This window comes from Botrytis sinoallii (assembly GCF_014898435.1).
Source record: "Botrytis sinoallii strain Bc 23 chromosome Unknown BSIN_011, whole genome shotgun sequence".
NCBI lineage: Eukaryota > Fungi > Ascomycota > Leotiomycetes > Helotiales > Sclerotiniaceae > Botrytis > Botrytis sinoallii.
In genome coordinates, this window is record NW_024066038.1 from 202008 (window position 1) to 657724 (window position 455717).

The 455717-nt window shown below is 42.5% G+C and overlaps 129 protein-coding genes across 129 annotated transcripts; 52 read left to right on the forward strand and 77 right to left on the reverse strand.

The window, feature by feature from the left end:
- Window positions 1-12754: 12754 nt before the first annotated feature.
- EAF02_006726 (uncharacterized protein) lies at window positions 12755-13306 on the reverse strand (the record flags this gene model as incomplete). Its single annotated transcript, XM_038902774.1, has 1 exon — window positions 12755-13306. The coding sequence occupies one exon, from the start codon at window positions 13304-13306 to the stop codon at window positions 12755-12757; it is 552 nt and encodes a 183-aa protein (XP_038757095.1).
- Window positions 13307-14194: 888 nt separating this feature from the next.
- On the reverse strand, window positions 14195-14917 carry EAF02_006727 (uncharacterized protein; the record flags this gene model as incomplete). The annotated part of the gene is made up of 2 exons (XM_038902775.1): window positions 14195-14499; window positions 14569-14917. The coding sequence occupies 2 exons, from the start codon at window positions 14915-14917 to the stop codon at window positions 14195-14197; spliced, it is 654 nt and encodes a 217-aa protein (XP_038757096.1).
- A 6740-nt stretch (window positions 14918-21657) lies between these two features.
- EAF02_006728 (uncharacterized protein) lies at window positions 21658-23045 on the reverse strand (the record flags this gene model as incomplete). The annotated part of the gene is made up of 3 exons (XM_038902776.1): window positions 21658-21971; window positions 22105-22283; window positions 22490-23045. 3 exons carry the CDS (start codon window positions 23043-23045, stop codon window positions 21852-21854), a joined length of 855 nt encoding a protein of 284 aa, XP_038757097.1. The 3' UTR covers window positions 21658-21851.
- A 1340-nt stretch (window positions 23046-24385) lies between these two features.
- On the reverse strand, window positions 24386-26063 carry EAF02_006729 (uncharacterized protein; the record flags this gene model as incomplete). The annotated part of the gene is made up of 4 exons (XM_038902777.1): window positions 24386-24533; window positions 24583-25109; window positions 25159-25995; window positions 26049-26063. 4 exons carry the CDS (start codon window positions 26061-26063, stop codon window positions 24386-24388), a joined length of 1527 nt encoding a protein of 508 aa, XP_038757098.1.
- A 484-nt stretch (window positions 26064-26547) lies between these two features.
- Window positions 26548-28245, reverse strand: EAF02_006730 (uncharacterized protein; the record flags this gene model as incomplete). The annotated part of the gene is made up of 3 exons (XM_038902778.1): window positions 26548-27786; window positions 27835-28070; window positions 28137-28245. 3 exons carry the CDS (start codon window positions 28243-28245, stop codon window positions 26548-26550), a joined length of 1584 nt encoding a protein of 527 aa, XP_038757099.1.
- A 239-nt stretch (window positions 28246-28484) lies between these two features.
- EAF02_006731 (uncharacterized protein) lies at window positions 28485-29454 on the forward strand (the record flags this gene model as incomplete). Its single annotated transcript, XM_038902779.1, has 2 exons — window positions 28485-28550; window positions 28609-29454. 2 exons carry the CDS (start codon window positions 28485-28487, stop codon window positions 29452-29454), a joined length of 912 nt encoding a protein of 303 aa, XP_038757100.1.
- Window positions 29455-29578: 124 nt separating this feature from the next.
- EAF02_006732 (uncharacterized protein) lies at window positions 29579-30903 on the reverse strand (the record flags this gene model as incomplete). The annotated part of the gene is made up of 2 exons (XM_038902780.1): window positions 29579-30480; window positions 30531-30903. The coding sequence occupies 2 exons, from the start codon at window positions 30901-30903 to the stop codon at window positions 29579-29581; spliced, it is 1275 nt and encodes a 424-aa protein (XP_038757101.1).
- Window positions 30904-31089: 186 nt separating this feature from the next.
- On the forward strand, window positions 31090-31987 carry EAF02_006733 (uncharacterized protein; the record flags this gene model as incomplete). The annotated part of the gene is made up of 4 exons (XM_038902781.1): window positions 31090-31227; window positions 31280-31298; window positions 31361-31386; window positions 31451-31987. The coding sequence occupies 4 exons, from the start codon at window positions 31090-31092 to the stop codon at window positions 31985-31987; spliced, it is 720 nt and encodes a 239-aa protein (XP_038757102.1).
- A 699-nt stretch (window positions 31988-32686) lies between these two features.
- EAF02_006734 (uncharacterized protein) lies at window positions 32687-35109 on the reverse strand (the record flags this gene model as incomplete). The annotated part of the gene is made up of 4 exons (XM_038902782.1): window positions 32687-33224; window positions 33273-33322; window positions 33467-34795; window positions 34915-35109. 4 exons carry the CDS (start codon window positions 35107-35109, stop codon window positions 32687-32689), a joined length of 2112 nt encoding a protein of 703 aa, XP_038757103.1.
- Window positions 35110-35941: 832 nt separating this feature from the next.
- Window positions 35942-36947, reverse strand: EAF02_006735 (uncharacterized protein; the record flags this gene model as incomplete). Its single annotated transcript, XM_038902783.1, has 3 exons — window positions 35942-36277; window positions 36326-36692; window positions 36757-36947. The coding sequence occupies 3 exons, from the start codon at window positions 36945-36947 to the stop codon at window positions 35942-35944; spliced, it is 894 nt and encodes a 297-aa protein (XP_038757104.1).
- Window positions 36948-38474: 1527 nt separating this feature from the next.
- Window positions 38475-40050, forward strand: EAF02_006736 (uncharacterized protein; the record flags this gene model as incomplete). Its single annotated transcript, XM_038902784.1, has 4 exons — window positions 38475-38609; window positions 38671-38748; window positions 38801-39640; window positions 39688-40050. 4 exons carry the CDS (start codon window positions 38475-38477, stop codon window positions 40048-40050), a joined length of 1416 nt encoding a protein of 471 aa, XP_038757105.1.
- A 324-nt stretch (window positions 40051-40374) lies between these two features.
- EAF02_006737 (uncharacterized protein) lies at window positions 40375-41301 on the reverse strand (the record flags this gene model as incomplete). Its single annotated transcript, XM_038902785.1, has 1 exon — window positions 40375-41301. One exon carries the CDS (start codon window positions 41299-41301, stop codon window positions 40375-40377), a length of 927 nt encoding a protein of 308 aa, XP_038757106.1.
- Window positions 41302-41862: 561 nt separating this feature from the next.
- Window positions 41863-43211, reverse strand: EAF02_006738 (uncharacterized protein). Its single transcript, XM_038902786.1, has 3 exons — window positions 42818-43211; window positions 42453-42757; window positions 41863-42403 (listed from the first exon to the last, which is right to left on the reverse strand). Exons 1-3 carry the CDS (start codon window positions 42971-42973, stop codon window positions 42211-42213), a joined length of 654 nt encoding a protein of 217 aa, XP_038757107.1. The 5' UTR covers window positions 42974-43211; the 3' UTR covers window positions 41863-42210.
- Window positions 43212-44647: 1436 nt separating this feature from the next.
- On the reverse strand, window positions 44648-45375 carry EAF02_006739 (uncharacterized protein; the record flags this gene model as incomplete). Its single annotated transcript, XM_038902787.1, has 2 exons — window positions 44648-44949; window positions 45057-45375. 2 exons carry the CDS (start codon window positions 45373-45375, stop codon window positions 44648-44650), a joined length of 621 nt encoding a protein of 206 aa, XP_038757108.1.
- A 1634-nt stretch (window positions 45376-47009) lies between these two features.
- On the reverse strand, window positions 47010-48298 carry EAF02_006740 (uncharacterized protein; the record flags this gene model as incomplete). The annotated part of the gene is made up of 4 exons (XM_038902788.1): window positions 47010-47404; window positions 47453-47511; window positions 47563-47710; window positions 47761-48298. 4 exons carry the CDS (start codon window positions 48296-48298, stop codon window positions 47010-47012), a joined length of 1140 nt encoding a protein of 379 aa, XP_038757109.1.
- Window positions 48299-49039: 741 nt separating this feature from the next.
- On the forward strand, window positions 49040-49418 carry EAF02_006741 (uncharacterized protein; the record flags this gene model as incomplete). Its single annotated transcript, XM_038902789.1, has 2 exons — window positions 49040-49298; window positions 49357-49418. 2 exons carry the CDS (start codon window positions 49040-49042, stop codon window positions 49416-49418), a joined length of 321 nt encoding a protein of 106 aa, XP_038757110.1.
- Window positions 49419-49722: 304 nt separating this feature from the next.
- On the reverse strand, window positions 49723-51645 carry EAF02_006742 (uncharacterized protein; the record flags this gene model as incomplete). Its single annotated transcript, XM_038902790.1, has 9 exons — window positions 49723-49892; window positions 49945-50271; window positions 50325-50490; window positions 50594-50760; window positions 50915-50979; window positions 51032-51125; window positions 51182-51207; window positions 51264-51363; window positions 51417-51645. 9 exons carry the CDS (start codon window positions 51643-51645, stop codon window positions 49723-49725), a joined length of 1344 nt encoding a protein of 447 aa, XP_038757111.1.
- A 2311-nt stretch (window positions 51646-53956) lies between these two features.
- EAF02_006743 (uncharacterized protein) lies at window positions 53957-55106 on the forward strand (the record flags this gene model as incomplete). The annotated part of the gene is made up of 2 exons (XM_038902791.1): window positions 53957-54635; window positions 54700-55106. The coding sequence occupies 2 exons, from the start codon at window positions 53957-53959 to the stop codon at window positions 55104-55106; spliced, it is 1086 nt and encodes a 361-aa protein (XP_038757112.1).
- Window positions 55107-56834: 1728 nt separating this feature from the next.
- EAF02_006744 (uncharacterized protein) lies at window positions 56835-58325 on the reverse strand (the record flags this gene model as incomplete). Its single annotated transcript, XM_038902792.1, has 1 exon — window positions 56835-58325. The coding sequence occupies one exon, from the start codon at window positions 58323-58325 to the stop codon at window positions 56835-56837; it is 1491 nt and encodes a 496-aa protein (XP_038757113.1).
- A 4262-nt stretch (window positions 58326-62587) lies between these two features.
- Window positions 62588-64596, reverse strand: EAF02_006745 (uncharacterized protein). The gene is made up of 4 exons (XM_038902793.1): window positions 64155-64596; window positions 63566-64051; window positions 63211-63515; window positions 62588-63136 (listed from the first exon to the last, which is right to left on the reverse strand). The coding sequence occupies exons 2-4, from the start codon at window positions 63827-63829 to the stop codon at window positions 62962-62964; spliced, it is 744 nt and encodes a 247-aa protein (XP_038757114.1). The 5' UTR covers window positions 63830-64051; window positions 64155-64596; the 3' UTR covers window positions 62588-62961.
- A 265-nt stretch (window positions 64597-64861) lies between these two features.
- On the forward strand, window positions 64862-66813 carry EAF02_006746 (uncharacterized protein). Its single transcript, XM_038902794.1, has 4 exons — window positions 64862-65046; window positions 65101-65169; window positions 65232-66053; window positions 66107-66813. The coding sequence occupies exons 1-4, from the start codon at window positions 65044-65046 to the stop codon at window positions 66611-66613; spliced, it is 1401 nt and encodes a 466-aa protein (XP_038757115.1). The 5' UTR covers window positions 64862-65043; the 3' UTR covers window positions 66614-66813.
- Window positions 66814-68992: 2179 nt separating this feature from the next.
- EAF02_006747 (uncharacterized protein) lies at window positions 68993-70373 on the forward strand (the record flags this gene model as incomplete). Its single annotated transcript, XM_038902795.1, is given in 4 exon segments — window positions 68993-69073; window positions 69097-69523; window positions 69550-69726; window positions 69742-70373. 4 exon segments carry the CDS (start codon window positions 68993-68995, stop codon window positions 70371-70373), a joined length of 1317 nt encoding a protein of 438 aa, XP_038757116.1.
- A 760-nt stretch (window positions 70374-71133) lies between these two features.
- EAF02_006748 (uncharacterized protein) lies at window positions 71134-76846 on the forward strand (the record flags this gene model as incomplete). The annotated part of the gene is given in 7 exon segments (XM_038902796.1): window positions 71134-71484; window positions 71508-72161; window positions 72216-72298; window positions 72316-73180; window positions 73236-75525; window positions 75580-76095; window positions 76145-76846. 7 exon segments carry the CDS (start codon window positions 71134-71136, stop codon window positions 76621-76623), a joined length of 5238 nt encoding a protein of 1745 aa, XP_038757117.1. The 3' UTR covers window positions 76624-76846.
- Window positions 76847-77633: 787 nt separating this feature from the next.
- On the forward strand, window positions 77634-79419 carry EAF02_006749 (uncharacterized protein; the record flags this gene model as incomplete). Its single annotated transcript, XM_038902797.1, has 2 exons — window positions 77634-78512; window positions 78562-79419. The coding sequence occupies 2 exons, from the start codon at window positions 77634-77636 to the stop codon at window positions 79417-79419; spliced, it is 1737 nt and encodes a 578-aa protein (XP_038757118.1).
- Window positions 79420-80065: 646 nt separating this feature from the next.
- EAF02_006750 (uncharacterized protein) lies at window positions 80066-82252 on the reverse strand (the record flags this gene model as incomplete). Its single annotated transcript, XM_038902798.1, has 4 exons — window positions 81809-82252; window positions 81391-81717; window positions 81041-81256; window positions 80066-80855 (listed from the first exon to the last, which is right to left on the reverse strand). Exons 1-4 carry the CDS (start codon window positions 82084-82086, stop codon window positions 80066-80068), a joined length of 1611 nt encoding a protein of 536 aa, XP_038757119.1. The 5' UTR covers window positions 82087-82252.
- An 805-nt stretch (window positions 82253-83057) lies between these two features.
- Window positions 83058-87143, reverse strand: EAF02_006751 (uncharacterized protein; the record flags this gene model as incomplete). The annotated part of the gene is made up of 1 exon (XM_038902799.1): window positions 83058-87143. One exon carries the CDS (start codon window positions 87141-87143, stop codon window positions 83058-83060), a length of 4086 nt encoding a protein of 1361 aa, XP_038757120.1.
- A 910-nt stretch (window positions 87144-88053) lies between these two features.
- EAF02_006752 (uncharacterized protein) lies at window positions 88054-89916 on the reverse strand (the record flags this gene model as incomplete). The annotated part of the gene is made up of 1 exon (XM_038902800.1): window positions 88054-89916. One exon carries the CDS (start codon window positions 89914-89916, stop codon window positions 88054-88056), a length of 1863 nt encoding a protein of 620 aa, XP_038757121.1.
- Window positions 89917-96289: 6373 nt separating this feature from the next.
- On the reverse strand, window positions 96290-97678 carry EAF02_006753 (uncharacterized protein; the record flags this gene model as incomplete). Its single annotated transcript, XM_038902801.1, has 1 exon — window positions 96290-97678. The coding sequence occupies one exon, from the start codon at window positions 97676-97678 to the stop codon at window positions 96290-96292; it is 1389 nt and encodes a 462-aa protein (XP_038757122.1).
- Window positions 97679-99317: 1639 nt separating this feature from the next.
- Window positions 99318-100326, reverse strand: EAF02_006754 (uncharacterized protein; the record flags this gene model as incomplete). Its single annotated transcript, XM_038902802.1, has 5 exons — window positions 99318-99380; window positions 99481-99620; window positions 99699-99852; window positions 100084-100113; window positions 100225-100326. The coding sequence occupies 5 exons, from the start codon at window positions 100324-100326 to the stop codon at window positions 99318-99320; spliced, it is 489 nt and encodes a 162-aa protein (XP_038757123.1).
- Window positions 100327-108774: 8448 nt separating this feature from the next.
- On the forward strand, window positions 108775-111078 carry EAF02_006755 (uncharacterized protein; the record flags this gene model as incomplete). The annotated part of the gene is made up of 1 exon (XM_038902803.1): window positions 108775-111078. One exon carries the CDS (start codon window positions 108775-108777, stop codon window positions 111076-111078), a length of 2304 nt encoding a protein of 767 aa, XP_038757124.1.
- A 622-nt stretch (window positions 111079-111700) lies between these two features.
- EAF02_006756 (uncharacterized protein) lies at window positions 111701-113066 on the reverse strand (the record flags this gene model as incomplete). The annotated part of the gene is made up of 2 exons (XM_038902804.1): window positions 111701-112147; window positions 112920-113066. 2 exons carry the CDS (start codon window positions 113064-113066, stop codon window positions 111701-111703), a joined length of 594 nt encoding a protein of 197 aa, XP_038757125.1.
- Window positions 113067-115799: 2733 nt separating this feature from the next.
- Window positions 115800-117427, forward strand: EAF02_006757 (uncharacterized protein; the record flags this gene model as incomplete). The annotated part of the gene is made up of 4 exons (XM_038902805.1): window positions 115800-116166; window positions 116215-116310; window positions 116359-116734; window positions 116785-117427. The coding sequence occupies 4 exons, from the start codon at window positions 115800-115802 to the stop codon at window positions 117425-117427; spliced, it is 1482 nt and encodes a 493-aa protein (XP_038757126.1).
- An 814-nt stretch (window positions 117428-118241) lies between these two features.
- On the forward strand, window positions 118242-120206 carry EAF02_006758 (uncharacterized protein; the record flags this gene model as incomplete). Its single annotated transcript, XM_038902806.1, has 3 exons — window positions 118242-119204; window positions 119517-119658; window positions 119803-120206. The coding sequence occupies 3 exons, from the start codon at window positions 118242-118244 to the stop codon at window positions 120204-120206; spliced, it is 1509 nt and encodes a 502-aa protein (XP_038757127.1).
- A 1784-nt stretch (window positions 120207-121990) lies between these two features.
- EAF02_006759 (uncharacterized protein) lies at window positions 121991-122380 on the forward strand (the record flags this gene model as incomplete). Its single annotated transcript, XM_038902807.1, has 1 exon — window positions 121991-122380. One exon carries the CDS (start codon window positions 121991-121993, stop codon window positions 122378-122380), a length of 390 nt encoding a protein of 129 aa, XP_038757128.1.
- An 820-nt stretch (window positions 122381-123200) lies between these two features.
- On the forward strand, window positions 123201-124636 carry EAF02_006760 (uncharacterized protein; the record flags this gene model as incomplete). The annotated part of the gene is made up of 5 exons (XM_038902808.1): window positions 123201-123440; window positions 123490-123822; window positions 123875-123907; window positions 124028-124054; window positions 124109-124636. The coding sequence occupies 5 exons, from the start codon at window positions 123201-123203 to the stop codon at window positions 124634-124636; spliced, it is 1161 nt and encodes a 386-aa protein (XP_038757129.1).
- A 685-nt stretch (window positions 124637-125321) lies between these two features.
- EAF02_006761 (uncharacterized protein) lies at window positions 125322-126289 on the forward strand (the record flags this gene model as incomplete). The annotated part of the gene is made up of 2 exons (XM_038902809.1): window positions 125322-125598; window positions 125736-126289. The coding sequence occupies 2 exons, from the start codon at window positions 125322-125324 to the stop codon at window positions 126287-126289; spliced, it is 831 nt and encodes a 276-aa protein (XP_038757130.1).
- A 743-nt stretch (window positions 126290-127032) lies between these two features.
- Window positions 127033-131671, reverse strand: EAF02_006762 (uncharacterized protein; the record flags this gene model as incomplete). The annotated part of the gene is made up of 2 exons (XM_038902810.1): window positions 127033-127278; window positions 127349-131671. The coding sequence occupies 2 exons, from the start codon at window positions 131669-131671 to the stop codon at window positions 127033-127035; spliced, it is 4569 nt and encodes a 1522-aa protein (XP_038757131.1).
- Window positions 131672-132637: 966 nt separating this feature from the next.
- Window positions 132638-133822, reverse strand: EAF02_006763 (uncharacterized protein; the record flags this gene model as incomplete). Its single annotated transcript, XM_038902811.1, has 4 exons — window positions 132638-133093; window positions 133231-133408; window positions 133501-133572; window positions 133788-133822. 4 exons carry the CDS (start codon window positions 133820-133822, stop codon window positions 132638-132640), a joined length of 741 nt encoding a protein of 246 aa, XP_038757132.1.
- Window positions 133823-135047: 1225 nt separating this feature from the next.
- On the reverse strand, window positions 135048-135796 carry EAF02_006764 (uncharacterized protein; the record flags this gene model as incomplete). Its single annotated transcript, XM_038902812.1, has 2 exons — window positions 135048-135737; window positions 135794-135796. The coding sequence occupies 2 exons, from the start codon at window positions 135794-135796 to the stop codon at window positions 135048-135050; spliced, it is 693 nt and encodes a 230-aa protein (XP_038757133.1).
- A 1931-nt stretch (window positions 135797-137727) lies between these two features.
- Window positions 137728-140430, reverse strand: EAF02_006765 (uncharacterized protein; the record flags this gene model as incomplete). Its single annotated transcript, XM_038902813.1, has 3 exons — window positions 139520-140430; window positions 139351-139464; window positions 137728-139302 (listed from the first exon to the last, which is right to left on the reverse strand). The coding sequence occupies exons 1-3, from the start codon at window positions 140201-140203 to the stop codon at window positions 137728-137730; spliced, it is 2373 nt and encodes a 790-aa protein (XP_038757134.1). The 5' UTR covers window positions 140204-140430.
- Window positions 140431-141377: 947 nt separating this feature from the next.
- Window positions 141378-142937, reverse strand: EAF02_006766 (uncharacterized protein; the record flags this gene model as incomplete). The annotated part of the gene is made up of 7 exons (XM_038902814.1): window positions 141378-141491; window positions 141545-142025; window positions 142084-142406; window positions 142464-142543; window positions 142623-142695; window positions 142797-142844; window positions 142920-142937. The coding sequence occupies 7 exons, from the start codon at window positions 142935-142937 to the stop codon at window positions 141378-141380; spliced, it is 1137 nt and encodes a 378-aa protein (XP_038757135.1).
- Window positions 142938-144741: 1804 nt separating this feature from the next.
- On the reverse strand, window positions 144742-146187 carry EAF02_006767 (uncharacterized protein; the record flags this gene model as incomplete). Its single annotated transcript, XM_038902815.1, has 1 exon — window positions 144742-146187. One exon carries the CDS (start codon window positions 146185-146187, stop codon window positions 144742-144744), a length of 1446 nt encoding a protein of 481 aa, XP_038757136.1.
- A 9918-nt stretch (window positions 146188-156105) lies between these two features.
- Window positions 156106-157299, forward strand: EAF02_006768 (uncharacterized protein; the record flags this gene model as incomplete). The annotated part of the gene is made up of 1 exon (XM_038902816.1): window positions 156106-157299. One exon carries the CDS (start codon window positions 156106-156108, stop codon window positions 157297-157299), a length of 1194 nt encoding a protein of 397 aa, XP_038757137.1.
- A 1284-nt stretch (window positions 157300-158583) lies between these two features.
- Window positions 158584-159700, forward strand: EAF02_006769 (uncharacterized protein; the record flags this gene model as incomplete). The annotated part of the gene is made up of 3 exons (XM_038902817.1): window positions 158584-158744; window positions 158798-158881; window positions 158941-159700. The coding sequence occupies 3 exons, from the start codon at window positions 158584-158586 to the stop codon at window positions 159698-159700; spliced, it is 1005 nt and encodes a 334-aa protein (XP_038757138.1).
- A 1748-nt stretch (window positions 159701-161448) lies between these two features.
- Window positions 161449-162995, forward strand: EAF02_006770 (uncharacterized protein; the record flags this gene model as incomplete). The annotated part of the gene is made up of 2 exons (XM_038902818.1): window positions 161449-161726; window positions 161789-162995. The coding sequence occupies 2 exons, from the start codon at window positions 161449-161451 to the stop codon at window positions 162993-162995; spliced, it is 1485 nt and encodes a 494-aa protein (XP_038757139.1).
- A 1504-nt stretch (window positions 162996-164499) lies between these two features.
- Window positions 164500-165795, reverse strand: EAF02_006771 (uncharacterized protein; the record flags this gene model as incomplete). Its single annotated transcript, XM_038902819.1, has 4 exons — window positions 164500-164799; window positions 164852-165411; window positions 165536-165650; window positions 165766-165795. The coding sequence occupies 4 exons, from the start codon at window positions 165793-165795 to the stop codon at window positions 164500-164502; spliced, it is 1005 nt and encodes a 334-aa protein (XP_038757140.1).
- Window positions 165796-169633: 3838 nt separating this feature from the next.
- On the forward strand, window positions 169634-172693 carry EAF02_006772 (uncharacterized protein; the record flags this gene model as incomplete). The annotated part of the gene is made up of 3 exons (XM_038902820.1): window positions 169634-170111; window positions 170200-171794; window positions 171884-172693. The coding sequence occupies 3 exons, from the start codon at window positions 169634-169636 to the stop codon at window positions 172691-172693; spliced, it is 2883 nt and encodes a 960-aa protein (XP_038757141.1).
- Window positions 172694-174580: 1887 nt separating this feature from the next.
- Window positions 174581-177185, reverse strand: EAF02_006773 (uncharacterized protein; the record flags this gene model as incomplete). Its single annotated transcript, XM_038902821.1, has 5 exons — window positions 174581-175411; window positions 175458-175596; window positions 175649-176164; window positions 176415-176909; window positions 176965-177185. 5 exons carry the CDS (start codon window positions 177183-177185, stop codon window positions 174581-174583), a joined length of 2202 nt encoding a protein of 733 aa, XP_038757142.1.
- Window positions 177186-177424: 239 nt separating this feature from the next.
- Window positions 177425-178668, forward strand: EAF02_006774 (uncharacterized protein; the record flags this gene model as incomplete). The annotated part of the gene is made up of 5 exons (XM_038902822.1): window positions 177425-177812; window positions 177876-178019; window positions 178077-178162; window positions 178223-178386; window positions 178439-178668. Exons 1-5 carry the CDS (start codon window positions 177654-177656, stop codon window positions 178666-178668), a joined length of 783 nt encoding a protein of 260 aa, XP_038757143.1. The 5' UTR covers window positions 177425-177653.
- A 1991-nt stretch (window positions 178669-180659) lies between these two features.
- Window positions 180660-182716, reverse strand: EAF02_006775 (uncharacterized protein). The gene is made up of 3 exons (XM_038902823.1): window positions 182385-182716; window positions 182026-182330; window positions 180660-181969 (listed from the first exon to the last, which is right to left on the reverse strand). Exons 1-3 carry the CDS (start codon window positions 182447-182449, stop codon window positions 180849-180851), a joined length of 1491 nt encoding a protein of 496 aa, XP_038757144.1. The 5' UTR covers window positions 182450-182716; the 3' UTR covers window positions 180660-180848.
- A 1208-nt stretch (window positions 182717-183924) lies between these two features.
- EAF02_006776 (uncharacterized protein) lies at window positions 183925-186105 on the forward strand (the record flags this gene model as incomplete). Its single annotated transcript, XM_038902824.1, has 3 exons — window positions 183925-183975; window positions 184049-184563; window positions 184659-186105. 3 exons carry the CDS (start codon window positions 183925-183927, stop codon window positions 186103-186105), a joined length of 2013 nt encoding a protein of 670 aa, XP_038757145.1.
- A 1296-nt stretch (window positions 186106-187401) lies between these two features.
- Window positions 187402-189781, forward strand: EAF02_006777 (uncharacterized protein; the record flags this gene model as incomplete). Its single annotated transcript, XM_038902825.1, has 4 exons — window positions 187402-187804; window positions 188019-188333; window positions 188412-188898; window positions 189286-189781. 4 exons carry the CDS (start codon window positions 187402-187404, stop codon window positions 189779-189781), a joined length of 1701 nt encoding a protein of 566 aa, XP_038757146.1.
- Window positions 189782-190117: 336 nt separating this feature from the next.
- On the reverse strand, window positions 190118-191508 carry EAF02_006778 (uncharacterized protein; the record flags this gene model as incomplete). Its single annotated transcript, XM_038902826.1, has 4 exons — window positions 190118-190356; window positions 190441-191164; window positions 191230-191322; window positions 191458-191508. The coding sequence occupies 4 exons, from the start codon at window positions 191506-191508 to the stop codon at window positions 190118-190120; spliced, it is 1107 nt and encodes a 368-aa protein (XP_038757147.1).
- A 915-nt stretch (window positions 191509-192423) lies between these two features.
- On the reverse strand, window positions 192424-194639 carry EAF02_006779 (uncharacterized protein; the record flags this gene model as incomplete). The annotated part of the gene is made up of 3 exons (XM_038902827.1): window positions 192424-192619; window positions 192669-193347; window positions 193400-194639. The coding sequence occupies 3 exons, from the start codon at window positions 194637-194639 to the stop codon at window positions 192424-192426; spliced, it is 2115 nt and encodes a 704-aa protein (XP_038757148.1).
- A 1373-nt stretch (window positions 194640-196012) lies between these two features.
- EAF02_006780 (uncharacterized protein) lies at window positions 196013-196255 on the reverse strand (the record flags this gene model as incomplete). Its single annotated transcript, XM_038902828.1, has 1 exon — window positions 196013-196255. The coding sequence occupies one exon, from the start codon at window positions 196253-196255 to the stop codon at window positions 196013-196015; it is 243 nt and encodes an 80-aa protein (XP_038757149.1).
- Window positions 196256-197107: 852 nt separating this feature from the next.
- Window positions 197108-198411, reverse strand: EAF02_006781 (uncharacterized protein; the record flags this gene model as incomplete). Its single annotated transcript, XM_038902829.1, has 4 exons — window positions 197108-197755; window positions 197788-197822; window positions 197891-198161; window positions 198322-198411. 4 exons carry the CDS (start codon window positions 198409-198411, stop codon window positions 197108-197110), a joined length of 1044 nt encoding a protein of 347 aa, XP_038757150.1.
- A 3502-nt stretch (window positions 198412-201913) lies between these two features.
- EAF02_006782 (uncharacterized protein) lies at window positions 201914-204106 on the reverse strand (the record flags this gene model as incomplete). Its single annotated transcript, XM_038902830.1, has 4 exons — window positions 201914-202138; window positions 202285-202470; window positions 202542-204024; window positions 204084-204106. The coding sequence occupies 4 exons, from the start codon at window positions 204104-204106 to the stop codon at window positions 201914-201916; spliced, it is 1917 nt and encodes a 638-aa protein (XP_038757151.1).
- A 5266-nt stretch (window positions 204107-209372) lies between these two features.
- EAF02_006783 (uncharacterized protein) lies at window positions 209373-210308 on the reverse strand (the record flags this gene model as incomplete). The annotated part of the gene is made up of 1 exon (XM_038902831.1): window positions 209373-210308. One exon carries the CDS (start codon window positions 210306-210308, stop codon window positions 209373-209375), a length of 936 nt encoding a protein of 311 aa, XP_038757152.1.
- Window positions 210309-211509: 1201 nt separating this feature from the next.
- On the reverse strand, window positions 211510-214666 carry EAF02_006784 (uncharacterized protein). The gene is made up of 4 exons (XM_038902832.1): window positions 214309-214666; window positions 214054-214250; window positions 213010-214003; window positions 211510-212899 (listed from the first exon to the last, which is right to left on the reverse strand). The coding sequence occupies exons 1-4, from the start codon at window positions 214489-214491 to the stop codon at window positions 212516-212518; spliced, it is 1758 nt and encodes a 585-aa protein (XP_038757153.1). The 5' UTR covers window positions 214492-214666; the 3' UTR covers window positions 211510-212515.
- Window positions 211758-212279, forward strand: EAF02_006785 (uncharacterized protein; the record flags this gene model as incomplete). Its single annotated transcript, XM_038902833.1, has 1 exon — window positions 211758-212279. One exon carries the CDS (start codon window positions 211758-211760, stop codon window positions 212277-212279), a length of 522 nt encoding a protein of 173 aa, XP_038757154.1.
- A 4953-nt stretch (window positions 214667-219619) lies between the features above and the next one.
- Window positions 219620-221142, forward strand: EAF02_006786 (uncharacterized protein; the record flags this gene model as incomplete). Its single annotated transcript, XM_038902834.1, has 2 exons — window positions 219620-220037; window positions 220097-221142. 2 exons carry the CDS (start codon window positions 219620-219622, stop codon window positions 221140-221142), a joined length of 1464 nt encoding a protein of 487 aa, XP_038757155.1.
- A 926-nt stretch (window positions 221143-222068) lies between these two features.
- On the reverse strand, window positions 222069-222612 carry EAF02_006787 (uncharacterized protein; the record flags this gene model as incomplete). Its single annotated transcript, XM_038902835.1, has 2 exons — window positions 222069-222520; window positions 222573-222612. The coding sequence occupies 2 exons, from the start codon at window positions 222610-222612 to the stop codon at window positions 222069-222071; spliced, it is 492 nt and encodes a 163-aa protein (XP_038757156.1).
- A 238-nt stretch (window positions 222613-222850) lies between these two features.
- Window positions 222851-223815, forward strand: EAF02_006788 (uncharacterized protein; the record flags this gene model as incomplete). Its single annotated transcript, XM_038902836.1, has 2 exons — window positions 222851-222859; window positions 223303-223815. 2 exons carry the CDS (start codon window positions 222851-222853, stop codon window positions 223813-223815), a joined length of 522 nt encoding a protein of 173 aa, XP_038757157.1.
- A 544-nt stretch (window positions 223816-224359) lies between these two features.
- On the reverse strand, window positions 224360-225756 carry EAF02_006789 (uncharacterized protein). Its single transcript, XM_038902837.1, has 2 exons — window positions 225643-225756; window positions 224360-225486 (listed from the first exon to the last, which is right to left on the reverse strand). The coding sequence occupies exons 1-2, from the start codon at window positions 225702-225704 to the stop codon at window positions 224670-224672; spliced, it is 879 nt and encodes a 292-aa protein (XP_038757158.1). The 5' UTR covers window positions 225705-225756; the 3' UTR covers window positions 224360-224669.
- A 377-nt stretch (window positions 225757-226133) lies between these two features.
- EAF02_006790 (uncharacterized protein) lies at window positions 226134-228367 on the reverse strand (the record flags this gene model as incomplete). Its single annotated transcript, XM_038902838.1, has 8 exons — window positions 226134-226472; window positions 226524-226962; window positions 227015-227159; window positions 227212-227326; window positions 227380-227871; window positions 227921-228072; window positions 228129-228234; window positions 228302-228367. 8 exons carry the CDS (start codon window positions 228365-228367, stop codon window positions 226134-226136), a joined length of 1854 nt encoding a protein of 617 aa, XP_038757159.1.
- Window positions 228368-229022: 655 nt separating this feature from the next.
- On the forward strand, window positions 229023-230974 carry EAF02_006791 (uncharacterized protein; the record flags this gene model as incomplete). Its single annotated transcript, XM_038902839.1, has 3 exons — window positions 229023-229075; window positions 229144-230874; window positions 230929-230974. 3 exons carry the CDS (start codon window positions 229023-229025, stop codon window positions 230972-230974), a joined length of 1830 nt encoding a protein of 609 aa, XP_038757160.1.
- A 229-nt stretch (window positions 230975-231203) lies between these two features.
- EAF02_006792 (uncharacterized protein) lies at window positions 231204-233910 on the reverse strand. The gene is made up of 2 exons (XM_038902840.1): window positions 233762-233910; window positions 231204-233691 (listed from the first exon to the last, which is right to left on the reverse strand). Exons 1-2 carry the CDS (start codon window positions 233786-233788, stop codon window positions 231355-231357), a joined length of 2364 nt encoding a protein of 787 aa, XP_038757161.1. The 5' UTR covers window positions 233789-233910; the 3' UTR covers window positions 231204-231354.
- Window positions 233911-234266: 356 nt separating this feature from the next.
- Window positions 234267-235141, forward strand: EAF02_006793 (uncharacterized protein; the record flags this gene model as incomplete). The annotated part of the gene is made up of 2 exons (XM_038902841.1): window positions 234267-234295; window positions 234379-235141. 2 exons carry the CDS (start codon window positions 234267-234269, stop codon window positions 235139-235141), a joined length of 792 nt encoding a protein of 263 aa, XP_038757162.1.
- An 87-nt stretch (window positions 235142-235228) lies between these two features.
- EAF02_006794 (uncharacterized protein) lies at window positions 235229-237620 on the reverse strand. The gene is made up of 7 exons (XM_038902842.1): window positions 237229-237620; window positions 237096-237139; window positions 237022-237032; window positions 236877-236949; window positions 236555-236806; window positions 236216-236507; window positions 235229-236164 (listed from the first exon to the last, which is right to left on the reverse strand). Exons 1-7 carry the CDS (start codon window positions 237240-237242, stop codon window positions 235660-235662), a joined length of 1191 nt encoding a protein of 396 aa, XP_038757163.1. The 5' UTR covers window positions 237243-237620; the 3' UTR covers window positions 235229-235659.
- Window positions 237621-239904: 2284 nt separating this feature from the next.
- On the reverse strand, window positions 239905-242836 carry EAF02_006795 (uncharacterized protein; the record flags this gene model as incomplete). Its single annotated transcript, XM_038902843.1, has 4 exons — window positions 239905-239927; window positions 239984-240883; window positions 240980-241616; window positions 241673-242836. 4 exons carry the CDS (start codon window positions 242834-242836, stop codon window positions 239905-239907), a joined length of 2724 nt encoding a protein of 907 aa, XP_038757164.1.
- Window positions 242837-243438: 602 nt separating this feature from the next.
- EAF02_006796 (uncharacterized protein) lies at window positions 243439-245195 on the forward strand (the record flags this gene model as incomplete). The annotated part of the gene is made up of 5 exons (XM_038902844.1): window positions 243439-243441; window positions 243497-243940; window positions 243992-244185; window positions 244234-245053; window positions 245106-245195. 5 exons carry the CDS (start codon window positions 243439-243441, stop codon window positions 245193-245195), a joined length of 1551 nt encoding a protein of 516 aa, XP_038757165.1.
- Window positions 245196-245628: 433 nt separating this feature from the next.
- EAF02_006797 (uncharacterized protein) lies at window positions 245629-248276 on the forward strand (the record flags this gene model as incomplete). The annotated part of the gene is made up of 7 exons (XM_038902845.1): window positions 245629-245845; window positions 245895-246219; window positions 246282-246843; window positions 246891-247592; window positions 247642-247699; window positions 247755-247904; window positions 247951-248276. The coding sequence occupies 7 exons, from the start codon at window positions 245629-245631 to the stop codon at window positions 248274-248276; spliced, it is 2340 nt and encodes a 779-aa protein (XP_038757166.1).
- Window positions 248277-248726: 450 nt separating this feature from the next.
- Window positions 248727-251002, forward strand: EAF02_006798 (uncharacterized protein; the record flags this gene model as incomplete). Its single annotated transcript, XM_038902846.1, has 10 exons — window positions 248727-248891; window positions 248950-249020; window positions 249076-249206; window positions 249262-249327; window positions 249396-249773; window positions 249842-249865; window positions 249923-250132; window positions 250276-250382; window positions 250444-250767; window positions 250841-251002. 10 exons carry the CDS (start codon window positions 248727-248729, stop codon window positions 251000-251002), a joined length of 1638 nt encoding a protein of 545 aa, XP_038757167.1.
- A 1186-nt stretch (window positions 251003-252188) lies between these two features.
- EAF02_006799 (uncharacterized protein) lies at window positions 252189-254676 on the reverse strand (the record flags this gene model as incomplete). The annotated part of the gene is made up of 7 exons (XM_038902847.1): window positions 252189-252236; window positions 252298-252755; window positions 252807-253018; window positions 253072-253463; window positions 253513-254010; window positions 254063-254123; window positions 254171-254676. The coding sequence occupies 7 exons, from the start codon at window positions 254674-254676 to the stop codon at window positions 252189-252191; spliced, it is 2175 nt and encodes a 724-aa protein (XP_038757168.1).
- A 360-nt stretch (window positions 254677-255036) lies between these two features.
- EAF02_006800 (uncharacterized protein) lies at window positions 255037-255719 on the forward strand (the record flags this gene model as incomplete). The annotated part of the gene is made up of 3 exons (XM_038902848.1): window positions 255037-255086; window positions 255138-255472; window positions 255553-255719. The coding sequence occupies 3 exons, from the start codon at window positions 255037-255039 to the stop codon at window positions 255717-255719; spliced, it is 552 nt and encodes a 183-aa protein (XP_038757169.1).
- Window positions 255720-256261: 542 nt separating this feature from the next.
- EAF02_006801 (uncharacterized protein) lies at window positions 256262-260246 on the reverse strand (the record flags this gene model as incomplete). The annotated part of the gene is made up of 5 exons (XM_038902849.1): window positions 256262-256279; window positions 256333-257007; window positions 257055-260025; window positions 260073-260166; window positions 260216-260246. 5 exons carry the CDS (start codon window positions 260244-260246, stop codon window positions 256262-256264), a joined length of 3789 nt encoding a protein of 1262 aa, XP_038757170.1.
- A 1136-nt stretch (window positions 260247-261382) lies between these two features.
- On the forward strand, window positions 261383-262981 carry EAF02_006802 (uncharacterized protein; the record flags this gene model as incomplete). Its single annotated transcript, XM_038902850.1, has 1 exon — window positions 261383-262981. One exon carries the CDS (start codon window positions 261383-261385, stop codon window positions 262979-262981), a length of 1599 nt encoding a protein of 532 aa, XP_038757171.1.
- A 280-nt stretch (window positions 262982-263261) lies between these two features.
- EAF02_006803 (uncharacterized protein) lies at window positions 263262-265524 on the reverse strand (the record flags this gene model as incomplete). Its single annotated transcript, XM_038902851.1, has 7 exons — window positions 263262-263524; window positions 263666-263925; window positions 263990-264264; window positions 264345-265135; window positions 265197-265302; window positions 265376-265412; window positions 265436-265524. The coding sequence occupies 7 exons, from the start codon at window positions 265522-265524 to the stop codon at window positions 263343-263345; spliced, it is 1740 nt and encodes a 579-aa protein (XP_038757172.1). The 3' UTR covers window positions 263262-263342.
- Window positions 265525-268024: 2500 nt separating this feature from the next.
- Window positions 268025-271331, forward strand: EAF02_006804 (uncharacterized protein; the record flags this gene model as incomplete). The annotated part of the gene is made up of 3 exons (XM_038902852.1): window positions 268025-269152; window positions 269205-270235; window positions 270284-271331. The coding sequence occupies 3 exons, from the start codon at window positions 268025-268027 to the stop codon at window positions 271329-271331; spliced, it is 3207 nt and encodes a 1068-aa protein (XP_038757173.1).
- A 1386-nt stretch (window positions 271332-272717) lies between these two features.
- Window positions 272718-273580, forward strand: EAF02_006805 (uncharacterized protein; the record flags this gene model as incomplete). The annotated part of the gene is made up of 3 exons (XM_038902853.1): window positions 272718-272871; window positions 272956-273134; window positions 273224-273580. 3 exons carry the CDS (start codon window positions 272718-272720, stop codon window positions 273578-273580), a joined length of 690 nt encoding a protein of 229 aa, XP_038757174.1.
- Window positions 273581-277194: 3614 nt separating this feature from the next.
- On the forward strand, window positions 277195-278488 carry EAF02_006806 (uncharacterized protein; the record flags this gene model as incomplete). The annotated part of the gene is made up of 3 exons (XM_038902854.1): window positions 277195-277399; window positions 277535-277961; window positions 278038-278488. 3 exons carry the CDS (start codon window positions 277195-277197, stop codon window positions 278486-278488), a joined length of 1083 nt encoding a protein of 360 aa, XP_038757175.1.
- A 1983-nt stretch (window positions 278489-280471) lies between these two features.
- On the reverse strand, window positions 280472-284482 carry EAF02_006807 (uncharacterized protein). The gene is made up of 5 exons (XM_038902855.1): window positions 283616-284482; window positions 283464-283563; window positions 281859-283409; window positions 281698-281781; window positions 280472-281579 (listed from the first exon to the last, which is right to left on the reverse strand). The coding sequence occupies exons 1-5, from the start codon at window positions 283749-283751 to the stop codon at window positions 281321-281323; spliced, it is 2130 nt and encodes a 709-aa protein (XP_038757176.1). The 5' UTR covers window positions 283752-284482; the 3' UTR covers window positions 280472-281320.
- Window positions 284483-288668: 4186 nt separating this feature from the next.
- Window positions 288669-288998, reverse strand: EAF02_006808 (uncharacterized protein; the record flags this gene model as incomplete). Its single annotated transcript, XM_038902856.1, has 1 exon — window positions 288669-288998. One exon carries the CDS (start codon window positions 288996-288998, stop codon window positions 288669-288671), a length of 330 nt encoding a protein of 109 aa, XP_038757177.1.
- A 528-nt stretch (window positions 288999-289526) lies between these two features.
- On the reverse strand, window positions 289527-289760 carry EAF02_006809 (uncharacterized protein; the record flags this gene model as incomplete). The annotated part of the gene is made up of 1 exon (XM_038902857.1): window positions 289527-289760. One exon carries the CDS (start codon window positions 289758-289760, stop codon window positions 289527-289529), a length of 234 nt encoding a protein of 77 aa, XP_038757178.1.
- A 4588-nt stretch (window positions 289761-294348) lies between these two features.
- Window positions 294349-295263, reverse strand: EAF02_006810 (uncharacterized protein; the record flags this gene model as incomplete). Its single annotated transcript, XM_038902858.1, has 1 exon — window positions 294349-295263. One exon carries the CDS (start codon window positions 295261-295263, stop codon window positions 294349-294351), a length of 915 nt encoding a protein of 304 aa, XP_038757179.1.
- Window positions 295264-302177: 6914 nt separating this feature from the next.
- On the forward strand, window positions 302178-303131 carry EAF02_006811 (uncharacterized protein; the record flags this gene model as incomplete). Its single annotated transcript, XM_038902859.1, has 1 exon — window positions 302178-303131. One exon carries the CDS (start codon window positions 302178-302180, stop codon window positions 303129-303131), a length of 954 nt encoding a protein of 317 aa, XP_038757180.1.
- Window positions 303132-303697: 566 nt separating this feature from the next.
- On the reverse strand, window positions 303698-304033 carry EAF02_006812 (uncharacterized protein; the record flags this gene model as incomplete). The annotated part of the gene is made up of 1 exon (XM_038902860.1): window positions 303698-304033. The coding sequence occupies one exon, from the start codon at window positions 304031-304033 to the stop codon at window positions 303698-303700; it is 336 nt and encodes a 111-aa protein (XP_038757181.1).
- An 8153-nt stretch (window positions 304034-312186) lies between these two features.
- EAF02_006813 (uncharacterized protein) lies at window positions 312187-315304 on the forward strand (the record flags this gene model as incomplete). Its single annotated transcript, XM_038902861.1, has 5 exons — window positions 312187-312282; window positions 312523-312722; window positions 312775-312959; window positions 313014-313216; window positions 313310-315304. 5 exons carry the CDS (start codon window positions 312187-312189, stop codon window positions 315302-315304), a joined length of 2679 nt encoding a protein of 892 aa, XP_038757182.1.
- A 3005-nt stretch (window positions 315305-318309) lies between these two features.
- Window positions 318310-319221, reverse strand: EAF02_006814 (uncharacterized protein; the record flags this gene model as incomplete). Its single annotated transcript, XM_038902862.1, has 1 exon — window positions 318310-319221. The coding sequence occupies one exon, from the start codon at window positions 319219-319221 to the stop codon at window positions 318310-318312; it is 912 nt and encodes a 303-aa protein (XP_038757183.1).
- Window positions 319222-320132: 911 nt separating this feature from the next.
- EAF02_006815 (uncharacterized protein) lies at window positions 320133-320472 on the reverse strand (the record flags this gene model as incomplete). Its single annotated transcript, XM_038902863.1, has 2 exons — window positions 320133-320327; window positions 320437-320472. 2 exons carry the CDS (start codon window positions 320470-320472, stop codon window positions 320133-320135), a joined length of 231 nt encoding a protein of 76 aa, XP_038757184.1.
- Window positions 320473-322347: 1875 nt separating this feature from the next.
- EAF02_006816 (uncharacterized protein) lies at window positions 322348-322602 on the forward strand (the record flags this gene model as incomplete). The annotated part of the gene is made up of 1 exon (XM_038902864.1): window positions 322348-322602. The coding sequence occupies one exon, from the start codon at window positions 322348-322350 to the stop codon at window positions 322600-322602; it is 255 nt and encodes an 84-aa protein (XP_038757185.1).
- Window positions 322603-325216: 2614 nt separating this feature from the next.
- On the forward strand, window positions 325217-326266 carry EAF02_006817 (uncharacterized protein; the record flags this gene model as incomplete). The annotated part of the gene is made up of 1 exon (XM_038902865.1): window positions 325217-326266. The coding sequence occupies one exon, from the start codon at window positions 325217-325219 to the stop codon at window positions 326264-326266; it is 1050 nt and encodes a 349-aa protein (XP_038757186.1).
- A 3581-nt stretch (window positions 326267-329847) lies between these two features.
- Window positions 329848-330387, forward strand: EAF02_006818 (uncharacterized protein; the record flags this gene model as incomplete). The annotated part of the gene is made up of 3 exons (XM_038902866.1): window positions 329848-329867; window positions 330045-330131; window positions 330201-330387. 3 exons carry the CDS (start codon window positions 329848-329850, stop codon window positions 330385-330387), a joined length of 294 nt encoding a protein of 97 aa, XP_038757187.1.
- Window positions 330388-331370: 983 nt separating this feature from the next.
- On the reverse strand, window positions 331371-332560 carry EAF02_006819 (uncharacterized protein; the record flags this gene model as incomplete). The annotated part of the gene is made up of 3 exons (XM_038902867.1): window positions 331371-331549; window positions 331626-332320; window positions 332388-332560. The coding sequence occupies 3 exons, from the start codon at window positions 332558-332560 to the stop codon at window positions 331371-331373; spliced, it is 1047 nt and encodes a 348-aa protein (XP_038757188.1).
- A 3874-nt stretch (window positions 332561-336434) lies between these two features.
- Window positions 336435-339709, reverse strand: EAF02_006820 (uncharacterized protein; the record flags this gene model as incomplete). Its single annotated transcript, XM_038902868.1, has 8 exons — window positions 336435-337672; window positions 337732-338063; window positions 338174-338370; window positions 338418-338495; window positions 338695-338776; window positions 338822-338987; window positions 339045-339098; window positions 339190-339709. 8 exons carry the CDS (start codon window positions 339707-339709, stop codon window positions 336435-336437), a joined length of 2667 nt encoding a protein of 888 aa, XP_038757189.1.
- Window positions 339710-341099: 1390 nt separating this feature from the next.
- On the forward strand, window positions 341100-342038 carry EAF02_006821 (uncharacterized protein; the record flags this gene model as incomplete). The annotated part of the gene is made up of 4 exons (XM_038902869.1): window positions 341100-341113; window positions 341177-341248; window positions 341332-341444; window positions 341494-342038. The coding sequence occupies 4 exons, from the start codon at window positions 341100-341102 to the stop codon at window positions 342036-342038; spliced, it is 744 nt and encodes a 247-aa protein (XP_038757190.1).
- Window positions 342039-342629: 591 nt separating this feature from the next.
- On the forward strand, window positions 342630-343760 carry EAF02_006822 (uncharacterized protein; the record flags this gene model as incomplete). The annotated part of the gene is made up of 1 exon (XM_038902870.1): window positions 342630-343760. The coding sequence occupies one exon, from the start codon at window positions 342630-342632 to the stop codon at window positions 343758-343760; it is 1131 nt and encodes a 376-aa protein (XP_038757191.1).
- A 2196-nt stretch (window positions 343761-345956) lies between these two features.
- EAF02_006823 (uncharacterized protein) lies at window positions 345957-348749 on the reverse strand (the record flags this gene model as incomplete). The annotated part of the gene is made up of 1 exon (XM_038902871.1): window positions 345957-348749. One exon carries the CDS (start codon window positions 348747-348749, stop codon window positions 345957-345959), a length of 2793 nt encoding a protein of 930 aa, XP_038757192.1.
- A 2369-nt stretch (window positions 348750-351118) lies between these two features.
- On the reverse strand, window positions 351119-353679 carry EAF02_006824 (uncharacterized protein; the record flags this gene model as incomplete). The annotated part of the gene is made up of 2 exons (XM_038902872.1): window positions 351119-352703; window positions 352871-353679. 2 exons carry the CDS (start codon window positions 353677-353679, stop codon window positions 351119-351121), a joined length of 2394 nt encoding a protein of 797 aa, XP_038757193.1.
- A 2338-nt stretch (window positions 353680-356017) lies between these two features.
- Window positions 356018-356545, forward strand: EAF02_006825 (uncharacterized protein; the record flags this gene model as incomplete). The annotated part of the gene is made up of 1 exon (XM_038902873.1): window positions 356018-356545. One exon carries the CDS (start codon window positions 356018-356020, stop codon window positions 356543-356545), a length of 528 nt encoding a protein of 175 aa, XP_038757194.1.
- A 2148-nt stretch (window positions 356546-358693) lies between these two features.
- Window positions 358694-360531, reverse strand: EAF02_006826 (uncharacterized protein; the record flags this gene model as incomplete). Its single annotated transcript, XM_038902874.1, has 8 exons — window positions 358694-358776; window positions 358839-359176; window positions 359236-359318; window positions 359376-359534; window positions 359587-359762; window positions 359818-359913; window positions 359979-360073; window positions 360128-360531. The coding sequence occupies 8 exons, from the start codon at window positions 360529-360531 to the stop codon at window positions 358694-358696; spliced, it is 1434 nt and encodes a 477-aa protein (XP_038757195.1).
- A 900-nt stretch (window positions 360532-361431) lies between these two features.
- EAF02_006827 (uncharacterized protein) lies at window positions 361432-364177 on the reverse strand (the record flags this gene model as incomplete). The annotated part of the gene is made up of 2 exons (XM_038902875.1): window positions 361432-362531; window positions 362584-364177. 2 exons carry the CDS (start codon window positions 364175-364177, stop codon window positions 361432-361434), a joined length of 2694 nt encoding a protein of 897 aa, XP_038757196.1.
- Window positions 364178-367936: 3759 nt separating this feature from the next.
- On the forward strand, window positions 367937-369294 carry EAF02_006828 (uncharacterized protein). Its single transcript, XM_038902876.1, has 3 exons — window positions 367937-368372; window positions 368504-368710; window positions 368830-369294. The coding sequence occupies exons 1-2, from the start codon at window positions 368126-368128 to the stop codon at window positions 368623-368625; spliced, it is 369 nt and encodes a 122-aa protein (XP_038757197.1). The 5' UTR covers window positions 367937-368125; the 3' UTR covers window positions 368626-368710; window positions 368830-369294.
- A 325-nt stretch (window positions 369295-369619) lies between these two features.
- Window positions 369620-371322, reverse strand: EAF02_006829 (uncharacterized protein; the record flags this gene model as incomplete). The annotated part of the gene is made up of 3 exons (XM_038902877.1): window positions 369620-371019; window positions 371071-371216; window positions 371240-371322. 3 exons carry the CDS (start codon window positions 371320-371322, stop codon window positions 369620-369622), a joined length of 1629 nt encoding a protein of 542 aa, XP_038757198.1.
- Window positions 371323-373781: 2459 nt separating this feature from the next.
- EAF02_006830 (uncharacterized protein) lies at window positions 373782-375884 on the forward strand (the record flags this gene model as incomplete). The annotated part of the gene is made up of 3 exons (XM_038902878.1): window positions 373782-374122; window positions 374345-374472; window positions 374524-375884. The coding sequence occupies 3 exons, from the start codon at window positions 373782-373784 to the stop codon at window positions 375882-375884; spliced, it is 1830 nt and encodes a 609-aa protein (XP_038757199.1).
- Window positions 375885-377092: 1208 nt separating this feature from the next.
- EAF02_006831 (uncharacterized protein) lies at window positions 377093-380272 on the forward strand (the record flags this gene model as incomplete). The annotated part of the gene is made up of 6 exons (XM_038902879.1): window positions 377093-377420; window positions 377472-377614; window positions 377789-377841; window positions 377920-378693; window positions 378963-379388; window positions 379471-380272. The coding sequence occupies 6 exons, from the start codon at window positions 377093-377095 to the stop codon at window positions 380270-380272; spliced, it is 2526 nt and encodes an 841-aa protein (XP_038757200.1).
- A 1109-nt stretch (window positions 380273-381381) lies between these two features.
- On the reverse strand, window positions 381382-381824 carry EAF02_006832 (uncharacterized protein; the record flags this gene model as incomplete). Its single annotated transcript, XM_038902880.1, has 3 exons — window positions 381382-381520; window positions 381588-381718; window positions 381774-381824. The coding sequence occupies 3 exons, from the start codon at window positions 381822-381824 to the stop codon at window positions 381382-381384; spliced, it is 321 nt and encodes a 106-aa protein (XP_038757201.1).
- Window positions 381825-385642: 3818 nt separating this feature from the next.
- Window positions 385643-386041, forward strand: EAF02_006833 (uncharacterized protein; the record flags this gene model as incomplete). Its single annotated transcript, XM_038902881.1, has 1 exon — window positions 385643-386041. The coding sequence occupies one exon, from the start codon at window positions 385643-385645 to the stop codon at window positions 386039-386041; it is 399 nt and encodes a 132-aa protein (XP_038757202.1).
- A 3914-nt stretch (window positions 386042-389955) lies between these two features.
- EAF02_006834 (uncharacterized protein) lies at window positions 389956-390442 on the reverse strand (the record flags this gene model as incomplete). Its single annotated transcript, XM_038902882.1, is given in 3 exon segments — window positions 389956-390157; window positions 390282-390376; window positions 390389-390442. 3 exon segments carry the CDS (start codon window positions 390440-390442, stop codon window positions 389956-389958), a joined length of 351 nt encoding a protein of 116 aa, XP_038757203.1.
- Window positions 390443-393389: 2947 nt separating this feature from the next.
- On the forward strand, window positions 393390-393668 carry EAF02_006835 (uncharacterized protein; the record flags this gene model as incomplete). The annotated part of the gene is made up of 1 exon (XM_038902883.1): window positions 393390-393668. The coding sequence occupies one exon, from the start codon at window positions 393390-393392 to the stop codon at window positions 393666-393668; it is 279 nt and encodes a 92-aa protein (XP_038757204.1).
- Window positions 393669-394032: 364 nt separating this feature from the next.
- Window positions 394033-394461, forward strand: EAF02_006836 (uncharacterized protein; the record flags this gene model as incomplete). Its single annotated transcript, XM_038902884.1, has 1 exon — window positions 394033-394461. One exon carries the CDS (start codon window positions 394033-394035, stop codon window positions 394459-394461), a length of 429 nt encoding a protein of 142 aa, XP_038757205.1.
- Window positions 394462-396894: 2433 nt separating this feature from the next.
- On the reverse strand, window positions 396895-400093 carry EAF02_006837 (uncharacterized protein; the record flags this gene model as incomplete). The annotated part of the gene is made up of 5 exons (XM_038902885.1): window positions 396895-397200; window positions 397240-398341; window positions 398401-399609; window positions 399652-399955; window positions 400015-400093. The coding sequence occupies 5 exons, from the start codon at window positions 400091-400093 to the stop codon at window positions 396895-396897; spliced, it is 3000 nt and encodes a 999-aa protein (XP_038757206.1).
- Window positions 400094-400939: 846 nt separating this feature from the next.
- Window positions 400940-401523, reverse strand: EAF02_006838 (uncharacterized protein; the record flags this gene model as incomplete). The annotated part of the gene is given in 2 exon segments (XM_038902886.1): window positions 400940-401468; window positions 401480-401523. The coding sequence occupies 2 exon segments, from the start codon at window positions 401521-401523 to the stop codon at window positions 400940-400942; spliced, it is 573 nt and encodes a 190-aa protein (XP_038757207.1).
- Window positions 401524-401928: 405 nt separating this feature from the next.
- EAF02_006839 (uncharacterized protein) lies at window positions 401929-403577 on the reverse strand (the record flags this gene model as incomplete). The annotated part of the gene is made up of 3 exons (XM_038902887.1): window positions 401929-403189; window positions 403266-403434; window positions 403490-403577. 3 exons carry the CDS (start codon window positions 403575-403577, stop codon window positions 401929-401931), a joined length of 1518 nt encoding a protein of 505 aa, XP_038757208.1.
- Window positions 403578-404377: 800 nt separating this feature from the next.
- On the reverse strand, window positions 404378-407861 carry EAF02_006840 (uncharacterized protein). The gene is made up of 5 exons (XM_038902888.1): window positions 407603-407861; window positions 407422-407545; window positions 407179-407367; window positions 405046-407128; window positions 404378-404997 (listed from the first exon to the last, which is right to left on the reverse strand). The coding sequence occupies exons 1-5, from the start codon at window positions 407610-407612 to the stop codon at window positions 404908-404910; spliced, it is 2496 nt and encodes an 831-aa protein (XP_038757209.1). The 5' UTR covers window positions 407613-407861; the 3' UTR covers window positions 404378-404907.
- A 108-nt stretch (window positions 407862-407969) lies between these two features.
- On the forward strand, window positions 407970-410460 carry EAF02_006841 (uncharacterized protein). Its single transcript, XM_038902889.1, has 4 exons — window positions 407970-408403; window positions 408450-408908; window positions 408963-409624; window positions 409732-410460. Exons 1-4 carry the CDS (start codon window positions 408228-408230, stop codon window positions 410103-410105), a joined length of 1671 nt encoding a protein of 556 aa, XP_038757210.1. The 5' UTR covers window positions 407970-408227; the 3' UTR covers window positions 410106-410460.
- A 1945-nt stretch (window positions 410461-412405) lies between these two features.
- On the reverse strand, window positions 412406-414427 carry EAF02_006842 (uncharacterized protein; the record flags this gene model as incomplete). Its single annotated transcript, XM_038902890.1, has 1 exon — window positions 412406-414427. The coding sequence occupies one exon, from the start codon at window positions 414425-414427 to the stop codon at window positions 412406-412408; it is 2022 nt and encodes a 673-aa protein (XP_038757211.1).
- Window positions 414428-424659: 10232 nt separating this feature from the next.
- Window positions 424660-425292, reverse strand: EAF02_006843 (uncharacterized protein; the record flags this gene model as incomplete). The annotated part of the gene is made up of 1 exon (XM_038902891.1): window positions 424660-425292. The coding sequence occupies one exon, from the start codon at window positions 425290-425292 to the stop codon at window positions 424660-424662; it is 633 nt and encodes a 210-aa protein (XP_038757212.1).
- Window positions 425293-425951: 659 nt separating this feature from the next.
- EAF02_006844 (uncharacterized protein) lies at window positions 425952-426246 on the reverse strand (the record flags this gene model as incomplete). The annotated part of the gene is made up of 2 exons (XM_038902892.1): window positions 425952-426103; window positions 426180-426246. 2 exons carry the CDS (start codon window positions 426244-426246, stop codon window positions 425952-425954), a joined length of 219 nt encoding a protein of 72 aa, XP_038757213.1.
- Window positions 426247-426523: 277 nt separating this feature from the next.
- On the reverse strand, window positions 426524-428046 carry EAF02_006845 (uncharacterized protein; the record flags this gene model as incomplete). The annotated part of the gene is made up of 5 exons (XM_038902893.1): window positions 426524-426866; window positions 427019-427096; window positions 427147-427208; window positions 427239-427774; window positions 427810-428046. The coding sequence occupies 5 exons, from the start codon at window positions 428044-428046 to the stop codon at window positions 426568-426570; spliced, it is 1212 nt and encodes a 403-aa protein (XP_038757214.1). The 3' UTR covers window positions 426524-426567.
- Window positions 428047-429240: 1194 nt separating this feature from the next.
- EAF02_006846 (uncharacterized protein) lies at window positions 429241-431176 on the reverse strand (the record flags this gene model as incomplete). The annotated part of the gene is made up of 4 exons (XM_038902894.1): window positions 429241-429512; window positions 429574-430286; window positions 430341-430789; window positions 430910-431176. 4 exons carry the CDS (start codon window positions 431174-431176, stop codon window positions 429241-429243), a joined length of 1701 nt encoding a protein of 566 aa, XP_038757215.1.
- A 793-nt stretch (window positions 431177-431969) lies between these two features.
- EAF02_006847 (uncharacterized protein) lies at window positions 431970-433924 on the reverse strand (the record flags this gene model as incomplete). Its single annotated transcript, XM_038902895.1, has 2 exons — window positions 431970-433670; window positions 433724-433924. The coding sequence occupies 2 exons, from the start codon at window positions 433922-433924 to the stop codon at window positions 431970-431972; spliced, it is 1902 nt and encodes a 633-aa protein (XP_038757216.1).
- A 401-nt stretch (window positions 433925-434325) lies between these two features.
- Window positions 434326-435159, forward strand: EAF02_006848 (uncharacterized protein; the record flags this gene model as incomplete). Its single annotated transcript, XM_038902896.1, has 3 exons — window positions 434326-434330; window positions 434470-434581; window positions 434704-435159. 3 exons carry the CDS (start codon window positions 434326-434328, stop codon window positions 435157-435159), a joined length of 573 nt encoding a protein of 190 aa, XP_038757217.1.
- Window positions 435160-435976: 817 nt separating this feature from the next.
- On the reverse strand, window positions 435977-439360 carry EAF02_006849 (uncharacterized protein). The gene is made up of 6 exons (XM_038902897.1): window positions 439280-439360; window positions 438776-439259; window positions 438411-438612; window positions 437356-438357; window positions 436494-437296; window positions 435977-436440 (listed from the first exon to the last, which is right to left on the reverse strand). Exons 3-6 carry the CDS (start codon window positions 438522-438524, stop codon window positions 436350-436352), a joined length of 2010 nt encoding a protein of 669 aa, XP_038757218.1. The 5' UTR covers window positions 438525-438612; window positions 438776-439259; window positions 439280-439360; the 3' UTR covers window positions 435977-436349.
- Window positions 439361-442884: 3524 nt separating this feature from the next.
- Window positions 442885-446113, reverse strand: EAF02_006850 (uncharacterized protein; the record flags this gene model as incomplete). The annotated part of the gene is made up of 15 exons (XM_038902898.1): window positions 442885-443205; window positions 443281-443380; window positions 443439-443534; window positions 443591-443666; window positions 443757-443821; window positions 443877-444044; window positions 444095-444262; window positions 444314-444481; window positions 444538-444705; window positions 444762-444929; window positions 444984-445151; window positions 445206-445257; window positions 445317-445419; window positions 445472-445618; window positions 445949-446113. The coding sequence occupies 15 exons, from the start codon at window positions 446111-446113 to the stop codon at window positions 442885-442887; spliced, it is 2133 nt and encodes a 710-aa protein (XP_038757219.1).
- Window positions 446114-446704: 591 nt separating this feature from the next.
- EAF02_006851 (uncharacterized protein) lies at window positions 446705-449562 on the reverse strand (the record flags this gene model as incomplete). The annotated part of the gene is made up of 7 exons (XM_038902899.1): window positions 446705-446996; window positions 447066-447667; window positions 447723-448010; window positions 448061-448683; window positions 448735-449176; window positions 449239-449438; window positions 449491-449562. The coding sequence occupies 5 exons, from the start codon at window positions 449560-449562 to the stop codon at window positions 447749-447751; spliced, it is 1599 nt and encodes a 532-aa protein (XP_038757220.1). The 3' UTR covers window positions 446705-446996; window positions 447066-447667; window positions 447723-447748.
- Window positions 449563-450067: 505 nt separating this feature from the next.
- EAF02_006852 (uncharacterized protein) lies at window positions 450068-450766 on the forward strand (the record flags this gene model as incomplete). The annotated part of the gene is made up of 2 exons (XM_038902900.1): window positions 450068-450232; window positions 450359-450766. The coding sequence occupies 2 exons, from the start codon at window positions 450068-450070 to the stop codon at window positions 450764-450766; spliced, it is 573 nt and encodes a 190-aa protein (XP_038757221.1).
- Window positions 450767-451026: 260 nt separating this feature from the next.
- On the reverse strand, window positions 451027-452379 carry EAF02_006853 (uncharacterized protein; the record flags this gene model as incomplete). The annotated part of the gene is made up of 6 exons (XM_038902901.1): window positions 451027-451056; window positions 451137-451211; window positions 451283-451312; window positions 451462-451580; window positions 451790-451857; window positions 452264-452379. The coding sequence occupies 6 exons, from the start codon at window positions 452377-452379 to the stop codon at window positions 451027-451029; spliced, it is 438 nt and encodes a 145-aa protein (XP_038757222.1).
- Window positions 452380-452941: 562 nt separating this feature from the next.
- Window positions 452942-455017, reverse strand: EAF02_006854 (uncharacterized protein; the record flags this gene model as incomplete). The annotated part of the gene is made up of 4 exons (XM_038902902.1): window positions 452942-454332; window positions 454393-454477; window positions 454532-454735; window positions 454823-455017. The coding sequence occupies 4 exons, from the start codon at window positions 455015-455017 to the stop codon at window positions 452942-452944; spliced, it is 1875 nt and encodes a 624-aa protein (XP_038757223.1).
- Window positions 455018-455717: the final 700 nt, after the last annotated feature.

The window sequence follows — 455717 nt, forward strand, 5'->3', positions numbered from 1 at the left end:
CGGATATATAGATCTGATATACATTTTTCAATATATCACTCCTTATGCGTAACTTGCTGTCTATTTCTGACAATTTTATTAATACCTTCTTCTTTTATTTCATTAACAAATCGTAATTTAAATAATCGTATTCTAAATGATATACTAGCTTTTGAAACGATTTTAAAGATTCCATTTTTTATTAGTTTATCAACTTCCTTGTGTTGTGATTCTTTATATTATATAGATATATCATTTTACAAGAATATAATTAGTTGCAATAATAATAGTTTAATATCGATATCCGTCAAATTGATTATATTAGTTAAGTTACTTCTTATACAACAATGTAATTATATATCTAATTGTACTATTAGTAATAGTATTTGTGATTATAATATCTCTATTTGTGATATATTAATTATTATAGTGTCACCATCATTATCACCATTCGTATCATTATTGTTATTCGATTTGATTTCTTTAGGCTTTTTATAAAAAGATCATATAAACATAGATCGAAATTTAGTCGGTCCACTAGTAAATTCCACTTTACATATTTCCCTATCCATTCTAATTAGAATGTGTAATCCAGTTTACTTACCTAATATATTGTTACCTTTTCCTTTTCTCTATATTAAAATTTATGAATTAAGTAATAGAGTAAGGATTAATATCATAAATAATCCATTCTTTAATCTAAGCACTTTTGTGACTTATCTCTTAACTCGTATATGATATACTTCTACTATAGCTTTCTTTGTAGCTTTTGTGTGTTGAATGATTATTAGAATTAATAGATTAATATTACTCAATCTAGAATATATCCCATAAACTAGTAATATGGGAATAAGCCCATTCAATCCGGCTATATTATTCACAGCTTTCATTATCATTTGTAGGATCATTGTTTTTGTTAAATTATCATTTTCAAGCTTTTTAGTTAAGATCTTGTATATACGGTATAGGGGGTAATAATATCTTTCCACTATGCCTATAGAGTTATATACTTCAATTGATATGCTCTTGATAATAATTGACATAGATTTTGTATTCTGGACAAACTCTTTATTTATAAAATTCTTTTCTGTATTATGAATAATATAATCTAGTAGTTCTATATATACATCAATCCAGTATTCTCGAAGAGTATCGAATGTATACTTAGCTGAAACGTTTTCAAGGAACCGAGCTGCTTGATAGCATATTGCCTTATCGATAATATGTAAAACTAGTTTGTCTGTAATATATATAATGTCGATATATATAATATAATTAAATTCAGTATCCTCTGGTAGAGTGAACCTAAAACATCCGGGTGACTTGCTATGTATTTAATAGTGCTTGTAGTATTTGGTGAAATGTTTTATAGCGTCATTACTTTCATCGTAGTCTACGTATTGTAGTATACTATAAAAGCATTATACAAATAAATAGCCGAATTATCAATATAAACACTATAGCTCAGTAGTCGTTAAATAGCAGTTATTCTAACGAATAGACTCTTGAATAAGCTGATCTATATTCACTTTCTATGTCAAAAATGCATGCTCGCATCTCCTAATGACAGAATATTGATCGGTTGGATTGATGAATTTGTTGGTGATATTGTTGTAGAATGCTTTAAGCTGGTCTATATCCTTAAGTCCCAATAAAAATGGAATATCGGCATTCATAATATGAAAAACAATGTATCTAAATGGTAGATTGATTGATTGATTGATTGATTGATTGAATTTTCGTCCACCTTCAGTCTAAGACTATATAGAACGACTAGGCCTTAAGGGCCTAGTAGATAACTTTTTATTTTATAATAATAAAAATAAACAATTTGGGGAAGTGTAAACGAACATTAGGGACCTAAGCCCACTTACTATACGTATAACATATAGTAAGATAATAAGAAAATCTACTCTGTAGAGTATTCTTTTTCTCTTTCTCTTTTTTCAATCTCTCTCTCTTTTTCTCTTTCTTTTTCCATTTGAGCTCTTGATAAATGCCAGGCTCTTATAGCAATTTTAGTTATATTGATGAATTTGATAATTAATTTGATTCCTATTTTCGTATGAAGTAGGAATTGTAGAGTGATTTTAGAAAGTGGTATATTCTGGAATATCTCTTTTCTTTCCGTTTTATATACTAGGTAACTAATCAAAAGATATTGAAATACCTCAATATTACCATATATATATCTATTATTAGAGTGATTAAAACAATATAAGTATGATTTAATATAACCGTAACCTAGTTTTAATTGAAAAAAAGCGCTAGCTGTATTTCGCCTTGTTTCAATTGATAGCTTGATTTTCAATCCAATTTTCCATGGAAATAGTTTCGAATAGATTAATATTATTTGGTTTGATCTGAGTTTATATTGATTGAGAGTTAAACTCCATTAATTAAAGAAGGATTCTTTGATTATCATTCCTAATAATCTGAAACTAGTTTTATTCGAAATAGATTGTATTATAATTGCTTCTTTTGCTAGTTTATCTACTAGCTTGTTTCTTTTTATTGAAGTATGTCCTAATATCCAATTCAAGAATATTTCTGTTTCTTTAGTTATAATAGCTTTAACTGCTTTGATTACTCGAATTTGATAAACTTAACCAGGGTAATCCGAGAGTGTTTTTAGTTGTAGTAGATCTACTTGATTGTTTGAATAAACCTTGAATTTCTTTCCACTACTAGTAATTGAATTAGCATATTCAATAGCTCGAGTAACTCCATATAGCTTTTTATTATAAACTAATTGATTGCTTCCAATATTCACTTGTTCTTAATATAAAACTTAATCATTCAATTATATTATTACTATCCCTACACTAATACCTATTCCTTTTCTGTAGAAGAGGCATCTATATAGATATAGATAATATCTTGATCTCTATGTTTGAAAATAATATTATGAAGTATTACTGCATTTTCTTTTAAAGCCTTACTAATATTGATTTTGAAAGAGATTTCCTTTTTCCATGGTGGAAAGTAGAAATGAGTAATCTTTTCGAAAAAGAACAAATCGAATTTTTTATTAATTGATTCTCTTATTCTATCAAGTTGGATTAATTTATATAGTTTTCTTTAAGGAGTATTAATTGATTCTCGATTAGTGTATTGATATGCTAGAGTAGCTTTTTCGATATTAATTGAATATTTGGGTAAGAGTTTTGTTAATCAAAAGGCATACTGCTTGATATTTGAATCTAATCGAATGTTTGCTGGTTTTAATTCCGTTTCAATTTCCATTAGGAGAATTGGAGTGGTTTTGAAGATTTCTAGTATCTTTCGAAGAGCTAGGTTTTGAAGAGCTTACATTTTATCTCTGAAGTAAACTTGTTCTCTCTATTAAATCACTAATCTGTAATTTGCTATACTAGTTATATAGGCTATATATAACTATCAAAGGGCTTTTGGACTTAAGCCTTTTTCCATATTAGCTAGTCGAGTTATTCGATAAAAGGCTCCTTTTGCTTGTGTGATTCGAATATTGATATATTAATTGAATTTGAGATTTGGATTAAATTATATATTTAGTTATTTGATTAGGGATTGGAATATAATAATATTAGAATTAGATAGTTTGATTAAGTGATTCTTAATTAGCTTAAAAGTTAAAAAATGCATTAATTCTGTTTTGCTAAATCGAATTGAATAGTGTTTTTCAAGCTAAGTTTGTAAATTTGCTTTATAGCTTTTTCAAGAGATATAATATTCTTTTTTCAAGAAGATAAGTTTATGATCAAAGCAATATTATCAATATAGAAAAGGAATTTGATTGATTTTGAAAGGAATAAATCTTTAATATATATTAGGAATAGGATTAGAGAAATAGGGCTGCCTTGTGGTATTCCAGTTGAAATAGATTTAAAAGATTTGATTTGATTATTGAAGGACAATTTGAATTATTTTTGTTGAAGGAATGAGGCTATTCAAATAATCAGATTTGTTGGTAGTTTTAGTTTTTTATAAATTTCCAATAATCGATTTCTTAAAATATAATCGAAGGCTTTCTTTATATTTATAAATAGAACTGAAGTCTTTTTGTGAATTTACTTATTTCTTTCAATTTCCGTAGTTAAAAGAAGAGCTGCATCATTACTGATTTCTTTTGTTGGCCTCCAATTTAACTCTTGTGTAATAGACTAATAGTTTCTGCTAAATAACCTAATCTTTAAACTAAAATCCTTTTGCTAATCTTTCCAAAACAGTTTAGAAGTATAATAACTCTATATACTTTCAGAACGGAATAGTCAGGTTTTGAGGCTTTCTTCAAAATCACTTTAATGGCTTGTTTCCAGCATTATGGGTGATATCCAAGATTGATTAGATTGCTGAATAAATTAAAGAAGATCTATAGAATTGCTTTATATGCTTTTGTAATAATCTCCTGAGTGATTCCATTTGGGCCAGGGGTCTTTCCTTGGATTTTGGCTGAACAGATATTACTTAATTCGATTTGTGAAAGATTAGGCTATTCCCATTTCTTGGATTGCTTGTATCCTTCCCATTGTGGTTTTGAAATGATTAGGGGGAGTGAGAATAGAGTTGATCTGAAAGTAGAGCATTTTTCTTCAAAAAGCTTTTGGTTGAAATATCCAATATTCTTTGATCTTGATAATCTTTTGTATAAGCCATTGCTTTGAATATTATCTGTATATCCTCCTTTTCTAGAAATTTATTCTAATAATTCTTCTTTACTGTTTTAATAGCCTGAAAGTATTTGTTTCTAGCAATTCGATATTCCTCTTTGAAATTTAAATTCTTCAAATCGGATTCGATTAATTGTTTTGCTCTTCCTAATATTTTTCGAAGCTTTTTTAGTTTGGATATTCATTATGGTTTTCCCCTTTTTTCCGAATTAACTTTAGGTATAGATTTTTCAATAGCTTTCTGAATAATTCTTGTAAGTTCGCTTGCTGCTTAATCTAGATTAAAATGATCATTTCTTTTTTTTAGATTATTGAGTGAATCCTCTTCAAATGAAATTATCAATATCAAAATAGAGAGAGTAAGAGAGAATAAGGTTTCTGATTTCAGTATCGATTCGAATTTATTCCAATTAGCTAGCTTAGTATTATATCTAGCTAGCAATATTGTATTACAAGGACTTGATTTTTCTTTTCCTTTAAGTTTGAATAGTATTCCTGTATGATCGGATCCTGTATTTGATAGTGTTTATCAGTTTTAGATTTGAGAAGCAATTCCTTCTAAAGCTAATAGTCGGCTCTTCTAAGCGGCCTCCTAGTTCCTAATCGGGGAAAACGGTTGTCCCCGGAAAGCGCTTATCCCCGAAAAACTTCGAAAATATTATAATAATTGAATTATATTAATTACAACCTTTATAAATTATATAATTATTGATAAAATATTGATTATTATTATTTATTCATTATATCTATAATAACAAATGAAATTAAAACTAAATATAATAAAACTATTCAATATTGTTTGAATTATCCACAGGAATCTTTTCATATTGCTATACAAATTTGAAAGCTTGATGATTATTATAAACAATTGAAAAAGGCTATACAATATAGGCACAATAAACTAACTAAAGAGATTCCTAATCCTACTAATGAAAATCAAAATAGAATATTAATTAAAGCTTAAGGAGTGTATATCAAAACTCTGATCCGCAATTTATTAAACTACAATATTGTATCTATTCACAAACTTATTTTCAATACAATCGTATACCTCAAATACACTGAGAATCCAGAGACAAAAGGTTTTACAAAATAATGGTTTAGAAACTATTAGAAGAAGATGAAACTATATACTATTACTACAAATTCTTTTACAAAACAACACACTCAAGTATAAAAGAAAGAAAATGTTTTAGAATAATTTAAAAACTATCAAGAATACCTCAAATTGCTTAATATTACAAAGAAAACTCAGATCATAAACTTCAACAAAACGGGATTTAGAACTAGATATATACGCAGGCAGAAAATACTAATTCTAGATGATGTTTTTGAAATAAGTATATTTTGAATGTATATTTATATGAATAAATACTAATTATATAGTTTTATTTTATCAGTCCTAAAGATCAACACTTTATTACTGTATTCGAAATTATCGATGCTACTAACAGCTTTCCTCTACTTTCTCTAATTATAATAAAAGGAAAGGATTTAATGTAGAATTGGTTTCAAGCTATTCTATCAAAAGGAATACGAATCATTCCCTTTGTATTAGGATTTACTATAAATGAGATAGCTATTACCTTCTTAGAGTATTATATCGAAAATTCCGATTCTGGATTTGAAGTGGAATAGAAAATCCTTATTATGGATAATTATGGTTTATATCTGTAATTAGAATTTATACGACTAGCAAATAAAAACCATATTCGATTATTCTGTCTTCTCCTGTATCTCATGCATTGTATGTAACTTTTTGATGTAGGTATATTCAGGGTATATAAACATTATTATCAGTTAGCTATTCAGGAGGCATTGATAGAGTTCATTATCGAATATAATGCAATCTGTTTCTTACGAGATTTAGCAAGTATTCGGTATAAAATATTCATCCCAAGCAATATAAAATCGGCATGGAAAAACTCAGGATTATATCCTATTAAATCAGAACTCTGTATTGCTAATATTAGAAAATTCAATTGCCCTTGTAGATCTCTACCAATCATTGAAGATAAGCCTGAATTTCCTCCTTATACTACACCAGCTCGGCTGATGGAAGTAGTTTATAATTTAGATTATTGGTATTGAAAGATTTATAAAGCCAATCTAATATAAAATAATCCTATTCGAACAAACGAATTCGATATTTTTATTAGTAATATACAAAATATACAAGTCGATACTACATTGGTTGAGGTAGAGGTAACCTTTCATTATAAGAGAAGATAATAGGATTTCGAAACTAATTTGATATCTAAATAACGATTTGTAGTCCCTACTATTGAGGTTTCAAAGGGATTAACCTTAGAGGATACAGATAGAATTCAAAAACAACGAAATAGTAAGTTAAATGATATTACTAAGAGAAAGGATTGTGCTGTCTTTCTAATTATATAAAGAATTGAATACAATAAAGTATTAGTAAGGGGTAAATAAGCTAAAAGAAGGAGCGATTGAGAGTAAAGGAGCTAAAAGACTATCAAAAACAGAATACCCCAATACCTCTTCATCTGGCTATTTCGATAATAGATCCAGAAGTCGAATGGAAATGTATGAATATTATATAAATGGAATTAAAAGAGAAAAAGAAGCAAGTAAAGGATTTGAAAGAATTAGAAAGATTGAAAGCTTCTGGGACAATAGGGAATACTAATAGCAATAATAATGATAATAGCGATAAGATTACTTTTATAATTGATACCCAGAATGATATGGAATTAGGACTATAACAGGATTATATTCCTTTTATGTTTATAAAGGATTTTCAAAAAGAGAAAATGAAAATAATGAATTTATATATTTCAGCGATGATGATAATAATAGAATCGATCTTTACTCTTTATAATAAAATATTATTGAAAAGATATATGCATTATCTATTATAATCCTCAAATGATATTAATAATGATATTTAACTAGAGTTGTATTAATAAACTAATTTCTAAAAAGCATATATATCAGATTTTCGAAGTTTTTCGGGAACAAGCGCTTTCCGGGGACAACCGCTTTCCCCGATTAGGAACTAGGAGGCCACTTAGAAGAGCCGACTATTAATATGAAATCGATAATGTTTGGATTAAGGAGATTATTGTAATAGAAGGTATTAAAACCAGGCTCGTTTAGAAGAGTGAGATTCTGATTTTTTAGCCATTCGGCTAATTGATTAGTGTTTCCGCTTTTCTTCGAAAAAGGATCCCATTATGAATGATAAAAATTGAAATTGCCTATAAGAATAATTTCTTATGTAATTGATGAATTGTATAGATGTTTTTTCAAATGTAAAGCCCTTTTCTTTAGCTTGATTAGCTTTATTATAGATATTAACGATTTGAAAGGCTTTATTTCCATTTTGATAATCGAAAATCTGAATATCAGGATCTCTTGGAGAATCAGAAGAAAGGTTGATTGTAAATTGAAGGGTTTTTGAGGTGTATAATAATGTTGTAATCGATATTTGGAATCGAATCTCGGAAGTGTTTATATAAAATTAGGGTGTATAATCGATCTAGCATTTGAATAATCATTTCCGTTTTTGATAATCCAAGGCTTTTGAATAGTAATAAGATTGATATTGAGTTCTATTGTAATCTGTAAAATATTTTCTATAATTTGTAAACTTTGATTGAGATTTATTTGAAGGATTCGAATATTGATATGATTCATTAAAGAGTATTATTCGATTTTGTTGAATAGTCTGATAGATTTCATATGTTTTCGAATTTGCTGTATGATTTTCTTAACAATTCGAGCATTTCGCTGCTAAATGTTGATAGAATTTTCCTCTAATATTGTATACCATACACAAGTGTACTGATATAATATACTTATCTCCACATAAACTACAAAAAGGGTTTCTTCTACAGTGAGCATCCTAGTGTCCAAACCCTTGACACTTCTGGCATTGTATAGTTGGTTTTGATTCGTAGAATTTTTCTATTCTTATACTACTTCCAGCAATATATAACTACTTTCGGATAGCTAATTCCGTTTCTAATTTGGTAGCAAAAGCAATAACTACAGCTCCCTCTTGTTGATGAGCTCTTTTCGAAATAGGAGTGAGCCAGAAAGGGGTTCCTATAGACTTGAAGTCAGGATTGAAGATCTTGATTTCGTTTAAGATAAAATCCATTCCCTTTGCTTCTAAGAATTCTTTAATGGGGATTTTGTGAATAATGACTTTATGCTATTCTTGATTCTTTTGAATTCTTTCGAATTTGATAATATTACTCTAAATAGCTTTCTTTTCTATTAAGAATTGTGATATAAAAGGATTGTTTATTGTAATAATGATATTGTTATTGAAGGATAAAGTAGCTGCTGTAATAACTGATCCTTTAATTCCAGTCTTTTGAAAAGCTTCATTTATTTTGTTTCGAATAGTTAAAAAGGAGAAGGAAGTGGGGTTTGAGATTTCTGGTTTGATTAGAATAAATCGTTTTTGGATTGAATCTATCTTTTCCTTTATAAAGATTGATTTGATGCTTTTTTTGGAGATTAGGTTCTATTCTCCTTCTGAAACTTTTGTATATGTTGGTTTTGATATTGGGATAATAGTGGATATAGGAATTGTATTTAGAGCTTTAGCTTGGGATTCGATTTTTCGAGTAGCTGATTCGAAATAGGTGATTTGAGAAGTAATGATTTTGGAGATTATAGTAAGGTTTCCCTTTTCAATATACTCTCTAAAGATTTCTAGGAAATCTAGAAGCTTGGATTGTTTGTTATGTGATTGAGTAAGTATTGAAGCTAATACTATGAGATCTCTTGCTTTTAGGATAGCTTCTTTTGAAGAAGAGGAATTGTCTTGGATTCTGGGTTATTTGTTTTGATTGCCGAAAGGTATTATAGGGCTGCGTTTTTTGTTTTGATTGAAGATATAAATAATATTATTTGTATTTTGAATAAGAAAGGGATTACTAAGTAGGTTAATTTCTTTATTTCTTTTTTCGAAATTGATTAGTAGAGTTGGGCTGGAGATTTCGAATATAGAGGTTTCAGAAGGTAGATAGGGACTTGATGCAAAAGTATCTAATATGATTGTAGGATAGGTATTAGATATAATAGAGACTTCGGGAGAAGCTTCTATTATATTAGTATCCTTTAATATATTTGAGAAACTTATTTTGAGAATTGTATTTCTATTCTGGAGATCAGAATGAAGAGTTTTCTATGCGAATTTTCGTGTGTATTTCGTATTTTGGGATATCGATAACAATATCACAACAATTACTGGTTCGAATCAATTGGGAGGAATTGCACTGGATTTGGTTTAGTAACTATGATCTATAGCGATCGCGAAACGGTTGTATTTCGAAGAAAAAGTTTCCTTCGAAATTTGTTGTGTTATCTAAATGGTATATCGATACGAAATGAATCTATTGATGTTGTAGTCCCCTTCTCAAAGTGTATATTCGCTGTTCTCGCTGTTTGTAGATTATACGTCACTAAGCATATCTATTGTTATACATAATATTATCCAATCCCAACTATAGATTTACCTATACAAGCTATATTGATATATATACCAAAGAACTTCTTGCTTATATAATTTGTGTAAAAAATGTTTATTACATTTTCTATCAGTAGAATAGCTTTAATAGGGTCTCTAATCAATGTATGCAATATCGTATTGACTAACAACTAATTGAATATCTCTTAGCCATTTATAGGTTCTAAACTAACAAAAAATACTTCTTCTTCAGTATTATCAATATCAAGATCTGCAAAGAACTATCTCATTTCGGTTTCTGAATTAGATTTTGTATCAATAGCTTCTCCCTTGTATTCGATCAACTATTGGTTATAGTGTTTATTAAATACGTTATTACTACTATCCTTAATCTTTTCCCGGTATTTACATCGGTTTTTATCCTATTCCTTTTGGGAATGCTTTGTTGATCGACATCCCTTTTTCTTGTATATCCAGTAACGATTTCGTTGATTCAAAGAATTAGATCATTATCGAAACCTATTGGTATTGCCCTTAAAGCTATTGCTTCTGAAATTATTGCTTCTGAAACCTTTAGAATCACCTGAACTATTCCGGTTATTATTGCTGTGGAATCTTTTGTTAGTAAATAGCACTATATCTTTTTCCTTATACGATCTTTCCCACATATTAATGGATTGTTGCAATTGATTGATTAAACCAAATACCTTCTTTTTGGGGTTGAAATAAGCTAGGTTGCATGTCTTAACATATTTACATGTTAGTATAAGCTTATTGTGTAGATATGACGTTTACCGCATAGCAGGATCAAATCGATACTATAGCATACATAGCTGCTTGATTATGATAATAAGACACTTACTAAGTGGCTTATTTTTATACTCCTTTTTAGTTGATTTGAGAGTAATATTGTTCCATTTAGATAGTATATTACATTGATATTCTTTTCCCTCAAAGTTACTCCACATATAAATACAAAGCTCTCTGAATATAGATAGTAATACTTCGTAGTTGGTATAAAAGAATTCGAGCACACTATCCTTTAGTATAATTGGGAATACTTTGTATTATATATCCATAGGTATCTTTGCATGTTGTGAGATTTTATAGAATATCGAAAGTTTGAAATTGAAATTATTATTGTTCCCGTTATATTTCTTCTTATTGGTATAGAATTTCAATAAACTGATAAGAGATTATATATTAGAATATATCGATAATTTCTTATCCCTATCGTATCGACCTCTATTGTCCTTCCTATCACTATCACCATTGTTGTCATTATCAAAATCTCCTCCTTCATTATCCTTTTTATCATCTTTTCGATTATCTTTATTATATTTAAAATTGTTGTCAATAAATCTATTGATTATTCCGAATCTAAACTTAAATTCTTTAAGATTATAATCTTTCAGAACTTCCTGAACTTGGTTTTTTATCTATACATCTGTAATAGATCTATATAATTGGTTATATAAAGCTATAAATACTTCAACACCTAATTTTGGTATCCATACCCCTCGGGCATGTAATACTATTCATAGTTTTCATGTATCCAACTGGTGGATCTTTGTGAATTGCCTATTTGTGAATATGCTGAAGTTATTATAAAAGACCTCGACTAGTTTGTTGTTATTGATATTCTTATAGTCGTATTGCTTGTACTTGAATTTGATATATTTAATAAACTCCTTAGAATCAAAATCAATAATTCCATTATCAATCTGTTGTTCCTTTAATAGGCTTAATCACTCTTTACAGTACTCCTTTTCCTTTTTCATATATAATTCCTTGTTAATGATCTTAGAGGTAATCAGAATATTGTCGCTATTCAATATAATAGGATATATATAAGGGTATTTCAAAGATTATAGATAGATTATAGATATTTCGAAGGTTATAGGTATATTATAGATATGAGAGGTATAAAAGGGTATATAAAAGATATTTAAATAAAGGGTTTATTTTATACAATGTGTAGTACAAAAGTGAATGCGTGATGGATATAAAATCGATTCGTTATATTTGATTAATCAATTCTTTTGAATATGTTTTCCTAATACAATTATTCAGAATATATTCTTTAGTACAATAAGGAGAGAAAGTATACTATACTTAGTACAATAATATCTTTCTTTGTGATCTCTTCAAAATTTCTACCAATCCTGAATACTACTTCTAAATATCTAGTGTTTTCTAGTAGAATCCAAGGCCCTAATTTGTAATATCACTAATTAGTATTAATATCAACTTGATATTGATTAAAGTGTAAAGTATTTCAGTCTTATCAATATGATTGATTATATTATTCGTCTTGATCATTATTAACTATAGGAAGCTAGTATTTAATATAGTAGAAGTACTAGCGCTAGTGCATACGCTAGTACATACACTAGTGCAATACAGTGCCCTCTTAGATCACATGATCGATATCCCGACATATTGGTTATGTTAACAGACGATCAATTTTCACCAAATACAAAAGCAATCATGTATGAATGATTCATTACATTATAGAGTGTATGGTCATGAAGTCTGCGCTCATCGCTACATTGATCCTAGTATATACAAGAAAAATATGTTTGCCAAAATGCAAGAAAGAGATCCTCTTTGACCTCTAACCTGTATAAAAATGATAAACACCTCAAAGTGCAATCTTAACTGGAGTTCCATCTTACAACGCAAATCTGATAGGATCACCTGGCATATCATACTTGTAAACAATATATGCACCCACCCAGCCTGCAGGGTATTCATTCCAGTATTCCTCTATCTTAAAATATTGCGTCTGAAAAAAATCTGGATGGTTAGGAACTCCACAGTAGATTTCAGACGCCCCATTATGTTCTTCTCCCGCTGCGACAAGGTACTCATTCATTTTGTCCTCATGAAAGGTCTTGCCAAGTCGAGCCTCGAGTTTCCTTGCAGCAGCGGCTTCACATTTTCCTCTGCCCTCTTCTTCCTGTTCGTACGCTTTCCTCTTTGCATGCGTGACTTTGCAACATGCCTCGGCCTTCTCAAGATTTGTAGACTGTGGCTTTTTGAGAACGGCAGCGAGTTTGTCAACTGCCCTTGTAATCAAAGTCTTACCCTTTCTGCGTTTGTGAGGTCTCTTGGAGGATGTCCTTTGCTTTGGAGCTAGGAATGATGTTACAGCGGGCGCTATCCGGGCAATGAGGTCTCCCCGTACGAATTTAGGACGTGGTGGTAGTTCGATTCGTGCCATTGTTTCGTGTTTTGTCGAGAATGAGTGGATGAAAGATGTCGATTTGTGGCTGGATGTCGTGCTGTGAAAAATCAGATGAGCGAAACTGTTGTGGGAGAAACACAGGTTGTACGATTGGTAGCTTACCTTTGTATTGAGCTGTTGAGGTTTCGAAATAGTTATTAGATTACGTTCTTTTCAGCGAGATGGGATTCTTGAGATGGTGATATTTTGAAGGGAAGGAGGGAAGATTCCAAAAGTGAAAACATTTAACTATTCAGTTTGATCGATAATAATTACGTGCTCAGTCTAGTGTGAAGTTTGCAGAGTCTTGGGCGAGGAATTGGCACACGCTAGTCAGAAGCCATCTGTGTCTAGGAGGAAATCATGAGATCATATGTGCTGCATTATCTTGGAAGGAGTCATTAAAGGGGATATACATGTACTTTCTCGTTCTAAGTATTGAAAACTGACATTAATTTAATTGTGCAAAAAACGCATAATTCCATATTCCATCATCAGGTTACTGTCACAATTATCATATAAATTGTTTTCAGAGCGCACAGATTAGTGAAGAAGGGCATCTATGTTATATCTAGCTCTTTGGAAAATTCCAAATATTGGAATTTGGCATCCAGTGCTTGCGCAGAACTGGATATTGTAGTATTATATTGTCAATTTACTGTCACAATGATCATAGACATGATGTAAAAAGTACGCATATCAGTGGAAAAAATGAATCTATTCGATTATCTAGCTGTATGACCGTCTTAAAAGATCCAGGGCCAAATAATGAAGAATCAAATAGATATATCCAATGGTTCTTCCGATATCGCTGTAGTATGTTCCCAAGATGCATAACAGTACAGTTATTTGTGTTATTCCACCCTCGACACTTTATAACTTCTCCTATTCCATCTCCATTCCATCTCCCCTCTTGTCTTCAAACCATGACTGCCGGCTTACCAGAGTGAACCTCAACCGGGTTGGCTTATATGACGATATTCGGGCCAGGAAAACACCAGCGGCAGCATCATCAGCATCAGACTCATTCTCTTCAACCTTCACCTTTGCCACAGAGATTGTTTGAGCTGAAGCATTGGCTTTCTTGGGTCCTGGGATTTGGATCTTGTACTTCTTTGGTTCGGCGGCGGGAACAGCTTGAGTAGCGGCGATAGCTTTCTTAGGTCGGATGCGACTCACGACCCCATCATCTTCGTTGGATTTGGAGTTGTCATTTTTGTTTGTATTGATTGAAGAAGAGGTGGACTTCAACTATAGACCGATGAATACAGCTTGTATCGAAATCGAAGGTGTAGCAAGCTTAGCGGGGGGGAGCTGCTCCAAGATGTTTTCCGATGATGGCGCTTCTATTCGCATTTCATCTGTGTAAGCCAAAGTAGAAGGAGAAGAATTGTCGTCAGCTGCATGTCCATTAGAAGATTTTACGGCAGTAGTCTCGTTCTCGAGGCCCTGGAGCTCTCTTTCCAATGGTGTCTCTGTTTGTGTTCTTCTATTAGGTCTTTCGCTTGAATGCTGCGAAACAATGGGCTCGATGAGCGCTAATCCTTCGTCTACCACCAGCGAAAGCAGCTTGAATAGAGGCTGGGTTACGGCGTCGAGCTCTCTCATTTCTGGCCCGTGTGGCCTTCATCGCCTTGGTCTGAAGTCGAATGGTTGTCATGGTTGCTTTTGTGATGGTGGTTGGAAGTTACTGGATTGTTGAGTTTCAAATCTTCTAGAATGACAATACAATGTATCTCACCTATGATTGTATGATTGAAACGAATCTTTCTTGCTGTCATGATGATACGAATGATATAAAAAGAATGGAAGAGTACACAGGAGCTAAATATATACGCATAGGAATTCCCTTTTGAATTGGCATATTCGCGAAAATCTAAGTTTATCTCTGCGATTGAGGTTTCCAGATCCGGCCAAATCCAAGCTTCGGTGGGGGTTGAAGGGGATAGTACACATCGAGAAATTTCTATTCAGTAGATAAGAAATGTGTCGAATGCATTCGTAGACGATCTTCTCGCAAAAGTATTCCCCCTTCATGGATGGATGATTGATATTTCGCTAAAAGTGACGCTTTGATCTTGTGATATTCATGTGATGCTTTGACTGTTGAACAATTAATGCTAAGCAGGAAGTAGTAGTTATATATATATCTAGGTACATGAAGCTTCTAATCACGGCTCCATCACTTTATCACTCCTTCTAGATTCCATTACTGTACGCTCCTTCCACATTTGATACTGGAAACTTTCTCATTCCACTCATCCCTGTCATTGCCCAACCAAACCATGAAACCTAACGTCTACTACTTCGAAAAATCATCCCATGAAAAACTTTACCCCACCTTCTCATGACTGCAATCGTAACTTTAATATCAGGCTCCATTCCAATCTCACAAAGCCCTCGATAGCCGCACATCTCGTATCCACACCCATCCTATCGACCCAAACAGGATCGAACCCGCAGCTATCGACCTCTCTCTCTCTATTCCTGCATTTTCTTTAATCTTTTCTCCAGCGTCGTTTTCGCAGCCTTGTTTTGCGCCGGAATTCTTCATCGAAGACTCATTACCAGAACGATCCATACCCAGTCTTCTCATCAACATCCCCTTTGTCTCTCTAGCAGTTTCAGCACCCTCCTCTACATCTATACCGGTTTTCCATCCTCTACATCTATACCGGCTCAGTCTACCACTTTAGATTCTTCAAGTGAACATCTTCAAACTGTATGCAGAGTATAGTCACACGAGGTGCTATATCGACCGTTACAAAAGGCGATAGTGGTAGAGGTCTAGGGGAATATAAGATCTTCTTATCGTCAGGCCTTTTACTCAATAAATCGTCTAATCGATATGTTTCTCAGTATATAAGACGTGATGGAGCCTGGGCAATAATTAGAGACTACAGAATTTCAAGTTTGTTGCAGATTGCGGATGAGAATGGGAAATATCATTTAGGAGAAAGGCGCGGCAACATTAACATATCACATCTAAAGCAAGTACAGAGAGATCCAACAGTATATCATATCAAACGAGAGCAGGAATAGCACTAATCTTTTCAATCAACTAATTAACCGAGCGCGACATCTAGAGAAATCCTTCTTCTCAAGAGACTTCTTCAGTATCAATCCTATTCAAATTTCCAATATCTTTCGAAAGATCTAAAACCTATTCAAACAACCTTCCAATAACTCATCTACTCCTCTTCAATACCCCAAGCAGCCCTCCAATACCCTCCCGAGTCATCACGAACTTCCGCACCCTAGAATTCACCCATTCGCCGCGGCAAAAGCCAGCATTCTTCTTTGCGCATTCGAAGGCGCCAACACACTTCTCTGCATCTCAATACTATTCAAAAATAGCAGCATGTTAGGAAGCATAAGATTTCAGGCCCAATCGCGAGAGTGAAGATCTGCGCTTTTGGTGGTGGGAATGGGAGGTAGATACTCCAGTCTAGAAGGGTGGGAGTAGTTATAATGAGTATATCAAGTGACCCATAAATATTGAAGCTTCTAGCTGTTGAGGTGTTATGTTGAATTTGGCACTGATACCGAAAAGGATAGGATCAGATTCTATGCATTCGGTGGCTGAGAAGGCAAGTACTTCAACGCCTATACTTGAAGCAAAATGCTAATGGAACCTAATATACCATTAGCGAAACGTCTTGCTCATCAGAAAGCTCTTCTAGAACCTCAAATATTCGACCCTCCATCTTCACAATCCCATTTGCCAAACTCCCCCGTTACAAGTCCGAACGACTATACATTCTTCTCTCCGGACAAAAAATATCTGCCCCACAAGCACACTATTTACATCTTCCACAAGGTCTTCAATAGGCCCCAATGCTACACGTTCACTATTCTCGAGATTTTGAACCTCGGGCCCGGCTTTGATTATCACACCCACAATCTCATGGCTAAGAACCATCTTACATATTATTTTGATAGATAAATTTGGGTTGGATACTGAGCGAAGTTGGGATACGATGACTCTCACCTGTATGTGGTGTATCCTACGAATCTTCGATCGTGCGATTGGAGAGTTAAGTAGAGTCAGCTGGAGCTGGGTGATGATTGTACACTAATCGGAGGCCGTATTAAAAGCAAAGGTATATGCAGCTGATTACCAGAGAGTGATTGCGAAGATGCTCGGAATAGAGGATTATTAGTATAACGGAGATGAAAACTATTTGATAATAGAAAGGAGATAAGAGCAGGATTGATATAAAACCATATCTTTACAAATCTGTATGAGGAGCAGAGCTAGAATATGTTGCAGTAGAGTATTTGCAAAGTGGAATTAGCTCTTGAAATAGCAGATAATGAAGTTTTTATAATATAGTTGAGTCTGACTGAAGCCTATATTAGGAACAGAGCCGATATCCTCAACTTGACAAATGAAAATCAACAGAACATTTCTGGAGCATTAGCGTGCAGAGTTTTCACAATTCAACAATACATATAATCTATGAGTATACTGAATTGGATATTTATAAATAATAAGGGGAGTAATAGAAAGTATATAAAGACTAGGATAGTATTTACTGAGGTCAACGGGAGTATATATGGAGTAGAAGAAGGAATGTTTTTAGTACCTTATCTCCAAATGTGTGGGAGCGGTATGGCGGTGGAGGAGCTCCGGTATAAGAAGAATGCTTTTAATAAGCTATACTCGATAATACTCGATCGGTATTACGGCGACAAAGGATCTCAGGCAGAGGCCAATCCTATAATATATATATGTAATGTGCTTCTAGCGCTTTATTTTCGATTACAAATTATATATTAAGGGAGTGGATTCTATAAGCAGAGTTTTGATTAGTAAATTGGAAACATTATAGAAAGACTGTTTGGCTAGGGATCTGAAATAATAAGCCTGCGAGATATAGTCGGTTTTGTTGTATAGGAGAGATTCGGTAAGATAATGTGAAACAACTATTAGCTGCGAGGTATAGTATATAATAATAGTGATAATGATACTATTTATATAGCTCGAGAGGATGGATGCGTGTGTCGATCTATAATCGAATATTATAGAGCAAAGGGCATGATGAAGGTATTAGATAGGCTTAAGGAACAAATAGGAATGAAAATATAGAGGAATGGTTTTGGTTCTAGCCGGAACTTTCGAAGATAATTACACAATAAGTGGTTTAATATAGTTAGAAGATTCTATAGAGGCCTAGTATTAGTAGTTTTATCACAAGTAAGCCGGGAAAGTGTTTGTAGGTGTAGTGAACCTACTTTGTATTATAAGATATTCTAGAAAGTAGTTATAATATAATTCATTTCTGCTAGCTATCAACAAGATCCTACGAATAGCGATCAGAGGAGTCCTCCCAGTCTGATGAACAACTCCGAATACAGTGATAATGAGGGACAGCGCTCTCCCACCAGCAGAAGTAGCACTAGAACAAATAAAATGGAGAGTAGCCTTTTGTATCCAAACTATTGATCCAAAACACCCTCTTTATCATTGAGGAATAAGAGCTATCTACTCCTTCGACAGCAGGGAAGGCTAATTGCAGCCAGCCAGAACAAAGGTTTAGGTAATCAGTCAGTACCTTTCTCGAATCAAGGAGACGACTTTAGTAGGGCCCCATTATATATTAGGGTATCGAACGGATCCTATTAGAGACCTTACGAAAGAGGTAGTGGCAGAGTAGTTTCAGGAATGATGGAACAAGTGTATATATGATCAGATCACTATATTCTCTGATAGATCGGAACAGACCGATAAGGATAGTAGGCGAGTAGGATATGGATATGTTGTATATAAAGGACAAATAATAGTATACAAAGGAAACGGTGGATTGCATCACAATTCTTATATATTCGATATGGAAGCAATCGGGGTATATCAAGGCCTCTAAGTAGTGATCAGAAATATTATTGGTATAAAACAAATGGAAATCTGTATGTGTATCGATAGTATATTGGTGATATAGGGAATGAGAGGTACAGCCTTTATTACATCATAGTGGGCTTTCCTCAAATGTTACAAACTGATGTAAACGTACTCAATCCAGATCAAATGGTTGCTAGGTCATATAGGGATCGAAGGGAATGAGCATACGGATGCATTTGTTGATAAAGGGATAAGAAAATCAGCCTTAGGGTATGCAAATCGATCTATAGCAAGCGGTATCCGCTTTATAGCAAAAACTACTATGGAATCGGCAGTATAGATATAGTGGATCAAATAGAAACCAATACTCTCCAAATAGTACCAGAAATGGAATCTAAGGAATACAAATAAATATCTTAATAAACTAGAACTCTTACAAGCTATTTTTCACTGCATACTAGCGATTCACTTAGTATATAGCGATTTCGAAAACTATCATCAACAATTTAAACACGAGAAAGTAATAATCCATTATTCATATAGCGCATACAAATCCCTCGAGTATATCGTGTATTGCTATAAAGTTCTTGCAACCTACAAAATCTGATCCCTAGATATCAGGCTCAAATACCCACCCCGTAATTGGACAACTCAAGAACAATTATTGAAATAGTTAATGCATATATTAACCAAGTTTACTGAATTTATTGTTATAATAGACTTCTACAAAAGCATATATTCTAAAACGCTACCAGAAGAATAGGAAGAGGAAATGGAAATGGATTGACCGATTCGGATGAACACAAATACAGAATAGGAGGCGATTGATATAGTAAGGCTATAAAGAACAAAATCGATATACGCAATACACTGTACTATACTAAAACACATACAAAAGCTATCCTTACAGGATAAAGCAGCTCTCAATCAAAACATTATATAAAAGATCGGAAAGCACGCACGGAGGCACTCAGAGGATCGGAGACAAAAGTGTAAACGTGCTAGCTATCGCTTGGAAAGCTACTGAGGGTATTGAGATCTCATTTTTAGAAGAGGGGGATTATGTAAATTAGAGATTATCCCGCAGTTAGCCCAACCGTAATGCCCCCTGGGAGGCTCGCCTATACGGCCCGGTTGAAAATTACTAATAATAATAATAATAATAATAATACTGAGCGAAGTTGCATCATTATTCTTGAACACTAAACTACCACCGCAGATACCAGATACAGAGATGATACTTAACACTTCATCCCGCTCAATACTGGACGAGTCGTCTCAGACTGTATGATACCGCCGTTTTGGGAGTCTTTAAACACAGTGAAAACCATGCCATCAAAAACAGTCATATCTCTTGATATATCACTGTACAGCAACTTATGACTAAAAGTCATCTTCGTGCCGGGAACTATTGAACTTTTGGTATACTCCACTCCATAGCATTTACAAGTAGGTCAGCAAATGTATCTCCTTTATATAACACCATCGTATCAAACAGAACTGCGAGTTAAGAAAAAAGTACAAACCGTCCGGTTGGTAACTGAAGTGGGATTTAACCAGTCTTGGATATGGATTCTAAAGCTTTCCTAGACCGTATCTCCAAGCCATAACCATAGGTTTGTGCAGTCTTTCATTATTCGTCTATCATATGAGATCCGAGATCTGAGATCTCATGTGTATCGCAAGTCACCGGACATCTCAGCTACTCAACAGATAACTTGAATATCGGCGGTAACATCAGTACCCATAGCATACAGAACCTTTCCAAAGAACGAATTCACGCATGCGAGGAACCATCTAACCCACTTATATTCTACACTATGAAAGAATGGTAAGAATTAACAGTATTCATATTAATCATTCCACATTCAATACTATAAAGCATATCGACTTCTCATCTTGCTTACCTGCAGAACTATCACTTCCACTTCATCATTTCTCAACCTTATTATTGATTATTGGAGACGTGATGGGCTTTACGATATTAGGTATATATATCCACTAAAGAAGACACGATTGTACATATATAGCTTGACTTATCCAGAGTTGTAGCATTAGAGGTGAATGAGTAAAAGAGATCATTGATGTTCTTTCCATTGGAATGAAAAATAAGTGAGATACAGATAGATAGCAATATATATCGAATGATGGATTGTGTTCTTATAGTATATAACTGTTATAATTTTTAAATCGTTATCCTCATCTACCGATTTCTTATCGTGAGTAGGTAGTCAAACTAACTTGTAAGGTTCAAATATATCTTTTAATCTGAAGAATTGAAGTTGAGGACCTCGGGAGTTATCAAAAAGTCTAGACAAGCCTCAGGAAATGGGGAGCAATGGTATTAATACCGGATGGAAACTAAGATGGGTAATGTCGACATGTCTTTAAACCCTGAGCGTCTAATGGTGTAATTTTAACTGAATTTGAACTTGATTATTTCAACACCAAGTTTCAGGAACGTTTCCCCTCAGATAATGAGTTGCTCAAAAATTGCTGAAATATCGTGTACATAGTACCAAGCAACAGTCTTCAGAAAGTGCGTTCTTTCTATTCTTACAATCATAGTAACATTTATAATAACTTGAAACGTATAACACAAATCCGAGCTTACGATCTGCATAAACCAATCAAAGTTTCCAGTGACATCCGCCCTCCCTCAGCATTAAAAAAAACCAAGAGAATCTAGAGACTAGAAGTTCACTCTGGGCAGGCCATGCCTGGAACACCGTATTTCCCACTCACAGTAATGCTATTTCCTCCAGCATCCCATCTCAAAATGACATCTTTGCCAACTGGCTCCAAGGGGGGGTATCCAACCTAGAATTCGTTGTTAGTATTTGATCGGAACCTCAATATATTTGATGCCCCCAGAATGTGAATCCAACATTCTATTCCTTATGCTACCATCAAAGACCAAATGACATGAAGTGTGATAGAAAAGAAAACCTACCTTAAAAACATAGCAGCGACCAACGATATCTCTGAAGTCATCTATATTAATCTTCTTTTGCTTCCACTGTTTCTTTGCTCCCAGCTCCGCCGCAGTGTCCATATTAAAAAGAGTATAGAAGACATCTGCAGATGGAACTATGCAAGTATAAGACCAGCGTTTTACGAAAGTCTTGCGACCTGGTCTGATAGAAATGAGAGTCAGTTTAGTTTCTGCAGGCTCGACGTCATAAAAGACAATATATGATGAAATTTTGTTGCATGAGAAGGAAATTTAGAAGATATAGACAATGATGGGAGTGATATTAAGAGGGGAAAAAACTAGGAAGGTTAGAAGATAGAGGATTTCAACACATACGCCTATTTGATTTGTGCTCTAATAGCACTGCGCATAACTTCCTGTATTTGTTCTGCCTGCTGTCTTACATCGAAAGAATTTCGTTTTGCAGCAGCAGTATTCTTTCTTGGCTTAGATGCTACTTTCGCAATTTGCGCCTCGAGCCGTGTGATCTTCCTAGCATTCTCTTCGTTCAGAATCTTAAGCTCGTCATTTTCTTTCTTGTAATCGTAATATGTTTCCTTATAATCCTTGTTGTCCTTGAGTAGGATGTCGATGAGTTTCTCATTTTTGGCAATCTTAACCTCCAATTGATCTATGTCCGGTAATTCATATTTCAGCTTTTCAAATTCTTCAGAATATTCTTCAGCCTCATCTTCCTTATCTATCAAATCTTGTTTTGTTTTTCGATATTCAACTTGCAGCTGTTGATAAGCACCTCTGAGATCCATCAAAAGCTGCACAACTTCCAAATGATTTTTTTTGGAAATCAAATCATCCTTGCTGAGTGACATATAATCTTTGACAACCGGCTTCGTTCTACGTTGCTTCTTGGCAGGACCCATGGATGAAGACATGCCCGCGGCAGCAGGACGTTTTAACATCTTGAGATTGATTTGCGTTATAAAGTGGTTGATCGATTTGTGATGGGAGTAAGATTCCAATGGTGGAAGAAAATTCAAGTAAAGAGGTGAGTGGGAGGTACCTACTTGATGTAGGTTCACTCAAGTGCCGGGTACTACAATAGCTTCGAGAGCTAAATAGATACTAGGTAGCTCGAGGAGGCTCGAGGGAGGGAAGAAGCTGAGGAAGCTACGACGAATGAGCTCGATGCACGGACTGATAGAACAGAGATACATCACAAGAACTGAACACAATACTGACTTGAATATTTCTCCAATTGTGAGAAAGTATATTCCAGCAGGTTGAGCATGACGATGTGTGTTCTAAGATGAATCAATTGAATGTTGGATTTATGGAAGTATTTGAAAGGTTGAGGAGTGTATCCCTTCCATCAGTGCGCTCGCTAGTGGTCACGATCTACATAAACTTATAGCGTTTTTATTACACTCCAGCTTTCCAAACCTAAAAAGAGAACGCCTTTATCAATTGACAAGACAGTGATAACGTGTAAGATGCCAAACAAAGGAGCGTGGAACGATGTTCGTATCGCGTTGGTGAGCTGATAGGGAGAAGATGAGAATTGCATGTTTTCCCTGTTCTAGTGACGAGAGTGGTGTGCGAGATATTTCAAATACGTCCCGTACCAGTGATGCATACTTCATACACATTCATATTATATATTCTTAATGAATATTATCGACTTCCATATCAAATTAAGTATCTACTTTTGATTTCAATATTGAATGTTATTGGATATAGCTAGAAATATACCCTGGTATGAAAACACGGGAATTCGATAAATCCCTTTGGGAGTAGAAAATGTCAGAGATGATTTTCTTGGTTTTATGAGGATAAAAATGAACATGATCGTAAACACCGTTGTAGGAAATTTTGCTAGAAATCCATGTGATGAAATGTGGCATTGAGTGAAGTACAGGAAATTGTATTCGTGGGGCGAATTAGGAATCGCCTAGTCCACGCCGCACTTTTTGCGAGAAGAGAAATGGTATAGTTTATACACGACTGCATACAATAAGCACTATCTGACTTGGATAGTGTAATGAAGCATTTGACGCACAACGAAAAGTAGGAAACCCCGATTGCGAAGACCCCGAATGCAAATGCCTGGACGTTTCCTTGTGAAAAAAATGCTCCATGTAAAAATTTTGATTCCCCAACACCTGTTCCCTATGCCCGATTACCCATATGTATCATGTAGATGGAGCTACCGGTTTTCCCCCTTCAACTATGATCTGTTCATCGATTCGCTTCTCTGTATCTCCATACTCGAGGCGTTTGTAGGTAACTATCTTAGCCTCATTCATATCGATTTCGAAAAGACGGATTCGGCGATGATAGCCTCCATACCCTCCATAACCTCCAAATCCTGCACCACCACCATAACACATCCAAAGAGCAGGACTTTCATCCTCCTTTCGAGAAAGAGAGCAGTATTCATTGCATGATCACTGAATGTCTAATCAGCACAGTCTAGTAGGCAGGGGATTTGATACTTACTGTCCACAGCTAACCATTACGACACCCTGTTCTACAAGCGCATCTCGGAATCCAGAATTAAACCCAGGAGCAGTGACGCCTTCTCTCCACGCACCCTCCTTATAAAGGGTATCATCCCTATACTCAGGAAGCGGTATATGGATAAAGGCCAGATCCATATGAATATGAGAATATCCTTCGTGGGATTTTTTCAGACTTGAAGCAGTTTGCTTGAACCAATCAATCTGGTTCTTTTTCAGCCAATCATACCCCTTAAATGATCTCTCATCTGGTGAATAAGAATGTGTATCCAACAAGTAAATTGTCAAAGCAGAATGCTTGGAGCCACCCTGGGCAAGAACTTCAACCATGTAGTTTCCTACCCCTTCGAGTTCTTGTGGACCAGCTTCTGATAATGAGTACGGCAAAGACTCGATCAATGCCATCTGTTGAGCTCGTGGTAAAGATCCCTCATCATCATGATTACCAAAAATTGTTGCAAATGGGATTTTGCGTTTAATAAACAACTCAGCATATTTGAAAATGGCCTAAATCTGTTAGACGATGAATAGTTAAACTTTGTAAGGGCATTCTTACGCTCTGTGCATCCGGTGCCGTCTCTCCATTAATTTGGTCACCACTAAGAATAATCAAATCGGGCTTTTCTTCATCAAGTAATCTTCCAACGAATTCCAACGTTCTAGGATCAGCTTCACATTTACCACCATCTTCAGGCATTGCATCTCTACAATGTCCAGTCCCTGTACTCAGATGCAAATCCGCTGCTTGTAGGATCTTGAATTTCCCATTATCCCTTATACGAGGCGTTGGTTTGGTTGGCATTATGAGCTTGCCTCTTCGTATGCTAAGTCTGGCCTCTTGGACCTCCCCGGAAGAATCCAACAATAATGGTGTGCCGGTCATTTCCCATCCATCTCTTGGATCCACAGCATCTGCTCCAAATAACACATCAACAGAAGTAACTGCCTTATTCGAATCACTCGCGTGGCGCTTTGCAGATCGTTTCAGCCATAATCCAGCAGGTCTTGATTCCCATCTCTCATCGCCCTCGCCTTTCGTCGCAGTCGCTGGATCCAGCCTCCCAACACTAACATCCATAACAACCTTGTCTTCCGATGTAAGTTCCTCTTCTTTCTTCCTTTGCACATGCATATAAGCGCTATTCACCCAACCCTGTCCCAAATACAAGTCCTTCTCGATACGATGCCATTTGTCCGAATCCAGCTTGCAGCTTGTGAAAAGATTGATTTTCGAGCATTTCGTGACAGTTATATCTGTGATCACTAGGCCCGGATGATGTGCTGGCATATAATCATGAAGCGCAGAAGGTAGAACTCGGTATCGATTGTCCAGGAACCACAGAATGATTATGGTAAATAGAGCAAGCGCACCGAGTTGCGTCGCTGTGCGAACCTGTTTGGAGTAAGATGAGTAGGAGATATAAAAACTTTAGAAGGTATACCTACGATTCTTCTCGTCATCTTAACAAGCTGTGGTTCTATTGACCTATGCGCAAACGGCTTCTAGCTCACGCAGTTCGGTAAGCTTGTCTTGATGGAATGATTTAGGTGTCCCATCCGTGAAGTTATTGATAGGTCATTTCAATCTCGATTGGTAGGTCTTCCAATTGCAAGACTCACACTATAATAAACAAAAAAGGGGGAAGCGGATAGAAAAAAAATCAAGGGAGACTTTGATGATTGCATCGTTGGTCTATTCATGGGTAAGTTCTTTGAAGATCTGGGGTATAAGCAACGCTAATCCTAATTAGTCGTTAGTGTCCCGTACCCTTAACCTGACAAACTCAATAAATTTCCTTAACACGAGACGAATGCATGGGAAGCGGGAGCGGCTGTTCCACAATGATAGTGAAACGAGATTTGTTGTATTGAATTTTTGGTTTTTATATATACATACCTATATCTTGATACATGGATACAGAGGAGTTACATATTACAAAGTTTGTCAAACATCCATATCCATCTTCTTCCAGACTCCAACAAATCCTCCACCCGTTATTCTATCTCCAACTTTAGGTCTACATATCATTTCCCATCCTGACATATCAGTGAGATCGCTAGCTTCTCCTGTACTTTCTTGAACAGTGACACTTTCAGACTCAGATGTTTCTACATCTTCACTGGGCACCTCATCCACCTCTCTGCTTGAAATCTTAGTGAGCCACTCCTCAACGGGAAAGGCAGTTTTGGGTCTGTCCTCTCTCTCCATTTCCTCAGCTTTGGCTTTCTTCTCGGCTTTGATCAATGCTCGAGGCTTTACTGATCTCACTTCCCATTCTCGCCCTCCTGTACTAAGTTGCGATCCCAGTTCTAACACCCGATCCAACACCAAAGGCAATTTCTTCCCTTTCACAACTTCCAGACACTTCATATGCTGTGTGATACTAGGGCACCATGTGATTAAACGCCCATCAGGTTTGATGCATTTTCCCACGATTTCCATTTCGTCTTGTATACCGGGTATATCTAAGATGGCGTGATCGAGGAAGACACCTTTAGTCTCTTCCAAACGTTTTGAAAGGTAATCATGAATACTACCAACATGAAAATCGATGTGGGGGAAATAAATTCCATGACGGTAATTTCTTACAGTTCTTTGTGCATGTCTCGAGTGGTGTTCATCCGCATCTAAGCTATGAATCACAGCTCGTCGCTGTGAACGCCATTCATTGTATAAATCAGTAAATTTCTCATCTCTCTTGTTAAACTTGCCTCCGATTCGGTAGATATCGTCATCTGGGGTAACCTTGCCCCCTGTCTTAAGATGTCTCGGTATTGGTGGAGCCCTTGTGTTCGCTCCGTGGATCGCTCGAGCAAGATGCAAAGTCAATGAGCCGGCACCGGTACCAGCCTCGAAAATCTCCAGTGTTTCATTGCTTTGTTCCACGAAATCCAAATATCCGAATTCTTTTGCGTCTGTAAGTTCCGTCGGCTCTCTAGAGAAGGATGAACTGTTGGAAGAGATTAAGGAACTCCCTGGAATATCTGTAGAATCCAGATTTTTGCTCTCAGGAGACGTTGCCGGCTTCCAATCATCTTCATCTTGCGAAACAACAGGTTCGTTAAGTGGCCTATAGAGACACAAATTCTCACTCCCTATAGCATTTTTATATTGACTAGATGGTACTGTCGCAAAATTGAGGTCCAGTAAAGAAACAATCAAGCTTGCATCTGAAGAATAGATCTATCAAATTAGCCATTGCATCATAAATTTCCAAACAAAAGAACCTACAGGTGTCACAATCCTTGGAGCATTATCACAGTATTCACCAAGAGTAGGTTCATATATGCGAAATAATGCTCTTCTACCACCTGCCACTACAGACCTGTATGGTTTTCCAATAACGTCATCTGCCTTGACTTTTCTGTGATCCCTGAATACAAGAAGATCACCTGGATGTAGAGGCTTTGACAAAGTAGGTAAAGCCCTTGGATTCGTTTCCGGCTTCAATAGAACAACGTCATTGGCTTTTCGAAAAAATCGAAAAAATCAGTAAAGTTGTGAAAACTGGAAATAAAAGATATTTTTCCTACCTCTGACTAATCTTTGAGTGAAAGACCGATGACTACATGGTGAGCATATTGCTTTGTAGGGACTTATTCTCTTAGTACCAGAGGATATGGTACGCTGAGTTGTCAACATCGTGATTTTTAAAAGTAATTTGATGTTTGATTTTAAAGATTTTGATATCGATGGCTCCCGCTTTTCACATGCAACCTTCTGAGTCTACGCTAGCGGCCGCATTGTTTACAAGGGTCTCAGCTAGCTACCACCTGAAAGCCGAAGGTGTCTTTCATCTTGCTTCACATCATCTCAACAACATATCAATAAATTGATTCGAATCTACCTTTGAAATTGACACCTCAAGTCCTCATTCGAAGATGTATACAGAAATTGAAGGAACTCATAAGATTGGTTCTCAATCCCTCTATACCAAAACCTGGAAAGTCCGTTGACCCCTCCCTTCCTCAGCTCATTCTCAATACAAACTAACTTAACCTCCAGCCTAATGCTCCTCCTGTAGCCAAACTGATTTTCATCCATGGTTTCTCCGACCACATAAATCGTTACTATATCCTATTCCCCACACTCGCCTCACGCGGAATTGAAGTACACGCTTTCGATCAAAGAGGATGGGGACGTAGCGTCACCAAGCCCTCCGAAAAAGGTCTCACGGGTCCAACTTCTCTGGTCATCTCTGACATCGTTTCGTTTATCAAGACACAATTGCCTTCTCCAGTTCCAGTCTTTTTAATGGGCCATTCGATGGGTGGTGGTGAGGTTATTACGTTGGCTAGTGATCCACAATATGCGGAATTGATGAATAGCATCCGAGGCTTTATTTTGGAGAGTCCTTTCATTGCCTTTCCAAAGGGCTTTGAACCGAGTTTTCTTACCGTATTTTTCGGACGATTGGCGGGCAAGTTCCTACCACATAAACAAATGGTGAATAAACTTCCACCTGAGAATCTTACCAGAGATCCCGAGGTTATCAAGTCGATCAATGAGGATACGCTGATGCACAACACGGGAACACTAGAGGGATTAGCTGGTATGTTGGATAGAACTGCTGCGATGAACCAGGGAAAGACGAAGTTAAATCCTGGGGTCAAAAGCTTGTGGTTAGGGCATGGGACAGAGGATAAAGGGACGAGTTTTGAGGGAAGTGAGAAGTGGTTCAAGGAGCAGACGAGTTTGAAGGACAAGGAGTTCAAGAGATATGAGGGATGGTTCCATCAATTGCACGCGGATCTGCCTGATAACCGCGAGGTTTTCGCTAAGGACGTTGGGGATTGGATTTTGGCTAGATGTGATGAGGATACTACTAAAGCGGGGCAATCGAAGTTGTGATCTACGACACTTTAACGGAGATATAATGGCGTTTTTTGGGATGTTAGGAAAGTCGTTACGATATTACGCCATGGTTATAATCTAATTTGATATATTTATTTTCGCCTCTCAGGCCCTTTCAGGTTTAACGTAGAACTTTAGAGATTTTCCTAGGTTCGGAGTCGGCGATATTTGTCGACCTGGTGCTGATCCTCGTCGACTGCGTAGCCTTCGTAGGCATTTTTACATCTCCGTCCGGCATCCCTCCATACGTAGCAACATAACCCTGCAACTTCCATAGTTTCATCTGTATCTCTTTAGTCGCATTCTTATGTTTGACAACCAAGATCTGATTGCCAAATATATGGTTCCCCTCTCTGATCTTCTCAATCCACTGTTTACCCATCATTGTCCTCAAATTAAACACAGGTACAACTTTCCTTCCTCCAGGTCCGATCCTTTTAGTTTCGAATTCTCCAGGAGGAACTTCTTGCTCTTGCTCTTGCTCTTGTTCCCGTCCCTGCTCACCTTCTTCCCTCGAAGCAAGCTTCTGTCCCATCCACAAAATACAGCCAGTCTGTTCACTAAATTCCACTTCTTTCCAATTCGCACATTTGTGTATGTAACTCTTCTTCCCACACAAATACTCCAACAATTCCGCCGTCCTCCTCCTCATGAATTCCAGTAAAAAGGTATCCATATCCGGTCTCCAAGTCGCTTGTAGCACAACATGTTTCCTCGCTGTACTCTTCGCCTGCATGAGTCCAAATTTTTTGTATACCCCCGTGTATCCAGATTTTGTCTTGAAAAAGGACTGAAGGAGGGGTTGGCGCATGGCTACGTAGGTGGTGGATCCTAGTGAGGGGGTGTGAAAAGTGTCTTGCTCGGAGGATTCGACTTTAGATATATGGGGAGAGAGACTTCGAGGAACGTGCCAGGGAGCAGATGTGGTGGGATGTGCCATTATTGTGAAGTCTTGGAGAAAGAAACTAGGGAGCGAGAGTTGTGTTGCGGTACATTGACGGACGGGAGTTGCGAGGGCGAGAGCTGAGGGCGTGTTAGTACTGAGCACTATAGAGAATTAAAAGCAATAATACCATAAGGATTTTTGGCAAGTTGCTCTTGGAAAGCTGTTCGGCCTTCTTTCTTCGGTTGCGGCTTGGGAGCTGAATGCTTGGTTCGGGCTTCTTGAAATAAGGGATCCATGAGTGGTGAAAGAGGTAACTCTCGTCGCTTGGTTCCTTTCTCATATGCATTCTTTCGCCCTTCTCCTCCGTCTACAGTCGTAGTTTGAATGCCATCAGCATTGTCTCCCTGACTCGAATCATCTTTGGCCGCAGAGCTAGAAGTAATATTTTTGAAGTTTTTGGCGTTCGCAATTGATGTTGAAGCCGATGTAGAATAATTCGAATTAGAATATTTCAAGTACCTTCCAGCACTTCTGCCATGAAATATTCTGCATCCCTTCATACCACATATCACTGTCGTCAACAAACCCAAAAAATTGGAGGGGTATAAATTAAAGATGTTCGTCAAAATCAATCAATCAAAGCTCAAGCGAAAACGCGACAATCGCGTCTCCCAACCAAGCTTCACTATCTAGGTACATCACCCCCACTACTCCTACAGACGTCACATCATCAATCGTACTTCAAGATGCTCGCAACACGGGTATTCCGATCGCATGCAGCGCGCAAGGCTGTCTTCGCAGGAATTAGATCTATTTCTTCTTTACCATCGCAATCCGAACCAAATAAATCATGGACACCCGTACCATACATCACAGAGACGATTGTGAGCAGGATATAGAACCCTATAAATTTGCGAATGTGTGCTAATGAGATAGGGAGGTGGATGGCGTACTTGTATGTATATTTACGACGGATTTAGTTTGGAAATTATAAAATACTGACGACAAGAGGATCAGCGGATATATTTTCTAAGCTTTTACAAGTGTGTTTCCCTCGTGCTGATGCTTTGATCTTTGTTGATAGGATACGTTACTGATAAAGAATAGGAGCGAATTATTTGTCTAAATGGCGAGGTAAATTCATCTCTTTCGGCGGCCGTTGTAGCCCAACTCCTTTACCTCGAATCCGACGCCCCAGAAAAAGCCATCACTCTGTACATAAACTCCCCAGGCGGATCCGTCACCGCCGGTCTCGCTATCTACGACACAATGACTTATATCAAATCGCCCGTTTCCACTGTCTGCGTCGGTCAAGCCGCATCCATGGGTTCGCTTCTTCTGTGCGGAGGAGAACCAGGAAAAAGATTCTGTTTACCGCATAGTTCGATTATGATACATCAACCTAGTGGAGGATATTCGGGTCAAGCTACGGATATTGCGATTCATGCGACGGAGATTCTGAGGGTTAGAAAGAGCTTGAATGAGATCTACAAGAGGCATTTGACGAAGGAACATAGCCTGGAAGAGATTGAGAAGATGATGGAGAGAGACAAGTTTTTGAGTGCGCAGGAGGCGTTGGAGATGGGGATTGTCGATGAAATTCTTGACAGACGGGAACCTGAAGGAAAGAAGGAGAATAGTTAGGGATTTTAGGGTTATGCATAATTCAGAAGAAATGTCTCGAAGGATTCGAAAGCTCGATTTTATGGTGTCCTCTTCAAGGAGGGACGCCATACTTAGGCTTTGACTGTTGCCCCATAGCATACAAGATGCACGTCCAGTTATGGCTCAAAGCTCTTGTTGACTACATTGGGGGCAACGACATGTGGATTTTCAAGGTTTTTAACTTAAGAAAATGTGTGGCGGGTACAGAACCCGGATTCAATGGGACTGGGACGTCTCGCTCAAGTGGAGCGATTGGCAACCTTCAACATTACATCTTCTTATCTATTCCCCTTTATCGTTTACTGTATCTGACTCTGTATTTGCTCCGAAAATATCTAATTCCATCACCACAGAAAACATTCAACCCCATTCTCCCCCCTCTCAACGTGATCCCACCAATATCTCGTCCTTCATTCTCTCGTCTCAACTCTCCAATATAATACCAGCTGAGCTGTCGTCTCCCACATACGACCATAGACTGAAGAGAATTGGGCATCCCGTCCGCTCTGCCATACACAAGCTTCAGATCGGTGGATTAGTAGTTGGGTGGGTGACCACCAGCGAATCCCCACTGTTGTATGTTTGTTTTTTTTTTGTTTTTTTGCCTCCTTCTAAAAGGACAGGGAACGTTGTGCAGGGATAGAAGGAGAATAGGGTTGGTGGTGAGGCTCAGTTGCTTCAAATCCAACCCCCTTCTATCTCTTTCCCATTCTCTAATCCTAACTCATAGCCTTTCTTATCATCTCCCCATCCTACGTCGTGACTATCATCTTTCCACTCGTCTTCTATCTCTTCGTTTTCCCAATACTCTTCCTCGTCTCCTATCTTGTTTTCTGTGCCGTCCCCCTCTCCCCTCTCATCTCCCTTTCCCTCTCTTCCCTCTCCGCCTTTCTTCCCAAATACTTCGCACCCCAATGCTCCCCTCAACCTCCCCACCTCCAAAATCCCATCGTGTCTCTCATGCACATCTAGATTGCCATATTTCACTTTATATTTCGTATGATCCATAACTCCATTATTATTACTCAGTGAAAAGGAAGTACATCCATTCGTAGTGCTGATGTAGATAGACGTATCTGTCGTTATATCTTCTGGATTTGTAGGAGTTTGGGTTGTGGGAACGGAGGATATGGAAGATGGGGTGGGGGGATATATAGGGGTGAAGGAAAGTGCTACGCGTAATTTTTTGCGTGGGAGGGGGGCTTGTGGATCGGGGCTGGGGGACGTTAGTTTGTGTTTGATCGAGGAGAAGGGATCAACATACTAGATAATAGCAGCGTATGCTTTTTTTGATGGACGATGCCCATATTTATCCTAGTAGAACATCATGTTAGCCTTCGTTTTAATTGTGCTCTTGATGGTGTTGGTGCAAGACAAGTAGTGGGCACGACAGGAATTACACATAAAATCCCAAGTCCACAAGGAAAACATGAAGTGGGAATTTGGAAAAGGACTTACAATATTCCCTCTGTTCCATCCCTCCAACACACATCTAATAACCTCCTTCTCCTCTTCCAAATCATCCATACTCTGTGGCAGAGAAGTAACAGGATATATAACCGTTATATTCTGGATCGAACCAGCGTCTACGAAGTAATGACAGCCGAATTCCGGAAGTAATGGATCCGGCTGTCTCTGAATAATCCGAGGAGGATTTGGGGCTACTGGTGTGGATTTTAGAGGAATTTCTCGAAACTTCTGTTGATTGTATCGTGGAGGTGAGGGAGCGGAAGAGCGGGGAAAATATGCAGAGAATGTCGATGAGGAAGATGAGTATGAGGGGTGTAAACGAGATTTCGTTCGTTCGTCTACGAACACGGATGGGAGGAGGGTTATTGTGTCTTCGGGTTTGGGGGTGTTCTCTTCTTCTGCACTCTGTTCTTTGGAACTCTCTTCTTCACTTTCACTTTCGTTATCTTCATCCTCCTCACTGTCAGTCTCCTCCTCTTCCTCCTCTTCTTCTTTCCCCTCCTCCTCCTCTTCGTCTTCGTATTCATCTCCACTCTTCTCTTCCTCATCACAAACCTCATCCACCAATTTCACTCCTCCCAATTCCATCTGCAGACGCCCCTCAATCTCCTCCTCAAAATTAAACTTTTCAATCTTCCAATCACTATAATCATTACCAAAGAACTCGTCCAAAAAATCTTCATATCCCAATCCGCACCTCTCGATTTCTTCCCATCTCTCTTTCGCTTCTCTAGTCTCCCTTTCTACCTCTTTCGCTTTCTTGTCTTTTCTTTCCTCATCATTTTCAACATCCCCTCTTCTATCCCTTTCTCTTCCCGTACTCCTACCCCTCTCACCCGGTATAGCCAAAGCACCTCCCTCCAACAAATTCAACCGATCTCTCAATCTCAACACCTCATCAACCAGATCAGGAAGTTGCAAACCCGGAGACGGAGAAGGGGACGGAGATGCAAAGCCCGTTCTATGAATAAGTTGATGATTCAGAGGCGCATTTACATGTTGATTACCTGCTGAAAATCCATTGCTATACATATTTCCATTCGGGTATCGATACCCGTTTGCTTGGACGTATTGGTTCTGCACGTGATATGGATAGGCTTGAGGAGGGAGAGAATTTGTAACGAAAGGTGTGTAGGAAGGGGGTGGAGAGCCGAACTGTGTGGTTGTGGTGGAGGTTGAAGACATGTTTCGTCTGTGGGTTGAGGATTGGTGTGAGGATTGGTGAGATGAGGAGGAAGGATAAAAGGGAGATCGAGGAGGACTAGGAGGTAGAACCTGGATACTGTTTGCAACAACTTTGTGTTCCGCTTGAGTATCCTGCGATTCTACAGTATCTATAGTTGAATGAGTATTAGGAACCAGGGTTGGGATTGCAGCAGAAGGCAAAGCTGAATCAGATTCTGTTATTGAAGAACGGGATTTAATGACACAGATACAATATCTTGTTCCTGTGTTTCTATTTGTACTTCCGATTGCACTTCTGTCTCTAATAAGGATTCCGCTGGTAACAAAACCGGTATCGTTGCTTTAGGTTCTGTCGAAGAGCCAGATCCCAGAGCACTAGTAATCGACACCGGTGCAAAGAGTTTCTTGTGCAGAGTAACTTTCGAGGATTTGCTACTATGAAACATTATTAATTTTTACAATCTGACTTGGAAATGAGTCTAAACGCTCGGGTTTGAGGTAAAGGGAATGGAATGGAGAGTATGAAGTTAAGTATATGATACAATTATTGAGATGAATTGCTGCTTGTATAGTGACTATGACTTACCAACGTTGGACACAACTATCTAGGTAAGCAAGGTCTGAGATTCAGGTCGGTCAGGGAATAGATGCACCGGTGTCCTGGTACTGATCCTTGACCAATTGTACTAATGAGAAGCACATAGGAAAGATGTGTGGAGATTTTGAGATTTCATGGACATGTAAATTTCTTGTACTTATTCCCGGTGTGAAAAAGTACATCGAAAGCGCTTTTTAAATCAACAAACTTTGCGAATCAAGGGAAATTTATTTCAAGAAATACAAGAGAATATCAAAATGGTTTGTATCAGTTGGTAATGGAAGTTGGTGGCCGAGAATTACTAGTCATCGTCGTTCGTTCGGCGCTTAGGCCGTAGGTAGGATCACAACCAACAAATCCACATACGCTGCGGCTGCTTCAATTGTGGGATGCATAACAATTAATTAGACCGTTGTAAAGCAATATAAAAAGAGCAAGTGAATCTTTGAATTTTCGGAATTTAAACTTGCTAACTAATGCGTTGGTATAATACATATCTTAGAAGTTGCCTTTTGAGAATGTCCCCTGAAGTTCAACTCCGCGAATCATTCTCCTGATCTGTGTTGTTTTGCATAATATATATCTGAAAACCCCATTGGATGCATGAACTCAAAGTCACAAAGTGTAAGTTATCCGCCAGATTCATTCTATCCGGCTGATGAACCGTAATCTGAATATCCTCATCTGTTTGTGACAGCTTGAACAATGGAGCCTTCGCTGCCTTCATCCAGTGCATCCAAACGACGCATATCCGATTCAGAGATGTTAAAGTCGAAAACATCGGCGTTTTCGGCGATTCTCGATGGAGTTTCACTCTTTGGAAGAGGGATCCATTTTTTTTGCAAAGCATATCGTATCAATACCTGAGCAACGGTTTTATTGTGAGTGGCTGCGATCGATTGAAGAACCGGATCATTGCTCCTCTGATTTCTGACCACTGGACAGTAAGCTTCAACATGAATGCCGTTGATCTTACAGTATTGAACTATAACTCGCTGTTGGCAAAAAGGGTGCAACTAAGATCGTTAGAATTGCAGCAAATATTCCACTTTGAAAACACAAACCTCTATCTGATTCACGTGAGGAGAAATAAAAGGCCTGGCAAGTTCCAACTCCTCGATATGTCCAATGCCAAAGTTCGAAACTCCAATCATGTGGGATTTTCCAAGACTGTAGAGCTTGTGGAGGGCATCCCACATCTCCAAACGGCCTTCAGCTCCACAGTTTGGGCTGTGGATCAGGAACAAATCAACGTAACAGTTCTCAGCGTCAAGAGCTTCAATACTCTTCAGACATTTCTCAAAAGATTTTTCAACTGATCCACCAGGTGTGAGGATCTTGGTTGTGATGAATATCTCCTTGCGTTCTATGCCGGTTTTTTTCATAAAGTCTGCGACGGCGATACCAACTTCCTTTTCGTTGTCATAGTATCTATAATAGCTGTTAGAGACTTCTAGTAGTCGCCAAGCTAGGGATAATCTGAATGGACTCTTACTGAGCAGTATCAATGTGCCTGTAACCAGCTCTCAATGCGGCGGTGACAGCGTCGATACATTTTTGTCCTTTGCATTGGTAGACTCCAAATCCTAGCTGTGGTATACCGATTAGGCTGACATTTTCTTGGGTTGAGAAAAGTTTAGTTGCAATACTAGTTGGTTGCCCAGTACCAGTACTTGCGGCTGCCATGGTCAAGAATGAATGTTCGAGCTTGGATATTTGGTCAATTCTTTGATGTGATATGAAGAACCTTGGTTTTGGTTTTGGCTTTGAGTGATTGTTGAACAATCTTCAGCCGAGAAAGAAATCGTGTCAGAAGATGAACTAAAGTTTTTATTTGGAAGTTGCTTCCCAAAGAGTTTTAATATCATGATTTGTTCTTGCTTTGATAGGTACTGGGTAAATAACGATGATGCTCATTTTGATACTTAACCCACACCTAGTTAGATATTACCCAGGGAGGCATGTACGATGAGGAAAGAATCATGTGATGACCAATAAGAATGCTTGCTATGCCTTACGCTAGCTATTTAACGATTAGTGTAGATGCCATTAGCTCTTTAGATCTCGGGTCATGACAACACCATTTGAATGTCCTCATTCTCTTAAATTGAAGCTGGCGACAACGAGATTATCCATCTGTATTGTAATCCTAGACCAGATTCTGATCACATTGAAGATGATGATATTTACAGCGAGACCGATGCCGCGATTGCTGTTGTGCCACATGCCATCTCCCAGACATGAGTGCAAATACAAGATACTGTCAAATGAGGATGACTGGAAAGAGATCGAAAGTCTCCAAGAAGATTTCAGGAAAGCCTGATGGCTTCAAGCCGTTGGAGGAGGAAAGGGCATAGTTGAAATTTATGGCTAATATTGCGATTGCAACATGTTCCAACGTTCCCATCGCCTGTGTGAGGTGGCTGCGAACAATTGTAGACTTCGTAGAATGAACGTGATGTCCCGCTAATGATTGCGTAAGCTTCCTTGCTGTGTATGTTTATTACCTTGTTCATTAGTGTACCGATATAGGTATGCCAAAGAGCCCTACGTGACCCTAGGAGTAAATATTTTGATAGATTGAGGGCATCTGCATACCTCAGCAATACCATCGCATTCTTTCATGCGAGATAAGTAACTACTCCGTACTCTGACTGATCTGCACTCACATAGACGAGAGGGGTGATGTCTTGATAAAAGGGGGAAAGTCTACAACTTGTGGCTGTGCATTCTCTTCACGTGATCTTGAATGAACGAGCCGAAGCACCCGCACCAATTAAACTCATCGTATGATCAGCGAGATGCGAATTGGTTACGAAGCCTAAATTTAATATCGTGGAATTAGAAATATAGATTTGAAAACTACCGACGGTACCATCTATCTCGGATCTATATACATTTACGAGTGAAAAGAAGTTTCAATCTAATTAGCTCCTTTTTCGTTTTTCTTTTTCTTTTTCTTTCATTCTCGTCGCATGATTTGACTGTCACCTATCATCTCAACACTTCATTCTCGTCGCATGATTTGACTGTCACCTATCATCTCAACACTTCATTGTCTTTGAGATAAGCAGCCGCATCTACTCACACTCTCGGACCTATCGGCGCGTTTCGAAACAACTATTGCAATAGAAATCTGGCTCATCTTGCCACAACTCTATACACTCAGACAATACACGGGCCCGCCCGTTAGCTATTAACGCTGGTGCAAATATGTCCATCATGAACGGTGGTCGTCTTGCCTTCGTGGCCGGTTCTGGAATCGCTCTATTTGCACAAGGAACGAACGCACACGGAGGAGATATGTCGAAGGTTCAAGATGGAGATGCTATGAGTATTGAACCTATTGTAAGTTTATCACAATCTTTCGGAAGATGCTGGAGCGATGCTAACAATTGTGATTATGTAGGATTCGATATTATGGGTTCATATCTTGCTGCAGATGTTTGCCTTTGGCATTATCTTTCCGACCGGAATGGTTCTTGGAGTATGTAACAAAGATAAGGGTCAACATCGTGGTATGCTAACAGTATTCTCAGATTGTGCGAAATAGATGGCATGTACCTGTACAGATATTAGGAACAGTTATCGCAGTGGCGGGATATTTCTTGGGGCATCTCCATGGAGGACGAGTCTTTGCGAAAAATGTTCACTCAGCGTTCGCCAACATTCTGATGCTTATGCTTGCCGTTCAAGTTGTATTCGGCATCTACCTCAAATTTCATATCACGAAAGGTTTCCACGGAAAGATTCGAAAGGTCGCGGTTCATGGTCATGGAATTGTTGGAAAGGCAATGCCAGTTGTGGCTTGGGTACAAATGCTTTTCGGTGGAATCGCAGCTTTGGGTTTCTGTCGTGATGATCATCTTGGTCAATGTCTCGCACATTTTATCATGGGTAGTGCATTCATCGGTTATGGTATCTTACTCACGATTGTCATGCTGGTTGGACAAGTTTGGTTGAGAAAAACCGGACGATCCCAAGAATTCTTCGACTCGGCAGTTATCGCAGCTTGGGGTTGTGTCAATACTTTCACCGAACACAGATGGGGTGGCGCTTGGGTCGCAAATGATATCCAACACACTACCATGGGAGTAATTTGGTGGACTGCTGGTTTGGCAGGAGTCTGGTTGAGCAGAAAGAGAGATGGTTCGCCAAAGAGAAACTTCATTCCTGGATTTGTCATTTTCATCACTGGGTGGGCTATGTCTGGCCACCCACAGCATCTCCCACTCAGTACCATGGTCCACAGTGTTTTTGGATATACTTTAATGGCCGCCGGACTTTCAAGAATCATTGAAATTGCTTTCCTCTTGAAAGATAGGGCTACCTTCTCCGAGGACGGTGATGCTAACAGTTTCCAATACGTTCCACCATTTGTAAGTTCTATCTCTAGAATACGAAGACTTTAGGCTAATCATGACAGTTACTTTACGCATCTGGTTTCTTGTTCATGGGAGCTACCGAAGAACAAATGAAACTTATCTCCGACGCAGGAATCACCCACGTATCTTACGTCCTTGTATTATACAGTTTCGCCTTCCTCATATTCTTATTAACCAATATGTTGGTTCATATCTATGCAGTCAACACCAGCGCACCTCCAGTGCCTCCCAAGGATGGAGAAGGAGCTCCAGCTCGTCTTCCACGGATGAATGGTCATGTTCATACAGATTCAAGGCAGATTCGTGATGCAGAAGAGTTTGAATTGGAAGGATTGATGAGCGATGATGAATCACCAGAGAGCCCAAGCACTTTAGGGAAGAACAGCGAGGCTCGAGTAGCTTAGTTTATTTCGTTTGTCATTTCATTTTGGTAAAAGGTAGATTTTAAAAGCCCATGAAAATTGTTCTCCTTTTCCTATTTTTCTATATCTAGTCTATTAGGGGTATCATATGCATCAGCGGGCGTTTCTCTTTTGTTACAAGAAATGTACAAGATCCAATGGATAATATGTTCAGCGCAACCAGCCCATTCCCGTCCCATATCTCGTGTCCAAATATCCCATGCCGTAAAGTATTGTTATACCGAACTAAATTCGGATGAATACTTTTAATATACCATTCCCTCTCAATCATTCCATATAGTGCCATTTAAACAATCTCTAACCTATCTACTCTCCACTCAACCTCGCCAGCTCCTCAAGGACCTTTCCCACACATCCCTCAATTTTCCTCTTCTCCTCAGCACTCATCTTCCTCAACACATAATTTGCCACAACTCCCGCATCCCTACTCTCTGGTCTCCCGATGCCTATCCCAATCCGCGTATAAGGCTGTCCCCGCAACGTATCCCGAATACTCTTCAACCCATTATGACCCTTCGGACTATTACTCCCCGGCTTCACATTTATTCTTCCGGCTGGTAATTCCAGCTCATCGTGGATCACAACAAGTTTGCACTCCGCAGAAGAAGATTCCCGCTGGAAGCTCGTCCAGGCGGATGTAACACCCACCCCGGAAACGTTCATCAAGGAGCTGGATTTCCACAACGTGTAGGTAAATCCGGGGGAAAGAAGACCGTTTCCATAGGAGCGAGATTTTTGAAAGGGGGGATTGGAGAGCGAGGGGGCGAGGAGAGTGAGGATGGTGTGTCCGGCGGAGTGGAGAGTGTTGGTGTAGGGGGCGGGGTTGCCAATGGAACAGATGAGGAGACGGGTGGGGGCGGACATTGTGGGTGGGAGGTTGGGAGTTGGGAGGTTTAGATGGTGTGGTGAGATAGGGTTGGTTGTCAGGCTGGGACCATCGCTTTCGGGGGCGGGAATTGGGAAACTGGAGGTGTGGAGTGAGAGGGCGAGAGATCCGGCGAGGAGGGCGCGCCGTTTTTGTTTGCGGGTTGGGGTGGGAGTTCGGGTTTGGGTGGAGGGAGATGGTGAGCGTGAGGGTGTGGGGGTGGAGGAGGATGGGGGGGTTGGTAATTGTAATTGTGAACGCGATTGTAGTTGTGGTTCTGGTTGTGATTCCGTACTCGAATCTAAATCTTTTCCCCCCTCAATCGTTGATAACTTTTTTTGCGCGCGGACGCGATTTGGCTGCGTCATTTGAACAGGGGTTTTAGTAGATATGGTGATTCTTTCAGCAATAACAATCTTCGAATTTGTTGTCTCCTTGGATAAGAACTTATTTTTCGGCGATTTCTTCTTGCATTTGCTTTTACAGGTAGAAGAGGATTATATATATAAGACTATTGTAGGTTAATAGTTCTCGAATTGATTCTAGTTTATTAATACATCATTTTTCATACACTAATTACTATGTCTAGCCACCACTTATCAGTTCTAGGATTCTAAATGATCTGAGTCATCACCGAACTTTTTACGAAGTAGGTCATACTTCGAGTCACGGTCTAATTGTCAGCTAATACCTAGCTAGACATCATCTTGATCTGCCACGGAACTTGGCAGTCAGATGGGGAAAAGTTGTTTTGCTGTGATGAAAGAATTCGATTTTCTCATCGTGATGTTATTGAGGTACCTAGTGGTATTAGTATTTATATCATCTCTTTGGACTCTCGAAGGATAAGAATAGTTTCCTGTGTTTTCCTTTGTGTGGTTGCGGAATCTAGCTTTTTTAGTGAAGGACTAATGATTCTGGATCATTGATTGTATGGGAATTTAGAATCTCCTAAGGCTCTTCGGAAACTAAATCTAAGCTTAAAGTTACTCTCGAAACTTTCTAGTATTTCGTGTCACTCAGATTCAAGTTGATCGATGTGGAACAGGCGATATCGTATTAAAAGCTTCGTACAATTCTCAATTCTTATCCTCTAGTTCTAGTACAATCTTATTATTCCTACTCGTTCAAAACACTACACACACGAAAGAAATATTCGGGTATCATCAAACATCTTGATCAGAACACCGTATTTCAACGTATCCATCATCTTCTAGTCCTGACTCTCTTTCCTTTGTCTCCATCTCTCTCAGAGTATACCAGGGTCCTGGGTACATCTAGTGGTGGGTTACTGGTGGATTATAAACCTCAGGTTGACTTGGCTCCGCAGGTGCAGTGACATTACGTTGTTGCTTTTCCTCAAAATCTACCTGTCTGGGAGCTGCAGCACCAGGTTGACAATGGCCTCCAGCACTACGATGGCGGTGGAGATTAATCCCGAGAATGATGAGGGTAATCGAAAAAAGTACACTAAATGTGATTAATAATTGTTCACGGGGTGAATCTGTTTAACACTTACAACTCGAGACCACCCAACGCAGATGTTGCAATCATCACACCCTTGTATGTCTCCCAAGTAGTCTCTGCACGCTTCTCAAGACCCAATCCACGTTTATGTTTGTAGTAGTAACAAGAGTAATATGAGTCGCAAGAATAATCGACAGTAATGGCATTTGCGATTTGCGAGGCGAGAATCGGGAACGATACGACCCAAAGTATCACGGCGATAATATCCAGTCCGAGTATAGCCCAGTAGTTATACAGGACAGGTGCGCCCGTGCTTGCTACTATCACATAGACACAAATAACAATCGAGATAGCGGCCTGAAGATCACTCACGGTTAGTCTTAAACATGAGTGAATAGGGAGATAACTAAAGCTTACCGAAGCCAATGTAAGTGCATCTCCATCATATACAAGCCAATAAACTCCATACGACGAAAGAGCAAGTATAATAACAGCAAGGACCAATTGTGCAATGCGAAGTCCAAATAAAGCACCCCTCGCACCAGGAATATGAGTTTTATTCGCGACAGTCATTGTGGAAACTTCTCGATATGCTCAATTCACCTCGAAGGCTCCTCGTGGTACAATGTTCGAATTTAAAATGTACGAATAAGAATATCGGTGTAGCAGCGACAGAATACACGAGCTTGAAGTGATGTACAAAAATTTCACATTTGAATGGAAAATCGGTTGCTCAAATATGTATCCCTTCGCACCTACCTGCCTCCCTCGTGATTCGAAGGGCGGGAAGGTGTATGGCACAACATGGCATGGCATTTTTCAGCCTCACTCCCTCTTGCATATTTCTCACTTCTACTTTTGTCGATCGTCTCTTGGGTTGCAATACTTGTTTGCTTCCTTACTTGGCTTGGAAAATTACGGGTTTGCGCTTTGAGATATGTCATTGTGATTTATCACACCCTAGGGAAAGTACACAATCGGTCACGCGATTTGTCGAGCTTGGGGTTTAGATTCTCAACGTCACTATCCCGATGCTTGGCATTCTTGACTTGAGCCTCAAATCATACCATAAAATCATGGAAACTACAAAACTCGCAAATCATCACATCTCCAACTCCACTCTCCTCCTCCAAACCCAAGACTGTAAAAATCGACAACACCTTTTCAGCTCACCCGTAAGGGCAAATCACAACCCGTCAAAAAAGCCACAAAAAGTTTAAGGTTACATGTGGGTCCATGCTTTGCTCCTCACAGCCTTAACGGGCGTTCGCAAATAAAATAAGGTTCTGACCACAGTGAGCAATTGGTACGACGGAACGGGGTCTTTTAGGCAGAGAAATTAATTATGCGGCTAAGGGTTGAGAGACCGGTATACGGAGTATATGTAATATGAATGGGATGGATGAAGCACGGTGATTTATTTTTGGACGTGGTGACCTCTCTGGGGGAGTGTAGGGGACCGAGTTGGGATGGGTATGGCGTGAGGTCGTAGTTGTCACTCACTGTGTTTGATGAGTTAGATGTCGATCGTCGTTAGAATCTGCAGATTACACGGGTGCTGCGTATTGACATCCAATAACGAGTGCTGTTTGAATTGAGGGAGGTCCTCTTTCAGGATTTTATTACCTACTGCAGCTAGGGTGGATGGTGGTCCTGGTTTGAAATGAGGGGATTTTGAGCCGCACTTGCAGTTGCATGAGTGTGTAGAATCCACCCGTTACATCTGATTGAAGTATTTACGAGCGAGGATGGATGGATAGATCGATAGTAAGTGTAAGTCTGCCTTGAAGGCTATGAATACCTGGTGTGTTGACCTTGTGAACATGTGTTTCGAGTCAGGTAGAGGTCTCTGAGATAAGTTGTAATCGGTATTTCCCTTTCTGTCGGTTATTCTCGTCGCTAAGATAATGTTATGATGAAGTCACGCTTTAGTCGATGACCCAGTGTTTCTTGTTTGTTTGTGTGTTTCTCCGATTTGTAATTTCTCATTTATTCTGGTCCTAACTTGTACTTTCAATCGTTGAAGGAATGTAGTTGGTTATAGCATACGAGGCTGCGAGTGCATAATGCATGTATATCGCTTTTTCTCCAACTCGATGTTTCTTCAATGTCCAACCCAGTGTTGATTCCTGGAGTGGATATTCCCGATTCCAAGACCTCTGATTTATTTCTGATATCCATACCAACACTTTCCCCTAATCCCCTCACCGACAAAACCCACGCCCCCATACCCCCATCCCCGTCCCTCTACAACAAAATCATCCCCACCGCAACCAAAACACCCGCACCCACCAAACTTCCCAGCTTGGCACCCACCAATCCCGCCGCACCACTCGCAGCCGTAGAACTAGTCGCCGCACTTGTGGTCGTCGTATCCGCCTGTTTGGCCTCCTTCTCCGTCTGCAACGCACTGCACGCATCTACCAACGTAGTATTGCTCGTCATCTCTGCGAGTTTCGTTTGCGCTTTCGCGGCTTTGGCTTGGTATTCTGCCTCTATTGTGGCGTTGCCTTTGGTTTTCGCGGCGGTGGCGATGGTTTTTTGGAGGTCTGAGGGGTGTGAGAATGGGGATTGAGATTATGGAAGATGTGGATTATATATGGAGAATGAAGATGGGAAATGAGAATAGAAGTGAGAAGAGAGACGGAATACATACCTTCCATCTTATTACACTGCTTCTTCGTCGTCTGCGCCGCATCAATCACAGCACAAGTCGACACCAACGTAGTGTTCGCCTGCATCGCATCGAGCTGCACAGCGGCAGCGCTCGCTTTCGCCATAATACTATCGATTGTCGTCTGGTTGTTGTTGGTTTTGGAGGCGAGTTTGGTCGTGTTTTGGGCTTGGTCCACGAGCTTCTCGAGCTTGTTCATCTCTTTGCAGAGGGATTTGTCGGTGAGGGGTTTGGTCGAGTTGCCTTTTGCTACAACGGCTGTAGCGGCGAGGAGGGAGAGGAAGACGGTGGAGAATTGCATTTTGATGGGTTGGATGGATTGATTTGGATGGAGAGGAAGATAGTTAGTCAGTTGGAGATATAAAATAGAGTAAGAAATAAACACGGTCCTGCCGAAGATTTGCTAAAAAGTCAATAGGAATGTAGAATGGAAGTGATGATGTCCAGATACCGTGCTAACAACGATGAGAAGGATCCTTATATACATTACTCCACCCCATCCATCCATTTCATCTTCATTCCCATAGCTCAGATCTACAATCCACGCTATCTCTCACAACACACCAATAATAGCTTTCTACCCCATCCACTCTCCCCTATCTAGCTCCGTCAACGTATGCGCCAAGAGCCATCAAACCTTCGTCCCAAGCTGCCCTACCAAAGCCTCCAATCCCCAGTATCAACATCCCAAAGCGCGCCAAAGGACGCGAATGCGATTTCACCTCGAAGTGAGTGGTATGATCAAACCACCAGTAGACCTCATTGGGGAGATTCTCTTTCACGATCCCTAGTATCTAAGGATACCCCATGTATGTATGCGGGAAGCAACGTACTCCTCTCTTTGACTTCCCACGAAGTGCGATTCTCAAGCCAAGCATCCCGTCTAGAGAACAAATCCAGCACACGGAAGTATACAAGCGACGAATCAACCCCTTCTCCCAGAATCCCAACCTTCCAACCAACATGTTCAAAGAACTCTCCTCCCTCCCAAGTCCCAGCAAATCCGTTTCGCTGACGACACCCTAGTCCCCTCTCCCGCACCTCAAAAATCTTCAATCAGTCTACCGCATCTCATTTTCTCATGTTCATTCGAAAATTCAAAGGCAAAAAGTGTACAAGCGCCGCATTCCCAAACAGATAACGTTTAAAGATATCAATCCCACATGCAAAGGATCCCTAGATATGTTAGGCCAGGTTTCAATTGTGGGGAAAGGCGATTGCCGATCTATGAGGAGGTCCTGGCGATGCTTGTATCCAATCCATGCCGGTAGTGTGTGTGCAAGGAAGTCGGTACAGAATTTCATCGTTTCAAATAATCCGAATCATGTAACAGATATTTATATAATTCGAAGAATGGAACAACTTGATGTCTTCTACTAATGGTCGAGTTGACAAGTGGACGATAGTCCTCCAGGAAAATAGTGGACGCATTTACATCTAACCATTAAAAATGAGAATTTCGAAGAGCAAGTCCACGCGAAATACTGATGATATGCTATCATGAGATGACAATCAAGCAGGTATGAAACGATAGTCTCCCTTGATTCCATAGAGCTGGGTCCATGATTCTCTATTTAGCAGTTAGCCAAACCTCGAATGACGCGTAGCAACGTCAGCTATCATTTCACATCACAGGCAATGAATAATATAGATGATTCAAGATGATGATTATGATCTTGCGAGCAGCAAGATAAAATTATCGTGTCTACAGAAAAACCAATCCTAGATGATACATGCTCAGTCCTTTACAACTGGGTCTGGCAATTGTATACAACTTTCCCAAACGCCTTCCTTTGATATCGAAGTCAAATGACAACGCTTGCCAGTCAAAACCCTAACTTTCTTCCATGTAACACCAGTCATATATTCATGAAGTACCACAAGTACCATGCAAATAACATTCCTTGATATTAACCCCATATGAAATCGCACTGCTCAAACTGTTCCACTGATGCTTAGTTCGCGAATTTCTTGCAAAACTTGCTCAACTCTGCTATCGAGGTGTCCTTGCGCATATTGCTCTCTTGTATCAGCATCCAAGTATTGTTGTACTTGTGCCATTCTGGAATAAGCCTCAGCACAGAAGCGAAGTTGGATCTTGACTAAAGCTTCGAAACTTGGGTCAAGGTAAGGAACACGGAGGTCGATGAGTTGAGGAAGTTCGTTGAAGAGCTGGTCGTTGAGTTGCTCGTAAGCCGCCTTAGCCATTTCAGTCTCCTTTTCGGCACGAGGAAGTTTGGTGACATCTTTATCTGGCTTCTCGACGAGCTTCTTAACCTTTGCGCGCATGGCATCGTAATCGAGGAGCTTGTGGTTACGCTTCTTGATACCTAGAAATCATTTAGCAGACATCAAAAGAAACCAGGGAATATCCTTACACTCATTGATATCGGGGAAGTAGGCACAGAATCTTGAGATGGGCTCCAAGACGGTAGTACTAGTAATGTTAGCTTCATTCATTATGCGCAAACAAACGTGCGACTCTTACCGGTATGGACCATCAAGGGCTTTAATTGTCTCGGCGTCGAGATCTTCTACAGCTTGTTTGTAACTGCGACTGACACCATCCTTTGCGCCGGCATCACCGTAAAAAGCATCAATGGTCTCAGCAATGCGCATCTGGGAAGCGGTCATTGCTGCATTTGTTGTCAGCTCACCTTCAAAAAATCGGAATGAATTGATTTACCTCTCAAAGAATCCAAATAACCTTTCGACTCCTTCTGCAGTCTCAATGAAGCGGCCTCCATTGTGCGATAACGTCTAGAAACTTGGTCAACTACAATTCCCTTTTCTTCCTCAGTTACAGCCGCCATGAATTGTGTCAAAAAATGATCCCATTCCAAGTCTTCATTTCCGGAATTGGAAGAGGTCGATCTTGAAAGTAAAATAGGAGTTGATGGAAGGTAGTCGGTCAAAATGTTGGAGGAAATCGAGGTCGAGTGCAAGAAAGGGCTCGAGGGGTAGTAACCAGCAGATGAAACAGATGGTGTAGATAGAAAGTTGGAGGGAGTTGTTGAAGGATAGCCCGATGAATTGTTGTCGTCGATCTCGACTTCTTCATCATCTTCTGACTCGTAATCGGATTCGGATTCAGAGTTACTGGAGTAACCAGCATTCTCCAAAGTCAATCGCAAGCTGACTTCTTGCACAGCTATCAAGAGCGCCTTCATTTCCTCGTCGCATTCTTCCGCCATGGTATCGTGTTCGGCGGTTGTTGTAGCCATTATGGTTGTGTAATAAAGTTATAACTAACCTTTCTTCAACTTCGTAATCGCGGTCATTTGTTTTCTCAACATGACCTTAAATAAATAAAATTAGCTTGCTGCCTGGAAAATAAACCGAGCATAACTCGAAAGACCCTCGCAAGAATTCGGGGATGGCATCATGTTTCTTTGATGTCCATCCCCGATCCCCGCAAGTTCCCCAAGGTAGGTTCACTTACCAGTCTTCATCATAACCTGAGTAGTTGCCCTATTGACATTCTTCTTGAAGCCTTTTCACAGACAGATCGTTAGTTTGATCTCCTTTATCCTCCCAAAGTTCACAAATGTATTCTTCTTACCTGCCCACGACATGATGAATTATCCAAAGTAAACAACAACAGAAGGAATAGTTGAGTATCTTTCAAACTGGACTGCTAGTATTGTGTAAATAGAATGAGAATTGAAAACTCCAAAGAAGTTCAAATTTGTATGCTGCCTACTACAAAGGTGGTAAAGAAAGAGGGTGATGTATTGGAAATATGGGATTGAATGTGAATATATTCAAGAAAAGTGATGACAATGATGATGAATTCCGGGCTCAGGTAGTAAACTTGGCTTGTGGCGCAGCTGCAAGCATCGGGAATTCGGTGAAAGTGTTCACCCGAAGTGGATCACTACCCTGTGCATTCAAAATTATTTCCTCATTCAAAGAATTCCATCTGCAAGTCAATCCACAACTCGAAATTTGAAAATTACTTCAAAATGGCATCCAAAAGCAACCCCAATGTTCCCCAAAAGAAGCGCAAGATCGCAAACCGAGCAAAGACTCAACGCAAGAACGCCATCAACAAGATTACCAAAAACCCAAGAGGTACCAGAGCCAGTACTGTTCTGCACCCTACGAGTGGACCTTTAGCACCTTTATCTGGAAAGAAGGCTCGTAAGGTTCAAAAGGCGCAAAATTGTGCACGTCAAAGAGCATTGGAGCAGGCAATGAAAGAAGGAGAGGTCAAGATGACTGGTTAGTACTTTATAATTTGTAATTGATATCGATGTTCTGATGCTAATTATGATTCTAGATGCACCAGAGACTACATCAAATGCAGCCAACGAGGGAATGGACGTTGATAACATTGCATGAATGATGTAAAAATCGCATGGGATAATGGAGTAATGGCGATTGGAGTTACGGTCAAAATCTCGAGAATTGCATCTCAAGACGAAGATATTGGGTTTTTATCACAAGAAATGCGCAATACGGTCGTTATACCCGAAGAGGGAACTTGCAGATATGATTTGGACATAACACTTTTGTCGAAGAAGAGCAACAAGAGAGTCAAAACTTCAATGTATGAAGCAAAGTAAAACCTACGAATTATCTTGCTTTCTTGCAACTATTTACACTTCCTATGTTTTCGCATGCATATCCATTCTCCATCTGGCGACTATGGATACGCCCTCTTCGTTGCTGGAACTTGTCCGGGAAAGAATGTAGTAGGGATCGTGGGGATAGGGATACTAGCCGTCAGAGCATATCCACCAGCCAAATCATTCGGCATTTTTGCTGCAGAGTAGCCAGAAGGCGCTGATGATACCGTTTGTGTCACAATCGAGTCTATCATAGAGTTCGTTAGCCATTGTAATGATAAAAAAATCTGGCAACTTACAAGCTGTATGCGCAGTGCCATGAACCAAACATCCTCCATCACCCCAAGCATTTTGACACTTATACAACTCGTGACTACCCGTGTCTGTCCACATTGCAAAATTTGTAATGCTCAAACCCGCGCAAGGTTGGCCTGTTGGACAAATGACCTGAATAGGTGCTCTCAAGGTACCGTCTGCACAAGTTCCTTTCCAGTTAGAGAAAGTGAGACCAGAGTATAAAACACCGTTGCCAGTTGCTGGTGCTGATTTCCAATATGCGTCGATGTCGAGAGAATATGCATTACTGTGGCCAATGAAATTCGAGAATACACTGTCGGATACCGATCCTAGGAGACATTGATTAGAAAGGGCAATGGTGATGTGAGCGAAAAAAACTTACCTGATCCACCGTTACTCTTGATCATGAACATCTGATTGGATTGCCAGGAGTAGATGTTATTGTAAGTAATCTTCGAAATGGCAGTATCGGCTCCCAAGCTACCAATAGCACATCCACCGCTTACATTACAATGGATGTTTTCAATAAGCATGTGGTTGGATGGGTTCTGAGTTTCGTTAGCATCATGTATATGAATTGTGATGTTCTAGATAAGACGGATTGTGCAGCGAAGGCTTTCTAGAATCAACCGCGAAGGTGACAGAGCATACCTTGACAGTGACACATTCGTCTTTGTTGGTAACTTCCACATCATGGATATGAACGTTGAAGCCCCAAACGTCGATGCCATCTAATCCACCTTCGTTTCCACCACGGATGATCAGGTTATATACTTGGCCATTTTGCACGGTGTCGAGAATAAGATGGAATGCCGGAGCTAGTGGAATGATCAGTAAAGATCGACAGTATGAATTAAGAGAAGCATTGGAAGAAAGCTAGAAGATCTAGTGCATTTTACTACATGGGACTGTATGGGAATGGATACGACAGTTGAAAAGATTTTGATAGAAAAAGGTCAGAGGGAAATTTACAGTCGACAAGTGCAATGTCGTGGATAGAAAAGTTGACAACGTTAATTAGTCGAATGAGACGAGGCCTTCACTAAGGGTTAACTATATTCTCGAGAGGCTTTCATCGTAGAGTCTTACCCATAAATTCCCTGTGCATGGAATACATATCCATAACCTTGGATAGCCCCGCTCGATCTACTGCTGTAGATTTCGAAGTCGGTAGAGTCTTGGACTATAGGTGGGAATTAGAAAATACTAGAACTATGAGTATTCAGGCGGTAAACTTACTAACAATCATGTGTCCGCCTGCGGTACTGCATACGAATTCTTAGCGAACTAAAAATATTTTTGAAGCAGCGAGAGAGCTTACCCAGTTCTAAGAATGACACCCTCGAGGTTTATGGCCCATGCATTACCACCAGATAGTGTAACCCATGTAGACATCGCAAAGTTCCCAAGAGGGATGTTCACTGGATCGTACCTTAGTATCACACACCAAAATTACGCAAGTCTACAAACATACCGACGCCACCACTTGCGCAGGCATTGAACGCGGCAAGAAGAGCTGGTCCTAGATCTGTCTTTCCGTCGGCTACTGCGCCATACTTAGTCACATCACAGACTTTTTTTGCCCATTTTGCAGCCGAAGTAGTAAGGGGGCCAATTGGATAGCCAGAAGCGAGCTGGGCAGATACAAGAGATGGCAAGAAAAACGAAGCCGAAAGCAGAATGGCTTTCAGATTTAGACGCATTGCGAACTCGGAAGACTCGGAGTATCAGGTATTAGTTTTGGAAATGAGTGGAGTGAAAGAGAGCATAGCACTTGATGAACAGAACATAAATTTGGGGGATCATAGTTAGCACATATAAGTGCATGGCAATTCATTTTCCCTTACTGAGGGACCATCTAGCATGCTGAATGATCTTTCGCCGAGTTCCCACCCGCTCAACCGGGCACCTCGGTCTCTTTCTTGGCAATGTCAGGACTTGAAGAGTATTGTTGCGCTTATATATAAATTGAGAGAAAGGGGAAAGGAGTCGAAAAAGGCATGCACATAAAAGTATGAATGCATTCGGCCTTCCAAAAATGGGTATCCCATTTACCGAACGAAGTAATGATGGGCATTGAAAAGGTAACTCGCGACGATCAAACAACGAATTTAGCACATTGGGCAAAGTAATGAAATTCAGCAACGCGTGATGTAAGGTACGCTTGGAGATTCGTGGGATAAAAGCCAGCGAAATAACTTTATATTGCTATACCACAGGGGTAATGGCATCTTGGCTACAACAGAAATCTGGGGATCCATAATATGTATAATTACCCCAGGAATCTGCCGGATAAATGCGGAGATTTTCCAGCGCCGGGAGATATTTTGGATGAAAACCAAGCTCATAGATCGTGACAGATATGTGGATCAAGACTGAAAGTTTGCCCAAAAAAGAAGGTGTACTAAAACATTGTAGGCTTTCAAAATTCCCGAAATACAAATGTTTTTTATCTGACACCTCCCATACTTCAGAAGACCAGAGCGAAGGATTCGAGACTTCAATTTGCATCATCTCTTGATACCTCACAGCCCTCAATTTTGGGCTGGTAGATGAATGAATGAAAATGAAAAATTCGAAGGTAGGCACTTCCAGAAAGTATTCTTCATCCACCATGGTTGCCTCGAGGACTATTGTGTCTTTCCGGCGGATTCTTCCCCGAAATCTCTCGATGATCTTACGTCGGTATTCTGTTCGGGAATAGCTGCCGTATCGCACAACATTACGCCGACAAAGGACGTTCATTTCTCCATCGACCCCAACTCGTAAAGACTCTGATGGTAGTTATGAAATTGGCCTAAATTGCTGCATATCTTGGCATCTGCCAACCACAAGCGTTGGTGACAATGAAGTCATGGTCGATGCATCTATGTGCGCCTCAACGAAAAATTGTTAGCTCACAATCTGTACTGTATGCGCATGTGGTCCACGAGATTATCAAAAGTCGGCTAAAAGGCTTGAAATTGGTTGATGAACTGAATGTAGATAATCTTACATATATGATTGTTTGAGAATTGAGAGGTTTGATTTAGGTTATCTCCTTCATGAAATCAAAAGTGGGGAACACGGGACCTCAACACCTTCAGGACATCAATCAACGACGTCGACTCACCAAAAATTCATCCAGATATGCACTGAGTTCTTGCCTACTTTCGACCCCAAAAATGAGACAACGGTGATTACAGTGGTAATACGATGCTATCCAATATCAAGAAACAGACAGTATGCATGTCTCACGTGTGATCTCACGTGTGCCTGCCGCGGTATCAATCCGTAAAAATGCGAGTTTCTTCCTTGAAGATCCTGATGATGAAGTAGGATCTTTTTACCATTTACATCAAAATGACTATAGTCTCTTCTTCAAGTGTGGCAGAAACAAAAGCTCTTTTACATTAATATTCAACTGTACCTTTGTTTCTAGCTGCGTGTCATTTTTATCAATCTATTGCGCAAGTTTACTAGGCAGTTATGATTTTTTGTTTGTAGTATGGATTTGAGTACGACCATTCTCAAATCTTGCTGTGCCGCTCGCCTTCGTTTCAGCGTGAATTAAATCTATTTAAAGGATCAAATATATCTAAATATTGACGTTTCTATTGGTCCTGTCATTGAATGACATTTTTTAAGCCTCTTTGCGCAGTCAGTTTACTATTCATTCTTGTAATTATACCAAAATTTTGTTGAGTTGATTGATTGGCTATATCATTACGAGTATAATTATAGAAATTTTTGCTTCACAGTGGGTAATTATTTCGGAATTTGACTTGCCAAATTATTCACTTCACGTTTGTATTTGTTGGAATGATTACGGCACTGTTTCCACGAGAAAGCCGCAGTCCAGTGATTGATTCGACGTTTTATCTCCTCTCCTCAATCTTATGGATACATAAGTACATATACTCAGCCCTCCGAATTTGAAACCTTCGATCCTTTTCGCTATTTGATTTCTTGGTTAATAAAAAGGAGTCTCATCCACCAGCACCACCAACACATCAACTCCGCTTTTGCATCAACATGTACCATCAAGAACTGAAACGAATGTTGCGCTCCATTGCTTATGTGCTTTCCATCTCAACTGTCATCAAGGCTCAAACGCTCGTCGGTTGTGATTCTGTGAACTGCGTCACTCAGTATAATCCACCCACATGCCCAATCAATAATATTACACTTTCTGTGATCGGAATCACTTCATTTAATACTTCGATCGATCAATCACCATTTACCTGGACATTAGGGATTCAAGAATCCGAAGAAACAGTTGAACATTCTATCCCAACCACGCATCTCAAGCATCGTCAAACCTCTTCGTCTCCTACAGGCCCTGTTAAACCCACTGCCACTTCCTCCTTCAACATAACCTTGAGCCGGGATTTTTATCTTGGAACTCCTCCAACAATAAATTTGACCTCGGGATCAAGCACCCATGCATGCGCACTATTCTTCGATGGAATAGGATCAGATTTAACATTTGGAACCAGCGCTACAGGAACATGTAATGATGCTCTTACAGCGTCTTGTGTTGATGACCTATTAGCTCAATCTCAATCTCAGATGGCCAAAATTTTGTCAGTTACCCCGAATGCTCAGAACGAAACAAATATTTGCAATGCGCTACAATCAGCCATTAAATCTCAAGTTCCGGCATCTTGTACTGCGGCAAAGGGTGGTAGCTGGGGAGATATTGTTGCACAAGGTATCTCAAATTCAATAGTGGGCGATATCACAGTGAAAGCTTATGGCTAATATGACAATAATAGGCTTGAGCTCCCCAATTTCTCCACCAAGCACACCTAAGTCACCCGATTGTATCCCAACAACTGGAGAGAATTACGAGTTATCTCTAATCCACAACACCACATCCTCGAGTATAGTAGATGTCGCTCACTTTGCTTTACTCTCAGACCTCGCAAAGGGCGCATTTTATAATGGCATTACCCCGATTCTCACAGTTTTATGGAACACGTCGAGTTCTAATGATACCTCGTCTATTACTGCTAGTGCGGAGTCACATTTGAGTTGTTTGAAAGTGGTGGAAAGTACGAATGGGGAGGTTGGGGGGGACACTTCTTCACCTCCTAAATCTGAAGGCTCGATTATGGGTATAGATAAGTACTGGAGCTGGGGATTAGTGACGGTAGTTTGGGGATGGATTGTGTTTTGTTAGTGGTGAGGGTGTATATCTGTGGATTAGACACGTGATAACTGCATCATATAGAGATTCAATGATATCGCTTCGTTCGCGCCTTCTGAGAGTAGGTTGCTGATATGTATGTGAGAGCTTCTATTTGATTTTACTTTGCTTTTACATCCGTCCTAATATAGAAATTGGTGCCAAGCTTGCGCGTCACTGACAACGTCTTTCTTGAGGCAATAGACCATCACCCATTATAACAAAAGAACGAATCTATCACCCATCTAATAAATCTATTAGCTTTGGACCCATTCCTCAATTGTACCAAGTTTGGTTTCAAAAACCAAACCAAGATACTCACAGCTGCTTCTACCAAGTGATGCAATTGATTGATCAAATAATCAACATCATGCCAACAAAAATGAAGAAAGTAGGAAGAAGTTCAAACACTCAACAACAATATCCATGAGTTTGTCACAACCGCGATACGCATTATGCAGATGTTACCACTCCCTCAGTAGTTACAGCAATTAATAGTTTTTGGTCTAAATATCTGGTTGTTTGACTTTTTTCCAAGGATAATATAAGAGGCATACTCATTCGAAATTAGTATTTATATTTTTGTGGGGAATGACAATCAAAGGGTGCTGCGAGACCTTGTTTTTGCCGATTATTGAGATATTCAGAGGGAATCAGAGAATGTGGCACGAGTTGGGCTAATTTATGATGGGCAGTGAAAACATTGACATGTCTGCATCTACGCTAAAATATATGAGATATGCGAATCAGGAACAAGGGTGATGGGAGTCATGAATGGAAGCTTAGAGCTTGCTACCACGAACAGGTTGAGTAGTGCAGCAGCGCAGGATACTATAAGCGAGGCTCTGTCAATACTGTTTGGTCTAATTGAATAAATTGGAAAGCAATATTCAGCTTGAAAGTTAAATTGAAGAACCTCATGATTACACATGAATCAGTTCAAATTTTCAAATTCCTTCGGAAATATTCACTGCTCCAGAAGTGAGGATCCCAAACCTAACCTCGACGTCGCTTAGAAAAGAATTGACCCACAAAAATACAAATTGACGCTCTAGCGATTTGACGAACCGAACCAAAAGCACTCAAAATCAAATCTTCAAAAACAAAAATAAACACAGAAAACAAAATAGCAAAACTTCGAGGCGCTGTTAAGCGCCTCTCGGTCCCAATCAACTTCGTACTATAGAATGACTGTACCAAACTGTTCCCCTTTTTGGCCCGATTGAGAGGGCCCCGATTACTATGGCTTGGGTGGAGGCGTTACGTAGACCACTGTACCACGGGGATATGTTTGGTGAGGGAAGGATCAAAGTTCAGGGATATTTATGAACACATCTCATCTCAGCTTAGTTGGGGTATTAAGATTGCAGAACTTAGCCTCATGTGCAAACTTTATGCTACATTCTTATCGTATGAATTATCATTTTGATGAGGTGAATGGGATAGCAAGACTTTTCACTGCGACAAAGTCTTGAATCTGATCTTCTAACTTTGCTTGAATTGGATGGGTAGACTATGGTTTAGGGCATCAATAGATTTGAAATCATATGTGCCTCGAGAGGAGATTTAATTCAGGAAGAAAAATTCCGAATTACTTGAATGCCAACATTTAGGATCAATTGAATTTTGGCATGAGTTGTAACTGCACCAGATATTTTCGAGAAAAACATTCCTTGGGTTTATTCGATGGCGCATTGCAATCCACAAAGTTTTCTCGTTGCATCAAATCAATATTTGCCTCGTATATTCCACAGTTGCCGCGGTGTCTTGTTTTGCTTTAGAGGATAATAGCCATCTAGGAAAATTCGTGTCGATAGGGTATTTATCTGTATCAAATGGGTTGATATCACCAGCCCCTGCACTGATTAAGAGATCCACAATGTGCTGCCATCCATGACATTTTGCTATGAGCACTGGTTGGTGGCTTTTGTTGGGATTATCACAAGGAGAAACGCCAGCATCGATAAGAAGACGTGTCATCAAGAGATCTCCGCGTTTGACGGCATATTCATGCAGAGCTTGCTCGCCTATTTCGGTAACATCGCCCCCTTCTTTCAACAACAAACGCATCGTATGGTGCTGGCTCCATTGTGCGGCTATATTCAATAGAGTCGTGTTTGATGAAGGATCCGGGCGTATTCTTTCTTTCAACACAATCCCGCCATAGTCTATGAGAACATGAATCACTTCGTTGTGAGCTCGTGCGACTGCAAAGCTCATCGCATAAAATCCAATACCAAGGTTGGTTCTTGATCTCCGGCCAATCACACTATTTAGTTCGGCGCCATTTGACAACAGTAAGAGGACAATTTTCGCATAGCCTTTGTAAGCGGCACAGTGAATGGGCGACCAATATGGCATAGTGTGATTCGGTCCCGCAATACAGTTGACATCTACACCACGTTCCAACATCACTTTAAGTAGATTTTCTCTTCCCCAAGAAGCGGCTTGAAGTATAACTTCTTCTTCTGCATGTTTCCTTTCAGCCTGTGACCCGTAGAACATGTCCATGAGAAACAAAATAATTCTCACAGATCCCGTCCTCGCCGCAACACGAAGGACCACTTGGATTTCTTCGTGGGAAAGGGGTAGTACTGCATTATAGCGTGGTTGTACAAGCAATCTCATTGTTTCAAAGTGACTATTCATTGCGGCTACACGTAACGCGCTCCCCGAGGAACAGAAGAACTTTTCTCCTCCTAAACCTCCTGTCCAGTGAGGGCTATAATATGGTTGAATTGCGCTGGAGTCGGCGCCATGGTGTAGAAGAACCTGTATTATATCGACTCTTCCGTATCTTGAAGCGAGATGCAACGGTCTACCGAAGTATTTGTTCCTAAAATTGGCATCTGCATAGTGACTTTCAAGCAAGACTCGTACGTATGCAATTTCATTGGCGATGATAGCAATGCAGAGTCTATTTTGCATATCAGGTATTCTTTCCGCGTTGATCGTATCCACTGGAATATCATTGTCGACTATAGGTATTGGGTTGTAAGTCCGCGTTAGCCTTGAAGCGAGAAAGCTTAACTGCCGCCTTCCATTTGTGTTCCTGCAGCTGGATGGTGCCCAAATCAATCGTTCCTCTACAGCTTCACATACAGCGAGTTCCAATTCACTCTGTTTTTCCTCCGACAGACAATGAATTTTAGACACAGCAATAATTTCTCGATGCATTTGAGTAAGTATCATGTCACTGGTGTTGACTTTCATTTCTTTGTGTATGAGAAGAGGGGTGATACGGGGTAATTTACTGGGAGGGTGTCTGCGGCATATCTCCAGAGCGTCATCAACAGGACCATGAGGATTTTTGATATAATCGACACATATTGCGTTTGTAATTTATACCTCAAAATGTCCTGTATGATTGTTAGCGCAATTATGATGGGTCTGTTGGGGTACAAAAACGTGCTGCACACTGTTCGCAGGCCAAGAGCCTTCCATAACCCGACAGTCTCCAGTATTTCAGCAAAAGTTAAAACAACGATATCATTGGGCAGGTTGATTAGATTGATAGTATGCGTAGCTGTAGTCTCTATATTGCCTGAAAAATACTCTTAGAAGATAAATAGTGTGCAAGGAAAATCGCTAGGACTTTGGGATTGTGCAGCATTATTTAGAAGATCATACGTTTCTTAACAATATCAATAGGTGATTCAGCTACGGCGCGGACATACCGCACACATTATTGATAGATCGACTCATCTGACCATGACTGGTGGGTTCAATTGATTTGTATTTCAAGGTGTGGCTGTTGGTGGTCGTTGGTGGATGAGACAGCAGCTCTTTCACCGCCTTCGCTTGGCAGAACAAACAACTTCCTACCTACGTATACCTACCTAGGTACATAGATACATTTCTACAGTACCTAGTTCCACGTTTTAATGGTCGGCAAAATGCTATATCGGATTCAAATATGAATAGCCACGCAATTATCCCAATTGAACTTCTTATTTCAGTTTGGAATTTGCACTCCATGACCATGGAGATACATAAGATTCTTCTTCTGCTTATTTTTCTAGATTTTATACCTTGTCATACCTTATGGAACTACCTTTTACTTGATACTCGGAGGCAAAGACATATGAATCTCGAGAATATAGAAGATAAACGATTAGATCCATCCCCACTGAATGGCCACTTCCTTGTACTTGTTGCTTCTCATGTGGCACACATTTTCTACTTACTCGCCTGTCATTGACATCTCGCTATTTCGCATTGATACTCGTAATCTTTCATGGAGTCAAAGTTGTTACGCGTAGCTCTAGAAAGGCTAAAAGAGAGATTTGAGCTTGGCTGTAAGATTCAAGGATGGAGGACATGAATGATGTCTTTTCGGCATTTTCTATGTACAATTCATGGTTTGCTACTTAGTCAGGGACGGATGACAAATAGTTCAATGACAATCAATAGTACCAGCACCACTTTTACTGGCCCTCGTACTCGTTTGTAGGAAGATTAATCACGAGTAACCACACTAGCCATAGTGCCAACGAGCTTTGCGCTAGGGATGCTTCTGTGGGTCCAGAATTCGTTTTCTACCAAGAAGGAGTATACCATAACATGGAGAACAAGCAAGCTTATACACTGTGTCTCTCTGATCACAGCAATTTTATAACTGTCGAAGTTTGCTTTGATATTGAGATTAGGATCTTGGTGGATCACAAGCCTATTGATGCTCGAGATAAGTCTCTTCCTAACAAAGAGTATCATACCGTCGAGGACTGGTAAGCGAGCATCAGCCTTATATGAGACACTTCCAAGAAAATAAATGTGTTTAGACCTAGGTTACTGTTTTCTCTTTTGATTTTATGCCCATATTTCTTAGTATATCTGTGCAGCTACTAACAGGGATAGAGACGGAGAAACATGTATTTTAGACGACAAATGAAAAGAAATAAAGCCCAGGAAGATACCTAGGTGTTTCAATTTTGATTCCGACAAATGAACCTTCAATGCACTAGCCTGATATCGACAACATACCCTTATTGTTCGAATATGGCTTGGAGAAAAGAGATTTTATAATTAATCTAAAAAAAGCCGTTTTTCATGAAAATTTCAAAGAATGAGACCTCATTGTTCAAATTTGACTTATGACATGAGGATTAATTGTCCATAATTTGATTTGAAGAATAGCAACTTATTGTGCAAGATTGATTGAAAAATGGAAATCTCATTGTTCCAAACGCTCATACCAAGATCCATTCAAATCTTCAGGACTGAAGTAACGATATTTGCCAAATCCCATACATTAATGAAGACCTCACTGTGTTCATTTCTACCGAACACAATCTTTTCATAATCCTCGATCTGAAATCAAGGCTCCCAGAAACCGGTAAAAGCTATGCCTCAAAGGTCAGTCACACAATCCATCATCTCAATTGATATTCTGGGAAGACGGAAGAGATAACACATGATATCAGCAAAGGATATGATGTTAGTCAATTAAGAACAATATTCCTGAAGGTCCTGGTACATGCGTGTTAGTCACTGTAAGTGTATTGACGGTGTGGATAGATCGAAGATCTAATTATACATTAAAGCGATAAACTCAATAACCAATGTAAAGAATTGCTTCAAAAGCCTAATCAAAGAGTTTTGATCCATCTCATCTAACAAAAACACTACTCTCCGCACAAGACCTCTTTTTCTTCCGCAACACACACATACCATCCGCAGCCAACGAACCCCAGCTCCAACAAACCACCAATCAATCTTCTAATACAAAACTAAATCTTACAATAATTCAATGAAAATAAAATCCAAACAATCAATCCAAAAACCCACAGATTCATACAATTCTACTTCAAGACCGTACTAATTCAACCTTACATTTTTCCCGAATATTTTAACCGAAGCCCCTGTTACATCCACACATCCCACAATCCACTTTTTAAGGTTTTCTATTCTCCCTCACCCTGAGAATCATACCGGTGTTCAACAAGTCTTACATCTACTCTCAATCTCCATCAATTTTCGATTTGAGCGACTAAATAATTATGAATAGTTGTGATTTACGGAACGAGTTAATTTACTAGTATTTGAATCATTCTTTAAAGCCTTTTAAAGATAAAAACAATGAAAAAAGAAAAAACCCTTCGCTTACGATCATTTATAAATCCAATCAGGCAGTAATATCCCCTAAAAAATAAATACAAATTAATCAAGTATCCGTAGTATGCAACTATCTACACAAAATAAACAGACCGTCAAGAAATGAATACTAATTGATTCTTCACACCCAAAAAGGAATGAAAAAGCACTACAACTTACCTATACCACACTACCCTACACTACTCACTACCCAGATACTCAGCCTAGCCAGCCGAGGCTAATCCCCTCAATAGTTCTCAAGTCCCAGTTCCGAGTTCTAAGTTCTCACAAATCTTGTATATATATCTATTTCTTATACATCCCAAGTATCTAATATCTAATATCTAACATCTCAAACCCACACTATCATTCCCCCACTCCTTCCATCCCTCATTCCCTCATCCCCTCAACCTCTTCATCCCTGAACTCCCAACTCTCACACAACAAACTAGCAACCCCATCAAGCGAAGTCCTCTGCAAATCTCCCCTCCCCCCTCCAATTCTTCCTTCTCCTCCCTTTATCCTCTACCCTCTACCCTTTACTCTCTATTCTTTACTCTTTATTCTTTACTCTTTATTCTTTACTCTCTACTCTCTATTCTCTACTCTCTACTTTCTATCTTTTATTCTCTATTCTCTATTCTTTACTCTCTACCCTTTACTCTCTACCCTCTACTCTCTACTCTTTACTCTCTACCCTTTACTCTCTACCCTCTACTCTCTACTCTTTACCCTCTACCCTCTACCCTCTACCCTCTACCCTCTACCCTTACCCTCTACCCTTCAGCCATCTACCTTCCATCCACTTCAAATCTAAACCTAAATCCGAACCCAAATCTAAACCAAGAATACGACTCAAGAGTCAAAATTCGACTCAAATCTACTCCCAAAACTACCCCTAAAACCAAACCAAAGAAAAATACAAAGTTCCAACACCCATTCTCAACTAGGTACCCTACAAATATCTAATGCTCAATGGTCATACTCCATATCATCCCCACCCTCATCCCCATCACAATCTACACCCCCATTCATTACATACCACATCCCACATACCCAAAAATTCCACATCGCACAGCCCTAAATCACAATATCAAGTATGAATAAATATCTCTCAACTCATGCCCTCCCTAACATGATTCTATTATCATAAGCCATGCAGAAAGATATAGCCTGTACATCATTGACTAAGAAATCGATATGGGTGAGTAAAAGACGAGAATGTCATATCGAAACAACCTTTCTTATAACTAGATATCGCAATTTGGATATAAATTCAGAGCATCTAACATTGAGTAAGTACTATACGAGTATACTTACTTTCTTAATCTCTTACTCTGTCTTTGGATAGCACATCAATAAATTCAAATCACATAGCTCGAAGCAAAAAATTGAATAAATATTTGATATGTAATTGAGTAGAAAGCTATACGTAACGCCATGTGGATAGATATCCATGCCAACGCCTGTACTAATGAAGCTTTGTTCCTGGAGAAGGCTCAAATTCCGAGATGCCGTTTCCCCATCCATATCTTCACCATTTCTTGATTGTACTCATAATATAGCAATTCTGTATACCTTTACAGAAAGCCAATGAGCTTGAAATTATTCTCTTGAATCTCGGTCGTACGTTTAAATCGCAAAAGTATTATGCCTCTTTTGATTAAAAAGTTGTGCGCCATTCATGTTCCTTTTGGTTGTCCATTCATTCATTCATCCAACCACCATTCATTGTATGTCGAAGATCATTCATGAGTCATGGTTCTCCAAGAAGTCTTGCTGTGATATCACCCATATAAGCCTCCTCTAATTCGTAATCCTCCCCACCATGGCGGTCGATATGAACGAAGTTGAATGCATCGACTACCTTTTCAATGTCAAATCCCATGGATACGAAGCGATCGACCAGAGCCTTGTTGTATCCTTGATATCTGTTGTGGTTTCTTGTTAGTCTGCTATCTACTGTAAACGTTCGAGGGGGAAAATTAAAGGAAAACTGGCATACTTCAACATCTCCTGTCGCGCCTTCTCTTCTTGTGATTGATGTTTGACCGGAGGGAGATATGAGGGGCTTGAGGCGGCAGCCTGAGACCATTTGGTGACTCTTGGGGCACCAGCATAATGAATTGCCCAGTCGCGTGCTTTCTCTCGAAACTCCTTAGGGTGGTTGATCAACATAGTGGCTACCTCGGCGTCTTGTGGATCCTTTGGCTCCGGTTCGCTGAGAAGAGATTGAAGGGAAAGGAGGGCGGACTTGATGGTTAAAACCGGAGACCAGGCCGAGGACAATGTATCAAGACAGATGGCCCCCTGTTCAAACGTCAACATTTAATTCCGTTCCCTACAGGACTAAAACTTACAGTCTGACTGCTGACATTTGGATGCCAGACCTTGGTCGCGAAATTCATATGTGGGGGTTTGAATGGATATTCATTGGGAATCTTGATATCAACTAAGTATGTGCCTCCTTCATAGGGTGTGTCTGGTGGACCTGGAAAAGAACCTCGAAGGCTGGTCAGATCGCTATCATTACCATCTCTTGCTTGACAAAATATTTGAGCGCCAGGATCGTTGGCGATATCGTTCAGCTCTTTGGCAATACGACGCATTCTATTGGAAGACATGTTTGTGCTGTAAATCGGATTGTTGATGTTGATGGAGGTTCGAGGCTGTATGCTCGAGTTTCGAGGTCGAGATTGAATCTTGTGATCGGGCTCGAGGATGATGTCTTACTGGACTCGACGACTTCGCGATTGCTCTGTGTAGACAATTTTAAGATTTCTTTGACAACCTAGGTGGTGAATGTGTATCGAGAATGATATAGTGATTTCGCTGTTACTCTCCAACTATTTCAAGTCAGATTAAGAAGGTCATTCGAGGGTCGTAGTGGATAGAATACGCCGAATAATGAGGACGAAGAAAGAGTGACATTCAAGACAAGGCACTTACCAATAAAGCCTTTTGAAAGTAGTGGTGTATTCATGTAACCCAAGACAGTTACCAATACTCGCACTTTATGGATGCTTGAGGATCTAAATTTGGCGGGGTTATTGATAAGTGGATAGCTGTCCCACTTTCTACCTACCAGTCGAGCCAGTCAATTGAATGTTTATCGTAGTCGGTATCGTACCATACGGGAAACGGGATACAGAATCCAAGCTGGTGAGACTGGAGTGAAGAGAATGAATGATATTTCAAAGAATGTCATGAATGGGTTCAAATATGACGAGAGCCCTTATGTCCACCTTTATGCCCAAAGGTTACCCAACATATGCCGTGTAGATGGAATGTGTGTATATTGATTGTACGTGTTTCTGTCAATGGAAAGAAGTGATATACTTCGTACGATGGATTTGTTATGTGTGGAGGGAATGATGATTGCAAGCAGCGCAGTAATGACATCCGAGCAAGCCAATAGATACATCCCATCCCATCCCATCCCATCCCATCCCGACTCTCGGGCATCACTCGAATTCACTGCTGTTGCCAAAAATAAACAAAAAAGTTGATGCCTGATACTTTGAGTGTGTAAGGCGAGAAGGCTTAGGTAAGGCCACATAAATTTAAGGCATCCACGACTTTCACTTATCGAATCGCCCAGGTGGTCCAAGCCAAGCTAGCTTCTTATTCATTCGCGTCGTTCTTGTCGCCTTGTTGCATCGTTGTAGAAGGCTAAAAGAGCATCCAAGCTGTTGCTACCTATCTATTACAAACAAAATATACCACCTTTCTCAACTTCAACCACCACAACTACATCCGAATATCCCTCATCAAGAATCTGGATCATACGAAATCCTTTACCTTCCTACTGAAAGCTTCTTGATTTACCAAGAACAAGATGGTAGGCTTCCAACCCATGATTTGTATGAGCGACAATATTAACATAATCTCAAAGGGTCAACAACCATCCGGCCTTGGTGGTAATCAACCAGGTGGAGATGGAAAAGATGACAAGTCTAAGAAGGTACATATACACATTCGTAATAATGATAGGAAATGGACGAGGGACTGATTGCCCGACAATAGAAGGATAAGCCAAAGTACGAGCCACCCCCAAGACCAACAACTAGAATCGGTCGCAAGAAGCGTAAGGCTGCCGGTCCAAATGCCTCCGCAAAGTTACCAGCCGTCTATCCGACGTCTCGATGCAAACTCCGATATCTTCGAATGCAACGAATTCACGATCATTTGCTCCTCGAAGAAGAATATGTTGAGAATCAGGAACGTTTGAGAAAGGCCAAGGCTGCAAAGGAAGGAACAGCAGCACCCGCCAACGCTGGTGGTGATGCAGACGCCGCTGACAGAAATGCCGATGAAAGAGGTCGTGTTGATGATATGCGTGGTAGTCCAATGGGTGTTGGAACTTTGGAGGAAATGATTGATGATGATCATGCTATCGTTTCAAGTACTACTGGACCGGAATACTACGTCTCCATCATGTCATTTGTCGACAAAGATCTCTTGGAGCCTGGTGCAAGTGTATTGCTGCATCATAAATCCGTTTCGATTGTTGGTGTTCTTACTGATGATACGGATCCTTTGGTTTCAGTGATGAAGCTCGACAAAGCTCCAACGGAGTCCTACGCAGATATTGGTGGTCTCGAGTCGCAGATTCAAGAAGTGCGAGAATCAGTCGAATTACCTTTGTTACACCCCGAATTATATGAGGAGATGGGTATCAAGCCTCCCAAGGGTGTTATTCTCTATGGTGCGCCAGGTACCGGAAAAACTTTATTGGCAAAGGCGGTTGCAAATCAAACAAGTGCGACATTCTTGCGAATTGTTGGTAGTGAGTTGATTCAGAAGTACTTGGGTGACGGACCTAGACTTGTTCGACAACTTTTCCAGGTATGCATATTTTCAATGTTCACTTTGGGTAAGACGAATACTAATATTTATAGGTTGCCGCCGAAAATGCACCATCCATCGTCTTCATTGATGAAATCGACGCGATCGGTACTAAACGTTATGAATCTACATCCGGTGGAGAACGTGAAATTCAAAGAACTATGTTGGAGCTTCTTAATCAACTTGATGGTTTCGATGATCGTGGAGATGTTAAGGTTATCATGGCTACAAACAAGATTGATACTCTCGACCCTGCTCTCATTCGTCCGGGACGTATTGATCGAAAAATTCTTTTCGAGAATCCTGATCAACATACTAAACGCAAGATCTTCACTCTTCACACATCCAAGATGTCCTTGAACGAAGATGTCGATTTGGAAGAATTTATCAACCAAAAGGATGATCTTTCCGGTGCTGATATCAAGGCGATCTGTTCCGAGGCTGGTTTGATGGCATTGAGAGAGCGTAGAATGCGTGTCCAAATGGCTGATTTCAGAGCTGCAAGAGAACGTGTCTTGAAGACTAAGAGTGAGGGCGAGCCTGAAGGTTTGTACTTGTAGAGGAGAGATTGGTGATGAGATGAGGGAAATGTACGATGAGCTAGAGCGTATGCTTCTTTTCGTAGCTCGTGTATTCTAGATATCCCATGGTTAATGAATGCATTTAATTGCTCGACATGAATTCGCGTTTTGTTCTGTTCGGTTGTGCAACATGGGTTTGTATGCATGTCTATTGAATTAATATCAAAGATACCATGATGCCATCTCTCGTTTTGTCCTGTGCTTTCCATGCTGATAATTTGAATATGTACAAAGTCCACCAACTTTCCAGCCAAGTGGCTCATATACTTGACACTCCAGCCTTCATGCTTGCTTCGCTTGGAGAAGGTTGAAAGCGTGTGGATGTTCGCTGGATAGTGCGGTGTGTTTGAATATGGTCTGCAACATTTTTTGAGCCAGAAATTACCTCCCATCTATCTCCATCGACACATTTCGGGCACCTTTTGTTCAGTGGTGATGGCTTCCTATCGATTTTGGGACATGGCTTGCCAGATTTGAGCTGTTCGAAACATGGTATGACACCCTCTGTGCTTTCCCGGCTCCATTCACAACCTCAAATAGCCTCAAAACCCTTGATTCTGCACATACTTGTTGGCATGCCGTATTGGTGTTTTGATAGATGGTGCTGGGATTGAGAGAGGGGGGAGATTGATAGCTTACTCATTGAAGTACTCACTGATTCTGAAATGTAGGAGTCAATAACATGGCTTTGATGCGTCATTGTTGATGATGAATATTTTTTTGATATCACATATGATTCCGCAGTACGGAAAAGCGACACTCATATCTGACATTATTACTCAGTTCCATTTCGTTCATTCATGGTTCATTTGCAACTAATGGAGCCGAGAATATGTAATGATATGGTCTACATTATTTGGGGTGTCTATGAAATCGAGGCAGCGAGTGCTGGTAGCTTCGAATCTTTCGAGATTTATGTTTTAATTTTGAGCACACGATTTGAATGGGCGATGGGTATTGTTATTGAACTTGGTGAATTGACAGGTTGTAAGGAGGAAGAGACAGGTTGGATAGGTGAGAAGCATTTCTTATATTGCTGGCTTGATTAAGTTTGAAATTATGCCAGTGCACTCAGCCCCATCAGCTTTGCTCTAGGAATTTTCTATTTGTACTGAAGGTCTCATATAACGCATTCATCGAGCTCTCTTATTCAACATTGAGAGATCCTATATCCAAAGCCAATCTACTGATTAATCTTCTACTATGCTTTTCTTCCACTTCAGCACTATATCGAATTCATGTTACGATATTCAGTGTACTTTGAATTTTGAAGTCTCCTTTATTTACCGAGATGTGACCAGGCTAGCACGTGTTTTCTTAGGTTGTGCAGAGTATGCCACCCTGTGGATTGTATATGCAGTACAACATAAGATATCGTATGACTATCCTTCGGGGTCCCAGATGTATGATATCCATACGCTGTACCACTCAACGGCTTATGACTAAATGCGCTGGCAGTACCACCATCAGTATTGATGTCCATAATGATATGATCAGAACATGGACTATGATTGATGAATCTGAGTATCATCATTCACATCTTTGGACCTGGTCTATACTAATACTCAAGATTTCGATGACATTCTAATTCAAGCTTCAGATATCACGACGCTGCAAATACCTCGTAAACCCACGTCACTTCAGGAACTGATACCGACATTCATTCCAAGTAAGTTGCGATCAGCTTTGCAGTCATGCACAAATTATTCCTCGGGTATGCTAATCCAAATATTTAGAACTTCGAAATGACTGCTTGCAAAACATGCTTAGATCTCAATTGGGAGCTAGAAGGTGGGAAATATAAATGGACGTTACATGTCACTCCTGAAATGACTGTGGAATATCGCCTACATTTCGAGTCATCTATGCTCAAAGAGAGTGTCAGCTCAGGCTGTGTCATTTGTCGCATCATCATGAGTAGATGTTCCAGAATGGTATGAAGGAGAACTTGTATTCCATCGTACATTCCCCTTTGAGCTACAGTTGGATCACCCAAAAATCAGCACACCTATTCGCTTCCAGTATTATACATTAGCTAAGGGTCAGCCTCGGTATCGGCCAATGATTGACACCGCTTGCGACGTGCCATCTGATATTTCAAGTCGAAGTTGTGTAGACACTATCCAAAACTGGCTCTCGATATGTGATTCCCAGCATCGACCATGCTCAACTGCCAGAATATCAGCTTCATTCATACCTTCTCGAATTCTGGATCTTAATGCTCCTGTATTTCCATCCATTGTTTTGATGGATACCAGAGACCAGATCTTTGATCAAGCCACAACAAAGCTTAAATACGGCACTCTCAGCCATTGTTAGGGATTGGTTCATGTGATCACTACAAGAAAAGAAACACTAATGTCCCATAAAGAGGGGATCGAATGGAGCAACCTTCCAAAGACTTTCCAAGACGCAATCGAGATATTCAGGGAATCACGTGTCCGTTACATATGGATAGATAGACTTTGCATTGTGCAAACGACTCTGATGACTGGGAGAAAGAGGCTGTGCTCATGGCCGATATCTATACCAACAGCTATCTAAATATTGCCGCAACAGCAGCCAAGTATAGTACAGCGGGTTGTTTCAATGATCGTGAAATCAAATATTTCTTCGGAGGTGTCTCCATAAGCTCCTTTCAGATACCTCATGATGGTAATGATATTTCAAAGGTCTTTATTAGGCCATCTTTCGAGCCAATTCACCGCCGGTTTACTACCAGTGGGAAACGACGATACAACCACCCGGCTGCCTCTGACAACGATGCGCTTCCACTTTTGACCAGAGCCTGGGTTTATCAAGAGCGAATGCTTGCCTCTCGTACACTACATTTTCACCCATCCGAAATGATACTGGAGTGCAGGAGTGGTCTTTTCTGCGAATGCGCGGGTCTGGAGAAACCTATCCACTATTAGACTCTAACATCAACCAAGATATATTTTCGATATCGGAAAGTGCGGTATTGGATAGATGGCTGAACATAGTGGGTGAATATTGCAAGCTGGCTCTGACTAAGCATGATGATCGAGCAATTGCTATTCTGGGCGTAGCAAATATATTCCAAAGGCGACTCGGGAGCAAATATCTAGCTGGTTTATGAGAGACAGATATTGCTAGGGCTTTGTTGTGGGACGCTAGTCTCCAGTCTGGGAGAATAGTATATCGATTTGACAGACCTACAGCACTAAGCTGGTCTTGGATATCACTTATCATGTTTCCAGTAGGAACAGCTGCATTCTATGGCAGACCAACCTTTACATCATTTCAGGTTCACGAATGTTTCAGGTTTGAGGGTACAGATATGTCTGGTGTTACTAACGATTCTCGTACGGCTCTTAAACTTGGCTCAATAAGAGTCAGAGCTACATACATATCCGCTACACTGATTCACAGCCATCGAAACAGAGGTCCTGGAAGATCAGGTCTTTTCGAAACTTCGCTCTTGGTGGAGGAAATGCTTGATGAGTTCGTTTTAATTATGTGGTCATCTATGGATCTGGATGTTTCGGAGGATCAAGAATGGTGCGTTGAGAATTTCTCGACGGTTGAATGTCTATTTGTAGGTACCATGTCAGTCGTAGATGCCGATAGTGTTGATGAGTCTGAAACTCCCGTCGTGTGTGCCCTCGTGTGCAAACAGCCAGATTCGAAGTGCGATGGATATCAATGGGTTGGCCTTTCGAATTTATATAGAAATTGTTATCGATTGGAGAAGAGCGGCGTATTCGATTTGAAATGATTGAATCATCACTCTGATCATATGTAAATGTAAACTTCATATAGAAAGATTATTCACGATCATCAATCATCATGATCATCATGAATAGTATCAGTAGTGCAGTGTATAGCCCATCTAACATTGGTGTAGTGCCTGATGATACCTTGATACCTTAAAATCTTTATTCATGACTCTCATCATCCTCAAATTCTAGGTAGCAAACTCCATTCTGAAGGCATCAATGCCGCATATGGACAACATGCGAAATGGCAATCTAAACATTGGATGCGAGTCAATTCCAAAACTGGGGAAAGGTGGTCCAAAATTATGCCGCTTACTGCTCGGATGACGCCAAGACGATTTATTGTGGAAAGAGCGGGTGAAAATCACGTGGATGCCTGGAGTTGCCTAAAATCACGGGACGAGGGGTTACTTTCGTGTATCATCGCGAGTTTCTTACCTTTTTGAATTTGTGTGGCGCGTGGAATTTATAAAGAGATGATTTCCAGTTGAATTGCTTTCTTTTTTCAAAACTCATCTTCATCTTCTTCTCGATTTCAATTACACTGCAAAATATACCTCGAAAATAATAGTCAAGGGATTCTTGTCTTCAGATTACTTGGTGTCTGTAACTGTCATCGCCGGTATTTATCTTGAATTTTTGATGAATATTTGGTTCAAACTGTTTCTTTATACATCTGTTTTCCCATTGACAAAACATCAAATCCATAGTTCCTCTACTCTCTCAATATCTGAAATAGTTTCTCCATACCAAATCACCATGGCTTCAGATACTCTCCCTGAACGTCCAGCTCCAATCGACCTCCCAAGCCTTCCCGCTCCCATCAAGGATTTCATCCCCTACCTATCTCAAAACCCAACCAAAAACATCTCAACCATCATTGAGCCATACAAGGCCTATGAATCAGAACTTCGCAAAGTTTACGCCCAACAGCCTGACCATGAAGCCGTCAAAAATGGAGCTGTCAATTTAGTTCCCATCTTCTCTGGCCATGAGAATGATCTCAAGGTACGGGCTAGAGATCTTGAGAATGAGTCTAAAGAAGAGTCAGAAAAATACATCATGCCATTGAAGGATGAAGAACGTCGACCCAATGGCTCACCAGCTGTCGTTGGATCCATCAAGGATTTCAGACGAATTTCAACCTTTTTTCCGAATCTTCATTGGCTGACCTTGACTGGAACAATGTTGTTGCAGCTGGTAGTGCCGTCACTACATCTCTTCTTCCAATCCCAGAGAAATGGGCAGGTAGCAAGAGAGCTATGAGAGAATATTATCACGAGCATTTGGCTCCGGCATCTGATGTTGATCTCTTCCTTTATGGGCTTACCGAGGCTGAAGGATTGGAGAAAATTAAGCAGATTGAGACTAACATCAGAGATGCTATCCTTCATGAGACGACCACGATCCGCACAAAGAACGCTATCACCATTGCGAGTCAACATCCCACTCGTCATGTTCAAATTGTCCTCAGACTTTATGATTCAATCTCACAGATTATCACTGGATTTGACGTGGATTGTTCTTGTGCTGCGTATGATGGAAAGCAAGTTTATATGAGTCCCAGAGCCGTTGGATCATTCATTACACAATGCAACACCATCGATTTGACCAGAAGGTCGCCAAGTTACGAAAATCGCCTGAGCAAATACAGCCACAGAGGCTTCGAAGTCCACTGGCCAATGTTGGATCGCTCAAGAATTGATCCTACCATATTTGAGCGCTCTTTTGGTCGCACTGAAGGACTCGCTAGATTGTTGATTCTGGAGAAGTTGCCAAAGACAGTTGTAAGTACTCTTGATGTGGCCATGGCAATGATCATATGCTAATTTCAAATTCAGGATCGGGAAAACTACATGGATCAGCGCCGAAAAGAACGTGGTAGACCATCTCTCAACAGAGGTTTCCGCAATCAACGTAGATTGTATGGAAATTTGAAAGATCAAGAAGAGACGAGGTCGCAGATTGGGCTGAACAAGATGAGATTGCCAACTACCATACTATGACAGTTCCTTATGGGCAAAAGTACAATGCGGCAAAGATCAATCGCTTGCTGTATGCCAAGGATTTGCTTCTGAATGCGGAATGGAACCAAGACAAAGATCGTGAAGTTTATCTACATCGTCATCCATGCTTTTTCGGCACGGCAGAAGAAGTTATTCAAGATTGTTGCGGATACTGTCCAGTTCCTACCACAGACGAAGAAAAGGAGGTGGCCGAAAAGGAAAGCAAGAATAACGTATCGGGTACTCTCAAGTTTATCACAGACGACCCCGGTCGACAGGAAATTGGAAGTTTCAATCCTATAAATGACGATGAGTGGACCACTATGAGTTATGTCGGTGATACAGCACGTTTGTGTCAAGCTATCGTGGAAGGAGATCTGGAACATGTTCAGGATTGGTGTTCCCAAGAAGGTGTCGATGTCAACCGCCGAGACTTCACTGGACGCACACCTTTACATCTAGCCACTATGACTTCTACTCCAGAGATTGTCAAATGTCTCGTCGATCATGGAGCCAGATTGATTGCTAGACTTGTAGATGGCAGAACAGCATTACATATTGCCGCTGCGAGAGGTGATCTTGAGATGATTCGCATACTCCTGAATAAGAGTATGGCCAATGAAGAAGAAGAGGAAGCGAAGCAGACTCGTAATATTACATGCACTGCATCTGATAATGAAGAGGAATCGGATTCTGCATCAGAGATTACCCTCGATAGTGAACAAGAGGAAGCTGATGCTCTGACGATGGGAAGCTTTGTCAAGATCCCAGGAAACAAGAATGAAGATAAGGATGATGTTGTAAGTCATATTCCATTTTTCCCTCCATTATTCTCCCACTAATTGATTCTTTCAGGCTGCAGTTATGGACGACTCTATGGAAGATCCTGACATCTATGATATCAACGTCATTGCTTGGGACTATGGTCTCTCTCCACTTCACCTTGCAATTCTCAATGGCCACGTCGATGTTATTAAACTTCTCGTCTCAGAATATGGTGCCGATGTTCTCTTCCCTGTCAAGCTGGTAGAAGCTGGAACTACCAATCCCCGAGGGGCAATCATGACTTTGGTTTTAGCAATGTCTCTTCCCAAAGAAAAGTCAAAGCAAGTGGTGGAAGTACTATTGAATCTAGGGGCAACTTCGACTCAATCAGATACAAACCATTTCACAGCTCTTCACTACATTGTCGCTCAAAACAATACCGACATCCTGGACGTTTTATTCGCTCATGATCAACCAGCCGCGCAAAGAGTCATCAATAATATCGGAATTGTAAGACACGGATCAGCTGAGACACCACTTTCTACTGCCATAAAGAAAAATTACGGAGAGATGGCATCCAAACTTCTGCACTTAGGTGCAAAGCCTCAATTTGAATTCGAAGATTGGATCAAAGTGTATACGGAGACGAACCCTTATGCTAAAAAGGAAAATACAGAAGCGAACATGAAGCAATTCCAACAAACAGCCCAACAACCTATTATTACTGCTATCTGTAAGGAGATGGGTGCTGTTGTTGGGGATCTTCTTGCAAACGGTGCCAACCCCCAGACTCTCACAACTATTGCATGGTCAGTGGTCAATAATCCTGAAACACGAAATTACTATCATAACGCAAGAGAATCTATCCTAGATGTTATTCAACGCAAATTGAAGACGCTTCGAGAATGGAAGGAGCCTGTGTATAATCAATGGCGATTTCGATCAGATAACCTCGAGTTAAACAAGCCTGAAATTCTTCGACCTGAGACCTTCTACACGGCAGATCTGGAACCGGGTACCTATAAGTACTGGGCAGCCTTACAAAACTACAGAGATGAGAAATTCCAGAATAAACTCAAACATCAAGATCACGAGAATTTGCTTAAAGATAAAGTCATTGAACTTGAAAAGTACAAGGGTGATCGCGAAGCAGTCAAGGAAGCAATCAAAGATCTCGAGCAGGCTGAAAAACTCCTCATCGCAGCTGGGGCAAAATCCTTCACTGATTTGTATCCCGATATTCCTCAACCGCCCAATCGCGAAGATAGCTCTTGGCGCCACGATCATCGGCACAAAGTAGCACCAGAACCTTACAAAACACATTTTACTTTCCATGTCCCGGACCTTAATGATGGGAAGAGACAGGGCTATTTTATGTTGTTTGAAGCTGCTTGGAATAATGATCTTGAAGCCATCAAGAATTTGACACTCCAACCTTGGAAGCATGACAACGTTGAATATCCGCCTCTTAGGATTGCGGTTCGTGATGGAAATGAGTTTACGCCTTTCTCTATCGCTGTTCTACGCGGTCATTATGACCTTGCACGTAGGATTGTGGAAATATGCCTTGCTCAATATCATAATGCAGATGATGAGGATGATAAGAAAGGACGTCAACGTTGGGGTATTATGACTTCTGATGATGATGATGATGATGATGATGAGTCAGGAGATCTGCCTATCTTTTCTGAACTGGTTACTGAAAAGTTCACGATTAATGCTCTTGAGGAGGTTTCAAACGTCGTAAAAGGTGATACACTTCCTTTGAGTATGATTGAATGGAAGTGTCCGGCGCGTCGATCAACTAGTGATGATGGAAGCTCCAGTTCAATCGGTATGTCAAGTCTGTTTGATTATGCTGTCGAGCAGGACGACATGAAAATGTTCAAATTCCTTCTGGACATTGCAGGCGAGCAAAAAGCTTTGATGGCTAAGCATGAGGACGATCGACGATGCTATAGTCTGGATACCTCAGTTTTCAACAAAGCTCTTTCTAAAGGTAGAACCACAATGATAGCTGAAATGATCAAATACTGTGGCTCTGGTGTTCCATTTGGAATGCTAGTCTCGTCTAGTGGTGTGGAGATTAAGACAAAGCCAAGATATTATGAAGGTTTGTCGATTGGTGGCAAGAAACGAAAGGATTGGGCACGACCTCCTACTCATATCCAGGATTTTGATCATTTTGAGGGACGATTCCCACCTTTGCTTGAAGCTGCACAAATGGGCAACATTGAATCCGTCGAGTGGTTCATGAGTGATGCTCCAATGAGACATTACAAAGAATTCGCTGAGAGAAACAAGGATGATCTCCGAATTCGAACGTTGGAATCAGGGGCAGGATTTGAAAATACTATTTCAAAATGGTTAGAGATCAATAGTAAGTGATGTGATTTCTTTAAGAGCTCATGAGTATGCTAACAATATTCAATAGGCGAGCTTCTACTCCACGTCGCCATTCTTCACGACCCGCAAACAGACGAAGACAAAATCAAACACCTCAATCTCATCAAGCATCTTGTTTCCGTTCTTCCTGATTCGGTTCTTTCATTGAAATCTGCTCAGGGTTATTCACCTCTACATCTCGCTGTCAACAGAAAAAATATTCCAATTATTGAGTACCTTCTTTCAGTTGGCGCATCGCCCCGCTCTCGTGATAGACAGAACCGAAATATCATGCATACTCTTGCCGCTGATGCTATAACCGTAAAGAAAGAGACAGTCGCTTGCTTAGAATCTATCATCAAACTATTCAACAAGAAGGATGTTCAAGAAATGTTACTTGAGAGATCGGATGACTATCCGAGCGCAGTTACGCCTCTAGCTTTATGGATGAGCAAGGCCACACACTATGATAGCGCCGATGTCATAGAAGTACTTCTCAAGTATTCCAATTGCGAGGAGCTAGAGATGATTAACGGAGAAGGAGATTTGCCGTTACACGTTGTATGTTACTCTTATCCATCCAAATTAAAATCGAAATACTGACACCAATCCAGGCAATCAAAACAATAGACCAAACCTAACGTCCTTCCTTCTCCGCCAAAAACCCACTCTCCTATATCGTGAATCAGCAACTGGTCGTACACCACTCGAAATGTCTCATGATAACTATATCTCTAACTTCATCTCTAACCCTCCCTCCGTTCACGAGTATTGGCAATATCATCCGATGGATTTCCAGACCGATACGCTGAGTACGTATCGCGCGAAGCAGAAACACGATGCAGCCCCATCTTATCAAACACATTCTATGATCTGGGAGGAATGTTTGAGGGTTCAGGGAGAGTTGAAGAGAAAGTTTGATGATGATGATAAAGATGAAAATGTTGAGGGTAAGACAAAGAGAGAGTTTACTGGAAAGAGAAGATTGGTCAGTTTGTTTGAGGCGAATGAGGTGGCTAGGAGATTGGCGGGAAGTCGTAATGGAAAGGGATATGTACCTAAACATATGGATGTGGTTGGTCACTGGATGTGATTTGCTCGAAAATGAGAGATGAAATTGTGCATCTGGGAATGAAACGGGAATGGAAAGTTGTTATGGATGGCTAATGCGCTTGGGTTATGGGATGAATTGTCATGAGATATTAGAGTATAGTATAACCGAGCTGGCTGATTGGCTTGGTTTGGGGTTTATTACATTCGAGGTATAGCTAGCATTGTATAATGCAGAAATAATACGGAAGACTTAAAAGTTTTAAAGTTTTCATGTTGAGGCTCTTTTTCTTCGTTCAAAAAATGGATAGTTTGTCACATTCCACAGTATCAAGTAAAATTTTTGGAAAATTCTTAGTTGAATCTTCGGACTTATGTACCTAGGTGTACAAAGCATAACTGAGACACTCTTCTACTTAGAGATATAAGTTGCTAAGTAGCACAGAGTTCTGAGCCTTAGCAATGCTTGAACAATACATACTATCCTTACCCAATACATCTCTTTACATTTCCGGAACTTTCCTCAACCATTTACATGCATACTTAGAGGCCTTGGAATATAGATATCTTCCGTGTATATGTTCTCAATACCTGGATGGCATCGAATGGTTTCTCGAGTTGTAAACTGTCTATTTGGTTTATTGTAGAGATATCATGGAGTGATAGTTTGAGTTGAGGAATACGTGGTTATTGGCATTTAACTGGTGTAAGCTTGGTACTGCGGGGGGAGAATAGAATGGAATGGAATGCAATCAGGAGTATCGGGATATAGTTGCCGATTCGGTGGGTTTTGTAATATCTGGCGGGGTTGGTGTTATTTCGTGTTAGTTTCGATGCGGTTGGTGTTGGTATCGATTTTGGTTTGACTCGGATTCTGATTTTGGTTTGTGCTTGGGATACCTAGAAATGTTGGTTTGTGTTACCTTCTTTGTGTTATTAATTCCCCCCGAGTATGTTTCTGCCTCTTCTCATTCCTTTCATTCATAAGTTTTTAAACTGTGAAGTTTTGTTCTCTAAATCATTTGTCAAGTACAAGTCTTGTCTTCTATCAAAATGTCTACAGAAACCTACGATATCATCATTATTGGCGGTGGTACTTCAGGTCTGGTTCTAGCCAATCGTCTTTCCGAAAATCCGAATCTACAGATCGTTGTTCTGGAAAGTGGTGAAGACCGCAGCGCAGATCAAAATACTCTTACTCCGGGTGCTTGGCCATTGCTGTCGCATTCTCCAGAAAATTGGACATTTCAAATGGTTCCTCAGAAAGAAGTTCCTAGGGATATTATAGTTCCGCAGGGAAAAGCTCTTGGAGGCTCAAGTGCGATAAATAGCTTCCTCTTCACCTCTACATCCAAGGCGACAATAGAGGAATGGAAAAATCTGGGTAACGAGGGATGGGATTATGCCGCGTACGAGAAGGTTTTGAAGAAATCATATACTCTGCATAAGACCTCCGGTGTGACTGAAGGCAATGGTCCACTCCAGATTACCCTAGCTTCGCCCGAGACTCTTTGGCAGAAAGCTTGGATTGAAGGTCTAGAATCCTTGGGATTCCCAAGAACTGATCCCCTTTCTGGTCATCTTGGCGGACCAAATATCGCTCCTGAGAGCATCGATCCTAAAACAAAACAGAGAAGCTATGCTGGTAATGCATATTTGGATCCAATTCGAAGTCGATCAAACTTGACTATTCAGACCAACACGAATGTAACTAAAGTGTTATTTGAAAAATCTTCATCGGCCAGTGATGCTATCGCTACAGGGGTAGAATTCATCTCTAAAGATGGCTCGTCCCAAATTGTCAAAGCTCGCAAAGAAGTCATAATCTGTGCCGGCGCCATCAATTCACCTCGAATTCTTGAGCTGTCTGGGATAGGCGACGCGGATTTGCTTCAGCGCTTGGGAATCGATGTTGTAGTTGACAATCCACACGTCGGCGAGAATCTCCAAAATCATCTTTTCACAGGACTTACATTTGAAGCGCGCGACGACGTTGAAAACGATCGATGCTTTTTTCCGGCAGGAGCCCGATGCTATTGCTGCTACTATGCAGGAATATGCTACCAATGGGACGGGCTATTTGAGTACTAGTAATATCACAACTATGGCTCAACTTCCATTACCTGAGTTCCACACCGAAGCCGGACGCAAAGAACTCGATCAATTATTAGCTGCGTCAAAATCTAATTCAGATGCTTTTCAATCTTCTCCAACTACACCCGCTTTCGCCGCCGCACACGAGAACTTCGTACGCTCCATTATCACAAATCCCTCAGAAGCACTAGGAAACTACGTTTTCGGCTCAGGCTATGCCCCCTTCGATGCACCCAACCCAAGCTACCGTGCTCCCGGGAAACACATCTCCATCGCGATCGAGCTCTCGCATCCTCTCTCCCGGGGCAGCGTCCACATCACCAGTTCCCTACCCGAACACACCGGCACCAATACAGGGGTCGCCATCAACTCCCGCTATCTTACCCACCCCCTCGATATCGAGATTCTTTCCCGCCAACTACGTTTCACAGAAGACATCATTAGTCGCGCGGAGCCTCTCACACGGTATTTAAAACCCTTTTCTAAACGCTTTGCAGATCTGGAAATCGCAAAGGAATATGTAAGTCGGACGGTAGATGGCGCGTATCATTATACAGGGACTTGCGCGATGATGTCGAGGGAGATGGGGGGAGTGGTGGATAGTCGGTTGAGGGTTTATGGGTGTAGAAATTTGCGCGTGTGTGATGCGAGTGTGATTCCTGTGGAGCCGACGGCGAATCCGCAGGCGGTGGTTTATGCGGTTGCAGAGATGGGGGCCGGGTTTGTGCGGGAGGAGGGGGTGTGAGTTTGGTGGTTGGAATGATGGGGTTGTGGGTTGGAGGCTACGATCTATTCTTGGGAATTTTTGAAGACTGCACGCAGTGAATGAAAAGTTATTTGGTAAATTATGGTACGGTCGTTACAGAGAATCAGATTAATAATCCCGTCTCTCTCTTGTTCAATGGTACTACCGGCCCTCCAAATATTCAAAGATGGCGAGCATATGTCAGTATATACAACTCTATACGGATTAATGGTGACCTCTTGAAACTCCAATAATTTTCAACTCCTAGTCGAGGGTATGTAGAGAAGTCCTCAAAAGAATAAAACGAGTGGATCAGTGACACAATGTTAAGTCCCTGTATGAGTATGAATGAAACTTGAGATCACCACTTTACTGGGTGTATAACAAAGAATTACCATATGGTCAACGAAGCTGCTCCAGAAAAATTAGAATATAAAAATGTTAGTGAAGTGGAAAACAGATTTTTGGTACTGAGTTGGGAGATATTCTTAACTTTAAGAGAAACAGAAACGATTATATTCTAAAGTTTTACGTATGAAAATCACGACCTTAAGTTATCGAATTTGAAATCTTTCAATACTACCCCAATAACCTATCCCATATTCCTTCCATCTCTAATACCCTTTGGAACAAAGTCTATAGAGATTTACTTCCCATCCTGTCTCCCCTCCACCCTCTCCTCAAGTCCAAACTCCGTCTCCAAAACCTTCCTCAACTTCACCTCCCTCTCCCAAAACGACAAAAGAAACGCCAAAATCGGAAATACCATTCCAACCAAGAAAACTTTACTCCGCGCCTTTTTAAAAACCCTAATAATCTGACTCTTCGTCGGCTCAGAAAACGACTCTATGAACTCGCGCGTCGCACTCGAATACACATTCCCATTTTGCAGCGCTAATCTCGCTGTGGGATCAGTAATAATCCCGTCGGTATAACGAGTACTATATATATTAAGAACGGCGCTTGGAATTGTCACGCCCCAAATATTCCCAAAACTGCGCACGAATGACCAACTTTCCGTGACGGCAGCGGAATCGACTTCTGCGACGCCGGCTTGGACGGCCGGGAGAAGAGTATCGAGAATCATACCTGCACCCACTGATGGGAGGATTTGGAGACACATCCATTGTGCTGTGCTTGAAGATTTGGTTAGGGTGGAGAAAGAACCGATTCCGGCTGCGAGAAGCGCAAAACCAATGATGTGGAGATGCTTGTATTTTCCCCATTTGGAGAGAGCGAGTGCACCGATTGCGGCGCCGGGGATGGCGATGAGGGTTATGGGGAGGATTTGAACGCCAGAGCAAGTGGGGCTTGAGAGGCGGACGGCTTGGAAGTAGAGGGGGAGGAAGAAGAATATCCAGTAGTTGAGTATGGAGATTATGAAGGTGTTGATGTAGATTATTATTGAAGTTCGGTTAGAGAAGAGGCGACGGGGCCTGTGGATTTTAATAGTCAGTTAGTGTTACGGGTCTTTAGAAAGGATTTTAGATAGACGGTGAAAATATAAAGCGTCTCTGTTTGATAATGAGTGAAACAAAACATTATTCATAATTATTGATAAATTTAAAAGAAGCAAAATGTTGGAGCGAGTTTGGAAAAATAAAGAGTAAAAGGGACATACATTACAGGTTCTACTACCCACCCAGAGCTTTCCACCAAAAAGAATCCCACAAGTCCAACAAGCCCAAGGACAAGCGGGACAACAACCCTAAAAGATGACCAGGCGTACAAAGACCCAGCCCAAGTCAACGCAATAAGTACCGATACTGTTGATGCCACCAAAAGACAATTACCCAGTACATCAATCCGTCTAAGTCTATCCCACAAATCCAATTCCCTATTCCACTTAACCCTCAGAAACCACCACAAGAGAGCAAACGAAACCGCACAAATAGGAAGATTGATATAAAACACCCAAGATTCCCCAATTAGTCAGAAACAATGCATCCACAAACCCAATACATCACATACCCATCTCCACTCCGTCCTCTGCACAATTGCCCCCCCCCAACAACAACCGGACCAATCGCCATCCCAAACGCATACGTCACCGCCAAAATTGCCTGATACGCACTCCTCCAACGCAGCGGCACCAAATCTGAAATCACAATCCCCATAATTGCAGTCATGCCTCCACTTCCCGCGTCTTGTATTGCACGATCAGCGATCAACATTGCGGGGGTGTTCGCACCCCCGCAGATGCCGCTACCGAGTGTATACAACGCGACGAAGAGGAGCGCGATGTGTCTTCTGCCAAAGAGACCGGCTAGTTGACCGGTTAGAGGCTGGGTTACTGCACTGGGGGCTTTTAGTGGAGGAATTGGGATGGATGGATGGGGATGAGTATCATGAGCTCGATAGGTAAGCTTCAAGTGCGAAAATATCTTACCCAGTAAGGAAAAATATATTAGTAACCCAGATATAACTACTCCCCAAATCCAAATGCTTCACAATCGTCGGGAGCGAAGTCACCACAACGGTATTTTCAAGCGAACACAGGATTTGCATCGTGCAGAGAGCAATGATGATGCACCAGAATCTGTAGTCACGATTGAAGACATATTCAGTTTGCTGTTCAATTTCGATTTGGATAGACTGTGTGTTTGTTTCTGTGGAGGGTGATTGCTGTATTACGGAAACTTCGGCTGGAGTCTTAGATTCGGACATTCTTGGTTGGAGGAATGGGATATTTTTGCTTTTGGGTTGAGAAGACGGGATGGTGAAATGAGGGGAGATGTGTAGCTATTTGTGTTAGAGACTAGCCAGCTACACCTCAAGTAACCTAAAGCTAAAATAAACAAAATTTCCAAAAGTTCCAGCCAAAAGAAATCCTTGTTTTTCACACTCTAGGGGACTTTATCCAACACCAGAAACATTTTGTTCCCAATAACTTTTCAAATCCAACTCCTAGTCAGAACCTAAAATTACAACAAACATTTGGTGCTCATCCTCGCTTAGCACCTACGTACGATACCTACCTTAGTGCCTACATATACCAACAAGAAGACAACAGAAAGAAAAGGAATGAATGATAGCTAGAATAACAACATACCCCTAAAATCCATAATTCCAGAACATCACACCACCAAAATAAAAAATAAAAAAAACCAATCAAATCATCCCACCGCTTCAAGTTCCAACTTAGGGCTCCTTAGTATACAAAGAAGCTTCGTACTCAACTCAAATAGTAACTATATTACTTAGTCATAATTGCTTTGATCTGAATCTGCTTCTTGTCGCTCGCAATAGAAACACTTCCACGTGACCACCGAAGGCACGTCGTAATAACTAGGTAAGGAAAAGAATATCTCGACTCTAGTTTATCGAGTAATCTCTATATAAAAGTTTGTTACAACTACATGTAAATATAAATGGCTACTTCTTGAGCCTAAAGTTCTCAGACTTCTGTATATCCTAGAGTTATGATACTAATAATAGTTTGATACTTAACTTAATAATATAACAGAGTCTGATATAATTAAATTTACGTATATTTTGGGTGAACCCACCCGAAATATCAAGCTACATTTTACTTACTAGAATGTTTATATTTCAAATATTGAAATTAATGAAAATTAGCTAGTGGTTATAAGCTGTCTCTGGGGATATACAGACGAGCACGAGCACGAACAACACCTTCAGACACGCATCTCCTGCAGCGCATTCGTAGCACCCAACACTTGTTGATCTCGCACCAACCTTGCCTGTAGCAGCTCTATGATACTTGCAAGCTCCAGTTGCTCGGTAGGAATGTGCACCCGCCAATCCTTCTTCGCTGCATCATTCGTCTGCTTCAACGTCATCTCTTCGAAAGCGTGAATCTCTTTCGAGCCCTGTCCATCCTGAAGAGCCCGATAACATGTCTCACACAAGTCGTGGTCGGGACATGTTGTACAATGCCATCTTCTGCCGGGTAGAGGACTTCGTTGACAAGAACCATCGCATTGAGTACTCTGGTGTAGTGCTGCCAAATATGCGAGATCCAGAGCTGCTTGGCCATTACTATCCTGTGCGTTGATATCAATGGAATCACGGTCGAGCAGTAATTCGACGGCACTGAGATTTATGGCATCAACAGCGAAATGTAGTGGGGTACGACGGAAGAGAGCCTCGCCAGTCCGTGCATTGATGAGTTCATCGGATGAGCCGAAATGCTGCAGCAGCTCATTTAGAATATCCCTGTTCTGAGTAAAGTCGTACTGAGTACGTTGGTATGCGACAGCAGAGGATTCACCATCCGGAATGCGATCGAAGACGCCTTTGTGTGCTCTGGCGGCAAGGTGAAAGGCTGTAAGTTGACGCTGTGGCTCGACTACGAACATAGTAGCGCGGTCTTGAGCAGCTTGAGGTTGGTTGAAAAGGAGTTGCATTCGAGCTATAGATCCACGTGCCGCAGACGCGACGAGATGTCCGAGGACGGTAGTCGATTGTTCGAGAGTGATGAAGCCTGATGAGATACATACAGCATTTACATTGGCGCCCCTCAACAACAATTCTTGTGCTAGATTCAACGCATTGTTCTTCAATGCTACCAAGAGCGGTGTTTCAAGATCAGCAGACTCATTGAATTGGACATCTACCTCGACACCAGCCTCGACGATCTTTCGGACTAAGGTGAGGTCCGAATCATGACCAGCGTACGCAAAGGCATGCAGCGCGCTCCAATCAGTCTTGCTTCCATCAAATGGATTGCGACTTTTGGCATGTATATCTGCACCTCGGGTAATGAGCAAATCGAAAATCTCATGGTGATTCCATCGTATGCACTCAAGCAGAGGTGTTCGCAGCTCAACGCCACAAGGATTGTTGATATGTTCCTCGGAGAAAACACCATATCGTGGCATAGGCATGTCTTCTTCATCATTGACCACGGCTCTTAGTCGCTCTCTGCCTGCGCGAAGAAGTGCTTCAGTCTCTGGCGCCAGCAGGTACTTAACGACCAGGTCGCGGCCTTCAGATATCGCGTAGTAGAGTAACGTATAACCGAATCCGCCTAATCCAGTTCCAAACGATGCACCATGAGTTTCTTCCAGCAGGTAGTCCAACGTATCCTTCATTCTTTCCAAATATTGAACTCCACTTCGGAAGATCATCGAGAACATATCTGCACCGTGCACTGCAGCCTTGAGAAATTCTTGATACGTGAAGTTAACCCTTTGTGCTTTCATGGCAACAATCATTGCTTCGAGACAATCACGATGATGATATTTTGCTGCCCACTCAAGTGGAGTTGGATCATTGGGTGCGTTAATCACGCACAGGCGTGCGGATTCAGGTTGGCTGAGAAGAAACCTCATGATGTCCGGCCGGTCGTGATGTACAGCCCAGGTCAATGGTGTTCCTGGTGGCAGGTTATCAAAGTCGATACCGGATGGGAATGCGCTGTAGTTGATCTGTTTCGTGGTGAGAGACTTCACGTCGGCACCTGCCGATATCAAAGCTTGTCCAACAGCATGTACTTCGTCCTTATTGAAGGAAATGAGCCAATGAAGTGGTGACTCCTTCGAGCTTGTAGCGATTGTCGGGTCTGCTCCACGACTAAGGAGTGATTCAACAATATCTCGATGGCCAGATCGACATGCAGAAAGAAGCGGAGTCTCGCCAACATCATTCAATTGGTCCACAGTCAGAGAGGGAAAACTGTCCAACAAAGCCTCAGCTGCTCGAAGTTGGCCACAGCTTGCTGCCATGTGCAAGATTCGATCGCCTCGTCTGTTAACCTTGTAATCAGCGATCTCGGGGAGATTTCTTATGTTTTCGACCAGGAAAGTCGTATTACGAAAGGAGGTGATCCAGTGACCGTGGGTGTAGCCGTGCAGCAGATCATTGCCCCAGAAGGAAGCACCCACTCCTGCGAGACCGGCCTTGATGATTCTCTTCGCCTCTACCGCCCTTTCTGGTGCGATGATAGCCAGATCTTGTAGCGCGCCACGTGAACCATTGAAAGCCTGCCGCTCGAGGATTTGCTCCGGAGAAATGATTGTCGCTAGTTCTGTCCCAGTCACTCTAGCAATTCGCCATGCATTAGCCTGTGCAACTTGATGTCCATTTGCAGCAGCATGTAGTACTAGCCGCCATGCTTCCTGTAAGTTCGGTTGAGTGCCGAGGCCGTTCATATAAAAGGACGCAAGCACAAAGCACTCAGGAGTGTTGACTTGATTGCGAGACGCAAGTTCATCAGCTCGGGCACGGAAGCGCTCAAATAAGAAGGTTTGCACGGATGGCTGGAGGTCTTGCACTGCTTGCCAAGACATGATATGATGGTCGAAGCTTTGGCGTAGGAGCATGTCTTCGCTTAGCTCTACCGTGTTATCTTGCCCCCCATTGGAGTTGGACAAGGTGGATATGGCAACAGACAGATCTCGCTCTTCGGGAACTTTCGATAAACATCCTGCCAAAACCGTATTCAACTTGCCATAAAACCCGTCCAATAACGCCGCAGCCATAAGGTGCTCGCCGATATTGCCGAACAATGATTGACTAGACATCCCAAGGCGATGGACCAGCCAGAACACGTACTTCAGAAACTCTGTTCTTTGGCTTATATTCATGGTTCCTGTCTGTAAAGCCGCCTGGGCTTTCTGAAAAAGTTGCACCACCTGATCCGTGGGAGGTAAGGCGTCGCCACGAAGCTTGTCCATGGCATGTAGGATGAACGGTTGATACCAATGATTGAGCTGTGCTTGATCCTTCACGAGGTCATCGTCTCTGAGTTGACTAGTAAAGGCGGCTAATGTGACCCCCGAGGCTGTAGATCCAGATCCATGGAGCACTGAGAATGGATTGCTTCCATCCATGGCAATACGCCAAACAGTGAGTCCGTACGAGTAGACGTCAGTCTTTGCGAGATACTCACGCGCAACTGGTCCATATGACTCCGGCGCTCGCCACGGCATTGTTCCACCAATATTAACACGAGGAGCTGAGGCCTCGCCCACAATCGAGAAGCCAAAATCACCAAGCTTCGCCACGTACGTCTTTTGTGGATGAGAGAAGATGAGAACATTCTCGGATTTCATGTCGCCATGAATAATGCCACAACGATGAAGAACTTGTAGGCCATAAGCAATATCAAGGCTGATGGTACGTTTCACTTCGGATGTGAGGATCTCTCTAGCCTGGAGGTCAGCCAGATTGCCTTGGTCAGCATGCTCTGTGACAATGACTGGGAGTCGATAGGAGGATTCAAAAGGATTGGTGCCCCAACCGAGTGCAAGCAACGTCACAATATTCGCGTGCTCATAAAGAGGTGGGTGCATGAGTGCATAGATCTCCATCATGACCGAGTTCATGGCTCTGCGATCCTTAGCGAGTGGCTCGCCCAAGTTGCTGAATGCAATCCTCGCTGTCTTGTACACAAGCGTCCTCTCGTCATGCTGGCCCTGCTTAGTGCCAAAAACCGTCCCAAAAATGCGTGTTTCAAAGACAAAGCCTTCCGATCGGGGCACTTTCTTGCTGTATACCTCAAAGGATGCACCTTGACCCAGGAATTTGGACTGGTCAACAGCTTGTGCACCCAAGTACAGCTGCATGGCGGGTCGTACGACAGAGAGCTTTGCTCGTCTCCCCATGTAGACGAGATCAAAAACATTGGGAATGAAGGTTGCCTCAACGATTGTGTTCTCTGAAGATGTTTCTGGTATTGGCCCAGCCTCGTCCGAGACCTGCGGTCTTGAGGTCGCTGGTCTCGAGGTATCAGGCTGACCTGAGAATGTGCTCGACATGGCTGGACGCCTCAATAATCTGGTATGACAGGTCTACCAACCTGTACAAAATTAAAAAGCCAATAGCACTTTGTCTGTTATGTCAAGAAGTGTAAGCTTCAAGCTCGGACCCTGATTGACCTTATTAAACACGTGATGCAGGACGCAAGCTCCACGTAAGCGAAAAAACAGGCGGAAAGTGACATTTTTGAATCTATCTCAATGTCATATATTTATTGAATGATTAATTCAATTCAAAATAAATATTAAAATCTGAAAACATTAAATAAAATTTTAAGTTCTTTTTATACTAATAACTAGAATCTTCAATATTCAATATTATATCAAAAAGAGATTCGAATTATTAAAGTTCTCTCGAATATTGGTCAATTCCCGCCTGTTATTGCGCTGACGTGGAAGCAAGCAGATAACAGCTAGCTTTAACAGGCAGTCAGAAGAGAAGAATTGTCCTACAGTGCTATTCTCTTGCACGTTCAGAAATACATGTTTTGATGCTATGGGAGAAGCTGTCCGCACTCATTGTTCCAAACTACTGCCCAAAAAGAGTGGTATAGCTTTAATACAAAGTCACTTTAGGAGTGTGAGGTGCTATAAGGCAGCAAAAGTTATGTATGCTTATGTAAGTCAAAAATGAGTAGGTAGGTAGAGATGAATGTTCGCCAACGCAAATGTGAATTGTAAGATAACTTTCTTCAAATAGCAATTTGTAATAGACTATTTAGAATATTAGTTACACTATGAACAGTTCAAACGAAGTAGCAGTCCCATGAGTCTCACGAGTGAGAAAAATGAGACTCTTTCTTAAAAGAGTCGAGTCTCATCACGCCACAGCCTGAGACTCTTGTGATCACCTGACCCGCGATTCTTGTTACGGGGCGTTCTATGAAGTACCTAGGTAGGCTTCCAACACTCATACGCAGATTTGCTCGAGAATTCGAACGAACCGAAGCAGATCTGGTAGCGTATCGGGGCATTCTTCGGCGGATGTCATCCCATACCCGAGACAGGTATGTGCGACATCAGCGTAGGTATCACCCATGCGGAAATTGAGCTTGCCTGTTGCAACCACGTGTTTGTCCAACCATTTTGGGATTTCGGCAATGCTGTCAAGTCTTACGCCAACGTTGCTGTCGACTTTCCTTACCTCGACGCATTTTGCAACGATGTGCTTCAGTGCTTTCCACTCAGCCAGTTCCAGCAGCAACAATCCCAGACTGTACATGTCCATGTGTTTCTGGAAGGACGTCGACGGTTCGCCTAATGCATGAGGATGGCGATATATGTCTGCCAAAGGTTCTTTCGATGGCTGCTCCGAGATCTCGCTTGGTGAGTCTTGCCTAGCGAAGCTGAAACCCGTGACATATGGCATGGTCCAGCCATTCTCTCGGAAGAACATGACATTGTCGGATCGGATATCTTTGTGCAGCCAACCAGCAGTATGAAATGCTAGTAATGTTTTGCAAAGCTCCTTGGCCACCTGTAGACGATCCGTGACACTGATTGAAGCAAAAGTTTTAGGGTCGCGGATTAGCTCGGTCAATGACATAACAAATCGTGTCTCACTCGATATCTGGTTGATGGAAGACTCGGGCCATTGGTATATAAAGACAAACCGAGCTTCCTCTTCGAGATATCCTTGACATCGCAATGTGTGAAAAGAAGGATTCTTCGTCAAAGCAAGCAGTAGCGCAAGGTTCTTGACTCGTGAAGTCAGCTTGCTTTTCAGTCTCTGCGGAACATCTTTGTACTCGATCCACACAGGTTGACCATCGTAAAAGCCTTGAGCAACGTTGACGTTGATTGATATCTGGGTGACGTTGGTCAACATTCTTCTATTCATGGCAGACAAGGTTGCAGGAATAGTCGGCGCCTCTGTCTTTCCAGCAAGCTCGATGTCTTTAATCTCAATGCGTTTCAACTTGAGATCTGCAGCCAGAGAAACCACATCGTCAGCATACGTGGGAGTAATATTACTATCGGCAAGTCCAGATTGCTGCAAAGCACGCAACTCGCTGACGCTCTGACTGATTTGAATGACCCCAGCAAGGATCTGTCGTAGCATGGCCGAAGAATCTTCTCGCTGTACGGGATCAAGCAAGTTCCACAGACCGTTCACGATGCCGCGCACATCGCAGACCATGTTCTCAAATTTTTGCTTGTCCACTGCCGCCCACCATAGACGCTTCGGAAGGTGACTCTTCTGCTGTACAAGTCTTGCCCGGAACAGGATCCGTTGCCGCAAGGTATCTGGCACGAGTTTCTCCAATACTGTCGTTGCCATCTCGGTCTCTTCAATCAGTGACGTAGTATTGGATCCAGCGGGAGTAGCTGGCATCTCCACCAGATCCAGTTTGTACCGCTGCCGAAGTCCATCCGTGGTCAGTATGACCTGGAGCTGGGCCATCAATTGAGATGCCAAAGTATAATTAAGCCTGGGGTCAACCTGTATCTGGACAAGACTCGCTTCATCCGCCACGGAAGGTGCCGCAACTGAACCCTCGCCGATCGCACCGGAATCGTTCTGAGTGATCACTGTATCGTGCTCGAGGTTATTGCCATCGCTCTCACCGGACTGCAAATCGGAATCCTTCAGCAACCCCACAGCTCTTGCCCACTGTATGAAGCGAGACTCTTCCACGCGCAACATAGTTTGGAGGAGAGTTGCATCTCGGCCCAGATTGTGCGCTTTCGCTAGTAGCGTGAAGCCCTGGATGATGCCGCCAAATACCTGGAAAGACAGAGATACCACAGCTAGAGCAGTGCCGGGATCCATTCTCCTAAAGAAGCTGTTATATCACTGTTGACAGTTGTGTCAAGTATTTCAAGAGGCCGGAATAATAATGCTAATCGCGTGCAGAGCTCTTTACCAAAACGGTGTTATGACTCTATATATCGCAGCCTGAGGACCTTAGGTTCAAATGGTAGCTATCTATATTCAGTAGCAGTAAATCTTATATAGAAATTATATAATAAAGCAAAGTAAAGATATCTTCATTCATAGAATAAATATAGGAAAGATATCTACAAATATTAGACATTCCATTTACAAACAATCTTCCAATAGAAAGCTATTTAACGGGACAGAGATCATGTGACCACATTAGCGCCTGCGCTAGTGCGCCGGCGCTACAGCATTATATACGTTTCGTAGCCCTAGCTTTTAGAACCTCAATCAATAATACAATAATATAAACTATAATACTATAATATCTTCACTATCCTCATGATAACTATTGTTTTTATATAAAAAATAATATAATAATATATCTTTTTATATATATATATAGTTCTATATTCATAAAGTATACTAAGAGCAAATCACAATATCACATGATCAGATCACATGATCGTCGCTTAAGAGAGCTCTTAGCCTAGAACGGCCTGAAAATCAATTCTTTATTAGCTCTTTATTAGTTCTTTCAATCCATTCGTAGTAAGATCGACATGGTAAGTCGGGTACCCCCACTTTCGGGCCACCCCTCTTTTGGGCCACCTTAAAAATTCATATTATATAGTTTTAAAACATCATTTATTCAACAACTACTCGGCATCATAATAAATACTTGAGGCTACACTTTCATCATCATCATTAGCATCTCCCATATCAATTTCACGATCTCCCGCCGCAATTTGCGCCTCCCTAATCTCTTTAATCTTAGAAAACTTCGAATTTGGACTAGTTTTCACCTTGCGCTTCTTTTTAGGAACGACTTGCTTCAATTGATGCTCCAATTGCTTTATTCGATGCTCAGACTGCAGAATTTCATAGTCCTTAGCGTCGAATCCCTTAGTAATTTTCCTAAAAAGCTGGCGGCGAGTATAGAGATCGGTCTCTTCGCTCCGAAGGAACATATACGAATATGATCTTAAATCACTAGCTTTTCGAGGCGTTTTAAAAGTTGAAATTGCGGACTCCTTATTCCATTGATGCACAGGATCATCATCAGAATGTAAATTCTGATTCGTAACTTCCTTATTGCTGTTCTCAAGCAACAATCTGGACATAATAGGCTTAGCGCGGTTTAGAGGCCATAAACCTGAAGCTTTCCATCCAGATAGTATATTATGCTCTGTTAAACCATCCAGTCGTGCTTTCTGATAGCATGTGAGGAAATTAGTCTTTCCAACTGCTCCAGAATCCGATAAAGAGGCCAATTTATTGAGGTAGTGCCTGTATGCTTTTTTGAGAGGTGAGAATACGGATAAATCAAGAGGCTGTAGGACGTGTGACGTATGTGGTGGAAGGAATAAGAGGTGTATGTTGTGCTTAAAGCACTCATACATAAATTCAGTAGTTTCATGACTTCCATGCCCGTCCAATATAAGGAGTCTTGGCTCATCCGGTGAGGGGGGGGGCTGTCTGAGGTATAAAGACCTTTTTAAGCCATTCTAGGGCAGTATCATTCGTAATCCATCCATTATCTGTAGCAGTGAAATGCCACCCTTTATAGGGCTTTAAATCAATCGGAAACCATTGTTGTTGTACTGATTTTCCCTTCAATATAATGAGGGGATCAAGAGCTCTCCCCACGGCTGAGATGCGCTCTATAAGTGACGTTCAAGCTTTAGAACCAGGCTCCTTTTTCTGAATAAAACGACGTTCTGAGCTTCCTAGAACTAGTCCATTTAGTCCCTGGCCTTCTTGTATGCCTGCTTCATCCATATTATACCGGTGCTGAGGCTTAATATGACGAATTGAGGGCAAATCCAACTTTGGGAACCATTGACTAATAGTATCGACAGTTGCACCTTTGACACGTGCTGAATCGATCCTAACTTGTCTTTTAGTCCTAATCTCTGGATTCCTTCGAAGAAAGTTCGTAACCCATCGTTTCCCAAGTGTAGAATCACCTCCTCTAATATCGAGGAGGCGCTCCCCAATTTCCCGAATTTGCCGATGTGTAGGACTAGTACCCAAAGACTCTTGGACTAATATCCAATCTGCCAATCGTTTCTCCTGCATCGGGGCTATCTTTTGCATATGTTGCGCACCTTTTTCATGAGATAGGTGACCATTTATACGGTTTTGAAGAGTAACCCTCGGAATCCCATAATCCGAAGCGGCTTGTTGGATTGAATGCCCATTCACCACTGCACGTAAAGCCGAATTAATGTCAACTTCGGTATATGTTTTAGGCATAATGTAAATAATGATATATCAAAATTTTAAATCAATTGATTCAAGTGTTGTGAAGTTATTAAAGAATAAATAAGAGAGGTCCCTTCTTGCGGTGAGCTTTTTTAAGGTGGCCCAAAAGAGGGGTGGCCCGAAAGTGGGGTACCCGACTTACTAGCGAAATCGAATAAGGAATAAGAAAGAAAAGCTTTATTTGATGGAATGGCCGGATTAGGAAGAGATCTACGAGAAATAAACGAAAGTGGAAAGCTAGATTAGTAGGAAAAAGCATAAAATAAGGCCTTTTCCCCTCGAATATAGAAAAAGAAAATAAGAATATCAATATACTGTTTCATGAAAATCACGTGTTTCATAGCTATTTAGTTGTTAATACAAGCCAGCTTCCCATAATAGACTAATATTAGTCTATTTGTCACGGGATCACTTCTGGGAGTATTCAGAAGCTTTACCGCTGAGCTAAACGCTCAAAAGACTAGGAGGTAGAACTGGAAGTTCTATCTTATTTTTATATATATAGTAGGACAGGACAGGACAGAAAGGGTTTAGTGTTATTTTGTGACATTATCCCCTTCCTTAAGGTATGGTCTTCATACTATCACCTACTAGGAGGTTTCAGGATTCAGGATTCTGGATTCTAATGTTTCAGGCATTCAGACAGGCAGACAGGATCTATATATGCTAGCCCCCAAACCAATGAAGGCTTGTAAGCTATAAGTGGGCTCCCCACACAGCTCCACTTATAATTAAGGGTAGTTTTACCTAATGTTACGGGATCACCTCTAGAAGTATTCAGAAGCTTTACCGCTGAGCTAAACGCTCAAAAGACTAGGAGGTAGAACTGGAAGTTCTACCTTACTCTCACATATATAGCAGGACAGGACAGGACAGGACAGGACAGAAAGGGCTTAGTGTCACCCCGTGACACTATTCCCTCTTATATACTATATACTCATATACTAGCTCATGACCTACGATAATAACTAATAACAATATTTTTAGAAAGTATTGTTTTTATATAAAAATAATATAATAATATATCTTTTTATATATATATATATATATATATATATAATATAGTTCTATATTCATATATAGTATACTAATAGCGAATCACATGATCAGATCACATGATAATATCACGTAATCATCGCTTAAAAGAGCTCTTAGCCCAGAACGGCCTGAAAATCGATTCTTTATTAGTTCTTTCAATTCATTCGTAGTAAGATCGACATGGTACTAGCGAAATCGAATAAGGAATAAGAAAGAAAAGCTTTATTTGAAGGAATGGCCGGATTAGGAAGAGATCTACAAAAGATAAACGAAAGTGGAAAGCTAGATTAGTAGGAAAAAGCATAAAATAAGGCCTTTCCCCCTCGAATATAGAATAAGAAAATAAGAATATCATATACATTTATCACGCTAAAAGTGATATCACCAAGAGCATTAAGCTAATTGGGTTTATATAGGCATATTCTCTCGTGACACACCCCCGAGATTGCTGACTAGTTGGTTGTGGGCAGTAATCTCCGTACTAGCCTCATTGAGTTATACGCAGATCTCCTTCTATTTCCATATGATGTCAAATCTAGGTTCTCTTCTGATTGGATACAACTAGTATTAGGTTCTCCCTGGATACATCTAATAGGCTGAGCGGAAAATAGTGGGGCAACAGAGCAGAGTCCTCACATTAGCTCTAATAGGCCAAGATCAGATGACTAATGTGGTTCTGTTGAAATACCCTCTTATAAGTGGGCCCACAGAAAACCACTACAAGAGAGTACGGTAAAGTGAAGAATTATGCCACTGCGCTATAAACGCATACCGGGCTCATAACTATCACGCTAAAAGTGATATCACCAAGAGCATTAAGCTAATTGGGTTTATATAGGCATATTCTCTCGTGACAACATTTTCATGAAAATCACGTGTTCCATAACTATTTAGTTGTTAATACGAGCCAGCTTCCCATAATAGACTAATATTAGGTCTATTCCCTCTTATATTCTATTTATACTAAATACTCATATACTAGCTCATGACCTACGATAGAAAGGAATAGTAGGTACCAAGAAATAAAAATACCTTTAAAGAAAGATATCTATTATTACAATAATACTCTTAATAAAGCCATAAATAAAGATTATGTAATTGTCACGGAATTCACCGTATAGTGTAACCCTACGGTATTAATCCTAGTACTCCTCCGGAGTACTCATTCCCATGATTACTAAAACTATTTCACTCAGTTCATTTGTGTACCCTATATACCTAATTAGGCGACTCCATCGCCTGATCAGGGTATATAAAGCAGGTATGATCCTTATGATCACACCTCAAGTCAATCTAGTTTATTATCACTCTATATACCTATCTCCTGATCAAAGTGACCATTAGACATAGCTATTACCTCCGTGATAGTAATCAACTACAATAATATCTAATATGTAATAAATCGCTAATTATCAAATCCATCTTTCCTCATCTTCCTCATCTTCCCTATTTTCCTTATCTCTTTTATTTCAAAAAAAAAAAAAATCTACAACAAACAAAAATCACATATATGTGCATGTAACCTTGTATATACATGTTCATATGTGTGGCATAAAGTTATCAATTCTCCTTCTATCAATTCTTTTCTAATTCCCCCACCCTTCCAATCCTCTATCCTCTATCCTCTATCCTCCCAAACACAAATCCGCCAGCACAGAATACTTACTACCTATTCATTAGTCACCAATCACCAATCCCATCAATATCTCTATTCCCAAAAAATAAAAGTCCCTTTCAATTTCCAATTTCCAATTTCCAATTTCCAATTTCCAATTTCCAACTTTATTCATATCCAGTGAGACAACAAACCAATGACCCAAAAAACCAGTAATCCATCCATCCCGTACCTAAAAATCACACTCTCCTCCTCCCCCATTTCATTTCTCCCCCTTTCCTTCCTCCACCACCTCAACCCCACCCCCACCCCATCCCAAAACCCACTCCAACCAAAAAAAACATACTCCCTTCCCAAATCCCAACCCATCAATATAGGTATCCATCTCATGACCTAAAACAAACTATCATACCCCCTTCCACCTTCCACCCTTCCACCCTTTCCACCTCCTCAACCCTCAACCCCCCTCTCACCCCCTAACAACCTCTCCAACCCCTCCCAACTCAACCTCCCTGACAATTTGTCCTCAAAACCAAATCCTTTCCATTCTCCATATGAAATCACAATCGTAACACCCTTAACTCCACTCACCCCTTCTACTCCCTCCTCTCCCAAAGCTTTATCTGTATTTCTATTTCTCAATCCACAATCTAGACTCTTGCTACCAAACCCCAAAACTCTCCTTTTCCAAATACAGTCATGCTTCTCACCATCATCATCATCTCTACCCCCCCCTCGCCCCTCAAACTCCCCATCCCCACCCCCATCCCCCTCCTCCTCCACAATCGACCCCATAACCCCTTTCAAACCATTCCCCCTCCCCCTCTCACTCCCACTCGACAACCACCTCATCTGCGCATCAAAATACCCCCCCGCACTAACCGGTGTTACCATGTCACTCGCCCCAGCACTAGCACTAACACCACCACCACCACCACCACCACCACCACCCCCAACTATCCCCCACCCTCCTACTCTGCGACCTCCTATCCTCCCACCTCTGAACCTTACTCCTCACCTCTTCCCGCTTCAACCTCTCCTTCCTCACCCTCCGCGAAATCGATTCCTCGCTCTCGCGTCTCCGATCCGCCCAACCCGCTTGTCCACAAATATCCGAGGTTGCGCAATCCGATGAACGTCTAGCGACTTTCTGCAGTGGAGGTTTCAACACATGTTTCCAATCAAGATGTTTTTTGGAAAAATTAACCTCTTCTTTATCTCGCCAAGGATTAGATGAAAAGTACCCTGGAGAAGAGTTGGTAGGAAAACGAGGGTTTGATCTTGCGGGTACTACGGATTTATCTCTCGTACCATCACTTGAGGATGGCCTATTTGAGTTTACGATTATTTTCGAGCAAGAATTTTCTGAAGCTTTCTTGAAGTTTCCTTCATTAGCGGTGCTATATCTTTCAGGATAATCGATGATGAAGTCCAAGGGGAAGGAGTTCGAGCCATCAACAACGAATCCCTAGCTTCTTTAACAGCAAAAGACGAACTATTCTTCGGAAGATGAAGAGTCTTCGAAGGCGTATTAGTCGGAGTATCAAATCTTCGAGGTGGCGAAGGCTCATCCGGACTCCCCAACCATTCCGAAACACTATCATATTTATGGACCGTGGAACGATCATAAGTCTGCGAGCGAGATAAGATATAGGATTTCCGTTCCCGCGTTGAGCCGGGATGTCCATGATTCGAATTGAACGCATCATTTAGGGAAACCTTTGCTGGACTGCGATGAAGATGTATCATGGGTTTATGAACTCCATTTGTGCAGCATCGAACACTGTGAATTGTGCTCTGGCACGCAGAACACTCACAATCATCAAGACAGTGTTGGCAATCCCCTAAGATACCCGAACTAACAGGACTGCGATCGCAATGCCCATGACCAGTCCTAGGATACCCACGACATTCTACATAATCCGATCCATATCTCGACGAACGTTTTCCATGTTTCGAATCATTGAGAAATGGATAATAGTTATCTAGGAGTTTCGACTTTTCCATATTATCCATTGTGAAACTGGGTTGTACAGGTTGATAGGTCGACCCATTGAACATACGACATGCGCTTTCTGACCCCTGTGTGTTTTCTGTGCGGCTTCTGCAGTTCACTCTATGGGTAGATTGTGTAGTCCGACGGATTGTATTATTCAAAAATGGATCTGGCCTCATCGACGTCCGTGGGATTTCTACATGGTCCGATTCATGGCTGACTTGCATTACTCGGTGTACTTGTCCATTCAATAATCGATATAATCTCATAGAGAGCTGTGAAGTTTTAGAGGAGTCGGGATAAGAATGCGAGCGATAGATGTTTTCATCATTGATACTATTAGCTGCATACCGACCATCCATAGCTATAATATCCTCACTTCGGGCAAGTGATTGAGAAGTAGAATGTCGGCAGACGAAACTCCTATGATTGACTTGTTGACAGCTTTCGCATCTGCAGTCGTGCGTTTCCAACAATCCTGACTCAGATCTATGTTTGTTGGTGACATACTGACAGGAAGAATTTGGTGTGGAAAGTATGGAGCTTTCTTGAGAGGCTTCTTCAGATTGAGCTGAGAGATTTTGGGAGCGCTCGGATTTGTAAATACCAGGACACGATTTTGATGGTCCATAATTGGTTGAATCTAACCCAGGTCCAGGTTTCAAGCTTTGTGGTGGAGCTTTCTCAGAATAGAATGGCGGAAAAGGCTCCGTCGGAGCGACCTCCTTCTTTCTCATTTGTATTGGAATCGGCAGAGGTTTCGACAAAGATTGCTTTAAAATTGGCCTTTTGATGGCCGAGGTGTCGTTACATAATGTACTGGTTTCGATGCTTCTTTCCGATCAACAGGAACACTCGATTGTAATCAAAACTTGCATCTTTGCCTCCATTTGAAATGTCAGAAGTCTGTCACAAGCTTTGCATAATCGATGACCACATTCCAACAGGTGTTTTCATTCTTATCATGAATCCAAATGCAAAGATGACAGACGCGATGTCTCTGAGGTTTATTGGTTTCTTCCCTCCCCACTTCGGATGATGCGAGTCCAGGTGGTCTTTCAATACATGTTTATCAAACAAATCTCGAACACTCTGCCGCCGAAGTGTAGACGTTGTACGCATAGAAACCTCAGAATTAGACGTTTCATCTTGCCGCGTCTTCTCCTTTTGACGAGGAGGATTCAATGTCCGGTTCTGTCCATAACTTAATTGAGCAGTAGACGGTGCTTGCGTGGAGCCGTAAATTGCCCCCCAAATTCTGAGCGCCCCTATCCAAATCTACTTCATGGCCATCAATCCTCCTCCCCAAATCCATCCTCGACATCTTCAAAGTATCAACAACAGGACCCCATCCCCCACCCATCACATCTTCCCTCAACAACCCCCTCAACGAAGAAACCACCATCCCCACCCCCCTCCCCCCTTCGACCTACCCCCCTTCCCCTCTCTCGCAAAACCCCACCTCACAATTCCCCTCGGAATCCTCAACCCCAAAAACGAATGACTCGTCCCCGCCTGCAACTGTTCACGGGCTGCGGAATTTCTCGACGCCGGATTCCCAAAAGATTCGTCGCGCGACGTCCAAAGCTCGAGCGAGAATTTTCACGTCTGCTCTCCCACGTGGGACGAATCCGCAGCGGGGAACGCGATCGCCGAGGTGAATTAGTGCTGCGCTCGCGTCTACCGTTCGACGACGCTCGGGTGGGTGGGAAGCGGGAAGGAGGTTTCGGGGGCGATTTATTTTTCGGGGTGCCCGCGAGCTTTTGGAGGGAGAGGATACGTGACGCGACGGTTCCCGCGTTGATGGGAAGATTGCGAGAGGGGGGTTGATCACGAGGCATGGATGATTTGGAAGCCCGCAGAATCGGCGTGTGGATTGAGAGCTGCAGCGGGTCGCCAGGATAGTTCATGGCAAGGGAAGGTTTCTAGGATACATTGAATTCGGGACTAATGCTGAAATGTAAAGATGACTGTAACGAATGAATGCCAGGCAATGCGACTGATGAGTGGTGTGAAGCAAGAAAGAGGATAACCCTAATAGGAAAATAAAGATGGAGGTACAAATGAACATGGAGATAAAGATCGAGTACTTAAGTTGAAACAAACAAATCTCGTTGGGAGGAACACAACGGCCGAAAGGCAAGAACAACCAACCGTCAGTAGCCATGGTCAGCATTTATGGCTTATCATCAAATTTACATGTTCATTTTCCCATAATCATTGAACCCATCAACATATAGCAAAAAATACAAATCAAAATTGGTGATGAGGGTATAAAATTGACCAGGCTTATCAATTGAACAAGCTTATGGTATTCGTTTCACACAACGCAATAAAAAATAGTTCACTGATGTACATTGTGCAGGTCTCTATCATCTAACCATCACCAAGGTAGAGTAATTTCTCTACTTGAGGTGTGCTGTGCAAGGTCTCCAAAACCTATATGTTAGTATTAGTCCCAATCTCATATCCACATCCAAGATCTGAAGATCAAAAACTCACCTCCAACTCAATCTAGCCTCAGCGATATCTTGCTCACTTCCACTTCCTCCAACATCTTCTGAGCCTCAGCAATTTGTGACCTAACTGCATCTGCGCTGAAATCCTCCAATGGGAATCCCTCGACTGCGTTGATGCTTAATGAAGAGTTTGGTTGAACGACTGCGAATCCTCCGGAAACTGTTTCAATGCCCCATTAGCCTTTCATGTTCTCTCTCAAGTTGTAAATATCTCCAGGATGATTGTCGTATGACGTACGGAAGAATTGCTTGCTTCCACCACTCTCCTCAATAACCTCAACGAGACCTGGCTTCAATTGTTCGATCGATGGGACGTGGTTGGCGAGGATACCCATTTCACCGGATTCGGCGGGGATGTTGACTTGGACGACATCTTGGGATCTGTAAACAGACTGCAGATTTATGTGTTAGCCAATCTCTTCCTATAGGCCCATCTGCCAATCCATCTATCCGCAGAAATCACGTCCTCCTCTCCTCATCTCCCCTCATCCCATCCCATCCCATCCAATCTCATCCATCCCATCCCATCCAATCTCATCCAGCACCCCGTCAACCAACCATCCCCCTCCCCCCTCCCCCTCCTCCTCCAACCACAAACAAAACAAACAAAAATCCCAACATACCTGATGAGGCAAAGCCAAGCTCAACTTAATCTACAGACACCACGCCAAGTCAGCACAAAAAACTTCACAAAAAACCCATCCCCATCCCCATCCTCCCTCCCCCAACCAAACAAAAAAAAACCAGAAACGGGAATTCCCGACCTTCTCCGCAACAGCCTCAGCATACCCTCTGCGCAAAACAGGAGTTTTCAAAGCCGTAGGACGAACCCGCAGAGCGGCGCGAGCAAAACGCATAGAGTTCATGATTGATGGACGGGTCGAGTGTATCAATTGAAGGCGTGACGTGGGTATTCTACGAGGGGGGGGGTGATTGCGGCGGGAGCTTGCTGGTGGATGTCGGGATGCCTTTCGCTAACTTATTTTCTTTAGCTTTGATTGAGAGTCACGTGTTGGGGACTTTTTGGAAGTGGGAATTTTGGGGTGGGGATATGATAGATGATTAGATGGATTTCTTGATTGATTCTGAGAAGCTTCTCATTATTGGAATGAGCGAGAATTAATTTCGAGCTCTGATGTGCACTCACGTGCTGTAGATCACGAGTTTTTATCATCATCATCATCATCATCATCATCATCATCATTCCATCTTACGTACATCACGTGCAATATGATACTCATCCGCTTACTAACCAAACATCCATCCATCCATCCATTCTCGCTCGCTACCCTCAAAGTACCTAGGTAGGCATTGCATTCCCAGGTTCAACTTTCAACACCCCAGTACCAAAGTTCAACCCAAACCCCAAGCAAGTACTATACACCCAGGCCCAGGTCCACCGTCCATCCATCCACCAAGCAAGCAAGCAAGCACGGAACGAAATCTCCAAACACTCCCCCATCCACCCCAAGCCACCAACATTTCGCACCGAAGTGCGGAAATACGGACGCACCTTCAAATATCAAGCCACTTCACCACCTACCTATCCAATGCAGTAGGTACTACTTCGCACTCCAGTTATACACTATACACTATACTTCCTTCCTACTCTGTACACATGCAAAAAACCACATCACCCATCCATCCCTGAACATTCCACTGGTCAAAATTAATCCCTCATATACGAGGCTAGTCTCAATGCAAATACAAATGCAAATGCAAACTCATGAATGAATGAATGAAGCTTCCAGGTTAGTTGGATCAATGAACCTTGAACCTCCCCCCATCAAAGATCCCATCAAAGATGCCAAAGAACAAATCAAATCAAAATGCTCAAATACAGAATATCCATTCCTCCCCAAAAATTTTAAATGGGGGTAGTTCCCCGTTAATAACCCGATCGGATGAAGCACCCGGAGGAGGGAATGGAATGTGTAGATCTGTGTGGATGAGAGTATCTTTACATCTTTACTGAGTATTACATATTACATACGAATTACATTACAGAGTGTTGTATTACTTTTTACACCGTGTTAAGATTTATTCTCGCGATCTGGATTGATACTGTACTGTACTGCCCAGAGTAAAATTGAATCAAAATGACGAACTCAATACCTCCCTCCCTGTGAAATGTGATAGACGGGATCATTGATTCATTTGCGACGATTTTTCCACCCAAATCTACACATCCATATCGAGATACCTAAGCAAACAAGCCAAGCTTCTCAGCGGGTGTGGCACGACATAAGATTTTTATGCCAATGCACTGCCCATGCCCACCGTTGAATCACCAAGGCATTTACAATCTGGATATTCGTCCCTTGAATCGGTTTCACCAAGGCCCCCAAGAGTCCGAAACTCAATTTATTCGAGAGAAAAACTGTTTCTTCACGGCGAAATTTCATTTACCGACTACCTACTTGAGAGACATAAAACGGATCATCACAGGATATTAACTTACGAACATGAAGATCGTATCGCCATAGATGTTGTAATTTCTGCTGGAAGAAGGGCATGGCACGGTTTGTCAGATGAGCATGCCACACCCTCTCACTGCGTTTTTTGAAAGGCATTTTGATGGATTTTGATTCAGATGCGATCGTGATTTGACCTATTTTTGGCCTTGTGTTTGCAGGATTCGTAGGGCGGTGAATTTAGGTTGTTGGGTATGAGATGAGATCTAAGTTCTAACCCCTAAAAACGCAGAGGCAAGTCAAGCGAAAGGATGTGAAGGGGTAGGCAGCGGTGTACTCCGGACGTTCTCTCTATGTATGTAGGTAGGTATGTATGTAGGTAGGTATGTATGTAGGTATGTATAATTTTGGATCAGATGTCGATGCTGACGATGAAACCGGTGGATGTTTGGGCACAGTTGGTAGAAACACAAGTGAGAAGTATGATGAACTGTCAGATGATCTAGAAGGTGTACAGTAAGAGCCTACTTACTCAGCTTCCTTCTTTTTCTTCAGTTTCCATATATCAAATTTTCATCACTTGATCGCCACTCAAGAGGTGAGCCAGCACACTGCACAAACGCCAAGATGTTTGATCAATGTTATGCCAACACCCAATTGCCGATTTTTACAGCGGTGAGAAGATAATAGATGAAAGTAATATCATCGCGTATGTAGGAGAGGGTTGCACAGATAGCTTTTGGCACCCTATTCCAAGCTATCCTACTAATCCTTTGCTTAAACTTCCCGGAAGCGAACAGTGAACCACGGATCAAAAAGCTGTTTGCTTGTCAATGCAGGGTAGGCTCACCAGCTATCGTCCGAGTATTACATCTCCCTCCCTTTCATCCAATTGTTCTTTGGCTTTATGAATGGAAGATATAGAAATCCGGACACGTTTCTGTTACTTCAAAGCCTTCGCTCTTTCAGGAGGGGGTAAACCCTTTCGTCGAATGTGGGGTAATTTATGGAAATCCAGCGGTCAAATCCTAGTTGCAACTTACATGACAGGATTCTCATTGGTTCATTCTCCTCATCCGATTGAGGGGTATTACTCCGGCACCCACGATTGATACTTTGATTACTTACCAGGTATGCCATTTGGTATTACGGAAACGAAGATGTCGTCAGTGTGAGGACCGTTCCAATCCCTTTGATCCCAATAAACCTGACGGTAAGGTGGGGATTTTTGCCAGGTGAAGGTATCCCGAGCGCATCTATCTGATCGGATCCAGGATTCCATTAAATGACAAAGATGACTGTGTGTGACATGACTTGCCTTGCGCGATGCAAGATATACTTTTTGCCAGCACGTTTCTTATAGACCCTTCGTACCTCAATGCGGAATATGACGAGCACTTTGAAACGATTTCCAAGTAAAAGTGCAAGGCAAGGTTTGGTTAAAACCATAGAGTGCTAGTGTATCATCACTGATCAGATGAAGAATCCGAATCCACAACCCCCACGTTCGCAACAAAGAAGTCGAGGAGAGATGTTGGATGGAGGAGGCTGGTAGGCGTGGTAGGTTCGCGTTTCACACGAAAGCAAAGAGCATGGTCCCCGCAAGGGACACCATGAATGGATGGATCCCTGCACTGCCCGCGGATTTATGTCAGTTTGGAGCGTGATTAGACGGAAGTCCTGCCGTAAGGTGGACTTTTTGCCTGCGCGCCAAGAGGTGCACGAATCCACTATGGTGCTTTTCGTTTCTTATTATTTCGATTTTGCGCGGTTGCTGGTGTTGTAATTTGATGATATGATAAGTTTATAGATTTATCTCACGATAGATTATATGCAATTGGTCAAGCTGTGATTTATATTAGAGATAGGGGCGGGAAGACTCAATTGTTGATTTGGGGTAGACTCCAACAAGGATTGTGAACGTGATTGTGAATTGAACAATCAAGCGTAGATAGATGATTGCATGGCGGACAGAAGGGCAAAGAGGAGGAATCACAGGATGGATGCAAATGAGTGATTGGATTGATGAGTAAGTGTCATTTCCTGTCATTTCAAGTCATGGGAAATGGGAATGCGGAATAAGTTTGAATGTGACACCCAGCTCCTAATCAGAGAACAAAGAAAAGGAGAGGAAGAATTTGATTGAACACTTCCAAGGTTGTTTATGTCATATACTCCGTACATATTGTTATGCTGTGTTGTTATGTTATGTTGTTATGTGATGACTTGAAGTAAGTCGGTTACCCTACTTTCGGGCCACCAGGGTTTTGGGCCACCCTTTCACACCAAAAATCACTTTTTAGGCCTATTAATATCTCTATCAATATATAATATAATTTGATAAAAATTTATATATATATAATTTAGATCGATTTAAGCTTATTCTGAAATTTTTAGATTTTTAGGATTTTTCTGTATTGAGATCTAGAGCTTTAAAATATCGATTTTTTTAATTTATATGAGAATCACATACAAATTTGAAAATTTTATAAAATCTTTAATAACTTTTTAACAACAACTATTAAAAGAAAACTATATATCTTTTTGAAAGTTTTGAGTTCAAATCTATATAGAAATTCAAAAAAAAAATCAAAAAAATCAATAGATATAGAGATATAATATACAGTGAGTTTAGAATAGTATAAATAATCCCTATCATTTTGAAGATACCCCTTTAAATATTTATTTATAAGAAATTTTCTATTTTTTCTGAATCCTTTAAATAAAATATACTATAAATTTATAATAAAATTTTATAATTTATTTTTAGCAATTTTTATTAGAAAGTAATTAAAGATTTTATAAAATTTTCAAATTTGTATGTGATTCCCATACAAATTAAAAAATCGATATTTTAAAGCTCTAGATCTCAATACAGAAAAATCCTAAAAATCTAAAAATTTCAGAATAAATTCAAAATGATCTGAATTATATATATATAAATTTTCAATGTATTCTATCCATAAATAAAAAAGTTAGAAATTCCATTTTTGGTGTGAAAAGTGATCGAAAAGTGGCCCAAAACAGGGGTGGCCCGAAAGTAGGGTAACCGACTTACTCCGTAAATAAAGAAAATTATTCATCGGATAGACCGATTTGGGGAAGACGAGAATTGAAGATGATCCAATAATAAAAGTGGTAAACGGAACTGACTGGTGGTGGGTTGTAACGAACGAGCCAAATCAACGGAATCGTCAAATTATATATCGTGAAATTCTTCAGGGGGGGGAGAGTCGCGACGATCACGCCGCTCAAATAGTTTCCTATCTTAGCACGTCTAAATACCCTTAGGGAGGTCCAAAAAGCGACGTTAATTAATATAAATAAATAAATAAAAAAAAATTCAGGGGGGGGATTGGATTGGTTGACGAAAAATCATTTCAATCTCTCCGAATTCAGGCCGTCCCCTAATGAAAAATGCCCCCCCAAGAGCGGGTGGGAAATTTCATGTTTATGTTCAATCCTCATTTCCAGTTTATTGCTTGCCGGACATTTTCATTTGTTGATTGATTTATTGATTTACTGGTTTATTGGTTATTCTTTTGTTCTCTTGATTCTTTTCTGGGATTTAGTTACATGATGTAGGTACATCTTTCCTGTATCCTGTACGGACGGTTGGATCAACGGGCGTGCAGTAAGATGGGCTTTTGCTTGGCTGATACCTCACTATCACAAGTTATTGAAAACCTTAGGTCGTCACGTAAACCTCTAGGTGTGAGAATACGACGAGTTTTGATGATTTTGCTCGGGAATGTTTGAGATCCTTTACCCATTTGCTCGTGGAGCGGTTGGCATTTTTACTGCCTTGAGCGGGAAAATGTATATCAATCCATTAGAGGCATGGCATTCACAATCAAGCAAGCAAGCAAGCTCGAGACATGTCAGCAAGCTGGAAGGACTACTGTACGGAGGAGTAGGTAATATAGTAATTTGTACCTAGTAATACGTACATACGATGTGCTACGGAGTCGATGCTCTAATTTCATGGGCTGACTACTGGATGGAAGATATTATGAACAGATCCACTTTTCGATTTGAACAACAACAACCGCTGCTGAACTGCACCACCAAAATCGACCATGGGAAGTTAGATGGATGTAAGGTTGTTAAAGATAGAAGGAGGAAGGATACAGAACGCGGGATCTTTCTTTGGGGAAGGGGGGAGAATATGATAGATGTGCAGCTGTCATTGGTGTTTATGATATGATATGATAGCAAGTACCTAGGTAGGTAGGTCCAGAGTACAGAGTACATATACATAGTACCATAGCACATAGGATAGATACAACCACAATGCGTGGCATGGTATGAGTGAGTGAGTGAGTGAGTGTACTGTGCTGTACTATACTGTACTGTATTGTAAACGATATGTGTATGTATGTATCTACATGTGTAAATTTGCATGTACGGAGTATGTGTCTAAGTATTCTTCAAGACACGTTCTCCGATATTGACAGTCCCGAGGTATCACTCAGGAAATCCTAGACCTTCGATGGAAGAAGAATGGAAGGACGAGAGAATGGCGCGATGGTAATAAAGTTCCAGTCATGGTCAAAGTGATAGTTTATCGATCTGAACCATGGAAGTTCCAGACTCATCTGATTTCATCTCATACAGGTGCACGCTGAACTCTGTATGCCTTGAGACACTTTGACCCCTTCGACAACGACATCTCCTTTTTCGATGTTGAATGGATAGCGGTCCTGGGACTGGGACTAGGACTGGTATAGGGAGGACGGATGTGATGATGATATAATTTGAATGGGTTACTCTATCCTCTGGACGATGGACGGACAAGCTTTTCCATGGTCGATAGCCACCAAGTTAAATGCATGGCCTTCTAAGAACTACCGAAGCAGGGCAAGTCAAGTTAGATCAAGAACAAGATCAAGAGCAAAGGAGAAAAGAGTAAATTTAAAGCGAGCGAGTTATAGACCAGTTCTACTGTATTCACCACTCATTCACAATCAAGAGTAAAAGAACCCCCACTCAACAAAATATTAGTACAAAAGATTGAAGTTACAAGCCGCAAGCCGCAAGCCGTAACCCGTAACCCGCCAACGGTAAATGTAGCTGTGCTAGGTAGGTAATAATAAGAAGTACGATGATAATAATAATACTAGGGATTACCACCCAAACCCAAAGATCAACCCACTCATTCTCCGAATCTCAACTCTTTTTTCTTTGAGAGAGAAGAAAGAAAGGAAAGAAAAAAGAAAAAAGGAAAACCGCTATTCAATGCGCTAATCCATTCCAGATCAGATTGTATCTCAATTTACACTTTATTTATTCAGTAATGATATTATAATACTCATCTAGTATTTCCTTAGTATTCTCTTGTTCTTCATTACTCTTTAACTCTCTTTCTCTCTTACTCTCCTCGTCTTTCAATCCATACCTCTCTCTCTCTTTCTCGTGATTTACCAGGTCCTCCGTATACATACCTAGGTACCTCCAAATCTACTTTATTCCTATATCATCTCTTATAATCCACTAATAAAACCCACTCACTCACCCACCACTCACCCACCACTCACCCACCATCCACCCACCACCCATCCACTACTTCGCACGTCCTATCTTTTTTCATCCATTTGCATATTTGCACATTCACACATTCACACACTCACATACATATTCGCATAATCACCAACCAACAAGATCTCCCTCTCTTCTCTCTTATTAAGACACTCCCAGGACTCCCAGGAGAAAGAAGAGCCTCTCATGATATCAAGTCTCATATTCTTGATTCTTATTTCTTGATTCTTATTTCTTGATTCTCATTTCTTGTTTGACCTTGAATACTTCTTTGGGGAAATCGAGGTAGTGGCAAAACAACACCAAACCCGAGACAAAAATAAGGCTGTGTTTGTTTTCTTATCCACATCAAGGAACGTTACTCAGTCTTATTCATCTTTTATCATTTGATTATTTTGATTATTTCATTACACGGCCTAAAATCAAATCAAGTACACGGATCAAAATCAAATCAAGTACACGGATCAAAATCAAATCAAATAAAAAACTTTTGATTCAATTTGTGTGAAAGACCAACCCTGAAAAAGTTGATCTTTCAGCCCTTATTTGAACGTCATTTTATAATACCACAGCCTTCCCCCCAATAAATCTCCAACAATTTCAAAACAACAATCAACCTTAACCTTCACCTCCTTCACCTCTTTCCATCCTTGGATACTTGGTCCTTGATACTTTGATACCTTTTGTCTTCCATATCCACCAAAGCAGAGGTCTGTTTACGAACCATCGATCAAAATACTTTAGGTGGAAACCAACTTCATCCCCATATTACTACCACCACCACCACCACCACTCTCTTCTCTTCCACCAACAAAAACAACAACAACAAAATTCAATCCTTCCTTCCGTCGAGGAAGAGAAGACACGTCGTTGCTTGCCTTTCCTTTTATTGCTTTCGTCGCAGTAACCTGGAATAATAACTGGATTTGAATACAATGTTTTTTCCACAATTATAGCAATACGGTCCCTCAGGGACGCTTTAATTCAACGGTCCTCCTTGACCTTTGTCTTTTGATCGGGAAAGATACTTGAGTTCCTCTACCTTTTTGATTCATTACCAATTTCCAATACACCGAGGCTTCTAAAGAGTACTCGATTGTTTCACTTCATTCCAATTTCACCATCTTCAACCACAAACCGCGACCTTTTTTCTTCAATTCGAGGTCTTGCAACCACCTCGGAAACCACTTTCCGATTTACATATAACGACCCTTTCCCAAAGGACCATATTCCAACACTCGATCCTACTTATATTACCTACTTAATTATACATTCACATCAAAGCCCAATCACGATCCCATTTTTACCATGGAGGGGCAAGATATTTTAACTTGGCGTCCACAAGCGACGTCCACTTCAAATATGTCGACAACTGGCGACGAAGAAATAATACCTGCAGATGTCGATGAACCTCCTGAACTACAGGCCAAGGAATTCACCAAAGCTCCCATTTGTCCTAAAACTGATCGCGCCGAGTCCCTGATCACAAGAGGTTTACACATCACAGAACCCGAGATACAAAAATCCGAAATACATATCACCACCGACCTAATGCGCCGACGATCCTTGATGAGTACAGCCAGTCTCGCATCTACCGCCGAGCTTACCAGCGATGGGGGCTTTACAAGTCCTGCTCGCACAAATACACCTAGCCCACCATTCCCAAATACATCATACTATTCAATGGGCCGGAAATCGGCATATCCTCCACCTGCTCCAGTCGTATCTCATGAAGTGGCCGATCCAATCATCGCAGTCCACGCGGAAATACTCCACGTTTCACCGAAAGCAGCACCAGTGGTACCCCTCGTGGCCGCTCCAAAGAAACGTTGTATTAGTTTCGCTTGTGGTGCGCAGAAGGACCCCGCTCCCAAGCCAACGGCGATTGCCGTCGCGAGGCCTCTTGAACCCGCAGCTCCTATTGTCGAAGCTTTGAGACGCAAATGTACCATTAAATTTGCTTGTCCTTCCAAGCCCACAGAAAAGCACGCGGAAAAGCCGGCAGAGAAGGTTGAAATCACCGAGAAAACATCTTATTCGAAACTCGCTCTGGCAGATACCCCACCAGCACGAAGACGCGTTTCGAGTCGATCACCATCTACTTCTAGAAAACCTAGACCAACCCCTACATCTTCCCTTCGTCCTCATCGCGAATCCACGGGTACTGTAAGACGTGCATCTCAGAGTCCTGTTGCAATTAGATGTAAGCCAAGGTATGTCATTGCCGGTGAAAAGGATCTACAATCTGAAGCTGCCCGATTCCACGAATTCTGCAGTGAAGGTCTAGAAGAGGATGACTGGATCCGCAAAGATGAAGAAGTCCCCAAGGCCCGAATCACTATCAGCGATACCCTTGCCAAAGAGATTGAGATCCGCAGACTTGGGTCAGAAGCAGAGGAAGAAGCTTTGGAGGAAGATGACGACGAGGAATTTGATGATGGAAACGACTCCGATAACGAAGATGGCTCGGATGAGGAAGATGATGAGGATGATGAGACTGATCGTGTTTACTCTGATGAGGATTTCACAGACGGAAATGAGACCGATAACGAAGCGGGTTTCGCTGATTCCGATGACGAAGACGATACCGAAGGTGATTTTAATTTCTGGACACCTGGCAGATTGGAACAAGCTCGTTTCCCAATCATCAATACTGAAATCAGCACTTATCGTGCCTCTGCAAACCGTACTGCATCAGCATCATCCATCGAATCCCTTAATGGTGAAGCTCCTATAAGAGAGTTGTCGAGAGGAAAGCGAAGACCAAAGAAGACTCACAGCATCAAGATCCGCCCAGGAACTCCAGATCTCCCTGATAGTACCGACTTTGTTTGTGGAACACTTGATGAGGATCGTCCTCTTGAAGATGCTTACGTCTCTTGCATGACAGCCAGAAAATATGCCAAGCACATCGCCACTCCTCAAGACATTGATCCATCTTTCCCAACCTCTGATCCCGAGGATGAAGAAGATGAGGAAGACGATGCCGCAAAGACAATCGAGAGTGACGAACATGTTTGGATGCAAGGAAAGTTTGAAGATTCTGACTCGGAACGTCGTCGTTCAAGATCTCGTAAATCTCCTGGTCACTCTCCAAGAAGATTACATTCTCCACCACCAAAACAACGCCTTCGCTCTCCACCTCCCAAGCAGCGTCTCCGATCTCCACCACCCAAGAAACGTCTTCAATCACCTCCTCCCCGCAAGTTGTTTGGCAATGAATCTCCAAAACATTTACGATCTCCACCACCAGCACGTGCAATCCACTCTCCTCCTGGATCACCTTCAGGAAGCGGAAGTAGGCCAATCAAGTTCGCACCCTTAGGATCTAGACCAGGATTGACTCACACCAAGTCTCTTCCTCGTACACCAAATGCCTTCTGTCGTCAATATACTGCTAATCGCATTGCTGCAGCCAATGAGATCGCAGCAAAGGATGATGGTGATGGACCATTACGAGGAGCAATCGACATTGTCAAAGGTCTTGAGCAAAAGCGACAAAGACGAAAGGAGAAGTTTTATCAAAAGCATTGCGCCAATCGTGCACGTAAAGCTCAACCAGAGCGTAGACCTCAACCTGGCAAGGGAGCTGAACGTATGCGTGAATTGGGATTACTCATGGCTGGCAAGACGGGTACTAATGACCCATACATGCTTTCTGCATAAATCTATTGCGGAAAAAAAAGCACATTATAACTATTTTCTATTCTTGAACTGTCAGGCTTTCTCTTTCCTCTCTCTGGTAGAAGAGTGTTTTATTTTAGATGAGATATACCCCCTTCTTCTGGAGTTTGAGAGGAATTGGAAGAAAGCCTATCGGGAACCCGTGATCGATCGATCGAAAAAACGACGACGAGACGGCTTCGCTTGTAACTTCCATGGATGATTTTTGACTGGAACTGGATGCGAAATCCCGATTATTTTATACACAAACACTTTATTTTGTAAATAGGAATGAATATTCAACAAACATTTACCTTCAACGTTATCTGGATTACTCAGTCAGTGGCTTACAATTCGAATAACTGGTGATCGATATTGTTTTGCAAGACGAATTCATGTTATGTTATGTTTTGACGCTTTATGGGATGGTGTGAGTGAATTTGTGATGTTCGTGGTTGGATGTTCAGTGAGCGAGGTGATGTGGTGATATTATGTTTTTTCCCTTTTTCTTGCTTTGTTTCTTTTATTATCTTCTAGAGTCATACGTTGGATCTTTCCATGTTTATAGTACCGTTTATCTATATCTCAAGGCATTGGAGTGGTATTTTCATTTGCATTTTTTAGTTCATTCTTGCTTTTCGGGGGGTTCTTCATTGGAGTGGATTGGGATTGCATGTTGCATGTTGCATGGTTTGGTTTGGTTTGGTTTGGCTTTGGCTTTGCATATATACCCGGGGTTGGGAAGATATGGTGTGGTTTTTTTGAGTTTTGAGTATTGAGTATTGAGTTTTGTTTTTGTTTTTGAGAGTTTTTGAGAGTTTTTGATTTTGATTTTGATTCTGTTTTGGGGGGATTGGAGGTTGAGGGTTGGGTTTGGGAGGTTGAGTTTGAGAGGTTGAGTTTGAGAGGTTGAGTTTGAGAGGTTGAGTTTGAGAGGTTGAGTTTGAGAGGTTGAGTTGAGAGTTGAGTTTGAGAGGTTGAGTTGAAGAGGTTGAGTTTGAGAGGTGAGTTTGAGAGGTTGCGTTTGAGAGGTTGAGTTTGAGAGGGTTTGAGGAAGGGGAAGGAGAGGATGCTAGAGATGAGAGATGAGATATGAGATATGAGATATGAGATATGAGATATGAGATATGCGATATGAGATATGAGATATGAGATATGAGATGTAAGGGTTGGGTTGGGTTGGCTTTTCATGTGGATTGGATCAGATTGTTGAAGATATAAAATAAGAATGAGAATGAGAATGCGAGAGAAGGATGGATAGATGGATATATTTTTGGTATGTGGATGGATGAGTGATTGAGGGGAGTGATGGATTGATGTTCAAAGGAACATTGAGTAGGTAGATACCTAGGTGATGAAGTGAAAAGTTAAATGGATAGTTATGTGAATAGTGGATCTGTGAATAGTACCTAGGTAGATGGATAGGTCAAGAATGAATGAATGAATGAAATTAAATTCCATACACCTTATATTATATGCCTATCAAAAAAAAAATTCTCATTGTGTGTGCGAGAGAGGAGCGAGTAGTTGGTGAGATGGTTGGGTGATGGATGGTTGGGTGCTGGATGTAATATGGATAGATGGTGTGGTAGGTGGTAGATGGGTTCATAATGGATATTGATATTGATATTGATATTGGAGGAAGTGGAGAGGAGATGAATGGGAGGAGATGGGAGATGGGAGGATAGGAGATAGGAGATTAGGAGATGGGAGGAGATGGGAGATGGGAGAGAGAGGTATTTGGATTGTGTGGATGGTGTGGATGGTGTGGATTTGATAGATAGACTGATAGATAGACTGTTTGATAAATAAACTATCTGAAAGACACAGATGGATGTACTTACTATAAGAATATCATCATCATCATCATCATCATCATCATCATCATCATCATCATCATCATCATCATCATCACCATCATCATCATCATCATCATCATCATCATCATCATCGTCATCGTCATCGTCATAGTCATAGTCATAGTCATCCATGGATACTAAAATAATTCTCCAAGAGGGAGGGATTTCGTTTTGAAGACCTCGGGATACTAGAGTAGATATCTCCAGGAGTCTTATGGTGATATCGGGTCGTGGGGATCTCCTATTTGTTATAATGATTTTTTATTTAGATAGGATTATATTTTATCTAGCTGGAGGTATTATCTAGGTATTATCTAGGTATTATCTGTTACTGGGTAAGTTTTTAGAATGAATAGTGAGGATGATTGGGTTGGAATTGTAGTATGTTGTGTTGTTGTGTGGTGTGGTGTGATTAGATTGTGTATTGGGATGAATGTGTTTGGGTGATGGTTGATGGATGGTTGATGGATGGTTAGTGGATTATTGGGGATGAATTCTTGAGGATGGGTTCTTGAGGATTGGGTTTCGGGCTGATGAACTGAGGATGAACTGAGGATGAACTGAGGATGAACTGAGGATGAACTGAGGATGAACTGAGGATGAACTGAGGATGGAAGATGGGAAGGAGTGTGTAGTCTGCGATTTCTGCGGAGATTTCTGCGGAAATTTGAGAAATCTGTATACATACCTACCTAGTTCTAATTACTCAGATATACATATCTAAATAACTGTATGTGGAATATCTACAAGAGCAATCGGAATCTCTATAGGTATCTACTTTCTTTTTCGTCTTTCATGGTGCTGTTTGCTGTGGAAAGCGGGATTGGATGGTATTGATGATGATATACGACAATGGTGTGTTGTATTGTGGTGGCTAGTCACGCTGAACTGAGCTGAACTTGAATGGTTTGGATATTTTGTTAAGGTTACCTGGCATTGGGGATTTGGATTTGTTGGAGATTGAGGAGGTTGGTAGATGAATCATATTGTAGGAAATGAAAGGGGGAGAGGTGTGAGTACCTAAGTTCTTGAAGAAGTGTTGGGAATGTGATTTTGAAAAGGTATCATGAATGTGACTTTGCAGATGAAAAAGTCCTCTTGCTAGATTTTCACGAGCAGGCCCAAGTTGGGATGGATGATACTTCATGACCCTTAAACTCCTGAATCGTAGCTCATTGTGCTTTTTGGAGTTGTATAATTTGTCCTTGAGGCTATCGTGACTTCTTTCGTTGCGAAACTAGGCAAACAGGAATCTTGCTTTATGTAGGTAGGTAATTAAGTCTTGTGGAAGTACGAAGTATGAAGCGTGAATATTGGTGTTTGAACAATTTGTGGAATTTATCAGAACGATCGATGATTATGGACCGATCATTTGGGCAGACATGTCTTTCTTTCCAATTCTTCTTGAGAATTGGAAGGTATCCACTCATATAGTTCGAAGAAAATGAGAAATTCAAAGATGAGAGTGAGAGAAATATTGGTGATTATGAATATCCCGTTTCGTGACATTCATTGGGCGATTGTAAGAATTCCAGCAATAGACTTACTTGCATGACTTGACTTGTTGTCTAGTGCGAGATCTATATTCTCAGCGATTCTATGAGGAAAGGAAGATAATGTATTACATATCAGGAGTTCGGATGGGTTTGTATCAGCATGTCGGATTGTTCGTCAAGAGAGTTGTTGTGTTCTGTGACCAAATTCGCGGTTGAACGTGTGTTGTCGTCGCCGAGATCTAGAAGCTTTATACTCGCTAACTAGACACACACCTTGGCACTACTTAGTGAAAAAACAAGCCTAATTCAAAAGCTAATCTCACACCTACAAAAAATATATTCAACCACCTACAAAAACTTCCGCAAAAGATAGATTGACGTCAAAGCTATTGATCGGTAGCTCGAGGGTAGGTAATGTTTCACATGTTGGCAAAGTATATTGTGCGAAATCTGTACTAAAGTGACGATCCGATCTATCACTTGAATAATCCTTGGACATACAGCGACGACCCTCGGAAGTTTGGTATGGAATGATGTTAGAGCGAAGCTTTCATCAGACAACCACTTCGATCATTTATTTCTGTATCGCATCCAACAACTTTTTTCCAAGCTCAAACTTTGTTGAGTTCCAGACAAACTGTAAACACGGTTGAATACTGTTTCGTGCGAGAGGGACAACAGCTCAGATTCGAACTTCCGGTGAAACAGCAGCCGCATTTCCCGCTGATATGCTCTGGTACTTTCTGTTCCAAGAATCATCTAATCCTTGATCACCATCTCATATCTATAATGGGTGATGAGACTATCTACACAATCGCTCATTTTTGAATAGAAATATACATATCTTTCGATAAGTTTCAATGACGGTGAGATTATGACATGCAGATATATGGGGAGATTCCTTCCAGTGAAGGTATGCTATCGAAAGAAGTTAATACTTTTGACTATACTCAAAACGGGATCGCGAACTATACTTGGGATGCAGAATCTTGAGTATTTTAAAAGAATCTCTACTTTCAATTTTTCAATTCACACAAGACTTCTGCGTGGAATTTCACAATTTTGACAGCTTCAAGTAGAGGTTACAATGGCTTGAATTTCTGACTTGTACGCGATTTCGATCTCAATAAAACCTCTACCCACTCGATACAATTGATAGCAAGCAGGTCACAGCTTATTTTGTTGAGGACTGACAAGTTTTATCCGTTCAAGTACCTAACTACTCCCCAAACTCTGCGATTTCCAATTCATTTATCCTGCAAATCCACCTAGCACTTACTCTATCCTTCTTGTTTTTTGACCTTCGTTTCGATATTAATTTTCAAAAAGTATTTGCGAATCCTTCACGGAATAGCGAAAACATATGATAATGGAGAAGGCATCGGAACTAACCAATGGGGATAATGTGAACCAAGGAGTTTTTGAATTATGCTCTCCAACCTCACCGACTCCCATACCGCTTTCTTCAGAAGAATATCGAAAATTGATCTGGAAAATTGATCTTCATGTTTTGCCAGCTTTATTTACTCTTTGGGTAGTCGCTGTCGTTGATCGAGGCAACGTCGGAAGCGCAAACATCTTCGGAATTCAGGAGGATCTTCAAATGCAAGGGAACGATTTCAACATGGCTCTCCTCATCGTCGTCATTTGTTTTATTGTCTTCGACATTCCGTGTAATGCATTACTAAAAGCTAGCACACCACAAATAGTTATTACTGGCGAAACCTTCCTTCTAGGTTGCAGTCTCTTCCCAATCTTTCCTCGGCATAACTAACATCATATAGGAGTCGTAGCTATTGGAGAGGGACTTGTCACAAATCTTGCGGGGTTCTATGCCATGCGTTTCTTTGTGGGGTTACTCGAAACAGGACTCATACCAGGTATTTTCGACAACCGTTCGTTTAGCGAAAACACTAACACAATTGTAGGAAGTGTCTTTATCCTGAGTCAATATTATCCTCGGTATGAAATGCAATGGAGATTAAGTATGTTGATGGTTGGCAATGCCCTTGGAACCGCATTTGCTGGACTACTTGCATTTGCTATTGCTGGTATCAATACTTCCAATGGGTATAATGGCTGGAGATGGATCTTCATCATCGAAGGGTGTATTACTGTTGCAGTGGCAGTTGTTGCTTACCCATTCATGCCAACTTGGCCGCATCAGGCAAAATGGATGTCCGATGATGAAAAGGCTTTGCTCGCTGATGCAATCAAGCAAGGAGGAGTTGTTGAACCGAAGGGCGAGAAGTTGGACATACACAGACTCATTAAGGTTTTAAAAGACTGGAAGATATATGTAGCGTAAACAATCCACCCAACTTCCCAGAAAGTTTTAAACTAATCAATCTTAGTGGCATAATTCTCGCATTCACATTCATGACGTCTGCTAGCGTCGGAATATTTACACCAACTATTGTTTCTGGCATTTCTGCTCATCAGGATCCTCGTCACGTACAGGTTCTCTGTATTCCGGTTTTTGTTGCAGCGGCAGTATCTTCATTGGTAGCTTCATTCTTATCTGATCATTTCAAACATCGTACAGGATTCGCTCTTTTTGGATACGTTACGATCATAGCTGGTGCGATAGTCTTACTTAATGAAGATCGTGTCAATGCGCATACCAGATATGGAGCGGTGTATCTTCTGGCTTGTGGAATCTACATTGCTGTACCAATAATATGGACAATTCTACCAAACAACGTTGCTGGAACGTACAAGACGGGAATCGCGATAGCAATTCAGGTCAGCATTGGGAATCTGGGGGGTCTAGCGTCAACCCTTTGCTTTGCAAGTACTAAGGCACCATCTTTCGTCTTGGGATATACAACCATTGTGTGGATGACTTGTTGTGCTGCGGTTCTCTTGATTATCTATGCATTCTTTTTGTGGATGGAGAATAGGGCTAGAGCAGCTGGTAAAAGGGATTATTTGTTGGAGAGAGAGGATGTCGACACGCTCGGGGATATGCACCCTTCTTTCAGATATACTTATTGATTGCTTAATTGGTGTAAGGTCATCAACTGTACTGAAGTATCAGGTGATATCATAAAAGTTACACGGTGGAAGGGTTTTTTAGAGTCGAAGTCTTTGAGAAAGTTCCCGACTCGCAAACATTCATGGAAGGAATTCTTCGCTTAGTAGTGGGAGCGCCTCAACACATCATTTTTTCACCTTCAGGTACCTAGGTAGCACAAGGCGTTATTGAAGGACAATCTATTAGTCAGATACTTTTCTTTGAGCTCGATCTGTGGAATTTCTACGTCCCACATAAATTTCACTGTACTTCGGAAGTTGCTAGACCCTTGAGATTTACGGTTTCGTATTTACTTCCGAGGTTACTCGACGTACTCAATGCAATGTAACCGTCGGAACTGTTTCCAAAGCTCATTCGTTCTTTCTCGGTTGCCATCACGAAGATTTGAAACACGCATTTTAGCGTTCTATCTCTACGAGCTTGTGTTGCAGTGGCGCTTCTAGTGTGTGTATCTTTGTGTCTAATTCTATATAATATCACTCAGCTACCATGTTTTTTGATCACCATGAAATTATTTTCAATCGTTGTCTGAGTTGACAAATCTGCGGAGTGTGTGCTGGTACGCGAGTGTGATCCATATTCAGTAATCAGTGTCTAGTTCACCTACCTCTTTCTAGCACGTCACCAGCTTTTAGCTCATCACCTTATCAGCGTTTGAGCCCCGTATACTAAACATTACAACTTCCACGTCTCATTTTCTCTTCCTTTTTTCTTTCATAATTCATATCCAAAATCAAAATCCCATCCCCAGCTGCAATTCCTATTTCCAAAATCATGGAAAGCTCTACCACGGTTCCGCCGACCCTCGAACCAAGCGAGCCTCTTCAAATCGCTATAATCGGCGCCGGACTAACAGGCCTCAGCCTCGCACTTTCTATTTCCGCCCTCCCACTGCACCAGCGTTCTCACCTCCACTACACCATCTACGAATCGCACCAACACTATTCCGAAATCGGCGCCGGTATTGGATTCGGCGCTAGCGGTCACCGAATTATGAAACTTCTCCATCCCGAATTCTGGGAAAATTACAAAGCGATTGCGAACTGGGGCGAAGACGACGTATGGTGGGACTTTGTAGTCGGTGATAAAGTCGGAAATTCACAAGGAATAGCCGATGAGAAATGGGAAGGAAAGCGAATCGCACAGGTACGCATGAAAGAGGGGAGAGAGGGTCAGAGTACCGCGCATCGACGATCTTTAATGGATATTCTGATCAAACTTCTTCCTTCTTCGTGCGATGTTCGGTTTGGGAAGCGTTTGACTGGGATTGTATCATCTGCTTCTGATTTACATTCTATTTCCGATCATCCAAATTCTAAAGTAACCTTACAATTCCAAGACAGTACAACTTCAACAGCCGACCTAGTAATCGGCGCCGATGGCGTCAAATCTCTCTGTCGGGATATAGTAATCACACCGACTTGCAATGCCGAAGCGCTCAAAGCACGGTTTACGGGGAAAATAGCATATAGAGGATTAATACCGATGGAAGAAGCGAGAGCGAGGATAGGAGAGAAAGCGGGTCAGAGGATGTTCTATTTGGGACATGGGGGACATGTGGTTTCGTTTCCGGTGGAGGGAGGGAAGAGTATGAATATTGTTGCGTTTGCGAATCGGGAGGAGGGGGGTTGGGAGGGGGATTGGGAGGGGGGTTGGGTGAGGGAGAATGTGGGGGAGGAGCTGGAGAGAGATTATTTGGATGGGAGGTGGGGGGATGATGTGGAGGGGATTATGAGGGTAAGTGGATGGTGGTTGAATTCTTTTATTTGCTTATTTGAGATGTGTTTTTTTCTGTTTATCTTCCTTACGATTTTTGTTTTGTGGATTTCACCCATAGCCGTTGTATTTTTCGGCTACATTCGATTCATCAAACTACCTCGACCCTTTATATATCTCTCGATGGTGATGTTATCTCCACCTCTACCCGATCTCATACATCTCAAACTCGATATTAGTTCCCATTTCACAGGATCTCACTTCCCCAATTTTATTTCCCTTTTACCCCAAATCTATGTTCTGATAAAAAAACTACTAACATTCCATTCATAGCTCATCAAATCTCCCTCCTACTGGGCAACATTCTACCATCCCCCCGCTCCGACCTTTCACCATCCCACTCTACCCATCCTTCTCATCGGCGACGCTGCTCACACCACCGCTCCTCATTTTGGACAAGGCGCTGGTCTTGGTAGTAAGTTTCCTTTTTTTGTCTCCCAGCTAATGTTCTTATACTCTCCCCAACGTTGTGTATCCTCAATCATTAATCTTCCAAAAGCCACACTATCTATATCCATCCTAACCTACAAAAACAAATACTAACCCCACCCCCACCTAGTCGAAGACGTATACATCCTCACAAAGCTTCTCTCGCACCTCCCCACCACCTCTCACTCTTCCGGTGCCAGCTCAAATCTACGCGCCCTCTTCACAGCATACACACAAATCCGACAGCCGCGCGCGACAACCGCCGTGTCTACTGCTAACTATTATGGTCGGATGCTTGATATGGAAGATCCTGTTATTTCTGATAATCTTTCGCTTATAGGGGAGAAAGTGAGGGGGATAGCGGAGACGATATGTGGATATGATGAGATTGGGGAGGGGGAAAGAGCGGTAGAGATCATGAGAGGGAAATTGGCGGAGCGTGAGATGAAGGATGGCAAGATAAGGAATGATGATGTCGTGGAGCGTGAGTGGTGGGTTCTGAACGAGACTTCATCGTGGAAAAGTTTTCATTGAATGTTGCCTTCAAGTTTGCTTCCCAGTTATCTTTAACTCCCCATTTGTAGCCGACTGATTCACAATATTAGCAACTGATCACCAAGAAGTTGAAGGTGCTGTCGTTTTTCCAATCTCAATCCTCCGACCAATCTAGCTGTGCAAATTTTGAGCGTGAAATACCAATCACTTCTCAACACTAGGACGTCCGTATCTGTTGCGAAACTTGCACTAGCTTCACTTGAAGCAGCGCACTACTAAAAGAGGAATCTCGGTGATACTATCTTACATATTCAAGGTGCATGAGTGGAATATTTTGCAAAGATAGAAACTTAATATACCTTCAATTTCAGCGTCTCCGCCCCAACTTTGACTATCTGTGACATTAATGCTAAGAAATATCAGCTTTTTGTTATTTTCCGCAGCTTCTGGGTAAGACTCATGAAGTAGTTTGAGCAGGATATTCGGTCGTGTCAAGCTATAGCATCTGAGTATACAGGTATTCAATATAGTAAGGCAGAGATTTCTTTGTATCTTTGAGGGTTTAAGATCAGTAGCAGTTGGCTTATACCATATGATACTCGAGACCTAATCATATTAATAGATATCCGCTGCGCATCTAACACAGTGAGCGCTTCGCTTACCTCAATAACCCAATCGAAAAATTCAAGGTTCGTGCTATGAGTCCCTTGATTATATTTAGCTTTTATAGTTTGAAAAGGAAAAATTACATCGTAGCCAGAGGTAGGTCCAGTGATCAAGCGTAAGCCTCGAGAGTTCTGCTGGTTTGGTCTAGTGGGATCTGTGACAGACATGCCCATGTCTTGGGGCTTTACACCAGTTAGAGTGCCAGCCCCAATGTACGACATGTCTAAGCTTCCAGCAACTCCACAGCAACTGCTTTGGATACACTTAGGTAAGCACCAGAGTGGCTAACAATACAATTGACTCAGGTGGCTAGGCACCTAAGCTTGTATATCTTCCCCGCGGACTGCGGTCTGTGTTGACCCAAAATAACCTGAAATTCTATCGTAGAACGACATGCGCAAAATCTCTAACGTGTCATAAATCTGCAAGTTGTAAAGAGAAAAGACTTAGAAGATCATGAAGGGCTGTACGATACTCCACTATAATCGATTTTTACCTTAAAATACAACTACACGGTACTTGAGAATCCATTCCATAATAAGAATGACTGACAGTCCATTGCTACTGTGATGGATGCTGCAGAACATCGCTGCTAACGCGCACCGGACCGTTGAGTTAGTTGCTGATGATCCGATCAGCGAGTACCAATGGCACAGTATTTAGCCTCGGGTATATTCGGATATCAGGATGTTGGTTTTGATGTTGGTAATCTCCGAAAGGCGAATCCACTCGGCCAAAATGATTGCGCCGCGCAAGTGCTGTGCGAACATAACGGTATAAACTGAAAGCTTTACAACTACATACCAAGTGGAGAATGCTGCACATTAATTGCTTGCGGAGAGAATCTATAGGCATTCATGAATGGCCATGGATCTACTTTTCTTCAAGACGGCGGGAGATATACTCGGCAAGTGTTGAAGTCTCTCCACTTCCATCACCCTCACGATTATTTGTTGACCATCTTAACACATATGTATGTTCCATTCATAGAATTTCTAGAATGTATGTGGCAGGGACATATCGCATGTGTAGTTGTGATTCGGACACCACCGATATGAATGGTGACAACTCGGTACAAGTCGAGTCTTGATATTTCCTCAAGACATCTTTCAAGACTGGCAAACATCCGCTTCTGGAGACTTTCAGAATTCTTCATTATGGCCAGCGAAATGAATGTTGATCTCGAAGAACAGAAGAAGGCGCCTGCCCTGGATCTTTTTGTGGTTTCTGAACCTACCTCTGAAGAGATCCTGAGTGCAACGCCCGAAAAGAACAAAGGCGTTGATAGCTCCCATGGTTCCTCAAAGACTCAAAGCGTCGACGGGAATCCCCCCCTCCTTTCATTTCCACCTAGTAGTGTCACTGGCGCTCGATGGCCTCTTGTGGTTCTTTCGATTTTATCATCAACCTTTCTCTTCTCACTTGATAACACAATCAGTACCGACGTGCAGCCCGCAGTCGTTCGACAGTTTTCATTAGTCGATAAATTAGCCTGGCTTCTTGTATCCTTTCTCCTTGGCGCATCTGGAACAGATCTCTTCTGGTAAGAATGACAATTCTGTTGATCCTCATATCTCGTTTTGGATGATCGGTTCATGTCTGATACAATCGGTGTAGGGGGCAAATTTATTCTCAGTTCGACGCCAAATATGTGTATATTATTCGTGTTGTGCTCTTCGAGATCGGGTCTGCTGCTTGTGGTGCAGCACCCAAATGGACGCTTTGATTGTGAGCAGAGCAATATGTGGACTTGGAGGGGCCAGCATGTACTCAAGAGTGATGGTACTACTATCCGTTACTATTCTGGACTATGAACGGCCGGTCTACTTTGGTCTTTGCGGATTGACCTGGGGTACGGGAACAATTTTAGATCCAATTTTAGGGGGAGCTTTCACGGTCAGCAGTGCTACTTGGAGATGGGTGAGTTAACTTCGTCGTAGATACAATTAATTGTGTTGATATCGTTGCTCCAGGCTTTTTACATCAACCTTGTGGTTGGTGGCATTTGCGCACCAATCTACTTGTTTCTTCTCCCCCTCAGCACATCCACGAAACCCCACAGACAGTGAAGCCAGTCATTTTTAGTTTTCAAGATTAACACGCCAGTACATGCGGCAATTACAGAATCAAGATAGCCAATACTACTTACTATATTGGAATATTGATATTAGGCTTTCTTATTGCATTAAGAATATCTGTCAGATGCAGTTTCTGCGCCCCTTATTTACTGCATGTCTGCGGCCCGGAATGCAATCCCCCTAACATTTCACCAGGGATTCTTTCACCGGGCCCTCTTTTTTTTTCAACATATATTGCCCCTTCTTCTTCCTCGAGAAAGGTACTTCGACAATACTTCTTTACTTCATCATGGTGCAATCAACAATCACTGAACTAGCTGCGATAATTTCGGCAAATACTGCCAAAATTGACAATTACTTGAGCAGCCAAGGTCTAAAGTCTCCATCATTCGATGTTGACGCCCCTACTGAGCCACTCGTCCCTTCAGATGCTCCTGAACTTGAAGCTGCTCGATCAGAGCTTATTGATGCAACGTTGATGCTTCATGACCTCATTCTTGGACCTAAGGAGTATTTGATGAAATTCACCGTGAGTATACACAAAAGCAACTACTAAGCTCTTTACTAACTTGTCAAAGCATGATTGGCTCATAAGCATGCAAGCAATTAGTCGCTTCAATATTGCGAAAAGTATTCCGATTCATGAAGAAGTCTCTTATGCCGATATCGCAAAAAGATGTGGCGTCAATGAGCTTGACGTCCGTCGTATTCTTCGTCATGCCATGACTTTAAGCCTATTCAAGGAACCAAAGAGGGGCGTTGTTGCTCACACAGCTGCATCCAGGATGATAGCAGAAGATCAGCAAATGGCTGATTGGGTAGCGACCACCTCTGATGAGCTCTGGCAAGCCGCAACCCAGACAGTTAACGCTATGGTGAAGCATCCGAGATCCCAAGAGCCAAATGAGACCGTACAGTCCCTTGATATAAAGCGTAGATAGTTAGACTGATGTACTTCTATAGGGGTTTGCGCTTGCGAACGGTACGGATAAATCTGTATTCGAAGTTTTGTCCCAAAATCCACCACGAGCAAAACGTTTTGGCAGTGCCATGAAAGCTTGGACAGAGGGTACAGGATACGATCTTTAATATGTTATTGATAACTACTCCTGGAAGGAGGTTGGTAATGGTACTATTGTTGATGTATGTAATATTTCTGCTATTTTTGCTTTATCAATCCCACTAATAAATCAACAGGTCGGTGGCTCGCATGGCTTTGCCTGCACACGACTTGCGAAAGCATTCCCTGACCTCAACTTTATTGTTCAAGACCTTCCACCAGTGGTTGAAGCTGGTGCTAAGACTGTCCCCTCGGAGCTTTCAGACAAAATCAAGTTCATGGCCTATGACTTTTTGAAAGAACAGCCTGTCAAGAATGCGGACATCTATTTCTTCCGATGGATTTTCCACAACTGGTCTGATAAATATTGCATTCAAATACTGCGCAACCAAATTCCCGCTCTCAAAAAAGGTGCGCGCATTGTCATCAACGACAATGTGCTGCCGGAGCCTGGAACAATGCCAAGATGGCGCGAGGAACGTTTGAGATCCATGGATCTCACAATGTTGGAGTTACAAAACTCGAGGGAAAGAGAATTGGAAGATTGGGCTAAACTCTTCGAAGATGCGGATCCAAGGTTTACATTCAAGGGAGGGAAGCAACCTGCTGGCTCTAACCTTTGGATTTTGGAAGCTGTTTGGGATGGAGATTCTACGACTCAATAGTTTGAGAACCCGATCAAGAAACAACTAGCCTTGACATATACCTTGTACTTAGTCCCAGATCCATTGCAAATCACCAACGGTTTGAAAATTCAATAGAGATAGTGAACCTTTCCCTAGAATGTTAGTTAGCTGAGATGATTGATTGATTGATTATACCTATTTAACGTCCGTGTGAAGAAGGATCGGCATGTGGATCAGTATGCCTTTAATTTTTGAGACCTATTAGATTATGAATCTCATGGGTCTAAATGTAAAGCGTTTAGGGTACTAGTAAAGGTGGTTCAATTTGATTACTTCTTAATAATTAAATAAGAATTGAGATACTAGCAGTAGTACACCTTACAAATACAATACACTACCTAAACCACGTTAGCCTAATTAATCAATTACATAATCCACAAGGAAGGTACTGTAGGTAGGCTCGGTAGGGAGATAGGATATGACGTAATCGAAAATTCCCAACTAAGTTCCACTATGATGCGATCCGACCCCGCATTCTTACCAACCAGAACAGCAACATCAAACGGTTACCTAGTAGGTATATCAACTCGGGGTAATTACTAGCTACTAGCTAATGTCTACCTAAACATCGAAATACCAAAAATCTCAATTCCCAACCAACAATTTTCTCCCACCCTTCACAAAAACAACACTCAAACCATCAACCCCTCTCAACCACCAAAAAATGTCACCCTCTACCCCGCGCATCCTCCTCCTCGGCGGCCACGGCAAAGTGTCTCTCCTACTAACTCCCAAAATTCTCTCGCGATCCTGGAACCTCATCTCCATGATCCGCAACCCCGACCACAAATCCGATATCCTAGCCGCCGCATCCCGCGCCCCCAAAAGCAGCGCCGGAAACCTCGAGGTGCTCGTCTCCAGCATTGAAGATGTAAAGAGCGAGAGTGACGCGAAAAGCATTTTGGAACAAGTAAAAGCGGATTGGGTTATCTGGTGTGCTGGTATGAATTCTCCCATTGCCCCCATTTTTCTCATTTTTCTCATTTTTCTCATTCTTTTCCTTGAAAAGGAAGGATCAGAGATAGAGATTTTCCCATAAAGAAACAGAACACCAATTAACAACTTGCCAACCCAACAGGAGCCGGAGGCAAAGGTGCCAAAGACCGCACCTACGCCATCGATCAAAACGCCTGTATCCATTTCATCCGGGCCTCTCTCGCAACCCCCTCTATCACCAAATTCCTCCTCGTTTCCGCGCTCATATGCCGCCGCTCGCGGGCTCCATGGTGGAGCGACGAAGATTGGGCATATGTGCAGAAAGTCAACAACGAAGTTCTTCCCGATTATTACAAAGCAAAGTTAGCGGCAGATCAAGCATTAGTCGTGTTGAGCGAGGAGAGGAAAGATTTGACGTGGATTAATTTGAGGCCGGGGACGTTGAGTGATGAGGAGGAGACGGGGAGAGTGAGTTTGGGGAAGACGACGGGACAGGGGAAGGTTACGAGAGGGGATGTGGCGGAGGTGGCAGTGAGGTTGTTGGCGGAGGAGGGGGTGAGGAGTGGGTATTTTGATTTGTTGAATGGGGAGCGAGAGGTGGGGGAGGAAGTGGGGAGAGTGGTGAAGGAGGGGGTAGATTGTAGGGAGGGTGAAGAGTTTGAGGATTTGAAGGGAAGTGAATTTTTGAAGCTGTGAATAATTTTTAGTTCTTCGGAGGGATTAGGCGATAGTCACTATCTCGTCCTTGAAAACAGCTCGTCTATATAGGCAATATCGTCCGTTAAAATAATATGAAAATAAACTATTTATGAATTGAATTATGCATTGATTTAATCCCATCATTTCTACCTTCTCCACGCGCCCATAAAACTTCACCAATCAAGATACCATATTCCCACTCCTCTTCATTTAACCTCTCAAAGAATACCAAGTAATATAAAGCTATTGAATTCAGACGGTATCCGGCACCCGGCTTGCAGATGACATTCCAGAAAGATCGTTTCAATTCCATCATACACTCAAGTATTCATTTCCATCTCAATATAATGCTCATTTCCATACAAACATGATAGTAAACGAGGCTCTATTGCAAATAAAGCTACTATAGCTACCTACGCAGCTACATTTGTTCATATAATCTCATTAAGAGAAAACTGTATTCCCATCCATCTCTATCTTAATGCACAAGCAAGAGACATTCAATAGTCTAGCTCCTTCAGTGTATTTCTCCCTCGAGAGAAAAGCCTCTACGCCCCAGCAAACAGTAGGCAAAATGGTATCATATAACAAGGAAATCGAACCAAACACACCCATTAGCAACAAACTCATTTCCTTGCTTTAGTACTCATCCTTGTATCATTCCATCCACCAAGATTCCTTCACCACCACTTTAGTAGCACACTCTTTCCATTCCCTCCCCTCCCCTCTCATCAACCCTCCTAATCCGCAATCCCCACCCCAAATTCCTCATACAGTTCCCCAACCCTCACACCCCTATTATCGGCAATCATACCCAGCAATCCCTGTCCCACATCCTTGATATCATTATAATCATGCAACAACTTGATATGTCTCTTGACCGTTTGCTTCGCCGGTTTCTCCAACCCTTCCGTGATTTCCTGTATTTGTTCGCGTTTTTGTGCAATCTCTGCTTTGAGACTGGCATTACGTGTTTGGATTGATGTCTAGAAACAGAGTTAGTTGATTATTTGAAGGAAAAAGCAAATATGTGATCAAAGGGAGACTAAGACTTACGAGTTTCATCGCCTTGATCTCGGCTAAAAACGCATCTTGGCGATGGGATGCTGAGGTATTTGACGATGTAGATACTTGACTTCCGGATAACTTCGTGTTGATACCACCTGTGATGGGTGTATCGTTAATAGTGGCATCTTTATCTACAGGTTCTGTAGCTTTTGCGGACTGTTTCTCTTTGTTCTTAAGCAAGCTTGGTCTTCCCCTTTTCTTTTTCTCAATCACCGGCTCTTCTTGTTCGATAGCTTCCTCTTCTTTGTCAGGGTCCTCACTTTCAATGCTACGAATCTCGCCTTTGTCGATTGTTTGTTGCTCTTCCTCTGCAACATCAGAATTGCTATTACTGATTCGCCTAGCTTTGGTTGTGGAGGGTCGACCTCGTTTCTTCTTCTCTGATGCAGGAGGTTTTTCCTCAATCTGTGTAACCACCTGATTTGTCCCACCACTCTCAGCCCTGCCGGTCAATACCCCTGTCAAATTTTCTTCGCCAGATTTTGCGTCTTCAGTACTGGCACCCAAGTCTTTAGTTCCAGGTGATCGGCCTCTCATCCTTGGTTCTGGCTTAACCTTTTTCGAAGGCGGCGATTCATTGAGCAGCGCGTCTTCTTCCTCATCTGAGTCGACAATCTCGTTCGGGATATTCTTACCACTACTAATAACATCATTCGACATATTCTTCATGGTGGCATTCCGGGCGTTCAAGCTAGAAGCTTTGCGAGCAGGTCGACCTCTTTTTTTCTTCTCTGGCGAAGAACTGATCACAGCTGGTTGATCAATACTTGCGCCTACGGTCTCTTGCAATGCAATGGCCACCTGACTTTCTTCTGGAGGTTTAACGGACCCCTTGTTTGGATTAGTCACTTTGGAGACCTTACGACTCCCCGGTCTACCTCTTCTTTTCTTCTCGGGTGATGTGTTGGCAAAAGTTTGCGGCTCGTCGACTGATTGCGTCTCAGATGCTGGCTCACAGACACTAGCATCAGTAACAGCCTTATTTGGGGTATTTGGAGTCTTCTCTGAAGCTTCGTCAACAGTTGTCTTTTCCGGACTTAGTCGAGACACCTTTCTGCCAGCAGGTCTTCCCCTCTTTCTCTTCACTGGTGAGGAATCGATATCAGCTAGTTCATCAGTGGAATGAACATCGCCTATGGACTCCTTAGCAATGCTCTCTAAGGTTTCTTCCGTTACAACAATTCTAGAACTTCCGTTGATAGCTTCATTGACGTGTATCTTCTGGGAATTCAGTTCAGATATCTTTCGACCAGGTCGACCTCTTTTTTTCGGTCGTACAGAAGAACTTCCATCCGAATCATCATTTGCTTCCCCAGGTGGGGCGGCTTGTACATCAACATCATTGTGAGTCAATGGTGAAGCATCGTACAATAACTCGTCAGCTTCTGTATGTTCTGCTTCAACCCCAGAAGATTTACGTCCTGCAGGTCTTCCTCTCTTTCTCTCGACCGATGGAGATGTGATAGCAATATGCTTTCCAGTAGATTTCTGACTAGGCGTAGCTTGTTCCGTTTCAATATCTCCGGGAATAATCACTGAGACATTACTTGAATAATGTCTAGTAACTTCTTCAGTGCTGGGTTTCTCGAGACTCAAGCCGGAAGATTTTCTACTAGCTGGTCTTCCTCTCTTTCGCTTAACAGGTGAAGACGAATTCGCAGTTAGTTCATCCATCGTATCGTTGATTCCAAACTCATCATGACTCTCAATAATCTCGACTGGGGCTATTGCTGTCACGTCATCTAACTCGTCCAATTCTCCGTCAGGTCCATCAGAATAATTCTTCTCAGGAATCAAATCTGAAGATTTTCGACCTGTCGGTACTCCTTTTCTCTTCTCATCTTGCATGAAATGAATAGGAGGGTTTGCAGGTCGTTCATCTGTCGATTTGTGACTGATGTTCGACTGTATAGTCTTCTCATCCATCAAAACCTGCTCTCTCTCGAGATCGTCATCATCATTCTTAACAGTAGATAACGTGGAAGTTTTTCTCCCGGGTGGCCTTCCGCGTTTCCTCTTCTCAGGTGTAGGATTACTTGGATATAACTTGTCTGCTGGGAGTTTTCTGGGAGATGAATATGCCTCAGCTGATTTGTTGATAATAGTGGCTTCGTAGCTTTTATGTGGATCCAAAGCTGCTTTATCTTCTTCCATGGCAAGCCCATCAGCAGATAACAAAGAGACCTTTCTACTAGCTGGTCGTCCTCGTTTCCTCTTCTCAGGTGCGGGGCTATTTGTAGAGGAATCATCTGCTGTGGCATCTGTAGAAGCTATATTTTTCAATGCGTCATCCAGTTTGTCGACATGCTCATCGACAGATAATGCAGAAATCTTCCCGGTAGGTAATCTGCCTCGTTGCTTCCTCTCGGCCACGGGACTGCTTACGCTCAAGTCTTCCTTGTCTTCCACACTTATCGGCTTATCTGGGCCAGCTTCGACAAGCATTGCTTTGCTTTCGATACTTTCTTCGTCAGCTTGACTGTTGGCCATTTTAGATCTTCTTATTCCTGTTGATCGACCCCTCTTATTTGTTGGTTTTTGCGGTGATGTCTGAATAGAGGGCGGGTGAATATCCATATCATCTTCATCGGCTCTAGAATCTTCCTCTACTTTCCCGGTAGAACCAATCGGCGCACACTCAAAGGACTCTCCAATCTCATCAAAATCATCTATTCCATTCTGTGGAGTTTCAGATTCCATCATTTCTAGCTCTTTGAGATTTTTCTTTGGGTCGATGGAGCTTGTGGCACATTCTCTCCCAAACGAGCTTACAACGTCTTCGGCCTCCCCATCCTCATTTTCTTCTCTGGCAGCATCGGCGCCTATGGTCATTTCCACATTCTTTCCATATCTCGCCGAGCTATCGAATGTATTTCCATTATGGCTGAGCTTTTGCGGGGATTGTTGACTTGATTCTGTGATCGCATCGCTATCCGGAATTTCTACGTGTCTTGCCTGTACTGGAGCTTCCAATCTTGAAAGTGAAGGCAATTCAACATCATCCAAGCTTTCATCGTCCACAGGTATTTGATTAGCAATTCTGAGAACTTGAATATGCGTAAGATTTGACGTGCTGTCTATATTCGCAGAACTCACGATATTCTCATCTACTGACGGGACTCCTTCCGAGAAATTGTCTCCGGGTGCAAATTCAACAGGTGATTGTTCCAGAATAGATATTGAGCTCGGCTTCCCTTCAAGGTCCCTTAAATCTTCGTTACTCAGGAACCCGCTGGTAACGCTTTCGGTACCATGATCTTCGTTCCTAGATTTTGCGTCTTTGTCAACAATCTTTTCAGTGTCAACAGTCGTTTCGGAATGAGTGGTATTCAAAGTTGTAACATTGCCGCAAATTTCTCCGATTTGATTGTTCTCTTCAACGATAGGTGTATCAATTACTGGCCCAGCTCCCATCTCGGTGATAGCTTTTTCCGAGTTTGAGATGTCGTTGCCTCTCTCCGACACAATATTCTCGCTGCCTAAACTCGAATCCTTAATCTTATCATCTGACTTGTCGTAGATTTGTTTCTCAGAATACATGTTTCCTCCGAAGGGATCAACATCCGCGTTGAGACTAGAGTCAATTGTCATTTCAGTAGTTGTTGTAATTGTCTCTAAAGCATTCTTACGAGTTTCCTCGAGTAGAGCTGGTTCATCAACTTTGACCAATTCTTGATCGCCAATCTCCGCTCCAGGGAAATCCGGAATGCTTTTGTCGCCAGCTAGGTTCATCTCTTGGTCTTCTTGCTCATCTGCCGTATCATCGTGTTTTTCCGAAATTGCCCCACTCTCTTCCTTGTACGGCTCAACGTCTCCCGTAACCATTCTTTGCTTTTGGGCCACGGGAGCGTTTTTGTTCAACCCTTCCTCCGTAGGTATATTTGAGGCTGCTGTATCATCATGTCGAGAGCTCATATCGACATCTCCGCTCCCGGTTTTCGATATGGATACAGCCTGGTCATCGCACTGTAGCAAAATTACTTGGCGCGATCCCACATCAATATCGCCAATGTCAATTTTTGATACCGATCCATTTTCCCCAATCACATCCTCATCATCAGCCGGCCCATCATACTGTGGTAAAATCATACTTTGTGATCCTCTCGGATCCACCTCACCAACCTCTCCCATCTGATTAACATCTCTTGTCGTCTCCTTGACCTTTTCTCCATTCTCAATGCTCACTTGCGTCTGCATCGCACTATCCTCTTCATCCTCCAACTCCATACTCTCGGCCTCCCTAAACCGCTGCCAATCCCACTGTTCAATAAAATCCATCCCCAAATCGGTCTCTGACATGCCCCTATCCATTTTGAGCTCCCCAAGCTTACACCTCCCAGTCTTTATCCTCCGTTCTTCCGTTTTCTTTTACGGTATGGAATGTCTTCTCCTTCACCATCAAACCTTGTCCCGTGGCGATGATGTTTTCAGACTTTGAATTGACCTTCTTGCTTGGACATTATTGTAAGATTTCAGAGGCGATTCTGAAACTGAAAATCAAACACGAAAATATGAAAAGAAAAACAAACTCCGAAAAAGGTAAAAGTGAAGGTGAACTTTTTTTTCGAAAAGAACAAACGCGTCGATATCACCTGCACCGCGCACGGACCTATAAAACACGATAAAAATGGGTTGATCACGTGCTGTCTCTAATTCTGCATCTGATTCGAAAGGTCCAGATCGAATCCAGTAAATAAATGCGGTTCAAATGTCAAAAGGGTTGAAAATATGGAGCCTAGGTTCAAGGAATTTTTAATGGCATCAGATAGGTCGAGAGAAAATCTGAGCGAACTACTAGTCGCTAAAGGCTATATGTCAAGACAGTTTTTGTATGGAGAATGTTCGCAATTCATTAGAGCTATACTGACGACTGTCTTATTAACGTTGCACATATGGACTAATAGGCTAGAAGCTTGATCTAGTTATTTATCCCAATGAACATCTCGTCTGCTGGACGAAGATGGCCCAGAGCGCTCAAGAACGAGATCATATATCAATATAGCCGCTTCAATAGAGTTGCAGGTCCAATTTTCACAGCTTGAGGATCATGTAAATCTGGGAGCCACAACTTCGGCATGGGGAGGGAAAAGTCTCCATTCATGGCCATTAAACGACCAGTTTACCCTATGTATCATATCTCAGCAGCTGAAGAGATTATTCTCCTGCTAGCAAATGCCCCATGACATCTATTAAATAATGACCGAGGAAAACGAAGCCACAGGACTGAAGTCTTTAATCCTCCGAAATTCCTCATATACACATCCCCCGCCAAAGAATTTAATAGAAACTTTCCACCATGGTATCCTTGTTCTTTCCCGCAATATCACTTGGGCCTTGTCCCTCGCCCAGCCTGAATACACTCTCGACCACACTCAATTCCGTAGCCGTAGTATCCAAACCAGTAACGGCCATCCAATCGTTAACAACCATACCTGCACCAACTACACTGCTACCTCTGTTTACACTACCTGCAACCAATGGAACTTGTAATAACGAAGATAATTCATCTTGATCTTGAATGCTGGTTTTTGGATGGACGATACCACCTTGGTTGGAAAGTGCCATATAGGATCCGACAAGGACATTATCGGCGATGGTTTGACGGAAAACTTCAACACCGAGGACATCGGCAATAATTTCTTCGGTTTCGCGCTCAAGATCTGGATGGACAAGGGCGACATGATCGTTTGATACTATGACGTTTCCAAGAGCTGAAAGTCTCTCTTCTATTCTCTATTTGGTTGTTCGTTAGTATTTAGGAAATAAATCGGAGCATTGAAGGAGTGAAGCCAAGCTTATTTCAAGTATCGCAATGCTCAAAACTGGTCGCAAAGCTCTCCAATCATCCAAATAATAGAAAAATAACCCACCTGTATCTTAACGCTGTCCGGTAAACTATTTCTCAAATGTTGCAACTCCTGATCTGTTGTGCTCGTTGGTACCAAAAGTCCCTTCTTGTTACCTGCAGTCAAACGTCCAATAATACGAGTTCCTGCGATTGTGGCATGGCAAATTGGGATAACATCTTGGAGTTCTGCTTCGAATACACTTTTTGTTCGCCTCATTAGTTTTTGCTCATCCACTAAGAAAGACTGGAATGCGCCGGAATCAAAGTTATAAGGGCTTAAAGATACACATACCTGTAGAAGTTCTCACTGGCGCCAACAGCAACCAAGGCATATGAGTTTGTCAATGTAGAGAAGACACCGACTCTAAAAGAATCAATTTGTCAGCAACCTATCCAATGTTCGAAATTCTTCGTGCTTGATATCCATTCTCTCTCCCTCCGCATGTTGCCAGTTCAATCCCATCCTTCCACCACTCCTCGCATCAATTGTGCCACCCGTGGTGGGGTACTCATCCCTCACTCCAATCCATCTCATCATATCATCCATCGAGGAGGGGTAAGGCAGGCAGGCAAACTTACTCATTTGAATTCTCAAACTGCGCACGAACAGCCATATTTAAATTATTTGCGAAAACGTGATCTTGGATATCTGGTATTATTTCTGGTAGAGTTTTCTAATCAAAAAAAGTGAAAGAATTGATTGATTGTTGTGGTTTGTAGATAATTATGAATTTGAATGAAGATTTTCGAAGTTCTCTGCAGTGGATTTATTAGGAAAATCAGCAAACCCTTTCTCGATAGCAATTATACGCTAGCAGGGATTTCATGTGGGATGACTCTTATAATTGCGCTAAAATCCACCAAATTTACTAAAAACAGTTGAAATGCTTTTCGACTCATTTTTGCTCAGAGTGAAGTGAGGGATGAGAAGTGAAGAGTGAAGTACGGAAGAGTGGCAAATATAATATCACAATTGTCATTGGATACCTAGCTGCTCAGTACCTCGCGTGCAATGTGATAATCTCTAAGCATTATTTTATACGCAGATGGGCACTCTGTGGTTGGTTGGATTTCTTCAACGTCGTACTCGCGCTGAGTCACAGGGCTGTACTGTGGTGAGGCTCAAGCTACCGAGAGTTCTCCTCTCAGTATTTGAATTATCGCCATTGTATCACGTGGCATATTTAACTCTATGCTCGTCGTTGAAGGGTACCAGTGGGATAAGCCAGTCCTGATTGAGCTTTGAAAGAAAGGAAAAGGACTATCGAAACGAACATCAAGTGGTTTCGTTTGTGATAACCTTACTAGGGTGGTGATAATATTATCCATGAGTACTCTTCTACGCTGGCTTGTTCGAGGATTAATGATACTGGGTAAACCTCCGATTCATACTCGCTCACCAACCTCAAAGTCAAGTGCCTTTGAGATGCAGAAAACCTCGATATGAGCTTCCGTAATTCCAATCAAAGGCGGTAATACCTTGAAGTTTCAAGGGAAGCGTGATACCAGTAGCGAGCATTCGAAACTACGTCTTTCGTTTATCGTTCATGGCTTTGTTGAGAAAAAGTAGAAGGTTTTCACAGTTACTAAAAAGTATATGAAAGTACACGGATCTCTGGAAAAGCTGTTCAATTCAATGTATCAAAGCTGACAAAACATCTCTTCTATTCCTATTCCTCCGAATTCATAAGCAAGTATACCACTTGCATTTCTGACCCTTTCATAAAGCTCGAAATGATGCCCTCCATCCACCTGCTCATCTTCGTGCAGTCATCCCACATACAAGAGTAAAACAAACGTCCATGTCCACATTTTTCAATTTTGTTTTCATCCAACTTGCTAATGCGGCCGCCACCAACTGTCATTCGGCATGTAGCTCATAACCGGCTTGGAGACTCTGTTACGTCCTTGGAATCCAAACTTATATTGTAAATTTTCCTCTTCAAAAGTCTCATAGCCTGGTCCATCCATATTCTTCCAATGAAACCTCACATCCTTTCCAGTTTCCGCCTCTACTTCTAACAAATCAAGCCGTTCCCTTTCGTATTTTAACCTCTCGCCGGAATAATAAGCCGCAGGATCATAGTTAACAACAGGAATACTTTTTGCCCCCTCAAGTCCTGGACAGTTTTCTCCAAAACAATACCCTTTCCTCATTGGTGCTTCCACCCGTGTCAAGAGGTGATAACAACAAACAAAGGGGTCCGATTGTTGAGATTTCCAATATTTACAGAAGCCTATTTTTCTAGTAATACAATATCCGGTATGTTGAGCATGTCCAGGTCCAACCCTCAAGGGAGTCTCGTCATCCAACTGTGTGCAGGTCTCCCAAGCTATCGTTCCGTCATTGCAATGTTCACCCGCAGGACACACTTCTGGGACACGATGGAGAATGCGAACGGCTGGAAATGACCATTTCCTTTGATAACTCTCGGTGGTCTCCCAAGCGCAGGGCGCTCCGGGGTTATGATGATGAGGGTTGGATGCATAATTTTGAAGATAAATTTGTGGTCCATAGTTGATGTTAGCCTTTCCAAGAAAATTAGCAAAAGATCTCGCAGGTTGTTTGGTGTTAGATTATTTACCATGATTGCAGATGCTATAACGAACAGTGGTATCGTATCTGCTCTGGTAATAATCTGGGTACGAACGCAATAAGGATTAAACAGATAGTAAGTCAATATTCAGATTTACAAATGCAAATCGGTCGGTCTTCAAATTTTCATCTCCCTTTGGAATGTTTTAGAAGTAACAGGCATCTATTTACTGAAAAACAATCTGTACCTTATGAGGCTAATACTGTCTACTCTTTCCCTGACTATAGATTAATTAGATACATTACCTCGCTCTTTCTCAACTTCCCTTACTATAGAAAATAATTCCAGAGCAATATATCACCACACTCCAACTTCCACAAATCTTTAAAACGAGTGAAGATATCACAGTCTGCAAATCACTCCTTCCAAATTCCATATCTGCATCCGGATCTCAATTTAAAGCGAAGTGAAGCGAAAACAGGAAATTACATCCAGTTCAATTCTATAGAAATGAGGTAAATAGAATAGAATCAAAACATTCAACCAATCAATCACATAAGAACAAAGAGTTCAATAACACATCCATCTAATATATCTACCTAACAAACTAATTTTTTTGTATCTTTCCCCCCCTCCTTTAAAATCTCCCTGTCCTTCAAACTAAGCTCCCAATCTCCAATCTCTAACCCAGGAAATCCACGAAATCCACGAAATCCACGAAATCTAAACCCTCTTACCTCAGGATATGTAATGAGTTGGAAGCACTATTTCCTATTTCCAACTTCCAATCTCCAATCTCCAATCTACAATCCAAAAGTCGGACTCATAACGCAAAATATTTGAAACCCACAAGAATTCTCAACACCACCCCATCCATCAAAACCAATTCATTTTTTCCTCAAGTACCTACATATAGCATATATATATATATATACATTCATTGAGATGATTCGTATCACTCTCTCCCTCTCTCCCTCTCTCCCCAATCCCATCCACCTCCTCTCCCACCCACAATCCATTACATCAAGCCCAGCCCTCCACCTCTCACCTCTCACCTCTCACCTCTCACCTCTCACCTCTCACCTCTCACCTCTCACCTCTCACCTCTCACCTCTCACCTCTCACCTCTCACCTCTCACCTCTCACCTCTCACCTCTCACCTCTCACCTCTCACCTCTCACCTCTCACCTCTCACCTCTCTCACCAACACAACAAACCCAAAATCCGCCATAGCAATAAATCATCTTCATCGCACACTAATGAGAAACCCAATCCCGAAAATTTCCAAACAAATCAACTAGATTATCTCGTTTCCTTGTACCTATCCCATTTTCATCTTTTTCCCCCTACAAAAATAAAGTCAAATACCAATTTCATATATAAAAACATTCACATAAACATACACATACAAATCCACATCCCCATCTACAAAACCTACATAACCCTCCTTCTCACCCCCCGCTCCTTCTCAAAATCTCAAGACAAAGAAGAAGAAAAGGCTTCCATTTTCTACTCCTACTCTAAAACAAACACTAAAACCCCGTCTTCCACCCCCCATTCCCCTCATCCAAAACTCCATCCTCCAAACGAGTCAAGAAACCAAAAACCCCCAAAATACTTTTATAACTGCATCCCGCCCAATAAAATTTAAAATTATTTCATTACCAACCAATCCAATTCCAATTTCTTAATTCTCAAGATAAAACTCATGAATATATATACGACCGACGAAAAGACTCCGAAAACCAAACTTTGCGCCCTTTTCATTTTAGAACCTGAAAATATGATGAATTTTTTTGATTTGTTGATACAGAGAAGGAAGAAAAAATTATGAAAAATAAATGCACCACTATAAGAAACCGCTTGTGGATTTTCAAATGAGGTAGAATGGAAGCGCGTGATATGAATGAGCACTCAAAACTGTATATCCAAGATTATGCAGTTTGTTCTCTTGTGGATACGCTTCTAGGCATTTCATCATCTCAAGGTCCCCTTCCCGAACCATTTCCATACCCTGTCCCATTTACAAATGGATTAAATCCGTTACTTCGCGGCACAGGTAACGAAGGCGGCGGCACACGTCTTTGTGGTTGTGGTGGTGCAGGAAGAATCTCTTTGTACTTATTATGAGGACCACCTTGAGCTTGGGGAGGGCCCGCATATTGAAAGAATTGAGTTTGTTGCTGAAGCGGTTGAGGAGGAGGGGGGAGAGTCATAGGTAAAGGTGGTGGAAGAGTCATATGTGGGGGTGGAGGTACAAAAGCTGGAGGCTGTCTATAAAATTCTGGTTGGGAAAAAGTGTATTGGATTTGTTGCATTGGCCTTGGAGCTGGAATGATTGGTTGTGGTAATCCCCCGCGAGGTAGGGACGTTCCATGAAATTCGGCTGCATTGGCGAGGATATCTAAGCTTTTATTGTTGAAAGTTCTGACTGGAGATCGACGTAAATGAGGAGAATATCCAGTATCACGGACTGGATCATAACCTTGCGTTCTTTGTGCAGGCGCAGGTGTTCCAGGTATTGAAGTTGGAGGAGCTGTTGACGTTGCTCTGATTGAGGATGTCGTTGGAGGGACGGGCTTGTTTAAGACATTTACCGCCTCCGATACAGCTTCCATCAGATCGTCGCTAATCTTGCCAATAATTTGAGGTTCGATCTTCTTTTCGATCGGACGAAGGATAGGATCACGAAGTCCAATCGCTTCTAATGATTCAGCCATCTTGAGCTGATCGCCAAGATCCGAAAATTCCCTTTCGGTACGTGCCATCCATGCGGATCGAGAAGTCTCAAATCTTGGCTTGAGTGATTCTTCATCTTGAGTTTCGACAACGAAGACAACAGGATTAGTCTCTGCTACAGGCTTACTCCAATCACTCCTTGTAGTAAGTGTAGGATTTATAGACCCCTTCACAGGTAAGCCCAAAGTCGGATGTAATTTATGAGTCTCGACTATTGTTTGATCCAAGTCTTCTGGTCGATTGTTCGTAGAATGATGATTTCTCACCCACGGATCATAATGAAAAGTCTTTGGTTGGGGAGAAGGATCCATTCCAATGAATGTAGGAAGATCGTTCTTGTTGTACTTTTTGTAATGGTGATGACGGATACCTATTTCATCTGGATCGAAAGTAAATGGAGGTTCAACCACTATACGATTGTTTGGTGGATCGCCATTTCTAGGTCTTGCTTTGTTAGGTATGTAAACTCCAAACTTATCAGTTTCGAGCTCATCTGCATCTTCTTGTTCGGTCAACTCGGCTGGGGTGGGAGCGGCAGAATCTCCGTCCACAGTAGTGGCAAGAGACAATGAAGTCGCAGGTTGATACAAAGCCGTTTTCTTGGGTGCAACTTCACTATCATCCGGCATCATGATATCCAATGGTTTGAATGGGGATGCAGGTAACTTTGTGGATTTCTTTCCACGACCGCCCCGCTTTTTCCCTTTCTCTTTCTCCGCTTCAGCAGCAAGCTGTGCAGCACGACCACCATTGACCCATGCATCAGCAGGGTGAATAAAAGTCTCTTCGGGAATTCTCTTGATATGTGAATGATCAAACTGGTAAATGTTAATGGAAGATGGTATAAATATGTCTCCTTGACTTACATCATGCTGAGAAGGACTATCAGCACCATATCGAACTTCCATTTGTTGATATTCTTCAATAAGTCTCCTCTTGATCATTAAATCATATTTCTCTTGAATCAATTCTACTCGTGTCTATACACGTGTTAACAATGTTAATGATAATGAAAAGAAAAAAAGAATGACATACCTCATAGACCCCACGAGTGTAATCCTCTCCAAACTGCCTCTGCTTCTTTGCATATTCCAATTGAATCCTACGTTGCTCTTTCAACAGCGCAACTCTCTCTTCATATCTCTCAGCCAATTGATCCATGACAATCTGATATTCTGGCAACGTCTCATGGTACTTTGGATCCTCGCTCATAGCCTGTAAAGATTTATCTGAGATAACATCCAGGGCGACCCGCTGCAACAACGCCACCTGTTTATACTGAGTTTTCAGCAATTGTTTCCGATGATACAAACTCTGTATCCTCGCATTACTTGATTTTTTCACTCGATGGCCACCTCGTCCACGAGTAGCTTTTCCGCCCGCCACACCCGCCAGAATCTCTACACCACCCGCCCTCGCAACGGGGATTTTCGCATTCCCATTTCTTCCAACTCTCCCTCCACCACGAATTCGACCGCGTCCACGACCTCTCCCGCGAAACCCGCCTCGAAGAGGTACGTTGGCATCGAGATCAAGATTTTCAGAGTCCATTGAACATTGAGCCAAGACGGGGTCAGCTGACGTGGAAGAAGGTGAAGACAATGGAGAAGAAGGTGGAAGATCAAGTGATGTTCGTGATTTTTTGGAAAGGGGTGGTGAATTGGGTTCTAATTCCGAAGATTTACGCTTAGAACGCGTGGAATATGTAGGGGGTTCCATGTTGAATCTTGAGATTGTTGGCTTGTTAAAGTAATATGATATGATGGATTGATGAACGGATGGATGGATGGAGCTTGGAAAAGTCGGAGAGTAAAGGTTACCAGCAGTGTCTAGGATTAAATCCCTAGTACCTTTTTTTTCTTGCTCTTGAAATATAAAGGGTGAAGTTGTTTTCAAGACACGATTTGACTTTCCAGTAATATATCAATCAAATATTTCTCGAACATGAGATGAGATGGCGACGCTCATAAGAGAATGGAGGAATTAATGTTGTTGTAGAAATATCAATTGAAGTATGTATGTCTTATTGTTGTACACCCATCCCATCTGCAAAAAATGCATGGATCAACAATTAAAAATGCAATGCGAGCAGTCGAGTAACATCTTGCACCTTTTTCCTGCTTCTGATTGGTGGACCCGCATAAAGGTTACCGTACACTCAAACATCGACTTCCCTAAACATCATCAACCTCGAAGGACGCGGCAAGCCAAGGGAGCACAAGAAAAGGATCAGCGGTTAGCGCTTGGAGAAGATGGATGTGAACATGTAGGGAGGGTATATAATTGTAATGAATGAATATGAGATGTGAGAAGAGTCAAAAGCTATCTACCTCTTACCTACCCAGGTACTCTCTGATACCTACGAGATACCCCCATCTCCAAGATTACATAAGCCTTCTAAAATCATTCTCTCCCCCCGCAAATACCTCCTATGTGTTTGATAGATACAATACAATACCACCCTGCATTGCCTCAAACTAGCATGTCACCTCAAAAATACTGATCAAGAACCAGTACACACACATTGTGTTGTAAACATTGAATTTCTTGTTAATTAATCCATCCATTTGCTGTACCCTATCTGAGTAGAGTAAAGTTTTCATGATAATAAACTACGTTACATTTTTGCTATGCTGTTCGAGAATTATGCAACGTAGGTATATCGTTCGTTACAATTCATTGCCCTCCGCTGGTATGGAAAAATAGACTGCCTCCCTCCTACTACCACTCAATTTCTGCCCCACCCATTCCCTTACACCTCCCTCCATTCCCCGGCATTACCACACGTAAATGGAAAGGCTCATTCGTCGTCATTCATTCGCTCAATGAGAAGAGAGTAAAATAGGAAAAAGTGAACCCGAGACGCGAAACACGAGAGTCAACGAAAGAATATCTATTCCTCATCCTCGGGTTGCTCGAAAAGGAAGTTGGCAGCCAATTCTTCATTCTTGTCGCATGCAAAATAGGCCTGGATCGCTTGCTCTCTATTGAAGCCGAGACGACATAACTGTCGATTGTTAGTGGGGGGAAAGATTAAATAGAAAAATGGGCATTTCTTACCCTCTCAATAGCATCGCGCTCGTCTGATGTCACCTCGATGGCTTGAGCCCCTGGTGGTAGTGGCGCATCGTCATCGGCATTTTCGCTCAAAAGTTGTAAGAATTGCTCTGGATGCTGACTGATCAAAGTGGCCAATTGTGGGTTACCAGCCCCAACTTGCTGAAGGATGGGCTCAAGCATCTGAGGTTGTTGTTGAACGACTTGTCGAAGTTGTTGGAATTGAGGATTATTTCGGAGAAAATCGAGATTACCGAGTCCACCGGCTGCAGCTCCAGCTCCAGCACCTCCCAAAAGATCGGCTCCAGCTCCGGCCCGTCCACGAGCAGCGCCACCTCGATTACCAGCATTTGCGGCAGCTGCTTGGAAAAGATCGACTGGGTCATCCTCGCCACCGGCAGCGGGAGGAGATGAGGCTTGAACAGCGGCGGGTGCAGCTGGTGTAGCTTGTCGTTGTTCTTGCAAAAGATTTTCGGGGATACCCCTAGTAGAATGTTAGTAAAGGTTATCACTTTCTGGACTAAGATGAACCTACAGTCAACAAGTATTCGATGGCACGTTCCGAGTTGTAAAAGGCAGCACGCATGGCTGCTTCAATCTGTGACCTCTCGAAACCCATGGTTTCCATCTCAGCGATTTGTGCTGAGCGCTCAGCTCCCATAGCAAGACCGGTAGTCTCATTTGATGGTGTGGCTTGAGGAGCTGGGATCGAGGCACCAGCAGGAGAAGGTGTTGCTGGAACAGCGGTGCTTGGGGTACTCGAAGAATGTGCAGGCGCAGCAGGTGGAGCGGGTGTAGCAGCCGATGCTGGAGCAGGGGTTGATGGAGCTTTAGGCGCAGAGGACGCAGCTGGTGCAGCCTTGGGCTATCTCAAGTGTTAGAAAATGGGGAGAACTTTGTTGGACAATTAATGGATATTTACCTTTGTAATCATGCAAACGATGAATCCCTTCTCCTCGATATGATAGGACTCTAGAGTATTCGTATCTTGTAAGATTTTTCCTGAAATTGTTGTTAGTCAAATGTGCGCCAGCAGTTCTCTGGCTAGTCATAGAAATCTGCGGCCGAATGCAGAACATACCAGAATAAATCAACTTTTGTTGCGACGCCTCCCACCCCTTCTCTTTGAAAATCTTCTCCTTCACATCAGAGACCTGTGTTATATGCGTTAGCCATTATTCGAACGATAGATATGACGCCGCGATGAAGGTAGGGTAGAGTGATGTGGAAAATCGAAAATATATTGGTAACATACAAGCTCAGTAGGCTCAGCATCGAGGACGAATTTCTGCTGCTTTAAATCCTAAGCGCGACCAACAGTCGTTAGCATAATGGGACTGATAGAGTGTCGATGTTAAAAGGACAAGAAGTAACATACCTTGAAAGTCAACTTCATATTTGCGACTTTTAAAGATGTGACTGTGGTGATGATTGAGAGACAGCCGTAAGACCTTTGAAGATGTTGTAAAAAAGGGTATCAAGGATGATGTTGGAAGTGACGATGAACGAACAATAGGTAGGTAAGCTTGATGTTGAAGAAGTTGTAATGTAGAGTAATGGAGTTGGAGTTGGAGTTGGAGTTGGAGTTAGTTTACTCTTGATAGAAAGAAGTTTGGAAGGTTGATAAAAAGGTTATCACTGGTAGGGTAGTGAGGTAGGTAGTGGTTAACTGTACGAACTCCCAAATCGCTTGCACACGGACCATGGGTAGTGGCGTGAAGTCAACGCTAAAGCCAGGCTACAATCAGTCGTACATCATCTACAACCTTGAGCTCAAGGCTGTGTGCGCCAATACGACAGAGTGAATCAATACAATAGAATAATCGATAACGAGGTAGGTAGGTATGTATATGATCAATCAATTAATATCTACATAGTAGTATTCATCAATATTAGAAACATAAAAGACATTTCAATAGTTGCTGTATATATCTAGCTTTTATAATAGATTGTTTCTCTTCCTTAATATCATTTTCATTCATTACCTATCTAGGTATTTATAACTAATCATTATATGTATAACGTGGTTTAACAGTGGCTCGGCCATATCAGTAAGTCGGCCACCATTTTTACATACAAAATACGTCTGTGCACAACCGTGCACTTTCTTTATTTATTGATATAATTTTCTAAAAATCTAATATTAAATATTTGATTATATATAGATTATAAAAATCTAATTAGTTTTAATAAATTAGAATTTTTAAAATAGTTATTATAAAAAAAGCTTTTTTGTAACGAAAATCATGACAATTTGATTTTTTTTGAAATCGAAAAGAATTATTTGAAAAAAAAATTATTACTTTGAATAACTGATTTTTTATTATTATTTAATATTCTTTTCTTTTTCAAAAATAATGATTGATAATTAAAATATGAATATTGAAAAAGGCTGATTTTATATGTATTTTAAAGTGGCCGACCCACTGATATAGCTGAGCCACTGTTAAACCACGTTATATAGATATTCATATTCAATAACAATGAACACAATAAACAATCATAGATAGCTCATATTACTCATCACCTCATCACCAACAATCAATCAATCAAATGCCAATTGCGGCTCAGGCAAAAAACAAAACGCCAAATCTTACATAATCATCTCTAGTCCGATTCCGAGTGCGGGTTAAACCTCTTCTTTCAGCCTCGTCTTGGCCATATGAGATCAACCCCAACAACTGGAAACTCCAACTCATCCACGTCTCATAATCAATTCAATTCAAGGCAATTAATATTCCCAATGGTATCGACTGTTATCCAGATCACATGTATCTATACATTGATGATTGAGCAGCCAATTGAGAAGATTCCCTATATTAATCATTGTTATTGCGAGGTATGTATTACTTATCACTACAACTACTATCAAAAACACTTCATCAATTTCACACCCAACTACAACAAAAATTCACTACAAAGACCCAAAATCAAATATCAATTTCTTTCAAATCATTCATCTATTTCGTTAAAATTTAAGGTATCCTATCTAACTTGAAAAAAAAATTAACGCCGCGCTAATACATCAAGTGGTATCGGTTTCGTTATGACATTCCATTCCATTTCCACTGAATTGAGCAAAGAAATTCGTTCAGCTTATAGCCTGTTTTCCATGTCCTCTATGGATTTTTTTCTCTTTTCTCTCTTTTTCTTCTCATATCAAACATTATTTGGAATACCCTCTCCTGGTATTACAATGCTCAATACTCTGCCGTGTCCGATTTTCCTACTTTACTCAACGACATTGCCTTTTTGCGATTGTACTCGGACATACTGGTCCGTGGTCCAGCTCCTAATATCCATTCCGGTATGGGTGGTGTCAGGCTACGCTCTCCTTCGACTTCCTCAGATATTCCCATATCTTCCTGTTCTATCGCGCGCCGGATGCTATCCAAGCTGGGATTGTGCATGAGTGGAGGGAGACTCTCACTTCTTAATCGGCTTATGGAACGGATGCTGTGAACATCCGACAAGGTAATCGATCCAGCTCCCGGAGCGGCGGTTATGATGGTTTCGGCAGTTGCAGCAGGTGCTGGACTAGGAGAGTCGGATCTAAATAAGGGATGGATGTTTTCTTCCCTTGTGCCTTCAGGACTCATCCCCCCTTGCCTCGCTCGATAGAGTGATCTTTCACTCCTGATGCTCGCAGCTGGACTATAACTTCGACTTCGTGTTGGCCTGGGGGGTTCAAGATCTAATGGGAATCCTGGACTAGGACTTCTGCTGCCAGTCGGACTAGCGGGGATTGTTTCGAGAAACCTTGGGGGACTGGGTGAAGCTGATTCGATAACTTGTCTGGATTGCGCATCTACACCAGATGTGTTCCATGAGTCGAAGTCGTCTTCGATCCTTTCATTCGTTTCTCGATAAGTTGAGTCGAAAGAAGATGGTCGGAAATGATGACTGCGCTGGCTGTTGGAATGAATAAGTCGAGTCTTCGAAGTGATCGGGCGTACAACATGAGAAATCGATGATCGGAATGAGCCCATCGAACGTTTTGGATCCGATCCTGATCGAGATCGACCACTATTTGACCACTGAGTCTTCGATTCTATCGAGCCATTTCTTCCATATTCGGATCCATCATTTAGGCTCTGGGGTTGTGATCTCTGCTGCATTTCCGAAGAGATGTGCGCTTCTGATTCGGTGATGTATGGCTGAATTTGTTGATGAAAGTCTTTCCTTTGAATTACAACTAAACAAATGAGAAATACGGCTTGCGAAGCCAACGATATTGCCCAGATAACAAATCCACCCATCGTCATCGATTGCGCCGGGGAGGAAATAATTATTTTAGGAAGTAGAGACAAATTTTGCCTCATTAAGCACAATGATAGTGCTGTAGCTATCGCCGATAACCCGGTAAAGATGGAGGTGAGTCCGGCAAAAAGATATATTCTTAGTCGTCCATTTCCACGATCTTGAATGTGGTTTTGATACTTGATTTGTCTGATTACCAGTAGCACAAGTAATGCTTCTGTGACAACCCCAAGACCGGTCGCGACATAAGACGATACGCTTGCTTTGTTTGACGTGCTGTGTTTCGAGATGGTGGCCGAGAAGATGACGTTAAAAATAAGCATGACAGTCTCACTTGCCAATGCTAGAAAGCCTAAACTCAATGGTAATGCTTTCGAGGTCGACATGATGTCTATTACTGAATGAGTGAAGCCGTGGCGTTACTGAAATGATAGCATACGTAGTATGACTGGTCTCAAGTGCGCCAATGAAGAGTATGAAGCCTCCGGAAAGATGGCGATGAAAAGCGATGTTGGGAAGGCGATGTCGAAATTAATGACACAAACGAATGACAAGACGCACAACTTTTACAGAGATGACTACTTCTCAATAAAGAATGACTGACGAGATAATTGAACGATGAATCGGATTCAGAAATCAGGAGGCTTCCTTCTGTTTCTTCTCCTTCACGTACTATTCATCCAGTCTTTGGCCAAGGTTGTACGTACGGCGTAATACCCAAAAGGAGTGTATGGGATGATATGTTGTGTATCTAGACCTTGTCTCAGACTGATGGTTCCGAGGCTACACAAAGTCTGACTTTAGTTGCAAGCTTTCGCTTCCTCGTTTCCTCGCACCCAGTCTCTTTTCTTCGCCGATGATCTGATATGATGGATAGAAAAGATTATCTGAAAGGAAGATAATGTACCGAAAATTCCACGCAGCACGCAGGACGGGATGGTTATGTAGGTCTTTGAGTTACTTTAAAAAAATGTCGGGAAAGGTTGTGGAAGGGTGTCGTGTACGATGTAATGCACGTATCGATGTCTGATCTGTTTGCTAGGAGCGAAGCTTGGTAAATAATCAATCCTAGATGGATAAATCGTATGTATGTATGTGGGAAATATTGCAGTGCAGTAAGTAAGCTTGGAGAAATCCGCAAGCATGGATTGGGTGAGCTTCGGCAACGTGCAGGATGATGATATGATATGCAGGTGGGTAGGCAGACCGGTAGGTGCAGCAAATCAATGCCGTACTCTTCTTCTTCTTCTCCGTAGAATTTAATTTTGGATCCTTTTCGCTTTTTGATGGAAAGTTAAAACGTAAGATCTATTTTGGAATTTGGAAAATGGAAAGAAAGCGTGCGTGTGTGCGTGTGTGGTTGTACAAATAAACAGATTGTTATTTTTTCGCCGTCTTCGAAATCGTCTTGTAGTCGTTGTTAGGGAAAGCAAAGGGAAGGAATTCGCATGAGATGGCGGTTCGGATTTGCGTGGATGACGGGGGTGGCAGAGAGTAATATGGGTGGATATTGTGAGCGAGTGGAGTTATATCTTCAAAAGAATTAATGACCAGGTTGACGGGATTTTGTTGATTATAGTTTTTTCTTGCGAAAATTAATATACAATACTCTGGTGGATTTTCCAATACTGAGCCTAGTCCCAAGAAACCTTGCGGAAAGGTACTGGGATTATGCCGAGTAGAATTTTTTTTGGAGGGGGGAGGGCTTGGCTGGGTTTTGTAATTGTAATGGTTTGTTATGTGCTCTGTATAGGTATATGTATATGTACCTCTCTCTGTATGGAGTTGCTTTTTCTTTTAAAGCACGATTGTTAGGATAGGTTTTTTTTTATTAGATGGGGCCGGTGAGATGGAATGGAATGGAGGGATGCTCGTTTCGTCTCGGGATTGTTTCGTTCGTAGGGCGAAGCGGGGCGAGTTGAGTGGGTGGGTGGGTGGATTCTTGTAATCAATCTTCTTCTTCTTGTTCTTTTTCTTCTTTTCTTCTGCCTATGCTTATTATGCTTATGCTTCGTTAACTCCTGGAGGCTGGAGAATGGAGACTGGAGACCTTGTTTTTGGGCCTGTGCCTGTGCCTGGAATTGGAATTGGAAGGTTGAAAAGTTTGACGAGATGGGGACGGGGGGGTTCTAGATGAAGGGGTGGAGGGTTGATTTGATGGGTAGAAAAGATTATTAAAAAATAAAATAAAAATGTTTTTTTTTTCCTCTTGAATGAATGGATGATGGATGGATTAATGGATCGGTGACGTCTTTCTTCTTCGGATTTCTTGGGGTTCGGTTTGCGAAGTGAAGGATGGTGGGAGTAAATAAACAAATGAATAAATGAATGTATAATGGATGTATACGATAGCAAATGACTGAATGATGTTCCCCACAAAATTATCGAGTGTTTTTGTTTTGAGTTTGTGGTAGTGCCGTTGCTATGTATATGTGGTTGTAAATATATCCAGGAGCGATGGAGAAATGAAATTGACGATTGGAAATCGAAATCGAGATAGGTACTCGACGGGGAGATTCGGAGGGGGAGGAATTCTCAAAGAGAAAGGAAGAGAGGAGGGAAGAGTGAAACGAGAGAGATGGTTTGGAAGACGATATAATGGTTTGGAAAAAGTAAGTATCTTTTCTTGTTGTTGATTTGGTTTCTTTTCTTTTTCTTCTCTTTGGGGAGCTCCTCTCACGCGTTAGTCGGTCGGTCGGTCGGAATCGCGTGTTTCTTTATCTCCTAGGGCAGAATGAGTAGGTGGGAGGATCGATGGATATTGATCTGAATATTGATATTGGTGTTGGTATTGATGAAGGCGATCTGGTATACCAAGAACCGGGATGACAGGTATTGCGAGGAGAGATGAAGAGCGAGAAAGGGGATTGGGTGAGGAAAGCAAGCAAATAAGAAACCCGGATCCTAAATTAAGAGAAAAGGAAAAGGCGGCCAAGAAACCCGGCATGCGAGTTGCGTGACGGGAAGAAGCAAATGCTTTTTTTTAATGCAAGTGCGAGGGCGAGTGCAAGTGTACGTGCGAAGTTTGTCTTGCTGGTCTTGCTGGTCTTGCTGCGCGGGATGGGATGGGGCTGAGCGCTCGTAAACGTGCGGGCGGCGAGGATGGAGCTTGGATTTGTGGCGGGGGAGGTTATGTCGGTTTCTGGTTTTTTTGATAATGCGATGTTATTGTTGATTTTGGGGGAATATTGGGTGTGTTTTGGGTGAGAGACCAATAGGAGATCGGATGACGATGGCTGTTGGACTAGAGGCGTTGTGGTGGAAGGTAGCTGATGTCAGATATTAAACGTCTAATGCTTGAGGGTTCGGTAGAGAGAATCGTTTTCGAGTAGGTGTGTTTTTGTTAGAGGAAGGTGGAGGGGTAGTTATTTCTCGAGATGTGTGTGTGATTGTATCGAGTTGATGAACTTCCAATGTTTTGTGTATCGGTATCTATCTGAAGTTCCAGAATTCCTGAGTACCCCGGATTGTATTTGTGGGAAGAATGGTGGCTGATGGTGATTCGTGATCTCAATTTAACATCAATATTATGTACGTCGTTCAATGCATGAAGCATACGATAGAAGAATACCACTTCCGGATTAGAGTAGAAAAAACAGACCAGATCAGATTTGAGAAAGTACGAGGGGAGGGGGAAAGACGGTGGCAGAGTTTTACATTCATTATATCAAAAATAGATATCAATCATAGCTCTCGTTATCGTTCTATTTTGATATTCATCTGTGTGTTTACAAGATTTTCTCGGTTTGTTTACTTCCCATCCATCGACGAGGTCTGTGTGAATGCCGTAGACTATAGTGCTCGTAGTAGTCGTTTCGTTTGTCATGATAGGCATTAGCTCTTTGGGATTCCTGCTCTCCTCCACTTTAAGCTTAGATGCATGTTAGTGGTTAATTGAGTTTGCTTGACAAGAGTATGATCGCATGTCAGAGGGAACAGTGATATAATTTCATTGTTATATGGCATAACACATTATTTATGATGTGTGATTAATGCTGCGGTGAGATACTCATTCTCTCCTGTTTATGCTTATAGAAACTTCATGCGATGAACACTTCGAGATACAAAAGGAAAGAAAAGAAGGACTCATCGTAAATGCTAATGGTAGGTACCTATCGTAGGTCGGTATGCATTGATCTGTGCGGAGATCTAATTGGCGGGACGCACCGGAAACGTTTACGATTGGCTCAATGATTTAAAGGAGGCTTTTGAAACACGAGCGAATTTCCTCTTTTTCTGTACGAGAGCCTTAGAATTGGGGGTTTCCATGAAAAAAGAGGGCTACTTTGTATGCAAGGGCTGTTCTTGAAGGCTTGTATGGCTTCAAAGCATCTGTACCTGCATCTATGCCGCTGCAGCTATTGAGGACAGAGCAGGGACTCAAACTAGAGAGAACGCTCGTCTCTTTTGGGAATTAGACGGAAAGTGTAATGATTAGTTGATGGATGAATAACTACCGGCTAGGTATGCACTCGAGTATAAACGATTTTTGTTACGCTTCCGAAACAACCAAACGACGAAGCCAGCTGAGAATGGGCACAGAAAAGGTTTTAAAGAAATTGAAAGGGTGCTCAGATGATCGATCGACAAATGTGAGAAATGCCCCGAGAGTTCTCTGACTTCATATAGCCACGAAAATATCTTCGGATGCAAAACGTTCTAGCCTTTTGGTAAGTTGTAACTATCTCACATCTCAACTCGCACAGTCATCTAATCAGATTTTCTTCAATGAGTAACGAAGTTCCATTCTAAGAGAGCGAGTCGACGGTTCAATAGGGCTGCTCCTGAGATCGTCATCGTGTTGTGTAAGTCTCACAGGAGTAGACTTCGCCGTTCAACCACAGATGGGATGAAAATAAATTACTTTGACATATATTCTTCAGTAACATCAATCCACCAATGTTGTAATACCCGTTTCTATCAACTTTCTCGATTGCTAATCATCAATGACAGGGAAAACTCTGTCCTCATCTGCAAGCAAAACCACCATATTTCTCCGACATACTTGGCACGGCTCCAATGTTTCTAATTAAAATATCATCATCATACTTCCAATAATGCCAATCACTTGTTCTGGATTCTATTCTTTTCTGCACGAGAACCTTTGGATTTCATTTGTAACAAATCATTTGACAAGGGACTTCCCTACTTACAATTCTAGGCCGTTCATCTACTCATTCTTATTCACGTTTTTCAGCCCGAAGATGCGTAAGACAAACGTGATGTCCTGGTAAAAGGGTGGACTTTGTGGAGAAAAGTTCATCTCAATCCTTTCTTCGAATCTTATTTGCAACGGGATTGCAATATAATGCTAATGGTATTGTATTTCTCGGACATCGGATCAGATTTCTTTCAAATCTCTTCACCTCCTAGCCGACGATCTCCAACTTCCATCTAGCATCGACCGAAGATTCCGAATCTTTTTCAACATCTGTATGTGATGTGATGCAATATCTTCAATATTAACTTACAGCCAGAGTGACATCGGCGACCCTTCCCGATAAAGAACGTTACCCCGACCGTCATTCCAGCCCTGAGACCCTTGAAAGAGCAAAGTCAAGGGCCCTGGACAATTCATCCTGCTACCTGTACAGAGTAGTATTCCGTCTCTAGAGTCTAAACTCAACGTACAAGAAACTCTGGTATGTAACTCCGAATGCCCCGGGACAAACCCCATGCCAACCTTACCAGGCATCCGGCTCGAAAGAGATACAGAACAAGGCCAGGCGAGAAAATTACTCGCGCATTTTCTTCCACACAATGGGATTTCATCAATCGATCGCGAATCGGTACTTACCTAGGTAGGTAGATAGGACTGAAAATCCCCGAGCCCTAAACACTCGATCGGGTAACACTAATGAGTGGAAATGACACGCTGAACATCAGTACCGGTGTATAAGGATTTTTACTTGGAGGTCGGAAAATCTTCGTGGTTGAAGGCGAGCACAGACTTCATCCTCGAATTTGAAACATCGACGACTAGGTAAGAAACTAAAAGACCAAGAACTTAATAAGTCCCTTACTACTTCAAAGTTCGGACGAAAAGGAAAGGAACTTGGGGTACAATAAACATTCATGAAACGAAACGATTTTTCAATTTACAGCATTATTATACTTCTATTGCCATTACACCCTTGAATATTGCTACTAATCATGCTTATGCTCTCACTCGTGAGTCGTCACAACGGCCCGCCCCTTTTCCTTTTTCTTCCTTTTTGAAGGCGGTTAGATCCATTCCCTTCATGCACTCCGTACGGAAAGTTTTATCCGTACCGTGCGTTGAGGATTTCCTTTTCTTCCCATCGCTATCGTTGTCGTTTCTTCGTTCTCTCCGTTTCTAGAATTCCTTCCGATAACCCGTTTGCAAAGCTACCTTTCAGTGATTACTATTTTTACTTTCTCTTGGATGGAATGGGTCTGCATGGTAGCGCGAGGGGCGTGAAATATCGCATGACTCTTGCATCTTCTTCTTTTGTTCTTCGATTGGGGAGATTTTGACGTGCTAAGTTGAGGGCTGAGAGCTGAAGTTTTAGCAATCAATTCGCGTAGAGGGGTCTATTCGTAGGAGAAGAAACAGGTCGAATTTGACCACTCAAATCTTCATTGAGATCTTTTGAATTAATTGAATAAAAATCAATTACAAATGCGTTATATAAATTCAACAAAGCTAAGGTATTGTTAGCTTTTTATTATTTGAATCGTATGTACAAATATCATTCCACATTTAGGTAAGAAGAACAATCGAGTTTTCAAAGATGTTATTGACACCGCCTCTTTCTTCTCTGCGAATAGGGGGTCTGGGTCACTAAAAGCGCATGCACGTGACTATAGATCTTATCTTTCTCCGATCTGTTGTTTGTTGGACATCTTGAATTAGAGCCCTCAAATCCAGAAAACTGTAGTTCAATACAAGGGGGACATCTCCTGTGGCTAGCCCTTTCTTTCAAAGGGTTCCAAAACTATATGATCACGTGATATTGATAAGATTGTCATGTCAATTCAATTCAGGGGGAAACCACCATGTCCCTTGGCACACAAACCCCATCCGCCAAAACCTCGACGCGATAACTTTCTCGCAGACTCACTCTAAGACACGCCCAGTGACGCCTCAATCCTTTCAGTAGGTATACAGAAGACTGCTACTCAGCACGACGGATATCTGCTTCTTGCAAACTTGGCGGTCTTGATGGTCTTTGAACCCTTCCTCGGGGTGTTTCAATGCCACGCTTTGTGTGCTTGCAGCGTGCACGTGATTAGTTATCACGGTGTGAAAATATATATTCTATTCTCTTTCTGCATACTGGGTGGGAGTGAGTACTTTTTTTTTCTTTTTTTTCTTTTTTTTTTTTGAAAGATATGGTTGAGATCTTTTTCGTGTTGGCTCAGATTGTTCTCCTTGTCATATAGCTGGGCTGGGCTTAGTCTCGGAGGTCGAAAGGACACTATGAGGGTAGGTAGTCGGACGGTGTTAAACGGCTCCCTAGCCATACACGCTGGAGAGGTAACATGAATTCCAATTGATGAGATCTTTGTTAAATACTGACCGCAGTATCTTCCCACAGTCCCTTGTTGTTATTTGAATCTTCAGCATCTTGCACACACAACAGTAATGTCATTGGTCCTTATATCTGATGTACTCATATCCAATTGAGACATCAGTTTCAGATGCGTCTACGCCATCAGTTGATTCTGCGACGAACAATAATTACACATCGAAGGGAACTCTCTTTCAATCCTTTCGAATAATTAATACTGAAACTACCATGTAAATCAGGACGCGTTTCTAATTGTGCCACTTGAGGTGGCGTAGAGATTGTATCTTGGAAAAGTATTTTGGGGGTCACGGATTGAAGGTTTTCAGTCATTGTTGTCGTGATCTCATAAATGCGTTTCTGATGTGTTAGTGACGTACTTCTTGCTGTCTCTGCCTCCAATTTTATTGTGTCGACTGGCCACTAAAAGGAGTTTCCGTTATGCAGTATTCAAGGAACTGATTACATGCAAGTTCTTTTCAATTTTGGAGGATCAATTATTTAATTCTAGAAATTGGTGACTTTTGACGAGATCTATCATATGCTATAGAATAAGGTAAATGTCACAACAACTGTTGCATTGTGAAGAAGGTATTTCCAGTTCGTCACTCTCAAGCCTCTTGAATCCTATGACAGATGGTTTTCACCGAACCTTTACATCAAGTGTTAAACAATGTTTTAGCCCTAATGATTGAAATACGATGCACTGTTCTCTGCATCTTCTTCAATGAAATGACGGATCCCTGTTTCGATCGATTCTCAGTCAAATTTCTTTCAAGTTGAAGAGATGAAGCCGAAGCGAGAATCAGTGTTCGACATCCAAAGCATGTTGGATTGAAAAGATTGGAAAGATCTGAAATTATCTCAGATGTTCTGCTCATCATCATGGTTCATAATCCGCTACTTGAAACCTCAGAGAATTATATAAAGAAAATGTTACTTTAAATGGTGACGATGCCCTACAGTGAACTCCATTTTCGACTCAATCACCTGGAGCATTTGGATATTCATATCAAGTACTTTCGATAATCTTCGCCATTGCGTAATATTGACGCTTCGCCAGAATTTAGGAAGTGTCGTACATCCTGAACCCATCCCAACCTTGCTCACATACGCTACATACGAAGACATCTCATCTCAAATCTTTTCTACTATATTCATACAATACCCTGTGAATATCCCTGGACCTTCATTTCCAAATTCCTACTGTTCTAAGTGTGGGAGAAACAACTCCGCCAACCACACCCGGCGATGCCAGCTGCGCGATAACGATGGCATCGTGTGCAATAGACTGCTAATCCAATTTAGCCATATAATTCAGTATATAGCATATGAACATCCTGCGAAGAAGATTTGAATACTAACGAGATGTTTAGGACTCTGCTTACTTGGTGGGAGCAACTCGCGATATGATACTTGGTGCAAAAGTCTTGACAGCCATTGCATTGGATGCAATAGATGGCCGGGCCACGAGGTCCTTGCAACTTGGTATATAATAGCATATAAAAATTCTATAGAGGGAATGTGAATACTAACGAGAATCTTAGTTACCAAATTACTCTTGAAAACAAGTCGGCGCACGAGACGCTAGCAGCACATGATTTGAGGGGGGGGTTTCAATCTGAATGGGAGCTTGTATTTGTTTTTGCTTTGTTTTTTGTCTTTTTTTGCTAGGATAATTGGGGGGTCATTTGTTGATCATTTTAGACAGGGTTTTCAGAAGATGCGTGCGGTTTCGCGTTTATTGCAAGCATTTGTGTGGCACGAATTTGTGTAGTTAGTACAAAGTTCACGAGTTCCTGGGAATTGATGAATCCCATGATTACACGAATCCTTTGTTTATCTTTCACTGCCGTATTTTGCGTTGTTGGATATACCTTAATGGAAAGTTTAATAATCATCAAGTTTACATTCAACATCCGCGTCTAAAGATTTCCTTGTGTACCTATATAGGTTTAGAAGAGTCAATCGTTTCACCCTGTTTGTATGGTCCCCTGGCGACATATCATCCCTAATATCAGCAATCGAGTCACATTCTTCGGATTCCTCCGGGAAAGTAGATCCCAACTTAGCTGCTGATTCGATTTCGCGATCAAAGGACAGTCGCGCCTAGTCAATTGTAGGTGATGGAAGAACTAGGTGATCTCGGCCAACTTGGTAGTCACCGGGTTGGTCAATATTGTCTTTGTCTGGCTGTCTCCGTCCGAACTTGTCTTTATCTGCAAAGAAAATCATTAGGTCAACATGTGATTCAAGTCATTCAATCGAATGTTAATATATGTGATCTCGATTTCAGTTTCAATCTCGATCTCGATCTCGATCTACAATCTCTATCAGTTATGGTTTTTGTTATGGAGGAATTCGGCTTTCATTGAGATGCGCATTTTGCATTGAAAGTCCTTTGTACATTCGTTGTCGGCTTTGAATCGTACAACCTTTCATTCTTAACGTCCTCGAGCTAGATGATATACCTCATGAATGGCGTGCTGTATTTCTTTGTAATCTTCATTGAGATCTTTTCCCTTCCTGTGATATTCTGTTATCAACTCGCCATTCGTGTAGTTATGAAATGGGAGTCGAATAGCCTTTTCTTGAATAAGTTTCTTTGTAGATGTAATGAAATTCATCAGGTCCTATAAGCGATCCCGAATGACGTTACTCACCTTGTTTCCTTTATCGCAAACCCCTTTAACTTATCATCTACCATTGTTATCAATCAAACATGACAACAGAAGGCTCCTTGGAAGAAGAAAGCCCCTGGTTAGAAAGCCAATGGTATCCTCCGCTCGACAAAATGGGACTTGGTCTATGAGGGAGAGCATTAAAGAAATAGATGACGATCCAGACTCCTGGCTAGTCTGCAATCTCATCTTACGGCGCTCTGAAGGCCCATCTGCAGACGCAGATTGGTACGATGAAAAAGACAATTCTAGCTACCACATTACGGATGCTCCTATGCCTCCGCCCAAGGCTACTTACCACCTACCCTCAACGAGACGTTTCCGGGCCGGGGGTGACACTCCGCTGGTATCGCTTCTGGATTCACGTACCTGGATGACCGATTCGGCGGCATGGAGTATTGGATACAGCGGCGTTTTAAAAATGGGCTTGTTTAAATTATCACATGACTTCACACACGCACACAAAACATTAAACTGGCTTCAGGGAAATTTTCCAACTTCAACAAGATTTCAGATCCCAAAGGTCATACGCTATGAGGTGCAGATGAAGCGTCATATTACATTTGAAAGTCAACTATATGGCTTGAATTTTGAGCAAGCGTGGCCTATCCTTTCGCCACAACAAAGAGAGAATGTCATAACCGCCATAAAAGATTTTTGTTTTGAGTTGTCCAAAATAAAGGGAGAGAAAATCGGGAGTATCGAAGGAAAGGGGTTCTATGATCAGTATCTGCCGGTGTGGGTCGAGCCGGGTGTAAGTATGTTCGACCCAGCCGGCGTGCAAGCCGGCTGGGCAAAATTGCTGGCACCCGGACTGTCGGAGATCTGTTTCGCGCACAACTGGATGTTGGCCCACCATATTATTCTCATAGACTATCCCAATGCAGGATTTACGGACCTGAGAGTTCCAACCATTGGGGTTACAAGCTGGTCTGTGGCGGGGTTTGTACCGAAAGTATGGGTTCGCACGAAATTTGCCGTTGATCTGGAATATGACATGCAAACAGTTCAAAGATTGAATATAAAATTGAATACGGGTATTCGGTATGATGAAGTACATAAGTGGAGGTGGAACGTCTTTAGGGGGCTGGGAAGAGAGCCGTACAATATGCCAGAGATGAGGGAAGAGTACTGGAAAGCTAAGCCTCTGCACGCTGCTTACGTTGGAAGGGATTTCATTGAAGGGAGGGGTACTCTTGTCTCCATCAGAGCTGAGGAAGAAGGAGATTTCCTTGTGCAGCAGGCGGCAGAGAAAGAGGAGTATGAACGGAATAAGCGGCGATGACCTAGACCTCCGTTGACTGCTATCCATGCTATAAGGGACAATTGCTGAGGTTGGGTTTTGATTTCACTGAATCTGATTATTTCATATATCTTCTCCTATCTCGATCTGTATTTAGTCTTGCGATATATTCAGTATGCAACAAAAAATTCTTTGTAACTTGGTATAAGACCATCTTGTGAAAATGTTCACATTTGTCATTCTAAACATCAACGACAAAGACAACTCTCCGGCAGAACAGGCAGTTCTGTCATGCTTTTATTCAACTTCTTCCCGATTTTATATTTGATAAATTAGAACCTTCCAAACATTGAAATTGTTGACTTGCATCTCCTTTCTGACTTGGGGGTAAGGGCTCGATGTCAAAAATGAGACAAGGTACAATATTGATATCACCCTGGAGTATGGGATATGATGTGCATACATATTTCTGAACAGTATGCGGTATGTCAGTAACCAGGCAAGGTTAGATTCATAAAGTGATCTGTTTATTATTCATTGATTAGGGATTAACAACCTCAAATCTCGAGTAACCATCTGCCTGGAGGCGGTGTCACACAATGACACTAAAGGTTTTTGAAATGTTGAAGTAGTTAGAAGAAACCTCGTTTCGAGATTCCATTCCTGACATGTATGATACACATCATTTCGCCCCCTCCCCCCAACTTCCCAAAGTGATTGCGGACAGGCACCTAGAGATTGATTCGCCACGCCTTTCAAAGTCATACTCCTTACATCGATATTCGGACTATACACACAAAAGGTATTCGCCAAACCAGGCTGGAAGTTGAGTATGTACATCCAGGAGCATGGTGGATCACTTCTTTACATCTGTTATCTGCGGGCTTTTGCAGACTGTTCCCGAGGAGCGCCAGTGTACTTACATATGCTAACCAAAGAATGTTCGCAACGAAGCATTTTCTTAAGCCGCCGTCGCTATAAGTGGTTCCTAGAAAAGTTGTGTCCCTTTGCATGAAGACAGCTACTTCATTTTATGTCATCTTAGCCAGTCGATTTTGGAAGATAGACGGGTCAACGGACAAGTGCAGGAAAATTTCGCCTCGTCGTTCTCGTTTTGTTGTGGTACAATAAACGCTCTACCCAGCCTTGTATTATGTTATTATGCCTTTAAGTTTGCATTTCTTTCATGATATCCCATATCATTCTCACTTGGCACTTTCTCTTTGAGTTCAAAGTGACGGGCAATTGAACATGACTGTCTTTCTAAGAAAAGCTATTTGCTCGACATTATTGTTTGCCTTGCTTGCCAGCCCAATGACAATGCCTATGCCTACAGATGAGGGTTATCCTATGACTACAGCGCCAGTTACTTTACATGATCTCAATCGAGCCCTAAAGCGCGACTCTAAAACATGCAATAACGATATTTGCAATTCGCCTGCTATTTGTGTTGGCCCCACCAGCAATTACGCGACGTGCTGCTATCCGTGGGTTATCTCTTCCTCATTCGAATGAAATTCAGAAGCTGAAACCATTGAAGAGGAGAATCTTGTGATGTAGCAACTACCTGCTATCCATACACAGAGAACCAGACCTACATAGAATCAATTGGTGCATCTTATTGGTGAGTTCCAACACTACCTATGTAAATATTGAGCAATCCTTTAACACGGGTTGATCCAGTACTGACTCCGCCTGGCCATACTGTAACACGTATGTTTTTGATGCATATGATGAGCTTGAGGTAATATATTGTAACGATGTAACGACTCCTGGCGACATCATAATCGTGACCGATACATACTATTGGGGGAGTTCGTTTTCAAACCCCGGATCGCCTACTATCACGCAGTACGTAACTGTCGTATCTTCTATGAGCTCACTGGCCCCACAAACAAGTACAGCACCATCTACTTCAACAAGCACAACAAGCACAACATCATCAACATCAACATCAACCAGCGCCATATTGGCTATTGCTACATCATCCTCCGCGGCAGCAACCGCCCATCACACTCTTCCCACAGGCATCGTCATCGGAATAGCAGTAGGTGCAACACTACTCGTTGTATCACTTCTCACAATTTTTCTTCTTCTCTGGCGACGGCGCTCATCTTCTTCAGCCATCAATATACCACAGCCATCATCAAACTCACATCCAGAAATCCAAGTAGCATCCTACGCCTCTCCAAACCCAGACTCGGGCCCACTTACAAGCTGGACTTCAGCAGCTAGAGGCAGTGAGAAATCTCCATCATATGCCTTCGAAGCAAGACGTGTGAGTAACAAGCCAGATTGCCAGGTCGGTGGAGTAGCTGCTGAGATTAGTAAACAACCGGCTTGTGCACCACTGGTGACTGAGATGGTGGCGCCAGTAGAGACAGTTGTTATTAGCGAGCTTGGGGGGGAGAGTCGGAGGGAGGCGGAGATGGCAGGGGAATAGATTATTGATGATATCTACGCGAGGGGGGGGGGGTTGGAGGCAAAGAGATGTCGGTGTCTATAATGCTCTCCAAGATACTAATTGTCCCTGTTTCCCGGAAAGAATCCGCCATCAAACGTCACTTAAGATATAGATTCATCCGTCAAACTACAGAGGGACAAAGTAAAAACCTCTCAAATATCTCACTGTGTTTCAAAGTCTAAGATTCTTAATAACAACAATAACAATAACAAAAACAAAAACAAAATAAAGTTTTTTGCACCGTGCTCCTGAATTCAAAAATCCCCTTAACTTGCAGGAAGCGATTTGCTCCACGTTACCATTTAACGGCCATATACTATGCATTCAGATCCCGTAATCTTCAGTTCGAATAATAAAGTTCCACCGAGAATAAATTCTTTTAGTGTGCTCGTTCAATGTCGAAATATACTAAAGAACGTTCTCTGATAATCCACGCAATATATCTTCCAAATATATCTGAACTTCAGAATTTCAGAATTTGATTATCTTTTGGCGACACTTCTTCAAAGTAATCAATACCAGTCGCATTCTTTCTCTGTTATATCTGTCATCGCCATTTAATATCATTCTGACTTTGAATCTGATATGTTCTGACCAAAGAAACCAAAATGATCTCCCGCGAAAAGCCGATTGTAACCGCCAAATGGACAACTCACAAGATAAGAAAGAGAACCGAGAATGATATAACAGAGAATAGACAATACATACGGAGGCAAGGGAATGCGATTTTGAAGCTCATCGTCGCGTATACTTATGGGAGGGATCAAGAATCAAGGGGAGTGGAAGAGAGAAGCACAATGGTGATACTGGTGAAATGAAGACGACGGCTAATTTGGTCAAGTGTACTCGTATCGATTGGCTAACAATGCTTAGGATGGACTTTCCCAATTGAATTTAGTAATAGATGGATGTTGATGTTGATGTTGATGTTATCTTATGGATTCCCCAATCAAAGTGGTCTTTGACCCTTAAAAAGCTTAAATGGGTTGATATCAGGGTTGATATGCTGGCTGACTCGCCGGCCTCTGTTAGGAAAAATGATTGATTGATTGATATTGGATTTTGGCCCTCGTTGATTGCTAATAAGTAAGGATAGTACGTAGTTAGTAAATCTGTAAAATCCTAGGTGAAAAATAGAATGGTGCATTAAATGCTCAGTACTGAGTGCTGAGTATTAAGTCCTAAGCTATATATACTGTCGTCGTCGTCGTAGCTCTTTTTGCTGTCGCCTTCAGAAAGTAAGTATCGCATACTCTGTACTCATTGAACTTAGTCAACCCACGAATGTGAATGATTATCAAGCCAATCATTGCCCTTCCATCAATTCACTTACTCTCCTCTTATGTAATTTCAATCGATACACACATATTAGCCACCACTGGGGATCTCCCTCCTGGGCCTCCTCCCTCGAGCCCCTCTTTCCAATCCTTACAATCCCCGGTTTTAGTTACAGTTTCACGTCACGAATCACTCACACATCACGATAAGTCGGATAAGATAAGTCCAGCAAGGTTAGCAAGGTTATAAAACAAACCGAAGTTCATTCCTGACCCCACTCACCTGCAGCGGCGAGGAGAGGAGTGCGAGCTAGGTAAGAAATACTACAAAGGATACAAATCTCCTTCTCTGGCTCTCATTTCCTATTCTCCCCTCTCCCTCTCTTCCTTCTATTTCTTGTTCTTCTTCTCTTTCGCCAATCTCCCCTCTTTCTCATCATCGCACAAACAATGGCTTCCCTAAGAGCTGCCGCCCGATTGCCTCCCATGGCTTCAAGGGCCCTTCCACGAGCTGTACGAACATACGCCACTACGAGTGTCAAACCATTCTTCACTGGTGAGCCAGAGAGACCACATGTCAAAACTGCCATTCCAGGCCCAGAATCCCAAAAGGCAATTGCAGAATTGGATAAAGTGTTTGATACTAGAAGTTTGAACATGCTTGCCAATTATCAAAAGAGTTTGGGTAACTACATTTCGGATCCAGATGGGAATGTTTTGTTGGACGTGTATGTTATCATTACCCGTTCTTGTAATGATTTCCCACAATATACTGATGTCAGAATAATAGTTATGCCCAAATCGCATCCATTCCAGTTGGTTACAGCAATCCTCATCTCCTCGAAGCCGCACAATCCGAACAAATGGCATCTGCCATCATTAACCGTCCTGCCCTTGGCAATTTCCCTTCGCACGATTGGGCCGATATTATCAAGACGGGTATCTTGAAGGTAGCACCAAAGGGTCTCGATCAGGTGTTCACTGCCATGGCGGGTTCGGATGCCAATGAGACTGCATACAAGGCTGCATTTATGTATCGTCGACAACAAGAGCGTGGTGGTGCACATGTGGAATTCTCAGAGGAAGATATTGCTTCATCTATGCTTAACCAAGCACCAGGTGCTCCTCAATTGTCTATCATGTCTTTCAAGACTGCCTTCCATGGACGTCTTTTCGGTTCCCTTTCCACCACTCGCAGTAAGCCAATTCACAAGCTCGATATTCCTGCTTTCGATTGGCCACAAGCTACTTTCCCTCTTCTCAAATACCCACTCGAGGATCATGTCGTGGAGAACCAGAAGATCGAGGAAGAAGCTCTTGCCGATGTTGAACGTATCATCACCACTCACCACCTCCCACCTTGTGCCGTCGTAGTCGAACCCATTCAATCCGAAGGAGGAGACAACCACGCCTCACCCGCCTTCTTCCGCGGTCTCAGGGCCCTCACCAAAAAACACAACGTCCTCCTCATCGTCGACGAAGTTCAAACTGGTGTCGGCGCCACCGGTAAATTCTGGGCCCACGAACATTGGAACCTCGACACTCCTCCCGACATGGTCACCTTCTCCAAGAAGGCCCAAACCGCCGGTTACTACTTCGGAAACCCAGAGCTCCGTCCCAACAAACCATACCGTCAATTCAACACCTGGATGGGAGACCCAGCTCGTGCCATCCTTTTCCGTGCCATCATTGAGGAAATCGAACGTTTGGATTTGGTTAACAACACCGCCAAGGTTGGAGATTATCTCTACGGAGAGCTCGAACGTCTTGCCAAGCAATATCCAGGAGAGATCCAAAACTTGAGAGGCAAAGGACAAGGAACTTTCCTTGCCTTTGACAGCAACCGCAGAGATGAGGTCCTCAAGAAGGCCAAGAGTGTCGGTATCAACATTGGAGGTTCTGGCGAGCGAGCCGTTCGTCTCAGACCTATGTTGATCTTCCAAGAACACCACGCCAACATCCTGTTGGAAGGTCTTGAGAAGATTTTCAAATCCTAGTTTTCCGCTAGGTGTCGCTGTCTCACCTTTTCCCCCTTTGGAAATGAGCACACGAAGCGATGATAAAAGGAACTTTGCTTTCTCACGACACTGTTTTTGACTTTTTTTTAACCTCTTTTGATTTGTGATTTTGATTTTTTTTGGGAATTTGGTTTTTGCATTGGATACGGATTGATATGTAACTTAGCCTGGGTAAAATGTGCTTGGAGTTTTCAGGTTGGATCACCAACTGCGTTAATCGCGCGGTGAAGATGAGATGAAATGGGCACGCAGGTTTTTGCAGATGCATATGATCTAGATAGAATAGTATGAGGATGATGAGTACGAAGATGAATACAGAGATATGACGAGGGATGAAATTTCGCCCTCGCTCAATTTTGTTTGGGTGCAGTGCGGTGCGGGTTGATGTGAAGATGTGAAGATATGAAGATGTGAAGATGGATTTTCGTGTATGTGGTGTGATGCGAATAGTGAAATGAAATGAAAGTATAGCAAAAAAATGGTGAGTTGGAGTTAGCGGATGAGTTCAGAAAGAGAATTATACTCAAGTACATGATGTTTGTTTTTGATAATCAACATGATTAAATAGTAGTGAGAGACGATAGGGATAATAGGGATGACGAAAAGAGAACCTATCTGTATATATGGGAGTGAATTTGAGGGAGGACATGATCGGTTTTATGAGAATACAATGATAGCATCAGCAATGGGAGATAGGTAGCATCGCAATATCAAATTGAATATTCCATACGGATATCGACATCACTAGGGCAAAGTATTGGGATACTCCCCGATATACACACAATAAACCCCAAATAGCATCGGAACATTCGAAATATAGTACATTCATTCATTAACTAGGTATCTTACACATAACGGCCGTTCGTTCTTCCTTATTCGCATTGTAGTTTGGTGATCCCTCCGCCCCGTGGCATATTTATTCGCTCCTAGCCAACCCTTTCCACTATTCTTCAGATTTTAGAGATTCTTAGAGCTTATCTTCTCATTTCCCTCCAATGTGTATTTCCAATGCACATCATACAATTAAATGCCCACTTGTGATGCAAAGAAATAAAGAATAGGCTTGGTATATCACCGCGCGGTAGCATTTATTGTTAAACAACAGAAAAACGAAGAGGAGAACAATTTTAGTGCTGCCACTCCAAATTTCATTACAAACATGGTATCGTAGCATAAAGAAATGAAATGAAAAGTAAAGAAAGAAAAGAAAAGAAAAGAAAAGAAAATCGTTGGGATAAGTGGCATTACATCTGATTGTGAGGCATCGACAGATGTTGTAGAACAAAAGGTATGACTTCGTTAAGGGCATGAACCGAGAAATATGTCGTAATTTGTCGGGCAAAAGTATCGAAAGAGGTAGATTATAAATTGATGTTTCTTGTGAAAGAAGTTTGGTATGTGTTGACATATGTAGGATGGACGCTTAAAGATTACTCATAATTGGCCAAGAGGTGTGACAGAGACGAACTTAAATGTCAGATCTTTAATTGTCCTTGGGGTTTCCCACCATATCTGTGCCTTTGTATTGCATTTCCTGCTGTTCTTTATTGTTTGCTTGGCCACTGGCATGTATTTGGCGTCCTTCAACATTGCTCTGGGCGTCAAATTGCGTCCCTTGGCCTTGGTTATCTCGAGTAATTTGAGCTTCACGAGGCTCTGCTTGGAACTGGGCTCTCATAGATCTATCAAATGTCTGATGAGTACCAAATCCTGGAGGTGTTTGAATTTGTTGCGGAAATTGGGCTGGGAGAATGGGGAAGCTGCCTTCGCCTGTCCTAGGGACCTTTACAAGAGTCAGCACACAGTAACTCACACACGTTTTTAAGTCAACATACGTTTGAAGACCTTGAGGTTGGTCGACCACGCCTCTTCCTACTGGAATCCATTTTATCACCAGTAGAATTGACTGCACTTGGCTCCGACTTTTGAGCTAAGGTAGCAATGGGTGCAGAAGACAAAATGCTTTCTAAGGTGATATCTCCACCACTAGCCATGGGAGACTCGATGGGCCCCTTGGAAGTTGCGAGTGAATCTATTCGCTCTCCACGCGCGATTTCTTCAGCCTGTCGAATCTTGAGATCGGTCTTAGAAGGGCGACCACGCTTTTTCGGTATTTGGCCTGCAAATTGCGGGGAGAACGAGTTTGACGAGCCATTTGGAGCCGGCTTAGGCTGAATGCTGCGCTGAATAGAAGTAACATCTAAACCTGGAGTCCGTCGCTTTCGAGAAGAGTCGGGAGCCGTCAATTCAAGATCGGAAACAGACTTGCGTTTGTTCTGGAAGCCAGGAGAGTCGCTGGAAAATAATGAAGCGGAGGGTAGTTGCGGTGTCAAACTATTGTAAGTTCGACCAGCGATACTATCAAAAGTATGTATACAAGATGCCAAGTTTCGTCCTAAAATCTCCAATCAACATTTTTTTCCCATTAACGTGTGTCGGCGCTTGTGAGTTGTTCATATATGTCGCGCGGGATTATGGGGTCTGAGAGCTGGAGATCAAGCTGGGGTAAACGCGCTTACCTTGGGGAACCTGCATTAACATCCAATTTGGGTTGACGTTGCTTTCATTCAGGATTGCCAACAACTTTTCTGGTGGAATGGAACTTGTCTTAATCACCTCTGCAAGAAGGAACCGCTATTATAACGACGATTGAAAGTCAGTCTAAGGCGCTCTTGGCAATGTTGCGGATGCGAAGATTGCGTTGATCTCAGTTTGCAGTGATCATTTTTGGATTCTTGCGCAAACATACCTGTTCTTGTTCTGTAAATGGCAACTCCATGATTGTTGCGAAGGATAGAAGTGAGGTATGGACAATGGTTGAAAAGCTAGATGCTTATGATCGACGTGTAGTATTATGTTCAGTTAATGCCTCGAGAAGAATTCCCAAAAGATGGTGTGTTGAGCGAGTGAACGTGCAAAAGAAAATTGACAAATAAAATAGATCAAGAAGTCATTTAATAATTAAGTATTGGACATTGAGTACTATTGCGGTAGGAAAGAATCCTCCTTATTCACCTGTCTGAAAAGAGTGAATGCGGGTGAGCAATTGAGAGGAATCGAAGCGTTCCAAGGGTTATAGATTGTGTAGCAAAATCAATGTACAATTGAAAAATGAAAGGTAGAAAAGCGACGAGAGCGATAAGAGGCCCGCGACCCGCGTATTTTGGAAGGAACCTTGAAGAGGAGGAGCAGGTCGTTGAAGGAAGCGCGTGCAGAAAAAGGAAAGGCAAGAAAGGATAAATTGTTTTGAGTTTTGGGGGTTGTTTTTGGTTTGCAACAATGAACAACCATCAACGAGACCGCCACTATTCACACCACGAGATGTACCTGTACCTGTATCTGTATCTGTCTGTATATGTGTGTGTGTGTGTGTGTGTGTGTGTGTGTGTGTGTGTGTGTGTGTGTGTGTGTGTGTATGTACCTTGGTCGATATTGTACGAACGGCTGTCAGCCGTAAAAAGATGGATTAAATTTTGATTTCATCTGGAGGATTCCAAGTAGATGTACAATGGATGATGAATGTAGACGAGAGTACAGAGTACAGAGCACAGAGTAGAGAGCAGAGAGTATAGAGTAAGGAGTGAGCCCAGATCAGACAGGTGGGAGAGATACCTAGGTAAACAAGAGACGACGTAAGAATAAGTTTTCACACTCTTTTCTGTGCCTTTCTTCTCTTTCATTTCTGGATGGATTTTGGTATTTTTCCTAGGTTGTTTCAGGAAGAGAATAAACAACATGGGAGGGGATGATGTTGTGCAGATATGCAAGTCCCATTTCCCTCTAGGACTTTTAACTGGATGTATTGATACCAGCTAATGCGCTGTGCAATGCAAGATGTTAGGATGAAAAGAAGCGGAGAAGGGGAGGAAGTAAAAGTGATGCATGATTTGAGTGAAGGAGAGGAGTGAGAGTGAGGAGTTCAAGAAGGAGTGAAGGTGGCTCGGAAATGGTGTCCGAGGACTAAGTAGGTACCTACCTGGGCAGGAAGATAGAGATACTAGGTACTAGGTACTAGGTACTAGGTACTAGGTATCTAGCTGAAGTGAGGTGAGAAATAAGAAACGAATTTCTGAATTCTGAATTCTGAGGTCTGAGAGATTTCAAGTGGATCCACCTGGGCAACCTTAGGTATACCTAGGTAGGTACCTATGGATGGATAAAGCTGGAGCTGGAGTGGCTGATAAAGTGGCTGATAACTTAAAAGTGGCTAATTTCTCTGGAGCTCTTATCTATTTGGATGCCCAGGTGGTCTGTTTTCTATACCTACCTACCTACCGCTATCAAGCAATGCCCAGGTGCCCTTCATCCATTCCCGACGTCTTCCTTCCTTTCTTCATCTTCGCCATAATCCATTGCACTGCATGTCCAAAAGTCTGGTTTGAATTTATCTCATCATGGAAGTAGTAGGTATAATACTAGGTAGGTACGAGGTAAGTATATCAGGTGCTATTCCCTTGGGATTCTGCAGTTCAATTCTTTCAAGATTACCCATCTACCCATCTACCCAGGTATGTATTTGCGTAAAAACAAGAAATCTATTACATCTCATCTTATCGTTGCAGAGGTCTGAAAACAAACGGAATGTCCCCAGATATCTCACTAGGGAAGGGATTCTGGATCTACTATTGGATACCAACTATAGTTCAAACTGTCCTTGCAGCTTCCTGGAACTCGTTCTATTCTACCCTGAGATTGGCTCAAAAGGAATTCATCAACCGCCAATGATAAGCTGGAACAACCTAGTGGAATCGATGAAATCCAACACAACCCAACCATTTATTACTACAACGACTTGATAAGGCTGTGAGTTCTGCGACCTCGTCAGTCGTATACATAGCCTTATTCCCAACCTTCCAAACAGTCTTTCCCCTCGAGTATCATTCATTGATGAGGTATCTTCAAAAGTATTCGAGAATGCTGAATTGATTGGTTTTGGAGAGGTCCGATGCTTTGAATGGCTGTTCTTCCGAGGCCAAATATGCGACCCATTGATTGTACTGTACCTCTGTCTCTCTTCTTCTTTTCTTTTGACGTTAAACGAATCATCTCAACTTAAAACGAAAGCGTCAAAATATTCCAATCCCATATTTCATTGGCATGGAAACAATGATATTGATTTCTCCAAGGGAAGTGATGCTCCCATATAACTCGAATTCTCTGTAGGGTTCATGTTTTTTGGCGCATGCAGGAATGCGCTGTCAATAATGCACGAGGTACCTGGATACCTAGGTATGAAAGATGGCCTGTTATTTTTGTCTCTCTCTCGTCTTGACCACCACTGACAAACAATCACAGATACGATGATGCTATAAAATCGCGATAATATACCTTCCGTCCGATATATGACTACAAGCCCTATGTCGGAGATCTTTGTGGGGTAGAACATAAGAATCTGGGATACGCTGTTGCATGATCAACTATGCATTTATACAATTTGAACTTATACTGCTGCAGCAATACATGAGTGAATGGATGCTATCGAAGAATGAACATCTGGCGGCACATTTGCCAATCCACAAACTCGATACACTATACCTCTACGTTCGATGTCATACTACAAATAATGGGAATTGAGAAGGGCTAAGGACTATGCAATGGGCACACGGGAAGGTGGCCCATAATGGTCTTTGAAGGACGTGATACCAAATACGATATACACATATTGTGATAAGTGCCTAGGAGGTTTTGGTAAAGTTTCGTGGCGACGCTGACGATTTGGCATCATCTGAGCTGGCATTGAATTTAGCAGATAAGCTGTTTTATATTATCATACCATACATTTGGTAAGGTGTGAGGGCATGACCATGTTTGGATAGTTTGGGGCATAGAATACGCGGTATCAATCGATCGAAATGATTTAGCAGATTGGAGTAGTTATCAATTGTCTGCGTGGGTTAAGGAGAATACTAGGTAGTTTGATTTTCAGCGTTCTTTCAGAAGTAGCGGAATTAAGGTTAGCCGAGCGCGCAATAGCTCGTCTCAATTTGTATCGTCGTCCTCCTTCATAGAGCAATTATTAGCAATTATCAACTACTTTGGGGGCTGAAAGCCATTTCAATTCATGAGTAGTGATATGTGAGCATTGGGATAGAGGAAATTAAGAGTTTGGTCTTTGCAATATGTTGCAGAGGTGAAATTGGAGGTTCAGCCGTCGCATTTCCATTACTTCGCTCCAATCTCAATCCATCCTGCCGTCCAACTTTTCCACGTTCCACATTCATTCACCGTGGCAAACAAGATATTTATGCTCTTGTCAGCAGAAACTCGACCATATTTAAGCCTGCGAAGCAATATCGACCTCGCCAGCTAATATTTCGCGACCTTGCATGCAAGCTATTCGCGTTTTGCCATCCAGGCGCAGCCACTTTCTTGACTTTCAAGTGTGCGCGCAACAAACAAGAATTAATTGCTTGCAAAGTCAAGGAAGTCTTGAAACTACCAATACCAATAATACGGCGTTGTGTTCTACCGTCGTTGGGTACTTCACGTCTGCCACCACTAGTAAGGGAACAAAAGGCCGCTTCGAACACATTAACAAATAGGTCGGCTTCCCCTTCGCACCAACACACAAAAACAAAGTAATTCGCACCACAACTTTACGACGTCTCCTGCTCACGATGGAGGATGACATACGGGAGCTCCAGCCAGAAGCTGTAGATGCTGCGATTGGTGAAATGAAGATTGAGGAGGGGATTGAGGTTCAAGATTTTGCCAATGGCTTAAATGGATATATTTCTACTCCTACAGAAATCAAGAGGTCTCACTCCAGTACACCGGGTCTTGTAAATTCTCGCTCTCAAACACCGCCCAGAAAGCAAAGCACCAGCCAAACACCAAAATCTGGAGATGAAGAGGATGAAGAGATTATTGGCGGTGATATTACCGTCACCGTCGAACCTGGCAAAGTACCAAAGCTATCGAGAAAGTCGTCACAAAAAGTAATTCCTCGACCACCCCCTCTCTTCAACGACCTTCCAGATTCTACAGAAGAGGCAGCTTCAGTTTTTCAGGTAATCAAGGATTGTATTTATGGAGCTAAGCACATGGGAGCTTCAGATCACGATGCTTTGGATTGTGATTGTCCCGAGGAATTCAGTAAGTCTACAAATATACTCCAAGCACTTTCTTTACTTTACGTGCCATCGGTCGCAAAATTTCCACTTCAGCTGACTTGTTTTATCAGGCGATGGAAAAAATCATGCCTGCGGAGAGGATTCAGATTGCATTAATCGACTGACCAAAATGGAATGTGGTGGAGGTCATAAAGATTGCAATTGTGGTGTGGCTTGTCAAAATCAACGCTTTCAACGCAAACAGTATGCCAAAGTTTCAGTGATCAAGACAGATAAAAAGGGTTACGGATTACGCGCAAATACTGATCTACATCCTGATGATTTCATCTTCGAGTATATCGGAGAAGTTATCAATGAACCGACATTTCGACGACGTACCGTCCAATATGATCAGGAAGGAATCAAGCATTTCTATTTCATGTCTCTTACGAAGCATGAATTTGTGGATGCAACCAAAAAAGGAAATCTAGGTCGATTTTGCAATCACTCTTGTAATCCAAATTGCTATGTCGATAAGTGGGTGGTCGGAGAAAAGCTGCGCATGGGCATTTTTGCGGAGCGTGCAATCAAAGCCGGAGAAGAGCTGGTGTTCAATTATAATGTTGATCGATATGGTGCCGACCCTCAACCTTGCTATTGCGGCGAACCGAATTGTACCGGATTCATTGGAGGCAAGACTCAAACTGAGCGTGCTACCAAACTTCCTCATGCTACCATTGAAGCTCTCGGTATCGATGATGGTGATGGTTGGGATACAGCTGTTGCCAAGAAACCCCGGAAAAAGAAGACGGGTGAAAATGACGAAGAATATGTTAACAACGTTCAACCAAAGGGTCTCGATGAAAATGGAGTACGAAAGGTTATGGCAACTCTTATGCAATGCAAAGAAAAATGGATTGCTGTCAAATTGCTTGGTCGAATCCAACGTTGCGATGATGATAAAGTTCGAAACAGAGTTATACAAATGCACGGTTATCAAATTCTTCGTACGACCTTGACTACTTGGAAGGAAGACAATAACGTGATCCTCCAAGTTCTCGATATTCTTTACAAATTTCCACGACTTACTCGAAACAAAATTGTTGATTCCAAGATCGAAGCTGTTTTAGAAGATTTCACAACTTCCGAGCATGAAGACATTGCTTTCGAGTCAAAGAGGCTATTGGAAGCATGGAGCAAGTTAGAGCATGCGTATCGAATCCCAAGAAGAGCCCCAACTCTTGTTGCACAAGTATTCGAACGGCGTCCAGACCAGGTAGAGAAAGTCACTCCATCACCATCCCCTGTTATTGTTGCCCCGACTGGCCCCCGAAGTGGTGTTCCTCAACGCAACGCCAACTTCGTCCCAAATCGCCCTATGTCTCGGCGCCCTTTTGTCCCCATGGTATTACCACCTGGCTGGTTTACTGCGATGGATCAAAACGGAAATGCTTATTATTATAGTAAGACGGGACAAACGACATGGGAGAGGCCATTTATGCCAGCGGGTGTAATACCACCGCCGCCACCACCCAAGGCAGCTCCAAAGAGTGTGCAAACACAGAAAGCTCTTCAAGATATCATCGACAGTATTACAAAGGAGCCCTCGACAACTCCGGCACTTTCTTCCCATTCCGCCGAGGGTACACCCAAGGAAAAGAAGAAGCCTGTAGAAAAATGGCGCTCGTTACCTATCGAGAAGCAGATGAAACTATACGAAAATACTGTATGTATAATATCTAGCTTCTCTATCAAAATATTTGTTTCTCTTCATGTTAAGTCTGTCAAATATTCTTTCCTGACCTCTCATTATAGTTATTTCCTCACATTAAACACGTAATGCAAAAGTATTCTGGCAAACTTCCCAAGGACGATCTTAAGAAATTCGCCAAGGAATGTGGGAAAAAGCTCGTGGCTTCTGATTTCAAAAACAATCGCATTGAGGACCCCACAAAGATATCCGACAGGAATCAAAAGAAAGTCAAGCAATATGTGTTCGACTATTTTAAGAAGGCTGTGGAAAAGAAAAGGGAAATGGATGAAAAGCGAGCGGAAAGGAAAAAGCGCGAAGGGCAGGCTAAAGTTAATGGAAATGGCACAAACGAAAAGGGGACAACGCGAGAGATTGCAAACTCGATTGTTAGTCCAGATGTGATTGATAGCGAGGACGTGGAAGTCAATATACCAAGTCCAGCCGCATCACCTAGTGGACAACTCGAGATTGAGTTGTTGAAGAGGAAGAGGGAAGATGACGAGGAAAGTCCATCAGAAAGCAAGAGGGTCAAGGAGGATGGTAATGAGAGTACAACACCAACAGATTCATCTACACCTCCTCCGCCTCCTCCGCCGCCGCCTGCGGAAGAGATGCCTACGACAGGATCGGAAGATCTGGAGATGGCTAATGGTGAGGGTGAGGGTGGGGGTGAGGGAGAGGGAGAGATGAAAGAAGAAACGGAAGAGGAAAGAGAGTTAAGGATGCAGGAAGAAGATTTAATGAGGGAGAATGAAGAGGCTATGAAGATGGAGATGGAAGTAGATACTGATGGAAGGTTGAAGGGGAATAATGGCTGTAGTCAGCATATCAATGGTGGAAATAGTGGTGGGGAAATCTCGACGGAGGGATAGTATTTATTGCCAATGGAGGGACACAAAAATTGGGAACCGCCTGTATCAACATCATCATTATCTTCATTTAAAGAAATTCATCGGCATCGTATGGCATCGCATCAGGGGTCGGTCATATCATATTAATCATATGGATAGGGAGCGCACTAAGTGAGTTTGGCGTTTACAATTTCTTCATCTCGTGTTGGAGATTGAGAGATGAATATCATCTTAGATCAAAAGGATAGTTTGAAGGGGTAGTCACAGAGTAAATACATGCTGCTATTCCGCATATAGTAAAAAGGGAAGTAGGCTATTTAGATACTAGGTTGTTCGTCAATGGAAATCAAGTGGGTTGTAATGATAATTTATTAATCAATGGGCTTTTTGTGAATACGATATATGTGTATGGAATTGAGAGGGGAATATTGGTGGATTCTCTTTCTCTTCTGCGAAATGTGTGTTTTTTATGGTTGGTCGTGTGAGGTTTCTTTTACTAGACTTTTTGGGTATAGATAGATATTTACTCAGGCGCGGTTGGATTAATCTGTGTTTTCTTTCCATGCACAGGAACCTTCTGGGTTTTTGAGATGCGTATCTCGAATGTGGAGTTCTTGTGTGGTGGATGGGATGGGATGGGATGGGATGGGATGGGATGGGATGGGATGGGATGGGATGGGATGGGATGGGATGGGATGGGATATATATCTCTGGACTAAGAGTCAGGATCAAATTAGCTTTTCCTTTCTAATCATTCGGCTTCTTAGAGTTTCCTTCCAGAAATCTTCTCCCCTCTTTCTTCCCATTTCTGCTGCTCTATATTATATTATCATGATTTCGATTATCGGTTTCAAAACGGCAGCGGGACGGCGAGATTGGAGGGGTTAGATAGGGAGGCAGGCAAGATTGGATACTGATGGGGACCGCGAGTGAGTATCTAGCCTGGAGGTATTCGATGATTCTGTTTGAACTTTGTGGTGGAATATAGAAGTGAGTGAATGAATAATTTTGTATATATATATGAAATATGAGATATTGTATCCCGGATTTCGATTTAGTTGTAAGGAGATTCATTTGCTTGGAAGTATCTATACATACATGCATGTATATGAATCGGTAACATAACTAGGTAGATAAATCGATATCTTCAAGTCCGAGGAAAAGATTCCCGTCCACAACTTCTATCCCAAACGATCATCAAGCAAACAGTGTTTAAACTCCCTCCAGCGATTTCAGAAAGCTCCCTGATTTTTCCGCATCTATACTGCATTGGTATCAGAAATATGTACGAGTAAGTAGAAAATACAATCCTAAATCTACCCTCCAAACCCACCAGAACATTCTCCGACCGAAACAGGATCTACAAAATTTTCCTCCTGCAATCCCGTGGTGAAAATTATTCGTGATTATCTCCTCCGGGTTCATTTGATCTCATGATAAACTGGATTACTAGAAAGTAAGTGTCTAGAGATTTCCTCTCCGTCCTCTATCGCTAATCAATGGCGATTAAATCGCCACCCCTGAATCACTTGCGTAAGCGATTCTGAGTGTTGATTGGCAGCTTCATTAATTGAATGTCGCGAGTGGATATTCGTCGTGTTCTTGTGAATCAGTAATGATTGAGACATGGGAGATGTGGTGATGTGATGGATTTCTCTTCTTCTTTCAAGGTCCTGTGATTTCAGAATAGTCCGATTTATCAGTGTTCCTGAGAAAGAAAAATTCCAACTAATTTGGAAGATTAGAATTGCTGGATTGGAAATAGTTTGGGGGGAGGGTTCAACCAAGAAGCAATTTCCCGGATCATGTGATTGTAGACAGGGTGACACGTTACTCCCTTCATCTCGTGTATATTAGACAGCAAGTGTGAGTCATTTCAGAAAGATCAAAAAGTTTATTATGAAGATGCTATTGATTCTGAACTGTTCCATAAAAGTCGAACCAATCCAGCCATTCCATTCCGGTTGTGTCACCTAGCTGTAAGTTTGTTGGACTTATCCCTAGAGTCACTTCTTCATTGTCGAAAAATTCGACAATCTGATGATCTGACATGGTAGAGAATTGAAGCGGCTCGATGAAACCGGGCTCCAGTCTTGGTTCCTGCGCCTCTTGGGCAGTATTGCGTCCTACTTGTTCATAATTGACAACAGATAGATCAGATGGAGCAGATCTTCGCCATGCTGCGGAATTCCAAATGATTTCTTTCAGGTGTCTACCGTATAAAGCAGAACTTCCTCTTCTGTGGGGAGTGATATTTCCTATCCTTTCCAAAACATCTGCAGTCTCCTCTATCAAAACTTTGATGCTTTCTCTTAGACCAGAGTTCTTGTTCGCAGCCATCGCGGACAAGTGAAGCGCAAAACATGCTGAAAATGATACCATAATTGCTGTATTATTGGGCATGGACTTGAGAAGTGGCTCTCCTTGGACAGCAGCTCTCATAACATTTAATGCAGATGACAGACCAGCAGAACGAAAGTAAGAAGAGACTGCCGGGAATCGGGTGGGGTAGTTAAGGACGTTACTGTATATAGCAAGACGGGTGTGAGAAACAAGGATTTCTACATAAGGAGGTAGGCGGAGGTCTTTGTTTCTCCCTATCTCTGGGGTCCAGGTTGAATACCAGTGATCGAAAAAGTCATCGATTGTTTGTCGAAGAGTCTGGGCAATGTCATGGCCTTCTAATACTGTGGATACAGTCTTGTCGCAGGTATCTTTTATACGAGTAATGATTTTGGCCTATCACACCATTAGTCTTTGTACAAACTTCTCAAGAATAACATACAATATCTCGCCGTAAAACAGATGAAGCTACAATTGATCCATCCCAGGTATCAGCGAGATTAGAATTATGCCAAGCGTCACAAGTTGCAACGAAGGGAGATATCTGAACAGTAAAAGCTCTTCCTCGTGCCAAGCACACGCTGTGGAATGATCTTAGCTTGTTTGAATAGTACTTCGAAGCGAGAGACTTACCCTCTATCAAGATTAAATAGAGCAAGCCATATTCTTTCACGCCGGCGAATCAGCTTTTGGCCCCACTGCGTCATAGGGCCAACTTCAATAAAACCGTCCATGTCGAGAGCCTTCCTTGCAGTAATGCATTCTGACTTTGGAATGGCGGTTTGAAGATTGTCGGTATTCTTTACGATGATCTTATTTAGAGATACATCAAGGGCTATAGAGTGCGCCATTGCCATGTAAGAACAAGTCTCATCATCAGCCCAATGCTCTTCTGGTAGCATCCATGGAATATTAACCATGAATGCGAGAACAATTTCTGGTGATCTGTACCTCTTTGATATCACATAGTGAGCGAGGTGTTTACTGTGCTTAGAAAGACGCTTCGATAGCGCCTCTCCTGAGGGAATGAAAAGCGCGGATACAGCTAACATAGAAGTCATGAGAAACGCAGATCTTGAGCGCACAAAGTCTGCCGTATGAACAGAAGGATCAAGGCCCCATCTTGTATGTGATAGATTTGCATAGAAACTGTTAAATTTATCAGCAACATTGACATAACCTTCCGAGGCAAATTTAAGGAGTTTCAATAGTTCGGATGAGCAAACTTGGTATAATCTGAGAGCTTTCGATGTTTAGAATGCTGTTTGGATTCAATACTTCAAATCAATCGAATATTCTGACTGAAGTGTGTTCTAACCAATTTCAAGAACTGCGCATTTCTCACCGATCAACTGCTGTTCGGACTATTGAAACCCCCAGTATCATAGGCGCGACTCACTATTTTATAAGCAGAGTCACTTCCTCATGAGTCACCAAACCAATATCGATAGGATCAATATCACTTCCAACATCAAGCCGTGGTTGAAAGGGTCCAAAGAATCGACGAAGCTCTCCTGTTTCTACTAACGGGGGAGGCAGGTGCAGTTGTTTGGTTGCAGTATCTGCAAGATCTGATGCCCGAGCCAGGAGCTGCAGCGGATTCTCAGCATCATCCAAAGCGACACTGCCCATCTCGACTTGACCAATTGATTCATGAGCCCTGGATAATGATAGATTAGTAGCTTCTGGTAACCCACTGTTCATGTCATTTCGAGGGATTGGCTGCTCCATAAGCTGCGTGGAAATATTGTCAGTACTTCCAGAAACCAGATTCTCGGCTTCGGAGAGAAGGAACTGTAGACGTCTTTGTTCATCCTGGGGTACATTATCATTCTTGGAGCTTTTCATAGCCTTTTCAAGCTGATGAACAGCTTTATCTAATCCACTCCGTTTGCTGAATTGAGGTTAGAAGATGTCTAACAAGTTGGGAATGTATGGCTAGGACTTACTTCTTGATCCCTTTTCGCCTTCCGACATGATAATCTGGTACCAGGCATTCCGTATTGTTCTGACGACATCTTTGGCAATTGATATTAGGAGGTTCACGAACACAGCGAGTCTTGGTGCGTCGACAACTTAAGCATGCAGCTTGCTTGTGAGGCTTTTTAGAAGTAACATTGTCATGATGTAAATTCGGTACTTCTGGTACCTGCAAATTCCAATCATTCATTTCAAATACAATTTCTGAGGTAAATTGCTGCAGAGGCTGTGGTAGTGACGAGAATTATTGGTATACCAAGCACTACGCCTGGCAAAATTCTACATCAACTGGGTTGGAGTGATCGGTTACAGAGTATTCACAATGGAACATTGAATGGGTTTCAGATGCGATTTCATGGTTAAGTCTAGCACACCGTGTGATGATCAAATTACAGCTCGGAAATTCAGTGTTATGTGAGGTTCAATCATATGTACGATGCTTATTAATATAATTATACTGAAAAATAATAATAGATGTGTTTTGAGTATTTAGGTGATTTATACAATTATGTCATACGTCACCAAAGATCGGCGATAATTCTGGTACCGAAAGCTTCATCTCGGCCTTGATTTATCTCCTTCTCCAGTACGTACCTCGTCAAAGTGATCTCATGGAGCAATTCATTTTCCTTCTCAAACACTTCTCATCACTGCCATTATGTCGAAACTTTCTCCCTCCTTGAAAGCTCTCATAAGTGCACCTTATGCTCGCCCAGGCTATGCTCCTGCACCAAGGAACATCCGCTCCGTTTTCCAAAAGATTGAAGAGGAGGCGTCCGCGAACAATGTTGGACTGCCATCATGGCTAACGATCTCGGTACATCGATTCCCACCAACCGTCGAAGAATAAACTTGGAAAACTGATATCATTCAATGGCAGACAGCTGCGACTATGACCATGAATTCCCCCGATTCAATGCTAGAGCTCTTTCGACTTGCGACGAAGGATAAGGATCATGCGCATGCAGTGAAAACTGTGGAGCAGATGAGGGAGGTGGGATTAAAATGTATAGGTTTCAATGGGGTAAGATGGCATTATTATATACTAGATTACTATAACAGATCCTAACGTACACCTCAGATTCCCAGAACAATCAATGTTCTAGGTCAGTTCCGCTCAAATCTACCAGATGAAATCATGAATTCGTTGAACAAAACACCGTCTCGGTAAGCCTATTGACACCCGATGTACCTCTCAATGTCCGCTAATATATCACCAATTCACAGTGAATTGACAACTGCAAATGTTGATGATGCCAAAGCCCGAGGCCGCGGGCTATGGGATTCTATCTATCGTCCCTTTGAAACAAAACTACTCAATAAACTTGCGGAATCGCATCCAGATCTTCCAGTCTTTATCCTGAATTCTTATTCTAGTCTCTTCACGACCAGTAAAGATTGGAAGAGTTCTCACAAGTCTGATTGGTATAACATGCTTAAGAGCACAAACCGGAGTAGGCCCACAGGTCACCAGTCACGTATTTGGTTTACGAAAAGCGTTTGAGGATGGTACATATAAGGCTGCAGGCGAAGAACCTGTAGAGGGAGTAGAATGGTTAGCAGGTGAGGAAGGAAATGCTTGGATTCTCAATACAGTAGATAAGATTGTGGAAGCTATTGGTGGAGAGAGCGGAGGAACTACATTTGCCCCTGGAATTAAGGCAAAGTTGTAGATATGCTAGTGCATTGTTGTATATGACATGAAGTATAAATACGGGATGGCTTTAAGGCTATATTGAGTAATGATCTAGTGTCAATCAGCGATTTTGAAAGCGTCCGTATGTTGATGAATTTTCATTGATCTTATTCTGTTAGAAACGCGATATTACCTCTGGGTGAATTTCGCTGCGCAAATCTCTCCTAATAGTGCTGTTATTCTCTATTCTCCCGTCCCAAATTTCCGATTTCAGGACCAATTCTTACATGCAGCAAATATCGCAACGGTTTTTGGCACTTGACAATGAGTTCAATATTTACGCTTTACTCCGACGCTTCAGATGGATCAGGAAGAATTAGCAAGTAGTAAAGTATTTGTTCACCAACTGTGCTCCATAACTTTCGCGGATTTTCTTTCTTTGGAAGCGACAGAATACAGAACTATAAAACAAGACGATGCTGTCGAAAGCCCCCAAACAACACTCGTCGCAAATGTATCGAATCTGATGTGAAGAATGATCTTGATACAGATCTTACAGCGGAAATCTCGCACTCCTTCCGTCTTAAATGAATGCGGAGGAAGTTTATCTTCCAGCTATTCACCTAGAGATCCCTTCTATGATTCACAAGAAGCCTGGTGCAGTAGCTCTAGGTAGTTTCTCCACACAGACGATATTGTTAGCAATCTCTTCCGCTAAAGCTATGCGAAATCTATAAGTAACCTCACCAGCATGCCATGTGAAATTGAAATACAATCCTCGAATTCTTTTCACAGAGCTCAAGTAAAATCTCGCAAGAGATTCCCCTGATATAGTTGGTTAGTTTCCGATATTTGCGTTTGCGCACGCATTGCTCTGTTCCGACAAAGTAAGTTCAAGATAGCATTCACGCTTTGAAATCGGAGGAATCGTTGTGATTTTTGATTTTTGATTTTCGATTGTCGAGTTAGAATTCGAATTCGAATTGGGATTGAAATGAGAAATACATACTAGCAGGATAGTTCTCTATATTCGGGGGACGCCGGTTCCAGACTGTGGAAAGATATTTAGCATATTTAAGCTCTAGCAATATTCCTCTCCTTTCCTGTATATATACACCCGACTTTTTTGATCTTCTGTTGGGGGGTTATACGATGATTGTAACTACTAGATACCTATCTTCGTATCTAGTATATTTTTAACAACTACAGTTAGAATACTAGGTAATGAAACCAAACCAACCCAGAAAATTCATATGACTTGATATATATAATCTATATTTAAATAAATTAACAATCGAAATATTATCTACTCTCAATAGATACTTCCTCTTCATCTCATCATCTCATCTCATCATCTCACCACTCTACCTAACTCCATCAATCTCACCACAACCGTTATACCCCTATAATCTTCAATACCATTACATCACCACCCCAATCACATCCTATTATTTCCTCTGAAATACTCTCTACTCTAAAATCCATAATCGGTAAAGATAATAAATAATTCATTATATATATCCCTTTAATCGATTCCTAAATCCAATGAGGAATTTGCAATACATACATACCTGCCCAGTCTTTTATAATCGCAATGTTTCTCCTCTTCTATCTCCTCTCAATCTCAATCCTATCCTATCCTACCTAGGTATCCATCCATCCATCCATCCATCCATCCATCCATCCATCCATCCATCCATCCCTAAACCAAACCCCTAGCCCTAACCCTAGCCCTCAAGTTCCTTCCTCAGCTCTCAATACCCGTTAATCACCACTCGTACCTTTACACCTACACCTTTACACCTCTACAATCTTTTCTACAATATCCCCATCCCATTTCCAACTCTCAACTCTCGACTATCAAAAAATTGAAGCCCTTGTACTCAGCCTCCGAATAAAGAAAGAAGGAAAGATATCAGTAGAGAAACACCTGCCCGACTTGATACTAATTGCATCATGACGAAGACTTGTTTACCAGGGAAGAGATTGTTCATACAAATGACCAAAGCGAGAAGCCTGTATAATTTACTACCTGGTAGTACAGATGATATTGATCATTATGTAGCAAGAAGAATCATAGATTATTACTTAAATATTATTATACATTGTACACACCACTTGTACACGCTCTCTCCTATCCTCATTGCCATCTATAAAAAGATGCAATTACTGAGCTCATCCTCCATGCTCTTTGCCTGTATATATTTACCCATTAGTCTAGTAAATACCTGGGATGATTCTGTACCTAACAATCTCCTTGTATCTCTTCCAGTCCTCACCATACTTTCTCTCACACTTCTCCTCGTCTCTCATTTCTCTATGCACTAACAAGACTCCGAAATAAATCACATAGAAATATGTGATGATCATACCCCAGCCCCTAGCTGCACCTTGCGTGACTTCTGTATGTACTGCTGGTCCACTGTACACGAAAGATCCATCTGCGAGGGATTGGCCTGGTTTTGGGGCTACCGAGCTGTGGTTGATTAAATAACCAGCAATACCAGTAGGAAGACAATAAGACCAAGCCATGATCCAATCACCGGCATAGTTGATATGACGAGCTACACCCCACCAACCAGAAATGAGAAGTTTGGAGCCGGATTTTGTCTCCATGTACTTGAGATGTGCGACACGAGGATCTGTCGGGTCAGTTCTGAAGCGGTTCTTCTCATTATTAGCGCCACGGAAGATGTAGTATCCTATAGCTAAAACTGCGAGAACGCCGCTGGTGCCAAAGACACCGAGGGAAAGTGGGTAGACGGCGAGGTAACGAGCTTGAAGAGAATAGATGAATGGAACCCAGACTAAGTCTCCAAATGATAACATGAGTCCGAAGCCATCTGTGGTAATGTCCATGGTAGTGAGGATAGCATTTTCCATCCAGTATGAATCAAGTACATATAGTGTTTGAAATGCTGTAATCAACGCGATACTGTCGGTGATGTATCCGTAAGTCTTGTATTGGTGAGCAACAAATGCATAATCCATCAGAAGCCACCCCATGAGACCTGGTCGTAGCTCACAAAATTCTTTGATATCAAATTCGCCAAGTAATGGGAGAGTCACTCTTGGGTTGAGTTCTCTTCCAATAAACCAATCATATAGCATATTTCCAGAATGACCACCAGCAGCCAACTCGCGCAGTTCAGAGTTGCCAGGCTTAACACTAAAACTGCGGATGTAAACGAAAGTTGCGAGGCCGTAGGAGATGATGATGTTCGCTGTAAGTATTTGTAGATAATTGTCGTAGATGAAAGTCCAGACTGGGAAGTCTGCTCCTTGGGCGATAGTTCCTGCAGCGCATAGAGCAAATGTAAACATGGTAGAAGACCAAGCTGCGCAATTCGTTAGCAAAACGCTGTACCATTCATTCGATCGTGTAGGTACATACTATTGAACTTGTACTTGAGCTTTCCACCACTTGCGAGTTCGACACCTAACTTCTCTTCACCTGGCAAAACTCTGTATAAAACCATGCTCAGAAAGTAGTAGCCTACTACTTTGAGAAACACATCCCAACTGAACAAGCCCGCAAGTCCATTTGCGGGCCATCCAACTTCTTGTTTGAGATTGTTGATTGTGAGCGTCGAAGGAGAGAGCGAAGAGGGAACTGGACAACCGGAAATGTCATTGCAGAGAAAGGTCGTCGCATAGCAAAGAAGGGGTAATCCAAAAGATATACCAAAAGCTCCTAATCTGCAAGACAATCAGTACATGTCGATGAGCCTGCAGTTGAAACGAGCTACTTACGGTCCACCAAACTCATACCCATGAGGCTCAGCTACTTTAGAGACCGTGGTCTTCTTGGGAGCCATGTTGAAGAAGTTGTGAAGCTTTCACTCAGGATGTGCTGGTTGAGAAGTTTCTGAAATGTGAATTGTCGAAGTATTCAGAAATTACACTCAGCGAAGTTTGAGGGGCAAGATTTTCAAGATATATCTTGACAACTTTAAATCGTCATATAAGAGCCAAAGGAGGCACCGCAAAGTATAAATTATCGTGTCATTCGGATGTGAAGATTCCGTTCAGAAGAATTGATCCTTGTCGTGCGTGCATCTTGCATTGATGATCGAAGAAGAGCTGTTTTGGGAAAGATGGAGATTGGAGATGGCCCAAGCTTCTTGCTTCGGCGGCAAAATAGGGATCCGAGATACCGTCATGAGGGAGGGTTTGATTGAGTGAAGGTTAGAGTGAAGTCTGAAATGAAAGATAGAGTGAGGTCTAGATTGAGTGAGGGCTTGAGTGAAGTCTGAAATGGGTACAGCAATACTAATAACAATAATAACATTACCACTACCAGTAACAAACTGTTGACCTCGGTTCACCTGCATGTTCAGACACTCCTTCTCAATGTTTACGTAAGGAGTTAATCATCATGGAAGAGCTTCTACCAGTATACAAATTACCATTGAACTTTCATACCCTGCAATAAACCCCTTCATTGTAGAGAAGCGGGAGTCACTCATTCACTATATCATTATAGATAGGTATGTCTACACTGCAGATATAACATCTCAGTGTATCGAAGACTAGAGGTGCTTCCAAAGACTGTTATCTGCTTGAGGTCTCTGTATTCCGATCCCAACTGTATTACCAATAAACAACTATACATGAAGATTGTCCGTAGAAATGGTATAAGTTTGATCTTCTTGAAGGATTTGCTGAGAATGAAGTAGCATCGTCCATTGAATATTACCCTACCTACCTACCTACCACCTACTACCTACTACCTAGCTATGATTTGTGAATCCTGAACTCCTCTATCGAATTGTGTGTTAGAACTACCCAGTCCCAATCTGCTTCAATTGATGGTGATGCCGTACCCTACGTGAATTGACGAGGCACGTTTCGAAAAAGGATCTAGATTTTGGATTGCTTGACTGTACAAGCTGCCTGGTCCCGCTGCTGCTCACATTCAGATAGATCGCCAGAATGTCATAGGCTGAAGACTGGTGAACATATGGAGCTTGCTCTACTGAAATAGACGGAGTGTCATGTGACATCAAAGTTTAGCGCGTTTTATATCCTTGTTTACTCTTCAGGCTTACCCGATTGTCAACAAACCCCCCAGAGCTTTTATTAATAACTAGCGTTTTCGATTTCATCATTCAATTCTTGACTTCCAACTACAACCATATCGTACATTGTACATGATACAATTCATTCGTGTCATTGATAAGGGTGAATTTGACACTTCTCTTGAACACTCAATTATTTACAACTCACTGTAATTATATTTGTTGGATATACCATCGACTGATATTCAATCGATTGTGTTGCGCTATTAATTATGGCGTCTCCTCCGCGTCGTCGTTCTTCTCGACTTCGTACTCCAGCTAAAGTATGTACAGCTTTCCTATTATCATTGTAGCAAATATTGGGACTATGTACTGGGTACTTATCACTTACTCTAGACACTGCAAAATACAACCCCCCAACTCACATCTCTGGCCGAAGATGATGAGGGTCCTGCCTATCCTTCCCTCCCGAACCTTTCGTCTCCTGTTCAAGCGCCCCAAACACCAGCTACCTCCGGTCGCATTGTCCCACCTAGAGAGGAAATGCATCCATCCATGACTCATAAATCTACCACACAAAAGCCCGACTCAGGACTCCGTCATGGCTTTGTTGATATCAATGCCAAGGGTGACGACCAGCCCTCTGGTGTTCAACAAAAAACTCCCTCAAAGATTGGTATCAGCTCCCCAACTTTCGATTTTCGATTCGCTCGACCTGCACCTGTTCTTGGTCCCGAAGCTCAACGCATGATGGATGAACTACGTGAAGAGGCCCTCCGTATCAAAGCTAAACTTGCTGCGGAGCGAGAGATGGAACAAAGAAACAATCCAGAGGGTAGCCAAACGGGAACCCGAAGAATTGCGCAGGCGAAGGGTAAAGTTAGTAGATACAGTGATGTTCACATGGCAGAGTAAGTTTTGTTTGAAAGTCTCGAATTATTTGAAGGACTTTCAATCTACCAAAGCAATTGAATATTTGAAGAGCTACAGCCCTAACTTCGTACAGGTTCAAAAAGATGGACAGTATCGCCAATCATCCATCCTCCTTCCGAGCTCAACCAGGCAGAGTTACTCCTACTGCGAAAGCTCTTAAGCGCACACAATCGAAGGCTAAGCTAGGTGACAGAGATGCCACCCTTAGCGAAGATTCCTCCCAAGATGCCGAGAGTGAACGACTTGAAAATACTGCACCTGCCAAGCGTGCTCGTCAACGCATGACGGATGATACTTCCACTCAACGACCAATATCTCGTGGCAAGACTGAATCGATGGCAATGCCTTCTACTCCCCGTCACAAGATCTCCGGCATTCCTGCGCATTTGACAACACCCACACAATCATCTTTGGCTCGTGCCCAAAGTGTTAAGCAATCTTCAACTCAAATACCAAGCTTGTCAAGATCGCCATCAAAACCAAATTTGCAGAGCACCCCCCGCGGTATGTTGAAGTCTGCTACAATGAACAATATTGCTGGATCAATGACTGCACCAAGTAAATCCATGCTCCGAACCCCAAGCAGATTCGACCGTATGAAGTCTATCTTGAAGCATACAAGCTCCAGCTTCAGCTCAAAAAAAGCAGAAAAGGCGCCGGTTATTCCTTCAATTGCTAGGAGCCCAAGCAAGCTAAATCTTGCGAGAGACCTACCCTCTGTTCCCACAACACCTATTGGTGTCAGCCGCTCTAAGAGTATGAAGCATGTTGGATTCACGCCAGAGACAAAAAAGCACAGTGAAGCTAAACACAACGAAACTATTGTTGCACAATCTCCATCTCCAGTAAAGTCCGGCATTCCTCGCTCAACATCAAAGTCCAATATAAAAATCACTTCCTCAATTGCTCCCCGCAAACCTGTATCTCAACAAGGACCCACTGATGGACAGGCAAAAGATACTGAAACATCTGAAACTAAAGCAGTAGAGTACCCTTCCCTCGCTGGAGTTAGACCCCTTCCAGAACCACCTCGTCAAGCTCCTCCTCCACACCTTCCTCCTTCAGTCCCCGGCACCTTTACTTTCCGCAGTGATCATACTATCAGCTTCGGTGCTTCTCCAAAGGGATTTGGTCCATCTCCTAATCAAGCCACTGTCCGCCAAGTCCGTCGAAGTATATTTCCTGATGCTATGCCTGGTAGTTTTCCTGATGGCAACAAGGAGAACACCAACCCTCCTGTTCGCGAATCGAGCAAAAAATCAACTAACCTTTCAGTTATGCCAACTGTTCCCCATGGAATGTCAAACAAGAAGCGTAGGAGAGTTGAGTCCGACGGCGAAGAGGAAACAAGATCACCAAAGAAGCAAAAGGCTCCAGAGGGCGCTATGCTAATGGCTCCAAGACTTCAATCTGGAAAGAACGTTGTTGCCTCTTCGAATGCCACCCCAAGCCCTGCCAAAAAAAGAGGCCTGACTTTGAGTCGACTCAACATGCTTGCACGACCAAAGAGCCGAAAGTGATCGATTTGACGATTTCCAGTCAATGATAGCTGTCTATCATCGACTAAATGATCTTAATTAATGGCAATTGCCCATTTATTCTTGTTTATACATTCATACGAATCTTGTATGTTCAGGATTTGTTTCTAACAGGATTGGAGTATATGGTCGGCGTCAACCTGGAAATATCGCATATTCATGCATCGCAAATTGGAGGATGTGTTTCATAGTGGCTGGATTTGCCTGGATTACTACATTAGGAGCTTTTATTATGTTATTCTTCTCGATAACGGAGTTCCAAGAGGTCACGATTCATGTTTGTGTAGTTAGGGTCGAAACTCCAGGTTGCTCTTTCTTAATTAATGATAAATGAATAAAAGCTACGTGTTTTTAAGTTTCCCTCGCACCTGCCTACTAGAAAAAATGGTGACATGATTCTCCAAACGCTGACTCTCGAATTCCTCTCCTATTCTCTTCTCTTAAATAACATCAAATATACCAAATATACCTAGCATAGGGGCCGCGTCAATCAGCAGTAACTGAGACACCATGCTGGCACCCTTTTTACTTTCGTTTACTCTTTTTCATTCTTTGAACTATAACTACGCACTCTCGTTTCATTGTCCAAATTATTCATTCATTCGACTATCTGCTATATGTTATACAACCCCAATTAGAATATTAGCAACACCGCTCTCGGGTTTGAAATCACGGCCCTCTGGAACGCACAAATATGACCGGGTCGTTCAAGGAACCCTCGTCCAGCTACTTTCAACATTCATTGAACTCCGTCCTCGCACTCGCCATACGATCTCTGTTCCGCCCCTCTCGCTAGCAAGTACTGTGTCGGATTCTCCGAAAGCCCTTGGTGCCCCGATCACGCCAATTGTTACTCCTCTCGTTCCTCATCATGCTCATACTTCCCATCCCCACACTCACCCAACACCAACTCGACCACCAACTCCCGCTCAGCTTACTCCGACAATAACCGCCCTCCGTACGATCCAAAAGTCCTCGGATCCCTCTTCGTTTTGTACGATATGCTGGTCTCCCCAATATTTACCTTCCACGCCACGGGTCTTGGGGCGGTCATCTAGAATCGTCTGTCATCAATGTTTGGAGAGCGGTTTTTGGATTTAAGTATATGTTGGGTTTTGTGGGGAATGTATTGTGAGAGGCGATGAGGTAGTTAGTTTTGGGATGGTGTTTTTGGCATCGAGGATGTTTTGGGTGTTTGCTTTGCGGGGTTAGGTTAGGAGAAAGAGTTTTGAGGGAGTGTGAAAGTGAGTGTGAGAATGGAGGGAAGATATGGGAATAATGGTGAGGAGGCATGTGGAGATCGAAGGAAAGGAACGGAGTTGGATAAATTCCGCTTGCGAGTGGTGCGAGACGGAGACGAAGATTAAGGGGTATGGAGAAAAGAAGGTGTTGGAGAGGGGATTGGAAAATGTGACGAAATCTGATGGTGGGTTGACGAGATGTAGATTGGAGAAATTGGATGAGGATAAGGGGTTGGGAAGGAATTCGAACCTGAATTTGAATGGAAAGAAAGATTTCGTGGTTGGATTAGATGGGGAAGAAAGAGAAGAAACGGGGCCTTCTCCAACTTCGCCATCTTCAAGTGTTTCGCCGACGAATATGACGGACAAATCATTGAAATCGTCTACGATGAATGAAAGGAAGATCAGAAAAATCATACGGAGATTCTTCTTCTCCTCAGGTATGTGTCCAGTCCAATTCATTCTAGTTTTGAACATTCATATTAACACCATCCAAAGGAAGAAGTTGCACTCCTAAGTGACGCCGCCAAAATGGGTGTATCCGAAGACGGAAACCCAGACGACTCCACCCATTCCCACAGCGACACTGAACCCGCCCATTTTGGCCAAGCCGATCCATCTACTTCATCGTCATCAATTTCCTCTCCCCATCAGACATCTATGTCTCCATCTACGATCCTGCTGGTCAAGCATTCGTGCCTAGTAAGACCAAACCGCTTCCAAAATGGATGTCATTGCTTCCGAATAATGTACATCGCGAACGGGAAGAAACAGAAGGCGATACTAGTCAGAAGAAATCACAAGCAGCGGTTTCGAGAGCGAAGCTTCCAGAAGCCTATGCGGATGGGGCTTCATCTAGTCATTCGGATGATTGTCAGGGAGATCATGGCCCATTTACGTCCTGTCCAACGGAGGAGGCCCCGACGGAGGTTTCTCCTCGGGTACATTCAGGGCAGGTGACGCCTAAAGGTATTTTATTATTGTTCTTCTATTTCACATATTATTATGTACTAGAAAGTTCGATCTTGAGATATCTGACACTCCCAGATCGACTCTCCTTCCGAGAACGAGCCAATTCTGCCTCTGAAAGCACATCAGATAGTACCCGACGTCCATCCGCATCAACTCTCTCATCTCTCGCCCTTCCCAGCCCCCATCAAAAAGCATGCAAAACCACTCGTCCTCGCTCCGTCTCCATCGAAGAAAAGCTTCCCCGTCCACATCAACATCCCGCATCTGCCTATCGTCGTACAAATCGCTCCAGCACTATTGAATCCGCCTGTATCAAACCTAAGGGTCTAGTCCGAATAATTCCACACCCCGAACACACACCGCGGGACGTTTCAGAAAGACCGCTAACCCCCTATCCCAAAATTGACAGTCCGGATCCCTTCCAAACCCAGCATGTTTCCTCATCCTCATCTACTACCCACCCAAACTCGAAACCCACCCTCCTACACTCTCCCTCTCCAACTTCATCACACCTCGAAAGGGCTCTTGCTGCGGACTCAGCACCTCTCTCGAAAGCGCATCGGTAGGAGAAATAAAGAGAAGAGAACGCGGAGAATCGAGTTTTGACTCCATGTTCGAGAGTTTCCCGCGCCCGGAAATCGGGAAGAATAATAGTAATTATGCGTCGAGTTTATGTCGCAGTCCGAAATTGGGGTTTTTGGAAAAGGGGAATGAGTATTTGGAGTATGTGTCCGGGGTGATATTGCCTGGGGGAGGGAGAGAGGGGGATGCGGGGAAGGAGGGGGGGAAGGAGGGGATTGTGGAGAGGATTCGGAGACAGAGGGTTGGGACTGTGAGGTATGTTGATTTTATTTCTTCTGAAGAAAGAAACTGTTTGGGGTTTCAGGATTGGGGGGAATCTTTTTCGAGAAGAGAATCTTCATGACATACTAACAGAATCCCCCCACAGTCTCGGCCAAGTAGCTCAGAACGTCAAGGAAGAAAAAGAAAGAAAGCGCGCGGAAACACAGATTCAAACGGAATGGAACTGGCTTGATCATGAATCTAAAATTCACACGCCAAATGCAATTGTGGAACAAGACGCGAATGCGCAAGTGGGGGGTGGTAGAAGCTCGAGACGGAATAGAGGGGTGAGTGAGGATGAGGTGGGAAGGTTGTCGAGGGGTGGGAGTAGAATGAGTGGGAGGAGGCGGAGGGGGACGAGTGGGGAGGAGAGGGGACAGGCGAGTAGAGTGGGGAGTAGGAAGGAGAGGGAGAGGGAGAGGGAAAGGGAAAAGATGGAGAGGGATAGGTTGGAAAAAGGAGATAGTAGAGGGAAAGGGAAGGAGAAGCTAGTAGAGGAGGAAGAGAGTCGTATAAAGGCTGAGGATGATGTTGGTGGTGGCGTTGATGAGAGTAGGGAACAATTGAAGAGGGAATTGAAGGGGCTGTTTGGTAAGGAGTGATGTCTCCCGAAAGGTGGAATGGATAATGAGACATGGAGATCGAGATTGAGCGAGAGATAAATTGTTATGGGTGGCTATGGATACGGATAGACCGTGGATAGTGCTTCGAGTAGAAAATTCAATGAGAACCTGAGGAGTCCTAGACAAAATAGACCAAGATAATACATATTGCGATTAATTTTTTGATCTTTTTGACCGCTAAATACTTTTCAACTCCATCAGCAATTCGTTCGTTTTCATAAACGATTGCGATTATGACCCATTGTATGATGACAGATTCTGTAATGCCAGGTATACTCACTCTACGACTCTGGTAAATTCCTTTTTTTAATACATTTAAAGCTCCTTCAAGACCTTCTTTAATTCCTCAACAACAGCGTCACCCACCTCAACAGTCTTATTCGAGCCACCGATGTCGGCGGTTCTGACTCCCTTCTCGATAGTTCTGCGGACAGCTTCTTCGACGGCTTTAGCTTCGACTGGGAGGTTGAGAGAATATTTGAGCATCATGGCCACGGAGAGGATGGTACCAATGGGGTTTACGATGCCCTTGCCACTGATGTCTGGGGCGGAGCCTAGAGGAAATTATTAGATCTGAACATGGAATATTGATGGAAAGGAGGTAAAACAACAAGCGGCAAAGAAACATAGAAACATACCGTGAATTGGCTCGTAAATACCATTACACCTGCTCTTTCCATCCGGGACACCACTCAAACTTGCACTTGGCAAGAGTCCAATACTACCAGGAATAACACTGGCCTCATCACTGATAATATCTCCAAACAAATTGCTTGTCACTACGATACCGTTCAACTTTCTTGGGTCTTTTACCATCAACATGGCCGCACTATCAATCAAATGATGTCCGATCTTCAATTGTGGGAACTCCGCAGCCATGACGTCGGTGACAGTTTTACGCCATAACCTCGATGTCGCGAGAACGTTTGCCTTGTCCAAACTCCAAACTGGTGCCGGGGGGTCTTGCGCAAGGGCAAGATTTGCTGCTAATCTTGTCACACGCTCGATTTCCTCTCTGCTATATGGTTCTGTGTCCCAAGCCTTTCCGTCTCCGTCGTCCTCCTTTCTCTCTCCGAAGTAAATGCCTCCGGTCAATTCTCGCACAATGCAGAAATCGACGCCTTCGCAGACCTTTTCTTTCAATGGGGAAATCTCGGTCAAGGTAGGTGATGCGAAATTACAAGGTCGGAGGTTTCCGTATGTGCCCATTTGTTTGCGGAGAGCAAGGATTCCTTGCTCAGGACGTACTTTTCCGGTTCCCCATTTTGGACCACCGATTGCGCCAAGAAGAACGGCATCGGCGTTTTTGGCAGCTTCGAGAGCTTCGGTTGTGAGAGGCTCACCGTGGGCATCAATTGAGCACTGTATTGGGGATGAGTTGTAAGTATGAGACTTGGAAGCCAAGGAGCTTAAGTGTGGAGACTTACACCACCCAAGAGATGTTCTTGGAAATTGAACTTTCCAACTGATGGTCTATCGCTTTCTACAACTTTCAGGACTTTGATAGCTTCCGCTACAACCTAATTAGAAGAGTTAATTAGCAAATTTCCTTCTCCAGTTGTTGGATTTGAGGCTTTGAATGGCTGTGCAATACAATTTCCAACCCCGTATTCTCTCCACAAACAGGTATTAGAGCAACAAGTACACAAACATACCTCAGGACCGCAGTGATCACCACCAAAAACCACAATATTATGAGTTGACATCTTTGCAGTGAGAAGTTTCCTTTAATGAATATTCGACAATTATAAGTAAAATGGGTATTTAAGAAGAGAGGAATGATTGAATTGTGTTGTTTGGGGACGAGAAAATGTTTGGGGAACAAGAATGACTTTATTGAATGCCCCGCCCCCACTAAGTCCGATTTCGGAATGAAGCTCCACGCCCGAACTCGGAAATCGGGACGTCGTCAATATGGGTAGGTGGTGATTGGATGATTTGAGGTTAGGGACAACACGATTGTTTCTCTACATGTTGTTAGAGAAATTGAGTTTGAATCATTCGAATGGACTTAAAACATGAAGAGCTTTGAAATTCAGATATATTCAAAAACTCAGATGCTCTTCTTCATCCAGACCGATCCAGCATGTACATAGGCTGACTATTGGACATGTATTGAAAAACGTCTAGACAATCTATATACGAGCTCGATGAATATCAGGTAGGTTAAGGTATATATATGTATGCATTTGTTTTGTGTTATTGCTAAGTATCCAAAGAATCCTTAAATCATTGCACTTCTCCATGCATACTGCAATAATCAATCCCAACTCCGCTTTATCCTTTCCCTTTTCCCCTTTCCCCTTCCCCCATTCTTTTCGGTCGTAAATCTTATTCTTGTATTATATCTTGGGAATCATGCATAGTGACTTTGATCTGTATTGTATATGCTCTTTGAAAGGGGGTATCTGTTTCGACAAAAGAAAACGGGTAAAAAAAAACGTTGGTGGTAGATAGGTGTTAAAAACAAGAAAGTTTGAAAAATATCCTCCATCTGATGAGGTTTCCTCCGGTGGCAGTAGAAACCAAAGGTAAAGTAAAAAAAGGCTGAAGCTTAAAATTATGATCCATCAAGCTCCAAATCTCAAATTTGACATGTGATATATCAATTCGATGTTTAATCAACGAAATGATCTGAAAGATTTGTGGGTAAGAGGAGAAGAAGTCAGACCCCTCTTCTCTCTTGCAGACTCTCGCACACGACCGTTCCGCATGTTTGGTGTTAGGGCACAAAAGGCACATATGTAAACCTTTGGTAGTGTCCTTCGATCTGGGATATTGACACATTGTCCATGAAGCCAATTCTCACAAGACTCACTTGAAACGAATTAGACAACGTAGGCTGTAACAGTAGTAGCAAACTCACCATTGGATCATGAAAGAGTCCCCCTCCGCATTGTTACAGATACACCGAGTAGTACCACTCCTCGAGCTGGATGGTGTTGCTCCATCGGGAGAATTATTAGAAGACGAAGTATATTCTGCATAGCGACCTGGTCGAGGGGTTGTATCGGAGTACAGGCGGAGATGTCTTCCATTTTTTGACATTTGTTGATTACTTCGACGCTCTCTGACCACCTTCCGCAAAGCAGAAGCTGCATCTCCGATCTTGAGCTCATCAAGTACCGTTTCTGCCTCACTCATTTCATCGATGCTCGTGTGCTGACCCGAGGACCGACTATAGCCGCTTGTACTTGTGCTTGGTCTGCGAAAGTCACTAGAGGAAGCATCGAATAGATCAAATCTGGGTGGTCTCTGCTGAGGTAGATTGAAAGAGTTGTTTCGACTTGGAATGATGATTGGTTCGTCATCAGTAGAAGAATCATATTCTGACTCATAATCGATGACTTGAGATGATGACCGTCGCAAACTTCTCACCGATTCATCGTCAACAACAACAGTAGCTCGACCATTACTACCAATGGCGAGCTTGACATCTCGTCGAAGTTTTGGTAATGCAGCTGGAGATTCAGGAATAGAAGTAAGATTTGGATGACGCTGCTGTTTCACAGGAGATAAACGTCCCAAGTTAAAGCGTGGTGGTTCTTGTCGAGAATGTTAGCTTGAAATCAGGGAATAAGAATATCCGAACTATACCACTACGACGTTGATCCCTATTACTCTCACTGACACTCCGTCGAGTACCAGCCCGTACAAACCCCTTGACTGGCGAGCTAGCAGTTCTCCTATCTATTCGATACCCCATACTACCCTCTCTGAAACTTCTTGATCGACGAAGTTCTTCTTGCTCGCGAGTATATTCTCGAACTTGATGTTGATACGGTTCGAGTTGCTCTAGATTTCGAATCGGACTAGTAGTTGCTCTTGATTCTGGCAAGATCATATTTTCTAATCCTCCTTGGGACGTACTGCCTGTACTAGGGCGACTGTATATTATACCAGGATCGACCACGCCATGAAAATTCTCCATGGCTATTGAATTCGAGGTTGCTGTCGCACTACTAAAAGCTAACAGTGGAAGTGACGTGGGGAGTGCTGAAGTTATTGGTAAGGAAGTTTTTGAGGCTATCTGTCTATGTCGTTTGCGGGGTTCAGCTTCAACTTTGGATACGCTTGATTTTTGAGGCGATGGATTCACTGATTCTTGAAACATCTGGTTGTTTCGTCCCCAATCAATAGAACTGCTTGCCCTATGACCTTGTTGGAAAATACCCGCTGAATCGGTTGAGAAATCCAAATCCATACCATCCATACTAGTATCCCATATTGCTTTATTACTTGCAAAGAATGGGGTTGATACTGGTGCAGTTATTGGATAACCGAATGGATCCATAGCTGTTGAGGACTGTGCTACCAATTGAGGATGGTGATTATTTGAGTCAGAAGACTCAAAGCCATTACCTTGAACTGGAGCATTATTCGATACATTGAACATTTTTGGGGCTAATTTCCTAGTACCTTTTCCAATAGAATGTGGAGGTGTAGCAGTTTGACCACTGAAAGGATCACCCAACCTTTTCTTTGACTTTTGGGGGGTCTTGGAAACATCACTAAATCGTGCTCTGGAAGCAGGTTGCGGGACAGTAGTAGCAGATATCTGTTTGTTGGGGGATGTGGTATGAGCTATCGCAAACCCAGAATTTGGTGACAATTGATGCATGTGCATTCCCATATCTGTCACCATATCTCCCTCAACATTATAATGTCCATTGTGAGTCAGGGATGACAGTGCTTGAGCTGTTGAAGTATCAACAAACGGCCGTTGCCCATTGACGAGACGCCCAGGTGTTGCGTTGAACATAGAATAATCTTCTGCAAATTGTGGGGTCCATCCTCCCTGGCTCCCTTCATAACTTGCTTGCTGCTCCCAACTCATTGCAACTCCTCCCGTCCGCCCTTTTGAAATGGGGTTCGAGAATCAAGTCTGGCCAGCCTCCTTCTATACTGCATACATTCAGACCCCAGTGTTTCAATCCTCTTGTTGATATGACTTCTGATCCAATCACTCCAAAATCCCAAAGCCTTTATCAATTGATAAAAGATATTTCCTGATAACAAGACTTTTTCTGCGAAGTGGAGCTCTTTGAGTTTTGCTTAGCAAATGTAATCCTCCTTGATCTACCCGCAGCCAGCCGCCCGCTCCCGAAATGATGGGTTCCCGAAACTTGTTGCAGAGGCAGTTGAAGATAACTCGATGGGAAGGACTCGATATAGTTGCAAAGCACTATTGGTATCGAGGGCGTGAATAATTTACAGCATGGCAAAGATGTATATCTGTTTGATTTTTCTTGAAGCTGGTTTCACATGTGGTCAGCAAAGCTTCTGGGGGGTATTCAAGAAGGGAATAGTAGATAACGTCAGTACTCACCAGAACAATCAACAGACAATTGCCACAACAACAGATATTTTAAAAGAAAGATGCCAAATCTGAGGTCAGAGGTCGAAATTGAGACGTCTACTCCAGCTACCAAAATAGCGGGGATTGTTCCAGGCAACCGGAAGGTATATCCACACTCAATTCGCTACAGTAGCTACTTCAGGTGCTCTGAAGTCGGTGTCAGAGTCATACAAGGGTTGTCCAATCCAATCTAGGGAAGATCTCTTGCTCAAATAGAAGGTACAAGATCATAACGAGCTTCATTAGCGATGGTTGTAAAACATTACAATTAGTAGAGCTCTGGTCTATAGTGTTGCTCGAGGGATAGCACCGTACGGAAAACACCAAGACCTAGGTAGGAGGTATGTTGGAGATCTTCAAGTGTCTAGATGGTCAAATGAAAGTGGAGGCAAGCCTTCTTTGGTCGGAGATGCTGAAGATGGCGGTATAGAAATGGAGTGTTGCTGGGCCAATTCAACACCAGACGCAAGCAAATTAAAATAGTGTGAATAGTGCAAAGACGGCGTGAGAGTGAAGAGAAAGTAGTGGGAGACAAATCAAGGAAACTTTTTTCGACCGAGCGAACGAAGGGGGTTTCCTTCCCGTTCTGAGATATGGCCGGGGCGTTTGAGCCCGATAAGTTTGGGGGGGGGGGGGGGGGGTGAGGGATCTGGGCTGAGAGGAGCAAATGAATGGATAAAAATCAAAGATTACATATTACCGTGAGACGAGAGAGCGGATGAATATAACGATGGGATGGATAGTTCAATTATAATTATATCATAGATGTAGATGGATGTAGATATAAGAAAAGAAAAGAATATAAAATCATCACGCGAATAGATCATGTTGTCTCCGTCTGTAATTACGAGCTATCTACGAGTATCTAGGTACAATCGTTGTGTTGTATTGACTTTGAAATGGCGCCTTGGCACTTCGACATCGGCCTGTGCTCCAGAGATACAGGTACCTAGCAACCCATTATCATCATTATCATCATCACCGTCATCACCATCATCACCATCATCACCATCATCACCATCTTCACCATCTTCAACCATCTTCACCATCTTCACCATCTTCACCATCTTCACCATCTTCACCATCTTCACCATCCTTCACCGTCATCATCATTATCACCGTCATCCACTTTAAACGGCCCTGAACGTCCGTCCAATCAGTTTATGCTATCTTTTGAGGGACAATTATTGATGAATCTCCAAATTTCCAATCTCCAACATCTCATATCGTGATTGGTGATATTTTATTTACAACTTGCTGCGTACCCAAGCTTCTCATACTCTACACCATTCTTCTCTATACCAATAGTGAGCCAGCTTCTCCACGGGCCAGATACTATATCTGCGATGCAATAGATATCGCGTATCAGGATAAACGCTCATCTACTGCTGGTCATGTTGGCTACACATATTTGACGATTGTGGGTGCGATGTCAAATACATTCATGCAGGATGTTATGGTGAGGTATGTAAGTTCGATTGAGTTCAGACGTGAGAGAGGAAGATGATGCATGTGTATATTAGAGAAGCTTTTAAACTAACAGCATCTGTGGGATAAAGCCTCAGAGTGGAGATAAGGTCGCTGCAAATGCTGACAGGAAACTCATGAATCACTCTTGTCTGGTGGTAGATGAGGAGTACAAGATGGCATGCTATGTTCTGCTCTCTGGACTTTGAGGTTTCCATATTCGTGGACATCATGTTCACAGGAACTGTCTTTTTCATTGACGGGCTATTCCTCCAGTTCAGAACGCTCCTGAAGTTTGAGTATCTCTCGTGGTATTAATACATGTTTAGTACACACTCCCTAATGCAGCGTAGGATTATGAGGTGAGTACCTAGATAAATGGTTGGTACTCCGCTATTCCATACGACCTCCATTGTCAAATGGTAGTCATTAAAGGTACTTTTTATGTTCTCAGGTTGCAAACATTTGCCACAAAGTACTCATGTCATCTCTTTCTCTTGGGTTAGATTTTTGATTGGCATCATCTTCAAAACATTCTTCGGTATCAAAAGACCCATGGATCCAACCCCGTCCCAATAAGGATCTGTCATGATATCAACCATTTCTACCCTCTTTCCGGGGTCTAAATGCGTCATTCTGAGTATCAATCTCTTTGCATCATTATCAAGATTGGGATAATCAGCTTCAGTCCATTGCCCAAAAGGTTCATACTCTTCAGCTCGCTCCTCATCCTCTTCAATCATTTTCCAAAGATCCTTCAAGAGCTCGCCTGCTTTCTCATCATCCACATGCTTTGCAAGCGCATTCGGAAGCGGCCCAAAGTTCGAAAGCAACTTGTCCAAGATCACCCGCTCCAATTCTACAGATAGACTATCAAAATCGAGGTGAAAGAGTTCAACCCCTGTGAGCACGAACAGACACTGAAAAGAGCCATATAGTTGGAAACTGGGACTCTGTAAGGATCGAATTTGACTTGCCAAAAGCCCAAGAGAAAGCACCTCCGAATGCTTCCCCATTGCCCTCCCCAGTTGTCCTTCTGGACTTTGCCACATCACTTTTCCTATCTCATGGTTTAGAAGATGCGTGCCTGTGAGGTACAAAGCACAATCTAAATCGCCCAATTGCACCTTTTCAAGGCAAAATTGGTTTCCATATTAACAAACCAGTCTATGAAAACGTTGTCGGGCTTCACATCTAGAGTATACGAATAAGGTCAGGAGAGAGCTCTGGGCAAAAGTTGTGAATGGATTAAGATAGCCAACCAAGATGTATCCAATTTCTCGCGTGCATATCTTTCAATGCCAGGCCAAGCTCTTTGAGGATGGCCTTTCTTGCTTGCAAAGGAAGAGGAGGACAGTCATTTATCATTTCAAGCACGTTGGATGTGGCATAATCGTAGATAAGTACTCGGTTCTCCTTGTCTTCATCTACACGATGTCGTATTTGACGAACTTCGACGGATTCCTTTTTGAGCTCTCGCGAATGCTCAAATATCGAGCGGGTAACAGGCTTCAATACGAAGGCCATATTATCCTTTATACAGCCTCGCTCAGATCAGCCTGGTACAGCTGACCATCTTTGCAACGAGAAGCACGCCAAATTGTGATCTCTGAACTCACCCAGAGGTCAGATGGATGTTGAACTCCGGATCTTTGTTTAGGTGTTTGTAGATAACACGAACCGGCTTATATACCTGACTGGAGCGGCCAACGAGTGTTGAGATCATTCTCACACTCTTGAGAGGACGATTATGATTTACAATAATGTAATCCACGATTAACATTATATAAGAAATCAACAAAGGTAACAGGAGAGGAGAGGAGAGGTCATCAATCTCTACAGGTTTACGATGCTCGATAATAATATTGTTGTAGAAGGATTGAGTGGATAGATAGAGATTGGAGTGTCTTATACTAAAATACAATAGGGATTGAGGTTTCTTTACTAGGTAATTGTTCGAAAAGACTCCACGATGCGCTACATAACCCATCTCTAGAACAACAGTCGCCCAACATCAGGCTTGTCTCATCTACTTAAGTAACTAAAATACTTCCAATGAAAACAACAATCGTTTTGACTACTTGGGCAATGTTGACCTCAGATTATCGTACTGTCTTCGCCAGTTTCATTCCAAGAAAGGGGATACTGAATCATTAGTCCATCGCCATTGTAATGCTGTCACAAAGCTTCTTTTTGCCTTTTCTTGAATACAGCCTAATGCACCTAAGAGCGCCTTCGTGAATCTATGTCCAATCTGGAGGAAATACGCCTTTTCCCAATTACAAGCTCTGTCCTGGTTATCTAATGATCACTTCTTCTAAGCCCTCGCTCCAATCCATAACTTCCGCTCCTCTATCCGATATCTAAATAAACGATATACAATTCTCATGATAAAACGGCACAGCAGCCATCGAACTTTCGCGAGATTCGTCACGATAAATTGCTTGTTTACTCATCTCGACCAACGCATGAATTGACGTCCAAGTCTACACACCTCTAGCGCCTTCATCGATTCTCTCTCGGTGAACCATCGGCACGACTTTACTCCACCGCACGAGCCGTTTAACTACAACCAACGTCAAAAAATCCAACATCAAAAGATACCTTGATCTATATTTTCTCAATATGAACCACACAATTGGTACGTTACTTCTTCAATCTGAAGTGATTGCATCTACTCCGCATCCTCCATCCCGCTTTCATCCCATGATCCACACTCGCATCCTTCTCCGGATCTCACGGTACTGTATGATATCTTGCCCACCAGCACAACGCATAAATCTCCATATCACTTTCCCATCTTCCTTCCCTGCACGATTACCATGACTATTTTTTCGCCATCCTCGATCCCTCCAGAAATCTTCGTCCCCTGTTTTCCATTTCCTTATCGAGACTCTCTATCCCGCCTTATGACTCTTCTAGCGTATAGCACATCTCACACCCTGTCTTTCGTACCATTTCTGAGTTCTCGTGGACATCTAGTTTCAGTCCGGCTGCTTCAAACCCTGTATTACGCCATCTCTTCCGAATTCTTCTAGCTTTCCAGCTAAATGTGTTCTACATTATCCACCCTTCCAAGATCCGACTACTCTAAGCCCTATATCCATATTCCTGCTAAGATCCCCCATTACCTATCACCACCATTCCCATCATTCCGACTTACCAACCACCTCCATATCTTACACCCTTATCCCTCAACCATAACACACTCACTACTAACGGCATAACCTCTCAAACTCACCCCAACCCACTCCATCCACTTCACGCGTCCAGTTTCCTCGCACTCGCCCTCGACTCGCACCAACCCCCGAACCCGTGGAATTTTCGGACGAAAGAAAAAAGTCCCTTCATTCTCCAATCTCTATCTAACAGCCACACAGTCTAAAATCTTAACTTCATACACTCTAACGAGTTCAAGTATCTTCATTATTATCATTTAAGCACTTCTTCGAAGCACCTCACACACCCTAACAAAATACACCAAACATCTAGAAACATATTATACGCGTCCAATGAATAGCACTTCCTTTATCCACTATTCGCCATCCGGGATAGTCATACGGGCCTCTAAAAACACAATACATGACATTGACTATTAGTACATACGAGCAGAACACGTGTGAGCATCCAACAAGTTGATCAGTTAAATCCGAAAATCCATCATCGTCCACAACCCCGAATCATTGCAAGCCCTACGATCCAGACCCTCCCATCTCAAATTCCAAGATCACCCAGTAATGCTACGGCCCGTCTGCTCACTAGATACCTACCAACACAACCATATAATCAGCTCATCATGTGATATCACAAATACCTCATCAATAAAATCATTCGATCATGACATCTAGATCGCCATGGTATTATAGGTAGACATCAATAACAAAAACCAATACACACCATATCTTTCCTCTCCACCAATCCCCTGCCCGATACCCCGAGTTTTGTCCCTGCTCCCCTTCCCAGTTCCCTTCCTCCCTATTCCTATTGCCTGGTATACCCCAGCGAAGGAACGATAAAGTATAGTATTTATGGTATTATTCCTTCGCATACAAGCGAGTCATACATATATACATATATACATGGTATCTTGATGTCTCGATTGGGAAAAGCTGAGTGTGCTGGGTAGGTAGCTGAAGTGGAAAAAAGCATTGCGATTAGAAAGGAGAGCGAGAGGGGTATCGTATCTTAGTATCTACAATCGAGAATTAGGTAACACGATGGGAAGGAAAGTGCAGTCGGTGACAGTCAGTCAGTGTATGCAAATTAGATTTTACTCATAGATCTTAGAATTGGAATTTGAGAAACAATCTCCTAGCTGATCCTGTCATTCCCATCTATCTATCTATCTATCTATCTGTCTATCTATTCAAAATTTCAAATGTCCAACATTCAACATGCAGAAAGTTGAGACTCAATATAGAAAACTTAAAAGTATATTTCTCATTTCATGTTTCAAACTCCTAAACTAAATTGGCCATTGCACGCCTGGCTGTCTGCCTCGCGCCCGCTCATGTTGCATGCAAGCGCTCAAATCTCATGATAGGACTCTACTCTATCAAACCCATCGCTATGCTACCTAACCTAACCTACATGATGCTATATACCGCCCACCCAGAAAAATCCCCATCTCAATGAAATCCCCAAAGACAAAACCGGTACCCAACCCAATTATTTTTTCCTCTTCTGTTTGCGCCTGCCTTTGCCTTCCTCGCCTCCCTAATCTTCACTCTTTCTGCATCTTCAATCCCCGTCTGTTTTCTCCTTTCTCGTAAAATTATAACACACGCCAGCCTGCAGATACTCGTCTTGTGCTTGTGATAAAGCTTGTACTGTGAATATGAAAGAAAGCCGTTTTTGTCCCCCAAGTCCAAGTGTTCCTTTTCCTTTCCCTAGCTTGTCTGTCCTGCATCCGCCATACCTTTCCTGGACCATCCCGCCAACCAATCCCCGGCCCAACAACCGTGCTCCCAAAACGAAAGTGGAATGAAATAAGTGAGAGAATAAAGATGCATGGTATCCCGCCCGGCGCCTTACTACTGGATCTGTAACTGAAAATCTCGTTGTCTCCTGCTTCTTAGATGCTTGTCTGCCTTTCTCCTCTGTTGTCAAAATAAAAGAAATAAGATCGATCAAATAAAAAAGTATAGTATGTGTTTCAATAAAAGTAGAAGAAAAATAGAAAATAAAAAGTCTTTCATCATGTACACCAAATCAAATCATGTAAACACAAACTCGCAGATAAGAAGAAAGGAGAACATTGTAGATGGAGAAGAAGACGAAAATCATTATATCATAGGACTCAAGTCATCTATCGGACTACCTAACGCTGACTTCCTCTGATACCGAGGTGTCGAAGTAACACTAGGTGTCATTGGTGAAGATTGGTGCGGATTCGAAGTAATAGAATCGTGAGCTTTTGATTTCGCCATATTCGAAGCGCCGAGGGCACGAGAGTGACTAGATTCACGTCGGCGTTTCGGTGCATCTTTAATCTTCGGATGAGTGTGACACTGTTAATTATTCATATTAGTCTCAAGTTCATTTTAATTGATAGGGCCAGAAATTATCAAGAACCCACTGATTCCAAATTCTCCGATATGAAGTATGAAATACGATGTGTGCTCGGACTCTTGAGGTGAGAAGATATGAAACTTACTTTGTAAGCATGTCGGAACCAAGTGGTTCCCTTTTTCTTGCTACTGACTAGAGCCACCCATTCATTACAGCTTCCACACAGACCCTCCCATACATCGGGATTTCCGTCCATGCGTCGCGTTTCTTGCGGCTCTTGAAATGGCTGTCCAGTTGCGGCTGAAATACCATGTGTGAAACTTTTATCATACTGTAGGTCAGATGTTAGTAACGGTTGGGTTTGAAAGAAAACTTTGGCCTAAAGCGCCGGAGAATACATACCCAGAATGCGCTGTTCTTCAGTACGAGCCATCTTCCTGGTTTGCAAATGCCACACCATCCTTCTCTCTTGTTTCCATGGCCCCGCACCCATCTTGGTGTGTATAAATCTCCGTCAAACCGTAGTTCTTGCTCGTGAGGAATGAGATCAGGATCCGATGGGTTCATATCTTCTGGCGGAGGTGCCAACTGCTCTTCATGTAAGGACGCGTAAAGATCAGGGGGATCACTCAAATCAGAGTAATGAGTATGTAATGCATGTGGATCTGCGTTACTTTGAAGCATGCGGAAGAGACCGTGAGAAAGTAAAGGAGGTGGGGTGTCAAATTGATGGGGCTCATGGTATGAATGAGAAGGTAAAAGCATACTATTCCGTTGATAAGCTAGGTTGTTGGCCATCATAAATGGATGTTGTTGCGTCTGTAAGTTGACCATGTTGAGAGGCAAATGGGGATTAGATATCGTTGGTGAAGAATGCCGGGATGACATTTGAGGTTGGTGAGGAGATTGAAATGATTCTTGACCCTGATGGTAGACGAATGGAGAAGGGCGTCTACTCGGTGCAGGAGCGTATGATCCCGTAGACCACCTCTTGCTTCTATTGCTATCCATATTATATGGTGCTGAGCGCATACTAGGCCGAGGTGAGGGAGATGCTCTGCCTCTACTTTGAGTTCTTACCAATTCGGATCTATTTTGTGGGGTCATTCTAGGGGATGCTACTGGCGACAATTGTGTTGACGACATCAAAGAATTTCTATTTGATAGAGGCGGATACTCTGAAGTGAAAGAAGGTGCTTCTGACAATGTAGTTGAAAAATCCTCGTATGATGGCATTTCAGAAAGAGCCCCCGTGGTTGACAATGTGAAGGAAGAGCCAGACATCCTCCGCGAACTCCATGGTCGCTCCAAACTAGGTCGATCAGAGTCCATTCCAGGTCCACATCTCAGATCGAGAATTGGTACGGCCTCGTCCGTCGTATAAGCTTGGCCCATGTGCATGTCTGTATCCAGACCTTGCATTTCCATACCGTCGTCACAAGGTTTCGTGTTCCAATGATCCGTGAAATCGAATTCAGAGAAAGCTTTGCTGTTGACGGAAACAGTATGATTCTGATGCTGTTCACGGTCGCCAACCGATGATTGTGGAAAGAAATCTTGATGAACTGCATAATCTTGAGAAAGCCCATTGTGCATTGGCTGCATTGGCATCGTCGAAGAGTCCCATGCTGGTAAAGTATAGTTGCCCTGCTCTGGCATGCAGTATGAGAACCCCGTCTCATGTATGGTGGCAGGACGAGGTCTGATGGTTGGATTTGGTGGTGTTGTTGTTGACCACATACCTAATCCTATAGGTTCTTGCTTCATAGACATCTCGTTGGGATCCATGGTAGAAGCTGGTGGAAATGACCGTGGGGGACAATCTCCTCTGAACTTGTTATTTTGATTAAAATCAAAAGAAGATTGTGGTTGAAAAGAATGGCGGCTAGGGCTAGATGTAAGTAAAGATGATATCGGAACAAGGGGTCAATGTGGGTTTCTCACGATTGCGCCTGGCTTGAATCCATGACAGTAAATCAAGTTCAGTTGACTATAGTTAAGGGTCGATTAACTATCAGGATCGTCGTCAGCGTTAGATAGTTTTGTAGAAAAGAAAGTATTATATAATGATCCACCGATCCGGGGTGTCGGCAAGGTCGATGTAGGTCCGGGAGGGATTATAAGGATTTGTATGTAACTTCAACAGATATGATAAGATCCGAGGGATGCGCAACTCTGATATGATATATGTAGGGAATGCGTAAAGTTTCCGGTGAAACGAAATTGGACAACGATGTCTCGCGATGAGAATATGTGGGTATGGTTACTATGTATCTGCAAGTAGATAGTGTCGGGCAGCGGAAATGAGTGTGATGAGTTGAGCTATGCACTTGGGGAAAAGTAGTATAGAAACAAACTCGTTTGGTGATCGACGTAGCCTGGCTTGAAATTTATGAGAGCCAGCTCCCAGTATATAGATGAACGAAAAGCGAGATTAAAGAGACCTTAAAGGAGTGACTGGTCGAATAGAGCAGGAAGAGTTGCGATTGGGACGACGCGAAAAAGGTGGAAGAGGGGCAGTGCAGAGATCCATGAGGTATAAGAAAGGGAAAATACTTGAAATGGTCGAGGGACGCCTGTCGTGATTTGCAGCCCTGCCCGGGATCGGGATGTCGTTCTTAGACCCATGCCAGCGTCGTTCCTGATACAAGCCAAACCTCACAAAACTTGTGTGGTCGAGACCTGGAAAGTACGCTTTGCCGGAAAGGCTTGGCTTTGCATGGGTAGGTGAAGTGGGGGGGGGGAGAGGGAGGTGTGGTGGGAAGGACAGATGAGCTGTGCGAATAGTAGCTGAAGTTACCTAGGTAGTATCTAAGTGGGTTAGTAGTATTTAGCAATATGAGTGAGCACAATTGCACTTGGTTGCAGTATCGAAGTTGCAAGGCTGCTGGTTGGGTCTAGGGACTGGTCCACTGCCGCTGACCCATCATGGAACGACATCATTCGATATGAGATATGTATGTGTGTATGTGTTCATCCAGCAAGAGAGTTTAGAGGGCACTACGAGTAGAGGGAGGTGGCTTGTCTTGCCTCATCCGACGCCACTACACTTTAAAGGTGCAGTATCTGGGGTAAGGCAGGTAGGCTGAGGGAGTATATAACGATACCGTCGGTCCCACATAAGGAAAGTTTTTTCCCTGGAGGTTGGTGAGAATTAAGCTACCATGACGATGGCGACGGTGGTGACTCTGGTGCTTGTACCACGGTGGTATTGCACAGTTGGATATCGACCTGTTTCCAATTATTTTCATGAGCCCACGGACTATCCCAACGGGGTGCTATGGGGATGGATTTGTAACGTCTAGAGTAACCTCTAATTGAGGCTTGTCAAAAAAGTCCGAGGTCAACCGACAACCAATGATGCCCGAAGATGGCGTCGAACGAGGAATTGACAAATGCTGTTTGAAGTAATTAGTAAGTTTGTGAGTGGTGAATGGCAAAGTTGGAAAGTTTGGGGTCTCTTTTCTCCACTGGTGATGAGCAGATGGTACCATGAGTAGATTAGTCGGACGGGTAAGGATACTTCGTAGATTAGAAACTAGGTTTATGTTTGAGGATCATTTTTCACACGGAAACAGGGGTGCTCCACGATTTTAGCTGTACAACAAAGCATATCAGCCCTAATATGATATAATAGATCATGTATGATATATAATATATATACGAATAAGAAGAATGCTCAAACCTAATTGTCTACCTAATCGTTTCTATGTGTAAGGAAGAAGCCTTCGAAAGGATTAGGGATCCTCGTATGGTCGACGTGTAGTAAAAGTAAATGATATTGGTCTGGGAGAGGGGGGAGGGGGGAGGGGGGACGGGTCTGGAAGTACAGAGGAGATAGGTAATTCCTCATATGTACTGTATATTGTATGCTAAGTATATCTTGGCTGGCTAAAGTGGCACAGAAGTGATAAATCCCCAATACTCAATCACCAATAACCAATCATTATTGTTTATCATTTATTTAACAACGGCTTTTCAATCATTTCCACACTTGAAAATCCGACCAGTGTATCTATCTATTTTAAGCTAGACGTACAGTACCGAATGTACCCCTTCATCAATGTGAATTGATGGCTGACAGAAGTAAGAAGTAAGACGATATAAAAATAATTACTGTCATTTTTAGCAATCCCTAAATTAATCTTCTTTCCCAATAATCACCGTGTCTAGCCATCCATCCCATCCTCCCTTTTCTCATACTTTGTTACTTGCATCGTCTCTCGATACTCTCTTGTGAAATAGACGAAGTAAGAGATTGTAAGAGAACCGAGGATTCTGATTTGAAATAGTTTCAAATTCTCCAACGATGAAGCTTCAGACTTAAGAATCTTGCTCGCTCTCTGTCATTGTTTGTACTTCACCGCTCCACAAATTGAACACCGCCAGAATCTCAACTCGCACTCTTAATTTCTTAAACTCACTTCAGAAGTCCTCATCTTGGCAAGTTTCCATCATCCTATTGCAATAATCCATGTATCGTGCATCCTCGGTAGTGTTTGAGACAAGCATCATGAAACTTTAAACAGGGGAAGACCCAAGTAAGAGAGGTAAGAGATTCGAACCAATTAACTTGATGAAGTAGACGTCCCGAATGAACCGACTGTCAGTCTGAGGGTAAAAAAGCTAAATCTTTCATACAAACTAAAACTAGTAGGTAAATACTTTAGATGAAGGGGAAACATATCATCATATTCTAAAATATCGTATCTACTTAGTTTGTAACAAATTGCTGACTTCCCTTTTCTTTCTAGCTATTCTCTGTCGTTGAAACCAATTTGATTAACTGGCTGAGCGACTCACTAGCTGAGGAGGTAGAGGCTCGCTCTTTCCCTCTTTCTATATCAAATCTAGATACCGATTGATGCCGAGAAACCTTGATACCTGTCACATAATAGTCGATTAGTCGGCGACTGTAAATCCTCTTTCCATCTCTCACTGTACTGTTAACCAGGATTCCGATGATCGATTAAATGTCCGATTCGTCATACCTCAAATAATATGTGGCTTGCCTCAGCAGCTCCTCTCATCCCGGCCCATCGATCACCACTGACAGCACAGGCAGGCACGGATATTCAATTCTATCCCAATCCCATGCCAATTCGGCTGGCCTCGTCGTTCGTTACGGGCACATTAATATATCTCCTGGCATGCGATCACTGGTGATTGACCGTATCATGATGTTAAATTCGTACTACGCCATGAGCAGTAAGACTCGAGAATAACAAGAATGGACAACACAACGAGACTAATCTGTAGGTAGGTATATCCCATTCATTGCTGCAATTAGTCTCCATCTAGGACGCTCAAAAATGTACTTCTCCCAAAACGGAAAAGTTATCGAGACCTGTCAAGAAGGATTTCTAGCGTAAACGTATAGCGACCGTCATGATACTGTCCACTTCGCACTATACATTACTCCGTAGATACGAGGCAACTAATAAGATATCCTCTCAGTTCGGGGTCAAGTCAGGTGCCCGTTTTGAGGCAATCAAACTCTCACACACTTTTCCAAAATAAGGTTACTAAAGACTCTTCATCTAACAACCTTCTCATCTATTTTCACATCCCAAGCGTCTAAAATCACTTGCCTCAATCTAACCTTTACGGAAGCACCGTGGTTTCCCAAACAATCCCCCGCTATGACCCTTTTCTCAATTCATCCGAAATCCGATCACCCGCTTCACTCCACTTTGTCTAATCCACCCAGTACCTGTTTCGGGACTCAGCTGTTTCGTAGGGCAGGGTAGGGCAGGTCACTAGCTGTAGCTCTAGCCTTTTCCACTCGCCTACTGTATCATCCCGTGCACCGCCTACCCACCTTATCATTCTAGAATTCTCTGATATCCTTCTAGCAGATAATCCTTTCGCACTAAACCTCAACTCATGCGACTGGAAGGAAGGCTATGATGTATCTATTCCAAACGGTCATTGCGATTCTGTCATCCCGTCTCTCCGCTAAGAGACCTTAATAGGTATCGTTATATCCAAAGATGTCATGTGCAAATCTACTTCGAACGCTATCAGACGACAACATATCAATCTTTCTCAAACCGCGAAACGACATCACTTCTCGAAGGCAAGACGAACATCATCCCATGTCTTCACTGCCACACCGACCCTACATCATTCCTTCCCTTTCCAGCTTCCATGCGGGGGGAACTCCGATTCCCACATCCTTCACACTCCCATTATCCACCTTTCTCCCTTTCGAGCACACAAGCCCAAGCACTCATTACAATTCAATTTCCACAGTCGTCCCGATCGGTACGCAGAATTCATGCAGATATACTCGACTCGGGCGTTTATCTGATATCTTCTCTCCACTGTGGATTACGTTGTCACCCCTATCAATATAACGCATCTAATATGAAGATCAACCCGCCCTACCCACTCACCCATGACCTCCCCCTGCTTTACCTTTCCCCCTTGCTCCCCGGGAGAAAAAATGTATCGATGACGCTGGGTATGCGCGTATCCTTCTCTTTCCCTTCTCGAATTACGGGGGTGTCAAACATTCAATTGATTGATCACCAGCTAAATTCTAATCTACAACAAGTAAAAGCTTCCTTCCTGATACCAAGTCTTCGAACACCGACTTTCCCCCCCCTTTCTTCCATTGTTTGCAAAACATTCCGTCAGTACCTTTTCGTTCTAGGATCGCATACTCTCGTACTCCTTGTGCAAATCCTCCAAGCCCCGGATGCTTTGATGACGGGAGCTATACTATGTACCGTGACGAAACTCCTCACAGCTATACTTGTGTTCATACAATACTACCTACCCTCCATCACACTCAAACCCAGTGATGATGAATACATGTTGCCTCAAGTGATAGGGGTTCTGCTTCTATTCTTATCAGTGTCAATAATTTGCTTATCTTCATTTGTATAGAGGCTGATACTTGTTGTATCTACCCACGGTACTGTGTTGGATTGTCTGCACACTATCCAGGTCAATTCGTTTGAAGTGGCTTACGCACTGGCTCATACCAGAAAATAGGCTCCCATAAAGTATTCTATAAAAAAGTGATATTCTTTGTATAAAAGTACTTTACCCGAATATCCTTTGTAGCTGTAAATGTATCAGTCTACTGCTACCTAATCATACACAATCGTACACCATCTTATCGAATTTTCACGTCTGGTATCGTATCGTAACGTATCGTATCATCATATCTATCGTAGAACACATGATCCCACTCCACCAAACCCCCAGCAACCCCAGTAAACTCTACTCCCCATTAATCCTCCTCCAAACTTCCTTTTCCCCCTCACTCAACTTACTCCCGGCACTCCCAACCCACCTCTTTGCACTCCCCCAGATCCCCTCCTCCTCACCCCCACTATTCACCCCACCTACACTGGCATTTTCTCTCCTCTCATTCACATCCATTGCTCTCCTTTGATCACTGCTCAGTTCAGCCGCATACGCATTCTGCACGTATCCCGGTGGATGCTCCAGGTATTCAACACTGCGTCGCTGTCCATATCCCTCGTTTTCCTGCCGTGTACGATGAGCATACGCATTGCCAACAGAAACCGGTTGAGGATGCATTGTCCCATATGAACCCGATGTCTGAGCTGCCGTGTTCGCATCCATCGTCATCGTCGTCGAAAACGGTGCGCGGGTGACGCTTGGCGGCGGGATCATCATCTGAGGGGGGTATTCTGTATGATTCTCCACCGTCCCAACTTCCCCCGCATTTGGATTGGGTGGCATCGAAGGAGTCGCATTGTGATTGACAACATATGAAGACCCCGCTCTGGGAGGCGGAGGCACAAATTTAGTTTGCGATGCGAACGTATTTCCCGCGAACCCAGCAGTCGGCTTGGGGAAAGCACCTGGTTGGGGTGCAGGCGGTACATCGGAATCTTCTTTTATCGTGCGCGTTGGCTCTGGTTTGGCCGTCGTAACTGCAGCTGCGGGGGGAGGGGCGTAACGTTGCGAGTTTGCAAGCCCGGTAGGAATGGGCACGGCAGCTGCGGGTTGCGCTCGTGGATACGAGGAGGATGAGGGTAATGTCGTGGTGGGGTTGCTGTTGTTCAGAGGTTCTGATAATGATGCAGGCGCGGCCGTTTCAGAGGATGTTGAAGGCCCGGTGGGAGGGACAGGAACACCCGATCGTGCATTTAATGGTGCATTGTTATATCGCGGTATGCCCGACATTTCTTGCGAATCAAACAAGCTTCTTAGATACAAGAAGATATCTATCAGGTTCCTGAATGATACGTGGATGTTGTCCTTGGGATATATTTCTGCAGGATCGGAAGTGTTGATGTAGAATGTAGATGAGAGGTGAAGGAAAACTGGTTATTGGTAGGTGTGTAGTTGTTCGTTCTTTAGATTGGGTTCAATTGGTATTCTCGCACCGGAAATATGTAAGTTTGACAGGTTGGTTTGACAAAGTAGTTTTAGGTTCCAAGATGTTGTACCTTTTGTGTATCCAAGTAGGTGCCTGGTAGGCTGTACTTTTGTGTTTTGGAACGAGAAGTGGGTTATATCGTTGTCCCACCTGTCAATAATTTATTCCGACGGGGACGGGGGTGCAGACTGAATCAAGGTACGGAAGAATATGACTTTGAAATGTCACCGTCGCTTTAATTATTAGATAGATAGGTAAGATTGACAGCAAGATGTTCTTGTAATAGATTTGTACGGAGTATGGCATCAATCAGGAAAAACGTCGCATGTTGTGCTTTGATGACGTTCGTCCTTGGAGGAGATAAACTGGGGAAGATCTACAGGTACTAAGTAAGCTACCTAGGCAGGTACCTACCTAACTGAGTATGAATGACGATTTTACTCAATTACTCCCGTTGGGGAACATTAATGGAAAATCTGTCCCTTTATCGATTTAATTTCTTTATACTGCGTGAGTATGAGTACCCAGTAGGTACTTTACATATATCAATCATACTTCACACACCGAACTTTATCATTCTTCCATTGTCGAGACCATGATAGTAGTCAGATAAATCATTAAATGACTAGAAACAAAATCATGTTATCAATGGAAGGTTTGCAAGAAACAACAAATCTCCTATATTCCGTTCCGAGAACTTTGTACAGCCCGTTCATTCAGATAATCGAGAGAAGAATACTTCCGATTCCGAAGCTCTAGGAGAGTATTGGGCCTAGCATCTTTTGATTACCTGCTGAGCACACACATGTGATCTCATGAGCAACTGCAAAGAAACGTGACGGTTGTTGTCATGCTCTGTCTCACCTGAAGGTTCTTTGTGCACCAACGGCTGTGTTTATTTCTCATAAATTAAGATTGACGAGACGAACAAGAGCAGAGAAGAAGGTTGAGGCTGTCATTAAACCAAGGCAGCTTCAAAGGGGGAAGAAACAGGAATTAACCCCAAGCACAAAGAAAGGAAAAATGTCCCTCAAAGAGTGTAGAAAGATTATAGAATGTGTGAGCAAGTATGTAGTGACTGTTTTCATTTCTTTATGCCTGTCTGTGTCCTCAAGTACAACCACAAAAAATTTGACAACCTTTTTTCTTCTTTCAAATAACTCTCAGGTACCTTATAGTTATTGCATTAGCTGCTGTTTAGACCTCAAGGGCTTTTTGTCTCTTTTATAGATCAGTACAGTGTTCCTGTCAATATGAACCCTCAAATTTCGGATACGGCCTACAAAGATCCAGATGCATGTCCAAAACACGGCCACAACCTCGAATGGCGCACATGTCTACAATGTGATACTATCAAGCTGTACAATCAGAACTCAACAAGTTTTATAGATCTCGGCGGCAAATCCAGTCAGGAGTGTAATCGGCAATGTTCGGAAGCAAAAGGGCCAGCGATAGAGAACTTCCCGGCGGAGGATCCTTATGATTCTGACTCATTTGACGGTCCCAGCAACTACTTCGAGCGTCATGCTTTGACTCCCAGCGATGACATGGGTGTTTTCAAAGAGAAATTATCGAAGCCCAGCAAGAGATGCAATCGTTTGCACAAAATAGCAAAAACCAAGTCTGGAAGCGCGGAAGGGAATGTTGAGAGTAACATAGAATACCTTCCACTATCTGAAGAAATACCTCAAGAGTCTCGAAATGGATTATTCAGAATTCGAGACACAAACGAAAAGTCTAGAGCTCGTGATCGACATGTCAGTTTCGCAGAATAGGCTCGATCAAGGCGTACTGATGTAGTAGGTCTTGGTGTCGCCTGATATGGGGCTAGATTGAAGGACATTCGAAATGAGATAGGTAGTATTGACACATCCTTTTCAGATTATAATAATCATTATTATTATTAACCCTACGATATATAAGAACTCTTGGGCACCCTGTGGGAAATCTTACCAAGCGCATGTGAAGCGAAGGCACAAAAATATTGATGCCGCAGATCAAAGTGATGAGCTCATCGATATTTTTGAGCTGTTCTGATTTCGCGGTAAACTCCTGCTACAATGCCAATAACAAGGAGTATGGCGTTGAATATTGCCATCATGTAAAATGGAGCACCCGTGGAAAGATTATCGAAAAGGTAACCACCAAGTTTTGTAAGTAGTAGAATCGCAGCTCCTCCGGATAGAGAGTAAACACCAGCTATAGAACCTTTGAGATGGTTTCTTGAAGGATTCTGATGTAATGATGGAGGCGCTATAAGCGGTGCTGTTTCGGTTGTTATATCGCGTGAGTCTGTATTCTCATCGCTTCTCGCATCTTGAAGCTGGGACGATAAATTGTAGCCGCCTTCATCACCAAGTACACCCCTTCCTAGTAAACCAAGGCTGCAAACAATCTGTACAAGATATCAAGTTAGCTTAGCACGTAAATACATCGTGAGACGGAGCGACATGTATAGCCGATGATGAATTTGAAAACTCAGAAGAAATGCGTCGAGGAACTCACCGCTCCTATTTGACTGATGCCAATCAAGGCGACCAAAACAAATACTATAGGACTTCCTCCTCTACCATCAATATTCTGTGGTTCAGGGCTAACAAGCTGAGCAAAACCTATGTATCCAATCACACCAAAAACGCTCGCTGTGAGAAGTGGTATATTGAAACGACGGTAGCGGTCTGAGAGATAGCCAAATAGCGGAGCACTAAGCAAAGCGACCAATTGAGATGCTCCAGTCAACTCGGCGGCAAGAACATATGCTCTACGGCATTCTTTCTTGAGTTCAGGTGATGGATCATTTGGAGATCCTTGACAGAATCCATGTCCAATGAAATATGAGTTAATATAAAGTGGAATAAAAAGTGATATGCCAACTGAGGAGGCACGTGCGACAAATCCTCCTAAATAACCAAGACCAATTTGTGCATCTTTAAACCCTAAAATTGTTGAATCTGATATTAGTGTCCAGTATGGCTGAAACTTCTCCGTGTCTTCTCGTCCTCCAGAATGTCCCACAGTATCTCTGGCTATTGGTCGACCGAGAAGTAGGCGCCACCCTTTACCTTCTTCGCCTGCCAAGCCTCGGAGACCAATAAAGCAGAAGCAAGAAACCATGAGTGATACAACTCCAACCACATAAAAACTATCGGCCACCGCTTGGCCTTGGGATACCCCTTTCATCCGCGAGAATTGCGCTGGCAATGGCAAAAATGCAATCAGTGCCACAAGTGCCCCGCAACCTGTAAATAATCCAACTAAGCCGGCCAAACGCGGGGGGCTTGATCCGGTTTGCTTCATGGATTTTGAGTGGTCGCCAAGGGGGGTCCCACGTCGATCATTATAATTGGTAGGGGTTATGGTGATCTCGGAATCTATAGACTCAGTCGCAATACTATGGCGGACGTTTTCCGGCAAGGCTGATCTCGATATAGGGGAACTCTGCGAATCGTTGGTCTCTCGGGCAGACATTGAAGGTAGGATTGCGGTCACCATCGTCGCACTCCAATCTCGGTTAGCATGCGCGTATGATGTCGCTCGGAATGAACTCACGTAGCAGCTCCCCCCACTGAAAAGAACAATCTCGCAAGTAATAGTTGTGGGAAGACATTCTTTGCTTGCACGAATAAGATCAATGCAAGGCCAACAATGAGGTACCCTAGAACGCAAACCACCCGAACACCGAGTCTATCACTAAGAATTCCCCACGCGGGACAAGCTAACAAAGCAACCAATTCATCCGCAAACCCCTAAGAACGAGTAAGTATTTTCAATTCCTAAAGATAATTGACATTTAGGGTGTCGTACGAGATTGCCCACCAGATCCCCCACGCCTTCCTTTACTCCAATGAGATCAGTGATAACGAATGACACGCTACTATTGAGAAAAACCAGAAAGGAGATGGAAAAAAGACACACGGCCAAAAGATAAGTCACTGCTTGCGCGTCTGTTGCCCGAGAAGCAAACGGGAGATATCTAGATACCGACATTTTCCCCGAATCGTGTGTATCCCGGATAGGTCGGAAATATTCAACGATGGCTGGTTATCATTGCCTGACAATTTAGAAGGGGATTATTAGAGACCAGGTTTAGGATCCAGATGAGATAAACTGCAGAAAGGTATCAAGATGGGTATGTGAGAGTGAGTTGTATAAGATGTATGAATGAGCTGTATGAAGAAGAATGTCGAAACTGGAAGGTGCAGTGCGTACCTAGGTTAGAGACCACTAAAACGCCCGCGTCATCATCATTCGTTGATGATATGATTCAATAATTACCTAGTAGGTACCTGCAGGTCACCTTGTTGGCTTATGTAATGTGTATCAAAACACGCTAATCGATGAACCTCACCTCGAGTCTCAGACAAGCTTTTTAGTCTTTCATATGTGTAATCATATAATATGCGAATATGTGAATGTGTATGCTTTTTATCCGAATCGCGGAATTGAACCATCACAAGTCTGAGTGCCGGCAGTTTCATTCCCCTAACCTGACTCAACATTTAACCACTATACATCGTATTCTTTACCGCACGGCACGGTGATACGATTGGGTGCCACGTACATATTAGGAGACTGGGCACTGAGCACTGGGCACTGGGAGCTGGGAATTGGTCATTAAGTAAGAATCAATTCAAAATCCAGTCTGTGGCCTTCGGGGCTGAGATCCAAAAGTCCAATTTAACGCTAATGAACACATTTCTGCAGCCACTGCAGGCACATCCGCCACACTTCAGATATTTTAAAGGGGTGTCTTCCCATGCAATCATATATCATCTCGAAGCAGATCAAGACCTGGATCTTATGATCAAACCCCCTTCACCGTCCTTAGCCGAGTTCGAGAGCAAGAGTGGACCCGCGGACCCTATTCTCTTACAAGCAAAGCATCAATTGATATGACGGTACTCAGACATCTGCCGAGGCTATTCATACATTCTTTCCCGATTTCTGAACATACAATAATCTAGCCAATGGGTTCAGATTTGGACCCTTGACTCGATGTGGATAGTGTCTGATGATGATCCTCAAAGAAAGGAAAAGAAGCCGATGGTTATTCTAGGCCTCTACAGATTCCCCACTATCCGGAAATTTTCTCGATCTACAACCGTACTCGGCAAGCCTATGTTCGGGATGCCGAAGGAATGATGCCCGAAGCCGATGAAAGTCGGCAATAACTAAATGGCATGTTTTTCTGTCAATTGTGTATTGGCTACGAGGCTACGAGGTATATTTTCAGACCCCTATTCATGGAAGTAAGGCCAAGCCTTGAAATGGTGCCAGACAGCCGGAATGAACTCGAATGAGGGTCCGTCTCATTCTGGGTATCACACATGGAATGACATGGGGTTAAGTCAAGAATCATCAGTTCTTTCACCCACCCTTGTTCTGATCCCACGTATGCGTATGTGTATGCGTATGATCACCGAATGATTGCACGTTCATTCCTACATATGCTGCAACGATGGATAAGTGGACGGACCATAACATTATACGAAAATCACCGAGCTCCTGCAATAGAGCACGCATTATGCTTTCATTTTTTGGGACACCGCTCTCCTGCCTTGCTTCTCTTTTCTTCCACACTCTTTTCCATAATCCGTCATGCAGCTGCGGTGTTGCATAAATCATGGCCGCGTGATTCATGAGCTGTTGGGCCGCAAATCAGATATCTCTATGTAGATAGCTAGTAAAGGAAGGAAGGACTTGGGTCCATCGTTGTGTAATTTGAAAGGGGTAAGGTGATAGGAGGGTCGCAGGCATGAGTTCATGGCCAGCAAGCATCAGAAAAGACAAGCAAAAAATCCTCCGTGAAAATATAGTAATCACTTCTTACCTGCAGTTCTTGTACCTTAATTTGACCGACACAAATAGAGTTTTGATTTGATTCGACGAAAAAAAAAGAAGAAAAAATACACACCTATCAAATAATCAAGAAAGGAAAATGGCCAAGATGAAGTTATTGATATTATGATTATGATGGTTTTTTTTTGAAATAAAAATCGAACCAATCATTGCCTATGTTGCCTATGTTTTATCAATCTCAAACTTCTGGAAATGTGATGTCTCTCGCATTCAATACTGCATTTGTATTGTCATTTGTTGTATGATATTATCAGCTGATGAGAAGGAGTACGAAAACGTTCCAACAAAATCGACCCGGTTGGCTACCGCTTTATGCAAAGATCTAGATATCACGGCTTCGTGCTCTCCTTGATTGAAATCTCAAAGGTCTCGCCTTGAAAGAAAAGCGGATCAATCGAATTCTGTACTGCTGCACAGTTGACGAGAACCTGGCTACAACTCGCACGATAGATATATTGTATGTTAAAACTGACGACTGCGATGCACGATGCGACCATAAGTATCTATGTACCAGGTTTTCGCAAAATACAAATTAGCCGATTGTTACTACCGCACCGATGTGTACGATGTAGCATTGAGTGGACAAGATTCACGAAGTGGAACATCTCGGCAATGTACCTCACTCACATACAAATTTTCTGAAAGTTCGATGTATCGCACGGTTCCTGCACTCGATCTGAGTAGAGTGTATTACCTCATGGAGCATCATTTCAAGGTCATTGGGGAAAACAGGTTCCGAAAGAGCACAAGGAGCGAGAGGGCAAAAGACCAAGAGACCCAAAGACTAGTCCGTATGGATCGATGGCATCTGTATAGGTATTTGGGGGCGTAAAAATCCCAATGATGGGTTTCGCACTTGAGTAACCCCAAGGCAAGAAAGGTGATCAATCACATTCCACGATCTCTAGGCGTTTGTAACAATCCGCATAAGATGACAGACAGACAGCCTCTAAAGACTGCAAATGATATGCCACTGACTACATACATACAGACTTACAACCATAGCAACATAACATACATACATACATACTGACTGACTGACATACATACACATATGCATTTCGAAATATCTCCTCATAGGTTTTTTTTTTCAACGGTTCTCACACCCCTTCTTATCCTTTTCCAAGGATTTGTCTGGATGGACCTTTACCCGTCACCCTATGTCCACTTTCGTTTTTGTTTTTCCTCCTCTGGCACATAGGATATGCAAAATTCAATCAAACTCAAAATTTAGTCGAATCGCCATAAAACCAATCATTCGAGAATCAATCGTATTAATCAATATTTGAACCCAAGGTATTGACCAACTGCCTAGGTAGGTAGTTTTAGTTGTTCGGCCGCCCCTTGCCCTGCGCTTATCGGACAAAATCGACAGAAATGAAGAGCATGAAAGTTGACAAGTAAAGTAAAGTAAAGTAAAGGATAAATAAAAATAAAAATGAAAATAAAATCAAAATAAAATAAAATGGAAATAAAATCAAAGATAAAATCAAAATAAAATCAAAATAAAATCAAAATCTCCACGCGTACAATATACTCCCTCTCGATCATATTATGCATCAAGCAAGGTAGAGGGATTCATCAGTAGGCAGGTAGTTTTGGTTGGTAGGTAGTAGAGACTCGGGAAGTGGAGACCCATGGTTTGATAGTAAAATGGAATGGCTCGATGGGTAGGTAGAATAGCACGGTACCATAGCGGAACCAAGGACAGTTGGGGGAAAATAAGTCGGCTTGGTAATCCTAATCTTCGACTTTAATGATATCGTGACCAGAAATCGAATCACAAATCTTTCCATTTCCATTTCCACTTCCACTTCCATTCCATTTCCATGTCCATGTCCATTCCCATTCCTACTTCATCCTTACAAAGGAAGCTGGTTACTGTCCGAGATCTTCATGTCAAGGCAACGAAACAATACTTCTTCTTTGCCTCCGCCCCCGCCCTCACCCCCGACTCGTTTGAGCAACCGATAAAACGACATGGTAAACATCCCATTGGAGAGCGGCTATGAGCTCCCGGCCGCATATGTGGCCGGGCTTCGTGCTTCACCAGATTTTGTGCCTCAAAGATATGCCCATTTCGTGCCATCACCCACATCCCCGGATCATATGTCTCTGATGGGAACAGTTTTACCCGGCTATGGTCAAGGAGTAAGTGCGGTGAGCGGTCACATAGCAGTGCATCAGGATCTAAACCATCGGATGGGACTTTGATTGACACGTCTTCTTGGCTCGAGCTCGTTCCTTTCGTCGGACACCTTTTCTCTCCCCTCAATATTTTCTTGCTCATGTTAATGCTCTCATTCTCATACTCATACTCATGCTCATGCTCATGCTCGTGCTTGGTGCTCTCATACCATACCACGCAATCGGGTCAATCAATACAGCACACACATTCCTTTCACTCTACCCCTTCATCAATTATTAAACGACCAAACAAATGCCATGAATGTAAGTTCGTGCTAACCACTTTTGGCGAATTACTAACTAGTCATGTTCATGTTCTTCGAAAAGTATATTTCTAGTACTCTAGTATTCTATTATCTTGGTCTCTTGGTAACTAATAGTACTTACTATCTTACCACCAGTCCCTAATGCCTCCGTTGAAAGTTTAACGTCAATTGTCATCCGAATTTAGCGTCAGGGCATCTTCTGCCTTCATCGGTCCACCCCACCAATGTAGAGCAGAAATTCCATCTACCGCGCCATGCTAACCGTGGAAAGCAAGGATTCTATGCTTTTTTGATCCAGATCTTTTTCCTATTCTCCAGTGAGGCTAATCTAACTAAAGGCAAGTTGCATTCAACTTTGATCGATCATCGTCCTATCATATTCTCTTGTTCAACTTATCAACTTCTCTCGTACATTTCACCTCTCACTCAACCTCATATTCTCATCTCCACTCCGGAATCTAGCACCCCCTCGACCCATTCTTGTATGCCCTTATCCCGGTTCCTGTTGACCCATCTAGGTTTCCTTCTTCCCTTCCTTCCGTCATCATGCTACTACCCGCATGCTGTCTTGACCATATATTAAGGCGACTTTTCCCATCGGGACTTCCGAATCTCCTTCTTATTAAGTACTTTCCAAGAATACTTTGCATATCTCTCACCGACTTTGGCTTCTATATATCAAGACTTTGAACTCATGAACATATCTGTCGTCGACTATATATATTACTTGACTACTCTTACTTCTACTCCTTCCCTTCTCCTTACTTCATAATCCAAACTGTATTCTCTAGACATCATTTATCATGTCGCCAGCGGCCATCGCAGAAGCGCATAGAGAAGATGCATACATCGCCAACACCAAGGCGATGAGTAATGGATCTTCATATATGAATGGAGGGGCCGTTCAACTTGGCATGAAGAGAACCACATTCCTATTTGATCGACATCTCCACAAAGAATTTCCAGTCATCGTACGAGGAAGTGGAAGTAATCTTTACACTAAAGACGGACGAGTCATATTTGATGCCACATCCGGCGCCGCTGTCTCATGTTTAGGACATGGCAACAAGCGAGTCACCAATGCCGTTTTCCAGCAAATGGCGTCCGGCATTCCATACCTAGCCTCGGGATTCTATGCCCACGAGACTGTGGACGATCTTTGCGAAGAACTGATAAACGGCACTGGCCGAAAAATGGCCCGAGTCTATTTGACTGGTTCAGGTAAGTTAGCTACACAGCCAACCATTGATGTGGATGTGACCCAAGCTAATTCAACGTAGGATCCGAGGCTATGGAAGCCACATGCAAATTGGCACGACAGTACTTTTACGAAAAAGATAAATCTACTCCACGAGTCAACTTCATTGCTCGAGAAGGTTCATATCATGGCAACACTCTAGGCGCATTAGGCATGTCAGGCCACAAAGCACGCCGCGCACCCTATGCCCCCTTCCTGATGCCCAACGTCCATCACGTGTCTTCCTGCAATCCCTATCGCCAACGTCTCCTCAACGAATCCGACGCCTCATTCGTTTCTCGCAAAGCCGCCGAACTCGAAGCCAAGTTTCAAGAACTCGGCCCCGAAACTGTCATCGGCTTCTGCGCCGAACCCATCGTCGGCGCAGCGCTCGGCTGCGTCGCCGCTCTCCCCGGCTACCTTAAAGCTATGCGCGACGTATGTCATCGCCACGGCGCGCTATTCATCCTCGACGAAGTCATGTGTGGCATGGGTCGCACCGGAACTCTGCACGCATGGCAATCCGAAAACGTCGTTCCCGATCTCCAAACCATTGGGAAAGGACTCGGCGGCGGCTACCAACCGGTTGCCGGCGTACTGATATCGCAAAAAGTCGTCAATGTTCTCTACAACGGCACTGGACAATTTATCCACGGACAAACATACCAAGGAATGCCTGTTCAAGCCGCTGCTGCCCTAGAAGTTCAACGTATCATCCGTCAGCATGACGTCCTTGACAATGTCCGCACGCAAGGTGCATACCTCGGCAAACTTCTCAAACAACATCTCTCCGACCATCCCAACGTAGGGGATATCCGTGGAAAAGGACTTTTCTGGGGCATTGAATTTGTGAAAGACAAAAAGAGCAAAGTGGCTTTCGAACCCAAACTGAGCATTGCGCAAAAGGTACACGATCTAGCTATCTCACACCCATATAATATGACGATCTATCCTGGGACCGGCACGGTAGATGGCATGTGTGGAGATCACATCATGTTGTCGCCGAATTACTTGGTTACGAAAGAGGACATTGAATATATTGTGAGGGTTACGGTGGACGTCATCGAGACTGTTTTTGAAAATCTATAAGGGAGAGTTTATAAAATTTACATTCTGGATTTGGACTTGGGCTTGGGAATTATATCTTATATCACGTTTTGCTTTATTTATGGGGGGCCTTGCAAAAGGACTGAGTACAAGAGGTTGGTTTGGAGATAGGAGATTCGGAGATTGGAGTTATATTAGGGATTCAAGGGTTTTTGGGAGACAGCATGCATGGGAATCGATTTCCTGAGAGTTTTTTTTCTTCTACTGTCAGTTTTTACATGCAAGCTTCAGGGCTCTTCTGTGTTGAGCGAATATGGGATGTTGGTTTGGCGTGATGGAGAAACTTCGTTATATGGACGGCAGCAGGTATTCCCTCGTTCTTGCTTGTCTATTTATTTTGGAGGCGTTTATTGCATCATCGATAAAGAGATATATGCCTGGAATTGCTTTCTATCTGTACCCTGTATCCTACCTACAGAAAAGAAAAGTCAAACAAAATCAAAAAATGATTACTCCCATGATTTGCATCCACATTACTGTTTTCGTCCCACTACTGAATTGTGATATCAGAAAATGAGTAAATGAGATGAGTTACCTGAATGATGTCATCTGTAGCATGATTATCCTTTCTAGCCGATCGGTACTTGTATCGAAACTCCTTTTGGTCCTGAGTACCATCAGGTTGGTATTATGTTCCATTCGTTCGATTGCCCATGACTCCAATGTCCCACATTTGTAAGTCTCCGGAACTCCATGCGAATCCAGCCCTTGAATGCCCCATAATCCTTTTATCCTAATTCCTAGAAACTCTATTCACCCAGCAAAAAACCTGCCCTCTCTGATAAACTCCCTTTCCCCCGTTGTTTCGCTCTGCATATGTGATCTTATTTCCATTTCCCGCCTCTCGTCGCTCTCCCAGATCCTCGTGACCTATTTTCACCCACGTAGTGTAGCGACGCAGCGCCCACTCATTTTTTCTCTTCCTTGTCATCAGTGGTATATTCTACAACCATCTTAATATCATCCTCCAATTCTGGAAACACCTTTTCCATCTCTCCGGCAAGCACATCCCTGAAATCTCCAAACGCTTGCATCTTGCCCCTCATCAACTGATTATTTTTCCTCGCTGCCTCCACAAATTCTCTCGTATAAATATCTGGATTCCGCCCATTGTCTATGTAATGTATCACATCCTGTGGAACATACGCGAGATCCGTGGCCTTTCCTGCAACCCTATCAAATTGGGGTTTTCCGGTCGGAGGCCCAGCGGGAACCGTGGCATGAGAAACGATTTGGAGAGAAGTTGAGAGTTGGAGGAGAGACTTCTCGAGAATGTCACGAGTCGGTCGCCCGACGCTGTCGTAATTATGCGTTTGTATCATTATTTCGTATAAGTCTTGGATAACGTTCTTGATTTCATCTGTGAGTGTTAATATGATGATCGTAGAGTATATGGACCATTGAAAACTTACTCGTAACGACATTGTGATCGTCGTTATTGACTGGCGCCATTATTGAGGAATTTGATATAGGAAATGTTTGGAGAAACTGTTGTTTGTGGTTGCGAGTCGACGAGTTCATTGATAGATGCTCATCTAGAAGAGATTATGTAATATTCTTAACAAGGCTGTCAGCCCTGCATGCAAGGCTCCTATTTTATCAGTACCACTGATCCCAAAAATTAAGTACTAGCCTAGCCTGGCCAGTGATTTCTAGTCAACTCAATAGAATATTCCCATTTTGACATCGAATGACAACCGTATGTAATGGGAGCTCAGAGCTAAATTCAAGAAGTAATCTACCCTTGAGAAGAAGGATTTAGGATGATTGTAGGAAGTTCCCCGGTGAGCTTTCTCACAATTCTACTCCCGGTGAATATATCGGTAGTTTTGAGAACTACCAAAATAACGCCATTAGCTCATCCACTAGTTAATTCACAATGACTTCTGGTCACGCACCCACATAGAAATATTACCTATTTCAAAACTCGAGACATTCAGAGCAAGTGTCCCAAAGATGAGCAAGAAAAAAAGTCAATTGATGAATACCTAGCTTTGTTTCAGAGCACGTGAGTGCTTCCACACATTCCATATCAGATCTTCAAGCAGATCATGATCTTTGATATAAAGTGGGTTTCTCTCAACTCGCTGTCCCTTGCTCCTTGTCATCTCCGACCACCGAAGATTTCTAATTGGCCAATAGATTCGTGTTCTCCTCCACGACCTGCACAACATCGCCAACGATCACGCAGCCCAAGCACGAACTCAGAATACTACTGATGAACTCTATATCAGTGGACCTTATTTTACGTTGGAGGAAGCTGCTCGGATCAAAGGTTCGATAGTGCCTTCACCAATCTTGACTGAAATACCGGAGTTTGAAGAGCTCGAGTTTGAGGGAGACTTGGAGCATCATGTAAGCCCAGACACTCCAGTCTCGGAAGACGAGAGCCCCAAAGAAATGACTGTCGAAACGGCAATTAAATCCTGTTTCCAGTCATTTTTCGAAAAACGTAAGGCAAGTGATGATGCACGACCATATGGTCCTCATAATGTGGGACCGATTTATAGGACAATTTTCATGGTATCGAAAGAGGAGTTGAAGAATGAAAAGTTCTTGGGGAGATTAAGACGTGCTGGACTCAGCGAACCTAGAACTAACGCGACTGGCAATGTTGGAAACAAGAAGAAAAAGAAGAATGAGAGGAGACAATGAATGGGCTAAATCAGAATGACTGGAAGGACTTCCTGACCCGGAAGAAATAACGTCTCGCACACATTTCTCTTGCGACAAGGGCTTCAAGCTTCTATGTCTCGAGGTCCATGAGGCCTTAGCAGTTGTGTGATGACGTCGCAATCATATGAATTGCACTCAGGAGTTTGAAGGCCGCGATGACCTTAGTGAACCGCACACGATGCACATCAAAATGACATCCTAGAGCGTTTAGGGGATTGTCACATCTGTGGCATCGAGAAGTTTTATAAGGCTAGGTGAATTCGGCTTGGTGAGTCAATGACCTTGTATATGGGGAAGTATAATTCTAATAGAGGTCCTAGGCATCGAGTCGATTTGTCACTTGAGACAAACAGTACTTCATTATTCTGAAACAGGAACCTTGCTTTATTTTTATTATAAAGAAGCCTTTCATGTTATATATATACCTGACAAAAATATACAGAACAGAATTGACACTTCTTATATCCACAGAGACATCACAGCAAGTGAACTGTGAGACCAATTGGAGGCGCAATTTCAGACTTCAATTTCTTGAACATTTGTGCTTTCCAGAACATTTCGATGAAATGAAGAATTGTACACATCATGCTTGGAATTTAAGAACCTCCCGTTCAAGCACCACTGGAGCGTGATTTCCATAGAGATTTTGTGTTGTATTGCATTGGTAAATATTCAATATTGGACTTCAACATTCATTTTTGTAATATTCGACGCCATCTGACTTCGAGGTTAGTTAGAGAGAGCCTATGACCCCTCTGAGATTGCTGCCTTCAAACCACACACCACGAGCCGTAGCCCTCAATGTAACATTCTGAGTACGGTTTTCCCGGTATCTATTCGCTCCCTCCACACTTCCTAAAACAAACACTACACACTGTCTGGCCCTTCACTCCTCCAAAACTAAAACTTCTATACTCAATCTTCCTCAGTACCTCGAACCTTTCTCCCTGCTCCTCCTCTTCCTTTCCAACAAACCACTCAATTAATTCCTCCTCTGTCCAATTGCAACTCGTAACAACCGCCACTCCGCCCGTTCTCACTAATGCCAGCACTTTCTCTTTATATCCCTCGAAAATCCTTTTCCCATTCGCATCTATCTCCTCCGACAAACTAATAGCATCGAATGTCCCTTTGTCAAGTACTATATCCCATCCTTTTGCCTGTTCTCCATTAAGAACTTTTGGAGATGGATCTTCTTTCATTATATCCCATGTGATAAATTCGATTTCGTTTCCCTGTTCGGTTTCCTCTTCCTCCCCTTCCTCTAATTTATCCTTCGCAATTCGTTTCGCAAATTCAATAGATCTCTCCGAATAATCCACACCCATCATTCTTCCCACCCATTTTTTCCCTGGAGCCTCGTTTTCTCTCCCTTCCTCTGTCTCTTCCTCCACCTCGTCCTCATCACTATCCTCCTCCCCCTCCCTCAGCCTAACCAAAAAGTGACCATTTCCCGTCCCTAGATCTAGCAGTCCAAGATCTTTCCTCCTCCTCCCTTTTCCCAATCCCAATAAATCCTTCTCGAAAACCTCCCCGTTCAAGAAATCTACGACTTTATCCTCTGCAGATGAATCATCAAACCATATCGTTCCTACATCCGTCGCATCGAGTGCGTGGTTTGAAATTTCACGATTATAGAGATTATCCCAACTAAGCTTCTTTGTTAACGAATATGGCTTTGGATATTAGAGAGGAGGATGCAAATGTGCTGGATAGCAAGTACGGTGCGAGGAAGGAGAAAATTTGTATGATAGAGGGGTAGTATGGAGGGGTAAATCATCTGTAGAGAGCATAAGACATACTTACTATTCTTTTGTGCCTAGAGCTGATGGATCGAGATGTGATGGTTTAGATGCTTCTGAAGTCATTTTGAACCGTAATTTTGTTCAATTGCAATATTACTCAGTCTTGAGGGAAGATGTTGTGCAGGAGATAATGGCATTAGGGTATTGAGGGTGGGTATCGTATCCTCCAAAGCGGCAGAATAATTGGGTTCACCGCCTAAGAAAGTCGAGACTCTCGAGAGGCTGCACTGCCATAGTTTTTTTCACAATTCATTGATCACAAACATTGAATCATTTAGTATATCGTTCTCATTTGGTTTGCTTCTATACAGTTTTATCGCCTACCATCTGCATATATGGGATGTTGCTTATCAAAAACTTATTAGAAGGGACTATGCTGGATTTCATGCTCCGATCTAGAATAACAGGAAAACAGCAAGGCCACCATGCTCAACCTACTGGCGCAAAAAAGATACATTTTTGTTCCCATATGCGACATCTTTACCTCCCTATCTATGAGGTTTCCATAGGTTCACCAGAAATAGAAGCTGCAGCCGTAGTAGCAAAGAACCGAACATCGACATCATCATCCTTTTGCAACTTTTCCAAATTTGGTAGAATTCTTTCTTGGATAAGTTCTTGACCTCTAGCCGAGGGTGGTTCTGAGCTACCAGACTTCTCTAGCGAATACACGGTACCCTCGTCTGGCAATCTCTTAAGAACTGAGATAATCTCAGAGTATGATTTGGCGACATTGAAACGAATATTTGGAATCTCGTCAGCTACTAATTTGTCCATCATAGGTAGGATAGAATTTGAGACAACATCAAGACTGACGACTTGCGCAAGTGTCTGTGGATAAGGTTAGAAAATTTTGAGCAAGGGGCAAAATTTGAAGCTTACTGTAATTGCAAAGCAGGTGGTCATTCTGTAGAGATAATTTGGATGAGCTCCCATAGCCATAACTTTTGGAATGATGGCTTCATTTGCCCAATCGACGCCAAATACTTCGGTGAGCTTCTTCAAATTCTTTGTTGCCGCATCACGGATAGAGAAGACTGTATCTCCTAGCCAGCCCATGCAGAGAGCAGCCAACTTCTCGTCGAAGAATTGAACACCAAGTTGGCTGGCCAATAGAGGAATGTACTCAATGATTGCCAAGCGAACGCGCCATTGTTTATCCTCAGCAAGCTGTACAATAGCAGGAAGAAGGGATTGTGAGAGGAGATCAATGCCAATGACCTGGTTCACCAACTCCAACTTGGAGATTATATGTAAACGGACATCAGGGAATTCATCTTTGAGCATTTGCAAGAACATCGGGAGTAAGTGATCGATGGTCCTATAGAGCTTGTAAGCATAAATATCATGAACTATGGATGTAAAAAACCTACTCTTGCTTGCCAAGAATTGGTGCAAGGCCACTGATCTGGGTACCAAGAGCAGCCCGAACGTGTTGAGAAGTATCAGAAACCAGATCTTCGACAGTAGTCATGATGTCGTTTAAGAGGGTGGTGTGATCGACAAGTTTGCAGAAACCTTTCCTTTTGTTTAGTGTGGTATCTTGTAAAACAGGAATGACCAGACATACCAGGGATTTGCCCAGCAATTGCTGTACGTACTTCTGCTTCACTGTCCTTCAATAACTTGACGAATGCTGGTACAAGATCTCTTGTTACAACTTCATCGTCAACCGCTTTTGCAATCTAAACTGCGTTAACACTGTCCACCAGAATCGTACAATCCGAGTAAAACCAACCTTCTCAAATCTATCAGCTACCATATACCTCACTCTCCAACTTTTATCTTCGATTAAACTCCTCAACGCTGTGAGTAGAACTCCATGGCTTGATTGTTGCTCCTTTGGTACGACTTCCGCAATTGCAATCAAAATCTCTACTGTCAATAAACGCACGCTATCCTGGTCATCGCCGGCAAGGTGTTGGAACAAGGGTATCATTTCTTCCACAACTATTGTAGCGGGCATTTCCTTCACAAATTTCGACAAGTTGTTTGCAGACTGTCTTCGTACCATAGGGGTTTCGTCATGAACCAAAAGGCCGAATTGTTGCCTGAGCTGCTCTTGCATTGGAGGCGACGCCTTTTTGTATGGTACGTTATATAATCCTGTGGCGGAGATCTTTGAGGTGAACCAGTCGGCTTTTGAAAGTCGAATCGTGAGGGGAATGAAGTACTCTTCGACTTGTTGTGAAGACAGCTCCTCGCATATCTTGTTTAAAGATTCCACAGCCTAATCCGGTCAGCATAGCTATAACTAAATGTCAGTGCTATTGACAAACCTTTTCTCGCACCAGGGGTTCCTCGATGGCCGCGAGGTTCTCGAGGGGTGATAGAAGAACATGGCCGAACTCTGGCCCGCCAACATATTCTACAAAGTTTCCGAGTTCCTCGCTCAAAGCCGTGAGAACTTCGTCTTCATCTTCGACGGATTCTACATAATATCGTCAACCATTGTACTAAAATATAGTTCCATATCGCACGCCATACCATCTAAGAAGGGAATCAACTCGTCTCTTGTGCGATCTGCTCCAAGTGCGAGGGCGATCGTTGACAGTCGATGAATGGCATTCAGTCTTAAAGTAACGTCGTCATGCTAGTAAGCTATCAGTACTGCGCAACAAAGCCTTGTCCTTCGAAGGTGATGCGCCTTGGTTCAATACCTTTAATTCATCAATGAGAACAGCTATGGGATAGAGCTCGTCAGTCTTATCTGGAGCGTCCGCCATTGTGAAGATATGTAGAAGTCTTTATGGAGTGAATTCGGAGGTTTAATAAGGTGAGGTGCTGAGTTTGTTTACTCTGTTCGTGGTTGAGAATATTTAGGAGGTTATCGCGTGGTCGTAGGTTCCTGTTGATAGATTGACGGAACTTCGTAATTAATCTCCGGGACTAAGAAAAAGCGGGAGAGGTGAATAAATCTTATGATATAATCCAGACCTAGGGACTGCCGATGACATGTCAGTGAGGTCTACGAGATATCTGGGTGGCATATGGTGGGGGAAGCAACGAAGGAGTCTTTGTAAACAGATTCCGACTTCGTTTTCGTAGTGAAAGAAACTTATTGGAAACGAACCTTCAAAACACACTGCTGCAAAGAGGATGAAATTGAAATTTGAAGTAGCGTTGCTGGACAAACGCTTTAAAATTCAGAAGAGGTGGTAGATTTAATGTTGGTTGGCAGCGACAGCTCTCGGTGAGTTTGAACCTTTGAGAATCAACCATTGACCCATTGATATGTGAGCCTCAGGCATACACGTATACCTCTCAGTTCAGACCCCTCTGATACAACCCCACCAATAATTATTTCGACTCATAACTCATTGCTCATATTGATTTAAGAAACTGTGAAGCAAATATTGCAACCGCAACTAATCAGTCAAGATGCCCACCATCAGCGTTGATAAAGCGAAGCTCTACGAAGCTCTCGGGCAAGAGTGAGTAAACAATTTCTGTGACTCCGCAGCTTCCCATATATGTTGTAGTAAACTAAATTATACCTTAGGTATACCACAGAGGAGTTCGAAGAGTTATGTTTCGAGTTTGGAATTGAATTGGACGAGGACACATCAAATTCGGAAAGACCAATAGTCAACGGAAAGCAAGAACCTGCACAGCTTAAAATCGAAATTCCTGCGAACCGATATGATATGCTCTGTTTTGAGGGCATAGCTCTCATGCTGAATGTCTTCAGGGAGAAGAAACCCTTCCCAAACTATAGATTGGTTAAACCTGAGAGTGGAAATTTAGAGACCTTGACAGTTCACCAAGATACTATGAAAGTGCGACCATACGTCTCGGCGTCGATCCTGCGAAATGTTACTTTCACTCAAGATGGTTATGACTCCTTCATCTCGCTGCAAGACAAACTACACCAGAATCTTGCCCGACAGCGCACCTTGGTTGCGATTGGTACACATGATATGGATACAGTCAAAGGACCTTTCACATACGAGGCACTTCCACCAAAAGATATCGTTTTCACACCTTTGAACCAAACTAAGGAGATGAACGCGGAGGAATTAATGCAATTTTATGAGAACGACAAACACTTGGGGAAATACCTACACATTATTCGGGACAAACCAGTATATCCAGTCATTTACGACTCAAATCGCACTGTCATGTCCATGCCTCCAATCATTAACGGAGATCATTCCAAGATTACTTTGAATACCAAGAATGTTTTCATTGAGATGACTGGTACGGACCGCACAAAACTAGAAATCGTAAACAATATCATAGTTTCTATGTTCTCTCAATACTGCGCGGAACCATTCACAATTGAGCCCGTCGAGATTATTTCGGAGCACAACCAGGAAACCCGAACAACTCCCAATCTCAGCCCACGGGAAACTGAGGCCGAGGTCGACTATATCAACAACTGCTGTGGTCTCTCAGAATCCCCAGAAAAAATTTGTGAGCTTCTCAAGAAAATGTGCTTGTCCGCGAAACCCTCCACAAAGGATAAGAATTTACTGGATGTCTCGATACCAACAACCAGAGCCGATGTTCTTCACCAATGTGACATCATGGAAGACGTGGCTATTGCTTACGGCTTCAACAATCTTCCCCGTACATCCCCAAACAAAGCCTCCACCATTGCTCAACCCCTCCCAATCAACAAACTTGGTGACATAGTTAGAACGGAAACCGCCATGGCAGGCTGGAGCGAAGTCATGCCTCTAATTCTCTGCTCTCACGACGAGAATTTCGCTTGGCTCAACCGCAAAGATGATGGTACTACAGCTGTTCGACTTGCCAACCCCAAGACCGCTGAATATCAAGTTGTCCGCACATCCCTCCTCCCCGGTCTCCTCAAAACCATCCGTGAAAACAAGAAGCACAGTCTCCCCCTCAAAGTCTTTGAAGTGTCTGACGTTGCGTTCAAAGATTTGAGCTTGGAGCGTAAATCGCGAAATGAGCGTCATTTTGCAGCAGCCTGGTACGGCAAAACCAGTGGTTTCGAAGTTGTCCATGGATTACTCGATCGCATTCTGCTTATGTTGCAAACCGCATTCATTACACATGAGGAGGGGCTAGAGGGCAAGAAACAGGATTTTGCAATCAAGGAGAACCCAACAAAACCAGATGGATATTGGATTGAGGAGATTGATGAGCCAACCTTCTTTGCTGGTCATGCGGCTGCGATCTATTTGCGGCTTGGAGGCAAGGAGGTGCGTGTTGGAGAGTTTGGTATCTTGCATCCTACCGTCTTGGATAAATTCGAATTGAGGTAAGTCTATGTCTGTTTGTAGATTTGGGAACGTAACATACTAATATGCACTAGATATCCTGTCAGTACTTTGGAGATCAATCTAGAAGTCTTCTTATAAGCTATCAAATCACATCAATCGCACATAGGCCACAAGGCGAGCTAGAACATTCCCAAAAGAAGACATCGATTCGCGGCTTTTACTTTTTGCTATTTAACTACTAGAATAGCATGTCTGATGTATGAATAATGAGTAAAAATTATCAAAAAATTATGAAACGTTATAACAGCTTTTCGTCATTTTGACAACGTTTCTCTACCAGTACGCCTTTACTCCTACATTGCCTTGGGAGATATAATAGAAGAATGTCTTCTCCCATTTACTTCCTTTACCTTTCCTCCGTCTCTCCGAAATACACATTCCCCAGCTCGGTTTAAACGCCAGCCTGGATAGGCAATTTCCTAATCATCCATCCCAAAACTAACAGTCGTATGATATCATCATTGCATCTCAACCTCCATTTCCATTTCTTTACTATTCCCATTCAGACTTGCCGGACCGCTCTGGTTAGCACTTCCCATGCCCCCTAAACCTCCCAACCCCGTTGCCTTTCCAATTCCCAGCCCCGCAATTCCATCTCTCAGACTTGCGAATGGATTGCCACTAACCGTTGTCGTCCCATTTGAACCTCGTCTCGTCGGAGTCCCCGCTTCCAGGCCCGCAAGAACCGTACGACCGGGTGGCGCTCCTGGCGGCGAGCTTACACTTGCAGTTGTGTTGAGTCCGTTACTGTTGTTTGCACTGAGTGCTAGATATCTTTCCATGGCAGGATTATGCGGTCCGTTCATTTCTTCGTCCGTGCGATTAAACACTTGATGCCACCATCTTACATCCTCTAAATTAGGGAAGATCAAACGTTCTTTTCCTTTAACGTGATCATCTATTTCTCCGTCGTAGTCCTTATTAGTAAATTCCGGTTTCTTGGACAAGAAATATGCCCAGACGCTCTTGGTGCGTTCTTTGACGCGAGCGTCTACACGAGACTTTTCATTGTTGTAGAGGAATGTCCCATACTGACAGGAATAGAGATGATAGAGAAGTCGGCGAAGGAATCGTTCATTAAATTCGAAGCGAGTGGGGTGTTGACGGAGAAGCTGATAGGTTGCATCTAGGAACTGGTGGAAGACTGGACTAGTTTCATTGGGCTTGGTAACATCACTTTGAGGGAGCGTGTCTAAAATAGGTCTCTTGAGAGATTGATCAACTGTAACCTCATCTGCTTCATCGACATTCTCTTGACTGTGGTTACTTTTATTGAAGAATCGTTTGGCGCTTAGCAAAGCATTTTCGATAGCATCTCCGCGCCCGTCAGTGTTCCCACCCGGCTGTATTGCTGAGCCAGCAAGAGCATCGTTTTGTGTTACAAACCACTTCTCATGATTCAAGAACCCAGATCTATGTTGAAACATATGCCCGAAACTTAGCCAGTCCTTTTCTACTAGTACTATGAATCCTTCTATCGTTCTGTAGTAAGGGTCGAGCATCAACTGGGATAGAGCACTTAGCTGACTCGTTCTATCCCAGCCATCTGAGCAGTGAATGAGGACATGCGAATGTTGTATACCGACTTGCCTGGCGATTAATGCCGCTCCATCAAGAATACCAGTGATGTGTTTTATCCAACCACTCTTTGCCAAAAGTTCTCGATTTGGAGGAAGAGGGGACACATCAGCATCCTTAATAGCGTCAATCACTTTCGCCAGAGAGTCTCGCATGACATGGATATTTGCGATATTCAAATATGCTTTCTTAGCAAGTGGATAGTATTCCATTTTTTCCGTACCAAAGCCGTTTACTTGGTTAGCGTAAGCATTAACCTGAGGTCTTGCATCCACAATCAAATTGTTCTGCTGTGCCCCATACACCTGAGGTTTCTCGGTTATAATCTCGATATTTGACGCAGATGCAAGCATCTCATCCTCATAACGTTCCGTATCTGTCACTTCTCCATTGTTCGGTGTACTGATATCGGCTTGACTGGAAGCTGGACTATTTCTAGATGCCGCTGGAGATACCGAGTCCACCTCATCAACCTGTGATGTTGCCGAAAAACATGCGCTAACCAACTTCTCATCCTGTACACTGCGGGCTTGTCGCATGCCAGTCCGGGGTTGTGAACATCTGGTCAAAGCGCAATTGTTAACAGGATGTAAGTATGTTAGAACCGGTATCCGGGCCCTCGAACGGTGCTGGGCAGCGTGCTTGATTGTGATGTCGGAGACAGATGAAGGAACTGGAAGTAAGGCTGGGTAGGTAGGAGAGAAGGCGTAATCGTGATTCATCTTAGACAACCTCCATCCTCTATCAACCCCCTTCTCACTTATTCCCAAACGTTTCCATTCTGCCTTCGGGTCGTATACGTCCCATCCGTTTATCTGCTTTTCCGCACCATGCGCTTTATAACTAAACGCATATAATCTTTCAATACTACCCAACTTGCACGTTGAGTTCTTTAAGCTTTCGAATGTTTCTCGAGCTTGCTTGTCATCCGCAAAATTAAGAGTATAATAATTAAAGTCTCGACCCCGGAGACGAATAGAAGAAGCTTGCGCAGATCCTGGCGAAGTTGGTCGAAATGTACAGTATGCTATCATAGGATATGCTATCCACGACTCCCTCGTCCTGACCGGAGCCCCTGTGCGCTTTTGCGTTGGTGATGCTTGTTGCGAAGTTTCCGGCGGAGGAAGAGGTGCTTGAACTACGATTAAATGATGGGCTGTTAAGTGTAGTGTAACGTTGGAAGCTTGCCCCCGAGCTACTACCTGAACGTCATCCACCTATGAAGTGATTACAAAAGTTAGTTGATCAACTCTCAATTGCGCGGCAGGAGTTCAATGTTTGACCAACCTTTGATATCTTGAGCTTGTCTGCCATTTTTATTTATGGCTCGGCGCACTCGGTTGAAGTATAAATAATACAAATCATTTGTAGTTATAAAAGTCTTCTTTCGTAGTCTAGCTCTGTAATTTATCTGAATTCTGAGGGCGGATATGTTGATATTTTTGAATAATTTTTTGGTTGTATTATGGATATTTGATCATCTTCATGAACTGAACTTCGATATCATATCAGTTACGTAGCATCCCTGACGTTCGTTCCAATCAGGCTGTAGCTATACGGCTCATGCCACATGGGGGTCTAGTGGGGCTTTAATTTGTGAGCCTTACGAAATTATTGGAGCCTCGTAATAAAAGGCTGTATCTTCCAATTCGCTTAAAATCCCACATACGCTAGGAATTCGTAGGAAATTAACAAGATTCAGTTTCGAACTCGCGACCATCGACCACACGACAATCACGACGACGACGTTGAACCTTTTTCCCACCGGTTCATAACTCATAAATCAGACAATATGGCTTCCAGTGTTCCAGGTGCCGCTATGTAAGAAATGCCCTTGCTAAGATCATTCAACATTCAACAAGAAAAACAAGTTCGCGGGCTAATCATGAATTTCTTGTGTACAGCTCCAAGCGCAGAAAGTTCGTCGCCGATGGTGTTTTCTACGCCGAATTGAACGAGTTCTTCCAACGCGAGTTGGCTGAGGAGGGATACTCCGGTGTCGAAGTCCGTGTCACCCCAACCGTCACCGACATCATCATCCGCGCAACCCACACGCAAGAAGTTCTCGGAGAGCAAGGACGCCGCATTCGCGAACTCACCTCCCTCATCCAAAAGCGCTTCAAGTTCCCAGAGAACAGCGTTTCCCTCTACGCCGCCAAGGTCCAAAACCGTGGTCTCTCCGCCGTCGCTCAATGCGAATCCCTCAGATACAAGCTCCTTAACGGTCTCGCCGTCCGCAGAGCATGCTACGGTGTTCTCAGATTCATCATGGAGTCTGGTGCTAAGGGTTGTGAGGTTGTCGTTTCTGGAAAATTACGTGCTGCTCGTGCCAAGTCCATGAAGTTCACTGATGGTTTCATGATCCACTCCGGTCAACCAGCAAAGGACTTCATTGACCACGCCACCCGTCACGTTCTCCTCAAGCAAGGTGTTCTCGGTATCAAGGTCAAGATCATGAGAGGATCTGACCCAGAAGGAAAGTCTGGACCATCCAAGGGTCTCCCAGATTCCGTCACCATCATCGAGCCAAAGGAGGAGCAAAGTGTGGTTCAACCTATGAGCCAGGATTACGGTGCGAAGGCTGCCGCTGCTCAAGCAGCTGCTGAGGCCGCTCGCTCATCGGAACAGGCTGGTGAAGAGGCTGCTCCAGCTCCCCAAGAGGAATAAATTTTATGGAATAGTAAATAAGGATGGGCGGTTTCCTGCGAGTTCATAGTTCACGGACTTGTATTCACATCTAGCCAACGAAATTACGCTTTAAAAACACTTGAAAATAATGTACATGATACTATTAAATGTGATACCAAATGCCACCACTTCAGCTTGAATTCAAAAGTGAGAGTCAAACTAAGCTTATAGCGCCTCATGAGAGCCCATTCCTTGATTTACCCATGTAGATATCGTACAGATAGATGTCTTTCCCCCAACCGTCTCATTTTGTACACAATAGCAACCCAAACGCCTGATCCTCATGCAGTCGTACTTTGAGTTATAGCCCCAGCCGGCAGACCAGCCTGCCACCAAAATAATATTCTAATGAAACAAGAAAAAAAACACGCACGACCCCTCACGAATAAATTCCAACCCTTACCCTTAGCATATGAAATATACAGCCCGAACTTTTCCGCAATAGTTTCGAAACGTGTGTCATCACATCAAATAAACTGATATTTCTATTGGAGAGGTCACCGATTGGATGATCTACTCGGCCTCTCCTGCTCTAATGGTTCGCTGAAACTCTTTTTACTGCTATGCCCGTTGATTTTCCCATTCATAGCTCGTGGAGGTAGCGAATCGTCATCGCTATCGTCTGCTAGGTCCGCAAGACCGAACCCTGCGTTCTCTTCTTCATCATATGCATGGATCAGCCCCTCTCTGTCTCCTCGGCCATACCCGTTGCTTCCCATGCTCATCCTGTGCGGATCGTTGCTTCGGCGGGCCTGCATACTTCGTCTCGTCGATAGACCAGAAAGGGGGTCGGTTGCTATACCGTCTGTACCGGATACCATCTTGTTTCCTTCAGGGTCAGTTCTCGAGACGTTGAGTAAGTAAACCCCTGTAAAAATGACAAGGAATCCGCATAGGAGTGAAATTGTGTTGACCGCATCAGAAGTGTTGAAACCGCCGTACAAGATGAATGAGGCGGTAAGTGTTGCAGTCGTGAAAGTAACGTAGTAAAGTGGGTTTACGCTGGGTAGACGTCAGGATCAAAAAACGAGCTCAAAATTGGACAGGACTTACATAGAAGTAGGAAACTGGCTCAATGCCTTATTGAAGTAGTTCATCTGTGTCAAGATACAGACTACAGTTACGATAATGAAGACGTAGGTTGAGGGATAGATGAATTGATTTTCACCACCCAATGTCAATTTTACTGCAATACCAAATGCCTTTACTGACATGACTGAAACACCGCCGACAGTTGAACAAATCGACAAGTAAACTAGAGGATTCTTCTTGCCATACTTAGGGGCGACTTTATATATCATAACGACTGCAAAAACTGCAACGAAAAGACAAAAGAAAAGGAATCCTGCCGATATTAGCATGCTTCAGAAGCGAGGGAGCCTTGTAGCATACCTGGTTGGATAGCATAGTGAAGAATCTCATCAATTCTCTTGATCTCCTTGTCCGGGGGCGCGTGAAGGACAATAATGACCGATCCTATCAAGCACGTCGCGCAGCCCAATTTCCCCAATGTACCAAGTTTCTCATCCAAAAAGTATGACCCTAGAACCGCTCCGATCAAAACGCTGAGCGCTCCAAGAGGTGTGACCAGAATTGCTGGGGCGAACGCATATGCTGCAAAATTTGCTATTTCTCCGACAATTACTGTTCATATCCCATTAGCTAATTTTCCCCGCGTGGTATGCAAGTTGATCGTACATGCTATTATGCCCACCCCACCATATCGGACTCCTCAAGTATGTGAATCCATCTCCTTCGAAACGTGTCTTTCTCGGCATCCATGAGCCCTAAAGTAATCGTCAGTAAATGATTACAAATCAATATTTGAAATGTGAATATTCATACCTTTTAGTTATGACGAAACTTGTGCCTGTCAGGGAAACGCAATGTTAGTCTCATTTTTTCTACTTCGCCATAATCTGTATATTCATACCTATCGCCATAGTTGAGGTGATGGCTAAAGCCAGCCCTATGTATCTTTATCACCAGTCAGCCTTCGCCTGTGGGAAACGCCCAGCAAAACTCCCATGCGCGGATTGATCGGGTTCCGAATGCCATTGACGTACTTGTCTTCCAACATCTCGACTGCGCAGAGTTAAGATTTCCCTCCTAGCGGTGTTGCAAGGTGTCTATTTGATTTGTTGAGCTTTTGAGCTCACGCTCATGAAAAACCTCGCAAGGATATCAAAGTGAGGGTAGCGCAAGTGTATAAATCGGCGCAAATAAATCGTGGGACTTCTTGGAGTCTAATTATCGCCGTAGAGCGTTCTTCGCAAAATTGTTGAGTGTGATGATCGCAAGTCGACGTGGAGTGTCATGAGATAGTTTCACCCCTAGCTTTAGTGATAATTCTGTAGTTCGAATGCCTGTCGACCGAGGCAACAAATAATGAATGATGTTTTTTTTATTAAATTTAATGGTGATTTATTGGATGGATGGATGGATGGATGGATGGATGAATGAATGAAATCCAATGAGCGGATCGAAGGATTATTTCGAAATGCTGGATAATTGAAGTCACAAAGTTCTTGGCAATGTGGGATGACTTTTTATAAAATTCCGGATGTTCGAAATATGGAGGTCGAGGATTGAGGTTTGAAGTTTGAAGCTTGAAGCTGGGAGTGCGGTTTGAGGTAGAAAGTTTCTAGGGGCGGAAATTCGCGAATTGGGTGGCACTATGTGTACTTTTACTGTACAAGTACAAGCAAGCGGCAGGGAGTTGAAAAAGCAAGAGATGAAACTACCAACGTCAAGGTCTTTTCTTTCATTTGCTTCGAGTGATTGAATTTAATGGTTGAGTGGTTGAATGCAGGTGGTTCATGGAACTTTGACCTATTTCTCTGTTTGGGCCAACTGTGTTTGGCTGGGCTGGCTCACCCGTGGACCTAGGTAGTTGGTAGGTAGGTCTGGCTGGCTGCTACTCTACCAGGTATAGTTCAGGTTCCTCTAAATTTAGTACACGGAGTACTCCAGTAAAACAAAATTAAAGTCGAGTAAAGACGTTCGTAAGAAGTACCATGCTAGGTGTACAAGTACGCAGGTAGAGAGGTAGAGGTAGAGGTAGAGGTAGAGGTAGAGGTAGAGGTAGAGATAGATGTAGAGGTAGAGGTAGAGGTAGATGTAGAGGTAGAGGTAGAGATAGATGTAGAGGTAGAGGTAGAGGTAGAGATAGAGGTAGAGGTAGAGATAGAGGTAGAGGTAGAGGTAGAGATAGATGTAGAGGTAGAGATAGATGTAGAGGTAGAGGTAGAGGTAGATGTAGAGGTAGATGTAGATGTAGAGGTAGAGCTTGATTACAAAGTCCCTTGACGAAAATCATCAGATATCATACATATCAATATATCTATTCTACTCTACGTATGCTCTACCATATATCATTCTATTATATTATACTATATCCTCACCCTCAAAATTCAAGAAGGTTTGGGGCGATTTTGGCCCCTTTTCTTCCATACCCGTTGTGCTATATTAAAGTGTATTGTAACAGATATACCACTTACCAATACCCCATCGGTCCATGTAGATCTGAGGTCAGTATAAAAGCTCTTGTACTCGTAACTTGTAGCTCACTTGATTGTCTTCGTGTTGGTTGGTGTCAAAGGAACGATTCGCATATGCTAAAACTTAAAAGTCGTATGGTAGGGATCTGTGATGCGCACGCAATGGGTCTATGAGGCTGTGCCATCAAATTCTTCCAGCACGGAATGCTTACCCAGGACCCAGGATCCAGCATGAGGTGTATTATTAAGTGGCTAGATTTGTCCATGATCATTTACAAACTTATGGATTGACTGACTTCTTGGGATTAACAGTCATTGGAGTTGCACAGGAAGGATCTGTCATTGCGAGTTGTACTGTTCTAGGTATGTATATACGTACCCAGATGTCAAAGTTTCAATGTTCCAATCAAGTTTGAAGATTGGAATGCTTACAATTCTCAATGTCTGAATTAAATTCAAAGATTGAATTGAAAGTCCGAGCTTATTTCGAACAACGGATTCCATTTCAATGTCCGAGCCAAATTCCGACAATAGAAACATTCAAATTTGTAGGTTCAGGTCAATTCATGAGATTTGAATCTTAGATAATATAATGAATGTGCTTTTATTTGGCGACAGAGATTTTTACCACCTACGAACTACCTAAATAGCCAAATTTCGAGACCCCCCACAAAGCAAACAGCAACCACTCCAAAGTACACAGTCGTTTTCCATCCATATGCTTTCCATAAAGTTGCATACCAACGAAATCCAAACCGTTTTGTATCGAGGGGTATCGCGCATATACATATCTTGTAAACCCCCAACTCCATAGAAAATTCCTTGCATGTATTCCCCAAATTTTGACCTCCTATAAATCCCGCCACGGCCACTAAATTGCATTTCGTATGCAATAGAACCAGTTGCTAGAAGTTTGAGAGCGAATTTGAATAGCATCACATGAATAGGGGGGGAATTAAGGGGGTGGAGAAATATTAGAAGGGGTTAACATCATCATACCTAAAAAGACCTACCTAATGAAATTGTCGGTTGAAGTAATTCTCTTTGCGATCGGTTCACGTATCGAGGCTGTCCCGAATCATCAAATTGTTGTTGAATATTGTATCTGTCAGCTGTCAAACAGAGTTGATAGAAAAACTTCGAAGACGTTGAGGAAGCGAACATAATCAGAATGGTAAACACTAGACAAGTCAAGTAGAAATGCCGCATGAACCAAATGATAATGGCAATAGCATGTTGAAATCATGAGCGGATTCGCTTAGCTTCTATTCAATATTAGCACAATTCCTAAACCGGTTGAAAAAATTCAAAAAGTACTCACCATTGATGTTCGATTCATCGCCATCTTCGAAGTCTGCATCAGCTCTGGGTCTCTTCCCTGAGGTCGAAATGGGTGAATCATTTGACTTTGGAGTTGGAGGCTGAGGAGCAACTACTAGAGATGGGGGATTCTCTTCATTTTCATCTTCATCGTAATCGATCTCGTCTTCTTGGTCTTGTCGATTGTCGAGATCAAGCTTCGTTGCCTGGGGTTCGGCGATCGAAGCATTGCTCAACGTAGCGCTGTCTGTCTCGGCTGCTGTGTCATCGAAGGTAGCATTGGTATTGGAGATAACCTCGCTCACAGACATATTTAGGAGTTCGTTATCATTGAAAGTGTCGTCATCGTCTAATTGGTAGTTTTGGAGGAACGCGGTTTCTTCGTCGTCAACACCTAAATCAAACTCGTCTCCCTCAAAATTCTGCTGCTGTCCATCTCCAACATCGTCGTCATAACTAATTTCCACGTTATTTATTTCCAGAGTATGATCCGCAAGATCTAAACCTTCGCTGTCTCCATTCTGCTCGATTTCATTAACATCGCAAGGTATTTCTGGTCTATCATCTGCTAACTCAAGGCCTTTGTCATCTTCGTGTTGTTCGTTTTCGTTATTATCCTCGTATGAGGCATACTCACGATCCTCGTCATTGGTGGCGTTCAAGTCGATCTCATTTTCTGCATTTTCAATGTCATTTGGTGCTGCTCCGTCTTCTTCCTCGCCGTCGAACTTATTATCGGCGTTCTCTTCTTCGTAGTCAATGTCGCTTCCTACGTCGTCAAAAGTTTCCTTAGGTTGTGCAACTTCATCAGTATGGGTCGTTTCGTCGCCAAGTTGGTCGTCTAATTCATCAGAACCATTCTCTTTTTTGTTGGAGACTAGCGTTCGAGGATATTCTTCTTCTAACGATTGACGTTCAGTTAGATCAAGATTATTACAAGTGAAACAAAAACAGATATCAGGGAAAACGCATAGCAAGTTGAAATCGGTGTATCTACCGTTGTGTGGCCTACTTTCATTGGCCTCGGGCAACTCGGACTTCAGAACTCCATCGCCCGATGGCTTCTCGGCGTCCTCTTCATCTTCATAATCGATAAAGTCTCCATCTTCTTCAGTCTCGTTGTTGGCCTGTTCCGAAGTTTCGGGCGATTTGCGATCCGTTGTAGATACTGACTCTTGATTTCCAACCTCTCCTTGCCTATCCTCCTGCTCCACTTGAGGAATTTCAGCACTGGCCGAAATGGTAGAATTTACGTTTTGATTTGGTTGGTCATGATTGAAACCAGGGTCATAGTTCTCGTCATGTGTATCAATGGTTTTTTTAGACTTGTCTCCATCCTCGAGCTCGGTGTTGTACTCGTCGGGGGAGGATTCGCTGTCATAATGTTCCGTCTGATCTCCGAACTCGGTCGGATCATCTTCGCTTTCGGCGTCCCAAGTCACAAATTCAAGTAGTCCCTTGCCCTCAGCGGCCCCTTTTGAGAGCGCTAGAAATCTATCAGGACCAGTAGGCTGGATAACGAGTCTCAGATTCAAAGGGGGGATTTCTCCAGTGCCGTCATTGTTGACTAGTTGTTCATATAGGCGAATGATTTGGCATAAGCTCAAGTCAGGAGGATAGCTTGGGAGTTGCGTCTACAGAGAAAGTTAGCAAAAATCAAGAACGGGGGTGGAATATCTTCAAGGCTCACCTCTTCAATCACTAACTGAAGCTCCTCGATAACCAGGCTTATCTTGTCATCTTGGGGCAAGTTTTCCTCTGCGAGGACTTTACGAATCTCGGAGCAAAACTCATTTAACGTTTTCTCAACTACAGAGGAATCTTCGAAGAAAAAATCGTTAGGGTGATCTGTGGAAGACTTCCTAATCAATGGATAACTTCGGTTATTGTATTTGACTACTATTCCACGAGCATGATATTGATACTCCGAATCTTTCGTAGACTCGAGTGTAGAATTATTTGTGTCGATCAAGTCACTTTCCGCAGAGACCGTGTTCAGACCTGGATGCTCTTGTTCTGGCTCTGGCTCTTGCTCTTGTCCTTCGGTATGTGAATTGAGATCGATTGGGGCACTTTCAGCAGATGCAGTGCTCAAGCCAAGTTGTTCTCCATCCTCCGCATATATATTTGAATCAGTTGCCTCGATGGATTTTGTTGGCTCATTAACATCGGTTTCAAGCTCTTCTTGAGTAGTGTCATCGTGGTTGGGGTTTGGTGGCTCATTAACATTGCTTTCAAGCTCTTCTTGAGTAGTGCCATCGTAGTTGGAGTTTGGTGGGCTATTGGATTGTGGGTCTTCATCAGTGGGCGGATGAGGAAATGAAATAGGTGCAAACTCCTTGGAGTCCTTGGAATCTGATTTTTTTGTACTATCGGCACTATTGTCGACTACGGTTTCTGAGCCATGTATATTTACTTCTATGTCTTGCGCATTCAAAACTTCATTTTGCTCTTGTGGCTCGTCCCAAAATTGATCGGAAATGCCAGTACCCACGAAATTCGACTCTGTGGCGTGTAGCTCAGTAAAAGAAGTGTCGGAAGGTTCATCGGTTGCAAACGACAAAACAGCAGGTTCCTGTTCCATGACGTGATCATCGGCTTCCTCCTCCAGTAAGTCTGCATCCTCCATATGGTATGATGCATCATCACCGTCATCGTCGACCATCAGATCGTCTGTCTCGACATGTGCGGGTACATCGGTAATATTGGTATCGAAGTCTGCATCTGCATCGATATCATCTAGAATATCATCTTCGTCAACATTGCCAGTAGTGAGATCGATATCGATATCGATATCTTCCTCGGCTGTATTGTGACCATGCTCGGAAGCTATCTCCATGCTGTCATCCACCATTGTATGAAATGTTGGGTGTGCAAGACTCGACACACTCATGAGTTTGTTGCTTCACAGCTTTCGGTGGAAACACCGAATTTGATTTCAAGTCGAAAAGAGTAAAAGGGGATTATTGATACGAGACGTAAGGTTGATTTTGAAAATGCTGTCAGGCATAAGATAGGGTTGATTTCTTGGTTTCGCGTGTAACAGTAAATGTGAAAGGGTTTTAACATGCAGTGGGGAACGGTAGGACAAAGGAATGTCGGACAAATGAGCAAAGAATCAAGAATTTGAAATACCACCAAATGACAAACTGATTGTTTTAGATTTAACAAATTTTTTTACTTGTCGTCGAGTGTTGACTGTTCAGTGAGTTGATGTCGTTCTGGATAATTTGGTAACCCTTGTGGAAGATGAAAGTGTGGTAGCGCGCTTTTGGAGCTTCATACGGCTTAACGCTAAATTAGCGTTTATTTTAGCTTGGCTATCACGTGTGGATCCATGTCGGAACATTGTTTGGTTCACTGTCCGATATACACATTGCAATACGATCTGAACTGTCTACATTGAAACTCACTGACAGCATTGAGAAAGGTGTAGTCACTCGACATTTACTCAAAATGGTGCGCCACTCTATTTAATATTTCGCTGTTTTCTGTTTCGCTAACAAGTTCCCAGGTTGTCTTAGCAGCTTCGATTTGCACCCGGGGGGGAAAAGCTGTCCTCTCCAGGCAATTTCGCGAAATGCAAAGGTCTAGAATTGAAGCTCTTCTAGCATCCTTTCCAAAGTTGGCTGATTCCGGAACTCAACATACAACGGTGGAGCAAGATAATGTGCGATTTGTGTACCAGCCACTGGACGAATTATACATGGTCCTCATTACGAACAAGCAATCCAACATCTTACAAGACATCGATTCCTTGCACCTATTCGCACAGGTGGTCACTAGCACATGCAAAACCTTGGATGAGAGGGAGATTTTAAAGAATGCATACGAATTGCTTAGTGCATTTGACGAGATCGTCACACTTGGATATAGGGAAAACCTCACAATTAGTCAAATCAAGACATTCTTGGAGATGGAGAGTCATGAAGAAAGGATACAAGAAATCATCTCAAGAGTAGGTTATGTGCATGTGTATTCTCAGACAATCAGCTAACTGATATCCCAGAATAAAGAACTCGAGGCTACCGAAGAGCGCAAGCGCAAAGCAAAGCAATTGGAAATGCAGCGCAAGGAGGTTTCAAGGAGTGGTAGAAGTGCTATACCAAGTAGGCCACAGTATCCCACATACACACCACCTATGCAATCCGCAAATACGGAAACCTATGATTCATATGAAGCTGCCAAAAATAAAACTTTCAAGTAAGCTATTTTATCGTCTGCTAGATCATTGACACTGACAATTCACAGGGCTAGCGCACCGAAAGGCAAAGGAATGCAATTGGGAAAGAAGTCGAAGACTACAGACATGTTTGAAAGAGTTCGTGGAGATATGGGTGCTGAAGTAGAAGAAACTGTTTCATCGCCGCTTATTCCAAATCATCCTACATCAGCTGCTGCCGAACAACCCCCTCACACTCCCTCCGCAATGGACCGTGATGCTATCCACGTTACTATCTCGGAGTCGATCAATGCCAAATTATCTCGAGATGGATCACTCAATTCCTTGGAGGTTAAGGGTGATTTGAACTTGAGGATCTCAGACCCTACACTTACCAAGGTCAAATTAGATATCGTTGCCAACCAGAGTCATGGAGTGCAATTCCGCACACATCCAAATGTTGATAAGGGAGCGTTCAATGGATCTAAAACCATCCAAATGAACAATGTTTCAAAGGGCTTCCCTGTCAATAATTCGGTTGGTGTCCTAAGATGGAGAGCTCAACCAAAGATAGATGACACCAGTGCCTTACCAATTCAATTCACTGTTTGGGTTGTTGGTGGTGGACAAGGCGATCCTCTCAACATTACTGTAGAATATGAGCTTACAGGAGAGGATCCTCTTCAGGATGTTACCGTTACTATTCCATACGCCTCGAGCGAGCCCGCAGTATCTAGCTTCGACGCAACGTATGAAGTCTCTGGGGATAGCCTTGAATGGACGATTGGATCTGTGGATTCCTCTAATGGAGCTGGCTCTTTTGAATTCGAAGTTCAGGGTGCGGATGAGAATGATTTTTTCCCAATGCAAATTAAATTTGCCAAAACAAAGCCTTTTATTGATGTTGATGTAAGTTATACCCGACCTCTTCAATGGCAGTCGGATACTAACATTTATGCAGGTCACCGATGTCACATTACTAGAACTGAACGAGGCCGTAGATTTCTCAAAGGATATCAAGTCGGTCGCTGATTCTTATCTAGTGGAGTAAGAAAATGGGTGCAGAAAACGAATGGGATCTGATTGAAGTGCATGGCGTAGGATGGATGGCAATCCATGATCTTTATTGTTTTACTAGCCGTAGAATATAAAACTTATTGATATTTTATAATATTTTCCGGAATGTTTTGCATGATCACACTGCAGTATTGCACAATGAAATACAATGTACATCTTAAATTGAAACTTCAGCTCAGCACGACGCAGGTAAGGGTATCTGCTCAGGTATTTTGATTATGAAAAGGAAAGAACGAGCGTTTTGTCACTCTCGCTTACGTACTCACTATCGTACAACAATGTGGATATTTACATAACGCGTAGGTAGTTTTTGTAAAACTATCAACCAGCTACTGGGCAATGTGAAAACAGCCACCTTATCGATAAAATCCTTCTGCCTTAGATGCAATTTTATTCCAGCGGACAAGATGGTGGAGGTCAAGCGTCTCGAGCTACTCGGCGAGAAAACTTTGCATCAAACGGTGAATCCTAAACTGCTCGTGTATTGTCCGTCGATGGACCTGATAGCATTGGGTAGCACAGACCAGCAAGTTTTGATCTACCGTTTGAATGGACAGAGAGTTTATGGGGCTGCACAAAAAGTCAATACTCTTCGTGTTGAAAAAATTAACTGGAAACCAAATGGTACCGAACGTCCCCAGTCGTCGATAACGTCGTACTGATAGCTTTGCAGGCCAATTACTAGCAATCGCCTGGAGTGATGGATCTGTACGCCTCATAGGGGCAGAAAGTACCAAGGTGGTTCACCATTTCTCTACAACTTCAGATGATCAGGAGTTCTCTGGGGTCACGTGCATGGGTTGGAGTTCAAATACAATTGGTAGAAGAGTTGAGAGTAAAGCATCAAAGCTTGTCCCAGATACATTAAAGAAAATATTTGAGGATGAGAAGGAACTGTCAACAGAGAAGGCCGTCTTGGACTTGCCGAAAGATCTTGCCCTCCTTGACATTGAACCTAGCCTGCCGAAGCTAAGTGTACTCCCTGCAGGAGGAACCTCGTAAGTGTGTCTTTTATTATTATTTTCTTTTTCGGGAACTCTGACTTATCACTTTACGCCAGAGATGAAGTTTTTAGCTCCAGGTCTTCTTTAGATGCACTTTTCCGACCCTTCGATCCTGAAGATAATGACATGGCCGATGTCATGGTGGTTGGAACGAAGGAAGGCAACATCCATCTGAGCATCTACGACTCATTCGTTGTAGGATCTTTCAAATCCCCAGTCATAGTTCAGAGACGTCCGGCATATCTTATTTCACATGCATGCCATAAATCATATTCGACTCATGCATTGCTCATGAAAACCACCGAATCTGAAGAAAGGATCTATTTCGTCCCAATGGATCTTCGTTTCTTGTCGGCTTCTAGCGAATATCTCTCCATCCTTGCATCGCGATCAACAGCTTTAGAGAACCTTCTTAGATACATCAATCAAATACAATGTCTTATGCTTGCAGAATGGAAGTCAACCCAAGAATTACCCAGCAGGTTCCTCCGAAACGTTAATGAAACTCTTGCTGAACAAGAGAATCGAGATATTGTACAGGCACTTTATCATTCAGTCGCAACTGGCCATACCTTTCTAGTTGTGCGGGAATGGCTTGTGGACGAATTGACAGAAAGAGTAAGTTTGCTTTTTCTAATCGTTGTAGAGATGTACTAAATTTTTAGGGTCATAAAAGATGGGACAAGGCCGTGGTATCAGGTCTTGAAAACCTCCGGCGTTTAGTTCATGAGAACATGCTTCCAGCCCTCGATCGTTGTTCTGTCATTCTCAGCCGATTGAATGGGATTGCCAAATTTCAAGGCTCGGATTCTTCATTGGGCTTTTCCAGTGCTCAAATAACTTCGATTATGGATACGATCGCATCTCTGCATCTTGTTTCTGCCAAAATTTTACTTCAAGTAGTAGATGAGCTTGACCTTTTTACTTCATTTTCTGCTTGGCTTCGTCACGAGATAGATAGGCTCGCATCTGATGTGTCTTCACAAAACGATGATGGTGATAAAGAGGCTTTAATTGATCACGGTAAAGTATTACTGTACATTCAAACAGTGATGACCAATAGCCCTCTAGCAGCTTTCATAGGTGAGGTTAAACCTGAAGACTACGAGGAAGAAAGTGCGCATGTAGGGAAAGGCGCTCAAATGTTTGATCTGCTCACAAGACAGTTAGAAAAGCAAGAGCAGGGTCTCAAATACAGAAAAACTCTGCCACAGGTGGATTTTCTTTGCAAGTATTTGAGGACTCAGGCGACCAGTGTCTTTACTCAAATTGCAGATGCCGAAAAGAGTAATGTCCTTTTCGGTAAGGCGAGCGAACTAGGCATGGCTCACAAAGATGTGCCTGTCGAGATGAAGATGAAAATAATTGTTAGTATTGTCACTATGATTTGTGCAGCTCATCACTGATTCATTGTAGGATCGTAACACATGCCATGGCTATGTCGCCTTTGTGCCAAAAGACATCTTGAATCAAGGTCAGTCAATACACTTCTCATATATTTGCCTGGGTCCCGGTTGACTGGAAAGTAGTCCAAGTCGTTCAGGTTGAGCTTCTCATCGAGAATGGTATCAGCACTGTGCGCAGCACAAGTTCTTCTATCATGCAGCTTGGCAATGGGCAGATCAAGGATCTTAAATTTTTGGACGACAAGACCATACTCGTGCTATGGGAGGCCGACGGTAAGACTTGATCAATCTTTATCTTTCGGTACTAACATGGTTGTAGGGAAGTGCAATCTTCTCGGTATATTCTACAGTATTGGAGGTGAAGGCCACATGAAATATCAACCTCATAGAATCTCTGCAAGTCGCTCTAAAGCAATTGTTTTCAGCAACGAAGAGGTAATCGACAGGTTTCTGCAAAGTGAATTTGCAGTCGATGAGTCATTTATCCCAGAATATATAATGATCCGACCACAAATTGGCTCCAAGAACAACGACGAAAGGAAGAGATTAGTGATTTTGGCCAAAGATAGACTTCATTACAAGGTTTTCAAATGGACTGGGGCTCCCTCTGCGGGAAATATCGATGAGGATGTTCCAATGTCATGAATTCGAGTAAGTAGAGTATTACTATACAGCAACAGATATTAACAACAGACAAGTTTTCCATCGCTTCTGCAGATTGCATCGAGTATGCAGAATTCGACAGGGAATCCGATAACACACAAATATTGCACGAATTAAATCCAAGCAACAACACCTAGGTAGCTTGAAGGATTCTGCAAATGATAGATAACGATACCCCGGAAGCTTAAGGAGAGTGGGGGAATAGTAGTAGCGGCGGATGGCATTTGGCGGACGCACTAAAATACGGTTTGCCGCTTCGAAATACATCAATGTGACCACTTTCAGATTAAAGAAGTATCAACAAATCAATAATAATAAGGATCAGCCCGACTTACAATCGTTTTATGTCGTATCTTTCCCACGCGTTTTTCTCTGAAATTGAAATCTTAGAGATAACTAATTGACTTGCTGTTTTACCTCGAGTGAGGTGTTATGACGTTACATAATGAACAGGTGTCTGAAGAACGAAAGAGCATAAATGGCGAGGTACGAGAAGCAGGCCTGGAAGCTGGATTGCCGTCTCCAACCGACGAATATGGAGAAACTCAAAATGATGTCAACGATATGCTTAGATTGGGAAAGAAGCAAGAATTCAAGGTGTGCATATTACAGCACAGATGACTTCGATGACAGCAGCGAATTAACTGAGCTATAGAGAAACTTCAGTCTCATCTCAACGCTCGGTTTCATTTCAATATACATGGCAACATGGGAATTTGTCCTGGTGTTCGTAATTCACAATTCCCGTGTCGATGAGATAAATCACCTTACAGAACTATAGGTCACTGAGCGTCGGATTGATCAATGGAGGGTTTGCTGGATTGTTCTGGGTATTCATTGGGACGGTGATGTGTTATTCGTCAATCGTGGCGTCGCTTGCAGAAATGGAGTCAATGGCTCCTACGAGCGGTGGTAAGTGCTGCATGGAATACTTACGCCCTTGAACTGTGGGATTGACAAATTGCAGGTCAATATCACTGGGTTTCCGAATTTTCTCCCCCCAAATATCAAAAGTTCCTAAGTTATACCGCCGGTGATGACACCCCATACCTATTCTCCTTTCCCTCAACCTTCTCCACCTTTGCTAACCATCCCCGCCAGGCTGGATGTCGAGTCTTGGCTGGATCGCCAGCTTTGCTAGTAGCGTCTTTGTCCTCGCTACTCTCGTTGAAGCAATTATAGATATCCGAAATGCAGATTTTTCGTTTTCCTCATGGCAATATACACTAATCATGATAGCCTATTTGCTCATAACCATCGTCTTTAACACATGGGGCGCAAGACTCCTGCCTATCATTGAAACCACTTCTTTATTTGGACATTTGGCAGGGTTCCTGATAACCATCATACCACTATGGGTTATGGCACCGAAGAACTCGACGAGAAGTGTATTTTTGGATGTGATTAACAATGGAGGATGGAGTAACACAGGGACGAGTTGTTTGATTGCGCAGGTTAGCGTGCTGTATTGTAATCTTGGTAAGTCATCGAAGAGCTGAATCGTGAAATTGAGTTTGAATTCGTGGCTGATGAATGGGAATATATAGGATCTGATAGTGCAGTGCATATCTGTAAGTACTCTATTCTCTCACATGATAAGACCATCCAAGTGCTCACATACCACTTAGCCGAAGAAGTAGAAGACGCATCGATCAACGTTCCGCGAGCTATGTGGTGGAGCTATATCCTCAACGTTTTCTTGGGCATTATTACGCTAATAACCATGCTCTTCTGCATCGGACCCCTCGACGCAGCAATCGAATCTCCAGCTCCCTATCTAAGCCTGTTTCTAAACACAGGATCTGAGGCCATGGCCACGGCTCTCATGATTATCCTTCGTATGTTCACCAATATCACACTCCAATTTTAATTTCCATCACATGTCGTGCTGGATTTCCCAATGCAGCATTAACACTTCATTTTCCCGCATTTCCCTCCCAAATTGTCCTTGGTTGATAATACTGACTCCCTTATCTTGTAGTGATACTTGTATTTTCTGGAAATATCACGGCATTAGCTACTACGAGCAGAGAATTGTGGGCTTTTTCAAGGGATAAGGGTTTTCCATGTTCGCTATGGATTTCCAAGGTAGGATTAATCAATTTTCAACCAACATTCCCTCTTCCTCGGAAATTCTGACGACCTTCAGATGAACCACAAACTCAACATCCCCCCTAATGCCATTTATCTGACCTCTATCCTCACCCTTCTCCTCTGTCTCATAAATTTCGGTTCCTCCTTCGCTTTCAACATCGTTGTCTCCCTCTCCCTCCTCGCCCTTCTTTCTACTTACATGATAAGTATCGGATGTGTTCTCTTGAAGCGCATCCAGGGAGAATCTCTCCCCCCCGCGCGATGGAGTTTAGGCCGGTTTGGATTACCGATCAACGCATTTGCTTTTGCGTATTGTGGGTTTGTAATGGTCTGGAGCTGTTTTCCGAATCAGGCGCCAGTCACACTTGAAAATGCTAATGTGAGTAACTTCTTGATCTTCTAGAACTGAAAAGATAAAGCTGGAAGATGCCAGATGGGCTAACGACTGGTAGTGGGCACCGGCGGTCTGGTTTGCTGTTATTGTGATCGCAGGCTTGATATATGTTGTACACGGGAGGAAACATTATACACCACCAGTGGTGTTCGTAAAAGGGAGAGGAGATAGTGAGATGTTACAAGCAGTGGACCAAAATGTGGAAGGGGTGAAGTTATGACATGTTATCGGTTGTTTATTTAGATCTATCATGAAAATTAGACGTACATAATCATAGGAACTTCTGACTAGCGCACACGGTCTGCGATCTGCAGATAATCCTGGGAGTTGGGAGATGTGAGGCATGGGATTCGTACGATACTCTACACGTATCTATCTTTCTTCCAATCCGAGCTTGTAGCTTATACACTTCTCGGATGTAATGCCCAAAAAATCTCTCTGATTTACAGGTAAGTGAGATGATCTCTTCAATGTTGACGTTCACGATTTCATAATAACAAGCTCACCCATCGGGAAAACTGGCTGTAAATCAAGGCTTGTAAGTGTGATAAGGTACTCAAAATATGTACGGACAATCTCAATCATGATCTTTCTGTTAAAGGTAAAGCCAGAAGGTCGGAGGCATTCGAGCAGAATCGAATGAGGAGCTGCTTCATGTCTCTCAAAGATTGGCCTGATATTGGGACCACGCAACTCGACCTGAAGACTTGTCATCTTAAGTTCGTCCAAGGGATGCAAACTTATTCCCGATATTTATCAGTGTGCCCTTTGTTGCAATCTGCGTCGATTTTGCTAGATTATTGGAGCAAGTATTTGCCAACTCTTGGAATATAGTCAATAGACCTATTCAATCATCGAGTTCTGCATTTTAACTTTAGTATTATCCATGATGAACAGCAAGAAGAGATGTCCAACTGGAGATATGATGAATTTCTAATGAACCTTTGTCGATTTGTCCACGTCCTGATTTCACCCCATATTGCCGCAAACTTCGTGTTTTGTAAACGACAATTCAACTTCAAATATTGTAGCTCAATACATATAGTTCCGGATGTATAGTACAATAGTATCCACTGGATAGGTAATTATGCCCGGTATGTTAGTACCTCGAATCATACAACATATCTTCATCACCTAGCCATTATCACAATCACTTTATAACAACATCTTTGTAACCAGACCTGCACTTAGAGATCAAGTCAAATCTTCGAAAGACTGTGAGCTTTTCATTCGATCCCACCTAATTAAACAAATAATAATACAACGTTCTAAAATCCAGCTTCAGCAGATCAATTCTCTTCCCCAAATCAGTAAAATGGTCATCAATCATTACGCAAATTCGATGGTATCCTTGCGACGAGTAAAATTTTACATTTCTCCCTTTCCTTTCACATATCTCTGATCACTCATATCTTTCCGCGATTAGGTAGCTCTCCAGTATTTAAGTGGTAGAACTGCATTCATGATTAGCTGTGCTTCTTCTCTCATAAAAAAGGAAAGTAACAATGAACGAACCTGTCTAGCCTCATCCTCGGTCTTCTCCGTATTATCTGCTTCACCCCCATGAATCAAACCCAGTTTATTCTTCCTCACAACGTCGAACCAAAACGACTTATCAAAATCTCCATTTTGGAGTTGCTTCTTGAATTTCTCAATGAAATTATTGTAGATGTTCGGTTCAATGAGTTCAATAAGTTCAGTTCTCATAGTCCTCAAATACTCTCCAGCTTGGTCCCAGGTAGAATTTCCGGTACTTCGTTTGAGCAGTGTACGAACAGTATCGCCCATTTCTCGAGTAACTTTGACGACGCTGTCTGTGGAATCAGTGCTTGAAAGGGCTCGCTTGAATTCTGGGATGGCGTTCTCTACGGTGATTTTTTGACGTTTTTCTCGGCCGAGGAGAGCTTCTACATCGAGACCCGAAAGAGGTTTGACGAATTCTCGATTACGTTTGGCTTTGGCTGTGGCAGGAACTATGATATCATTAGATTAATAAAATTGGAGAAGGGTTTGCAGTGAAGTACCTTTCTTGACATCGGCTGCTTCGATTAGCTTCTCAAGCTGGCTACTTGATTTTTCGACAAGCTCAGTGGGAGGATGTGGCCATTTTGTTAGAACATCTGGAGGGGGAGGTATGCCTTCATCTGGCTTGACAGCACGTCTGCGTATAGCTTGATTGATACGATGAAGGACAGGAGAGTAGGTGTCCTCGATGGCCATATATTCCGCTGGTTCCCTGCCCAAAGTCAGTCATATGATATCCACAAGGCTACCAGAGTTTCTTCTTACCCTTCATCATCCTTCCCGGCTGTTGATAGATCCATACTATCAACGAATTCACTCATTGCAGCTTTCAAGTCGTTACTCGGAAGGTTTTTGTGCTTCTCCATTATGCCACCAGAGCTATTGAGAACCTTGTCAAGAGGTGCAAAACGATAAGTTCGTACATCTTCTGCAAATGGAAGGGGCACATCAATGAGTCCCTCTAGACCAGGCTCTATGAGGGGAGCAAGAAGTACAATTAGTGGATCTGATCCATCTTTTTTGACTATTCTAGCTACAGCACACGAATCGAGCTCATGGAGAGCACGGATGAGAGATGACAATGCCATTCTTGCCTTCTCGTTTGTCTTTTGAGCAATAGTGATGCAGCTTTCTCCCATGTTGAGATATCTCTCGTACTAAAGACGTTAGCCCATACATAAAGATACCTTGAGTATATGCTCTTACATCGTTTGGCACAAATCCCATAATCGAGAAGTCCTTTATTGTCTGAAGTTTTGTAACACTTTCATCCGATTGACTAATAGGAACAATAGTGCTGCCATAATCGTAGCCCCTTTCCAGAGCATCTTTTTCGACATCTCTTTTACCACCCGGTGCGGTTGGATCATTGACTTTATAAGTCCTTGCCTGTGTGACTGAGGTAAGATGATCAGCATCTGTTAGGTCGACATCGATCGGTTCATCTGTCACTCGATCAACGAAACTCTTTGCGGAAACAGGTTTGGCTTGTTTTGTTTTAAAATATCGAGCAACATCTATCGATACAGCTGTTTCGGGATATTTCTTCACATCTCCTAGAGTGAGTGGTCCTGTGTAAGTATTATACTCTCTTGTGACTTTGACTACTGGTGTTGCGAGGGCTTCAATTGCTTCAGCTGTGGTACCAAAAGTTCCGTCCGAACATTTTTCTGTGAAAGATCTGAGGAGTTTTTCATTTTCAGACTATTAATAATTAGTTTTACAAGAGTAATCAGCGGATTGGTGATCCTCGCACCTTGACCAGATCTTTGTCTTCCTCTTTAAACCCATACTCTGCATCATCAAAGTCAACTCCTCTAGTCCCGTGTTAGCAAAGCCAATCTTATGAAAAAGGACAACTTACATGACGACTAGTCTGATATCATTGTTGTTGATTTCCTTCGCAATATCATCAAGCTCCTCGCCGTTCATAAATCCATTGCCATCCGTAATCAAAACAATCTTTCTAGCATACTTGCCTGGCTTTCCACTCTTCAGCGTAGTATGCTTTTTAATCATTTCCATCGCAACAACAATCGCCGATATAGCGTCTCCATCATCAGTACTACTAGGTTTGACAGCCTCTTTCACTTCCTCCAATTGTTGCATCTGAAATTGACCAAGATGCTTCAATACAGATATGTTCGCATACCCCTCTTCTCCACCACTATGCAATTCATTATCCGTTTCATCAGTACGAAAACCAACAATACCAATCCCATCAGTTTTGCGATCAGTAGACATCGTCAACGTGATTTTATCCCAGACATATCGCATACCATATTCGAGGTCAGTTTCCACGCGTCCATGGCGACAGTCTCCCAGGGATTTGCCTAAATCGACGACGTAGACAGTTGCTTGTTTTTCCATTATGAGAGAGAGAGGCTAGAAGTTTACATGAGATAAATTTTAAAAGGGGAGAAGTTGGTTTAGAAACTAAATAGTGTTTTAATCGCGGTATCAAACAGAAAGCAATCAGGCAGACGCGCCATGGGGTCTCTGAATTCACGGGAATCACGCAATCACGTGTGACGGACCTCGGTGTTTGATGGCATCATGCATTCGTGAATGAAGCCGTCATCGTGTAAACACTTATCAGATAATCCATCCACTTCGCGGCAATTTGAATTGCCACTTAACTCAACATTCATTGACTTGTCCCCTCCATTAAAACATTCTCAAATACGACAGTAGAGATTTGTCAAAGATTTCTACAATTAAACATTCAAAATGCCAGAACTTTCAATCCTTAAAACTCCCGGTCCATACCACATCATAACGTATGTTTTCCCCCTCCTTCTTTTACCCAGCTAACAACTCTTTTCCTCAAGTTATGGAACCCTTCTCGGAACCCAGTTCTTTCAATCTTTCGTCAATGGAATCGTGGCCTACAAATCTCTTCCACGTCCTCAGTTTTCCGTCCTCCAACAAAACCTCTTCCCAATCTACTTCGGTATTCAAACTGCGCTTCCAGCCGTGCTAGCAATTACTTATCCAGGCTCGCGCACGCACTTGGGGACTGCATCAGGTATCTCAGGGACCCTGGCCGAGGTTAATAGATGGAGCGTTATGGTGCCATTGGCTACGATGTTCGTGACGGGATTGGCGAATTTGGTGGTTATTGGACCGGCTACTACGAGGATTATGAAGGAGAGGAAACACCAGGGTAGGTTATTGGGTTGAGTGAGAGATAGGATGAAGGGGTTGGATGCATATGATGGAAAAGACTAACAGTTATATTTACAGAAACGAAAGACGGAAAGAAATCCTATGATGCAGCGCCACATTCAAGAGAAATGCAGAGGTTAAACAAGGCATTCGGGAAGATGCATGGCGCATCCTCATTGGTGAATTTGGTATCTTTCCTTGCTACAATTTGGTATGGTGCCAGCCTTGCCGAGAGATTGCAATAGATGAATATGAAGCTCGAAAGCTGGTGAGCGGATGAATCTAACTCCCAGAATTGGCATGCAAGCAGTTGTATATAGGTAGAGGATGGTTTGACATACATGTTGGTTGTTGAAGGCACACTCGCAGAATCCACTGGATGGTGGTTTGGGGTAGTTCTACATGATGGGGAGTTATCATGTCCAAAGAGCTGTGGAGAATGGTTGATTGTGACAGGAACATTTGCAGTTATGAAGCTACTATTGAAACACAGCAAGAGAAATCTTTGGTTTTATGACTACAAGACTGCCTCTGAAATTGACATTGACTTATTCTACCATGCTTCTGAATATAGATAGCCACCTATCAACAAAAAGCAAATTATTCAATTCAACCGAAGTGGACAAACATATTCTTACAAACTCCTATATCCCACGCCACCTACGACTGGTATTCATAAGCTATCGAGTCAAGCCATCCACCCGATTCTCATAGGGGTCTTCAAACTGAAAGCGTACCAGCACCAAGTTCCATCATGTGATATACAAAAGCAACCCTATTATTACTTTCATGCGTATTTGCGTAACTATTTGAGATATTAGTAAATGTAGACTTCTGATGAACAAAGACAAAACTTACATCAAGCGTCAAAGTTTTCGAGCTATTAACTTCCTGATCTCTGAAAACGCCGACCAAACTCTCACTTCCTTGGAATAGTCCAGTCTTCAAACTAATGACGATGAATTGCATGCCAGGTCCTGCATGCTCCTTGATGTAATTTCTGATCTTTTCTACGTTCGCATTGTCAAGAGCAGCATCGACTTCATCCAATACGAAAAATGGTGAGGGTTGGTAACTATGGACTGCGAACAGTAAAGCCAAGGCTGCCATAGTTTTCTCACCACCGGATAGATGCTCCATGTCACGAAAACGTTTAAGTGGTGGCATGGCGTGATATTTGATACCAGAGAGATACGGGGCGTCGCTATCTTCAATATCAAGATATGCCTGACCGCCGAGAGGGAAAGTGGCTGAGCGTGTAAGATCTTTGTACACATGAGTGATCTGATCGGATATATGTGCGAAAGCTTTATTGAAGCGATCATATCGTTTCTCCTTGATTTCATTGAATGCATCACGAGTAGCTTTTGCAGCATCACGAGCGGCGTTGAAATCCTTGTCAGTATCTCTAAGACGTGTCTCGACAACATCCAGTCGCTCAATAGCTCGCATGTTAGGGTTGAGTTTCTCAAGTTCTGAGTTGAGGGTAGAAATCTTTTCTTGCAGTTGCTCCTCAACATCTTCGTCATCGGGCTATTTCGTGTTAGTGAAGAAAACTTGACATATTGCAGACTACTTACATTTTTCAAGTCATCTGAAAGCCCATCGAAATCCACATCTATGCCGTAATTGTTGATAATTTCCTCGGGGGGCTGATCGCCTTCATCAACATCCATGGCGTCGGGGTCCTCTTGTTGCAAGCTCTCGTTCGCAGGAAGACTATCTAAAGACTTCGAGCCCGCTGCCAATGGCACAGCTATTTGTTCCATCTTGCAGCGCCGTAACAAAGCATATCGGTTCGCGCTGGTTCGCTGAGCTACTGTCTCAAGAGTCGTGATGGATTTTGTACGCTCATCAATTCCCTTGCTCGCTTTTTGTAGGTCGTGCCTTGCGACATTGACTTTGTCAGTTTTTGCCGCGAGTTTTTCTTTGTGTTTCTGAAGGGCATCCTCCAACTCAGTCACGGCTGCTCGATCTTCATCCATCGCCTGCGAAAGTTTTTCTTTTCCTGCCTCGTATTCCTCAATGTCGGATTCAAACTTCTCAATGTTGTTCTCAAGGCTAGCTAGGCGGGTCTTAATTTCCAATAGGTGATTGTCTTCCCAAGCCACCTGGCTTTTCAACGTTTGTTTTTGTTTCTCAAACTCATTCTTCTTCTCCAAAGCCTCTTGCTCGAGACTACCTTGCTGTGCTTCATAATCTCTAATATTTGAGTATTCAGTTCTCTTGCAGAAATTGGAGAAGATCTTGTCCGCAACTTTCGCGATAGCCCGTTGAAACTCTTCCACCTTTCGCCGAGACTTTTCAAGTTCTGCACTTTTTTCTTCGTACTTGGGCTCTACATCTTCTAATTGGCGTTGTTCATAATTTAGCTTCTTTTGTTCACTGGCAATGTTCTTCTCAAATTCGACCAATTCATTCTGCTCATAGGTAACCTTCTGGTGTAGGTTGTTGATGGCGTTCGTCAATTGCTCCTCCTCGCCTGTTCTCTTTTTGTTAGCATCTAGTGCCCTGATCTCGCGAGTATATTTTTCCTCAAGAGCCCTGAGCTTATCCATCTCAGCATCACCGAAAGCTCGTTTGTTACCACGTCCTTCGGGAACACGTCCACCAGTAATATTACCAGCTTTAGCGATCATGACACCATCCAGAGTTACAGCTTTGACTTGAAGCTTTTTCCGATAACATATGTCTTTGGCTGTTGCAATATCATCGCAGACAATCGAGCTTCCACATGCATAAGACATAGCTCTTTCGACAGACGAGTCAAAATCAATTGTATCAATAGTCAGGCGGGCCTTGGCCAGTCCTTTCAACGAAGAGTTTGTTGCGTTGACCTTGATATTGTCCAAAGGGATAAAAGTCATAGGGGACTTTTTGCGATCTTTCAACCATTGCACACACTCGGTACCAGTCTTCTCCGTATCGACAACAATGGAGTCGAAGTCTCGACCAAGAGCTGTACTTACAGCTTCTTCGAATTTCTTCTGCTTAGGCTTGCAAAGGTCGCCGATCCGTCCTTTAACGCCAGGGAATATTCGCTTCATTTCGGTTATTGTTTCTTTGACTCTTCTCTCCTTCTCGCCCTCTCTTCGCCCGTATTCACCCTCTTTGATTTGTTTGAGAATTTCTTGAAGTTTTTCTTCGAGGTCAGTCTTCAATTGGTTGTGTCGAACGCGTTCTGACCTGAGAGAGTTATGCTCCTCTCTCTTGGCGTTTCTGTCCCTAGTTGTCTCGGCAATCGACTCCTTGAGGTTGTCTCTGCGTCTCATGCTGGTGTCCAACTCACTTTGGAGCTTTTCTACCGAAGCCTGCGCAGCCTCCATTTTACCTTTCAAACTGTTCGCGGTTACTTCGTCGGTTTTCAATTGGCGGACCAGGTTGTCAAGCTTAGCTTGATCCTCGGATGTCTTCTTGACGACTTCGGACTTAAGCTTCTGGTACTCCTTGAAATCATCGTCACTTAATTGCTTTCCCTGATTTTTAAGAGCTTCCTGCCACTGGACCTCGAATTGTTTCTGTGCCTTTTCAACCAACGCGAGGTCCTTTTTAAGTTTCGCAATTTTCCCGGACTTGTCGTCCCGCTCTTTTGCTATGAGGACCGACTTTCTTCTCAACATTTCGATTTGAGATGTGACAGTCTTGATTTTTTCATCAAATGGTACCAACTCAACTTCCTTCTCCTCGAGCTCCTTCTCCTTCCGCTTAATATTTCGCTCTATCCGGCTAGCATCTTTGTTAACCTTGGCTTGTTCTGCTCTAGCCGCATCCAAGTTATTCTGATACTTTTCCACGCCACGGCGGTACTCCTTCAGGTTTTCCTGGTGTTCTTGAATGCTAGCGCTCGACTCGTCCATCACTCTTTGAAAATGGTACAACTTCCATAAGATGTGCTCAATGATGGCTTCATCCTTTTCCACTGCCTTGTTCTGGAAGGCCTCAGCCTCTTTCTTTTGCTCTTGATACTGCTTGATCTCGGAATTGATGCCACGTCTGCGATGGAGGCTATAATTTTGCTCGTCTGCTGCCTTCTCTGCCTCCTCTTGCAATCTTTCATATTCAGCTTTGTATTCCAGACTGCCAGATATTTGTTCGATGAGTCGGGTCAGATCCTTCGGTGATTGCGACGCAATAGCTTCAACATCGCCTTGAAACACCAAAAAGTTTCGAGCTTTAATCAATATGTTTTCTGATTCAAGGGCGTCATTGTATGCTTGTGCGGTGACGACGCGATCGTTGATGCGATATTCACTGGCACCTTGGTTTGTGATTGAACGCTTCCATTTCTGTTCCTCGCCTTGATCATCTTCGTAAACAGCCATAACCCACGCACTCTTGGGATCGTTGCGCGCTGGTTTTTGGGATTGTGATTCCTCATCCGAACCTTCCCCATCCCCATTTGCGAGTCCATTGGCAGTTGGGTCAACCGCGGATCCATCGTCGTTGATTTTTGACGTTTTCAATACTCTTCCGCGGTATACGAGATCTCGCAATTGTGCAGATCGTAAATGAGACGATTTGATGCCTAGAACAAAAGAGATCGCGTCCATGCTGTTATTCAATTAGCGTCTGCTGATGATGTTTTACAAACCACCTACGAATTCGATTTTCCAGAGCCGTTTGGACCGATTATGGAGGTAAAATACGAGTCTCCAAACAAGAGTACATGGTGCCCCTTATACGACTTGAAATCTACATATGATCAGCTTAAGCAATAGCATTAACAGCGCGACTATCTTACTAAAAAGCTCGAGGCGTATGAGTTTTCCCATCTTGACTTATACGCGTTGATCGCAGCGGGGTGCACGCGTTAAGAAAGAAGAGTAACTACGAGGGTAAGATCCAGTCAGGAATAAATGGAGATAATTAAGAGTGGCGCATTAACATGGCATCCGTACCAAGTGGTAATGCTTCTGGAACGATACGATGGAGGTAAAGTTTGGTGCGAGGAGAGGGTAGGTTTACGATTACTTTAACCTCAACTTTCCCAGCAGCTCTATTGAGCATCACAAAAAGTCGCGGAACGCGAATTATGGGTCACATGACATAAAGTCAAGGTGTATTTGAAAGTCCACCAGGTGATAACGGTCAACGTAGATCTACTCTGTAAAGCCTCTATTACCATATGTCATAATGGACAACCGTATTTCCTTAGATAATCAGGGTTCTTATGTCTTAAAGTAGCAATGGACGAAATGTATTCCCCAGATCAACTTTATTGATTGATTGGTAGCAATTCCAAGCTTGTACACGACTGTACTCCCAGCTAGTAAAACTTATCTGCTTTCTATTGGAGACAACGATTATATCAAATAAAAAGTAACAACTTTTTTTTTTTTGGAAGATATCATCATCTCCCTATTTCATCTCTTCGAAATCTAGCTAACATCTACAATAAAGAATCTCTTGTGATCAAGCAGAAGTTCACTCTTTTTCTCGATACCAACAAACTAGGTGGTCTGTTTCCATCTCGACATCAACATCCAACCACATCTCTCAAAGCAAGCACGATCTCACTTCCTTCAACATTACTCACGAAAGAACTGGTCCAGAACAAAACCTATCTATTTTCGGGACTAGTTTCGAGTCGAGAGGCACCTAAAGCATCCTACTCTTCTTTGATAACCTATCACCTTTTCGAACTTTGTTCATGTGCTTCGATCAACAGTAGTCAAATCAACAGTAGTCAATACTACTTGGGCATTCTTAAACGCATATTAAGACTCTTCATCCGCAGCAGCATACTTTTCTGTAAGTTGTCCTAGTTGTTGCTTTTTATCTGTAATATTCGGGTGCATAGCACAAGATTTCTGGACACATGGCTGACATAGCTTTAAGAGGTGCTTCTGCGTTTAGGCGCATTTGTTTTTACGATCCGATTCACGCCCGTTCACGTTCGATAGCAGAAATGACTGAACCTATACCCATACCAGCTTCTAAGTCGGAGCCTGCACTCGAGTCAACTTCGTTATCTTCTGAACAACATCTTACTAGCGGGGATTCATCAGCTGGAAACTCTCCCCCGGAGGATGGCATTACACCCGCATACACAACCTCCGAAAATGGAAGTCCTCATCTTTCAAGGCGCCCCTCTGCCTCTGGAAGTAGCACATATCAAGAAGATTGGGAACCTTGGCCTCCTTTGGATAAGATCACTGTCTTCGACTTACTAGAGAACTTTGATTTGCCTCAACAACTCGAAAGGATACAGAGAAACCTGTCCGCGCAATCCCAAAAGGTTCGAAAGCAGCGAGACAAGTTAAAGACAAGATCCAGTTATGCAAAGACCCGGGTTGTTGAAGAATGGCGAAAGCGTGTTCCAACTGCCGATGAGCAGCTGGACAGATATAAAAAGAGGATGCGTGATAGTGTTGACAAACTTGGGACACATTGGAATGATACGAAATCAGTGACAATTCGAGAAAAGGTCTCCTTCATCTGTGGAGTCTTGAATGTTCTCATTAGTGGCTACTTGATCGGAGGATATCCTGAGTTGTTCCACTGGTGGTACACTGCCCAATTACTATACTTCATGCCCATCCGGTTTTATGCCTACCACAAACGGGGATATCACTATTTTCTCGCGGATCTCTGTTACTTTACAAACTTCCTCTGTTTTCTCTCCATTTGGATCTTTCCACAGTCAAAACGACTATTCATCAGCACTTACTGTCTGGCCATGGGCAACAATGCAGTAGCGATTGCCATGTGGAGGAATTCTATGGTATTTCACAGTTTCGACAAGGTTACGTCTCTCTTTATTCACATAATGCCCTGCGTAACACTTCATTGTCTTGTCCATCTCATCGACCCATCCGTCCAACAATCACGTTTCAGTGCCATCTACGATATACGTACATCTCCGGTAGGGTCAAAAAATCATTACGGCCTGCTATCCATGGCATTGTGGTCATCTATCCCATATGCAACATGGCAACTTTCTTACCATTTTCTCATCACTGTCCGCCGCCGTGAGAAGATTGCTGCAGGTCGCCCGACATCGTTCACCTGGCTGCTAAAATCATACTCCAAAGTCTGGATTGGCAAAGCGGTTCTCGCTCTTCCTGAATCTATGCAAGAGCCTGCATTTATGCTTATTCAATACTCTTATGCCTTGCTCACCATGTTACCATGCCCTCTATGGTTCTGGTACCGATATGCGTCTGCATCATTCATCATGGCTGTATTCTGCTGGTCTGTTTATAACGGCGCAAATTATTATATCGAAGTCTTTGGCAAACGTTTTCAAAACGAGCTTGAGGAGATGAAGCGAGAAGTTCAGAAATGGCATAATACTCCCGAATTAATGACATCTCCTTTGATGACACCCAGATCCGAGGGCGGAGAAATGTTAAGTACTAATGGCGAGACAAAGAGACCAGATCACCCAAGAAGTACTAGTTTGGATAAGATTCCATTACTCAACGACCAAGGAGGTAGTTCGGGAATAGACGGAGGTGCAAAGGATGTCGTGAAGGCAAGAAAGGCAGATGACCCATCGGCTTGATCGTACATAGGGCCATGACTGATATTGATTTTGGCTCATTCATTTTGAACTCGGGGACTTATTTTTCCGTTCACTCGTTTTTGTTCTGTTTTTAATTTTTGCGGTCATTGTTGTGAGATTTTGCTTTACGAAATGGAACGGGGGTGGACGTGTCTAGGCGTAGCGAGAGGGATATACCACAAACTGGCAGTTGGGAGTTAGGTGTTTACGCGTACATATAGATAATGAACCTCCTAATACAAGCGAATGAATACAACCCTAGATCCTATATTATATCTTCCATTATACCAAGACTGTTACACTTCCTAATCCTTATAAAAAGTACCAGCGAATCTGATGCATCAATGTTCATCCACTTCGTCTACATCTCATGAATCTTCTCAGCCTGATCACTCTTAATGTCCTTTATTGGCGATACATCACCATTGGTGTTAATCTCCCCAAGAATCCTGTCTAACCCTACCTCGTGACGTACAGCTTCCATTCTTTCGAGATCACCACGGCCTACACCTTCGCTACCGAACACTAGGTCCATCTCCTCCACTGTTTGATTAATTAGCTTATAATCCGTCATACATGCATGATTCAGGAACTTTTGAAGTTGCGTGAGACAACACAAAAATAATGAGAAGCAACACAACACCCGCCACCTCTCATTCCCCATGAATACTGGAAAACACTCACAGCCTAATCTCTTCGTCTCCGGTACACCCCACCATATGAATACCGCTCCGAGATAGGTTAACAACCCAAATATTATATAGGTACCATAGGAAATACCACTTAACATATCAGGCGTTACTTGGCCGACGATGAAATTATTCATCCAGTTTGAGGAGGCACCCAGTGCGATGCCGTAGGGACGATTGGAGAGGGGCCAGATTTCTGCTACGAGAATCCAGGCGCAGGGACCCCAGGAATAGCCGAAGTGGATTACGAAGAGCCTTTTGCATGTTAGACTCTGAAGAAGAAGTATGCGAGGGGAAAAGAGCGTGGGGAAAGACAAACCAAACCATAGCCACAGCAGCCCAGCCCGCGGCTTTATGTTCCTCCCATGAATCTCTGTTTTTGGCTACGATGACAGCGATGATTATGTGGCACGTGGCCATGCCGATTGCACCGATTGTAAGAATGGGCTTGCGACCTAACTTGTCGATGTAGAGGACAGATGGAATGGTTGCGATGAACATTACAATGCCGACAACGCCGGTGGCGAGAAGGGAGACAGTGTTACTGGAGAGACCCAGGGATGCGAAAATTGTAGGGGCGTAGTAGAGAATTGCCTAGAGGGAGTGGGTTTTAGTGGAAAGCTAATGAGATGTTGACATATTATGGCTTGATAGGAGGAGAGAACTGCACATACGTTAATACCTGTCCACTGTTGAAAGAACATAGTAACGGTCGCTACTATCACTCTCTTAAACATAGGTTTTGTTTTGAACAAACTCCCAATTGCCACAAACTGTAATTTCGCGGTATTCATCCAAGTTAATTCTTGGAGACCAGGCCATAATTCTGCGATCGATCTCTTTTCAAACAAACTCTGGATCTTGATTTCCAAAAACTCTATTTCTACCAACTCATGGTCTTGGGGTAAGTTTCTCAGTTGTGCTAGCACTTTCCTAGCCTCCGCTTCTCTTCCGTGATGCACTAGCCATCTAGGCGAGAAAGGCATGAACAAGATGCCGACAAAAAGAATCACAGCCGGGAAGAGCTGCAGACAAATTGGTACAAGCCATGCTGCATCGGATTGCGTCGCACCAGTTCCCCCTATATAGTTTGTGCCGTAGTCGATCCAGAAGGATATCATGATACCGGCACAGATGGCAAGTTGTTGGAGAGCAATGAGAGATCCACGTACTTCAGGCGGAGCGACTTCGGCATTGTACATGGGGACGATCATACTGAGACTTCCCACGCCCATTCCAGTTATGAAACGACCGCCCAAGATGGCGGAGTGGCCAACGGAGATAGCAGTCGCTTGGACTATGACGCCGATGATAAATACAGCTATATTTGAGCATAGAATGTCAATAACCTTTTCAACCCGATGCGATCTCTTCCTAGGCATTTGAAACTCTTTGCGTATAGGGACTTGGAAAAAAGGAGCATACCGGGTAGCAATTAGAATCCCGTACTTTCTGCTCAATGCCTCTGCATAAATCCGCTTAGGAGTGCTCCAAGCCACGCGCCCAATTCCAATATACTAGTTAACCATCCTTTTCTGCTTGATCTGCTGGATCTGTGCTATCATAATTTCCCATGCGAGACATAAATGAGTTCATAGTGAGCACACCAGAAAAAACGCCTTGATTGTAACCCTATTTTTCACACAACGTGAGTTAATTTCGTAATCAATTTTTCTATCTACGGGGTTTATATGAAGCCACATACATATAACAATCCTCCAATGCAAGCGAACAAGGCAATGCTGAAGACTCGAAAGTTTTTAACTAAAGCCGCTGGCCACTGGCCCCTATAAGCTTTTGTCGACGTTGCAGAGCCACATCGTGAATGCCGTGAGCGGGAGCCCCAACTGCCATAGTGAATAATATCTTATTATATGAACTTTCACAATAGCGAAGTTTAAAGGCAAGAAATTGGAATAAGCAAGATGATGACCGGAAATTGACCCTCTTTATATTTTTTTTTACTGGCTCTAAACACATATCCTGGAGCTCTGAACTCCTATGCAGTACGTATCATGAAGCTGCAGAACGAGCTCTGGATAAACTAATGGCTAAATGCGAAATATCCATGGGAATGGCCTATCATGGGTTCATCTATACAGCGATAGGGTTTAGTGACAAAGGATTCTTGTCATTATGCGAGCTATTGAAGGTTGTGGGGTGAAGGATCATCGCCTTTCCCCGCACTCGGACAGATTGTGGAGATGTCAAATAGGCTGATTGAAATACCATTGCGGGGTTGACCAATCAATCGATGTAACAAGTTTGATGAACAGCGAAAAGTAGGTGAAGCATAGCTATACATGAGTGTTATGTTATTCTTTCGATGCAATACCGAAGTTAATATTGCATTTGTGGAACGTCGGCGAGGCTTAACCTAGATTCAGGCTCATGCAGCAAGAGTGCCAGGTTCACGACTCACATATCATCCACTCCAGAACTTTAGTACAAAGACGACAAATTTCCGTTATTTGAACCTTTACTTCTCACTATTGTAGAAGTATATGATCTATTTTACTGCATCAATACTCGAAATGATCTCCGTGCAATGAATTGCGAAGAGCAATAGTAGAAAGATAGAGTTGTATATAACGATCTCCGATTTGATATTGCTTTCGTTTGGACTTAGCTCTTTCGTGCCCAAAAATCCCCTGAAATTCAAGGAGAATGACTTGAATTTCTCTGCATTCAACAATCTACTATTTATCTTGTGTTGAGGAGGTTGAAAAATTGAACCCCGTCTGCACATCGTAATTACTATCCAAAACATATCAAAGCTGTACAGAATGCGATTGGAGCTTTCTCGAAGTAAAATCTTCCACATGTCTAATAATTTTCTCGCTTTCTATCTTGATAGATGCGGTTGATGCCGGATTTACTTTTTGGGCGGTGGATTTGCCAACTACTACGAGGCACCCCAAGACCAAACTTTTGGTGTGAAATAAATGGAAGCAACGACTTTGTTCGTAAAAACTGGGGACGTTTGCTAAACAGACAACTGAGTGTCGTCAAGGTCCACTTGTTGAAGTGTACGAAGAAACGTTGTTTACAACAACAAACTATCCTTTGAGATATCGGTGGCATGTGAAGAGAGAGATTGGAGGAAGTATGAAAGATTAAAGGAAGTATGGAATATTGAAGCTCGTAGGATATTGAATTACAGACTGTTACCCCAAAAGCTTGATGCATGTAGAGACAATAGAAAGCACTAGCTTTGCATATAGAATATAGATGTGAATACCCAGTGGCAGGAATGGGTGTCATACCCAAATTGTGTATAAATGTATGCCTCATGTAGAGTCGTTGAAGTTGGGAACTTAACTTTTAGTAGGACTGAACATCAAAGTATAGCAATGAAGTTATTGGAGAAGGCACCCGCACTTCATCCAATGTTTGTATAGACATTTCATGGTATACACTCCAAATCCGTACAATCAATCAATCAATCAATCGAACAATCGAACAATGCTCACAATCTCATTGTGCAATGATTGGAGCTGGAGCGGGTGGATGCTGGTGCTGATGCAGGGAAACATGCACGGACGGTGATAATGTGTAGCATCTGTAGATTACTAATCCATCGGAACATCCTGATACTTTTTTCCGATGCTAAACTCAAAATGGGACTTGATCCTTGATGTCAGCTAAACCTAATCGGAAGGGGCAACAGCATTGCGACTACCATACTGAAGATGTTGGCTACATCAAACATAGTTAGATCATGATAACCTTCATATCTTCCACATTATTTCGTGTAAATTCACTCTTAGAGCATCACTCAATTCATTTATCAAGAGAAAGACGCGCATAATTGTGTCTTTATTGCTTCTGAATCCATAGCGCCTCGCCCCTCACGGAACCTAACACTAGTCTTCATCATCAGCTTTAACTGCCCGCACTACGTGGCACAAACTCACCTTTGTCCACATTTTTACATTCTTGTCGCATAAATACGTCGGAGTGAATTAAATATCAACATGGCCCGACGCCAATACCTGAACCCCCAGAAGAGCTGCAAGTGGCTCAGGTACAAGATCTACACGTCCCAAATCCGCGTCAGCCTCAAATCGTCGATTTGAAAACCCAATTATCAAAAATCCAACATCCGAACCTCCCAAAAAGGGTCGTTACGTACCAGGCGGTCCCGGTGGAGGAGGCAGATACGTGGACGAGAACGGCCAAGATCTACTTTTAGGTCGGCGGTACAGGACCAGGGGGTTATAATTATATTGGACCTCGGCGGTCGTATAGGACGCGAAAACGCTGCGAACGGAGTCCAGCCTGTAGTTTACCCTCGCAGAGATATCGGACAACAGAAACAAGGACGGTACTTCCTCGCGCACAACAACCCCCCATGGCTGCCCCAGGTAGATTCGGATCATCGTCGCAGGCTGCTGCAGCTGTCGCGCAAAATGATGGATACAAACCTCGAGAGGAACGAAGTTGGGAAGAATTTCATCCCGATCTAGACATAAATCAAGAAATGATGTGTTTCAGTCAAGAAGCAGTGGAGGGAATATCAAACTCGAGACCTGTAACACCTGCCGGCGCATCACAATTAGTGGAAGGATCGGCGAATGGTAAGTCTGGACAGAGTGCTGATAATGGTGACAATGGCACAAGCACAACTCCAAATCCTGCAATACCTACTCCTAGTACAAATGGAGTTCTAGTACCATATACCATTCCAGGTACACCAGGAGGGGGCAAGAGAAGACCTGGCCGTCCTCCCAAGAATCCTGAGGCATTCTACGCCGCCAGAGCTGCTGCGAACCTTGGAATATCCATCGGCCTTAATTCTCCGAAGACGCCAAAGACACCAAAGGGTATAAATGTCATGAATACCACCGCGAAGGAAAAATTGACTCTTCCACAACCCTCGTTCCGTCTAACGCATACTCTTAAAAAGTTCGATACCCCAGAATTCGATCAATATGTTGATAAATCCATGGCAAATGTAGGATATCAGGAAAGTGACGAATTCATTCGACCTGAGCAAGAATTCATAAAAGCTTCCGATATTAACTTCAACGAGGATCTGGATGGAATTGGAAGCACTCTTGGTCGTGTTGAGTATGACATGGATGAGGCAGATGATAAATGGCTGCAGCAATATAATGAGAAGCGAAAGGCGGAAGGCGTTGATGAGGTTCCTCGACACATTTTCGAAGTTACTCTAACTAAGATAGAGAAAGACTGGCATAATCTAGAGCGAACTATACCAAAGCCAAATCCAAAACCACCTCAAACCCATCGGCCAAGGTCCAGCTCCGCTGCTGCCGTTAATGGTGAAGCTCAGGTTGGAGAAGAACAAGATAGTAAATGTGCTATCTGCGATGACGGAGATTGTGAAAACACCAACGCCATTGTTTTCTGCGATGGTTGCGACTTGGCTGTGCATCAAGAATGCTACGGAGTACCTTTCATCCCCGAAGGTCAATGGATGTGCAGAAAGTGTCAGTTGATTGGACGCTCGACTCCTGTAAGTCATACTCGACATTATATCTCCACTCTTAATGCTAATTCGTCTTTAGACATGTATTTTCTGTCCCAACACTGATGGAGCTTTCAAGCAAACCAATGCTTCAAAATGGTCGCATTTACTCTGTGCCATGTGGATTCCTGAGGTTTCTCTTGGTAACACTACATTCATGGAACCAGTTATGGAAGTTGAGAAGGTCCCGAAAAGCAGGTGGAAATTAAACTGCTACATCTGTAATCAAAGTATGGGAGCATGTGTGCAATGTGGCAACAAAGCCTGCTTCACAGCTTTCCACGTTACTTGTGCTCGCAGAGCTCGTCTGTTTTTGAAGATGAAGAATAACCATGGGACCTTGGCTGTTCTAGATGGACACGCTGTTCTGAAAGCCTTTTGTGATAAACACTCGCCTCAAGATCATGCTCGGGAGAACGACACTGTCGCCGCTACTGCTGAAGCTCGGAGATTCTACAAGAAGACTATGCGTGGCCGTGTGTGGGCCGATTCCAACGAAGCTGCTGGTATGTTGGCTATAGCTCATCGTAAAGCAGGAAGACATCCAGAAGCCATTGACTTAAATGGTGCCCGGGGATCATTGCTGCAATACAATCAAGATATCCAGTCCGAAGAACCAATCAAAGGTATTTGGAAACTTCCTTCGGGTGCTCCGATCATTCCAAAAGTTATTTTCAACTCTGTTGAAATGTCATTGCAACGTTATAATCTTCGCAGACGTAGGGAGTGGACTGCAGATTGTTGTAAGTACTGGACCCTCAAGAGGGAGGCCCGAAGAGGTGCAGCTCTTTTAAAGCGATTGCAACTCCAAATGGAAAGTTTCTCTTCCATGGAAATCACCCGGCGCAACTTCTCCGGTATGGGTCACGTAGGAAGGGAAAGACTTGCACGCCGTATCGATTTTGCTCAACTTCTACTCAAAGATATGGGAAAACTTCGTGAACTTGCTGGAGAAATCAAAGAGCGCGAATTGAAGAAGTTAGAAGCTGCAAGGGTCGAAAAAGATGCTGTCGATACAATATACTTCCCTGTGGCGCATTTACTGCCTCCGGTCATTGAAAGGGCTTTACAGTAAGGTTTCGCCCTATTATGGGGGCGACAAAAGCTAATAAACCGCAGAATCGATAGCAAAAAGGCATTTACCGGTGGTCTCAGTCGACTCAGCGACAAGCTCAATCAACGCTTTTATACTACTACGGGGGCATTTGCGAAAGACTTCAGTTCCACCATCACTGCTGCTATTATGGAAGATACCCCGCAAGGTGAACAGAAAGAGCATATGGCTGCGGATATCGAAAAGACATTCTCCAAATCGGTAAATTTAAATGTGCAAAATCGCCGCAAAATCGGAAGACGCATTATTAAGGCTGTTCAGCCTATGTTAGAGGCTGCAATTCGAGCCGAGTGTGATGTTGTCAAGACTAGGCCTGAGGATCAGCTAAAAGTGCTGAGTGTCTTACTAGAAAACTGTCTACTTCCTGCTGAAGGTTCGAACAGCTCATCTGATGCCTTTGCGGATGTTGAAGCGCCAGAGCCATCGCAAGACGAACACATGGTCGACGTTGCACAATCACAAGAGATTGCTCCCGAGACTCTAGATACCGGGGTGGCAGAACGCGGGCAAATTCCTGTTGCAAATGCTGAATTCATGGATACAAATATGCCAGATGCCGATGCCGATGCTGATGCGGAGCATGATGTCGAGGATGTCATTCATGTTGCGTCTGCTACCATTTCCGACACGGACCACTTGATTGATCCACAACTTCTTAACAATGGTATTGGAACGCACACTACAAATGGTGATGGCATTACGCCACCTGATACCAATGGCTATTCTTCTACTCCAGAAGACAGTCAGCCTACCCCACCAACACCACCAGTTTCGAATGGTGAAAACAATACGGATGGCGCAGACGTGCTCAATAATGGGGGCATTCCTTGGTATGTCAAGGATTTCCAGCCTGAAGGAACTAGTGTCTTGCAAGAAGTTCCAGTCGAAAATACGAATGGCTCTCACACAAGCGATGACCTCAGCGAAATGGATGATGAGGATGTCAAAGCTTTAGCTGGTGTTCAAGACGGCCCAAGTGAAATGAACGGGACTACTCCAGCTGCAAAAGGAAAAAAGGGGAAGGCAAGGAGAAAGTTTCGAGGATTCAAGTGATTTGAGGTTTATTTGATGGATCATGATTTTTTAAGATTACGGAATTTGTATTATATGGGCTTTAATTCATCGAAGGTGTGTTATTAGTGTGGGAGTTCTCTGGTTCCAGGCTCAACAAGTTCAGGGAAACTATGGAGTTATGGGTGAGCTTATTAGGGAAAAGCATTGATGCATCATGCTTTGACAAGGAATTTATACGGCGTAGGATGGTTATAATGCTTGAATGGAATCGAAGATTTTGGGGGTTTGTGCGTTCTGGTGGTTACAAGGAGGGACTTTACAATTGGCATGCACAGCTCTAGGTGGCTACACACTTTCAAAGGGCTGGAGGAAGTCATCTGAGTGCTCAGGTTTTCTTTTTAATGGATGTTGTAAGAGTATAGTAGACAGATAGACCAAACGGAACCCAGGGGCTGCGCTTCAGCATCCTCTTATTTACTTGGAAAGCTCTCATATTCTTCAAGAATGTCCAATTTTGATACAATATGTTGGCAACATGTTTGGAACAAAGACCGGAAATTGCTCAGGAAATAGTGTCCCTAACATTGATTTTGGAGGTTGGAAGCGTTTGCATGATTCAGTTAGTATTGAGTTGGAAGTGATTTACAAATATCCTTGCATGCTGTAGTTGGCTATACTGTAGAGTCGCAGTAAAGCTACTACAAGATGCAATTGGTATCTAGTTGGAAACCCTATATTGCACGGGTCGATTGGTTGTCAAAATTACATGTTGCAATCAGCACTGCTTTGGGAATCAAGGATCGTAAATTGTTTCGCCCCAAATCTAGCTACAGAATTTGTGGAACTGCAGAATTGCTTGAAGCGTCGGCCGGTTGGTATCGAGTTGGAGAATCTAATGACTTTCAAATAAATTGAGGGTCATATTGATGCTTACACGACGTGAGGTTGTATCATATACCTACACAAACCACCTTACTACTCCGTATGGCCCAGAAAGGGTGGTCAGAGCTTGTCAAAATTATTTTAACTACTTAGGGCTAGGTAGCCAGGTTGGCATTACCACATACCAAACGGATTTGCAGCACGATGTACAAGCATCCTGCATGTACACGCTCGGTCCTTACGCCATCCATATACCGTTATATACTTACTTGCATGGGTGAATAGCCCCCCATTTGACACCCAGCCACGTCCGGGGAAGGAAAGCGAACGCAGATGTGAATGCAGAAGTGGAGACTACAGCGGGGCACAGCTAGTCGGCGTGACCCCTGAAAATCTGACCACTGGGCATGTATTTTATTGGTTTTATTGTTGGAAATTGTGGTTTTATCAATTACAATCCCGCACCCCCTCTATCGGCATACTTCTCGTCATTCCTCATCTCCATCTCTCTTCAACATACAATATTTCATCAAAGAATTCATCATGTCAAAGCCAACTATCGTTATGGTTCCTGGTGCATGGCACAAGCCCCTCATTTACTCCGAAGTCGCGCAATCTCTCGAGAAGCACGGATATCCCACCGTCAGCCTTGCCTTACCCTCTGCCGGCGCCAAGCCATCTCACCAAGACTTTAATGGTGATGTAAATAGCATCCGAGAATGCTTGACTGAACTTGTCTCCGCTGGCAAGGAAGTTGTTCTTGTCGTTCACTCCTAAACAGGTCTTCCCGGAGGCGAAGCTCCCAAGGGTCTCTCCAAGAAATATCAAGAAGCCAAAGGCTTGAAAGGTGGTCTCATTAGATATGTAGTCATCAATGGATTCGCAACTCCTCCGGGCTTCCAGGCGGCAGCGAAGGGTGATTATGCTAAAATGCCTGACTGGATGAAACTTGATACCGAGGTAAGACAACCAACCCGGACCCAACTCATGAAGTAATTTTTCGTACCTACAGTCAACGAAATTCATAACTAATTACATCTTCTCCGCAGAATGAGGTTTTCACTGTTGAGCCAGAAGACGCCAAGAGAATCTTCTGTAACGACATCTCATCCAAAAAGGCAGACAAGTTAATTCCCGAACTCCTCCCTCAAAGTCTCGGTGTATACTTCAGCACTGCAACCTATGCGGCCTGGTTGGATGTTCCCTCAACTTTCTTGTATGGCGAGGCTGATCAAAGTTCTTTCACACCCGAGGTGGTGAAAATGATGATCAAGGGTGCACAAATGATGAATCCGACCGCTTTTGATGTTGTAGAAAGTCTCAAGGAGGGTGGCCACTGCTTCATGATCAGTCATCCAGAATGGACGGCGGAAGCCTTGAGAAGAGCTGCAAGAGAGAAGTTTTGAGTAACCGCAGACATGCGTTGCAAGCATTTCGCTGGATGTTTGTTTGACGTTTTCTGCCATGATAGTTGCAAATATTGAGACCCAATTGAAATTTGATCACTTTTTTCAGTTACATTGCATATGCTCTGATGTTATACAATCAGCCTAGTGGATCTGACTCAGCACTTCCAGATTAGGTACTACGCCGGCAACCAATATATCTTCTGCTTCAGCGAGCATCCGGATGCATTAGCTTTGCATGAGTATTATGTCCAGGCCAACTCAGAATTTTCCTCGACGAATGTATAAAGTACAGACTAATTTCCTTTTTGCTTCGACCATAAACCCCGAGCAACAATCTTGCATATCTCTTTTGAAATTTCCGTTCATCAAACGACATGGCTGATACTCCTGTTGCAAAGCCAGGCTACATGCTGTCTCGAGGGCTCAATGCCAATGGAAGGTCTGTCTACCTCCGCTACCTTCATTTCTAATCCATTGCTGCTAAGGCTGGTATTGACTCTGTGAAAAGAACTACATTACAACATTACCTATGGAAAGACGGACTCAATTACCTACTTCATCCTAGTATCCCAACTACATCGAAAGACCTTAAAATTGCCGAGATTGGTGTTGGAAAAGGATATTCCAAGTGGCACACATAGTATGCTAACCGTCGGTGGTCACCAGCAGTTGGGGTCAGCTCAGCGTTCTCGCTCTTTCGCATCAACTTCGGCCGAATATCTCATGCGAGCGCATTGATCCTTTTAAATCCCGAGAATATGGTACGCTAGTCGTTTGTGACACCTATCCCCACAGCGGGTACGGAGAAGAAAAAAAGGCAAATAACCCTACAGTCCGGGCGGGCAAGGAATGACATGTACAAACAGTGGAAAGAAAAACTGCAGCGGCGGCCCGAGGGGTACTCCCGGTATGGAGGACCTGCCCAAATGCCACCCTCTTTAGAGACGCTGGGCTTCCATCCGGAAGAGTGGCAGTTGAGGAACCTAGACTACGCTTAGCCTTCCGCCTTAAAACTGTGGATAACAAATACCCTCTAGTAGGAAGGGCGATAAGAGCAATAAGGAGGACGGGGGTGCTAACTGGAACACCGAAGCGGCCAGCATCCAAAATTCAACAGGTGGATGCGCTGCTCCCGCACATCCCTAGGCCGATCCTCCCCCCGCATTACTCGTATGGGTGCCGTACAGATCCGTACAGCGCACTGAGATTTTACAACATATCACACTTGCTTGAAACATGAGAACGCTGCAATGAAATGCTCTTGCGGCAGGTCAGAACCCCCTTTACACTTAGTCTTCTGTGCGAAAGCTAAGAAGTCATTTTCTAAATGGCTCGGCAAGCTCCGCCGCCCCCCGCGCACCAGCGAAGAAGAGATAATCTACCTTAAAAGGTTGTGTAAAGCATCTGATACAACTTGTTGAGCTACTAAACGTCTCAGAGTTCTACTCGAGAATCTGTTTATAAGCGTTCATACACATTTTTCTCTGGGGACGCGCAGCGAGGCATGGCCGCGCGCCCTTCACCCGGATCGCTTGCCCCCCCCCCCCCCCCCCCCTTACTAACATTTAGCTTTCCCACCCGATCTCAAACCAACTATAAAAACACCAGATCGCAACTTGTGCAACTAAGCACAAGTCTACTAGGCGCGAGGGAACTGCCGCCATAAACACCCGGATGCTGAATGCACCACTACCACAAAAAAGAGCAAAAGGAAGCGCAAATACATATTCCACTGATCACCCACCTTCGAAAAAAGCTTGAAAGATACAGAACGACCTTCGCAAACAACTGGGAAGGATCACCAGGAAGAGCCCGCAGGGGCTAGAGCGAAGCTCGCAGATCTTTTAGATAGCTTGGAGGATCAGATTGATGTTTTTCTTTTGTCTATTCCTCTGTAACTAGCCTAACACGTCTCTTATACCCCCAGGGAGGTTCCTACGAGAGGAAAATAACAATGATAACAATAATAATAATATCCCGGGCACCGTGATAATATAGGTTTTGTGGCCTGGGCCATCTTCCTCTTGCTTCAACCATCTCCCCTTGGTCAGCATTGAAAAATTTTTAAAGAACATGATCAAGTCTTCGTCTTTGCAGTCTTCGATCACGACAAGCATGATACCACTCCGCTGCGATTCGGAACACAAGTAGTAAAAATAACACGAATGCGAGAGTCTTCCCTTGTTGAGGTTGAAACTGAAGCACAGTCAGGACAGGACAGTCTTCATATATATATATATATATATGCATAATTGAATGTTGAAGTATTTGAACTCCGAGGTAGATACTAAGCTATATTCTACAGCTATATCAGTTATTGCTAGTAATATAATGTCGGATATTGAACTAGAGTTTTGAATAAGTAATCAATATCTAGGACAATATACAACTCAATTAGATAATGAAAAATTGAAAAGTTCAATTGATTAGGGAAAAGTCTATCCTGGAGATCTATATTGTATAGTATATTTGAATAGCACTATAGATAGGTCAATAGAAGCCGAAGAGATGTATCAGCGAGCACTTGAAGGGTACGAGAAAGCTCTTGGACCAGAGCGTACCAAATGTGAAGCTTCAAGGCAAAGAATTATGACTTTGAAGGAAGTATGAAAAATCTCCCCTTTCGGCCTTTTACTGCTCATAACTGATCATAACAATAGTTTTGCTAAAGCAGGCCGGTTCGATTATGTCTTCAAGAACCGCAATTGAGAAGGGGAGGCCCGATTCTTGATTTCGCAAAATCTGGAGAAAACTTAAGCAACGATCGAAACATCAAAACTAATAGAACTTAGCTGGGGGGTTTTTTTACAAACCTTTACATATTGCTAAGCTTGTCAATTTTTCCAATGAACCTCCATGCTACATCTTGAATGATCTTTACAACTGTGTACGATCGCTGTAGATAATGAACGCATCTTTGTCTTGCGAAATGGGTCTGCGACTTCAGGGGTAGCGAAAATGAAGCTTTTAGTATAGTTTTTTCTCAACTAAATAAATCACTAGTTCTTGTTCAGAAAGTATAATTCTATATTTCAATTTAATAACATGTTATTAAAGTGAGTTGATTGAGATCTAGATATTACCGACATATGAAATAGCATCTGCCGCGAATGTTATGTACCACCAGTACTACTATGTACCATGATGAAATTTCCCCCAATTTCGCATTATAAGTGGTGGAAAAATAAGCAGCCGCATTGAGATCCACGTATCAAACGAGAATTTCCCCGGCGACGGATAAAATGAACATCCCACGACAACGACCCCGGAAAAAAATCTCAATGCCATTAATCTATTTGATGAGATAAATCCAAAATATCAACCCCGCTGGGATGGTGGGGTGAATGGCCCCTAAATGGGGATTTTAAACCCTCCATATGCCCCCATGATTCTCCCCATGGATGGGGGGAGAATGGAGATGCCTTGACGGGTGTATAAGGAAGTATTTATTATTCAGAGATTCCTTTCTCATTTTCCTCTTTCTCTTCCCCTTCTCCTGTTTCCTCATACCACTCTTCATATCGTCCATCTCAGTCTTTAACACACTCCTCCGTTTAGATACCCCCCCAATATATACCCCTCCAAAACTCATCTCTACACATTATACGAGAATGGGATACCCAGACACTTTCACCGGATTCCAAATTGAAGATCCTAAGAAATGGACCGAGTTTCACAAGAATGAATATACACCCAAACCATTCGGTGACTACGATGTCGATATCAAAATCCAGGCCTGTGGTGTTTGCGCCAGTGATTTGCACACTGTTAGTGGAGGGTGGGGTGAACAAAAGTTTCCGCTCTGTGTGGGGCATGGTATGGTTTCCCCGTTTCTCTTTTCACCGTTTTACGTTTCCAATTTTGGGCTTTGGGGAAAATCGGATGAGCGAGAGCTCAATTGGACAGTTGTGAAAGAATAAAAATATACTAACATTCCCAATCTGTCCTTAGAAATCGTAGGTGAAGCCCTCCGTGTCGGCCCAAAAGTAACTCTCATCAAACCCGGTCAACGTGTCGGTGTCGGCGCCCAATCATACTCTTGTCTCCAATGCCGTCAATGCAAGAATGATAATGAAACATACTGCCGCCATCAGCTCGACACCTATGGAGCCGTCTGGCCAGAAACTGGAATCGTTTCCCAAGGTGGTTATGCTAGTCACGTTAGAACTCATGAACATTGGGTCTTCCCCATCCCAGACGGTTTAAAGAGTGAACAGGCAGCTCCTATGTTGTGTGCTGGCTTGACAGCGTATAGTCCGTTGGTCAGAAATGGCTGTGGACCAGGAAAGAAGGTGGGTATTGTGGGGTTGGGTGGGATTGGACATTTTGGAGTTATGTTTGCTAAGGCTTTGGGAGCCGAGACCTGGGTTATTTCGAGGTATGTTGATATCGCCCACCCAGTTCCTCATGAAGTTCCTCAGATGAGAAAGATACTAATCTACACTTACAAACAGAACCCATGCCAAAGAAGCCGATGCCAAGAAACTCGGCGCCGATGGCTTCCTCGCCACTGCCGACAAGGATTGGAACAAAGAGCACATCATGACCTTTGACTTGATCGTCAACACTGCCTCCTCATCTTCCGGCTTCAATTTGGCCGAATATCTCGAGCTTCTCGACGTTCACGGACACTGGGTATCTGTCGGATTACCTGAAGGCGAAGGACAAACCATTGATAACTTCCAACTGTTGAAGAACGGTGTACTCCTCGGAGGAAGTCATTTGGGCAGCAGGAAAGAAGTTCTCGCCATGTTAGATTTGGCAGTTGAGAAGGGAATTAAGAGTTGGGTAGAGACGATTGAGATTAATGAGGAGGGATTGAAGACAGCGTTGACGAGGTTGCATAACAATGATGTCAGGTATAGGTTTACAATGGTTGGGTATGAGAAGTGCTTTGGTGCTTAGAGTGAATTAGTGGGCTTTATGTAGGCATAACATCAAGCTTTGCATTTGTACCAATTGAATGAGCGCTCTAAATGCAGGTATTGAGGTGAAATTACCTTGGGATTTACGAGAGTGATAGGTTGAAAGTTCAACTGGGGGTGAAAGTGCGGGGTTCGTATGACGTGGTCTAACATTGAGAATCTCTTGTTGTACAGTACTGTTTCCTATTTACAAATGAGAAAGGACAGGAAGACCAGGCTATTTGTACGGTTCTGATTTGGAAATTGTGGTTCCAAAATGTATTTCAATGACATGCAATCTGGTCTTTGGCTCGCGGACCTTGACGAGGAGGACGAGTGTTCTCTCGTTACTACCTGTGTCCAATTTTGTGCAGATTTAGTTGGGTGTGTATATTATATCCAGATCTATATTGACATTTCAGGATTTTGTCAGTATTGGTTGTGAAAGAATGTCAATACTCTCCAAGTTTCTATGAGTTTCAAATTTCATTTCCCCCTTGTTTACCATTCGACCTATACTATTCTCAGCCACGCGCCTCCTCTCTTCAGTCTCGACATCTACTTCACTTCAAATTACTGAAATTTTTATCTCACACTTTCGACAAGCAAGACCAATCGCTCAATTGACCGGATCGGCCTCACCATCCGTTCCAATTCATACGCCTGCCGCTCTCTACTCTCCATCTTCCCTCTCACAGCCATGTCCCTCTGATTCCTCAACGCCCAGAATCCAATACAAGCAGTAACGAAAGCAGCGACACAACAATGTGTATCAAAGATGCGCCCTACATTAGCAGTTTTACATACGACTCTCGGAAAATCACTCGAGACGCGACTAGCTAGCACTCCCAGGCCTCGAGATCGAAAGTCCCTTGATCATATTGACGAGTCTCCCCAATATATGCTGTGTTAAAAGTGGAGGGTGTGTTGAAACTAATTAAAGCATCTATCCATGAGACGATGAAAAGTGTTGCGTAGAATGAGAGGGCTCCCATGAGATGTATGGGAGAGACGGGGTAAGTCTGGGACTAATGTTAGAGATCGGGTTTGCATTACCCGTTCGAATGGTTTTCGAAACACGACTCAAGGGATACTTACGCGTTTTTCATCAGGCCACAATAGAACAGAAAATATAACGCAAACAATTGGAGTATTCTACTCCTCAGCCCTGTCAAAATACACTCGATGAATATGTTAAAATGTCTCAGAGAGGTTCTGAAATATAATGCAACTCGAACCCTGCACAATGACGCTTTTAAAAGAGATTCGGCTCCTGGTCGTATCCATTGACCAATGCAATACAAGTCAAGCCAAAGCAGGATTGCGTATCAAACTCTGATCCAGAGAACTCAAACTTCGCAGTTGTCCACTCGAGATACAATCCTCAAAAATCCCACTCACTCACTCACTCACTCAACACAAACAATGGAAACAAAGTAAGATCATACAATTATCCTATTGAGCACAGAACATCCATCCATATCACACACCCAACATATCAATCGTCACATACACACGCTCTATAGATGAACTTGCCGTCCGGCTTCTCAACGAAAGCTATCTCAGCACTATCAATTCTGGAGTGGAGCTTGGAAGTTGAGGTCTGCGATGAGCCTGGCGGCGCCATTGGCAAGTTTTAAGGCCCAGAAAATATCGTAAATCACTTGCTAGATCGCGGCACCAACCCCGATGATGCTGGCACAGCTCGGTTTTCAACGTTTACCATACTGTGAGAGTTTCATTCTGTATATTCTTTCTACTCCACTGATGAAGAAATGCTCAGTCAAAGTAGATAGTAGTAACCATATAATGAAATCTGGCATTTTGAAGAATCACAGAGATGATACGGGCCAGATCGAAAGTGGGTGGAAATTACCTAGTGATATCTTCTGGATCATTATTCAGTGTCAGGTTATTTTTAAATCCTTCTTCACTCAAAGAAAATTCTCATTTCACATCATAAAAACATCAAGACACACGAGCGAAGTAAAAGTTGGGTATAACATAGTCTATAATTCTCTTCATCGCATCTCATATTCACTTCATATCAACTCCACTCATCGATCTCATATCAATCGATCAACACCATAAATCCCCTCCCCAAGACCAAAATGACCGAACATACAAAAACATTCTTGATTATACACAAGGAGGTTCATCTCTACCTCCTTCTTCATCTTCGCCCTTGTGATGTTCTCCCTTCTCTCAGTTTGTAACGCGCAAACTGCCACTCCAGCTAACAACCCAGCGTGACCCCACAAAAAGAAATCGCATTGCGTACAAAACTAGCCCTGGACTACGCGCTCCATCTACCTCGTGATAGAGAGCACAATAGTCCATTAGCCAGTGACAAGACAAGGCAAGACAAAATACACAAGATATCCACCTGCCATTGCCTGCCCACTCTACCCATTCCCGGAAATTTCTGTTCCTTCCTTCCTTTGTAGACACCCCATTTTTCCCAATTATCCGAACAACCCACAAAAAGTGATGAGGGTTTTGAGAGCTTCATAAAGAAATCCATCATGATCATCAAAGTAATCCCAAGCAGCTGCAACCAACACGACAGGCCGTAGCGCCTATAGAAAAGCCGTATCAAATAAAAACTAAAAGGAAATAGAGGTAAATATGAAAGCTTTGGAGGGCCAATGAAAATGTGTAGCATACGGCAGGACTCGCAAAGCTATGCAATGAAAACAAAATAGAGAAAAGACTACTAAAAAGATCATATACAAAGAGGGGAAGTAGAAGGTGTCAAAGTCGACTAAGTGGTGAACAAAAATGATGCCGAGAATCCTGCATTATTCAAACGACGGGGAGTTTGGAGCGAACTCTATATTGGTTGCTGCATGAGCTGATGTGTATTGATGAGCTGACTGGGGGCAGCCATACCAGGATTCATCATTCCCATTGACATAGGCATGCCGTTGAAGTTCGACGTCATGCTTTGTGGGAGGTAACCATTCTCGGAATTGGGAGAGGCGTCTTCGAGGGGTCCAAGATGATCTTCACCCTCAAAGTCTTCTTCTTCACCACTATAGCTGCCATAGGCACCTTCAGATCCATCACCACGATCGTGTGTACGACGATGTCTATTGGATACTTGTTAGCTCATGTTCGAAATATTAATAACTGGATTTAGGCGAGGACGGTTATGCTGTGTGTATGGTGGTGTGGTTGGGATTGAAATTCAAATAATGTGTAACATACTGTGCTAGGTTGTCTGAGCGGGAGAATGCTTTGCTGCAGTGTGGGCAGATGTAGGGTCTTTCTTGTGTATGGGTTCTCACATGTCTGGAGGGGGGTAAGTCAGCGGCTTGATCTACAGCCGGACAAAAGAAATGAAGAAGAAATGAAAACATGAAACATACCGTTTGAGATGCTCTAAACGCTTGAACAGACGACCGCAAGTGGGGATTGGGCATGAGTGTGATTTTTGGGGATAGGGACCAAGTTCCATCATCGTGGCGCTTCGTGCTCTTCGCACTACTCCACCTGGTCCTTGCATGTGTCTTCGTTGAGGGGAATGATCAAGTGGGCTATCGCCTGCAAGATCATCATTGTTTAACTGGAAGTCTGATTGTTGCAAGGACATTGGGTTCATGTGCGGAGAATCCTCGACAGTAGACAGGGGAGTTCCATGTCTGGAGAAATCAACTAATTCTTTGTGGTGCGCCATCTGATGAGGAATTTGGTTGCTGTATGTAAGTCCAGGTGGAGAGTTTTCGCCTGACTCGTCACCTTCAGCTACTGGTCCAACAGAATGCGAGACCGATCTTCGTAGATCTGATGGCCTGTGGGCTTGGTGAGAATGTTGACCAGCTGCGGCGGCAGCAGCAACGATTGATGCAACTCCTGGAGGAATTGACGAGCGGCGCCTTCTTTGCTTGTACGTTGGCGAACCCTCAATCACTGAGTAGACATTGTTTGCTCCGTAACCTCTGGTTGCATGCGAAAATTGTGGACCAGACAAGTTTGATGGGGGTAGCTGCATCATAGTATGCAGGCCATTGACACCACCCATGTGATCCGGAATTGCTGTGTAGAGACCAGTTTCTTCATTTGCAATATAAGCCGGTTCAGCTCCCATTCCAAGGGCTTGTTGAGGTGGAGTAATTGGCTCAAATGAAATACCACGAGCACTGTAATCTTCATAATGTGATGAAACGAACGAGGGCGCGGGAGAGTACTCTAATCCGTATGCAGGCATAGAGGCATGTCGCTGATGTGTTTGCCCGATTGGGACACCGTTTTGGTTGTATTGAACGCGGTTGAAATCAGGCTCTCTCTTGACTTGGTGCATTTGTTGTTGATGATGATGATGTTGCTGTGGTTGCATTTGTGGTTGCTGCATTGTCATTTGTTGATAAGCTGCCATTTGGTTCATCTCCTCTGGCATCGCCATAGCTTGAGGAACCATCTGTGGAGGAGGCATTGAATCCATCGCTCGCATCACTGGGGATGTTGATTGTGATTGATTGTATGAAGGTTGTTGGGCAGAGAATGATGAAGAGTTGGCTTGCTGAGCCTTTGTGAGTTGCTCAAACAAGGACTGCGACGAGTCGAATTCGAAAGACAAAGCTGGTTCATTGACTGCTACAGTTGTAGCCTCTTGCCCCATCTTCTCCCTCTTCAAATCTCGCTCCAAAGCATCCAAAAACAACCTGTCGTGTGGCACACTATACCAATAGAAAACCTTTTGCTTCTTTTGTGTTCTTATGCAATTATTCTTGTATAGGAAGTCTAGGAAACCGCTCTTTGGCTCTTCAAGGGAGGCATCGGTTCCAGATTTCAAATTTCGCAGATCGGAGAAGATACCCTCTTCGAATTTCTTTGAATTCTTGACTGGTCGACCGAAAGCTTGGAATCGAAAAGACAGACACCGTACAATGTCGGTACCGGAAATATGAAAGAGGTTGTTCCTATAACATCATCAGTCCCAATAAATTCCTAATAAAGAAACAGCTTCACTATACCACAACACGCAGGAAACGTATTCACCAGTTGGGAGGAGAAATCGTCTGATGTATTGATCCGCCGACCAATCAACAGGAGCAGATATTAAAAAGTATTTTACTGGGTGTCAAGTTAGTGTGATTCACCTGAAACAGTAATGCTTGATACGTACAGTTGTCGACTTGTTGGAGTGCTACTTGAGCATCTTGAGGGAGACTTTGTTGGGCTTCACTGCTCAGCATGAAGGTCTCTGGTTTCTGTGGAGGAGCCATCGTCGCATGATGTTGCGAATACATCATATGCGCCATTCAATTGAGTCGAAACAACGACTCAAGAACAGTTTGTGTGGGAAGATGTCAACTGAACCGAGTGGGGAATCGAAACACCGGCGAGGCCGTAAGGCTGAGAAACACGATAAACCGAAGATGGGACGTGTTGATTAATGTTTGAAGTACTGGGAAATCAGCGACGTTAATGAAGCAATAGTATCCTCGAAAATTTGGAGAGCGAAGTGAGTGTCAGAGAACTGAATTGGTATCGGGATCGTAAGGACGTTCTATGAAATGATAGGGTTGGTGTCCGAATGGAGGGCCTGCTCCGGTACAGATGAAGCCAGATGAAGCAGTTGACGTTCGAGGGGTTCGAGGCCAGCAAGAACTTGACTCGAATTCTTTTTCAAATGTATTTAAAAAGAGAAAGAGGAAGAGAAGAAGAGAAGAAGAAGAGAAGAAGAGGAAACGAAACCGTCTAATCGCGGTTTGGTAAATTAAGAGAAGGGTGTATGTGTTTAAAGGTCGACCGGACGACTGAAGGAAGTGAATGATAGAAGCTTCGGCGAGCGAAAAGGTGTAGGGAAACGTGCCGCGACAACAACACTCTTCAAAAACAAATCTAATCTCTTTCGCCGCGACTCTTTTCGTTTCGTTCGGTCGGTAAATGAAGAGAGACCCTCGGGTGCGTGCTACGATCAATAGAAGATATTGACTGCGGCTGAGGGGTAGAATTGCTTTTCTTGTTGGATGTACGGGCGACCTGCGACCGAGAATGAGAGACGTAGATTATTTTTTTCGAGTTTGAGATGAGGAAGGCACGGGGGGGTTTAAGATGGAATGTTTGAGTTAATAGTCGTTTGAGAATCTCAAATCTGAGCCTTTTTTGGACCTGGTCTGCGCGGTCGAAAAGTGGTAGGGGCCTTGGATCTTTTTTGACTTGGATGGTGGATGTTTGGTGAAAGTGGTGTGGTGTGCACACTGCTGCACTTGACGGAGAACTGACTGGGTAAGGGTCAAGAGGGAGAAGAAGAAGACGAAGAATGAAGTAATAATAATAATGAGAATAATAACAATAATAATAATAATAATAATAATAATAATAATAATAATAATAATAATAATAATGAATAATATAAGAATACCAATAACAACGGGAATGGGTTAAAAGAACGGGTGGGTGGGTATGAGTAGTAGCCAAGGAAGAACGCTGGTGGAATGAGTGGATGGTCCGCTCTCTCTGTGTCGTGTCTTGACTCTTTCTCCCCTCCCCCTTTCGCTCTAACTTGCTTTTGGTAATGTTTTCAAGGATTATAATCGCGCTCGCTGCTTTGGCTTTTTGCTTTATCCTCGCTTTGCTCTGGTGCTAAGTTGCTTACGGGGGAGTGTGGTAAGAAATGGTCAAGGGGTGGGTGATTGGGATGGGTTGTGCTTGGGTTTGTGCTCAAAAAAGACGTCTTCTCCAGTCTTTTTCACTTGCTCTTTTAAAGGTTACAACCTCCGGAACTTGAGTAGCTGCTTGTTCTAGTGGGTAAAAAGTATGACCCCGGGTTGAATGAGTGGAAATCCCTAGGTACGGTGCGGTGCTATCGTGTAGTTCGTGCCTCATGCGTCGAATAATGACGAGAGGATCTGTACAAAGTGCCGTTGGGTTCGATGATCCAGCTTCAAACTCGAGGGGGAGAGAAGGAATGCTAGACAACCTTTTTGCTTCTTCGTGTGCTCGCCCGTTACTGCTGAGAAGTCGTAATGTTCGTAAAAGTCGTTGAATAAGCAGTTATTGCACAGGGATTATTGCTAATAGGTCTGAGAGTGCTTACTAGGTGGTTAGCTTGTGGAAGGTTCGAGGCATCAGATTGGCTGTTATCGTGATCTGAAGCAAGCGTCCAGGGGGAAGAAGTAGTTGAAGGTTATCAAGGTCGTATGGGTTATGTGTGCGGCATGCGATATGCGATATGCAGGTGAGTGAGCGCAAGAGTGATTACCTAGGGAGGTATTGAAGAACGAAGGATGGAATGCTGTAGGTAGTAGGTAGTAGCACAGAATCCTGAGGATGACGCTAATAAAGAATCTCGGAGATGGAGGAGAACGTGAATGTGTGTGCGTTGTAGATGGCTTTCAGTCCTTTCATCGGTGTGTGTTCGTGTGTATGCTCGTCGGTGTGCACTGTGCGTACAACAATCATACCTAGTAGGTCCTGGCCTGGGTGGAGGTATATACCTCGTATGTACTGTATAATTTCCCGATATTCCTTCTTCTGGCTTCCTCTACTTGGGAGGGGGGTCGGTAATAGGATTCCGTGAACTTTTGATCTCTTACTATCGAGAAATGGCAGGTGGATGGATTTGTATGGGAAAGTGGATGACAAATGGAAATCATTCTCCTTCTAGAGCACAGAAAGAGCTGCCCTGTTGAAATGATTTTAAGTTTTTTTTTTTTTACTACGGAGTATGAGTGAGACATGAGATACTGATACTGTAACCGAAGGAGAAAGTGGTCCTCAAGAGATGTCTTCGATTTAGAATTAAATCAGTCATATTATTGAGATTCATTGAAAGAGAGGTTCAACTGTTGAATTACGTTGATATTGTCCTGGAAAACCCGGTACACACTGCGGAGGCATGATTTCCGAATCGATAGATCATATCCAAAATGACAAAGCATCAACAAGTACCTACTTTGAGACCTAGGTACGCACGCAGGACGATACAAAATGCATTTGCATGAATGACTCAAGAAAGTGACCGCTAGGACATCATTCATTCTGAATTCTGATATCGAGCAATAATATTAAAACGGCGTTGAGAGAGCAAATATTAATAGAAATCCCTAGGTGTTCAATGAGACTAGGTCCGTCTAGAGACTGCTACTGGCTATTGATAATTTGATATACAGTCTCGTACAGTGTCTCGCGGGTGACACGAAAAGTAGCACACACAATATAATTAGAATATAAACTCCATTCAACTCACTCTTTTCAAAAATTAATAATAAAACAAATTAACTATAAAATATCAATAAATAATAATATATTAACTAATTATATTATATAAAAAAATCTCGATTAAAAGATATTATAGATTAAAAGTGACTTATTTTTTAAAAATTATAAGATTATATATCTATTTTAAAAATTAAAACAAATTTTTAGATAATAATATTAAAGCTTGAAATATATTTAAATATCGAATATTATTTTGAAAATGTTAACATCTTAATATCATTTGAAATAATTTATTAATATAATTATGAAGTTGTTGAATTTATTAATAATATTAGATTTTGATAAGGATTTCTTATCAAAATTCTTTCAAATTATCAATTTTCTAATATACACTAATTACATAATACAAAGTTATAATAGATAAATCTTATATATATTATAAATTACTTTTTAATTTTTCAAATAAAGTTTTTTTAAGTATTTTAAATTAAGAATTAAATTAATTGTAATTAGTTGAAGTTTCTAAATATTTTAAATTCTAAATACAAATTATATTTAAATTCAAAATAAGTCTAATATTTAATAGATTATAACTTTTGCTATAATAATCTCAAGATAATAAAAATTATATTATAGAAAGCTTATATTCGAAATATTTTGTAATATTTATTTTAAGATTTTATATTGATATATCATGAAGCTAGCTAGGGGCTAAACATATAGTCTAAAATCCCACCAAAATTTTGATGGGGAATATATTGTGTGTGCCACTTTCGTGTCACCCGCGAGAGTGTATAGAGTAGCTGACAGATAATAAAGCATGACTTGTGCTGCTGATTCAACCAATTAATTCTTCCATCTAAATTTACATCCTTTCGTGCAACTCTCTACCCGCCCATTGTATACTTGTATCTGTGAAGCCTGAGAAAGAGAAATAATAACGGAATGATTGATTTTCCTTTCCAAAATCCATGAGGTTCTATCAATGAAATCTGGGCTTATTATCCCTTATTATCATTCCCAAAAGCCTCCCTCTCTCCCTCTCCCTCTCACTCATCTGTCTAATTTTCATAAAATAAGGCAAATGTGAAAAGTCTCCTCGGTGGCTTGATTGGAGCCCTGTCAAGAATCAATGGTACCTAGGTATGCTATCACCTCAGGCCTCGTGTTTGAGAAGGTATTCCGATCAAGGGTAGAGACTGCACGCGGCACAATCTGCTCCTGGCGCTTGTTTCTAGTTTTCTGCTCCCTTTTTCCTCCATTGAGTGGCTTTCTCTCCTGATATGTGATCTCACGTATCCATGGACTGAGTATGTATACAACCTACCGGTCCATTTTCTTTCATGTCATTGCCGATTTATCCAAGATGTAGTATTGAGGTGGGAATGTCAAGGAGGCGAAGCATAACCGAATGTGCTGTAAGCGTAACCCCAATAATGAATTGGTGACGATGGAGGTGTACAACTCCTAGGAATCTCTATGTAACTGTGCCGTTTTCAAGGTGGTGGCTTTGTTTCTCGTGCATCATCTGAGGAAGGCAGGAAATTTGTGTTTCAAGGTTGTCTCCCACAACCATATTCACCAGGATTTTGGGGTGGGCCTACAAGCAATCCAGATCAAAGCTCACTCTAGAACTTTAGATCAAGGTTAAGCAAAATCGATTATTATTTGAAAAACTGGGTACAATAGTTCAAAGCATTAAGTTCATGGAATACGAAACATATATCTCTGGAGTTTCTCCACATCACTTGCGACCTGCCTTTTCGATAAGAAAATGCTTCTTCCTTTCTTGCTTCTCCTTCATCCCTTGCTAGGCTCACATAATTTATGCTGTTTCTTGAATCTTATGCCACCACTTGCATCGGCTTCATATACCTCATTAGATATGTAATCTCCGCGTAACCTTGCCATCTGCATATTTGGACCATGCTTCTTGCATCGGGAGTAAAAATTGTGGTTCCTCCCTATGCAAATTACTTTCTCGGTCGAACCTCACAGAAAGGAATGCTCTTTCATTGATATGATGATCTAATAGTCGTTGGCCCATTAGTTAATGGAGCACCGAGGTCGTATCGGCATGGGAGAGCGGAATAATATTCGAACTGGGAACGAGATTTAGAATTGAATTTCCAGAGAGACATCACAAAATGAGCTAGTGCGACCGCTTGGGGACTCGGAACTTGCAATTGAGGAAGCTGAAGACAGCGTGTTTCTATATTTGATCTTGAATAAGAACTGGGAAGACCATGTTTGGCATAAATCACCTTTCTGCGTGGGGAGGAAGTAGATCCTGAGGGGCGTTGTTGACGGAAGTGCTGTTCAATAGATGCGGCGAAAAACATTCGTTATGACATTTTAATATCTAAGCACAGATGATCTAGTCAGTGCAGTACATTGGTACATTGGAAGACCTAAGAAGAAGATTCATGCGTTAAGTTGACAGAGAGGCAAATCTCTTGGCTGGAAGAAAATTGAGGAGGGAGTGATTAGATTCTTAACTATCTTGCAATCTGACTAGATCCGATCTAAGGCTTTCCTCTCATCATAAGGGTCAGAAGAAGTACCGGAGCATCGTACTTCTAATCATCTCATCCGCAATCCGAATGGACGAGCGTGGAGATAGACAGCTTCGAGAACGAAAAGTAAATGCCTCTGCGTGGATAGCACGCGATCTGAGCGTCAAACTCGTTGGATGATCGTTGCTATGACGGCAAACTTACTCAGTGTGCAGACCCGTGAATTTCTAGGATCGAAGCTTTTGACAGACTACAATTGACGAATACCATCCATGTGGTTGAGACCAACGATGCGACCTCCGCTTCAAAAACGACGGATTATTCAACCCGCGAGTCACGAAAATGCTTGGTATGTCATCCCGCGCCCGTCGTATCCATAGGGGGGTAAATATGATATTGTGAAACGACGCTGAGGAGACCTCGGTTGGCCTCAAAATTGCAGGTACTGTTTTTCGTAATGACTCCTTGCAGCCGTTGAGAGGTTTGTGAATGACTGCCAATCTTTCTATTCTTGTAGTCTTCGAACTTGGAAATATCCTTTCGTAGCCCTGCTTCAGATCTATCGGACGGTGATGGTACGGTTGACATGTTCATCACAAAGCTCTATGAATTCATGCGACACCATACGAATACATTGAATTGAGATTGCCGGCTTTCGCATCGTTTTTGATGTTCCTATTTTCAACAGCACTTGGGTCGAATTGGGAGTCGGTGGGCCGACTTGAGCGACCGATATTTCTCATCCATCTCCAGTGGCGTGGCCTCCCATATTTCCGATTATATTGAAAATATCCAATCGTAGCCTTCACTGACTGATGTTGGTTTTCTCGTTCATCATTAGCTAGATCTTCCCATGTCATAACTCCCCGCCATCAATGCATAACCTTATAGCAGCGCGCGCTTTGAACTAGACCCCCTCTAATGCTTCCAATGAATCCGCACATATCAAATGCAAGCCATCATTGAAGCACCTACAAAATGACACACAGGATGTACCTTGTCATATCTACTACCTACAGTATGGCGCCGTACCTCAAGGGTCAAAATGTAATGAGGTAAACATCGCAAATCTGAAACTCACCTGATCAAAATTCCATTACAACCGTATGGAATGGAAGCACCTCGCCATCGAAAATGGAAGGTTTTCACAGGTTCTCGGGAGAATTTCTTGATTCAATTTCTACGTCTACTTTCAAGGAATGTGGATTCTTTCGAACCAGACAACTTACAAGATCAAGCCTAATTGGAGGTGCCTGTTTGATCATCAACTTGAAACTCGATTACACAAAATATATCTGAATTATAGCAAGGTATTGCCTGTTATGACAATCACGGAACCACAGATCCAACCTCTTCGTTCAAGGGAAACCCTTTTTTTCGTGATGGCTTCTTCAATTTGAATCATGGATGAAGGGGAACCCGGTGAATAAGCGATCAAACCAACATGATGATTGATCATTGGACAATCACGGGTATCGCCCATTTTTTTCTTGAGGATTTCTTCCTGGATACAAAAGTTTATTTCGCGGCGTGATAACAATACTCCGTAGACTCCAAATACGGGCCGCATAGATAGCCATGATCTTCACTCCGTTTGTATTGTTTTTATACTTACTTTACAAAGGTCATCACTAAATCGTGTCAAGCATCTCTTACCAATGCTTTTCCACGATTCGCAACAAAATCCCCGATGTCCTAAAATTCCAAGAAAGAATTTTAAAGTACTAGGTAGGCAAGTAGGTAGGCATTGGACCATAGAAGGCAGGTACGCGCGAAGTATTCTTACCCTTAGACTTCTTCCAGCCACTCGAGTATCTTCAACAATTAAACTCGGCGTTTACATACATACGATATATATGTACCACCATGGTATCAAACCAATCCCACAATATTTCATATTTCCCGTGCTACAACATCTCACAGGACTCCACTATACGATGCGATGCAGTGATCCCGAAAATAGACTACTCGGTAGATGCATACAATCCCACCTTCGTAAGATCTTACCTCAGTCCAAGTTCCAAGCTTCCAAGATGATGTTCAAGATGATGGATGTACTGATAGTTGTTTCTTTCGTAAAAGGACGTACACACTCACACGTACTGGACTAGTTCGGTAATATCAAGAAGGATTCAATCGAAGTGCGACGATAATCAACTAATCTCTCAGGCTTTGACATTTCAGCATTTGACTATCAGGTCGCTCCAGCTATTCGATATTTCAGTATGGAGTCTATCTCATATGCAATCTTACATCGTATGGTGCATTCAACTGCTGCAGAAAAGTCAATGCCGAGCGCTTGCTGAATGGGACCTGCCCGCAGTCATAAATTAAGAAGATGGCTGACTGCATTTTCCCAAATATGTGATCTTTAAACGATTGGCTCACAATCTTTCTCCATCATCTCTTTAAGAATCTGATACATCACTAATTGGCTAGCTCTTTCTCCCCCAAAATGCAATGTGAATGAATATTGGTCTAAACAGGGTTAAATTAATGCAGGTATGCATGAAACATCGAAGCTTGAGCTCTTCAGAATTCTCATTGGAGAGAATGGCACGGCTGTCTCATCTTTTCTTTCCATTCTATGGAAATTGATCGCCCATCCCGTCGCGTTGCCGCTTCTATGTACACGGAGTGCATCTACATCCCTTCATTTGTTTAGATCTAGATTCACCGAGCACCAATCCCAAGATACCCAACTAATTGAATCTTTCACGGATCGATGTGTAAAAGCGTTAACGCCATTCAAATTTAGCACCAAGATCGGTATTGAAGCCACTCTTACTACCGGTCGGTCTTCGCTGTCATTTTACCCCGGCTATCAGATACCAATGTTGTGCTGCCCTCGTGACTACAGTAGCGCTTCTGCAGACCACCAAAGCGACCTTCCTTCTATAATTATCCGCAAATCTTCTTCAGCTGTATTCGCTGGACTGGTAACTCGATGTCGGCGTCTAAATTATAACTGTTGTACTCCAATGAGTTACTTCTGGATCTGTATCTTCAGATTCGATGGAAATATAGAATTGCCATAGACCACAACACATGCCGGATGGCATCTCTGCCCAAATGCTGATGAAACACTGACATCGGAGACTACTGAGATACTCAAAATAGCTCCATTCTTTTGACTAGCATGAGCCTTGAGGTAATGCTGATCTGACAGACCATCTGTGCGGAATTACACTTTTCTTTCTTGCTTTACCTTCTCTACTCAATGAAGCTACTTCAATCCGACAATGTCTTGCTTACTATGCAGGGTCCTCAGAGAGCATACTTCAGAGCTTGAAACGCCGGTGTCCACGGGTGGATCTTAAAGGAAGTTCCCTTTGACCATTTTCTTCTAGACTGTATCAGATTATTCTATAGCAAGTAACTATTAGCAAGTCGTTCCGCATCTCCTTTTGGTAAACTATGCATCTACCATGATTGTTTATGTCAGTGTGTAGTGCCATTGTCAGTGTCAGTGGGAGTATATCTGCGCACGCCTTAAGATCGAAACAAAGGAAGGTTAGCTACCTAGTGTGGCTCACTGGCTTTTCGCAATTTGCAAAAAGTTGGCTTCGCTACCACATTTTACTAGTATCTGCAGTGTTGTCTTTATAAAATTGCCCTATGAGATGGGTAAGTCAAAGCAGTGTACTTGCAAAGCTCTCAGACATTCTGTACATCAACATCTTAAATCACATCCTGCACGGATTGAATTGTGGCTTCAAAGAGACTGCATAAATGATTTCGCAGCTTCACTGTACGAAATATCGGCAGTTATTTTCCCCTTCGTACCTCGCCGCAAAGCTACAGTATATCGGTATTCTCTCCCTTTGTACGTTCGTATGTGAATGTCTCGTCTTACCCGAAACATCCACTCGACACGAGAAGGATTTCGCTTGAAGTTTGATTCGTGCTAGGATCTCACTTTGCGCCCCATCTCGTAGCATCTGGAAATGCTTACTTAACAACTGATGAGATGAGATAAGTGGTTGAATAATGAAGCAAAAATTCTTTTGTTGCATATCGCGAAACGTAGGATCTGAGATCTGATTTCTTGTCAAGCTTATTCCATCCATTTTTTTTTCGCAATAAAGGAAGGGATGAATGTGGAGGAGCGGCTCGTGTACATTGTAGATGGAAGGATGAGTCAATGTGCACCGTGCAATCCTTTGTTGATTACATACCATGTGGAAGGAGGTGTTGAAGGGCAGTTGAGGGATTGAAGTTGGCGTGGAGGTGGCAGTGAGAACGGGTCAAACATACCTCTGTGCAAAATGATGGATTTTCCCACGTTTGATGTTCAACGGGATTGCAGTTTGGGGTTCAGATGGGATTCTGAAAGGCGGTCATTATTTTTGGGGTGGAAGAAAGTTCTTCGTGGATTCGATGGTTCATCGTGTTGTCATGAATAATTGACCTTTCTGCGCCGCAATATACTACGGTGATAGAGATACTGCGGAAGGATTTAGCTGTACATCTTCATGTCTGTTTCGCGTTTCGTTTCGAGGTATGTTAGTATTGAAATATACGGTACTGGTACACACATTGGTGTAGGAACCCATGGGGTATTGCTCTCTTGTATTGCGATCCTATGCTGGGTAGTAGCATCAAATCAACAATCATGTATGAATCTATAGCATCAATTGACCTTCGTATCCTCTTCTGAAAAGTTGTTTTATATCACAAGCGCATAAATTGCTCACATCACACGCATACTAGAACCATCGCAAGCATCTTTCGAATCCTACTTCTTAATGTGACATCTTCCATATTTGAACTCCACGTATTCACCAGCACTGAATGGTGTAAGAATCCGATGTTGCGCATGTGAGGAACGCAAAGATATCACAAAATGCACACTGTGATATGAATGTCAAATCTTCCTCACAGAAAGTAGCGATGTCGATATTGGAAAGTCGAAATCAGGATATGCATATTTCTCCCCGGGCCTCTAGCTTCCATGAGCGAGTTGGGTAGAATCTCCAGGATAATTTAAAAGCAGCTACGATTTCAACCTGTAATTTTCCTAAGATAACAGTTCCGTGTTTATTCAGTGTCTTGATTGACTTTTGGGGAATTAGGTGAACAATCCTTGAATTTCAATACTTAGATTATGAAATATACCAACATCTCAAAACCCTGTGATAATGTGCTATTACTATGGTCTACCTCCTCGCAATGTCTAAAGCTCAGAGTTTTCTCCAGCCTCTTGCTCGCCGTCTAGCTCAACCTCTTGCTCGTTGTTCAACTCGGCGTCTTGCACATCCCTTGTTTTCTGTTTCTTCTTCGGACTCTTCATGCGATCCTTCAATGCCACCTCACCCATACCAGAGTGTTCAACTTGCGCTGTTCCTCCGCTACTAGATCTGCTCGATTCGCCAGGTGATCGACGTCCGCGTTTCTTGGATTTGGGAATTTGTGTGATGTTGGCTTGGTTTTGATTGTCGGTTTTTGCTCTGTTCGCATCTTCGTCGCCAACTTGTTCCTCGTTAGTCTCTTCTTGTCCGCTTCCATTATTGCTGTTCTTTTTGTCACTCTCATCTGTTGCGAGACTTCCGTCCTCCTCATAGGATTGATCACTTCCGCTGTTAATTCCTCCCGATCCCTCGGCACTTCTCCCCAGTGTTCCCTCTCCCGTTCCCCCCTCGGCAATTTTTTCTTGACCGTCCCCATCCCCTTCATCAACCTCGCTCTCATCAACATAGTCGGGAATATCAATCGTATTAGGAATCCAAGCTTTTCTCTTGTTCGGCCGGTTCGAATTCCTAATCTCAATTTGCTTCATCTTCGTGCCTCTCCCTCTTATCGTACATGTTTCCATAATATGCTTGAAATTAATCTGCTGCGGAGTTGCACTGATGAATTTCCCCTCGTCCCATATCCTTTTGTAAAATTTCACAACCCATTTCCTTGACGATGTAAACTTTTTCCGGCTTGGTGTTACGGGGATAAACCGGTGGAATGTACTGTCTTCGATACATTTGGCCACAATCTCGGTCTCGAATTTGAGAACTGGGTCGGCTTGTAGGAACCAATTCATGAGTTTGACTTTCTCTTCAGAAGTCAGCTCGCTAGCTGGTTTTACCCTTTCTGCCATGCTGGTTGGAGGTGTTGTAGACCCATGATCTGTTGCGGGAAGAAGCCCCTGAAATATTATCTCTGATATCTCAAAGTGTTACAAAGTTAGAGAAAGTCTAGACAGTGACTTCTTCATGGTTCTAGTAGCCAGGAGATCAGCTTCGTTTGAATGTTGCATATATGTCTTCTTTCTCTCCCAACCAACAATCCCCTTGATTCTAGGCTTCATTCTCGAAACCAATGGTCAAAGACCACTCCAAAAGAACCGTGTTTATAAATATTTTGAGTACATCTTGGAAGAGCACAATTGTCTCGAGATGCTACGCAAAGACATATTTACTTAACCCCCTCCCACTTACCCCCCTCCCTTCCCTTCCTGACCTTAAAGACCACCTCATGGCTTACAAATCGACTAGAAAGATGTATACAAGAGGCCATTTCAACGCGTTTGAGAGGTTATATATGGATGAATTAAGAGGAATCAAGGCCATTGATGGGTACATTGTGGCATGATTGCAAGATTAAGCATTTTTATGAGATGTGTTGCTTTGAAAGGGAGGCTGAGTCTGTCTAGAAGAGGGGGGGGGGGGGGGATACCAATGAAATTGGCGGAATCTAGTGGTAGCGGTAGTAGTGTTACTCTTTGCTCGAGATATATGTAGATAAGCTTATTGCATGCTTCGATGGGAAACATGTTTGAGGTATATATGAAATTTCAAAGAAAGTAGTTGTTTGTATATAGGGGGACAAAAAATCGACTTGGAACACTGTTTTTGGCGAGATGATATCCCTGACTTTAGAGGAAGGCCGCAAGGCAAATTGAGGTCGCTGGAGCTAATTTGTGAGATTTGAAGATCTGAACTATGAGAGCGAGGAGACTAGAAATAATTGAGGAGTTTGCCGGCTATCTGACTAAGGGCTGAGGGTAGCAATATGAAGACATTTATAGTGATTTATTTGTAACGAATTGTATCCCAATTTGCTTAAAAAACCTATACTCGACAGAGAAATTTTGATGAGTCTCAAACCGAGAAATGGGCAAAGTGAGCATACTCATACACACACGTGTGTGAGATTCATTCCATCGGGCGCGATTGAGTTTGATAGATGTTTGATCCGCGGGTCTTGATGGCATCTGCCATCAATTTCATGATCTTCAAGTAATGAAAATAGACAGTATTTGGTAATAATTATCCTCTGTCCTCATCACTCATCACTCATCACAGAGATTTGTCGTATGACAATATAACATGTTTGGCGTAGTTTTAGTGAATCTGATATTGAAGTGGCTAGCTCAGTCATGTGACTAGCCGAGCGCCGACAAGTGTACACCTCAATGATTGTTAAAACCGATTTTCATCTGTATTGAACCACCAAAACTTCTCACATCACAAACCGAAGCAAATGATAAAACCCTACGTATTATCTCAAATCGATTCCAGCAATCGATACTCGACGCCTTAATCCATATCCAAAATGAATACTCAAGATCTCCGTTTAAGCTCAACAATAAACAATTTTTCAGACACAGATCCTTGGAAGTTGAAAGGAATGTATGTATTTTAATGTACGATTTACTCCTTCCTTGGCGGGGTGCTCACACCACTCTATCACTTCCATCATAAAAGCAGCGGTTTGTGGAGTCTCGTGAGAATATAAAGGTTCTAATCATGCAAGTATCTGCCGGTCATCAGCTAGTTTTAAGCGGCTATTGAGAAGCTCCAAATGAATATGCAGATGCAGTGTCATTGTGGAGTTTGGCTTGACTCGACAGCAACGTCATCTGCACGGATTGCTTATTTTGAGTTGCCGGTGGGAACAGTGGATATCTGGCGGAAAAGTTTCTTTCCCAGAAAAAGATGTTGCTTTGATGTGAGATCCATTTGTTTGCGTGTGATATCTCAGCGGCAAGACATTGCTCGGAAGCACACTTCGATTTTATACCCATGCGTATCGTATCGTACATGCTCCACAGTTCTCGTTTTCCAACAGAAAGTATACACTGTGTAACATAAAGTTATCGAATTTTGGTATCAAAGGATCAAGCACAATCCTCTATCACATCAAAAATGAACGGGAGTGTAGATGCACATCAGCAGTCCAACAGTCAGACACTTTTACCCAAACCATTGCGTCGTTATGTATCAATCCTGCCTTCGTTATTATCCGATCTTTGATCACATTACACATTACATCTCTACTCTACTCTACCCCTTCACGTGAAATATGATCAATTGCAAGCAAGCTCATAACATGGCTGGCACCTTCCTCCCACGCATCGGACGATACCTTTTTAGGAAGGCACAGGCCACCATTCGAACAGTTCCTTCTTCATCCCACCATTAGCTCCAACAATCTGATCGCTCTCGCATATGAACCACGTTAGTTGGGTCATAAATGTGATTACTCACTGAGGCTTCTTACCACTTCGGGTCATGCATGTGATGGGTAGGATCACACAGGTCATGGAGAATATGTAAAAGATACCGAATAAGGAAATATACGTTAGTTTTGAAGGTATCTAGACTCGAGTGGGAGTGATAAGGTGCTTTTGTTGCACGTCGGAATTTTATGTCAATTATGCCATGATGGAAGAGTGGCTTTTGGGAAATCTTGGTTGGAGATATGCACGTTTGGTGGACCCAGAAAGAGGATGAGTTTTTATGAATCTTTGTGCTAGTGTTCCATCATCTCAAGTCGAGGTAGATGAAGACCCGAAGTATATAATACAGCGCTTGAGATCAACATCCCCTTTCCAAATTATCGGGAGGACTAGGTCTTGTCAAAAGCTGGCCCTTAGATGAGTTTGTGCGATAAACAGTAGATATAGTGTCACATCACCAATGGGTGTAGCTGGTTTAGTCACTGCCAGTCTCAGTTGGCATGATTGTTTTACCGGGTTATCGTTGCTAACATTTTGGTATACGCCTCCGGTCTATATGTCTAATCTTTAGTGGTATATTCAACTTTCTAATATTGCATTCACCAACTTCTCATGACATCGTCTTAACATCTTCAGCCCGATCATGCCAGTCGATTCATCAAACATTTCGAGAACCGCCCTAGGTTTAGAGTTACATGAGACCTCTTCATCTCGTCACAGACAAAAGATAAATAGAAGCTACATTGATGATTCACTCTGTTAGCTCCATGTTCATTGGTCTTGGTGATAGGTGTTATGTATGGTCAAAGTGATACCATTTCATTCGTATCTCCATCCCATCCAAATCCTGCGTGCAGTTCCCTGACAGAATTATAAAGACCAAGCTTCCTTACTGTCTATCGCCTCTCCTAAGTTCTTAGTATCTTTAACCATACAACTGCTACAAACCCGAGTAGATGAGACAAGTCTGGTATACACTTGGAAGATCTCCCAGTTCAGCCGATACTTGGTGTTTTAAAACCATCCCATCATTACTCTTCGTTTACTGCCGACTGGCCACAACTGTTACTGTTGACATTATCATTATTTGTTCAAGCATAGTCCCAGTCCATCTTCCTCATTCCAAGTCATTACCCACAAGTCATCTGAAGCTAACCCCAAGTTCACAATTCCGATCTTGTCCCAGTCCATAGGAGAAATACTTTGGCTACGTAGTATTCTACCACGAAGACCTTCTCGCTGCGTCGACAATATCTCTATACTCCCAATGAACATTGTCCCGGAAAGAAGTCGATCCTTAATCAGACTCAGAGTAGAATCACATTTCCAGTGTTGAGTTTTATGAGCAATTATTACAATAACTCCATTCCCTTCCCATTACATCTTTCCGGTGTGAATATACATGTAAATATCATGCACTACATCAGAACTTTGAAATATACCAGGCCTCTACCTCTGCGATTCATCAGTGATGAATCATTCATATTGATAGCCAATGGAAAGTAGACTCATCATTTACTTTTCGGATGTTTGTTCAAACATACCCGTCATCATCTATCCATCATTGTTCTTTCCAAAAATTACAGCACCTTCTCCAAAAGTGTCGATTTTAATGAGGTTCTTACACTACAGCAACTCATTTTCACTGTCGATTTTACACTTTCGTGGATACTTCTACTGCTCGTTTCATATACGCAAATTCGCTGTTAGAGTCTTTGCAGTTTGGGATATCTAAATAGCTTTGATTGCTTGTTTAGTTTTCTAGGGATTTTTGTTGGAAAGTTGTAGATTCGGTCTTGGTGTAATATGTATTGTGAAGGACTAAGTTATAGTATCAGCATTGGGGAGTACTAAGATGGGTATGGGCATATGAACGATTTTTATGTCTTTTTGGACTCTGTGATCGATGGGTAGATAGATGTCCATGTAATAATAGCGAGTTCAAGGAAGTGATATTCCCCTGGTTGTGAGTCTGACTCGGGGTGGATAATTGTACGTAGGTAGTTATTCAAAACGAGAATTTCCCTTTTTTTTCTCGGGGGGAGATCATGTATATATCTTCTCGACATAAGAAATATCAAGGATAAAAAAACACTAAAGTTGTATCAAAGAGAGGCAGTCAAGAATAGTTGAAGAGGCATATATATCATTCCCCGTGTTCGAATCACTATCATCTAAACTCCGTATTCAGGAGTATCTCGAATAGACTATGCATTTTCGGGATCATCATACGATCTCCTATGTGCAAAAGTGATGGGGTGTAGATATACATTTTGCTCTCGCAACATCTAGGTGATGATTGAGATTACTTAGGTATTATAAATCATATACACCTCGGTACCTTGAATAAAAAGTTAAAACTCTATCTTATTCATCTAAACCCCCTCTCCACTCTCGTAAAATATACGCAGGATTCTCGCTTCATATCAATCCGTCTATCTTCTATACCCAGTTGATAAATATAACTCTTGAATTCCTCTCCAGATATCAAACTTTTGGTATGCTATACTCCATCGGATAACCAACTCCTTTCCTATAGCTAATCACAAGTAGGAAATTACTCACTAATCATCTTCTTTACAGAAAAATATTCCTTGTAAATTTCATCTCTCGTGTCGTATCTACTTCATACACTCCATACATTCCACACCTAATAATCCATACAAACCTCCACGCCCTCCCCTTCCCCCCCCAAAACAGCATTCCCACCCAACACGCCCGAAAAACAATATTCCCCAATAAAAACCCAATAAAATTCCTAGTCTATATCGAATTATATATATATCATCATAAATGTCCATCTATCTCCATCTAACTCAATCACTATTCCCCGTATCATACTTCCCTAAGTTTATGTATGAAGAAAAGATGTTGTAGATATACTTTATGTTTAGATATATTCAGAAATAATGAACATTGTGTAGTGTAATGTATAATTTTTTTGTGTTCTTGGAGATAGAGTGAGTGTGAGTATAAGTGTGAGTATAAGTATGAACATGAAAATAAATGAATATTTCTACAACTCCTCTCTCTCCCTCTCTCTCCCTCTCTCTCCCTCTCTCTCCCTCTCTCTCCCTCTCTCTCCCTCTCTCTCCCTCTCTCTCCCTCTCTCTCCCTCTCTCTCCCAAAACACACCCCACGTTTGTAGAAGAGAGATTAACTCGTGCAGCTCTGCCCCTTCTTTGCAAATTGAAGAAGAAGAAGAAGAAGAAGAAGAAGAAGAAGAAGGAAGCGAAACAGGGAACTACAATACAATACAACCATATGAAATAAAATAAAATAAACACACCATACCGCAAATCATTTCAACCCCCCCCTCCCCCCAAATTTTCCCCCCAACCCCTCTACCGAGTATCCATCTCCCATCTCCCATCTCCCATCTCCACAGTATCAGTCAATTCCCAAGCAAATCAATCAACAAATATCGCCAATTTCCCAGAACATTTCCCAACTTCTCAGTTTCCCAATCTATAAGAAAAGAAAAGAGATATAATATAAAAGGAAAAAAAAGGGAGAAAAAAGGAAAATGAAAAAAGGAAAATGAAGTGGTACTAGAGTACAATTGTATTTGCATAGGCACCTAATAATACTCTGCGCGTGCGTGGGGTGAGTTGGGGTGTGAATCGAATATGTACTATTTGCTATTTGGAGTTTGAAGTTCGGGTTCGGAATTAGAATTCGGATTTGCATTTGCAGTACACAAAATGATATTTCAGATACGGAATTCAATTAAGATTAAGGAAAAGGTTCTACACAATTGATCTCTTGAAGAATAGTTAATATAGCCTGGAAAAGTGATGATGATTTAGGAAGGAAGATTTGGAGAGGTGCGTTGGTGGGATGGTGGGATGGAGGGATGGATAGATCGATAAATAAATGAATAAATAAATAAAATATATAAGATATAAAACATAAAGAAAGGATATTCGAAGGGGTGTGATCAGAGAGGAGTGAATGAATAAATGAGGGGAAATGGATGAGGGGATCATAGCTTCAAGTAAAGTAAGTGTTCAGGTAAAGTGTTCAGGAAATGGTTTACTATAGTACAGAGCGTAGAAGTGGGGATGGAAAAAGAGAGCGAGGGGAGGAAGGGATGTAGAGGGGAAGAGGAAGACTTGGAAGAGAAGAATATTTGGAAGAGAAGAATATATATATATATATATATATATATATCAATACTCTTAGCGAGGATGAAAATAATTATTGTGTAGAGATTAAGACTAAAAATGTAGAATACTACTTACATACATACATTCAAGAGCATTAATCGAATTGTATTTGCCCCACGTATATTCTGCGATATGTTTAATAAAAAGTTCATCGATCTTTCCCAAAGCGGAATACTGATGTACAAGTACGAAAAAGATCAATACTCCCCTTATTTATTTTCCCACATCAAATACTCCATCAATACTTATTGCTCACCCATTATTATAGTAGACATAATTACAGATCTATTATCGATCTATGGCCTTTCTACGCATTCTCCTAACTCGTACATCTTTTTTCGAAAAACGAATCCATCAACACCAGCGAAATCGAGAAGAGCCATGTCGAGGGATTCATCAAGCGAAGCGGATGATTCGCAACCTCCCAGCATCGTATATTCCCCTGCACTATCGTTCCACGAAGATAACTCACCGAATCCTAGTGATTCCGAAGGATATGATGGAGATGAGGAAGACACGGGAATCATGAGAGCGTATGTGAAGAAGAAAGATGCACCTGGAGCGCAGATGAAAAAGAAGGTACAGAAGGATTTGAAAAGAAAAAGGGAATTAAAAGAAATGCCAGAGGGCCGGTCGGAGTCAATTTATTCCATGGTGGAGGATGAATCAGCAGAGGATCAAGATACTCTAAATCAAAATGCTCCAAATCGAGCCAGTAGTGATTGCGCGGAGCATTATCAGGTGACTTGTGATGGAGTGGCAGTGAAAGTAGACAGACGATGGAGTGGTGTGGTCGACGGGAGATCAATACTTACCTCATCGCTCAATGAAGCCAACTTTAATGGGGGAATGATTGAACCAGTGTATGATCAGGTACTTCTAGAGCAAATGAATGAGGGGCGCCAAGATTATTCTTCAATACCAGATGGGAGAATATCAGAAGGAAGAAATGGCTCTGAGACCGCTCAAATTCCCTCGGAAACGGGCGAATATGATATAGCCTCGAACTCGGCCTCTTCAAGGGAAGATTTTGAATACACTCCGAGATCCGCGCCGATAAAAATACCAAAACCGGCAAATTTTCCATGTCGAGTTCCTCGATCAATTCTACACCATGATGATGTGGAACCGGTAAGAGCAAGGAATGGATGGGGCCAAGCCAAGTCACGCACTAATAGAATAAGTCCGGAGCAACCATCACGGGTTGATGCTTCGTTGTTTGGTCATGAGTTGGAGCCAAAATCAACGCCGCGTATTATGACTGAAGGACTTGGAGCGACAAAGGTATTATACGAGAAGCTGGAAGATATATCTTATAAACAGAAGAAGTCTTAGAAGGGTATAAAAAGCTCATGGATGGGACGCAGGGTGATGTAGAGAAGAATTGATAGAGGGAGATGAGAATACTTTGAGGAGTATAAAGCAAGCGAAATGGATACATTTGTGATATAGATAATGTCAGCGAAACATTGATAGACTTTTAGCTCTATGATAATGTATTACTTCTCACAGAGTTCAATGTGAGCCCTTGAAATGAGTATTCAATTCTACCCGGATGCCTGTGTCGCCTTCAAACATTGAAAGTATGTAATTGTTGGATTGTAGTTCAGAATATTAGAAATCATGATCATACATCTCCCGAGACTGGTTTAATGTTTGGATTGGCACAGCATCTCCGATAATCGCATACCCCTGACCTAGTCAAGGGATTGGAGAAGAATAAGATGGTGAAGTGAAAGACGACCTGCAAAGCTCGACTACTAACTCTCAGTTATAACCGAAGTACAGTACATTACTAAGTATGCTCTAAGATCCGAGGATTCCGGGTTGAACAATGAGAGTTTTCATATTCACAGCCCTCATGATCAAAATGGTTACCGCCACTAGACAGTAAGCCCTCTCTAGAGATCCATCGTGGCCCCCATCGGAATAAGCGGGAGTAACTTCTTCCAAGCTACATAGCCGAGTCGCTTGATTGCCTTGTCCGTGGAATGGGAGAATGCGAGTATCGATCGAATACTGGGTTGCCATGTATTAATCTGTATGCAGATGCCATTGCAATAAGAGTCGGGCCCCATTGTACGTATGCGCCAATTCCGAAGATTAGCCATACTCCCACGGGGAGCGGGAGAAAATCTGGAGTCCAGTTTATTGGTAAAGAGTACTACTGCTGGTTGTTCGGAAAGGCTTCTTCTTCGAGAACTCCGACGCTTACCATGGCCCATACCATGGCCCATGGGGAAAAATGATGGAGAAGGGGAGAAGGGGAGCAAGTGATTTCAAAGTAATCGGTCCGATGAGATATATAGTGGTATAAATTGACAAATTGGTAAGGATAGGAAGTAGCGTGGAGTCTAGGGAAGTGTGAACGGCGGGGTCGGGTATCGGTGTAGATGGTTACGAGGCTTCCGTACCTAGATAGGTAGGTATACTACGTAGGGACTTTGTAGTGTTGTTGGCGTTTGACACACGGCTCGATCCATCATCCATGATTTTGTGGCTGGACAGGTTCGGGGAAAGCTTGGAAAGCTTGGCGAGAGATGGGATGGCGAAGAAAAAGAGAAAGAAAACGACAGGAAGGCGGGGCGGAAATGTCGTTCCTAGACTCTTAGTGGACATGTGAGATATTACCGATCGGAAGTGCCATTCTTGGATGGTGTTGGGAGTCGCTTGGTAAGAGTTTTGCGAGTGAGTTGTTTGTTTGTCTCTGCGGAAGGTTTTGGTTGATGAAAATGGGGATGAACCGATGATCAACCGCAGATTCTAGAACTTCTTCAAGTGCCCCTGTTGATCTGACTGGGTCTCAGTCCGACATGGTGACATTATGATGATGGTGATGATGGTGATGATGGTGGTGATGGTGGTGATGATGGTGATGATGGTGGTGATGATGGTGATGATGATGTTGATGATGTTGATGATGATTAGAGATTCCCATCATTTCGAATTGCCTTGTCTGTTATTCCCACTCAACAGACTCACTCAACGATCTTCCTGGTATCCCGTCAGACATGATCCCATCCTTTCTATTATTCATTTATTAATTTATCCACTCATTCATTTATTCCAATATTAAATACAACTTGAGCCACCTTGTGAAGGCAAAGTCTTTCTCTTCCCAAGACCAGAAGGAGAAAAAATGAAACAAAAAATAAAAGTCAATTTAGATTCCGAAGTGGAGTATTCATGATTCGATCATCACTTGACAGGCAAATATCCACGTACCAAGTATGTGTCTAATGAATTCCCCGCCTTTTCCCCCAAGTTCCGATGAAATTCCGATTATGGGTCTCTGGATATATATGGGTCCGCGCGGGTCACCACATTTTTCAAAGTTTGTGGGGTTTGCGGAGGTCAACATGCATGGATGGGTCCCTACCGTTGTAACAATTGTGTGAGGATTCATAATAAGTCCACTAAATCACTTATTAATATCTTACTAAATAAGAGATATCTTGATGACTAATACACATATAATATGATCTTATATTATAAAATCATATTATCATATAGTTGTATAATAGTATCTCTTATCAAATTGATTTATAATGGAATAGAATGAAATGGAACTAGATGGAAGTATACAGGAAATATCGCTAAATTGATTGGTTGTACTTTCTTTTTATTATCTAAAATGATTCTATAAGATACGATTTAAATCGATCTTATTTATAAGCATAGAATATACTAGAATTTCATTATAAACTATATAAACCTAGAATATTCTTTAAAGAAAATCTAGGAAAAAGCAAGCAATTCATCTCATCTCAGCCTAGCTCTTCTAAATTGACTTCAATTCAACTCTTATTCTATATATTCGATTTATCCCTCAAGCTTAAACTGACTAGATCTTCCACTATCATTATAATAATACTATTCCTTATTATTATAAAAGCTAACCTCCAAGAGGTTATGAGCCCGGCTAGTCTAAACTAGCTTAAAAAGGGAATTAGCTTGATTTAAGGCTGTATATCATATATATACCGCTATTGAGCTGTCGAATATCGAATTTTCGAATCAATTCAATCGAATTCATATCGAAAAACACTACATATAGACCCTGAGGCCTGCGTCCCTGAAGCTAAACCTAATTGAGCGTATAAAATTAGGTCCCTAGACGATATATTTATGCTATATTGCTACCCATAGCGGGTGATATATCAATATTCTTCATACCAAGGTGCCCTAGCTTATTTAGTCTTTATTTTATACCAAATAAGATAAAGATCTAATTTAAGAGGTGGCTGGTCTATTCGATCCTCGAGACTAAAATCGATTTTAAATCGATTTATTCACCTGATCCATTCAAGCCCTGAAACTAGCTAAATATTTAGACTAGTATTTAACCAGTATATAAGACCAATTAGTCTATAAAGGACTTAAAATGGCTCCTGGTATTAATTTTAAATCTGATCCTCTAAAAGGCAGATCTAATTATATTGAATGGATTAACCGAGCTAAGCTCTTTCTGGAAATAAATGGCTTTATGCCATATATCGACGGTACAGAAGTTCCACCCAATAAAAGTCTATATATAGACAAATCAGGAGAGCCTATTTCACCTGAATTAGCCATAAAATATAATGAAAGGCTTTCAGAATATCAGAGAAACGAAAGAAAGGCACTAGGAGCTATTAAATCTATAATTAGCTTCGAATTAGTCGAAAGATTCAAGAATAAAACTTCGGCTAAAAGCCTATGGGACTCCATTAATAAGATGTTTGGAGAGTCTTCCATCGAATTAATGGGAAGATACCTAAATAGGCTAATAGAATCTAATTATACTAGCTCAGAAGGAATGGACGAATATACTAATTCGATCCAATCATCGTATAATTACCTAAAATCGATGAATTTCGACATTCCGGATGCCTTTATAGTATGGTTTCTTTTTAGAGGCCTACCTAGCTCTTTCGACAGCTTTGCCTCTCGAAAATACGAAGAACTAGCTAAAAATACGGCTAGTATTGATCTGGATAAGCTCTTTTCGGAGCTAATATCCGAAGAGGCTAGAATGCGATCTAATATCGACCTAAATGCTAATAAAACAAGCTTTAATAAAGCTCCCTATTGCAAGCATTGCTCTAAAAAGGGGCATTTAGAGTCGAAATGCTTCATAAAATACCCTGAATTAAAGACTAATAAAGGGGATAATAAGAGGCATTTTAAGTCGAATCCGAATAGAAATTCGAATAAAAATTCGAATAAAGATTCGAATAAAGATTCGAATAAACCCATCTCTAGCAAGCAACTAATGGCTGTAGACCATTATATAGGCTTAGCTAATCAATCTCTTGGATCTAAATATAAATTTATATTAGATTCGGGTGCTACAGAGCATTATTCACCCAATAGGGAATGGTTTATAAATTATAAGCCATTAAACAATCATTCCATCACTGTAGCTAATGGGGAGAAGCTTCGTATTAATGGTATAGGAGATATTCCTATTCTAATTAATAATAAATCAGAGGTGCTACTGCAGGGGGTGTATTATATTCCCATATAGCCTCCAATCTTATCAGTTCGAATAAATAGCCCAAAAAGGGTGGGCTAGTCACATTGTTCCCCCGGGAAATAAGATCGATATTATTCATAAAGAGGCTAATATACGAACTACAGCTCCCTGGCTAATTGATGCATATTACCTTAATTTTAAGGTGGATTCTAAATGTCTTAAAAGCATCAATACCCCTGAAATAGAAGAGGAATCAACTCAAGAATCGAATTTATTATTAAATAAAGTCGATCTCAACCTAATCCATAAAAGATTAGGTCATATAAATAAGGATTATATTATTAATCCTTGAATATCCAATCAGATGTAGCTAAATCTGATTTAGAGGCATGTGAATCATGCAAATTCGGCAAATTCCACCAGAAAATAAGCAAGGACCCTCGGAAATCCCTGAAATAAGCTCTAAATTCGAAAATTCAGCCTAGATATAGCTGGACCATTTCGAACTACAGGGATTAAAGGTGAAAAATACTTTCTAGCATTCACCGATTGGGCCACTAGAGCTATTTGGGTATATCCCATTAAATTTAAATCCCAGGCCTATGATATTCTAATAGAATTCTACAATCTAATTAGAAATCAGTTTAATATTAGTATTAAAATACTAAGATTAGACAATGCTCTTGAATTCCTTTCGAATAAATGGTCGAATTTTATTCGAAATCACGGGATTATATGCGAATATATTAGCCCGTACGCTCATTCCCAGAATGGAATAGCCGAGATACTAAACAGATATATAGTTGAAAGACTAATCTGTTTAATTAAAGAGAAAGAGATTCCACTCTATTTATGGCCATACCTAGTTAAAGCCATCGCTCATATCAAGAATAGAACATATAATAGTTCTATTAATACTTCACCATTCGAATTAATATATAATAAGAAGCCCGATCTAAGCTACATTAGAATCCTAGGCTCTCTTACTTATATTATTAATAATAAAGAAATTCGCAATGGAAAACTGGATTCTAGAGCTCGGAAAGGCATACTAGTAGGCTTTGATTCGTCTAACAATTATTTGGTCTATATTCCAGCCAATAAGAGAGTGATTAGCTCGAGAGATGTCGATATTCAAGAAGATCTTATATATTCTAATGAATATAAAAACCAAGATCTAAAGCTATTGGAAGAAGAAGACCTCGAATTTCAACCTATTCAAGATAATATAGAGGATGAAGACACCACTAGCACCAATAGGTATCAAGCTAATCCCGAAATGGACGAAAACAGCGAAAGTGACGGAACAATCGACTGTATAGAGGTCGATCCCGGTGAGCCTACGCCCGGTGAACCTACGCTTGATGAGCCAATAGAACCTACTATACGGCAATCTAAGCGTATAAGAGGTCTAATTCCTGATAATAAAGGCCTTGCTGACGATGGAAAACACGTGATTTCCTATTATGGACTTGCCTTTTCCGGGTACTTCAATTCAATCAATAAGGGGGTGAATATCGAAATAGATCAACAAGATCTTCAATTAGCTTTCGATACCAGGCTTAAAAATAATAAAAAGATTATTATTAATAAGCCAGATCGCGTATTGATTGAACCTAAGTCCTATAAAGAAGCTATTAGCTCTTCGGAAAAGGAATACTGGCTAAAAGCTATGGAATACGAAATAAACACCCTTGAATCCAACAGAACTTGGGATATTATTGATAATCCTAATAATAAAACCCTAAGGACTAGATGGGTATATAAAATAAAGGATTCAGGTGAATTCATTGAATTCAAAGCTAGATTCGTCGCTAAAGGATTCGAACAGCTATATGGATTAGACTATATTGATACGCATGCATCGGTAGTTAAATCGATGGTATGGAAGCTCTTATTCGTATTAGCTCTTCAAAACGATTGGCTAATTCATAAAATCGACATGGTGCTAGCGTTTGCACAAGGCAATATCGATACACCACTCTTATTAAGTCCACCAGAAGGATTTAGCGAACTAAAGAATAAAGCTTTAAAGCTAAATAAAGCTTTATATGGCCTAAAACAGTCGGCCAGGATATGGTATCATACCCTAAAAGACGTATTAAATAAATTAGGCTTTATAAACCTAATCTCCAAGGAATGCATTTTTATTAATAAAAATAAGAATGTGATTCTAAGTGTATACGTCGACGATATTGCTATAATAGCCCCAAATCAAGAGATTATTAATGAATTTATTAATAATCTAAAGGAATACTTCGATCTAAAAGATCTAGGTCCTATAAAGGACTATCTAGGCATTCAAATCGAAAGGACTAGCAATACACTAAAAGCTACACCAATCAGAGTACACTAAAAAGGTGCTGGCTAGGTTCAATATGCTAGATTCCAATCCTGTTTCTACTCCAATGGACCCGAAAATAAAGCTAATTCATAATAAAGAGAAAGCTAATAATGATGATATTAAACTATATCAAGAAATTATAGGCTCCTTATTATACTTAGCTCTCGGAACTAGACTAGATATAGTATTTTCCATATCTAGATTAGCTAGTTTCTCTTCCAATCCTAGTGCAGAACATATTCAAGCCACTAAAAGAGTACTGAGATACTTGAAAGGAACTATAAATAAGGGTACAAGTTATAATAAAATTAAAAACCCTTATATTCAAGGATTCTGCGACGCCGACTATGGAGGGGAGATCAATACGTATAAATCCACTAGCGGATACGTATTTATGCTAGGGAATGGGCCTATTAGTTGGAAATCTAAACTACAGCCGGTAGTAGCCCTTTCTACAGCCGAATCTGAATTCATTGCTATAAACCTAGCTGCTAAAGAGGCTGTTTATATTAAAAAGCTACTATTAGAGCTTATCTATATAAGCAAAATAAATTTCCTCTATACACGGATAATCAGGGCCGCACTAGCGCTTGCTAAGAACCCTATATTCCACGAAAGAAGCAAGCATATAGCAATCAGATTCTACTATATTAGAGATATTATTAAATCAGGGGATTTAGACCTAATTTATATATCTACTAATGAACAGAAAGCTGATGGGCTTACTAAACCATTAGCTCGAATCAAATTGATCGAATTCACGAATCAGATCAATCTGAATTAAGATATATAATAAGATTGATTTAATGCACCTATTAAGGGGGTGTGTGAGGATTCATAATAAGTCCACTAAATCACTTATTAATATCTTACTAAATAAGAGATATCTTGATGACTAATACACATATAATATGATCTTATATTATAAAATCATATTATCATATAGTTGTATAATAGTATCTCTTATCAAATTGATTTATAATGGAATAGAATGAAATGGAACTAGATGGAAGTATACAGGAAATATCGCTAAATTGATTGGTTGTACTTTCTTTTTATTATCTAAAATGATTCTATAAGATACGATTTAAATCGATCTTATTTATAAGCATAGAATATACTAGAATTTCATTATAAACTATATAAACCTAGAATATTCTTTAAAGAAAATCTAGGAAAAAGCAAGCAATTCATCTCATCTCAGCCTAGCTCTTCTAAATTGACTTCAATTCAACTCTTATTCTATATATTCGATTTATCCCTCAAGCTTAAACTGACTAGATCTTCCACTATCATTATAATAATACTATTCCTTATTATTATAAAAGCTAACCTCCAAGAAATTGAATATGGATTTGATGGAGTTGGATCTGTGAGATGGTGTATCATATGTGATTTTTGCCACGAGACGCATGACTTCTAGAGAGAGAGAGGACGAGAGTGTGCGAGAGTGTGCGAGAGTAACGAGAGTAACGAGAGAGACATATGATGTGATTGATGATCAAGACATCCAAGCGACCAATATCTGAGAGTTCACCATTTGTTCAGATCTCTCATATGGGCGGATAGAAATTGCCGGGTAGGCTGAGCTCTTGGAAGTTGAGTCTTTGCCAATTGATCTCTGAGAATCCTTCATCCATGCTTGTCATATTATTATCATCATCATTGATGCATGTCAGCTTGGAAATGACGTTTGCTTGTTGGTAGGTTGGTTTCTGTATGATTCGCCGTTGTATTTGGTATAGCAAAAATAACAATAACAATATCAACAATGATAACAACAACAACAATATCACTAATCGAGATGTGATACTATGAAAGAGTTCAAAACAGTATTGACAGTCTCAGAATAACTAAGCACAACCTATGACATATAACTTTGACCATAAACTTCCATACAAGACGCGATACGACTGATAGAATTTTATATGATATACACACTGGCATGCTAGGTACCAGGTAGGTAATAAGCTCGTACATATTGACCCAACATATCTAGAAGTCTTCAGGAACTTTATTCGCATGAAGATCTTTCGCCTCTTTCATCCAACCAATATCAATCGGAGAGCCAAACTTCATGCACGTCGTCTGATAGTCTATGATAGTCTACCACTCGAGCCACCATGATAACTTCGACCAGGGAGCTAACTTTTTAGACTTTGGTTTGCCGATATACTGGAGAAGCTCAACATTTCTTTTGCACGATCGACTTATCGACATGTGCCTAGTATGTACTCAGTATGTACTCAGTATGTACCTAGTATGTACCCAGCATGCTCGCACTCCGTACGTATGAGACCCCATCTTTGAATGATCAATCAATCATTGATTGATGCATCTCAAGCTCAAGACCCAAGAGAAGATGGGAACGAACGTGTAGACTCCACAGACACACATACCTACCAACCTTATTATTAGCTACCCTTGGTATATAAAGTATCTTGCCATCCCACGATCTCTCTCTTTCTTCCGAGATCAGTACCTTCAAATCATCTCAATTCATTTGAGACTGTACCTGCCGACTTCTTCCTCAATTCCTTTTAATTGTAATCCAATCACCATTCAATTGGCGGTGACTCCTTTTCAAAATGAGATATTCACTCGTGGTTGCTGGGTTACTGGCCGCAGCCTCTCCCAGTCAACAAGAAAGTACTTTGCATCGCGGTACCAAACAATCCCGTCAAGTTTGTACTCCCATTTCCTTTACCCGTCCATCTACCCTTTCTTCCACAAACCATCTTCCTCTCAATGCACAGAATCCCAAACCACTCGTTCTTTTGGATTCCCGCTCTTCATGATTACAATCATTTTATAATTCACAACCACATCATCCAAACCTCACCATGAAGAGTTTATTAGATCTCGTTCTTGTTCTGTCGGGGATCATCACAGGAGATAGAAAATTGCTAACTCTGGGTACACAGTCGTCAAATTCTACATATCCCGGTGCCGTCGATCCTGCTACTGACTCCGGTGCGGTATTCGGTCAAACCAGTGACCCCTTCTACCCTTCACCATGGATGAACCCAAATACCGGCGGGTGGGAAGATGCTTACGTCAAGGCGAAGGATTTTGTTTCCCAGCTCACGTTGTTGGAAAAGGTTAATTTGACTACTGGTATTGGGTAAGTTTTGTTGACATTCACCTTGGTAAATTTTTAACTAATGGTCATTCAGATGGGAAGGTGAACAATGTGTTGGTCAAGCAGGATCAGTTCCTCGTCTCGGTCTCCGATCGATGTGTATGCAAGATTCTCCAGTTGGTGTTCGTAATACCGATTTTAACTCGGTCTTCTCGAGTGGTCAATCTGTTGCAGCCACTTTTGATCGTGGTTTGATGTATGCCCGAGGATATGCTATGGGTAAGTTTTAATTTACTCCGATTGATTCTTACATCTGACTAATCAATTTTATAGGCCAAGAACATAAAGCAAAGGGTGTAACTGTGCAACTCGGTCCAGTTGCAGGTCCTCTTGGTCGTGCTCCACAAGGTGGACGTAACTGGGAAGGATTCAGTCCAGATCCTGTCTTGACAGGTATTGGAATTGCTGAAACCATCAAAGGTATTCAAGACGCCGGTATCATTGCTTGTGCTAAGCATTTCATCGGTAACGAACAGGTATGTAATTTCTTAGTTTCCAAGTATCAACACACAGGATACTTTTAGTTCCCCCATGATCCACCACTACTTTGATAACTTACATATTCTCAGGAACATTTCCGTCAGTCTGGTGAATCACAAGGCTTCGGCTTCAACATTACGGAATCCAGTTCATCCAACATTGACGATGTAACCATGCACGAGACATACCTCTGGCCATTTGCAGACGCAGTTCGCGCTGGTGTTGGTTCCATTATGTGTTCTTACAACCAAGTCAACAACTCCTATGCTTGTCAAAACTCCAAGATGCTCAACAACTTGCTAAAGGATGAGCTCGGATTCCAAGGTTTCGTCATGACTGATTGGCAAGCTCAACACACCGGAGCAGCTTCCGCCGTAGCTGGATTGGACATGACCATGCCTGGTGATACCCTCTTCAAAAGCGGAGAAAGTTTCTGGGGAACCAACCTTACATTGGCAGTCATCAACGGAACCGTTCCAGAATGGAGAATTGACGACATGGCAATGAGAATTATGGCTGCTTACTTCAAGGTTGGCTTAACCCTTGACGAGCCAGAAATTAACTTCTCTTCATGGACTCTCGATACATACGGACCACTCCACTACATAGCTGGAAAGAATGTTCAACAAATTAACTGGCACGTCGATGTTAGAGGAGACCATGCAAAGTTGATCAGAGATATTGGAGCTCGATCAACAGTCCTCTTGAAGAACACCAACAACGCACTTCCTCTTTCCAAGCCCAAATTCCTCGCTGTCATTGGAGAGGATGCTGGACCAAGTCCTTACGGACCTAACGGATGCGCTGACAGAGGTTGTGATAACGGCACTCTTGGCATGGCTTGGGGTTCTGGTTCTTCCAATTTCCCTTACCTTGTCACTCCAGACACTGCTCTTCAAAACCAAGCCATTGCTGATGGCACTGTTTACCAGAGCATCTTGGATAACTATGCTACATCCCAAATTGAAGAACTTGTTAGTCAAGAAGTCACCGCCATTGTTTTCGTCAACGCCAATTCCGGAGAAGGATATATCAGTGTGGATGGAAACATCGGTGATCGTAACAACCTTACTCTTTGGAACTCTGGTGATGCATTGATTAAAAACGTCTCTGCTCTTTGCAACAACACTATCGTCGTTATCCACTCCACCGGACCCACTTTGGTTGGTGATTGGTATGACAACGAGAACATCACCGCAATCTTGTGGGCTGGTGTACCAGGACAAGAAAGTGGAAACAGTATCACCGATGTTCTATATGGAAAGGTTAACCCTGCTGCCCGTACACCATTCACATGGGGACCAACCAGAGAAAGTTATGGTACTGATATTCTCTACGAGCCAAACAACGGCGAGGCTGCACCACAACTCGATTTCACCGAAGGAAACTTCATTGACTATCGTGCTTTTGATGCTCAAGGCATCGAACCAATCTATGAGTTTGGTTTTGGTCTCTCATACACCACATTCAACTACTCTGGTCTTACTGTCACCAAGAATGCCAATGCAAGCAGCACCTACACTCCATCCTCTGGATTGACTCAAGCTGCTCCATCTTTTGGAAACTTCTCTACAGACCTCAATGATTACATCTTCCCCAACGGTTCATTCCCATATGTCTATCATTACATTTACCCATACCTCAACACCAGCGATGCCGCTGCCGCATCTGCGGATCCAAAGTACGGACAAAATGCCTCCGAGTTCCTCCCACCAAAGGCACTTGATGGATCTGCTCAACCTATCCTCGCAGCAGGTGGTGCACCAGGAGGTAACCCAGCACTTTACGATGTTCTCTACACCGTTACTGCACAAATCCAAAACTCTGGTGAAGTCGATGGGGAAGAAGTTCCCCAACTCTATGTTAAACTCGGTGGACCCAATGATCCTCTCATCGTATTGAGAGGTTTTGAAAGACTCTCCATTCCAGCAGGAAACACTACTACTTTCACTGCTGATTTGACCAGAAGAGACTTGAGCAACTGGGATACAGTCGCACAAAACTGGTTCATTAGCAACTACACTAAAACAGTTTATGTTGGTTCCAGTTCCAGAAACTTACCATTGAGTCAGGATTTGGCTTAAGAGGGGGTGATTGTATAGGATGGGATGGAGTGGGTCATGATGAACCAGATTTAATACATAATGACGGGGTGTGGAAAATGAATGGCAGGATGGCCTGTTGGGTATGGCTACGTACATATTTTATGAAGTTATGAAATGATACATATGACATGGATATATATTTTGAGATGGCTTTGTGACTTGACGAAAATGATGATAGAAATTGTGTATCAAAGAGGGAAATGAATATACTTGGTAGTAGTTATAATTGGCTTTTGGTATAGATGGACGTAGAAAATTGAGTTGTGTTCTATGTTTGACAGATAATATGTTGGTAGATGAGTTGAAAGAAATGGAACTCGTAAATGAATATGTAACTCTATGTGGTGTTATGAACTCAGAGCGGCGTGTTTGAGTATAATGCGAAAGGGTAGGTAGGTAGGCGCTTGCTTGGTAAGTAGGTAAATTGGAGATGTGGAATGGGAATCTTGCTGGGGATTTTTTTAATTTTTTTTTTGGATGGATGGATGGATAAATGTATTTGGTATTTGATATTTTGGTGTAGATTTTTGGAGATTGGGGTTTGGAGTTTTGAAGATTGGGGTTTGGAGATTGGAGTTTGAAGTTTGAATTTGGAGATTGGATTTGGAGTTTTGAAGATTGGGGTTTAGAGATTGGAGATTGAAGTTGAAGTTGAATTTGGAGATTGGATTTGGAGATTGAATTGGAGTTTTGAAGATTGGGTTTTATTGTAAGAGATGAAGAGATGGAGAGATAGATAAAGAACTCAACCAGCTGGGATTTTTTTCTTGGTAAGTGAGAGATGGAGAGATGGAGTTATTGGTGTGCTTTAATATATCTAGGTATAATATACATTTCTGGGTAGGTACTTGGGTATTTGGGTATTGTTTTCTGGAAATTTGAGTTCTGAGTGTTTGTTGGGGTGGGGAGGGGAAGGGGGAGGGTGTGGATTTGGATTTGGATTCGGGGTTTGTAAAGGTTGTAGAGTTGTGATTTTTATTTATTATGTTTGTTATATTGGTTGTGAGATATGGTTTTTGATTTGCTTGCTTGAGTTTGATTATTGGTGAGGGTGAGGGTGAGGGTGAGAGTGAGGATTTCTTGATTGGTGAGTTTTGTTTTGCTTTTTTCTTGGGGGGGGAGAGGGAGGGGAGAAGAAATTTGTGAAAGAGCTTGGTATGAATGAGATGGAATGAGATGGAATGAGATAAGGGGTTCGGATTTCTCTATTTCCTTCTGTGTTACTCTAGTTTGATCCTTTTTGGAGGGAGAAAAGAAGGGGGAGGAAGAGGGAATTATATAGACATATAGGGAATTTGGATATTTTGAAATTGTGGGATTAGGGAGTTTATTGACAAGGAGATGAATACTTTTGGGATGAGGGAGAGAGATGGGGATTAGGAAGATATTGAAGAGAAGTTTCTTAAGTATATACTGCGTTATATGGGAGCAGAACAGGAGATATATTTCAGACTCTGAAGAGACCAAGAGTGAGATTTGGAGGGGTGGAGATGGAGAATTAGTCGGATGATTGGATGGATGCAGGTTTGATGGAGGGTACGGGTAGAGAGTCTATGAGTAAGAGAGATAGAGAGAAGTTACAATAGAGATAATGATCGGGGATTGAGTTCTTCCCAGGAGAGAGGAATCAGAATTATGTTTGGCTGTGTAAAGCTTTTAGTAGGAGAAGAAGGAAAGGAGAGGGGAGTATAATTTTACATTCGATGGCTAAATATATAGATAGAAGACGAAACCGATACTTTTCATGGAGGATAGTATAATTATTCATTTCTCAATAACAGTAGATGAGAATAAAGATTCCCTAATATCCGGATCTTATGAGTGAGGATTTCAACGTCTTGGATTAATCTCGTTTTTTTATTCTTTTTTTTTGGCGTGATCGAGAGTCTAGAGTCTGTGGATTTGTTGCGGAGATCAAATTCAAGGAATGGAATGGATATGTGTGTTTGGGTTTGGATTTATCAGAGGGTTGATTGTTGAGTGCTTGTGGGTTGAGTTGTGGAGTGAGAGAGTGAGAGCGTGAAGGAGTGAAAGACTCTTAATCACCTCAAATATAAATGACATTCCATGATATCTCACAAGAAACTCAAATTTGAATAGCTATCCCTCACACACCGTAGAAATATTATATCCTATATCATATATTAGAACTAATGCCCATCCATGAATATTCACATCGACATCCCATCTCGATTCATCTGCCCTCAGTATTCATCACACCTCTACAAATCCAATGGAATAATCAACACCAAAACTCGGGATTTGACATCGTGGTCTGATGAAAATCAAATCAAGAGGTTTGTGAATACATACTAGGTGCTAGGTATATTCATTTCTTATCCTGGTATCTGATATTTGCAATCTGGTTATTTACTATTTATTAAATGACTGATCTTGATGATACTATAACATCTTCATGGATTCGTGGATATTGTATTGATTGGATTATCATATATGTATGTATGTAGTATGAAGTAAAACGAAGGAGGAAATTTAACCATTTGATAAAAAACAGTCTGATATTAGATTACATCTTGGGTGGTGAGGATTGTGGATACTAGATATGCATTTTTTGACTTTATATATATCACTGACGCATTCAAGTAAGTAGATGGATGTATCATTGTGTATCTTTTCAACGATGAATAATTAGAATTAAGCTACAAAAGTACAAGAAGAAGTAATCTCTAGGCAAGAAAACGAATGGTTAAGAATGACACGAGAAACAAAACCCATCCGCAGCATACACTCCAGTGTTCCTCTTCATATTCCCAACTCAATCGCTAGAACATTTGTCCGTTTCCGATTCCTATTGTAGTCTTACCTCTATCCTCCTATGCCCACGTTATCAATAAACAATGTTTCTTCCGACTCCGATGCTCAAGTGATGCCTTCCAGGCGCGTACAAATATAAATCATCATCAAGCATGTCAACTCTGGCTTGCATCTAGATCCATCTTCAAACGATTCCTCAATCTTCATCTTCATGAACTATGATCTTTGGATGACTGATTAGCGACATCAATATTCGGCGACTCATCAACTGCATTGCTAGAAGCCCCCTCAACTCCAGCATTGCTAGTAGTGCCACTTTGCGTATTCAAATCACCATAACTAGGTAATTCATCCAGTCCACCACTATTCAAACATCTCGCTGCTCCTCCAGTAGCAAGCTGAATTGTGACGCCATGCGTCGTCGAATCTCCATAACTCGGCAACTGATCTTCACTTGCATTTCCAGCGAGCCCCTCCCCACGAGCTCTCGTTTCACTAGGACCAGACACATTGCTCGAGCTTCCTACCACTTCCCGATTTTCCTCTCTCTCACTCCACAACATTCTTTTCTTCCTCGATATCTTATCCAACTCCAAAGAAAAGAAACTTATCGCCCGTGTGTTGTCTACTCGTCTCGCAACCTCAATCTGTTCTTTGAGATCTTTTTCTTCCCGTTCCAATCGACAATACCTCTTCCACTCCTCAAACCAAAAACACAAGAGTGCCACGACCAATTTCTGACCACTGATCGAAAGACTCGTAGAAGCAAGCTGATGCGGGAAGTTCTTGGTAATCGCGGCCGTTTTGACCGGATGCTCATCTTCCATGCTGTGTCTCGGGGCCAACATCCCAGGTTCAAGAGCAGTGGGTGCCTCTAATATGATACCGTGTTTGACAAGAGCTTTCTGGATCTCCACACTGGAACTTTCCATATCGACAATGTCGGTTACCATAAAAGCTCGCTCGCCGAGATACATGGGGTGCGGAAGACGTCGTTGATATTTGATGAGAGCATCGGCTTGAGCGGGAGTGAGAGAGACATCGGTGAAGGGGTGAGCTTCGGAGAAGACATTGCCGACGGCATGGAGGAAGGCCCCGGAGAGTCTGCGGACGCGTTCCATGATCGCTGAGGGCCTTGGTATCACCACACTATTGTAGAAATTTCTCGTGGCTGATTGGATGATATTTGGTAGGTATGATAAGATGAGATGAGATGATGTCCTGATGTGAATGCAAGGTACTATGGCTTGCCCTTGTTCCGCATATAATATTGAGACTGGGATGATTTGAATCTGATCATGGAAGGTGCTCACGAACAAAAAGGCAAGTTATCCACGAATGAGGGGTATTAAATTGCGCACACGTTTCGTACCCACGGCATCTCCATTCACCGTTGCACGCAGATAAAAGAATCGATCTTATTGGTTCAAAAGAGCCAGACGGACTGGAGAAGAGGAATAAGGCTACCTAGATATCCAAGGATTTCTTATCAAAGTAGCATTACCATAAAGATAAAGATAAAAATAATGCAACCCCGCTTTCAACCGACTGCGAAGCTGACACACAGATGCCACATTGAGAAATCAAGCACGAGACGCTGAAGGATGGTTGCAGCAAGGGCTTCAGCTGAAGTTTGGGTCACGAAATGATCACTTGAACAACTTATCTCGTGACCATTTGGGCCAAATGTTTGGACATGCACATCGTTACTCGGGTCTTGGAAATGGGGACGTCGTCGTCAATATTGTTGGGAGGCGTCTTGTAGAATCAAATTCGCATACTTGCAAAGGAAGGTTAATCCCTCCCCACAATTAGCCAATACGAGGGACAACACAGTATGACAAGTGCAAACTCCGTACCTACTACCTAGACCTCGGGATATCAAGATACTGTGCCATGCCATGCCATGCCATCCTTTGAGGCGTCGTCAACCTCAACAACTATCGTGGCGATATTCATTAAGCAATGATACCCATCCATACAAAAGAAAACCGAGGCTGAATCAAGAAAACAGCTTAATCAAGTAAACGATTTAATTTTTCAAGAATGATTCGAGAATGACAAACCCAAAAGTATTGACGTGGTGTTGCACTGCCACAACGGCTTGTGTCGAGCATCGTTCAACCTGTCGTCCGTGATGAAAATTGTCTGTTCCCGACTCGCGATTACGAACGGCTTTATGCGCATTGCCCTCGACTAAAATTTTCGCCCCTCTCGCTGGCAATGTCTGTCTAGGAAATAGAGAAACATTGCAGATATTCCGCCTTGTGTTCAGCTGATCCAGGATACCTACTTATGCCACGTTGATCGCGTTAAACTTATGCCTCTCCTCGTACAGGCATTTTGGGTCTATCGGGGTCTATCGGTGGCATATTCGTAGTGATCTACTGACTAAGAGACTGAGTGCGTTTGGGATCTTGATTCTTGATCTGATAACCGCATCGCCAATCCCGAAGCCATTGAATAGTTCGTGGTGTTGTGGTTGCGGTCATCAATATGGCTGTGTTACATTTAGAAACACATTTCGAAGCCTGATACAGTCAGGGATTTCTGAGGGATATCTATTGATGGGGCTAACAAACAGGGCCGTCACATTTATGCCATGGAATCTTAAACAATTACGTGCCCTACGTGCGATTTGTATGGAAACGGCAGTTCTAGCTATTCCAAACCTCGGATGATGTGATAGATCTCATGTGGATCAAGCGTGGTGAGAGAAAAAGAGGACAGGGCACGGCGCCAAATGGTAACGGCGATCCGAATCAAATATCTTCTGGACGAATCCGCAACGTGCTTTTCCGAATACCAAAAAATGGAAAGCCGATGTCATGCGTCACACTGCGTTTGTACCCTCTTTCCCAGACCATAAAGTACAAGTATCTAAGCGCGCATGTAGAGTCACCTGTTGATGTTACCCTTACCTGATGGTATTCCTTGTTACGTATCGTGAGGGTTCTCGGGCAGCAAGATAGACACTGACATCCTCAAAAGCGCTTCGATGCGGCCAAGGACAGATGGTGAATGCATGTAATAGGTTGGAAAACTGGGAATATCGCTCACCGTAAGATACAGTACTCAAATGCGGGAAGAGTTTCAGCAAAGTTTGTGCCCTTGTGATCATGTCCTCCATAGATTCTCCGCCATTGAAATATCTTCCGACGGTGAAATCGAATGGAAGTCACGAGAATGAAGGGGGTTGACATTTGATCTCGTGAATTACCTAGTAGGATTGATACCGTTACGGCGTTACCTACCTACCTATTGATCAATGATGGATACCTACCATGATGTGTACCTACCTAGTCGGCTTGTAATGGATCCGAGGCTTGATGATTCATGAATCAATCAATTGGTGTACGATGTCGAGACGGTTGAGATTGTATAATTGTACAGTAGTGCAAGAGTGCAAGTCCTGGGATATTTCTGAGTCGTGCCTACCCACGACGGCAAGTTCATTGATGCCGGATGCAAGGCCCTAAGCCCGCAATAGTTAGGCAAACTCTAGTTTATAGTAGCTGGGTAATATAGGTCGATGCTAGATAGCCCTGCTCGGGCATGCCCGTTGACTATCACTCAAAAGCGGCGAGAAGGAGGGGAGACAGTTAAACATCTCGCGTGGCGGTGCAAATCTATTTTTTTATACATCATAAATCAACTTTATTAAAACTAAAATAAAAAAATAAAAAAGCAAGCTGTAAAAACATGTTGTTACCAATTCGGCACTCTATCTACCCATTTACCTGCCTACCTATCAAGTATAATGTCTAATTATAGAAATACCAGCCCAAATGTTCGGAAAAAGCATGTGGAAAAAATGCAGACGGTTCCATTGTAACGTCGCCACACCTCGTTACATCCTATCGTATAGCTTAAAACGCGTACACCGAGATTTGCTCAATGACTGTGCTTCTCTAAGAGGTTCATGCTGTGAGGGTCATTGCCAGTATAGACCCTGAATTTGCATCGCAGGAACCTGTTCCTATGCATATCTACACACCCACCATGATGTGCTCCCTATACCTGTGCGTGAAGGAATGATGACCTTCAACGAATACATACTCTGATTTATCATTGCTTCCCCAAGAGCGATATCGTTGCAAGTGCATGACTGGTGGAACGGCAAGTTTACACGGTTTCGGTTGGCAGGATTGCACCGGCTCGAAAGTTGGTTTGTGCGAATCAGAGCCCAGAAACGAGCTTTTGACAGCGACGCTACTTTTCGCAACTGGGATGGGCTTTTGTGATAAATGCCATCCACAGGCTCAGATTCATCGACAACGACTCAGTCTAGTAGAAAAATTGTCAGAGTTTTAACCATCCACAGTCCACCTCTAAGAAATGTTTCGTCCGTCGTACCCCGGAAGAGTGGTGTCGCTCGCTGCTTCATTTGTTTGACTTTGTACATGGCCATGGCTCGCACGAAGAGGAAACATGTCAGGACTCAGGAGAGTTCTGGAACTTCGAAATCTATTCATGCAGGAGATTCCAATTTTGGTGTATAAATGGGTAGATTATCGATGAAATAGGGTCAATATCCGGCCGTTCGTGCCTCCAGTCTCAGACTGGAAGATCCATAGTCGTCGTGAGGCTTCAGAGAGGTCTCTTAATCTCCAATACCTATGTAGATTATGGAGATGTATGAGATTAGAACAAACTTTGTCTTGAACAGAATCACTGTGAAAACCTGTATGATGTTTCACATTGTTGACGTAACCTCACCATGATCAATTGTCTGCCTTTCTGTATGCGCTGAATATGCGTATGCATTGTGCTGTGCTGTACTGTGTGGAGATGCAGGTTTGGGCTTGATGCAAGTCATCTTTTCATCGCCGGCCGAAGTTGAGGCCAGATGATATTGGCGATATGGTCAAATGTAGGAAAAATAAGGCGGACTGCATATTGCAACATGGGTTTGATTAACTTAAGTAGGTAGTATCTGGGTGTAGCAGCGAAAGAGGAGTATAAAAACGATAAAAGTGGTAAGGTAGCAATGAGAATTGTGAAGTCCGGTGAGTAAGAGCCGAGAGAAAACCCAATTCATCCACCCACAGTTATGATGCAGTGGGAGAGAGATCTCAAGCTTTTCGAGGTTAGTTTTACTCTCTTGACGCATCATACCAGAAGATAGTAGCCATGTTAGTTTTTAGGACAATATGAAATTAAAGAGATGGTTATTGGAAAGGTTTGGGAAGGTTTGGGAAGGTTTGGGAAGGTTTGGGAAGATTTGGGAAAGTTTGGAAGAGGTATCATCGTTGCAATCTCCGTGAATTGACTTTGCTTCTCTCATCATCGAAGTCATTGGTACGGAGTTCACCACGGCCAGCAATCAATAATTATCTATGATGACTGATTGATGACTGAGATGATTGGATCTTACCCGATCGAGTATAGTTCCCATAGTTTCCATCATCTCAAGGTTGTTTATACTTTTCCGTGCCATGGTCAATGTCAATGAATGTCAATGTCAATTCCCTACCTAGTCAGCTAGTCTACCATACCGGTACCATCTAGTACCGGTATACCATGAGATGATTATTCTTCATATGTCAAAAACTCTATCGATTGCGATCAAAATTCAATCAAATTTGACTTTGGAGAGCGGCACCCCAAACGGGACGACGGAAACTAAATGCATACAAATACGATGGGATCTTCAAGGACGTCGCTCTTCTTCTGATTACCGATTATTTCCATCTCATTGTATTGCATTTTGCATTTTGCATTGCAATGTTACACCCTCGGCAGAACCAAGATGATGATACTAATTCATCGTATCGTATTTTCGTCGCCTTTCTCCGGTGCTTCGTGGGCTGTGGTACGGCCGTGCATGTATGATATTCCTCTACCACGACCCAGGTAGGCCTAGGTAGAGGTGGTAGATGTAGAGCTACAGGACAATGTGAGATGGTCAATGGCCATTAGTGATCAAATAGAATCTGCTCCACGATACCGGGAAGTTCTCTGAGAAAACAATTGCAGGATTTTTACGGAGTACATTAAACTTTCAGCTGCAATGGTGACTGAAAGTGGATAAGTGGAAAACTCATTATCAGTCATCTTTTGATCACTTTTTATTGGCAAATGTCCAGCCAGGGCTTGGGCTTCACAGGACAGGGCTTCATTACGGTGCAGCGTGCACTGTGCATTGTGCAGGTGGGTGGCCATTAGCTATTCTTCGTTTTCTTTGCTCACAAAATAAAAATACCAGGGACCCTATTCAGTGGTATGCAGGTCTAATGCTCTAATGCAGCACTGCCCCCAGCTACTGCTTCTCTGCTTCTCTGCTTCTCTGCTTTTTGCTGCATCGGTCTCTGTCTGTTCTGTCTGCTGCATCTGCTGCATTCGCTGCATTACTGCCACTATTGTTAGCATCCCCCCCTTTCGAGTATCTTTTTGTTCCCACCGACCCGTAATCTTTCGATCTCTGCGGACGAAATTCAACGAATGAGGTATTTCGTCGGAACTTTTTTCAAGATGTGATGCGAGTGGAGACGGGGGATGGAGGTGGCATTGGTGTAATCTACAATATACAAGACTACTCTCACCCTCCCTCCTCTGCTAGACTGCTACACTTTACCACTTCCAGTATCTACTCCTAGCCTCTTTTACCACACCACATCTTATCCAAACTGGATCAAGCCTTCAGATAGAAAGTGGCTACGTCTAAAGTTAAACCTTACGGGTACTACCACTAAGGGAATTCAAGATTTTCCCATCTACGAAGCATTCATCATACCTCGCCTTAACTACCAACCTACTTCACCCTTCATCCCTACGAGCCGATCCCGCCGCTTGACTAGTAGCTGATCGTTGACCTCTTATAACAACCCCACCATAACCCCTTCAACTCTTTTTTCTTACCCTTTCTTCTTCACGACCTCATTCGTCCGTACCTTTTTCGATATTTATTCAAGGCGCGCAAACTAGATCCCTTGTCTCGGGACCGCCAAAATATTTATCTTCATTTCATTTCAACACGCTGATTTTCCATTTCCCATATCTTCGTCACGGCAAGCTCTCGCATCTTTACACATCCCTGACCTATTGTCCTCGAATATCTATCCGTATCATCACTCCGTACCCCGTCTCCCATACTTTCCGTCAACCTTTACTCCAATGCCTCCTCAATTACTACCTGCTTCGGCAGCTGCCTTTGCCCCAAGAGCTTCATCCGTCAATGTTGTGTTGAGTTCAAAGGTTGAGCCATGGTTAACACAAACCTTAAAGCGTATAAATCGTATAAAGCGTCCTCTAAACAGTGTACCCCAGCACCAAAGATGCTTAACGGAAACGCTATCTTCGTCAACAGCTATATGGACTCTTGGATCTTTGATGTTATCGAAAGCCCCGGAACAAAGACGCGAAGACTCAAACCCACTAGTTGAGGCCATGTTCAACTATCAACTCATTCACATCGAAGCTTATGTTGTTCATGTGGATATGGTATTAAGAAATGAGGTTGCCTACAAACTTACTCCAGATACGATAGAATCACTTATCGAGTTTCACAAAGATGTTCATTGCCTAGATATTGCAGCGAACACCTACAACTGGTCAGAGAAGGATCAACAAGTGAAGAAGATGCACGAAGACTTCATTCAAGCTATTAACAAGTTCGTCTACCGAACTCATGTCTCTGCATTAGAAGGATTGGAAGAAGATGGCGCTGGTGAATTGTTGTGCGGTAAAAGTGATGAAGTCAAGAACAATATCATGGGCCTTTTCCTTCCTCTACTCCCCCCACCACCAAGGGTCGTCGATGTGGTTAGACCTGCTACTTTATTGCCTAGCTCCCCAGCTGGCATGAATTGGTGGTCGCAACCCACGATACCAGTAACAACCGCAGCTCCTGTTGACCCATGGAGGATGGTTCCTTCAAGTCCAAGTACGACATCTTCCATGTCCTCTGCAACCGACACTCAATCTTTATGGGCAAGTATGGGCTTGAATGAGATTCAACTGCCTTCCCCTACACCATCTTATAGCCAACCATTCACCACGGCCGGACTCTTCTACAGCGCACCACAAGTTAGTGCGCCAATTCCAGCACTTCCTCTACCAAGCATGTTAGCACAACAGCATTGCGGTATCGGTATGGGGTATGGTGGATTTGGTGGGTTTGGAGGTGGATGGGACCGATATCAGGAGTACGCTACAACGATGTGACAACCAAGGCCTGGATCGTTAAACAACCCCCCTACTACCCGCTCCGGGGTTTAGGGCAGGCGACAGTATCACACATAATACCATGGCTCAAAGCCTCTGTACACGACAACAAATATTACATACATGGCATCGGCAAACTTCTTTAGCGGCATTTGATACCTCTGAGGGCACTTAAGGCGTTTTTACATCTTCATTATCATCCTCATCAGCGATCGAGCGAACAAAAGATATCCTGGGAACAAATCATACTTAATAATCAGCAAGAACAACAATCTCCTTTCATTACAGATACATAATAGGATACCATTTTTTCTATCTTTTTGGTTTTTTCATTTTTTTTTTTTTTTTTTTTTAGCGCAGCGAGTTTGGATTTGCTTTTACACGACACTACACAACCGCAAGACCGGTTCAACCAATTTTCCTTTTCATCGCATATGGCAGGACCTAAAGGCGGGTTATTTTGAAGCATTTAGTGGCATGGTTCCAAGATTTTCATATCATAAAGAGAATACCTTATTAAAAGGATAACGCAGCAATGCAGGGCTTCACGGGCGCGTCTGGATACATTGATTTTTGACTTTTCTTTTTACGTTTGAGATATTATCTTACGTTTGTTTTGGGAGGAAGGAAACCGGCTTTTTCTATGTCCATTTCCTTTTTGTTTCTGTTTATGAATTTATGAATCATGGATGCTTATGAATTTTGCTTGGACAAAGATCAAGGCATATATATGATTTATGGATTCACGAAAATAGAAATTGGGACCATAAAAAGATCATCTGCTGCGCAGATCGACACAACCAATGGACGAGATACTAGTCTTCCTCTGTGCGGACAGCAATCAACGGACAAATTGTTTAGATGAAATCATCAAACTGCGACCATTTCAATTCTCGCTAGTCGAGGTTGGCATTGGAAGCGAACAGCCTAGATCAAGTTATTCTATCAGGAAAGACAGATTCTTTCAGAAATACACTCAATACCGACTCATTATCTCGAATGCGGATCGATCAATACCTGCAAGTCGGGCGATTGAATCTTACATGTTGGGGGTGGGCTAGTTATTTGGGTGGATTTGTGTAAGGGTTTGGATGTTCGGTAGAAGAGGGAGTGAAGGGCAAATGGTAGCTCATCACTACCTCTTCTAAACACTATCCCACACTATTATACTTGATGTATAGTAACTTGAAGGTAGTGTTTGGAAGAAAGCTGAAAATTCTCTCTCGTCCTGCGGACAGAGTTAGATAGAGGTATCGATGCAGGTTTCTTTTTTTCGGCACAGGGCAAGGGAACAAAGGGAACGGAATCTATCATACTGGCTATGTGGATTATGGGAACGGTGGTTACATGGCTAGTACATGGATAACTAAGTATGGAAAGAGAAGGAACAATACTGTGTGTAGGTAATCTTGGACTTGAACCTGATACCGAGAAGAAGACTGAAAATACAAATAAAATGAAAATCATGGAAATCTATTCAATCCTTTCCTAGCTTGTGATCTTTTGCTCTGTTGATCAGACGAGGTGAGGTGAGTGCAGTATCACATGAATGCAGCATGTCACTCGCGAACTCAAAAAATCTTCCCACGAACAAAACAATGTCAGCCACTATCAAATCCTTCTCCCATCCAGCCGGCCTTCAACCGAAAGGATTCTCCCCAATGCATCTGGATCCGTAATGAAGCAGGGCTATATCCCGATTGGTCAGCATTACGAACATTGAAGCGATGCCCAAACCAATACCCGCTCTCGCCGCCAATCCCAGCCACGTAAACGAGCGATTTTACTACTCATTTAGGAAATCCGAATCCGAGGGTTAGTGGGCTGAAATGCAAGAAAATTGGCGGGGGCCGTGGTATCGTTAGATTACAGTAAGACGATATCGGCTGGTACGTTGCTGTATTGATATGGGGTCCCCTCCTCCGTAACTGTGCGTCTAGAACGCATACCTTGTCGACAATGTATATAGAGATCTTCATATTACGGCGCTGAAGTTTTATTATGCGGTAGGTGGTATGTGGTATGTAGTATGCAGGTAAAAGGAGCCTTTTGTACTCCCACTCGCAAATGGTAAATTTCATTCCATGTCTCCGTGCTAGCATTGTTTACTACCTGTCGTACTCCCCGAGTCTCATTTCTGACGTCTGTCACAATCCCAAGAAATGCAGAGCTACGGCACAGTGAAGCTGTAATACCTGGAGAAACAGCATTTGATTGATTGATTGACTTAGTATATAATATTTACATCGCCCTATCCGTGGATAAGCGCTTTTGCCGACGACTCGGGTCCTCATTTTCATTTTTTGAGCTCTCACTTTGTGGCACAGCTGATTATCTACTCACATTGGATTGTAAGCGCGGGTGTACTAACTTCGTCTGGTGTCAATACGAAGTAATCTACCGGATATCATGGGATGAAATGATGTGATATTTTGTGTCTCCACCTACCCTACCAGAGCAAACCCATATATTGTATTGTATCCCCCGAAACATCCATTAGAGCAGCGAAAAAAAGCCACAGTCACCCAGAAAATGACCATTGAAGAAATGCAGCTTCAAATCGTGCCACATCATTCCATAACCTCGCAATCTAATCAAACATTATAAGCGCCCAGTCTATTAGCCAAGCCCCAATGATTCCTACCCAATCAAGCATAACGCACCCTCCAGGGACTTGGAAAAAGAAAACCTTAAATCGAAAACTACACTCCCGTAAATAACTTTCATGAATCATACTCAATCAAGACAAGCGAGACAACTCCCGTTCTCGGTCCTTCTCATCCACACACACCTCCAATCCTCCCGCACATATCCCTCTCCATTAGTGCATCGAAATATTCGTGCATACTGATTGTGACCAAACGTCTATGACCCGCATGAGTTTTCAGTCATGTGAGTCTCATTTTCTCCTCAACATTACCATCGATTGGCCGAGTGATCGTCAGATCAGCTATGCGTATGCAAAAACAGAGAGAAATTTGCGCGATTTCTTGATTTCGATGCAGATTCTAGAGAAAGACAATGCAGTCATTTACAGATGCGGTATTCGAGACCGTGGAGATGACCCGCATGAAGTTTCGGTCATGTGAGTTTTAGGTTACCCCTCTTCTTTATATTTTGTTGATCGGTTGAGACGTTTGATGGGAGGCGGGTGAGTTGAGATACATGAATCATGTTGTATCGAATGCGGTAAGGAAGGGAGGGAAGATTTCGATGTGATCTAAATGATGACTCGCATGAAAATTCAATCATGTGAGCTGCATCTACGAGAGAATTCGATGAAATATTGGCTAACCCCTACTGAGATATCCATATCGAGCAACAAGAGTTCTTTTCCAAGTTAGAACTTATTTCCAAGCCTGGATTCACATGCTGAACACTGCTAAAGAAAAATAAGCCAGGCCGTGAAATTATGATAGATCATACAGAGCTACGCAACCAAGAAATCTAGAACTGATCTGCATGGAGAAAATCGAAACAAGGTAGGCGTTGATAGCTACCCGTTACTTCAACGGACACGGACCGAAAACATCGTAGTGTCAGTTTTGTGAACGCTTTTTAAACCCCATAAACAGTCAGTCATGACTCATGTGCGAAGAGTGTAGGTGGTATTTGAGATATTACCTGTCAATCTCCGAAAGGCGATTCCCACGAAACACACCGGGAACAAAAACCCGTTCTGTAACCTTACTTTGGGAGAAAAGATATCATGTCGTTCATGTATTCTAGACACGGTCTCCGGCCTGAGATATCTTGCAGTATCGGGCTGAAATGATAGATCAGATTTCACAAAGGCCCGCGGAGGAGATGAATTGTGCGACTTTCAAAACGTTCATCATATTCCGCATTTTGATATTATTTCTCGGTTAGTATCTTGATTCAACGCTTACCTATTACCTCCCTGACTGTCCGAAAGCATAGCTGACTCAAGTAGGAGTGCCCATGGTACCGATAGCCAAGCGCGGGCTCAGAATAACCATAACCCCTGGATCGAAGCCGAGGAATTCTTCAATACGAAACGGCCCGGAAAAGTGATGATATTAGTCGCCGTGGCGGTGACTACACGAAGCGGATATCAAGACTACGGTCGCGTGTATTCACTAAACGGGAAGCGATACTGAACTTCATCCCGAACAGAACCAGAAATCGGAAGAAGCTAAGCTAAGCAATTATGACTTCGGTATCTCCTAGGCAGCCGTACTCCTCAATCAGGTACCCACAAGCAGAATCCGGAAACATATCCAACTCGTCGATCCGTGGTACATGATCTATGATCCGATCTCCTGTGTTACGGGAGACCCGGTTTTCGTTGAGTGAATCCATATGTGTCAGGCAAAGAATATCAAGTCTATTGGGGTTCTTGATTACGTCTACCCTTATGTTTCGCTTCTGTGTATTTAATACAGGATACTCTCTGAGGCATAAATTATTCTCACAACTAAAAGTGCCGTGCCTGATGAATAACGAGGTTGTTGCGTATAATCTAATGTACACTGAGGCAAAAAGTACTTTGGATAGGTACCTACCTAGGTAGGTATCTTTAAAAGAATTCTCGTCGGGTCTAACATCATTAGTCCGCAAGTACTAGATTAATGTGCTTTCACAACTCAAGTTGAATGCTTCAAACGCTGTGCTTGATAAATTGTCTAAATTTAATACTATCAAACTACAAGATTGGTTGTTCAAGAAAGAGGAGATGACAGATCGAGGCTTATCCCGTGAGTTGAGATGATACTTCATCAAGCTACGTGTAATTATCAAACTCCAAAAAGGGACTAATCGCCCTTACCAAGGTCGGATGCTGAAAGTTCCCAATCTCGCTTCTTTGGCGAGGGTGTAAAATGTCAAATGCCATCAATGTTTATGTAGGTACTAGGAACTCAGGAAAATTCAAATGATAAGTAAAAGTTGATTTGTATTGCGTTAAGCAAACATAATATACAAGAAGAAGCATCCACCACCAGGCTCCAGCCTTTAACCAATTCTCGGAGATAAATCAAACCTCAAGTTGTCTAGCTCTAACCCCCTTTCCTATCCAAATGTCGGAGTTCCATACCGGCTCACAATAACACAAAGTCCTGGGACTCATCAATAGATGAAGTCTCTATGATGTGGTGATATCGCTCTCAGTGTAGATACAGTATTTACCATCGGGACCGCTTCCATACTCAGTAGGTTCCTGGCTGTTATCATCAGTACCTGTGTATGTCACACAGATATCTTTAACAGATTTTGCTACAATGTTGGTGAAAGTTGCAGTGTCGCCAAAGTTGTAGTTAATACCTATAGAGATAGTTAGTTAGCAAACAGAGTCATGCGAGAGGAAGTAGAAGGATCGTTTTTCCTCGGAACAACATACCGGCAAGCTCTTTTCCACTAGTAGCAGTGACTGAATCCATGATAACATGTCTCTCGTACATTGTCTTACAGTTACCACATGATCTGTACAACTTTCCAAAGATATCGACAGTGAAACCAGAAATCTTCAAGGTTCCAGCTCCGTTGTGTTGGAAAACCTTATCTTCGGCTCCAAAGGCACCTCCACCAGAAATTGTGGTGGTAGCTCCAGCATCTTGGTTCTTGATGGTGAAGGCATCTTCGCAGACAGCAGACCACCATACATTGGTCAAGGTGCAAGCTCCTTGGCAATGGACACCTTCGATTTGGTTGGGTCCGATTATGACGTTAGAGAGGGATCCACCAGCTTCAATTTGGAAGACGGCATCTTTGTCGCCACCTTCGGCTTGACCGGTACATCTGACTCCTCGATCGAACATAACCATTCCACCATCGAAAGATTCACCTGCGGCGATAGTTTGAGCGGCTGAAAGGGCAGAAGTACCTGAAGAGGCGGGGAGAGAACCGCCAGTGGTACCGCTGGATGAATTGCCAGAGGATGCCGAGCTGGTGATTGTTGATGAAGCAGCGCTAGCGGACTTTGATCCAGAAGAACCTGAAGACTTGGCGGTAGAGGATGCTTTAGATGCTTTAGATGTAGAGGATGCTTTGGAGGATTTATTGGTGGAGGATGCTTTGGAAGACTTCTTTGTAGAGCTGCAACGATACAAAATCAGTATTGAGGGTAATCAGGAGCGTTTGTAAAATATATTTGATCACTAACCTTGAAGAATCCTCGTCATCTTCATCTGAAGTCTTGCGAGCGTGCACGACCTCTCTGAAGTGAAGTCTTGGCGCATCGCGTGCTTCGAGACCAGTGGAAGCATCCATAGGAGCCGCACTAGCAACACTGATTGTGGCAGCCAAAAGGGCCAATTGAGCGAATGAGAATTGCATTTTGATTTGGGTTGAAAAGTAACTGGGTTAAAACTTGAAATGAGATATTGAAATAAGTTTGACCAGCAAGGAATGAAGTAAAAGACTGAGTTGTCTGGATAGTGAATGATATAGAAAGAGTGAAAGATGAAGATGTTGATGAGGATGAGAAGCAATACTAGACGGGCATTTTGGCAACTTATATATCTGGATTGCTTCTTCCTCTCCGGATACTCATCGGCGGTGACCCCTTTGAGCTTTGGAAAAGGAGAACCAAAAACCCGTCATACTGAAGGCTGTGAACAATCAAAAAGAAACATTTGTGGAGGCCTTGCTATCTACTCCACGGAGTAAGTCCCCTACAGCTATCAACAGATAGATTGGCGTTAAAAAGATAGAAGAGTCTAGAGAACTTTAATTGATTGGACGAATTCGAAAAACGATGATCTTGAAACCGCGATGTGAGTTTGTCCAATCTCAATTCTCTCGAGACTATGTTTAGATCTAGAAATGATCAATCTGATATCACTGATATCTGGACGTTGCATCATTAGCCCCATAAGCACTTTTAATTAAATTCGAAACTCAAAGACCAAAGCCAAGATGCCAAAATGGACGTGAGAATTTATTTCGAACTGCCAAGTCAAGATGCCACCTTGTAGTTTCCTTCCTTAGCCGCTTGGCGCTTACGACTCGTCCCGAAAAAAAACCCATGCTCAAGGCTCAAACGATTGTTGATCTGCAAAACATTCACCCACTACAATATCGGTATTGCGTCTGTTGTTTTCCATGGAGATTGCAGTAGAGTAACCTCACGCCCTTAGAACAAAAAAAGACAGTGTATGAAGAGTTCAGGAAATCATTCATAAGTTCACACCACTTAACCATCGTTCACTTACCTAGAAATCATTCTGCTCGAGACACCAAAGAGCATGAATCCGCTTATGTCAACTGAGTCTAAGCTTTAAAGTTTTTCGATCTAGGAGAATTTTTTGCTTAAAAAAAGGTACCAAATATGAGAAAGAGGCTGAAACAAGCAACTGTGGAGAAAGCATATGCCATTATGGCTACAGACGTCCCATCTAGAAGGTCTGTGTCTTGGCAAGTAATTTGGGATGATTGTGATTGTTGGGATGATCCAATGACGCGCTGTCGCTGTGCGTATAATCCGGATGCATAGAAGCGGTCATTCTTCCTGCCATTGAATACATTGTATATATCATGCATCATCGGTTGGTTATGAATGAAGAGAGTGGAATTGCATGATGTGAAGTTTGAGTAAGCCGGACTGATTTTAGGTTTGGTTGAAGGTTCTCTCTGGCCCACATAAGCAAAAGCGACTGATAGATCTTTCCTTTTTCACTTCAATCGTTGACAGAATAATTCCACCACCAACATGGAAGATCTTTCTGAAGTGGAAGAGAGAACTTTAATGTGATTGCGATCCTCGAATGTTTTGATTACCTAAGCATTGTGTCCCCATTAGCGCCAAACCGTTGCCATCTTCTGTAACAGTTTCAAAACTTCGAGACCGACACTTCATGAACTGTTCATCCGACATTCTGTTTACTTTTAGAGGTTAAGCGCCGACTTGGGCTTTGTTCTCCAAACATGATAGAGTATGGACTTGGCCGGTATCCTTTGGCGAATCGAACGGTTTTCAAAACGCTCATGGGCAGATCTCAAGTGCTATCCGATATCTGACGTATTGCTGTCAGTATTTTGGCAACTGTTGAGATATTAAGAACGTATTCATTCCTCCCGCAGTTTCGCCGTCTTCTTGTGTATTGCAAGGTTTTCTTTAAAACCCTGTTCAGCGTGTGATCAATAATAAACATTCACGACCTTTACCATTATTCAACTTCATTTGTCGTCTATCACTTGGCCATTTTGAATTCCACTCTTGCTTTATCTGGTGTGATATGTTCGAGTTTGGAGGTTGTACGTGTCAATCATGTCTATCGATTACTCTCTGATATTCGTATTCTATTGCTAACTTTTCTTTTGATAATTATTGGGTGAATTTTCAATACCAGCAAATGCTACAACCATCTCAAGACTTACCATCAAGGAAAGCATGGATGACCAAATGCTTGGAAAGAAACCAATAGACCTCCAAGTAGGGGAAAACCATCCACCCATTCCCTTGTTTCTACCTGATCGCGGCGTTCTAGGAGAGTGAAAGCTCCGAAAGATGACGAAAATATCGTAGACGATAAACCCAACCTTCATCACCCGCCTCTACGCAAGACAATACGCTTGGAAATGAATATTTATCATTGGAATCTACAGAAAACTAGATCTGTCTCTTCTGATACAAATCAGACGTTGCTTTCGGATACAATGCTGTACCTCTCTTCTATGCTGACAATGTTGATGTTAGAAATTGCCCCATACTTCATCTGCATTCCCTCTCACTGAAAGATACTCTGGGGTAAAGCATGGAGTTTGGTTCAGACAAGTCGTCCTGGATCAGTACGTCGAATCTTTTTTTTTACTTGCTTTAATTGCGGCTTTGGCGTCGGATTTGGTAGCGTCTCGATCTCCGTCGATAATTCTCATTACGAACTTGTATGAAGCCGGAACTTATCGCGAATTACAAACATTTGAAGCCGTAGCTCGCATTTCGATTTGTTCTCCGTACCAAAGCTCCCATGCATACCAATATATCTTACTAACGTCTTTACTATTTGCAGACTGATCGCAGCTTGCTGAGAGATATAACAGTCTTGATGACACGGCAGCCATCCTGAACTTGATGCTTCCGACTGACTAGTCTACATTAAGAGGAGGACGTTCATGATGATACCGACCTAAGATCTATCATAAATATCCGAATCCTATGCAGTCAGCCATTCGTCGAAAAAATCAAAATCAATAAATTGTGCGGGATACTAGGAATAGATAGGGACTGAGTATGCGGCGTGAATTGAATTTCCTCAACTCTCACCGAGTGAAACCACGATTCTCTATTTTGACCGCACCTGGAAATGGGTAAATAGATCAATCCCTAGATGGTAAAGATCTGGATATGACTGCTACACATATGCTTTATCGCTAGCACATCCATCATCGCCAAATGTTCTCGATGTTAGAAAAGGTCAGTATTCCATTGCGCAGGTGAACTCGCAGCACATCGTTGAAACCATCTCTGCACCTTTCATAGATATCCACTAACAAGTAAATCGAGAAATTTGAAGGAAAAGGGGCTAGCAAAGTAGTGGTCTACTTAGTACGTCTTACCAAAACATCCTAATAAGAACGATGAACCAACGACTGTCAAAGCACATTGAGCACCTGAAAATTGCGAATCCCACAACTCATTACTATGACTTCAACCCGTCATATCATCGAACTTGGTGTAAAGTTTCTCGTCATGTAGTCTATAGTCTATAGTCTTCATCGAGACTTGAGAAATGATTAATAAGGTAGCTATACTACCAGAATGCAATGATGGTTTGACTGAACTAGAATCTTGTAAGAGTTAACGCCACTTTGAATATTGACCGGCTATGATATTTATGTTAAGGGATGATTATCATTCAACATTTAATATACCCGACCAATCAATCTCTTTAGCCAATGTTGTTCATCTTCTTCTTGTTGGTTCGTTCTACAACTGACACACTCGATACAATTGTTTCAGTTGTTATAGCCATCGAATTGCAGAAATTTTATGCATGCTGTAAAATTAATGTCACATGTGTAGGACTCGATAAAAATGTCTTTTTGTGGATGGTCAATGTTCGGAATCCTTCGCTCATATTGATAGCTCTTCGTACCTTGGTACTAATATGTCGATTTTACCTTCACTTTTTCATAGACCAATCTCAAAACCAGCACTCATTATCAAGTATTAACAAGGAATGCCACCGATCCAACATTTAAAAGATCCCTAAACCACTGGCGGCGTCCTACCCGCATTACAAGCCCCACTAATACTCTCACAAGCCAACGTCAGATTTCCCGAACTGTCTCCTATCCAGAACAAGAATGGCTTCGTGGTAGAAACTGGAATAACCCAATTCTGTTTCGTCACATCCCAAACACTGATATCCTTTCTTGTAACGGCAAGTGATACGACTTGTTTCCCTCCCGGTGCCAATGTATCCGTCTTGGCATAATTACGTAGCTGGATAATAGGAGTATCATAGGAAGAATCGGAGGGATGTTGAACGTACAGCTGGACAACAGATTTACCGGCCACGAGGCCGGTGTTGGTCACTGTGACTGACAGAGTGAACATTGTGTCCCAGAGCGCCGGGTTTCCACCTTGATCTCCACCAGATGGGGGGTCGGGTTTGGAGACATTGGTGTACCCAGTGGGATAGACGAATTTACCTGGAGTGATACTTGAAGGATTGTCGAGGTATGGGTAGAGATATCTTCCAATAGCGGAGAAACCTGCAGGCCAGGCGACTTCAGATGCTGGAGGGATGGCAGTACTATATACTGGAGTTGAGCCTTTAGCAGCTCGGGCTGGAGGAACCGATGTCAGTGCTTTTCCGGCTGCGAGAGTAGCCGTTCGAGAGAATGTGGTGTAGGAAAGTCCATGGCCAAATGGAAAGCGAGGGCTGATTGCATGCTTGTTGAGGTACCGATAATCAACATACAATCCTTCAGAGAAAGTATCCTGAACCTGGCCAAGCGCAAACCCGACAAGACCAAGGGAGGATGGGTAGTTGCTTTCCGAGACAGGAATGGAGTAGGGAAGATGCCCACTAGGAGAGTATGCGCCGAAAAGGATATCCGTCAATGAATCTCCAGCTTCTTGACCTGGCAGATGAGCAAAGAGTACGGCTTTGACTGAAGTAAGGTTTATCCAATTCTCAACAAGAATGGGTCCTACTGTATGAACAACTACCACCACGGTGGAATACTTAGCTGCTGCAGCTTGAACAAGTGCATCGCCATTATGCCATGCATACAGTCCTGACGACGAGCGATCTCCATCGTTTCCTTCTACTGTTATTGAATTCTCACCAGAGTCACTGTTTATGAATACGATGGCGATATCTCCAGGAAGAGCAGTCAGGCCAGATGGAAAGCTATCACTGGTTGAGCTATAGACATTAGAAGCTTTTCGCTTAATCGCGTCAATGGGCGCATCAAGGTAAGGGTAGTTGGCAGTTCCTATGAGCTTGATTTAGTTTACCTTTTTACAAATAAACTTTGAACGATGCATAACGTACCTGAGCCCCATCCCATACCGAGAACGCCAGTATCACAACCCCTTTGGTTGCAAGCATTAGGCCCGGAAGGATTGTTTGCAGAGTCAGAGCCAAAAACTTTCAAAGCAGCTGAGGTCGAGAGTGGCAGTGTGTTGTTGACGTTTTTCAACAGAGTTATGGCTTCTCTCGAGATATTCCGAGAAACGACTGCATGGTTAGATTGTACATTTACATGTGAATTCACTGTGCATGTTGGAGAAAACAATGCTGCTGGATAACATGGTCCAGTAGTGTCTAAAGTGTTTGCGGAGAAATTTGGTGGCGGGAAACCTTTATCCTGTCCAAGTTGATACCTATGTGATGTATTGATTAGCCATGATGTAGATACTCGTCGAAGTTTGAAACAACTCCTTTTCCAAGCGAGGCACTTTCTGAAGAAACGTTTTCTCGAGGGAACACTCACCAAGTTGCAACAATTCGAGTAACCATATCATTCAATCGATCAACTGGAACAGTTCCATTCAGAATAGCAGTTGAGAGTTCATAGGCCCAGTATGCTTGGCCGAGGAAAGGGATTCCTGCATCACCGGGCATAGCCATGTCAAGGCCAGCAAGAGCAGATGACACACCGCCAATTTGGGATAGCCAATCTGTCATCACCTATGGATATTTAGAATTGTTTGGGGTATATAGATATGAACTCTTACCAGGCCTTGGAATCCAAGCTCATCCTTGATCAAGTTGTTGATCAGGTATGAGTTTTGACTTGCCGCGCTTCCATTAACCTGCTTGGTCAGTAAAGGATTGCCAAAGGTCTACGAAGATAACACAGAAGAATCACATTTTGCCAAGGGAGTACCTGCAAATCTAGTGAATGTGCCGAGTTTATCATCGAATGACTTCCCGTTTGTATCACACCAGACTTGATAGTCCAGCTCAAAACATCATGAAATTCTCATGCGTTTGTCAAAAATATACACTCACATCATTGTAACTTGTCATAACAGCTCCAACACCAGCTTTGATACCTTCTGCAAAGGGCCACATGTAAAATTCATGAAGAGTTCTGCAAATTAGTTTCGGTAAAGTCTATATTCAAGGATACGCGTACCTATCATCGATGTTACTACTAAGAGCTTTCATCAAGCCATGAGGGATGATATCCATTCGGTATGCTTCTTGTTCATTTCCAATAAAGTGTTTGATGGTTGCTATGACACCATTCGCCTGCATACCATTGATTGTCTGAGCGGCACTTAGTCCTTGAAGTACAGGATCTAGATGACAATGAATTTAGCCTCGAATCTGATGTTAAACTTTTCAAAAGCTCTTACCAGCGCCGAACCCTTCCCAATTTCGACCACCACGCGGTTTTCTTCCAATTGGACCTAAAGATGGTCAGAAATCTGTATATTGGCCGAGGCTGAACGGGAAGAATGTCTTCGTAGTGCATCTGCCACAAATGCCCATCAAACATACCGACGGTAGGACCTAATAGAATGTTGACTCCTTTCCCCCGTGCTTCTGCGCCTAACGCAAGACCTCTTTGATAGGCTAAATCTTTGCTCCATGTTGCACCAGTGGTAATTCCAGCGGGAAAAGCAGTATTGTTATCGGTAGCAGCTATGCCCAGTGCCGAATCTTGTAAACAAAGACTTGGAATACCGAATCTTAGTGCGGAGCCGGTGTTTCCCACACATCTTCCCATCAATTCTCCAATTCCAGTTGTGAGATTGACCTTTTCCGCTAATGTCATTTGTGCCACCACAGTTTGTGCTTTTGCATAAGCAGTCGTCCAGGAACTAGCCCAGCCACCTTTCGGGGCAGGGTAATATGGAGCAGCAACATATCCTGCAGGAACTGAGTCTCTTTTCACAATTGTTTCGTCGCTAGATGGGGGAATGGGCGGAGCCTTGTGTATAAATGAAGGTATCTTAGCCTGCACAAACCCCAACAGCCACAAGGAGACAATCAAGAAGGTGATCTTGACTAGCGCCATTTTAAGGACGGTACAACCTATCAAGAATTATTTCACAGATAAGTCCTGTGAAAGTAGGTACTTCTGCAATCTTGTGGGTGGGGAGGTTCCATGATATAGAAAAACTATGTGACAGAAATCATGTATGCATGTACACCCAAGACGACTTCTTCAGGTAACTGCATTCAACGAGGATAAAAGCTTGTGATTCTTGCATTCCGAGGTCCGCAACAACCATGATCGTGTATGCTGTAAGATCTGCCCTATCATTCAAGAACCATGTTTTGCATGGGTGGGATTGACTTTCTGCGGACAAAACAGGAAGTTCAATGAACGATCACATTAAGCTCCCAAGATCATGGAAACATGGGACGGAGATGATACCTCTCGTGGAATGAGGAGAAGTACAAACAGGAGAAAAGCTCCAGTAATACTAAGATCTCCAGCTGAGGTTTGTGCTGTAGTCGTCGGTAAGATGGATGTTCTTTCCTTTTCTAATTCATTCCGTCTTGACTATTTCGTCACGAACTCACCCGTTGCCTTTTGCGGGGTTTCCCCTGACGCCCAGATTCAGTTATGCAGCGCCTTTATCCGGAGAGCCGGCTTAGGTGCAGGTGATGAAAATAATTTCAATATTTTGGAGTGTGCCACCGAGACCACCCACCAGAAATATTATCCAAGGTACAAAAGGAGGCCATTCTGCAAGATTGTGAAAATAACCCTATCGTACCCTGGCTTGTGAATTGTGCACGTCTTTGACCTTCTCGACAACGGCGACTGGCCCGAGTGACACGTCCTGTAGCATTCGTCGAATGAAGTATCATTTGATCTCAATTTGTAACCCAGAGTAACAGCTGGTATATCATCAAAACAAGCAAGGGGCTTGGTCGGTATATATATACCGTGCATGCCATGAACTAACTGGATAAGTGTGGGAGAGCGAGTGAAAATGGACAACCAATACATTTACAAGCGCTGTCGAAAAGCTTGTCAACAGGGGAATCATGAGCAAGAAGATGGATTATGCTATGTGCTCTCCTTTTGATGATTCGAGATTCAACGCCAACCTGACAATGGAAGTTACATTAATGAGAATTTAAGACATGTTACGCCCAACTAGGTAAACTTGAAGATCATTCTGGAAAGTCCGATCCACACTTCCCCCCTCTTGGGCATCGGTCACGTGTGATTTCTCGTTTGTTGTAGATTTCTGGTTACCTAAGGCGACAGACAGAGGTGTCAACGGAAGCTAAATAATAAGAATCTCGTTGGTCGCGATAACTTTCTCCAGAAAAATCTTATATTATTTGCGCCATCGATTGTCTTCTGGCATAACTGACGTCTATTTGATTGTCCATCAAAATATACTCGCTCGTTCATTTACTTTGCTATTCAAAAGCTTCTTTTCAAAATGGGAGAATCAAGGTTCGTTGAGCTGCACTCATCAACAAGAAGAATTCTCAGTCTCTGACAACATGGCACATATAGACAAGAGCTTGTGGCATGGCTTAACAACCTGCTACAACTTAACATCACAAAAGTTGAACAATGTGGCACTGGGTAAGTAAACTTCTGGCTTGCAAAAGGAGTTTTATCTTCTTTCCCCCTATAAGACTATTGACTTACAAATATCATGAACACAGTGCTGCCTTGTGCCAAGTCTTCGATAGTATTTTCCTCGATGTACCGATGTCAAAAGTCAAGTTCAATGTCAATACTGAATATGCATATCTACAAAATTTCAAAGTTCTTCAAAGTCAGAATACCCTCCCCTGAATGTGCTTTCCTCCACTGACCACGACCAGACACCTTTACCCGCCATCAAGTCGATCGAAACATCCATGTCGAACAACTTATTAAATGCAAGATGCAAGACAACCTCGAATTTCTACAATGGACCAAGAGATACTGGGATCAATACTTTCCAGGAGGAGAATATGATGCAGTAGCTCGTCGACGTGCTGCAGGGGGACCCGGTGCCGCACCATCTGCTGCTCCAAAAGTGTCCGCCGGAAGTGGTGCAGCTCGCAGAGGAGTAACACCAACAACGAGCGGCGCAAGAGTTGCTAAGGCTGGAGCCGTTGGCGGTGGTGCAGCTTCAGCGGCACTAAAAGCAGAGAACGACACTCTGAAGGAAACAGTTGCAGGACTAGAACGGGAACGAGACTTCTATTTCAGTAAACTCAGAGATATCGAATTACTGGTTCAACAAGCTTGCGAAGAGGACCCAGAGATTGAGAAGCAGGAAGACGGCTTAATCAAGCACATTCAAACTATCTTGTACTCGACTGAAGATGGATTTGAAATACCGGCGGAGGCGGAGGTTGATGACCAAGAAGAGACATTCTAGATTCTTTTTACTATAATGAGATTTGAATTTTTTTGCAGCTGCAAATGAATTCGTTGGTCCTTTCACCTGCGGGAGTTTATAGCAAGCAAGGCTATGAGATACGAATTACGAACGAGCGGAGTGTGTGCGAGGCACAATATCAAGCGCTCACAGGTTGGTAGCATTCATGGGCTACGGGAGGTTGCATGCGTTGGAACAATTCTGAAGCATATTGAGATCTCACATGATTCTCAAATGAGTTCTCTGGTTATTAAAGAAGAGTTTAATTATTAGATGTAAACCCCACAAGAGTTTTTTTTCTTCGTATAATACCAATTTGATTGTCCATCATGAGAACAAGAATGAGCTCTCACAATCACAATTAATCTCTTATCGCCAAGTGACATTTTGCGCTATCAAGCATCAAGCGTCATCCTTGTTGCACAGGACAGGGTCAGCACATACTAAGCTCACGAGGCAACCTCAAAACAAACGGTGACCACCATCTCTTTACATTTACAAAGGAAATATAACCAACAATCAATCTTCTGTATCGCATCGCATCAAACCGCATCACATCAATCAGTCAGTCAATCAATCAATCAATCAATCATGGCACCGCCTCTCGAACTCTCGATACCTAGCACAATTCTCTCAAGCGCTCCAAATGAAAAACCCTATACTCTGTACAATATCACACTCCGTCTTCCTCTTCGAACGTTCGTCGTCCAAAAACGCTACTCCGATTTTGTCACTCTCCATTCTTCACTCTGCACCCAAGTTTCCAGTCCGCCTCCCGCTCCTCTCCCAGGGAAAACATGGTTCAAAAGTACGATCAATTCTCCTGAATTGACGGAAGATCGTCGTCGCGGTCTCGAAACCTATCTCCGCAGCATCGCAGAAAATCCCGATCGGAGATGGAGAGAAACAAGCGTTTGGCGACAATTTTTAAACCTGCCTAGTAATAGTGGAAACGCGAGTTTGAGTAGTGCGAGAGAGGGGCTCATTGCTGCGAATCAAAGAGGTGTAGGTGGGAATGCGGAGGTTATGGCGGATCCGCAGGTGTGGTTGGATGTTCATCGCGAATTGAAGGCGCAGTTGCATGATGCGAGATTGTTTTTGGGGAGGAGAGATAGCGCAAATACGGCGGCGGGCCAATATGAGGCGGGCGCGAATGCGAAGAGGTGCTTGGTTAAGGCTGGAGGACTGCTTAAGGATTTGGAAGAAGGCTTGAGGGTCATGGGTGAAGGGGAGAAAAATGGGAGGGGAGAGGCCAGGGTCGGCGCAGGTGAATTGAGGAGGAGGAGGGATCTTTTAGGTAGCGCAAAGGTGGAAAAGGAGGGCTTGGAAAAATTGGCTGTTACATTGGCGGTTAAGAATCAAGCCAGCTCGAGTTCAGCAAACGGCGGTGCAGCAGCGACGCAAGCGGACAAAAACGCATTATTTGGACCAGGAGTATCGCGACCCAGTGGACGAGTCCTTGGCGCACCGGTTCCTGAAACGGATAAAACGAGAGAATTGGATAATGAGGGCGTGTTACAATTACAAAAGGAATTGATGCAGAATCAAGATCTGGATGTGGAAGAACTTGGCAAGATTGTGAGGAGACAGCGAGAAATGGGATTAGCGATTCACGGAGAATTGGAATTGCAAAACGAGATGTTGAAGAGGGTGGATGAGGACGCTGATAGAGTTGGGGGGAAGATCAACATTGCCAAAAAGAGAATCGCAAAGATTCGGTAGATATGATACATATTGTACGAAGTGGAAGGCATGGAATGTATATGGTCATTTTACAATGGGAATCAGCGTGGAGTTCATGGGTCTCCTTGCTCGCTACTTTGATGCATAGGAAGAGGGATAAATTGGGATGACAGGGAATACTTGTATATTGTACTTTTAATATAGTTAATTGAGGGGGACGCGCAGTATATGAATAGTTTAATAATGTAGCTTGTTGGGAAGTCTAACGTCCATAGCATGGGATATCATACTATTTTTTCTTCATACGTACAAGTTGTTCTAGCAGCATACCCTATTTTTCATGAGCTGAAAGCTGTGAAGATGTATTTATTGATATTTGATAGATCCTCTAGGTGTTGTCAAATACCTACCTAGTACTCTTTGCTCTAACGCATAATGTGCTAGTTACCTACCTAGTAGCCCAAAACGCCAAAAACACCCAAAACTTACTAGGTATTTGTCAACTACCATCGTAGGAACTTCCCTCCCATCTCAACATCTAATTCTTATTCCCAAACATCCAACATACCCTCAGATATAACCAACATTCTCTTCAGAACATCTATCCAAACCAAATCTTAATTTCCAAACACCTTTTTCAAATATACTTACTGACTCTTCCCTTCTCGCTCACTCAATCCATCGTGTTCCATCTCGGTTCGCTTCATTCATCTAGTTCTCTCTCTATTCTACACCCCTTCTTCCCATCCGGGGAAGCGAGTCTCGGGATGTTGATAGGTATTTAAATACATCATCTCGATACCTAAGGATAGATACTTTGAAGTGACTTAATAAATTAATATATCATTATGATTACCAAAATGCTTGGGAGTTATCATATATTCAATGCTAGTAGTTTGAAACTCATGATTCGAATCAATTATTAGAATAAATAAATAAATAAATAAATCAACATACTTCCAAATCTCAAGTTACTATATCTAATATATCGAAGAAAATATATATAAAGTTAATAGTATATCTAGATTCTACTGATAAGATCTTATCTATATACAAGATTAATATAAAAATATCTATCAAAACAAATAATCATTAGTTTATATATTCATAAGCGAAGAGTTCTATATACTAGTATCTAGATAGATTTTAACGATTTCTATATATAAGCTAGGAATATAAAGTAATATAATGCGATGCGATATAAGGTGAGGTGAGGTAAAATTCATTAATTATAGATTAAAACGTATAGAGTAAATGATTTGAGATATACATATATGCATCTACGAGTATATATTCGAGTCTTGAATAAGTCATCGTTCGTTCGACTTGATAAAACTATTGATGTATATGTATATGTATGTATTGAATTTATATATACATGTACATATATTTATATTATTCATTCATTTATACCCCGTTACCTAGAGACTCAGTCTCCCGATTAGAACTAAGTAGGGAATGATTAGATCAAAGTTATACAATATGCTATCAAATACATGTATCGATTTATGTTACATCCTTTTTCTACTTCGGATGAAAAGGTTTCATTCACCATACTGATTCGAATGAGATATGTTCACTTGATCATTTCGTCCCATGAGATGCCTTGTCCTCAATATCCAATAAATACAAAAGAAATCAACCTCACATCTCACGACAATCATTAAGCAAGCAAAAAAAAAAGAAGATATTCAAAGATTTATTTATTCCATCAATTACATCGTTACCTAGGTATCCCACCACTACCATCACTATCTGTCCCCTCATCCTCCACCCCCATTATCAAACATTCCACAACAAACATACTCCAAACCTCAAACTTTAGTACAGAACCGGGTATTCAAGATACATACAATACGCTCTCTAACCAAACACCTCACAAAAATTGAAGAGGTACTGATACCCAATTCCATTCTAAATTCCCACAAGAAAGTTCCGACTAAAACTCGACGTCTCCCGTACGCAAACAAACACATAAACTCCTTTAGATGAGTGGAAATACTGCAGTATCAAAAACAGAGACTTCAAAAACAAAACAAAATAAAAACAAAAATAAAAACTCCATCGCTGATGCTTCTGTCGTGTTGTAAATGCTAGACTTGACTTTCGGGACTCATGATCTTCTTCTTACTCGCATCCCTTTCCTCTTCTACCGAGGGATGCAACTTCGCGTTCCAAACTCCACATTCCATGGCGTATTCCGGGGGGTTGAAACCTTCCCATCGCCCTCGACCCTCAAAACCATCCCAAGTTATCCAGTGTAGCTTTTGCATCATTAGGGCTCATGCCACTAACACCTAAACTTCTCACTTGGGTTCCCCTCCTCAATCTCTGTAACCCTAATGCTACCTTCCAAGCCTCACTTTCTTGAACCACAAAGACATACTTTTTGCCTTCTTGGTCCCTAATGCTCGCCCTCAAAATATGCAGACCAGCTGTTTTATTCTCACCAGTCTGCGCATTATGGTTAGTGGTTCTCTTTGATTTTTCGCCATAAGGAGAGTTAGACGACCCAATGGAATCAGCATAATCAGATGAGACAGACGATCTAGTATCAGATGAAGCATAAGAACTGGCAGAATAGACAGAACCACTAGCAGAATGCGCAGTGGAAGAATTAGAAATGGCACGCGCGCGACAATTATCCCGGCAGAGTTGCAGCATACTAACTAGAAGAGCGTCTTTTTCTTCTTCACTTGCTGCTAATTCTTTATCGAGACCCCAAAGGCGTCGAACGGGATTTTTGTGAGCAGTGGTAGCGGGAGGAACACGCGATGCTTGTCTGAAAGATGGGCACCATACCTCTACGAGTTTCATTGTCCATGCTTTGACATCCCACTCTCGTTGAGCGACACCTCGTACATCGTCATCAATGAAGAGACCCTCTGTTGTGATTCTTAATATTAGTCCGTCGGTAACAGAACCGACACCAGATAGAAGTTGAGATGTAGGGGTTTTGTGGAATGCATTATTGAATGCGAATACACCTTTGATAACAATTTTATCCGGATCCTTGGTGCTATATGCTGCTCGTGTGGAAGGAGGTGGGGTAGTTCTACTCGTCGATTGTGAGGCCGCGTATGAGGATTCGGAATACAAGGAACTGAGTGACTTTTTTCGGGCTGGTCTTGGCGTTTGTGCATAAGGTGAGTGGGACTGGGCATCCTTGTCGGTACCTGCATACGTTCTTGCATTTGAGACCGGGGGTTTCTTGAATGCGGTGGATTGTGCTTGAGGTCGGGGTATAGAGCTGGTAGTGGGGGGAGCGGGTGTTGTTGTGGGCGGTTTTCCATTTGGCCAAGGGCTTATTCTCTCCCCCACTCCAGCATTCGAATACGTATTCGGTTTTCTCCGTTCCGCTGCGAGTGCGGCTAGGGCTGCCCTTTCACGTTCTTCTTGGAGTTTGACTTCTCTTATTTGCGCTTCTACTTCGGCTGCCCTTTCACGCTCTTCCTTGAGCCTGAGTTCCCTCATTTGAGCTGCTATTTCGGCTGCCCTTTCACGCTCTTCCTTGAGTTTGAGTTCCCTCATTTGAGCTGCTATTTCGGCTGCTTTCTCGCGCTCCTCCTTAAGTTTGACCTCACGTATTTGCGCCGCTACTTCCTTCTCGCGCTCTTCTTTGGCTTTGGCCTCACGTTTTGCTGCCGCTGCGGCTTTAGCATCTGCCCATGCTTTCGCAGCAGCTCTTGCCTTTTCCGCCTTTGCTTTTGCCTCCGCATCTGCTTTTTCCTTGTCTGCTCTGGCTTTCTTGTCGGCTTCTACTCTAGCAATAGCTTCTAGTCGTAATTTTTCTTGCTCTTTCTTAATTGCTTCCTCTTCCTTCCTTAAAACCTCCCTCCTGGCTTCCTCTTCTTTCCTTAGAGCCTCCCTCCTAGCTATTTCCTCTCTAAGTCTTCTATCGTAGTCCGCTCTTGCTTTGGCCTCTGCTTCTGCCTTGATTCGCTCTGTTTCTGCCTTTATTCGTTCTCGAATTTCGCGGTCCGCCTTTGCCTTTCTCTCTCGAGCCTGTTGATCCTCCCTCTCCAACTTCGCCAACCTTTCGCGTTCCCCTCTTTCCTTCTCTCGGGCTGCTCGTTCTCTCTTCTCCCGAGCCTCCAGCTCTTCCCTATCTCTTCGTTCCTTGGCTTCCCGTTCCTCTCTCTCCTTTCGCTCCCTTGCTTCTCGTTCCTCTCTTTCCTTTTGCTCCCTAGCTTCGCGTTCAGCCCTCTGTTTTTTCTCGCGGGTAGCTCGTTCCAGAGCTTCTTTTGCTCGCAACTCTCTCAATCTCTTTTCCAAATCTTCCTTTCGCTTCTTCTCGGCCTCTGCCTTCTTTCTCTCTTCTTCCTTCCTTCTAGTCCTCTCTCGAGCCTCTTCCCACGCCGTCCTTGAGGCATTTTCTTTCGATCGAGTGTCATCGTTTGCGCCAGGGGTTGTGCCAGGACTGTACCTTGGTGTTGCGCCCGGCATCTCTGGACCGGCATCAGGCGAAGGAGGAGGAGTTTGTTCCCAACCTTCACTTGATCTTTTTCTTGCGCCAGATCCGGCCTGCGGATTAGGTGGAGGTCCCCCAGCCCCCTCTGATGTGGATCCAGGTGAAAATCCAGTTCCTGAAGTTCGTGGCCCACCAGTTGAAGCTGATCCATTGGAATATGTGTTATTATTGGCACCTGAAGATGATCCACCATGCGGAGGTGCACCCGATCCTTGACTTGGTCCGGGCCTGGTCTCACCGTTCGATTGCATCCGCCCTAGTGCCCAAGCTCCCAACCCAATTGCAACCATCAAAATCAAGGTTGCTGGCCCTCCACCTCCTTTCATGGAATCCATGAGTGGTTTTAATATGAAAGTTAGTGCGACAAGCACAAGAGCTGAAGCAAACCCCGCTACGAAACTATTAACATTTGGTTGTAGTGAGGGTAAGTAGAGAAATCCTGAACCTGACGCATGTGGTGGAATGATAAAAATGTCATAATTCCCTGGCGGTAGACCGGATGATTTTGGCGGAGTGCCATGAGGGGGAGGGGGTGGTGGTGGTGGTCCATCAGCCATTGTATTTGATGTGAATTATTGCTTGAAGATCGATATGTACAGGTAATTAAAAATCGTGCGTTTTGATTGTGAATCGCTATTATCGAATTCGCAGAGGGTATCTCGAAAGGATGAAAGTATCGTCATTAAACCATGGATAACTGTAGTGTAAAGCAAGACATCAGCTTCCAAAGATTTCCTTTTTCAAGCAGGATTTGCGCAAATGAACAAACCCTCCAGAAGCAAATATCGCAGAACTCCCGAGCTACTGTTGACCAACGGGGAAACGAGTACCTTGCTAGCAATAATCATTCGACACTTTACTAAGATACATCCATCCAAAGTTCCAAACGGGATAAACTTGCGCCGATAATGAATGGGCAATATTTGCAAATTGAATAATAAATTATCTCCTTAATCTCACCCTCTTGTCGCACTCTGTCTGTATCTGTATGATCCGAACTATTCCCACCGAAGCAAATAAGAAAAAGAGTTCACAAGGGAGGTGTGGTTAATTTTAAAAGTTGTATGGGATCAATCAAAGACGAAGGGTCGTAATTCGTGAAGGCTTCAGGACAGAAAAGTCAAAAAAGTAAAGTTCCCGTGTGCCAAAATGATACTTTTCACCAGGGTTCCTGAGGTGGAGGGTGGAGGGTGGATAGGTCGGTGGTACTTACTATAGGCGAATGCACCGCGATAAGTTCTCGAGTCTGAGAGGGAGAAATGATAAGGAAGGATCAATTAGATTAATGAATAATTGAATAATTAATGTTTTACTTGTAGTCTTACAATTTGATATCAAGTTTGATTGTGATGTTGATGTTGATATTGATTGATATTGATATTGATTGATATCGCCATAGAAAGTTTCTACACAGAACATACTGGCTGTACTTTCCCAGCCAGCTAGAAATTCATAATCCTCATAAGAGTTGCAAAAGCTATATGCTTGCTTGCTTGCTTGCTAACTACCTACTAACTAGCCTTCTTCCATCCCATCCTTCACTCAAAAACACACCAAAAACACGCTTCAAAAAATAGGATATTCCTTGTTTACTTCTTCAAGACCAATCATGGCGTGGATCATATCAATAGTCTCAATATCAATCCAATCACCATGAGGACGTTCAAGCCAAATTTCCTAGAGACGAAATCATCATCAATTGTTGGTTCACACTTGCTAGGTCTGCAGTACACTTTACTATTGTACTAGGTATTCTGATAGCTATTTACCTAGGTACCTACCTACCTGGTATCTCTGGTTCAGCAATATCACTCGAGAATCTTCATTATCATCTCCACCTTCCTTTACCAAATAAACAGCACGACGACCACGTTTCCCTCACCAAGAAGCATTCATCCGTCCAATAAATCTCTCGTACAAGTAACTTTGCTTTCGTCCTACTAGGTACTTATACCCCACCATAAAAGTTGATACGACGGACTAATAATACCGGGTATGTATCTCCATTCAATCAAAAACCAAACTATTGAAGCAAACCAGCGCCAATACCAATTCAATCCATCCAATGATTTCATTCCATCCAATCATTCCAATCCAATCGACATTAACTTCTTCATCTGCACTTATACCGTTGAGACCCTCTATGCGGTCCAACCCATCATGTCACAGTCTCACCATATCACACGGCATATGTCTAGGTAAACAAGGGACGGTCCGCTCACTAGGATGATAAAATTGTCTAATTTATCCTCTTCTTTCGGTTTCTGTCCACCATTACCAATCATCTATCATTCATCATCCATGATCATCTATTTTTCCTGGCGCCAGCATCATTATCATTCTTTAAATTTCAAGAGGTCCAAAACACTCCCCCCCAGCACTGGTCTCACCAAACCCGCTTTTGTGGTTCGTCAGTTTTTTTTTTCTTTCTCTCTGTCGCTTCTTGTGGGACGTTACCACGCGAAACGAAACAAGTGGGTTAGAGCGTTGCTGGGGGCAACAGATGAGCTGGATGACGTATTTGGTGTATCGAATGAGATGGTAGTTACACTATCATTGGATCTAAATAGAAAGAGGGTTAAAAGACATGAAATTTGGATTTAATGACCGTACATGGATGGACTGAGTGGTTGAAAACGTCCTATCAAAGAAGTATGCATTGATTCGAGCCAGTTGAAGGCAAAGTTAGTGTTGTGAAGTACAGATTTCGAGCAAAGTGCGAGGAGAGAATAGGCGATGAAAAGTTTCGTGAGCTTAAAGCTCTCAGAATGTCTTTCTGTTCAATTAAGCCATTCCTATCAACATACGACGACCGCAACGATTGACGCGAAAGTAAAATACTGACGCCGTTTCCAAGTATCAAATAGTGTCTCCTTATATAGTAGTGCTATATACCTTGTATACTACGTACACTTAAGGGTATATCTTAGACTATAGCCATCTTCTGGAAATCCCACTTTATCTTCTGCGCAAGATGGTCAAATTTAATAAGATCGAGTTCCGGTATATAGGCCGTCCCGACTATATTGTACTCAGGCCATTCACACTCTTTCCCTTTTTTACCCCTCTGTGCGTCTTTCAGCCTCCTCAAAATCAACGGACTCTGCGAACGCGCAACCATAACCACCAAATCCCCCTTTTTGACATCAATTGTCCCATGTACCTCGCGCTCTTCACTGTCTTCCCAAACGCTCATTGGTAGAAATTCCATCTCAAAAAGTGGGAGTTGTCTCTCACCTATTGGTCGCTTCTCATGTTCTAGCTCTTTGTTGCGCCGCCCATTGTTCTCTACTACTCTGATCGGCTTTCTGATTTCGCTAAGCACATGCCCATAAATCAGCAACTTATCATTTTCAGTATGAATGGCCCTCTTCTGCCTAGGTAACCTTGTACGCGATGCATCTCCTGGTGGTAACCTCCAACAGGAACTTTTCGCCTCTCCTAATCCAGGTAGGGGTGACGTGAAATTTGGCACCCATGACGGCCATTGTTCTTCATTCATCGGCTTCGCATGTGTGTTAACCATTCGGAGAACGTCCAAGTTATTATTCTGCGCCAATATGTATTTTGTCGTGTCAGTGCACAGCTTCTGGATCGATTGTCTGTAATCGATCTCTGGAAACCGTACAAGGCGATGCCCATTATAGCTAGTATTTTTCTCTGCTGTCAATCCTAATAGACTGTATATCTGATCCTCTGGCATTTTGGAACCTTTCCCCCTAAAGGTCGCTAAAAGCTTTGCAAGATCTAAGGCTCCATTGTATTCTATAATACTCTCGATCAGTTGGTGGATTCGCCATGTAACCTCCGGCTCAATACGACATTCAGAGGGAAGCTCTCTCTGGATTTCAGGAGTCGCATACAGTAGTTGAACAAAGCGAAGGATATCGGTTATGTCGTAATCGCCTACAAATATTGATCGGTTGGAAGAGAGTACCAATTCCTGTATTATCCAAGATCTGGTGAAATAGGAATGATTAAGTATTTTCCTGATTGCTTTCCAACCGGAACTATGTTCAGGCCCAGTGTGCCAGTCAATTTTTTGTACGACAAAGTCCTTCTCGTCTTCCTTGAGATATTGTCCTGCTATTGTTACCATATTCAAATCCATTTCCGTTCCAGAGATGAATTCCCTAAGTATCCTATAAAAAAGTCGCCATCTGATCGCAGTCCACGAAGTGGAATGCAAAATATCCCAGTCGCTCTCAAGCTTTGAATTCTTCCGCCCGCGCACTTGTTCAAACTCTGTAAGACAGTGAGATATAAGTGCCAACCCAGCAGGTATATCAACAGATTGATCGTCACTCCCGAGCCAGACGCGCACATTGGTGGCGTTTTTATAAATTTGATGCATAATTCTCAGCTGTTGCTCTTTTTCGACATTATCGTTTTGATCAATACAGATTGCGTCTATCCAGAATGGCGAGAAATTATCGCCACGTCGAATGGCAAGAAGCGCAGAATGGAGGTTAGATGTAATATCGAAGGGTTTGCCATTTAAGATCACTGATCTGTGATAGATATTAGCCAAACTTGTCTTTTAAAAAAAACTTAATCGTCTTAGCACTTGCCAGACATTTTTCAATTTTGTTCTGATGCGAGGCTCGACGACTACTAACTCGAGATATATATTGTTGAGATCGCTTATGATGGAACTAAGTTGTAAGAGATCACATACATCTTATCTTTCTTTTCGTCTTCATCCCAGGTATATGACAACGCCTCATATCGGGGGACATACTTCGCAGGAATCCATTTCGTATGGTCGAGTGGGCGAAATCTAATACTGTTCATATGCAACTCAATCGGGTCTTCGGGTTTCCCAGGCCGGATGAAGATCAACCGAATGTATCCTTGTGGCAAAACATTGTGTTGATATGATAAAGGATTATCTAGATTTTTACTGAGTAACGGTGGATATCTTGGATATGAAGAGAGAAGTTCCCTTCCCACATCGAATACTGTATGAATTGAAATAGGAAGAGATACATAGATGAAGAAACGTGCAGCGAGTCTTGTCCATGGCGACAGAGATTCACGCACTTTCCATATTGCGGAAAAGCCTACAAAATACCAAATAACAACAGGAACACAGAGTAGAGCCGTTCCGAGGCCAGCTTCCCGTTGTGGAAGAGATCTACGCAGCTTCGGTACCTCATAGATACCTTTGTAAATCGAAGTACAAACGAACCCATAAATGAAAAGTTTTGCAGCGAATCTTATGAGTCGCCATCGAGATACGAATGATTTTTCTATTGTAAGGGCGACAATATCAAGTGGCGCAGTGATAATCTTAAGAGAGAATAGCTTTGCAGCGAGGCCCTTCCATCGTGGCGGAGATGTAGATGGAGAAGCGTACTTGATGTTCGTTTGTCGAAAAGATCTATTGATAGACGTTCTGAAAAGGCGAGGAGCGATGAAACTATTGGCAGCCTGACTTCTGAAAGGTACTGGTCGACACCGTAGAAAGGAGGAGGCTAAAGACATATCGCCAGAATTTACTTCACTCAGACATTCTTTTCACGATGAGTTGATGATGGGGATTTCTTGTTTATGAGATTGCGAACACCCCACGCGCTTGCAAGCACGCGGCTGAAAAGAGTAGGTGCGGCAAGGATACTTGCATTGACCCGTGCCAATAATAACTCCAAAGCACAATGTTGCATTCAGCTGGTGACGATCTCTGTAACTCTGGAGGTTGGGCACTTCTTTACATTGTTATCTTTGGGTATCAATGATACTGATGTTTCCTTATAGACGGCGCTTGTTTGGTAAGGTGTATCGGCTGAGTGGGTGAAAGGCTGGAGGTTACAGACAGCAACGTATGCCGAACACCCGGTCTTCTGGTGTGGATTGATCGCACATATTGAATGGCAAGTCAACTCTATGGTGAGTGATGAATAACAAGAGTTCTAACACGTTAATATACTACATATGAGGCACTTCTACACTACTGAGTTTCATCCCATTCACGGAGTATCATATATATCTTCGACCAGCTGGGTAGGGCTACCTATCCACACGATATCATGTGTACGAATAAATATACCACCACTAGGTACTCCCGCCAAACCTTTCCAGGTAGATAGCCGTAAAACTGCTTCTTTACTTGAAACTCGAAAGGTACTCCATCTTGTCGCATATTGAGACTTTACGATGACAGGAGCAAACCCTTCGGATCTTTACATACGAACCAGCCAAGAACTTACATTCCCACAAGACTTGTAAACCACGGTGAGCCTAGAACCAAATATATGTCTAGTCCGTGGGAGGTACTCTTCGCAGTAGATAGTTCTGATACCTGGTGAAAGTCCTAGAGAGAGTTTAAGGGATGACGTGGTCTGAATGATTCGGGAACTTGTCCCTTGAAAATGAGTCGAGGTTCGGATGACTACTATTCATGCTACCTACGATCATCTAGTCTATTGGATAGAAAGAAGTTGTATCATCGCTTAATGATTTGGTTTTATTTTTCAGCAACATTTTGTCTGGCCTATGTATTTTCGCAATGATTACTAGGTACCTATATCATATAACCTGCCTAAGCTTGTCTCATATCTTCGGATGAATATAACTATAATCACCACATGATAAATTGATTACTCAATCTTGATTATAGGTTTCTGTCTTATGTCCTTAATCTCCATAGCATTCGTACATCTTGCCTGGAGAGAAATGGAGATTGAGTCACACTTCAGGTAACTTCATTTACGCCTCTATTGAACGACTTTGAATGGAATCAAACGTCCGAATCAACACTTATCATTTCTGGACATTTTCCTCAGTTAAAAACCTAAATCCGCGTTGTCTGCCTTCAACACACTGACGATACTCCATCCTGCCTAGAAACATGTCCACATTTCGGTATTCGTACTCGTATAGGATACACGTGCGTAATTCTCGATACTCCGTCGTAGTTGCGACCTGATCTTCGGCCTAGACTGGGGTCATCCAGTATATCGGGATCCCCATCGACATTTGGTAAAGATGTACGAATGAGGCGAGGTTGAAACATTCTGGAGGCTGTTGAACGTTGAAGATGGATATTATTCTTTTCGCATCGGGTTTCTCCCATGTTCTTCGATGCGTCACGCTAAGAACTTCGCCACTCTCACCCCAGACACCAGCCACACCACCATCGCCCAAAAATTCAAGCAGGAGGCAGGGCAGGGCTTCCTTCAACCACAACACAAACATTAACGGGACCATACTTCAGATATGCAACAAAACAAACAAATTCTTAACATAGGTATTTTGATATACCAAATAAACCAATCAAGGTAGATCTCCAACACATGCTTCAGATCTTTTGCCTCATTCTCGGATGCCACCTTGATTGAAACCACCAAGGGATCCTTGTTTATGATGGATGACACTGCCACGCCGGCCGATTGTGAGTCACTTACCTATCTCCCAGGAAGTGATTTGGAATGAATGAATTAACGACTCCGAACAACGGATCAAATTGGAATTGTGGTGTGTAAACAAATATTCGGGTATAAGCACATGATATGGTGACATATAGAAAAAAAAGATATATTCGAGTCATCGAGTGGTGACTATTACTTTCTATTAGTGTTGTGACTCTAAGGAAATATCGAGAAAGAGGATATAAGTAGAATATCTTCCTCTTTCATTTCATCTTTTTGCTTTTTTTATCGTTTAATTCGATCTCCGGTGCTCTGTTTATCCTTGGGGGTTTTATCTACTCTACTCTACCTTTCGCTCTCGGGATATTGTTGTTACCTTTGCATCGCATCTACATATCAAAACTTTGATACTCTAAATCTCCACTCAACCCCAAAGTAACACTTCTATATTCACAATGGTCACTACAAATCTATCCTCCTCTTCCTCCTCCCCTCTCCTCCCTCATACTTCAGACTCCTCTCCTCCGATACAACATCGACAAAACCGACGTCGCGAAAGACCAGGTTCACGCGCCCGTCGTACCATCTCCCGCAAATCTGCCCTCGTCACCGATCTCAACGAAGGCATTCTCGAAGCTCGAGACTCCGACTTCTATATTCCGAACCATAGATCCGGTACTGGGCCCTCTCCAATACTAAGACAAAGCTTTGATCAAAGTTGGATGAGATGGAAAGCCAGACAAGCTGCCGAGCTAGAAAATCTGGGTGTCAAGCAAATTATGCGACAATTGGAGATGGAGAGACAAATCATGATGAGGGAAGCGAAGGGAATGGAGGAGGAAGAATTGGGGAAAATGCAACGCCGACTTTTTGGTGGTGACGAAGATGACGAGGATGTGAGTTGTGATATTGATCTTTGTCCTGCTATGCTGGATGTGGTGATGAGACTTTTTGATGGAGAGGTCGATTACTTGGATCCCTAGTAAGAGTCTTATCTTAAAGTCACCTCATTTCTATCGTGTCTCGGTTCCTCGATCAACAGAACCTCGGGTTTCTTTGGCTATGGAGTTTGGATCGTCAATATAGGGCACACCATATGGATGAGTGCTTACGCATTTTTCTCCTCCACAGGCGTTATGTTGTATGATGGCTTTTCATACATTCACCTCCATATCAAGACGTCGGAGACAAATTCGAAATGTCGAAATGGGGGAACTAGCTCCATGCACCTTCCGACCACCTACATTGCGCCGCACAGAGACAGCATTATAAACATGAGCCTTCAAGATCATATATCATGATCTGATCTCGGCAAAGGAAAGGATACATACCACTCAATTTGTGTGTGAGGATGGACAAGTGGAACTGCTCAAGATTTGTGTCGAATCAATACCTCACAACATCACTCGATTTTATTTGTTATATATCTCGAATCCGGATCGGGATATAACACAGTCATTACCACATTTTAGTCTTTTGACTTTGTGTTTAGTATCCTTCAACAACTTCGGATGTCGATACAATCTCATCTCTCTGATCAACTCATGACAAAGAATATTTATCTCGCCAATATCATATATCCACCTCCACACAATCAACACCTCCGCCACTTGCCACTCTTTGAGGCCCACTTTACGCCCACGGAAAAACCAAACTCGACTCCAGGGCCGAAAAAATAGCAAAAATATCAAATACGATATCCATCGAGTGACGACTCGCAAACAATCTCTGATCAACCACTATATATTTTGTATTCTGTTCCTCCCCTCCCTATACACCTACCCGTTCGAAAGAAAGCTCGCACTTCTTACGAAAAGAAAACCTAAAAAAAAGAAGAAAAAAAGATATTGAGAATACATCTCCATAGACCGCAACTCTCTTTCCACCAAAAGGAATGGAGTTTGCGAGAGGAGCAGTATCTTTTTTTCTTCTAGTGTTTTTCTTCTCGATTTACTCTTTTAAATTTGGGGAAAGGGGGGATTGGATTAAGATAAAAGTTTGCAAAAACACAAAAAAAGAAAGAAAGAAAGGAAAAAGGAAAGGATATCATTGAGAATACATCTCCCTAGACCGGCAATCTCCCTCCACATAAAAAAGGAGAGGATTGTACGAGAGGAGCAGTGATGTTTTTCTTTTCTCCTCTTTTTAACCTTTTTTTGGTGAATAATCAATATCAATCTTTTTGATATGAGAGAATGGTCCTCAATAGCTTGATGGCGATTTCGGTGATGTTTTTATTTGTTTGTTTTTTTCCTGTGTGGAACATGGGGATGGGAGATGACAGGAGGTAGGAGGGGAAATTATATCTAACAATAGCTGTTGTGCTCACTCTCGTGAAGGAAGAGGAAGAAATCAGGGAAGACGTACAATGAGGATTTGGGAGTTGTTTGAGCTCGCTATTGTGGGGTTGGGTTGGGGTTGAGAGGATAGTATATTGTTTGGATCTTGGATGGGGAAAGGATAGTTCTATTTTTAATACTTTGAAATTTATTCAATTGATATACTTTCTCCCAAATATGCAGTATATATATGAATTATGGTACATACCCGTGCTTGCTAACTACATCTGTGAATATTGTTCGAGGCTCTGAGATGCGGATACATCAGGGTACTAATTATATGAAGGAAAATTAATATTTGTCTTGAGTACCTACCTAGCGACATCATTTCCCGAGCAGATGAGACGATGTGAGAAATCTCAACGTTCAAGTCCCATGAGCAGAATACATTCATGACGTCAGGAATTCTTCCGCCAAGAACCGAGGAAACCCAAGCCCAATTAAACCACCAACATACAATCCACGCTTCACCTTCTGGACTCTCCCACCTTTACTCTCGAATGCACCTCTAATTTCTCATCCCCTCTCCCGAAACCTCACCCTCAACTCCCCCAAATCCAACGTAAAAACCTCCTTAGTATCCTTGCTCCCCCTCCCAATCCCAATCCCATCTCCTCTCCTCTCCCCTCAACCCCCCACTCCCTCCCCAGCAATTTCTCTCCCCTTTCTCCCTCCGCAAACCCCATATCAAAAAGCATCACCATCCTCGCGACCACCGCTCGCAACTCCATCAACGCGAGTTGTTTACCGATACACGAGTAGTTTCCCCGCGCTGAAAGGTGTGAATGCGATTTATCGAGAGGTATGCGCGTTCTCGGGGTCGGGGAACCAGCGCGTGGGAAGGAAGCTGTGGGGAGAGGGGTAGCAGGATTTTACTGGGTGGCGTGGTTAGGTTTTAAGATTAAAAGAGTACGGGGGGAGAAAGAAGAGAACATACAACGACCCATGGTCCACGTAGGAGCCGAGATAACCACATTACCCGGGATATACGTTCCATCAATTGTCAAACCTTCAGATGGTGTTTGTCTCAGTAATCCACTGGGAACGGGTGGATGTAATCGAAGCGTCTCGTTAATGACGGCATTCAGATACGGCGCATCTTGGATATCTCTACATTCGCTTGGAGAACCGGGAGTAAATATTGGTTCGAGCTCTTCTCTCAATTGAGCCACGTGATGCGGTCCAAGACAGAGGTGGTAGAAAAGATATGTGAGTGTTGCAGATGTAGTATCGCTACCTGCTATAATAGCCAGACGTGAGTCACCGTGCAGCCATCTTGCGAGTTGTTCAATGGTTAGATGATGGCAATCGAAAAACGGATTGGAACTACAAACCTGGTATCTCTATGGATTGGATCTGGATCATTCTTCTCAGCGTCGATGAGCCACGTCATGATATCTGGTACACTTGGCTCATTCTAATTTGTCAACTGTTAGTGAGTTTCTGGAAGTGGGAGTGACGAGAGCACACTAACTGCTCTGCGGATATCAATATGCTCAGCACAGTAGTTAACAAATCTGTTGAACCCATCCATTGCACCCGGAATCTTGATGAGGATAGGGAAGACCCAAGGAATAGGCGTAAGAATCCCTAATGGCTCCATGCCCTCTTGTAAAATTTTGAGCGCAAAATGCTGTGCCTATTAGTCAACACGAACACACATATAAACGTGGGAAGGAGAAAACCTTTTCTCCCGTTTTCAACATATCAAACGATTTCCCAAAAGCCAAATCTCCTATAACGTCAAACGCATAGGCATTAAACCAGTGCGTTGCATTAATTGCTTTTCCTCCAAAAGTACTAATCCGCGAAACCAAATCGTCGGCATGTCTCGTGACTCGACCCTCATAGTTGCGTAGAGCTGCGTGTATGTAAGTGACGATTTCAAACGATCATTTCCCAGGAAACTTCCATACCCTTTGCACTAAATCCACGATCCCAAACTTTCCTCCTCTTATCATGCTTTACGCGATCTCGTTCTAAATGCATAGTCGTATGAGGAAGTCCCACAACTTGTATCCCAACCAGAGAATTAGTATTTTCCGAGAAAGACATTCCAGGGAATCAGGATACGAACCATCATACCAAGCACTCTTCGTACATTTCGAACCCGGTCCAATCATTGCTTTCACCGCTTCCGGTTTGATGATCGAAAGTTCATTAGGACCAATTCTTCACGAGACCTTAGTTAGCATGACCCAAAAACCAGAACAAGACCAAACCAACCTCACAATATTCCCATACTTCTTATGTAAAGTATGCACTTGCAGGTAATTATCACTCGTCTCCAGCAATCTCGCCACATGAGTCAATTTCGAACATTTCGCACCAAACGGTCCTGGAAAATGGCGTAGCGGATGGAAAAATACGCGATAGGTAAGGATGCTCCCGGTCAACGAAGTGAAGAACGAAGTGAGAATGAGAGTTGTGAGTTTCAGCGCCGCCACATATGAAGACGTAACATCAAACTTGAGGATCGTAAGGAAGACTACCAGCGGGGAGAAGAGGGTCGTGAGCAGCCATTGGAGCGATTGCATATGATGTTCGCCATGGATGAAATATCCGAGATGTGCTGCCAGACCAGCGAGAGCCGGTAGAAGAATAAAAAGTCCATAGTTGAGGTCTGTCATTATCGTACGATGAGCTACAACGGATCTGCCAAAGGACGTGTAACGGACCGCGGAAATCCCCAGTCTGTGTAACTAACTGTCAGGGCAACTGGTTCCAAAAATAATGAACAATTCTCCTTGCAACTTGCAAAGGCACAGAGAAAAAGCTACGCCAGCTTTTGTGTATTAAGAGAGGGAGAATGAAAGTACATAAAAGTCGAGGAGTGTTTTCGTAGCACTTTTATATGATTATAGTTGTACGAGGGAATTCCGCCCACTTTCAGTGGTATTATCTTGCGCTGAAAGTGGTATCTGGAGCGCACAGCTTACTAGATATAGTAACTACGTGATATTCCACGTAACAGAAGTCTTAGTTACCTTTTAGTGCGCGGATGACCATTCTCAACTTTCATTAGTGTACCCAGTAAGTATGTTGAAGCTTTTGAGATGCACGTCTATTATCGCAACACTGGGGCCACCCACAATAAGATTGGGATGAAGTTCCTATAGGACGGATATGTTTCCATATTAAGTGTTTCGTCTGTAAGTGCATCATATAGCCACTTATTTTCAATACTTTGTTGATGATTGGCTTGGCTGACTCCAGTCTGGTACAACCGAGACCTCATCGACCAATACAGATGTGCTCCCAAAAAGTACACGGAACCTCTCAGTAATGTCACTATTCTGTCTGCTTTCCCATGATCTACCCCAAAAGGACGAACAGTAATCAAAACGTGAAATTTTATGACTCCCTAATGGTATCAAAGTTGTATTATGTTCATAATCTCATAGACATGGTCAAAATTAGGGTCATCTAAACCAACCCCAAAACATATCGTCCTACCTACTTACACATCCTCCCAATTCATCCGATCATCCAGTCGTCCAATCATTATAGTCAAGATGTAATCTCACCATCTACCCCATCGTCCAGACCGGAGCCTGACACAGCACTTGTCTTCCCCTAATATCAATGCCTATGAATCCAGCAAAGCGTACTTTGTGAACTCCGTCTTCACTCTTGATTTTCTCACTCGATTCTTGTCCACCTTGGCTACTAATGCTCATTTTCTTCCCCGCCGCTCCGCCACTACCACCGCTTCCCATCATAGCTGATAACATGCCCTGGCCCTTTCCACTCTTTTCCTTCATCAGCTTTCCATGTCCCTTTTGCTCCTCTTTCGAGCTCTCATCCTTATCATGACTTCCCACACTACTTGAATCAAAACTATTAGTTTCTGCGCCTGGATGTTCCAATGCAGGAATGCCAGCTTCAATTTTCATGTATTGGCGGTTGACCAAATCGTTTGGCATCGGATACATGATTACAACATCTCTGCTTTCCAAGGGAATGTTCGCTGCAATGCTCACTGCTTGTTCCACGATGGTTGTCGCAGCTTCTTCAATCCCACCCGGTACTGGTTCCTGAAGGTAGTTAATCAAGTTGGCCGTCAGGTTGCTGGTGACCATTTTCGAGAATTGTTTCTTGTACTCCTCGCTTTCTGGAGAGTTTAGCAGGTCCTTCAGCCCCTCTAAAGTTGCCAATCTCCACTGAACGATCTTTGCCGTCAGGGCGTCGGATTCTTCTTGATTGTTGATAGCAGGAGAGAATAGACGAATGTTTTGTTCGATGTTTTTCAAACTCAAGCTAAGCTCACTCTCCAAGCCTGGATGGAAGCTGCGGTTGAAGATTTCATCAACAAGAAATCTTGTGATACAAGCTCTACCGACAGCTGTCATCTCTTGTTTTCCTATTGACATCGCATCACGATTGACAGATTGTGCAAGCCATGCAGGTACCGTTCTCCAATCCTTGCGAATGTTGAAAGCAAGATTGGTAATAGCACCATCCAACCGTCCGAAGCGTGATTGATACTCACCATCATCAAGGGATGTGCGAGATTGGGACAGGCGTTGATTTGCTAAAGTGTTCTGTAATTGTTCGACCTGTCCTTGCAATTGCTCCACTGATGCTGTCTTGTCAAAATACAGCCCCTTGACCTTTTTATATTTCTGCACTTGCGGGAATTTAGCAAGGAACCATATCATTGCGGGTTCAACAAAACTTACGTAGCTCTTTGTATGCCTCATTTACATCTCTATCTCCAGGTGCCGGTGGTGGTGTGCTTCGTCCTTGGTCTCCACCACCAGAAGGATTATATTGTTCTCGCTGTAGAGGGCCTCCTCTGTAATTTGGACCTTGATTTTGAGGAGGGAGTGGACTTGTCGCTGGTGGTTGGTTATTGTTGTTACTAGGGCCTGATTGTTGTTGGCGGTATGCCGGAGGATCCCTCCCATCTGATTGTGCCATTTGAGTCTGTAGTGTTTGTTTTGAGTCTGCAGATCGTCGATTTTGTTGTGTTGTAGTGGACTGTGGTGCCATGGAAAGGTGTTGCGACAGAGGACGATTTGTAGATAAGCCTGGAATCGGCCCTTGTATTGAAGTTGTTCGCTCTGGATAATCTGCCCTGTTGGATTGGTGAATACTCGTCGGAGATTGATTATTAGATTGTACCGAACCGGGGCGTTGATCTTCCCTATATATCAAAGAGGAATCGAGTTGCTGTGCAGAGGCGCTGTCTGGAGTGAAGTCCTGCGGAGGGTATTGGCTGTTGGGGGAACTTGGGAAACTATTCAATTGTTGCTGTGAATGAATCTGACTGGGTAATTCGTAATGATATTGCTGAACACTCTCGGGCGACTCGTATTGACTAGCACCTGCAGGAGATTGTTGATAATAAACTGGAGTAGGTGATTGCTGAAATTGTTGATCGGGATCGTTCTGCGACTCTGCCGAATAGAGGGGTGAATCAGAATCGATTTGTACAGCTCGAATTGTGTTTAGAGGTTGTCGTTGCCCATGCACGTTCAAAGAACTCTGAGCGCTTTGTGGTGTGTTTCCTTCAGGACTCGTGATGAGATAAGGATCCAACCCGTCGTCTTCGGGAGTTTCTCGAGGTGATGGCAGATGGGATCTCGAAGCCTGAGCTGCCGGTTGCCAATCTGCTCTTTGATGTTGGTCTACCGAATTTCTTTGTTGACTAGTTCGTATTACAGGAGGGCCCTCGTGTCTTCGAGACAACCTGCGAGCGAGTCCACCAGCGTTATTGCTATACGGGACCTGGGTAGCAATTGGGGGGTACTTTTGTTCAGAGGAGCGGCTTGAATTTGCGCCTCGCATGCGATCAAAAATACTACGTTTCTTGGGTTCTGCCACGGGTGATTGTATATGTGCTGTATGTCTGCGGCCCTGGTTTTGTAACCTTTGAGTATCAAGTACTAAATCATCGACGGATGAGCCAGGTGGAGAAGGGGAAGCGGGGGAAGCTTCGAGCTCTTGTGGATAGATCTGCTGTTGTTGATATTGGTTTGAGACAGACCGGGAAGGTGACGCTCCAGAATTATTATGATATGCAGATGCACGAGACACAGCTTCGGGATTGCGAGGTTCGTAGGGCTGTTCAAAGGGTTGAGATGGTGTGGTGGTAACTGTGGTGGTGGTGGAGGAGGATTGTTGTTGAATTGTTGTGGACCTACCTTCGCCAGAACCAGATGAGAAGGATTGTTGCGAGTGCGAGGCTGAAGGAGTGACCGCCGCTCTTTCTATAGCAGGTTCGTTCAATGCCTGCTTTGAACGATTGCTATGTTTGAACGGGAAGGGCATTTGTATTATGTTCACGAAACACAATCAAACGAAATCAAAAGAATGAATAGGGTCGGGCCTGGCTGTGCTGGTGGGGCAGATTTCCTTCTGCGTGTCAGTATGTATCGTAGTGCACACTTCTTTGATCTGCCAGTTAAATTTCTGACAGCTGCCGGTAAAGTCAAGGAGTGACCCTGAGCGCCTTCAAAGTTCAAACAAGATTGATTACCTGAGCATGAAAAGACGATTCGGAATGTGTTTTTGGTATGGTGCCCAGTTGGAGGATGATACAGAAGTGTTCCCAGAGAATCAATGTGAAGCCCCAAAAGATAATAATAGCATTGATACTCACAAACCGGGTCAACTTGATGTTTAGAGATGCAGCTGGGGTAACTTTGTAAAGCAATTTTGGATCAATTTGGAGCCATTGGGACCAGGGGACGAGGGGATAAGGGGGCGAAGTAAAATACTTTTGGATGAATTCGTTCTAAAGCGTGAAGGTGGACGAATCAATTGGGATTGCGGCGGTTCGACGTTGTTGGAATAAAAGGCTGGGTTTATGCGATGTAACATCTTACTCGACAGTGAACGTTCATTTCCTTGATATTTCTCGGTATCATCTTGATTTCATCGTTTATTGCATCTCGTTGCTTGTCATCTTTTATCAAAGGTTACCTAGGTGAACAGAATTTTGGATTTTGCTATTGCTATTGCTATTGCTATTGGAATTGGAATTGATATAGATATTGACATTCGAGCATGTATGTATGTCCGATATGTATGTACGTATATATGCAGAGGCACGCTCAGCTTACATGTGTATTAGACTGGATGCATCAAGCCAACGTAAAAGATAGATAGATGTGGTTCATGTATTGGATGAAAGTGGATTAACGTAGGAATGAACTATTGATGTTTCTTGAGATGACCAGAAGATCACCACGAGATTTAATCGGAAGAATTACCTATCTATGAAGGATCTAATTGTAATTGACCAGAGCATCAAGAGCATATAATTAGACCAGTTATATGTAACCCTAAAAGAGATCAGTTGGATATAAGAATCTGGGTGTTAACCGCAAGGTAAACGATTCTAATCTCCAAAGCCTATCGTAGATAATAGATAATGATGATATTGTCGATATTGATGTTGATGACGTCTTAGTGGTGCTGGTGGATGTTATAATTAGGCGATGTATCCAATTTCATACCTACTGAACTCAAAGACTGTACAGTGTCTACCGTACACCCTATGTAGGTACCTCCTTATTATTCCTTTACCTTATCTTATGAAATGGTCTTATCACCTGTTTCTGTATTATCAACGGCGATTGCTAAGAAGCTCTGCAGACGTTAGTATCGACCTCTCCCTCGAACCCCTTGGCATTTGACTATTGAAAATTCATGATCAATAAAACGCCCAATCAACAATTGCGACATTTCCTTTCTCGAAAGGGCACAGAAAACTAAGAGAACCCTAAGGTACTGTAGGTATTTTTAGAAATTCTTCCGAAGCACGAGAAGAAAAGCTTGACCGAACACCTGCATTCATTCAGGCGAATTCTTCCATGAATAACGTGGTAAAAAATGGTCGGTTGGCCACAAGCTGGCATTTGATCAAAATGCAACCAAAATTCATTTGAGCCGAGAAGTCCCGGGTTATTGCATAGGAGTAAATGATGTATCAAGAAATCTACACCTGTTCTCCGAGCTATGTAGGCTTGGAAGTCGGACCCTCGTGAGGTTTGGGGGTTGGATATGTAGCTCGAGATGCCCCGGATTGTCATTTCACCCATGAAATTACCGTGCATACAGCGAGAAGATTTGGTGCTACTATTGAAGCTCTGTTCAGTGGCCGGATACGTATTCCTGTGAATGGATGTCCTACTGTCGGACGAATGATATCGTGCTGTCATTCAACACCGGTAACGGCATATGCTGTATCACCGGCGCGCCGCCATGTAAGATAAATCATAATATTCCAGCCTTGATAATTTCCTTCGTCCCAATACCCGTTTCATCAAACGCCTCTGATGACTTATTTGATGACTCAAAAGTACTTTTCAAAGGGACCATTCTAAAAATATACTCGCCTTTCGGATAAATTGTCAACTCGTCGAATAATTGTGTAAAGGAGGAAATATCGGTGAGCTGTAGACTCAAATCTTGATTTCAGGACGTCTGATGTTCGATAATTAGAAAGATTAATCTGCAGCTGCGGCAATAATATTGTTCCCATGATTGATTGAGAAGACGTTGGCTTATCCGGATGACAGCAGAAATGAAGCTATGAGAATAGTCATTGTAACTCTATCGTAGAGTTTGTAGATTTGTAAAGCCAATGTCAAGGAATGAAGGAAACCCCGCGACCCTTTCAGGGTCAGCTCCCGTTATCCGTTACTTCGTTTGGTGGAATGGGGGCCTCAAATCTGCGGTAGATCTATGCCAATCTTGGTTGATTGGAGACCTTTGGATGACAGCATTAAGATCTCCGCATTTTTTCTATTTATTTTGCATAGCCTCAGCGTCGTAGTGCTAATGTACAGCGAAACAAAGTGCATGCTCTACCGGCATCTCATTCGGCGTCTTTCGATATCATGAATGCAGAAAACGCAAAGCCCTCATCTCTCATCACGAAGATAACACATCAAGAGGCAAATTCCTACAGGTAGCTTTGATGGTTGACGAGAGAAGGAAAAGCATCAACCCCTTTTCTTCACTCAACAACCATACCTAGGCACAGCAATCCTCCATGCGGTACATACCAGGTACCTAGGGAGGTAAGCTACCTACTAGGCATGTCATAGGATTCACGAAAGGACCAAAACAGACAGCACTTACTGCCTCTGCCCCGCAAGTCCATTCCATGTTCTACCAGAACGCCCAACGTTTCAAATACACTCAAAAGCTCCTTGATCTTCGTCCAATCTTGAAGATCTCCATCTTAAGATCCAAATGCCAAGATCCATATATTAAAGTTGTTCAGGTACCGGGCGGTCGAGTTGCAAGTTACTTAAGCATATTACAACTTCACAAGGACCATCCTCCTTTCGCTAGACCTCTTTCATTCTCCTAGCCAGGGGTTTAGCCAGGGAAAACACCATGACGGTAGCGGCTAAGGCTACTCTAATATGTGAATACCAATTGATATTTGACGTGAATCCTTTCCTCAACCGCTTTGTTTTTCATCCTTCACTCATGAAATTTTGAAATAACCATGGACAATTAAGACAACAATGCGTATGGCTCATGCCTCTGGTCAATTTGGAACTACCATTGGAGAATGGCGATGGATGAATTATGGAGAACTCATGGATCAAAGTGATGGGAGGATCTCAGAGGCAGGCAGATCATAATGTTCCTTTCCTCTTTCCTCTTTCCGTGTTTCCCACCAGATGCATCTGTATATGCAGCAGTAGTACAAAAGAACTGCAAACCTTAAGGAAGGAAACGAAACAAAACAAATTGGTCCCCTATTATTTCATTACTCAATTTCCATTATTCCTCTACACACCGTCCGGTCCGAGAGATTCTTGTAAAACAAGGAGTTTCCAGCCTTCAACTTTTTCACCGTCCAAATCCCGTTTGTCATATGATTCGATCTTCATTGTACTGCACCATAGTGGACATTTTCACTTTGTACCTGCCTCACTAATTAGATCAGGGGATCTGCAATTTTATTTTTATCCTTTGCTTGTGCTTGTGCTTTGCTTTAGTTTCGGTGCCTACTTTATATTCCTTTGCTTGCAACCGCGATTCGCTTGTGGTCGATTTATATTTCATCATATATCAACCTCACCTTGTCTCCAGATCAACATCCTGTTTTCTCTCATCCACAACTACAATCATCAAAATCCATTCATTCTTTTTAATACCTACCTACCTACCTCTTCCCATACTTCGATCTACAATCAAAGTTTTTTAAATTCTTGATCCTTCAATCCTATTAAAACAGCCAAAACCTTCAAAATGCAATTCTTCAAACTCCTCAGTGTCGCCGTCGGTCTTTTGGCCACAGCAGAAGCTATCTCCGTTCAAAAGCCTCGCATTGCTGCCCGTGGTTCCCAAAAGAAATTCAACTTGAAGCTCAATACCGTCCATGCTGCTGCCCCTGCTTCTAGTTCTGCTATCCAGAACATGATTATTGAGGGCATCGTTACTAGATCTGCTGTTGACAAGAGTAATGGATCCGTCGTTTATGATGATTCCATTTCCTGTATGTTTACTCTTTTGTTTATTTCATTCGTTATCTCCAATAACTGCGCACATCTTATCCTACTTTTTCTATACTCCAATTCAAAAATTCGCCACAAATCATTGAGATTCCCAACTAACAAAAGTAAATAGTCACCTTCATCGACCCCAACAGCAATACTTCTAAAGCCTGCAACGATGATTTCCTAGGCTCACCCCAAACCACTCAATTCCCTACCGGATGGGTTCCATGCAAACAAACAACGGCAATTTGATGGATGATTTCTACTGGCAATTTACTGATTATACATCCCTCACTCAATTCAGTATTGAGTTGATTCATGGTTTCGTTGGTGCCGAGTACGTTATTCCTCGCCCCCCTCCCCCTCCCTCGATTTCCCCACCGAATTCATCAAGTGGGTTCGGGGAATTGAAATGTACATTTCGCAAGATAAATGCTAATATATCATTCCTCACAGCAATGCAGGAAAAGTTCTCAGATCCGCAGATACCCCCATTACCCTCACCTGCGCCGATGTAAACCACGTCGATGGATGTTATTCCAACCAAACCATTTCAATTCCCGTCGCCACCGCTACCGCATAGATGAAATCGAATTCGATAATTTGGAATTCGATCAACCAGATGGGGAGGGGGGGGTTTTTTGCTTCAATGAGTGGCTTTTGTAATGTTTTGAGTGGCGAGAGTGATAAATGATGGAATGGTATTCTAAGTTGTGCCCAAGAATACGATACCCGGGTTCTGGTTAAAAAGACATAAAGTCGCTCAGAAATTTCTCGTAGAAAGTCTGGGCTTGCTCACAATTGATGGAGAGTTGTAGATACTTCTTCGATTCTAATGATGCTTACTGCCGCTTCAAATGGCATGGGCTGGATGTAATCAAGCAAAAGTATAGAAATATGAATAAATACATGGTCAAAACTGTGGTGCTTGCGATTCAATCAATGTGTATACCGTTGATTTGGCTACCTTTTCCAACTCCCCTCATCTATTCCACGAATTCTTGAAAATTTCGTAGATAATATACCTTTGTCGCTGTAATCATTTATGATTACCTAGTACGCGGTGAAGATATAATATGTATTCAGACAGGCGACAGAGGGCACCTAAACTAAAAATGTTGGTCTAGTAATAACAAAAATATATATTCATAAAATCATATTCTCTTATTCTACTTTTTTTCCAAGTCCTCCAAATTCATTACTACATTGCCACACAATTAAAACAATTAATCGCGCAGGCCCGTAGTTACGTTTCCATATACAATGCCATTATCATTAGCCATGTCACTCTCACGCGCCTCCAAGCCCAGATCTTGGCATCCACGAGCACACCCTCATTAAGCCCCGCGGCTCTCACTCGACGGTATCTAGGATTCCCTCTGGGAAAAATGTAATGGTTCCACTTGCTTTCTCCCGCGTCGACAAAGACTTCAGAGAATGGATCGTCGATGACGACGTCGAGTTGGAAGGTTCCTTGGTCGTTCATGGTGTTTACGACGGAGAAGCGATCGGTGAAGAAGGGGTTGCTTTCGGCGAAACCGTGCAGGTTGCGGCGGGAAAGCCAGAAGGACGCGTCGCCTCCGAGGTAGATGCCTCCGGAGATGGATTCCCGGGTGGTGGAGGAGGAGAAGGTGAAGTTGAGGGTTCCTTGCACGGGCATGTTGGTTACGTTGCAGCTGATGTAGATGGCGCCGCTGGAAATGGATGAGTAGTTGGCGATGAGACTTCCGTTTCCGAGATTGTCGTTCGAGGCGAGGGGTTTTGATGCATTGTATAGGGGCGTCATGTCGTATGGGTATTGGATGAGGGCCCAGCCTGTACGCGTCACGTTTGCGAGATGGGTACGGCGGGGTAGAGACATGGCACTGCGCCAGCCTTCGAGTTCTCCGGTTGGGACTTGTTGTGCGTATTCCCAGTTGCTGGCCCACCCTAAGAAAACAGGGTCTTCATCTGCTGGAATCCCGGAGAAGAATTGGCCTGCATAGTTGTCTTTTGCGAAGTCGGTAAGACGGGCTTGCGGATCGAGGGGGGTGAAATGCGTGCCGTTGAATGTACCGGGGAAATATTGGGGTGTGGAACCGCCGAGAGGTGCACCTGGATTGATGGAGATAATAAGGAGATACATGTCTTCATCTCCGGTGCCGTTTGCAACGGGCATGCGGACCAAATTTGGGCATTCGTATTGGCGGCCTAGAAGACCGTGGTGACTGAAATTGGAAGTGGCGGTCCATTCTTTGAGATCAGGGGAGGTGAAGATACCGATTTCAAAGGCCTGAGCATAGGCAACTACCATCACCCAATGGTCCTCGAACCATGTGACTTGGGGATCACGGAATTGAGTAGAATTGGATGGATGGACAGGGTTTTGGGCATATTTCTCGAAAGTGTATCCGCCATCAAAGGAGTAGGCAAGATTTTGGGTCTCAGACTCAGGGGTATTAAGGGTGTAAAGCGCAACTACACCGTTAGTTTGGTTCGGGAAAAACCCAGATGTGTTGTTTGCATCGACCACTGCGCTCCCGCTGAAAATTCCTTCGTCGGCATTTTCGGGATAAAGCGCTATCTTTTGGTTGTCCCAGTGATAGAGATCTTTGGATGTTGCGTGGCCCCAATGTTGGTTTCCGGCCACAGTTTGTGTTGGGTTGTCTAAGATATTATTAGCGACGTCATGGTGCGGGAAAACTCGGAGTCAATCACATTGATAATAGACATGATAAACTCCATCTGCATCTCTGAAAAGTCCATTGGGATCATTCATGAAATTTTGAGGTGGAGAATAATGGATCTGAGGTCGCAATGCTCCAGTATAATCACCCGGCAGAGGTGCATCGGTTGGGACACTGCTATCCGACGTTAAAATTGAGACAGTTGCCGAAGTTGAACTCGTTTCCTGCGCGCTGGATTACAAGCGGCCAGAAGAGTAACGGCTAAAGAAGTAAGGCGAAACATTGTGAGAAGATGTTGGGGATGATTTCTTTCTACTCTAGCTGGATATTTGCCATCTTTTTATAGTCGACTTTGAAAATTAACTAACCCCCCCCGGTCCTCCCGCCGCTAGACCAGATGAACCTACTTTGAATTGCTAATCACCATGATTGATGACAAAATGCTAATTCTCACAGTGTCAAGTGATGAGTTATTATGACATACTCGAGGTTTCCCCAGTCTTGGACTGGTAGCATAGCAATTCATACTCGTGTGATTCCCCACGATATGCAAAATATGACCGAGAAAACCGGCGGCTTAGCTCGAAGTAGAACAGATCAAGAAGTCGGTGGCCCTTTACCCAGGATGTTGATCTTGGAATATGGAGGAAGTGGGAAATCGGGAGAAATGCGGGGATTGCTCACGGCTCCGCAAACTGGGTTTGTTTGAACCTTATCCTCACTTCTTTGGATGGAATGCATTTTCCGACCCCGCCAGCCCGTCGAGTCCCGCCAAATCATGTCGCTTGGAGAAATTGAAGAGCTAATTTCATGCGTGGATCGAACGATGGTTTCCCGCCTTCGACAGAGAATTCCCCAGGGCAGGAAATTGGCAACCATACCGCCATTCAATTAGCAGTGGAAAGTACCGGTTGCTCCGTGTATTATTGCTTGGAAATTGTATATGCAATGTAAAGCAAAGGAAAATACAGTAAGTAGCAACTAATATACTTTGAATTGAATTGTGTTTCTTGAAAACATATATAAGTACACCAACTCCTGTTGTTTTCTTTCTCGTGTTCGATCGATCGTACACAAGATCTAACCATCTCCATCGTTCCATTAGTGCGATGTAGAGAGAATCGGAACGGTTGGAATGTCAATTGTACCTCTCACCTACCCGCCCAGCACCGAGTATATATTATAACACTTATTAGTACGAGTAGTGGATATCTTTGAGTTCATGATGAAAATGTATTTCGTAAGAACATCTGGAAAATGGCATGTTCGATGTTCGGGAAGGTCGGTACCTGTTACTATGAGCGGCCTCTTAGAAGGCTAAAAAGAACGAACTGCCGGTGCTTAATAATATTAGCTAGGTATGGTACTCTTAAGACTCTTAAGACTCTTAATAACGCTCTTAACTCTTAGTAGGTACTCTCGTTACTCTCATTACTCTGAACGGATTGAATGGAATTCGTCTGGTTCAGTACAGTATTCCGGTACATCCGTTCGTCACATAATGACTACTATCCAGTATTCAATAATTTGAGTTATGTTTTGACATCCATCTCCCCCCGATCCATGTGAATCTTATTGTTCATGCGAGACAAGCCATCTTTTCGTGAATGTGTTATCAAAATACATTGATGATACATATGAACCTCCGTAGTCCTTTACGCGCTCAATGCAATCGTCACCAATGAATTTCTCCCAGTGTTGCATGCAGGAAACCCCTGACTCGAAAATGACCAGTCGGAGGAATACCATTCGCGTTTCCAGGTACCCTCTCCTCATAACAAAGCCCAAGAGAGCAAGACGTGTGAAACCACATATTGCCATATTGAGGCGTTGTTTGTTTTGGTTTGCTTTGCTTCATCCCATTGTAAGGAGTATTTGACTCTAAGATGGAGTAGTCGCGATGGTAAATGAGAGGAAGCGATAAAGGTCGCGTTGTTCCATTCAATTGTAGGGGCATTCGGTACCTTGGGAAATGTGATGGGGAAATCTCTCCTCTCCTCTCCTCTATTCACTTCTACTTTGCTCTACATTCGTTCTTGTAAACTTAACAACATAGCAATTTTTGAACTCACGACCTAGAACAGTTCGCCCATTATTATTCTTACTGTTTTCTGCATTCTCCATGGGAAATCTTCATCCCAAGGGTCATTCACTTCAATCGTTCGCATTAATCCCAACAGCAGGTGGTCTGCAAACAGCTACCAAAAGCAGCATTCAGAGCATTCAGTCATTACGGAAGCCGGAACATTCGCGTAGGGTGTCGCCGATAAGGGAATAGCGTTACATCTCCCGCCTCGACTCCAAAATATTATCAACTCCCCATCTATCAACAACCACAACCCTCGACGATCTACATCTGTAGAGATCAGTCAACAGCATACAATTATTGAAGAGGATTTTTTTCAAGAGCGAAATCGGTGACTTTGCGATTAGCCAAGCACGTGTGGACGGCGGCAAAGCGAGCCTACAATTGATTGCGGACCTTTCCTAGTACAACAATAGATGGGTGGCAGGGAAACGAACCACCGGAGACCAAAACATTGATACGAAATTTATTACCACAACGACGCGACGATCGCATTGCGCATAACGACAATACCATTCAACCCTGGACTTAGATTGATCTCGAAAATTGCAGCAGCTTTTTATGGGCAATAGTCTCTAGTTACATTATTTGGAAGACTTCCCAGCAGCTCCTTCAACCAATAACTGCTTGCTTTTTCTTCCAAGGCAATAATCACCATGGGGATTAACGGCGACCCAGGTTATAGCTCCTCCAAATCTCATGCGAATCTCAAAAAGACTCAACATTCTTTAAATACCCCGCCAATATCCACACCACCCCGCTCGTCGACCCCTCCTACCACAACAAGCAAGAGAATGACGGAACGGAAACCACAGGGAGAGAACGTAAACTCGTCAAGAAATACAAGCAGAACATATCGCTCCAATATTGATGCGGTCGATTCGAATGCGCTGAGCAAAGCCCTCATGAGAGAGTTCGAGGATTCCGGCGGTAGGCATCGTGATATCACACCTGGAGGAAGCCCAAGCAGAAAGCGACAACGAGTATATGGCGACAGGTAAGAGATATGGCTTTTTTCTTGCGGCTTTGTGTTTGCGAAAATTTGGAAACATGAAAAGTCCAAAATGATTGTTCTAGACAGGTTTTGATCTTTGTTGGTTTGACCTTCAAAAGTTGCTCCTCCGAAGAATGAGAACTCTCCAAGGTCAAAACTAAATATGCGCATGTTGCAAGACCGGAAATTGCTTTATCAGACAGCGTACTGACATCTCATGTGTAGATTTATTCCAAATCGGGAAGGGCAAGATTTACAAGCCAGCTTCAGTTTACTGCATGATGAGGGGTCTCCAGCGACACCTTCTAAACAAAAGAAGCGTACCCCACATGGTGAACTACACTTTCAAAGGAGTAGGTCAACAGTGAATATCCCAAACCAGCCGTTAGCTAATCTTGAACCAGCCGAGGAAGCCAATAGGACATTCTCTACCTTGCTTAGGTCCGAGCTCTTTGATACCACAATCCCACAACCCACACCTACCAGTTTATCACCTGAATCACATACAACTACTATCAATGATCCTACTAGATCCCACACTCCACCTCACATTTCACCTGCAGTCTCATCACTACCTGCATCACTTACTCCTTCTACTCCACACAAGAACCTCTTTACGTATATGTCACCGCGGCATCATACTAATATCGCTGGTCATCCCACTCCATCGCGGACACCTCAGAGTAGACATGGAATCAATCTGGATGTTAGATCGGAGCTCTACAGTGTCTCTCCTGTACGATTCAATAGCCAACAGATGCTAATGAGTCCACGCAAGCAACCTCGAGTTGTGAGCAAAGTGCCATACAAGGTGTTAGATGCTCCTGATTTAGCCGATGATTTCTACCTCAACCTTGTGGATTGGGGCAGCAGCAATGTTCTTGGAGTAGGACTTGGATCTTGTGTATATATGTGGAACTCACAGACTGGAAGAGTCAACAAGCTTTGCGAGCTAAACGATGATACTGTCACAAGTGTCTCGTGGATTCAACGTGGCTCTCATATTGCCATTGGTACCGGGAAAGGATTTGTCCAGATTTGGGATGCAGAACGTGTACGACGTTTAAGAACAATGACGGGTCATACAGCTCGAGTGGGTTCCCTTGCTTGGAACGATCACATCCTCACTTCTGGTTCCAGAGATCGTCTCATTTACCACAGAGATGTACGAGCCCCAGATCAATGGTTGAGGAAACTGGTGGGACATAAGCAAGAAGTTTGCGGTCTTCGTTGGAATTGCGATGATCAACAACTCGCATCAGGTGGCAACGATAACAAACTTATGGTTTGGGACAAGCTATCTGATACTCCAACTTACAAATTCAGTGATCATACGGCTGCTGTCAAAGCTATTGCTTGGTCTCCTCATCAGAGTGGTCTTCTTGCATCTGGAGGTGGTACCGCAGATCGCCGTATTATATTCTATGATACTAAGCGTGGTATCAAACTCAATGAAGTTGATACTGGCTCTCAAGTATGCAATCTTGCATGGTCAAAGAACTCGAATGAGATCGTATCTACCCATGGTTATTCACAAAACCAAATTGTAGTGTGGAAATATCCAAGCATGCAACAGGTCGTTAGTCTTACAGGTCATACATACAGAGTATTGTACCTGGCAATGAGTCCTGATGGTAGAGTTGTGGTAACAGGTGCAGGCGATGAGACTTTGAGGTTCTGGAATGTGTTCGGTAGAAAGCCAGGGCAAAAAGATGACTGCGATGCGGGTGGAGGGAGACTTGCGGATTGGGGTATCATTAGATAATCTCTGATGACCGTTTGCTACATTTACGATATTTGATGGAAAATCGGGGTACGGATGGGGGGCACGGTGGTTCGGTGGGAAAAATTCAGCGAAGACAATGGTGGGATGGTGTTCGATTTTTTGCATTAGTGGCGTTTCGGCACAGCGGGTGATATCTATCTCATCTGGCATGATGGCTTAGTTGGCATGGTATTGCTCGGCATGCAATGGCTGGGATTGGGTTATTTAACATGATATGGGAGCTGGGAGCGAGCTTTACGAACAGGTGCCAAGGAGTTGTTATATGCCTATGTGCATTGCTTACTTTTTGTGATATTATTTTAATCTTTCAAGGGGAAGTAAGATGGTGGTAGATGATGCCATATTTGTTCATCTCTTGGAGAAGACAACAAAAAGTAAATCAACTGGCTGGAAGATGGCTAGTTTTAGCTAGACGATATCATCGTATGTAATAATATGATGATTCAGGAGATTCAATCCTTGCCAATACTTTGGGACCATGACTAGAGGAAGATTATATATACACGTAACTCGAGGTTCATGGCAGGAGGAGGATCTATGCACCATGATTTAAAGAAAATATGTGCGGGAGATAGAGCAACATTGGGTTAACTGATAGCGGTTACTAATAGATTTAACCATTCTAGATATTCATTTATTATAGGGGTTTCTCCGATGAAAGACGCTATAATCTCGCTTCATGAAATGCACCCTAAAGATGAACATTTTCACATCAGATGGCATACACACTTCATTCATGAATGGGATGAAATAAATTATTGCTCAGTTTTAGGAAACACTCTGCTTATCTATCTATATTGGGGCAGAAAAACTTCCTGGATTTTCTACAAGTGACAGTTTTACGACAACTGGCAAAATATATCCTGAGGCAGTTTCTCACAAGTTTGCTTTTGTCAAAGTCAGGTGACAAAAATTGCAATCAGACTGCCATTGTCACTTTCATAACAGTGTTTTACACCATATTTCTGCCAAAGATCTATCAAGTGTAAAGGAAGTACCTAGAATTGAAGAAGGTAATCAGAGTGAATATTAAAGGTGGAGACTCGTTTACAGACAAGTGGATGCTCAAGAGAGTAAGAAAGCCGGTTAAATTTGGTTCCTGCTTCGTGCCCAACTCCTTGCGCCTTCCCTGAACCTTCTACAACGGCATCATAACAACAATCCAAAATTTCAAATTTCAACCCAATATGAACGATCGGGTTGATCGCTTCAGAGCCTTGACCGGCCAACAAGAAGTTTACGACAATCCTGATATGGAGGAAACGCAAACGGAGAGCGAAGAAGCCTTCGTGCTTCCGGAGGGATTCACAATTAAATCTCACAATATTTACGAGGGTACCTCCGATGAAGAAGATTCTCCGCCCCAATCAAACGCTGGGAAATCGAAGCAACGTAGCAATGTTCCTGAGCAGCACCAAAATGAGGATCTTCAATTTGACGACGGGGAAAACATCACGGCCGGAATGCGAGCGGGTATGAACCAACATCACTATGGGTCATCGGCGCCACTGCTTTGTATGTCAAAATGTTTTACTCCGTGTAAAACATACTAATTTTGAGGTGTAGATCCTGAACTGGGTCCTAATGACTTCCAGGAGTACAAGAAACTAGACTATGGTCAGCTTGCTCAAGAGGGAGAGAGCTTTTGTCCCTGGAAGACCGTATCGCAGTATGCATACAGATATGTTGGCCATGCAAATAGACCAAGGGTAAGGCACTCAAGCACTATCCCTCCACCTGTATCTATCTCTTCATATCTACTGCGGGGTCGATCGTCGATCGTCCTACTTGAGTAGATCATTCACTACATACATAGATGGACTTCTTCCACCCACCCGCTTCTCCCATCTTACAAATCCTCTTCTATATTAACAAATCTGCAGGTCACGGAGCAGTTCTTCTACGGAGGTAAATGCTATTTGCAAACTTGGGATTTGTAAGTCTTATCTATTTCTCGACTCTGACTTCTTTGCCCTTGAGAAGCTTTCCCTCTCGTTTTTCTAACACTAGACAGCTTCTACCTATATAGATTGAGAGAAGATCCGAATCAGAGCCCGATAATCCTTGTCCCTACTAAGCAAGTCGAGTATTTTCTGGCTGTTATCAACAGATCACTTGGTACAAATCTTACTATTCCTTCTGGATCAGCAGGCGCATTTGACGCAGTCTTTAGCAACGACGGTACTCCTTATCCCAGATATCTTGGGCGAGTACTCAACAAAAACATGGCGGATGAGTTGAGAGAAAACGTCCCACCTCGATACTACAAACTTGATGGCGAACCCCCTATCACAAAGCCACTTGTAGATACATCACTTGCAGCCTTTAGAGCCAAGATTGAAGCTCTGAATCTAACCGCAAAGAACAAAAAAGCTGCTAACAAGGAGAAGCAACGAGTCGAGCGAGTTGCCAAACAAAAGGCTTGGAAGAATTCTACCAAGCGTGTTCAGCGTTATCTAGGGTTGCGCAAACGATCAGATAATGGCACACCAACTAACTCCGCAGATAACGACACCTTCTATGATCCGGAGAAACCTACAAAGTTTATGATGGAAGATGCAGTCGTTTTTGTCTGCATAGATGTTGAAGCTTATGAAATGAACAACAACATCATTACAGAAATTGGTATTGCTACTCTAGACGTTCTAGACATTGCTAATATGGAACCGGGTGAACTCGGCGAGAACTGGAGAAAAGCTATTCATGCAAGACATTTCCGTATCAAGGAGAACATGCATCTCAATAACACAAAACATGTTCAGGGATGTGCTGGTAGTTTTGAATTTGGGTATGTTCTTTCTTCCGTTCAAAATTCCCGTGACCTTCTAGTTCATATGATATTGCGCTTTTCCTCACGGACTTCGATGGTCTACGTCGAAGTTTGATAACAATGACTTATCCACCATCATCAAAATGAAATGAGTCATTCAAACCATTTTGCACGGTTGGATGCAATTTGAATCTTAGATCCAGTCTACCACTACGGACTACAGGACACCTTGCTTTCCTCCTTTGCCGCTTGCACTTGAATTACTACTGACACTTATTTCCCAACAGCACGAGCGAGATTATCTGTAGAGATGATGCACCCCGCGTAGTTGGTAGCTGTTTCAAATATCCCTTCTCCGACCCTTCTCCATCTCCCGATCTTGCCGATCAGAAACGTAACATCATCCTTGTTGGTCACGACGTTGATGCGGATATTCGCTTCCTTCGACAAATCGGCTATGAAATTAATAATCTTAAACTACATGAAGGTTGCGATACCACTCTCATGTGGCGAGCTTTAAAGCGGGAAGTTAACCCAAGAAGTTTATCTGCTATACTTGCGGAGATTGGTATTGCGGCCTGGAATTTACATAATGCGGGTAATGATGCTGTGTATACTTTGCAAGCTATGTTGGGAATCGCTTGTAAACATTTGGTGGATAGGAAGATTGAGAGAAAGGAGAAAGACAAGTTGAAGAAGGATAGAATCTCTGAGTATGTCTGCCTGTCATCTTAACCATCTTTCCTCCCGCTCTTATGCCCTGAGTTTCGCCAAATATGCTAATTTATCAATCAGAGCCGTGAAAGAAGCAGTAGAATTAGCTTACGAGCGCGAAGAAGGTTGGTCTTCTGATGGTAGCGACGGTGGTGAACGTATTACATCCGAGCAAGCAAACGCCAAGAAAGCAGCTGATGCTGCTAATAAGGCTGCGAGTAGAAGACCAAAGGTAACAGATGTGAATGAATTGTGGCCCAATGGTTTCAATTCAGGTACTACTGCTGCTACCTCTTGGGTCGGTGTTGCTCAAGGCCAAACCCAAGGTTCTCAGGGAGGATGGGGAACCCCTCCGGCTACTCCAACAAGGAAGGGAAAATCTAAGACGGACTCTGCTTCTGCTTCTGCTTCTGCTTCTGCACCTGAGCCAGCACTTGTACCTGCAGAGCAATTTGGATACAAAAGTCTAGGTCCCAATTTCAAGTCATCAGCTAGCACCAGTAGTGGTTCGAATGCCGATAGAAAGGGCAATCTCGAGGATCAAGCAACATCTCAACTCCGTACAGGTGGTGACTGGGGTCGAGAATGGACAACTCGGAACACAACGGCTTCTGCTGCACCAGCTCCAATTGCCCAAACATCAACCTCTACTCCCATTTTCACCGATCAGCCTTCCACATCTACACCTCTCGACCCCGAAATGACAGGTCTCGAACAGAAAATGCAAGATGCTACTCTCGCCGAACTCCAAGAACAAGGTAAAATACCCATGGATCTCTCGGCAAATGCATCGCTCCAACTCCTGGAACAGCAGAAAGAAGATGCAAAGGGTACTGACGAAGGTCCGTGGCCTCAGCAGAGAGCACGTAGGGTTAAGTGGTAGATGTGATTTTTTTTCTCCCACCTAGCTTGGAATGTGGGATTATAAGGTTGGAGCAGAGTCCAAGATATATATCTCGTCTTCTGTTCTTCGGTCGATCAAATCACTCGTGAGGAGGCTTACGAATGCGCGGAGATGCATATCTCGTTTTATTTTTCTTTGAGCACTGGATCAGATCTCCTTAGTTATGGGCGAAGGTACAGCGAAGAACTTTGCATTGAAATTGCGTTGGGATTCTTCATTTTCGTTTTCTCTTTTTTCTCGATGAGCTATGCATGGCTTCTTTACATCAAACAGTAGATATATCGAAGAATACAGCGGTGCGAGGACTACATAGCGTAGCAAGGATTAGTTGCATTACATACCTAGGTATATCAATAAGAACGTTCTACATTTGCTTTCACATTCATCATGACCAAAATAGATAACAAGCCAATTATCTGAGCGTATAAAATTCCATCTCCCTACTTCAGCAAGAAAATGAACTTATCCTTATATTCTCATGTAACTTAGGAGAGGAGATTTCAGATTGTGATATCAATCCATTGATAATATACATTGAAACGCCGCCCAACCCATGCATGCATCTATCCGTCAATTCATCATGAATCATAGAATTCATGAACAAAACAGCCTCGCCACCACGCTGCCAACATGAAATGTAAAAGCCATTCGCTATAATACCATTTATGGAGAGTTTTGAAGGAGGATTCGGGAATGTGTGAAATCGAAGGGTTGAGAGAAATTGATGTACAGGGAAAGAAAGTCGAGGTTGGAGTTCATCAGATTGCGGTCGTCGCTCGCTTTGTTGGTTCGAGAAGAGATGTGCAAAGTAGAGGAGTTGAAATTGGATATGAGTTATTGTGTATCGCAAGCTGATGTCGTAGCAGTAATCGCAGGAGCGGAGACATTCGATAGGAACAGAACCGGATCATGCCAAATCGCAAGAGAATGTGCGAAAAGCCACAGGAATAGTCAATCTAGCAGGGCTGAAATCGTGTGTGCGCGAATAATTGAAGTGTGCGGAAGTCGAGAAAAGCGAATCGCCAACTTGATCCAGGGAAAATCCATCCAAAACCCCCCAAGAAAATTGTATGCGGAAGTAAGAAAGATCACCCGTTCTTCTCCAAAAACTCCTTTGCTTCGTTCACTTTGGTGGCTAGATATGGTGAACCGCCTCGATCCGGATGGTTCAACATCATGAGGGTGCGGTGATTCTTTCGTATGCGCTCTTTGGTAAGTTGTCGTTCGCTGCGGGGAGAAAATAGAATTAGTTTATGCGGTGGATTGGGAATGGAGAGGGGTAGATTAAACGCACCTGAGTTGTAAAATGAGTGCAGCTTCTCTGCGATTCATCTTAGGCTCGAATCCACCTTTATAAAAAGCTTTTCCAAGTGCGCCGACGGCTTCTCCTCGTGATTTTCTGAACGCTACGAGACCTGCGCGGCCCTGGGAACAATTAGAATTGAAATTCATTGCGCTAGACATGGGAATGAGAACTTACTAGAAACGCCGCTGCAGCAACCCCCGCAGTGATTGTAAGAATCGACGCCATTTTTTCTTAGACTCTGGCTCTGGAGATGGTGGTGGTGCGTCTGTGAGAGAGAGGGTCGTGGTTCTTTGATATCTTCCCAATAACCTATAGACTTTTGTACTAAGTGTAACTAGAATTCTAGTTCATGTGGGCTCGGGCCGACCATTGTTCCTGGAGGCAATTCGGCTATCTACCAATGGATGCTTGTTGATGGAAAGTCTGATTATTAACTTACCTGGTTTATTGTGGGAAGCTAACTGTTGTGTCATGTGATAGGTTGCTGATGGATATCTTCATCCTGACTTTGTCAAAGACATAAACAAGATTGAACAATAAGCTATTCTCTCTCATCTGCCCTTATTGAGATGAGATGAGATTCTCTAGAAAAATTGAAACATTTTCGTTCACTCATGATCTCTGAATAATGAATATACCAAGTATCACTGCATTTCTTTCACTAGGCACTAATGTCTAAATGTATAGACTTTAATCTGTTCAAATTTGGATTTAATAGGGCATATACGCATGTCTAACGACTATTAAGTACCTATTTAGGTAGTGGTAACTTTGGTTTCGTTGAAGATCTAAGCATTCTAGGGGTTCTCGTCTGATATCTACGAACTTACGTTCCAAATATCCTGTATCACAGTTGTAAAATGAGGAGAGTGAGCATTGAAGATATTGTCACCAAATGATCTCCTTGTAGATACTGTGATATGTTTTTGCAAAACAATAATTCTGTACGGTTCTTTTGTTGTGAACGAGGCAATGATTCGATGTGATTTGAGTGGATTGACGGGCATTCTCTGTTTCTCGTAATTCGCAAAAGTTGCATGTTCGAGCCATTAAGCTATCTAAATTTAACATCAAACGAGACTCTAAAATTCACAATTTCTGGAAATGGAAACCCTGCCATCCGAAAAGCAGTTGAGATCCAGAGCATCCTGAACATTTTTCTCGCTTCTTAGAGTTCCCCTCTCTGATGCATCGCTCTAGTGCCTATCTTCTGACATATCGGCTAACAATATTCCCCCCTATCTCAAATTGTAGATTGAGTCTGGTCATTGCGATTGGCTTGACTGCTGTCTACAATCATGAACGTCCACTTACATTCATATCCAGAAACATTCCTGCTCTGAGCAGGCGCTCACTTCATGACGCATGTAGTAATGACTATCTTAGACTTCCCCTCTGAATGCAAAACTAGTGAGTTGGAGATACATAGTCCCCTGAAGTAGTTACAGACTTGCAAGCTTCTAAGCAGAGCCTTGTGCTGTTGATAATTCCGAGTAGCAAGTTTTTTGCCGGCCAATCTAACTTTTTTCCCGACCTCGTTGTCTCCTGGATCTGGACTTCCGATAAACAGCGAATACTTGATCAATTATCTTCGTGTTTTTTCTTCGGTGACATTATATGGCTATTATAGTCGTAATGCAGGGTTCCGGAATACAAAGTTCTGAGCATTCTAAACCATATCTCTCTGTCTCCCCAAACCTAAACTTCCCAAATTTTACCTTTGTGCTTCCTCACTCGGCTAGCTATTCGTTAACTCAGTTGAGTTGTAATAATTTCAATACTCGACAAGTTGTTGTACCAAGTCTCATTCACCAACGACTTTTGGCGTCTTCTGCTATCCAATGTATCCATCTTGAAGTTTCTGGTAATATCATCCTCGATTCTGAGCACATTCCACACATTGCAACTCAAGATATGATCTGGCAGAATAAGGCTCTTCTTTCTTCACCTACACAGATTGTATGATCGATGATCATCTCACTATCATGTACTCTCTTTAGATGATGCTAGGAAGTGCTAGAATGATCACCATCTCATCAATCATTTCTAATTCCCCCTCAACTCATTTTTCTCGCCCTCATTAAACCTGCCATTACATGCTTTGACAGCATTAATCCGCAACCTAGAGGGCATCAAGCATCAGTTGGGAAGAATACGCGTGCCACTGCACATTGATTTGCTGTCCTTCAAACCCACGATTTTTGAAATTTACATCTCCTTCAATGTAGACTTGTGTAGTTATACTCAAGGCCAACTTTCTTACTGGCTTCCTCGTTCAACACTTTCACAAAGCTTATACAGATAAGTTGGTAGAAATTTTTGATGATAACACTAATGGTTCGACAATGATAGTTACAATCATTGAGATTGTAATCGGACTCATCCCGCATACTTTTGTTTGAAGCGGCGATTGACACAACACAGGACACAGGTGCACCGGCTGTCGCTGGCAATACCCTCTTTCGCATCTGCCCAATAATGCCTTCATCTTCGCTGCTTCGACGAAGTCACCCCTATCTTTGGCAGCTCTGTCTATCATCATTGCAATGGTACTTGCTATCCACTGCTTCGGGTAAATATCCGCCTTGTCGCCATCCTTTTGGACACGAGTGCAGATACACTCCCATGCGTAGAAATCTATTCATCTCAAGATTGAGATGCAAATACATGTGAGATCCAATGAACAAGCCCGATAAGTAATTCATTGAAACAGAACAATTTTTGACAACAGTATCGCTTCCAGATAGGGGCAAAGGGTCTAACCAAAGATGCCACGTTTATAGAAGTTGCCAGTGCTGGTGTCTAATATTTCAAAGGGGGTAAAATTGATTTACTGTCTCCGTCGATGATACTTATTAGAAGATCTCTGAGCATTGAGGAGTTTCACAAGTATAGAGCAAATATCGACTAGAATATTATTTGATCTCGATCGATGTCTTCGGGGGTAGGAAATTCAATGTGCGTGCAATACAGCTATGTATTTAATCTTCATACCCATTCATCTCTATTCTCGGTGCCATATTTTTCGAAGAAAAGTCCCAAGTCTAACTATGCAAACATATCATGCTTCACCAATCTGTACCAGGGGAAGAGGAGGAAGCATTGTGTAAATGAGGAATCAGAGCCCTAGCTGTTCATCATTCACAACGGTACGCTATCTATATATATAGGGGATTGAACTTAAAAGATGTACCATATCTCGGAAGAATACACTTGCCACTCATGATATGTTTGTGTGAGAAAGTAGCTTTGCTGTGTCGTCAGTTGCCGACCATAGGAGGAATGAAAAGAGCTCGTCAAATCATCTATGGCCGGGAGACTCTATAATACAAAAGAACGAAATCAAAGCGATAAGACTACAGTCGAATATATCAAATAGACCTACAATACACCTCTATCTAATTCTTTCTCTCTGTTCGTACATTATACATTGTATTTACTTTCTTTTCTTCCTCCTTGAGCGAGTTTGCCCCTGAGTCGCGAATATAGAAAAAAAACACTGACTCGAAAACGGAAGGAAGAGAGAAATAGTGGTTGTTGATGATATATAGACCAGTAGTAGTATGGGTTAGTTCTTTTCTTATGTTTACATTACTGGGAGTGGGGCGTCGGTGATGTCACATGAATTGGCACGAACCAAAGGAAATAAAAACGGAGGAATAAACTACACAAACATCGATGAGTGGGATTCTTAACAGGAATATTAAATTCGCAAAGCTGAGTGAGCGGGGCCAATTGCTCTGGCAAAATTCGTGATATTTGATTACATATCTTTAAATCCGTGGTCTAGATAGAGAGTGTCTAAAAACCTCCAGCTGTCTAACAATTGAAATTAATTTGCTCTGTTTGATTAATCAGCGTTATCGTCTTTAACGCTCTTTTTGCTCTCACTTAGCCAGACAACAAAGTTCAAACATTAGTAAATATCAATATCAAACACTCCTCATCCTTCTTAAAAGACCAGGTCCTCCACATCCCGACCCTCTTAATTCAACCTGAATTCAACAATCAGCCACTCAAACCACTTCAGAGACAACCTCAAAATGGCAACCTCGACTCTTCTTCTTCTCTTCAAATCAATATCGATCATCTTCGGCGTTTCCACAGTAATCACAGGAATACAAGCACTACTAAATCCCATCGCCTTCAGCAAGACATTTGGAATCACCGTGCCAAAAGAGAAAGATACACCCATCCTAAGAAGTTATATAACCCTGATGGCAACGCGACAATTGGCGACGGGAACTTCGATACTATTGTTGGCGAGAAGTGGACATTATATATCGATTGCATATATCCTGATGGTGGCGGGAATTATCGTCGCGGGAACGGATGGAGTGTTCATTGCGAAAAATGGAAGCGTGAAAACGGGTATCGTACATGCTGGTCCGGGATTCGTTATTGCTGTTGTTGCTGCTGCTACTATCTGGTTAGAGGGATAGAATTATATGTATGGTTTCAGAATATAGATTGCTGCAAGACTGTATGTACTATGTGCTTGTCTGACCAATTACAGATCAGCTCACTTTGTGACAAATTTGAAGTTGCTTTCTGAGCAGAAGATAGTGATTGTTCACATTTGATTTTAATTGCTAGGATCTCTCATTTGCATTCACATTGTCTTTTATTCATTAGTTTAGAATTTGGTCATTCTTCTCCATTTCCGCCTCCACGTCGAATGCCAATTCTTCAATCACCCAAATGGATACTACCAATCCACACCCATCCCTCCAGATCACCCTCACCAGCAATGATAAGAGTACACAAAAAATATACATTAGAACCTGTGAAAAACTGTAGGACAACAAAAGGAATTTATTAAGAATTATTGGAGGGGAAAATGGGCGATGAACTCCCTGCTGCCGCTGCTGTTTTCTGGATTGTCGCTGCTGGGAAGTAAGACATTCATTTTGAAGAAGAGAAGCCTTACAAGTTAGTGTTAGCCGCATATTCAACAGAAGGGGAGGGAGAGAAAGTGTTCTGACTAGCCAAAGAAGTAGAACTGTCCTAGCAATAGGCAAAATCTCATAAAGTGTCCTGAGAAGTCCCTGGGATATTGCAAGAAACTTATGATACTTAGAGGATATGAGAGAAAGTATCTGGTATGTTTAGAAGTGTTCAGGGTACTCCGTGTAGAGCACGTGTATCATAATAGTGCGATATTAGAGGGTGTCCTGTACGAAAAACAGAGGTTCATAGATAGTTTGCAGATGACACAGCACTTAAGAAGCATTGTTCCAATCATTTAGCAACTCACTAACCCCAAGTTATAGAAACTTAACCAAAGTATGTCCTCGAAAAGCTACCAAATCTCGTCAAGGAAATAAACAAATCAACGAATAGAAGAATGCCAGCTATAGTACATCTACTATGCAAACATCTACATATATGTAGTATGTCACATCTTCTCTCCCGAGTACTGCCAAAACTGCAGCAACCTTACCGAAAGATTGCAACTCAAGTAATCAAGAAACCAATACATGATTAGAAACACCAAGAGGATAAATCTGTCAAGGTTTGAAATAAGCACCAAGAGCTTTCACAGAATGTGCTAAAGCGCAAGACAGTCAGAGAGAAGGTTACAAAACAAGCGAAGCCCATACCACCTGTCAGAATTCGACCCGTCCGTGTATCATCACCTCATCCCGCCACTTATCTGCGACTGAATAAGACACGATTGCACTGTTTGCCTGTGAAGATACATAAACTACGAGATGCATCTACACAAGTAACACCACCACCTAAGCTTCTAAGAGCACTGTCATTCCACCTGCGACCTCCAAACTGAAGCCAATCTCTTCCATTCGTACTGATGGTCCGCATCGGTCTGTCAACATTATGGCCCCACCTCCTCAAGTAATTCGTACTACTAGAGCGACGAGGCTACGACAGGATCATCAGTTGCGGACACGACACAATATCTCCAATCGTGATCTATTGCTGAAAGCCGTTGTATCGCGTCGTGTCCTTAGAGCGCGTGAGAATGAGACGGCCATGCTACAATCTTCTAATGATAAGGTAAATGTAGGAACTGTACACAAAATACTATCAAGAAGCCAAGGGTTCATTGTCAGCGTATGATATGATTACAATCCATGGTATACCTGAAACTCAAGCACAAGATGGAGAAGAACTAGTACTACCGGGAGTCAAAGGGCGGGAACCCCTCTGATACTAAGAGCATACAGCATCCAATTCAATTGCTGAGTATGTGTCTTCACAACTGACCTCCAATCTACGTGACGATCATGGTTCGTAGATCATCACAATTCTGATACGTCAAACGATACGAGCAGATAGAACAAGTTCTAGATTTCGACGATCCTAACCTCACTCGGGGCCCTCTGCTGCATCCTCAAGGAGTTACATAAACAAACTTCTAGACTTTTGGTTCTTTAAATATCGTAGCTGTGACTTATCCACATCGGAATCGGAGAATTCCAGAGAACAGATAGATACATCGTAGATGTTTTCCTTAATTTCCGGCCCGATCGTTTGTAGATTGTCTCTCTTCTCGGAACGAGAGGAGTTAATCAAAATCTAGACCTCTAGAACAATTTCGATTCGAGGAAACATTTCTCTTTAAAGGAGAATCGTCGTTTCTGTGACAATGATATCGTGTCTCCTTTTGTTTTGTTGCGATCCAAAACATCCACAGGGGAAAAGATCCCCTGTCCCCCCACAATTTGCAAAGAAAAAGAAGGTTCTGGATTCAAGTCACTTGACTTCTAGATTATCCACAGGCTCCAGCAGGACAGGGAATTTGGTACACGGAACTAGGTATACATGCTTTTCAATATTCAATATCAAATCAAGTAATCGATATTTCGAATTAAACGTCGAATAAATATATTTATAATTTTTACATCTAATATACATTTTGTTGTATTCATGTGTTGAGTAAAGCTTGATGTATTATAATGCATCGAGATATAAGTGTTTTCAAGAGATGGGCTTTGGCGTTCACCAATGTGCATAAAATGTGGATAGTCAATTGCCTTTTTCATGCGTGAAAATGCTTCAGAAAAAAAGCAATTATCTCGTACAGGAACAATACATCTAGGGAATGCGTGCCGGATTGAATCCTAAGGGGTTCTCGGCTTAACAGTGTGAAAGGGCGTATTTAGCGTGAAAAGAGTTTGGTGTGAAGGCATTCGAACGGATAGAACGGGATAAATCGACGAGCGTTACTTTGACATTGGATTGAGGTTCTGGCATTCGAGGCATCGATGTTTTGATGTTTTGATGTATGCAAAAATCGCATCATAAATGGTCCAGAACTCTTGGTCTCAGAGTCATTGCGGCGTCTGACTGAAAATGATGATGGAGGCTGGAGCAGAGCTTCCGAATTTTCTGATAGCATGTAACTATTCCCAATGAAGAATACTCGAAACTTCGGAGGATATACCGAGATAGTGGTTGACATGTGGAGCAGTTAATATCGAGCTGCGATGCAAAGAAAGTTATCGAAGGTCAAGGTTAACTAGAAGAAACTTCAAGATCAAGGTAGCTTTGAAAGGGTTCCCGAGGAAGATTTTAAAATTTATACCTACCTAGTGACTACTGGAAGTCAAAGCAACCAGTTAATAGTCGGGCGTCGAGAGGAATTAAGACGGAGATAGCTTTGAGGTTTACCAACTCTGAAAGGTATGACGAGCGCCGTTGAAGAAGGAAGAAAAATGATTTGAGATTGAATTAAGTCGTCATAATGGATGAGATCGTGAAAGCTATAGCTCCAATCAATAAAGAAGCTCAAACAGTCTTGAAAACTTGAATGTACCACAGGTTTGAAGCCCAGGCCACTTCAGACCACAGCTATGTATTTGCATACACATGGCAGTAGTCTATAACTTATCAATGGTCATGGAAGTAAGACTAGTCCATTGAATAGTCAACACTCTTCCCTGTATGGGATAGGGGAATCGAGATTGTTTCCAAACGCAAGATCTCAACTGCCTTTTCGGCAAAACAAACCAAGGCTCTTTTCGCATGTCAACATTTAGCAATCCGGAAGATACCCAAGAGGAAGATACGGAAAATAGCCGTCTTCAGCCACCATTCTAATCAAGAGTAAATATCAAACGGAGCACGAGAGATCGCGTGCCCGTAATGAACTTGTAGACTTCTCACAGCGTGCCATGATCAGAATCTGGTCATCACAGCACCCCTAAGTAACATGCGGCATAACTTGTTGACTTACCAGACTTGAACATGTGCGCAGTCATATCTACGAAGGCAGAAACTTGAGCCAAATACGTACTCCTGTGTTGCACTGCCTCGTCTTGGGGACGCGTAAATTTCCTTATACCTGTGCAGATTGGCACGGCTTGAAACAAAGAAAATTTTGAGTTCCGGATCAAACCCTCAGTGTCGGCGACTGTGTCGATGTTGAGTCCGATCGAATAGAGTTTTGACTCTCAGGTGCCAAAGGCATACCAGTACAGTCTGACATGAGAAAGTCAATTCTGAGTGGACAATGGACAATGGACATTGCGGCCATTGCGGAGTTTGCGGGGTCGGATGTAGTCGAGGGAGGGTAGGGCAGGTGATGATCGTAACTTTAGCATCAAGTTTGACAATCTATTCGACTCGGCACCTACGGACTTACGAAGCACCAAGCGTTCAACAGATATAAAGCGAGATGGTGAGAGGAGCATGTGACATTAGTAAGCTCGTACGTACGCTACACGGACTACGGCATTCCCTTCTCGACATCTTTTCTTCTTCTTTTCGAGACTAACATGAAGTTCCAACAAAACCTTATACTTCCGGAAGGGCTATCCGCTGACGGTCCATTTCACATCTTCGCAACGTTCAACTAAGTTTCGATAAGAAGTACACATGTTTCCAAGGCTGATATCGTGGATCTACAGCATGTTGTGGTTCTCCAGGCCCGATCTCAATCTTTCACTCCATATATAGTAGATGTGTATTAATCCCTACTGTCAATCATATGAAACCCCAGTGTTTTCGATAGCTTTGGTAGATCCGTTCATTGCATAGAAGACAGAGTCTTCCATCTCGAAATTCTATCTCGATGCCTCCTCACATACTCGATCACCCTAACAGTAAAACCACAAAACAATTTCAAGGGTATTTCTACCAGTCCACTTATAACGACGCACGGTCGTCGGACAAGCTCCGAAGATTCATACTCCGAAGATATTAGACAAGCCTTATAAGTTATAGCTCCTTGGGCATGAGAGACGCGGTTGATCTTTCGGTGCGAAGCGGATATGTATTGTGGGTTTCCTCTGCAAACACGATTAACCCCAAGAGATTGGCAGCGATTTTCTGAGTCACTTGACGAGTCTATTTTGCTGGACCTGTCTTTCGGCCATCTCCTTCGCTTTGGTTTTGACAGGAGAATTTGGCTTCTTACGAGAACTTTGATAATGAAAGGTTTGAGTACCGAGGAGATGGAAAAGGGATCTCAAATTTTAATGTACAGTATATCCTCCTTTCTTGGCCATCAACGTGGAATCCTCGAGGTTGTCGGGGAAGAGTAAAGGAGATAAAATTGGGTACCTGTAGTTTTGATGTATCTGCCGGTATCAACCTTTCGGGACTGACATTATTGCCTGGGTATTCTCTCAACCCTACCGGCATCTGTATGTAGTATGTATTGCTTTTTATCACAACCCAACCCAATGTACCTCGTTCCCAAAATAATCTGGCGCGGTCAAACTTTAAAAGCGTTGGCTGGTTGATTGCGCTCGGAAGTCTAATGGGTAAAGTACGAGATGTCCTTTCATACCTTAGAGCAGTAGCAGGTAAATCACAACCCTGTAAATATCCTTGAATGGAGACACGCACAATCACCCGTGAGTTAGTTGACTTGCCCCGAGTAAAATGTTTTTTCTGGCGGCAACTTTGAAAATTCGGCAAGAACCAAATGAGCGTGCTGCAGAGCATGCGGATAGCTTAAGGTTACATCGTAGCATGCAATAAAGTCTGATTAAGTCTCTCATGTATTTTACGTAGGGGTAAAGGAGAGCATGGGATTTGTGATGGTTATCGGTACATGCCACGATGGTGTTTAGGGATCGACTTTATTTGAGCCTACGGTATTAACCCAACACCTTCCGACAAGACGGTTCACTCAAAGGAGTAGAAGATCTGTTGATATTCAATATTCTCCAACACTCCCCGCAACTCACGGATGATTTTCATTCGATCGTCTAGGGACAAATCGATTTTACGCAGCACATCGCCACAAGAACTACTCCTTAACCTTATAGGGCATGTACAAGCAATTCTCTAGCCCCTTCATCAACAGAGCAACCGAATACGCACTTCAGGTGCTCTAACCATTCACGTCGACACCTACTCTAGCCGTTCTTACTTATGCACTACACTGTACGAAGGTACGAAGGTACGCACGTATGTAGGAAGAGAGGAAGTTGGGAACCGACGAACCGACGATGCCGAGTTAATTACTACAACTGCCTAGTCCATACCGGCCAGATCCGAAGCGAAGTATAGCAAGTATAGCGATGAATAATCAGAATAATGCCAATAATACCTCAATAGTACCTCAATAATACCTCTAGAGGTTACTCCAAGAGGTTACTTCAAGAGCTTGCTTGAATCCTTTCATGGCATTATTTCCAGTCATTCCCGCGTGAGAGCTGCAGCCTGCATGACCATATCTGACCATACATGACCATAAGACGATGGACCATTTCTCTCCAGAGTGTATCAGACCACAGCAATTTACGCAGCACATATCAGCTGTTTGCCCTTATCGGAACCCAAGGACAATATTCGTATCATTATTGGGTATCATTGGTTTCAAGACATACCTACTCCGTAGCAAAGTTTACGTGTGCTCCACCTATCAGCTAATCAATCCACAACAAGACTTGGAACAATTATTTTGAATTTTTATTTCTACGGAGTGCCACTGGTGTACCGTACGTAGTATTTTCGCTGGCCTGCCCCCGCCATACCAGATCCATCTCTCTCGCGTTGAAAAAGTCAGAAACTCGGAGACTCAAATCTCTTCCTTTTCCTTTTGCTTTCTTTTCCCACCAGCACTGGAACATTTTATTTTTTCTTCATGTCAAACTAAACAAGCGTACCCTTCAAGGCTTCAACATCAATTGTCCATATCCCCCGTTCCTTGATCTACATCACACAATTCCATTTTTAGGGTAGCTGGTTCCACACCCTGGAGAGTGCCTGTTGACTCGAGATCGGAAACTGATATTTCGATCGGTCTTTTTCTTGAAAGACCTTCCATCCCGGTTGGAAAAATTAAGAAAAACTTGAGACGAGTTCCCCCCGCCTTGATTTCGACCACCTGAGTAGGGCTCCTCATTGGTGTTGGCATGGGCATTGGCATTTTCATTTAACAGAATCATCTCGTTACCATTATCAATCTGGAGAATTAATGTAAAAGTCCGAGAAGCCTCTTGGGAAAGTTTAACGCATCCTTTTCTTTTTCCATATTCCTATCCAAACGATCTGTATCGACTACTACCTGGCACGTACAACATTGCGCAGCACTCACATCTCTTATACATATTACCACCGTTGCATCCGCCCGCATTCCAAGCCAAGGATCTGCCGCCTTTTCTATTTTAGTGAGCGAGGGTACATACCAAGTATTCCTCTTCAAGAACACATTATATCTTGTGTTGAGATCTATTGAGATTTTATCATATACTCGATAACTCCATCATTTTCGAACCATCAACCAGATCCAACAGATACAACATCTTATATCGCTGCGAGAATTCGCCCACATCATCAATACCTTCCCTCCATACGACACACACATACAAAATGTCATCCTACACATTCTCCAGAGCGTCATCAGACTCCTCGTCCTCATCCTCATCATCGTCTTCATCCTTTCAATCATCATATTCAATGGAACCAAGAGTAGAAGTTATGCGCTGCTCGAGATGCGCCAAAACTGTCGAAACCATCAGCACAATGCAGTACCAAGGCAACGAGCTACGAAGAGTCAGCACAGATGATGCAAGCGCCAACGGCATGGTACGATTCGGTCACAACCTGTACTATTGTGATCGTTGTGCCAAGATGGTTGGTTACAAGTGAAGCGAGAATTGATGAAGGGGTTTCAACGAGCGTGTACAGTGCGACAATCACAACTTAACAACAACGACTTCGAAGGTACGGGATTGGGACTTGGATGGATGTAAAGATAGACGCCTCCGGATGGTTTGGAGTTCAGGGAATACTTCTTGGAAAGAAGCCCATGGGAAAGGATTAGGGAACTTGGAGTATGGAGTTATGATGTGAGGGCACGATTGATACCTATTTCCGATACCGATTTGTTACAATACAGTACTACTATTTACGATACCATACCATGCGTTACCAGTACCTTTGGGTGAAGAATCACTGTACACATGTGTTAGATGATTGCAAGTATACACTGTACAACGCGGGAGCGTTTTAGATGTGTGGTTGTATCGCGTCGCATCGCATCACCATTACATCTGCCCCGCCAAAAGACTGTATCAACGACGAGCATAGCCAAACTCAATACGACCTCATTTTACGACCTCATCTTACTATCGCCATCGCTATTACTGTCGACTCCCGCCCCCACAGTCGAATGATGCAGAAAAATCCTCCATTCAAAAAATCTCCAAAACAATATATCCTCAAAAACGCATGCACACAGCCTCCTGTCCCTACTATCGTTCATGCCAAGAGAAAGGATAAAAAAACCGGTCATATTGCACCCTTTTATTATCCTTGCATTTTATCCGGGCTTCCAATACCCCACAGAGCGTGGAGCGTTATGATTGGGTTCGGCCTCGGAGACTCGGAGAGGAACCGAATTAATTCTCCAGCAAGAAACGCAGTTGCGTGGCTTGAGTGATTTTTTTTTGGGAAGAATGTGGAGTGATGTCACTGATGCATATCGTGAGATATTTATTTATCGTTTTGAATGGTCTTTAGACTGTTAAGTGGAGGTGGACATCCATAGTTCCATGGGTGTTTTCATATTTTTAGATCCTATGGCAAGGGAGGGCCGTGGAGATAATTTGATGCTTGGGTTAGATGGGGGTTACAATGCATATATCGTAAATCGTACATGTGCACGAGAGGAAACAAGCAATGATGGATGGTTGTGTACTTCATATACTTCACGTAGATATGTCATTTCAGTATTTTCGAGCGGTTTCTTCGGAAACGCCTCACTTGTTTTATTTACTGTGTAAATATTTGGCTGGACTGAACTGGATGTAACAAGATCAAGGAAATATAAATCAAACAAACATCATACATTAACATTGCTACCTTATCATTATGCATTAGTAGTGTGAACCTTCTTACCTGGATACTTTATCTAGGGCTCAAAAATTGCAATTTACCAAATACCCTGATCTTACCCTGATCTTCAAATTGTCTCAGTAGTGCGTAGGGTAGGGTACCCTTTTCCCCTCCGTACCCTTCGTACAGTAGCGATATTAGCGATCCTTGGAATGGTCAAGGCACGTGATTGACAAATGAATTGTTTCCTGCACGGACTCACGAGAACATTTCTTCGACATCTCCACATATCAATTTGCTCACTCAATGCTTCTCACCCCTTTAAAGATAAGAGCAGACAGAAACGATTGGATGCAAGGATCGGGAAATGATGAGGATGTGATTTAATTGGCTTCGTTTCACGTGATATGCAGACCGGTGAGCTGTCAGGTGGAGTTTGAGAGTGATGGGGAGCGGGGAAGGCCCGACCATTTGTTTCTTGGAGGTTGTATGGCATTCATGTATGCGGAGATGGTTTTGGATTTGAGTTTGAGTTGGGCTGGAGTGGGTAGGGAGGGAAAAGGTCTGTGAGGCTGTGAGAGTAGCATAACAGATGAGATGGGAATAGGCAGAGGGTGCACAAATTGCGGGTTCTGATAAGAAGTGTCCGAGAAGCGCCGGTGTTCACAGAGAGTGCCTCAGTGCGTGTAACCGTTTCGACATATTTTGGGCTTTCAGATCTGCAACAAGAGTTTGCTGTCACACGCGATGATGCGTGTGAGCGATGTCGCTGAGAAATCAAACTGCGATCGCGATATTGGGATGAGATGCAAGTGTAGTCTTCGGAGGAAAATCTCTTTCCAGCACACTGGTGTAAGAGATTTTATGCGTCGGATTTAATGTCGACTTTTATGGAGCTGCGGGGTTGTGTTAATGCGTTGATGCCGCGGCTGGTAATGAGATAAATAATTTAACTCAAGGAGGGGAAGAGATAAACAAAATGGAGAGCAGATACCAGATACCGGGGTGAGGGAGTGGATACTACAAGTCGTGGAGCTTCTCAATTGGTCAAAATAGGACCTCTGGAAGAAAAAAATAAACATGCTGAGCTAAGGTAGGTATGGTGAGTATCTCTTCATCGAGATGTGGAGTGTCTTGCGGCAGTCAAAAAGAAATGAGTTGAGTTAGCGAGCATGATACAGTACGCGTGCTGCCAGACAATATGTGAGTCCGCCGCTATAAAAGCAGATTAGTCCCCTTCCAGTCCACCATTTTGTGGTATGTGCATCTAGCTTCGGAGCTGTATGCTTTCTGGACCTACGAGTGCGGTTTTTGACAGAGTGTGGATGCTATAGTGCAGCAAATAACATTGGGTTCTTGGATGGTGAGTTGAATGACTGCCATTGAAGCTTGTAAGTGGATATACACGCAGTACTAAAAGCAATCTCATCTCCGAGAATTTCATTAGGTTTTCTGTCTTCTATTGGGATCCTGGCGGGTGTATCTCCTCGGCATACCAGTGCCGATGGACTGCCGCCCACGTGTAGAAGATTCCTGTAGAGACTATGCTCCGTTTACTAGGGCAAAATTCCTCTGCCAAGCAAGGACTTTGAAGAGGTAGTGAGATGTACTGCTCTCAGCTGCAACCGATAGAGTGAAACAGGCTGCAACTTTGCAGGACAACAGTCAGATGCCAAGCAGAGTTTGAAGCGAGTGCTGCTGAGCTCAGTAATTATGAAAAGAAGGGTGCATGTTTTTCATGGACTCGAAGTTGAGCACCAAGATGCGAAGATAAGGTCTGAAAGATGTGATTTCACCAACGTTTGGCAATTATAGCCGGCGCGAGATGTCAGTGAAGTTTTCTAAACAAGTAAGTTGGGCTTAAAAAACATTAAACGAGGATTTCGAAATGGAGTGGAATTCGTCTGCATGTTTGGGTGTGTGTATGGTCTTCAATTTTTGTAGATACGTTTCTGCTTTTTTGGTTACTTGTTGACAGGATATTCATTGCTTTCATACAACCTGCCGTCTTTGATATCCAACTCTCCATGTTAAAACTCTAATCCAACGAGTGCTCATCATAATACTCATCATTTTCATCGTCTACATCGTCTTCATTTTTGCCACCATCATCGTCTTCACTCTTATTCTTCTTGTCCATCGCCCCACCACCATCAATAATATTCTTGTTTGCGGCTCCCAGCTTCTTACTGTCGTTGAAAATCTCCTCTACTACTGCTTGGAACATTCGGTGATCCATAGTATTGGGGCCACTTCTTTGCAAAGCATCCTCATCATCGCGACCATCATCATTGCTACCATCATCATCCTTTTCTGTGTCGTCATCCTTTTTTGTGTCGTCATCCTATTTGAAGCCTTCGTCCCATTTTCTTCCCATCTTCACCATGTCTCTGACGCGTCCCGAGGTCGACAAAAGCGTAGCCCCAACAATCATCCATAGGTCTCTTCTCATAAGCGCACACTTCCATTCCTTATTCACCATCTGCTCAATGATCTGTTTCGGCATCCATGCCTTTGTTTCCTGCTTCTCAATATCGAAGTTCAAAGTCGACCACACAATAACATCCTTGGCTCTCCAATTCTCAATTTTCTGCGCTGTGTCTTCAGATCCGTGATCATCGACGCCATTTTGCCGGCTTGGATCAAAAAACGGACGCAGACTGGGATACAATTCAAGAGGGAAGTGGCCGCTGGGACTGCCATTTGGTGACCAGAAAAGGAGAACGAGGCATGTTGGCTGGAAAAACGTCTCTGGTAATGGCGAGAGATCAAATGTGTATTCGTGGATCTTGTCGATGGGATAGAGGAGGTTTGGATCAATGCGGAATGGGAGAAGAGGAGCAAAGAGAGTCGCAAGAGTTTTCAATTCTGGCACAAAAGGCATGATACAAAGTTTCTTAAACGGATACTTTAAATCAACTTGATCGGGTCGAAGTGGGACATTGCTTGGTGGTCGAACATTAGTCTTGAGCATTCCGGCATCTTCGAGCAGTGGGACTAGGACTTCTAAAAGCCAATGAGCAGGATATCCTAAACAATAAAGATGAGCTAGTTGACGAAAAAGAATCGTAAGATTGAGCGGCGAATAGATCATATGATTGTTGTCTGAAATGAGACGATGATCAGACGTCATAGGAATTGCCAATCTAAGGAAAATTCCATGAAACCACCTCTTCAGATCATCACGAGAAAGTCGGGCTTTCACCTGTTTTGAAAGCGGTACAGACTCAGTTGGCTGATTCCAACAGTAATATGTGTAGTTGGCGAGTGGCACAGGCTCACGTCCCTTAAAAGCAATACGCACACCGGTCAATTGTTCGAGCATCTTCTCGCTGCTTACAAGTTGATACTCAGAAAGAAATTCATCCATGTTGCGGAAAAAGGGGGAATTTCGCAGGCACACACTGCCCGCACGACTAGTAGAGTGGCGGGCGAGGAGCGGCATTGCATGAAGGAAGGTTGTTAAATGGCCACCGACATAATCACTATATTGTAATATTAGACTTTTTGCATTCATCTATCATGTTAGAAGGAGTGTACTCACGGTATATTGCTCAAGGATATCCGGTGATAAAGCGATGGGAAGTCTTTTGGGCGCGGATACCCAATATCCTCAGTGTCCAGTGCCTGACTCTGAGTGGGATCATAACGGAGACCAAAATGGATTCGTTCAGCAACATCAATGTAATCACCCTTTACTATCTCTACCTTCAGTCTACTACCCAAAAACCTGATTGCGCTTGCTGCTTTCGCAAAAAAAGGCGCAATATGTTCGAATAAGTGTGGATACTGTTCCGTGGGTGGCAGTTCCTCTTTCAGCTCCACCCACAGTCTCGAGACCAGATTAAATGGATCAAATCGCAAAAAGACTCTTGGCTCCGGATTTCGAATATCTATATGCGCATCCCAATCAAGCAGTGTCGGGTTAAATACCCAGTTATCCGTCATAATATGGGTCATGAAAAGCCGCGATTCTCTTCCTTTAGGATTGTGCAATGCTTTGAGGCTCAAATCCGCCAATTTTGGATCATGTTTCTGCATTGCTTGCAGGAATGGCAGAAGGAATCCCGTTGCACAATAGAGGTCTCTCTCCTTGTTGCAGTATGGCCCAATGTGTTCCCAATATTCGGCACTCTTATTACTGTATATAGAGTCATCCATGGTGCTTATCGTAGATTCCATGACTTCTTTAGCGGTAAATACGTTCGCTACTTTGCCTCCAGATACCCAATTTTCGAGCGCTTGGATGTAGGATGGGAGATCTGCTTCAGACAGATAAATCCATTCTAATGGCTGTTGGGCATTTCTCAGACATCTTAAAAGCTCTGCAATAACTTCTTGCAGCTGTTCATTGATCCATTTGGGCATTAAACATGATGCGTAGATGAAGTAGATTGTGTTCAAGATGTTCACCAAATCGAACGTTTGTTCTCTTTTGACCTGGGAGAGCTTATCTAGAAGAGAGAATATGATGAGATCTCTAGCAAGCGCATATTTGTTGATATCATTCAATGTGAAGTGATATCGACGTTTTGGTATCTTTCCCTTGGCTTCTTCGTGTGCGATACTAATAAGCGATGCTAGGAAGTGTCTAGCGTCGCCTAGTCCGCTGTTGAAGAATGATATGGTCTCGCCGGCAGGAATTTGTAGCGCAAGGGATTCGTCGAAGAGGGATTTGGCATTGTCATGACCGACTGTCACGTAGTCTCCAGCGGATCTCCTGTGACGCATTAAATCCATCCACTCAACCAATCTGTAAACAATGGAGATGGAGATGAAAATCCAATCCACTTACATTGAGGGATGATATCGTGCAAGTCGCTCCAAGATTTCCACCCTGCGTTCTTTCTGCATATGAAGAGGACATTCCGGCAGGTTGTTCTCGGCTTTCCTGATTCTTTCCTCCAAATCTTGAATGTGCTTTGTGAAGGCACTATCCTTATCGCCAGTGGCTGCTTTATTCATCAATTGAATAGCTTTCTTGGCAAATAACACGCACATTTTATATTGGCCACTCTCATAATAAGCGGAAGAGAGATTTCGAAGTGGCGCTGGATCATCTTGGGATGCTCGAGCTGCTTGCATATATTTATGGATCGCTGTTTGAATATTTAGATTCACGCTTTTACATATTTAGCCAGAAGGAGAAACAATTTACCGTTGACGAAATCCCGAGAATTGTACAGTTTATTGCCTTCCTCTCGCAAGCTTTTTGAGAGATCTTCCGGAGAAGACATTTTTGATGATTGTGAAGGTTGTAGGCTTGCAAAATGAGGGGGGTGATGAGAGTATCTAAACCAGAAACGAAAGAATGTCCAAAGTGCAATAATTTTGTATCTCGCACTTGTAAGCCACTTAGTGAATAGCCACGTTGGTCAATCACTGTAAATATCAAGGAAACAAGCAATTGAATGAAAGACAGCAAAGATGAAGCGGAAATTTGCAGTTTGATGAATGTTTGTTCATATGCAGCTTGGTCCAATAATTCTGTTTCAATCTTCATTTAATGAGTATCATCAAAGCAGCAAACATTCATTATTGTGGTCTTGCTGGTTCCAACCTTAAGTATGACAATGTACTATACAGATATCTTATATCAATGCAGCATTCTTTAAATTTCCATATATATGCTTTTAAATTTTAGAGATCAATTTTTCAAGTCAAGCAATCAATGAGATCAACAGCTTTGAAGCCAAATAATTGAATACTGAAACGAATTAAGAATTTTCAAGTTGAGGAGTGGTCCATCAGATCGTGCAGCCACTTTTGTCACTGGAAAGTAAGCAGCGTTTACCCATTTTTCCTCTTTAAAAACTGTACCTTTTACTGCAACAGGGCCATAATTAACAGTCTCTCAAGTATCAACTCTCCATTAGCCAAATCTCCACCAATCCCTTTCCATCTTTTCAACAAAAGCCTCTGGCATCCATGCGCTTACAATGCTATTCACTCCATAATATTCGACAGTAGTCCAAACTGTTACTCCCATTTTTCTCAAATCCTCGATCGGAGTACCCTTCTATCTTGCATCTTTCTCATCTCCCCAGCTAGGATCAAGTAGTTTTCTCAAATCCTTTAAAAATTTAACTTCCAAGATCTTTCCACATTTCTTTCAGAACATCATAATCGTAAAAGACAAGTGCAAGATTGAATATACGCATGGAGTGCGTTTGCTTCAGAAGAACATTAGTTAGGTGAAATTTGTACTTGAAGATGGTATTCTCTTTTGGAATGCCAGGTAGAGAGGGCAAGGAGAAAGGTAGCAAGGGCTCGAACAGTCTTGCGAGGGTCCCCATCTCTTGAATAAATAGCAAATTACAAAGGTGCTTTTCAGCATGCTCGCGTTTCACTTCAGTGACTGGATTTGGCGAATGACGAGGCGGGTGGGCTGTAGTATAGACTTTGTCTTCGAGAATGTTTAACAAGGCTTCAGACATCCAATGAGAGAGATAGCCGATGCTACGTAGATGGGCTATGAACCGAAATATGATGGTAAGAGTCAGAGGCGAGAATATTATTATAGCCGACATGTTTAAGTCTGAAATGTATTGTATAGCAAGGCGGAAGAAAAAAGTATAGAACCACTTCATAAAGGGCTTCCGGGAAAGTAACCTCGAAATTACCGCAAGAAAGGCTTTAATAATCCATAATCTATATAGTTGGCCATTGGCTATGTTTCCTCACCACGCGACAACACCGTCACAGAGGTAAGTTGCTGGCCATCTTGGTGTCAGTAATGAGTTGATATTCAGCCAGAAAGCTTTCCACATCATCGAAGGCGAGCGTATTCCGTAGACAGTTTGATCTAACAAACCTGGTCGGTCGTTGTTTCAAGATTGGGGAAGCATAGAGAAATGTGGAAAGCTACCCGCCTACATAGTCACTACAAAGATTGGATCAGTCTGGACTCTCGAAAAACGATAAAAGAAAAAAGCTCTCGAAAGAAAAGCATTGAAGGATCATAGTAAAGAAATAAGATTGAAACCCCATACATTGCTCAGAACATTGGGTAATGAACGCGCTTCAACTGCGGTCGGAGTAAAGTAAAAGTGAAACAAGAAGAATGGGATACTCACGGTACGTTACTCAAGTGAATCCGGTCATACAAGACTGGGAAGTCTTTCCGACGAATTTGTTTCGATGCTGTGGCGTCTGATGACTGTAGACTATTCTCATCGCGGTACAATCCGAATCTTAATTTCTCCGCAAAATCCACATAATCATCACACAGAGCTTCAACCTGAAGACGACCACTGAGGAATTTGATGGAACGAGCTGCATCTTGAAAGAATAGAGTAATGTAATAATATAAAGAGCCAGGAGTCTTTTCTTCCGAACGCAAGGGTTCTGATGCAGAGCGAGAGTCTATTAAGTCATGGAAAGGATCGTTGGCAAGGCCAAAATCATTCTTGTCCTCCAGAAAATCATACCAATCGAGATACATTAGGGTTGTATTGAAACTCCAGTTTTCACGCAAATGCTTTTTTAATGCTGCATCGCTTTTTCCTGGATTACTGCCTCGATTTTGGAGTAATGCTAGGATTGCAGGGTTGTGGTTTCGAAGAAGTCTTGTGGGAGGAATGAGAACCGCTGTAGCCCTGTAGAGTTTATTTTCTTTCTTGAAAGCAGTGGGCACATTTTCATCGCCACGTAACAATGGAGGTAGTATCATCTTATTTCGGTGCAGTTGCTCGATTACTTTATCTACTGCGTTGGCAGTGGTGATGCAAGTCAAAGCTCTGCCCTTCCAGTCTTCCAGAGTTTGGATGTATAAGCAAAAGTCCTCCTCACAAAGATGCATCCAATTCAAAGGCTGTGTGCTTAACTGTAGCAAAGAGAGGGCTCGATCGATGGTGCGATATAAGTGATTGAAAGTGACGCGGGGAATAATGATAGCAATAAAGACATAAAACAAAGTAGATAGAATTTCTTCAGCTTTCTCGGAGCTTGGCTCGAGGTTAGAATATTCTTCCAGCAACATAGAAATAATCAAGTCTCTTGTAATAGTATTGTGGCTGACATCGACCATGGTGAGATGATATTGCTTTTGCTTCAAGTGGTGCTTCTTTTCAAGCTCAGAAATGTCAATGATTATTTGGAGTAAATTACGTGCATCGCCAATACCAGCGAATAGAAAGGAGACATCATTAGATACAGGTTCATTCTTGTCAATGGTATGATCAAATAACGAAGCAGGCTTATCATTGCCGACACAGCAGTATTCCTTGGCAGTAGCACCGTAGAAGAAATTCGTCAGATGAGTCCAAGAATTTAGGAGGGCTTTTACAATGTTGGCCGATAACGAGGAATTTTTCAAGAATTCGTGGGTCGAGCTTGCAGCTGCTTCAGTTCGGAAGATTCAAACGAATTTATTTCTGCCCTCTTTATCCGTTGTTGGAATTTCTCTACCAAATCCGTATTCTCATTGTCCTCGCTTTCCCCCAAGATTTGAAGAGCTCTTCTCGCGCTTGACGATACATTGGGTATTCCCCAACTTCGAAATACGCCGCCGATAAATCACCAAGGGGTGTGCAATTGTCCGGTACAAGATTGGCGGATTCTTGATATTTGGCTATAGCTTTTTTGAAGTCAGACACCATGACCAGTAAGCCAATCAAATCGTGATACCATACATCGTAGGAGTTTGCCCGATTTGTACAAATCGTTTCCTTGTCTCAAGATGTCCGCCTGCTCCACTTCGGATAATGTGATAGATGTCATTGTCCCTGTCACCACTGATTCTTTGCTTATCTTTGCATTTGATGCAGCACTGCGTGGTCAAGAACAAGACTGATTCAATTTATAAGATTCTTGGGAAGCCAGAATTGATCTGAGACAAGTGTAAGAGCGTTGAATCCAATGTTTTGTCAAAACTCAAATCGGAAGTGTATTTTAGATAAGTAATATGTAGAAATCACCGCGACTGGTATCAATTTTTGACTTTTGAGGAAGGCGCAATACGGGTTCCTCTAGTTGTGATAACGAGAATGAACCAACAACCCGCTCTTGTCACTTATAATTTAGACTATAAAAAGGCACAATCTACCAATTCATGTTTAAGATAAGTAAAATTCGTTTCAATTGATACTACTTACTAGGTAGTCACTGACAGATCACGAAGAGTACACTTTCAATCAATTCTCGATTCTCGGCAACGAGAATTGAACCCACACTGGTATGCTTGGACAACTCAAAGAAAATTCTTAAATATGAGATCAACTCGATCAGCCATTATAACCCAAAGGAACAATTCGATCCTTTTATATGATAAATGACTCTCGACAACGGCCGATTGTTTCCTGGTTGGGGAAAGTGTTTGTCTTAGAAAAAACACTTGTTCCTTTAGCTTTCTTGTTGTATTTTCGATCTTGATTCTTGATAGAAAATTGCCGCAAGAAATCTCTAATTTTTACTACACACCACCTTAATTCAAGTTAATGTAATAATTGGCTTCATATCATCAGATTAAATTCAGTTATATGATTTTATCGATACAAACATTGTTAGTTAAGTTTAAAGAGCGAGTGGCATATTCATATTGTAGTGTCATGTGCTTTTCCCAGACCAAGAACTAATCGGCCACCAACGAGAGCCGGCTATTAGCACTAAGGGGCGAGTTCCACCGAGATACACTAGGTACCTAGTCACCTGGGAGGCTCGACATTGAAAAATGCATACTCATACTTGATCGGCTGTTTTTCAGTATGTCAAGATTAGGTGAGATCTTACAACAAAAGTGTGTTTCACAATTCGAAAAAGTAAAATGTTGGTGTGAATGTCCATTGAGCTTTCCAGGCTGTTAAAGCGAGAATACGCCATCAACCGGGCCCTAAATCAGAAAACGTACATCGAAACAAGTTGGTTCAAAGTTCATTGGTTTTAATAAATAGTCTCCATTGTATTCTTTGCCGCCCACGTTACGAGCTTCCAGGGCAGGCTGATACCTGGGCGAACATAAGTAGCGCCACCGACCAATTACTTCATGCGGTACGCCGAGTAATAATAACAATTCATAGATTTTCTAAATGCAGTTCGGTTACTTAGAGCCTCACTACCTTGGCTCCGACCAATCTACCTGATCCGTAACTTGTCCCGCAGTTGGGTGCGCATAAGAAATCTTTAACCTCAGTCGTAATGGTGGCTAAAACAATCAGTAAATGGTCTGTGGCAATTTGTCAAGAAAACTTACCCCTTTGCTTCCTGTAATCCTCATTGATTGTGTTGCTTCTGCCCCGGGTCCCAGATCAGAGCTTGACATAGCTTGTAATTGGAGTTTTTGCGTTTTAGGTACTGCAGCTTGTAATGCCACTGCAGAGAAAGATTGATGCATGGAGGAGTTCTTAAAACGAGCCAAGACTTGCACTAAACCTTCTGCATTTCGTTGGAGTTGCAATGTAATGTTAAGATCATTTTTGTCGTAACATGGATGGGTTGGGATTGAAGGAGCTTGAGGTGGAGGCGAAGATACACTAGAGAAAATATCGTTTGAAGGAGTTGCCGTAGCAGATGGGGGTTGTTGAGATGGAGTGCTACCAAATAGGTCCATAATTGAACTCATATTTGACTGTTGAGCTGGAGGTGATGTAGGTTGAGATGAATCGGTGCCTCCAAGTATGTCTGCTAGAAGGTCTGCATTATTTTGAGAACCGCTATTAGCACCTCCAACACTTGCATCAGGCATTCCTCCGTCTCCCATTAGGTCAAACAACAGATCCTGTTCCGCTGGTTTGACAATTTTTGACTTCCTGTTAGATGCTTTACTTGGTTTCTTGCTTGCCTCTCCCAGAACTCGGGATTCTTCCTTAATCTGTGGTGGTGGCATTTTTTCCAATACACCTTTTCTGATGGAGTCATAGCTGAATAAGTTGCCATACTCTACCGCTCGCTGTTGAACCTCAATGTCGAGGTTCGTGGAATTGTTGGACAAGATTCGTCGAATCCGATCAATTTGTGCAGGGTCTGATAGACGTGTACTGAGCTTCATCAAGGATGTGACAATGTATTCGGTTGCAATTTGAGTGGCATAACTGCTGTTAAGAATGGTTGAAAACAAATCAACAACTTCATTCTCTTTAACTTCTTGGACAAGTTCCTCTTCCTCGTATTGTCCACCACGAAGTAAAGTTTCTCCGTATTCTCCAATACACCAGGCACCGGCCAAAGTAAGACCTTCTTGAGTAATGTCCTTTTTCAAGCTAGTATAGAGCTTCTGCACCGCATAAGTTTGTAATTCAGGAGTGGTGGCAATAAGCCGAATGAATGAAGATAGAATTTGCTCTTTGACGTAATTTCCTGCTAAAGTCAAGACTCTTAGCATAGTATCCACATGCCATCTTTTGTTTGGCGAGAATCTGTCTGCTGCGATACCAATTTGGCTGGTCATGATTGGCTTGAACTCATTATCGGCAACTTCCAAGAAAGCAAGGAGTTCCCTAATAAGTACCCTGACATTGCTTTCATTGATGAGAGTGAAACTTAAATCTAATGCACGCCGCCTAATACTGATATCAGGATCTCGAAGACATTCAAGTATGGTATTTCTATGTCGCTGAACTGCGTTTGGCTCAATTGCGACCACTTTAATGAGTGTGTTCAATGCCACATATCGAATATTGTTGTCTCGATTTGAGAGGAACTTTCCAAGGATATTGACACCAAGTACTCTCAAACCAGAATCAGCTTCGATATCGAGGATAGTAAGGACGGCCTCGTATAAAATAGAATTTCCAACGTTCTTTGAAGAATCTGTATTTGTAGCAACTTGGGCCAAAATGTCGTTGATTTGTTCACTTGTTTCTGGATCTCCACGGCCAAGAACTCTCAACAATTGTAATATCTTAACTTGTAAGAATGGATCCGTAACGCCAGTGACATCATGCTCAGGGGCATAACCGGAACTAGCCAATCCCTTCAGCGTTCGAACTAAGCCGCCGCTAAATGGTCTGAATTTCTCCACGATTCCCTCCTCTCCTCCTTCTGCCTCGTCCATTTCGCAGAGATTTGTTACTAATGTAAGACCGCACAACAAAACACCATGATTTCGATCCGACAGTAGGTTTGCGGCCTTTTCGAGGAAATGTTCTTGTAAATCTGGTACTTTTTTGCATATTCTCATGGCACATAATGCAGCCTTGCGACGAATATAGGGGTTGGCGGTAGAAAGAAGGGTCTCGATTTCAGGAAACAAGTCTCGAGACATTTCGACCGATGCAATATTTCCCAGGGTACATAGAGCCAATCCAACGATATATTGATTAGAGTGATTGAGGTCACTGTGTTCGAGTCAGCTTCATGGCTCCATGAGTCTAACAGTTGCGCATACTTCTTCAAAGAGTTTGTAACCAATGTCAGTACCTCCTGATTTTCGTCCAGTAGAAGCATTGTTCCCAAATAACCCAATCTCTTGTCCGCAAATCTTGGAGATGCAAGAAGTTTGAGACATTCTATTTGGCCAAAATGTGTTCTCTCACCCAACGTGAATAAGTATAATAGCTTCGCTACATTGTTTCGTCTGCCAATCCAATACGTCAGATATGTTCAAATAAACAAGCGGTGACCTTCCTACCTGACATTATGATCACCACTCTCTTCACGAAAACTTGCTCTTATCGCAGCACTCTCCTTTTGTACGACTGCGCGCTCATCTGCGATTGTTTTCGAAGCTCGCACATTGCGAATGAATTGCTTCACTGTGTATGATGAGCTTGGAAATCGAGGGGTATGGGGCATCATTGTTTATTACTTACATGAACTCATTCTGATACTGTTCAAGGCCCAAAATGGGCCAAACTTCTAAAACTTCCCAGCTCAAGAGATCACAAGTTTTGCTTCAAAAAAGGAGCAGGAATAATAAAGTGATTGAATAGTCGTTTTGGTTCTGAGGTGCCTAATTGGTGATGCAAAGGCCACCATACTTCGCTTGATGTCTTGATGTCTTTCAGGATGCATCCCCTAAGCTCGGTCTAGTCCGCATACGTGCTAGTAATGGGTGGCGCCCGAGGCTACGATTAAGCCTACTGTGGCTCGGTATGGCCCCGGTGCGTATTTAATACGCGGGTAAGGCCGCTGGTTGAACGGGTGGGAATATAACCCACAGCCTCGAATATCATCATCCATGGATAATGGATAAGCAATGAATCAGTCAATCTGGTCAAAATATTTCTTATTCTAATGGTTGTATATGAAGGAAATTGGAAACATATCTAAATTGAGTTCCCCTTATGAAATGACATATTCAACTGAGTCCATAAAAGTTGCCAGACCCTTTCCAAACTTTGATTGTTTCAAAAGGGGCATTCATAAGGAGCTTCATTCCCCCAATCTCTGCGGCCAGTTTCACTCAATTTCTAAATCCATTTCAATACATACGAGATGTCTACTTCTGCGGATGTATACACCAATGGGAATAGTCATGATCATATCTTGCGTCCCAGACCCCAAAATAGCTCTAACCCAACAATTGTTCGAACAATAAGTGAGGAGGGGTTATTACCAGTCAATAATTTTAAAGACTTCTCTGAAGATGGTATTTCTACAGGCCCAACTAGGTGAATCTTTCAAATCAAGTTAACTGCTGTATCTAACATGAAGTAGTGGACGTACAACACCTGTTCCCGAAGATGCACCTCCCTCCGTTCAATCGATGTTCTCTGCGAAGAGACAAGTCAAAGCAGAGCAGAAACGTCGTATTTTCCCTATAATCGAATACACCTCAAGAGTCTCGCACTTAGATCCACATAGTGATCACCATGATTTCACTGGATTTTACATTTTGTTTTGGATTGGTCTTGCTATCATGGCAATCACAACGATGTTGCGAAATATCAAGGATACCGGTTATCCCATGAGAGTGGAGATTTGGCAATTATTCACAGTAAAGGTTTGGGAACTTGGGGTCGCAGATGCATTAATGGTCGCATCTACATCCATAAGTCTTCCCCTTCATAATTTCTTCAGAAGTAAGACAGGTAAATCTTTGGGGTTTCAATGGACCAGAGGAGGGATGGCCATCCAGAGTTTATACCAAATTATTTGGATGGCATTTTGGGTTTCGTAAGTGTTTTTACTGCATACAATAGTGAAGCGCAATGCTGATATGTAGTATAGCATACCATTCCTTCGAGATTGGACATGGACAGCTCAGGTTTTTCTTTTACTTCATACTATGGTCCTACTTATGAAAATGCATTCATATGCATTTTACAATGGTCACCTTAGCGAAACCGAACGACGATTACAAGAGCTTGACTCTCCAGCAACTGCTTCAAAAGCACCAGCATATCAATATCCAAGTCCAAGTCCAGGTCACAAGAGAACAGCGTCAGAGATCAAAGCTCTTACTCAGACCAAAGCTGACGAGGTTGCGAGTCTTAGGGAGGATTTAGCTCTCGAATTGACGTCTACCATGGGCTCGGTCACATACCCTCGGAATCTCACGTGGTACAATTATGTCGATTATATTTTCTGCCCGACACTCTGCTATGAGCTCGAATATCCTCGCACAGCAGGTATAGTCTGGTCAGAATTGGGATACAAAACTCTTGCTACGTTTGGTGTCATTTTCTTGCTCACTATCACATCCGAAGAATTCATCCATCCCGTTATGACCGCATCGGCAACGAGACTTCAAACTGTAACCTCGTTTACCGAAAATGCCCTCGTCGTTGCTGAATCAATCAGCTTACTTCTCTTTCCTTTCATGATTACTTTCCTTCTCGTATTCCTGGTAATTTTTGAATTCGTCCTCGGTGCATTTGCTGAGATAACTTGTATGTACAAAATTTCAACGACCCTCTTGGCTTACCCCAAATCTATTTGCACCTCAGTGCTCCCCTTTCCTTGCGCGCTGTACTGACAAGTCTCTCTAAACCCATAGGCTTTGCAGATCGCCACTTCTACTCTGACTGGTGGAATAGTACAGACTGGATGCAATTCTCCCGCGAATGGAATATTCCTGTCCATCACTTCTTCCATCGTCACGTATATCTCGGCTCTCGCTCGTATATTGGCAAAGGGGGAGCCACTTTTATAACTTTCTTCATCAGTGCCATTGGCCATGAAATAGTCATGGCTTGTATCACTAAGAAACTTCGAGGCTATGGAATGGTACTACAGATGAGTCAACTTCCTATCATTTGGTTACAGAGTAGACCGTGGGCTAGAGGGAAGAAGGTGTTGAATAATGTGTGTTTTTGGTGTAGTATGATATTGGGGTTGAGTGGTATGTGTAGTTTGTATGTTTTATTGTGAGACAGGGAGGGGGGTGAGAAGAGCAGAGTTTGGCCCCGGAAGAGTGGCCATTTCATATACCATTAAAGGGGAAGGTGTATTATATGGGAGGCGTCGTTGGTGACTGGCTGGTGTGTTGAGCCTCTATAAACTGCATAGATGGGTACCAGAACGTGCACTGCTTAGTCTTATAATTTTCTTTGACTCATCACAAGTTAGATACCACAATTTTCAATCATCGTTTCTTTTGCTTTTCGTTCCCTTTGTCCGTTACATTTCTCATCACGCGCGATTACATAGATCTCATCACAATAGTTTGTATATGGATTCATACCGTATCCGAAATGTATTTAAACTTTATACATACTACTCGCTACCATCAAAACGATGCAATCAAATCACCCAACTCCACATTATGATTTTCAATACGAAGAAATTAGTAAAACACAACCCCAACTCTCAACTCCCCAAATTCCCATACTGCATAATTCATCAAATCTTCTTCTTCTTATCTTCCAGCCTTTCGATATTCATGCTCACAATACCATCCATTCGATCGTTAACCAAAAAAGACGTCAAATGCAATATAGTTCAGATGCCTATGCAATAAAAGTGATCAAGTTCAATATAATTCACTACCTAGTCCTATTCATCCATCTCATTTCACCACATCTCATCTTTCACATCTGCATCACTCACTAGGTACGAACAGCCCTCTTCCCTACTCTCCTCCCCAAATCCATGCGCTCGCAAATTTCTTAGCGATGACAATGAAGATTCTCGGGAAAACATCAATTCCAACATAGCTAGCTTGGATGTGAACGAAAAGTACCTACCTATTGAGTTTCAAATTCCTTAGTTAGGTAGATACTAGGTAGGTACCCATCAAGGTAGATTCTATCATTCACTTTTCATACTGTCCCATCTCATTCACTTCCACATCGCACAATCTCATCACAATCCACCTCATACATTTCTCTACTTCATCTCATCTCTCTCGAATCTTACCGCATATCCATCTCTATCTACCCATGTAGGTAGATATATCCCAGCACTAGCATTAGCAACGACATTCATTCATTCCGTTCCAAACAAGTAGCATTTGCTCCAAAACTCTCGCTCTATTATTCACTCGATCAACTAATTTCGCTTCTCTTCCCTTGATTTCCTCTTTCGAGTCCAAAACTATAAATACATTTCGTACATAATATAACAAATGTTTTATATACTCCTCGCTTCCACATCCATCTTAAACCCCCATCCCGTTTTTCCCGAATCTCCTCCTCGTCGTCCTCGTTCTCACTTTCCTTCTTCGTCACACTGGTCCTGCCCACTCATAGAATATTCAACACCTCCCACGAGCCTCTGACCTCACTTCGAAGTTCAAACTATCGTCATCGATGGCACGGTCACATTCAGAGCACAAAGCACAAAAACAATCATTATTTGAAAACTTGTAGAATTCCATTCATTCATTCAATCATATCTCATATCTATCATTCCAACCATCGTCAATGGCCATGTTCATCAATCAGCACCCAGGTATTTAGATCACTGGTCTGCATGAATATTCAATCATATCCTCATGCCCTCCCTTATCAAATCTCTCTTCTCTTCTCTTCCCGCTCTCTTCCATTGTTCAACTCCTCCCAAGTGAACCATCCCATATACCATGCTCCTATCCGTCCATGCACTCTCGCAAACAAATGCCACAAAACTCAATCAAATCATCTTAAGTCATCCTGTCCCTATATGTAATCCATCAATTTCACCTATCCTCCTCCTCCGCCACTCACTCACTCATCGCGAGAATTGCATAGTAGCAATGTAATTTGCGTATCAATACCCAATCCACCCAACCCATCCAATCAGAGGTACCATCCGGTCATAAAACTACAACAACGATGAATAACTAACTCGATCCAATGCAATAGCAAAGTTCAGACTCCTGTAGCGACATATCGACGAGAGAGCCAAAAGCGAAAACCAAGAAAGAAGAAAGATTTGTAACAATTTCTTTTCTCAATTTTCTCGGCTAGATGTATCAGAGAAAAATTCTCTTGTCTTCTCGATCCGATTAGCTGGCTGCATAGCCTGTCTGTTTTATTGCATAATTCATCGTGTTCGTGTTATCCCCGTGAAAAAAAAGTAAAAAAAAACACAACCAGCAAATACTGTAGAAAGAAAAGTGGGGAATCATCATGTGCTGCGCTGTCGTTACTGTATAAAAAGGCGTATTGTGTTTAAAAAGTCGGTGTCGATACAAGAAGAGTAATTTATGTAACAAATTGTAAAAAGAGAAAAGCTTGCTGAGTAAAAGCTTAGTAGACCGATTCACGACCACGAGCTGTGGCATAGGGCGTATATTCGCGATGATTTCCCGATTCGGTAGCTCTTCTATCGACATAATGCGTTCCAGACGAATAGACAATATTGTCGGGTGTGATTGGAGCAGAAAAGTTTACATTGTATTGTGGTGGATATCCACCACGACTTGTGGCCCGAGCAGCCTCTCGAGGTTTGGGTTGGGCATTGACAACTACGGGTTCAGTCGGTTCGGGCGCAGATGTTGGGTGATATCCCCGTGACCGAGATCGCACCTGACGAGAAGCACTTCCACCACTTCGTGCCAAAGGAGGACGAGTGGTTCGACGAGGAGATGGACTTCGAGGTCGCGTGTAAGCAGCATCGCGGAGATCTGATCGATAAGTAGAGCCCTTGAGTTCACTTCGCCCATTACTACCAATGACGTAAGTTTTGGTAGTACCAGAAGGCTCAGGAGCTCGAGGCTGTCTAACATGAGAATATTGTGGTGTTGGTGATGGCGACTCAGAGTCAGATCCAGAATCAGAGTCTGACGCCGGATTTTGAACAACCCGAATTGGTCCACGACCTCTATCCCTAGTGTCTGTCTTCGTACCCATGCCTTGTGTAAATGTAGCTGCTCTGGTAAATGTAGGTGGTGGAGGTGGCTCTCGAGGATACTCCGTCTTTGATCGACTAGGTTCCCGTCTACCCGATCCAACTCCAACTATCGGTGGCTCCGAATATTGTTTGTTAAGGGTAGGTTTCGTAGGAGGTGAAGTTGAGGCGGTATTCACATATGGTGACTCCCTAGTCGAGCGTCTACTTGGCTTAGGCGTATCTTTACTTTTCGAAGGAGTCTCTGCAGAACGGCGTGATGGTCGTGCTGCTGATCTTCGTGGTGTTTCATCATCACTATGATTTTCATAAGCAGCAGATGGGTGTACTTTGTAGTGATTGTTATATGGTGTAGATGATGGTGCAGCAAATGTTTCTGCTCGACGCATAGTGGGCATTGCAGGTGGCGCTGGCGCAAATGGCACTTCTGGTTTAATATCCGACTCTCTGCGTGAAGCTTGTACATAACGTGCAGCATTTGCCATATGATCCTTCCACTTCTCTCCCATCGGCGAGTCTTTCACCTCTGGAGGGTCTCGTTCTCGTTCTCGCTCTCTTTCCCGTTCCCTCTCTCTCTCCCTCTCCCTCTCGCGTAACTCTCGTTCTCGTTCACGTTCTCTGTCACGAAGCTCCCACTCTCTGTGCTCCCGTTCTTGTTGAAGTCGAGCAGCAGTTTCGGCCCTCAATTCCTCTGTCCTTCGTGCGGCTCGTTCCGCTTTTCGTCGAAAATCATCCCCACTGGATTCGTCTTCAACATATGTGCCTGGACGCACTTTCTCTTCGGTGCCACGTCTCTTCTCCTTGTCGCGAGACTTCTTTCGATCTCCGTGATCACGCTTAGCTTCCTTTTCCATCTTCCGTCTCATCTTCTCTCTTTCATCTTCTTCCTGTTGTCTCCTTCTTTCTCTTTCATCTCTATCCGAATCTCTAGTTGTTGTTTTGGATCTCCTAACAGATGGTCTCGGAGTTTCTTCGTACAAATCCTCATAAGATCTCGGTGGCGGTTTTGAATACACATTTGACTCTTTTGGTGGCTTTTGTGCAGTCTTTGGATACGAGGAACTGTATGTTGACGGTCTAGGTTCTGCGGTCCTAACATTGTATTCATAAGTTTTACTAGTCGAAACTGGATTCGAAGTCGAAGTTGAAGTTGCAGTTTTGCCCAACTCCTCTCTCAGCTTCTGCAGTTTGACTGTTTGGTCATATTCGGATCTTCTTGATACATCACTAAGTATTTCATATGCTTCTTGAACTTTTTGAAATTCATCGACCTTTATTGCCTTCAATTGAGGATCTTGAACCTTGTCCGGATGACACTGGAGAACAAGTTTCCGATGTGCTAATCGAATCTGAGGTAATGTCGCTTCTTTATCAACACCGAGGATTTTATATGGATCTGTAGGGAGGCGTGGCGAACTCATGGCGAAAGAAAAATGGCGGTATTAGGTTGAAGTAATGAGAGATGGGAATGTGCGTAATGTATTGCTCGTAAATTGCAAACCTTCGTGACTGATCTATTGCATTGTCGTCGAGGAGCAAACGAAGAAATCGATGGAAGTGATCTGCTATGAGAAGTGAAGATAGAAATCTATTGACTGCAATGCGAAAGTTGTGTAGCTGATTATATTAAAGAATGTTGTAGAAAGGAAGAATGTTGAGAGGATTCAAATCTGAAAAGAGCTGAAAGGATTTACTATTCAAATATCGGTAGGGTAATTGTTGATATGCAAAGGATCCGAATGGTATTGAAGAGAAGGTAATTTGTCAACAGAGGAGTTGAGAGATGTTTGGAAATATCTTGGATCCGATCTTTCCCAATCCTTGAAAATCTTTGGGAGTCCAGGTTCTGGGAGGCTTGGATGGGTTGAATAGTGAATGAGGTCACGGATTATCCCGACTGGGTAGCAGGTACCGTACCCCGTTAAAATTGCAAATTACCTATGGGATGAAAACGGGCTCCAACCAAGGGACCGAGATGCGAACCACGTGGAATAGTAAAGGCAAAAGACAAGGCAAAACTAAGGCAAAATTGAAAGGTCGAAAGAAGAGGCTGGAATTGATTGGTGATTGATTGAAGATACCAAGACGATGTGAGATCCCAAAGGGTGAAATCTTGAGTCAGCAAGGCGCAGCGAAATCAACGGGAGAGCGGAAACCAGTCAAGATCCCGTGAAACCAGCGAAGAAGAAAAAGAAAAGTCTTCCGTAAGCTTGTGGCGATTTGTAACCTTCTTCAAGATTGTTCCAAAAGGAATTGAATGGACAGAATGGAAATGGAGCGGTAGAGCGAATGATGTGTACAAATTTGGCTTTCGGGTCGGATGTATACAGAGAATGGTTCCGTCCGGTGGTCGTCAGAAGTGAATACGGAGTATTCGTAGCGAAGAGGAGCAGTAGTAGTAGTAGAACAGTGGAAGTGGAAGAAGTAAATGAAGAGTGCGGTTCCCAGGTGTGAAGTCCTGACAACTCTCGACGATATATCGTACTGGGATTGGATTGGATTGGATTTGAGATTGTAGTGATAATGATGTGAGGTGATGTAAAGGATAATTGGTATTGACGTTTTGTTCTGTGCGAGTACTCTATACACAAGGTAAAAAGTAAACACACCAAAACGAAGGAACCAAAAAAAGGAGGAGAAAGGATTCTAATGGTTCCTCAATCAGGATATATGGGAATGACAGTAAGACTGAGGATTCGAATAGATTCCCAAAGAATGCCCTGGTGGATTGATGCGGTCCCCGCCTTATTGCTCGTAATGGCAATGGTAAGAAGTAATGCTAAGTAAGTGATACTCCGCTTTCCTGGTTCAACTGGCTCAAAGCAGTGTAAGAACAACACGAATGAACGTATCGTATCCTTTGTTATGGTATTGAATGGGTCCAAGAATCCGGTCTCTCTAGTAAAACAGTATCATTTGTCTGTCAAGGTACCAGGCTCAGTATAAACGGCAACCGCAGTAAAAGGTAGGCATGGAGTATCAAATAAGGATATAGGGCGATATGGGGACAACGAGGCGGTGAATCGTCGTCCTGACGATTACGATTTGCGAAGGAAATGGCCCAGCCGGGGCATCCACTCCCTGAAACTATTCACGAATGACAGAACGAGGTTTCTGTAGAATGTTGTAATCCTATAATTGAAAAAGCTTTAGGCCGTTCCAAGTTATGCTTGTCAGAATTTGAATTAGTCGATAGCCTTAGATATTTTATGATTAGTCGAACTTTAAAAGGGAGTATCCGTTCGATAGTCGACAGATGGTTGGATTTAACTCTATTGGTAACTCTGAAGCATTCAGTGTCCCAGAACTTCAAATCAACGTCAACATCAATAGGCAATGGGCCAGAGCAGACAAATGGACCTCGCTGCCTTGGTCTTGGTACGATGAAAGTTGAATATGACGCTGATTGATTTGACTTGACTCGATTTGATGGGGGTGATATGATGGGGTGATGCAAGCGGGAGAATTGGAACCATACGATACGACGCTGAGTCCTGTATGATATGTATGTATGAGACCTGGAGAGAGTAATGAGGTAAGCCTGGCCTGGGCTAGATATTAGGAAAAGATAGCCTGGTTTTTTTCTATCGAATGGTAGAGAATGGAGTTGAGTTAAGTAGAGCCTGGCGTGAAGATATCAGAGTCCCCACCGCGGAAGAATTCAAAAGACGTCTCAATAGTGGTAGTAGATCTAGCAAACCAACACGCGCCACAATGATACTGATCGAATAGAAGCGGAGCCAAGTCGTTGAACGGGCAATAGATGCAGCACAGCTTGTTTGAATATTGTAACTTCGTCGGGTATAGGCTCAAAAGTGGTTATTATTTGGTATCAATTCAGCTGGGTTGGTTGACATGTGAGGTAAAAACATCTGAGACTCATGGCCACCAGGCATCTTATGTCGGCAAAATGGTTATAGTATCTATGAAGTATTCATACTAGATATGTGACATTTCCACTTTATTGTGGCTCAGAGTCAAGCATTCATCTCCATCACCAGCCTTAAAAGATCAGTCCATTACCGCATTCAGAGTCACTCATCCAAAATCAAATAAATAAACAATAATGGCAACCCCGGAAGGAAAGCAGGACGTGATCGAAAGACCTTTCAGTCCATTGGTGATAGATGAACCAATAAGAGGCTTCAAACTAAGTCCCATCAAGGACTCATAGTGCATGAGACCACCACGTTTCTACTGCACGCTCGAGTAACTCGAATGTCACTAATGAAGTAGTTTGTCCACAGCTAGGTTTTTCCAAGCTACGGCTAAGCGATGTAGAATTCAGTCATCAGCTTAGCCTACCGAGCCTACCTAATTATAAAATCTTTTTACCGCCGAATACAACTGTGATTATACTTCAAGTAGCCGCAAAAGAACATTTCCCGACCTCCAACCTTGAGCATCTAGAATGTGAAAGGGGGGTATAGCTAACGTCAGATATACCGGATAAAGACAGGTACCAAAGTTACTGTCAGCACACCCTTCCATCCAATCCCCCCCTCTTTTCCTGATCCTCTGAACGGACGAATAGATCAAATGGAACGTCGCTTGCATCAAGGCCCAACTTACTGTATCTGTGGCCCCGGCATGTTAAAATCTATCAAATTTGTATGGTCCATTTTTGATCTCTTTTCTTACCAAGTGAGAAATCGTCAGTGTTTCCAGAATTTAGAGGTGCAGAGGTGTTCCTGAGCCGAGACCTCAGATTATCAATTTCCTGCTGTGTAATTATAATCATGCAGACGCCCATGCAAAGATAACCCTCATCTGCCCCATTCTGTACTGGAAAGTACAAATCATCTCTCTTCTTCTTCCCACTTCCATTGATAAAATAGCTTTTCCTAGCATATCATGCATTCTCATGCATTCTCATGCATGTACTTATGTACCTCGAGCATTAGTTTGGCAGGTCTTAACGATCATTGATGGTCTCCTTCCCTTGGTTTCCATATGCCCCACTGATTGATCACTTGTACAGAGTACACGGTACAGCAGGAAATCGAGAAATATCCGAAGCTTCACCTCGAAAGAAGTCGGAAGCTAAACATGGCAAACTCTATCAGGATCTGCGAAAGGATTTCAAACAATCAACAATATCTGTACCGCCTTTGGCGACAGATCTCCCGCACATCAGAGGCACATACATCATGTACTAAGCCAAACCAGGGCATTGCGGGTTAATTGGCACCAAAATGGGGTCGCAGAGCTCATGACCTTTACTTAGGGACACTTCCCTAGTAAGTAGTAGGTCCATCTATCAAATTGCAAAAATTCGCCATCATCCTAGCAAACACATTTTTCTGCTGACAGTTGCATTTTTCGAAAGTCCGATGGTGCTCCTGCAGTTAATAATGCAAATGCGATGCGAGGACTTCCTTGTCCTGTATCGGCTGCCCCGCCATCCAATCTGAGTTGACTTCCCATAGCTTTTGTTTCAGCCAAAAGGCATCATACATTTTGACGCGCTTTTTTACCCCTCAGTTCCAACGATCCCGATGAATATCCATCCCCCCGCCTTTACTCATATATTCACAGATGCCATTCGATGAGAAGAATTTGCTTTATATGGGAACTTAACACAGTGATGTGTTTGAGAATCGGGTCAAATTACCAGTTCCAGTTGCAGTGTGAAAAGTATTGAGGCCAATTGCAGAATGTTAGGTTTATGTTCTAATAAGTTCTAACAAGTATGAAGTAGGAAAGGTTATGATGGAGAAAAGAGGATTTGGGGTTCACTCAATTGGCGAGATCATCTGAACTTTTTCTTTCCTTTTTTTTACATCGTGATTCACATGAAAGGGAAGGGAAGAAAGGGTCCGCTTGACAGCGGACATCCCGCCCTTGAAGGAAAGAGTTTTGACTCCATACTGAAGTCTAACTTTCTAAGACTATATAAACCACGGCGGGACCTCGGATAAGAGGGGTGACTTTAGACAATACCGATAGCCAGGTAGTATTCATCAATATTTATCAATATTTGACAATCCTGCTACGAAGGAAGTACCTCAACTCTTCGAGTACATACTAATGTCAATTGTGAACTGTCAATTAATGAATTGTCAATTCTCATCCAAACAATCCTAGGAACAATAATATCACAATACGGGGAAGAATCAAAGACAACCTTTTGCAATGGACACTGCCTATCTGGGCATTCTCTAATCCGCCAATCCTTCAACAACATCCCTAGGTCATGTTAAACGCATTTATGATATGATGATTGATCATTCAGGTCAATCGAAATCCTTTGGCACCACGTATTCAATACTTATCATGCTTAACAGCGTTCATGGGCCTTTCATTAGACCACAACCATCGCTTAACCAAGCAAAAATCCATTTTGTGGCCAATATCAGGCCTATATCTCATATGTGTACAAGTTCTCATCCAGTAAATTTTGATTATCCCCAGCCACCATTACTTTATGCCATTCACACAAGCAAACATACAGCTAAACAACACATCAAACTCATTAAACTTGGATTCGATTGACAAAACATCAAAATCCTTCGTCGCCTTGGAAGTCACTCCACTACCATGATGGAAATCCACCAATTTGGTTTATTCTCCAACCGCGAATACCAAGATATGACGATGTCTCTTTCGATAAATCGATGAAATCGATATATCTCCTGATCGGCCCCAGCTAGATCATTCTGACAGTCGATGGCCATGGGGTCGTCGTTGATCCGGGGACTCTGTTTGTTTTTAGATTGATACCCGAATTCAGATCACGTTCATTGATATCCACCTTTTCTTATCCTCTCGACTCTCGAGCCTCTTACGGTGTAGACTCCACTTCCAAGTCAGAGGACTCTCTATCAACTCTAGGATCCCAAGTATTCGATTGCGTCAAATGCGCAGGAAGGAAAAATATACTTCCCTATCATCCCACTTCATTGTCCCCACTATGTATACTCGAGGACCCATATCAAGACACCTAAGATCCTGTCACCGTGTCACGAGCCTTTTCACATTTACCCCTCATGTTCATCTTGAAAGGTTCTCATTCTTATTTCTGTGAGTCAGTACCTGATCAACATCAGTAGTACCGATTTACTTGAGACTTTCATGTACGTCATTCCCTTTTCCATTGAAGCAGCCAGTGCGTGATCATCGATGGAAATAGTCTGTTTTCATGTTGCTGTAAGATTCACTTTCTTGGCCTTACTTGGGCGTGCAGCGGCGGGCATACAAAGTCAAAATATTACATGCCTCCAGCCGAGCCATAGTGGTGGGGTGTGAGAACCAATGATACAGTACGATTCTTCAATTATCTCTCCTTTACATTGATGTCTTGACATATCAGGAATGATATGCTTCTCAAGTCCTCTTGTCGAAACTTTATTCTTAATAATGCACATCACGAAGGCTGCAGAAAATAGCCCCACCCGCTCTTTTCTGGAACATTGTACGCCCGTCAAGCCACTCCGAGAAGTAGCTGGAGTCAAAATCCCAGCCCTTACTTGATCTTGCTCAACGTTTATTCCCCCTGGTCTCACAAGCCGGGCGTGTAAGCCAATCTGATCCGCATCCTAAATAAGACAGCGCTATTGAGAAGTTTGAAACTTATCCTAACAAAGTTCATCATCACACAACATCAATAATCACAATGTTGGTATTCATCGTCAACTAAATCACGAGACAATTTGGAAGAGCATCATTCTCTTCGTTGTCTTTTCTCTCGTGTCCATTTTATCTAGTTTTCTATTCAGTTGTTGCTCTGCATTTTGACGCAAGGGATCTATTGCCTGAATACGAGCAATCATAATGCCACGCTGTAAAATTGTATACTGCAGTGCGTATAACATTTTGCGCATCTGTGGTTGCACGGCACGAACCATTTCTGCCTGCACGTGTAACAAGGCTCGGTGTAACGGGTTTACCCATCCACGTTCCAATGTAAGACATGGCAATCGTTATCAGAAGGCCCATCCATTTGAGGCCCCCCAATGATTTGTGTTGTGGAATTTCTCTGTGAACACAATCACACATGTTGTCACAATCTACTCGGTGATATTCAACCCCGGCGCTTGGGCAGCCTGGTTTGAATGTGGCGTCCGGAGCACAAGGCTGGCTGTTGTGATGATAGGTTGGGGAAAACACGGTCTGGATCACAACTTGAGAAAAATTGTTTTCTTGGGAGTGATCCCAGCATATGTGTGTCTTGAAATGGTTGGGAAAAGACTATCCGATTGTGTATGTTTTCTCCAAAATTTCACTTGAGCCGCATAGCATCGAATGAAACTATTTTGAGAAGTGTCTCAACGAGTGAAATTATTACCAAAGTATGCTGCATCACATGGCAATATATGGTTCTCATGCACAAAATAATTTTGCGCTACTTAATCTCTCCGCGGCTTCACTAAACGCGCAGGTTGTCAGAGGCACAAACAAGGTCGATGCCTCCACACTGAGACCCGTTTATGATGTTCACGATAAGGAGCTCCTTTTACGTTATGGTGCCTACTTTTTTTCAGAATGAGAAGTATTGTTCCTGCGTGATAGGAATATTCAAGCCCTTCAAATTCGAGCCCAATACATTCAATATTATTCAACTTTCAAGCTGAACAGTATCAGCTCGCGTAGTGACATACACCAACGCTTCTATACCTGGATAGCCGCGCTGAAACCCTGTGATGGCATAACAGTTGGTCGCTCCAAGGTCCCCAACTGCCGAATACAGCATTTATCGAGGATTGACAAGTGCCGGGAACTGCGGAATGTAATGCAGGTGTCTCATAATATTAGTCTTTGTGCTATTGTGCCATTACAGTTACCGCTATCACATCGGTGTGTTCAATGGGCTGGATTGACGCTTTAATGTTTCAACGCGATCTAACATTCAGAATTACTTTAACATTTCAGATCATTTGAGTGTTCTGGTTGGATTTAGGTATTTCAAGTGCTCCATTGTCGGGACACAGTCCGAACTATTAGAAACTCCGCATTAGATTAATTGGCATTATTTTGCTGTTCGATGAGAAGCTTTCACTTTCACTAATCGAGACGAAGATACTCCTATTGAAGTAACACATTTCTTTATCACTTACAGAAACAAACACCCCACTGCAATTTGTAAATCCATTCACGTGAAAGACAAATCCATCTTACCACACCATCTCAAGATTTCTAACCCTGAATACAACTCATACTTCTGGCCCTCAATAATCACTCATACCGCGCCACCAACGATTTTAACAAACTAAAACACCGACGTAGTAATCATAAACGTACACCTGTTAATTCTTTCATTCCACGCAGAGATAATATTACTATGTTCAGCCTTGGAGCGCTACTGTAAATTGATTGATTGATTTCATTTACGTCCACGTTCAGTCTAAGACTATATAGGACGGCTAGGCCTCTAGAGGCTCTAGCAGGTAACTTTTTATTCTACAAAGATGGATATATTCGATTTAGGGAAGTGAAAACAAATGTTGGGGACCAGTGCCCGCTTATTATACGCATTGCATATAATAAGTGCGCTACTGTAAAGTTAGTTGGTGTTGGATATAGAAATCTCACTTCGGCATGTACAGTGCCGCATCAGCCTTGGGAATGCTTGTTGGTCTCTGTTGGTTGGGTGTTGGTTTTGTGGGAGAGCTGAGAGCGAGGTTCGTATTGGGGATTGTGGGGATCTTGTTTGGACTGGGGAAACACTGTTCTATTGCTAGTGATGAGGGTGAACATACGAAGAAATGATTAGATGTATGATTCTGGATACTTTACCGGTGTTTAGAACCTGGGTGTTGAGTCTTTTCATTGATGGAGTTTTTGGGGGTGTTAAATGCAAACTTTTCAATACTGTGTATTCTTTGCGAATGTATCATCAGCTGTTCACTACTATTATGTTAACATCGTCCAACTTTCTCAGCTCGGAGGGAACTTAAATCTGATTATTGCTGTTTCTCAGCACATTCTCTGAATAGTAATACCCCCCACCCCTTTCATCTTCAATCTCTTCCCTTCCTACCATTCTCTTCATGTTGAGTCTCAATTCCATCAACCTCGAACTCAACCTCAAGCTTAATCTCAAGTACTGAATAAATCTTCCAGCACCTGCAATTCTCTTTCATCTCCTTTAGATAAATACTCTTGTTTAGTTGTCTGATACTCTCTTGCGCCTAACCATTCTTCCATCCACTGCTCTTCTCTTATCACCCTTTTTCTTCAAGTTTTTAGTATCTTATAGTTCTTATTATCACTCGTCTAAATCCTTAATAGTAAATCTTAATCTCATCTCGAAATATCTGACCTGTTTATTTTATCTATCAAGTAGTCTTGATTCTTCGTTTCTCTACGTGGGGTTCTAGATGATGATATACCATCTCTTGACACTTCACTGCGAAGATACAAGATGCTTGGCTTGTCCAATTTTCCACTAGGCTTCTCTATGCTTTAGGTGGTTAGTTTTCTAAGTTTTTCTTTGCTACCATAATTGTGTTGTTGAGATGTAGGAATATCAAATTTGTGGTTGAGTATGCCATTTGAGCTTAAATAGTTGATATGACTAGCGCTTTTATATATGCTAGCTTCTTAGAATTTTGGAATCAACAGCTGAGAGGTTTAGCGTTACTTATCTATATATTGGAAATCGAGATGGTTTGAGCCAAAAGCTAGTACCGCGGTTACCAGGTATGCTGTTGTGTTAGGATTGGAACATCGTGTATAGTATCTAATATCTGGTAATTTGACATCCAACATGGCACTATTCGATATAATGTGTCTATTAATTTACATCCAATTTTTGGAAAACAACAACCGAATCCTCGAGCTAGAGGAATGTGCTAGTGTGTGATGTGTGATGAAGTTTACACGTGAAATAACCCTAAGAGATCCAGGAGATTGAGTTAACTTTTCATATGACAATGAGATTTCTTAGGGATGCAACAAAGTGGAAATTGGAAAAGAATCTGAGAGTTGTAATCCCTAAATTGGAGACTGAGTTCTAGCTTCGGGTATTATAAAGGAATAGATAGCTTTTCATGCATATGGCAAACTATCAAATAGTGCATGTGGTGGAGTCGAGGTACTCACCTTAAACATAAGGAACAATAGGATATCAGTAGACCTATCGAAGACAAAGTGGTATTTGATACCAATATCATCTTACAGTTTTGAAGTTGTAAACAAAACGCCTGTTTCAACTGCGAGATGTCACGAGTGTATTTTGACTAATCACGACGCATGGGATCTAGAGACAATCTGTTGGTACACCCTTTTTATCGATTTTCATAATGCTGATGCTAAATACTTGACCACCAAAAGGGAAAACGCCTAACGCCTACCCATCAACCACTAATATTCTATTATCCCAAAGCCATTCACACCAACTAACTACTTACCCTCCAGCAGTTCGTTTGCGTTTGCTGTCTCTATGATCTCCTGATGAACTCTTACCAGTCCCTGAATTCTCAGCGTTCTTTGAAGCACTTGACCTTTCCCCATCTGCTTTCTTTTCCTTTCGAGCTACATAAGCGTCATACTTCGCTTTTCTTCACATGACCTACATGATACCGACACGTATTCCTATGTTCTATTCTATCATCCCGATCTCCAATAAAACCACAAACCTCATCTCGATGCTTCTCATCAATGTGATCTTTAACTTCTTTTTCTTCCTTGAAATAAAACATATTTGCAACGTTTAGAAGTTGGCACACAAGCGACCGACGCCGTGTAACGATCTGTCCTTATAGTTGTTGGCGAATTTTGAGAATTTGTAATGAACATCAGGTATGACTTTGTAACACTTCGGGGAGCCAGGATTAAGTTGTGGGACTTGACTAGCACTGCTACCACGGCCTGGGGCGTTGGATTCGGGTGCTTTTCCAGCTTTGTTACTGACTGGTTCCTTGGAGGAATTTCCTGATAGATTTAAGTCAGACATGGCTTTAACATTACTATCCTCGCTCTCTTTCCCTCTGGCAGGTGTCTTATCCTTACGAGGGGCCGCGGCAAGTTGTGGTGCATCTGTGCGAGAGGGAGCGGGATGGTGTGTTTTAGGTTCAGAACGAGCAGGGGTAGACTTTCTTTCTGTACCAGGAGGGTGCTCTTTCTCTGTGAGAAGATGATATGTTTCTGCGAGAAGGGGTTTCTCCAGATTCATTGCCGCGTCGAGGATGGGAAGTAGCGGGAGGGGGGGCCATCGCCCACGCTTCCTCCATCTCCCTTTGCTTTTTTCTCCCTCTTCCGCCTTTTTCTTCTTCCTCTTCTCTGAAAGTTTTTGACCTAATATCCCTACACTCTCCAGAATCTTCGCTTCCCAAGAAATCCCCATATTCGTTCTGTGGAGGGGCCTGTCTCGCGAGAGCTTCATCTTTTTTCTTAAAGTTATTCTTGAATAGATGCATTAGAATTTAGATTTCTATCAAACTCTTCACGATTCATGATCTGTCATTCATCATCCGAGAATGATCCAAGAGAAGAATCACGCCTTCCCTTTTGTCGCCCGGAGGCTTTGTTGTTGGTCGTGGAGTTCTGCCGGATTTGTCCCTTTGGCTAGCTGGATTGTGTGGCATGTTGACGCTTGTAACAGTATGATTATTGAGGGTATGACGGTGTTTAAAGCACTGGATACTAGCAAATGAAAGTCAATATAATGAATTTGATACTAGTAAGTCATAGCAATGATGATTGAGTAATTAAAGGGGATGTTGTTTTGATTTACATTTTCATGGCAGTCCTGTCATTCTTATACTTAAATATATCAATCTTTGTAAGTAGAGTCGCAACTGATAACCTTCCAACATGCCTTTCGACGTTAAAACAAATATGAACAGATCAGGCCAATGGCTCGTAGACCGCGAAAGAACCTCTATTAATGGTTAGGCAATTCCCTACCTAAGGTCTTGGAGGCCGCATTACCAACCAATTTCTGAACAGGGCCGAAAACTGTGACGAAAGAGTCCTCAACATAATAGTGAACAAGTATAAGACCTAATGTTTCCAGCCACCCTGTTGTTGTGCCATGAAGAATCCTTTGGATGGCCTTCTGGTGAGATAATCTCTAACCAACATGGCTATCAACAGATACTTCCAACTTAGAATTACCAACTTCTTGATATGACTATTCACTTTCTTAAGACTCTCTGGGAATATGGTTCGGGTACTGATGTATAACAGTATATAGTATTCAGCATTAGTCAGAAGCCTATTTAATCATACCTAAAAGATATGATGCATTTTTTGGTATTTCATCTGATCTAATATATCTTAAGGAAGAGAGACCCATAGAGAATAAAGCCGACTTGAATCTTTCCAAAATCTGTAAATGAGACGAGATTGGATCATCTTTTTAGCAAAATGCACGTGAGAATAAAGCGAGGCTGAATCGACGACCTATTCGCAACAGGAAAATAATCGATCCACTTGAACCAAGTGAAGCAGATGCTTGTGTCCACACATACAAAAAATGGAACGAATTCCATCTTAGCTCTAGCAAGCATTCATCTCGAGCAAGCGAGCAACAATTATAAGTAGGTAGTAAGCTATTGATTAGGGAAAATAATGGAATTATAATATTATTAACAGAACCTAGTTCTGATCAATTTGTCTATTTGGTAGTTGTGATATGCCTTGTGACCCAAATCCTATTGTCAACCAGTGGGCTTTCATCCGAATCTGTGTCGAGGTCTTGGTTCTGCCATTCTCTTCCACGCTGAAGATGGGCTGTTGATAGCTTTTCCAACTGATATGAGGGTCCAGATCGATCGTTCAATTGACTTGGTTGAGTTTTGATTCGCGAATGATTTTTGGAGAATTTGCTCGCTAATGTTGAGGCACCCAGCGTCGAAGAGAACCAGTCGCTAACAGATTTTGGAAGTTTAAAATAAGTTTTGAGTATGGGTCGAACTGCAAAAAAGAGAAATCAGTAATTGCCCATGAGAGAAAGAGTTGGGAGCAGTAAGGAAATCGGTAGGGTTGAAGTAGCTGTAGGAGATGAAAAGAAGTACAAGATGACAGAAGGAAGTTTGAATCGAAGAATGGATTTCGTGCAAACATACATGTCGGAACGCAGGCTCCTAAAATAGCGCTACCTTCCTCAATCATCAACCACTCGTTCGCAGTCGAGAATCCAGAAACTATATAGACTTTAGTGACTTTCAGAACGAAATGATCTCACGTTTCCTACAATGCTCTGGATCATGAGGCTGATATGAGTATGCTATGCGTAGTATGCATGTCACAATAACGCTACAAGCTAGTTAATATCAGGTCACTCACATCGTTGAAAGGACGAAATTACTTACAACCCACCGAACCAAAAAAACCAAGAACAAGAGCACCTTCTTCCGTATAGGGACATGTAGGTCTCTGATGACGAAAAAAGGCAAGGCTAGAATAATCACATCCAAGATTGCATTGGGTAGCTCAAAGCCAAGAACTATCTCTCCGTATGGAATGCAATGTGTGGTGGGTTCAAGTCTAAGGGCTAGATTATATGCTGCTTTGATAGGTGTGCACCCGAACACCGTCAAGCATACAGTGATTATGAACCATATTGTGCATAAACCCATTGTTATATCCACGCATCGAATGAGGTTTGGGGTCGTTTTGAATAGAGAGCGGTACATGCATAATATTGAGATTTTAACGGCCGTGATGATGAAGGGAAAGTGGATGCTGCCAATCCATAACAACTGCATGAGTGTCAACTCAGGACTAACAAAGAAGCAAGATTGTATGTGAGACTCTACCTCGAGCATTTTCAATCGATGACCTGGATCCATGACTAGATATGGCTCGAGGGTGCCTGATATCTTTGTGATGTCTATTCGATGCAGTTAGTACGAACTATCAGCTCTGGTGATTGTATGTACTCGCCGCAAATGATCACAATACAATGCGAAGCAAACATCAGATAGGCTGCGAGAATCCACCAGTCATCATAGCGGATGAATCGCCCGGTTGTCGTCGTACCCTTTGTTTGTATCCTGGAAATGACGCGTAAAATGAGGGCTATTATGTCTATGATAAAAAACGAAACAGTTGCCTCCATGTTGGACATTCCATCTGGGAGGATTGAAACCATGATTAAGAATGACTGTTGGATAAATTTCCAAGAGTGTAACGACGGAGGTATAGAATACGAAATTGAAAAGGGCCTACATGATGTAAATAAGATTATAGGATACTTTTTACTCTAAGGAATCAAGTGAATATTACAAACCACGGCACTTCGAACAACTAAGATGAAATATCATGTAGAATGGTACGGAGGATCTGGGGGTGATTCCCCATAATCTCGGATGAATCAAGATAAGGAGTGTGATATCAAATCAATAATGCGGCTTCGCGGCGTGATGTTCCAGCGGAACGGGATATCAAGATTCCCTCTCCCCAACCAAACCATATGGAGGACACGCCACCTGCAATTTAGACACGATCGATGGCAATTCGATGGGAGTTGTCCAGATATGGATGTGCTGATGAGTGACCAAAAGTTGGTCATAGATGCAGGTACACAATAACCAAATTAACTATGCATTGTATGGACGGGCTGATCCTGCCGACAATTTACAGCAAAAAATGTGCCTTGCAACATTATTGACAGAAATCGAGACTTGTATCAGAACATATACAATCGAAATTGCATTCAGTATTGAATTCACCAGCTTAGGCAACTTTGAGGTCTTCAGCAAATATCAATCCAACAGCTCAGTATTCAAAAGGGTTCTGACTTGGCCATTCGGTGCCACCCATCCACATTTCCAATGCTTGCAGGAACGTTTCGTAATGCGCCGTGCATATTTACAATTTTATGTTGTATCAAAACTTGATGAGTATGGTGTAAATCTCCGTAGGAAGCTGTGATGAATGGGTTTTGAAGGTTGGAAAAGGATGGGATGCAACATGGGGGGACTCGTGCACGGATGTGGCTTATGGAGGAATTCAAAGCCGCATCACCTTAATGAAATCACTACTTAGGTACTCATACTTCCTACACCATCATTCTGGACCATTGTGTTTTTAAAAATATAGTTTTACTTTTGAGCCGAGTATCTATCATATGCTTCATGAGATATCTAATGTAAGAAACAACAAGTCAAATCCTACATTACCGTGTATTTCCCTCTTCCCAACACCTTCAAAATGCTAACTTCTATTATGATCGTAAACGTAAACACATCAAAACTCCTCGATCGCTATGCCGCTAAACTAAAGGAATCTAATCGCACTCCCTTCTCATTCATTCATTAATTTTCTTTTCGCGTTTCTCTCCATCCTAAACAGCTTCATTCTTCTCACTCTCCTCATGGGCATTTAACCTTCTCGCCTCCCGTTCCTCCATATCCTCTATTGTCTGCTCCGCCTCATCTTCATTTGAAGAAGCTCCCCTTATCTCCGCCAATACACGTGCCGCTTCCGCCGCGAACTTGCATTTCATTCGAATAGATGCTCCATACTTGTAAAAGAGGAATGGAAATGGCACGCAGGCTAATGCGAGGAAAGCTGGAATTGAACTTGCCCAATGAATGCCGAGATTTTGGTACATATCTAATCATACAGTTAGTTATCTGTTTGACACACAGCCATGGAGAATTTGGATAATACTTACAAGAAGTGAAGAGTGGAAACGCCGTACCAAACAAGGAACGAAGAACACTGCTGGCCGCCAAAACGGAAGCGGCGTAAAGAACATACGCATCAATCAAATAATTCATGACACTCAAGAACACCAATACCATCCCACATCCAAAGGGAGCAGTGCCTATGATACTGACAATCCAATGTACACTTGGAGAATTTGTCCATGCGAACCAAAAGAGACCAATAGGCAAGCAGATACTTCCAATGAGGGCAGGTGGAAGTCGAGCTTCAGGTGGAGCAGCATTGTTATGCTTGGCAGCTGTAGCGTTATATCGTTTATTGTCCCACAATGAGTAAAGAACTGCAATCATCATCCCGACTGCAACACCACAGAAAGCCAATCCACCAATACCAGCACTCCATCCGCGTCCAGTTTGGTACACAATTGGGAATGCTCCGAACATCATGTATAAAGTTCCGTATATGATTGCCATGTACAAACTTAACAAGAACACGATAGGTTCTGTAAACAACAAAATCCAAGGTCTTGAGAGTGCCGTTTTGAATTCTGCTGATAAAGATTTAGAGCCGTTGTCAACTTCTATCCTGGATTTGTAAACTTTTCCGGTCATGGAGGACATCTTGTTTGCTCGGCGACGAAGGATGACTGGGGAATAAGTTTCGGGGATGGTGAGTGTGCCAATAATCCAAAGTGCTCCGGTGAAGATGGCCATGAGTCCTCTATCGATAGTGTTAGAGCCATAGTATAAACAGTGATTAAGCAATCCAACTTACTCGACCCATCTCCAACCTTCTGTTTCTCCTAAGAAGCCGCCTACAATTGGTCCAATAACAGGGCCTAGGAATGGTGCTGCAGCAAAGATACTCATAGCAATTCCTCGATGAGAAGCAGAGAACATGTCGGCAATAACTCCACCGGCATTGGTAAGAGGAGAACTACCAAAAGCGCCTGCGAGGAATCGCATGATCAAGAGTGTTTGTATATTTTGTGCTCCAGCAGCCCCAGCATTGAAAACAGTAAGCATAGCATAAGTGCCAAAGAAGAGAACCTGTCGACCATATAATTCTGACAAGGGAGCCCACATAAGCGGCCCGATCGCAAAACCCAAGACGAAAAGCGAGACTCCTAAAGTGATAACTTCCGTACTGACATTAAAATCCTCAATGATCTGTTTAACCCCGCCTGTATATGCCGAGGACACAAAAGAAACTGCCAAGGTTGCCTTCAACAACAGTTAGTATGTGTGTAAGAGAAGTATGTATGTCTCAACCCCATCCGTCACACAGCTCAAACTTCGGAGAATAATAACCGAGACCTCGATACAAAAAGGGGGAGAGCTTACAAAGGCAAGAAGTAAAGTGATAGTCCATTTCTTCAACATGGTAAAATTCAATGGATTTCTGCGATCGCCTGGAATGAATTCCACCACATAAGGATCCTGTTCTGTCCCAGATCCTCTATAAGGGTAATTGAGTACTTCGGGCGTGACATGTATCTGATCGAAAACCAACTCCCAATGTCTAGCCTTTTTTTGGACATTTTTCTGTTCTTCCAAATCTCTATCCATATTCATTGCAGTTGAAGAACTAGAATCTGAAGTTCGAACCATGATGTTGTTACGGATTTATTCGAGTTTGGGGTATGGTTGGTTAAATGCAACCCTGCCAAATTATTCGGCCACGGAAATGCGAGATTGAATATGAAAAATACTCAAAACGTTTTGCGGCGCACAACATACATTATATATTATCTGCAATATAACATCATTTGAAATCCACTTTGAATAGCACCTTTCCGTTGACCGCTGATGGAACATCCGACGAGTAGATACCTACGGAGTAAGCATTTACGAGTTATGCTGATAAATTTACATTATGCAATGCATCTATTGAAAATATACACATCCGGGGGAAATTCTTCCCGGTATGTCATGAAGTCTGATTAAGGACGCACCCTTTAGTGGATCAAGAAAAGCCTAAGTTGCGGTTATGCAAATGGGAAAAAATAAAGTTCAATTTAGTGATAGGGATCCATGGATCGAAATCTCCAAATGGGGTATACATCTTGCGGTGTATCATTGTAGATTCTAGTCTAACGGGTGCCGACATAGCCGAGCGAAATCTTGGCAATAGCGGATGTAATAATTATCTCCATGCTTATGTCTAGAATGTGACAAACATCTTGAAGAAACCGGGGTTTTGGCTCCTATTCCGTGTCGGTGCCGGAGGAATAGTTGATATTCAAGATTGAATCCCGAGCGCTTGTCATGCGAATGAACCCAATATGAAAAGGCAAAACCCCATCTTCGTTCATATTATCCGATTAATAGGTATTGGTGACGATGGGTATTCCACAACATCATTCTATTTCAATATACAACACCTCGGCTAATAGGTTTTACATTATCGTTTTGTTTTCTGCCGTTTCTTGTCTTTTACACTCATATTGACACGTTTCTTGATCGCATCATGGGCATGTTTGTTGACCTTGGCCTTTTCCTTCTTCTTCTCCATAACTGCATGCACCTCCTTTTTCTCTTCGACTATCGGTGCAACCTCTTCCTCAAAGCCACCCCATTCATCATCGTCTTCCGGTGAGAAATCTTGAGCTTCCACAGGTGCCATTTGGGCATCGACGTTAAATTCCTCTGCATCTCCCTGATCTTTTCTGACTGGTAACCCCATTAAATCGCGTACGAGATGCCCGCGTTCATCTCTCAGGAGTCCGGCTTCAGGATCAACAGTTGATGTTTGATCTCTCACAAACCCCGCCAAGAAGAATCCCATAGTAGCATGCCCATCTCCTTTGTTAGCTCGAATACATCCTTCTGCAACCACTTCATCACCATCGCATGCTTCTATAAAGCCTCGAACAGGCCATTCCCTCATACCCCGGATTTGATTGTCACGACGAAGAATTTTCCAACCCCTTTCTTTTGCAATATCAGAGGCTAAAGCCTTCTGAACAACAGATTCGTTTTCTTCGGCATGGATTGAACAAGTGGAGTAGGTGATCTTTCGAGCAGCAGGATACTTGAATGCATGAAGAAGTAGTTCCAACTGAAACTCTGCAAGAGCTGTTAATCTAGCTTTTAGTTCGGCATCGCTATCGACAGCAGTAACCACTCCATCGTCATCAACCATTACTTCCAAAGCATCACCATCCTCCTCGCGCTTCCGTTTCTTGTTTGTCTCCTTCTTACTTGTCTCCACTGGCTCCGGTGCCTTCTTCGGCTTCTTTTTGTTTCTAGAAGGCTTGGCAACGATTTCTTTAATACCTGGTAGATGTAATTCGGGCATATCATCCCGACCAACAATTCCACTTCCCGAGCAACTGGGATCCAGTAATAAAGCACCAACATTCTTGTATGTACCAGAATTCGGGTCAGTCTTCAAAAAGTCGTATCCAGCATGAAGTGTAGTAAACGTATTCGACCCTGCCAAGTTGACCATCTTTTCTAGAGTTTCAGCCCTCCCTTTGTTCTTCTCAAATGCGTGAATAACTTGAGTAGATTCATCTGGTTCAGGAAGTCGATCAACTAAAATAGCCGCAATATGAGTGGTCTTGTTACCAGGTGCTGAGCAAGAGTCGATAATATCACCGTCTTCAGCAAGAGGATCAAGGAGATATGCTGGAAAACATGACGCTTTATCCTGGAAGATGATTTCTCCAGACTTGTATGCTACACTCTTTGAGAGATCAATATTTGGAGATATAGCAATGAGATTTGGAATGTGAACATCGATATATAAGCGTTTAGACCCCCGGTGTCTAACAGCATCGATCGTCGCTGCACGTTCAAATCCAGTAAAAGTAGATTCGAGTTGATCTTCAAGAGTAGTCTTTAAAGTGTTGATACGTATCCAACGAGGGTAAGGTGCTTCGGATGTATCAGTTGCATTCTCCTGACCTGTCTCGACATAAGCTTTTAAAGCTTCCATGGTGCTCATTTTTCTCCGAAGTCTTGCCTTGGTCAACTCGGCTTGCAACCTCCCCTTATGCCGCTCAATTGAGGCTCGTAAACCATGAGTAGCTGGGAGAGCAATTCCTCTCTTTGCCAAGAGTAAGTCATGGACGAGAAGAAGAGACAAAGTTGGAGTTAGCTATAAACAACATCAGCTACTATTTCAAAGTTTCAATCTATCGCAATACTAACCTTTCGCTCTAAACGCAACAAATCCGCATTTTCGATCACATCCTTCAAAACTGGACTCCATTTACACGTCTCTATCGCCAGAGCATAGATTTGAGCTGGTTGCGATTTCAAGTCTTTCTTGCTGAAAATTCTTGATCTCAAACTACCACCCTGATTAGTAGGAGCAGCTAGAACTTCAGCTGCCTCATAATAGAGCGACATTGTATCTGTAAATGTTGAGGTGTCGAGCTTAAAGATTCTTGAAGGAAAATATCAAAATACAAATTTCTCGCTACTGTAATTGGTCACAAGAGGTACTTGATGAATGTAAGAGATTATCACATCAACAAAAGATCGAAATCATTGATGAAGTCGACTATATAATCACAGTAGAAGAAGGGTTTGAGAAACTTCTTCGATATGAAAAAATAATAAAATCAACAGAGACAAACAGGGGATATTTGTTTTGAGAGAATCTCAAATGGTAAGCACGTGCCATCGCTATCTTATCGGATGGCGCTAGTGAAAAAAGTCGGACATTCCTCCAAAATTTCTGAAGTCCATACTTATCCATCGACAATCCAGCACAACGACAAGCTGGTTTAGAAAGAAATACCGCCAACATGAGGTAAGAAACTTTCCCGCCCATCTACAACATCAAGTCTCTTTCCGCAATTCATGGACTTTCGAGATCTCAATGGCTTTTGCAATCTTCTTGACGATAAAAACATCTATCGCAATCTTTACCTTTGCTAATTCATCAATAGAATTGAAACCTGTTATTTTTGCTCGCAGCCCTGCTACCCAAGCAAGGGCATAACCTTCGTTCGTAACGATGCGCGAACCTTTAGATTCTGCCGCAGTAAATGCCACAAGAACGTACGTCTAAACCACATCCATCTCCCTCCACTCCAGAACGCCACAGACCCCCCATCTCACCATTGCACCTTTCTCTCCGATGCTCAATCTCCAAGCTCTGACTAACATTCTCCCTCTTCTAGTTCAAAATGAAGCGTAACCCCCGTAAACTCAAATGGACCAAAGCATTCCGCAAAGCCGCGGGCAAAGAAATGGTCGTCGACAGCACCCTCAACTTCTCCGCTCGCCGCAACGTTCCCGTCCGTTACAACCGTGAACACATCGCCACTACCCTCAAAGCCATGCAACGTGTATCCGAAATCCGGGCCCGTCGCGAACGTGTCTTCTACAAGAAGCGTATGGAAGGCAATGTGGCCAGACAAAGAGAAGCCAACCGAAAATTGGTTGCAGAGAACGAGCACTTGCTCCCCAAGATGCGCGGCAGCGAGAAGAAGAGACTCGAGGAATTGGGAGAAGAGGTCAACGAGTTGGATTTGGAGAGAGAGCAAAGAAGTGTGTTTGGAAAGCAGAAGATCAGGCTCAAGGAGTTGGTTGATGGTGGTGTGGAGGAGGCTGATGATATGGAGATGGATGATTGAGGGAATTGTGAAAGCACCCGATTTCGAGATTGATGTCACATATGGCTTGCGGCTGGCCACCAGAAGCTGGTTTGGAAACAACGAGATTATTCCATCTGACCTCCTTCGAATCGCCAATACCTGGATCAGCAATGTTACAAGGACTTACCAAAAAGCACGTCAAGAAAAGTCAATCTTTTGTTAGGAAGGATGGAGTTTATGGATTTGTAAAAAGGGCGTTTTGGTATCACAATAATTATATTAGCCTAACTTAGGAGAATTTCGCAACACGAGAATTGCAAAGAAGCCAAGATTCAAAATTTCCCTTCCCATAAAGTCTAGTATCGAAATGAGTGGGGGGGGAGAGCGAGGCATACATATGATTGTAGATAAAGTCTTTCAATACATCATTCTTCGGTAGCATACCTATATTATACATAGCAGATTTCCTCCCATTCCAAGATTCATTAAATACCTACTAGGTACCTACCCACAGCTCCATCAATCCCAACTCATCCATCTCACAAACTCACAAACCCTTGATTCTCTCCTCAACGTTCTTTCTTACAAAGGTTCCAAGCAAATTTGATATCAAAGCCTAACTAATAAATAGCCTCAATCCTATACACCTTCCTATATACATACATTCCCAAAAAGCAAACAAAGCCAGGCTAGCGGCACCAGTAATCCATTGTCCTCCTCCCCATGAGCTCCTACCCACTCATCATAACCATTGAATCATAACCGTCCATGTCTAAAGTATACCACCCACCCATCCGTCCATCCATCCATCATAAAAACCAAATATCAAATGCAAGTCCCCCTATTCCCCATTCCCCATTCTCTTTCCCTTCCTTTCTTTCCCATTTTAAATAAACACCGATCCCAATCCCACCCATAAATGTACATAACAAAAACGCATAACCCATACTCCCAACCTTAACATATAAGACTCGTGGGGAAAATTTAACATAATCAAATAACCTTCCAATCCGATAATCTGCTTTGCAGAACGCCACATCATGAATCGATGTAAATATAAATGAGTAGGTGAAGGTGAGTTGGTGGAGTGTCCAGGAGGTATAATCGTCGATATAGTAGTAATTTGCTTGCAAATAAAGCTAGTAGGTAAGGTGGACCCTCACACTGTGCAGAGGTAAAAAGAAAACAAATTCAACAGTTACAAAGACCATTTGTATCGGCGAGGTAACTCAAATACGAGCCGCAAGGGAGCCCGATACAGGTGTCGCAGTAAGTTTTGCAACACTCTCGAGGTGGAATTGAGAAATACTTTGGAATCCCCTGATAAAATTGTCAATAGATGTTTTGCAATAGGAAAATGGAGAGAAACCTACTTTGTAAGATCAAACCCTTTTTCTTCTTCTTCTTCAACCTCATCAACATCTGGCATCTGAAGTTTTCCCAAAACTGCACTTTTGGTAGGACTCGGAGCTGGAGTCCGTCGCATTGGAGGTGGACTACTATCGGGAATAACGCTGGGTTGAAACCTTTTGATAGGGCTATTATCATAACCACGAAATCCATGATTAGGAGTACCGTCAGCGAATGTCCAAAATGGAGCAGGCGAGCTAGTTGGCATATGTTGACTTGGTCGCTGCGCAGTACTTGGCGGTGCTAAATGAGGATAAACACGGTGGGGAGCTGGCGTGACAAACGTGTTACCATCATCCTGTTGATAAGAAGATGAGAGGGTGGGTGGAGAATTGGGCAAATTATCAGAAAAGCCAGGGGCGTTCTTCTGAACTCGTCGATAATGTCTAGGTAGTGGACTTCCATCGCCGGGGAAATCATGCTGTAAGTTTTGAATCCGGGGGGCCCGTTCGGGAGTAAATTGCGGTCTGTTAGTTTGGTGTGGTCTCATACGTGGTGAGCGTGAAGCTGAAGATTTCCTTTTTCTAGCGACGGAATCCGGACTGGATTCATCATCAAACCCTCGATCGGCAGCGGCGGCTGGTGATACTGGCTGTGAAGATCCTCGGTGGCCACCACCTCTGCCAGGAGCTGATTGTGCGAGTGCTGCGATTGTATCATAGCACGATGGCTTGATAAACCACTTTTTACCTTTGCCAGGCTCATCCTTTCCACGTGGTATCTTGTCGTAATTTTGGTTAAGCGACAAGTTGTGGCGGATAGAATTCTTTTTACCTCGTTAGTTTGGAGTCAATCAAAGGATGAAACAGATACTAGGTAACTTACTTGCCAGCCGCCGGGTGCTTGAAATCTGTAATAAGCGTATTTGGCCATAATGGCTTGGTAAATGCCATTCAGTAACAACATTTGATTTGGAGCTTCAAAAATTACCTGCGCGATCATTTGCGCATAGCTGTAACCAGGCTTGATATGATGATTGGAATCAAGACTGAGGTCGACATTTTCAGAATCATTCATGATCATCGTACCGCCAGCCGAATAGCCAGTAGGGGGTCTCTTTGCAGAACTTGGGACTTTGAGAGAAGCGCGAGGAGTAGCAGCACGTTGCCAATTAGCTGGCGCTGGAGCAATCGCTTGCGGAACTCCATTCTGAGCGCGGGCTCCATTAGTTGAAGGGGGCAAAGGAACATCCGAAGGTTCCTCGCTATCTCTCTGAGCATCCTCTACATCCTCTGCGTCCTCCTCTACTTCATCGGCTTCCTCTCCATCGTCCACGGTACTCTCAATTTTTCGCAGGTATTCCGGATGAATTTTGAAAGGACCTCCGGGTAAAACGAATATCATCTCAATACCCGAGACATTGATTACATCTCCACTATGCAACTCTTTTGGCTCGTGATTGCGGACAAACATCGTACCGTTGACTTTGGCTCCGTTGCGACTATTGACTTGAATTCGCCAGCCATCGTCGAAGAATATTCTGGCATGTTGTCGCGAAATCATTTTACTTGGGCCCAGATCAATATCGACCTCCGCAACAGCTCCTGGAACTTCTTCTTGACCCTCGGCCGGGTTGCGCCCAATCTGGACCTCCTGATCCTTGACGTAATAAGTCCAACCATTTCCAGCCAACTTTGCGAAAGCTTGAACTCCTCCTCCGTACTCTTGTTCATATTTATCGTCCGCATGGTCCTCGAGAACTTGTACAACACTAAATAATCCCAAGTGTTTCTTAAGCTTAAAGATAATCTCTTCCTGGTTTTCCATCTCGGGTACGGGTTGTTGGTTGGAGGTTGAATGATTGGATTTAGGTTTGGGTTCTGAAGCCTACATCTCCTGTTAGTGGGAATGGCATATGCGCCACGATGAAGTGCACTTACCCTCTTTCTTCTCTTCGGAGGGCGAGAAGGCGAGGAGTCAGGAATATCAATCTCTTCCCTCATCGAATCCCGACGATAAGGTCGTTTAGCGGAGGCTGGCATTTTTGTATGCATAATTTTTTGCGACAGCGTTGACCCGGTGATTATTGCGCATAAGTTGTCTGTCGTGTGAATGGGTACGGCTGGGGATAGTTGTTGACAACTAGAGAGAACAATGAGTATTGTGTCGTCGAGGAACGGGAGATGGAGGGGGAGGGGGAGAGGTGCAGTACCCCTTGCGAATAAAGTGTCAAAGAGTTGGAACCTATAATGAGGGGAGGGGAAGGTTGTAACGATGCGACGGATGATATAATGAAATCACTTACCACGGGCAAAAAGGGCCACGGAATGATTGATGGATTGATTTAACAGCAATCTCAGCAATTAGCAAGCAGCAAATTGTTAAGCTAATTGAGATGTCGTGATGAGATTATTGGATTGAATGGTATTGTATTGAATTGTATTTGTTTAAAAAGAAACAATTTTTTTTTCTTTGCGGTTCTCCTTCCTTCAATAATCACGTATGTAATGCAATGCAATACGATCAATCGCCTCTCTCCCTATCGTGTGGACCCGTCACGCGGAAGTCGCGTCCTTGTTTAAGGTACTTGCTTGCTTACTTACGAGCGTGCCTTGTCTTCCTTGCCTTGCCCTTTGTATTTCTTGGGAGATTTGGATCTGAAGGGGGAAATTGGGAGATATAATTGGTTATAATTTTGTGAATTTGTGACGATCAAGATATAGGAAACAATTCTATGTTTGAATTTATTTTTGAATCGAGAGTTGAGGTTTTATTGTGTGGTATTGTGTGTGTGTGTGTGTGAATATATGTGTGTGTGTGTGAATATATGTGTGTGTGTGTGTATGTGTATAAATAAGTCAGAGGAATGAGTATTTAAATAAAGTTGTTGGATTTGATTGTTGAAAGAAGTTTGGAGGAGAATTTCTCTTTGGTCGCGAAATTTGGTAGCCTTTTAATTGTTCACCTTTTTTACATTTTTGGAAAGTGTCCAGTCATTATATGATTGGTTGAAAATGAGTTGGAAAACAATCGGCGCACTTTTTCATGAGTCCGTCCTTCTCCTCTTCTCCATAAAATTGACTATCGATAATGGAAGAAAGTGTCCAGGCGTGCTAGTTATTGACTAGAGTAAGTTTTCTGTACTTGCTATCTGTCCAAGTGATGATGATGACTTCATTGAGCTTTTTTTTTAAAAATTAAACAATCTCAGAATGATCATATGAAGTACAATGACAGTGACAATATTGATGAACGCGTACTAAATGGTTATTTACGCATACCTCCCAAGAACGGTCCACCTCGGCATTGACACCAAGACTTTGATGGTTTGATGGTTGGATGGTTGGATATTCTGATACTGAGATCTTGAGACGGTGGGATCTTGATACTTTGATACTTTGGTACTGTATACTTTATACTTTGATACTACAATAGGCTACATAGTACTCTCTTAACTGATTGATATCAAAAGAAGACATTGATATGACTCTTTGGTACACTACGAATACTCGAGTGATTATGTAAGAGACCAGTCGAGTATCATCTCTACCTAGGTAGTTACCGTTAAGCATTTCTACTCCTGTGTCATCTACAACTAGTACGAACCACTTAAACGCCGACTTGTTTTATTTATTACTTGTACTACGCAATACTTATTAGCTATGCATCCATTCCTCGATCCATTCATCACATCCATCTCACCCATCACATCCACTTAGATCCTTCCATCCTCATCAAGAATCCTATCCAAAGTTAATTCACTCTCATACCTACTACTCACTCTCTCTCTCACTCTCACTCACACTCTCACTTACCATCTGTGCTTTCTATTTACGCGTTACGTTCGTGCTTGCCCTATATCATCTCCACTTTTCTGCATAAGAACGTACCCTCCAACTTTATTCCCTCGACATTCTTCGGTCGATCGATCTCCAACCAGCGAATATATGAAATCTCTTTTACTTGGATCAATTTTCACATATATGATTATCTATTAGATTGTCATATTTGAATCTTCCTATTACAACTACTCCGAGACTCGATATTTCTTGACTAACTATAATTTCTTCTCTCTCTCGCTCTTGGCTAAACTAGTTAGGTAAGTTAACTAAACATAAATATAAAATTCATTCTCAAACCTCGATAAAAGACTATCAGATCTCCATCTATCTATCTACCTAGTATCTATCTTATCTTAGATCTGATACATACCTACAAATGCACCACACGCATACTTATAAACTACTAGATCCAATACTAGTAACCAACACCTACCTAATCACCTTACTTAATACATCATCGATCGACTCCAATCCCACAAGTTCTAGACCCAAGACCCAATGATCCACACGTGCCACCATTAGCAAGAAATCTCATTCAACCCCGCACAATTCTTGGATCCGATTTTGATTTACCCTTTTGAGCCTCAATTATATATACATCTATTATGTTGGATATATATACCTGTTGATGTATATTGAATGATATGGTTATATCTATTAATTATCATTGTGGATTGATTTTATATTATTGTATCTTGAGAATGCTTATTTATTCTATTTACTTACACTATCTTGCAAAGTAGCAGACTTTTCTATTCGAATTCCATCACACCATACCGACAGATCAATAACTTCTCTATTCACCCATCCCACCCATCTCATCTCATCATTCTATACAAACCTATCAACTACAAAACAACTACAATCCTCTTCCTCACCATCCACCTTGGATTAGATTATACCAATCACTATACCACCCATAACCATCCCACCCATCCCATCTCAAAACACCACACCACACCACACACATCAAATACCCACCATCCCCCTCGAAAAACAAAACAATATCATCACTACACCGGTACCACAAGATCCATACCAATTCACTAATACTCCCTAGCATATATATATATAACCTAACCGTAGCATCTCATATCCACCAGCTCAATACTTTTCAACAATCACTTCATATAGAATGAATACCTTCACAAAAAGAACCCAGAGTATCTAATAATACAAACTATAGTTTAATAATCAAAGCTTGGAGTATTCAAATGCTATGGTAGGTATGAGGTAGTAAGCTGATATATAAGGGCTCGAGATGACGGATTGGTTTGGAATATTGAATTACTTACCTAGTGATTAGAATTCTTGCGAGATTCGATCCAGATATGTAGATGTAGATATAGATATAGATGTAGATACATTACCATAATAACTCTATTTTCCAGAATTACATGCCTAGGTATTAAAGATATCAACTATCTATCTATCCTACATCATCCAAGAAATCAGCGAATATTGAGGAACTATATAGAGAATTTTTGAATATCTATCTATCTAGGAATTTGTCTATCTACCTATCTATATATCTAATTATAAGAAAGAAGCTAGTGAAGAGAAGAAAAATTAAAGAATACGTCGAGATTTAAGAGTTAAGAGTCAGAATTAGAATATCTGGGCATGATGAAAATAAAAACTTTAGAAATGGAGATGAGATGAGGAGTAAAGGAGGCGAGGCGAGGAGAGGAGAGTTATCAAAAATCAAGAGAACCAATCAAGCCAGCGAACATCTCAGAAATCTTTTTTCTTAATATCCCTAAATACCTAGGTAAATAAGAATGAGAAAATATTCATAGGATAATATAGGATTTTAAGTCATGTTAGTTTAGATACCTAGTTCTGTTCATATTAATCAATTTAGATGAGTAAGATGAGTAAGATACTTACTATCTAGGTAAATAGATAGTTTGAGATGTGGAATTTGATGGATATGTATAGGTACCTCCCTCTTACCTCCATTCTCTCCAACCTCCATTCTCTCCAACCTCCCTATCTATCTACCTACAAACTTACTTTCAAAAAGTAAATAAAAATTCTTATAATTTTAATTGCTAGACTGCGGTTTGGAGAATCCACGGATTAGATATATAATTATAAATCCATTTTTGAAGAAATAACCCAAGATAGAACAACACAAGATAGAACAGGACAAAATCGAATCGAATAGAATAGAATTATAATATCTACAAATAAATTAAGAATTACCCCCTAAAACCCCTCTCACTCATCCCTCTCATCCATTCATTTCCCATCCGCTTTCCAAATAAAATTCATCAAAGAAAGTATCCCCTCAAATATCCAATATCCAATCCTTAACACATCCATTGTATCGTTTCGTATCGTTATCTTCTTCCTTCTCTCATGCCATTCAATATTATCCATATCCGAATCCATATCCATAATGCTCCCCATTCTTTTCTTCATATCATTGTGTGTATATGCATCCACCCAGTCCAGTGAAGAGAAGAGAAGAGAAGAGAAGAAAAGAAACCAAGCATCGAAGCATCTTCTCTTCTTAAAAAAAAAAAGAGAGAGAAGAAAAATGCCACCCCATCACCCACTCATCCATCTACAAAAGCGCCAAAACCCCCATCACAAACCCCATCACCAACCCCGGTGCATTCATCCCCGCATTGTTCGCCTCCACCGGCGCACTAGGCGCAATCGTAGCTACGCTGGTCGCCGCAATACTACTTACGCTAACGCTAGGCTGAACGAAATAGCTCGTTGTCTGGCCCCCAACGGTCAAAGTGCTGGGTTGGATGTAAGTTGATGTTTGTACGTGGGTTGTGTTTGCGTAGTAGGTTGTTCCGAGGATGATGGTGCGGACGATGGAGGGAACGGTGACGATGGCAATGGTTTCGATGGTGTGGCCGATTGTGGTTGGAATCTGGGAATGAGGTTAGAGTGTGTTGAGAAGGGTGTGGGGAGAAAGTGGAAAGAGATAAGAGAATGGAATACTTGCATAAACGGTGGTTTCGCCAGTTGCGGCAGGGAGGGTAGATGTCAAGATGTGAACTGCGGTCACTTGGATGGTGTTTGTTTGGGTGGCGGTCAAAACGATGCTATGAAGATGTCAGACTATAATGCTTCTCGGGTAGGAAGAGAAATTTTTGGGCTTACGTTGATCCAGCACTGATGGTTGTGTATACGCTTTCGATGCATGTAGTCGTCTCGTATACATCAGTAGTCTTATATTCAGTAGCTTGAGTTGTAGTGCTGAAGCTTGTTAGTCTGGGCTCAATGTTTTGACTTTCGATGGAGGATTGACTCACTATTGAACAATAGTAGTAGGAACCTGGACTTCAGTGACGATTGTACTGGTATATACTTTTGTGATCGGAACACCAGCTAGAAGGTGACTATCAGTATTTATTTCTTCGAACATTCAAGTCATTTGAAACATTGAATACATGTGAAACTTGGGAATGGGATTCATACAGATTGTTTGGATTTCAGTGACTGGGCATAAGCTAGTAGACGTCTGATAGACGTAAGTTTCGATTCTTTACACTTAATTAGCCAAAATATCAAATGGAGAGCAAGAGCCCAAAAACTTACGTCTTAGTTCCTCCCGGTAAAGTAGTTTTTGAGTAGTCCGTGGTATATACATCAGTAACTATAAGGCTAGTTGACGTCTTTGTAACAGTATATTCGATTCCAGAAACGGTTTCGACTTCAGTAACAGGGCAAAGACTAGTGATAGTTTGAAGTACTCCAGTTGCAATACTATTTTGCTTATTAGTTTGTTGCCCTCGCATATAAGAAGGAATGCTCACGTGGTGGTTTTCGCAGGTAGAGTAGTTGCTACTTCGACGGTGGTTCCGACATTTGTGACAATGAATGAAGTAGTTGTGTAGATGACAGTTACCAGGCTTCCCGAGACTGTCTTTGTCTCTGTGACTGGGCAGAGAGAAGTTATTGTAGAAATAACTCCAGTGACAGCGCTAGGAAGAAGTTAGCTTCCAAAGAGAAGAGAGTGAAACGGGCTTGCTTACGTTTCCGTCTTGTCGGGAGCAGTGGCTGTAACTTCAACATAGGTAGGAAGGATCGTTGTGTACAACGATGTAGATGTGTAAGTTATGGTCTTCTCTTTTCCTGAAATAGTGGTAGTTTCAGTGATAGGGCATAGGCTTGTGAGAGTTTGGACCACTCCGGTCTCGACCCTGTGAAAAACATTAGTCGAGGAATAAAAGCGTAGAAATTTGGGAAGGATTTATACGTCTTTGTATTATCAGGAGCAGTGGCTGTAACTTGGATATAAGTGGGAAGGATTGTTGTGTATAATGACGTCGATGTGTAAGTAACCGTCTCTTCCTTTCCTGAAATGGTGGTAGTTTCGGTAATAGGACAAAGACTCGTAAGAGTTTGGACCACTCCGGTCTCGACCCTGTGAAAAACATTAGTCGAGGAATAAAAGCGTAGAAATTTGGGAAGGATTCATACGTCTTTGTATTATCAGGAGCAGTGGCTGTAACTTGGACATAAGTGGGAAGGATCGTCGTGTACAATGACGTCGATGTGTAAGTAACCGTCTCTTCCTTTCCTGAAATCGTAGTTGTCTCGGTAATAGGACAAAGACTCGTAAGAGTTTGGACCACCCCAGTCTCAACACTACGAAAGCCATTAGTTCAAGAATAGGGCGTAAAGATTAGGAAGAATCCATACGTCTTTGTATTGTCAGGAGCAGTGGCTGTAACTTCAATATATGTAGGAACGTGAGTTGTATACATTGATGTTGACGTATAAGTGACTGTCTCTTCCTTTCCTGAAATCGTAGTTGTCTCGGTAATAGGACACAGACTCGTAAGAGTTACAACCACTCCCGTTTCAACACTACAAAAGATATTAGTTTAAGAACAGCTTAGGGATTTAAAAAGAATTCCATACGTCTGTGTAGTGTCAGGCGCAGTGACAGTGTTAACGATCGTGGTGGGTACAGCTAGACTCAGATATCAGCAATGATTCGTCAACATCTGGGTGAATCCTGAAAATTCTTACCAGTTTCGACAATAGAAGTGGTGGTGTATGTCTTTGTGTAGGTATTTCCGGGAGCAGTGACGGTCTCCGTTACCGCGCAGGTGGTGGTATACGTAACGATAACCTAAAAAATGAGTCAATCCCAATGGTAAGTAAACGTTATGGAATGTTCTTACATCGGTGGTAGTGGTTGCCCATCCAGTTGGGCCAGGTACAGTGACAACTCCACCGCAGCCTCCAACGCAACTAGTGACAACTACGGTTGATGTAGCGATACTTGTAACCCATTTCGTTGTTCCTTCTTCGGTGGTGGTTGAAGTGACCTATCAGAAACGAATAAGCTTTTGCCTTTAAACGTGGCAGCATGTGACCATTATGGTATGAGATCTTCATCACTATTTGAATCTTTCTTGGACTTAATGGATAGGTTTCATCTAATGAAAAAGACGAAATTCCTCTCAAATGTGAGAAAGCTCTTGAACATTGACACCACTCACCCTTTGACAAGGTGATGTTGATCTGAAAGATAGGAAGTAGAGATGAATTCATCCAATGTTCTAAACGAAATCAAACAATAGGAATCTTTACGACCATCCCACAATCTTCATTCCATCCTAACGATACAACACGTCAACAAGATGAATCTTACTTACAGGACAGATAGTGGTTGAAGTATAAGTAGTCCAAGTAGTAGTATCAGTCTCGACGGGATACCCAGGCGGGCTTGAATAACCAGGAGGACTTGAATACCATCTTTCCTGAATCCCTTGAGCGAGAGTCGAAGTGGCCAAAGCCAATAAAGCGAAAGCTGCCTTCATGATTGCAATATGTAGCAATGTGTTTTGAACTTGTACTGCGTCAAACTTGTATAACGATAGCACACTCTGTACTTTGCACCACAGAGAATGGGTATAATGACCGACTTAAGTACTTGAGAGAAAGAGAGGTCTGAAAGCAAATCTTTCTGGCGAGGAGGTTGGAGGATTATAATATTTGGTAGAAGGTTGGGACAATCAGAAAATGAAAATAAACACAAACACATGCGGGAACAAGGGGACTATTATCTATGGAATGGCAAAGAAATCTTGATCCTACCTTGAAAAGATATCTAGTCAATCTTAGTACATCTCATAAGGCCGCATATGATTTCATGCTGGCGATGCAAATTTGGGCAAGTATCCGTATCTTTTCTGGTCTACTAAGACATAAAAAGGTCTCCTCTAACTGGCCAACCAGTATGCTACGTAGTTTTGGGATACGAGTATAGTACTGACCAACAACAGTTCCCTCAATTCCGAGCCAAGCTTTGAAATAAGAACTCTAAGTATAGTAATACGAAAAACTCGTGTATATAAACATATGTCAATTCACTTGATTGTTAACCATTTCGGAGGCTGCAGTCGTGGGGAAAAGGCTGGCATAAACATGGGTTCCTAGTCGCTTAATGCTGTGGAAGCAATATTATGATGCATGAAGGAGAAAGGAACACGAGCTTTTGCATGATAAACAGTATTCTTACATGGTGCCACCTCATGAATCACATTTCCGGGGGAAAGCGAGGCCTGGTGACAAAATTTGTTCTCTGTTGTCCGTTCTCGAGGCCTCTAGAAATATCAAAAAAAACGTGGTGTGTCATTTTCTTGGTTAGCTTTGGTACCGGTAAACCAGGTAACACAACGATTTTTGTACCTTTAAAGATTGGTGAGTGATTTTCCCCTGCATAGGAAGTATGCTGACTTCCGTCTTCCGGCTAAATGATTTCCTACGCAGGGTACCGACCGAGCATGTCTTTTTATTACTAGAGCAAATCTCGAGATGCATATGAAAGACTTCTTGCTTCTTCGTATTTGACTTCAAAATGCATCAGGATCTACTAGCGAATGCGGGGAAGGTTGTCTACTAGGATCCTGTATTTGAATGGGCTGAAAATCTGTGTCATGCATAACAGAGGCGGGGTGAGGTCCAAGGTAAAAAAAAAATCAGGATATGTTGGAATATGAATCAATTGCTGTGCTTCAAATGAGATACAAATTTTTGCGAGGGAGATGCATCGATGATCCAATTAAGAATTCCTCGGAAAATAGACAATGAAAGCAGAGATGTGGCGGAAGGCTAACATTGTGCGATGATGGACTTCCGTTGGTAGCCTTTTCTCGGTACTATTTGTCGCTTTCGCTTCACTGTTGACCTTTCACCCAGTCGTTGCTGGGTATAAGTTGGGCTGTAAATAGGCCTCAATACCGTGACCGAACACGCCACCCAACAGCTTTGAGTCGTGAAATTTTCTTCCCGATATGTAAGCTGACAAAGTTCGCATGAGAAATCACCGAGTCGTACAGACTCACCGAATGTCGGGACAAAGTTCAGGTAATCTGGTGTGGTAAAATTTAGGTGGCTTAGGGTGGTATTGAGTCAAGCTATCTTTACCTTATTCGTAATTACTTACATCTCAACTAATCATCATCGTCGTCGGTGTCACTATCCCAACCTTCTTCATACGATTCCGCGATCTCGCCAAGGGAGTTACTGAGCGCCTCTCGTTCATCCATGCCAATAGCTCTATTTACTATTTGCTGAAGGCTTTTGATTCGCAGGGCCACAGACGTATCAGTCGAGAGAGATGTGCTGATTGAGATGTTCCTGACGTGCTCATCTTCATGGTTGAAGATACCTGGGAAACTATCGAGAAGTGGAAAAGATAATGGTGTATATGTCCTATAAGAATACAGTAAGAAAATGAAGATATAATCAAGAGGACTACTAACTTTGAAAGCAATGGAAGACTGGCAGCAATTCTAAGAGCTCGTTCACGACCCTCATCATTTCTGTCGTTTTCCTCATCGTATTCCTCATTTCCTCTATAATTCTCAACTTGGCCAAATACATGAACCTTGCCGGACTTCCGAGGACCGCGAAATTGCTCTCCTGTTTCTGTAGGAAAGAAGTCCATATCAAAATTGGCAGTATCATTCTCCGCAGGCACATCCTCACCACGACTTAAAGATCTTCCTGAAGTAATCCTCGTATCTGTGGCCTGCGAATGTCCGTTCGTTCCTGTATGAATGGTATCATTAATTCCTGCTTCAGGCTGTTGTTTCACAGACATGCGTAATTTCGCAATATTCTGATTGCCATTGACATTCAATGTGCTTGCCAATTGGTCTAAAGTCTGCCTTGTACCATTTTGAGGCTTTAATCTTGAAGGCAGTGTCATGCTTTCCATCGCAGAAGACAACAAGCCAGAAACTTCCCATGGAGAACTCGCGTCCAATTTGACGTAGCCTGGCAAACGTGTCGATGGTAGGGTAATTGGAATGAAAAGGGACGTCTGTGGAATGATTTCCGATATTGATTTCGCCGTGTTCGACAACTTCAAGAACCGTTTTTCCTGTCAAAATCAGTACTGATATGAACTTCACCTCAGCTCACCACAACTTACTCGGGGTGTTCCCTTGATATTATCCTCCAGACCCCAAAACCATATCGTGGTCTTACCATATTCATCTCTCAAGCGATCCATATATCGAGCAGCAAAACCACCCCAAGCATCGTCGATACCTCCCATTATCTGTATGCCTTGCATATGATCAGCTTCCTCGGCAAAAGGTCGAAGATCACGATCCAACAAATCATGCTCTTTATCTAAGGAACTGAATAATTCTTCACCAGCATCCCAATTTTCGAATGGCATCAAAGATGAATTCAATTCATACTCATTGAGTTGAGCTATTGACCTTGGATGGTAATAGACACGATTGAAGTCTGACCAATATCGCACCGATTCTGAGGTGAGCTTTGGTGGTTCGAGGCCTTCTTCCAAACTTTGTTGATATGAACTCTGTTGGATGGCCGTTTGCCGTTGAACTACAGCTGGACCATTCCTGAAATGAAGTTAAAATCAGCAAAATTCTCGACTTCTTATCGATACATCTAGACTTCTTACCATAATCCATCAGTAATAACCGGTTCATCTATTTGATACAAAGCATTAATCTTTCTCAAAGAACCAAATCCCCCTTTCAGATCATAAATCAAAGTTCTCGGAGTGAAGGTTTCACTACCATCAGCTCCAATCCCAGGTCTAAAGTGAACATCGTGATCAATAAGAGATTCTTGATCCGCCGAATATGTAAAGTATGATTCCTATTAACAAGTCAAAATACGTTGACAAATCTAGAAAAAGATGTAGTATTACCTGAGTATTCCAGAAATGGGTAGCAAGATAATTACTCTTCTGCCCCAACTGAAGGGTAATGACTTCATGCATATTCTACTACTTCCAGGGGTTTCCCCAAAAAGGTATCCAGTGCTCTGAGTATTGACAGCTGTCAAAGTTGTCACAGCCTCTTGTGGCGATGGAAATGGTATGCTTTGATTATCGCTCAGCACTCGCATGAAAGATAACGTTTAATGCATAACCAGCTTACCTAGTGTATATGAATGTCAAACTTCGGGACTGTCAGATAAACATACAATGAAGGTATCTACCTAGGTATCTGGTGATGTTCGAAAGAAGGGGAATTTGGAAAATCTTCCCAAGATCAAATTGTTTGATACTGATACATTACTAACCTTACAAGGCAGGATGTCAGGGGTTACGATAAGATAACAGACCCATGCGAGCCATGCATAAGAAAGCTACCCCACGTCACGAAGCTTTTTCCCCTCTATGAAATCATCGATATGATCCTGTCGCTTCCCTTTCTCCGATTGTTCGAGAATATCAACATCAACAGCTACATCAACAGTCACATATACATACTAATTTTAAAATGACTTTCCAACAAGAACTTAATTCATGGGTTTCTCCATCTCCAATTGACGTCCAATCACCTCCAGAAATCAATTCCAGAGCACCTTCATCATCCAAACTCCCATTCCCAAATCCTAATGGAAACCCTACTATTATCACATTCCTCAGACATTGCGGCTGCCCCGTGAGTTTCTAGTTTTCTTTCTCACATATACACTCCTTCTTACTTTCCATGTATACCTCAAGACAATTGCCTTCTTCTGAAATCACTTCCAAAGTCCAATACATAGCTAACCCCCTCTCTCTCCAGTTCGCAGAAAAGACCTTCCTCACCCTCCGCAATCTCGCTGTCTCCCACCCAAATATCAACATAATAGCTATCTCCCATTCCACAGCATCTTCGACTGAGACTTGGCTTGACTCGCTCGGCGGCGCCGGTCCCATCCAAGTAATCGTTGATTCTGATCGAGAAATCTACGCGCAATGGGGATTAGGCACTAGTTCCGCCTGGCACGTATTAAATCCCTGGAGTATGTTTTCCGTCTTTAAGCTTGGGCGCGAAGAAAAGATATGGAATAGACCTACGGAGAGTGGAAACCGATGGCAGACGAGTGGGAGTTGGGTTGTGGATAAGGAGGGGATTGTGAAGGGAGGGGGAGTGGCGAAGAGTGCGGATGATATTATGAATTTTGAGGAGGCTATTAAGTTGATTGAGTGATGGAGAGAATATATCCCAACAATATTATGGTTGACGAATTGAGATACAACGACGATAGTCACTTGGATTTGGTAATTGGTAATGCTTGTAAGATATGTTTGGCAAAGCTAGAAGCTCGGAAGAAAATCTAGATTGTAGAAGTTCATATTGGTTTCGTCCAACCACAGTTTGATATGAAGTCTATCATAGTTAATTTTATGTCAATCTACACAAACCCTCCTATTCATCCGAAATTCCCATCCATCTTCGAATTTCCAACCTTATTTAGCATTCTGTACAGCAGCCGAATCCTAACAAAAATTCATCAGCCATTGATCCCCTTCTCTTTACTCCCTCAACCTGCATCAATGGCAACTAGAAATGTACTCACCAAATAAACTTGGTAAAATCCCAATTTCCACTTTCCGCTCTCCTGAACCATCTTGGCCCGTCCGGCCCATTCAACCTATTCCATATATGAGTATACGTCCACACGATATCATTCATAGCTATAAGATAAATAAGCATGACACTTACATCGGCCTTTCTTCCATCTTTCAATCCATACTATATCATCAAAGTATTAGCATCGCAATTCACACATCTTCCCTCTTCTTATCTTCCGTATTTTGCCCTCCCCACCATCCGCTCGCTCCCTTCACTCCAATCCAGACTCGCTGAAAGAGTAAAACACCAAGTAGATAGGAAGAACTCACAGCCACAACTCCAAACAACATAACCTCCGTCGATCCCTTTCCAAAAGGAAAGATTTTATGGGCCGTATGCAAACGACTTGCGACCTTTTCCCACATGCCCTTTCTAAAAGCGAGGATTTCTAAAGGTTTATATTAGCCTTTTCCTTTCTTCATCAAGTCTTGAAGTCCTATCCTCTATCCCCTTTTCTACTCGCTCATCCTCATTTCGTACAAAAAAAGCATTTTTTGCCCAATCCTCCAAACCTCGTGAGCCCCCCAACTCCTCCCCCATCATATCTCCTCCATCTATACCAAAGAATGCAAAACAAAAACGAAAGTCAAAACTCACCCTCCTTCCCCTTAACCCTCTTAATCCCCATGACTACCTCCGCATCTTCAGCAAATTGATTTGCATACCTATCGACGCATCCACATATTAGCTTGATCCTTTTGGCCCACCACTCTATCCAACTTCAAACCCATCCATCTGCATCTGCATCTCTAGAATTCTCCATCACTCAAATTCTTGCTTTCCCTTCAGTCCCCCAATTCCAGGATATCAAACTCATTCCTTTCCACCCTCAAAGTTCCATTCACATCCCCCCCACACCATAACCCTTCCAAACATCCAAGCCTCCGAAACCCGGAGTTCCCGATCCCCTCTTTCACTCACTCCTTCTACCCACCCCCTTCTCAAGAAACATAAGAAACATCCATTTACTCCTCGCCCCTCCCATTCCATCCCATCCCATCCCATCTCATCCCTAACTCAGCTCCTCTCCAAAACTCTCCGAACAAAAGAACCAAAAAAATCTCAACTCACTCCTCGTGTTTTTCCTCCGTATCACTCAACTTATAAAACGCCTCAAAAAACTCCCTAATCCCCTCATCCACTTCAACCCCTTGCGGATATTCCGATTTGTATGAATGCTGCGACATCTTTACTAACTACCTAGGTACTGATGATGAGGTGATGATGAATCAACGAAATGCCTTGAGAACAATGTATAGTGTGTGATGAGAAAGTCAATGACAAACGTATCCTTTGCAGATGCTGTCAGGGTGGGGTGCTTCGGGGAGCTTGAAATGTGGGGTGCCTCACGGGCCCGAGTAGATCTCATCTCGTCATAAACATTCGTCGGACATACACATGCAAGCTCAGTGTAGAATCACTTTAAACTTTGATAGGCATAATTTAGAAGGTTTATAATGTACTGGTTCATCCATATACTACACTCCATTTAATGAGAAGGCTATTCCATTCATCAAAAAATAAATAATAAACCTAAGAAACCATAAAACCCCCGTATCATTCTCCGTATTTTGATCAAAGCAAGCAACCGACCAATGTGCTGAATAAATTTCGTACTCCATCCATACCAGCGCCACCTTATCCCTATGATATAATTGTATTGAAGCGACGTTCAGCCCATGATATAGCAAGCAACCATCCCAGAAAACTCCACCCGATCGATACAACCTCATGATACTCAAAAATCAACTACTCATCATCGTCATCTGTTTTTAGAACGGGATACAAGCTCTCAGATGGCTTCTCTTCCGTCTTTGTTGGGATATCTTTCATATCAACATCGGCTGCAGAAGCCTCTTCTTCATCCTTGACATACTCTCCATTTTGAAGACGGTCACTGACATATCTTCTCAAAGCTTCAATGACACGAATGTTCTCGATCCATGCCTCTTCAGCTCTATCGCGAGCACTTTCGAGGGTATCAACTGATCTGACTGTAGGTGAAGTTACGGAAAGAGCTGGATCAATGTTACTTGTGACATCAGTTTGAACAATAGACTCAGGGCGAGGAGTTGTTTCTTTTGGAGATGGCGATGGAGAGCTAATAGTAGCGGTCTCCATAGACTCGCGATATTGACTAGAGTTGAGTCCACCAGCACTTCTTTGAAGTATACCACCAGAGTAACGACGGCGAGGATCACTATCAAAGTTTGTGCCAAGTGTAGATGTTGGTGCAGTTGCTGAGTGATGTGGAGAGTATCCGAGAGATACTGCAGGGAGATTGGGGTATGCTGCAGTTGAAGTGGAACTGTGTCTAGAGATGGGAGACAATCCACTTGAGGACATTGGAGAATTGCCAGAAGTATATGAAACGGAACTTGAGGAAGGTGTTAAAGCTGGTGTACCAGATGAATGAGATGAGTGGGTAGCAGTCATTGGTGCTGAAGCGTAAGAAGTCGAAACATGTGGTGCCATTGAACCAATGTTGTGAATTTGAGTTTGTGGTGGTGAGTGACTTTGACGGAAGTTGATAGACTGGTGAGTGTAATGAGCACCGGGTTGATGAATGCCTGCTGCTGCTGCTGCATTTGAACTTTCGTAGACTGTTGATTGCATTTGCTCCAAGAATTGATCAATGGAATTCAAATCACTCTTGGTCCTCAAGTTTGGTAGAGGTAGGGAATATTGGTGTTGTGGAATAGGACCTCCATGACCACCATGACCACCGTGACCTCCATGGCCATCAGTTGGAACTAATTGAGGTGTGGAATGAATGTACTCATGGATAGCTCCACCTCCGATAGGAATGCCTTGTAATGCCATCAACCTTTGGTTAACTTGTTGATAAGAATTGGCATCAATTTGACGACGCTTAGCAGCACCAAAAAAGTCATTTAAGTTTTCATAATTTCGCTTTTTCTCATCCCAAGCTGCGTGTTGATTAAGGTCGGGGTTGTGAGACATCTGGTAATAGCCTGGGCCTCCTCCATATGAAGATGGTGGGGGATGGGCGGGTGCATAATATCCACTGTGACCGCCATGGTGCGAATTGCCATACATCCCGGAACCAGGGTGCATTGAAGGATTATGGTCATAATAACCCATGGGGTTTGCTGCAAGGTGCTGCAAATTAGCAATTACTACATGAGAAAAGTTAGAGACATTTAAATGAGCAAAAGGCAACTTGCGCCCTTACGTACCTTTGCCACCTGGTTGTCTATAGCCTCCGTTTGGGCCACCAGGTTGTTCTGGAGATCTCAATAGAACGGAATCATCGGCATGCGTCTGATAGTATACATTAGCACAGCCGAAGGGATACACGCCAGCTCTCCATCTTACCTTGACATGCTTCTTCAAATCTTGAGGACGCTTGAATGCTTTTCCACAGAATTCGCATTTGTGAGGTTTGAGTGGAACATGCACACGAATGTGAGATGTAATATGATCGCGTTTAACGGTAGTAGTACGGCATGAGTTCCAGCCGCAAGTGAGGTTTAAGTTGTTGGTACTTTTTCTACCAACATGTTTCTCGCAGATATGTTCCTAAGATAGAGTATAAGTATGAAGACTTTGGAATGATGCAATGTATGATAGTATAGAACTATGGAAACCAAACACAACCAGACATACAAATAAAGATTCTGGAGTAGGGCATCTTTCAGAACATTTCTCCCATTGACAGAGTAAACTATCATCAGATACAACATTTTGTTGAATTGATGGAGTTACTGTGGAGGTAGCTTCTGCATTGGAACTCGAGGCTGTCGAAGTCTGAGGTTGTGCAGTTTGTTGCTGCTGTTGCTGCTGCTGGTCTTGACTTGACATTGTGAATTGGGGAATAGATCAAACAGATCGACCAATGAAGGATAGTCGGTTAATGGAGGCTGTCACAGACTAGACTGTGTATGGAAATAGGTTTATCCAAAAGGGGTATGGGTCTTGGCTGTATCAATATCAGATTGATGGAAGCAACTTAATCGATAAAAGTGCAACGTTTTGATAAAATAGAGATGGCAAAGTGAAGTCAAAGAAAGAAGGAAACTCTTATTCTTTCGAATTGTGTTTCTCTCAAGAGCTATCCAAGCAAAGGGAGGATCTTGGTGCCTTCTTGTAAGAAGAACGGAATCCATGGGCGGGACCAAGTCTTGGCAAGAACTCTTGGCGACCGTATTAAGTTTGGCTTCCACTCCTAGTCTCTTGGCATTCCACTCGGATCAAACTTGAGTGGATTATTTGATTGGCTGATGTTTCTTGGCGTGTATGGAAGGAACATGTGCAAAGGCAGTAAGAAAATTGCCCCAAATTGCCAATCACTTTTGCGAGCCTTTTCCAACCAAGAGATTGCGCCCGAGGCCAAGATCGGAGAAACTTGGCTCTCTTGGCTCTGCGTATTGTCTTGGTATTTGGGCTGTGTTTTCTTACGTTGAACTTGACCTTTTTTATCTTATCATGTTCTTGCACCTTCTCCATTTGTCCCCTCAAGAGTTTCATGTTCACAAGATGATTCAATCTGAAATGACCGTCA

What these genes read in the sequence shown, in the direction of transcription:
- EAF02_006841 (XM_038902889.1), top strand. Translation starts at nt 408,228, where the DNA reads ATGTCTACTTCTGCGGATGTATACACCAATGGGAATAGTCATGATCAT. An exon ending in TGGATGGCATTTTGGGTTTC is followed by an intron (nt 408,909 to 408,962) that starts GTAAGTGTTTTT and finishes TATGTAGTATAG; the next exon opens with CATACCATTCCTTCGAGATT. An exon ending in TGCATTTGCTGAGATAACTT is followed by an intron (nt 409,625 to 409,731) that starts GTATGTACAAAA and finishes CTAAACCCATAG; the next exon opens with GCTTTGCAGATCGCCACTTC.
- EAF02_006792 (XM_038902840.1), bottom strand. Translation starts at nt 233,788, where the DNA reads ATGGCAGACAAGCTCAAGATATCAAAG. An exon ending in ACAAGCTCAAGATATCAAAG is followed by an intron (nt 233,692 to 233,761) that starts GTTGGTCAAACA and finishes ATCACTTCATAG; the next exon opens with GTGGATGACGTTCAGGTAGT.
- EAF02_006807 (XM_038902855.1), bottom strand. Translation starts at nt 283,751, where the DNA reads ATGGCGCATATGATGTATTCGCAACATCATGCGACGATGGCTCCTCCA. An exon ending in ACTCCAACAAGTCGACAACT is followed by an intron (nt 283,564 to 283,615) that starts GTACGTATCAAG and finishes CTTGACACCCAG; the next exon opens with TAAAATACTTTTTAATATCT. An exon ending in CGCTCAGACAACCTAGCACA is followed by an intron (nt 281,580 to 281,697) that starts GTATGTTACACA and finishes AGTATCCAATAG; the next exon opens with ACATCGTCGTACACACGATC.
- EAF02_006849 (XM_038902897.1), bottom strand. Translation starts at nt 438,524, where the DNA reads ATGCATACAAAAATGCCAGCCTCCGCTAAACGACCTTATCGTCGGGAT. An exon ending in CTCCGAAGAGAAGAAAGAGG is followed by an intron (nt 438,358 to 438,410) that starts GTAAGTGCACTT and finishes CAGGAGATGTAG; the next exon opens with GCTTCAGAACCCAAACCTAA. An exon ending in AAGCACCCGGCGGCTGGCAA is followed by an intron (nt 437,297 to 437,355) that starts GTAAGTTACCTA and finishes CGAGGTAAAAAG; the next exon opens with AATTCTATCCGCCACAACTT.
- EAF02_006746 (XM_038902794.1), top strand. An exon ending in AAGATGACAAGTCTAAGAAG is followed by an intron (nt 65,170 to 65,231) that starts GTACATATACAC and finishes GCCCGACAATAG; the next exon opens with AAGGATAAGCCAAAGTACGA. An exon ending in TTGTTCGACAACTTTTCCAG is followed by an intron (nt 66,054 to 66,106) that starts GTATGCATATTT and finishes TAATATTTATAG; the next exon opens with GTTGCCGCCGAAAATGCACC.
- EAF02_006775 (XM_038902823.1), bottom strand. Translation starts at nt 182,449, where the DNA reads ATGGCTCCCAAGAAGACCACGGTCTCTAAAGTAGCTGAGCCTCATGGG. An exon ending in GGGTATGAGTTTGGTGGACC is followed by an intron (nt 182,331 to 182,384) that starts GTAAGTAGCTCG and finishes ATTGTCTTGCAG; the next exon opens with ATTAGGAGCTTTTGGTATAT. An exon ending in GCTCAAGTACAAGTTCAATA is followed by an intron (nt 181,970 to 182,025) that starts GTATGTACCTAC and finishes CGAATTGCGCAG; the next exon opens with CTTGGTCTTCTACCATGTTT.
- EAF02_006789 (XM_038902837.1), bottom strand. Translation starts at nt 225,704, where the DNA reads ATGACTTCAGAAGCATCTAAACCATCACATCTCGATCCATCAGCTCTA. An exon ending in GCTCTAGGCACAAAAGAATA is followed by an intron (nt 225,487 to 225,642) that starts GTAAGTATGTCT and finishes AAAGAAGCTTAG; the next exon opens with TTGGGATAATCTCTATAATC.
- EAF02_006784 (XM_038902832.1), bottom strand. Translation starts at nt 214,491, where the DNA reads ATGTCGGTATCTAGATATCTCCCGTTTGCTTCTCGGGCAACAGACGCG. An exon ending in TCAGTGGGGGGAGCTGCTAC is followed by an intron (nt 214,004 to 214,053) that starts GTGAGTTCATTC and finishes CCGAGATTGGAG; the next exon opens with TGCGACGATGGTGACCGCAA. An exon ending in GCATCAGTCAAATAGGAGCG is followed by an intron (nt 212,900 to 213,009) that starts GTGAGTTCCTCG and finishes TATCTTGTACAG; the next exon opens with ATTGTTTGCAGCCTTGGTTT.
- EAF02_006828 (XM_038902876.1), top strand. Translation starts at nt 368,126, where the DNA reads ATGCAATTCTTCAAACTCCTCAGTGTCGCCGTCGGTCTTTTGGCCACA. An exon ending in TTATGATGATTCCATTTCCT is followed by an intron (nt 368,373 to 368,503) that starts GTATGTTTACTC and finishes AAAAGTAAATAG; the next exon opens with TCACCTTCATCGACCCCAAC.
- EAF02_006738 (XM_038902786.1), bottom strand. Translation starts at nt 42,973, where the DNA reads ATGACTGTCGCGAATAAAACTCATATTCCTGGTGCGAGGGGTGCTTTA. An exon ending in ATGCACTTACATTGGCTTCG is followed by an intron (nt 42,758 to 42,817) that starts GTAAGCTTTAGT and finishes AGTGATCTTCAG; the next exon opens with GCCGCTATCTCGATTGTTAT. An exon ending in GCGTTGGGTGGTCTCGAGTT is followed by an intron (nt 42,404 to 42,452) that starts GTAAGTGTTAAA and finishes AATCACATTTAG; the next exon opens with TGTACTTTTTTCGATTACCC.
- EAF02_006794 (XM_038902842.1), bottom strand. An exon ending in GAGGAGTCCGATATGGTGGG is followed by an intron (nt 236,807 to 236,876) that starts GTGGGCATAATA and finishes GGATATGAACAG; the next exon opens with TAATTGTCGGAGAAATAGCA. An exon ending in TCACTATGCTATCCAACCAG is followed by an intron (nt 236,508 to 236,554) that starts GTATGCTACAAG and finishes TAATATCGGCAG; the next exon opens with GATTCCTTTTCTTTTGTCTT.
- EAF02_006745 (XM_038902793.1), bottom strand. Translation starts at nt 63,829, where the DNA reads ATGTCTTCCAATAGAATGCGTCGTATTGCCAAAGAGCTGAACGATATC. An exon ending in CAAATGTCAGCAGTCAGACT is followed by an intron (nt 63,516 to 63,565) that starts GTAAGTTTTAGT and finishes ACGTTTGAACAG; the next exon opens with GGGGCCATCTGTCTTGATAC. An exon ending in GCGCGACAGGAGATGTTGAA is followed by an intron (nt 63,137 to 63,210) that starts GTATGCCAGTTT and finishes AAACCACAACAG; the next exon opens with ATATCAAGGATACAACAAGG.
- EAF02_006840 (XM_038902888.1), bottom strand. An exon ending in AGTGGTGATCATAATGTCAG is followed by an intron (nt 407,368 to 407,421) that starts GTAGGAAGGTCA and finishes TTGGATTGGCAG; the next exon opens with ACGAAACAATGTAGCGAAGC. An exon ending in GGATTACAGGAAGCAAAGGG is followed by an intron (nt 404,998 to 405,045) that starts GTAAGTTTTCTT and finishes TGATTGTTTTAG; the next exon opens with CCACCATTACGACTGAGGTT.